We start from the raw sequence: 431,135 nt of genomic DNA, 5'->3' as shown, positions 1-431,135 counted from the left end.
CACCGCAACTTACCTGGGAACTTTACTAATTGAGTGTAATATCGCTTATCCAATTCAATATTCTTGATACAGCGATTGAGTCTACTCATAACGCGTGGTTCGTTGTTCGCGTAGTTTGAGCGATGCGGTAGCGATAGCCTGTGACACTGGCTTCATTCTCACTCACTATAACCATCAGGAATAAGATTTGCCTACAACATATGAGTGCTTAATTGAACTTTGATCTTCATTATCTCATCACATCTATTGTTATCATATGATTTGTCTCAAGTAGAGATAATTCAAATCCAGTGGTTTCGATGGAAAGGTTACAGTTCATAAGGTTTCAAGTTTAAATCACTCGTTACATTATAGTCACTTAGTTTCTGAGATTTCAACACATGAGTCGTAGAGCTCTGAGTCCCGGAATTGCACTTACCATGCTTCAGTTGAGAACCGATTGTCGTTAATTTCGCCAACCCGGACAAAATCTCAGTAAGGCACACTATTCGTGGCGGCTCGCTGTCAATGTAAAAATAGATGCAGGCTTAATGATAATTCCCCAATAGTACAACAGAAGGTAAAGAACAGTAGTTAAAGCCAATAAGACCTTACGGCTCAACGTCAGGCCAAACCTTATAGCAAAACTCAAGCTCTGAACAGATTGCAAAATCCTCCCTCATTCAAAACAGTAGGGCACACTATAAAACGGTTGCGGGCTATTATGGCCATGTTATATACAGTCGTACTATGGACATTATATGGAGTCATAATTACTCGAAGGAATCACACGAGTTTGTAAATGGCTACTCTCAGACGACGACTGTAACTTTTTGAGTAGACATGGCAAAGAACACTCAAACTCATCGTCACAATGTGTATGTTCTCAGTCGAACACTACCACGGTGATTACAACTTCCGAGAAGTCTTATCTCCTTACCAGACTTAAATTTCTCTCTTGTCGCTAGGTATGAATTGAGTATCAGGACACATAATATCAATGTCCGAACGTCAACCGCTTACCCTGCAGTTAAGCACATATTCAGCCAACATAGAACACCGCATTCGTTAAAGAAGTGTATGAATTGGTGCACGGGTGCTTGCATTTAGTATCCCGGCACGTGTGGTTTTGGTACAACACGGCTCTGCATGAAATAACGGTGAGTCCACGGCTACAATTGCCATCTACGTATTAGATCTGATCGCATCTGGCCGAACAAACAGATGAAAATAGACACGAGCAGGTTACGGCAGCTTGCATAAGCGGTGGGGGGGGGCAATTAATCGGAGGGAGATGCGGTATGCCGCTGATATAAGAGCGGGTGAGTGCTTGATCGAAGCTATCGTCACCCAAGGATGAGGATAATGCGCATGCCCACGCATTGATCATTAAAGGGAGTTGCTTGGTCTTTAGCTGGCTGGCTTGTATGGATGACTATATAAAGAGCTTGATATGACACTGTGAGTTGCGGGCGAACCTGCGTTGTGTATCATAAAACCTGGTCGTGCTTCTCACAGTTTATTTGTAGATAGAGCAGCATATATATGTTTAATCAGGACGATGGTGTACACATTAGTCCAACGGCTATCAGGTAGATAAACAAGTAGCAAGTGATGAAGAGCCTCGATGACTATTTTAGAACGATGTGTGCTAGAATGAGGAAAAAGAGATTGTTCAGAGTGTAAAGATGCAGTACATATGGACGTCGTCTCGCAAATGCAACATAGCAGAGCTTGTGGAACTTGCCAGTTCAAGCTATATACTGGCCACAGGTTTAGTTACACAATATTCTCCGGATAGAGTGAAAGGTAAAGAATGACTCTTGGAAGTTCTCGCTCCCTTCAGACTCTAACATATTTGATCTAGGAGTGATAATATTTTATGACCATAAAGAATAAGCGTAACTGGACTAATTTGTTTTTACAACGATGCCTGTAATTAATTGAAACTGAAACTATAAGGAAACATTGAGTTCATCCCATGAATTAATGGCAGTAAGCGAGACGGCATAGCTGCTCGTATTATTTCAAGGATATCAACATCCATTGAGAGCAACGATTGTTCATCTTGGCCGAATGCATGGAGAAGATAAAGAGCAGAAGCTTAGACCATGAACATATTGTTAACTTAGAACATCGAAAGTGAAGATGCTTTATATAGTAACAGTAACAATAACAAAAGTAATTGCTGAATAAAGCTAAGGTTGGTCTTTGTCAGAGTAAAGCACGGATAGAAGCCGCTGACATGGAAGAATAGTAAGAAAAGTTTGTTGGTGGAGTTGATTGATCAAGGGGTTGCTTGCTAGCGCGTTTCAGCACTTTTACAGTGTTTCCTGCGAGTCTGTGAGTCGCCAAAGCCACGCGATATTATAAGTTTAATTAGAATGGCTTTTTCTCCCCTGACTATAGAGGACTATGTGAGCACCATTGAAAGGTAGTTGATGCTGTTATTTGGAATTCAACAGAGTAGTCAAGGTTTGACAAGATAGAGAGGAAGGATTTGTTGTTTGTTTGTTTGAAACACCCGCGCAGTTCAAGATGGTACAAGGACAAGGATCAGAGTCTGACATTTTCAATGTGACATGTCAGTGCTTATGATGATATCAGCAGAAACAGACTAGAATGATATATGAGTTGACTGCGTATCTCAAACTGATATTGGCAACTTGGAAACTAACTTAAGCAGCAAAAGGCTTAGGTTGATATCCTTTGTTGATCTCTTTGGAGAACTATCCCGATCATTCAGATTAGCTTCAGCCCATCACCAGTACATACCGACTGTTACGCCTAACCCAACCCCTGCTGTTTCAGACCATGTCACGATCTGCAGGCACTTTACCCTAGATGGTGACCCTGTAATCTGTATCTGTTGCGGGGCCGCCGGGTCTTCTTTGTTCAGAGTCCAACGTCTTTTTGTTCCATTCGCTTCGTTCGTTCATTCTTTCTTTCCTTTTCTGGCCGGGGGTTCTGGTGCAAGACAAGCAACGATGATGGTGCAACGTAATGGTACAGAACAGAGTACAACATCACGATCGCCCTGAGCAGAACAACAAGTGTTCCACCAGAGATGAGGCGCAACTGCAACTGCAGCTTCAACTGATCTTTATCTCCAACGCTCAAGAATGACTGGCGGTTTGGATAACCGGTGCGACTGCCAGCGCATCTCTCTCTATCTGCTGTGCTCTCGGGCGGGCCTTGACAAACTCTGGGCAGGCACTACAATGTCAGCTGTTACCACGAATAGCCTCAACTGAACTAGGGATCCCTTTTCTCCTTGACCCTCAACTAGAGGCTAAGGCTGGATGATCCCTGTCAAAACCCCTGGTTCATCCAGTAGCTTGGGCGGTAACTGTAGCGGCTGTGGCCGAGGACAAGGCAACCCAGTAATATTTGAATGCAGGTACGCTTCGAGGCCCGCAAGAAAGAAGAAAGAATGGCCAATAGTGATGGCCAATAATGTTGCTGAGTTTTACCGCTTAGTCTTGTTGTTCGTTTCATGTGTATTACTCTCCCCATTCATTCATCAGTGACTTGTTGTAAATATTTAAGAACAGAGTTGATAAGGAATTGGCCTCCCTCTCTTGACCATGAGGTGAGATGTGGCGCCAACGTTGTAGCCAATCCTCTTTCATAGTCTTGCCGCACTAGAGACCTTTTGTATATAGAAATGTTTGAAAACGCCTTGGGCTGGCGGTAGAGGGATTGGACAGCCCCTTAATGGGCCAAGCCAAGCCTTGCCTTCAACGGTGGAGCGTTAGAGGCTCCATCGCCAGTATCCTTTGATCAAATGGATTCCATGGTTAAAGCCAAGATTTCTAAATCAACGTCCATGCACACTCTGGTCCCGCTGACAGGCCTGGCATCAAGTGCTTTGCAGTGGCTTCGCAGTGGCAGACCAACTGTCAAACGCTGTGCTGGATGCGCTTTTAGGTACCCCCGCCCCTGTTCGCACAAAGAACCTTCCACCTCTAATCCTCGTCCAACATGCGGATACTTCTTCTTCTTGAATCCCCTCCACACGCTCCTTTCATTTTCTACTTTTCTTCTCTCTTCGTCCTCGTCCTCGTACACTGAACTGCTGGGCACGTCCTTTCCATTCATTTTATCACTCACACATTCATTCATAACTGTATCTGCAGAGCAGTTTCAGGCACCTTCGCTTCCCTGAGCTGTTGTTACCCTCATTTTTTCTCGACTCTAACCTCGCTCGCTCTGAATCACATCACGCACATCAACGGCAGTGATTGAACGAGTCTGGACGGTTGCGAAACGAAACATTCATTCTAGGTTATCACAGGTGTTCCGGTATCACCTGCGTGCTTCCCTCCCCCGCCTTACACTGGTTCTCCTCTCTTCCGCTTCTTCTTGAAGAATTAGCAAGTTTCCGCTTTCCAGTGCTCAGAGTCCTAGAGACTTCTTCTTCGCCAGCTCTTCAAACTATTTTCACAACACTTTATTTAAAGTGACTACTTGAATATCATCCATCGATTATCACAAATACCATCAAAAATGAAGTCCACTTTCGTTGCCGCCGCCGCGCTTCTCGCCGGTGCTGCTTCCGCCGCCAAGGAGGAGGGTACTTTTGCCGTCTTGCGCTTCACCAACAAGCAGCTCACCAGAGGTCGCATGGATCCCATTCTCTTCCCCGGAGAGACCTCTACTCACGTTCACAACATCATGGGTGGAAGTGGTTTCAGCACCAGCGCCACTGGAAAGGACCTCATGGAGTCAAAGTGCAGTAACGCCATGATCAAGGGTGACAACAGTGCCTACTGGTTCCCCAGTCTTTACTTCCAAGATCCCAAGTCTGGAAAGTTTGAGGACGTTGAGTTCGATTACTTCAACGCCTACTACTTGTAAGTATAATTCCCCCATTGTCTCGTCAATCTGCGACAAACCCCTCTCCCATGTCTCACCTTATCTCACTCTGCCGCTCTTTGCGCACATCACTAATATCACCATCAGCTTCGAGAAGACCCATGATGAGATCAAGCCTTTCCCTGCCGGTCTGCAGATTGTTGCTGGTGATGCCATGACCCGTACAATGCCCAAGGCTGGTGCCAAGCCCAACCTTGACCCTTCCAAGGGTCCTGTCAATGCCGCCAGAATGACCTGCCCTCGCGCCAACAACGATTACTCTACCCCCTCTTGGGATGCCAAATCGGACGGTACCACAGCTGGTGTCGGTGACCCCATCACCAAGAACGAGGGTGTCGGATTCCCTGACCGAACCTGTGACGGCACCTTCTCTCCTCTCCGAGCTGATGTTCACTTCCCTTCTTGCTACAACCCCAAGGCTGGCCTTACCGACTTCAAGAACAACATGGCCTACCCCGAGGACAACGATGGCTACCTCGACTGCCCCAAGGGCTGGATCCACGTCCCTCATCTTTTCTATGAGGCCTACTGGAACACTAACAAATTCCAGGGCCGCTGGACTGAGGGAGAGGGCAAGCAGCCCTTTGTTTTCTCCAACGGTGACGTTACTGGTTACAGCAGCCACGCTGACTTCATGGCTGGCTGGGATGAGAAGCTCCTGAAGCACATCATCGATACCTGCAACGCCGGTACTCTGGGTATGGACAACTGCCCCGGTCTTTTCTATGGCCTCAACAAGGACGAGTGCACAATCGAGTCTGAGATTGACGAGAAGACCACCGGTACCTTGGACAAGCTGCCTGGAAACAACCCTCTCAGTGGTTTCTCCTACGGTGATGCTCCCTCTATGCCCAACAAGGGTGACGATGACGAGAAGCCCAGCAAGCCTTCCGCTGAGCCTTCCGCTAAGCCTTCTGCTACCAAGTCAGCTCCCGAGGACAAGTCTACCGCTGTTGAGGCGCCTCAGTACACTAAGCCCGCCGAGGAGCCCACCAGAGCCATCCCCAAGCCTACTCTGCCTTCTGTCCCTGAAATTGTGTCCGACGCCGCTGCCGAGGCTACCAGCGTTCTCACCAACGCCCCCAAGCCAACCGAAATCTTCGGCAAGCCTGATCAGCCCAAGAAGTGCAAGTCCACCCGCGTCCACACCGTCTGGAACACTGTCACTGTCACTCAGACAGCCAGCGTTCCTGTCCAGACTGAGGACGCTGCTGCTGCTCCCGCTTACAAGAGGGATCCCGTTCGACGACATGCCCACCAGCATGGCAACGGATTCAACAACTTCCGTCGCCGCAGCCACCGTCACTAAACTGTGTATTCTCACCAGAGTACCTCGACTGCTTATATGATAACATGTATAGCAGCCCAGGTGGCCAAAGCTTTTTATCACATTTCGTTACAATGATGCATTTATTAAAACGCATCTTGTATAAGAGGGGTGTTCCAGTGACCCCCTTTTGCTTTGGACTGGAGAATATAGGGACGGCGATTTCACGGCAAGGCATTTGTTTTTATCAATTTGAGTTTGCGTGGTGCAATGGAATTTGGGAAGAGTTGAGGGGAGGAAAATGGTTGGATGATTCGATTCGATTCGCTTCTTAACATGTATATTTATCGAGGACATACCTTGCTTCACAAGGACCCGATTGCGCTAGGCGCAACTTCTTTCGCCCATTATGAATCAAGGGCAGATACCCATTTCATACAAATCGACTGGCTTAAACATACACAAGTGAATTAAACATAACATTTGACTGTGATTGACATGATTTTGACCTGCTGTACATCTGCTATGGACAGGTTTTGACAGTTTTTCTTAAGGAATATTGTCTGAGGTGATCTTGCGGACGTGTAGAAAGCACTCGAATATTTCTATCTAGGAATTATGCTGTAGCCAACACAGGCCAGAATGTAGAACACAACATAATTTATTCTAATGATGTACCAGGCAAACCGGATTTCTGTAGTTTTGACAAGTCTTCGCCACGAAGTTCGATCAATACCTAGCAGCCAGGGGCGACTTACACGAACTTGCCGTCGGCTAAGCTCCGGTTAAAGACTACACCAGCAAATCTCACTTTAATTTTCTTCATCATCTTCATCTTCAACTCATTCGACAACATCTCAAATCGCCTCAAATATGTCTCTTTATCATGAGGCTGCCGAGATCCTGACAGGGTCTTCATCTGAAGGCGGAAGTCTAAAGTCCCGTGTTTTTAAAAAGAAGGGCCTCAAGTCTGCTCCTAACCAGGTCTACGCCTTAGTCCTAGAGAGCTGCAAATGGAGTCCCATCCTCAAAGAAGTGATTGAGAAATCAGAACTTCTCAAATTGGAGCGAAAGGTTTGAAATTATCTTTTATAAAGACTAGAGACTGTATGCTAATTATGAATCAAGCTCACACCGACGTTGTCATTACTTCTTGTCCATGATCTCCTACTAGCAAAGAAGGGAATTGCGCTTCCACAAAGCCATGGCCTACGTGCATCTATCGAGAGACACAAAGCGCGCATCAGCTCAGAGTTCAAGCTTGCGCGGCTTCGCAGAAAGATGCCGACAATCGAGGCTCTAAAAGAGCAAGTTGAGAGGGACTGCGCAGGCGAGGAAGCAAACTACCCTCGATGGGTTCGCGTCAACGCTGTGAAGAGCACATTGGAAGAACAGCTTGAGACCACCTTTTCCAAGTACACCAGAGCTACATCGATCAAGGAGGTTGTCACCAATGCTGGAAAACTCATCTATATCGACCCTCACGTACCGAATCTCGTGGCAATCACTGCAGGGATCGACCTCACCAAAACAGAGGCATATACTTCTGGCAAAATCATTCTTCAAGACAAAGCATCCTGTTTCCCGGCCTATCTCTTGGACCCTAGGGTAGAAGACGGAGATTTGATCGACGCGTGCGCTGCCCCTGGTAACAAGACAACACATCTGGCAGCTATCGTCAAGGAACATACGCCCGAATTCGATTCACCCAGGCAAACCATTTATGCATTCGAGAAGGATCCTAGAAGAGCGCAGGTTCTTCACAAGATGGTCAAAATCGCTGGTTCAGATTCTGTCACAAAGATTGGATTTGGCCAAGACTTTATGCAAGTGAAACCCAGAGCAGATAACTACAAGTCAGTTGGAGCCTTGCTTCTAGATCCTAGTTGTTCGGGGAGCGGTATCGTTGGGCGAGATTCGATGCCGGAAGTTCATTTACCGGAGCCTTATAGCGGTAACGGAAAAACGCCACCAACAAAACCAAACAATCGCAAGAGGAAACATGAGAAGGTCGAGCCGGCCCCTGAGAGTGTCATGATAGACGATGATGGAAATGAAACAGCGATTAAATCAGAGAAGGACCTCGAAACACGTCTTGAGGCTTTGTCGTCCTTCCAGTTGGTTCTCCTATTACATGCTTTCCGGTTCCCATCAGCAAAGAAGATCACATACTCAACTTGTTCTATTCACATGCAAGAAAACGAGCGTGTCGTCATGAGAGCTCTCGAATCAGACATTGCAAAGCGAAGAGGTTGGCGTATTCTTCTACGAAAGGACCAGGTTTCCGGCATGAGAGAATGGCCTGTTCGTGGGCTGCCTGAAGCATGCGAAGGCAACGAAGAGATAGCAGAGGGCTGCATTCGCTCTTACAAGGATGATGGGCAGGGTGTCATGGGATTTTTCGTCGCTGGATTTGTTCGATCCGGTGAACAAGATGACGCCCCTGCTGATGATGAGGGTCCTTATGTGCGAGATGACAACGGTGCTATAGTCCGTGATGTTGTTGGTATGCCTACATTGAAGTCAACAGGCGAGACCGTTTCTTTGACTACAAGAGATGACAAGAAACATAACAAGGATGAGGAGAGCAGCGAAGAGGAGGAATCTTCAAGTGAGAGTGATAGCAGTGAGGACAACGAATGGGGCGGTTTCGATGATTAATTTGAGATGCCAGCGAGAGCCACGAACAACAATACCGATAATTAGAATCACTACTTCGAGGGCCACTAAATAATACAATTGGATGAAGGAACAATTCCGACAATTTGGATTAATTATGAACTATAGGTCCATCAACGTGGATGAACAATTGTTTAGTATCGGGTGATTTATACAACACTATGTGCTTGATGTAAGGCTAGAGCCAACTACCGAGTGCTCAGTAGCTGGCCGATCCAATGGAGTTGAACTCTATGAAGCCCATTACATAGTACCTTCTGAGGATATAAGTTGACGCAGTCGGCAAAAGATATCAATGCCTTGACTTCGTGATGATAATTAGCAAGTGTCCCCATCACTCGTCTAACGTTAATGTCACCTCCCCAGGGTATCAGAAAAATCGGCCGCTAGGAATATAAGAGACGAAGTTAGTAGGTCATTTTATGCTGCTTGGATCATACTTCTTAGGCTGTTTAGTATATCAATGGGACTAGCCAAATCTTAGACAGGCAGATATAAATGCGATATCGAGTTTTGGTATCTTTAACTTGTACAATGATCATGATGATTTCGCCTCATTACTCGTTAACAGGCCAAACAAATCCTTCCTTCCTACATTAAGCTCCATTCCTGTAGACTTGAGCTCCCTGGTTCCTGAACATGATTGTATCTCTCCGTTGCAGCACCATCAGAGCTCGGTTAAGTGCCTGCTCGCTGTATCCCTTGCCCTCAACCATCTCCCTCTTGAGTGTGGATAGACTAGTGCTCCATCCGATGGGAAGGCGTCGCTTCAGCTCTGCCTCAAGACGGTTGACTTCGTCGTTCAACTCGCGACTGCCCTGGTTGCTGCCTTGGTTGACAGCATCCATGGTGGAACCCAAGAACAAACGAATGGCCTCGTCCACGTGTACTTCGGTGGCGATGGGGGAGAGACTAAGCTTGGCAAGAGACTCGGTAATACGCACGATAGCCTCGAGCTGACGAACAGTAATGGGGATAGAAGAACGAGTGTTGGCCTCTATCTCGGCAGCGTGGACCTGGCGACGGATGGAAACAAAATGGGAAGAAAGCTTCTCGGCAGCCTCAGCACTAAGTCGAGGGGCGCATCGACTATCATTTGTTAGTATAAGCAGGAGAATGTGGCGAAGAGGAAGAAACTTACGTCTTGCAGTAGGTGATATATCTTCGCATCTTGTCAATGGCGATTTCAGACTCGGTCATGTCCTCAGCACCTCGGCCGTTCATCTGAATACCGAGAACGTGCTTGGCCATTGTCTCGTCCTTTTCGCGGCTGTGTTCATCCTTGACAATGTAAATCATGTCGAAACGCGAAAGAATGGTAGTCTGGAAGTCAATGTTCTCTCCAGGAGTCTTCATATCATCATATCGACCGAAAATGGGGTTGGCAGCAGCCAGAACTGACGTTCGTGCGTTGAGGATGGTAGTGATACCAGCTTTAGCAATGGAAATAGTTTGCTGTTCCATAGCTTCGTGGATCGCCACTCGGTCCTCGTCTCTCATCTTATCAAACTCATCAATACACACCACTCCACCGTCAGCCAAGACCATCGCACCGCCTTCGAGGTAGAACTCGCGTGTAGATTGATCACGTTGGACGGATGCCGTCAGACCTGCAGCAGACGAACCTTTTCCGGATGTGTAGATGGAGATAGGGGCTGCCTTTTCGACAAACTTGAGAAGCTGAGACTTGGCTGTACCAGGGTCACCAAGAAGGAGCACATTGATGTCTCCTCTTAGCCTCATTCCATCGGGGAGGATCTTCTTCGAGCCTCCTAATAACAAGCAAAGGATTGACTTCTTGATGTCACGGTTTCCATAGATAGAGGGGGCAATGCAGTCAGTCATAACCTCGTAAAGGTCTGGCCGTCGGCTCATTTCCAAGAATTCTTGCTCCTCCTCTTCCGAGAAAGTCGCATTACCCTTGGCTGCTTGATCGATATCTGACTGGATTCCGACTGCCCTCAAATAAGGAGTACGGATAGCCACAGCACCACCGGTGGAGGAGTTCTTGGAGGCCTTGTTTTGGTAGATCGAAAAGATGCCCATAACAGTACATCTTGAACCCGGAACAACTCTGTTTGTCAAGTATCTATCGGCTGAGATGAGGACGTGCCTGGGCAGTTCTCCTACAGGAACTTGATCGGGCGCTTCTTGAAGTTTGATAATTTGTTGGTCGACAAACTGAGATTTCTCGTGGGCAACGAAGTAGGGGTCCATGGGACATTTTGGTGTTGGGTCATTGGGGACTCGACTTCGAGAGCATTGTCGGGGAAGAGAGACACCCGTGAAGCCTCCCAAAACAGGAATGTTCTGAGTGTGTCCGCAGTTGCGGCATTGAATATGGAGTTCTGTTGCCTTTGATGACATGACCGAGGCACCAATGACAATACCTGGTACACGTACCAGCCGTGAGATGGTCTCGGAGTCGAGATTGCGGATTGAGACATCGTCGGCGTTTGAGTGAAGGAGAAGTTGATGTTCGGGGATCTCAATCTTGGGTTCGTGAGGGAAGACAATGCGATGTGTGCATTTCTTTAGGGCATTTTCGAACTGCAGCTTGTTAGGAATTTATTGTATTCGCTTTGGTGTGTTCCTTACTAGAGGGATGATGTCGGCAGGTTCAGAAGCCAGTCGGTGTGCCAGCTCCTCGTTGAAGCTAATCAAGTCGTTGATGTTAACGTCGCAGAAGTACCTCTTGAGGAGCGCATTCTCTCGAAGTTGATCTCTGCGAGACTATTAATACGTTTATTCGTCTCGTACATGATGTTTAGCGCAAACCTGTAGACGAAATTGTTGTCGAGCCGAAAGTCGAGGATAAAGGTTTCGAGCTGTGTCTGAAGTTGCAGCCGAGTATCTCCATTCTCACCGAAACTCGGTTCGAAGACATGAGCGGAGTAAACTGATCCACGATCCATCTTGTGATTGTTTGTGGTTGTGAATAATTAATGAGAGTATTCCTCTGCTTGATCGTTGTTAAACACAAGAATCGACTTTAGACAGGGGGCATTATGGAGGGGCTTATTCTAGTTGGGGGGCAACCTACCTTTGTCAATTTAGCGGAGGCACGAACGAAACGTGCACTAACTTGACCCTTGACGCGACGCGTATAGTACCTACCTACTGTACGTACTTAGTACAGGAAGCATTCTAGAACTCAAAGCATGAACTGGATCACGTGCATCGTCTTCAGGGGTGTTCCAGAGCTGCAACTTACAAGGTGTCTAGACGAACAAGGTACCTACCCCAAGTACAGTACTGTAATATACCAATAACCCTTTTTGGTGATGACGGCGTATTCTTGGTTATTCCTTCATTCCCTCTCTTGTCTTCACTTAATTAACATTTCCAATCTTGTCTAAAGACTTCTTGACTACCGTATTTTCTGTTCGGTTCTTTCAGCGATGATACCCTAATAATACACCCGCCCACTTCGTCACTCGTCTTCCAAGCTCCTTTGCCTCACTTCAGCCGGAGCTTCCTTGATCATGTACTCTCCCAGCTCTCCAACCGCAGCCAAGTCTGCCGACAACCTCACGGCCTTGTCGCCTCTGGGCCATGGGGAGCTTCCGTTTCATAGGTAGCCATATATACCTTTATTTCTCAAGCTGTCTACTGTGTATGAATCTGACATGTGATGCAGTAACAACCATAGACACCCTCAGATGCATCCCCACCCGTCAGCGCGACGTGGCTCTACGGCAAGCTCTATTCACTCAGTAGGAGGTGTTCTTGACAGTGCTCCCAACAGTTTGACTGCTTCGCTTTATGAATCAAGCCAGAATGGTTCGTTTTAGTTCGTGGAATCTACCATGGCAATGGCTAACCGTTGGAAGCTATCTCAACCCTCCTTCAGCCCCCAATTGTTCGAACTGGCCTTCAGCCTCACACCTCCGCACCAGCTTCGACTGCGCACAAACCTCCGACAGCTCGAGATATCCCCCCAGTTAGCCTGACGAATATTAAAAAGGTCGACATTGAAGAATTCAGCCCATACCTAACCAAGGTTGGGGCACTATACGAGCAGCTGCAACGACTAAAGGAAAGCGATGAAGAGGCCAACAAGGAGCAGCGTTCTGATCGCCCAGATACCCCAACAGAATCGAGCGGTGATGGGTATTTACGGCCGGGCCCAAAGCCGCGGCCAACTCGCAAAGGCTCGACTGCATCACTTTCGTCGATGAATTCGAACGATGGCAACAATCCAGTTCGAAGACCAAGCGCTGGCTTTATCCGAAGATCCACACAAGGACCACCACCTCTGTCCACCATTCCAACTGTGTACTTCGACGAAGAGTTTCATCTCGAAAACCCCCGCACATTCGATATCGTGAGCGAACGATCCGAGGTTATTCGACCTGCCAACGCCGAGGATGGGAAGGGTGCACTTAATGGAAGCGCTGCGGCCCCACGGAAAGCTCTTGCTACCAACGCGATCTTGCAAGAAAAGCTATCTTGGTACATGGACACTATTGAAGTTCACCTGATCAACTCTATTTCAACCGCCTCGTCTACATTCTTTACGGCACTGGGATCTTTGAAGGAGCTGCACTCGGAAGCTGCGGACTCAGTCGAGAGAATCAAAACGCTAAGAAAAGAGCTCGAAGCACTTGATGAGGAGATTGCGACCAAGGGCTTGCAGATTGTTCACCAGCGGAGACGCCAGGAAAACTTGCGCCAGCTCAACGACGCAGTGCTTCAGCTCAAGCAGATCGCGGATGGTGTTGCGAACTGCGAGGCTTTGGTAGATGAGGGCGCAATCGACAAGGCTCTTGTGAGCATCGATTCGCTCGAGGACCTTATTGCCGGTGAAAGGGATACCACCGCTGATGACCAGCCCACAATACAATTGCTGGACTTGCGATCAGCTTCAGCTCTGCAAGGCGTCAATGCCGATTTGGCCCTTTTACGTACGCGCATCGGAAAGGCGTACGAGATCAATTTCCAAGACATATTGGTCCGCGACTTACGACACCATGCCGAGTCAGTGTCATATCAAGAGATTCTCCTTAGATGGGATGCGTCAGCAAATCGATCCAAGGCTGGTCATACTAGATCCCCCTCGGTTTTCCCAACCTATCTGACAAACACCGATGGGTTGAAAGCTGAACTATTGCCAAACATGGTTGGGTTGCACCGGGCGAAGCATATCGCTGCTGCGACAATCGCTTACCGAGAATCTGTCTTGCGTGAGATTCGAAACCTGATCAGACGACCTCTACCCAGTTCTACGGATGATGACAATGAATCTATGATGTCAGTCTCTACTGCAAGTGGCGGTCGACATCTGTCAAACCAAGAAAAGTCGTCCATTCTGGCACGGAATTTGCGGGCTCTGGATCCCGAAGATGGCGAAGAACTTCTTGTCAAAATCTACATCGGAGTTACAGAGACACTCAGGAGACTTACAACCCAAGTCAAAGTCTTGCTGGAAATCACAAGCTCACTTACTGACAATGCACAAGCCGATGCTTTGAAATCACCCCCGGTGAGGTCGCCCATCTCTAGTCCGAGACCAGACAGATTTCCAAGCAACCCAATGGACAACGCAATGTTTGAGGTTCAGGAGGAGCTGCACAAGAGCTTGGATATCACCAACCTCCTTGGCCAGGCTGTGGATGTGGCGATAGAAAAGATCGTCAAGGTGCTGAAGGTGCGGGCAGAACAAACTGTGCAGCTGCCACTCACCCTTTTCCTGCGTTACTTCACGCTGAATCTTTATTTTGCCAACGAATGCGAGTCTATATCTGGCCGAAGCGGCACATCTCTGAAAAATGTAGTCAATGGACACATCAAAGACTTTGTGCAAAAGAATCGTGACGCCGAGATGCAGAAATTGGCTCAAGGCATGGAATCGGATCAATGGAATGCCAAGGACTTTAATGAGAAGAACACGGAATTGCTGAATACTATTTTGGGCAGTAGTACTCATGATCCTCAAGAGTGGACTGACAGCACCAAGATTTGGATACCCCATTCAGAATTGGAACATCCCAATGAAGAAGAGGCTATTGAAACGAATGGGACCAGCAAAGAGAAGATCAGGACTGCTACAATCGACTCAGAAACCTTTATGCTGCCCAAATCAGCCATTTTGTGCTTGGACGGCATTACCAAGTTTTCTCACCTAATCAATGGAATACCATCAATGACCATTGATATTGCAACGTCTTTGATTGCGTATCTTCAGCTCTTTAACTCGAGATGTACGCAGCTTATCCTTGGTGCTGGAGCGACTCGCTCGGCTGGCCTGAAGAACATTACAACCAAACATCTGGCTCTAGCCTCTCAGGCGCTCTCTTTTACAGCTACTCTGATCCCACATGTTAGGGAATTTGTGCGACGACATGCTGGATCGGGAGCAAGTCTTTCGAATCTGATGGGTGAGTTTGACAAGATCAGACGGCTGTTACAAGAGCATCAGGACAGTATCTACCAGAAGCTTGTTGAAATTATGAGTGGTCGAGCAGCCATTCATTCACGAACAATGAAGACGATAGACTGGGAAGCGGATGGGGGCAAGGGCGTTCATCCATACATGGAAACATTGGCGAAGGAGACAACGACTCTGCATCGGGTTTTGACTAAGCACCTGCCTGAGACATCTATCCAGATGATTATGCTTCCTGTGTTTTCCAGTTACAGAGATCAGCTTGGGTCAAGTCTTAGAGATGCAGACCCCAAGACCGAAGCTGGCCTCAAGAGGTATGTAGTACGCAGCCCACTCATGGACTATCCGCTAATGACTCTCTCAGTATGAATAATGATATTGAGTTTTTGACAACGAAACTTGGCAAGGTGGATGGATACGGGGATACGGGAGAGTATCTCCAGAAGATCATCAATTCTAAGCATGTCAAGACAGTGGAACCAGCCACTGAACCCACTGCAGAAAAGGAGGATGATGAACCCAAAGAGAACGAAGCAGCTGCTGCAGCAGAGGCTGCCGAGCCTGCCGAGAAGAAGGAATAGAAGTTACATATTACGACGACTTGAATAATCATGTCATCTTTGAGCCGAGATGGCCCAGACTGCAGGTTATATATCACGCTTATGCAAAGTGCACCTTTTGTTGTTGATGCTTGACCTATATCAGTTACGAACAAGCGAACACAGCAATTTCGCCTGGATTCTGCCGTCCCACTACAGACTTGGGTTTATTTACTGTACGAGATTTGACGAGTTCGATCCTCGCAGGTTCGAACTGCGGGACTTTCTCAGTTCCCACAGTTCAGAGTTATATACCACTGAACACTAGTCACAGCGGCTGGCGTCAAGCTCATCGTGTTTTTTCCGCGACCCGCATTCCAGACCTCATAGCATTCCTGCCTGTCTCAGGCCCTGACCGGTCGTCTGTTTTGTTCAACAAGCTGAAGTTCTCTTGGAGGATTCGGGGGGCGTAAACGGGAGTAACCTGTCAAATCTTGGCGGGAACCGCCCACTCGGGTTCCGAGATCTCGTCAGGGTCCTCTGGCGTTACGCCTCCCCGGCAGCGGCGTTTTTGCCATTTCAAGGTGGCATATTTCAACAAGCATCGCTGAGAGCTACTCGGATCCAAGTCCAGTTTCTTCAGTCTGGTCTACACTTGACTTTTTGTCTTTCTGAGCAACCAGACTCTCGTCCGCCGATGAAGTATAATGTTGTCAAATTTCGCATGTTGGAGGTCCGTACCAGGGTCATTTGCTAGGGACCCGAGAATCAAAAGCGCCAAGAAACCAACGATAACTAAAGTCCAGCCCCTGTGGAATTCACATGCTCGTACATAGCCCGTCCCGAAGTTGTACAGTCAAGGGACGCGGAAACGATAATAATCCCGCGTCAAGAGGCATTATTCATAGTCAACATCTCGATGTGACATGTGCAGCTCAGTCGTACAAAGAAACTATTGTGCCAAGAAGGGGGGAACTTCATGGGTGAACCTTAAATAGTTCGGATGAGAGACAACAAGGCAGTGATCTACAATCAAGTTGATCAATCAGTTTATTGATCTGCTGTAACTCAATTGACAGGCTGCTCTAATCTCGGTATGTTTATTGTTAGAATATCTTTACTTATCCTATTATATCCCTTGTAATTCAACCGAACAATTGTGCTTCGTACCCGTAGATACAGCGCTATTACCAGGAGGTACGCAACCTATTTTAGAGCCGGAACCTACTGTACCCAGGCCATGTTACATCCCGGCCAGGGGATCAACCTTGTTGTACCTGCAGGCACGACATGAGGCCGTGATGCGTAGTATCTGACGTGTCCTCTCCTTTGTCAGCTTCGACAAACACAACCTTGTGATTTGATTCGACAGTAGGTAATGTCGAGTAAGCAAGAGGTTGGTAAACTGTACAGTGCTACATGTATGTACTCGATAAATAAACGACGGTACAGGCGCAGTTGGAAGTGTGGTGTGCCAGAAAAAGAAACGCTTAGGAGTGGGTTTGTTTCAAGCTTGCATGTGGCTTTTCCTTTGTTACCTCTTCCCACCAAATGATTCGGCTCAACAGGTAGCATGTTCTTCGTTGGAATGTCACTGGTCGAATTTCTTTTGAGAGTGTTGAATGAGTCAAGTTCAAACGTCTATGTTCAGTTCTATGTGCAAGGCTAAAGTCTAAAATGGTTGGTCAAAAAGGGATGATCCCGTTTTTTTGGAAAAGGAGCTTTTGCGCCCCGTGGTATATACAAGAATTGTATGTAAAAAGTCTCTCTAGACATGGTCTAGGTTCCAGCGAGTGTAAGAATCTGGTTAATGTAGAACGAGTGCCAGCCTCAACCCTCTTGCTAATACAAGAGGCATCAAGCCCGTGATGGTGCATAAGCGCGGAAAAGAGTGACGCGGCTTTGCATATTTTGGAGAGTTCCAAGGTATGGAACTCAAGTCCTGTTTTGGCCTTGTCTTGTATGGGTAATCCAACCATCCATAAGCGCCAACTGCTCCAGCCCAAAGGTCTATAACGAAAGGCCTCGGTATTGCAACACACGAGGGGTATCTTTCAGGGTATGTAAAACGAAACTCGTGTAGTGTAGAAAAGGATTCATGACATCGTCAGTGCGGTGTTCAACGCCGCGGCGTGAAAAGGTGAAAAGGGTGAGGGAAGAAGTGAAGATAAAGGGCCGCTTGGGCAATGGCAGTAGAAGCACTTAAGCACTGTAAGGGCTGGCACCATCACCGAGGGTGGTGACGAGGTCAACCTCCTCAGTGACCTTAGTCTGGACGTCGTCAGGGAGCCAGTAGGCGTTGTCGCAAGGGAAAGACTCGCAGCCAGACATGGGGCTGTTGCCAGCCTTGGGCCACATCTGCTTGACGTTGTCCTTGTCGTTGGGGTCGACAATAGCAGAGACGTCGAAGTAGGTCTTGCCGTTCCAGCCACCGAAGGTGACCTCACCGAGCATACCGGGCTTGTCCTCATGGCCCTTCTGGACAGCGTAGAAGTTACCGATGTACTTGTCAGGGAAATCGACAGTAACTTCCTTAGCACTGCTGACAGTGACGGACTCGGGTCCCTCAAAACCAGGGTCAGGGGTGAAGATGATGGTGCGCTCCTTGTCATCGAGAGTAACAAAGGTGACGGTGGCAGCAGCAGCATAGGTAGCAGAGGCAACGAGGCCAATGAAAGCGGTAGCGAACTTCATTTTTGCGGTTTTTGGTTTGGATTGAGAATTGGGTTGTCAAGATTTCTCGATTGTCGTCAAGACAAGAGTGATGAATTTGTGTAGCGTCTGATGAAGGACTGAATCAGGACGTGATAGTCAAAAGTTACTCCGAGTGATGGAGTAGATTGGTGATGATCGAGAACTAGCTCGTGGGTATTGTTCAGGGATTGTGTAGATTCGACTTCCAAAAGGAATGAGAAGCTTTGAATCAAAGGAATGATCGTCCGAAGACAAGAAAGTGATCTGAAACGGAAGGACTGTGTTGTGTGTTGATCAGAACAAACATCTGGAGAAGGGGGAAGAGTCCCGTTTTATAAACGAGATCTGAACATGATTGAACCCAAAGACCTGGCACCCCCATCCTCTCTGTCTGCCATAGTTTGTGAGTTAATTGCTAGACGAGCAGGGTACGTACTCAAGATCAAATTTGTCAAGGAAAACACTCGGCGCCTCAGTGGGGACAAGACACGAGGAGGTTATCCTAGTGTATTAACCCGTCGGACCCTACAAAAAGAGTTCCCGGTGGTGTTGTGGGGTGGTGAGGACCGATGTGATAAGAACCACTTCGTCGGCCAACACAGCATAGCACGCACAGGACACGAAGCACGGCAACACTGTACAGGAATCACAATCTGCAAGCTTGGTGATACTGAGGGCTCTCCTCTGTTCTCTCCCCGCATGCCCACTCGCATCATCCAAGGCGGTATCTGTACTGTTGTTGACTGATACAGTATTTTGTGTACACCGCGGTGCATGTCCTGATGGTGGTGTGGACTCATTTTGGTTGTTCCTGACTGGCCCGTGAGATGCCTGTTAACTGCGGCCCGGTTCTATACATAAGCTTTCACGAACAAAGGGAGGTAAGGCCGTTGTTTCAAAGCTCTTTCAAGGTTGTCTTGTCTGCTCTTGTAAGGGGCCGTTTTGACGAACTCATTGGCCGCTTCGAAATGAAACAATTTGCCCAGCTAGAGCCTCATTTCGAACATCAGTTCGCACCCGAGACACTGGAGTACATTAAGCGCGCGACAACAAAAAACAACATCCAGAAAGACGGGAGGGTAACACAGTACAGTGTGAACTTATAAGGCCTGTCAGGGCAAAGAGCCAGCTTGAGATGCAAGTTCTCCTCGGGCCATCTTCATATGGAACCAGAGCAACGCTTCCCTGTCAGTCTAGTCCCACAAACCGGCACAGAAAAGGCGCCTGTCAGCGATTCAGCGTAGCCGCTTCCAGTTCCGCGACTGGGTACAGTACCGTACCGGTAGAATATGTATGTAAGCTGCAAGGGTGTGGCCAAGCTGGCAACTACCACAGGGAAACCCACAAATTCGCTCTAATTTTTCTTCTAGCTGCATATCGGCCTGGTTCTACCAGCCACTTCTGGTCCCTTATTGGTTGTACGTTTGCCACCAGTGCCTGGTACCTGACAGGCGTCCATGTGGTCGGACTGTCGAAGGCTTGTTTCGAAGACTGTTCAGCACTGAATGGGTGTGAGAATGGTAGGAGACACGCAGAGGCCCAGGAACATTGAGCAGGGATAGTTGTAACCTGAGGCTGAAGGCGCACGTCAGCAATACCGTACTTTTCTCCTCCCACTTCGCTGCCAGTACTTTGCCGGGAATAATGTGGTCCCATGCAAGCACTTACTACGTAGTGCACAACAACCTGAGACTTGGTGAAAACTCTGAATATCCTGGCCACGGACAACGGACAACCGCTGACGACAGTGTGGCTTTTTTGCTCGGTATGTCTTTATTGATCACACGTGGATACTGAATCAATGAACTGGAGCTATTGTGGTTTTCTGAATCTGAAAATTCAAAACAGAGTTTTCAGTGCGGGCACTAACAGTCGAACATTCCTGACGGCCCCGTTGAGCGATGCCGTCGTTATTAAGCTCGTCTTTGCAAAAGTCAAAATTTGGTCCGGCACGCGACAGTCACTCTGTCGCTTCACAGGGCCAAGACCCTGTTGGAAGGCTAACCGAATGATTCAGGCTTGATTAATTGACCACCTATACCCAGGAGAGGGACTGAGTCGGTGTATGTTTGCATCTGACACGTTGCGCTGTCATTTAAGCATAGTTGGGCAGGATTTCCAGACCGTTGACTGTGCCTGGCGATCAACTGTCCCTGAATGCCACGCTTCTTGAAAGAAAAACTGAGCATCTCATCGGGAACCAGGGTAGAGCTGCCGCGTCACCAATCATCAGCTAGAGCACATGCCAAAAAGACTCACATCCCTGTAATCCACGATCAAGATGCTGGGTCATTGATTCATCACCCGCCCAAGCGAAGTAGCTAATACATACTGCAGAAGCGTTGGGGATATTAAGGCATGAAGATGGCAAGGTGGGGTTGGACCGCAAATAATCACAATGGCGTCCTTTTTGCTGGACATCTGTGATAGTAATGTTCTGTGATAATTAGTTACGCCTTGCAGGTTGTGTTGGCCGAGAAGACAGGCAAGATGGGCCCGAGTTTCCTGCCTGAGGCGCCCACACTAAGGCATGGAACTAATGGAGTCGTATAAACGGAGTGGGAACTGATGGAAAAAAACGCTTCTTGGTGCGTTAAAAACGTCGCGGACTTTCTTCCCACTTGGTTCTTGAGGCCGCCTGTCCAACACAGTATAGAACTGTCATGAACGGTGCCAACGCCGCGCGGCTTTAGCACCGTTCTCGAATCGTCGGCTCAGTCCGGAGAGGCCTCTATCCTGCACGTTCTGCGGCCAAGCTTCCAAGTGTGTGTGTGTGCGCATGTGTAATTGCTTATTAGTGTACTGCTATTACCCAGTATTCCTTTAGGCATTCCGTCCGTTGCCACGGGCTCTGTCAAATTCAGTTGTAAGGTCTGACGTACATTCATAAGACGGACGGCCTTGTTGTTGATGTGTCGATCATTGTTTTTGGACAAGGATTGTGCCAAAGCTTTCTTGATCTATATCGGAGTCGACCCGGATTTTCTTGTTCGATCGGGCACGATCAACAGCATCTTACCTCATACTGTATCTGACTGTACAGTTGATAGCACATCCGCCAGACATGAACCAGGTCACTTAGTTCCATAACCAGTGATGTCCGTCAACAGATTCGTCGTTCCGAGTCATCGCAACGCAACTGCCAAATCTGAGCCGATTCCGAATCGGCCTGCATGAAGAGGAGGGCTAAGCACCGAACTGCTGTCCAGTCTTTCTGGACACTATTGTCGAGACTTCCTTCAATGCAGCTATAACCAGGATGCGCATAGTGTTAGGTTCTGGGTCTTATCGTTCAGTTGACCTAGTCCATCGTGGCGGAAGATACAGCAGAGTTTTCTTCTCTTAGCCAGATGGAGTATCCAAGTAATCAATGAGTCGTTTGTGACTGGTAGATGGCGACTGAAATGTTATCCAGCAAGTTCCACAATTGAATGTCTGACTTGTCAAATGCCCTAGTTTTATGTGGTGCGCTACTTTTGCGTGCAGTTGAGAATAAAGTGCCAGTGGTTGTGATCTAAGAGTAGTAGGTAGTAGTAGGAAAGATCCACAACTTCGAACACCGACCGGTCACCCGGCCGCCGTCCTGAAGTGTGGACGAGAGCGCTGGATCTGATCCGTCACCGAAGAGAGCCCCGCTCGCGGTCAATTTGCCGGCACACTTCGGGCAAAGAACAACCCCTCTGTTATGATGCAACGAGGTATCGCTCGGACATGAGAACAAGGTTCGTAGTCAAGAAAGTAGAACGAGTGAGATGCGGAAATTCGCTCACACAAGGCTTGGTCAAGCAGATGGATGGCATTGGAATGCATAGCTCCTTGGCCAGAATGTGACGAGGACCGAGCATTGTCATGTTGACTCTCCATGTGGTAGAAATATTCGGACTGTGTACGCAACAATCTGTCAAATCAAGTCCAACTGACTTGACTAGCTCTAGCACCAGAGAATTCGGCTTCAAACGTCGTACTGTAGTGTGATGGTGCTTGGCTAGTTGGGGCAGAGGCATCAGGCAGAAGACTTTCGCCATGTCCGGTTAAATGGCTGAAAGGTAGGCAGATTCTAAGAACGGGGAGCTTCCTGTATCAAGGTCAATCTAAGAGAGAATCTACTTGCGCGGACGTTGCGTCCAGCGCTAGGTTACTGCAATCCGCCGGAGATGGTGTGCGCATTCATCATCGGGCAGGAGCCTGGAAGCTTCCACAAGCTGCGTTTGACATTATCGCTTGACGTTCAAGTTTTTCACGCAGTCCGGTGGTGTTTAGGCTGGTTTGCAAAGGGAGTAGAAGTGAGGACCGAGTATTGAAGTGCACGACGCTTGTACAACGGACGTCGTAGGAGTATCTTTTGTGGTTTCTCCAGATAACAAACGTAAAGCGATACAAGGAAGCGTCTTGGTGGGAAATGACGGCGATTTGGGAGAGTCTTTTCCTGAAAACATTGAAGTCACGGTCAAGAGGGACTGCTTCAGTCGAGGGGGTGAGTGGGAGTGCCGCATGATCATGTTTCTACTTTCAAGGGTCACGTGTCCCAATGTCTGCTGGGCACCTACCCTACGTACCAAGGCGTATTCCATACATTACTCCAATCTGAAATAATGCATCCATTATTAGCAGTACCTACTAAGATAAATATATCGAATTTCCATTTTAAATTCTGATCTTTAGCTTATTCTTATACTATAGCAAAAACCATGATCTTGGTTACGCACGGTGAAAAGAGGCTGCCTTGATAGAGTGTTTCTCCGGATAAGTCTGGACTCCTACATGTAAACTCCATAACAACTTGAAGCGCCACCATCGGAAAATTGAAGAGACACAGACGTAGAAGACGCAAGGATTCCGAGGAGCTGAAGATATTGACCTAGTAAAAAGATGATGGAGTTATGTTGTATACACGAAAGCTGAGTTCAGATTTAGTAGCGACAAGTCGTGAGTATGCGTTGCATGACGATAACCTTCCAGATGCCGTATGCTACCTTTGTTTCATCGTTTGATAATGAGATGGATTTGAAATCATAGTATCTATATCTTGTCCAAATACACTGTAAATGGCAATGGTGATAACGAGTGAGTGGACAGATGACTCCAGAACCAGACGATTAACATCAGACTCTTTCTCAAACACATATCCAGTCTTACCCGGCCTACTAAGATCTGGCACAGGCGCCGTGCAGAAACTTCTGGATGCCAGAAACATAATGCCGAACGCCATAGAGCTCGTTTGCATGCTCTCCTCAATCGGTATCTCCATTACCAACCTCCTAATATTCGTCAATGGCATCTATGGTCAGGTACCCGCTGTTGCCCCCGAACTTTATTCAAGCATAATTGAATCTCTAGTCCAATAGAATCTCGCCTATTCCACAGCATTTAAGCATGATGCTGTGATGCTTCGAAATGCTTCATGACGACAAGAGTTGACTTGACGCGTCTCTCACCTCGTACTCCTTATGTGTAGCTTTCATGGCTTGATGGAACTCATGTCAACCACGCGGCTTCCTCCGTGACGTCCATACTGATCAGAGATTCTCCCACCATGCATGGTTCGTCTTTAGTATCCCATGCTCGTCGAGGCAATCTCATAGCTGTTCTGTAAGCTCTCATCAAGTATAAAAGAGACCAGATCTCCCCTGGTGAGCTTGGTATTCTACTATCATCCTGACACCAATCATTCACTTAGAGATCAACACCAGTCAAGAGACTTATTCACTCGTTACCAAGATGAAGACCATTCAGACTCTTCCAGTGGCCATGCTGCTCTCAGGTGTCATTGCTGGGGAGTTCCCATCTATGCCAGGCATGGGCATGAAGGGTGAGGAAATGTCTGCCCCAGCCAAGCCGCCTGCTACTACTGGAGGTAGCATGGGAAGCAATTCCAACAACTGCCCTCCGGCTGTGAGTCGAAATAATATATCACTTGAGTTTATTCAGACCTAACCTGCCTCAGGTACCCGTCACCGTTACGGAGCCAGTCTACATTACTGTAACGGGTGAGTAAACCATTTCTACCAGACATGTCTTGTGTGAGACTGGCTGATCCATGTTGTCAACACTTGTATAGAATGTCCAGTGGCCCCTGAGGCTCCTCCGCCTCCAGCAGTGCCTGTCCCTCCTCCTCAGGCCACCGGCCCTGTTCCTGAGGCGCCTGCTCCGCCTGCGCCTGAAGGGCCCAAACCACCATCTCCTCCCGGCGGAGAATCAGGCCCTCCTCCACCTGCTGAGGAATCTGGCCCTTCGCCCCCTAAGGAAACAGGTCCCGGCCCCGAGAAGCCCATTGTTCCTCCTCCCTCTGGGCCCTCCCAGACCCCAGTTGGCCCCCCTGCCATACCCGTCGCCGCTGGCACCAGGGAAACTTGGAGCTTGGGAGCTCTTGTACTGGCAGGAGTTGTTGCTCTGGCTCTCTAGTTACCTGCCAGTTTCCCAAGAATGCTGGTGTGCCCCTCGGTGTCTTTACATTTCTAGGTAGATATGCCTGGAACAAGTAAGTATCTTGCATCACGCTACGCATGGGGACTGCTGGTTGACAGCAACTATGGGTCGGACGTCAATGAAGGAACTCTCAACATGTTTCTTGTACTCAACTACTAAGGTAGAACGTTAGCATGTACCGTTGGGTATACTTTAATTGAAACACTGGTTCTGGATTTAAGCTTGGTCTAGTGACACAATTATTTGATGGTCAGTGATGAGAAATTACTTTATTTCTTTCGGTCTAAATCATTGGGTATAAACTACTTTGTACACTTCCAAATGCTATCGTCAGTGTTGCTGATGGTGTCTGTATAAGCTTTGATACTCGGGCCGACCCCATCTTTTCTTTCGGGAATACCGCTTGCAGGCATCTATGCGAATGCTTCTCTGTAGGATCAGCAGTAGGTCCGAAGAGGTTGTATGTTGAAAAGCACCTTTCATCAGGTGTCGTTGGCTTTATGATTGGGCGTTTACTCGTCTTTGCCGATACTCCTAGCTCAGCGGGTCAAGCATCCCAGTTGCCTCCATGCGCGATCGAACCTCTCGCACAAGAGCCTTTGCTTCTTCCACTTCAACACCGTCTTGACATAACTCTCCTGCAAGACGAGAGGCTGTCATGTAATCTCCGGCCCGCATCGAAAACTTGGCAAGCCACATACGCGCTTTGCTCGTGGCTGCTGTAACTCCTGTTCCTTCGTTGTTTGAATTCTCGTCGTTCTCGGCGCCATTTTCAGAGCCAGCTGGCGAGTCGTTGTGAATAGCAATCGACTCCGCCGGATCAGCTTCAGCACCGCTAGCACCACCACCATCTTCTTGAGCCACACACAATTCCATGTATGACCTGGCCTCCTCTTCTTCATCCAGATTATCGTACATGACTGCAATCTGTAGGAGGATATCAGGGTCCATATGACCCGTGGCGCTACGGCTACCAAGAAGATCTCCGCTGCCAAAGCTACTGCCCACATCATAATATGCATCAGCGAGCAGTGCTCGTTTTAGCGCCTTGATACCATCACGCTGTCGGCCCATCTTCTGCAGACACGAGCCTACGGCCATCCACATTTTACCATCCCACGGCCGAAGACCAGCGGCCTTTTTGTAGTACCATAATGAGTACGTATGCATCTCCAACATCTCGTATGTTTGACCCAGACCGTACCAGGCCCGATAGTCCCGACGGTTCACGTCAACTGCCCGGCGGTACGACTCAATTGCTGCATGGGTATTTTTGAGTTCGACGTATTCATGACCCATCAAGGTCCATGCTGAGAGACATGACCGATCAAGTGTCAGAGCACGTCGGAAATACTGGACGGCTTTCTCATGCATCGAGAGTAGAGAATAATAATTCCCAACAACGACACAAGACTCAGGTCTAAATTTGTCGACACTGGAGCAAAGGTGTCCGAGGAATGCTAGCTTTGGCCGAAGATTGAGGACGTAAAGGATATTGGAATAATGGTCTAGCGAATCCAACCTATGGGGATGGAGTGCCAGCAGTCGAGTAAAATGCTGTTCAGCAGCCATCAAGTCCTTGGCGTGATAAGCTAGCAATGCGTTGCATGTGAGGAGGAAAGAGGATGTAGGGAATATTGAGAGAAGCTGCTCCAGAGAGCTGGCGAGACCAGGACCCTGCTGGTAGAGTTCAAGAGAAGTGTGCAAGTGAAACATGTAAGAGACAATGTTTTGGGGACAATGCCTGGATATTCGATTCAACTGAGAGGGCGTTAGTAACTCAAAGCGCGTTAGACAGTTACATGTATGACTTACATCCTCAACTCGAGATATTAACGACGTCATTTCTAACCAGCAACCCCAGTTCATGGTGTACTTGTGCACGCTTCGGATAAAGTATTCCAATGCCTTATCATCGTTCTTTTCTTTGGCGAGCACCATTCCATATCTGCCAAGGGTGATTAGTTGAGTAATTATAGAAACAATAATTCCAATACTCACAAATATTCAAGCCACCCCTGACTACCCAAGACTTCATCGTCTTCTGTCGTCCTCTCTTCGAACCAAGTTGCCAAAAAGTGGCCTATCACAAGTAACTGTTTGTTTGCCACCGTTCCGAGGTCCTGAGGGCCCATAACCATCTCAGAATCTTCGTTTCTGCGCTTTTCCCCTGACATGAACTTGGCGTAGAGTGCTAGGAACAGACTCTTCTGGCTTAGCTTGGGAAGGGGTACTCCTGATGCCTCAGGCGCTTTGCTCTTGCCCTTGCCAGCTGCAGAAGATGCAGAAGCATGGTCCACTCGTGAGGCAAGGACGCTGGAAAGAAGTGAGTCTGGGAGAAAAACTGCAGCGCATCGATCGAATTCTCGGCAGTCGAATAGAGATTTGGCTAAGAGATACTTGCTCAGCTCTCTAGCCTCAAGTATTGCTTCTTCAGGGTCGTTGTTGGCGGTGAATATGGGAGAGACGTGACTGGGATCTGCAGGATTGATGTTTTCCTCATCATCATCGGTTTCGGGAAGTGCATTTAGTAGTTCGGCGGCCCTGGTTCTGTCAGCCTATGCGCTAGTGGCAGCTATTGATGGGAAGGTTGTACCATTTTGAAGATTGATACAGGCATCTTTCCGAACATTTGACCACAGCGTCTTGTAGTGCAGCGCGTAACTGTGAAATTTCGTGGGCGCTGAGAGTCATGGTTTGTTGTTTTGAAGTGTTGGTGGGGTAGTTTTGAGATGGAACAAAAGTCCCCAACGGAATGCGCAGACGCGCTGTGTTCTGAACGCTAGATCAGTAAAGATCTAGAGCTCGAGGTGAGTTTATATGTACTCGAGACACAAGAATTGGGGGTTGTTGATGGTCGTGAGGTGAGGACTGAAGGTGTCATGAGCATGACCGCTTAGCGTTTGACTTTCATCATGTCAACAGCATAGGTAGGCGCGCATCGCAGGTCCGTGCCTCTACTATCAAACACTGTATCAAACACTGTACGTAGTACGGAACGAATATTAATGTGAACCAAAGCCGTTGAACTTGTTGTTCGTCATTGGTAGCACAATAATTTCAAAAGTTTGCTACTAAACAAGAAGAAAGTGTCTCGTGATATAAAAAGACTTTGTTTATACTGATCTGTCTGACCAATATTGCAGCCATCCACTTCCATTCACTTACACTCATTTCCAACGTTAGATGTTGTGTCACAACGGCTCCAGTAGGAACTCAGATTGGCCAATACTCCGAAAGTTTGGTGAGACAAAGGATAAATTATCAGCTTCCCATATGGATACAAAGTTTTATACGCATCAGCTCAGAGCTGACAATGGTCTTATTATGGTGTAGCTTGTTCAAGGAGCAAGGATAGCAAATTGTAGAATAAAGTCGAGTCTGATCACCTTGATCATGCCCTGCCTCCTAGGACGATAAACACTTGCTAATATTCTTTACTATTTGGTGTTAAATTGCTAAACATTCTGTGTTTGAATACATGCTTCGCTTTTCAGCTACCAAATCGACAAGCAACATATCTAGAGTCATAAACAACTTTCAAGAACCAATCTACCGGTGTTGAGGAGAACAACATAATGTACCCCAACAGAGCTGTCAGGATATTCCCCTGTTTGATGTGTTGGACACCGGAAGTCAAGTGCCCCAACTACGTGTTCCTCAAGCGAAGTATCTGTGTTGATTGCGAGGTAAAGCAAACCCATTCATATCCAATCCTTCCGGCACGCCGCGACCAAGTTTCACAATCTAAAATCTCAATCAGAGAATGCGTAGGCAGTACGGCGAGAATGAGCAGATGGCCTCACAAGTCCACGAGACCCTTGTGCGATACCTTCTCGATAAGTATTCCGAGAAGGACGGTATCACCTACGAAAGGATCAACGCATACATCACAAGCGCCAAAGAAGTCAACGTGGACAACGTTCTGATTGTGGCGCTGGACTATATCTTTCGTAACTTTAGCGAACTGTATCATGCGGTATGCGATGCCGTTGAGATGGCAAGGGATAGGGGTCCTGTACGATGGACGCCAGATAATTTGGCCGAGAGACTCGAGAGGGTGAAGAGGGAGCAAGAATGGGAGCAAAGGGGGGACGCATGAATGAACGATGAAGCCTTTTTGGGCGATAGGCAAGAGTTAGTCTTTGGGTGGACGACCTAGAACTTGCTGTTATGGATTCAGAAACGTTTTCTTTTAGAGCTGGGGTTTGGCGCAAACGTTCGAGCTGTCAACTTTATTTCATATCTCACCGAGTCACGGCATGCCCGTACCATCCATCTTCTATGAGCAGACTTTGCCCAATAGCCCGTGCCAATGGTGCCACAGGAACTGAATCAGTCACCGGGGAGCTTTCTGAATAGACTCTTGCCACAACTGGCAACCGTTTATTTAAAGGTAGTGTAAGCTCTTCTAGAACTGAGCTGTGCCCTGTACACTCTTGTCTTCATCAACCTTTGCAGATCCGGTACATAATACTCTCTGGCTAATGGAATGGGATGAGTGGCCCGGTCAAACAGCATGTATCACAGCGTTCGAATGGCTGTGAATATCAGCGATGTCCCACAGAACGAACGTCAGTTACAACATTGTACAATCCTCTGCAGCACGTGCGAACCGAATCATCGCGGTATCAGGGTCCGTCACGGCCGGCGAGAGAGAAATGGTATAAGAGCGAGTGTACAAGACATGCCATGGAAAGCAAGCCCAACCTTTGGCCAAGCATGTCTCAAAAAAGCGATAACCTCGTAAGCGATATATCGATTCCAAACCTCCTCGAAGAGATAGAAAAAGAACAAAACCCACAGAAGATTATGCGTTGGCCCTGTAATCACCACTGGGGTAGCAGGAAGTGTAACGAATATGTCGACTCCTTGGGAGCAAAGTGCCTGGACTGCACGGTATGTACATGCGCGTGCATGCTCCTGTGAGTAGCCGTCATTGATGAGACGTTATTGACAAAACTCGCCAATCCAGAATCGCAAGGACATAGACAGTACGCCAACGCATACTCGATTTGCGCATATGTACGATGTGGAGCAATTTGTTGAAGGGTTTCGCAATGTAGGACTCAATGCAGCGTGCGTCGTTGAGATGATGAAGGATGGTGCATCAGAAAAGTCCTTACGTGAAGCATTATGCGTGGTTCAGGAGAACGATGGCGGATGGTATGATAGGATTAAGTATGTCGTCCCACAGGGGATTAGTCGGTATAAAGCAGAAGAAGGTAAAGGTGAGGCGCTGATGTATGTACAAAGCAGGTAGACATGGAGTTTGGAGCTAGAAGCCCGTGGGTTGCAAAAATCTTGACACAACTTCAAAAACAAAATACCTAATTTAACTAGTATTTACTTTATACTGTCTTAGGCCCTCCAATAGAAAAGAGCCTCGTGATAAAGAACATTGTTCTAAATGCTGCTGGGTAGGCCTAGGAAGATATGGAGAACCCTTTAGGTTGCATTCTCACCGTTGAATAAATCCGCTAAGTTCCCCAAATCTCACCGCCTAATTAGGTCCCCTGGTCCCTTAAACTTTGCCATGTTGGTCCTCACCGAACAAATCAAGAGTGGAGGACGGAATACCCACCCGCGAGCTTTCAGTCTACTACCTAGGAGGGGCTCCCGGCCTGTTGCCCCTCTTTCCTTATTCTTTTCGCGAATTGGGGCAGGAGGGGCCCTCAGGGTAAAAGAAAAGTTGGCTGCTAGAAGCATAGGAGACGAAAATAGTAGGTCAGTTGATGCTAGTTCGACCGTGACTTTAGATCATTTGTTTTTATAGCCTAAAGTTTGAAGGTCAACTTTTCTGCTACCCACTAGGGGCCATCCATTGAGCAGTTGCTACTAGATATGTACTTACCTCTGATCAACTCTGACTCTAATTTCCTTCTTCTTTCCTGCTCATATAAAGCGGTCTTTTCAACTACTAACTCTTGTTTCTGACTTGACTACTACTTACACAAATCACCAACAATGGCTCAACAAACTACTCTCGAGGAGTTCAACTCCGTTTACCCCAAGCTTGAGGAGGCTCTCCTTGACCAGGCTCGTTCTTACAAGCTCCCTCAGGAGCAGCTCGACTGGTACAAGAGAGTAAGTACCGGATATGAAGCTATTCCCAACTTCCTCCCTGAAAGCTAGCTAACATGCCACTTCAAAGTCTCTCGAGGCCAACCCTCTCGGCGGAAAATGCAACCGCGGCATGTCCGTCCCCGATTCCGTCTCCCTCCTCCTCGAGAAGCCCCTTTCTGAGGAGCAGTACTTCCAGGCAGCCACTCTCGGCTGGATGACAGAGCTCCTCCAGGCTTTCTTCCTCGTTTCCGACGACATCATGGACTCCAGCATCACCCGTCGTGGCCAGCCCTGCTGGTACCGCCAGGAGGGTGTTGGCATGATTGCCATTAACGACGCCTTTATGCTCGAGTCAGCCATCTACACTCTTCTCAAGAAGTACTTCCGCACCCACCCTGCCTACGTCGACCTCATCGAGCTTTTCCACGAGACCACCTTCCAGACCGAGCTCGGACAGCTTTGTGACTTGCTCACCGCCCCTGAGGACCGCGTCAACCTTGACAACTTCTCCCTCGAGAAGTACAGCTTCATCGTCATCTACAAGACCGCTTACTACTCTTTCTACCTCCCTGTTGCGCTCGCCCTCCACCAGCTCAACCTCGCTACCCCAAGCAACCTTAAGCAAGCTGAGGATATCCTTATCCCTCTCGGAGAGTACTTCCAGATCCAGGACGACTACCTCGACAACTTTGGCAAGCCCGAGCACATTGGTAAGATTGGTACCGATATCAAAGACAACAAGTGCTCTTGGCTCGTGAACCAGGCTCTCGCCGTTGCCACCCCCGAGCAGCACAAGATCCTCGAGGAGAACTACGGCCGCAAGGACGATGAGAAGGAGAAGGTCATCAAGAAACTCTACGACGACTTGAAGCTTGAGCAGCTCTACCTCGACTACGAGGAAAAGGTTGTTGGCCAGATTCGCGAGCGTATTGCCAACATTGACGAGAGTGGTGGCCTCAAGAAGACCGTGTTTGAGGCCTTCCTCGCCAAGATCTACAAGCGCAGCAAGTAAACTGGGGTTTAAATGTAATAAAGAGGACATGGGATAGACGGTTGAAGTGCAAAAGTTACTTGTCTAGCGAAATCGCCTCACATCCATACACTATGTACCGTATAGACCAAAGCTCTATACCTCTAATGAAACGAATCAATGCAAAACAAAAACTTTTCAATGATTTCAATTCCCACAAAATAAAGTATGAACCTAATAAAAGGATGGTGCCAGCCCATCTTGTGCACAGTATCGTGACAGGTCATGAGCTCCAGATGAAGATTTTGATGTCTGGAAAACTCCCAAAATACAAATGAGACATATATAAGTTCAGGCGTAATCTGACCTTAATGATAAACCCAATATCAAGTCATTTATCCAAATTTTCCAAATCTGCACTTCCAAGATTCTTAGTCTAGTCGGCTTTTCTCAACATAGGAGCCGCAAACCTATGACAATAGAAACCCATTGACTTCAAAACCAGAGGCATAATTGCGTAAATCATAACGACATTCAGCGCGTCAACTATGAATAGTAAGATTTCACTATCAACTTAGATTCTTGATGGCTGACCAACTGTCCCAGCGCGGTCGATCAACGGCCCCCGCGGACGAGGATCACGACCACGGGACTGGTCGATCGGCGCCGTCATCTCTCGGCGTAAAGAGCGGATTGGCACAGGGGGGACAGGAGGAGCATGGCTTGGTGGCGGCTGCATTCCTGCAGTGGACCGGCTCCGAGGGCGGCTGCCCATACTCATGGTAGAGGATGATGAAGGGATACGAGGCTGGTTGATGAGACCACCAGAAGTGCTGCGGGTGTTGAACATATTGTTGTTTTGACCACCTGTGGCAAGGCTAATCAGAGGGCCACCTGTCGGGGCCTTGATACCATGACCCTTATTCTTTTCGCGCCAGCGAGGTGGTTCTGGGAAACTGTTGGTCAGATTAACCAACGGCTGTGGGATGTCGGGGACCTTTTCGGTCATTGGTCGTCTGTTCGTATCCCGAAGGGATTTGCTGCGGTAGCTTGATCGAGTAGATTGGTCTGTACCTACAGGAAACCACGACTTCGAGTCTGTCGAGGTTTCCTTAGGGGTTGTAGGTGAGAGCACGCCACCGTTCAACAAAGAGGGTCCCTCTGTGAAAGCTGCGTTCGTCGAAATGTAACTATTGTCGACTGGCGTCTTCTCATGGACCTTGCGCTTCTGCTCGTAGCCCTGGCCCAGCAGCGACGCCCCCTTCGTGAAAGCGGAGTTCGTGGTGGTGGGACTGACCACAGGTGTTCGTTCTGCTATTTTGCGTTTCTCCTCATAGCCTTGACCCAATAGTCCAGTTGACGAAAACTGTTTTTGGTCAACTGGTGGTGACCTGTGCTTGTTATATACCGACTTGGATTTGGACAATGTATTTGATTGCTTGCAAGTGGCTTTGCGAACGAGCCCAGTCTTGAACTCGGGGTCGGAGTCGGGCTCATTTTTGTTCTGGTCCAAATCTTTACCAAACTCCTCTAGAGGTTTGTCAAATCGGTCCATATCGAGGAGTGGCTGGAAAGCGCCTATTGTATATGGAGTCTCATCGACAGAGACTTGGGTGCTATGTCCTTTGGCAGCCGTACTCTTGGATCTGGACATGGCCTTTGGAGATGTGCTGTTGCCGAAGCCCATGGAAATTTGAGGTGCCTTGTCCTTTTTGTCCTTTTTCTCGAAGTCGACTTGCTTGTTGACCAAGTACCAACTTCGCCAGCGTTGCACAAGCTCCAAGAAGCGCCTGGCAAGTTGTCCATCCTCGGCACAGAAGAAGTGGACAAAGTTTTCGCCATTGGGAAACACGAAGGTCTTCTGCTGGCTTTTTACGGCATAACAGAAACGCCGCGGTGCTTTTAAATGACGCCTGGCTTCGCTCTCCCTTGGGGTGTAAATATCAAAATCTGACAGATGACACAGAACAGTACTATCCTTGTCTGAAGCCTTTGAGTCAGGCTTCTTTGAAGCATACATCTGACCGGATTCTAGCAGAGTGATCCATCGTTTGTTCCATTTTCCCGGTCTTGATGAATGGTACATTTGCAGAGTGAAGCCAGGAGGAGGCGTTGGAGACCGTGGTACCGATTTGATGTCAAGATCGGGATCATCGCTTTGCGAGATATCATTGGTAACAACCAGGAGTGAGTTTTGCTGGTCACGATCCCATGAATTCATGACATCGCGGATGCGCTCGTAACGGCGAAGACGTCGCTCGAGACCTAGCTCGACATAGCATTCGATCAGAATGCTGGCCTTGGGGTCAATATCATGACTTGTCAAGTTGGCAGTTGAATAGATAATATCTACAGGAGAAGTGTCGACATTGACGGGTAAATTGATCACTGAAGAGAGGCATCGTACACAAACACGCTGTAGAAGAACCACTATGTCAGTTACCTGTAGCACAATCTTAAAAGCAGTATGCGAAACTCACCCTTTCACCTCCATTGATGGCAGAAGCTGGCGCATCAGTGCCCGGCACTATGCCTTTGCCTCCCTGCACTATAGAGCTCATTTTTTCTGGTGAAGAAGATTCCTCAGGACTGTTGGGGCAGCTGAAATCCAAAGAAGAGATGGTCGGTGCTCCAGGATTTGGCGTGCTGGGCTGGCTTGCTACGGCATTCGACCGCCGGGTGAGGTAGAGAAAAGGAAGCTTGTCAAGGACAAATAATCGTGGAAATCTTGGAGAAGGGGTTGGAGGTGGTGCGTATAGGCGCGCAGGGCCACGCTTCTTCTGTTCAGCCTCGATGCGATCGTTCTCAGCCTCAAGACGGGCAACTACGTTAGCCACACGTTCGGCTTCTTGTTCTTGTCGCTCAAGTTCTTCTCGTTCAAGTTTTGCAGCGTTCTCGGCAGCTTCAGTATTTATGCGTAAAGCAAGGAGATTGCGATGTTTGAACCGTGCAATGTCACTGGCGGATGGTACTGTACGGAGTATAGGCGACTCTGGCGCTGGGAGGTCGAAAATAGAGGTTGATGGACGGTGTTTGAAAGAGTCAAGGCCTCGAGGACGACTGCGACTGCGACTAGGGCTTCGGCTAGCACTACGATCACGACCAGTTGAGTGCGCAAGATTGTGTATGTAGTCGTGGTTTAGAGTTGGCGATCGCAGAGGTAGAGGTTTGGAAGCTAAGGATGAAAGCGATGGTAGTGGGATGTTTGTAGTTTTTGGCAATAGGACATATGACGGACTGGCCAGGGGTGTACTGGGGCCAGACGGGACAGCGGGCGACGGCGCGGTTTGAGAGTCTGGCGCTAAATTTAAATTACTTGATGCGCGAGCAAAGCTTTGTGCATATGGTGACACCAACACCGACGGAGCTGGCGACTGGACGACTGAAGGCCCAGATGACAAGGAACCTTGGCGGTGTCTTGTACTTCTATTGTCGGTGTCAACTGATCCCACCGCAATTCGTGGAGAGAGACTGCCAATCACCCCAGTCAAGCTCTCCGCTAGACCCTTGAAAAACTCTGCCCCACGAGTGCCGACTGAAACAGTGACCGGAGGCGGTGATGTTGGGAGTGGCGGCGAGATAATACGTCGCCGTTCTCGTCTCAATGCGAGTAAAGAGGTGACACTTTTGGATCGATGCCGGATGAATTTTGCAGATAATGTTGGCGAATCTAGTCGCGGGTAACAGTCTCCATCAGCCAGATGGGACCCTTCCGGTGGTGAGCTAGTATATACTTCGAGAGTTCTTTGAGATACAGAAGAAATGCTTTTCTCATGCAAGGTTCGATATTTGGACAAATCTGGTATTGGCGGTTTCTCATTGTCAATTGGATACAACAAGTAATCGTGAAATTGCACCGGGACGGCCGCAACCGCCACTGACGATGCCATATCAAAAGTGCCGCTAAAGAAAGTGTTCCTGCAGTGGTGGATGGACCCTTGAATAGCGCTGATGCAGCCCTATCGGAGCAGCGATGGCCCTGAAACGCTCCAATATTTTCGGTTCGATCCGCCGCCCGTTGTATTTCGAAGACGGGTGAACGAGTCGTCAATCAGAAGGGATCGTCAACAGGGTTGCCTTCTGGAAAGTTGAGATGAAGTTTCGTGAGATATAGAGGTTCACACCAGGTGAATTGTTTCGATCTCTGACAAGAAAGTCATTACTTCGCATTGATCAAGTTACTCGGAAAGAGAAATCCCAACTTGCAATTTTTTTATTTAAAGATTCTGGAGGCAGTCGACGAGAAAGAGAACAGAAGAAGGCTCAGGGGGACTCCTACTCTAGGTACTAAAGGACATATCACTATGGAAATAATCTAGAGCTCCTGAATATTCTCTCCCTCGATAGAACCGGCTCCTTTTACTTAGAATCAAGTAATGTAATACAATTCGATGTAATAGTAGAGATGGTATGCGGACCTTGCAATAATAAGAGCTCTGGTATGAAGCCAGATACGTACATTGGATACGGAGGGCCAAGTTCAAAGTCATCCCTTGTTAAAGTGGTTGAGCGGCAAGCGCCCATTCCATTACCAACAGCGATGCGATTCATGATTGACGAGTTAATTCCCCATATTCTGATAATGCCTGAAGCGCGATCGACCATCACACCTGCTTTCTTCGCTCACTGAGTTTATGAAACCCGGCGAGGCTTTCTTAGCGACCGTTGCTCGAGTATTTGTTCTCATCCAATACAGTATCTTAACCAGACCATAACCTCTAACGGCATAGAGCGTTTATGGGTCAGGCATTGATTGCTTTAACACGCCGAAAACCAAAGCATCACTCTTAGCACCTATTCGACACTCCAGTGCGATTGAGACGAAGCCCATGTGAAGGGTTTGAGGCTCCCTCTTCCTTTTGTCTTGGGATCTCACCATGGCACGGGCTACAATTTGAGACATACCCCCTTTTCCACCGCCCAGCACCACCCAGACCACTCGAAGAAACACTTCGTCTCGTCTGAACCTTGTATCCAGAACACATATCTGACACATATCTGACCAATCCTCACTGGCGGAGAGAAATGTGTCCGCCCTTATTTTCGAAACGCGCGAACCTCGCGTCTCCACCAGCCTTTAAAGTCGCACGTTGAAACATCAATTCCCAAGTCCTTGAGCGCCTTTGTGCTCAGGTGGCAGTCGTAAGGTCGCTGCACACTGGCATTCGGGTCATTCCCCTCTGTGTTGGGTGTGATCCCTTCTGTCGACAGGCCCATGATTTCGCCAAACAGAGCTACTATCTCATACTTGGTCATTCGATCTTCAGAAGAAAATTGGAGGATACTGGGGAGAGATGCCCGACTGTTGCTTGGGGTGTCAAGATACTTGACCGAAATGTCTGAAGAAAATTGTCAGCAAAGTCGTCGTTCCTGGCACTCTCAACAAGTTGTAATAGAGCCTGGACGACGCCATGGTTTGCCCGAGACGGGTTGGTTCAAAACATGGTAAGACATACCGTGACAAACTCGACCAATGTCTTCCGTGTTTGTGGGATAACGAATAGCCCAGTGGTCCATGTTGATTTGAGCACCCTGTGTCTGTGCCTTCCACAAAGCGTCCATCAAAACGTTGACCGCGCTCTCAGACGGTGTCTCGGCGTTTCCATAGAGAACAGGAACTCGAAGCACAACGCCCAAACCTTCCTTACCAGCTTCCTTGAAGGTTTCTAAAACAGCACGTTCGCCATCGAGTTTAGTCTGACCATAGAGGTTGGTAGCTCGGGGTTCAGCGTCAGCTTCGTATGGAGCATCTCCGGGTACGCCAGGGAAGACATAGTCAGTAGAAATGTAGATGACAAAAATATCTCTTTCAGCGGCCAGTTTGGCAAGTGCCTTGCTCGCAGCGACATTGAGTGCTCTGGCTCCCTCGGGATCTTTGTCGACCTTGTCTGGGAACCGCTGCGCAGCGCCTTTGAGAAGCACAATAGTCAGTACTTATATGGACCAAGAGCTATTCAACGACTTACAGTGGACAATGACCTTAGGCCTGCGTAAGTTGGTTATAAAGGTTAGCCTGATGGCACGATACCGGGAGAGGAGTGCACGAACTTGGTATCATCCAGAAAATTTGCTACTTCATTCTCATTGCCTAAGTCGACTTTGAAAGTGCTGATTCCATCTGCACGGGAAAAGCCTGTTCCTTTGACCTCCCAATTTTTGATGCCAAAAGCCGCAGAGACCTCTCGACCCAAGAGGCCAGTAGCACCTGTAACGAGAACAGTACGATCAGACATTATTGATAGTCTGTGATTTGGTAATGATACTCAAGTTCGAAACTTGCCGGTTTGAGTTGGTTGAGTATAAGTTGAAGTAGCGTGATGAGAGTTGAGACGTCATCGCCTCCAGGATAAGGTGGGGTCGTCATGAGGGGCAGAAAGGAGTTGCACTTGTCATGAGAGCTCTGTACTCCTCACCCTGCAGCTGAAGGAGAGATAATCAAAACTTGGCTTCTAAGAGAGCTTTTATGTCACAGTAAATATAAATGTCTAAGCTTTATTTCATGGTTATTGCATTGTCATGACAATTCAGCAGGGTTTATATCTCATTGTAAGTGGTGCGACTGCTTGACATAGGTTTGTTTACACCCAGTCTTCCAACTTATCAAACATGCCTACCCGTCACAACTTATATGATCTTGCTTCCTCATATCAATATGTATGTCGTTAACGACTTGGCCATTGCCTTGTCAAATCTTGATTGACATGTCCCGACGAACTGCTGCACTCCCTGCCCAGATTCTTATATACTCAGAGCTATAGGTTAGCGCTATATCGGATATCATAAAACAGGGTGCCCTTGCCTAGTCAACTCATGATTTGCATGTGTCCGAGTGCAGATTTAGATCTAGCTTGAAGTTAATTGGAACTGATCTATCACATAACATAGATTGTTTGATATGCACACGGGTGGATGCGCGGTTGGAAGCTTAATAGCCGCCGTGTGCTTCGAACTGGCGCGATAGTTTTTGACACCGACAACCAGTTGAACAAGGCCCTACCCACGTTGGCACTATTGTCAATGATATTCCCATTTCAGTCATAGTCGGTATGCCCGACGGAATCAAAACACCCAATTGGCCCAACATGCAGCTTCATGCCTGCTTATACTCGTGAGTGTGGTCTGAATTACCACCAAACTTTTGGCGCTGATGGGCTGTGCATCAGAATGTGTCTGGCAGCTCTGGCTTGCAGACTAAAGAGTGCATCGTCTGACCTCCTATTACTTCATTAGTGGATTCGCGGGACCAAATCCAGTTTACGCGGCGGGCCGGTCCGGCCAGGATCCTCGAAGACTATGGGTACAAGACAATGACTTGAAGTATACGTTGAACAGTCTCTTGAAAAGGCAGATATCAACCAGTCAGCCATTGGTCCAAGGGACCTAACGCCGTTGTAAGGGTGTGAACTGGCAGCCCTGGAATGAGGCTCCGTGATCACCTCTACTCTCAATCCTCGCGGCCGATCAGAGTCTCCAACTTCAATACCCTATCAAAATTGACCACCTTGGCAGATGAACCATCTAAAAACCGGATTCAGTAGCTTTGTCGTTCACCGCCGATTGTAATTGAGCGTAGCGTATTTCAAAGTTCCAAAAAAAGCTGGAGTCAAGGCTAGGATGGCCTCAAAGCAACATCAGGGCTCAGTGCAGTATTCTCGATACAAGCGGGTTCCCCTAAAGAGTGAACTATTGGACATTGCTCCGCAAGCTATGTAGTCCAGCGACGGCCAGGCTTATAATGTCGGTCTTGTGGCAGTACCAGTGGTCCAAGGGTTTAAGGAGTGGATGAAGTCGGCATTTATACATTACTGCTGGTATCAGTGTCGTTGCCGCCTATAGAAGCCCAAGGACAAACAGACAGCCATCTGTAAGATGCGTGCTCACCAAATCGGTCATCCATACCCGACTTGGGTCTGAAATTCCATTGTGGTCGAGGCAACAGGGATCTGCAAACAAATGCAGCGTGATGTGGCATTGGTAAGACATACTGTTGGGCGACTCACACCATCACTTATACCACGATGCCACCTTCACTGTTTCCTATTCTTCCCACGCCCATAAGCCTCCAGTAATCGTTACCAACTCAAAAAGGGGTGGAGTATCTCAAAGGTGCCTGAACACGATGGCCTGTGAGCTTTATGTGTGACGGCCATATCAGGAAATCGAAATGAGGAGATTTACCGCTGTGTTAAGTCGACTATAGATTTGCCTTCGGCATAGATGAATTTTGAAGCTCGAGTTCAACGTCTGTCGACGGAGCGGACTCTTAAAAGCAACAAATAACCAAGCGGTTGGTTCGGGTCGGTTAACATGTGATCGAGTTGGGGATGAGGTGGAGACTTTAATTATCCTCGGGATAATCGCAAATCTATACACAAATCGCTCGTTCGTTGTGCTCCTGAATCTATTACACCTAGCATTCTGTTCTCCCTTGGGAACTTGTCAGTCTTTTGTACTCGAGTTGGGTGCAATGATGTCTGGAAGAATCCGCTGTTAGTATTTGTCTCTCTAGATGCCCATGAGTTTCTCACTTCACTGACCTTGGCGCCGATTTGTGTTCGTATCCTCAAGAGGTCGCTGGTTGAAAATACCAAGCCTCAAAGCGGACGGCAACGTTGATTGACCTTGCCACCCAAAGAGTTGCTGGAACTACTTATCTCTTTATATCAAGTCTCAACAAACGCAGGGCACTCACCTCTCGTCAACTTGGCGACGTTCGCACAGTATCAAGACGAGCGATTGGCTGACAACACATATACGAGTGTTTGTGTTAAGGAATCATCGTATCACAGAGATGTTCTGGATGCCGGTGGGGGTGTACTGAGGGTAGGAAACGTAGCGAAAGGGAAGGTGACCTGTATGAACGTCATTTCCATACATTTCCGGGTTCGTCAGCTTTGAGAAACGTCGCGATTTGTATCGCGCGCAACTTCGGTATCTGGTACCAATGGAGCGCTCCCTGCACCAGAATCGTTACCGTCGACATATAAGTTCGCTAGCGAGTGCTCGATGAAACTTCGTATACCTATGCTCAGTAAAGGCCGGCGATGGGGCGTGCTCGACATATAGAGCACATACCCAGCGTCATCACTTACCTGGGCATGCTGACCCAAGATACAGACACCGATCCTGGAAGCTCAATGATTCCGATATCTAGCATTTGTTGTGGAGCAGATTTGGGCTCGAGAGTACACCTTGAGCTGCGAACAAATCTGATAGGAGTCAGACTTGATGGTTGAGAAGCTCACTTCGTCAAACCGAACCACAACGTTCTCTGAGAACTAGCATGGTTTCATCTGGTTCGAAGGTGCCTTAGTGGTTCGCCCGATGCCTCGTTCCCCAACGGTTGGCCCATCGCGTATCCATCATATCGATAAGAGGTCGCGTACAACAAGCAGACATGCCGAGTACAGTCAACAAGGCATGGTGAAACATGAAACAATGGATGATGGGTATCAATGCCCAAGTCTATAGTTGTTCAAGCTGTTTGGGAAGAAGAACGAAGCATGACTGTCGTACGATGCGCTTCGGATCACAACCGCAGTTATGCTCAACCACATGGTTATTGAATCGAGACTGCAATCAGAACGAGGCTGGGGGGATTCCGTCATTTCAACACCACCTCAACGCGTCGTTCAACTTCCAGCTTTGTTTTGACGGTCTGGTGAGTCCGCATCCGTTAATGGAGCAACTGACCCCTGGGATTACCTGATTACATACCCCAGTAACTTGACTACTTGTATGTCCAGGAAATTCTTTTGCCTTCTATCTAAAATTCTGGTTAGCCTAGGACTTTCATTGTGAATGTTACCTTGTTGGTAATTTGCTTACTCGTGGATGGGCAGAGATAGGTTACATACACGTTGTTCTTAGCCGAACATTGCAGTATGTGACAAATACCTAGGTAGGCATGTAGAGCAAGCTGTGGACTAAAAGAGCCGGAATACATAAATGAATATATATCTAATATACTTGTTCAAAGTTGTTTGCTTGGTATCATGTGGAGAGAGTGATCGCAGACCAGGTAGGGAGCCACCTTCCATGAGGTAGGTACTTGGAGGCTATTGTCTTTCAACATCAACAGCCCATCGGATGTCTCAGATACTACAGGTAACTTTTCGAGGTAGGCAAGAACTGAAAAGATACTACACAGGGGGCGTGCCTGTCAACCTTGTCCATGTAGAAGCCGCATACGTCGTTTTGCTAGTGACTTGTGTCGCGCCTGCCTTAGTAGCCAATTTCTTCCCCTGTCATCCATCACCTTCTGCCTCTGTCAACTATCTGGTCCTTCTTGCTATCATCATTCTTAGCTGTTGTACTGCAATCGAACATCAGATTTGGATACGGAATGAGTCGTGCCTTCTGCATTCTCATCATGAATATATCCCTTCACTCATATCACCCTCCACCCTCCAAGTTCAGCGATAAACAACTGTCGTGACATCTCAGCGACTGTAAAGTATATAATCCAGACATACACAACTAGTAAGTAAGAACAAAAAAACTGTCACATATTTATTTAGGAAAGCATGCCGTCTTCGATTCCTTATTGCTGCATTGGGAACCCCGTCAATCTCTGGTAACGATATCCAAAACAAATCGACATTATTACGACAAACGAAATTCCTTTCGTTATATTCAGCACTTCCCAATACATTCACCGACTTGTCAATCTTTCAGCCTCATGACTGCTGCCATTACGCTCGCATACGCTAGGTAAACCAAGAGTTGCTTGGTGAACCCCCGAACGAACCATTGAATAAGAAACCCGCCTACCAACACAAACGATAGGTATGTTACAATTGTGCCCATCGGTGTCATCGTGCTGAGTGTCAATATAGCAACTGGTGCTGACACGAAGATGCAAACAAAACAGTTGAAAAGCCCAACGATTGCGAACCTAGCATATCTTTCCGAGATGAATGTGATCGTGATATCGCCTTCGTGAGATACGAGATTCATGTCCCTCTGCCGATGTGTCAACAACTCATCTCGGCCATAGTGCTTAAGGATCAGGAAGCAACTTACCATGATACGGAGAGATAAGGGATGGTGAAGCAGGTAGCGGATCCACTGATCCGGCTTGTCTGTCTTGTAAAGAGAGGCCCAGTCTTCGTTCTTTGCTTTGAGGTGAGTTCCTTTTTCTTCCCCCCATTTCTGTCTCGCAAGAAATAGCGAGTTATTTAGGAAAACACCGCTTGGCTCATCAAGCTCCATGATCTTGCTGAATTGGTATCCGAACTGATCTTTAATATGTGTTAGTAAGGTACCTACCGGAAGAAGGAACAAAATGGCCTACAAAAGCGATTGAGCCTTACCATGAATCTCTCATGATATTCCTCGAGGTCTTCGTCATCCGACTCTATCTTTTTTCTATAAACGGTTGCATCTCTTTCCAGGTAATTTGCTTCCAAATCCACGCACAAACTACCATTTTCGACATGGCGACGAAAGAGGATATGCGTTGGGTCCTCGTCCTTCCAGGCGGCAAGCTCCAATAATTTACCCCTGCCTTGCTTCAATATCAGCAACCAACTACAGACTCCAATTGGTGGGGACCATACCATATTCAGCAGTCTCCTGGAATTCGGTATCTTTGATAAAACCGATTAGGACACTAAATCCTATTTCAATGATTTGGAAACAAACCTGGTCTGACTTCTCCATTATCTGTTTGCTCAACTGTACTTGCTGCTGGACTTTCCAAGTTGCTTGAAGCGTTTGTCATCCGAGACATCGAACTTTGGGTATCGACAGGGGACATGATCAAAGAGTACCTTGAGGTTACTTGCCAACAAAGCTAGGCAGTAGGACACTCAAGGTCGGGGTCACCAGTGTCCTTATTTATCTTCCATCAATTTCCAACGTCAGAAAGTCATCTTGCACTTCGACTTATTATTGTACAGGAGGGCAACAGATGAGACCCAAGCGCCAGAACATACTATTCGACGATACACAGCCTCCCAAGCCAACTGGTCGCACAAACTGATGGAGATGGTAAGTATTCTACAAGGTAATATTGAGACGATGTCATGCTCAGAACGACATACAACACACTTTGCAAAGCTCGACCAATTGTATCTCGATGCCTTGCATCTTGTAGGGGTGGTGAAGAAGAACTCAGCCATGGAGGAAGTAGCTGCCTTGTACCTCTAAAGTCCAGGGGCGTTTATCATTCTCATTTGTCATTTAAAACGCACTCAAAGAGCCGCGTTAATTCTACCATAGAGGTTTCAGCTCACTGCTACCACGCTTACAAGGATTACAACGACATACCAACAAAACAAGAGATTTCTCTCAAGACTAACAAGCATAAGCGAATCATGGGACTGCATGAGACTCCATCACGACAAAGGCATATAAAAACATTGTTTTCGACGAAGATGAAGAGTTACCAGGCTTTCAAAATTGACAAAGCCTGATCATCTCGGGCTCGTGCTATCTAGTCTATTCTTTTAATGTATGATCGGAGAGCTACAGAGACCAGAAGAGTTTTGAGATCCTCCCGCACATGCCGACATCCTCCAGGAATTCCACAATTACTTGTCTCCAAATATGGTCCATTGAAGAACAAGACATATCTGTTCTGGCATGATTAGCATCCTTCCTGAGATGAGTTTGCCATTTGTCTATGGATGAATCAAATATGTTTTGGCTTTGGGGGTCTCACTTTTTATGTAGTGAAATATCTAGCTAGATTTTAGTCCAGGTTTGGCCACTGGAACGAATTCCTACTTGGTCTTCGCTTTTGCCCCCGTTGGACGAGGTGGTGATGGTTGTGGGTGCGGTATAACTACCCCTCGCCGACCTGAATGGAATTGGTGATCCATGGTGAAATTTTTGTGTCAAGACGAGTAGAGTAGTATAGAAATGAGGTGATGGTTTGATGGAAGAAAGACTGAAAGCAGGCCACTCCGACCATTTTATAGTTCAACCTTGGTCGTACTCACAGATGAAACGTTTTAGTCTGGTCGAGCATGGTAAGGCGGGCAAGCGCTGTTTCCTCTTAGAATTTGAATTGTGTAGCTGCAAGATAAGAGAGAACAGAGCGGAATCTTGTGTGCAATAGAGTCGGCCCTTGAGAAAGAGGGCGGTTCCAGCCAAGACTCTTCACCGAGACTGTTCAGAGGAGAAGATTCTTCCCTGTCAGTTTACAGAAAGGGCCACCAGCGCGGTATCTAGCCTGAGAAGTTCATTAATGATATCTGATCAACAACCTGGCATGAAGGGCCAGAAAATGAGCCCACAGGGCGTTAATGATGTCGGTGTAGGCGGGGAAGCAAACGGGGAAAGTGTTATGACAGGGGACAAGTTTCACCAAGAAGATTCCTCGCCGACTGGACAGGATTGGGAAACTTTATGAACGCCACTAATCAACCCCTGTGCTGCTGAAGAAGCGTCCATGCCAAAACCTGGCATCTAGCAGGGCGGGATTCCGTATTGTAACTCGAGAACAGAGAGACTTGACTGCTAAAGAAAGTCACTCACGTCAAGTCTCTATGTTCTTATACAGAATGAAGAGGCGGAACGTCCCTCGGAGTATTGCGAGCTTCGTGGCACCTTCTCCGAGTGGTTGCAGCGAACCGTTACTAAGGGGAGACAACACTCTTCGATGTTGCATAATATAATACACGTTGTAGCCTACTTCCGGCGTGAACATGCGTGTTGGATTTAGTTAATTTACATGGGTGCCCCTGATATCACATATATCTAGTTAGGGTTGGTTATGCACTGCTCTCCTTTCTCTTTCTTCTGGTGTGAGTAAGTGCCCCATGTACCAACTAGTCCTGCACGTTATTCCCTGCGTGATAGGATCCATCGTGAACTTTTTGATGGCTCCTAGATTGTCACTGCAGGTTTTGTAAGTAAGCTCAAACATGTCATGGCGGAAAGGAGACGCGCCCCAGCAGCACAATACTGGCCCTGTGGCATTAAAGAACTTATCTCCTGCGAGAATAGGAGACGGAACTGATTGAAACACTTTTGTGCTACTTTATCCCGAGTTCCTCTTGATATTCGAGTCCAGCTTTTCTAATCAGCTCCTAGGTTGGGGAAGGCTGCGTATGAGAATGGAACTGTCCTTGTTTCCAGGCAGAGCTCTGGGGTCTTTCAATGAGACAAGAACCTTGAGATCGACAGAGAGAACTAAACATCGACATCGCTATACCGTTTGTGGAGACCAATAATCTTGGCGCAGTTCTCTGTCTGTGACTGATACCGACATGGTGACTGCGATGAGCCGCATTCCCGCTCTTCTCTCTTTCCTCCAAACCGCCAAGCGGTACCCGCACACTCTCATCGCTTCCCGTAGCAACCCAGGCGATATCCATACCGGGGTATATGACACTCTGAGATTCCACAACAGCTTCATTGAGCTAGGCGAGACATTGGGGTCAGGAGATAACGGGCATCAGTCAAGGAATATATGAGCGACTCCTTCTGTTGCCCGCCATAAATTTTGCTGGCTTCGCATCACTAGAAAAGCATGTGTTTATACAAACATAATATGGTATTAAAATCTTTAGGTTTCAGCCGCTTACTCGCCCTAACTACTCCGATTGTTCTTTATTGTTCTAGGTAATTACCTACAGGGTAGTAGTAGCATCTCTTTGTTTTCTTTTTCGAAAAAAGAAAACATGAGATATCGCCAAGTAATACTGTGGCTGGCAGCTAGGGTATAATGCTGCTGTTACATAGTTTATATACATATCTATGCGGTGTTACCACGGGGTAAATAGATACTTGGTTATGGAAGTCTATCATTGCTATTCATATTAACTTACGATGAAATCATCAATGCTTCGCCTGCTTGCTCCATTACTCAAAATTCTTGATACTGTCCACGTTATTTTAGTGTTGTAATTTGAGTGCTAATGTAGTGATTCTTGTTTCTCTCCACAGTAAAAGACTGGCCGGGCTGGATCATAAAAACTAGAAGCCACGCCCAGGAGCGCCAGGCTTACCGTAGGCCTCGACTGTGAAGCTAGCTGATAGTGTTTGGTTGTGCCCTGGTTCTTGTATCGAATCTTTGGACACATGGAAGCTGATCCTACGATCCCACCTTGCGATATGACAAACTCAAATCCTCTCGTCTGGCCAGTCGTGTCGGTTTTCTTGCTGCTCCTCTTCTTCGGCTTCACGCCATTCTTCAGGGGTCGTGTGGAAAATAGTGGCGACAGCTGTGAAAGTGGCCCAAATTTCGCCGCAAACAGCCAAGTGCAGCACTTGACTACCAAGAAAGTTGATGGCGAACACAAGACTTGACTCTCCTAATAGATTGATCCCGCAGATGTCATAAGTTGGAAGGCCAAAACGTTGACGGAAAGTGCCTGCTACCAAGCGCAGTGCTGTTGCCTCCCACGGCGCAATTGCTAGCCTCAGAACTGCATCGGCGAAAACATGCGAAGCGATGAGAGGAGGGAGCTGCGTAAGCATAGTATCGCAATAAGTGGTTGCAGGTATGACCGCTCCTCTTGCGTCAACACTTGGCCTCAGTTCCGCACTCCAGAGCCCAGGAGGTGCTTCACTCGTTTCAGCTGTAGCCTCAACATCAAAACTAATCAGAGTGGCGCTGACCGCCTCGTTGTCCTCTTCATCACTGGCGTAGTCGTCTCCTCTAGCGGAGAAAGTGCTCGGCCGCCGAACAGCTTCCACTGGACCAGTATCGCTAGGCATTTGGCCGTCTATGGGCCTGATAGGAGACACATCTTCAACAGTGCTACGATTTCGTCGATGTTCTGGCCGTTCACGGGGTCTGTCAGCTGGGGTCAAAGTACTGGTTATCCCTGGAGGTGAGCCAGTATTTGGTAGCCGCCTGTATATTCTTGCCAATATTTGTGGCCACCAGTCGCGAGTCAATCTTTGCGTGATGACCCAAACGAGGAAAGGCGTTGACGATACGAAAAGGCCCCCTGTCCATTGAAGTATTGACTGGAAAGAAAGCCCAGAAAGTGGCGGAGGAGCTGGGATGGGCGAGTCATGGGTAAAGGGGATGAAGAAAGAAAGACTTGGAAGCCAACTGGTACTCGAAGCCATACCGAGCCGTTGTAATGCAACGAAGAGCTCCAGATGGACTCGCACGTACGACCATACTTCATGGACTCTTGGGAATTTGTGAGCCAATGTGATATTTAATGACGGATTTTGACTTACAGTCGACGACTAAACAGTCTCTCTGGCCGATCCCGCCATAATAAGGCCACTTGACGATCAGCATAATTACTTAAAAGGTTGAGTGATGCACCAGGTAAGATGTATCTGGTGATGGAAAAGGGATTCTGAGATCTCGCATACAGGTCCCAGAATGGAATGTGGGAATAACGTTTGTAAATCTGCCAGAATTAGTAAGGGAAGCCACAACTACTCTGGATCAATAGACAACATACGAGTATACGTTGACGAAACCCATCCAAGCCAAACGCACCAGCAGCGTCCACGCAGCGAAAGGCGGAAAAGGCAAGATTGCGGCCGATATCGTCCTCGTACAATGCATGCCTCTTATCAGATTCGGCTTCTGGACTTGAGGTCGGATTTTCTTGCTCAGCAACCCCAATAACTAACATGACTTCGTTATGTGATCTTATAATGTCTCTATTGATCTTTTTCGTCTCGGGGTTTATAGGACGACCCCGGTGATCGTACTGCTGGGTAGAACCGTCACCATTCTGTTGGTCGTCATGATCGTCGTCCCATTCTACAACATCATCATATGGTGACCGCCCCTAGCAATGTCAGTTTATTTTGTTCCCAGGATACTTTATTTAAACCCAAGGAATCGCTCACAAGAGCTTGGGCGGTCAGAGGACCTTGCATTCCCATAATGACTGCGCGCAACGACTCATGAATGGGACACGTCCATCTGGCGTGGAGTGTAGAGCTGTACAAATGTTGTTCGTAGTAGAAGCGTCAGTCCAACTTATAATCAAATTAGTGATTTCGAAATGAAGCAAATGAGTGCCCTTCTTCGCGCGATGACCTGAGTCTCAAAGAGATAAAGTTAAAGGAAGCTCCAGGTACGAAGTCATGATACGAAGCGCATGAGTGGCACTGTGGCTAGTGGTGTGGCGCACAAGATCGAGCTAATGCACAATCCGGCCAATCAAAAACATCGTCGCCACGAACGCCAAAAAAAAATCTAGGAAAGTTCAAGTCGCGGACCCATGATAGTTTCTTTGCATCGAATATTTGTCCAACCTACAACATAACAACACAATGGCAAATAAGCAGCCGTTAAAGACGACGTTTGAAGCAGAGCACGTAATTCGTCCTATATTCACAGGAGGATCAGTCTCTATCGATGATGACGCCCGAATTCTAGCGACAGTCCTCGGCGAGGATGTAGTTCTCACTGATCCCACCAACGGCAAGCACTTGGCTCAAATTGAGGGTGTAAGAGATATCTTCAGACCGCTTTGTGGACCAAAACTGACGTTTCATAGGACGGAGAGCTCGTTTCTACATTGACTTGTTAGTTTCTTGAAATCATGCGAAATTACGATTAGACTAACATGTTCAGTGACACCCTCTGCGTCGCATCTCATTATTTGCTCCCGTTCCTTGTCTATGAGAATCTTTTCTTTGAAGAGATCTGAAGACGATGGAACCATCGAAGCTACTCCTACTAGAACAGTCAAAGCTCACTCAACACCAGTTAATGCACTGACAGTTGACCGAACCAGCACGTTGCTGGCCACTGGAGGTACTGATGGCGCCGTTAAAGTCTGGGACATTGTTGGTGGTTATGTTACCCATACTTTCCGCGGATCTTCAGTTCTAGTGTCATCACTTCGATTCTTTGAGGCTGTGTCCCGTTCGAATGAGACTCAATCACGAAAGGGCAAGAAATCCAAGCGCCAGGAGGAGTCCGACGAGGAAGAAGAGAACTCGACCACTATCAACTTCCGTCTTGCATGTGGTCAGCAAGATGGTAAGGTCCGCGTATGGGACTTGCACAAGCGCAACTGTGTGGCCAACTTGGACTCCCACGTCTCAGATGTGCAAGGAATCGACTACTCTCCCGAACAACATGCTTTAGTCACCGCTGGCAGAGACAAGACCATCACATGGTGGGATGCCAAGTCCTGGAAGATCCGCAAGGTTGTGCCTTGTCTGGAGTTGGTGGAAGCGGCTGGCTTCATTGACGGTGGAAACTTGACCTACTCTGCTGGTGCCAACGGTTCTCTTCGCATCTGGGACACGGATACTGGCAGGGAAGTTACTCCCCAGCAACCTGCGAAGAGCGAAGAAGAGGGTATTGTGTCTGCAATCTATCGCCCTGGACTACCTTTTATCCTCCTCGTTCAGGTTGACCACACTCTCGCGCTCTACAAGCTACCACAAAAAGCAGATGCTGCCACCTTGTCAGCACCCGAACCCTTCCGAAGAATATCTGGCACACATGACGATATCATTGATTTGGGTTACTTACTTCCTGACCGTTCTATGGTTGCTTTGGCTACAAATTCCGAAGATGTCAGGATTGTGTCTGTTGTAGAGACACAGGATCAGAAGGATGGAGTCAATGGGGGTTCTGAGTCAAGCCCCTACTTCGGCCAAGATGTTGCTCTCCTGAGGGGCCACGACGAGATCGTCATTTCGTTAGATATTGACTGGTCAGGTCATTGGATAGCGACAGGTGCGAAGGACAACACTGCCAGACTTTGGCGTATTGACCCTACAAACAACTCCTACACCTGTTGGGCCGTCTTTTCTGGTCATGCTGAATCTTTAGGCGCTGTTGCTCTGCCCAAGAGCGTTCCTCCTGAATCATCGGCAGCCAGAACCGATCCACTCAATCACCCTCCCGCATTCCTTATCACAGGTTCGCAGGATCAGACCGTCAAGAAATGGGAAATCCCCCGTACAGCCCAGCAGCAAGGCCACAAGAGCAGTTCTCGTGCTATCTTTACCCGAAAAGCGCACGAAAAGGACATTAATGCCATCAACGTCCACCATTCGAACCAGCTATTCGCGTCTGCGTCACAAGATAAGACGGTCAAGATTTGGTCTGCAGAGGAAGGCGAAGTCCAGGGCATTCTGCGTGGACACAAGCGTGGTGTCTGGTCCGTGCAATTCTCACCTGCTCAGATGCCGGCTATTCAGGGCGAAGATGGGCCTGTTACTGGAAAGGGTGTCATTCTTACCGGTAGCGGTGACAAGACTATCAAGCTCTGGAACCTCGCCACCTATACTTGTATAAGGACTTTCGAGGGCCATTCCAACAGTATTTTGAAGGTTGCGTGGTTGAACATGCCTACCAGCCAGGAACAGTCCAAGAAACGAGTCCATTTCGCCAGTGCTGGTGGCGATGGTCTCGTAAAGGTTTGGGATGCAAACTCGGGAGAAACTGAATGTACTCTTGACAACCATGAGGACCGTGTTTGGGTTGTGGCTGTTCATCCTGAGAACAACACTATCGTGTCTGGTAGCGGTGACTCTACTGTCACTTTCTGGAAAGATACGTCGTCTGAGACTCAAGCTGCCGCGTCTCAAGCCGCACTTAAGGTGATTGAGCAGGAGCAGGAGCTTGAGAATCACATCCACGCCGGCTCATTCCGTGAGGCTATCACGCTCGCATTGCAGCTCAACCATCCTGGTAGACTGCTCAGCCTATTTAATTCCGTCATGACAACAGACAAGCCTGACAAGGGTAGTTTGAGTGGCTTGAGAGCTGTGGATGAGGTACTAGCCAGTTTGTCCGATGAGCAGATCTTCTTGCTTCTTCTGAGACTACGTGATTGGAACACAAACGCACGTACAGCTCCTGTGGCACAGAAGATCCTGTGGACTTTGATCCGAAGTTATCCTGCTTCCAAGTTCTCAAACCTGTCAGTCAAGGGGGCCCAGGGACAGAAGAGCTTGAAGGATGTGCTTCACGCTATTCGAGTGTACACCGAGAGGCACTACAAGCGAACAGAGGAGTTGGTTGATGAAAGTTATCTGGTGGAATATACCCTGCAGGAGATGGACGATCTCCCACCCATGCTGGAAGATGAGAATGTTCTGCTGCAAGACAGCAGTGAGGATATTGTCATGGCTGGTTAAAAGCGCAAACACTACAATTACCAATGTCTTTTTTAATTGGCTGATTACTTATAATCATCGCATGGTCTTTGGAGTATACAGGTTTAGATAAAATGCTTAACTTTTGTTTTTAAATAAGCATATGACAAGTGCTGTGTTAGTGATCCCGGTAGATAGATGTACCACCGTACAACAGAAGTCTTGATATAAGCTCAATAATTCAGGAAAGCAGAGAATGAAAAGCATACAAACTATAGGAAGCCTCTTCACATACATAGCGAGCCTGATCCAAAATTTTGGGTTGTTACATCGAATATGTATAATGTATCTATTCTATTCACTCCAAATAGATGTTGTAAATTGACATGCAGGCTGCCTTCAACCAAATGTGGGCCTGGACCTGAGCTTCAAGGCTCCACTCCGCCCGTAACTGCATATAACCTACGACTTCAATCTTTCATCTACGACGTCGAGTCAGCCGAGAACTGCGCAACAAGAGACAAAGAACGAAGTCTCGGACGCAATTCGAACATGTCCAAACGACAGGCTTCAGAGGCTCTTGAAGACATTGCCTCGCCAGCTTCCAAGAGGTCTCGATTGGACTTTGATACGCCTGAACCGGGTTCAGAAGAACTTATTAATGAGACGAATACAAACGGAAACGCGCAAGAAGTCGACGACGATGACGACTTTGACGATCAAGAAATAATGGCTGCGGCGCCCATAAGGCAGTCTGCACCTACAGAAGGCTACGACGACCTCTACCTCGACACCATCGATCGCAACGTGCTCGACTTTGACTTCGAGAAGCTCTGCTCCGTATCCCTCTCCAACATCAACGTCTACGCATGTCTAGTCTGCGGCAAGTACTTTCAAGGTCGCGGTCCCAAGTCGCACGCCTACTTTCACTCTCTCGACGAGGATCACCACGTTTACATCAACCTCGAATCTCAGCGCGTTTACGTCCTCCCTGAAGGTTACGAGGTCAAGAGTCGCGCGCTTGATGACATCAAATATGTCTCGGATCCACGTTACACCAAGAAGGAGGTTATCGAGATGGATCGCGCGCGACGCACGAGTCAGACGCTTGATGGGAAACAGTACATCCCTGGATTTGTTGGAATGAACAATATCAAGGAGAACGACTACTTCAACGTTGTTGTGCAGGCGCTGGCGCATGTGGCCCCATTACGCAACTATCTTCTTCTCGAGGACTTTTCGAGCAAGACGGAGCTAGTCAAGCGAGCCAGTATTCTAGTGCGCAAGATTTGGAACCCAAGAGCATTCAAAGCTCATGTCTCGCCTCACGAACTTCTCCAGGAGATTTCTCTTCGTTCCAACAAGCGCTTCAACCTTACATCACAATCAGATCCTGTCGAGTTCTTATCATGGTTTCTCAACAATCTCCATCTCGGTCTCGGTGGAAGCAAGACCAAGCCCGGCAGCTCTATGATCCAGCGCACATTTCAGGGCAAGATGAAGATCGAGTCGCAAGCCATTACAGCTCGCGCAGATGCTACCGATAGACTGCGCTTTGAGGATGCAAATGTCAAGGTTGACATTGTGCGCTTTCTCCTCCTGACGCTTGACCTCCCCTCAACTCCCCTTTTCCAGGACGAGCTTGAGAAGAACATTATTCCTCAAGTCCCGTTGACGACTATTCTCACAAAGTACGATGGCCAGCGTGCTCAAGAACACCACGCTCAGCGCAAACGCTACCGACTCATGCACCCACTTCCCCCCCACCTCGCGTTCCACGTAAAGCGTTTCTCACAGAACAAGTTTGTCTCTGAACGCAACCCCACAATCGTAACTTTTGACGCGCGCAATCTTGACATGTCACCCTACGTGGAGCCGAACCCCAAGGAGTGGCCTCCAGGTGAGCCCATCTGGTATGATCTCGTTGCAAACGTGGTCCACGAGGCTGTGCGCACACGAGAAGATGTCGTTGATAGCGGCGAGGAGCGCAAAACATGGAAGGTGCAGCTGAAGAACAAGGCTACAGGAGAATGGGTTGTGTGCCAGGATCTGTATGTTGATAAGGTGCAGAGTGAACTCTTGTACCTTGGTGAAACCTACCTCCAGATTTGGGAACGGAGGAGAGAGCCTAGCAAGGGCAAGGGTAAGGCCTCATAACCTCGGACCGTGATGGTATATTCGAGTCCGAAACGTAATAATAGAATGTTATACCCTCCCTGACACTGTTGCTATCGGATTATGTACAAGCAGTAGGCAGAAGGCTTTCTTACTCTTGGGAACTAAGGATTCTCGTGAATTCATCAACCGTTATCAGAAAATGCTAGACCCCTTTCGAGTCCGACTGGCACCCACTTACTTTGTTGTCACCACATGCATAGCACACTGCAGGGTCGTAGTTTATGAAAAGGTGTCTCGTTCTTGGGCGAGAAACCTCGGCCCCCAAAGCTTACTCTGAATTGTAGCTCTCGCTGAAATCCGCTATTTGGGCGAGCCAGCCCCTATTCATGCGCGGCTAGTAATACATTGTCAATACAAGATCATCCGCTTGATTCCGTTGTTCCCAACCATTGCCTTCATAACCTAGTCCAGTCATTCCAACCGCCAACCAAATCCTAGTAAACACGTTATCACAGTCCATCCGGAAGACTTCTCCAACTCCGCCAACTCAAGGGTGCTTATGCAACAAAGACAATAGACGAGCAATCCAATCAAGACCGAAAGGTAAAATACAATACAGAGGTCGCACTAGTTTAAGGGAGGCGACGGTCAGACGAAACCTGTGTTACCTCGAGGGTAACGGCGGCGGGAGGAAAGGCGGCGATTCAACTTCCTCTATGATTGAGACAGCTCAGCTGCCTTTGAAGCTCCGCCAGCGTGACGCTTGTCGTGGTGATGGTGTTGGCCAGCTTTTTCACGGCGTTGTTCTTCAATGGCTGTCCGTTGCTGAATACTGGAGTCGTGGCTCTTGAATTCAACGCGAGTGTTAGGTGGGAAGTTCAGGACATGCTTCATAGTCTCGCTATTTTTGAGTTAGTTGTAGTCCCCACAACGAGTCAACACATTAGGCAGACCTACCGAATTTTGATGACTCGGCCACCATCAGTTCGTGTCCAGATACTGAGAATGTCCTCGCCATTACGCACACTCAATACAGCGCCGCATACATCTTCACCCGCGTCGCCAAATTGGTCGCCGATGAGGTTAAGCAGAAGGTCTTCCCAGTATCGGTCGGACACGCCCTTCTTCATTCGCACCACCCATTTGCCGCCCTTCTTGTTGATATCATCTTCCCATATTGGGCGGATACCCTTCTTGAATAGATGAAAGTCCGAGACAACGGGAAGTACGGAGGGCCTCCTAAGGTAAGCATACATGTCCCAGAACTCCTCCGCTGTTCGCACAGTAGCGATTTCATGTAGTGTTTTCTCGTACTCGATATAGCCGTGTGCCTTTGAGATCGGAGGTCGGTACCAGAAGGTCCACGAGTCTACCAGCGGATGTGAAGAAGCTGTGGGCGCCCCGGTCTGGTTGTTCTCGGAAATCGCGACCATGCCAGGAGCTTTTCCAATAGCCTTGGACGAGTCCTTCTTGGGGACCGCTGAGGCCATGGCCGTCTCGAAAGGATTGCCCGACGACTTGGGGGTTTTAGCCGACCCAAACGAAGCGAATGCTCCAGAGCCTAGACCAAAAGCGCTGGAAGCGCCACTAGTGGGAGATACGAGACCTCCAGGTGTGGTGTTGAAAGGATTCGGTTTCATCGATGATGGGGTTTCGCTGCCTTGACGCTTAGGGAAAGAGGAATTGCGACTGAAACTGTCACCACTGGACCCTTGGCCTGGTGTTGTGAGGGAAAGCTTGCCGGGGCTAAGAAATCATTATTAAATCTTGCTGATAACGGTGGGTGTATGTGACTTACTTTGTGCGGCGGGCCCAGAGGTTGCTGTTGTCCATTAAGTCTGAAGTAACAGTTACGTCTGCGAATCAAGGTAGGGCGGGGAAGGCTGGTTCAAGATGCCTTCAAACGGACGTGAAGACAGGTATCGGAGGATGCGTGTACGATGTGAAGGGCTTTGCTGGAGCGGGTTTGGTAGATTTTGGTCTCGGTTCGTTAGGAAAAGCGGTCGAAGTTGGTAATGCTGGCTTTGTGGTGTTGCACGGTTTGGAGGTCGAATGAGGGGATGATCAGTATGTTCCCAGGAAAGGTTGGGTGTATAGAGAAAGCTGTAGACAGTAACTTGGTGGCGAGATGGGGGTATCGGAGGTTCTTTGGGCGGTCGAGTTAGTATGGATGGAATGGCAATATCTGAGAATTTTGAAGAGTAGATGATGAAGTTGGGTGGGTTTTGGTCTGAGAAGTGTTGCGAGAGAGGAGATGGATCTAGTGATGGAAGAAATTCTAACTTAGCAGCCCACCTACCAGAAAATCCAGAAAAGACGAGTCGCGGTAGGTGTGGAAAGCAAAACTCAAAGTAGCTTTCGGGTAACTTTTCTGCTAGCTCGTGCTATTTTCTACATCATGGATACCTGGTCTATGATACCTACCTCTGATAAAAGCCCTGGAGACGGGTAGCACCCAACTCGCTGGAAAACCCCCCATTCCTGGTCTGTGGAAGGCACGCGCCCGACCTTGACGGTATCCATATGATTGCGCTAATCCAACCCCAGCCTCCAGGACAGTCCAGGGACCCATGAGAGAGTTGTCGCGACTGACCCTGCGTCAGAGGCTAACTAATTGGAAAGTTCGGGTAGAAAAATGACAGTGACACAATTAGTACGCACCACGGCAGCGTGCCCCTTGTTGACAGTAACTGAGTGTAAGCTTCTAGAAGCAATTGGTACTTAGGCATGCCCCTAGCCTCATACACATCTCATGAGATCGACAAAAAACAGCAATTAATCTTGGACATGTAAAAGCCATACATCTATCTTCTTGATGTCGAATATGAAGGCCGATGGAAATTGGATAGAAACCGTGCAGTCCAGACCTAGGACCACTAACCTACTAGATATAGATACATCATGCAAGTGATCAATTCCTATGATTCATATCATCGTCACCAACGTCCACATCAAGACACTACTAATACAATATTACTCAGTCTGGTCATGATAACTCGATCAATTAGGAATCTCTCCCTTGAACTTGACTGCAATGGTGATTTTGTCCTACACCAGGCGAGGAACCTACATGTCACTTATACTCAAATGGTAAAGTTGCTTTTACAGCTCGTCGGCTCCGAAATATGAGACCAGAGCCAGCCCCCGGTGAAACCCCTGCCTCATGAAGAAACGGATGATCATGACTACTGGATAAGTCTCTTTCCAATCAACTATGGCCGGCATGAATAACAACATGTAAGACCCTTTATTCTTACTCCATTATATCATGCCATAAACAACCATCCTTGTCGCAATTGACGCTCTGCTGTTTGAATTGGTCGCACTATCTCATCTTTTGCTCAGAAACGCGTTTACGAAAAAAAAGACTGCGCCACAGGCTGTTGTTTAAGTGTGAGCTCTAGTCTAGATAGATAGCTGCAGACTTTATATCGCACATACTCTTGAGACAAAATAAAGTTGAAATCTTTTTTCCTCATGTGGTGAGACAAAAGCTCGATTCTTCATTCTACTCTGGTAACATTTCAAATCGGTACCTAGATAAGAAGCGACTGTCTTTTCATTCATACCCAGCCAGTCTTGAGTTTATTGTTTGTTAGTACGTGGTACTCTTGGTGTGTCGTGTCTTATCCATTGAACCAGCCACCGCCGCGCGGCCCCACTTAAAAGTTATCGCAACTTCTTATCTTCAAAAAAAAAATTGGGCAGAGCTTCAACACCTGCACTGAAAAGTTAAAGGACCGAGATATATTCCACGCGCCACCTTCACCACCGTCGCAATGGGTGTCACACGAACAAAAACTGTTAAGAACAAGCACGCTGCCGCTCCCGGCGCTGCAAAGTCTTCTAAGCACTCCGCCGCCGACGGCTTCGCCAAGTCCAAGAAGCCAAAGGGCACCCCGCCGTCCAAGCAGGTCAAGGACAAGGGTCGCGAGGCGCTTCTTCAGAAGTTCAAGAACCCTAAGAAGAAGAAGTACACGGATGAGCAACTCGGAATCCCAGCTCTCAACACTGTCACTCCTGTTGGTGTGGTGAAGCCAAAGGGCAAGAAGAAGGGCAAGGTTTTCGCTGATGACCCGGTACGACTCCCATTCTAGAGTGTACATGACCAATTCTAACATTGCAATTCTTTAGGAGAGTATGAGCACCATTATGGCTCTTGTCCAGGCCGAGAAGGATGGCCAAATCGAGTCCAAGATGATTAAGCAACGAAAGATGGAGGAGATTCGCGAAGCGCGCAAGGTCGAGGCCGAGAAGAAGGAGGACGAGAGGAACGCAAAGCTCGAGGATACCAAGAACTCTCTCCGAAAGTCAAGAAAGCGCAAGAGCACCGGCGATGGAGACGACAACATCAAGGACTTCTCTTCAGCAGGCACCAAGGCGGCCAAGGGCAAGGGCAAGGGCAAGAAGCGAGTGTCGTTCGCCTAAACCCCCAATCGACGGAGAAGACACGGAGGTTTTTCGGAGTTGCTGCATTGTTTGGCGCATGGAGTTTGGTAGATGGGCTGCGGTTATGCCCTCTCTGGTAGTCTCTAGAGAATCGGCGGTACAAAAGCACAACATAGTTCTTGAATTATGGCTGCTCCCACGGGTGCAGATCCTGTTAATCGGCAAAAACGATCGAAAATATCAGAATTTTGACCATGATCTATCTAACAAATCTATTCTTCTCTATCCAGTTTGCTTTTGTGCATATCCGTACTCTATAGTCTATCATAATCAACAAGTGAGGCAAGAAACAAAAAACTGCCCTTTCAGTCCTCGGAAATCACCAGCTTGCGTCTCATGGGGCTGTATCCATGCCCAGCAGTGAAGTCACCGGCGTTGGGGTTCGCTTGGGGCTTGAGACTGTCGAGATCGGACTTGAAAGCCAGATGGTTCAAGAAGTTGGCAACCTGAGAATGTCAGCCTAGGCTTCTCGCACGAACTTGGTGCAAACTTACAGGCTTAGGGAACCAGCGGCTGCCTCCAGTTTCGAACCAACACAAATGTCCTCCAAGGCTAGATGTGAGAAGAATGGTGTTAGGGTTCTGCTTGAACTCTTCGTAAGGGATGGCTTCCTTGACAGCAATCTATTGAAGGTTAGGAATTGTCCACATCAGACGTGACAATTGTATTCAGGTAACAATACTCACAGGATCGTCGGTGGAGTGAACGGCTAGGAAGGGAATCTCAATGGACAAGATTGAGTCAACAGATGAGGCGTCTCGATAGTACGCAGTCTCGGTGGGATATCCCCAGGAAGGGCACCTGCAGAAATAAGTGTTTTGTCCAGAGGAGAGGTATGATTTGCTTACTGAATCAAGCGATCAAACTCGTTGAGGTACGTGATCTTCATAACAGCATCAACGTCAATTGTGCTATACATTTCCAGCTCCTTTCTATGTGTAGCAGCGAGTTCCTTCAAAGCACCTAGATCCCTATTAGTACTATTAAAACGAGCAATGGTGCTGTTAATAACTCACTGCCCATGATTCGCAAGTAGACCTCTTTGCCAATATATCTATTCTGGAGGATCTTGCTAGAAACCTCAAGGTTAAAGGGGTTCGAGCAAACGACAGCTCCCTTGAGAACGCAGTTGGGGCCCTCTTCACCACAATAGTTGGTGAGCATGTTTGCGCCGAGCGAAAATCCTAGACCGAAAAGGGGTCGGTTAGGAAACTTCTTTTGCAGCCATTTGACTGTCTTGAGTTCTTATTAGCAGGGTTCTGGGTTTGGAGTGCTGGTAGCCTTACCTGACGGATATCCCAGGTCGCTCGTGCGTTGTACAACACACCGCTGGTGATTTTGGACCGGGCACAACCTCTCGAGTTGACGACACAGGCCTCCCAGCCGCCCTCGCCGATCATAGGTGCGATTGTGTGTCGCAAGTAGATCTCATGAGAGCCACCCGAAAGGCCATGCAAGACAACGAGCATGGGTTTGTTGTCGTCAGATCCAATGTTCTCAAACTCTTCTTCGGTGAAGTAAGCTGTTCGGCGCGAGAGAGTAGGATCATCAGGGGCCTCAAAGGGATCAACAGCGAAATCTACAGCAAACGTTCCATGGTAAATCATGTGGTCGGCATCAAAAATCTTGCGCTTGTAGTAGATTTTGGGCCCAACAGGCTTGGTGGCAGTCCACATTGTCTGCAGGTGGCCATTGAAGAGGAGAGGGTTCAGATTGCATGGCGGCGTCGCTTTTTCGGTGATGGACAAGAGATCAGTCTCGTTGCCGTCCTTTTCCTTCACCTTGCGCGGTGTAGGTGCATGAGTGAAGTCGATTGCTGCACGTCCAAGCCACTCCATGATGGAAAATCGCACCTACAGGATCTAAGACAACGCTATGATTGAACGAGAGATAAGTGATTTGGCACCGTTGCAACGACCGAATAAGTAGATTGGATAGAAGCAAAAGATGAAGAGGCGTAAAGAATAAACGGGAGAGATTTGACTGTATTAATAGATTTCTAACATTCAGCCAGCAGATCGCCCCCCGACGAAACGGAACGGGATCCATCTTGGTTAAAAAGGACGGGCCTACGGTACCCACCGACTCCGATGTCCGACATTTATCAGTGCCACGCACTGGCAGGTATTGTTGGTGTTATGACTTGTACAAATCTATTATGCTGTATGCTTCAAAAGAACCTCGGCTTAACATGTCTTGCTTTCTTTATTTCACCCATTAGTTACATTTCATTACAATGGAACGGAAGAAAAAAAAAGAATAAGAAAAAGAATGACTCGAGTCAGGTCTCTCGTCGTAGGTATATTGAACAGCCGATTTGATAATGTCCGAAGCTCGCATTTTAAACTCCTTCTGATAGATGTTAACTGGCATTAAAAGTTGACCTTGCGCTCGGCAAGTGGGGTTTGGCTTGCGAAAGACCGAGGCACGATTTTAGTTGGTCGATGCGTTTCTGCAAGAGATTGACAGCAGCTTCAGGGGCCAACTGAAAGATTATCAAGGTTGGCAGACTGGCAGGTGAAAATTACATATCAGAAAACTTTAAATGTGTCGATCTTTTCAACGCTATTTCAGTAATTTATACACAAGGACTTTGCCAGGTGCCTGTGATAGTCATGTCAGGACAATATCAAACCACCCCATCGGCGAGCCAAGACAGAACAGTAGATGTTACTTGAACACAAGTTACTATTATGACTTATTCACAGAAAAAAGAAAGGAATCAGCTTTCATTTTCATTTCCCAATGCTTGGTACTATTCACACATCTCACCCCACCTGTCTAGGCGATAACAGCTTATCTGCTTACCTACTCCAACACGTGACTAGAACTCTTGCACCTCCCAGAACTCTAAGGTTAGATTCGCACAACAAAGATCTAAACGACGTCCTGCATCGAGCTAGAGCCACAACCACCAGAACTTGGCTCCGACGTGCTTCTTCAACGCCTCAATAATGAACGGCGGTCGCTCGAAAAACAACCCCTCATGCGATGCTGAGCGCTTACAGACTTTCTGTGGCCGAAGTGGAATTCGTTAATTTCGACGGGCGGGCAACATGTACCGATCCATTACCGACGATCCGATCCGCCATAAGCACGGCACAACATCAGCAGCGTCGCGTATCTATCTTTGATACGAGCAGCTATGTGCAGTCTGAACTGTATAATGATAATGCAGAGATTCTAGTTCTTGTGTCGAGGCATCGTCATGGTAATGTCCAAGAACAACAAATCGCGCTGCTGCAAACACAGGCTACAGTTACTCACAAGCTTTTGTGTCATCATGTCTCGTTTTTGATTGATAAATGAGATCACGACTTCATGCATTTATTATCAGTGCCGAGGTGTTGCGATCTGCCCAGGCGGACTGGGGCGTTCTATTAGACATCTTTTTATCACGGATCTATTCGTCTGTCATCAAGGCATCAGGGGGGTCCGTCTTGAGGTCTCGGTCCATGCCAGTTCTTCTATGCAACAGATTAGTATGGGAATGCCCGATCGCGAATCACGGAGGGTGTTACAGGCAGATGCAGATCGGATCTAGGCATGCTATTACTGTCAAAGACCGGTAAACAATGACCGCGGAGCTCCTACCAGACAGAGGATTGCGGCAGAGTTCCCTATATGCATCCTCACGGAACGGGGTGCTGTCTCATGCACAGAATTTGGAACTTTGCGTCGCCATCGTTAACCCCCACTGGTCAACGAATGGAATGACATTGAAGGATAAGTATTCGCAGCTTGGGAGGAAGTCACAGTCAACGCTGTGGCTGGTCGTAAATTATCCACATGGATCTGTATGTAGTACTTTGTTCTTGAGAGAGCTTTGATGATCGTGCTGGTTTTCACTTGGTGGAACCATTGGGGGTTAACCCACGCGATCAGCATCGACCAAAGCCAATGCGCTTGGTCTTTGCAAACATTCATGGATCTCTCAACTGGAGGAAGCACATCATGGGCGAGATGAAGGGAGCCCGTAGAACGAACTGGCTGCAAGTGCATGCACAAGGTTCTCGGGCTCACCAAAGTCATCGCTTATTCCGGCTCTAGGTTTACGCGCCTATCACCAAACTGTTGGGCAGACATACGACTAAACGAACAACAAGCGCAGAGAAGGACTTGGATACAGAGAACTGGGGATTTTGGGCTTTAATTCGTCCATCGTCAATTCCCTTTTCTTTTTTCTCATGTTACACTGATTTTGCGCTGACAGAAAATCCTCCGACGTGCTCGTTCGGACTACGTTCAATTCCCCGCAGTTCCCATGCACGGTCATTGATAGCGGGTCACCTACCTACCTGACACTTAGCTGGTCATTTCCGTCGGCTAAGGTACGGGCGACGATTTTACGAGCACCTAACCACTGAAAACTCGACGCCCAGCTGCAATGATGGAGCACTCATCCGAGCCTCCAAGTCGACCTCGATATGCTGCCATGAGAGACGATCAGGAACGTGATGACCAAGGAGAAAGGGCCCTTGATGACCAAGGCGTGAAATTCTCCCAAAGACCAAAACCACCCCGTCAAGTGCGTGATTCCCGCCGCGCTTCTGAACCTCGCCGCGACCGTCCATCCACAAGACCAGATCCCCGTTCATCCCGCCGTCGCCGTCATTCACGCGACCGTAGTCGTGATCGCGCTCCTCGTCCATCGCCCGATCCCTCACGTCGAGGTCCAGAAGTCAACGACTTGATCCCCCGCTATCGAGAACGCCACCGCGAAACAGATGATAAGTCACGCCGTCGGAGCCGCAGTCGGAGTGAAAGTCGCGATCAAACATCCAGAGCTTCTCCATCAGCATCCAAGCGGCACCAAAGCCGCAGTCCATCTTTGACCGGGTCCAGTCGAAAGAAGTCCAGAAGGGATAGAAGTCCTCGGCCAAGGACAAGGGACTACAGCCCTGAATCTGCTTCAAGGAATCACGCTCGGCATCCATCACGTGGACGGCATCAAACATCGCCTCGCCATCACGTACGGACATCAAAATCCCCAATGCGATCACGTCACAGATCGCCGGTAGAATCAGAATCAGGCTCCCGGCGTGCAGATAGAGCAGGAGGGCACGGGCACCAGTCCCGGAGTCGATCACCTATGTCAGAGTATCGAACATCTTCGGCGCGGCGAGCCCAACCATTACCTATTGATGGCCAGCGTGAGCCAGACTTCGAGCAACAGTCCTCGCGGAGACAACATCCACCAAGATCGCCTCATGCTAGCAAAGAACGGCGATCTCGAGAGGGATCGCCTGGTTGGCGCCATTCTTCAAGGTCCGATATCGACGACGACATGAATTCTCGAGGCAACCCGCGAGGCAACTACAATCATATGTACCCGTCAAAGCCACACATAAGCAATGATCCATATGGTCAATCGCCACAAAACTCTTATCATAACTCGCCATCACGGTCACCTTATGGATCATCGCGTGGCGGTAGGAACGGCCAACAGTGAGTCAATTCCGAATTCAAACCACAATATCTTTACTGACTTACCTAGATCTCATCCACAAGGAAGTAACTATGGCCCACCAAGCGGGCCTTCAAGTCAATATCATTCCAACCCCTCGCGATCCCCTCCACATTCTGCCCCTACTGGGCCTATGCAGCAGTATCCTCAAGGAGGAAGCTATCGTGGAGGTTATCGGGGCGGCGGCTTCCGGGGAGGCTCTTTCGGCAATCGAGGTAGAGGTGGGTTTAAGAATTCCCACTGGAACCAAGGACCTCCCCAACGAGGACATCATGACGACTTGGGCAATGGACGGTTCAGCAACGTGGACGATCCCAACGCCATGGATATCGATCGCATGGACGATGGAGATGGGCATTACCAAACTCATGATCGAAATGCTGAAGATGGGCCAGACGTTTTGGTCACCCCCAACAGACCGCCTCCAACGGGTCCGGGCTCACAATCGCAGTCAGGGGGATCCGGTAGCAAGTTCAGTTTTGCTTTCAAGCCGTCTTCAAAACCTGCCCTCACTGCGCCGAAGCCCGAGATATCTCAAAAATTAAATGCTGCTCCTCGAAGAGACGCCCAAAAAGATAGCCGGGAAGATGACCGCGACCGCGATCGCGGTCGAGACCACGATCGAGAAAGAGAAAGAGAAAGAGACAGAGAACGAGACAGAGACAGAGACAGAGACAGAGAACGAGAACGAGAACGAGAAAAGGGCAGAGAGAGGGACAGGGATCGAGAGCCTCCACGAAGTGCACCCACAGAACCAGCGTCATCACGATCACGACATGATCGCCGCGCACCTCCTGAAGGTCCGAGGGTAACGCCTCGAATGCGCAAAGTGAAGAAGATGATGAAGCGTCCAAAGCCAAGGCCGACTCTCCCGGCCGATCTGGTGGATTCAGAGTCTGTTTTCTTCAGGAAACCTGGCAATGAGTCCGTCGTCGGCTCCGGCACTTATGGCAAGGTCTTCAAAGGCTTGAATGTCTACACAAAAGGAATGGTTGCTTTGAAGAAGATCCGCATGGAGGGCGAACGTGATGGCTTCCCTGTTACGGCTGTTAGAGAAATCAAGCTCCTACAGTCGCTCAGACACGTCAACATTGTGAATCTCCAGGAAGTTATGGTTGAGAAGAACGACTGCTTCATGGTGTTTGAGTATTTGTCACACGATCTCACAGGACTTTTGAATCACCCGACCTTCAAGCTGGAGGCTGCACAGAAAAAGGACCTTGCGAAGCAAATGTTTGAGGGATTAGATTATTTGCACACAAGGGGAGTCCTCCATCGTGATATCAAGGCGGCAAATATTCTCGTGAGTAACGAAGGAGTGCTCAAAATTGCAGATTTCGGTCTTGCTCGTTTTTACGCCAAGCGCCATCAACTAGACTACACCAACCGAGTCATCACTATCTGGTATCGCTCACCTGAGCTTTTGCTAGGCGAAACCAAATATACAGCTGCCGTCGACGTCTGGAGTGCAGCATGTGTCATGGTTGAGATATTCGACCGAAACGCCATCTTTCCCGGCGATGGTACTGAGCTCAACCAACTGGAAAAGGTCTACAACGTTATGGGTACACCGAGCTTGAGGGAATGGCCGGGCCTGGTTGAAATGCCCTGGTTCGAGCTTATGCGACCGACTGTCAAGAAGAAGAACATCTTTGAAGAAAAATACCGAGAGAAGATGTCACCGGCAGCATTCGAGTTGCTATCTGCCATGTTTCATTACGACCCAGTCAAACGACCCAGTGCTGCCGAAGTACTTCAACATACCTACTTTACTGAGGAAGAGCCACCAGCGCGGCAAGCCACAGAGTAAGTCGCCCAATCCAATTTTGTTAATAAATAATCAGTAGCTAACTATCTTGCAGACTCTCCACTCACAATGACTGGCATGAATTCGAGTCTAAGGCCCTCCGAAAGGAAAATGACCGACGTGAAAGGGAGGCCCGAAAGCTGGCCAAAGAAGGTGTCAGCCGGGATGCGGATAAAGACAAGAAACGCATCAGCGAAGGAACTGAACAGCCAGAGGCAAAGCGGTTACAGGTTGACAAGGATGGTGGAGATAAGCCTGCACCAGCAGCGGCCTCGTCAAAATCCAATGAGGCATAGTATTGTCATTTGGGACTTGACATTTTGGAACGACACAGCTATACTATGCACTCCAATGCCGCTTCAATGGACGGCTTGTTGCTCACGGGAGTTACTGAGCAGATCACTTTTTGTTACCCTTCTCTAGGTCTTTACGGCCTCATGGGATACTGGCGTTTATTCCTTTTTTATATATATCACTCGTCTTTCCAGTCAGGACTGGGTGAGCTTCAGGTCATGGTGGGACCATTGGTATACCGCATCATGCTGGTATGGGCATTTGACGACGTTTGTTTGATTAATCGGCGCCTGGGTCTAGTATTCTCCTTTCCTCTATCCTGTCATGAGAGAAGCAGTGGTGTTCAAGAGGAGGCTTTTTCTTATAATGTTGAGAACGTGGCAAGCTCATGCTGGTGCATAAAAATGATGGAGGCGGTTATTATAGACAGATTTAATAATAAGGTTCAATAACCCATTGATGTACATGTCCTTAAAGTCATGTCACTGGCACTACCGTACATTCGTTACTCAATATCGACAAATTGGTAAACCATGTTGTGAACATTGCACATGAACCAGACGTTGAAAATGATATATAGTCGAGCTCTCGATATGTTCATTCTTTCCACTATTTTAATCAATTATTTGTACCGCCGCCTTTGTTTATTGATACCGTAATGTCAAGAATATTTGGGTTGATCACAAACTTTTGTTTTTTCCATAGCTCTCCAGCCGCCCTTAATCATTTGCTGTTTTCGTTAAATCGTAAATAATTCATAATGTCGTTGCCTTTTACTGGGCTTTAGTATAAGTGTTTTGAAGCAGCATTGCTTGTTTATGCGGGACTGCTTGAATGTGCTTCAGAGAGTGCTGTGTTCCTCTCATATAGTTTTCGCGAGTTTCCTCACTGATATGCCGCTGCTTCGACGCCCTTCCCTTTAATGTCTCTACTCTTAAGGAGTTCGCGGAGACTGCCCTCTGCACGGCCCTGTGTCATTGGAGAAGAATGAGGCGAACGCCAGCTCATCCATCCACTGAGCGTGGATATGAAGTTGTTCTTTGTGTTGGGAACATCGATGGAAGTCATGGCGCCATGAGCAACGGGTCGATCAATGCCTTCGGTAACTACAGGCCTCTTCTTCGGTACTGCGGGAACCTGTTCCTTAGTTTTTGTTTCTGGGGCTGTCCGGATTTCTAGTTGACTGTTTGATGTCTGAGGTAGAGCGGGCTCGCTCACAAGACCAACAGCCGAAGTTCGGTTTGTGTCCAGGTCGTTCAGATTCATGCTCAACCGAGTACCATCAATAAGGGCAAGTGAGCCTGACCTTTTTTGCCGGGGAGTCCTTTGAGTAATTTCTACCTCCGGAACCACACTCTCAATGGCTTCGTCTTCCGAAGGAGACAGTGATCCATGTCTGCTGGACCCTTTCTGGATAGTTCTGCCACGAACCTCATCAGCAATCTCTGCAGCAGACTTCTTTTTAGACTTATCCTCATCTGAAGATCTGCTGGATGACATGATGGTTTCCAATGTCCCCATGGCCCTGCTGTTCCTTCTAACGCCCATTGGTCGCTTTCTGGATTGTTTGAGGTTCCTCTCGTCATCTGATGACACAACCTGAAGTGTGGGACCTTGAGCTTCTTGACTCTCGGTAGTCCCAGGCACAGATGCTGAACCTGAGCCATGAGGAGCATAATGAACCTCATACTGATTGCTTAGGGAATACCGCGACTTGGCACAAATCTCGGCAATCCGATCCAGATCAGCATTGATATCAGTGACACCATTTTGGTCTTCCAAATTTGCCATGAAGCTCTTAAACCGGAATGCATCGACTGACGGAAGCTTTGGCTCCTCCGGTTCATTCTCTAATCGTTTCTTCGTTCGATTTCTCGCCATGGTACCTAGCATTCCATTCCTAGACGGTGTCACACCCGAGCCAAAAGGGAGAACACGCCTTACAAGAGCAGAAGGACCACTGTTCTCGGAGAGCGCTGGGCGATGTCCTCGGCCGTTGACGACGATGACGCCTCTGTCGGCTGGTTGAGCTGGGACGGGGGCGTAGTAGCTTCGAACAATCACAGGTTGTGAGTATGTACTGCTCTGGGCGCCAGTAGATTGTGTGTATCGGTGACGAGTAGGGAAGTTCGAGCTAAGCTCACGCAGCGCTGAAGTTCGATGCTCCGCAGTGGAATTGTCCACGGGAATAGGTTTGCCCTCGGCAGTTGAGGGTACAAGACTCGTCGAGGAGGTATTGGATTGGAACAGAGGCGGGAATGAGAATTGGAGAGAGTGCCGGCGAGGTTTACTGAGGGCTGGAACCGACAGCGTGGATGCCGCGACGTGATGTCGAGATGGTTTATGCGGTTGGGCCTGGGGTTGAGAGGACTCCTGGGTGGCAGGAGGCGACATGGTAAAAGTCGGAACGTTGGTTCCGTATTTATATAACAGAAGTGTGTGTTGTGCTTGTGTTTGTAGGTGAGTATGGTGCGTTGAGACGAAAGAACGAGTTGTCAACTATGGTCAAGCGCAAAAGTCACCCCAGGTGTGCATGAATGGGAGCGGGCATTGGAAGCTTCTAAGCAAAGACTAGGTATGTACAGTACAGCACGATAGCTTTGCAGGTCAACCTGTAGCTAGTCTGTCTTTGTACAGCTGTGTAGGTTCAAGGGTGGGCAAGCGAACGGTGAGATGGGTAAATCGTTGGGATAATGATTGTCGTGGTTGAATCGACAGTCGGTCTAGGACATGCGAGGTATCCCGGAAATATGCTGCAGATGGACAGCGGTAACGGAGCCAGCGGCAGGTAGTAGCGTAGTGTGTGGTATGGTACAGATACGGCGTATGAATCCGGTAGTTAGGACGACATTATGATGACGGGCAAACCAGTTGAGAAGCTCGACGACGAGTGGTGGGAAGAGACAATACAAAGATGCTTGGTCTTGTCTCGTCTTGTCTCGTCTTGTCTTGGCTGACAGTAAGTCCAGCCCAGTCTACCAATCTAGGTAGGTAGTGGTTGATGCAGAACGATGCGTCGCCACGACTCGGTGGAGTCAATATGCAGTAGACTGTTCTGCTATGGATACAGCAATAGAACAGGTATAGCAGTCGATTGCGTTGGCTGTTAAGTTCGGTTCCAGGCACGATGTTGTACTGCACTGCAGAATATGCGGCGTAGTAAGGCAAGGTTTGTGTGGGCTGAAGTTGATAGATGATAGAGTTGATCAAAGAAATAGAGGAGGAGGAGGGGAGAGAGAAGATCAAGTGGGTATGCCGTACCGGGCCGTAGGTAACTCTACCTGCCTCAAGACTAGGTAGACTAATGAAAAAGCGACAAGAGCAAGCAAGGGCCAAGGATTATCCTGAAAAGAAAGGAAAGAAGAGTAGAGGATCGTTTGCTTGTCTCTGTTTCTCTGCGTTTGTCATTTTGCTAATTAGCAGATTTTAATATCTGAAGCTGATAACACAAAGAAAAGAAACCAATCGGGTCAAACTGACCTGGCCCATCATGCATGAGTGTCGTGGCTGTTGATAAAGGGTCGACCTCGTCTCGGTCAACATCCCCGCATTGTATCTTATTGGTGGGGGATGCTCTACTGCTTTCATCCTCTGCACTGTCCATGTCTATGTACCCTGAACAACCGCCTGATAAACTGTCGATCATACAGAATGTTGGTGATTCTTTTTACCTCCATTGAAACAAGTGTTTCGGTATTTATTATTCTGACGAGTGATGAGCGTGATCTAGAAAGTCAATTGGTCTATTTTGAACGAGTTTCTGTCATCCTGTCAATCATGTCCTGCAATTGCTGAGTCTATCACCAAAACCACACTACATATGCAGCTCATGAAATAGCCAAGGTGACAACTCATCCTTAGTTACACCAAATCCTAGGAACCTTCTCCATGCTAAATGCATTTGCCCGTTGCCAACGCGGGGTCATTGGCATGTGCTGCGTTGTCCAATTCTTAATGATTGGAGCTTTCATCCCGTCGTCTTTGCCAACACTGAATCTATACTAAGCAACTTTTAAGACACCATCGTAGACATGCATCTCATGCATCATCTAAGATCAATTACCGTGATGGTTGGCCCCATCGTATGTTCAACAGAATGATTCCTGCAATGCCCAGTAAACTATCTTTGCTAGAGCATGTCATCCCCTTTGCAGGTTAGGAGAGCAAGACAGCACACCATCTTCTGCGTATAATGTATGTATCGTTAATTATTGGTCTGTGGTATCATCTCTACAGTCCCCGCCATATCGCTAATTCCGTTATCGATGGTATGGCCACTTGAGTGATGCGAATCACCTCAGTCTTCGATTCTAACAACACAAATTCCACTGCACCATCTCTCTCACATGGGTCTCTAACCCGTACGTCCAATAGTTCCGTATCCTTCACCTCCAGTCTGCACGTTGTCGGAATACACACCGGGCGCCGGTCCAGTCGCAAAACGGCCCTCGCGGGCTTGCTCTCGGCGGTCGAAGTAGATGTACTCAAGATAGAAGGCGTGGATGTGACCAGGAATGTAGCCCAGGAGGGTCAGGCAAATGTTGATGAACAGATCTGCTGAACGTTAGCATCTTCCTCCGGTAAACTGGAAAGCATAAGCCGGCTTACCCATTCCGCATCCCGAGATTGCCCATACACCGATGGGAGGGACTGTGATTGCATTAGTTTCTGCTGCAACTCTGGCGATCGTAGAGCGCTGGTGACGTACAGAAGAGAGTAATGAGGATAAGAAGAACTGCCGAAACGCCGCCCATGGTTGCGGTTTGTTGTGTAAGATGTGGGATACGTTGAGACGGGTATGTGAATGCACTGATGTTCGTCGAATAAAACAGTAATGCGTATTGTAGTCGTTAACAGTTGCTTGATGTTGTATTGGAAATAACTTTAAAAGAATAAAGAAGAAAAAGACAACTGACAAGAATTATAAGGCTTGCGAGCCGCGTAACCAATCAATGCTAAAACAAGTAACGTGAGGCCTTCTTACTCTACGAGTTTCTGCCTTGTCCGTGACGTTTGGACATGATATGACGTAGGCCGCGTCGGCTTAAGGTGTGCCGTGAAAGCCCCAAGAAAACAAACATTCATGATGGCAGCAAAACCCTAACCCTGAAATTTATGAAAAGCTGAAAACAATTCAATTGACTATAGGAACTTGACAAGATAAACGCATTGTATGCATACGGTTAACCAGTGAGTGGCTGTTTTCATCACTATACTTGGGAACCGCGCGCCAGGCTTGGATTATGTGCCGACCTAGGTAGGTACCTATCTCAACCTATCATGTATATCAATCGGCACAAGGTCCTGTCTGTCGGTCACCTCATGCAGGTCTTGCCATAATAGGCGCTAGGATCTTCTTATTGCTAGTACTATCTGCATCTTGTTCTTCATGTCACCGCAGTTCCTGTCAGGACGTGAGCGACAATGTTTCTAATGCGACACTATGTGTTGCAACACTTGCTTATACGTGTCAGACCTATGCTATATGTATCTCTTTATTTTCCATTAGTGTTTGCAGCGACAAAATGTCTTGGTTCGCAAACAGTACGATGCCCAGGTGCATTGATGAGCATGTGATAAAATATGCCCAGACAGCCAACTCTTGGCTCATGTAGTATAAAGCCTATTAATTTGATCAAAGTTGGGCTGAGTAGGCTATCTCACAACAGGCACTGGCTATCGGATTGAACATTACAAAGATAACCTTGGCCTAGAATATAACCCTGCTCGTACTGTTGTTGAAGGAAGACAAGAGATATGTTCATCGAGTCAACCATTTCAGATACCCTACTGCTCAACCTAACGAGAGTGCATTATGTCTCATATGCAGTTCGGACGGATCTGCAATATTGATTCCGCTATCCGAGCCAGTGCAGAAACGGCCAGGACCCAACCGAAAGTCACCTCGTAAGGATAAGAGAAGATATTTGAACTTGGAAAGGTCAGTCGGTTGCCTCAGGGTATCAGAAAAACTGACCGCTGGAAGCATAAAAGAGATGAAATTAGTAGATCACTTTATGCCCCTTAAGCTACAGTTCTTAGACTACTTATTTTTATACCCTAAGACTTGGGAGGCCATTGTTTCTGCTACCCAGGAGGGTTAGTCCTGCGGCGGACGACTATCAGAGGAGAGAGAAACTGTCGACAGAGTGCAGCACAATAGTACATAGAATGGTTCAGTTTCATAATATGCACGAGCATGTCTCCGAGCGGAAGAAGCTGCTGAGGCAGGCAGGAAGTGTCATGGCTTTCCCTGATGAAACAGACAGGGTCGTGATCTGACCCTTTCTGCCTTCCAAAAGCATGATCGCCCGTATTCAATGACTTCTTACCCAGGTTTGAATGTATCGAGTAAGTCATCGTAGTCATTTCGACGGACTCCTTCAGTTGCCGGTCCTCGTTCCAATGCCTCAATGTCCGAAGACCCCTATGCTGAAAAGGCTACGCATGTAGCCCTGTAAGCTACTCAATGTCCTTTATCCGGCCAAACATTCCCATCAATCAGTTAAAAGAGGCAGCCGGCCAGTCAAGCCCCGCAAGATTGATATAAATAGGCAGCAGGGATGAGAGAGATTCCCAAGACAGATCAAGATATCGATTATATTCGGTAGCCCGCCTTGTTCAGCGAGGTTTCCCCCCATCTGCTTCTTCATGAAAGGTACGTTGGAGTGAGGGCGAAGGTGAGGGGGTCGACATCATTGTGGACTGATATTGTTGGAGCGAGATTGATGACGCCGCACATGAGGCGGCAATTCTCTCCCCGCGTCTGCGGGACTTGTATGTGCATATGCAAAGCCATCATGGCCCTGCAAACATTGTATTGTGTTTGTCGACATGTTCTCATGGTCTTTTCTAATGAGTGAGTACATGCAAAGGAGTCGCCCATGATGCATATTCATAACAAATTGGCGGTACAAATGAGCTCAAATGGGCTTTGTTGACCAGAGTGCAGCCATTTCGTGACTTCTGTGCCTCACCATTGTCACCTTGTCGATTTGAAATTGTTGGCAGAACACAACCTAGACGATAGACTGCGTTACTATTATTGGATAGCAATGTAATCTCCCGGTGACGAACCTCAACTCGAAGCTCAGCACCGATCACGGATCTTCCCCCCCCCCTCTCTCCCTCCCTTGCTTCGGGACTTAGGCTGTGCATAACTGCTTATATACTCTGCACCGCTGAAGGTGGCTGGTATTTGCACATGTGGTTGTTGTGATATATCAGCGGGTTGGTTGAGAGGTTGCCGTGCCGTTACTGAAGGGTTGGGGGTTAAGAGGACGAATTAGGAGCTGTCAAAAACGTGGAGTATAGGCGGTAGGGTTAGATGTATTCTTGGCACAATCATCTTCCTTGGATGACGAATCCGTCAAGGTTCATGTCATCGAGAACATGTAAAGAGACGTAGAATCCGGAGCTTTCGGAAAGCAAAAAAGAGCCCAAATCGAATGGCCCAAGATAAGATGAAGGTGAACGAGCTTGGACTAGAAAGTCTATTGTTCTACGTTCAGGGGAGTAGAAGCTTCCCTTCATGATTCTTTCAAGTTGAGGTGGGGCTGATCATGAAATATTAACCAGCTTCTTCACAAGCACTTTCCATCTTTAGAGGTCTGCCCGCCAATGTTCCATGTTTCAATGAAATGACTCGCCCAGATATCGAGCACTTTTTATGTCCATTTGTTTTGCACGTTGTACATATACGATTCAGTCGAAGGTTGATTGGTTTTTTACAAAGTTCAAAGCTACCTATAAAGCTTAAAAATACGTCCCTGGCCTGACCTCCAAACATTCAACAGCCATTAACTCAATGAGGATCAAGATTAGAAAGCGGGCGGGCAACTTCCCGCCCGTCGTCACTAACGGTTGCCTCCAGAGTTCCATCGCTACCAGCCCGAGCCCGGGCTGCAATTCGTAGAAGCTATCACACCCCTGCAAGCCTCTGTGACCGCTGTAAGGCCGCCTCAGCTCAGGGGATGGAGCGGGCTGGAAGGCAACACCCGAACAGTTAAAGAATGGACGGATGGATTGGAGCTGGTGATGGAGCCAGACAGGCCAGGCATTGCCAGCAGCTTCTACTATTTCTCTTTTGGAATAATTACACTTTTTCGACATCTTCAGCCGTACGTTCAATTGATTTTGACACAATATCACATTAAAAATCTCTCCAAAATAACATCATATATCACCAACCACAGTGAAATTGCTCCCCTGTATTCCAATTAATCTGTTCCTTTCATGTCCCGGCTTGCCTCAAATAACCTGATAGCGTGTGCTGACACCCGATGACTTTCCCCACTGTACTTTACCTGGACCACGGGCCCATTTACTTATGGCCTGCACCTCTCAGAGGCCGGAGGTTCTTTTCGTATTTGGCACAACCATCTCCCCTGAAGCTGCTTCCACTCACTGGCCACTTCACATCCATTCCGCTTCCTGTCACCTAACCCGACCTCACATATCCTTTTCTACATACCTCTTTCTATCGCGACCTGGCCGGGCCACGGGCTAGTTGCATTTAATATCTGACCCCTCTTGAGTGTTTATCACTACGACGACCCGAAACGTTCTTTCGAGATCCTTACATTATTCGCCGCTGTTGCCGAGTGCGCTGCAAGCAACCAAAACTCTCTTTCTCCTCTCTACCTCGTTTCGGCACCGATCGATTCTACCAAATATGGCTTCACAACAGCTGCCTCAACTTAACATCGATCGCTATGTTGTGATTCATGTTGCGACCACCTGCGATGAGCACGGAGTTTATGTGACAAAGGACTCTGCGGAAGTTATTGAGCTCGGTTGGATCTTGATGGATGCAAACACGCTCGAGGAGGTGAGTCCCCATCCCGCTTTACGACCGACTGCACTTTTCAGGGTCTACAAGCACCTTGAAGGGTCCAAACGCTCTTTATGTGACTACCCGATTGCTAACCTCGATTGCCAGATTACCCATGAGAGCGTCCTTGTCAAGCCTGTTAACACTCCGATTACTCCTCTGTGCAGTAAGTTTTCTGACGCTACTACACACCCATAACATCTCCATCTGTATTTGCTCCACGTTGTTCGATTCCGCCAACCACGCGCCGCTTGAACAACATTTTTTTTTCTCGATGCTTGCTTTTTCCGCAAAACACAGGCAGGCATTTTGACTAACGCAATATCTTTTATAGCGAGCCTGACAACTTTGACTTGGGAACATGTTCGAAACGCTGGTACCTTTAGAGACGCTATCACCCGATTCGACGCATTCGCTACCGAGCATTTGACCTCCAAGAACCTTGACTTTGTCTTCGTTACTCTCGATGCTTGGGACCTCCGTGTTCAGCTTCCTCGTGAAGCTCGCGATAAGGCTGTTGTCCTCCCTCCTTACCTACAGCACTCGCGCACTTTTGATCTCCGCACCGAGTACCAGCGCTGGCAGCAGCACCACCCCGAATCTCTGCCATTCGGACCTTCGATGCTCTCCAATATTTGCGCCGCTCTCGAGGTCGAGCCCGTCCAGTCGAGTGCACCCATCAAGCACAACCTCCCATTCCACCTGCAAGCTCTTGCCCCTGCCTCGCCACGACGTGCCATGGAAGAGGCCGTCACTCTTGCTCGAGTTCTGCGAGGCTTGATCCGAAAGTCCCAGCCTCCTCAGGAGCACCCGGATGTTCTGACTCGACCCATGGATGCTCGAGCCGATGTTCGAGCCTTCCTTTCCGAGAGAAGCAAGGTTCTTCACATGTCTGGTCTCCCCCACGATACAACCCAGTCCGAGCTTGAGAGCTGGTTTACCCAGTTTGGTGGCCGACCCATTGCCTTCTGGACCCTTCGAACCCCTGAGCAACACAAGCCCACTGGCACTGGATTTGCTGTGTTCTCTTCCCACGAGGAGGTGAGTTTTTAAACCCCCCAGCTTTCTTCTTGCACCAGCCTTTTTGCGACATTTGCGCAAACCCATATTGTGCTCATTACTAACTTTTTGTAGGCTGCTGAGAGCCTTTGTATGAATGGCCGTGCCCTTAATGAGAAGGCCATTGAGGTCTCACCCTCCTCCAGCCGTGTGCTTGACCGCGCCCAGGACATCCTGACCCCCTTCCCTCCCAGCAAGAACCGCCCTCGACCCGGTGACTGGACTTGCCCTTCTTGCGGCTTCTCCAACTTCCAACGTCGAACTGCCTGTTTCCGATGCTCATTCCCCGCCGTCGGTGCTGGCCCCTCGAACGATATGGGAGGTAACAACAACAACTATGGAGGTGGCTTTGGTTATGGACCCCCCGCCATGATGCCCCCTCCTCCTCATGGTGGTCACCACGGCCCCATGGGCCACGGTGGCGGCCGTATGGGCGGCAGTGGTGTGGTGCCATTCCGTGCTGGTGACTGGAAGTGTGGTAATGAGGTCTGTGGCTATCACAACTTTGCCAAAAATGTGTGCTGTCTTCGTTGCGGTGCCAGCCGTGCAGGCGCTGCAGTTGTCGCTGATTCCGGCTATCCTTCCCCTATGGACAATGCGTCTCAGTATGGCATGAACCAGGGATCTATGGGAGGTGGCCCCGGCCCTGGACCTTTCGGCTCTGGCAGCTCTTACGGCGGTTCTGGTGGTGGTTACAACCAGCAGCACTTTGGTGGACCTCCCAGTCACTACCTTCCCTCTGGCCTTGGAGGCGGTGCTGCGGCCTACCCCAGCTCATTGAACACACACGGCAGCTTTGGATCCGGTCCCGCTTCTCACTCTGCTGGCCCTTTTGATAGCCGAGCTGCTGAGGCCGCTTTCCAGTCAGCTACTAACGGACCTGCATCTGGTGGACCCTCTAACAACTTTTACAACAACAATGCCAACAACAACGGCGGCGGCAACGGCGAAAACGACCCTTTTGCTTTCCTCTCAAGCGGCATTGGCGGTCTCTCGGTTAGCGGAGGCGATGGACGTCAGAATGGCGGTTCTGCTCCTCCTAACAAGTCACCTGCTTAAGCAGTGGCAATATTGCTGCAGCCAAGTCGCTGTGTGTATATGAATGCTGAAATCTTAGCACCACATATAAGGACGCGGCTGTTCGTGTCACAGCTTTTGCGCGAAAATGACTTTGAATGATGCACATAGAAGGTCTATTGTTGGCAAAACATTTGTGAATTTGGCTTTCCCGAAAGGAAGCCTCAATGGTGCGTGTATTGGTTTCGGAAGATCAGGTCGGAGCGATGGATGCTTGATTCTAAGGCGGATATGTTACAAAATCTCAAGGGTTGGAAGACAAAAGTGACTTGATTACTCGCCAATGTCAAGGGCTTGCTTTCTTTGGTGTTGACGGTCGAGTCTATACGGTATGGACTTTTGTTTGCTGGGGCCGCTGTCTGTTTTATATTTCACAAGCCCGGAGGCGACAGAGTCTCGGGTTCGACATATTTTCCATCTCGACATGACGGTAGGGGAACACACGGGGAGTCATTGATGTTGTCGTCTCTGGGCTTCATGGGACGGTGGCGGTACTACTGGAAAATCGGTTACGGGGTTGGGTGCATAGCGAAGGGGAGTGTGTAAGGGTATATTTTGCTTGGCCTTTGTGACTCAAATATCCAGTTCGCCCGTGTCGGCTCAATACTGAACCCGACAAAACTAACTGCTTTTCTCTGTTACTCAATCTCTCTCATCTTTGCCCCTGTTTTTGCTTATGCTGTTGTTCATTCTTTACATATTGTACGAGTTTGACTTGTCTTACTCATAACTGTTTGTTTGTTTTGGTAATCTCTGCATGTCTTTTACCCTGATCTTGGTTTTTGCTTGGGACGCGCAGGAGCTGGGGAGCCTGGACGGAGTGGCCAATATATAACTTTGTGCTACGGTTGGGAGGAGTCGGGGTGTCAAAAGGGGCATTATGCCTCAAGGATTGGCCAAAGCTGCATCTTTGTTTGTTGCTCGCAATTGATGGCATGGTTGTTACCATATTGTTCATCTTTCCCTTTCGAGCCTCATTTCAACAAGGTTCTACTAGGGACCGCAGCTGTGATATGCGAAGTGAGGTTCAAAGGGCGGCATTAGGGACTAGACGGTATAGGCTGGATGGTTGGGCTGTCGGAGGTTATCATATTTCATTTCTGCATACTGTATTTCTTATCCTCTCCTTGAATTTGTCACCTTTCATGATCGATAGGTAATTCTTTAGACATGAACTGTTACTGCTTATCACTGTACCTCCCATACTATAGGATAGCATGACCAGAAAAGTGCTTTGTCTTTACAACTGGTTCTTACAAGTGCATACATATATACTCGTCTGACATGTAGATAACACCAAGTGGGTATATTGAGATGATTCTGGCATGGTAGAAACACCTACCTAGACTAATGCATGGGAATTTGCTACTATTACACCGTTCATGTCTACTCATCTCATTCAGTGAAGCAACACGATATGTCCTACACCTCCAGATCCTCGAATTTACTGGCCATTGTCGATGAGATCTTCGTCATCCTCCGCGTCCTCACCCTCCCCATTTTCATCCTCATCACTTTCATCGTACTCCTCATCATCGTCATCATCGTCATCCGCAGCGTTTTCGTTGCGCCGGGCTTCGGCAATGTCAAGCTGGTTCTGTGCAAGTTCTTGCGCATAGGTTTGCGAAAAAAACGTCTCGTTTTCATGGCCAGGACCAGTTGGGTAAGGGCCTGAGTTTCCATCTTCCATGTAGTCATGCCATGCTCTGGCCTCATCCCACTGTTCACGGGTAACTTGCGGGTTCGAGTTGATAAAGAGTTCAGTGATGGTGTTATTCCAATCCTCTGTATTTTCTCCAAACGTGAGGAGCGGACTCTCCTCTCTGGTGTCATCGTCTTTGTCGGCGTCGGCTTTCTTTGGGTGCTTTCCAAACAGGGAAGGTAAACGGTAACCGCGCTCAATTTCTTCGTTTATATCGTACTCGCGGTCGTCTTCTGAATCGGACTCGGAACCGCTCTCCCATTCTCCGAGCCAGTTGTACTGGCCTTCTGTCGACCACGCCATACCTCGCAAGCGCTCGTCGTTGTCGTCTTCTTTGATCTCCTCCTGTACCTCTGACGAGAGCTCGTTCCAACGCTTCTTCAAAGCATGCTTGCGCTGCCAGAAATAGGAAGTGTCGACTCTGCCCAACTTCTCCTCTTCGTCTGAAATGTACATATCGTCTTCTGTAGGAACGATGTTCTCTCCTGTTTCGAAATCGATGTAACCCCAGATCATCATCTGGGAAATGTGCTTTTCGAGATCAAGCCCACGATAGGTCGCTTCGATGGGAAGGAGCTCATCAGGGCGTGAAAGGTGACGGAACCCTTTGCCCCAGCCTTCCATGTGGCCAAGACCAACCTGTCTGAGAGGGACATTGTACGCCTTGGGGTGGTCGTGTAGTAGGATGTTGGTCCAGACACTTCGGGGGAAACGCAGGTCATAGCGTGTCTTGAGCTCCATGAGCTCTGAGAGGTTCGTGTATCTCTGTTTCATTAGCAGCTGCCACAGGGGATGGAGCCCTTTCTGTCCCATCATGAGGTGGACCATGTCAAGCTTGACAGGATGGAAGAAGGGGTGATTAAACGCCATGGCAAGCTTGACAAGAAAGAATTGCACGTTGTAGAGGTGCTGATCGGTCCAATACTTCTCATTTCTAAGAAAGAGTTGTCTCTGACGAGTAGTCGAAATCTCCATGAGCACCCAAAGCCGCAGTAAGGTATCGTACATTGACTCAGGCATTAGGAAGCCCATGCGGGCCAACATGGCAAGAATCTCTCGACAACAGCGCTCGCGAGACAAGACCATCTTGAGATATTTGAAGCCAGGGATCAGGCGGATACTTCTGGGGTTTAACTTTACGCTGTTCCAGCGGGCCTCGAGATGCTGCGCGTCGTTTACAGCGGACTTGCGCTCCTGGGGATCCCTGACCAACATCTTGCCATAAAGTTTCCAGTGAAAGACCTTTCCAGCTTCGGGCGATCTACTGTCAATCCACATTCGAATGCAGGACAGCATATGGCCATTGACCGCTGTACGAAAGGAGCGGCTAGCAATGTATAGATTGACGATGTCTTGTGGTCGTAAATGCTTACCGATCTCGATAGCTAGCTCGAGGTTGATGCAAAGAGCAGAGATCATATCGAGACTGGCGTGCTTGAGACTGAGGGTAAGCTCGTTCACCTCGTCTTTCTTTTTGTCAGCTTCGTAGGGGTCTACGCCGCCGAACATGCCATCGATATAAGCTCGAGAGAATTTAAGTCTCTTGTGCGGACCTGAAAGGTCTTCATGATCCACGACTGAAACGTTCGGAACGCTGTTCATGATCTCGTCTTCATCATACTCTCGAGGGTCAAGACCCATATCCTCAAGCTCTTGGTCTGTTCGAGCTTCGCGTTTGACAGCTTCTTCCAGACGTTCGCGCAGACCATCAGTCAACATCTGTAGTTCTCGCTCCGGGGCGTTGATAAGCTCGTCTCCAACTGAGGGTCGGGCCCGAGAAGGAGCCCGAGGAACAGCCATCGGCCGAGGGTTGGCAGCGGCTGCTTGTACATTGGAGCTATTAGGAACAGGCTGAGCTGGGCTATTGACGGTTGGCTGTGCGTTCAAGGCACCAGGAGGTGCATTGTTCGTCAAAGGTGGCCCGCCACCTGGAGGAGGCGTGTTGGAAGACATAGCGGATGTCAAATAAAGCGGATCAATATTGAAGTCTAAAGGATAGCGTCAGAATAGTGAAAATATTGGCGGTGACTGGATTGTAGGGAATGAAGATGGCGTTGCGAAGAGAAAGGTCTTGGGGGCGCTGTTGATGAGAATCAGGAAAAATTGCCAAGCAGCCATATTAAACAACAAAAAGAACAGAAATGCAAACGCCAACAATAGCCAGGCGAAGGGTCACTGTAGTGTGGTAGAAAAAATTCCTGATGCTCGACAACAAACGGCAGTGCTTGCCAGCTGTCTGGCAGTGTCAGGCACTGGCAATATATTAAGTGGTGTCCCTCTCATTCCATGTTAAATGTAGGTAGTGAATACAACATTTTTAATTAAGATCCATGGGGTAGAAAGTTCTGATGTACAAATCTTCGTCTTTTTTCGGCCTCCAATCTCACTGGGTTTATACATCTTGCACTAGGATATATTGCTTCTCATCGCCGGTGGCTCGCTGTTTTTCTTGCCACCGCTTACAGAGCTGCTGCGTCTCCTCATCCTATGAAGACCGGAACTTCAGCACGAACTTCCACCTCACCTATCGGTCGAGCTCATCGACAGGCAAGTCGCCGTCGTCCTTACCCACAATGGACTCGGCTACCTTCCAGATCTGCAGCAGATTGTCCTCCGCAGCACTTGCCACGAGCCAGGGCTCATTGGGGTTCCAGCTGAAATCAGCAAGATGGTTCGTGTGACCACCGTGCATGAATAGCCTGTTGAAAGTTAGCTTCTATATCACCCTCATAAGCGCTATCCGTGTAGTCAAACATACAATTCAGGGGGGCCATCATCCTGGTCATCGGGCAATTGCTCTTCGCCGACCCTTGAAAGGTCCCAGAAGATGATTCTTCGGTCGTAACTGGCACTTCCCAAGATACCAGCTTCAGTAGGGTGCCATGCTAGAGATGTGACAGCATCGTTGTGGCCCTCCAAAGTGTGCACCTTCTCCTTTACATTTCTGAGATCCCATACGCCGATTGTCTTGTCGGCCGAAGCAGTAGCTACGAGCACCTCCGAGTTGGGATTGAAAGCCAGAGCGTTGATTGCATCAAGGTGGCCGCGCTTAGCGACAACTGCTGCCTTGTTGGTCTCACTGTGTCGTACATCCACAATTTGAAGGGTCTGATCGTCAGATACGGAACCGATGAAATTCTTGGAGATTGGGTGGTATTGGACATCGTTGACAATCTGTGTATGGTGCCTGTAGGTGCGAGAAGGGTTGAGGATTCTTGAGTCGGCCTTCAGGGTCTTCAAGTCCCTGCGATGTGTAAGTTGAGTGTTCTGAATATCTACTGCGGGTACTTACCAGAGACGCATCGTAGTATCCTCACTGCCTGACGCTAAGCAGCCTTCCTCATGAGGGTTCCAGTTCAAGCCAAAACCTTCGGCCTCGTGTCCGACCAGTTCAATTTGGGCATTGACCTTTCCAGTTGAGGTAGGGTCGAGAGGGTGCTTCGTTCGATCAAAAATGAGGATCTTGCCGTCGATGCAAAGAGTCGCAAGGATATCGGGGTTCTGAGGCTGATATCGGGCCTTGTTCACTTCTCCAGGATGCTCAATTCTCTGAACAATGTCGCACTTGATGGCAGCGACATCACCAGACTTGCCATAGCCGCCGATCTCGCCTCGTTCCTCATCATAGTCGTCGGGGTTAGGCGCCACTGCTTTGGGAATCTGAACGTCGGCGATCTGAAGGTAGTTGGGGCTCTCATCTGAGGTGTGTGTGCCAAGCAGGAGGCGGTGAATTCTGTAGTTCTTGCCCTCGGGCTCCTTGACATCGGGGAACCACTGGACTGTGAGGGTAGGCCAAGTGAGGGCCGTACTACAGGCAATGTTAGATTGATATTTTCAGTCATAATTAAGGTTGCGACTTGCCCTAGAATCATGTCGTACAGAAAGGGACTGTTCTTCTTCCATGTCTTGTACTCTTTTGAACATTAGCCTGCTGGACAGCATTTTCGTCCCTTGTAGCTGGTCTATACCTTCATTAATGAGGCGCTCTCCTTGATCATCCTCTTCATCATGGATCATGTCGACTATGGTTGCGTAAGTAAGACTATTTTCAAGGTTTGTCGTCTTGATTCGCATGCAGGCGCACGCAAATCAAGGTACAAGTTTACTTACCGTCCATGTCATGCTCGGCAGACGGAGCAGGTGCCATGATGGACTTTTTTATTATGAGAGCTTATATGTAAAAGACACAGGCAAAAAGAAAAGGGTGATTTGCGGACAAGTGGTTGATGTTGATAATACTAGATTGTTGGTAGGAACAAAAGTGAGTCTGCGCGCGGCTGAGAATAAAGCAAGTCGCAACGCGTTGATGCGCAAAAGGCTGAAAAGGCGCGTTAAGTGACGAAACGCTCACACCCATAGCAACCGCAAGTATCCGCTGCGCCACAGGGGAAGTGGGAGAAGCTGTGGCTTGAGGATCTACCCCACAAATTGCACATCTCTTTAGTCTAGCAATTGACTCTGAACAGGCCTCAGGGTATCAGAAAAGCTGGCCACCTGAGGCATCAGGGACGAAATTAATGAGTCAGTCTGTTCCAATCAAACCGAAGTCTTAGGCCCTTTATTTTTGTACCTTAAATCTCAGAGATGGACTTTTCTGTTACCCGCCGGACAGGGCGAGCCTCCTCAGGTGGAGAAGGGTACTCGCTGAGTACTTAGATAGAGCCTATCGTAACAGCCTATAAAGCGTATCGGCAATGTACAGCATGAACCCCTCCATGAATCGAGTTCCTGCTAGGCTGAGGTCCCCACCTTGTCAGTCCAGCTACTCTCAAGTTCCATGACTGCTGGATTTCCATCTTGACGACAACACGATTCGTCGCAAACTTCACCTTTCCCGCCTCCCAAACCTTCCCAGAACCCGACGATCACCTACGACTCCCTTCATTTCTTTGGTATTGCAGGGAGCGCTTAGTATCTCGTCTCGCATCATATTGCAGCATTGTTGTCTTCGGTTTGTTGGCGCCACGTTGAGTCACCATCCGTCTTGTCTTTTCCTGTTGCCGCAGGATTTTCTACGTTTTGCGCCCAGTTTTTAGGGGCGATTAGGAGTTTATCCACTCCTATTTCAGATCACTTTCGCATTTTTGAATCTTTGCGTGGACTGGAAATTGTTCACTGTTTTTCAACATGGGGTACGCTCTTCTTCCTCCTACTCTTCTCAAGTTTCACAAGCTGACTCTTCTCTTCACAGTGTCCCTAAGTTCTTCAGATGGCTTTCCGAGCGATATCCGGCCATCTCCCAGCTCATTGCAGAGAACCGAATACCCGAGTTCGACTGTCTCTACGTCCGTTGCCTCAAGTCACATGCCGTTCCCACATACTAACTGTTACCTAGCTCGACATGAATGGTATCATTCACAACTGTACCCACAAGGATGCAGGAGAGGATGTGTCCTTTCGTCTTAGCGAAGAAGAGATGTTTATTCGTATATTCAATTACATTGAACATTTGTTTGGAAAAATCAAGCCCAAGCAGCTGTTCTTCATGGCCATTGATGGTGTTGCACCTCGAGCCAAGATGAACCAGCAACGTTCTCGACGTTTTCGAACAGCCCTCGATGCTGAGAAGGCCCGTGATAAGGCCATCAGTGAAGGCGTCGAAATCCCCAAGGAGGAACCATTCGACAGCAATTGTATTACCCCAGGTACCGAATTCATGGCTAAGCTATCTCAGCAATTGCGATACTTTGTCAACAAGAAGGTATCCGAAGACACTGACTGGCAGGGATGCGAGATTGTTCTATCCGGCCACGAAGTCCCTGGTGAGGGAGAACACAAGATCATGGAATACATTCGAAATGCCAAGGCCCAGCCGAACTACAACCACAATGTACGGCATTGCCTTTACGGCCTTGATGCCGATCTGATCATGCTTGGCCTTCTCAGTCATGATCCCCATTTCTGTCTCCTTCGAGAAGAGGTAACGTTCGGACGGGCTTCCAAGACGAAATCCAAAGAGCTTGAACATCAGAACTTTTATCTTCTTCATCTCTGCATTGTGAGAGAGTATTTAGAGATGGAATTTCAGGAGCTTGGAGAGGACGGGGCTCTCAGTTTCCCATTTGACCTCGAAAGAGTTATTGACGACTTTATCTTGATGGCGTTCTTTGTCGGAAATGATTTCTTGCCGAATTTGCCCAGCTTGCACATCAACGAGGGTGCGTTGGCCAACATGTTCCGAATCTACAAATCTATTCTTCCAAAATGTGGCGGATATATCAACGAGAACGGAGTTATCAACATGGAACGACTGCAGCGACTCCTGGGCGAATTGTCCAACACGGAGATTGATGCGTTCGAGGGCGATGTTTCAGATGAGAAATGGTTTGCATCAAAACAGATGGAAAAGAGACTCGAAAACAAAAATGCCGAAACAAAAGCGCCAAAGGGAAGTCAGCTTGTCCTCACTTCAGCGCAGCGTGACCTGTGGAAGCAAAAGATTCGGCCGTACATCTCAAAGCGCTCTGACGAGCCGCTAGATCTCGGCACCAGTCTAAAGGCTGCCGACCGCAAGTTTGTTCAGGATTTGGCAGACTCGATGCATCTACAATGGTCTACTAAAGAGGATGACGAGGGTCATCGCCATCTGATTGTTTCGTTCCCACCTAAGAATAATGACGATGACGACGAAGATGATGACGAGGAGGAAGGTAACCTTGCAGCTTACCGAGTAATGAAGACTTACGACAAGGCTTTGGTCATTGATCTGACAGCCGAAGATGCCCAGAAACAGTATGAGAAGCTATACCAAGATAAGTATCAGGGCTGGAAGACAAAGTATTACCTCCAGAAATTCGAGGAATGGGCTCCCGACAACTACGACAAGGAGCTCACAGCCCTCTGTGAGAATTACGTCCAAGGTCTACAATGGGTCTTGTACTATTACTACCGCGGTATAGCTTCGTGGCCTTGGTTCTACGGATACCACTATGCACCTCTTATTTCAGGTGAGTTGACTGCTACAATGCATACTCTAGAACGTATGGCTAACCTGAGACAGATGTTGTGAAGGGCGTCGGCGCAGACCTGAACTTCAAAAAGGGCCAACCTTTCTTGCCTTATGAACAACTCATGGGTGTCTTACCCGATAGAAGTAAAAAGATTGTCCCCAAGGTTTACCATGACCTCATGACCAATCCGGATTCGCCCATCATTGATTTCTATCCCCGCGACTTTGAGCTGGACATGAACGGAAAGAAGATGGATTGGGAGGCAGTCATTAAGATTCCCTTCATTGACGAGAAACGCCTATTGAACGCCATGGGGCCCAAGAACGACTTGTTGGAGCCCGATGAAAAGGCACGAAACGGATTCGGTGTGCCCCTCAAGTTCACATATTCGCCTGAGGTCGACTTCATTTACCCTTCCCCGTTGCCTGGTGTTTTCCCCGAGATCCAAAACTGTCGCTGCATCGAGAACATGTTCGATCTTCCTGATGTGGAAGGACTCGAATACTTATCAGGATTGACTAGTGGTGCTTTGCTGAACGTTGATGCTTTGGCTGGCTTCCCTACCCTCCACACTCTCCCATATACCGCACAACTTGTCGAAGGTTATGGCGTCAATGTATTCCAGACAGATAGCAGAAACCCAAGTGTCTGTGTTACTCTGACCGGGACGGAGAATCGCACTAAGATCGAAACTTGGAAGGCGAAACTTGGCCAGCGATGCTATGTGGGATACCCGTTCCTCCAGGAAGCTAAGGTCATTAAAGTGCAGGATGAGCTCTTCAGTTACGAATTGGCCGACAATGGGAAAGACGTCATCACAAGAGACCACAACAACCGGGAGGCTGCCGACTGGGCCAGGGAAGCTGATTACATCGAAAATTGGCACGCCAAGCGACTTGCAATCACCATAGGGCAAGTCGAGTGTTTGGTGTATGTCCATATGCTCAAGGGCCTCATTCGTACGGAGGAGGGTGCCCTAACCAAGGAGTACGCCGAAAATCCCAGCCTCAGGAGTACATATGCTGCGCAGACCATCGTTGACGAAGTGGTCAATGAAGACGAACGATTCATTGAAAAGGAGGCGTTGCCCATTGAGGAGGAATTCCCTCGAGGCACTCGTGCATTCTTCCTTGGTGACTACGCTTATGGCCGTCCCCTTGAAGTTGCCGCTCACACAGGCAACAAGGCGGAGGTTGTCGTCTCAGTCCTTAAGAACAAGGAGCAGGATTTCGCAAAGCAGATCATCCATCAAGCCGAACGCTCCAATCCTTATACCCCGTCATTTGCTGTCGCTAAACAGCTGGGTATTCATCCTCTCGTTCTAAGCAAGATCACCTCTTCGTACCAGATCATCAACTCTGCCGGACTACGGCTGAACTTGGGTTTGAACTTGAAGTTTGAAGGCCGAAAGCTCAAGGTCTTGGGCTATTCGAGAAAGTCTCATACAGGCTGGGAGTTCAGTGGAATGGCGATCAAATTGATCGCTGATTACATGGTCGCCTTCCCCGACTTCTTTGCTGCTATTCAGAGGGAACCACAAAAGAGCGAGGTCCTTGAGACAGATCTCTGGAATGATCCCGCTGTCGCTTCCCAACGAGTCAAGGAGATCGTGGCTTGGCTCAAGAAGCAGGAGACTAACAAGTTCGAGAGGGTTCCTCTAGAGGCTGAACAGCTTGACTCCGAGATTGTTAAGGCATTGGCTCATGTCGGTGAACAGGTGCATACTGCTTCTTCAGAAATCGAAATCAAGAAGTTGCGCAGCGTTCCTCGTTCGGCGCTCCTTAAGCCGTCTGACGCGGAAATGGTGCTCGGCAGCCAGAACTTTACTCTGGGAGATCGAGTCACTTATGTGTCTGCTGCTGGCAAGGTCCCCATTGCCACTCGCGGAACTGTTGTTGGTATTAGCCGTACTGCCACTGCCCTTCTTTTGGATGTTGTATGGGACACTTCTTTCATGAGTGGCACCACGCTCAACGAAAGAGCCCCTGTATTCCGTGGCCAGACAGTGGCATCATCCTCGGTCCTGAACACTTCCAACAAACAGGTTGTGTCAACCAGCAGCAAGTCACAACAACAGCGAAAACCAGCCATTGCTGCGCATGGTGGCTATGCGAACGTCGGGGTCACTCAGTACAAAGATGCACCCGCCCCTGGCCCTCTTCGCGGTGGCTGGAGTGGAGCGCTGAACGGCAACAGCCCGCAAGGACGCAACTCTCCTGGACGTGGTCGAGGTAACGGTGCTCGCGGAGGTGCTCCCAACCTCATGCACAGCACCTTGGTTTACCGAAACGGTCCTCCCAACGGTGCGGCTCAAGGCTATGATACCAACGGAAATGGTACCCGAGGCAGAGGAGGTCGTGGTCGCGGCCGTGGCAGCCACCACGGTTCTCCTGCTCCTGACGGTGCTCCCCAAGAACAGATGTATGGTAACGTTCCACCACCTGCCAGTCTCGATCAACCCCGAGGCAGAGGTCGTGGTCGAGGACGTGGAGGTAGAGGTCGTGGAGGACCTAATCGTGGACGAGGTAATGGAGGAGCCAGTGGTAACGGCAGCCAGGGCTAGATGACCAGCAGCTTCGTTATAGGATGGCGGTACTGGTGAGTGACCTCCTGTGATATTACGTCTCACGACCTGTTATCGAATGCTTGCATTGTTTGCAGAATAGCCAGCGTCGGGATAAAAGTTGTGGGTGTAAAGATTGTATTATAGATGAAAGCTAGATACGTTTATCACGAAGTCACGAGTAGGAATGGATTCTGCAACGAATATGTTTCTCGAAAATTACAAAGAGGACCGCCTTATACCGCACATTGAACTCTATTTTTCACTTCAAACACACACTAAAAATGGATAACCAGCCTACTTAGTAGCTCTTCTTTGTAGTATCCTTCTTCTTCTTGGTCTTGATAGCTGGAAGGTTGAACTTGGGTGACTCGCCATTGCCCAGAGCCTTCCAGTGACCAAGATCGCGGGTCTGATCCCAAGTAAGAAATCCAACCCAGGGCTGAACATTATAGTGCAGCTTGAGCTTCACATCCTCTGTCGCTGCAACCTTACCAGTAGGGTGGGTGATTTGATACTTTGGTTTCTGGTTCTTGAGGCCAAGGAAGCCACTAATGACGATGTGAGATTGCAATCAATGTTAACAAATGCATATGAACGTACCGGTCGGGGTCAATAGTCTTTCCTTCAGCGCTGCGCTTGAGCTTCTTCATAGCAACAGGTCCAATGTTCTGGAGATGGTCGGCGCTGGGATTCGTGATGATCTTGTCCCAGATAACAGCCTCGTTGGTCGAATTGTTGGGTCCAGGCCACTCGGCAGTGACATAGACAAAGACTTGCTTAGTATTCCATGTGAAGAGGCTTCTCAGATCGGCATCCAGGTCGAATCTAATAATTGCGTATTCCTCCTTCTTGGTGCTGTAGTAATGCGGTCGGCCCTTGACACTAATAAACAAAGGACAATTAGAAACTTATTTGTGGAATTGAAGAGGTAGACTGTACACTTGGGAGTTTGAGACTGCAAAGATACCAGCATCGGGGGCACGAGGGGCTATAAAATCCGAAGCGGCAATGAAAGCTGCGACAACGAATGCGACAGTGGTGAAGAAGCCGAAAGTGTTCTGGATGCGGGTAAGAGAGTTGTACATATTGGGCGATTATCTCAGCTGCCTGTGCAGCTTTTGCCCTTTATCTTGAAAGAATAGGAGAAAAGAGAGGTGGAGTTTGGAAGACGGACGTTGGTGATGTCGCGTCGTGGTGTTGAAGACTAGGTACCTTTCACCTAAAGCTACTGGCCACGTTTTGGGAGCTGTCTCTAGCTGGTCAGCGCTGGAGCTGTGGCGTTTCAGCCTTGTGATTGGACTGTGGGGTTCTCTCCATTAAGACCTACAGCATGTGTTTGTACCCAGGAACTCCAATTATCTCCGGTTAAAGAGAGGCTAAAGAAATTAAATACTGTACAGTTAGTTTACACCATGACGTCTTCTGCTGGCATATATTTTCATAGTAGTTTGTAGGTTGTCGCTGTAAATATCAAGTTATCTTTGTAGGTATGCTTTCGATTCTCCTCCAACAACTTGAACCCTGCGAGGCTGACACTGTCAGAGCAGTCACAGCCGCCGAATCGCACTAAATTTCGCGGTGCATCCCCACTAGAAGCAGACCTGTGAATGGGCTTGCTTGAGATGTTTGAACCTCGACTGTTCAAACCCGATTTTCGTCCTTCGCGATTTTGCTGGTTGATCTCCTTAATAGTTCTTTTTTTCTTTTGCCCGTGATATTTTACCACTGCTAGGACATTCTCAGTGCCCCGCCGGCAGCTAAAGAGTTTCCGAACTCTCCACTCTGCTCAAGCTGCATCCACGACTGGCAGAGAAGATCATCCGCCTTCCAGCCTAACGCATCGTGAACTGTCCAGGTGAAAAACTGGAGGCCCACGCCCAGTCTTCGTCTACAGGGTACCAGAGGAGGGAAAAGGCTCGATGGGAGTGCGCATTGCTCTTTCCTTCTCCCTAAATCCTCTCTGCACTCTGTCGCGCCGAGCTCAACTCTAATCGACACGGTTTAGTCCTCTCGCACGCTATCATTCAACCGCCAACTCTTTCCCGGACTATGGGTATGCTTCTTGCCCACTCGAGTGATAGGATAGGACACCCCTGCTGACACCCTCTGGAGCTCTCCGGGTGACGAGGCAAAAATGATTAACTCACGGCTGGTTAGTTTTTTGTCATGTCGCGCACTTTTTGGCTTGATACTTATTCTTAGACAGAGAGCGATCAACGACCGAAGACCACGAAGCTCCCTGAAAATCGGGCAGCCTTCTCAGACAGATCGAAGCGACACATCTCGAGACGAACGATCGAACAAACGAATCAAGAAATCCGGTCCTGAATCACCATGCGTATCTCGCTATTTTACGAGTTCACGTCTACAACCCTTGGAAGCAATCGAGAACGACAGTGAGCCGAGTGCCAAAACCCCACTGCAAAACAACTTAACCCGAGAGGACTCTTACGTGGAAACTATTGGTGGTTCTAGTGTCATCAGCAGCAGCAACCTGACTACGGCAGCTGGCAGCCGCGTGCAAGAATACCGCAGCGTGCAGCGTAGGAGTACTGTAAAACGGAGCCGACGCAGGCGGAGAGGGCCTCGTAGGATTACTTTATCACCTGGTGAAAGCGACGACGATTCAGTTGCTGTTGCGCATCGAAATCTTCCTCCTCAACAATCTCCCACACTGACAAGTCCGGACTGTTTGTCTATGAACATCGGCGATGGCCCCCCACCTCCCAACATTTCGTCGGATCTTGCCCTACAATCAAAGCGACCAGCGACAAGTTACGCCCAGAGTACACCGAAGCGATACAGGTTGTGCAACGATTCCGAGGACGAGCTGGCAAAGCCCGGCACTTCTGCAGGCAGAGAGGTTACCGCAAGGCCCACCAGTGTTACAAAGCTAGTGGCCCGGTCTCCTCATTCACGAACTCAACGAGGAGATATTCCACCTACCAATTTTGGGTCAGCCATGGTGCGCCGAAATTTGACACGCAGTGGGCTGAAAGTTGACGGAGTACTGCTGGTAGCTGCGGCATGTGGGAAAAGCACCTGGTCCGCTGGGAAGACAGATGAGCCCATTACATTACATCTTGATTCCGGCCTGGCTCGCCCGTCTCATCAAGGTGGACAGACTTCATCATGGCTTGAAGTTTCCAAGAAGTTGATCCACAGTGCTAAACACAGCAATTCGAAGAGCCCCATTATTTCCATCCATCGTTCAAACACAAATACGGCCATTGGTGGCAAGCTTGTGTTGAAGTTTAGTGACATTGCGAACGCCTCTGTCTTCATTGCCTGGCTGCATGGAGTTGAGCGTTTGAAAGAGGTCAGCCCGTAAGTGCTTCCTAAATAGCATTAGTTCAACAGTTCGAAGAAAACTAACTGGTCAAAGGAGCGATTTGGAGAGCATACTCTCGATTGCGATGGGGGAGGCCAAATCGTTTGCGTCTAAATCAAAGAATTCCCCGGTCCCAATTTCACCAGTTCCTTTCACGGCAAACACACCCAGACCACCTCAGTCTTCACAACGAGACCCATTCAAAGGAGAGCCCATATCTCCTCGGCGTCTAAAACTCAAGGATAGAATGCAAGGGGGCTTGCCTATTCTGCCGGAAGAAGTGAAAGAAGAAGTGAAAATGAAAACAGAGGATGTCGAAGATCCATTTCTGGAGTCAAGTCGGAAGCGCAAGTCTGAGACCCGACAAACAAGAAAGTCTTCCCCAGAACCACTCCCTCTTTCATGGACGGCTCAGAACCCAGGTTGGGACAAGGACTGGCACAGGTCCTTGGTATACCCCTCAACCGGAAAGAACCGTGCAACTGTCGACAAGGAGGATATCATTCGACTAGATGAGGGAGAATTTCTCAACGACAATCTCATCAGCTTCTATCTTCGCTACCTGCAGGTCCAACTCGAAAAGGAGAGACCAGAAATCCTGGAAAAAGTATACATCTTCAACACCTTCTTCTTTGAGAAACTAAGATCCAATCGCGCCAAGATCAATTATGAAGGTGTCAAAGCATGGACTGCCAGGGTCGATCTACTTTCATATGACTATATCGTGGTTCCAGTCAATGAGAATGCACACTGGTATTTGGCTATCATCTACAATGCCCCTCGTCTCCTTCCCAAGGAGGTGAAAGCGGAGGTGAAAACAGAGACATCCAAAAAAGACGAATCTTCAAGCCTACAGGATGCAATCGTTGTTGAGGATAACGACCCAGCAGTGGACGTTGCAGAGAATGTTTCTGTCAAGAAAGCGTCGCCTGTTGTGTCGTTGGATCATGAAGCCCCCAGATCAACCAGAAGCCAGGCAGCGACAGGTAATGGGGTTGTTCTTTTGGATGACGAGACTGTCAAGAATCCAGAGGCCCCCGCCAAAACTAACAAGCGAAAGTCGATCGGAGGAAATCAGAAGTACAGCACTGAAGAGCCCAGGATCATCACTCTCGATTCGCTAGGCGCCGCACACGCGGCAACCTGCAAATGCTTGCGCGACTACCTGGTCGAGGAAGCGAAAGATAAGAAGGCCATTGATATCACGGACAGGCCTGGAGGCATGACTGCGCGGGGTATACCTGAACAAGACAATCACTGCGACTGTGGTGTATACGTCTTGGGTTACATGGAAAATTTCCTGAAAGATCCGGATGAGGCTGTTCGAAGACTACTCCAGAAAGAAGCTAGTCAGTGGGATATCAAACCTCAGCAGATTCGTGCCAAGGTGAGGGACCTTCTCTTCGACTTCCAAAAGGAGCAACATTTGCGGCTTGAGGAGGAGAAGGACTTGAAGAGAAAACGAAGGGCAACAAAGGGGCCTGTCTCATCACCACAGGTTGCTCCATCCTCACCTCAAGTACCCCCGAGAGCCCCGGAGACACCACAAGCCAGCCATGGTCCGAAGAGCACGTTGGTGAACGACACTGTTCCTGCAGAGAGTGAAGAGCCTCCTCAAACAGGTACTACCTCGGCATACTTCACAGTTGCTTCTCCCGAAGAGCTGGATCACCCACAAACACCCACAAGAAATGAAGATCCTTCCTTCGTCCAACCTTTGAGGGAGGGCTCGAGTAATGATTCTAAGATCTCTAGCTCAGGGGACGTCTTTCATTCAGCACGTTCATCTCCGGTCGACACCGCGCAACAAGTGCTTTCTGATCTGACCACTGAAGGTCATCCGCCGCGTGATGAACGAAACAGGCCAAAGCTACCCTCAACACCCAATTTTGTACAAAAGCTATCGGAATCTCCTGAAGAGGTGAGCCCAGCATCCATCTCTTCCACTGTAAAGAGACACAGCTCGCCTTCGGTTGCTTTGGCCACGAGACAAAGGGCATCAACGTCACCAGCCCCAGGTAGCCAGGGTGTGTTTGATGGAGAACGAATCGTTATGAAGAGCATCGAGGATCGCAATATGGTTGAGCGAACTATCGATTTGACGGGATGAAATTGTCTGTCTTGATAGGCGGCATTGTGTTGTACAGTCTTGGAAGAACAGAGCATTATGGATAGAGGTCTTAGGGCGATAGTCTATAAGGAAGGATCAACATCATGTCAGGACAGGCACCAAAGGTAGTGATGCACATAGTAGAGAAGACACGTCGAGTGAAAAGATTATTAAAGTCTATACCCATCACAAAGATTTTCCATTTTAACACCCGACTCCTAAAGGATCACCAACGGATGCTAGACCTAATTTCCCGATGCTAACGATGTATAACAGGTGGTGTGAGTCGCATTCTCCGCCACGTCTATTTGTGGTTGTATCAAATATCTATTACGCTTCTTCATTCATCTTGCTCGACGTCTGAGCTCTCGTTCGTGCCATTCACCACCATCTGCCGTTGTATCCGCGGGATCTCAAACACGACGCCTCCATTACGCCCGATCTTTGCTGGTGGGTTCCATCTGCCTAGTCGGTGTTCCTTTCCAACAGCCACAACCACGCAAAGACCGTCTTTGCCTCTATCGCCACGCTCGAAAAGATCGATATCGTTGACAATGCCATTGATCGGGCCCTGGGCGCTCTCCTCCATCGACTCATTTTCTTGGTCTTCAGGCTTGGAGAGAACTCCGCGGAACTCAATCTTGCGCTTGTCCTCGCTGAGTTGCCAGACTCGGATGTGGCCATCCCAGCTACCAGTAAGAATAACGTCGGAGTAAGGAATGGTTCGGATGGCGGTAATCCAGCGGGGGGTGGGGTGTGGTACGACCTCAGGATCAGGGTTCTGCTCGGCCGATGCCTCCTTGGGATCCAGGGCTGGGTCGATACCATGTGCGATGGGCTCAATGTACACAGGCTTCTTCTTCTGGACACTCCACAGTGCAAGTGCGCCATTGTCAGAACCAGTCACAAACAAATCATCGTCAATCATGGCGACACGATCCATGCTACCCTCATGGAGCATGGAGCGCGCATTCACGCCGCTTGGTCGAGACTTCTTGTCGACAGCACCACCGCGGAATACAAGCTGTGTCTCTTCGGCGACCTTCCACAGACGCGCGGTACGGTCTCTGGCGCCAACACTAACACAGCGTTCTTGCGCAAGAGCATCGACGTCAAGAATTTCATCTTGATGACCAAATAGCGACTCGACATAAGCCATCTCGTCCAGACTCCAGACCTTGACTGTACGATCCTTGGAACAAGAGTACAGCTGGTTCGTCCCCCTGCGAAAGACCAGTCCAGTAACGGAGTCTCGGTGATGTGTCCAGACCTTGATAGGCTTGAGGGTATGGGCGTCGTAGATAATGAGCTTGTTGTCTGCACCTCCAGTGGCTACATAGTTACCATCAGGAGAGGCTGCGACAGCGAGGATGCGGTCAGTATGACGCTGGTAGTTTTTATCCTTTGACTTTCTTGTGTCGCCCTTCACCCAGGCTTCCAGGGACGGCTGCTTCTTCGGGGGCGCTGGTGGCTTCTTGGGCTTTCGTCGTGTTGTCTGTGGGTATTGGTATTGAGGGAGGTCTTGCGCCTTCCATTTGTGTAGGTATAAGTCTTTGGTGGTGGTGTAGATGTATGGGTCGCATACGGCGATGGCGGTTACGGCGTTGGTGTTGCTTCGGAAGAAGGTGCGCGAGACGTTGTCAAAGGCGAATTGCGAGGCCAATTGGCGATATACTCTGCCCTTTCCCTCTGCTACATCCTCCTGAAGTCGCTCGGCGATCAAATCTCGGTCAACGTCGGCGGCGTCGAAACCAGCTTCGTCCACGGGCTGCTTGATGTTCTCGAGATATTGCTCTGCTAGTCGCATTCTTCTCTCAGCAGCGGTCTCGCCCTCCTCATCATCCGACTCGTTGTCCTCCATTTCAGCATCGCTGGCGACAGATGCGCTGTCGAGGCTTCCGTCGTCGTCTGAGTCGCTTCCAGAGATAGACTCGTCGTCTCGCTCGACTCGCTTTTTGGTGGGGCCGGCATTCTTCGAAGGTGCCTTTCCAGCAGATTTCGAAGCAGCAACTCTCTTCTTTGGTTGCTCTGAAGCCTCGGGTCGCTTGCGCTTCTTCTGCGCACCTGGTACTGTGAAAAAGGACGACATATTGGAACGTCGCGAACTTGGCTGGCTGTTCACGACTTTCACACTCACCTTGAAGATAAATTTCTAGGCTTAGAAAAAAAAAAGTTGAGTGACAGTGGATCACGGAAAATCCATTGGATCCTTGTGAGTCCAACTGGCAAATCAGAAGCCCGCGTATGGGTCCAGGTTTTTCCGATTTTGGCGGTGGAGATTGGCATAATCAAGTCCACTGTGAGAAGGAGCTCCCGGGTGAGCGTTGACGCGCGCAGCTACAGCCTAACGGGAGAGCTTGATTCACTGTACCTTCCACCTTCGTTGAAGAAGGCTGAACAACTACCTTGACCAACTCCTCCACAACACCACATCTACTTCCCCCACTACACACCACACTATCGCCAACATGTAGGCTATATCCAAGCTGCAACTACTACTTAAAAGGTACTAATATTCTACAACAGGGAGATACTCATCGGAATTACTGGAAAGGACTTCACCATCATCGCAGGATCCAAGGCTGCGATGCGAGGTGCCACTATCCTCAAGACATCTGATGATAAGACCCGGGCTCTCAACAAACACACCCTCTTGGCATTCTCTGGAGAAGCCGGTGACACAGGTACTTAAACCAGATTGCCAGTGACGGCAACCGCCAGTCGACTGCCCCCGCGATGACGACAGCTAACCATAGCTCCTCAGTGCAATTCGCCGAATACATCCAACGAAATGCCCAGCTCTACTCGATGCGGAACGAGTCCGACCTGTCACCCTCCGCTCTTGCCCACTTCGTCCGTGGAGAGCTCGCTACCAGCTTGCGATCTCGAAAGCCCTACAATGTTAACCTGCTTATGGGTGGTGTTGACCCCATTACTGGCAAGCCAGCCCTCTACTGGCTCGACTACCTAGCGTCGCTGGCCGAGGTTCCTTATGCTGCACATGGCTACGCCCAGTATGTTGCCCCGAAACCTGTATTCCAGGGAGACATTTAATATGAACCAGCGGGTCTGGACCAATGCTAATCTATGCTTCTATAGGTACTACTGCCTCTCCATCCTCGACAAGCATCACCACCCCGATATCACTCTCCACCAGGGCATCAAGATCCTGACGATGTGTACCGACGAACTAAAGCGGCGCTTACCGATTGATTTCAAGGGCATGGTGGTCAAGGCGGTCAAGGCAGATGGGATTGTCGATATTGAGTTCGACGACGACAAGGTTGTCAAGTGTGCCTAAAAGCCGTCCGCAAATAGAAAGGAAACATGAATTTGTATTACTAGATGGGGCTTGGAGGTTGATGCTTACATCAAGATAGTTTCCTCCAACTGGTTGCCCATGACATCTTTACAGTCTACGTAATGTCAAGTCCCCCGACGGCATATTAAATAAAAATCCAAGTTACAGCCGTCTTTCACAACTGGCCCCACGTGCAGGTTACAGCGGTTGTATAGCAAGATAGCTTCTAAATGAGAACATGTTTAGCTTTTTTTCCCCAGTTACCTTGAAAATCTCACAAAAATCATAACTGTTTCTTCGATGAATACTACAGCTTCACCATTGCTCTAAAATAAATCCTTTTGGATTTCTTATGCGACTCTAATAAAGCTTTCGAATACATTCAACATCAGTTGTCAAACGCTAAGTTACCATGAATGCATATACGCCTTTCAAGTAGCAATGCATATTTGACACACATAAAACAGAAAGAAAACATTGGATAGTGATCCAAGACATAGGAGTGCCTACACAGCATTCATGGTAATTTGTATTTTCTCCGAACACCCCATAGATGCGTCTTCATCATATCAACCAATCATTGATGACATTTCAAATGAACTGAGTGGTATCGACATGGCTTGGTGCTGACATCTCGATCTTGGGTCACAATCTTACAGCCAAGCAGCCGCATGATAAGTCTAGCTCGATCCGATACACACACTTGCCTACCATATCAACATCAAAGTTGGCCTGCAAACAACAGTCTAGGTGTGAGGAATGCCGAGGGACAAGTGTTGTTGGAGAAATATTCCCGTATTCTCAGTTATTATGTCTGTGAGACTGTGACACACGAGCTCAATCAACAGGGATACGGATATAGGTAGTACATAGAGAGTGGCATCCCGAGTCATTACGAGGTGTATAGCACGGTACGTATCTAAGGATCCGTCACGCTTCGATTCTAGATGATTCAAGTAATTTGGGGACACCATAATTCACCAAAATCGTTGCAAATTCTAGAATCCAAAAGCATATGGGTCATAGTTGTATGCCATGAGGTAAAGCATGAGGTCAGTCCAAGGTGGCCTACCTGGAATCTGAAATGTGATTTCCCATATTAATATTACCCAGATACTCACTCGAGATACAAACACGGTACTTGAAGATCTCGGCACGCAAAATTTCCGAGGTATATACTACATGAGAAAGCATTTTGATATGAAATCCACTGGGCATCGATTTATGGACTTGATGTGAGAAATAGGCTTCATTGTTGAGCGCATCGTTAATTTTATCTCTACTCCAGATCGTCCATATCCCGCTTATCGGAGATTTCCCGCGATACGGATCCATTAGGTTGTTGTTAGCTGTAACAGTGCGTCCAAATTTGGCTGGACAAGCTCAGGGTCCTCATATCCCTGTAGGTGATGCTTGCAGCCGTTCCAGGCCCCCCGAGGCTCGAGAGCAAACTGACGCATTTGCTGTGTCTGCAATTGTTTTGAATCATTCCGTTTGATACGCTTGTAGGCTTGTTGAGGTTTGCCGAGTCGCAAGCTTTTTTGTTTGATATACCTATCTATTATTCCGTCTTCCGTCCGGGTCAGTTTTACATCTGGCCCGGTAAGACATTCCCAAAGAGTCAAAAGTTTTCTTGTTATGTTATGCTGCCAGTTGCCAGCCCATGCGAGAAGTCAATGACGTTGAAGTTTATTGGAGGTAGTCAATTTTTATCTTTGATTACCTATTCAAGTTCTCACTCTTCTTGGAGTTTGGTACTATCTATCGTCTTTACTCGATAACGTCTTCAATCGCCGCGTCTGAATAACTCACCGTACAATATCAACACATTATCAAACAACATATCGTCATAGGAGGTGAATGGTTGCTAGGAGTCCTACAGAACCCACCCAAGTAGCCACCCCAGCTCCATCAGCCGCCCCGGAATCTGGGCTGGTTTGAAGTCGAGGTACCACACAAGTACCTCAGCTTTACCACTGTTTAAAATCGCCCCTTGCCGACCGGGGACTTGGCTGGCGTCCTTGCTCAAACACGGTCTTCCACCAGGATTCTCCGCCCTTCTCTGAACCCCCACAGTGAGATAGTTGCCAGTTTGTCCTGTCCAAAAGTGTCATTAAAATTTGTGTGAGATGTGATAAATTTTATACTCTTAAACAGGCAACTGACATACCTACGAGATAAGAGCTGTATCTTTCGTTGTCTTAGAATATTAAGATTGTGAATGTTGATATATTGGTAATCTGTGTGCCCAAAGTTTGCCTTTTCTCTTCTCTCCAAACCCTCAAGGTTCAGGGTCAGACTTCAACTTTCACAAGCTTGCAAGGAATCTCTTACAATCAACTAGCGCTCGCCTTAGAGACTAATTTTTTTGCGAGAATCCTAGAAGCATATCCTAGGCAGCCCAAAGCAAAATCTGGTTCTGACGTATTTCTCAGCAACAACGATTCAGGACGATAATCTCATCCAGTCAGAAGATATCAGATTTATCTAGCGTCTTCATCGTCATAAGTACCAGGTCAGTTCTTTTTTCAACTTTTCTGCCCAGCCACAGCATCTCTTTGACAGGCATTCTTGTCTTTTCCTTCAATCTCACTGGCTGCATCTGAGGTGAGCGGTGGCCAGAAAATACTTGTCAAGTACTTCAAAGCTTATATCACCCACTCACGGGCTTTCCTGGCCCACTCTTACTCTAAAGTCCTCCCACTCGCCCTCACCGCAGAGGCAACCCCCTCCAAAACCTTGCCCCGAAGTACAGGCCCGCGCTAACCCTGATTGGGTGCAACTCCAACCAATTTTTTTTCTCCCACTCTTCCTTCGCCTCTTAACTCTGTCCCTTTTCTTCCCTCTTCTTCCCACAACAAAACCCTTATCTCACAAACTTCCCTTCATCCTCCCCCCTCATCCGTGTTATTTTCTCAACACTCTGTCTTTCTTTCGTCTTTCCTTTGAAGATTCTGCGTGTTCTTCGAGGGATATTTGCACAGCACTGACATTTGCTTGTGCCTAAAAGTTATCATTTGGGAAAATTATTGGAAGCGTTGGTCTTCCGTTTCTTTCTCTCGTTTTTCCTGTCTTTACTTTCGACGGGAATTTCACCAAACACGACTACTCTCTTTGATAATTTTAGAGAGTTTATCTGCGTATTTCGGATTTCACGCGTCTTTACGACCCGACTATCTCTACAAATTTCTCGACCCGAAAACCGAACGTAAACATGGCTGATCAGATCAACATGGGTGGCCTCTCCCTCAACGATGGCGGTCACCAAGGCCCTCCCCAGGGTGGTCGATCCTACATCCCTCCTCACATGCGTGGCCGTGGCGGTCCTCCTCCCTCTGGTCCCCAAGCTGGCCCTCCCGCTATGAACGGTGGCCCTCCTCCTGCTGCCGCCAACGGCATCAACAACAGTGCCTGGGCTAAGTAAGTCATCCATCTACCTGCATCTCAGTCAGGTTTGTGTCATCAGGCATTTACTAACCTCTTCACAGCCAGAACTACGGTGCTCGCCAAACCAACTGGAGCAACGATGCTCCTGCCTTCCAGGGCAACAACAACCGCCGAGGCGGCTGGGGCGGTCGAGGTGGTGGCTACAGCGGTGGCGGCAACTTCGACGGTCACTCTGGCGGCGGCGGCGGTGGCGGTCCCACTGCCCGTGGATCTGGTGATGGACAATGGCGCGACGGAAAGCACGTCCCCGGCCCGGCTAACCCCCGTATCGAGCGCGAGCTTTTCGGTGTTACTGCCGAGGACCCTTCCAAGCAGCACACCGGTATCAACTTCGAGAAGTACGACGACATCCCCGTCGAGGCTTCCGGCACCGACGTTCCTGAGCCCGTTCACCAGTTCACTACCCCTCCTTTGGATGAGCATTTGTGCCGCAACATTGAGCTCGCCCACTACAAGGTCCCTACACCTGTCCAGAAGTACTCGATCCCTATCGTTAGCAACGGTCGTGATCTGATGGCTTGTGCCCAGACTGGTTCTGGAAAGACTGGCGGTTTCTTGTTCCCTATCCTCTCTCAGGCTTTCCTCAACGGCCCTTCTCCCGTGCCCGCTAATGCCGCCGGTCAGTTTGGTCGCCAGCGCAAGGCTTACCCCACCTCTTTGATTCTTGCCCCTACCCGTGAGCTTGTGTCTCAGATCTTCGAAGAGTCCCGCAAGTTCGCTTACCGTTCTTGGGTTCGACCTTGTGTCGTTTACGGTGGTGCCGACATCGGCTCCCAGCTCCGACAGATTGAGCGTGGCTGTGACTTGCTTGTTGCTACTCCCGGTCGATTGGTGGACCTCATAGAGCGAGGTCGCATCTCTCTCCAGAACATCAAGTACCTCGTGCTCGATGAGGCCGATCGCATGCTGGACATGGGTTTCGAGCCCCAAATTCGCCGCATTGTCGAAGGCGAGGATATGCCCCAGGTTCAGGACCGCCAGACCCTCATGTTTTCAGCCACCTTCCCGCGCGACATTCAGATGCTTGCCCGCGATTTCCTCAAGGACTACATCTTCCTTTCCGTCGGTCGTGTCGGTTCCACCTCTGAGAACATTACTCAGAAGGTTGAGTATGTTGAGGATGTTGACAAGCGATCCGTCCTCCTGGACATTCTCCACTCTCACGCCAACGGTCTCACTCTGATCTTCGTTGAGACCAAGCGCATGGCTGATTCGCTCTCCGACTTCCTCATCAACCAGAACTTCCCTGCTACTTCCATTCATGGTGACCGTACCCAGCGCGAGCGTGAGCGTGCCCTCGAGTTCTTCCGCAACGGTCGATGCCCCATCCTGGTTGCTACCGCTGTTGCCGCTCGAGGTTTGGATATCCCTCACGTCACTCATGTTATCAACTACGATCTCCCTACCGATGTTGACGATTATGTCCATCGTATTGGTCGTACTGGTCGTGCCGGAAACACTGGTATTGCCACTGCATTCTTCAACCGTGGTAACCGTGGAATTGTTCGCGAGCTTATGGACTTGCTCAAGGAGGCCAACCAAGAGGTTCCTGCTTTCCTCGAGACAATTGCTCGTGAGTCCTCCTTTGGAGGAGGAGGCCGCGGTGGTCGTTCCCGTGGTGGTGGTGGCCGCGGCGGCGGTGCCACTCGTGATTTCCGAAAGTTCGGCGGCGGAGGCGGCGGCGGCTTTGGTGGTAACAACAGTGGCGGCGGCGGCGGCTTCAACGCTGGATCTCAGGGTGCTGGCTTCAGCGCTGGTGGTGGTGGCGGCGGCGGTTATGGTGGCGGCGCTGGCTACGGTGGTGGAGCTGGCTACGGCGGTGGTGGTTACGGTAACCCCAGCGGCCCTGGCGCTCAGTCGTCTTGGTGGTAAACACATCACACCGAGATATTCGCATCACTCGGGTGCGACACGATGTTAGCGACCGCTTGGCTTCGCAGCATCTTCACGTTTGCTATTTTTGTTTTGTTTTTTTCCTTACTTGTTATCTGGTTGCTTGCATTTGAACGACACGGCGGCACCATGACCTGCGAAGACAGACGAATGCCTCTTTGCCAACAGCAACAGGCAGTGTTCGGTCCCAGGGCTTTAACGATGCATCTGATAGATTTCGTTTCTTTGATTTCGGCATACTCCTCGTTTGATACCCTTAGACCGAGACGTGGGGAGCTGGGAGACGTTGGCAGCACGCTGTGATGCGATGGATCTAGATTCGGACATGAGTCAACAGATCTCACACAGCATTACGAAGTTTATGTTTCCGCCGTCTACCTGGGGTTTTTATCATCCCAAGGCATTTTTCACGCATTCACGATAGAGGGTCATGTTATCGCCGTTCACATAGACAAAAGTGGATTTCTCGGTTCTCTAGTGACGAATCGCTCGCTGGTCCCTATTGGGAATGGGGATCAGAGGGAGAGCGATGAGCGCACTTGAAGGGAACAAAGGATAATGGTCAACAGGACGGTTACGTCTGTTTATTAGCAGAGCGGAGAGCACGAGCGTTGCCGCGCGACGCCCATAGGTTATGGCATTTGGTTTGGGCGGCACGGCATGGAAAGGATCACAAAAGCTCTTGCTCTTTGCAAGTTAGGAGGAACATGGACACGACGAAGGCTTTGACTCAAGGAATAATGAATGGGTCACGAGGCTTCTCATGACGGGGCCATGATGCTTCCCGTAGTAGAACAGATAACCAGACTGGACTGGACTGAGGAGTCCTAAATAAAAAAACGCCTTGATTTATATTGATATTCCTCTCAGTGATGACAACTCATTTTGGTATGTGATATTAGTAAATGTTGCATGTTATGGAACTAAAGGCATACTTGTCGACTACAATGCCCGAGTTGCATAGGGAAGACTGACAACATGGAAAGATAGCGTGTCGGGTCGACCCGTCCAATCTAGGGTCCAGTGAGAGGTAGATGCAGCTGTGTCATAGCTTGGCTTTCATAACCTTGGGCCAAGAAAGAGTAGCAAAAAGTACCTATGAAATCGAGTGCAAGATGCAGAGGTAACAGAATGTTCGATATGTTAAACTATTAATAAACTATGCGCTGTCAGGCAGTCCATTTTTCTATCATACCAAGAGCGGACGGAGAGGCAACCAACTGTACTGTGATGTGAAGCAGCCAAGCCATCAACGGATGCTGAGCTTTCCCCACCTCCTCCATCCTTCTATTCCACCTCACGCTTCGCTTGAGCTTCTCGCCTCATTCCCTCCCCCACCTCGTACTAGAGATTTTGCGTAATCTCCAAAACAAGTTTCACCTCTGCCCGGCGCAGAACTTGCATCTACATGGCTCTCGTTGCATAGACCTCAATCTATCAGGAGCCCGAACCATCCGCCGAACCACACAACACTTGAATAAGTGACAGCCAATAAAGGCTACGTATAACCGACAATGGGCGTCTTCGATAGCCTCGATGCGGCCATCACCAATATGCTTGGTCAGTGGAACGTCTACTCGACCGGCTTGGTGACGCTGCTGCTAGTTGTTTTCTCATATCGCATCATCTCAAACCGCGAACCCGATGTGCACCCAATGCTCCTGGCTCGCCAAGCTGTCCCGTCGTCGGTCCGAAATGAAGGAGAAAGTCCCATCTACCGATCCCAGGCTTCTCCTCACGGCATGCCGCTCAACACTGGTCTCAACGTGAAGGATGCCGGAGCTTCCAAGTGGTCCCGTGGTCGTAACGGCGACTTGAGGGATGTCTGGAGAAAGGCCGCCGAGGGTGGTGAGAATGGTGCCAAGGGACGAATCTTGACTGTTTTAGGTTCACAGAACGTTGTGGACCACAAGCTCGGTATGTTGTATCTTTTTAGCAGCACGACGTTGCTAATGTGCTTCAGACGATATCACCCGCCAGATCAACCTTATCGGACAGCACATCGCTGAGGCTGGAGGCATCAGAGTCGCCATCTACCTGCCAAACTCAATCGAACTCCTGGTAGCGCTTTTCGCCTGCAGCTTCTATCCAAACCTGACAACGGTCCTGATCCCTTTCAATGTTTCCAACGAAGAACTCGTGTCTATGCTTCGCCGCTCCGCCGCCGATACAATGATTACTGCTCCTGGCGCATTCCCTTTTGATGCCGTCGTCAACGCCTACCCGTCTCTTCGGCAGCTCATCTGGGTCACGGACGAAGGAAGCAACCACATGGACTGGAACGAGGTTCCTGAAGGCACCGGTGGTAATATCAATGTCTCTACCTGGCAGGACATCCTCCGGGACTCCCCCGCGCATGCCGGCAGCGAGCTCCCAGCCGTTGATCCCGAGAAGATTCCCTCCGACCTCGTTACTTTCTGGCAGAGCAAGCCCGGTGAGGCTGAAGAGATGGTGCGCTTCAGCCAAGCCAACCTCGTCTCAGCCATTTCAGCTCAGCTCACAGCTATCCCAACCAAGGAGCGTATTAACCCGTCCGATTTGTTTCTACCAGCGGATTCTCTTACCAACGTTTACACCCTTGTGGTCACATTGGGCGCTCTCTACTCCAACGCTTCTATCGCTCTGAACTCCGTCGCCGGCAAGTCGCCAGACTTGGTTCTCGCAACTCAAGGTGTTGCTCCCACAGTTCTGGTGGCTAGTCCCGAGACACTTCTCAAGACTCACGAAGAGTCCACATCCAGACTTGGCTCCGCTTTGGCCAACGTCTCTCATGTTATGTCTACTCGATCTCTGGCCTTGGAGGGTGTCCACTCCACATCCAACCTCTTCTCCGGCTTCTCCAGCGCATCCCCATCACTCGGCACAACTCCTGGCAAACTCCGCCTGGTATTGGTGGCTGAGCGTGCTGGTTCTGACACTCCTCTCCTGTCTGCAAATGCTTTGTCTGATCTGCGCATCTTCACGGGTGCAAGAGTTGTGTATGCTCTTACCGCGGCCAAGGTTGCTGGTGCTATCAGCCAGACTGCTTTCTACGACTACAGACTCCCTACCGACGCCAAGACGCACTTTGGACCTCCTCTGACCAGCGTCGAGGTGTATCTGAAGGACACTGATGTTCATAAGACCACTGATGACAAGATTGAGGGACAGGTACGTATTTTGTTGAGAGCCTTGTGCATGTGGATGGTGCACTAACATTACCTAGATTGTGGTACGAGGACCGAGCGTTGTGGGAGGAGAGGTCAACGTTGGCGTCCCCGGAAAGATTCGACATGATAACACTGTTGCTTATGCGTAAGCAAGGGTTTTGAAAAAACATGCATTGGGCTGGGGTCGATAGACACATCGATGTCAAGCCCCAAGGAATCAGGGGTCAGGACCCCATATCCTTTGGCCCAGTTTCATAGGCTAGTAGATACAGGAACTGATTTAAGAATGCAATAAGAATTTCTTGGTATTTTTGGTTTAAACGTTACAAACACTGGAGTTTTTTTACTCTACCTTGACACTAACATTAGCAGATGGCTGTGTGAAATGACTCGTCACGCACATGTAGACGAAGTCATCGATTTTGTGATATTGGGATCGTTCTTGGATTCTCAACAAGTCAGAATTACATTTAGGTTATATCCGTATGTAACTGAACATTGACACAGTTTCCCAACTCATTATTAGTGCCTCATAATTAAAATACAGCTTCATAGTAGAAATGAAACGAGGTCACACGACCAGTCGTAGAAACTTGGCAGATGCTACCCTGTACCACTAGTAGATTTTCTAGTGAAGATCTTGGTTTGCGAATGAAGGGTCCTCCCTACCATCTTCAACAATGACGTCGAGTAGCACGGACTCGGGCTGAAATAACAGCTGCACCGGTAGCTGGACCGCAGTAGAAAGAGTAGATCATAATATTTCCGCTGATCGCACGCGATCTACTCATTCATGATGTCAAGAAGTATACACGGAACTGAGGGATCCGTGGTCTAGTCTGGTTTAATTGTCCGTAGATGAGTTCATGCTCCTTGGATCATCATCATTCATGACCTCGTGGCAATGGGGTCTTTTTTAGTTTTTGTTGGCAACAGAAACCGTAGATTAGCAGAGTGGAGGAGGTCTCGGATGCATAAAGTTCCACGTGGAATCGGACGAGATGGTTGCACCGAACACAATTTTAGCGTTAAACATAGGATGACAGGATGGAATAGCTTCAATCCTAGTTAGTAGACTTTTTGCGGAAACATTAAACACAGCAACTGTTTCTCAAGTTGGACTGACTATTTGAATTGAATGTAACCAAGCTTTCCTCGCCAAGCAAAAGAATGGCATGTTTCAGTGCCCAAAAAGAAAGCAAAAAAGCAATGTTTTTATGGGTTGTAAAATGCCCCGTCTTTTACACCCCTGGCCCCTGCATCCTTCGTCCCAAATTCGGAAGCGAGATGTGAGATGGGGACGCTCCATTGGTTATTCCCGGCCTTGGTTAGTTTCATTCCGTTTAAGGGTCTGAACTGAAAGAGCCGGATAAATGCGCCAATGCAACCAAACAAAGAAATTCAATTCATTATGAAGATCCTTTGTATGAGAGACAATTATTACTACCACAAAACCTCATGGGTGGGAATCACTCAACAATTGCCATACACTAGATAGATAGCATCTACCAGAAGTACCTAAACTAAAAAGAAAGAGATATCCACATTACTAACACAATGGAGATGACATCTCCATCCAGAGTCCAGACTTGTCTAGCTTTGGGGCATCTAATCTTAGGGGTCTTTTGGTAACATCCAAGCTTTTTTTTTTGGCTGCTGCGCTTCTTGTTATTAGCCAATATACTGGCTGACTTGGCTTTGGCTGAAATGATGCCCAGCTGGCGTTTCTGGCAGAATTGGCACTGATATGACAACCTAACTAGTGCAACTTGACCAGTATCAACAAGGAAGGCAATATCTAGAGTCTGATATAGGGGATCGTCTCATTGTTATACCAAACTTGATATGCAGATTCGCCTCCAGTGTATGTCTTCAACAATTTAGACTAGCAACTCCGACAGCAAGTTATAGGCTATACTCGTGCTGCATTGGAACACTCAACGTCTCAACTTGGGACCCCTTTAGCATGACAACAAGGTCGAACTAGTCTCAGATCTATCCGCAATACAGTGAACGAATCGCCTATCTATGCCCCAACAGTCAAATCTCCAATACACAGACGAGAATACGGTACACACCGGCAGATTTGTAGGTAGTAACCTCGGGGTATTCGGCTGTGGTTGGGTTTATGCCAAGAAAAACCACACCACTAAAGGTGTACCCCTTCCCTTAATTCTCCATCCATTTCTTACTTCATACTACACTTGGTCAATTCATCTACATCTTCCGACTCAACAATCAGTTTCAGTACAATGGGACCAGGATAAAGGGGAAGAACGAGAGCCACCATCATATATAGCGGGCGTTCTCTCCCCCATCCTGCCTCCCCGCTACTCGACCGACCGGCCCCTTTCGGTGACGCCGTTACTCATCTGGATCCCAGCAGCCCCGCGTGTGTGTACTAAAGCGCCAGTCAACTAAACCGCTAAACACCACCAGCCATTCGCTCTCCTATTCATTGTCCGTTAGCACGAGCGACCTCGTATGTCGCAAACCGCCGTTACTGTCGCGTCACCTGAGGCAAAGGAATCTCGCATACGCTCGAATAGCCCAATGAGCCAGAATGGCAGCACGGCGGCAGCCAAACCCACCGCGGGTCAAAATGCAACCGCACGTGCAGGAATAAAGAAGATATCTAGACTCTTTGCCTTTACACGACTTGGCCGCGGCCGCCCGGAAAGTCCCCATGCGCATATCCAAACCGAAGACTCTGCGTCTACGAGAGAAAGCTCCCCCGACGTCCACCAACTTACTTCCCGAAGGCGCCGCGGCGCAGGACCAGAACCAAGAAGACCTGCGAGAAACGGTCTTAGTCGCCTTGTCGCCGACGAAGAAAATCAGGCCTGCGCTATTTGCGCAACAATCGATTTTCCCGCTCTGCTCAATTGGCGACCGGGTCAACCGCGACCCTGGATCCCGCTAGCTCACACTCTCGCAGAGTTATCTGCCTGTCCATACTGCATCTTTTTTCAGGCTCTCGTGGGCGGCGAGCCGGATACCACGCGCAAGTTCACGCCTTATCTACGAATTCGCCAGGCTTTTGAGCGCCTCGGAGTCAGGGAGAAACACGAACTTGGAGGTGCTGTGTTGTTCGAGGTTAGCACCAAGAGCAAGGTGCTACCATGGGGCTATATTGTACGACTTATCGAGGGAGAGGATGATATGGCTGGATACAAAGAAGCTACGCCGGTGATTCGAGGCCGTGTGATACCTCCCAAGCTTGACGTTGCGTTACCCCGGATCTGGATCGACTATTGCATGTCAAATCACAAAGACTCATCATGCACCTCGAAAGGAGTACCGATGCGGGGCCTTAAGCTTGTGGACTGTCGGAATAATCAAGTGGTGTTTGTCGATGATCTCAATGCCGAGACTATCGAGTATGTAACGCTAAGTTATGTACGAGGGACTCCGACAGATGATGAATGGGACCACAAGGGACTGCCCGACGAGCTACCTCCATTACTCACTGACGCCATATCCGTGACCAAGTCTCTTGGATTCCGTTACCTCTGGATCGACCGGTTCTGTTTCCCTCAGTTCAGCGCAATCGAAAGACGGCGGCAATTAGACAAGATGGGAGAGATATATGCGCGATCTGCACTGACCATCATTGTTGCGGCTGGCCAAGGTGTACAAGACGGCATCCCTGGCATTAGTGTACCACGCGAGGAGCAACTATCGCTGCAGACGGAAGCTGGCTGTTTCACAACGTCACTTACAAGGCCCGACGTCGAAGTCGCCAACTCAAAATGGGCATCCCGTGGTTGGACATATCAAGAGGGCCTCATGGCGCGCCGTCGTTTGGTCTTCACCCCGTCACAAGTCTACTTCCAGTGTCAAACATTGCATTGTCACGAATCCATATCTTTCCCTCTACGAACACAACCCACCCTCAACCTTGGCCGAGTCTTTCCAGACAATGCTATTAGCAACCGTGCGAGCACCTACAAGAGCATTGCCAGTGGCTATTTCAGCCGGGAATTCACCATCCCAGAAGACCGTTTAGACGCTTTCAGGGGTATTACGGACCACTATGCTCACTTAAATGATCCTCTGGACAGTCTTCTTGGCCTTCCACTCTATCATACCAAGGACTTCAAGAACCTGCCAAATCCTAACCGGACAGACCGTCTTGCCGTCGGCCTCGGCTGGTTCTACGATCCTCCAGGAGATGCTGATTTATCGACGCATCCTATGCAGCGCCAAGGCCCATTCCCCTCATGGACCTGGCTCGGTTGGAAGATTCGACCTGATTATACTGGCCACGGACCTAATATGAACTTCTACCAAGTTGGCGACGATACACCTCTCATTGACAATGTCTCGGCTGTCCCAAACATGACTATTTCCCTCGGTTTCAAGGATGATAAGATTCTCGACTGGGAGACACAGGGCGAAGAGATTACCGCTCGCTCAACACCCATCTCCTTCCTACGTCTCACGACATACTGCTTCGAAATTCGCCTTACTGTGCCTCCGCCTCCTCCCGACACCTCAACCTCAAAATCTTCCGATAACCCCCAATTCACACTTGCGTCGCCCGACCTCCTCGACGCCCTCCACTCTCCTATTGCTGCACTTCTCCTCCGTGCCGTGCAGTCTTCTCCAGATTCTCCCGAAGCAGCTTCGGAACCTCCGCCTGGTGAGCATGAGCTCATTGGTTGCTTCATTTCTGGTCGTGACTGGAAGATTGATGAGTCTTACCAGTCTGCCAACGTTCTCATATGTGGTCGACGAAATTGGGACGCTGATGATGTACTGGTCCGTCTGGGCACACTTGAACTCGGCGCCGGTGGCTTGCTAGGCGTTGACGAGGACACAGCCGTCGTCAAGGGAGCGATGAACAATGACAGGCGGTTAGATGTACAGCTAAAAGAGCTTGATATATACTAACACTATCTATGCACGGTGTTGCAAATACATGTCCATTCTAGGACACTTCATTTTAGCATAGCATTCTGGGTCACATACAAAGGCATAGGGAGGACATACGATACCAATACATAAATAATAATGTCTCGTAAGATGTCAGAAAGGCAAAAACAAAGACGAACATGTGCATCAATGTTTGCACGGTCGGTACGGGGTGTTTGTCGGATGTCTGTTTATCAAGATACCATGTCATATGCAATAGGGAGGTGAAGTATATCGGAATAATTTATGATTAATTCTAATTTGGACCAACTTGTTGCTATTTAATTGATCCGAAGGTATGTGTTAACGATCATAGAGACTCAACTCTGTGTTACTTGGAATTTCCTTCTCCTGTACGTGTTTGCCGTATATTGGATGCTCACATGCCCATATCCTGAATTGTCCTTTTGGTCAAGTCATCTTGAACCCAACCTACGATCCGATTACCGACATCCCCAACCAACTTCTCATAATGCGGCCCTGAGAAGAATAGACCACAGTGTGCGCCAACCTCGTCCACGTCTGCCATGTAGATGTCGACCCACGTTGGATCTTCAACTCTACCGCCTTTTGTGGGCAAGTTGCAGAACTTGCGCAGCTTTTTTGGTTTTCCTGACTTGAGACTACGGGCCTCCGCCACTGCTTCAGCTTCTGCTTCCCGTTGGCTTTCCTCTTCTTCTGCTTTAAACTGCTGGTAATCTTGATCCCCATCAAGTTCGTTTTGAGCTTGCTTTTCTCGCTCAGAAGCTTGACGTTGTTGCTCCTTCTCGACGTCCTTCTCTTTCTTCTGAGACTCCTTTAAAGCATCTTTTTCTCGACGAGCTGCTTCCTTGAGCGCCTTCTCTGACTCCTTTTGCGCACGCTTTTGGCGTTTCTCAACGAGTTTCTCGCGTTCTCGTATGGCTTTGGCATGGTCTTTTACGGCGTTATCGTAAGCACGGCGTAGACGTTTAACCTCGCGTTCCACTTGCTTGCGCTCGTCTTTCTCGGTATATAGACTTGGATCGGGAAACTCAGGGACTGTAGGGGGGTCCGGGAGGGGAGGTAGGTCAGCATCTACTTTCTGTGGCTCTGCATCATTCGACTCGACAGAAGCGATAGGATCTTGGTCCTGTGGAGTAGGGGAAACAGTATCTTGAGGTGGTGGGGAAGCGATGTCCTCGTCGATGGGCGTGGGGTCTATGCTGTGCATGGAAAGTCGGTTCATGCCAGAAGTAACTGACTCATCTTCATGAGATGAGCTGCCTTTGATCGTGGTGTTTGATGCGCGGGCGTTCAAAGTTTTGGTCTCTGCATCTAGTAGCGTTTGGTGATTTTTGGAGTTGCCCATTGTATCGCGGTGTTCCAAAGTGATACTCGGTATAGGACTCTCTTGGCGCGCGTACAGGTGGTTTGTGTCCTCTGCGTTCACTCTGTTTGGCGAAAAGTCTAGTTCGACAGACGAGGAAGACGCTGAACTTTGCGATAAATTGAGACCTGCCTCTGGAGAAGTTGGATTCTCTGATCGAGGGCTCCCCACCTTAGGAGTATCTTTGGGTGGTTTTGGGCGGCCGGTACATAGAGTGTAGTAGTTAACGAAGCGCACCCTCGCGATGCGCTGAGACGATCCTGGTTTTATGTCCCCTGACTGGAACTCGTCAACATCCTCAAGGGCACGAATATTCTTATATCGTGCCTCGAGTCCTGCCGGATCGGCTAGACAACTACCAAACTCGAGGTATGAGAAGATATGTCTAGCAGCAGCTTGTATCAGATTCTCGTTACGATACTTGTTGGCAAAATGGAACATCCTTTGGACAAAGGGTCGTTCTTGCAGGCCTGAATCATTGAAGAAAGGCTGGTTGAAGAAGGGCTGGTTCTGAAGTTGATCGCGTGGAGGCCGGGAAGAGGATGCCACTGAAGGAATACTGGTCGACGATCCTAGACCAGAGCTCTCAGAGTTTGTGAGATATAACGAAGAGACACTGGGGTCTGCTAGACTTGAAGTCTCAGGGCTACCAGGAACTGCAGTCCCTTGATCATCATCTGGAGGTGGTGTAGGTGCTGGTTTGAATAAACTGGATATGCCAGATACAACGATGCCTGGATGAAGGCCAATGAATGGGCAATCCAGAGATACATGGCCGATGATTCGGTGCTTCAAGGGATAAGTGCCTTGTGGATCTGGGTTGGGCTGTGGTTCAGTTAGCAGTGTTTGTGTGCAGAGCAAGTGAACGATATCCATACCATGAGAACAACATCAGCAGCCAGGATACCACCCATAGAGTGACCGACGAGGATGACATCTGTAGTGGGCGATTCGTGAGGGCGAAGCCATTCGCTAAAGTTATCACGAGCAACGTCTACAGAGCGATAAGTCTTGTAGCGTGGGTATATCTTTGAATGGATGGCATGAGAGTCTGCGAGGAGGTTGGCGAGTAAGGCATGAACATGAGCAGGAAACGATCGAAATGATTGGTCATTGCCCAGGAATCCATGAATATAAATGATGAGCAGTTTTCGACGCCCTAGAAAATCTCCATGAGGCGTGGACAGGTTGTCTAGAGAGGTGTCTGGTAACAGAGACTGAGTAGATGAAGATCGTGGATCTGGCCCGAGCCACTGCCCTGGAGCTGAGGTTGAGGATGATAATGACATATATGGCCCTGAAGAAGATGGTAATGAAGGTGGTGATTGGTATGTAGCTGGAACAGAAGAGTTGACTGGCTTTCTTGGTGGTACTGGAGGCATTTCTGAGTATGCCGGTGGGGGTGACGAGGAGGGATCCATGATGGTTGATATACTCGAAGACTTTATTGTGTGAGAATAAGGTTGCTTCTTTGAGCTTAACCGTATGACTTAAGGTGAAAAGTCAGTATTAAACGTTGAAAACCGTGAAAACCCACCAAATGCTAAGTTGGCGTTGAATGGGGTGACGAGATGCAGGTTAACGATTAGTAGTAGTGATAGTGATAAAACAAAACGTGGGGTAATTCTTGGTCCCTGAAGAGGCTGTGCCTTGTTTGGTTGATGTTGAACAAAAAAATTGCCAAATTAGATCAATTTGTACCTGTTTTTACTGGGTAGAAACAAAAACGCTTTATTAGTGAGGATCTGAAACGCGTAATATGGTGTGCACTATTCCGAATAAATACTGCCAACTTTTGACTACATATGATGTCCCAACTTTCTAATCGAGGTCTATACGCGTATAAAGAACACGATGACTTTTGACTGATAAACGAGTTAAGCTAGGAAAATCATTAAAGGCATGAAGAACTATAATTAGATCATGTAAAAACATCAAGCAGTAACTCATGCCGTACTTGGATATATACATAAGAGTTGCAAAACAGGTCCTAGTAACAGAGGGATGGGAGAAGACTGGCTAGGTACCTACCTAAGAAGACGAGAGGCACATACATATATACATATATGGATTTCCAAATCATAGGCACAAACAATTTAATAAATGTCAAAGGAACACTACCTATGTGAGGTCCGTCAGTACCACCGGCCTGCCAGTGAATCATAGCCGGCCATGGAGTGAATCACAGTTAACAGGCAGTCTTCCTCTCGAGCACAAACAGGTACTTTCTTATCTCACACAACAGGCGTCCCGAGCAAAGATGGCTACAGCTGCGGCGCTTGAAAACATTCCTACAGAAACTGTGCAGCAAATCGCATCCTTCCTCAATCACAAGGACATCAGAAACCTCTCATCCACATGCCGTCCACTTCGATCAAATCTGTATCGCTTGCTATGGTCCTGTATCTCGATCCACGGTGGTGAGCGTGAGCTTCTGCGCCATCTGAAGACATTTGACCCCGAATCGGAAGGTCATGCAACTCTTGCACTCGTCAAGTAAGTGATTTTCTCGATTATCTTTACGCTACAAAAATAAAAGGCCTAAGAGATCTGGACTAAGAAGCATAAACTAACCTACAACTTTCGTCTCTTATGCTAAGGAATATATACTAATTTGGAGCACAGGAAGGCGACCATTGTCAAGAACATGGTGCGGCCTTGTTATCACATCGATCAATGGGATATGCTGAAACATCCTGTTTATCCTCAGTACCATGTTTTGATACCACGAGCGATCATGCAGACGTTGCAGGCCATGACCTCCCTCGAGTCGTTGCATCTCAACATTTTGATGCTTTCAGCGCAGCAGGAGGCCATGATTCTAGACCTCCTGCAAGAAACACCAGGCTTTAAACTCCAACATTTGACCATTCGGGCGGGATTCAAGGTCGCAAAGTCATTCATTCTGAAGTGCTCGCATGAATTGAGATCCCTGGATACACATGTTTCCAGCAGTGTGTTCAAGTCCAAAAAACTAGAGAGGCTTCGGATACACCTTTACTACAATCAAATTAGTGTTCCGGTCTATCAATATCCATCCTTTCTCGACGAAGAAAATTATGGGATGCCGTCGCTACGCAACATCAGCAATGACTTTCCAGCTCTCAAGACTCTCATTCTTCATGAGACCAGGGAATACAATATGAATTCAAACAATGCCGACCCGGTATGTCTCCTTACATATGCGTGGCCCAGCTTACTAACTCTTCATTCAATAGAACATAGTGACGGCCATTATCGCCAACACATTGAGGAAAAGATATAGGTGTCTAGAACGTCTTGCCTTTACTTCTATCTGGATGCAAGCTTATGACATTGGGTTCAATGAAACCTTTTTTCACAACCTAGTGGGACGTATTGCTCAGAGACACCGTGCATTGAAAGAAGTGTATGTTCTTGTCGAGCCACCTCAGTTCTACCAATGGAAGCGGGACCAAGGCATCACAGTTCGAAGCTTCCACGAGATGCCTAATCCTAACGGGTTCCCATTTGGAGTTGAGGAATAGATGAGATATACTGGATGGGTCATTTTGGGCATTTTAACACACATGAATGATTATGGATAGGTACTCTCTGTTGCGATATCGGGTGTGCAAGCCTCATGGAGTCGGAGTCAGAAAAGGTCGTCTACAAAGAGCATAAGGGACGAAATTAGTCGGCCAGTTTATGCCACTTAGACCGGACTTCTTAGGTTGTTTATGTCTGTACCCTAATACTTAGGAGCAATATCGGACGCTCAAGATGTGTACACTCTTTCACTCGTCATATCTGTCCGTCTTAGATATGTCCATGTTCTATTCTCTTGCACGGCCGACATTGAAACAAACCTCTATCGACTGTTATGTATATAAGAGTTGTAGGGTAGGCACAGTGAGTAAGGGTTGACCGTTGTCCCAGACGCCATCTGACAAAAAACCCATATTTGTAGAGTTTCTTGACGACACAAAATCTAAGAGCATGAGCAACCACGTTCCTATCCAGACTCTTATGATACCCTACAAACCATGAAACGGTATGTGGGAGCGCATGGTCGTCAGCTGTATCTGCCCAGACCCCATTCCGAGCGCACCCGCTCACCCGTTCAACCGCGCAAAACATGGGTGAATTTATAGCAAACCGGCTAAGAAACAATAGTTTGTCAAGTGTTTGAATAGCAGCGGTAGCTGAGGACAGTTTGCATCCGTATATACGAGATAATAAGCACCAGGACCCGCCGAACCGTAGACCGAAGTTTCTGTAGTGCTCCAGATATACAGACGACAAAGACCTTTAAACGAAAGAGGACAAGCATTAAGTAGTGACCCGCTGTCGCAGGGCGCTCAGGTCGTCACAGACCAGGGCAGCACTTTTGTACGGTACCCATAACATGGGTGTCATGGCCTAGGCTTATCGGTCTGTGTGTTATTTTTGGCATATTTTCTCTTAAGACCTGGGTTGTCTTGGAAATTGGACCATGATTAGTTGGATGCAATTCCAGTCCTGGTCCCAGTGACATGCAAGCAGGAAAGGAGAGACAGAGAAAGAGAGGCTCTTGCTACGTAGTAGGCAGTCTGGCATGTTTAAACATTTCAACAGGTTTGACGTTACATGAGTTAGATTGTCGGGTATTTTTCTTGACGATCTTTCTAACCCACCAAAGAAGCATCGATGCTGATCAATAACTTGAAAGTCTACAGGTGATACAATCCGAAAACTCTACTATCGACTTCTGTAAGATTGACAGCTGTTGAGGCCAGTGGTTAGGAGCGTCTACCTACCTCCTTTACTCCTTTACAGCATGACAAACCCCATGTCAAGACCTCAATAATTAGGGCAATTATCGTTAACAAAAAACAACAATTGACCAGAGAAAAAGAGCACAGTCAGTGCCAAGCTTTGAATCGAATCTCAAATGTCATATTAGCACCGATTCGTCAAGTCTTCCGTGACACGCGCGTGCTCAAGGAACCCCTCAAGTCTAATTTCCCCCGAGTGCGTTGCTTCATCCACTTTCCCTCAGGAACAATGAGAATGGAAATGACTGGGTGTCATACGAGAGGGTCAACCCTGGCTTGGACTGATATTATGGGCCATTGCTTTCCTCACTAGTCAGAGATTCTCTTTCGGCCACAGCAACACATAAAGAGGAGCTTGTTATTATAGTAGCAAGTAAGACCATATAGGTAAAAGCGCCAGGAACATGCGTTTTACTAATGTGTTTTAACTGTTCGATGGGATAGTGTCAGGGACCGGAAAGGGGGCCACCGTCTGAGCGGCTGTTAGACAGGTAGCGAATTGAGCTATGCCCTTGGGTTCGCAGCCAAAAGCAAAAAGAGTACGGAAAGAGGAGACAAACCTGCAAGGTACAGGACGTTACCCTGGTCTTTAGGTGCAGTTGTGGCTCATGTGTGGGACGAAAAAGGTACAGCTCATGCAGCATGTTTCCTTGTAGCTGATGCGCATTGCTTTTGCTGGGGACAATTGTTTAAGCGTGACTTTTGACAGACAAAGCAAATCTTATCGAGTACCACGTCGTACAGCAGATGTATAGTCTCCGTAGTTGGAGGATATGGCCAAGGTGAAATCTTGTTGGTCAGAGACAGAATTAGCATCACGCCAACCAGAGTATGAGATGGTCAATTGCACGTGTATTCCAGCAGCAGCCTCAAGCTAGCACTCCTTCGAATCATGTTTCTTGTCGTATTCCGTGGAGACAGGCTAAGAAATTAATGGAGCCCTACTGATGCCCCCCATGTCGTTATGTCGTACGTCTGGTTGACGGTGATTGGCTTCTTGATTGAACCTCATCTCAAGCGAGATTATCTCCCATCTCGGTGCCATCCCATAACCGCTCATCGTCAAGGTCTAGTTGAACCCAGGCATGATCGCCGTGTTGTGGAAGGGAAACGCTCCGGGTAGTGAAGAACCAGGACCCCAGTTTGATCCATGCCTTTAGTAGCAGGTATGTATGCACAGCAGGTAGTACAGTAAAAGACAGGTACCTACAGTAGGTACCTGCGTAGGTAGTAGGGACGCACGACCTCTGGAAAAAGGGTCACCACCAGAAACTGCAAGAGAGAAACTCGTGTTGTGTTTGTGCTGTGTCGGGCTCATTTTAGTAGGCTCCTCCCGCTTTGTCTCTGTCTTTGCTTCTTGTCTTGTCTCTCTTTTTGCCCCGTCTGCTCTCCATCGCTCTTTCTTGCCTTCTTCTCTATCGTCCGTGACAAGACCAACTCTAATACTCTCTTTCAATTTGTTGTCTGTTTTTACTTTCTCTCTTTCGCTTCTTATTCATTCTCTCTCCATTTTTCGTTTCCGACAGTATTTCTCTTTTCTTTCTTTTTCATCTCCCTCTTTGCCATTCCTTTTTTGAAACGAACCTGGACGAACAAAATTACGACTTTCACGACGACAACATCAATAAACAACAACAATTATCGTTCCCTATTTGTGTTATCGTCGATAATCGTAATTGGGAAACCTGGGATTGAAAAAGAAGGGAAAAGAAGAAATAAATCGAAGAACCGAACAGAAAAAGAGAGCTGGACTATGCAAAAAGACGAATGCAAGGAAACCACCACGCAATTACAACAAGACAATACATCACTCACGATAACCCCCTGTCGCACGTTAATTCCTGGACTCTCCGACCAACCGATATTAACATTGACGGAACAAACCTCGAGAAACCCAAGAGAACCAAACAAAGAAAAGTGCAAGGGGCGAAATATCCTCTGAACCACCATTTTTAGGACCTCGTCCCTTGTTCTCCATCTCCGCCCACAGCAGTTCATTCCTTTGTCTGTTTTGTGAGCGTTGAGCTAGTGAGATTAGTACTTGTGTCATCTTTTTTTGACTCGGTTATCTCTTCTCTGCAGGTTGATGGATCATGTGCTTTGTTGAATCGGCAATCAGCAATTGACTTTTACACTCGTTTCCTTTCCATCCCCTTGCTCGTGCTCCGTTATTCTGGAAAAAACACCTCAAGAAAGAAGCGAGCTAGGAAAATACGAATCGGTTACGTCGAGACCCATTCATTCATCCTGCGCACTCATCGACACAATTGGCAAAGACATTCTCTCAAAAAAACCAACACTAGTCAACAGGATCGCCGCATCGGGACCATTTCGACTCTCCCTGTTCCCTAAAAAAGAACAAAGAACCACTCAGTTCTATCAATTCGTGTTGTTATTTTAGGGTACCCGTTTCTGAAACCGGCTGGTGCACGTCCCCTGCGTTAGTTGGCTAGGCTGGACTGTAACGTCCACCTTTACGCAATCCCTCAGGGCCAGCGTCCACTAAAACTACAGCACTCACCAGCACTCGACAGCTAGTGAGAACTGGGAATCGGTCCATCATTGCCACGTCCCCTAACCCGACCAAACGGGCCACGCCCACGGCCACGACGCATTCAATCTGATTTGATCTAACTAATGACTTACTCATCCAGCGGGCCTTCACTCGCTCAGGTCCTGGATATGGATATGGCTTTAGATATGGATCAGGATTCCCCCAGCAGGAATAGGGATAGGGATAATATCCATGCCGATCAATCGCCATCAACCCTGTCTCGCTCAAAATCACCTTCCTTTTCCTTCTCGGATCTGTCCGAACCGCAATCGTTCCAACATCATCACTCTCGCTCTGCTTCAAATCGCCACGACCACTCTCGTTCCACCAAAACCGAAAAGTCAATCACTCATAATATCCTCCACCGAGCCCATCTTCAATTGCATCGACTCGAAACAGTTGATGATAAAAACACCGACGAACCAGCCGATCACACTCATTCCCAGTTCCACAAGACCGGCCACCATTCCCACCACTCTCACCAACGTCTACATCGAAGCATTTCGCCAGCCAACCTCCGCCAGCGCGCTGCCACGCCCGATAACTTTCAAGCTCACGCTCACGCCGACCCCAATGCCCTAAAGCCTCGTGCTGAGCAGGACCTTTTCACACAGGTTGTCCAGACTGTGTCGGTTATCCAGGTTGTCGACGCGGCCGGCTCACCCATCGAAGTCCAAACCCACTTTGCACCACCTGCTACCGTCGTCGTGGATTCTGCCTCGGGCATCACCGTCGCCGCCATTTCTGACCCGGAGCCCAAGCTGTCCGCGGCGGCCGCGGCGTCGGATCCAGCTCCAGCTTCAGCTCCAGCTGCAGCTGAGAGCTACAATGTCCCGTCACCACCTGCTGCCGCCCCGACCGCCGTGGAAACACCCGGTTTGACCAACCCGTTACCGTCTGCACAAATCCCAGATGCGACCGTATCCGATTCAGTCCCTGAGCCTGTAAACGACACAACGGTGCTTCCTACAGCCGACCTGCCATCCGACCTAGTCCCTCCAACCAACCCCGTGACGTCTACGGACCCTGATTTAGCGAGTCAAGAAACAACGTCACCAGCTGCGCCCACTACCGATGTTGACACAACGGTTACGGATGCTAGTGGGTCGGAGACTGTCGTAACCACCGGTACGAATATTCGCCCCCCCTATTTATAGATAGTTAGAGTTTATGACCATGTGATGACTGACAACGTGTACTTTAGATGACCTTAGTGTTACCACCACAGATGAACCAACAACTCAAATAGAGACCACCACCACATCTGACTTCACATCGGAAACAACACAGGCCACCGAAGAGACCTCAGAAGCAACTGCTGAAGCTACCACGGATGTGACCCAATCCGAATTCAACCCTTCCACAACAACAATACCGACGACAGCAAACACAGCTTCACGAGCTCGTAGCTCTTCCACTGTCATCGTAGTATCTTCCACATTCGTTACCTCTTCCATCAATCCTACGCTCTCGACACAAAGCCATTCCGATTCGGTCTACTCGAGCATTTCTGCAGAAGAAACCTGGTCTTCAGGCTGGTGGGGAGCGGACGATAGCGAAGGAAGTGCTGGGGGAGCTGCTGGCGACGCAACAGCCGACGGTCCACTCGCGGCACCAACAAACACGACAACCAGCGACGACACAGATACTGGTACCCTTTCCCCTCAGCAAAAACAAGTGATTGGCGGTGTTGTGGGCGGCGTAACGGGTGTGGCGTTCTTGGCGTTCTTCGTCCTGTTTGCCCTCAGGTACAAGAAGAAGCATCCCGAAGGCGGCATACTCGGAGGGAACCTGTCTGCGACGCGATCAATCGGCGGCCCCACGTCTGGCCCTGACAGCGGGTCAATGGCGGAGCGTTCCAGTGCATCTACTGCTGTGACTGCCGTTCTTGCGGGATTGATAGGCAAAAAGCAACAACAGCCCGCCGAACCTGCTCCTGCTAGTGAGAGAGGATTCTACCGTGTTTCAGGAAAGAAGCTGCCTTCTGTCCTCCAAGCAGGCGGTGATGGCTACTCTGATCCTCGGACTGGACCTCCTTCCTCCGCCGGTCGAGCGAATCGAGAAAGCGTTATGAGCGGCACCTCCGACTACTGGAGAGGTTCCATGGCATGGGATCCCAACCAGCAAGAATCACATCATCTTGCTCTCGGAACACCGATGAGGCCTATAAGTGGTGTGCCAGTCATCCGATCAGGCCCTGCACGCACTCCGGTCACAGAGTCAAATCCCTTCACCGATCCTCCAAAGCCAAAACCCGAAGGGGATGGCCTCGGAGGCTCAACGGGAGCAGGATCTATCACTTCTCGTGACGGATCCTTTGGCTCGCCATCAAGATTCCAGGAGCGGATATGATCGATTCTTGCTATTTCGTATTGCTTTGCCATCTGTTGATACCTGAGCGTTCTGTCCATTTTTTACTGCATAACGACCATCTCGCCGTACTATTTAGTACCGCCATTGGTGCTGTACTCACCAGCTATATATGACTGCTTTTGGTCATTGCATTTCTCTTCATTTCAATCTTGGCCATATACATGAGTGGCGCGAGAAGCATTTTGTTCGGCGTTCAAATGTGGTCGTCATCACACCACTGGGGATCTCTTTTCGGAAGTACAAAAACCTGAAGATATGGGAGTTTAGATCCGGAGGTGGAAAGGATAAAGATGGGCAGGGGGGTTACCACAAAAGGAGGAAGCTGGGCTAATTGAACCGAAACACATTTTTTTCTCTCTGCGACGCTTGACGATCGGTTTCTTTCTTGACTCTCATTAACAACCATTTCTGCTATGAACTTTTTTCTCTCTTCTATTCTTAACTTCCGATTTTACGACCTGAACTGGCGAGGGGCTAGTGGAGGACTTGGACCCAAAGTTGGGATGCACAGGCATACCTAGGATATGGAGCAGGATTACACTGGCTAAACCACTTCGTACCTCATACCGACCGAGAACAAGTTTTAGCTACCCGAGGACTAGGAAGGTAGTAGCCCTTTTGATGGAACTTGCAAACGGCAAGTCAAGCGAGAAGTCTGGTGTATATAATAGCAATCTCGCAACTCAAGCACGATTTGCACAAGAACATGAACAAGACATCAAGGCCTAGAAGGTTCTTTTCCCAAGACACTAGCCCTTAGAAATCTCTCCGTGACGTATCAGTTGATATAGTTGTTTGAGTCTTATTAGGCTCTCGGCACGCAATCGGGTACACGACCATCAAACACTATACGAGGCGGACCCGAAACAACAAGAGTCAAGGTACAAGGGGCCTTGGTGAAGAATAAGAATAAGCGAATGTCTAGATATGAGGGAGGAAACACGGTAGTAATCGAATATTTGATGGACCCTTTTATTAGGACAGGATGATAATTGCGTATTCGACCCCATCTGTGCTCATACATATGTATGTAATAGTATATCTGGGAATAAGGTTATAGTGCAAGAGATTGATGGGAGTTTGGACAAGGTTTAGTTGTCTATTATCCTTAGCTATAATGTATGCTATTTGGAGTAATTAATTAATAATTCTGACAAAGTTTACAACGCTTAGAAGAGGCTCTGGAATAGAATCAGAGACGGCTGATCCTACCTTACGGAACCCTCGGCGAGGTTACTTTCTCCAGGTACTGCATGTTGGTTTTTGGTTACACTCAGGTCGACAAGGCCATGTGTAAAGTGTCTCAGGATTGCACAGCCCCCCCTCTTGTTCAGGTTCGGACGAAGCGACGTATTCGGGATGGGGCTGCCAAGTACCAACATGAAGTTGCCATTGGGCGTTGATCAACAAATTCAGAATGGTTGGTTGGCTACGTACTTTTTTTTTTTGGCTGCGGGTAGCTTTCCCAGTAGTGAGGTTCCAACGGTTTATTCGGCGTCTGTGTGTTTTAAGTCTGAGACACGTCATCAGGGGATCGATTTTTTCTTCTTTCTTTTCGTGTGTGTCTCTGGTCAAACTTGGAGTTGTAGATCTTTCGTCTTGGATCTGCTTTAGCCTTACAAGGACGCGCAACGTGGCTAAAAGTTCATGCGATGTGATGACGGATGAATGACCTGAGAAGAAAACATCTGAGGGCTTTTGGGGGCTGGACTTGGTTGGACTGTGGGTTTGAGAATATGGGACCCACGGATATAACAGGAAGCTCTGTGAACCCCTTGGCTTTTGAGTGGCTAGACTATGCTGATTGCGGCTTTAGAGAGCGGGCTAATTTAGTGACAGATACAGTAAGTTTGTGGATTGTAGAATGTAGAGTCGGCTGTCAAGAGTCCCAACCTGACTGTTGAAGAAAGACGACCATGCATGACCTTGCAACATGTGGAGTAACTATAAAATGAATGACAAAGAATTCCATCTCGGTATCTTCACACTGGATTGATCGAGTCAGTGATACAAGGATTGCGGAGTTTACAACAACGTCAAGTCATCCGGGCTCTGACTGTTGCCCGTAGTATAGCTGTATTATACATGTTGTATATGGCAGGATGAAAGTGGGTTGTGGATGCCGGTACTCAGGGGTCCTTTGACGATCATTTCTCCTCATTGCTTGTGGATTTGATGCTCGAGTTTATTTGAGTAGTATGTATCACATAGAGTAGATGCTGATATGTTGATGAAATACTGTAGATAGTGGCTCGGGTCTTGTTCGCTAACTGATGCGATTGGCCGTGTTAGTTGGATAGTTAGTAACGCAGTAAAAGTTAAAGGATAATAACTTAGTAGGTACTAGGTTTATTCATAGGTTGATATCATTTAAATTTGTTATTAATCACCACTGCGGTTCGGTTGACTTGCCTCTAAGGGGAACCAGACTTATCGTCCCTCTAATGGTGCTTTCCCTGATTCGAAACAAATACCCGCGCATTAAGTCCTGGGCTTCCCTGCGACTTGTTCTGTCTCACCGATCCAACGTGAGGAGCCTCTCCGTAGCAGAACGAGGTAAACGGATAGTGGACTTGCCGGTTTATGCTTTTGATTCAATTCGTGTGTCTTGTGTGGATTTCTAATACAACTGTCTGCCTTGTCTCTGACTCTTTTTTTACTCTTTTCAACACCAAGATCCAATATCGCGACTTTTTACTTCTTTTCTTTCTCTCCTTTTTTCCCTTACTTTCCTTGATTTTGAAGAGCCCAAAAAACTAGTACTTTCTTTAAACCTTGGACGCTAGACAGACCACGCTACGCCACGCCTGTAGAACAACCTACGAACGGTACTTGTACCCGCCAAGAAGCCTCTTGTCACACCAAAGGCCAAACTCCGCCACCCCACCTCAGTCAGTCTCCGTCGTCACGTTGAGAGAAGAGAGAGAAAATCCCCCGACTCCGAGTCTGACAGTTGAGAGAGAGAGAGTGAGTGATTGTCATAGAATCGTTCCGGTCTAGTACTGGGCTACGACTTCGGCTACCTACCTAGACTAGATAGTTATTAGTAGCCCTGGTCCTAGTCGCTGTTTCTTGTTGACCTTGTCTCCTTGTTCTGGTCCTCGGCTCGTTTAACTAACTGTTTTCCCTTGTCAGGCCGCCAGTCAGCCGCTACTACTCTACTGTATCATAACTTTAAGCGATCCCGCCGTCTCCGATCTGCGATTTACCCCAAACTCGACCTTCCTTCAACTGCGACTGCGACTGCGACTGCAACCGCAACTCTCCACACAAACAGCTACATACAACAACTACAAACTTTCCTTGCGCGTCACTTTACAATACCCCCATGATCTGCTTATAGATAATTAATTCACAACACACCCTCCAACTGTTCGCTCGACGCATCTATCGCTCTTGCTATCGAATCGCACGCAGGGTCCTTATTACACAATCGATACGCCGCTCGCGCCGCTTTGCGCACCTCGGCCGTCCACCACTTTACTCTACTCTACTCTACTCTACTATACGTTAATTAGCGAATTGTTCGGCTGCCACCTCGGACAAGATGGATCATATGGCCTTCCAGGTCCCGGGCATGGCCCCTCCCATCATGAACCACCCACCACCACAGGTCTTTGGTAGCTACGATGGCATACCACAACTGCACCCCGAAATAGCCGCTCAGATGTTTAACGACTCGGCTATGATGCTTGAAGATGCCAACGACCCAAAGAGAAGGAGAATTGCTAGGGTATGAATGAGCCTTGAGCGGACGTCGAGCTCCTGGACTATGAGTGCTGATTGGGAATTTCACAGGCTTGCGATATGTGCCGGAAGAAGAAAATCAAGTGCGACGGCAAGATGCCGTCTTGTACGCACTGCATCAACTACAAGACCGAATGTGTCTTTACTCAAGTAGAGAAGAAGCGCGCTCCTCCTAAAGGGTATGTCACCCACGCCTGCCAGCCCGCCATGATAGTTGCTTACAAATCCCAAGTGCAAAGTATATCGAGGGTCTTGAGAACCGTTTGAATCGCATGGAACATCTCTTGAGGTTGTCTGGTAAGTAGTCGCATAGTCCCTGATCATGGCAGAAAACTCACCTATCATCTGCAGGGCTCCTCGACGAGGATGATGATGATCTGGGCGCTTTGGAAAAGAGATTAATGGAACGGCAACAAAAGTCAAGGCAAGCGTCAATGGCTGTTGGATCCGGACCAGCCTCCCCAACTCACTCCGCATCTGCTCCCTCTGCTATAGACGGAGCTGCATTGACTCCTCAGAGCTCACTGACTTCACCAAACTCCATCGTCAAGGACGAGAAGCGCAAGTCAGTGACGCCAGCTCCTTCGGCGGCTCCGTCAACAGCTCCAGCAGCAAATGCGAACGGAGAAGAGGCGAAACCAGAGGAGCCAGAGGAGGTAGAGGCTCTATCAGAGATGATGTGCTCTCTAGTGACTAATAACTACGGAGAGACAAGATACATTGGCAAGTCACTAATTCGTACCATATCAAGTGCTACTCACTAACCCGCAACAGGCTCATCTTCTGGATTCTCTATTTTCTCGCCCAAGGGAGTCTCGTGGGTAAATTCAAAGACTGGCGATGACTCTTTCCAACGGACTATATCGGATATTTCTGTCGACGACCACAAGTGGACCAACTGGAAGCCTGAGGTCTTTGGCGATCTATTCCAGCGCCCCATCTTCCGCCCTTTGCCTCCCAAGACTGAAGCACTGTCTCTACTTCAGGATTACTTTGACAACTTCAACTGCATCTTTCCTCTGTTTCATCAGCCAACCTTTATGCACTTGGTACAGATGCAGTACTCGTCAGAGCCGTACCAGGGATCTGGATGGTGGGCAAGTCTCAATTGTGCGCTCGCTATCGCCCATCGTTTACGTGTTATGAGCAATCTTGTCCCACAGGATGAGGATGAGAAGGCCTGGGGCTACCTCAAGAACGCCATTGGTGTTTTCCCAGAGCTGACTATGCGTAACACTGATTTGCTGAGCGTCCAGGCTCTTCTTGGCATGGCTCTGTTCTTGCAAGGAACACCCAACCCGCAGCCTACATTCTTACTGGTTTCAGCGGCGATGCGTCTAGCACAGAGCATTGGTCTTCATAAACGCGGTACTGGTTTCAACCTCAACCCTATCGAGATCGAGCAACGCAAGAGGGTCTTCTGGATCGCTTACATGCTCGATAAAGACCTTTGTCTCCGAGCCGGTCGTCCGCCTGCCCAGGACGACGATGACATGAATGTTGAACTTCCAGACGCCGACCCAGCGGACAATATTGGTAATATTCCACTGGCTGATGGCAAAGGCAAGATGAACCTCTTCCGAGTCATGTGTGAGTTCGCCACCATCGAGAGCGAGGTTTATAAGAGATTGTACTCTGTCCAAGCCACTAAACAATCGGACGGTGAACTACTCAACACTATTGGTGAGTTGGATCAAAAGCTGGAGGAGTGGAAGGACAGTATTCCCATCGACTACCGCCCTGAACACGACATCAACGCCTCCCACACGCCCCTGATTCTTCACGTTGTCATGATGCACCTTACCTACTATAACTGCCTTACAACCATCCATCGCATGTCGGTTCACCACGGCTACTGGACCAGTCGATTGGCCAACTATGCTATCCAGGGCCTCAATGCCCGACCTCTAAACCCGCGTGTCTTTTCGTCGGCGGCACTCTGCACAGCTGCAGCACGAGCATCTGTCTCTCTGCTGAAGTATGTGCCTCAGGGTGATTTCGCTTGTGTCTGGTAAGCTCTCGAGTCTAGTTTACGAAAACAGTCTACTGACATGTATCTTTAGGATGATTCTTTACTTCCCTGTCTCCGCACTCGTGACCTTGTTTGGAAACATTCTCCAAAATCCACTCGATCCCAGGGCAAAGTCGGATACCCGACTCATGAACATCGTCGTCACCTTCCTCTCTATGCTCGGACAGGAGGCCGAACAAGGAGGTGTCCACCGAATGCTCGGTATTTGCGCCGAATTCGAGCGCATAGCCAAGGCCGTTATCGACAAGGCTGAAAAGGAGCAATCTTCTCGACGCAAGCGCAAGAACCAGGACTCAACAAACAAACCATCTGCTGGTGCGCCTGCCTCCCGGCAACACGCTGCCAAAGAATCGGTGCGATCTGCTTCTGTGTCTTCCACTGCTAGGAGATCTTCGCAAGCACAGCTGTCGCCACCTTCAAACGGAGACTCTATGGGATCGTTCTCCATAAATACACCGATGAATGATCTTTCCCCATCAGCAATGTCTGCTGGCTGGCCGCAAGAGTTCCCTGTACCGCAACCTCATCAGAATGGTGATTTTGATTCGGCAATGAGCTACGGCGAAGGAAGTATGAACTCTCCAGGGATGCCAGTATCGGCGTTTCAACAACCACTCCTTCCCCAAGACCTCTTCTCTCTGCCTATGACGCTGGATTGGAGCTGGGCTGAGATGACTACTGGTGCTTACCCGACAGTTGAAAATGGTAACTTTGGTGGTGATTAAGCGTAATCTGACTCTCGATGAGTTTTTACTGTATGTTAGTTAATTTGTTCGATACTCATACTTGGGGGATGTACAGAAAGGTGTGCGGAAGTAATGAGACATGCGCTACGATATACAGGATTCGGAGAGAAGAGAAAACAGGCGTGGTTCTTTTTCAGATATTTAGATTTTATTGGTTTTGAGCATTTTAGCGTATAGTTTTATATCAGAAAATCGCTGTCGACTAAACCATGATTTCTGAATCCCCCTTGGATGCCCATACTACCTACCTTGCTACCTCCCCTTCGTGACCGCATTAACATACCGGCCGGTCGTTACCATAAACCTCCCTCTCTCCTTTGTCCGAACGCCGTGCTCGTTGGGGCGGCAAAGTTGGGTGTGTCCGCCCCGTCAGAATGCAAGAAAGTAAAAAGACCAAAATTAGATAAAGCCCGCTGGGCTATCAAAGCAGATTGCACAGTGATTTTTTGTTTGCTGCTACAAATCCTAGGACGGACGACCGCATGATTTTTGGGTTTGCGTCTGTCTCCATTTCAGGAGTGTTGCCTCTGGCGGAATCGTAGCATGCCGTGTATACAAGAAGACGTGAGAAGAGTTGGTGGAAAAAAGTCGTTTGTGAAACTTGGACGCGACTAGAGAAGTGGCATCAGTGTGTTGTGTTGTGGCTCTCTCAACAGGAAACCGCAAACCCCCTTTCGGTGAGGTTTAATTCGTTGGGTGATCCGGGAGGAGCTTAATGGAAAAGAGTGTGCGATGGCTGGTCGGGGCACAAGTGAGATGCATCAACAGAGTGCCTCATGCGCCCACCATACCAGGGCCGTAGCTTTGTTGGCGCATCGCGCTTGGGTACGGTGAGGCATTGCCCGGATTCTATGAGATTGAGTCAGTTCTGGAGACCTCGAGACAGGTAGCTGGGGCTTGTTTACCTTTTTGCGTCGCTTCTGGCCGCCCTCTCCTTCTCCTGTTGAGTAACCTCCTTCCATGGCTGTGTCGTCATCAGGGTAGCCTTCGCCATAACCCTCGAAGCTGCTGTCGCCATATGTTCTCTTCTTGACGTTACGCTTTGGTCGGTTCGGATCGTTTGACGAGGACCCTTGAGCCTTTAGACGTCCTACTGCGCCAGGGATGTTGAGGGGAGTGTTGGGAGCGGTAGGCCTGGCTGATGATGGTAGCTTCGAGTCTCCGCCGGGTGACTGAAGTCCTAGCACCGATGTGTCCCAGTCCTTCTTGCCCAGAGGACCCTTGGCCATAGTGACCGACCGTCCAAGAGCAGATAGGCTTGCTTGTGATAATCCATGTTTGATGTTTTGGCCTTTGACAATCGTGTTGTCCCAGTCTTCGTCAGGCATGTGAAGGATGTCAAAGAAGTCGGGTTTCTCGTTGGAGTCCTTGTCTGTCCTTTGCACTTTCCAGTGACCAGCAATACCTAAGCGCTTCATATGGCCAGTATAGGATGAACGTAGTGCGTTCTTTTCTCCATTGGGTTTCTCTCGAGCTACTTCGGCAGCGAGTGCATTCAGGTTGAACAGATCATATAAGTCTTCTGAGACGCGCGGCAAAGTTTCGGGGTGGGCTAGAAACGATTGATGTTAACAAAGAATTCTCTGGCGGGAATCACATGATGATATGATATAATGCCCGCAAAATGGAAAAAATTGAAGGCTCTCGATCAGAACCAGAATCCGGGCGCTGCAAGGAGCGGGAAAAGGGCTGTGAAGGGAGTCTTACGAGTTTGGCAAAGCAGGTATTTCTTCCCCACATCAAGATGCAGGTCCTCAATCCCCAGTTTGCTTTCCTCGACATGGAACTTCTTCTGATCGCGGTCACCGCTGTCGTCCATGGAGCGCTTCCGCTTGTGAGGTGAATCGTCAGCCATGGCAAGGTCGTGATGTGCGCTTCCGGTGACGCTGTGGGCAGGAGTCGGCAGAGTTGTTGGCGTGGTCGTGGTGGTCATGGAGGTTGCCACGCTCAACACGGGCTCCGAGGTCCCGGAGGAGAATTGCGATGGGCTCTGGGGAGTCTGAGGATGGAACGACATCGTGGACGACTCCGCGAGGGAGGGTTGTGGGCGAGAGTCGCGCCGGTCGACGACCGAAAGTCGCTGCGCTCCGCTGCTCTCTTCAATCAAACGTCATGCACTGGCACTGGGTTTTCTCGGGACTCGGTGAGAAAGGCGATCGCGGCGCAGACGGACTATATGTTCGCTGCGGTGTTGCTTGGGAATCGAGGTATCTAAAATCGACGGATCCGAAGGGAAATGGGCGAATGTCGCTGTCGTAGAGCGAGGGTTAACGTCGAATAAGGCGATGGTTGGTTTGGTTGTCAGAGGTTGAATCGGGGGCGAAAGGTGTGGAGTTGAGTGTACTGGAGTGTATTGGGTTTGGAATGAGGGAGAGGCAGAAACGCGGTACGTATCTTGCTAAATAATCAGTGCCAAGGTTAACACGCCTGAAGTCACCGTTCTGCGACAATAGGTGCGACTCGAACTCAAAGGTACTTGTACAAGATAAGGCAAGGCCTTTGGCCCTAACCTCAATAGTACTAGACTTGCTCACGCCAGAATTTGAGCCTGAAAGGCGAGGCAATTTCAAATGGGACGTCCCGTGAAACCAATCAGCAGTTCGCAGACAGGAACCTGCCAGCACGGGCAAGCCGCTATTTCCAGCGCTTTCAGTGACCTTCGGCTCACAAACCACTTTTCGGGAACATGGTCCGTTAATTTGAGTGGCTGGCCGCCCCCAAGAACAAAGAATCCTGGGATGAACGTCTCCTGCATTTATTAACCAGCACGACCAGTTCTTCGCTGTCACAGTCAGTCACAGTGGTGTCAGCCCCATATTGCAATGCGCGGCACCATTGGATCAGGTTATCTTGCTTACTACGCTATGCTAAAATATTCTGATTTAAGGCGTCAACTCATTCAAAAAAGTTGATCTCTGATATCGAATATAATCAACCTTCTTTGTTTCTGTATAGCAATTCGTGACAGTCTCATCGACGCGTCTTCGTATGGAGGTCCCCCAGGTCCCATCGCCTGGCAGCTCACTCCAGCGAGGTGGAGTTAGGCCCGCTCATGCTAGTTTAGAAGTCACATGACCTTTCTTTTTTCGTCAGTTAAGTTGGCAAACCTCTCGCCGAAAATTTTCCTCTCTTTTTCCATACAAACACGACCACCACTATCCCTCAACTACTGTCAGCTGCTCGACCCTACGCGACTGTAACAATTCGGGATTCGTGGTCAAGAGCACACTTTAGTAACCTTGCCTAAAACCATCATCACGAGGGCCCCTCGTGCGGCTACCATGATGCGATGATGACCTGATGCAAGTGACATGTCTTGACCTTCTTAAATCCTTTGTCATGGATCAAAAGGACAGAAAGAAAAAAGGAAGGACTTTAGCCCTTTCGGGCTTTGTACCGTGATGTGAACCTCTTGCATGTCATTGCCTTGCTCTAAGAATAATTGTCTATGGTAAGTCTTTTAGATATTCATCGGGTTCATGCTCTCGGCAAAACTGTACTGTGATGACACCCAACATCTGGTAAACCTAGCAGCCATGCTTGTTGTTTTCAGCCTGATTTCCCATCACTGATAACCACTTGGCTGCCGTAAGGAAAACTGGCTTGTCTGACTACAAAGTGCTTGCATGCATGTACCCCATAAACTCTGATCTGAATCTTTGGACCAATAGCTAATAATTGGTCGTCGTAGGTTATACTTCAAACCAGTCCCATTCCTCCAAAATCTAAATAAATCAACAAAGAGTCATCACAAAGTACAAACACAGCCAGATGAGACTAGCATGCAACACGACAGGATATATGAGGCGCCACCACCGTCGTCGTCACTTCTTTATTGTTGCTCGATTCGAAATATTTTGGTTTTTGCATTTCATCGTCAGAACTACCTTGATACAGGCTGCCGCCAGGGCCAATCCCGACCTAACAGGCTATTTCAGGTACCCTAATACCTCGTTCCAAGAAGGCACACTGAGAAGGAAAGAATAGAGCCAGTCTATCCCAAAACCAAATCCAGTGGTAAAAAACACTTGCGCCTGTTAACCTCCAGTAAACCCCCTTTATGTTCTTTTCCCACTAAATGCCAGCTTTAGATACTCATCATCATGGCGATTGCCTCACCCCATAAACGACAAAAGAAAGGGTCGTGATCATTATCAAAATACCCAGTTCAACACTCCTCGACGCGCCCAGCGAAACGTGACGATGTAAACTAAACAAAAGATTAAGAAGAAAGGCAAGTAACCCAACAGACAGGGTAGTAGCAAGACACTTCAAAGAAGTAGAGTAGAGGAATAAGCCCAATAATGCAATTACCAACACTTTTTTCGGTGTCTTATAAGAGCAATGAGAAGCATCGTATATCAACACGTACTAGCGTAATAACGTGCATCGGGTAAAGTTCAATACCTCAAGCGACTGTGCACTTATGTTGGTAACTTAAAGCTCCAAACGCCTTCAAATGCCTGTCCTTGGTGCTTGGATTCCTGGAGGTGTCCTGTTGTTGGAAATGGAGGTGGTGCCATAGCCACTGACGCCGCCAGAAGGGTGACTTATAGGCGTTGGCTGATACAAGGGCGGTTGTCGGTCAGAGAGACTTGGGCTCGTGCTGCTCGCCCCCCGGTACATGTATTCAACGACATCCCCTTTCCATGCCATGTTTGATCGTAGTGGTGACTGCGAGGACTCTGACCTGGCTCGGGGGAAAGACTCGCGAAGCAACGGCGGTGGGATGGGGTGGGGACTTGAACGATGGATCTCAATAGGGGTGCCGAGCCCGTGCTGTTGTCCGAATGGGTGCGAAGTTCTCGGGCTACCCGCGAGAGAGGCAGAGAAATGACCGCCGTACTGGTATCGGTCATTTGGGGCCGGGGAAAGTGGTGATGCCAAGCTAGAGCTGGCCATGCTACCAGCAGGGCTGTATGCCATTCCACCGAACCCTGGAGTCAGGCCGGTCGGTGAAGAATGCTCGTGTGTATCATTCCTTCGAGCGTCGACGATCATGGGTCTCATCATATGTTGGGCGTACGATTGGGTATTGAATTGTCCCGGTGATGGCATAGAGGAACTCATACCGTGAACTGCGCCATAAGGAGAATGAAGCGCCTGGACATTATCAAAGCCATCGGGCACTGCTCTCATCTTAATCATACGATCGCGGTCGTCGACATTGAGGCGCTTGATCTTGGCACGTCTAAATCATGATTAGCTATACCCATATAATTATACATAAGGGGTTAAGTACCGGTTCTGGAACCACACCTGAACCTGGCGTGAGCTTAGTCCAGGGATTTCCCTCGATAATCGCTCACGATGTGCAGCATCGGGGTGAGGCTGTTTGGCAAACTCGCTCATGAGGAATCGGGTTTGTTGATGGGTGAGTCTGGTATGGTAAGTATATATCTTGAGACTTAAACAAAAGATTACTGACCTGAATCGCTTCATCTTGCGTCGAGCAGCTGCCCGCTCTGCGGGGGTTTGAGAGGAGTTTTCGTCACCGTCAAGCATATCATCTTCGTCAAGGTCGTCTTCTTCGTCCGGTGGTGAGTTGGCTCTTCCCCCTTGGTTCGGCTGAGAGGTGGAAAGCTCGGATGCTGAGCGACCCAGAGGTGCAAAGTTGACGGCCTTTGCGGCTTGTGGGGCGTTACCGGATTCCCTCGTTGCTGAGATGCTGGGTTTCATCCCATAGCTATCATGCTGGAGTACCGGTTGCTTCCCACTGTGGTCTGCCGTTTGGAAATGTGACGAGTATATCTGTGCTGTTCCAGATCTCATGTGGATTCCCAGAGAATTGTCTTTGTCTTCTGCCGGCTGACGCACATGGGAAAGCTGCGAGGCTTCACTTCGTGAAGTGTACGGTTGAGAATATCCGCCACTTGCATGGGAAGGACCAGAGTTATGTCCTTGCCAGCTCGAAGGTGCCGGCAGATCGACATTGACATCGTAAGAGTTCGACATGCGAGGGCTGGACGTGTTACGAGATGGGTCGTATCTGCTGAATGGCCAACGGCTATGTTCCGTGTCGTATTGCCTTGTAACAAGCATTTGGACGAGATGCAAATCGAATAGCAGTAGACAGATTTAAATAGGGAGGAGCGGTAGTGAGACCAAACAGTATAAGCTGAGCAGGTACAACCAGCACAGTGTAGTTTCGATGTTTCTGCCCTGCTTTCACGGACGGGTCGGTATGTTGCAGAAAGCTTGAAACCGTTCCCGAGATAAGTAACGGAGCAAAGAGCAGGCGCAATAAGGAGCGGGTAGCAGAGTATAATCTTAGGAAATTAAACGAAAAGGAACGTGAGTGAGGCCTGGTCCCTCAAGAAACTCGTTTGAGATGGTAGGAATGGTTCGTAGAGACTTTGAAACGAATGGATTAGATGATGAAAAGAAGGGACAAGCACATAAAATGCAGCTCGAGAGACGAATAAGTTGATGTAACTTAGGATAGAAGAAATGATATCCGAGTCGTAATTCACTTTGAAGTCGGGCTTGGGAAGGATATATGAGTCCAAGACGACAAGCCAGGACACGCCTCATGGTGGGGTTGGGTCGACGAAAGGCCATGGCTGACCATGTCCTTGCCCAGGGGTGTGAGCAAGGTCAAATTTGGAGGCATCTCCCTGTCATGTAAGGTGTAGAAAAACAAAATAAAAAAGGTGCTACACGCAGAACGTACCCTAGGGCCTGTACAAAGAGTGGAAACTGCAACGACTAACAAGAGGTGGGGGAATATCTGGTCTGGTACCTGGCGTACAACTGAGCGAAGCGTTGTGCGTCTATGCTCGTTGGTACTGTAAGAAGGATCACATATCGGAGGTCCTTCGCCCATTCTCTTGTAGTTTTGCGTATGTTTGTAATTGTACGTGAGTACGCCCTAAAGAACAAGTAGCCATTTATGTGGATTCATCCATCAATCTTCTCATGGTTCGTTGGCGAAGAGCGAACAGGGTTTGCCATATGTATGTGCAGTGAATCGCAAGCTGTGCCGGAAACAAACTCATGCCTTCAGAATGATCAATTGGTGCTGCTAACATCGGAAATTACAGATGACGGCACCACACAGTCTGGCTGACCTCCTCCGCCAGCAGATACCTATGGGCCAGAAGCATGTCTGTTGTATAATAAGCCAAACGTACGGGTCATAATAGATTCAGAGTGCCAGGCCGCCATTATGAGCGATGCTCGGTACGAATACAAAAGACAGATCATAGAGCACAACCAAGGGTACAGCACCAGCCAGGTTTTTTGTGAAAACTGCATTGATCCTTCGTCATCTTGAACTGGTGTTGACGTTGCGGTTTGGCGCATGTTGCGCATAACCGTTGTCGCGGCTTGAGCGGGAACGAGCCAATCAAGTCCTGGCAGGGGTCGATGGGGTGTGCTGCACATGTGGATCGGGGTGTGGAATCCGATACAGAATCTGACTGGTTCTGCAAGATTGTAAGGGTCTCGAGGTAAAAGCACAGTTAGGTACAGATAGAGTGTAGGGATATCGTCCGAATGATAGGGAAGAGTAAAATGGTCAAGACGAGATGAGGGACATGGTGCGGAATCCGGGATGACCTATGGCCTACATATTGTACAGCGACAAAGTGGATAATATGGGAAGATCGTAAGGATGATCGTCCTCTTCCCTGTGAGATATGTAACAAGGCTGCTGGGTCGTGTGTTGGTGCGAAGCGACATGAGGCGAGACAGCGTATTAAACCCACACATCTGTACGTATCTGGTAGTCAGATGTGAGTAAAGCCCAAAACAAGACATTGTTAAACACGACATGATATTCTTGATATACGAGGGCATTCGAAAGACAGGGCGACAACCAGCTGGAGTCAACCATGAGCAGTGGCTCGTGTGCAGACTCTTTTCGACAAAGTTCGACTGACCCCTTGTGCTTCGATTCCAAGGTTGAGGTTGTGGAGACGCTGAGCAACAAAAAGTTAGAATTCTTGCTGGGCGGCACTTGAAATATCCAAGGATAACCCTGGGCTAATCCGCCGTACAAAGACATGCTGCGACCGAGTACTGTATCCATCGGCACAAAGTAGGGACTGTCGATGTGCGTGGCGAAGGCTTCAATGGTCAAAACTGGGTGACACTAACATCGCGATGCCGCAGATAAAGGCTTCAGCCTTTTTTGAAGCATGGGAAACCCGTCGAGAGGCACAACTAATTCTATTTCTGGGGATGGACGAAGTGTCCTTCAGATCATCCAAAGCTTGAAGGGAAACCCTGGTGTGGTGTTCTGTTGAGGTTCGTGTTAATATTATCTCAAAGGTCAATGCACGATGAAACAAGCAGGAAGTCAACTTCCCACTACACGATTATTCAACCTTAATTTTCCGTCGGAAGAACAGCGCACAGCAACAACGAAGGGGGAGGTGGCTCGTGACAGATCTGATGATAGTAGTATTTGCCTAAGTAGGTATGTTAGTAGGTTCTTGAACGTCAAAGCCCTCCTCAGACCAGCGACCTACCGACGCATCTACCAAAGGTATAATTGGTGATTGTTATCACATCCTGTTGGTCGAGTACCGAGGTAATAGCCGGCTGCTTGCATTGATGAATCGTTAGTGGACATTGCTTGGTTGAAGATTTGGTGGCGTAAAAGTGCCACCAACCAGCGACGGTTGCATGCGGCAACTGCCCACTAAGCCTTGCTTCCCAACATAATCACCCACAAAGGGGAAATCAAAACAGCCAATTGCCGATCATTAGGCTGTTCCTGCTTTTAGACAATGCATCCCTTCCAATCTAAGTTTAGCAGCCAGGTGGGCTTCCTGTTTCGTTCCTGCCTGACAATAAATGACAAGCTACTCCATTCTGTTTTGGCAGTTGCAGCAGAGCCTCAAGTTGAGTGTCTAGTGCTAAGGTAGGCACTATACGCGGTTCGTTCACTAGCAACCTCTTCTTGTTCCCAATCATTCTCACACAAAACACAACACGCAAAATTACGGCCTCTTCTGACGGGCGACGACAGACAGCACGCACCCCATCTTATGCGAAACTATCAACGGGTGGCGGTACAGCCAGGATCAGGGGTTGGTAACAACCCAGCAAGCTCAAATCTAGACGTTTCATCCTTCAACTGGGCCTGAGCTTCAGCACATCCATCCACGATGAACTAGCGCTTTGCCGGCGTGATCGGAGACGCCTCATCACTGATGCTAGCTTCCTACACGGAGATTTTTTTTTTACGTTATTCCAGCATCCATGTGTCGTCCCAATAAGAAGAAGAAGAAAAGGGGGGCCAAGAAAAGAGAAACTTTGATGGGTGACTGAAACAAGCCCGTTGTCTTTACCAACTGGAAAACCCAAAGGCTTTGACAGTGTTTCTAGCATCCACCTTTCTTGTCCTATGCCAGGTACTGCAATTACTGCTTCAGATTTGTTCTTGCAGACCGAATCTCGACATATCTCTCGAGGGACGATTCCGTGGTCGGCAGTAAATCTTTCTGGATGTACTATGTATGCATCGTCCAACCCCGAACAAACTACCTCCACGATGAAATCCACAATGTTGTCACATGTCTCATGTTCTTGAGCTAAAATAACCTTCAACTAAAATGAGGGACGCATGGAGGGTCTTTAATTTTACCAACGGGTTTCGGCCAAGGGAGAGTGCTAACATTCACCATTCTGGCCGCAAAGATCGTTGGTGAGATAACAGCTAACTGGGAGTCAAACGTGGACTACGATACGTCATTGAGAGCTCTTTCTTAATTGCCATACTGGTCAAGTGGAAAAGGTTGGCCTGTACCACAGATTGACCAGTCAATATGAGGAACCATGGTACAAACTACTATCTCGCGATACAACCGCTGAGGACAATACATGCAGCCCGACTATTTCGAGGCATAATAGTACAGCTCTCTGCCGCCAACCGGACCAGGGTACAAGCTAAATTAACAGCGAATGACGGTTGTTGGGTGGCGAGCACAATTGCTTAAATCAGTGTTCCTGGCTCGGCATCGAGAACCTTCGTCCTTGCTGGAACATCATTCCCGTTCGCACGGTATCCAGTCGGCTCGATGCATCTTCTCGCAGATACGTATGCCAGACTATTATTCGAGGAGTGAAGGGGCTCGTGGACAAACCCTTTGTCAGATATGTGCCTGTAGGGAGCGTTTATTACGATGTGGAATTCCAAGATTACAGAGCTACCATTCCTGGAGAGCGGGTCAACTGTAGAACTCAGGGTGCCGTGATGAAGGACTCACTATGGTGGTTTCTGTCGTATGGAATCAGCCCATATTTAATTACCAACTCAAGGCGGCAATTCACGCACAGCAACTACGTACACTTTACTGCGCAAAGAGAGATTTGTTACAGGCACGCCCCCTCTAGTCCCCAGATTTCAGGACCGGCATCCCCGCCTCCTTGCAAACGGGGCCCTCTAATACAAATCCATGTTCTTCAATCGCTATGCCTACGTCTGGGGATCGAGAATGGCCGTCCAAGAGCTTCTTGGGGGATGAGGATCCACGATCTGGAGATATGATCGATCATCCACTTTCACTCTTGAATGAGCGTGGTCTTATTCTTTCTTGATAAGCCGGGTCATCTAACTCAACCTACGAATGTTCATATGAGCTTTCTTGGATCAAAAACCAAAAGGATTAAAGAGTAGAAAAGCAGGCTGCACTACCGATGGCGACCAAACTCTGTGCTCAACGATCACAATACACAGGGCACTCCTCTTCAATTCGATTCTTAATGAACTGTTTAGCGATAGATGTGCTAGTTATCGAACATTGTGGCCTTTCTTTGTTTGATCGGCCTTCCTGCTACGTCGTGCTCGCCATGGGTCTCACTAGCACGTCGACCAGGGCTATAATATAGATTTCTTTCCTTCCAGAACTTTATCCCAGTTATAATATTGCGCCCTTGTTCTTACTCGTCTGAATTCCCTGATCTGGTAACGGAACTTGACAACCTTTCCATATTCTGCACAACGGAACGTAAATGCAAAGCCGTGGCGACGATGACATCCACGGCGCGCTTCGTCATCTCAGTCCAGTATACAGACTGGTAGGACAGGGCTCTCCTGTACGGGGACTTGAGTTGCATCGCATCTCTTGCAGTTGCTTACACTGAAAACCAAAGACGGCAAGCCATCCATCCAAGCAAGATGCAGGGTTGCAAAAACACATATTCATCTATCTTGAGATGCCTAGGGGCTGAGCAATTTTAAAAATCACAACGATTCCCGGATAATCAACCCCTCTCTTCTCCATGCTCGCTATATTGGCCAATTTCGAACAGCTGACAGATACATCAAGGCTGATGATATATTTTCATCTGGTGTGAGAATGTTACTCTGGCCCACCAACAGCCCCATATCGATCACCCACTAGCCCTGGCTCCCGTTCCCTCTGGCAGCCTGGCAGCCTGGTAGACGGCATGTTATCCTACACATCCGTACACGCATACCTAGGTACTATTTCTCCATGCCGGATCTTGTCGCTTTCGTATCCTGCAACCCACACGACACACGACCCCAGCCATCTGATCAGCCAGTCGCATCCATCGTTAGCATGCAATCTTGTTCAGTGATCCCTCAATAATCTAGTTAATCTGGCTACCTGTAGTGAGTACCGTTTTTCTTATCATACCCTGCCATTCCACGATACGCGAATACCTGTGCGATGTATTGAGAAGAAGAGGAGAGCACTAACATATATGCTTCCAAATTCAGAGCAGGATTCGATTGGTAGATAGATCTATTATTATATTTACAGCCAACTTCTGATGCACATAATTTTGTTTTGTTCTTCTTTTTTACATTTTTTCCCTCTTGCTGATTGTCCCTTTTTTTTGCTTCTGATATGTCAATCGTACGACTCTAGTCTGGCCAGGAGTGACATTCAACCAACGACATTATGCGATCCCTGCGCGATCAGACTATAGTACTGTACGTAATATTGCGAAACTTACAAGAAGAGCCTGAGAGTTAGCATATGGATTGACATTTATTATGTACAAGCCACCACAACCACTCTCGAACCAGTTCCTCAAAGCAGCAGAATTACAGCGATTATTGACGGTACAATCTCACCCGTCGGGCCTGGTCTCTTGCAGACAGGCACTTAACCATAGGGATCTGATCTTGCAAGTTCCGGTCGACTAGCAGCCGTGATTTTATACTGGCCATCAGGAGGTATGTATGTTATATTGTGAATACTGGGACAAGTTTAGTATAATGGCTTTTATAGTTCTCACGCACACTCCACTAACATCTGCAGTACAGCACTCGAACCCTGTTGAGACGTAACTATCTAGTTACAACAGTGTTCTATCGTTCTGATTCACTGTCATCCAGGTCAACGGTGCAGTCCCGACTCATGATGGCAGAAAATCGATCCTCGGCAGGCAAGAAAAAGAAAACATAACAGACGCTCCGCGCGTTATTGTTTCAGCATTTCTCGTCCTCTAATGCTGCAGATCAACTCGTCCATAGCGGATAACGAGATACCCTTGTCGGAGCTATCCTAGGACTAGCCCTGCTTCGACAGTAATGTCAGCACATATCTATGATCTGTCTCATAACTTGCTTTTGCGGCCAAGACCGAGTTGTCCTCATTGGAGTCGATACGAATATCTGGAGTCGTGAAAACCTACAACTCGCAAGATTTTCTCAGGCGGGCTCTTGACGCGATAATATATGACAAAGCCTGGCTGCACTGCCTCTCACTTCTCGCCTGTCTCGCCTCATCAAGATCGAATGGGTCACATGAGGATTATACAGAGCTCAGCGTTGCATCGCTAAGTGGTTGATATGGAATATAGACAAACTTGCGCTTGTTGATCGAAGGCCCGTGCTCCTCTCTCGGCCTTGTAGGGATTGCACTTCTTTCCTACCCTCGTCTTTCTATCTGGTTCGCCAACACTAACAGTGTCGTTTCGTCTACTGATCAACAAGATACACGATCGTCGGTCATCTTGAATATGTAGTATCAGACTAGGTACCCCAAGAGAACTGGCGGCGATTGAGTTACCAGAATGGGGATGAAAGCTCAGGGACTAGACAGATAGTTACCTACCAGAACGGTGAACAGAGATGTGATACGAAACAAAACAAACGAAAGGGCAGTGAGGCTATAAAAACATGGCCGAGCACAAGCGAACGGGCGGTTTCAGGCTCTAAAAATGATGGCGCAGTTGGATGATGTGACTTTGACTTTGTTTCAAGCTTTGATCTTTTAGCCTCGTCGCCTTGTGGACCTGGCTTGGTCTGTTTATTATACAGCAACTAAAGTAGTAGCCAGTTAATTAATATTTGATACTAAAACGAGAGCCTGGATTGTTTCCTCCACGTCAGGCAGCTGACTTGGTAGATGAAGTCTTCCAAGGATTATAGCTGAGTAAAGTAGATATATCTAGCTTTTCATGGAAAGCTGATCGACAGCGGCAACTACGCGTAACAGACAATACTTCGAGGTGACTCTGAGGTGCTTCTGCTTTATTCTCACACCACTCAAACATCTTGTCACTTTTCAGTTAAATCAAAATATGAGCATGCGGGCGCTCGGAGAAAGCATTTTTCTCTTCGTGCATTCGTTCGGACTGCCGGTAATTGACCTCGGTTCTTTACAACGGAACGCATAGTAACAGGGAGGGGACATAGTCCTGGAATTATTTCCAATCTATTTCCAGTGTAGCGTATTATAATCTATGATAAGGTGAGACACCAGCTTGTTGGTGCGAGTTTCATAGGGAGCTTGGGTCGATTGATGTAGACATCTTCAGCAAGGACCATATGTTCCACTGCGTCAACACAAGCGGTGAAGAAGGTTGCATTTTGAGGCTACTAAGAGTTGGATTCAATATGGTGCTAATTTGATGTAGAAGGGGACTTTACAAAACTTGGTGAGGATATTGATTGCGAGCTCGAATATCAGCAACTTGTGTTAAGAATTCATGATTGAGGACACATCACAACGTACCGACATCTAGACTAGGTAGACATTCGTTACATGTTAAATCCTCTTATATTGTTCTTAATATGTTTTAATTTTGACTTAATTAAATGATCGAGTCGATTAATTGTTTTTTAACTTTTGATTCCTTCGTTCAACCACAGTGCAGGGTAGGACGTATCCGCTGGTGCTATCAATCTGATTACCATCGCTCAGATACAACATAGCGTATATTTTGTTCAATAGTCGTAGAAGCCCTTGCCGCTCTTCTTCCCATACCATCCAGCGCTGACCATGTTCTTCAGCAAGACGCTCGGCCTGTACTTGGAATCGGCAGTCTCTTCGTACAGAACCTTCATGATAGAAAGACATGTGTCGAGACCGATAAAGTCAGCAAGCTGAAGAGGACCCATGGGGACATTTGTGCCGTTCTTCATAATGGCATCGATAGAGTCGCGGTCTCCAACATTGGTTTCGAGACAGATGATGGCCTCGTTAATATAAGGCATGAGGATTCGGTTGGCGAGGAAGCCAGGAGAGTCGGCGGAAACGGAAGTGACCTTGCCCATACGCTTGCAGAATTCAATAGCAGTATCAAGTGTGTCCTGGCTGGTCTGCAGACCACTGATGATCTCAACACCCTTTTGCACAGGAACGGGGTTCATGAAGTGAGTAGATACAACACGGGATGAGGCGGAAGTGTCGGTAGGGTCTGTTGTAGTTGCAGCGGCAATGCGCGTGATGGAGATGGAGGAGGTGTTTGTGGCAAGAATAGCATGCTTGGGGCAGATCTGAGCCAGCTTGCTGAAGATGTCGAACTTGAGATTGGGTAGCTCAGGAACAGCCTCAATAACCATGTCTGCAGATGAGAGATCCTCCATTTTGGTGCTGGTCGAGAGAAGAGATCGTGCCTTGTCAGCCTGCTCCTGTGTGATTCTCGACTTGGAGATATCCTTTGCTAGGAGTTTCTCGGCAAAGGCAATGCCCTTGGCCAAAGCCTTGTCTGTTGTATCAATCAAGGTAACAGGAACCTGTGCCCTCTGAGCTGCAACGAGAGCAATACCCAAGCCCTATTGCGGTGCTTGTCAGTAAACTTGATATAAACAATGTCTTTCACATGCAACTCACCATCTGGCCAGCGCCGATAACACCAAGCTTCTTAACCTCTGCCGCAGCATATTGGCGGGGTGAAGAGCTGAAGCAACGCACTTGACGCGAAGCCGCTAAGGAGCGCATTCGAAGAATTGAGGCAGCCATTGTTAAAGAATACGAAGAGAAATTTAGAGAAACAATAGACAAGATTTGATTCTAGGCTACTCACTTTTAACAAGTTCCCCATGGGGATGTTAGTAGGACGGCTCATGCAATCACATTGCGGGTAACCTCGGCTCCGAGCCGGCGGTTCCTCTTATCAATTGCCGAGAGATATGTCTTATCTTATCAGCTCCTTTCCCATCTCGCGTTAATTAAACACGTTTTTGGAGACGCGTCCAAGCGCGTCGGTAGTGGTGGGACTGGTTGTTTTCTCTGTTGTCGAGGCATCATAACCCCCACGATATGTGAATAGAGACAGACAGTTTCTTGTCTGTTGCTGCTATCGATACGCAATCATGGAGTTGGCAGATGGGTCAACGGATATTGTGCACCCTGAGGTGCGAGCGCACATTAGCAGTCTTGTCTCTGCCGTAAGTTCCCCTTTAACCCAACGTCGAGAAAGTAAACGTTCTTACATTCAATTATAGCTTGGAGGTATTAGTGTCGAAGACGATGGCCGTTACGAACTCGGAGACGACGCTTTTGCGGTCATTCGTGATCTCAAATCATGGATACGCTTCTACGACGAAAAGACCAACCGCATGGACGTTGCACGATGCATCTACGAAGCGAACTTGATCGAGGGTGACTTGCTCCCCATTCTTGCGACATGGCCCGAAAATGCTACGGATAGCAAATACAAAGCTAAAATAGCCCTTGCTTGCTTCGAACTCATGGTGCCCCTTACCTGGCCCATGGAGAAAGACAGAGAACGCATGACGGTCAACCACCATCGACACATGCCCGTCTTGCAGCTGGCGCAAGTCGGGTACAAGCGAGCCATCATCAACTTCGACGGAGCTCGCATACTTCACACAGCTGTACGAGTGGCGCTTCCTTCCATGGCGATTCCAATTAGCGACCGAACACAACGTGATTCGGGCATCATCAAGCTTGTTCTGTTCTTCCTCCGGAACGTTGCCATGATAGAGCCTCCACCTAATGTTAAGTACGAAGGTGACGAGTCTCAGATATCCCGATCTGCTACAATCGATGCGTTTTCATACCAGGACATATTTCTTGTGCTCCTGACCCTTGCTTCCAACATGGGAGAAGATTTTCGAACCGAGGACACGACTGTCATGGAGATTATATACCACTTGGTGAAGCAAGTAGACTCGGAGAAGCTATTCATGAACGAGCGTCAACTGAGTAAGGCCAAGGCTGGAGAATTGGCCAGCATGATGAGCAAGGAAGAGTCAATGCTGAAGGCGTACAACCGAAAGGGTCCCACTCGTCATAACCGATTTGGTACAATGATTTGGGTGAAGCGAGAGGACGGCAAGATGTCATCGCTATCAGGGCAGGATGCGCTGGCCGATGCATCATTAAGAAACCAGAAGATGGATAGCTCAAAGACCTATCGACCTCCTCGTCGTCCACGAAAGGCCACCAAGGATGACAAGGATCTCGGACTACCGCCCAAGTTGAACTCTCGTGCCTATGACCAGCTACGATCGTTCGTGGAGGAGTTCCTTGATTCGGGTTTTAACCCTCTTTTCCAACATGTCCGCAAAACAATCGACCGAGAGGCGCCACATGTCATGCCTTATCATCGCCGCCAATTCTTCTATCTGGTGTCATGGTTTCTGGAAGCCGAGCGCATGAGACGAAAGTCAAAGAAGCAACCTGGAAAGAGCACAAGCGAGGATGTCAGCAGTTTCAATCTTATCGCGGGTGTTCTTGACCAAGAAATGTTCATAACTCTTACCAGAGCTTTGCACGAGTCAGTCGAGATGAAGGACTGGAACGAATTGACAGCCATCATGCGATGCTTTACCCAAATCCTTCTTACTGTTCAGGAAATGTCTGCGTCGGGGAATGAAGACGACGAAGAGATTGCCGAGAACGTGCTCAGCCGTCTGTTCTACGAAGAAGCAACCCACGACGCAATTGCCAACATCATCAGAAACTACAAAGATCAAGGCTTCAACTATCTCGACGCTGCCACGGAACTCGTACACCACTTTCTTCGTATTCTTGACTCGTACTCCAAACAGAACATCGACATGCAAGTTCGTTCGCGACAGCGCACTAGACGAAAGAAGAAGGCAGCACAAGATGCTGCAGGTGTCGAAAATGATGTTGACGAGAACGACGGCTCAGACAATGACGCTGAATCTGCTGAGAAGAGTACCAAAGAACGAAAGTTCGATTTCTCTCGTTTTGCCAACCGGTTCACACCTCAAAATGTAGTTGATACATTCGTTACTTTTACGAAATACTACCGTGATCTGACCGATGCACAACTGAAGCGAGCCCACCGATACTTCTACCGTATAGCCTTCAAGTCAGAAGCCAGTGTTATGTTGTTCCGCGTGGACATCATCCACCTCTTTTACAGTATGATCAAAGGCCAGGATGCACTTGACAAGTCTTCTAGTATGTTCAAGGAGTGGGAAGAGCTAGTGAAGCAAATTCTCCGAAAATGCTTCAAAAAGCTCGAGCAACGTCCAGAGCTACTCGTAGAGATGCTTTTCAGCAAGACAGGAAGCACCGCCTTCTTTCTCGAGTACGGTTATGAAAGGCAAACGGTCTCTACAGTCAACAAAGCCAAGCCTGGAGCTGAGTTGACTTTCAAGAACACCGAAGAGTTAGACCGCCAAATTGCCATCGTGGTGGGTGCTATGTTAGACAAAAACCAAGCAGACCATGTTGCCTGGATCAAAAAGATTCTCGGCGAGGCTGAGAGCGAACGCCGGGCCTTTGCAGCTGCCGAAGAGGCAAGGGCATCGATTGAACCTCCGCGAGAGGATCCGGAAGAGGATTCAGAAGCACAACCAGTAGAGCCTGGACCGAAGTTGCCATCTACCTTCTGTAAGTCTATTCAAGTCTCAAGATGTATCATTCACTAACAAAGCCCAGTTGTTCGTCCGGATGATAAGGACCGCCGGACTGCCATGTTCAAGAACTCTCATATGCGACTCCTGATGAACCTTACTGGTATTACACTCTTAGGCTCAGCTGGGGACGAGACGCCTGAATCTGTCTGGATCGTATCTTCAGAAGTGTCGGCAGACGCCCTCAAAGATGCCATCCACTATATCAACCAAGCCGAGTTCAGCCCACCAACATTTGAGGAAGGTGTTCTTGCAGAACACCAGTTAAAGCGCAAAACCGTTCCACGTCAAAAAGCAGCCTTCGACGATGACGGTGAAAGCTCTGACGATGGCGCAATTTACAAGATCAGCGGCCCTACGGCGCGCAAAGTCATCGACGACGATGATCAGTCTAAAAAGTCGACCAAGAAGAGAAAACCCCGTAAGAAACTCACCGAGGAGGAGAAGAAAGCAAGACGTAAAGCGCTGCGCAAAAGCAGGAAGGAAAAAGTTGCGAAATATAAATCAACAGAGCTTGTCAGCAGGCAAGACGACGAAACCGACTCGGAGGCCGATGAAGCTTTCTTCGCCCAAGAACGCGAGCAAGCAAAACGTGCACCGGTTAGGTTGATTGCAGAGGGAATCGTTGCAACGCAGAAGCCTGCGAAAAAGATCCCGAGAAAACGTGCAGCTACTGAAGGTGAACAAAGTAGTGAAGAAGACTCCAATGCTAGCACAGATGACGATGACGAAGATGAGGATGAGGATGAAGATGAAGATGAAGACCATAGCAACAACGAGAACGACGCTGGTTTGGATTTTATTCGCAAGGCAATGAATGGTACTCTCGAAGAGGAGGGAGACGAGGAGATGGGAGGAACGTTCCCAGATGGCAGCGATGGTGAAAGTCGAAAGAGGAGACGTCTTAGTGAGGAAAAAACGCAGCCTAGCGAAGATCAGCAAATGGGTGGAATGGGCAACAACAAGGCAGACGAGAACGAGGATGAGGATGAGGACGAAGACGACGTACCTGTTGTTTCCCGAAGACCTCGAGCTCGAGCAGGTCCGTTCGTTATGGACGACGACGACGATGACGAGTAGGGATAGTATTGAGGGAGACAATGGCGTTTGAGCGGATTGTGTTATATGTAGAATATGTGCTGAGCATTGCATTGCATAGGGTTGGATTAATTAACGATACCATCGGACCTTCGCAAGAAATAGAATTCATCTGGTTGTTACTTGATCATCAATCCTCTCTGACTAAGTTATGATATTGCTAATATTCTCGCAGTTTCTGATATTGTCAACGGCAATTTTGAAGTGAATTATTAGCTTAGCCTGGTGTATGTATTTATCTGATATGCTCGTCCTCTCCCTTACTGGTGCTATGTGAGTAGTTCGATCAGATAATGGTATCCTCCGGAATTCTCATGTAGCCAACCCGCTTTCTATACGTGATGATGTGTAGACTCTTCTATACGTCTGAATGCCTTTGCGGTCGCCTCTCTAAGCTCCTTCTTCTGGTCCCCGTACTTCGCCCAGACTGTATGTGCCCTAGTTCGGCAAGGTCCTCCTGACTCTTCCTCGGCGCTCCAGGATGCGCAAGCACACTATCGTGGTATTCCAGTCGCCCATGAGAGCCCCTCTGTGGCGAAGCAGGCTTCTCTTCGTCCTTGCTGCCCCAAGACCCTCCGATACCTTCCATGATGAAGTCGGAAGCTGTTGGTTCGTCCAGAAGAGAAAGCTCTTCAGTGGAAAAGATGCAGGGGAGGACAAGAGCGCGGATGGGAATGAGAGCAAAAATGAAAACGGGGAAGCCCACAGCGGCGACAGTTTGAGTGATGGCGAAAGTGGCGCCAAAGCTGACGAGCTCAATAAGGACGAAGTACCAGATAGCTGCGCGCCGGTGGATTCGAAGCAGAGGGCTAGAAGCAGGCGTGAGGGCGCGGTCGCGAGCTAGGAAAACGAGCTTCGCGGTGATACCATTGCCCTCGAGAGCCTGAACGCCCATGACAAAGAATAGACCTGCGAGGACACCATGAGGAATGAGATGAAGAACCACAAGAAGAGGTCCAGTCATGGTGCCCAAAGTGAGGAGGCCCTGAGCAATATTGGAAACGCGTTGCTCGACAACATGCGTGGCTTCGAAAGAGTAGCCTCCGTCTCTTGGGTTACCGTCCGAGTCATCTTCCTTGACAGCCTTGGTGACGCAGAGGGACTCGGTATGGAACGGAGCTTGAGGGATGAGCCCATTAGGAAATGGTAGACCGAGGATGCCAGCAACACCGGTTGTCAAGCCAAGAAGGAAAATATCCCAGTGGAAACCGGCGGGTTTACGAAGTGGAAATTCGCTACCTTGGGCGATTAGTGAAGAAACTGTTCTTGTTAGTCATGATGTTACGATATATACATACAAAAGAACTCACCATTGTGGTCGAACCAAAAGAGAATGGTCAAAAGTACTGCAAAAGGTAGTGCTAGAAAGATATCGCCCACACTCAAATCCCAAAAGTTGACGACCCAGTCTCGGCCGCTGGTCGGTTCAAAAGCAATACCCGTTGGTAAAACTTCAAGTTGGACTTCTTGCATACGACCGAAGTGAACAAAGCCTGTGAAGAAGATGATGGTCAAGGGCGTGCCATAGTCCTTCAGGAAGATGCGGAAAGGGTGTCGAAAGAGACTGCTGGTGCCGAGTTCACCGCAAATGTATGCAACCATAAAGACGAGCAGAGCTGCGACAATGGATAGGTAGAACTCTTGTCCCCTGCCAAGGTGCTCGAGGACTTGGATTCCTTTCTGGAGGTAGATAAAGGCGACGTAGAAGCCAAAGATGTCGCAGGGGAAGCGGGTGACCCATCGAAGCCAATTGCAAGAGTTTGTTATGGCGAGAATCCAGTGAAGGATGAGTGACCATCTGGTTTAGTTAGTACGGCTTCCATATCATGAGTGAGATTTGTAACTTACATGCCAATCCAACACATGAATCCAATGTAGTTGACACCTGTAGGCTTCATGATATCATAGACGGTACTTGAAGAACATTAGTTTTCACTCAGGATCGTTTTGTATATAAGTCTTACTAGTTGAAGACAGTGATGGGACCTGTGGTGAAGTAGTTAGATAGTTGATGCTTTACAGTTGGATAGAGGTCGAATTACCTGTCACACCGACAATAACTAGTGGCTGAGCAGCAAAGAGGGAGAAGACGACGGATCCTAGGACAGACGAAAGAAGAACCTCGTTGACGCCATAGTTTGAACCTGTCTTTTGAAACATGTCGAGGGAGAATGCCAACGCAGGCAAGATGCTTTGAGAAGAATTTGTTAGAGTGTGATCATCCAAGTATTGTGTATGTCTTAACTTGTAGACTTCTTAGGGGATAGTATAAGGGCATGGAGACTCACTTGGCAAAGTACATGTAGATAGTAGCAGGGACGACTCGATAATCCCATGCGTCGGTCCAGTCGCTCACGTAGTATGGGAGTCTTCGACGGACATCTTTGATCATGCCTCGGAAGAGGTGAATCTTCCACCATGGTTCTCTTTTTGGCTGATGTGAAGCCATATCATGACTGTGGGCTCTTTCGTGCCCAGCTGGGGCCGAGGTCATGGATAATTCTTTCCCTCGATGGTAAAGGTAAAAAGTTATTGTAGGTGAATGTGACTTTTACTCCGAGATGGACTGGTAGATAGTAGATGGGGGAACGTAAAGGGTCCACGTTTATGTATATATAGTGGTTAAACCGGTCAAGGTTTACCGATGAGATGCAGTGCAAGGATTGCTCAACTTATAGACTGCCTACCCAAGTATGTCTATCTGAGCCTAGGCCTGCCGGGAGAAAGAAGAACGAGAAGAGAAGAGAAGGATACTGTACTCCACTCGGTAAGTAGTGACAACATCCCTGTCAAATGCTGCTTACCCACGATTCGACAAGCATCATTGACCTTTTGGAGATGGGTAGACTACTGCAAGTTGCAAGAGACGGGAGTAACATGGACGGGATAAATAAAATACATGTTCACCTCATCATGGCGTGAAGATACCGCTTGTATGTATCCGAGAAAGAGAGGGAAAAAAGCTCTTACTAAGAAGAAATGACACTTATGGTGTTGTTTCTTTCGGGTACTTTGTCCTTTCAGTGATGTAACTCAACGGTCTAGTTAAAAGGACCCTACCAAGCCTATTGTACCTATAGTAAGGTACTGTCCGATTGTGATGCAATCTTGACACTTTGGCGGCCAATCAAAATATGGCCAAGTAAATGATGTGCATACAGTCATGATTGATAATTATATCCGGGTACGCGGGTACAAGACAAGTTAAAAAAGAAGAATAAAAATCTACCTAGTTTTTCTGATGACTGCCTCAATGATTAATTGAACAACACCGCTCAATGCTATTGACAAAATAACAAACCCTTAAAAACATATACAGATAATCCATCTCTAAAAAAACATGTCGTCTAAGTTTCCGACAACATGACTCGGATCGTCATGAACAGGGGTATCGGACTTGACAATCGACCTAGACCCTGTGCCCCCAATCCCTATCCTTGTTAACCGCCAAAAAGCCCAAAGTTTGTTACCCTTTTCTACTACAACTTCGGAGACAGTTTGCTGGCTTGACGGGAGCAGAGCCTCCGATTTCTTAGGGTCGGCCGAAGGGAACTTTCTAGACCAATCAACGTTTGACCTTGCATTGTGCATCAACTCCAGGCTCCGGCTCCCCGATATCGATGTAGTTGATTGACTGATGAAATATCATTATGCATGTTTCTACATTTTACGAAATTACTCAGGGATCGTCACTTTGTTCTTTCTTTCTATTTGCTTTTCTAGTTCCCGTTTACTAGGGCTGACTTTGAACGTTTCCTGTTCCAACACCCAAGTGAAGCCATATACACCCATGCATACACACGCCAAGACCTTTAAAATCACACTTCTCTTCTTCATCAAGCAATTGAGTCATCAAATAGTCTTTTTTACAATTCTATCACCTAAAGTACAGTGAGTGTTACACAGTTGGTCAAGGCCTGTATCACCGTACAGGCCCCCAACATGATGAGGGTAATGATGATTGATGCGTGTCTCATGCGGATAGATGTTTTGTGAAGGGTTTGCTGAGACTGTGAATGCATTAAAAAACAAATCCAAAGGAATTGATCAAGTGTCTGGTAGAGTTGAGTGCCGCTTTTCTTCGCGCTGTGCTGCGACCGCCCCAAGCATATGTCGTCGTCGTCGTCCTTATCTCCCCCCACCACCACGGATTGCCGTACTGTCTGTCTCATGACCAATATTCTTGGCTCCGAGGTTAGCCTCACCGAATGCATCAAATCGCTGTCACGACCAATCCTCGCTCTGCCTCAAAGTCTCCTAGTGTTCTTCCTCCTGCAGGGTCTTGGCAGCAATTTGTATGACCAGCAAGTACTGATCATGCTGCGTAGACGGCTCTCTCTAATAAAGCGCTCGAACAATTTGTATCTCGAGCTTATTCAACCTTCTTGAAAGCTGGGGATGGGGCAGGGGGCTCATTAGGCGAGTCGGTCTCCTCAGGGAACGGGGGAGGGGTGCTTTCTGGCTTGGAGCCACCAAAGTACTTCTCGAAATCCTCGTTGTCGCCGAAAGGTCGCTTGCCCAGGATGCGAACCATGTCGTCTCGGACGAGGACCTCTTTCTTGAGTAGCTCCTGCGCAATGAGGCCAACCTCGTTCTTCTTCTCTGTCAGGAGATCCTTGCAGCGCTTGTAGGCCTCCTCCACAATTCGAGAAACCTCCAAGTCGATCTGCTGGGCTGTGGACTCGGCAAAGGGCTTCTGCATGCGGTTGGGGTCGTTTTCAAAGTGCACAGGGCCCACCTTCTCAGACATACCCCACTGAGTCACCATGTTTCTTGCCATCTGGGAAACCTTCTTGAAGTCATCGCTAGCACCTGTTGTCACAGTGGGGAAGTGAAGTTCCTCAGACACACGACCACCCATGGTCATGGCCATTCGGTCCATGAGTTGGTTGGTGTTCATCAGGTAGGCGTCTTGGGGCAGGTATTGAGCATAGCCCAAAGCACCCTGACCACGGGGGATAATAGAGACCTTGAGCAGCGGGTCAGCATGCTCCAAGAACCATCCGCAAATAGCGTGTCCGGCTTCATGATAGGCGACAGTCTTCTTTTCCTCAGGCTTGAGAACAAGAGACTTGCGCTCCAGACCTCCAATCACTCGCTCGATGGCCCGCTCGAAGTGGTCCATCTTGACATCGTCGGCATTGCCACGAGCAGCTATAGCATGTCAGTAAAGGAATAGTAAAATCTTTTCATCAAGACGTACCAATCAGAGCAGCCTCGTTGACGACGTTGGCAATATCAGCGCCAGAGAAGCCAGGAGTGAGAGTTGCCAGACGACCGACGAGGTATTCTTGATCTTCGTTTGTCACAATCTTGTTCAAGTAAACCTTGAAGATCTCCTGACGACCCTTCATTGTAGGTCGGTCGATGAAGATGTGTCGATCAAATCGTCCAGGTCGCATCAAGGCCTTGTCCAGCATATCTGCTCGGTTAGTACCAGCGAGGACAACCACCTGCTCACGGGTGTTAAAGCCGTCCATTTCGGTAAGAATCTGGTTCAGGGTCGCTTCACGCTCGTCGTTACCACCAAAACCCTTGCCACTCTCTTGTCGCGCGCGACCGATAGCGTCAATCTCGTCGATGAAGATGATACAAGGAGCATTCTTGCGACCTTCGGCGAACAGATCTCGTACACGCGAAGGTCCGACACCAACAAACATCTCAACGAATTCGGAACCGCTCACACTGAAGAAGGGCACTCCAGACTCACCAGCCGTGGCCTTGGCAAGCAACGTCTTACCAGTACCGGGGGGTCCAGCCAAGATGGCACCTCGTGGGATCTTGGCGCCTAGCTTTTCAAACTTCTCAGGCTGCTTCAAGAAGCTCACGAACTCCATAATCTCAGTCTTTGCCTCCTCGAGACCAGCGACATCTGCAAACTTGACCTTGACGGCACTCTCAGCGTTGAATTTCTTTGCCTTGCTCTTGCCAAAGTTGAACATGCCTCCGCCAGCACCACCTCGTCCTCCCATTGACCGTTGAGTCCATAGGATCAAACCAATGAAGAGAAGGGTAGGGCCAAATGCGAGAAGGAGGTTACCGACGGTACCACCACCGGCCTCGTAGCTGACAGGTATTCTTTCAGCTGATGGGATACCTAGCTCGTCTTGAGCATTCTCCAACTTTCGTTCGAACGACTCGACGGATCCGATGGTGAACACGTAGCTCTTCTTCCCGGGTTGTCCGTTCTCACCAGTAGGCCCAGTCGCAGATGGGTGAAGCTCAACACGGACTTGGGAGCCATTGACGACCACCAGCTTTTGGACCAGGCCCTTGTCTAGGAAAGCCTTTCGAAACTCTTGCCAAGTAATCTCCTTCTCAGAGAATGGGTTGGCGAAAAGTTCCGCAATCCAGACAGTGACACCAATAGCGATACCAGTTTGAACAGCCTCGAGCCAGCCACTGCGCTCGTTCTTGGGCTGCTTACCACCTTTCTGCTGTTGCTGCTTCGACTTGTTGGCCCCATCCTTGCCATCCTGTGACGTGGCTTCCTGGTCCATGCGGAAAGAAGAGAATTGACCATTCTGACCCTGGTTCTCCTCTAGATCGATGATTCGCTCAGTGACCTGATACACGCAGCGCATCAATCGTCCCTTGTCTAGAATTGAGAGGTTGCCGTTCTGTCGTGACTTTTGAAGGAGATCGCGGGTCTCAGATGGTGCGCCAACAATCTGCAGCTTCTCAAGGATATCTTTCGCCACTGGCTTTTGAGCCTCTGGAAGCCTAGATGTGAATTCTTCGAGATGGGCAATTTCCTCCTTGCTTAAGTGAATCCAACCTTCCGGCAGAGGTGGCGGCTTCGGTGCCTCAGATTTGCCTCCCTCGACTCCATCATCTCCCTTCTTTTGATTTAGGGGCTTACTGCCATGTTCGTTATCTCTGTCTGGGTTTGACCGGGGGTCTTGGCCGGAAGGTGGGGGTTGCGAGGAATATGTCCTGGCTCGGATGGCGAATGCGGCGGATGTCTTTGCGGGATTCGATCGGGCGATGATTGATGGTCGTGCACATAACCGTAGTGCAGGCTGTGATGACAGTCTCGTCACTCGTGCGAACTGGCTCGATTGCCGTAAAAGTCTCGACATGATGGGCAATGAGGACTGGCGCAAGTGCGGAACCGTCGGGGTTGTGAGATAGATATATGTAGATGAAGCGCCGTGCTATCTCATATGGTAGCACGACTTAAGCCAAATAGGCTGTTTGATTATCTCTGAGACTGAAACACACTCGTATATGGCGAGAACTCGAGGGTCCAGCGCCGACGTAAGGAATTGAATATATTGGATGACACCACCAAGTGGAAGCTTCTGGTGATGAGTCTATAGGCGTTGCTTAGCTCGAAAAAAGAACGATCACGTGTTAGAAAGACGTCCAGGGTCCACTGGCATGATGAGGGGAGGGGATTGGCTGGCGGGGCATAAATCGCCTCATGAAAGATAGTCAGGCACGTCATGAATTGGTGCCTACTTCGGATCATGATGTCTAGCACATTGGTAGAATATGGCGAGCGAGTTCCAATGTAGTTTCTAGTCCAGACCTCTCATGAGTCTTACTCTATCTTCAATGAGTGGTGGTGATTTCTGGATCTTTGGTAGGTAATCAGGAATGTAGATAGACATACGGAACAAGTCTCGATAGAGTATTTCTTCATTTTCCCAGTTCTCTTTTAGGTTTCAAACCGTAGAGCGTAGCCTAAGCAGAAACTTTCATCTACCATAATCTCTTGTTTATTATCGTGGCAATTTGCGTCTTGAATTCATCATGACTCTGTATTGTTCAGACCTTAATAGAAATGCATGTATCATAGAATCCATGTCTGACGCTCGACTAGTAGAATAAAGGATATAACCTTCAATGTCATTGACATTAAGCCTCATCCAATCTGCGAATTAGAAGAGACCGTACGCGACCGTCACCTTTCACTGGGACTTGATGTTTCTCACCCTTTGACTCTTCAACCACAGTGAACTCCGAATCCTCTATCCCTTCCAAATCAGGCCAGTCACGCCAAATTTCGACTCTTGAGCTTTGTGCAATTGGATGGGAAAAATACAGCTGCAGTACACGACGGGCCTGGCCTTCATCGCCAATTTCGAGGAGTACCACAGTCGGCTTTAAGAGTTCTGATATGTCCAAAAGCCGAGCATAAAAAACATCCGCTGCGTTGCATCCTCTCGGACAAGGAAGGTTGTTAGTCGGTACTAATGCGAGACGTGGTTCATATTTTCGAACTGAATATCCGAGTTGTCCACGACCATGATGCCAGACATCCTCCGAGATGTACGGAGGGTTAGATACAAGTATATCCCAGCGGGCAACGGCGAGCTGTTGCATATCGCTGTCACTAAAGACATTTGCCGTCGTGATGTCAAGCCTCTTGTTTCTGGTTGGCTTGATCAAGGTTTGAAGCTCGACATTCCGGGCAATATTTTCCTGCGCGAGTCGAAGAGCCACGGGAGAAATATCCACTCCCCTCACGGTCATATTCTTGACTGAGTGTTGAAGCGACGAGAAGAAGCCAAGCGGAATACAGCCAGTTCCTGTGCAGAAGTCGATTAAGTTAACGCCGTTTCCGCTTTCCCTTACGTGATGACCTAGCAGCTGTCCTGACTTGACAAGGTTTGCCAGATGAAAAGTATATGCTTCAGTTTCTGGTCTGGGTATCAAAACACCGGGTTTACATTTGATGTCAAGATCGCCAAATGGCTGAGAACCCAAAACATACTGCAGAGGCACGCCGCGCCCTCTTTTTCGACAAAGGTCATCCAGATGCCATAGTTTCCTCTTGGGCCATGTTTCATCCACATGACTCTTTATCCATCGTAGTTCATTCTGAGCTGATGCTAGATCTCGGCACGCCGGTAAGAGGCTTGCAAGGTACGGCGAGAGGCGATTAGCACGCCGCAATAAAGACGGCTGAATGCGCGGCATTGGAACAGAAACTCATTGTTGGGCCTGCAACCTTGAACTTGAATGCACCGATCGAAGTGAATGAAGTAGAAGAAACATGAATTATTTAATGAGGTGATTCACTGTCGGATTACACAGAGTCAGCCTGTAGTGTCGACGCCCGCAATTTTAGCCGAGTTTTAGCCTTTTTGTCGCGTCTTGAAGCATGAGCCTCTTTAGAACCTTAGGTAGTTGCGACTCTGCTTCACGCTGCTTTGTCCTTAACTTCTTGTCATTAATCTCATCACTATTTTTATCCTCTATCACATTTTTGGACCTCTCTTTTCAGGTGTTCTCTGTCCGAACCTCCAGTTTTTGCGCGAAACCGTCAGTAAAGTAAAGAAGACAGACTATCGACGATTTTGGACTTTTGCTACGATTGCCACTTTACCGCCAAATATCGAATTATCTAACATCCTAATCAAGAACCGAAGATGAACGCCCCTGATCGGTAAGACGATTCTTTTTCGTGCACTTCTTTGCTAGACTGTGTTTTAAATGTCTTTTTATGACTTTTTGTCTATACAAAACCCAGTACCACGACAGGGACATCCGAGTTCTCATGGGTCAACCCCTGTTTAATTTGGGTAATGGATGTGTAGTCTCATCAAGTGATGTGAGGCTCAGGACTTTGTCGGTCTCGAAATATTGTCCCGTGCTTTCAAGACCGGACAAGACCAGCCGTTATCCTTACAAATTATCGGTAACTCGGATGCGCTCAGCGGACAGTCCATTTGCTCAATAAGCACTACCCATGATGGCAATACAATCGAATTGCATATGCATTCAATCCTTTTGTATTCAGAAACACATCTCAAAGTTTGAGACGTGGTTTTACACTCATCTTCATGTGGTTCTTCGCTGCTGCGCAGTTGCAGCTGGCGACCAGGTGGGAGATTCTTCCTTCCAAAGCACCACAATGATATCCGAACCCTTGAACAGAAAACATCGCCAAACCCCAGTGCCTCTCTTCCAACTCTTCAAAACATCACTTTAATTCTGTACATTATGGCTGGAAATAACCCCAAGCATTACAACCTTCAAGACGATCCGTTCGTTACTTCAAGCTGTTCGACTTGTGCACTGGCTTACATTCATTAACAATAGTTTCGAGCTCTTCCTCCTCGGAGAGGGTGAGAAGAAGATCGAGGAAAAGGTCTTCTCTGGTAAGTTTCTCTTTGTCAAACCTGCAGTGCTCCCACGCTCACACTATCGCACAGGAATGTCCAACACCTCGGACTTTGTTCTCATGAAGGAAGACCACACTCTTGGAAACCTCCTTTCCGAGCACCTTAAGATGCACCCTAACGTTCACATGGCTGGATACAAGAGTAAATGCCCCTCTTCACCTTAATTTGACATTTGGCTAACCATATCACAGTTGCCCACCCCAACGTTCCGGAGCTTTTTATTCGAGTTCAAACGGACGGAACCATCACTCCTCGAGACGTTTTCACTTCGGTCTGTGAGAAGCTGATCAACCAACTCGAGATGTTGCACCAGGAGTTCACACGAGAATGGGAATTGAGACGAATCACAACAGCCGGAGAGCAAGGCAACATGCAGAACGGTCACTAAATTGTCTTTCTTCATGTCGGTCGTATTCTTCACGACATTCAAAAACCAACAGGCACCATGGATGGTCGGCGTTTGGGGGCTGTAGATTACTGCTATTTATTTCTGCCAGATGTAAACTGGGATGAGCTCAATGCTTAGGACTTTTCTGAGCCGCACACTGCGATCCTAATTCCTTTTGATGCAAATGTCACAACACCAATATTAAGATAAGCGGCGCGAAGTTTTGATTCCGTGTTGGGGATAATGCTCGTCATGAGTCTTGATTGATTGAATTGGCTTGCGATGTTTCTTTGGCTTTTCCTTCTCAACCTCAAGCAGCCCCTTCTGGGCCCTCACCACCGGGGATCAACTTGACGAAAGACATTAGCATATGAGCTTAAGAAAAGCTATAATTAACCTACCATGCAAATGTTGTTACCGTTGAGTAGAATCTTGGGTAGCTTGGTGTGGTTTCCCGAGTAATCACTGTTGGAATTAGTCAATGCTTAGGTAGGAAAGATTGAGGGATTGCTCATACAACTCAGTCACGTCCTCCAGGACCATGTCTGCACACAGATTAGTATAAACGAAACCAAATCAGGAAGAAAAATACTCACTGACGTAGTCATCGAATCCAACGAGTGTTCCACTGAATTCTGCCAGCTCATCAGTACAGCGCCTCTCTTGACAGCAAACACTCATCTTACCCTTATCACCCTTCATGATGACCCAAATTCTCGAGCCAACACACTTGTCGATAAGCTCTAAATGATAAAGTCAGTATTTGAGGGTACACGCTAACAAGCGCTGGTCGAAGGACTCACCGAGGGGTAGCAGTTGGGAGGCCATTGTGAGGATTTAAATGACAAAGATTCGACGGTAAAGAAGTTTGGTCCGGTAATGCTCTCGCTAAAAGCCTGCTATCATAAAACAACTGATAGTCTCTGATATAGGCAACCAATAGTTGAGCTCGTCTCTTCGAGTTAGGCTGAGGTCGTCAACTTGGTCGCAAAGTGGGATGCCAGGGTAAGGTGTGAATATAGAGCCTCCACTTGTACGTCCCCACGTGCTCTCGCGTTGGTGACTCAGCCAGACTCGGACACTCCACCTCCACCAGGCTATCACCAAAGCCAAGCCACCCACTAAACGCCCATAATCAATGATCGCTTTATTGACGCCGTTGCCTAACAGAGTCCCCATAGCGTGAGTGTATCAGGGTCATGGGCGTTTGCCGCAATGGCTCTTCGACGCTGGCTACATTCCAACTCCTTCACACCCCAGTGATACTTTCTCTACGGGGGTCTGTTGCTGGCAGTGTATCAAGGCCCTCTCCCACAATAACGCGTCGCATGCTCTATACTAGGTAGGTCAGATGTCTATCTTCTCTTATTTAAAAAATGCCCCCTAACAAAAGGGCCCGTACAAAGAACAAATTCCATTTCAAACATGTCCCCAACTATTAAGAACCGGCTCTGGAATCCAGCGTTCGGTATCAGGTTTTCCCCACAAGCTGAGCAACAGCCACCTTACCCCTTCTTGGATATAAATCGCTTCGTTCATACGCCTGCCTCTAGCTCCCAGGAGGCGCAGAATGAAGAGGTCGAGGTCGATGAGTTCAGTGAAGATGAGGAGTTCGAGCGCGATGCGGCGGAATGGTTTGATCAGCAGGAGCGGTTAGAGCTACCAGTGATCGAGTCCATCTCTGAAGGAACGCAGGTTACGACAGACACAAATGGAAATTTGGTCGATGCTTCAAAGGAGGATGTTGCTACGACAGAGACTGATACTGTTGCTCCTCCTTTAACCAGCTTGGACTATACCATTGATATTGATCAATGGGAAGCGGCTCGAAAGTGCAAACAGGGCTCCCATGAGTCCTTCTGGTCTTACAGAATGTATCGCCGTATCCAAGAAGGCGGCGAGGAACAGAAAGTCAAGGTCCATTATTGCACATCCAAACAGACCATGGAGTCGGTTTGTCAGAAATATTTTGCAGACGAAAAGGTCATCGGCTTCGATCTGGAATGGTTGATTAGGCACAGAACCAGTGACCCTCGGATAAACGTTTCCCTTATACAGATTGCCAGTCCGAGCCGCATTGCATTGTTCCATGTTGCTCTCTACCCCAAAGACGACTTTGTCGCCCCTACCTTCAAGAAGATTATGGAAGACGAGAACGTGACCAAAGTGGGCGTGGCAATCAAGGGTGATTGTACAAGATTAAAGAACAATCTTGGCGTAGAGAGCAAGGGAGTTCTCGAGCTGTCCCATCTTTTCAGGCTTGTTAAATACTCCAAGTCTGGAGAGCTGAAGAGGATCAACAAGGTCATGGTGAATCTTGCTGCACAGACACAAGAAGTTCTAGGCCTCCCGCTATTCAAGGGAGACGACGTGCGATCAAGCAACTGGATGCTACGTCTATCAGAACGCCAAATATCATGTAAGTCAAACCCGACACTCTCAGTCTAACACAGCAGCTAACTACTTTGACCAGACTCGGCTTCAGACGCATATGTTGGTCTACAATTGTACCACGTCCTGGAGCAGGAGCGTTTAAAACTACAGCCAACTCCCCCTCGGCCTGAGTTTGTTGAGAAGGGCTTACCTATCAAATTCTTGGCAGCTGATGATGTTGACGAAAGTGACGATACTTCGGAGTCTAGCGATTCCGAGGCAATTTCTGGCGTCGAAGCTGAACTGAGTGGATTGGAAGCCGAGCTTACACAACGCCCTACGACATCAACGACCAAAAAAACGAAATCAGGAACAACAAAGACAACACCAGAAGAGACTAAGGCAGCGGACACGAGAGATTTTCGTATAATCATCGCCGAAGACCACGCAATACAATACCGCAACGAGGCGCATGTTATGAGAGTCCCAATGAGTTCTCTGCGTACTTACTTCCTTTGGCACGACAACAAAGGCCTTACACCAGAATCTATTGCAGTCCTTTTGCGGACCCCTCCTCTAAAGACCAATACTGTCGTGACCTATATTCTAGACGTCATTATCGGTGAACAGTTGCCATACGATAAGACGAGACTTAGGGAAGAGGTGTTGGCACACCTTTCTCCCCAGGCACGATTGGCAAATAGGTTTCGAGCATTGGTGGAAGCTACTCAAGAGTCCGAAGAGGAATTATAGAATTTCTGATATATCAAATGTACAAGAATGTACCGAGTACACCTATCGGAGACCTGACTAGATCGAAATTGGAAACAAGTACTGTATAATCTCGATTGGTAGTTCGTGTTCGAATCCAGCTTGTGTTCATACGCTTTCAACGAGACCACATGCAAGCGAAACAACGATGGGTCACTATTCCCATGTGGACTTCACGCATGTACATAGCAATGACAGCATCCAATATATGATCAACAAACGCTTTTCAATCCCTATCTATATTACCCAATACATTATGGTTATGATGAGCCAAACAGGTCCCGTCCTCGGTTGATCTGGACCTTCTTATCCTCACCACCGCTCACAATACCCCAAGTCTTATCCCAGGATACGCTCAAGACCTTGGCTCCATCACCAGCGGGAGGAAGCTTCTTGCCCTTCAGCCACTCTCGGCCGATGGTGTATACAGGCTCAGTGACACTACCGCCGCCTTCGTCCGAGGTACCCATTCTCGTGCTTCGCAGATCCCATACACGGCATGTGCTGTCGTGTGAACCAGAGACAAGCGAGTGGTCGTTCTCGGGAAAAGCGAACAGGGAGACAACCATGTTGACGTGACCGCGCAAAGTCATGGCTGAAGTGGTGGTGGCTGACTCGCGAGGGTCAAGAAGAGTAATGTGTCGGGCCGACGAACCGGCGGCGATGAGCGAAGATCCCGGAAGCGCCGTTGCGCAGAGGAGTGGGTGCATTGTTGTGAGTCTGCTAACCTCACGCTGCGTTGTCAAATCAATGGTACGAACAGTGTGATCTTTTGATGCCGAGTAGGCGACTGTCGCATCGTTGGGGTGGAAGATGGCAGCAGTAACAGGCTCGTCGTGGACAGGAATCAGCGCGAGGGGACCACGCTGAGCAGTGTTGGCGGCACTCGCCAGCTTAGCTCGCTTGGTGCTATGCGCAGAGGGAAGGCTCTCAGGATCGGCCTGGGGAGCTGTACGTTTTGATGATGTCCAGAGACCGACCTTGCCATCAGAGGAGGCTGTGAGAATACGACTGGTGGCACCATTTACGTCGAGGCTGTTGATATCCTTCTCATGGCCCCAGAGCTCCATACTGGGCTTGAGACTACCGGAGAAACCATCCTCGGACTCGCTGTAGTCCCAGACAATAACCTTGCGATCCAAACCAGCCGAGGCGAGCTGCTTTTGCGAAATCCACTTGACGGCATTGGCTCGCTGAGTGTGACCACCAGCTCGGCCAGCTGGGGACACTGCGATCGCGTCACCCGAAGGGTTCCAAATTCTCACCAGACCATCGTAAGAAGAACTAGCCACTCGCTCGGGGATGTTTGCGCCGCCAGCCAAAAGACCTGCCCGCGAGGTTGCTGAAAGAACATCAACGCCGCTAACCCAGTCGTCGTGCTCGAAGCTCGCCTCGTAGACCGGAGGTAGCAGACTTCGGACGTACTGCAGAGTCAGAGTAGATTCAGAAGAGAGACCGTTGGTCGCAAGGAACTCTTCGATAGAGGTGCGGAGGAATGTGCCGTTGGCAAGGAAGTCGAGGGGAACGGGAGAGGAGGTGTCGAGCATAGACTCAGAGTTAAGAATGCGAGAGAGGCCATATCGCTTGATATCTATAACATGTCAACAATTCAAGTCAAAACATCGAGCGGTTGCTGAGGTTCACTAACCTGCAGGGACGAGTAGCTGTTGCTTAGACTCGGGGAGCACCAAGTCTTGCTCAGTAGTGGTGAAGACGACCTTCACCTGTGTAGCGTCTCCCATGTTTGCGTAGTTTCAGGCTGAACCTGGTGATCTGACCGGTGGGTTGCACGAAATAATGCAGAGCCGAGTAAGCACTGCTAGTTTTTAAGGCGATTGAGCCTTAGGTATTTGTCTAGCTTTTCGGTGCAAATATGTCAGTAGTAAAGCGATGCGCAAAGATCTTGGCGAAATCTAGAAAATTTTGGAAATTTTCGCAGCCTTGCATCGAAGCGGCCCCACTACGGAAAGCAGACGCAAAAGTCGCCCAATAAAAATAGGCGAGGCTGTAAGCTCTCACAACCTCTCTTGCGAAATAGGTAATTTATTGAGACATTGCTGCAGGTCACTTTGTTGTCACCAATGCATAAGATAATATACTCAGCATATATGCCTATTCTCGACACGAATCGATGTGTTTCTCTGCAATATATATTGTTGAGATTTTACGGATTTTTATCTCCATTCTGCTTAACCATGGTGGCTCTAAACGTCGTCGCCATTGCAATAGGGCCACGAGTTACAGTCAATCATTTTTTGCTGTCCAAGCCAGTTAATGTGTCTGTAAATAATGTAGACCGCACGTATAGCTTATTTACATGGTTTCCAAGTCCTGTAGGGGCGAGAAGAGTAAACAATAGGGTAAGGCGTCTTAGTCAACCTTTTTCTAATGATTAGATTGTCAAGGCTTTCGTTATCTTAGAACGTTCTCCTTGGACGGTTATCTCTTGAACCACGTGCTACTTTGGCACGTCTAGCGAGGTCGCAATTCTTGATCGTGAATTAGTCCCCGTCAAGATCGCCCTTATAGATCTCCCTGGTGGAGTTAAATTGGGGCAGGATCTTGTTTTAACAAGCGTAGTCATTCCTAAGATAGCTTCCAAACCATCAGCTAGAATTGAGTCTTTCATATCCAAGGAAATCAAGGAATTATCCCGTGTCTTGTTCCTTTGTTAGAAACATTGATGACGCTTGGCTTTTGGGGTATTGTTAATTGAAGCCCAACATCTCATGTTACGAGTTTGTTGCCAAGCGGAAATGACAATCCCCTTTTCATGTTGCTATGGCATTTAACGCATTGTATACTTGGAATTATAGTACATTAGAAAAATGTCTCAATCGAAGTTGGGGGAGGCGTGTTGGCAGAGCACTTGCAGTAGATATATTCTTGTAAATTCCGTAGACGTGGGAGCTCATTTTATATGTTTCGAAGGAGAGACAACGGGAGGAATAAGTGAGCTATTCGGGCATGGTCGTCATGGCTCGGGGTCTCGGTAGAACATGTACCGTTACTCATATGATTTTTTTTTGTTAAATTTTCTTTCGTCATAACTGGCCTCAAATCGATACCTGTTTGTAAAAATGCATCAGATGCGAAGCAGTGTCCGTATACCCGGGTATCGATATCGTGATGCAAGGAAACTCAAGACCTGGAAACCAGATGTTTGCCATTGTGGGCCATTGACATGAAAAAACAGGTTACAGCACAAGTTAGTACAGTATCGTAAGCACCAATGTCTACATGATGTCTTTATTCTAATAAGATGAGCAGTAAAAGGAGTTGAAACTGGGCTTGGGGAAGTTAAAAGGAGCTCATTAACATGTTGATCACTGGCATTTCCCCGCATTCCATGACCTCATCCCGACACCCCCAAGAAGTGCCAGACCTGCGTCTGACCATACACAATGCAGGCAAAAAATTAGAATAAAAATGTCTCTTTTGGTCCTACAGTAGTGAAAAGTTTGTGCCATCCTGACAGTCCAGCCCCGTCTAGCCCGCATATCCAATGGTGGGAGACTCGCGCATGCCGTTGAGGAGAAACGTCGAGGCGTATAAGCTAAACAATGGATAGGATAGGCCAAAAGGGAAGGGTAAAAACCCTCAAGCTCCTCAACAAAGCGACTCTATCTCATAATGGCGTAGCATCGAGACCTTGAAATGGCAGTGAAACAGCTTGATCATGGGCCGGCCTCGGCTCTTTGACCGGAGTGGCGCTGAATTTGTAAGGAGCTATTCCTCTTGATCTCAAGTTTGTGGCGTGTGGGCTGGTCCGTTTTCTGCGTGGTTAATCTTGATTGAGTTTAGAATATGCTGACAGCCCATGAGAGATAAAAAAAAAAGGCATGACCCTTGAAGCAACCACCGGGTTGAAGAGGTTCAACAATGTAGAAAATTTTGCATGAACCTGGGCTGACCTCATTCAGATTGGCCAGATCTTGAATTCGCGCATCATCTGAAGTTTTGGTTGCTATTGAGCACTGATGCTCTACTTAAATCGGTAGCTACAAGCATTAACCTGGATTGTCTCTCTGAGAAACGTTGGCCCTGGTCCCCTGTCCTGAAAGCCAAGAGAGCGGATACTACTCAGATGGGCGAATTTGCCCTGGATTCCACAGATGTTTGGGCTTATGTACTGTAGCACGGGCGGACCTTGAGGTTGGCGTTGTTTAGGCGCCGTTGCTAGGAGCTTGGGGCCCCGACATCCCCCCCCCGAACCCCACCCAAGCTTTGGTCGCTAGTGCGGGAAAAGTATACGAGCTGAAGCTGTACCACAACGGGCGTCAACACAGGACCATATCACGGCGCACAGCGCTCAAGGTACCTGCCGAGTACATTAATACACCATCTTCATTTAACTCAACGTCTTGTGCATAATTCTCTTCAGTATTGGCCACTTTCTTCCTCTTATTGAGACCTTTTCCCTCTCAAAACTCTTTTCTTTCCTCGCTCTTTACTCCTCTCTATCTTCTCTACCCCTAGCAAATCACCACCGCCAGGACCTGAGGTCCATTCAGGCATCGTGCTAGTTTTATATACTGCTAGGTTAGTGCTTTACTCCGCTCCCCATGGGCATATACTATGTAGTGCCTACTACATATCACATCTCCATCCATCTCCGAATGGAGCCCTCCCCTCCCTGCGCAAGGCCCCCTGCTCACCATTTGTCTATTGCCTGTAGATCCATCTCTTAGGTTAGGTTCGTGCTCAACGCGGCACAGTGACGCAACATCGAGACCACACCATCTCGATTTAATCCCGTCCCTCTCGCTTCGACCGATCCCTCCCAGCCACGCTTCGCTACTCCCGAGAAATCTTTTCTATCGGTTTCGCGGGCTATCGGTACAGCATCTTTCTCCCTTTCTATACATATTTTTTCTGTCGCTTTGCTCTCCAGCTCCTGTAGACCTTGCGCCGCATTTGCTCGTCTTCTACGCGACCTCCCCCGCTTGTCGACAACTCATCAGATCATCCCGCTCGACAGAATTCCCCTCCCTCCTCATCGTCTTGCGACATTCACGTCAAGATGAGTTCCGGAGGCGAGCAGACTCGCGACATCAAGAACCACCTTCTCTTTGAGATTGCTACCGAAGTAGCTCATCGAGGTGAGTCAATTGCAACAATTGTTGTTTGTGGCCTCTTGCCAACCTTCACATGCTAACTTGAATGCGACACAGTCGGCGGTATCTACTCTGTCATCAAGTCTAAGGCTCCCGTAACAACAGCTGAATATGGCGAACGCTATACGCTCATCGGTCCTCTCAACCACCAATCGGTACGCTCTTCGTATTGAAAGTTTCATGAGTTGTGTGTACTGACCTCAATAGGCCGCTGTTGAAGTGGAAGAGATGGAGCCCACCAGCCCAGAGATTGCTGCTACCATACAGTCCATGAGAGACAGAGGAGTTCATATTGTCTATGGACGCTGGTTGATCGAGGGAGCTCCTAGGGTTATTCTCATCGACACCAAGACCGCCTATGGCCGTATGGATGAGTGGAAGTCCGATTTGTGGGAAGCCGCAAGCATTCCCTCCCCACCCGGCGACGATGAGACCAATGAAGCCATCGTTTTCGGTTATCTTGTTGCCTGGTTCCTGGGCGAGGTAAGGACCCCTTGACTTTCCCACTTTTGTATCGGATCTGCTAACTTTAATTTCGTAGTTCGTCTGCCACGAGAAAAAGAAGGCTGTTATTGCTCACTTCCACGAGTGGCTTGCTGGCGTTGCTCTGCCCCTCTGCAAGAGACGCCGCATCGATGTCACGACGATCTTTACCACACACGCTACTCTTCTCGGCCGATACCTTTGCGCCGGCTCCGTGGACTTTTACAACAACCTACAGTGGTTCGATGTCGATGCCGAAGCTGGCAAGCGTGGTATCTACCACAGATACTGTATTGAGCGAGCTGCCGCACATGCTTGCGATGTTTTCACCACTGTTTCTCACATCACAGCTTTCGAGTCTGAGCATCTTCTGAAGCGAAAGCCCGATGGCGTTCTGCCCAACGGTCTCAATGTCACAAAGTTCTCTGCTGTGCACGAATTCCAGAACCTACACCAGCAGGCAAAGGAGAAGATCCACGACTTTGTCCGCGGACATTTCTATGGCCACTACGACTTTGATGTTGATAACACATTGTATCTCTTCACTGCTGGTCGTTATGAGTTCAGGAATAAGGGTGTTGACATGTTTATCGAGTCTTTGGCACGATTGAACCACCGCCTCAAGGCCGCTGGCAGCAAGATCACAGTTGTGGCCTTCATCATCATGCCTGCTCAGACCACCTCCCTCACTGTCGAGGCGCTCAAGGGCCAGGCAGTTATCAAGTCCCTGCGCGATACCACACACGTCATCGAACAGAGTATTGGGCGTCGACTCTTTGAGCGCTCCCTCAAGTGGCACGAGGGTGACCCTCTCCCCGATGAGAAGGAGCTCATCTCTGCCCAGGACAGAGTCCTGCTTCGTCGTCGCCTCTTCGCCATGAAGCGCCACGGACTTCCTCCAATTGTCACCCATAACATGCTCAACGATCATGAGGACCCTGTTCTGAACCAGATCCGCCGTGTGCAGCTTTTCAACCACCCCACCGATCGCGTCAAGGTTATCTTCCACCCTGAGTTCCTCAACTCCGCCAACCCGGTCCTTCCTCTTGACTACGACGACTTTGTTCGAGGTTGCCATCTGGGCGTCTTCTCTTCCTACTATGAGCCTTGGGGTTACACCCCCGCCGAGTGCACCGTCATGGGTGTGCCCAGCATCACCACCAACCTTTCCGGTTTCGGATGCTACATGGAGGAGCTTATTGAGAACTCGAGCGACTATGGTATTTACATTGTGGATCGACGAACCAAGGGTGTTGATGATTCAGTCAACCAGCTCACTTCATTCATGTACGACTTCTGTGGAAAGAGCCGACGTCAGCGCATCAACCAGCGAAACCGAACCGAGCGTCTTAGTGATCTTCTCGACTGGAAGCGGATGGGTATGGAGTATGTCAAGGCTCGCCAACTGGCTCTTCGTCGTGCCTACCCTAACTCTTTCGTCGGCGATGAAGAGGAGGAGGATTTCATTCCTGGCGTCGAGCAAAAGATTTCTCGACCCTTCTCCGTTCCTGGCTCGCCACGGGACCGCACTGGCATGATGACGCCTGGAGACTTTGCTAGTCTACAAGAAGGCCGCGAGGGCCTGAACACCGAGGACTATGTTGCCTGGAAGCTTCCGTAAGTACCAATGGATGCGATTTATCTGCGAACCTTGCTAACAACATCCGCAGTGAGGAAGAGGACCCTGAAGAGTACCCCTTTCCCCTGACACTTCGAAAGCAGCCTGCGCCACCTAGCCCCTCAGACACTGTGCCAGTGAACGGAACCCAGTAGGATCGATTCTACAGACTCATGCGCACAAGTCGATGAGAGGAGGGAGAAAGAGAAGGAGCTGTATTCAATACGTGTCACCATTTTGTTATAATTATTGTTAGGTATATGGGAACGAGAGAGGAAGGACTTGAGTCCTTGGTTGAGGAAGCTTGCATGTCATTACTGGTGTTGAAGCACATCCGCATTGTCGCAATTTGCATTTTGCGCTTTCTTGTTGATTAATAAAATCCCGCTATAGGAACCCATGATTATGGGGATATTTGCCACATTTCTTTTCTTTTGACATGATCTTGAAGGAAGCGTTGAACATTTTTGCTTGCCTTGATAACTATTTTTTTCCAGGTGTGATTTGGACACCCTGGTCAACTTATCGTAGTTTTGTCTGCGTTCCAGGATGCTTGAGTAAGTATGCAATTTAAGGCTCACTTGTGTATGGTGTAGGGACCAAAGAAGAAATTTACTTTCGGGGATTCAACTGTTTACCTGCTATATCATGCTTGGTGCAACGCCGTGGACGTAAAAGCGGCTTAGGGCGCAAGCCATCGTGACCGACGAGCTTATCGAGCCATTGAGATACAAGGAGGAAAGTCATGATAGATGTTTCCTATAGACCCATTTATGTGATGACGAAAGATGAGCTATAGAACTCTCTCATATGGTTCGAGAGAAGGCGGTTACAGTAATGAACAGCCGATACTTTAAACCCAATCGTCCATGACAACCCGATATGGATATCAAGCTGATACAAGGAAATCCTGCGCGGGGTTGGGCTGTGTCTGAATGGGCTGCATGCAGGAGCGAATGAGGCGCCTCATCAAGACTAAATACGCCTGTCATTGCGGAGACTGTAGATGGCATTGGAGGGTTATGGTCTACTATTGGTGGTCAAAGAGTCTAATGCTTGATGCAGCGCGGACCTATGCATGGCAGCGGGACGATACCGTGGTTACAAAAGCTTTAGTTGCATGTAAACAAATGATGGTGTATCATGACAACGGGTAAAAAGACATGACGATGAGGAGAAGCCACGAGGTTAACGGTTGGGATGCAAAAATAGATCAGCAAAGTAATTGGTTTCATCTCTGCCAGATTGACTGAATTGTTTTTCTCCATCTCTTACTGAGCGGGAAGGCTCGCCACGTCAGGTCATGATAGGTTTTGATGTAAGGCATTACATCAGAAAAGAGAGTCAACGGTTTTCTTTGTTTTTACTTTTTCCCCTTTGACTTTATATCTGACATTTTAACGGCTCCTTTGTTCCTTAATCTTTCACCGGTCAGTCCGTCTCCTGTCTCTGCATAGCCTGCAGTAATAATTTCGTCACATTGCATCCATACCAGGCCATTCATCACACGGCATATCAAGTTTCATGACAATCACAGAAGAACACGGGCATCAACCCTTGTAACGCTCATACTTCCCCGGTTTCTTGTCGCCCTGTTATCACCCCTGCGTCGTCTCCTGGCCAGGGTCCCTCAGATCAGAGCGAGGGTTGCGTCGAAGCGGTGACAGCAGGCCAAAACTGGGACTGGCGACGCTTTGAACAATTATATGGATAGAAGAGGGTCAAAAAAGAAAGAGAAAGAAAGAAGAAAGAAGAACACTGACTGCTTGAACTTGTCTCACTTATTGAACTAGACCCGTTCGCTTGATTCCTAGATTGGGTGAATTACCAGTCCTGTCCTCTGTTAGTCAATAACAAGCAAGCAAGCAAGCAAGTAGCTGCATCAATAGCTTCACTCCACTCTGAGCTGCATATCCATCTGCAACTGCAGCTGCATAACCGAGCTGTTTTCGATTGTTTACATTTCAACAACTAGTTACTATATACGTTCATCCACTTCCATCTATTCATAGCAACTCCCCTTTGTTCCTCATCTCTTCTTTTATTCGAATCTCACTATCTTGCTCTCGTTAACTCATCTCTCATCTCTTTTCATCCCCACCTATCTCTTACCTGCGACACGACACGACGTCAATCTCATTTCTTCCGTCGCCAAATTTCTCCGATAAAAATAGCACAACGTTGGGAAGCGACCCTTTTGTCGATACAGGGGAGAAGAGCAAAGCCGCCTTTCTGACCGACCGCCTCGAAATCAACTACCATTGATCATTATCCCCAGAACCCTCAACAATTAGATCATCATTTGATTAATACACACATTGACCGTGCTTTAAGCCGCTAAAACAAAAAAGCCAAAGCCCAAAAGCCCAAAGCCATCGGCACCTGAACGGGCGGGAACTAAAAAAGTTGTTACCAGGTAGCAATCCTAGCCAAATACAAGCTTATAAGCTGGTAATTGGTGAACTGGTACCGGTCTTAGTCCTGGTCTCCCCGAGAACAAGGCTGTCCCACTTTTATTTGGGTGTAAACAAATGGAATGAGACACTTCCACTGAGAACCCCAGCACAGCGAAATAAGGGCCCCGACTGGGCCTCGACGCCTCCCAAGATGCCTTCTGCTACATCAACAACAACATCTACCTTTCCTTCCAGATCAACTACTCCGAAATTACGTCCCAAGAGCTCGTCGCGCGCTCTCCGGAGATCTCACAACATCGTGTCGACTCCTAATCTCAAGTCCGCATATACTACACATTCGCGCGGTGCGCCCCCTCTACCGCCTCTGCCGCGCAAAGCTTCCTTTGCCCAGCTCACGCAGAGCTCACTGGCCAGCATACCCGATGTTTCAGAGAGTTACGCCTTTAATACTGTCCTGAGCGACTCATCTGCAAACATGATGCCTCCTACGACGCCCGGCCGTTCGCAGTCTGCTAACGTTTCGCTCGGGGATATTGTTGATGTTCCTGGTGGAATGTATGGCGTTGTGCGATTTGTTGGTCCTGTCCAAGGCAAAAAGGGCGTTTTTGCCGGCGTTGAGCTTGACGAGGAATTTGCTAATCGGGGCAAAAACGACGGCGATGTTGACGGGTAAGGATTCAACCTTCTCCTTGGAGTTTCAATAAGACTAACACATGAAAGTGTATCATATTTCCAAACAGATATCCCCGGCGCTGGTATCTTCTTGCCTGCAGCCAAGGCTCTCCCTCGCAGCAACGAACCGATCCCATCATTCCCCTTCACACCTAGTGCAAGCACGTATGGTGGTCTTCGAGCTGGCAACCAAAACTCGCTTAACTGCACTTCCCCGACTCCAAGCCTTCCAAAGTTCAGTGCTTCCGTTGGACCTGGCGCCCGAGCTCCTAGTCCTCAAGGAAAGAAAACGAGGGTTTCTCTTCCCCGACCCGAGTCTCCTGTCCGTCGCATGCAGATGACACCTGGACCCCGACCTTCCATGACAACACCAGGTAGAACTCCTTCTAGATATGGAAGCCCGACACAAAACCGCTTCGCTCAGAGCGTTCGCGGGACGTCTGGTGACCCAAGCAAGAGGCCAAATCGATTGGATCGCAAGCCTAGTCTCGCACCCCGAAGCGCCTCAGCCATGGGCCCAATCACGGGTATAGAAGAGGATGTGCCACCTATGGGATTACAGCGGACTGGCACTAACGGCAGCTCTGGATCTGTCTCATCATTCGCTATGAAGATCCGACCAGCTTCCCGTATGAACATGAACGACGAGGAAATTGAACGCCTGAGATTGCAGATTGAAGATCGGGATCGACAACTTACAGAGCAATCTGCCACCTTGGCTGACATGGAGAGCAGCTTGGTAGAACTACAAAGTCTCATGGAATCAGCAGATATGCCCGATGCGCATGGCAACAGTTGGGATAACAAAGATACAGCACAACTTCGTCAGCTGTTGAGAGAGAAGAACGACAAGATCGCCATGCTCACAGCAGAGTTTGACGCTCATCGGGCAGACTTCCGGAGCACTATTGACACACTGGAGCTTGCTAGCACCGAGACAGAGCGAGTGTACGAGAAGAGGATAGAAGAGCTGATGGGTGACGTTCGGGAACTCGAGTCGCGGAACCTAGACGTCGACTCAGTGGCGACTCAACTTAAGCAACTAGAGGAACTGGTTCAGGAGCTCGAGGAAGGTCTGGAGGACGCTCGCCGAGGAGAAGCAGAAGCCCGAGGCGAAGTCGAATTCCTCCGTGGAGAGGTGGAACGAACAAGGACAGAGTTGCGCCGTGAGCGCGAAAAGGCTTCGACGCCACCTGCAAACGGTGATAATGGAGTTTCTTCCAAGGAGCTTGAGCAGAAAGACGATGAGATTAGAGGTCTCAAAGCCATCATTCACTCCCTCAGTCGAGACTCTGTTCCCGGAGAGCCCAGGCCTCCTCAGCAGCGGCCTGGTTCCATGATTTCTGAAGACGTGGTGGCCATTAAGATTGCACGCGACAATCTGGAGCGACAGGTCGCTGAGCTTCAGTCTATCCTCGAGAAGAAGAACAGCCGCGAGGACGAACTCGAGAAGGAGGTGGAGTCACTCCGTCAAAACGGTACCACAGCCAACGGCACCACGGCCAACCGATCCTCTTTCAGAGACTCCCGGGACACCGTTGTAATGTCACAGGCATTGGAAAACAGGCCGGTTGAGAACATCAAGCGGTTTAGTGCTCCCACACACAAGCGGGTCAGCACCCTTGATACCATGCCAGAAAGCGACGATTACTCCAATGCTACTGAGACTAGCACTCTTTGGTGTGAGATTTGCGAGACTAACGGTCACGATATCCTCACATGCACCAACATGTTTGGCCCTGATGGTGCCAAGAGCAACGGCGAGAACAAGACAGTTGAGAAGGACATCAACAATGGGTTCATACCATATACTCCACCCCCAACCGGCGAGGACGCACCTGCGCCTCTCACAACTTTGGGAACCAAGAAGGATGACCCTCCTTCGCCAGCCGTCAAGATCATGCCCAACCCTATGGATTCAGGTCCCGTTGCCGGCAAGGAGAGCGGTGTCATGGACCCCGATAAGTGGTGCGCCCTCTGCGAACGCGATGGTCATGACAGCGTCGACTGCCCTTTCGAGGACGCCTTTTAAGGATAGTTGTTTGAAGTGCGTGCGCATTATTTGTTTTCATTATGCATAGCCTGTTGGAGAAAGCGAAGCGAGCATCGACACGGCCTATCATTTGAGCTTGACGGAACGACAAAGAAGGAAACTATGCTTGGTGTAGAAAGGGCGTGATGAAAACCGCCCTGCGGCGTGTGTCTTGGTTTTCTTGTAATTTATTTTTCAGAGTTGGCCCGGCAGCCAGGTTCTTTTGGATGCTGGGGATCGTTTGGCTAGGCATTCTTAGTGATACCAAATCCTTACTCGTATTTACAACACTTCCGTTGAAATCGCATTTGTGATTTACTAGCAGCTATTGAAATTGCGCCTCTACCGTCTCGCTGTCCCTTCGGATGCATTTACATTGTTCGCAACCTGTGCCGTTTGCATTCTCTCTCCTCGGGCACTATGCCACCATCTAGCACTTTTCCACAGCTCTCCGTCCCAGTCTCCAGCTAGCTGTCGATATTTCATCAAGAACCATACGCTGGGTTCCCAACTCCGGGAGTCCCATGGTACACCTGCGCCCATGCCATGCGGGTTTCGCCCAGCGCCCCAGCATGTGAAGCCGCCACTGAGTATATCATGACATAGGACGCCCTCGTCGATGATAGGAGGGTAATTTTCTAGAGCTCTAATGAGATTCTCCCGGAAAGTCTTGAATGGAATGACATCCTAATTCTGTCAGTGCTATGTGCATGACGTTACTCAGCAAACATACAACATAAGGATGGTGCCCGACGATCAGTTGTTTATCGATCGGTCGGAGATCGGGAGAAAGAGCTCGAAATTTGGACTTCACGATAGGCAATTGCGACATATGGTGCCCTTCATCCTGAGTAACAGAAAACACACTGCATCCCTCTTCACGGAGTATGTCATCCACGCCTGCCATGCCAAGAGCATAGCAATTTGCGAACATTGCCCCAAATATACCTGTCTCCATGTTATATTGCGTTGGAAAAAGCTCTGGTCTAGCATGTGCTGTTTTGTATAGCGCTTTCGCGAATTGAATGGCTCGCAGCTGACCTGGAGTTGGAGGTTTTGTTTGATGCCAAGGGATATGAGTTTCTGTTGCTGTGCTCTGGGTATCCTTTTGTAGACGTCGAAGGAGAGTGCGCTTTTGTTCTATTGTGAGATTTTCTACATCGCTCAGGACATTGTCGAGGGACTGATCATTGCTGTCGTTGCTGGACGATGCTTGGGAGGAGCTGAGCTCCGATTCTGGACGTTCCTCAAAGACCTCTTCAACCAACCTTGGATCTACATGAGTCGTTTTCGATATATCTTGGAATTGGAATGGTAAACTCAACATATGATGGCTCCAGGGGTCTTGGTTTGCGTGACTGAAGATACCGTCCAAGTTGGTCAATGGTAGGATATTAGGGTTACCTTGGTGAAAGAGAGTCGGTGGCATACTTTCTTGAAATAAATCTCCCCACATGTGTGGTACAGTATCGTCAAAACTGCCCATGCTTTGGTTGATAGATGCCGATTCAGGTTGAAGTGACCCTGGCAATGCTTGGCCTTGCAGCTGGGTATCAGGCAGGTCACTGGGACCGTTCAGTCCCTGAGAGGGATTGATTTGAGCATTATCGATAACATCACTAGCTATGTTACTTGGCTCGAGAAGCTCATTCAACAACGCTAGTTTCTGTTTCCGCTTCTCTCCTAAGATACAGATGATGGCGTCAGCAAGATCAAGATCATCAGCCAACCACAAACATGTCAGCAAAGATATACACACGGTAGTTCCGGCTAGCGAGACGATTTTGTTCACGGCGAGCTTCACTGTTACGTTTGGCTGACGCTTTGCCCTTCTTGACCTTTGCCGTCTCACTCATGGCGAGGAAGTGTATGGTTTCTCATTGAAGTGAGATTAGAGTATGTAAGCAGGTCTTGGGTAATGGTGAGGCCTCTTTCTTGGTATTGCTGGAGAAGCGTTGTACGTGCTGCAAGACCGGGATTGGATGAACTTTGGTTTATGGGCCAATCACGTCAGTCGTTTTCATGATCCTCATCCACGAAAGTGTGAGCACATCAGTGTGTAACTACTAACTACCTTAAGATAGTTGTAAACTGTAAACTTTCGACATAACTTAGTACCTAATTGAACATATTCTATATGGTATTTTGGAAGTTTAAAAAAAACAGAGCCCGTTTTTACTGTTGTAACTCGTAGCCTGTTTGTCATGTGGTGGCTGTTGAGATACCCTAGATCCGAGATGGTGGACTTTCCTTCTCGTGGATGGAAGGAAAGGGACAAAGTTTACCTTCGGTTAAACGGCGTGTAGAAGGTACCACTCTGAGCGTTGTTATTAAAAGGAGTAAAAAGCTGAGTATGTTCACGAAAATATACATCAAATAGAGTCGGAGGATACTAGTTACCATTAGGACAAAATAATATAGTCACTCTATACCATCCTCGACCCGCTCTTAGGATGTTTGTTTCTGTAGCCCAGGTTTAGACATCCAATCCCCCAGACAGCCTAAGTTTTTCAAGGAGGCAAAAAGTGAACGAATCAGTGAGATGGGCCCCGCCCAGGCACCATCATCGGGTTCTGTGGGGTCCTGAATCGGACCCTGCGGCTGGAGAGAAAAAATCGAAGGCCCAACCTAGCCTGGGCTAACTCAAACTTTTAGGTGGCATTGTGGCCACTGTTGTAGCCGCAGGGATCCGACCATCCATTTGGAGGGGGAATAATTCGGGGTCCCAGGGGCGTCTTACAGGGACTATCTGTTAGTGAGGTACTCGCATAGCCTTGTTATGACGCCTTTTGGGATTGCTTGGTTGTCGCAGATGGTGTAAGCGACAGGGCTTACTGAAGCTCTAGCATGGGCTGTTGTGAGTGTAGAAACACATGGAAAAAGCCAAACGAGTCGAAAAAGAGTCATGAGGAAGAAAATGGAAACAAGAAACGATTCCCGAGCTTTTCAACCGGTTCCATGCTGCGTCACCACGTTTTCAACTGAAGCCTGGCTCCTCCTGAGCGTCAAATCCGTTGCACTAACCGCAAGGTCGTGCATTATCAGCACCGCCACAGAATCGACATTCTTCCACACCATTCCATGAGGCGCAACTTGTTCGGCTTTGTGCTGCAGCCTCCCTTTCTTTCTCAAAACCCGTCTGCTCAAACACAATCCCTACGCCGAACTAAAGTTGTTGTTTAAGACATTCTTCTTTTTCAACCTTCTCCTTCCCTTATCGCGTGAGAACATCTCGCTTTTCTCTCCTCTCTGCGTATCCCCGAGCGCTCTTATCGATCGTCTCCTTCCCCCCTCCACTTATTCGAATTTTAGAGAGCCAAAACTCGCCGCAGCGTAGCCCCGCCGTCGGAAACCCAAGATACGCTTTTCAGGACAAGGTACGAATATAAAAACATGTTCCTCCTCCTTCGCTGTGTCGTCCAGTGAAGTTATAATACCCCGTCGCAAGCCTACTCCTCATCCAATCATTGTTGCCGCGTGCGCGCGAAATTTGATTCTGTTTGCTCTTCTTTCCTCAGCTTTACTAATACTTAATCAGAGTCCTTGCCTTATCTTCTGCAACACGATAATAAAAAACAACTCCAAAAATCGCAAAAATGGTTAAGGAAACCAAGTATTACGACACACTGGGTGTATGTTATCCCGATTTTCGCAACATGAATTCTTGCTAAACAACACATTCAGGTTGCCCCTACTGCCACTGAGCAGGAGCTGAAGAAGGCTTACAAGGTCGGAGCTCTCAAGTACCACCCTGGTATGTTTCTCAGCTGTCATTTCCCGCCTTCCACTCCATGCATCTAACACAACGCAGACAAGAACGCACACAACCCCGATGCCGAGGAAAAGTTCAAGGAGGTCTCGCATGCCTACGAGATTCTCTCCGATTCCCAGAAGCGACAAATTTACGATCAGTATGGTGAGGCCGGCCTCGAGGGCGGTGCCGGAGGTGGTGGCATGGCCGCCGAGGACTTGTTTGCTCAGTTCTTCGGAGGCGGTGGTTTCGGTGGCATGGGCGGCATGTTTGGCGGTGGCGGTATGAACCGCGGCCCCCCCAAGGCCCGAACCATTCACCACACCCACAAGGTCTCCCTGGAAGATATCTACCGCGGTAAGATCTCTAAGCTCGCTCTTCAACGGTCAATCATCTGCCCGAAGTGCGAAGGCCTGGGTGGAAAGGAGGGCGCTGTCAAGCGCTGCACTGGCTGTGATGGCCACGGTATGAAGACCATGATGCGCCAGATGGGTCCCATGATCCAGCGCTTCCAGACTGTTTGCCCCGACTGTAACGGTGAGGGTGAGATCATCAAGGAGAAGGACCGCTGCAAGCAGTGTAACGGAAAGAAGACCACTGTCGACCGCAAGGTCCTCCACGTCCACGTCGACAAGGGTGTCCGCAGCGGCACCAAGGTCGAGTTCCGAGGCGAGGGTGATCAAGCACCGGGTGTTCAGGCTGGCGACGTTGTTTTCGAGATCGAGCAGAAGCCCCATGCTCGTTTCACCCGTCGCGAAGACGATTTGCTTCACAACTGTGATATCGAACTTGTTACAGCTCTGGCTGGTGGTACCATCTACATTGAGCACCTCGATGACCGATGGCTGGCCGTTGATATCCTCCCTGGTGAGGCTATCTCTCAAGGTATGTATTTCCCCTACGTAATGCAACGACTTCCTGCTAACTTGCCCCAGACGCTGTCAAGATGATTCGCGGCCAAGGTATGCCTTCGCCTAGGCACCACGACTTCGGCAACATGTACATCAAGTTCAACGTCAAGTTCCCCGAGAAGAACTGGACCGATGACGCCGAAGTTTTCGAGAGCCTCCGAAAGGTTCTCCCCGCCCCTGCTGTCCAGAACGTTCCCCCTGGTGATGCCATGTCCGAGCCCGCCAGCCTGGAGGACCTCGACAACTCTGCCCAAAGCAGAGTCTTCGGTGGCTCCGACGGCATGATGGATGACGATGACGAGGATGGCCACCCCGGTGGTGAGCGCGTGCAGTGCGCTTCCCAGTAAACATCTTGCGATGAGGAAATCCCATCATGGGTGCAACGAAAATATACGATGCATGACGGCGTCGGCTGCTTGTATGTCTAGATATGAAGGCTTATGGACCTCACCAGACAAGTGCAGCTGAGGTTAGATGTTCGCCATTGCCGGCGAAGTCGTTTAATCATTCAATGATACCAAAATTAGCGGAGGATGACGGTGTTGGTTGTAGTGAGCGCGGTGCATGTGAAGTGGTGCTGTTGAGTGGGCATCTGGACACTGATATATCTTTCGAGATCAGTGAAGGAGCTTTTGATCTGGATTGGGAGGCGTTTTGAGGCCATTAGACGATTCAATGAATTTGGTAGTAGCAGACGTAGACCATGAGCATGATGATTTGTTTGTTACTTTTGCTCCCGAACTTCCTGTGGTGTTTGAACATTAATACTGCGTGGCATGCCGTATTGTATCAATGGTCTGAAATTAAATCTAATTAAGATTGGGAATACTATTTCTTGGTCTTAAGAACTTAGCTAAGTCTACCTGTCATCGAGGCGTGCGTTGGCACATTTCGGTTTCTGCACATGGCTCGACAAAGTCCCAAGTTAACGGTAGCCGGCTGTACCCCTTTGACACCGGCTTGGGTATCTAGTCTAATACTACTGATTATAGATAAGCAGGGTTTTTATAATGCGTATGTATTACACTGTCGTTTGTGTGGATTGCGTTTGGAAAGATACTTTTCGTTACTCCTCAACAACCTCTGACTCCCCCATTACTTGATCTTCAGGTACTTGCTCCTCACCCCGTTCCTCTTCACGTTCCGTTGGCTGTTTTCGTAGACTCTCAGTATTGTACAAGAGACCCCTCACGACCTTTTCATCTACATCGAGCTCGGCACTCTCGATATCACGGTCGCCCACCAGAGCCGTCGTGCTTGTAGCGAGCTTCTCGTCAGTCATGGTGAGCGAGTAGATTGCCAAGCTCTTTGCTTGTGTAGGATCACTGGGGTCGAGAGCAGTGATGATCTTGGGTGACTCTTCGCCGGTAGCTGGCTTGATGGCGAGGTCGAGTGGCTTGCCGGGAAGCTGGATGATGGCTGGGCGATGAAAGGTGTTGTCCTCGGTGAGTTGCCATGAGAAAATAGCCGGGATACTGATCAATATTAGTACAAAGTTCTTATAGACTGGATCACCGAACTTACTCTTGACATATGGCTAGAATGTAGATGAGATCAGAACCTTTGTGAGGGTACACCAAGTTGTATAGCCCAGTAATGGCTACCTTGGTGGTATCAGGCAAGATCTTCTGGGCCAAAGACAAGACGCTAATTTGTGACAAGAGCTTGTTTTCTTTCCAATCCCATACAGACAGATCTTCATCACCACCACCCGACACAACAACATTGCCACGAGATGAGGGGATGGTCATGGAGCTGATGAACTCGGTGTGGCCAAAACAGAATCCCTCAATAACATGAGCTTGAGGAATGTATCTTGACACTCGGATATGCTCATCGCGGTCAGCAGTCAAGATATACCGTCGCCCCTCGCTCTCACCAATAGCAACAGCAGTGAGCATAGAGACGTGGCCAAGCAGCAGAGTGAGTTCAAAATCGGAGCCCTCGGATTTGGAGTTTTTCTCACTCTTGTTCCGTGTAGCAAGCTCCATTTGACGTTGCTGTTCTTGAAGAGCCCGCAGGTTGCGCTTGGAGTGAACAGTTGTGGTGTTGGCAGATGGCTTATACGCAGGCTTCGCTACCGCAGGGGTTGAGGATCGGTCGGCATTTTGAGCGGTAGGATCATAGAGAAGAGGGAGAGAGTAGACGTCTCCGAATTTGTCGGCGACCACGATTTGCAAGTCTGGGCCAATAACTACATCACTAGGACGCTTGGGCAGGGTTCTTGTCAAGGATTAGTATAATGGGTTTAGATCTTTCTTAAATATGAGCTTACCGTTTGCTGAGTTGGTTAAGAACACCATTTTCACCATTCTCAAAGACCCAAATGGCCTTATCGTGTCCAGTAATAGCCAGAATATGAGAGCCATCAGGAGAACTGGTCATATGTGTAATGACTGGACGGTCGGGCACTCGTGAGATGTTATGCTCCTTTGGTCGCTGCTGGTTGCGCCTGTCCTTGCTCTTCTTTCCTCCCTTCTTTTTTCCTTCAGGTTTTGTCTCCTCTGCATTCTTCGCATCCTCCTGAGCGTTTGCTTCGACAGTGGTTGTCTCATCCTTGGGTTCTTCGGTCCTTTGTCGCTTGGCTGGGGGTCCATCGTCACCCTCACCCTCACCCTCACCCTCAGCAAGAGCAGGGCCTTGAGTTGCAACGTTCTCACTTGAGACTTCGCCTGAGATAGCCTTCAATGCAGCATCTACTTTGTCAACATCGGGATGCTTCCATGTCGAAAGGTGAGATCCGTCTTGGAGACTGAATGAGTGAATCTTGCCGCCTCGAGCAGCGTAAAGAACGTCACCACTAACGTGGACGACATTATAAGGGATCTTCATATTTGGCGACCACTCTGTCAGAGAATTGAGTGTCTGGCAATGAAATGGATGAGATATAATGTCAAGCAGTATCGTCGCTCAAAGTTCTGACCAGACTCTTAAAGTTCCACTTTGATGCGATGCGCCATGAAAAAAGATACATCTGCGATGTACCTTTTACCCCACCACAGAGCTAAATACGGCCTAGCGCAACCATGCCCTAAGCGAAATCTGGCAGTGAAGCACACATTTACATTTTCTTTACTGCCCGGAAAATGAAGGTTTTGTTCCATCAACATCTTCATTAACCTCAAATTCCATAACGATACCCCTTGGCCTTAAACAACCTGCCTTCAGTCAAATAAGAAGATATGGGGGCCAAGACTAACAAGTCGCTTTACTTCGACAAGCTCAAGGGCTTGCTCGAGGAGTACAGCTCCATCTTCATCGTCGAGATCGACAATGTCAGCTCTCAGCAGATGCACGAGATCCGACATGCTCTCCGAAGCAAGGGTGTTGTCCTCATGGGCAAGAACACCATGGTACGTGATATTTTGGAGGATGAATTATACAGGAAAATTACTAACAATCTTGTCAGGTTCGCCGCGCCTTGAAGACCTTCGTCACCGACTCCCCCGAGTACGAGCGTCTTCTTCCCCACGTCAAGGGTAACGTCGGTTTCGTTTTCACCAACGAGGACCTCAAGGAGGTTCGCGATGTTATCCTCGCCAACAAGGTCGCTGCTCCTGCCCGTGCCGGTGCTCTCGCCCCTGCCGACGTCTGGGTCCCTGCTGGAAACACCGGTATGGAGCCCGGAAAGACCTCTTTCTTCCAGGCTCTCGGTGTCCCCACCAAGATTGCCCGTGGTACCATTGAAATCACCACTGATCTCAAGCTCGTTGAGGCCGGCTCCAAGGTCGGTCCCTCCGAGGCCACCCTGCTCAACATGCTCAACATCTCTCCCTTCACCTACGGTATGGGTATCTCTCAGGTCTACGACCAGGGCCAGACCTTCCCTCCCAGCGTCCTCGACGTCGGTGAGGAGCAGCTCCTCAAGACCCTGTCTGGTGCTATCGCTACCATTGCCACTATCTCTCTGGCTCTGAACTTCCCTACCCTGCCTTCCGTCCTCCACTCCCTCGTCAACAGCTACAAGAAGGTTCTCGCTGTTGCCGTTGTCACTGAGGTCACCTGGCCCGAGATTGAGCAGCTCAAGGACCGCATCGCCAACCCCGATGCTTACGCATCTGCTGCTCCTGCTGCTGCCGCTTCCGGCGGTGCTGCTGCCGCTGCTGAGGAGGAGAAGAAGGACGAGTCCGAGGAGGAGGAGGATGAGGAGGGCTTCGGCGGTCTCTTGTATGTGAACCAATTCCTCAACCATTTGAACAAAGCTAATAGACTTGCAGCGACTAAATGTAGCCACATCCTAACGATGTACGACTGCCTTCGAGGATTTCGGTTAGGTTTACGACTTATGGATCTGAAAAAAGGGGTACATAGATCGTCTGCTGGACAATTGAATCTGTCGCGACGGTTACAAATCAATCTGGACGCCTCAACATGCCTGTGACAAGATTTTCACGAAACAACTGATACTACCCTCAGCGAGAGATGTCACCGATCCAAAAAGGTTAGTCGTACAAAGCTTTCGTTTTTTTTTTTTTTATCTCCGGAAGATTATATAAATTGTTCAAGAGCTTTTTAACCCTGAAACCTCCTGTTGACACACACATACCATTGTATGACGGACACATTTACAATCATGTTTTGATAATTGCGAAGCTGTTTTGAGACCATCAAGCTAACAATCAAAAGTCTAGTTTTGGTAGTTTTCAAGACATCTTAATTCTAGATGGTGCAATTGCCGGCATCGTATTGCTTCCTATTTTCCTCAGACTATCTTAATTCTTGACTGGATCCTCCAGGCGTCCCTCTTGTAACACCCGTCTCGCCATGCCAATAGCTCGATCTGGCATTCCAGCCAACCTCGCAACTTTGAGTGCGTGACTTTGTCTGTTGACGCCTTTCTGTAGTTTGTGATTGTAGAAGAAGCCTCCTTGATCATCCTCCACTACGTCAGTGCAATATGTTTGAACAATGCCTGTCTCGTCCATCTCAGTTGAACACAGCCCCTCAGCTGCGGCCAAGTCTGCCACAGAATGAAAGTGTGTTGCAAACAAGGTACGGCATTGATTGACAGTTGCAAGGTGATGAAGGCATGCGAATGCGACAGCTGTGCCATCTTCAGGTGTAGTGCCTCGACCAATTTCATCCATGATGACGAAAGACCTGGGTGTTGCCTGCTTGAGGATAGCTGCCGTCTCCAGCATCTCAACCATAAATGTGCTCTGATCTTGATAGAGGTTGTCAGCTGAGCCCACGCGGCTAAATATGGCGTCCACTATCCCGAGTTCTGCGTATGACGCAGGCACGTAGCAGCCAATCTGAGCCAATATCGTGATGAGGGCGTTTTGGCGTAAAAACGTGCTTTTGCCTGCCATGTTGGGGCCTGTGATGAACCAAACGCGACCATCCTTAGGTGACCCAACCAAACAATCATTGCGCACAAAGCTTCGTCCCTGCTCAAAAAGACCACCTTCAACGGTGGGATGCCGCCCACCTACGATGATGTGACTAGTCGTGTTGTTCAGGATTGGTCGAACGAGGCTTTGCTCTTGAGCAAGTTTAGCGAATGACGTTGCGATGTCGAGTTCGTCAAGGACGTTGGCATTGCGGCGTAGCTTAACGAGATTCTTAACGACATGTTCTCGGAGGGAGTGAAAAACAGCTTGTTCTTCGGCACGGATCTGGGCACGAACTTGGTCGAGCCGCTGTCCTAAGTGCGTCCATTCGGTGATATGGAAAGATCGCGTGGAACGGCTGGATGAAAGCGCTTGCACATCGACAAGGTTCCGTGCGTCTCTGCCCCTGATGTGAGCAATGTGACCGAGTCCAGGCGTCCACCTGAGAGATAAAGTCGGAGCATTGAGGCGTTCGCTGAGAGTCTCGTTAAGTTCTGACTTCTCCTGTATCAATGCTGCCAGGTCTGCATGAAGTCGTTTCAAGGTTGGACTGGCAGCAGGCTTCATGATCCAGGTTTCGTTATCTTCAGCATAATAATCTCGAAGGCTGACGGGCCGTTTTCGTTTACCTTTAGGAAGAGATGCGATATCATCCTGGGATCCTTCATTGCTGGCGACATCTTGAGCGAGAGCTAGCATCTGGCTAGCCTCGGAGTCTTGAGCTTCATGCTGTAACTCAATTCCTTCCTCATCGATAGCATCCCTGATACGTTGAGCAAGCTTCAGCGGCCTGGTCATGTCAATTCGAGATATCATAGAAGTCAAACAAGGGGATTTGGCCTTGCGAGATGCAGTATTGGCCTTCTTCAGCAGGTCTACGATCTCCTTGGTCGCGTCAATAGTACTAGCCAAGGCCAAAAGATCGTCAGCGTCACCACGACCAAGAGTGAACTTCTGAACAAGGCGCTGAGAGTCATAACTCCTCCGCAGCAAGAGTACTACTGAGTCACTGAGGTTTGGGTCATCAATGAATAAAGCAGCGAGGTCCTGCCTACCAGTGATGAGGTCAAGGGAGGTCGAAGGCGCACTCAGCCATTCATTAAGGAGCCGAGCACCGCTCTTGGTTACAGTACGACGGATGGCATGCAAGAGACTACCTCGAAACGCGCCATCACGAATGGTTTGCTTTACTTCAAGAGCACGCAGGCTGTTTTTGTCAATGGCCATTATCTGTACGTTTTCGCTTCTCAGCGGGGGCTGCAATTTCATGCTCGCGCCCTGTAACTGATCCTTGACATAGCCCAGGAGAAAGCCGGCAGCATGTACCTCAGCAGAAGAGAAAGCATTTGCTTCATCCCCAGACAGGGCAGACTCAAGCATGGGCGTCCACTCTGCCGGATTTAGCAAGGAAGAATCATGAGGTCGTGGTGCGTATGAAATGATGTGACGGTCCTCAGCGAGGAGAGTAAAGATGCCGTGATCGGGGAACGCCTGCAGGTCCTGGTCCAGAAGGAGCTCGCGCGGAGACAGTCGGGATAAGATCGCTGGTAAGGATGTGAGATTGGCCTGTTGGGTACAGAAGTGGCCGGTTGAAAGATCGAGCCATGCCAGACCGAGTGGCATGGAGTCTTGGAGCCCCTGAGGCTGCCCTCCATCTCGGCCAACGCCAACAGCTGACGGCGTTGAATGGGCTGATCCAGACTCGGGTACGGAATTGTGGTCCGCAAGCTCCCCCGCTGGAGCCGACACTCGGCCGATGTCGTTATGTATTTCCGCAGTAGTTTCTGTGGGTGTAATATTTCCGTCAATATGAATTGCCATCACGTAGTTGTTTGCGTAGGGATCCATAAAGTTTTCGTCTATCAGAGTACCTGGAGTAACAATACGTGTGACTCGGCGATCATGCATCAGCCCACCTGACTTGACCTTCGCTGAAGGGGAGTTTGGAAACTCCTCAGCAATGGCAACATGACGGTTGAGATCTTGAACGAGAATTTTGAGAAACCGGTCAAGTTGGAAGAAAGGAAAACCTGCCTACAAGACGGGTGATGATGGTGAGACGTCGAGCCATGACAACAACTATATGGAGGGTAGTAATGAACTTACCATGGATACCAAGCCAGCATTTGTTTTCTTGTTAGCAACCTTGATGTTGAGCAAGGGCCCATATTCATCCGCATGTTCAAAGTAGAGCTCATAAAAACCGCCTACCCTTGTTAATAGCACACAATTGTCAAACTTTAGCATGTTCTGACGAGCCTGAAGAACCACGGTAGGGTAGGCGGGAGGATCCAGGTGCAACGACGGCAGCGGCTGCAGCAGAGACTCTGTCGTCTCATCGTGGGGAGATGAAGCCTTTGATGACGTTTGTTTAGGTGATACGGGCTTCGGCTGAATTAGACCCTGGGGCAAATCGGATAGCTTTATGGTGGTGGAGGTCTTTTTACCCCTAGTTTGGAGAGGGTGACAAGGAGATGAGGGAGGTGGGAATGGGCGGATTGAGAAGCCATGATACAGTGGGTGACCAGTATGACGGCACCTGCGAGGGGTGGTAGTAGTCGTGATAGCTGTAGACGCTTTAGATACAGCTAATGCTGCATCTTCAGCTCTAGCCAATGCTGTCGCAGTATGTGAAGCAGAAATTGAAGTGGAAGTGGAAACAGGCCTGGAAGCTGCTGAAGCTGGTGGCAATGCCAGAGGCCGCAAATGGCGGATGCCGAATACTGGGGGCACCATACGGCCGGAGCATAGATATGAGATGGGCTGTTGTGCTATAGTGGCGATGGTGATACCATGTTTGGTGTTTCAAGCAAAGATAGTGTGGGCTGAATGGATGCTTTACCAAATTTGGTAACTGGGTTGCGCGGAGGATCGGCCAAGTAGCATCTCGAGCAAGGCAAGCACAATTAATCCAATTAATGCTATGCTACGCTGCAGATTGTTGACAGCAGGGCTAAGATCCGAAAGGTGGCACAACGAGATGTGGTGAAGAACATGCAGGGCTCATTAGACGATAAAGAAATGGAATAATTCTAGCAATTAATTACAGGGCGGTCCACAGCTGAGAGACCAGTCACAAGGGTCCAAGCTAACTGTCCTGTGTTAGATTTGAAACAGCCAAAACTCTTTCAACATGAGATAAAAAAAGAAGTTGACGCGTACATGGCGCATCGATTTATAGAAACAAGTTAATTGATATGTAGACATCCAATGATAGAATCCTCGGAGTCTGTCTTTGTAGCAGATAAATTGATTCCTTTTGGCACTCTGTGGCTTCTTGTGGATAAGAACGGACATGAGCGTTATGGGGTATCGATCGGTGAGAAAGGAAAAAGTAAAAAAAACCAAAAAAAAAAAAAAAACGTTTGAGTAGGGGACTAGGGGACGTGGAGTTTATGCAGTAGACTCATCCTCATCTGATATGTTGCAGATATAGAATATTTTGCAAAGATCACTGTACCACCAACAATTCTAGCACGTATGCCAGCATGAATATCCACGTTTGAAGTTATTCGGGTAGTTCCAGGCCGTTGGAACATTTCGTCTTTCGACTTCAAGCTTCACGACTAAGGAAAAGACCGTTCGTTCGGTTCGGCAATAGTAGGAACCCTGCACCCTAGGACCCGATCCTTTTGAAGGATTACAAGGTACTCCAGAGATTTCACGGAGATGCCAACGCCAACACCCGCTAATAAACAGTACATGGGAAGAAATCTGCCCATGCAGGCGCTGGTCCCGGGTCTTCGCGAACAACGTGTGAGCAAACAGCCCAGGTGTGAAGAGTCTCGAATGACGGGAGCCAATTGTTATCGATGGACAGTGTTTCTAAGATCTACAGGTTCCGATGCCTTTTAGAAGCATCGATCCAGCTTTAAGAAACAGAACTGCCGTCTACTAGAGTGCGAAGCGAGAGAGCCCAATGGTGCCATAAAGCGACGTTATTATCATGCCCATGACCTGGGAGAGGTCTCAAGATGAGATGAGGCTAGACAGGCAGACCTGGCAGGTGCAGGTGTAGTAGGAGCGACAGAGGTAGCTAGTAGGTACAGTGCGGGTTAGCGCTTCCTCCGCTAACGGGTGGGAACGTTCAACTCGTGGTCCCATTTTAGCGTCATCATCATCCCTCAACACCAGATGGACCCTGCAAATCTGCCCAAGTTGCTGGAGAGGGTCCCCAAACACTCCAATCTGAGTCTGGGTCTGGGCACGCCCCGACCGCAATCGTGTATGTATGCATGTAGCTGTCTCAATCTGATCGGTGTACAGGCGGTAAGACCAGAGCCCTCTTTCAGGCAGGCATCGGTCAGCCATGGGCTCAAAGATGACGGAATATCACCAACGTAGCAACCGCCCTCTATCCTCGCTTCCCATGCTTCTGGGGTCCATCTTACACCAAAAGGGCAAGACGGCCATGGAAGTCACTCAAGAAGAGATGCTCAAAAACAAGCTTTGTCACAAGAGGACAGGACCACTTCCGATTAAGCAATCAAATCAGGCAGGGCTAAAGACATATGGCATGTATTCAATGTAGGAAAAGAAACGACAAAACATGAAAACAACACCATCAATGCGAGATACATCACGATACAGCTCAAAACAGCACACACACAGCGACAACATACTATGCACACAAGACAACGCATGAGATCCAAGGTCAGCATCAGATTCAGCTCGACCAATGCCAATACCAATTCAGAGACAGGTACAGCCCAGTCCGTCTCCAGCTGGCAAAACAGTTGCGAGTTGCGAGTAAGCGGAGCCAGGTGCAGTACACTCTGTCCGGCTAACAATGCAATGGCATAAGCATATCTCTTCGCGGGGTCGGCATGGGCCGATTCTCGAGAGAGCCTCAGCCCATTTTGGATCCGCTGCCACACGACTTCGCCAGGATCCCTGTCCAAACCCTCGGCCACATCTATCGATGGTGGCCTAGCTATATATCCCCTTTGTGCGCTTTTCTTAGCCAAATAAAAGACTCCCTTACACTTTACGCATCTTTACTGTGTTAGTTATATTATATACAACGACTTCAATCTCAAATATTCGCTCTGTATCTTGCACAAACACAACCGCTCTGATACAGACCCACTTCTTCATCACTTACACGGCTTTTACCGATATCAACGACTACTCTGACGGTAACCGCGCGACCAAACTACCAAATAACACGTTCAAATTTCCGGTTTGTCGAAAGATAAAAAGAGGAACACTACCCTTGCCCTTGCTTGTACGGAAATTTCGCTCAGTACCAAACGACCCCGGCACACGTTTCTTTCTCAGAACAGTGCCCTGAACGACTCACCCATCGTCTACACATATATATACACAAGGCCTCAGCCCATATAATAACGATTTATGGCGGCTATGATGTCGTCTGTCAACCCCTTTACACCGGTGACCCCTCCGCCGGAGAGCCTGTCCTTTCCTAAACTTTCTGCCCAAAGGCCATTGCAGAACAACCTCAAACGCAAAGCATCGTCGCAAGACCCTCTAAGTGGCCTAGCAGGTCTCAACGCTCCCACGATGATGGCACCTCCTCCTCCACCGACTTCACAACCCCGAACGTCCTCGTCACCAAATCTTGGCTCAGGGCCAAGCTCTACCAGTACTCCCCAGTCTAGTGGTGCGACAACACCTGAAATTCCCAACATACCCGGTGCAAACCTCGATCCCAAATATCTCGCCATGGTATCTCGCATCGCCGCCTATTATCAACAAAGGTGCCAAGCTGTAGCAAACTACCAGCAGCAGCGTTGCCAGGCTTGGGCCAATATGCATAGGCAAAAGTGTCAGGATATGATGCAAGCTTCTATGCTGGTGGTTGCTTGGTATGTGAGAGACCGTATCCAGCGCAGAAGGAGAAGAGAGAAGCGTCAGTTCCGACACGGATTGAAACGCAGGACAGATCAGAACAAGATCGCCAAAACCGAGGTTGTTCGCCGCTGGGTCAAGCAGATCCCCGAGGGACAAGAATCACCCAACAATTCCATCGACACCCAACTTGCCGACCGTGAAGAGGCCGAGTTCTCCATGGATCGAGAGACACAACCGGATAAAGATACCAAGCTATTTGATATGGCAGACAACCTCATCAAGAGCCAATACAAGAAGATCGAGGTTCCCATAATGGGCGTGCTCAATTTTGACGAAAGCGACAACGAAAGTGAAAGCGACCTGGACGAGCCAGAACAGTACGAGGAGATGGACGAAGCAGAAGACCTCGCTGAAGATGACGAATACTACGAAGTGGAAGATGACGAACTATATGATGACGAGGACGAAATCGAGTATACAGGCGACGGTGCTTCAGAGGTTGTTCATCACGGCACAGGCACAGGTACTGGCAGCCGAAACAACAACCACAGTGAATCCTCATGATAAGCCGGCTCCCTCACCATTGATGACTCAACAACAAGCTCCCTTCCAACGGGGTGGGGTGAGATACCTCCTTAATGACAACGACAAAGACAAAGCATCAACTATTGGCAACAAGACTCTCACAATGATGGACAAATTCTGGTAATGGTTTCTCTTTCAAGGAACGGCGCAATGTACAGGCGGGCGATAGTCCACACATGAAATTTCACTGGAGTCAAGGGCATCTCGCATTCTTCCTATCTATCACGGCATTTACACATGGATGATACCTTTTTTCTGGCATGGGATATTTTGGGGTTTTCTTGGTTCATTTCTCGGACAATTTTGTGTAACTGCTTGGCAGTAGGCTAGGCAGGCAACGTATGCTGTGGACGTATGTATATATTCCAATCAACATATACAAATATGATTGCATCTCGAAGTTCCAACTATTCTCCATAATACAGTGACCATAAGGATGAAAACCACTGTCAACTGCCGGTTTATCCATACAAGGAAGTTCCCAATATTAATCCTGGGGTAAAAAAAAACACCGACTCGGCTGATTCTTCTATGCCCAGGGGGCGGTCGGTGCAATACAACCGCCGTCAGGAAGCCACGGTACAGTGCTCAGATTGACTGACAGCGGCTGAATGAGGGGAGACATTCCAACATGTGGGAAATCGAACGGTGAGAAGGGATTATCGGAGCATTGTATAGAGCTGTACAGCTTGGAGCGGCGCTTGTGCGTACTGTACGGAGTATCCGGAAGTGAAACATGTCATAATGGGTGAGAAATCGTTCGATATTTGTTATTTAGGGCTGTTGAGGGGCAGGGTGTTGGGTACTGGGCATTGGGCATTCGGAGGGATACGCAAATACTGAGCCAATCAAGATAGAAGACGATAGTACCCAATGTCAACTGAACAGATATGATTGACTGTCTTTTACAATGAAAGGGGAAGTGAGAAGTGAGAGTTTGTTGCTGTTGCCCACAACGGTTGTAGTTCTTGTTCTTGCTGGCCTGGGAGCACATCTCTGAGAGACGAGCCTTTTAACGCTCATATAAATACTGCCATCCTTTACTGAGGGGTGTTAATAATCCCAGACCTCGTCTGACGGAGCATGTCAAAAGATGTTTATCATTCAAACTTTTAGACATATAAGCTTTAAATCTAAATAGATATGAATCATTTTCAAGGAAACTGTATCTCTATCGTTCGACTTGTTTCCAATGTCGCCGGCCATTCTTACACTTTTCAAAAGTTCCTGGCCTTATCGCCTGCTTCCAATGACTCTCAACGCAGTCACGGAAGTCAGAAGTGAGTATGAGTCGAAGCGCTTGCTTAAGATACTGTTGTTTTTAATTTGTGACTCGTTCTTGGCGTTGTTACAGACCTTAGATTCCAATTAGAAAGCAGGAGCAAAGACGCTCAACCTTTAGTCAAGTCCGCCGTGGCTTCTCAAAAGATAGATACTTAGGAATTACATCAGGAGTCGTAGGTCTCTTAACGTTAGCATTCATTCACTTGTGAACATCATTTTGATCACTACCTAAACCTCCATCCTTTAACCTGTTGCTCCCCTTTTCATCAACATTCCATCCTCTCCCCAAGGGCTCTTAGTCTATTGATGTCCATTCGCAACCGCCTTGCCGATCATCGTTTTAGATCACTAATCTGTCCAAAGCCACTATCGCGTTCTTTCTACGTATTGTCGGCCAGAAGTCGCAATATTGGCAAGATGAGGTATGTGATGGCTGATTTATTAATGACACAACATGTTCGTCCTCCTGAGAGCCGGCTCCATCTCCTCCCCGCATGCACAGATACGACCGGTTCCCCAAAACCCGATCAGTGAATCACCTGGATCCATTCCAGGCACTGCTTAGCCTAGGAGATTGGTCGTTCTGAGTCTAGCGGGGCCCCTCCCCCGGTTGCTGTGCCGCAAGTGCGTCAACCCCTGTACAGGGACTCGACGGGAATGGCTGCTTAACTTGTGGTTGGCATCCCCCGCTTTCATCCTGGCTTGGCGCTTGAGCAGTCTCGACAGAAAGGCCTCTGTCAGTTGGCACCTCATCATACAGCGCTATTATTGTCATCATTCTCGATCGGCAGTCGTAACACCCACTCGTTGGAGCTTGCCAGAGCTCACTTGACCTAGCACAGAGCTTAACACAGAGCTTGCTTCCCGCGCCTACGTTTCACAGACATACGTGCAGTACATTCATCAACACCGAACTCAGCTATTCAATACCAATTCATTTTCATTCCTCTCCCAGTGACGTGCTACATATTCATTCATCACTGTCTCCTCGTCCCCATCTTCTTTACTCTCCGTTTGACGTCCTCATTAACCCCAACCCAAAGGCGTTGGCTCACCATAGTTTAGTAGTATCGACAATACGTTCGACCGCGTGTCGTCAACTTCTGCAGCTTGTCCTCGTCACTCGCCTTCTCCTGAAGACCAGCTTCGACCACCGATTTCCGGGAAGCAGCGACGTATCTCGAATCGATCAGCTCCTCCCGCTCCAGGACATCCCGACATCTTCACTATGGGTGGTGGTACCGAGCCAAAGGGAAATGATTCTTCCTACCCTCTCTTCGCCGAGCGGCCCGTTGGCGTTCCCAAAACGAGCATTCTGAAGGGTCGCATTGAATCGTTCTATAAGTCAGGACAGTACTACAAGGTCAACCTGCAAGCGTATGTCATACCGACTCTCAAAGATGAAATTGTTACTGACTATTATCCAAAACAGGAATATGGACAATGCCAGATACTCAGGCAAACCTCATGTGCAACTCTCCGTCTGGGACGCACCAGATCTTTCCCGTCCGACATTTGAAGATGCTGTCAGTCACGAATTCAGGGAAACCCATACCGGCACTTCTTTCGGTCCTTCCTGGTCCACTCATTGGTTCAAGGTCATCCTACGTATTCCCGAAGACATCAAGGATGAAGAGCTCATCGAGCTACACTGGGATGCCAGCAATGAGGGTACTATCTGGACAGAGGATGGTGTCCCCATTCAAGGCCTCACTGGCAGCGGAGAGCGTATCGAGTGGATCATTCCCGACTCATTCCGCGATGGCGAAGAACACACTATTTATATTGAGATGGCTTGTAACGGCATGTTTGGAAACGCCCCCAACGGCACTACGACCATTGCTCCACCGGATCCCAACAGACGCTTCAACCTCAGCAAAGCCGATATCGTGGCTGTCAACGTGCCAGCTCGCAAGCTTCACATAGATATCTGGGAGATTGGTGATGCTGCCCGAGAGCTTCCTGAGAACTCGGCCGAGCAGAATCATGCACTGGCTGTAGCCATGAAGATCATCAATACCTTCGAGGTCAACAACCAGGACTCCATTCTCAAGTGCCGAGAAATTGCTCGTGAAATTCTGGGCCCTGATGTTGACTCTCACAAGGTATATGAAGTAGGAAAGGACCCCGTCGTATTCGGAATTGGTCATTGTCACATCGATAGTTGCTGGCTCTGGCCTTGGGCTGAGACAAAGCGCAAAGTTGTTCGATCTTGGACGAACCAATGTGACCTCATGGATCGCTACCCAGAGGCCAATTTTGCTTGCTCTCAAGCTCAACAGTACAAATGGCTCAAGACCTACTATCCTGCTGCATACAAGCGAGTCAAGCAGAAGGTAAAGGAAGGCCAGTTCCACCCTGTTGGTGGTAGCTGGGTCGAACACGACACAAATCTGCCCAGTGGTGAATCGCTTGTGCGACAATTCTTTTACGGCCAACGGTTCTTTGAGGCCGAGTTCGGCTCACGATGCCGTACGTTCTGGCTTCCTGACACTTTTGGCTATTCGAGCCAACTTCCCCAGCTCTGTCGGCTGGCCGACATGGATCGTTTCCTGACCCAGAAACTGAGCTGGAACAATATCAATAACTTTCCTCACACGACATTCATGTGGGTGAGTCCTGATGGAAGCCAGGTCATTTGCCATATGCCTCCTTCCGAGACATACACAGCAAATGCCGACTTTGGTGACTTGAAGAGAAGCATTGAGCGACACAAAACGATGCGAGTCGACAGCACATCTCTGCTTGTCTTTGGCAAAGGTGATGGCGGTGGTGGCCCTACTTGGCAACACTTCGAAAAGCTCCGCCGATGTGCTGGAATCAGCAACACTATCGGTGGCATTCCAAAGATCAAGATGGGCTTGACTGTTGACGACTACTTTGATCGACTCAACCAGAAAGCCACTGAGTTTCCTACCTGGTACGGCGAACTCTACTTCGAGCTACACAGAGGAACGTACACCACACAGGCCAACAACAAGTACTACAACCGAAAGGCCGAGGTGATGCTACGAGACATCGAACAATTGGCCACGTATGCATCAATCAAGAACAAGAAGTACAAGTATCCAACCAAGGATCTTGATGATATGTGGGAATCTGTCCTTCTCTGCCAGTTCCATGACTGCCTACCAGGAAGTAGCATTGAGATGTGTTACGACGATTCCGATAAGGTGCGTGCTTGCAATCCGACTCAAAAGCCTTGCTAATCTGTTTCTAGGTCTACGCTGAAGTTTTTGAAACCGGCAAACGTCTTCTGAACGATCTTTACGATTCACTCAATGTTGCCAGCCAATTATCATCAAGCCTTAACGAATCGGTGGCCATCAACACACTGCCTTGGCACCGAAAAGAGCTCGTGGAGCTCTCTGATAGTGAAGTCGGTATCGCATGTGGTGATGGTCAACTATTGGCCCTCCGCTCGTTCAAGGTGCAAGAGGAGAAGCCTGCAGTTACCGTGATGGAACAGTCGACCGACGTATATGTCTTGCAAAACGACCAACTCCGTGTCGTTGTTGATAACGGTGTCATTACGTCGATTTACGACATTGAAAATGATCGTGAGGTTATCGAGAAGGGCGGTGAGGCCAACAAGTTTGTCATATTCGACGATATTCCGCTTTACTGGCAGGCCTGGGATGTTGAAGTTTACCATCTCGATGCACGCAGAAAGGTTGAATATGGCAAGACCAAGATATTTGAACAGAAGGCCCATCGAGTTACTTTGGTCACTGAGATCAAAATCAGCGAAAACAGTTCGATCAAGTCATACACCACACTCTCAGCGGCCCTGAAAGGTCAACCTTCTCAGATTGACGTCAAGGCCAACGTCAACTGGCACGAAGACTCCAAGTTCCTCAAGGTTGAATTCCCTGTCAACGTTGTCAACAACGAGGCTTCGTACGAAACAGCTTTCAGCATTACCAAACGACCAACTCACTACAACACAAGCTGGGACATGGCTAAATTCGAGGTGTGCTGCCACAAATTCGCTGATCTCTCGGAGAACAACTACGGCGTTTCCATTTTGAATGATTGCAAATATGGCTTCGCGACTGCGGGCAAGATGATGCGATTGTCACTTCTACGATCGCCCAAGGCGCCCGATGCCAATGCCGATATGGGACGTCACACCATCCGATGGGCCATTCTTCCTCACAAGGGAGGCCTGTCTTCGGCCACGGTAAAGGCTGCGTATGCTTTCAACAATCCTTTGAAGCCTGTTACTGCTTCAAAGGTCGCCCTTGAAAGTCTTTCCAGTGCGCCTATCAAGCTTGTCAACACTGACGAGTCCGAGTCTCTTGTGCTTGACACCATCAAGCGAGGCCAAGACGATGAAGACGTAACCCGAAATGAGGGTCTTCGCGTGAACAAGGGCCAAAGCATTATTCTTCGCGTATACGAATCTTTGGGTGGTCGCAGTCGTGGCACCATCCAAACAAGCTTTGACGTCAAGCGTGTCACCAAGACAAACATCTTGGAGGATGACCTGGAAGAGATTGGACAGGAAGATGGCAAGATTCCAATCACTCTACGACCTTTCGAAGTCGCCACCTTTAAGCTCCAGCTGTAGAGCGACACGGAACTAGAAGGCTGTGTTTGTACGGACCCAGAAGAAGACAGGCGTTGGGTTATCCTTTGAAGTATTAGCAGACCGACTGGTGTTGCTCAACATTGCACTATGAATTAAACAGAATGAGACTTTATGGGTTACAAAAGGATTCCACCCGACTGAGCATCAGTAGTAGCACGATTGGTGCAGTAACCGAGAGCAGCATGGCTATGAAACAAGAACTTAGTCGATTACCAATAAATGGCTCTATTTGTGATTCCTAAAACGCCACCTCCATCATGTGAATTGATAGCTATAAACATATAGGCCAAGGCGAATGCATCCTCGGCCCGTAGAAGATCAACAAGGAGATATCTTTCCCGGTATCCATAACTCGTCGCTCTGTCGCACAGTAATTTGAAAATTACACACACCCACACACATGTAGCACCTAATTAGAATCATCAGGCAGCTCCTCAATGACTGTCTGGACCATTTGAACGAGTTCGTTAATGTCAGGCCGCTCCGCAGGCTCGACACTAAGACACTTCCTCACGACTTCGCGAATAGGCTCGCTGATCTCAACCGCAGGTGCTTGCTGTTGCTGCTGTTGTCCCTGCTGCGGGCGCATGCTGTTATTACGTTTGACACCAGCAGGGCCCTCGTCGGGGAAACGCCAGTCACCGCCCAGAACACATAGCGACAGAGTACCGCCAGTCTCGTCTGAGCGCATCTCAAAGGGTGACTTGCCAACGAGGCAGGCGTAGAGTGTGCAACCCAAAGACCAAATATCAACCTTTGTGTCGATCACCATGCCGGTCTGGACATCAAAAAGCTCGGGAGCACGGTAAGGCATTGTTGAGTGCTCGGCGGCTGTGTCTTGGATCTGGAGGGCTAGAGATTGTGATGTCACAGGAATAGGCGAGGGCGCAACGGATCCAAGATCCATAAGAATCGGAGTTGAACCAGTGTCGTCAATCATGATGTTACCTGATACTGCGTTAGCGTCTGAAAGGAGTAGATTAACGCAAAAGAGTGTTTACCTGGTTTGATATCTCGGTGGGCATAATGCTGAATTGACCTGCCACCGTTGACTTGGCTTTCGCCTTCCAGCAGACCTCGCTCTTGCTCACCCTCCTCCTCTTCCTCAGTTCGCTTGCCTCTTGTGTTATTTCTTTCGCCATTGTTCATCTCATCCTCTTCTCGGCCCATGTTCATGCGCTCTACTGCAGGCTTGTAATCATGCATAGCACGGAGAGCCTTGCACACCCCAAGGAAAAGCAACATGAGACGGCGCTCAGGGAAGCGATCGTGGTTGACCAAGTTCGCATTGATCATGTCCTGTAGATTGCCGCGCTTGTAGTACGGTAGGAGGACGTAGACGGTTTTCGTAGACTCGTCGGCGCCACGCTCGGTCGCAACAGAGTGGTCAATGGCGGAGATGATGGTCGGGACGTGAGAGAAGAGGCGGTAGGCGTCGACCTCGCGCATGGCCTGCTGGACTGATTCGGCGCCGAAAGGACATCGGATCTTCTTGAGGGCGAAAAGCTCATGGGTAGAGGTGTCTTCGACGAGGTAGACGTATGAGAAACCGCCCTAGCGCCTGTCAGTGACGGGTGATCCGGAAGACCTGGGGTCAGGGACTTACTTCTCCGAGAAGTCTTAGGATCTTGAAGCTTCGGTTGTTGATCTTCAGGTTGGGGTTCCCGGGAAAGCAGTTGAGGCAGTTCCCGAAGGAGTAAAAGAGGTCGAGGAGGACTTGCGCCATGATGAATGGTGGCAGATGTGTAGTAGCTCGTGGAACTATGTGTCTCCTCGGTTCGTAATCAATTGTTCCCTAACTTCCAAGATAGGGTCTTTAGCCAATGAAAGATCGGCTATGCGAATAAATGAAGAAAGAATTTCGCTATGTAGAGAAGATATGGATCGGCAGGGACAAGTATGGTTGAAGATGTTGGTTGGTATCACGGTCGCAATTGGCTGGATGACAACACAGTTGATGATGATGCGATCAGCTCGCAGTGCGTTTTTCACGAATTCAACGCTATAAAGCAGCTTAAAAAGAATGATGCAGTGTCTAAGAAGGGATGGGAGAGATTGAATGTCGAGATGCTACTCTGGCTGATGTTGAACTGAGGTGAGAGGTTCTAGTCTGAGCCACCTCAGCCCTGAAACGCCACGACTTGGGTACTGTACGTACCTGCCTTGGTTACCTCCACTGAAACGGGACGTCATGTTTAAGATGTGAGGGTGTGATGCTTGACTTGCGACCTAAGACTTTGATTCTCGATCATAACTAATAGATGTTTTTTATCAGTACTAACATAGTGGTCAGAAGTGATTCAAATTTATTGAGTTTTAATAATTAACTTGGAACGCATTTGTCGTCAAAGACTAGACCCTGAGGCTTCGGGACCTGGATGTCTGGACGTACACTTGACTTGGGATTTCCCAGAGTGGAGCTCACGAAACCGCTAGCTGCAACCAGTTAGATTCTGCAGCGGTTAGAGGAACGGGCTAATCGTTTAATTGGTTCATACTCGATATCTATGTAATTTCCCATTTAGTTTTGTGATAGTGGATAAAGTCAAAGACAACCATGGAAACGAGAAATCATAACCATCTCAAAGACTGAAATGTAATCATAGCTGGCATTTCTTGATTTTATCTATAATAAGCTAAAAGGACCCGGCACTATACCCCAGTGCTTTTTACAATAATAATACTCTAACAAAGACTGTATCTCATTCCAATACCCAAGTCGCTAACCCCAATGCAATCGAGCCCCTTGACAATCAATCTCATCACAATCAACTTCCAAAAACAATCGTGCCCTCACTGAGGGATGTATATAAGTATACTGAGTTGCGCGCATCAAAGTCGTATATCGATGAAACTGTCCTTGGCCATTCGCCAGTCACCCCTTGATTCGAGTCTGCCATTGGCAGATTTCCTTACTGCCCTGCCCATCAGACTACGATAAGAGATTTCGTAGCGAAGGACTGGCACTTGCTCCACTTGCTGGACGGTTCTGTGGAGGTGGTGGTCCGTTTCGAGAGCCAGGCGGGCTCGTTTGAGGAGCAGGAGCAGGGTATGGGGGTCTTTGTGGGTGCATGTCACGAGGATATCCATCTCTGGGCGGCACAGGGGGAGGAGGAGGAGGAGGCGGCGCTCCATTCGCCATGCCCGGTGGTGGGAGGTGTGCTGGAGGGCCAGGTCGCCCATGGTGTTGATAGGGATGAGCGTATCGGGATGGGGGTGCTGGTCCATTTAATTGCCGAGGAGATAGAGGTAATCCATTAGCGTACGGTGACGAAGGGTGGCTGCCGTGATGGCTCGCAGGTGGTGGTGCAGGCGGTACAGGCCCGACTACAGGCGGTGGTCGTAAGGAAGACAAGTTCGACATCGGCGGTGCATTATGAATAGGCGGGGGAGGGGGCCCTCCGTTTATATGTCGAGGAGGAGGTGAGCTCTGCTGGCTCGCGGGCCGACCCCAATCGCTGTATGCCGGCCGATGAGGTGGTGGAGCTGCATAGGCGTGAGGAGCTGGTGGCCGAGCTCCAAGGGCATGATCGGCGACAAGCGCAGGCGCTTGCATTGCTGGGGGTCCTGTTTGAGGATGACCATGAGCTGGCCAAGCATAGGCGGCAGCATGCGCTTCGCGATGAGCAATCATCTGTGGCGGACTACGCAGAGGGGGTGCCGCAGTGGCTGATATAGCCGCTTCGTGAGCCAGGGGCGGCGAAGCGTCTGGCATGGCAGGCGATGGTCGTGGCGGGTGCGTCTTTGCAGTAGGCTGGGCTTTGCGACACTTGTGACACTGAAAACGCCTTTGTTCCACAAATTTCTGTGCCTCGCTTCCAAGTGTGCCGTAGTGGCCATTGGTGAGTTCGCGTTCTTGTGAATTGTCAATCGGGTACCATTTCGGGCTGACATCGACACCACAAGTAATGCAAACCTTCCCTCCTGGTTGTCTGGGATCCGAGGCAGCATCTCCCGTCTCACCGTTGCGTTGGTGGTTTGTAGGTAGAGTAGTCGTTGAAGATCTTCGTAGACCAGACTGGGTAGCTGTACCGGTCAGTTTGGCTGCGTTCGCCATGAGGTTGGCCTTGCGAGCGGTGCCTGTCAAAGTGAGGTCGGCTTGCTTGAAATTTTGAACATAGAGTTGCAGAGCGTTAAGTCCCAAATCGTCCACAACGTCGTGCATGTGATGAATAGTAGTCTTGGTAGGAGCATGTTCCTTGCACCACACGGTCGCTGACATGGTGCCACTCTCTCCATTGACTGTTACAACGTTGACCTGGTCTCTCTTAGAGCCTTTCACAGGTGAAATTTCGAACCCAAGAATATGTCCCTGTTGTCGTGCGCATTCCACATGTACTATGGTTCTGGTTAGCTAATCCAAATACAGCCATCCTGACACAAAAACTTACGCGGGGCGCGACACTGATGACAAGAGACACAGGCCCCTTCAATCTTGTCGCAGACTTTGCAGGTCTCATTGTATCGGGCTCTGGGAATTGAAGGAATTCCCTCTGAGGGCTCCAATGCCTTGGCGTTGCCAAATTTGACTTCTGGGGTCCAAACAGCACAAGTAACATGGACCCAATTGTTGTCAGCGGTTCTCTTGAGTGGCTCCCGAGGGTTGACTGGTCGATTCATGTCCTCCTGCTTCTTGCGGTAAAAGTCGGCAGCTTTTCGAGCTTGCTGGACCTCCAAACGCTCTCTCTCACGGTCTTTCTCTGACATTTTCTTTTTGTGATGTGTCAGCCTTGGCTGTTCCACGAAATCATGTTCCGTGTACTCGTGAGGGCATAGAACACATTTGTAACGAATCGAGACCTGTGGGTTCTTATCGTTCAAGCACATGTCGCATGTCCATTTTTCAGGATTTCGATTATCCATGACACCGTAGCAGTTGCGATGTACTGTCAAACGGCATTCTCGGCATGACAGGTGTTGATCTCCTTGGGGTTCCAATTCACCACAGACTGCACAAGGTAGAACTCGAGGCTTTGGCATCTCAGGAGCTGCGGCTCTTTCCACACTCTTGTCCTTCTTTTTAGATGTAGTAGAGCCAGCCACGCTGGCAGTATCAGAGTGACCGTTTTCTGCGTCCTTATCCAAGGGTACACTCTTGAGCTTTTTCCGTGGCGGTTCCTGTGCGTTGGTAACAGCTGCTGGCGTCGCCGAGGGGGTTGGCGCACGTTCTGGCGTCATCATGCCCATCTCCTTTGCAGCTTGCAGTTCCTTGAGAAGTTCTTCATCTTGCTTGCGCTTCCAAGCTCGGCCACCCGACTGGGCCACTTTCTTGGCCACTTCTTCCATGTCCTCCCATCGAATAGCATACCGTCGCCAGAGTTCGGCGCATCGGCGGCACAATGCGACCACCCGCTCCTGACCTTTGTCCTTGTTCGAATTTTTAGAACCACCGTCGTTGACAACGCCAGAGATAGGGTTCGGGGCTCGTCTCCATTGCCTGGATGAGGTTGTCGAGCAGAATTGACACACAAATCCTCGCTTCTTCTGGTTCGCCTTCTCGGTATCAAAGGCGGAATCGTCGTCGTTGTCCGCAACGTCGTCGGCCATCTTATTAGCGGCGGCTTCTGCTCGTTTCGCCTCTTTCTTTCCCTTTCGGCCAGCCATGTTTTCCAGGACCTGCATCCCGCGTTCTGATTTCTTCCAAGCATAATAGTAGCGAGTCACCATGCCGTAGTACATGGATTTAACATGCTTCCTCACGAGATAAAGCTCAGAGCCGTATTTGATGACAGCTTCCTCGAATTTCTTTTGTTCTGCTGGTGTCAGCTCTGGCTCTTTGAATTCCGCCTTGTCCTTTTCGGGAAGAGCTTTGAGGGCACGCTTCGTATCAAATCCAGTGTGAAATAATGTATCGGCAGCAACATCCTGGAGATTTGTCGAGCGTTCTGGCAAACCAAGATCTTTGGCCATTCCCTTGGCCTTTTCCATGTATTGATTGATTTCCTTCTCTTTGATGACGTCTTCTAGGGGAGGTATCCACATGGGTTTTGCGGTGCAATTCGGGTCGTCTTCGTCGTAATCCTCGCCTCGTACTGTGTACCCAGGAGGCATGTCCTGTACCCATTTTGGTCGATTTACCCGTGAGATCTTTTCAGCTTCAATCGCAGCCAATGCTTCCTTTGACTTGGTGTCCTTTTTTCCATTCTTCTTGAACTCGAGCGGCTTGACGTACTCTACCGGTTGTCCTGGCCATGGCAAAACTGTCGCTTGGTTCCTTGGGCCAATTCTCGTAGCTGCGCGGGGATGGATTCTGTCGTCATAGTCAAGTGCGTCCTCAGGCTTGCAGTGCATTCCCAGGTACCGGTAAGGCCAGAGTGAGGCCTGGTATATCTGCTCTGCAGTACCTTCATGGGGAGCATGGTCTCCTTCTTCCGGACTCGTGCGGCTGGTGTCGACCCCCTGCATCTCCTCGTCCTCTTCGTCCATTGGCTCATCATCGTCGGCATCCACGGTGGGATCATTCACATTAGGAGTGTTGCGAGCCTCGAGTTTTCGCTCCTGTGCACGACTGCAGGCAGCGCATGACCATGCGAAACCTCTGGATGGCTTTTTCAATAGAGGCGGGTTCACACAATTCATATGATATGTGTTTTGGCATACGGCACAGTCAACTGAGTCGTTGCTGCAGTGCGCCAATCAAGTCAGCCACTGAACGTGGGTGGGACAGGGACGTGGGGCAGTGTAAGTCAAATATGGTACGTACCTTGCGCAATAGCCTGTGCATCTCTTGCAGAGCTTAACGGCGCTAGTGAGCTCCTTGCCACGCCCCTGTTCAACTAGCACGTATTTCCAGCGTTCGTCGAGCACCTTTTTCACGTTGCCTGGAACGTTGACAATGGAACGCGTCGGAATTAGGTCGTAATTCTTTTGAATATACCGATCATACAATTTGTCGTACCAAAAGCTGTCGGACGTCTTGCGATAGGCATCCATGTTTGAAATCTCAGCTTTATGGTGAATCTGACATTTCCCGCGAAGCGCAGTCAACGGGCTGATGTCGGAATGCATGGTCGCAAAGACCATACGTGTGTCTGTGGATTTTCGGCCAATATCTTTTGGTCGGTAGTACCAGTTTATGCGGATTGCCTCCACATGTCTGCTATTGTCATTCTGGACATGAAGAAATTCCATGATGCGGCCCAAATAATAGGGTTCCCCAGGTGGCTCACAGACAAGGTACACATGATCTGCAATTGCCAGATTAGCTACGTTCAATTTGAATTTCTGGTGGACTTTTTTCAAGACGTTACCATTTGGCTCCAACACCGTGCCATCGTCGGCTGTCATCTTGCCATCAACAGGTTGTCCTTTGCAGTTTTCAAAAGTCAACATATTAGTTTCAGGCCACGAAATGCCGGCAGCTGCTCCGGATGTCGTTGCTTTTTTTGTTGTGTTGCTGGTAGTTGATGTCGCTTGGTTAGTGGAACCTGCTGAAGTGCTTGCAACCTTGCGTTTCCGTGTAGGCTGGGAAGAAGCAGCCGGTGGCTGTGTCGTGGTAGAAACATTGTTTGAGCTGCCCGATTGCTGCTCCTTGGGGGTATTTACAGATTGCGCTGGCTTTGACTCGTCGACGATAGCCTTGCGCGAGCTGGCACCGCCACGAGGCGCATCACTGTTCACAGCAGCGCTGGACTGACGGGACGTCTTTTTGGAGTCACCGTCTTTTTTGTCATGATAATAATCATAAACATCGGCATCAATGTCCCTATCCTCAGCATAGTTGATACGCGATGAGCCGTTCCTATTGCGAGAACGAGTGCCGTACCCAGAAGCTGCATCTGCGCTGGCATCCTTGGCCGCGCTATCCAAACCTGATTGAGTAGTCATTGGGTCGGAAACAGATTGAGCGTCTGGGTCTGAGACTTTGGAGTCCTGAGTTTTGTGTTAGAAATAAGGTCCAATCGCGCCCACAACCTCACAGGTTGAAGGTGAAATGAGAGCCCAAGCTATAAACATAAAAAAGTATAGTGGGGAGAAAGAGAGTGAAGGTTTTCGTTAAAGGGAATAGACATTCAACTCACATTTTGTTGTGCCATGACATCCAGCAGAGAATCACTTGCGCAACGATGAGATGTGGTGAATCGCGTATGAAGGCATGCCCGAGGTGATGGCTTGATGGTGGAAGCTGCGAGGATGAAATAGCCCAGGTGGGCAAGAGTGCGAGGCGTGTAAGGTATAGAGCTCTAACAGTGATATAAGAGACGAGATGAAAATAGCTCGAGATGAAACAAATCCGTCCCGGCTGTGGAAAAGCGAATAGAGCTAGAAGCTCGAGATAGATATTTTACTACTCTGAAGGATGGAGTAAGTAAGGTTAAGAAGGAGGAAGAGGCATGATTCCCAGGTGCTGGGAGAAGAAACGTCCTGGCACTGGCACCCCGAGGCGGCGGCCCTGGCCTGGTCGATGCATCCACTCTGATTATAGTGCACGGCAGGGGTTGTTTTAGAGCCGAGCTTGTAGCGAGCAGGTAGCCACTAATCAGGTGGCGGCTGATGAGCACCCAAGAAAACCTATCTTGCACCCCAGGCACGATAAATGTCAACACAGTTTCTACATCCAGCACCCTGGTCATCAGCGTTACTTCAAGTCTCCACGGGGGTCCATCTGGGTCTCGCAGCACTGACGAGCCGACGGATCTCAACCCAACTCTGAGGCGTGTCTATGGGTCCACGGGTCCTCCCACAAAGAGAAGAGCAGGCCATGCCTGGGGGGAGATTCAGAACCACTACGAGGCCGGGTCACAATAGATGGTATTGGTTTGATTCGGTCTGGTCGAGACGTCAAGTCACCTTTTTTTGGTGGGAAAATCTAATTTAGGGCCTACAAGACTGTCGAAGCTGGGGTCGGCAAAGCAGAACTATTCACTGCCTATGTAACTACTTAAATCAAGAACATTCAAAGCAGATATCTACAAATTATCTTACCGAGACCGCACATGCAAACTCGAGTGAATCGGTGTAAGAAGCATCCAAAATTAAGCAGACAGGCAGGTAAGCCAGGTGTACTTGTGGCTACCCAGGTAACTAGAAACAGTCGGGCAAATGATGTAGACGGTATACCTATGCGTAAATGGATGAATGAGTGATGGAACCTTGTCTCGTTTTTGCTCACCTCGATTTGTCTGTGCCATCATTGCCCTTGTTGCCGGAGATAAAGGTGCAGACTTTTCGAGGACATCTCTGTCCAGCAATAACTCTCCCACTCTACACAGCACTCTCTACCTTACTTTAATGTTCTCTCGCTCAATTCGGTTCGACAACCCTTTTGTCTCTCCTATACATTATTGTCCCATGCAGTCTCAGGCATGACCAGCCTGCTCACCATTCACCAACGACCAGATCGACGTTCTAGTAATACGTACCATGACATGGTTCCAAAGTCACCCTGCAGAATTCCGTTGAAACTTTATAATCCAAATTTGCCTGAGCGAAGGTTGCGTTTCGGTTTTGGGTAGAGTTCTGTACCGTATTGCGAAGAAACGAGATGGTACAAGAGTTTGTCACAAGAACGTGAGTTTGGAAGAGCATGGAGCTTATTAGAGAGCATGGGGTGCCAAGTCATCCGCATTTCCCGTTGCATCTCCTACACCCTTGCACCCTCCCTTCCCGCCGCCGACTCAATCCCACGAATGTTTACAGACTCATCGCCGGGTATGAAGGCCGCACTTTGCACCTGAGAAGCCATGATGATATAACTGCAAGCTTATTGACGTTGAGTCATATTCCCACCGTAAAATACTCTTATTCCCCTCTTCTGAATGTTTGTAAACGCTGTGCATCTAGCTTATAAACTATTGTCAAGCCAGTGACATATACGATGCATCATTCACCTCACTCAACCAGGAGTTCTCTTCATTCGGGTCACCGCAGGCTCCAGTAGCCACAGAGTCTCATATCTCGCGTCATTTCCGGTACGACAGATTTGTTGACATGTCTTTTCGGAGCTTGCTCGTAGTAAGTTTATGGCTTCATGGATCCAATGTACATCCATATTGGATATAACCTTAGGTACTCGTGGAAGGGGCCAGTATAATTAACCCTGTCTAGAGTACGGAGTATATCGCCCTGCTGCGCGACAAGGAGCAATGTGCGAAACGACGATTTTCCATGTTTGACAGCACAACACCGTCAATAATAGACCCCTTGATCCAAATCACCACATTTTCTTGTTTTGATGATGCGACTAACTAGCTGTTTCCTGCCTCTCCACCATCATGACATGGCGTCTTGACTCAATAGAGCCAGCGACGTTGAGATATCCGGACTGGCACAATGGATCGGTCAAAATTGCATTAAAATAGTTGATCAAGATTACTACAAGGAGGGTGCTGTCTAATACTGGCAAAAGGCAGCTCAGTCAGCTGGTACCAATTCTAGCGAATAGAGTAACACTACTAGTGCCGATAAACATTTCACCCATCGGCAATCCCAGCTAGACCTAGGCCCATCAATTTCGCACCAGAAAAAAAAACGAATGTGCGGTGATGATGTTGAGGTCCTCAAAGTTGGGGGGAGCTGACGAGAGGGAGTCGGCAATAGGGCTAAGGATAAGCTGCTGGTGTAGTGAACCTTCTCAGCTCCACAAACATGGCCGGGGCTCCGGTTGGATGGACAGAAGGTTGCTTGCCCAGAGATGATGCCCTGCAGCGGATCCATCGAGGTACGTACTGTAATTGACAAGGATCTGACCTCGGGAGTGTGTGAGAGAAAGAGAGAGAGGCAGAAACGAGCGCTGGTGTCTTTGGATTCTTTGCTGTTCTGTTCGGGTTCTTCCTCAGGCCTACACTGGCGATGACAAGCCTGGTTTGCACCAGAACAAGTACTTATCAGAGATAGTTGGATACGTAAATGATTTTAATGACGGATGGTGGGCTCAGACCCCCCTTGTTTGGGACTCGACTGGCTTTTTCCCGTCTGGCCCATGTCGAGTTTGCTTTAGCAGCTTACCATATCGGACGTGAATGTCTCAACTCTTGCTGTTACAATTTACCAAGTGCTGGCATCATTACGGCAATCTCAAGTAGAACCTGTCACCTTGAATCTGTGACCTGTTTATCAAAGTTAGTCTTGGCCACACATGCCAGTGGATATCCGATTGTCTGAGAAAGTGGCTGTCCTTTTTTTCTTCTCGCACTCAGACCAAAGCCACAAGTTGGGGTACGTATCATGTTCTTTGTGAGGCTCCCATGTGCCTGGAATAAAATAACATAGAGGTGCTGCAGTACCGCAGCCTGTGCTTTTAGCATGGAGGGCTGGCCAAGTTTGACCCATACCCAGATAATAGGCCACGCCGAAATTGAAACGACAGAAATGTCTCGGTGATGGTCTGGTCTGAATCACGACCCGTCGCGCGAAATGAGCCGGCCGATCTGGCGATAGGCAAGAAAAAAAAGACGTTAGGGTGGCACAGTATGGATTCGACCTTTATGGTGCAGATTATCAAATTCGGCGGTAGAAGAAAAGAACAAATAAGATTAGGAAGTACATGACAGCCGGGTTAGTGTTGGTAGCCAAGGCCTCGGGGCTGCAGGTAGATGGAAGCGATGCTGATGCTGCTCTTTATTCTGTTGCTGCTGCTGCACGGTGTTGTCAAGTGGTCGTCGAATCAAGATTCCATAGACGGATCGGACAAGGCACGCCCCCAAGCCAATTAACTTACTATGTAGTAGCCCCTCCGAAAAAAAAAGAACGTACTGGGCTGGTAGGTGATTGGAAAGGGTCGTGGGGCTAAACACCCGACCCGACTGTAGGGGAACGGTGGTCAACGACACTCGAGACTTGGTACAGACAATACGAAACAACACAACAACTCGGTGAATGGAAAATACGCCAAAAATAACAAGAGATTGATGTCGATCAACTCAATTAATCCTTAGACGCGTTTCAACAGCGTATTTGTCCTCCCAAAATCATATCGAACTTTTTGCTATGTAGCAGACAGCGATGGTACACATGTATACCCGTAGGTACTAAATCTGGGCCCAAAGAGGGAGTGGCGCACACGAGATGCAAGGTTATGGACAGGCTGGGAATGTGCAGAGAGGGTACAATTGTCGAATAATCAACCTGCGCCCGAATGCTATCAGAGTTCTCGGGGGGGATACCGCAGTTCTGAAGTAAAATAGGACCGATAACATCTATCGTCAATAAATGACACAAGTAAATAGACCAAGGAGTACTCTGTAGGTATCTCCTAAAAATGGGGTGGAAATAATTTCAAGTTTATTGATGCGAATTAACGGAAACAGGGGCACTAACGTAGGAACACTGAATGGAAGAGGCAGGCCCAGCAGGGAAGGTAGGCAGGTCAGGTTTATGCCACCTGCCGTAGGCGGTTGATGGGAAACAGTACAGGACCCAGTGACCAATCATCGTCCCTCATCTTGTCGCGGGGCACAATCGTCAGGAACACCCTTCACCTTCAGCCCCCGCGTTCCGTCTAAGTTACACGTGACATCGCGTCTGTTGCCTGTTCTTCCCGACACGTCGAGACACGCGAGTCACGTTAAATTTGTGGTGACTTTACAAACAAAGAGTTATGGACTTGGAGGTTTAATTGCTGTTTTTTTCTCTTTCTTTCTTTATTGGCTTTTTGTACGGATACGATTTCTTTCTTCTTCATCTTGTCCCCTTTCATTTTTTGACCATGAAGAGCATGCGAGGTTTGATGCACACAACCAGTGTCCAAACAACGCATGAAAATAAGACTGCCTTCGCTACAACTTCTATCGCTGGACACAAAAGGAGCTTTTCGACTACAGGGGATGAACATAGAACAGTTCCGCCTGCATCTCGTACCACAGTTCAATTCCAAAGAGCCTCCAGCCTTCCCTCAGCTCCTCCTAGAATCTCGGCGAGCCGCATTGTTCGTCTAGACGAGCGAGTCGGGCCCTCTGAATATTCTCAGAGAGTAGCTATAGCTGCAACCCCAACTGCTTCTCGTGACCCCGAGCTCGATTTAAGCCATCCTTCATATGAATTACCACGGCAAATGGTTGATAATTTTGCTTCGCTTGGCATAAAACAAATATACCCATGGCAGAAATCATGCCTCAAAGGGCCCGGACTCCTGACAGGGGAGAAAAACCTTGTATATTGTGCTCCGACCGGTGGTGGCAAATCCCTTGTGGCTGATGGTGAGACCGAAAATGGTATTGTGTGAGCTTGACTGACACATCCAGTGCTTATGCTCAAGAGAATATTACAAGAAAAGGGGACAAAAGCCCTTCTTGTATTGCCATATGTTGCATTGGTTCAAGAGAAAGTCCGCTGGCTTCGCAATGTGGTACAAGGGTTGCACTTTACTCCTGATACAGCTATCGATGATGACAAGCGCATCTGGCGTCGACGGGCTGATGAAAATGCAGTCCGTGTCGTGGGTTTCTTTGGCGGTGGGAAAGTTCGAGCGACTTGGGCCGACTTTGACATCGGTGTATGCACACTAGAGAAGGTTGGTTTAGATGATCTCCTTGCTGGAACCCTATTGACAATTCCAAGGCAAATGCACTCGTGAATACGGCCATTGATGATTGTTCCATCTCTAAACTTCGCGCGGTTGTGCTTGATGAGCTACATATGATTGATGATGATCACCGAGGGTACCTGCTGGAACTCATGGCAACCAAATTGCTCAGCCTTGAACAGCCTGTGCAAATCGTTGGCATGAGTGCTACTCTTCCGGTACGTCTGATCACTAGCTTCCATCATACCTCTCGCATTTTCTAACATAGAAGCAGAACATGGACATGATGGCTAAGTGGATCAATGGACACTGTTACGAAACTCGGTATCGACCAGTTCCCATTGAGGAACATCTCGTGTATGACGGCAACATTTATCCCGCAGGGTCTACAAGCAGTCTCATCAAGACAGCAGCACAGCTCAATAGTCGGACTACACAAACACAGGCACAGACGAAACCCATTCGACGGATCGAGCCTTCTACTCACAAGGAACTGCGCGACCCAGTGTTAAACGCGGTAGTGACATTGGCTTGCGAAACTGCTATTGCTGGCTTCGGAGCCCTTATTTTTGCTGGGAGCCGTGGTATGTGCGAGTCGGATGCACGGTGGATTAGTCGAGCCATGCCTGCACCGCACGAACTTAGGATTGATGTTGTGGACAGAAGAATGGATCTACTAGGAGAGCTACGAAGTCTCAGCACCGGACTTGATCCTGTGTTAGAAGAGACTGTACTTTATGGCGTCGCCTTTCACCGTAAGTGAAACAGTCTATTCACAATGTCCGAATCCAATACTAACCGCAATAGACGTAAGTCAACTTCAGTACAAGTCTTATAAACATCTCTAACGGCATAGGCTGGTTTAACGACTGAAGAGAGGGATCTCGTCGCGGCGGCGTACGATGCTGGAACATTGCTCGTTTGCGTCGCCACATGTAGTCTGGCGGCTGGTATTAATCTGCAAGTCTATCCCTTTGAATACTAAGATCCTTGCTAACAGGCACAGGCCAGCAAGAAGAGTGATTCTTCATAACTGCCGAATGGGCCGGGACTTTGTCGGTCCATCTATGCTAAGGCAAATGCGAGGGCGTGCAGGAAGACAAGGCAAGGCACCCATTGGCGAAACATACCTTTGCTGTAGAGAGAACGATCTCGAGCAGGTTGTAGAGCTCATGAACGCCGAGTTGCCCCCAGTCGCGAGCTGCTTGAATACTGAGAACCGACGTATTCAACGGTGAGTCCTTGCCTGTACTAATATCTGTCTCTAGCTAACATGATCAGTGCTCTGCTGGAGGTTATATCTATTCGTCTGGCAACAAGCTACGAAGCCATCTCGGATTACTTCTCGAAATCACTATTGAGCCACACTCATGACGCCCAGTTTGTCAAGAAATGCATAGCCTCAAGCCTGAAGGAAATAGAATCCATGGGCTTCGTCACTCAAGACTCTTTATCGATGTTCACAGCGACACAATTGGGTAGGGCAATTGTGGCCTCGGCCATCGACCCGGATGACGGTGTGTTCGTCCATGATGAACTTAGCCGAGCTCTCCAGGCGTTTGTCATGGATGGCGAAATGCACATACTATACACATTCACTCCTGTCCAGGAGTCTGGCGTCATGGTAAACTGGCAGGTATTCCGAAACGAAATGGAAGGCTTAGATGAAAGTGGTTTGCGGGTTTTGCGCCTTCTAGGTATCAAGCCTACGACAATTCTCAAGTTGTAAGTTCAGCCTCCAATGGCGCAACATTCATACTAATAGTCAACAAGGGCTCAAGGGGCCACGCTTCGAGAGACCACTCCAGAAGAAAAGCAGATAGCTCGAGTGCATCGACGCTTTTACCTGGCTCTTCAGTTACGTGATCTTTGTAATGAGGTGCCCATCCATGTTGTAGCACGCAAATACGACGTCCCTCGTGGAATGGTCCAAAACCTTTCACAGACTTGTCAGGGTTTTGCTGCTGGAATGATCAAGTTCTGTGAACAAATGAGCTGGGGGTGCGTCACCTTAGACTTTCTCAGTTGCGTCGCTAACATGATTATAGGGTGATGGCCGCAGCTCTTGACCATTTTTCTGATCGACTCGTGGCTGGTGCAAGAGCTGACCTGCTAGCTTTGGCGAAGATTCCCTTCATCAAAAGCCGGACAGCGTAAGTGCGCCTTGCTTTAATGGTAGTCAGCGTTGCTAACATGTCGCAGACGCGTATTCTGGGAGAACGGTTTTCGTACAGTAGCAACAATCGCAAATGCAGATCCTACAGAGCTACTGCCCATATTGATGCAGGTCAGTATCTCAAAACAACTACCAACATTGATACCATCAACTTAGAAATGCTAATTTGCTCAGGCACAACCTAATAAAATCCGTCTTAAAGGAAAGGACAACGAGAAATACGAAGAGAAGCTACTCGTCAAGGCAAAGGTCATAGCTGACTCCGCAAGCAAGATCTGGAGTAAGTCAATCACCTGTTTCTTTGCTCAGTAGACTAACGTTTTTTTCTCAAAGAAGTGCAAATGCAGGCGGAGATAGACGAGGAGTAGCTTGTATTAGGAGAGTGCATAGGTGAACCGTAATGAGGCTGGTTTCTCGTTTTTCCTGGCTGAAAATAGAACCTATAAAAGATAAGCCTGCAGTTCTGGGTTGAGCCGGTCAAATACAGGCGTGTGATAGATGACTGCATATGACAGTATGACGAATGATCTAGAATTCAGAGCCGGAAAAAAGTGTATGCCTTAACATTTGGAATAAACTGCTAAGAGTTGGTATCGCCGCATCTTGTGCTAAGAGACGACGGGCTGGTCTCGGACATGAAATCACTGCAGTTGCTATTTTATCTGAGGCTTGATCAGAACAGAATAAGCTATCCGATCGAGCATCCCTGCATAGCGGCCTGTTATCTCCTGATGTTAGATGTAGTAATACTAACTCACCTGGTTGTCTTAAGGCCAGTTCAATAGAAGCCGCGTATCAGACTCTCTGGGCATGTCTGTTTTGACAAACAGTAATTACTATTCCTACCCAATTTTATAAATAGCGGCCAACGAAACCATTTTTCTATTTAGCGCCTTGAGTGTTTAGTCACTGAGGTCGAGGTGATTCACTGCTCGCTCTCCAAGATCCCGAATCATAGGACTCACTCCTCTCGAGTACGAACACCACTCTCTTGCGGCCATTATCTACAAAGGCGTAAGACGTAGTATTTAGGGTCTACCATTTGTTTGTGTCTTCCGTCTGCTTCTGTCTTTCATTCTTTGCATTTACTAGGCTTGGACATCATCATTTCTATTACTAGCGAGGCCTTTGGCCAGTCTATGTCAGCCTTCTCATGGACAGAAAGATGCTGACCAAGAGTATATATTCTAAGTTCTATAGTATAAAAACAAATACCCTAAGGGTCTATTCTAAAGCCATAAATTAACCAAGAAATTTCATCTCTGATGCTTAACCCCTGAGAGTTCTGTATTCCTTGCCATAAATATCACATGGACGTCTCTCTCCATTGTGGATAACACTGGCATGTGTTTTTTGCGTAATCCAGGTGTTGAAATCGAGATATACATCCCAAGTCGGTCTCTCTGAGGTATGGCCATATTATGCCATTGTGCTTTGCGTCGATATGGTACTGTGGCTCGCGAGGTATGGCATGGGTATAATCGCAACCTGAGTGTGTGCACTTGTGCTTTTTCTCCAATGCCATGGTGAACGTACTTGATGCGCCCAGTTTCAAATAAACATTCTTATCAGGGCACTGCCTCTTGATATTGCTCCTCCATAGCAGAGTAAGAGGCAAGCACGAGCTGAGATCTGGGAGAAGATGTTTTCCCATCTTCTCGAAGAGGTTATATATCAATGTTGTTGAGTCATTCCTGTTGACACCCCGCGTTCCTTGGCAAATACTCGTTTTATAGGCATCATGCTTATGAAGGTGAAGTCAGCCGATGACTCTTTCTTTTAGCATGTCATGACTGATGTGTTCTTAATTCAACAGTGCATTGATAACGGCCTGGTTTGTATCCAGGTCGATAATCGCCACTTCAATCAGATGTTTCCCATTTGGGATAAAGCGTCCAACCCGAAGTTTCGGTTGTTTTCATGGAATATTCGTTCGTAGTCTACGTTGGAAGTCCATTTTATATGGATCGTTGTAGGATTTCTGCCGCTGAGGCCTGGTTTGTTTTGGTTGTGGCTTTATAATGTTCCTGATTGTGAAACTTCTCCATAAGCGTTCGCGCTTTTCTCTCGGCATAACACTACTCCTGCAGCCGTCTATTAGCAAGGTTAGCTATTTGTCAAGAGGAAGAAGACTGGCGAGGGTAGTAGGAAAGCTGGCCTCTAAGCTTTAGGGTATATAAATAAATAACTTAAGAGTCTATTCTAAAGTCATAAATTGACTAAAGAATTTCATCTCTCATGCTTCCCGCGGCTCATTTTGCTCGTGCCTCGAACAGAGGGGGGGTAAGGGAGGAGCATAAGACTTGCCGCATAATCTAGCATCGATAGCGAGGATATATATATGTGTGTGTGTGAGTGTGTGTGTTCTTTGGTAGAGATGTCGCTAGACTCTTCAGCCAGCATCGCGTTGCCTCTCAAGTGCGTAATTGTAACTTGTCAAAGGTATTGATGTGTGTATAAAGCTGTTGATGGTCGACTTGTGAGGAAGAGGGGAGAGAAAGAGAAAGGGGGTGAGATGGGGACGATATAAGATGAAAGTGAGAAGTCCGTCCAAGATGTTTGCCAGCTGCCTGCCAGTGAATCGATAGTTATTCACGCGTCTGCCAGGCAATCAGCACTGCTTGCCGCCGATAAAGTTTCAAATTGCTACTGGACTTCATTAAAAATATATTGTATCTAGCAAATTTGTTTGCTTGGCCAATTGTTGAGTTCAGACAATCAACGACTCAAGCAAGAATACCAACAAAATGTCACTGGTTTGCCAGGCATGTAGACTAGTCAGTACGGAAACAGTAGGAAGGAATCATCAAACTCAAGTCTTCTCGTTTGTATCAGTCTAAACAGCTTTAGGTAGACAGGCCAACAGTTATGTGGTAGTTTTCTCTCCTTGCAACTAAAGGAAGGATTGGCTTGATCAAATTATGTTCTAGGGAGAACTTACACCGAGTTTCTCCTAGAGAAGGATGTTTTCTGCTGCTTCCTACAGTTCGGTAGAAACAGCTGCTGGGTGTCAAAATGTATGTACCTGTAAATGCTCTGATTTGTACGGGTTTTATTGAACCGACTTGCAAGGCAGTTTGGCACCTGCAATATTTACTTTGTGGTTAAAAATAACGATTGTGTTTGGGAGACTTAGGCATCTATCCAGTTTACACAGAATCAAAGGGAACAAAAGGGTCTATCAAGTTTTTTTCTTTATATTCTTGTATTCCTAGAAGGCAATCCATGGGCCTAGAATGTCACTTCACTCTATGCAGTCTCAGAAACAGACTATGTTTCCACCCACACAGACTTCCGAGTTACATGAGATGAATCAGTTTATAACAAAAATACATAATCTAAATTTGCCCAAAAAGGTCTCAGCCAGACAATCCGTATGATCAAGCCTCGATGAGGTCTCGAAAAAGGTAATAAGGAATTAACTTAGTACCTAGGTGTCAGAAAATTAGCGCTGGTGACAGATGAGAGGAAATTACTAAGTCAGTTTTGTCTTATCTCAGCCAAGCGCTTGTACCGCTGCAGGTCGTCTGCGCCTTGCTTATTCTGCACAGAAGAGAACCAAAAGGTTGGGGGGCCGCAGCTTGCAATTGGTAGCCATCGCCCACCCACATGTTTGACATACCGTTGGCTGTTTCTAGCCAATACCTATGGAATGGTCTGCGTGTGTGTAGTCAATGCTATGCCTGTCTGCCTGCCTGCCTATTTCCTGCTCCGACTACAATTCGTATGATGAACATCTCCAAGGTCTCGTTTCGCGTTTCTCACGCGCTCGCATGAGATATCTTTATTTCCACCTTCAATAGACTCCTTTCCATAAATCGGACAATTCTAATAAAGTTGTTATGGCGGAAAATGCTGCCTCTGCTGGTTCAGCAATCACAGCGCATACTCCCGCTGATGCTATGGGCGTCCCTCCACCCATCGTGATACAAACACACTACCAGGATGAGACAGCGGCCAAAGTTCCCAGCACGACAGAGGATCTCTGGGTCAGTTCAGCAGATGGACGGTATGCCTGTCCGCCTATACCAATACGGGTCGGTCCTATAAATAATATCCAAACATTCTACGTACGTGAAAGCCGCCAGTTCAAGATTCATGAAGCTGACAGTTGATTTAAGGTCCACAAAGACATCCTTCTTCAGGCCGGGTGGTTTCAGAAAGCTCTTTGCGGGAATTTCAGGGAAGCCAGCGAACAAATCATTGACTTGCCGGAAGAGGATCCCGCAATCTTTCATTTCTTAGTTGCATTTTTGTACGAAGGCACTTTTGAACCTATTAGACCAGCAGCGAGTGTACTGGGTGAGTTAAAAGATTCGCTTTACCTTCCAAGCTCAATTGCTCATTCACAAGCAGAGCCCGATGTCGATAAAGGCAAAGGGGTTGAAGTAGCCTCAGAACAAGCGGAAGCTTCAGATTCGAGCTCATCAAGCAGCAGTTCTAGCTCAGGGACATCGAATTCTTCATGGCGCCGTCGGCGTCGGCGACAAGCCAGAGCTGCTGACCTTGACGAGGGTCAGGATAAACAACCAGGCCACCACCGGCCTGGATGTCCTTGCCCTCGGTGCCTTGCAAGGCGTGATTTCACAAGGTGTTGGCAGTGCGGCGCCAATCGGTCTCGCGACGTCAACATCCCTGTGCCTTTGCCTTATGTTCGAGGAGGGCCCAGGCGTGGTATGCCACCTCCTGGGGCCATGCTCCCTCCTGCGATGGCTACAATTCCATCTCTGCAAGGACTGCCTGAGCGTATCACAGGTGAGGATCTACGGACGTGGTTTCTGGCATATGAGCTTCATCTCGACGTCTACATCTGCGCCAACCGCTTCCTCATGGATGACTTCCGAAAGACTGTGATGCGCTCATGTGTCGATATGCTCGAGACGGCAGGCTGGGATGCCGCACAGCCGGATATGATGCATCTATGCAGGAAACTCTATCGCAGCGTCCCAGAGGTGGATGAGCTGCTCAAGATGGTGATGGCACGTGTAGGCTTTCTGCAACCACTGTTGTGGAAGCGCTATCCTGAGGAAACGAGTGAGTTCTTAGTGAGCAATCCGGAGTTGGCTGCTACTATCTTGAGAGAAACGGTGATGAGGCATTCTCAGCCAATGGCGGATCTGCCTTCGATGGAGGCCACTCATACTTCAGCCTACGAGGACGAGCTGCAACATCTAGGGCGACGTCCACCTGCGCATAGTCGGCCCAACCGTCGCCACTAGTTGTGGTATGTTTAATGTTTCAAATTCAAATCGAAATGGGCCTTTGGCCATATGTGCTGGCACGGTTAAGGGCAAAAGGAGAGTTTGAGGGTCACGATAAAACAAAGGCAACCGTGGGGGCGTCAGAGGTTATGATTTCTCAGGGGGAATAAGTTCCGTGTCCGTCAAGTCATTATTCATTCGTGGTAGAGACATTTGTCCTAGTTGTGTGCAGCCGTATATACCATCTAATCAATAACATCGTCTCTCAGGCTAAAAAGCTGATGCAAAACATCATCTGCTTTTGCCCTCAAAGCTGAGTGGTACATGACGTTCGTCTCGAAGGTCTTTGTACCCTTGACCAGCTTGGCCGTGTCTCTGGCAAAGTTATAGTCGACATACATGTCCTCAACGTATGATGCAGCATACACTGGAACTTTGTTCTTGCGGAGCTTCTCCTGGTCGTACAGCGCAGGCCAGTCATCGCGATTGGCTATCAGTTCAGCCTCCTCACGAAGCATTTGGAGCTCTGGGTATGTGTCGAAGTGAAAAGGAAAGATCATTTCACCAGAAAAGTAAAGGGGCCCGCTAGTCGAAGCAGTAGAGAAGTCGCTGTTTAGCCAGCCAAAGGATTTGAGAGATTTCCCAACGTTATTTGCTGACCAGCGCGATACCACGCCAGGACCATCACAATAGATGGCCTCGTGGAGAATAGCATAAATGATATTAGTATCAAATGGGGTCCAGCCCTCCAGCGGTACTAGAGATGCCCTGGTAAAAAAACCGAAGAAGTCCAAAGAGGTTTTCAATGTCAGAATTGTTGAGTGGACTGAATCAAAGCCTCCGTGTCCTCCAAAGGAGATGCCTAGAGTCAAGAGACGGGGGACTGTAAGGACACCTCCTGAAGGTAATGGGATTTCTCCTCCTTGACTTTCAATGAAACCAGCAATTTGACGAACATTTTCTATATCTTCTGGGAATTTCTCATAGTACTGCTCGTTGCGTTCCACGACCCTGCGAAAAGTAGCCTCATACACTGTATCAGGTTCCTTGCCCACTGGGGCCAGGCCGCCAGTGAGGAAGACTTCACGCAGGCCCTCTGGGTGCATCGAAAGGTAGGATAAAGACACAAAGCCTCCGTAAGATTGTCCGAAAATGGACCATGCCTGCTTGGAAGCAGGCCACGAGGCGGTAAGGCACTTGCGGACAGCCTCACAGTCACGAACTGTGTTGTCTTGACGCATGAGGCCGAGGAACTTGGCGCGTGCTTTGACATCTGGGGAAAACTGTTTGAGAACCTCGGCAGAGACTGGTGAACTCAGCCCGACGCCACGATGATCGAGCAGAAGAAGCTGGTAGCCCCTGGATAAAGCGTGACTGGTAAGGGGATGGTCCTGTGGCTCACGGTTGCCAAAGCCAGGGCCACCTTCGAGATAGACCATATATGGTTTGGGGGCCTCTCCATTTTCGCACTTGGACTTGTTCTCGTTATCATCGTCATCGGGTGGGAAGATGGGAACATCATGCTTTCTGACTCGGCGAGCAAAGAGCTTGGTGCATATACCGCTTTCAGTATCCGTATAGTCGAGAGGGACTTTGAAGAAGTACTCTGTGACATGCAATTGCCCTGGCAGGATGTGGGATCTGCTGCTAATGATCTCCGCGGAAGGGATAGATAAGATTTCGGATGTAGACATGATGTCGGTGAGAATGAAGATGATGCTGATGATAGAATTGGTCCTGACTGGTGGCGGGGTTGATACGTGTAGACACATGCAGTTCTTATCAACCGAGCACCTGCCCGTTACTACCAACCCAGCGGCAAAACAGGCAATTCGGTATATTTCTAGGGACATCAGGCATACCGACGGTAATCAGCTTTTTCTTCTTTATTCCTGAGGAACATGTTTAAAACTGACATGACAAGCTCTTCTTAAACATGCAATGATCCATTGTCTTCAAAAGTCTTGTCGTATCATTGTAGAACAAATACATGACGGCCAGAATTGCAGGCGCAGGACATGAAAACTGACTGTACACATACTAAATATTCTTTACCAGTTCGTTCTCCATGATATGCTCCAAGTCATATCAACCAATTAATAAATATGTGGTTTATTCCAACTACAGAATGAATCAAGCTCGACGATACAGGGTAAGCTCATGCCTCGGCTTGTATCCACCCATTAGGTCCACAATCAAACCAACCTTTCAAGACTACATTTCTGAGACATTAAGTCATGATCAAGCTGCATGTTCCAGGGTCTGTAAGTGATGTCTTGGAAGATCCAGTATGTGCTACACTCTGTCAAAGCTGCATCATCATGTCTTATCCCGAACTGAGTGCGGCTCATACGCTTTAAGATCCGAGTCGATTCGCGGCTAAAAATCAACCAACTCCATCGTAGCTCATAAAGTCAACAGGCACCGCGTCCTCTAAACGGACCCTAACTTTTAGGTGCATACCCACATATCACACCCACTAACAGCATAAAAGACCAGATAGAACCAATCATTAACCAAATCCCGCTGTCCTCCCCACTTTGATGTCGCCTTGCTCCAGCAACAGCTTTGCGTTCTGGATCTCGCAAATCTCTTCCGTTTTTCTTCTCCTCCAATAAATATTGGCTCCTTTCCTCTTTTTATTTACTTGCTTTTCCTTTCTTCCTTCTCATAACAACTCACAGCCAAGGGCATGGCATATCTTCATCTTGCGCATACGTTGGCAGATGCTTTCAACGCCCTTGCTGATGAAGTTCAGACCTTGACAGATCGAAAGACTGTCTTGGAGCACAAGTTACGCTTTGCTCATGAACAGGTAAGAAAAACAACTGCATATTTTCCGAGTGGTCCTCGAGACTGCAACACAACCCGGCTTTTCCCTTTTCTCTCTTTCCTTGGCCGCGCAAGCTCCAAACATCGTTTCGGCGATACCGGAGCGGAGCTGTCGAGCTTTCCCCTCCCAAGTCAGTATGATGATTATCTTAGCTCTAGATCAAGAGCATCAGGCTGAATGAACCTGATGCCGAGATTGACAACCTTTATTTTCTGATTGACACTATCTTTGTTCACTCTTCACGTCAAAGAAAACCTACCATGGATTCGTCGCTAACTCGAAACCAAAAACAGTTCCAATATCTGGCTGACAAATATGCTCCGGCCGCGCCTGAAATAGCCGATACCCTGGCTAAGCTCCAGATACCTCCAAATACACCTCTTGATAATTCATTGCCTGTTCCTCTACCCTTGCGAAGCTCGTACAGCTCCGGCCCCCAACATCAGCTTGCCCTCGTCATCCGTGACGGACGTCGAGTAGCTAATCAGCTTGCCTCACTGGGCGAAGCGAGTAAAACCACTGCCTCTAGCCGCGAGACTGAGTCGCAACTTTCCCACGTAGCCACCTCCATGTCGACCGCGCTAGAACAAGACTTCACGGTCCAAGGAAAGAAGGGCCATCTTCAATGCCCGTTCTCCAAGCCCGCCACGGCCAGCGGCTCTGGGGTCCACGATGATGCGCAGGACACCACTCCGCACCACTCGGCGGACCCCATCTGCGCAGCCATGTACGAAGAATCTACATCTCAGCAAGCTCGCACAAATGTCTCCTCGGCCATCAAGTGTCCCATTCGCTACATGGATAAGCACTCTCCAGAGGAGATCGCACACTATGTCGAGACGCATAAGCATGAACTCCCTCGCAGCCATGAAGTTTGCCTCCGCCGGTACCAGCGTGACGAAGATCAGAAGAAGATAGACTCTAAATATGGCGACATTGTGAGCATGATTGAGGGCTTGGGCCAGCTGCATGCACCCATGCTGCCCGAAGCGGAGGACGATCCGAATCGACCAAGTGATGTCGCCCAACCTTCTAACGAGAGGGTTGAGAACTGGGCACAGGCTGTTAGCGTAAACTCAGATCCCGACCACACCCAGGTGCCAACTCAGGAGGACGGGGACCGACAAAGCCACTTCGACCGACCGCTCAAGGAAGTACGAGTAGGAGAGTCCCCTAGTAGACCGTGGGGAATATCAATTCCAGTCTTCGAGCTTTCAGGCCAAGACGACGACCAGCCTCTATCACCACCACCGGCGCCAGTCTGTATGCCAGTCTCGGCTCAAACCACACCTAGCACCCATGAATCCACCAAAAAGACTCCTGGCAAATGTCCGTTCGACCATACAAAGTTGGCAGCTATGGGCATAACTATGCCGTCGAACCATGATACATCATCAGTACACACCTCACACCAAGGACCAGAACATCCTCGATCTCTCTCGCCCGCCAAGGACGACGGTGGTCCTCCTCCGCCACCTCCGCCACCTCCCCATCAACACACAACACCACCCCAACCTGCTTTCATCAACCCCGACATGATCAAGGGGACAAACAACGGACCGCAGATGATTTTCACGGGACCTGTATTCATCGGCTATCCCATGGAACAGGCGATGCAGTTCATGAACCAATACCGAGGGAATCAGTGATTCAATCATATTATTGGTACTGTCTCTATTTTCAGTTTTCGCATCGAAAGAAGAATGCATAAGCGACGGCGTTGGCGCATTTGATTTATTGGAATGTTAGCGATGTCTATGAATTTGAATGGTATTGAGCAGCCGCAAAAGAGTTGCAAGTGACGATCGATTACAGATTTTGATTCCAGTACAGCGACATGATATCCAAACCTGGCTCTTATAGCACGAACAATTGCTTTATACGTATCATCATCTTCTAATATCATTCATTGATTTACTAAGAATCCGTGACCTATTGTAAAACATCCAGAACGCCGCCTAATCCACAAGACTAAGAATAAAAAAGTAAACTTGGTTTTTTTTTTGCCAATGCCAAATCTGCGCAAAGTCTTCCTAAAAGATGTCGCCTCAAGCCCTTTGGTTTCCTCTCTTATTTGTATCTTCGTCTTCGTCTTCATCTTCATCATGGTACCTGCCCTCCGTATCATCCCTCTCCCATAGCGAGATATCATCATCCGACATAAGGACAGCTGCATCATCAGGATCCATGAGAGGAGAGTTATCAGAGTCAGCGTAGCCAGCTTCGCCTTCTTCGACAGATGCGCCAGCAGGGTTTAAGCCTTCTTGCTGGGCAAGCTCTTCAGCTCTGGCCATGGTACGTCTGTAGATGATAAGGCCAACACCAAGACCAACGGCGCCGCCAAGAAGCATGCTGAGGTAGTTAATAGCTTTGCTACCGGCAGACATCTTATCACCTTTTTCAGCTAGGAGAGCGAGCCGACTACCAATGAAGACATGGACGAGAAGCTTGGGGCTATAAGCTAATTAGCATGTATATTATCAAACAGAATTCTGGGCATACCTAGAAAGAGCTGTAGAGATTGTAAACGCTAGCGGCGTGATACTAGGAATGGTAGCGAGAAAACCGTTGCTCAGACTGAATGGCAGGGGACAGAATCGAATGCCAGTGAGATACCAAATACCCTCCTGTCGCAGGACTTGGCCTAGAGCAACAAAGCGGTGATCCTGGCCGACCATGCGATCAACATACTTGCTCAAGACGGTCCTGCTGGCAAGGAACGCACAAAGAGCGCCAGCTGTGCATCCTGATGCCACAATGGGCCAACCCAAGGGAAATCCATAGACGAAGCCCGCAATGGTGCTGGCAGTCGAGTATCCAACAATAGGCGGGAATGAAGTAACAAAAACGAGAAGGAAAGCCAATATCCAACCGCCCGGAAGAGCGCGCCACGCTTCAGCCTTTGGTTCGAGCCATTTGAAAAAGACATGGGAGTATATTATCGCCAGAATGCCGAATATACCCACAGCTACAACGCCTGCAAGAGCGAGGATCCTTTGAAGAGGGGACAGGCGCAAATACACCTTGAAGACCTGCTCACCGAGCAAATTGACTGAGCCCCAAATACGACTCACGAAGCTTGTTCTCCCGGCGCCAGCATAACTACTACTTGCGCGACGACGGCCCATGAGCGGATTCGATAGACGGCGGCTCGACGATGTGGCGGACCAGGGTGGCCGGGTTGGCGAGGGAGAGGAACCGCGATCCGGAGAGAGCGCGAGGGCGCGAGCAGCCGAGTTATAGTCTGCAGGCATGTTCGGTATGATACGGGTTCCGTTTGCAGTTATGTTCGGGTTGTGATGATGTGAACTATGCGGCCATGTCTAGATTTTGGTATAGGTATGTAAGATTCGGAACGCGCGGATGGAAATGAGGCTGTAGCGGTACAATTGAGGGGCGCAAGGGTTATGTATAGAGAGTCGTAAGTCTTATTGATTCTTGAAGCTCGTAATGTGGTCTGCCAATGTACTTTATCGCATTTGATGATGTTCCAAGGGAGATCCTTTAGCGATGAGTGTTGTTTAAAGCTGTACTTTGTACTGTCGTCTTTGGGGGTCGAACGCAAGGTACATGACGTTGCTAGTGTCAGCAATCCCATGCAGGAGCGGCCCCACCAAGCATGTCACTATGCCTGTTCCGTTTAGTATAGAGAGAGGTCTATCAGATTCGAAACATGCAGCATTACAACCTCACTGTTCTTTATATAGCATAGCGGATAAATGCATCGTGTTTCATTAAAGCGATCATTCGTTGACATGAGGCGAGTTGTACTAACTTGAAAATAAACCCGGCCGTTTCGTACCCTATTCGTTTTAAGCAAGGCTGATGAGCGTTATGCTACTAGGAAGTTATCAGGCTTCTGAGATATTAAGTTTCTGAAATACCCAAGTACATAATCACAGGATAATATGCTGCTTGTTATAGAACGGTGTCTGATTTTACTGCTTTCTTCTATTTTAGTCCTGTATCGTCATCGACGACCGCTAGGACCCTTGGGCGGATCACGCACCAAGAGCCTGACCTTGCCGTCGCCGATTTCGACGCCTTGGCTTAGGATATCCACCTCTTGTTTGTCATCCTCGCCTTCCCCTTCCTTTGCGAGAGACTTGTCCCAGCTGCGAGCATCGATTCCGAGAATACCTCCCATATTATTGCGATCTCCAGGGACCGAAAACTCACGGTATGCATACCTCCACTCGTTGAGAAAGTTGCGAACCGCCCTGCCAACTTTGTCCTTGCCGTTCTTACTATGGTGTCCAGAACCAGTGATGGCATAAATGGGTTGCGATTCTCGGCTGTTTTCCATCAGAATCTTTTCGAGATACTCGACCGCCTCCTCGGGATGAAGACCGTGAAGGTCGACGTATAGCTCAAAGCCTTCGGAGCTGCCCTTGTTACGTTCCTCGTACAATTCCCTCGCAGCTTCACGATGAGCCTTGCGCATGAGATCGTTCTCGCTTTGTCCTCGCAGACTGAGAGCCTTAGCAGCCCTGGCGTCGTTGCGATTCCACGCCTGCGCAGCGCTATAATGCCGAGTTAGTCCATGCATCACAACTGTTTTTTCGTCCAAGAAAACAAACCTTTGTAGAAACTTGTTACGAAGGCCGCCATGCTTAAGAGCTTCTTGGCGTGCCTTCAAATATGCCTTGTTGGCACGCTCGCCAGTCTCCAACCACGGGATATGCTTGGGAATAGGGATTGCTTGAGCGGCAGGACTGTTCTCTCCGTTTCGTGCACCGGTTGAGCTCCCGTTACGTCCTATTTTCTTAAGCTCAGGACGAACAGGACTGGGCGAGGGTGACATCTTAACAATGTCGGCTAGTGAGTTGGGGGCCATATTCTCCTTATGTCCGTGACCATGACCGCCTCGCTTGCCATGATGCTTCTTGCCCTGCTTCATGGAAGCGGAACCTAGCGAAGGAAATGCATCATTGTCATCCAGAGCAGGTGCCGAGATATCAGGCTCCCTGACCTGATGCCGACTACCAGGACGAGATCGAGCACGAGGACTGGAGGTTCCCTGGAAATGCTTCAAGCCCGGCGGTGGTGTTATTCCTACGCCTGGAAAGCTGTTGCTTCCAGCGAAACCACTTAAATGATCCGGGGTGCCAGGTCGGAGCGAGGGGAACGAGTTAAGGTCCCCTAGTTGTAAGCCCCCTTGTTTTGATGGTGGCGTGCTGGCGCCATCGAGCGCGAGCTTGTTCATGAGTTTGGTGGGATCGTGCGAAAAGATGCATGTCTCTCCAGCTAAGCAATTGCCCATTACCCAATATCTAAGATGAACTGTCAGCCTTGTTTTCCCTGAAATAATAGCGTACAACCACTTACTTGCACAAGTGATTACTGAGATCGTGACTGAATCTACAATCGGCACGCAAGCATTGCCCGGTTGACATATAGAACTTGCAAATAACCCCGGACTTTTGTTGCCCAAGAGGCGTAGAAGGACGGTCCACCGACTTTCCAATCAAGACATTTTTGGGTTCCTCCAGTGAAACACCACCCGGCTGGTTGTCTCCGGTCTGGCTTTCCATAAAGGAAACAATGGTCGCACTGAGGTCGTATCCATTCTGCGCCAAAGCAGCTTCGATCTCGTCGTCGGTCTTGGTTTGTCCGAGGATGGATCGCAGCATGTCGTATGGCGACATATCAGCTGACTGCGCCGTCATGGAGGAGAATTCCGGAGCAGCAGCATTCAGGGCGCTCGGGGTGCTGACAGACGAAGTTACACTGGCAGCATCATCGCTGACAAGCCACTCCACATTCTCAGTCTGGTATTCTCCTAAGATCTCTGTGGCCGGGGTTGGATCACTCGCAAATTCGTAAGCATTTAAGTTTGGACTATGAGGAATGACAGGTGTTGCCAGGGCCATGCGCGGCGAAGCACGGGGCGAAGAGAATGGTGATACTGTCGACGATATAGTCCTGCCAAAGGTTGATGGAACAAATCCTGGTGGAGCGAGGGGGCTCACGGCGAGTCTCGGAGAACCAGACATGGGTGTTGGTGAACCACGCCAGGAGGCAGGAGAGGGACGTCGCAGTATTGCCGGTCTTATTGGAGGCGGAGATGCTGACGAGCCTCCGCTATCACGATAGCGCCAGAGAGCGTCCAATATTGCATTGTCAAGAGAAGTGCCGGTGAGATTGGTCTCTTTGCGGAAGAGCTCCTCCAGCCTGTCTGTTTTGTCCTCGTCTTCCAGGGTGGCATCCTGCAGAACAGGCAAGCACATCTCGAAGTGCTCGTCAGAAACCATGATTGTCAAGCAGTTGTCCTATTAGATTTCGAGCGGTAGAAGTTGAAGCTAGGGATAGCTCAGGCTGGAGCAAGACGATGCTCGCAATAGCGCAACAGGGGTCTAAGCTCGTGTGGATCTTGCGAAGAGCAACGTTGTTCGGTAGAGTTCGAGATGGTGTAATTGTATGCTTGCAAAGGAAGAACAAGAAGGTGAGAGAGGCTGTGCCGTGTTCTGTTAGCTTGAGTCGGGGATGTGATAATGAACAACGCGGAGGAGCTGAAGAAGGGACAGATGGGTAGGTAGGCGGATAGTGGATAGAAAGACTATGGGGGCATGGATGGGACAAAGAGTCGGGACAAAGGAGTCTTGGACTTACAGATTAAAAGATATGACAACAGAAGCGAAAGCAAGGAGAAGAAGAATGAGAAAACAAGAATCAGAGAGACGATGCAACAAAAGTGAAAGCAAAGAGAAGCGAAGCGCAAGCGCATTCAAGCAAAAAGATTATAGTACTGTACAATGGACGGTGAAAAGGAGGAGGAGATGGATGGGAGATGATGCAGCATTAGGTAGCCCATGTCCATTAATGGAAAGGTGGAGGGCCCGGACGGGAAGCGGAAGTGGGGATTACCAATGAACACGGGCCCCGGGGAGGACTTCCAGCTCGCTCAGGGAGAGAACGTGCTAAACTCTAGAAGGTTGTGAATCAGCTACAGTGGTTGGGCCAGGGGGCGGGGCGTACCTAGGCAGCTTCCATGATGACAGGTAAGTTAGTTGAGCTTGATCCGTTAATTAGGGGCGGATTGAATTAGATCGTGTTTCGGAATGACAACAAGAGACCCATTAGTATGGCCTTTGTTAGTAAAGACATATTACATGTTGAATTAAGGTCTCACGTCAAAATTAACCTTACATAACAGATATGCCAATGAATTGGTAACTAGAGTGCTCCATCCGTAACTGAATCGAAAAAAACTACCCATCTATACTCACGGGTTGAAAGTGGGATGAAAGTGAGAGGCAGACCCAGGTCAATGTCGGAATAACAAACGTCTCCCTTTAATTACGACCATGAGTGTCACCTTAAACAAGCCCGGTTTACTACCTTGGCACTTTTTTATTCAATGCGGTGGCGCTGGGAACACTGTAGTTCGTCCAACCAAGTAAGCCCAGCCTTATAGACATTTGATGGCACTGTAGCTTGTGATTCATATGCACTCGAAAAGTACTCTTTTACTGATGTGTTTATATTGAATGTGTGCATCAGAACAAGTTATCGTAAGTGCTCACAAAAACGTTTTCCATTTGTTATTATGACCAGGCCCAGGTCACTAGGAGAAGAGGATCTTCGCGATCAAAAGCAAAGAGTATCACAAGCCCCCTGGTCGACAGACTTGGCTGAATCAGAGACCAATCGCATCAGCAAAGACGAACGAGAGGCTCAGCCTTTGGCCGTAACAGCGTCATCGAATGGGTGGCACATTTTGTATGTGTATCTTACATCTAGACAGGTAATCTGAGGATGCTTTGTTTATGCAACGAAACCTAAATTTAGTCGCTGGGCTTCGAAGCAATCAAGAGTCCAGACCTGACTTGTCACATTTGGCCAACCTTGATTGGATATGCCCCCATGTCGAATGCAACTAGCGAGCTGTGAACATTCAACACCATCGTTTCTAGTGCTCATGGCTTGTCGAGAAGTTTCCAGGCTTCCCACGGCCCGCTCTTATAATGGAGCAAGGTAGATCTATACCAACCACACTACGGCATGTAGGATATTAGAGACAGCCACAAGATGTTGCTCGATACTTCTTCGTCCGATCATTTCTACATATGTATCGTATCGTCTGTTCAATCTCGACTGATTATCACTTCACAGCTTCATGTCTATCAGTCTTGGCGAGTCCACGAGAATGAGGAGTGATAGACGGATCAACATGGTTATGCTCAAACATCACACGGTGTAGCTACAGACTATGATGCATGTTCTCTTCAATTTCGCCTCTTGGTCTATATATCGCTAAAAAGCACAAATTATCTACTCGTCGGCAACCGAAGCAATGAGGCCAGAAAAGGGGCGCCTCTATTCTAGGGTATCTCATCGTCGTCGTCACCTCCAAATCCAAAGCTGAAACCACCGCCTCCACCCTGCTGCTCATCATCGGCTGCGCCAACAGCAGCATCCCATTTGCGCTTCTTTCCGCTCTTTTTGTCCGCCAAATCCAGTGCTCTCTCCAGGACTTCCGGGTAGCTACTCTTCATCCTCTCCATGAAGAGTCCAGATGGGTCCGTAACCCTATCTTCGAAACCACTGACCTGATCAGCCTTATCCCGGAGGAAGGAAACGACTTCTGACAATAGGTTCAAGCTTTGGGGCACGAAATTCTGTGTAAGGGCAATGCCGCTCTCGAGGTTGACCACCAGATGCCACCATCCGCTTGGAACATGCAGAATCTCGCCCGCATCGCAGATGCCTTCGATACATTCGGGAAGCTGCCGTGCTTCTTTGTGGAAAGTGAGGAGCCATTCAGCTATGCTGAGGGGGCTAGTGACTTCACTGCTGTCTTCGGAGACATGAACTCCGGGTACCTGTGTTGCAGGAGGGAACATGATCCAGTACTTGCTTCCCTGAATCACGGCGTTCCATGCACTTGTCGCATTGGGATCTTTATGAAAGGTTGAACCGCTCCGCTCAGGACCAACAATTAGCCAACGATGGGCAGGTCGTTCATCCCCGAGAACCTCGAACAAGTCCGGCCCAAAGCACTCCGGTTTCCAGTATGCCGAGTTTTCCTTGTCGGCCAGCCGCAGGCCCATCTTCTCCGCAAACCTGCGATCGAACAGATACAGAGGACTCTCATCTCTGCTGCTCTTCATGTAGTTACAGTAGGTTGAATAAGGCCAATCCACAGCCTCGGCGCGGAAGTCGATATGGGCATACTTCTCAAGCAAGCTATCAATGGTCCATTCGTTGAATACTGGCCATTCCTGGATGCACTTGGTAAGGATGAATGGCTGTTCAGTCCACTTTTCGGCATACTGGTCGTAGGTCAAGTTCTCCAAGCGGCGGATCTGGTTTGCCTTGGGGATATTTGAGGCGAACTGGGACAGGATGATATGGCTGCAAGCAAATGGTCGGTGGAGGACATCTGAAAAGACGTTGCTGCAGTCGATATTGATTTGTTGGTCACTTGGGAGTCCTAGGACAGTCGACCTCCATGACCCTTGCCATTGAATATCCTTGCTATCCTTTGGTGGTGACCTTAATTAAGTTTAGTTGCCGTTCCATGGACACCTCAGGATGTTTCGTTCATGAGTCAAGCGAACTTACTGTAAGAATATGGGCTTCCAAAATTCATCTGAGTGGCAAAAGGCATAGAAAAACTTGCAAGTATGACCAAGCTTCAATAGGGCCTCAGCGTCAAACTGCTCAAACACAAGCGAGACGACTTCGTCTGGGAGAAGCCTCCATGCTCCGATTGACCGCCTAGCATTACGGCCTGTAAAGAAGTACTGGTTGCCTAGAGGCTTGAGTCCTAGAGGATGGGGAGGGATTGAGTCACCCTGAAGAGTTGACTCAGAGATGTCATTCGTCCTATCACACAGCGAATTATATTGGCGAGTGCCATTATCAGGCATGACCGAGGGCATCTTTTTTTGGTGGTTGAAGTTACGTCCCACTGCCACTGTGTATAAGAGATGCAAAAAGACAAGGTTCAGTTGGCAAGGGCACAATAGGTGGTAGTAGAAGCCAAGCTCGGGGTGGAGAAACAATGGAACTGTTTGAAAATGGTTCGATGCAATGCTGTAGACTACAAATTTACCCAGTCACCAGTACAGTTTTCCAGCAGATACTGCGATAGATCAGTCGGGTGTTGTAAGTCCAATTTTTAGTGCGTAAGGCGGAAGAAAAATCGTTAGTGGAATGGGTGTAGCAAAAGGACCAAGACTGATTAGTCTAAAGTTGTACTACAGAATAACTCTTGCTTGAACGGAAGGTTACGTGGATTTGCCCCTAAAGATTTTACTTGAATATTTAATTCTACTGTATAAAGTTTGATTTTTATGTCTAAAAATTACTCTTTAGAAATAAATGTACTTTCTCAGAAGCCCGTGAGGACTACGTTCGGTTCATACCTGTTTCTCTGCTCATGTATACACCTACCTTTCTGTATCTCAGTGCGCAGGCTAGGTACCTCGATACAGACTCTGCCACCTCTAGATATCAAATGACAATTGTGGTTGGTTATACGAGCTCTAGGAATAATAGAATGTGTTTAAATAGCAGTAGCATGACGAAATTCTCAACCACAACTATATTGTCATCAGAAACACCAAAAACTTAAATGTCGTGGCAGAGGTGGCGGGGTTATGCGTGGGTGGAGGGGCACATTTTTTCAGCGGGGCACCTAAAGTGGGATGGATGTCTATACAGGTGCAGTCAACTACAGAGGAAAGAGAGTCAGCGAAGAAGAAGAAAAACTTGTTATAGTGGCAGAAAAAAAGAAAATGACTAGCTGCAGACTCTTTGTGAGCGAGTGAGTACCCTGCCCAAGAGCGAGGCTAGCGGAGTAGGCAGACCAAATGCAAAATCAAGAGGGCAGCACAAGTCGGCCCAATGTACCCTAATCCGATGCCCCGCCAAAACCTTCTATGATTGGCCAGTGCGCAGTTTGAGGTAAGCGGGTGGGCAGCAAAGAAAAAAAAATACTGCCTCCACGGCCGCCCCTCATTCGACTTTTTCTCTCTCTTCTCCTTCCCACTCCATCCAGCAGGAACAACACAAATACATATCTCCATCCTAGATTTTTGTTGATTCTCCTTCTTTGAGAATCTCGAGTCTATTCGATACCATCTTTATTTTCCACTAAACGATTACCAGGCGCAGTCTTCAGTCGAAGTTCTGCCCTCTTTTTTCGCTTCCTCCACCCCGCGATTTCTCACATCTAGGTCGAGCCGAGCTTGATCTAGACTTTCAAAAGCCTCAACCGCAATCATGGCTGACAAGGGTCTTGAGGATGTCCCCGAGACACAGATCGAGGGTAACTACGATGAGTGAGTACATTCCTGCTTGTGCTGAAGATTTTGAATTAACCAAAAAATACAGGACCGTCGACTCCTTCGATGACATGAACCTCAAGTCTGAGCTCCTCCGAGGTGGTAAGTGTCCACAGCGCCTCATCCTATATATCCCACAACCTACTCACAATATCGCGCAGTCTACGCCTACGGTTTCGAGCGTCCCTCTGCTATCCAGCAGCGTGCTATCATGCCCGTCATCAAGGGCAGCGATGTCATTGCCCAGGCCCAGTCCGGTACTGGAAAGACCGCCACCTTCTCCATCTCTGTCCTCCAGAAGATCGACGCCAACGTCAAGGCTTGCCAGGCCCTGATCCTTGCCCCCACCCGTGAGCTTGCTCAGCAGATCCAGAAGGTCGTTATCGCTATTGGTGACTTCATGAACATTGAGTGCCACGCCTGCATTGGTGGTACCAGTGTCCGTGATGACATGAAGGCCCTCCAGGACGGTCCCCAGGTCGTTGTTGGTACCCCCGGTCGTGTCCAGGACATGATCCAGCGTCGTATCCTCAAGACCGACGCCATGAAGATGTTCGTTCTCGATGAGGCCGATGAGATGCTTTCTGTAAGAAACTTATATTCTCATATTTTTTGTTCATTGCGCTAACTCTCCTCTAGCGTGGTTTCACTGAGCAGATCTACGACATTTTCCAGCTCCTCCCTCAGTCCACCCAGGTCGTCCTCCTTTCCGCCACCATGCCCCAGGACGTTCTTGAGGTCACTACCAAGTTCATGCGTGACCCCGTCCGCATTCTGGTCAAGAAGGATGAGCTTACCCTGGAGGGTATCAAGCAGTTCTACATTGCTGTTGAGAAGGAGGAGTGGAAGCTCGACACTCTTTCCGACTTGTACGAGACCGTCACCATCACCCAGGCTGTCATCTTCTGCAACACCCGCAGAAAGGTCGACTGGCTCACCGACAAGCTCACTGCCCGTGACTTCACTGTCTCCGCCATGCACGGTGACATGGACCAGTCTCAGCGTGACCTGATCATGAAGGAGTTCCGATCCGGATCTTCTCGCGTCCTGATTGCCACTGACCTTCTCGCCCGTGGTATCGATGTCCAGCAGGTGTCCCTGGTCATCAACTACGACCTTCCCGCCAACCGTGAGAACTACATCCACCGCATCGGTCGTGGAGGACGTTTCGGCCGAAAGGGTGTCGCCATCAACTTCGTAACTGCTGAAGATATCAGGATGCTTCGCGAGATAGAAGCTTTCGTGAGTCTCTCTAAACGTCGTGTCGTTGATAAAATACTGACTTTTTTAATAGTACTCTACCCAAGTTGATGAAATGCCTATGAACGTTGCCGACCTCATCTAAGCTTGAGACGAAAAAAGCGAAAAAAGCAACACGGATCCACTAAAAAAATCCGGTTTTCTGGCTGTCTCGCCAGCTTTTTACGACCAGACGACGCAGGGCAGCCTGATATCTTTGGAAGGGTTTATGGTGAAATCTTTTTGCGGCAGTTGTTGATAGATCTCGTTTCTAGAGTTTCGCCTGGAAGGGCGGCAGGCATTTTGTGCCATACTGCGCTGCTATCAGTCCAGAAGACGAAATATGGCGAGGAGATCCCGACTTGGCCACATGACTGGGCTCTGGGGCAAATCCTCTGCGCATGGATCCCTTTGGGAGGTGCATGGGGGATACCAAAAAGTAATGCAATGGTTCTTCAAACCTGCCTTTTGTCTCTGTTATTTAGGGTGTCGTTTTATGATGAATGCTTTTCTTTTTTATCTTTCAAAATTTCTTTCCCTATGCAACTATGTGACTGTAGTATTCCAACTCTCACTTTGTGCACTGAGTAATTGTGCCGTTTTCACGACGCAGATGAACAATGAGAAAAGTGCAACATACTTTTCGTGGGTTGTTTCCAATTTCACACGGCGAAATGAACTAAAGTAGACATCAATGTCATAATTGAATATTGAGACCTAGAGAGATAGCCTATCAAGGCTCTCTCATACAAACGAAAGTGCTCTGTAGCTCGTTGATCCATCATCTTCGTCATCCTTGGACATTGCCAACTGTACAGTCATTCCCAAATTACGACACTATATACGACTCCTGATATCTTTGAGGAGGTTAAAAACAAAAGAAATCAAAGACAAAAATGTAGTAGGGTCAAGTCTTGGACCCATCCTTGTAACGCCAAATGTGGTATCGCCGCCCCGTGATAAATATAACTTCAGTAACCACCAAGAAGAGAAGGTGGCCAAAGCCCGCAGAACCGTAATTAACAAATCTGACAAAAGTTCGCCCTTTTCAATCTTGAACACCCGCTAGTAGTAGCTGTGGCCAAAGGATGTTTGCGCGGGTGGCGGACTCTTAATGGCCTGTCCGGTGTATGCACCGGGGATAGGGACAGCCTCATACGTGGGCTCGTCTGAGCCTGTGGGACCGTGTTCGGAAACGTGAACGGTGGGAATTGCAGGAGGCGAGGCTTCAGTAGGCGTAAAAGCGGACTGGTTCAGCTTAGGGGTGGCAGAGGGAGCCTTGATGGGAGGAGCTTGAAGCTTGAAGCCAGTATCTTGAGGAGCGAATTGAGACTGAGGCTCAGCAAACTGAGTACCTGGCGTGAAAGGGTTGGGATTGGGGTTCTCGCTGATGTCGGACAGGTTTCGGTAGGCAGCAGGAGGATGACGGGGGGACATGGCATAGGCGCTAAGGGCGGGAGACTTGGGACCGAAGCCAGGAGTGTTGGGCGCAGACTGGCTGCGGAGTTGAGCAAGGTAAAGATCGGAACGGGCGCGGTCTCGCATGTCCATGGACTTGAAAAGGCGTCGCTTGGTGTAGTAGCGGTAGAAGACGACGCTGTAAAGGAGAATGGCGAGAACCTCGACCACGATCTCGATGATGATGCAAATCATGGCCCAGTTTTGAAGACGGCAAACGAGTGCATAGTCGACTTTATCGCCGAAGACGTCGGATCGATGGTTGTTTACACAAGACCAACCCCACATGTCCTTATTATTACTGTTGTTTCTTGAGTTTTGGAAAAGGATAGCAGTAATAACCCAGAGGACTAAGGCGAGAATAAACTACACAAAGTCAGCCCAGTTCACAATTCGGATACAGATTCCGACTTACCCAGCCAATGGCGAACATAGTATAGTAGGTTCCTACTTTCTCGGCACGTCGGTGGCCACCTCGACAGTAGGCAATGAAGACAATGATACAAGCAAGAAGAGAGACACAGGCCATAGCAAGAACAAGTTTCTGGGGCCATGAGTTAGTGTTCTTAGCCCACGAGGGCATCTTGCTCTGTTCAGGTAGGGATCTGGTTGCGTTGAAAATAGAGAACGAGGCCGAAAGCATCGCAAGAATGATAAGAGAACAGCTGAAGTTGACACCCCGGAGTGCAAACTTGGCCAGACGGACTCGGGCTTTAATTTTCTATTCATCGTTAGTGAATTCATCGCGCGGACGGGTTGAGATAAAGTAGTTCACATACCACATCGCGGGCCTGCTCCTTCTCGGTAGACAGTTCACGCTTCTCAAGAATATCCTCCTCTCGAAATGTTGGGCTCATGGGATTCCTGAGGTGAGCAGGTGTTCCCGGCACCTTCATGGCGCTCTTGAGTGGCGTCTTGGGAGTCATTGGGACGGGAATCGATTCTCGCTGGGCGATGTATCCAAAACCAATGTCAGCGGGTTGAGGTTGAGCAACGTGAGACTTCTCGGGGTCGGCGAATGGTGATCGAGCCTCGACTGGTGAGTGGACTGAGGTTGCTTCGGCAAATCGAGGAGTTCGGGGCTTTAGAGAGCCGTCTGAGGATGATGATTCTGATGTTCCAGGTCGAGCTGCAGTGAGATTGAGTGCGGCAGGCCTTCTTTTATCTTCTGTAAGACGACCAGTCAGTAAGCCATGCCTTCTATTGTAAGCTTGCTCCCTTGGAGACGGACCTGGACCAGCCATGCTTAGAACGAGTAAATGTGAAAATTGAATAAAGATATCAACAACGAAACGTGAAAGTGCAAGTTAACGATGTTGATGAAGCAGGTATAAGAACTTCGACTCAGTCCAAGCTCACAACCGTTATAGAACAGAAGAAATTGCAGAAGAACAGAGAGACCAGCTATCGAAAGATTGGGAGAGAGGTCCGGCCAGACGTACACGCGTGGGAGGCAACGACTTTTGAGGATGGCGGCAATAGAGGGAAGATGAAAGCTCATTCGATAAGCTCAAGACACCAAGGGACGGGATAGGACATTAGACTGAGGGGGTGCCGCAAATAGAAACAGAATATGACCTTACCACAAAGATGAGCGGATATACAGCTAGACTTGTGATAGGCAGATGTGAACCGCCCGTCGAGTGATTCGATTCGCTTTGGAATTAGACGCCCAAATGACTGTCGGGATGGTGGTCAAGCTCCGCTGGCCTGGTTTGGTTTGATCACAACCTTAGTAGGCGGATGAACAAGAGCGTGCTAACTTTGTGTTGCCGTACTGCCGACTTTTGTGATACCAGAGTAGTTATTTGGTGAGATTTAGAGAAACAAATGGACAAGCCAAAGCTGAGATGCAAAAGAGAGGTATCCACAGAGAAACTTGGGAAAGCTGTGGTGTTATGGAAAGAGTACAGAGAGCAGTGTCTGCATTCTCCCATGGTCGGGGAACTCGTAAGCCATAAGGTACCATATTAGCATACTCCCCCGGCTGGAATCATCCGGGACAATTTCTGCATGTTACCCTGACAGGTCCATCATGTCCGTTTCCCATATTGAGCGATATCACTGGGTGGTAAAAATCGCCCGGCGGTTAAGCCTGGTAGAGTTGAAGCTGGGATCATGGAAGGAAAGGCTATCCTTGTTATCCCATTGGCTGGAAGGACAGCCGCTTCTTGGACCCTGGCCGTTGATCTGCCGGTATGATAGGCCATGTTTCTGCAAGCGCTTCTGTTCTTCACTGCAGTGTACCCAATCAGGTTATCAGAAGCCGTGATGAGTTGGGTAATTTTCCAGCCACATGCAGGCTTCGGCGGCAACAAACGACTTTTGTTTCGACGCGCTTGACTTTTGGGTTGCGGCACGGCCCACCAAGAAACAAGAACAGAACGTCGCATTAAGCATTTGCCATCCGACACTCACTGTCAGTTAATTTCTCTTTCTGCAAGGGTCCCGGTCAAAACTTGGCAACAGAATGAGTGACTTCTCAACTCCTACGCATTGGTCGACCAGGTTACTGGTTGCACACGAGGTGAGCGGGATATTCTCCCAAGATGCAGTCATGGTTGTATACTGTAACGGTAAGACACCGTTAACGCAGTATGGTAAGAAACGCACCCACATGCAGTTACACCAAGTCCTTGATCTTCTAGAATACAAGAATGGATAAAGATAGTATCAATTGTCATAATCGAAGCATTGAAGTCGAGATGTGACATTGCATCCCAGAGCACAGACCTTTAACCGTAACTTAGCATCAACAACATATTGAATTACCCTTATCACCAGCAAGCGTGGCAATTGCTGGTCAAGTTCGTACTTAAATGTTCATGCCATCCCCTCTTCTTGGCATTTTATCAGCAAGCAGTGAGGCTTATCACCAACACCCGTGTTGGTGTCTCCCATGTCGCCTGCACCTCGATGACATGGAAACTGAATGCATGCACATACCTTGCATTTTACGGATGATTCCTATTTCTGCTGTACACGGTTACGGAAGCGATTGGCTAATTCAAAACTAGATCATCGGATATCGAGTTTGTGTTTATATTTCGGCCATATGCGAATACGTTAGATCGATGAATGGCTCCCAGGTAGTTAAAGACGTGGAGGTTTGGAAGTGCATCACCAACTGGGCTACCAATTTATTCCAGAGGCATGCCTCATCCCGAGACCTACCGGTTTAGTTTAAAGGCAGGAAAATAATCAGGCGTTTTTGGGAATACTGGAATTGAGAACAACTAGTTGCAGATATACACCATGGTCGGGTATTTCTAGAGATAGAGCATGTCTCACTACTCACATTGAAAGAGGTACCAAATGGAAAACATTGACCTACCCCATAGAAGGTTGCGAAATATTTCTGTAAGGAAATTGCGAGTAACCGAATGTTGTTTTGTTATTTGCATCAGATTTTCAATCTCAGGAGACCTCATACTTTCTTTCCTCCGCCGCTACGTAGTGCTAACATTTATCATGGTCGACACTCCTCGAATTCATTGTGCTATGGTAGAGGTGAGCTTTTGAATTAGGTAGTTGACAGCCGAAGCTCATCCGAATGAGGGGCATCAAATCCTTATCAGCTTATCATATCATACTGGGCTTAGCGTAGGAGTCATAGCCATTTCGAGAGACTGCACACGAGGAATTTTGCCATCATCAAGGCGAAATACGGAAAATCTTGGCTCTCGGCGACCTCAACTTCGAGAACTACTCACGAGATTTTCAAATCTTGGACTGTAATTTTCCCCCAACCCAAGCGACCCGTTTATCCACCCAAAACCGCCCTTTCGCTGGTTCACGACCGAAAAACCATATCTGAAATACCGCCTGAATTGCCCCGCCTTCATCATGTCTACCAACGACGACCCCAAATACGACGACATCGGGTCCGAGTCTGACTCTGGAGAGTCTGTCGGCCACAACGAAGCTGCCGATGAGAAGCCTCTCAAGTCGGCTCTCAAGAAGTCCAACCCAGCTGTCGCCGAGCCCGCCACTCAAAAACCTCCTCTGCCTCCCCAAACCGATCCCAAAGACCTCGACGTCGCCAGCTTGACTCCTTTGACGGCCGAGATTATCGCCCGACAAGCCACAATCAACATCGGTACTATTGGCCATGTCGCTCACGGAAAGTCCACCGTCGTCAAGGCCATCTCTGGTGTCCAGACTGTTCGTTTCAAGAACGAGCTGATCCGAAACATTACCATCAAGTTGGGTTACGCCAACGCCAAGATCTACAAGTGTGATAACCAAGCTTGCCCTCGACCTGGATGCTACCGAAGTTACAAGAGTGATAAGGAGGTTGACCCTTCTTGTGAGCGAGATGGATGTGGCGGCACTTATAGACTATTGCGACACGTCTCGTAAGTCGAAAAACATATGCCCCCTTACAAGGTGATTGCTGACACTATCAGATTCGTCGATTGCCCTGGTCACGATATTCTCATGAGTACTATGTTGTCAGGAGCTGCTGTCATGGACGCCGCCCTTCTCCTTATCGCCGGTAACGAATCTTGCCCTCAGCCTCAGACTTCCGAGCATTTGGCTGCTATTGAGATCATGAAGCTCGATAAGATCATCATTCTCCAGAACAAGGTCGATCTTATGCGGGAAGAGGCTGCTCAGCAGCACTACCAGTCCATTCTCAAGTTCATCCGAGGAACTGTCGCTGGCAAGTCCCCAGTTATTCCCATCTCTGCCCAGCTCAAGTTCAACATCGATGCCGTCAACGAGGCCATTGTCAACACCATCCCCGTCCCTCCCAGAGACTTCAGCATTGACCCTCACATGATTGTCATTCGATCATTCGATGTCAACAAGCCTGGTTCCGAGATCGATGAGCTCAAGGGTGGTGTCGCTGGTGGTTCCATTCTCCACGGTGTTATCAAGCTCGGTGATGAGATCGAGATCCGACCTGGTATCGTCGCCCGAGACGACAGCGGTGCCCTCAAGTGTACTCCCATTTTCAGCCGAGTCGTCTCTCTCAACTCCGAGACCAACGACCTCAAGTACGCTGTTCCTGGCGGTCTTATTGGTGTTGGTACCCGTATCGACCCTACGCTTTGCCGAGCCGATCGTCTCGTCGGTTTCGTGCTGGGTCTCAAGGGCCGCCTGCCCGAGATTTACAGCGAGATTGAGGTTAACTTCTACCTCCTCCGTCGCCTTCTCGGTGTCAGAACTGCCGACGGTAAGCAGGCCAAGGTTGCTAAGCTGGCCAAGAACGAGGTTATCATGGTCAACATCGGTTCCACCTCTACTGGTGCCAAGGTTGCCGCTATCAAGAACGATGCTGCCAAGCTTGTCTTGACCAGCCCCGCCTGTACCAACATTGGTGAGAAGGTTGCTCTCAGCCGACGTATCGAGAAGCATTGGCGTCTTATTGGTTGGGCTACCATTGCTGCGTAAGTTTTTCCCCTAACAACCGTAATACCTGAACGGAACATTTCACTAACTTTCCTTACAGTGGTGTGACACTCGAGCCTAGCACTGCTTAAAAGATTCATGTAGACAAACGAAAGAATTGAACAAAATTTCCGCACGATTTTTCGGCTATGTGATATACCGAACTCGAGGACGCCAGGTTTCCCAGAGCAGAGCCCTCGAAGGCATTTTGAGTAGACGGTTGGCGCTGGACCAGGCATGGTGTTAAAAGTGGTCTTTTTCGGGAGCATGGGGCGAGGAAAAGGGGGGTTTAGAAGAGTCCTGGTCAAACTGCCTCGAGCACTTGTGACTGACGGACAAGATGTGTAGTTGCGTTGTAAAGCATCAAGGGGTTACATCAACCTCCTAGGGAAAAGAGCAAATGTCTTCTCCAATTAGCCATAGCAGGAATGAAGAAACTATCATGACCAAACTTCCAAGAATTATATTAAAATATCTATTTGCGAACTTTGCGCGCGTGTTTGACCAAGTTTTCTATAACCCCCTCAAAGGCTTCTCTATCGCCAATCTTTTCGTCGGTCCTCTTTTTCCAATACTCCAGCGCCTCCTTTGCTGCCTCTTCCAAACCTTGCAGTTTGGCGATGTGAGCCTTGAGTTCATCATCGGTCATACCATCAAGAGCTTCATCGGTAGTTTGACAAAGGTGACGGCCAGCCACGAGATCCAGCTCCGGCTGTGGTGGTGGGCCACGACGCTTTCTTGATGACGCAGAAGGCTTTCCTTGAGTGTCGACTGACGTCGACGAATTGTTGCCCTCGCCCTGCCGTAACCGGGAGACAGATCGAGAATCTGAAGAGTTCCGAGGGGAGAGTGTAGAGACATTCAATGACGGAAGGACAAGTTTCTTTTGCTTGGAAGCCGGAAGAATTTCGTCTAGATCGACAGGTACACCGAGTGAGACAAGGAATAGGCGGCGTGTTCGGGAACGGATCCAATCTGGAGGGGCAAGAGGCGGAGGCGCAACAAGTTGTGACCATAAAGATGCTGATCGTGGTGTAAAGAATACTGAGTCTTTCGACAGAGGAGGGAACTGAGGGAGGTCGAGTTCTTCTGGGGGAAATAGCGTAGCAAGGAAAGGCTCCAATGCATTTAGAACTCCTTCTGCATCGACCCCGTCAAAGTCGGGTATGGGCTAGATGATAGTAAGCGGATGTAGCAAGACATAACTTCAGGGTCATCTTACAAATGGTAATGTGGATTGCGGCGTGGGTTGTGCCGCAGTAGCAGGTGCTGGAGTTTCTGCTTCTTGGAACCCATCCTCAAAGTCGTCGAAATCATCGTCTTCATTACCCTCTTCAAAATCGTCAAAGTCGTCACCGAACTCATCATCGCCATTGTCTTCGTCGTCGTCATTGTCATCATCATTCTCTTCCTTGTCGTCATCTTCATGGTCACCGTCACCATTTTGCAAAGGAGAAGCTAGAGAGCTAGGTTCCTCGGAAGGTTCATCTTGTAATTTCGTGTTTGTAGGATCGGGCGAGGGTGTTGAATTATCTACGCGAGCGAATTTCAGCGGTCAATGAACATTCTTGTGTGTTTGTTTAGGACTTTGCTACTCCCATACCAGAATTGCTTTCCACATTTGTGCTCTCGCCCTGAATCTCCTTGACCTGCCCATCAGAATCCACGAGAATATCTGGGGATGCATCTGCCTTGCGCCTCTCCTCGTACTGAATGGAATGCGATCGGCTTCTGGGCCCAGGAGCCTCCTCTACAATGGTCGTGGGAGGGCTGACTTTGGGAGCCGAGGGAGCATCTTCGGATGTGGTTGTTTCTGGGGTAATTGCGATCTCGTCAGGTTGAGCATCTTGTCCTCGCAACTCATACGCATGAGTCCCGGGAACCTCGCCGTGTGAAGGTTGATCATCGACTTTTTCGACTCGAGTTATGGGAATTGGGGAGCTGATCCTAGGGCTTCCAGAACCAGACGCAGCATCCGTAAATTGGTCATCGGACTCGGATTCCTCAGCTACATCGTGTCAGCAAGGTGAAACAACGATCCGAGTTCTAGGGAGTATTCATACCAAGCTCGCGGGCTCCGGCGTCCTCAACGGGAGCACCCTTGGGAGGCTCAAGCTTTTCGGCGTCTGTCATAATGACGGAATCTGAGTAGAGTTGGTGCTTTGAGCTCTACAGCATGTAGTATGGACAATCGAAATCGAGGAGGAAGGTGTCGTGGAAGTTCTATGCAGGGCGGTAAGTGTTACAGAGACGCCGGTTGATGAGAGGGCGCGCGGAGTAATATCAAGATTGTCGGAATCACAGAGCAATAACTCTGTTTACGATCAATATGTTTGTACAGTCTCAGGAAAGGAGTTCATCCAAGAGTCTTGAAGTCGATCTGGAGCTTCTGTCGAGTGGGAAAGTGCCATCACGTGGGGCTTTGCGCGGCTCATCCATTCACATTGACTTTCTGAGTTATCCCTGCATCAGCTTAGTCCAGAACACGACAGGGACACCGAATTTGGGTAGGATGGTACAACCTCTGCGAGAATACTTGGCAGGTCACTGCATTAGCATAGGCTGTCGTGAGACTAGATGAAACCCGGAAGGGACGATGGCATAGTAAAGTACGATGCTTGACCATTTTTCTTTGCTGATCTTATAGAATTCGGGTCCCTTAGCTTGGAATGCCAACATATGCCGTCCAGGCCAATGGTACTCTGTTCTATACTTGATATTATTATGATGCACTCTACCTGACTGAATTGTGCTGTATTGCAACATCCTTCTGTCTCATCTTGTGTTTGTTCATGTTCCTGTATTGTTTTCTTTTTTGCACAACGGTTTGACTTGTTTTCACTGAATACTAGTTGAAGATAGATATCTTGCTTGACAGAATTATTTCCATTGTTTGTATCTAGGCTTACACTTTAAAGCGTCGTTACTACTTACTCTATTAACAAATGTTTCTTATCAATAAAGATGTGCCCATGAACTTCCGTTCTATTAGTAACCACCGAGATGTATTTTAATACCGCGTGATGACTCTTAATTCAATGGGGGGCTTCTCAAGGTCTAATCGATGCAATGAGGGCGGTATATCACGAAACATAGGGCCCGAAACAGCACCGTCTTAAACGGAACCTGTGCGATGGTCTGAATGTGGTTTAGCTCAGGCACGGTCCAGTTAGACGGTGAATGCTCACCTCAAAACGCGTCTCCACAAAAAAAGCTCCCAAATGCTATGGACCAGCCTTCGATAAATCCGTTGCCATCAACGACCACAGTCTTGCATCTCGACTATCACAGTCATCATCCCAGGTCCCATTTTCGACCATCGGGAAATATTGTTTCTTGACGTGCTAATTCTCTTTCAACTCGGCTCAGATACACCGCGACCGACAATTCTTCCGATTCGAGCCAGCTGATCGTCGACCTCAACCCCCAAGATGTCGTTCAGTTTCGGAAACACAAGCTCTTCGGGCGCATCCAACAACAACCCGACGTCGAGTGCGCCGGCATCAGGAAATCTTTTCGGTGCTGCTACTGGAAGCCCCGGCTTTTCATTCAGCTCCATCGGTGGTTCCGCTGCCGGCAACAGCTCGACACCTGCTAGCAACAGTTCAAGCAACTTGTTTGGTGGTCAACAAAGCAGCGCAACAGCACAAAAGCCCGCTGGGGGTCTTTTTGGTGGCGGCGCGAACGCGACCACTACCACCCCTTCCTCCAGCGGAATCTTCGGCGGTGGCGGCTCTACTACTCCTGCGACAAGTGGTCTTTTTGGAGGAGGTGCTTCTACCACACCTGCAGCAACCACAGCTCCTTCTAGCGGTGGGATGTTTGGCGGCGGCACTGCTAGTTCTACTGCGCCTGCTTCCGGAGGACTGTTTGGAAACGCAGGAAGCAACGCAAGCAAGCCTGCGGCTAATCTTTTCGGAGGCGGTAACTCTTCTGCCCCTGTTAGCAGCACTGGTGGTATGTTCGGCCAGAACAACGCCAATCAGACCTCAACAGCCACTACCTCAGCTGCACCAGCGTCAGGTCTGTTTGGAAACGCTACTACTGGAGCTGCCACTCCTGCCAAGCCTACTTTTTCTTTGCCGTCGACGACCCCGGCTGGAGCACCCCCTACCGATGCCGCGAAGCCTGCCGGAGGACTATTCGGCAACACAAGTGCACAAGCATCAACTGGATCATCCGGCCTTTTTGGAAATACAGCGAAGCCGGCGACAACCTCAGCTTCCTCTGCCCAGCCCAGCACAACGGCCTCAGCAACACCCGGCGGCCTCTTTGGGGGAGGTGCACAGGCTCCCAGCAGCGCTCCTGCTGGAGGGCTCTTTGGTGCTAAGCCAGCATCTACTCCCACTTCTACCTCTGGTGGGATGTTTGGAGCAAAGCCCGAGAGCGCTGCCCCTGCTGCGTCTCAGGGAGGAAGCTCAACTCCCGCTGCCACTACCACTTCCTTGTTTGGAGCCAAACCTGCCGCTCCAGCAACTTCGACCCCAAGCTCAGCACCATCTGGTGGTCTCTTCGGCGGCGGTGCAGCAGCTTCTGCCGCACCCGCCAGTTCCACTACAACAACAGCCGGAGGACTGTTTGGAGCCAAGCCTGCGACCACCACAGCTACTACAACAACTCCTGCTGCTACTACAACCGCCGGTGGTCTTTTTGGCGGCACTGCTAAGCCCTCTACTGAAACAGCTACACCAAAGCCTGCCGGTGGTTTATTCGGAGCTGCCGCTAGCAGCCAAACAACAGGCTCGACAGCTGCCACCACTGGCGCATCGACGACCACTTCAGCCCCAGCAGCAGGCACTACCGCTGCTCCAGCCAGCAATCTGTTCGGTGCGAAGCCAGCCGCAGATGCCAACAAGGACGCAGCCAAACCTGCGACTACCAGCACCACTCCCGGTCCTTTAGGTGCTTCCACAACTGGCCCAACATCCCAGATGGCGCGCCTCAAGAACAAGACCATGGAGGATATTGTAACAAGATGGGCATCAGACCTCTCAAAGTACCAGAAAGAATTCAAGGAGCAGGCGACTACTGTGTCTAGCTGGGATAGAAGCCTTGTAGACAACGGTGAAAAGATCCAGAAGCTGTACCTTGATACTTTTGAAGCCGAGCGAGCGAGTCACGAAATTGAGCGACAGCTTGCTGCCGTGGAGAGTCAACAGGACGAGCTTGAAGCATGGTTGGATCGATACGAGTCTGAGGTCCAAGATATGTTTGCTAAACAGCTGGGTCCTGGCGAGCAGTTGGCTGGGCCTGACCAGGAGCGTGAGCGCACGTATAAGCTTGCAGAGAAGCTCACACAACAACTGGACGAGAAGTCGCGCGATCTATCTAAGATGGTCAAGGAGATTAACGACATCTCTGGTACATTAAACAAGGGTGCTAAACCCGAGGACCCTGTAAGTTCCATGTCGTTTTCATTCACAAAAACAAACTTTGCTAACCCGTTGTCATAGCTGAGCCAAATTGTCCGTGTTCTCAACGGCCACCTTACACAGCTGCAATGGATCGATGCTAATGCCTCATCGTTGCAAGCCAAGGTGGCAGCTGCTCAGAAATCAAGCAGCAACTTAGGAAGTCACTATGCTGGTTCGGATAATGATGCGGCGGAGAGCTTCTATCGCTCATACATGGGACGACGATGAAGAGAAGGGTTGTAATTGTTGGATTGGAGTTTTAGGCAAGGAATCCAGGTAATTCTTTATCGAAGATGAAATATGAAGCAAAGCATGCGTAACCACAGGCATGATCAGTAATCGGGATGTGGAAATGACATCTGGAACTTGAAACATTGATTGGAGAGTGCAAACGTGTAGATATTCTTGTACACTAGTTTAGACTATGGAAAAGTCAAGCTCTGAATGAATAGCGATTTCATGTCGAGTTCCGTCAATCGATGACTGTAACATCCCACTGCGATCTTGGCGAGCCGGTTTAGGTCTCGCTGAATTCTGATAATTCCCCCCACACGCTTTGCCTGATCTATCCGGTGATCCGCGGTATGAGTTGCTTAGTGCTGCTCGCCGCCCTGCTCCTTTGTGATATCATCACTATAGAAGAATTGAAGTTAGTGATTGGCTCAATTCAGATGCTTGAGTATCGCATCGGTGGTGGATGGGGATCATACATGTGCTTGGAGAGACGGTCAAGGTGCTGCTGCTGCTCCTGAAGCTTCTTCTTGAGCTCAATGAGCTTCTCCTTCTCACGCTGGCGGATAGCGTAATCCTCGCTGGCCTTCTCACGTCGCTGGAAAGCATCACTGAAGACAGGAGTGTTAGAGATGCGCAATCGCAAAATCAATTGGACTTCAGCCTCGAAACTCACCCAGAACCTCCAGAAGGGCGGGGAGCTCCAGTAGCACCCTCACTCATGACGCGAGGAGTGGTAGAGAAGCATCGAATGGGTCGGAAGGCAGCTGCCTGACGGAAAGATGTGCGAAGCATGGTTGCGAATTAGATTTGGTATCTTATTGTTACTTGCTAGGAGCAAAAGATCAGTAGGAATTGAGGATCGTGGTTTGTTTTGTAGCCGATGACGTTGCCGTTTTGGTGGGAGAGCCGAGATGATCTGACGACGGGTGAGCGAGCTTCTGGGTCGGGCTAAGCGTTACACCTCAGGCTCTGCAGTAGGCAGCTACTTAGACTTTCGTCTACATCTGGCGTGTCATCTAGGTAACTGCTTAACAAAGTCGGGCCAATGGCGGTAAATCCCGGCGAGCTCCTTTGGAAAGCTCGGATCTGACTGACCATCTGCAAGCATCCAAGACATCGGGAATCTGTCCGTGCCTGACAACCTGATGAGGTGGATTACCCTGCATTCAATGAAGTGTTACTGATTCGATGCACATCATTTTGTTTCCGTAGCGCTACATTCGGATATCTACTTGAGGTTCATGAATCTCAAAGCACATGTTTGGTAACTCAGCAGCCTGAAGCTGAAAGGCCTTGAATGACATCAGAGCTCGTGCCAAGTGGGTACATCCCGACACTGAATCCTGGTACTCTGTATGTATAGGAGAGACTCAGCTTTGCGTAACAACAAACAAGGCCTTGTCCGGAGGGAATTGCAGGCAGATATCACCATTGTCGCTACAAAGCATCATGCGGCGCATGGTTTGGATGAACTGCTAATATTGGACAAACTCATCGCTTTGCATATCAGGTACTTTGGATCAAGAAGCTCACCCTCTGGTGACTTTGTTTAGAAGCTTCTCGTAATGGGTTTAAAATCGGACGATAGCGACATAATCTTGGTTCTAGAAACAATAGTTTGAGATTTATTAATCCATCATGCGGCCAAGATTGGTCACGAGTGTGACAGAAACCGGGTTACAAAGTCGGTCATGTTCATGCTACGGTAATGAAGAGTTTGTATGTATGTTTCCATTTCCAGTCAGTCGGAGCCCTGTATAACTCGACTTCCCACGCAAAGAAAGTTGGACGCAAGAATGTAAACGCAAGCAAGATAAAAAGTTACAGTGCTTCAATCTTTGGTCGCCTATACCCACACTAGATATGCATAGCTATGCATACAACCTGAAACCATCGTGAGGCGCTGGTCGTTGACAGGCTTATGGTATTCAGGTTTATACAATGCAGAGATGATGCCGATCGCAAGCCGGAATGAGGCCAAATCGAACAAAGAGAAACAGCCTTACAGTATAATTCATTCCTCCAAGCATGACAATAGGCATTCGCTCCTGTCACACATTGAAGTTTCGTGTCGGCACTTGTGTGGCTGTTTCGAGCACACCAACAGACGAGATAGCGTGAGTCCGTAACAGGACAAAGGAGGTCGGTCGCATGATGAGGATGATGACATTTGACACTTTTGGACCCCTCTTTCTGCCGATGCTTGGAAAGAACCTTACCTGGGAGATACTTTTCTAATCAAATCGTCTACATAGTATGATAGTATGTATGGCTAAGCCGTTGTTGGCTTATCTTTCATAAAGTTAGTAAACGGCTTCTTGTCTTGACTTCAGTCAATAATGTCTGATCTAGCTGGCATTATCATAGTACTTTTGAAACCCTTAATTAAAACCAGGACCATGATACAGGCACCAAGTCAATTTGGAGATCCTACAGGGACTATACGATTAGAGCATGAGGCAATGATGATGCCCGTAAGGCAGCTCATCGGTAAGGTACCTGGGCCTAGCAATACCTAAGACACCAGATCTACCTCCATTCATTCAAGTGAGAGACCTTAATAGAAGAAGCTCATTCCATTTGGCAACTTAGAATGGATGATGAACAAAAGATGCGCTGATTGGGCATGAAGCATGAATTAGAGATAATTAATCCACTGGAGTTCCAGGGCACAGCTCATCGTCGTCACAGTCACAGGCTGGCTGGCTCACAGCCCAGTGGGGGGGAAGCGGGGAGTAGGTAGGGGAGTATGGTATCTGAGGTGGGGCAGCCCGACGCTCGCTGGCACTGGCACTGCTGGCACTGACTGGCACTGACACCCAACTGCTCCTGTTCCATGTCAATTGGCAGTGACCAGCAAAGGTGCCCCTTCCCAGGTCGATCCAATGCCTCTAGAAGGCTTTCGTCACCCAAAAAGTCGCCCATGCGACCATGTCCATGCTTAGTCCAGCCGCAGCCCAGCCCAGCCAAGTCCCGTCCCCAACAACACTCCCCCGTTCCCGTCAATCCTACCTGCTTGTTGTCCAGTTCGTCCCGCAAAACCAGACCAAAGCCACTTCTTTTTTCATCTCTCTACTTTACTCTACTCTACTCTTGGCCTCCCGTTCCGTTCACCATCCACCATCTATCTTTCCTTCAACTGAAAGCTTCTTCTCAGCTGAATTTCGTTATTTCCCCTTTCCTTTAACAACCCTTGAAATCTAAATCCACCGACTTTAGGTACGTATGCGCTGCTTCACCCTTTGTGTTTCTATATAATCTTTGTGGTGTTTCTTTCTTTTCATCAAGAGAAAGAGTCCTGTCCATCACGATTATCCTGTCTTTTGTGTTGTTTGATTGTGTTTTGTTGTGTCCTTTCCCCTCTGTCGTCATTACCCCCCCCCCCCTTCAAAAACGAAACGGACACGCACCCGTTATTCCCCCTTGGATCGTCTTGGGCCGCCTTCAACACCACGAATAAGAAATAACCGCCTTATTTCTTTGACGACGATACCTGATACAAAAATCGAAGAGCATCTCAACCATAACCGCTGTGTTGCTCGTCACTGTTGCTGTCATCCGTATTCAGGAGGCCGTCGTCTGAGAAACCCCTCCGCCACTGACAGCCCAAGAGCGGGGAGCCTCACCGAATCGTCGCCGCCGCCCGCTCTAGCCACGCACTAGGCGCGCAACTGCTCTCCCTGTTTATCGCTTAAGACGATCCATCGACTTATCGCCCCTCGCCCACTTCGCAGCTTCACTCATCATTCCACTATTGTCGTCTTTGAGCAACGTCTACACGAATTTGCGATTCCTCGATCATTTTCACACGCCTATTTGCGCCTATATTTGCACATACCGCTTCCACATTTTATTTCGTCTGACAAGCTTGATCACCCCTTTTACTAACCCACCTTTGAACCACAGTCGCCAAACACCGCCAAAATGGGTCACGAAGATGCTGTCTACCTTGCCAAGCTCGCTGAGCAGGCCGAGCGATATGAGGGTATGTTCTCGAAACCGATCTCACCTATTTCCCACGCGCTAACAAAGGGCGCGCGCCTATCGCAGAGATGGTTGAGAACATGAAGATTGTCGCCGGTGAGGACCGAGATCTCACCGTCGAAGAGCGAAACCTGCTCTCCGTTGCCTACAAGAACGTCATTGGCGCCCGCCGTGCTTCCTGGCGCATAGTCACCTCCATCGAGCAGAAGGAGGAGTCTAAGGGCAACTCTTCTCAGGTTACCCTCATCAAGGAGTACCGACAGAAGATCGAGGCCGAGCTTGCCAAGATCTGCGAAGATATCCTCGAGGTCCTTGACCAGCACCTGATTCCCTCTGCCAAGTCTGGCGAGTCCAAGGTTTTCTACCACAAGATGTAGGCGCAAATCAGCTCGTCTCTATTTGCAAACCGATATTAACCAGTACTGTAGGAAGGGTGACTACCACCGTTACCTCGCCGAGTTCGCCATTGGCGACCGCCGCAAGGACTCTGCCGACAAGTCCCTCGAGGCCTACAAGGCTGCTACTGAGGTTGCCCAGACTGAGCTTCCTCCCACCCATCCCATCCGCCTTGGTCTCGCCCTCAACTTCTCCGTTTTCTACTACGAGATCCTCAACGCCCCTGACCAGGCTTGCCACCTGGCTAAGCAGGCCTTCGATGATGCCATCGCTGGTATGTTTCGCAAATTACCTGCTCTTAATTCACAGCTTGCTAACCCGAAATTCACAGAGCTTGACACTCTGAGCGAGGAGAGCTACAAGGACTCCACACTGATCATGCAACTGCTCCGCGACAACCTCGTAAGTTTTCCAACGGTCTTATGCTCTAAAGTTACGATAACGACTAACACTGTAATAGACCCTCTGGACCTCTTCCGAGGCCGAGACCTCCGCTGCTGGTCAGGCTGAGGCTCCCAAGGAGGATGCCCCTGCTGCTGCCACCGCCGAGGATGCCCCTGCTGCCGCGGCTGAGGAGCCCAAGGCCGAGTAAAGGATCGTCACGATTATGTTTTATCTATGCAGTTGTCGGGCGGACTGGTGTCTACGGAGTGGACGGAAGACCTCGTTTTTGATCAAGAGCTTCGGCATCGTTTCGGTATACAGATAAGCGCCAAGGAGGGGCTGACTTTACACCAACGGGCTAGCAAGGAGTCTAGAAGAGAGTAATTTTACGCTCTGCTTCCAGACTGTTAATGCGTTGGCCGTCTGGACAATAAAAATACCAAAATTACTTTCAATACACGACGATACGTGATTAGTGATGACTCGAGGTTTGTATGTGTTGTGTAAATCTCTCGACGTGGATTAAATCTTCAGTCAGGACTTGAGAGTGTGAGACACCTAGCTGTCAATCACATTAAGACTGAGCTGACTTAGACGCCATGCCAGTCCATAGACACCCTTGACCCTTTCTGACCAAAGTCAGTTCTCTTACGTTGTGTCAAAATTTCTCTTTAGAAGTAGTAACTGAAGGTTGTGTATCGTCTTCATCTTCATCCAGTACAGCAAAGTGAACCCGCAGCCACAAGCTACAATCAAGGCAGCCAACCACGAGCTCGCCCTCATCGCCCACTTCCTCCAAGTCAGCCTCACGAAACTCGTAGCTGTGCTCATTTCCACAGCGACAAGGACGATACCAGCACTCCTGGTCCTCGTCAAAAGCTAAATCATCCAGATCGACGTTTTCCACGCCTGTCTGAAAGGAGCCATCCTGACCAGTCACACCAGTTGGACGAGACACTCGCAGTGCGGCGTCGTAGGCGGCACGGGCGGAAGGGCTAGAGAGAACGTTGAGTGCTGTGGTGATCTGATCAACAGTGAAGAAAACCGATGATGGATCTGAGTTTGCGACTTTGTCTGGGTGGTTGCGGAGGAGGGCCCGATGATAGGCGCGCTTTATGAGGGGTGCAGAGTCATGTTGTGTGTCGAGGAGAGCAGGTGTGATGTTGAGGACTTGGTAGTGTGTGGTTGTGTCTGCCGACACAGATAAAGACAGTGAAGATGTCATGATACGTTTCTGTTTCCTGGAATAGACACTTGGATTGTTAGAGCCCAATTACAAAAGTTGAAGACTTCATCTGTTTGCATCACGTGATGAGATTAGAGCTTGAGATAGAATTTGGGCAAGTATCACAAGCATTGGAAAATGTGAGCTTTTATTGTGGCAGGGACTAGACTGAATGTTGCTAAGAGTTAGGTCTACAGTATCCCCTGTAAGACAGGGTCGTTTGATGGACACAGAGGTGTTTGATATATCACGATGGGAAGCCAAGTCTCGATTGATGCGTAGCAGGTGTTTGACAAGATCGTTGTAGATGTTCTTGTACATAAAAATACATGGGTAAATGTACAGGGCGCACGAAAGCAGTCATTCCATCTGTAGTCTTGTTTATTTGGGGAACTTGGTCCATCCGTATTTGCCCACCTGTCGAGTAATGTTAGTGATACAAGCTCGTGATGAATGGTATACAGCTCTAGTTGGCCATGACTTACTCTCTTCCAGCGCTTGATGAGACTGGGCATATCCAACATTGCCTTTCTCCTTGTCTCCATCCTATGATGTCGTTAGCCATTGCTGTCCCATTTCCCAGCCCGGAACATATCCGGTATGTAACCAGTGCCGTGACAAGACCGCCGACGTACTTTGCAATCATGTGTCGTTCGTGGATATGACCCTTGACCTTCTGTCCCACACCAGTACCCTTTACTCTCAGACCATGCTCAACTCGATGAGCCAACTTGTACTCGGTGGCCTTGCGTGTGTCGGGCAGCAGATCCTCGACACCGTTGTCACGGGCCATCTTGACCAACTCAGCCTGGCGACGATGGGAGTACATAGGGTCCTGCCATTTCCCTGTCACGGGGTGCTTGTAGAAGCGGAAAGGGTTCGGTCTCTCCTCCTGGTATCGAGTCTTGGGGGCGTTTTCGGGGAGGATGGCGGCGGGAGGGTATCGGGCGAAGAAGCGCTGCAGAGGAGCAGGCAGCGACTTGGCGAGGCCGATCAATTGCGGTGCTGAGGCCATGATGGATTTCGCTGTGGTGAAAGCCTGTCAATTCGAGCACCCCGGAAACTGGAGGTTAGATCACGAAGCTCTTCAATCCTCGAGGCTGTAGTGGTGTCGGATGGTCTCGGTTTTTTTATGGGCCATGGTAATCATGTGCTTTGATTGGTTAGATGCGACAATCTGCACTTCAGCCTTGTCAAACTTCACTGATCATCAGTCATCACCCCAGTATGAATAACATGTAATATGAGAAGAAATAAACATAATCAGAATAAAAATATGCTCATATTACTACGTAATGGCCTCAGATAAAGTCATGTGGTGGTGTTGAAGACGTGAATAGCAACGAGCGTCTGTCTACCTTAGGTGTTGCACCTATAATATGATTTCACTTTAAATATCGATCTATTTGGCCTGTATAGATAGGAGGGACGAATTTACAAACTAACATTATATGCTTCTGTTTTTTGCGTCGCAATATTCCATATCAACCATTCTTCATATTCAGGACGTCAAGTTTCATGAAGCTCATCCAATCAATAGAAGGAAGACATTGCGCCACACGCCACAGCAGCCACATAGACCTAGCCTTCCCTACTGATCATCATCTTGAAGCAGGCACTCATCCATGAATAGTTGTCTGAAACTTTATTACTTTGAATTAAAAACGAGGATAAGACTTAGTGGTAATCTATCAAATTTATTCTTTACACCTAACTCGCAACAAAATGCCCCTCGACATCGAAGAGCTATTGCGCAAAAAGAAGGCAGCTGATACCGCCGCCGCGAAACCTCGATTCATCCCAAAGGCTGAACGAGAGCGACTAGCAGCTGAGAAAGCAAAGAAGGAAGAGGACGACAAGAAGCGCAAAGCTTCCGAAGACGATCAGAAACGAAAAGAAGAAGAACAGAAATGGAGATCAAATGGATCATCAAGACCTAACGAATCGAATGGATCGGGGCGCGTGCCTACAGGTCCCAGGTCCATGAACGACGGCCGAGATGATCGAGAACGCGATCGCGACCAAGGACGAGGCCGAGGCCGAGGAAAAGATAAAAAGGGAGATAAGCAGGGAGTAGGCGCTGATAAACAGTCAGCCGAGGACATTGAAGCTACTCTTCTACGGTCTCGATACCTTGGCCCACAAGTGAATCAGCAATCCAACTTCTCTGCGAAGAAGAAGCGCATGCGAACGACAGAGAAGAAGTTCAATTTTGAATGGGATGCAGATGAAGATACCTCTCGCGACAACGATCCGCTATACGACCGGCAGACTGCTGTTAGCCATAGCGGATCATTTACTGGTATCGGCGGCGAATTCGACGATGGGGCCGAGGAACGAGCGCGCAAACGAGCGAGAATGATCGAACAAAGAGATCTAGAGAATGGAAGGGAGAGAGCAGAGGGTATCATGGAGGACTTTTTCCGAGCACGCGACAAGGCAAGGCAACGAGCGGATCGAAGAGGACTAGGTAAGCACTGGTCCGAAAAGTCTCTGGACGACATGCGAGAACGAGATTGGCGCATTTTCAAGGAGGACTTTGGCATTGCTACCAAGGGAGGCATGATCCCTAACCCCATGCGCAGTTGGCAGGAGTCAAATCTGCCGAAACGCCTACTCAACATTGTTGATGATGTTGGATACAAGGAGCCCTCACCCATTCAACGAGCTGCTATTCCTATCGCTCTGCAAGCTCGCGATCTTATCGGTGTAGCCGTCACTGGTTCCGGAAAGACCGCTGCGTTTCTTCTACCACTACTTGTTTACATCTCCGATCTACCGCCCCTGGATGAAATTAACAAGCACGATGGTCCTTATGCACTCATCATGGCACCCACTCGAGAACTGGTCCAGCAAATTGAGACTGAAGCTAGGAAATTCGCAGGACCTCTTGGTTTCCGCGTGGTGAGCATTGTTGGTGGTCATCAAATTGAAGAACAAGCATACAACCTGCGTGATGGTGCTGAAATTGTCGTCGCTACACCAGGTCGTCTGCTTGATTGTATTGAGCGACGACTGCTCGTTCTCTCACAGTGTTGCTACGTGATTATGGATGAAGCAGATCGTATGATCGATCTTGGTTTCGAAGAATCTGTCAACAAGATTCTCGATGCACTACCAGTCACCAATGAGAAACCAGACACAGATGAAGCTGAAAATGCACAAATCATGCAGCGCTACCTGGGCGATAAGGATCGTTACAGGCAGACTATGATGTACACAGCCACCATGCCACCTCTTGTAGAGAGGATCGCAAAGAAGTATCTCCGGCGCCCAGCCATTGTCACCATCGGTAACGCAGGCGAGGCCGTCGACACAGTTGAGCAGCGGGTCGAGTTCGTTTCAGGCGAAGACCGTCGCAAGAAGAGACTGCAGGAGATTCTCTCTTCAGGTGCATTTGGGCCGCCTATCATTGTTTTCGTCAACATCAAGCGCAACTGTGACGCTGTTGCTCGAGACATCAAGCAAATGGGATGGTCTGCCGTCACACTGCACGGTTCAAAGACACAGGAACAGCGAGAGGCTGCCCTCGGCTCTGTCCGCGCTGGTCACACACAAGTTCTCGTCGCAACCGATCTTGCAGGTCGTGGTATCGATGTGCCCGACGTTTCCCTGGTCGTCAACTTCAACATGGCCACGAACATCGAGAGTTACACCCATCGTATCGGTCGTACAGGTCGTGCTGGAAAGAGTGGTGTGGCTATTACTTTCCTGGGCCCTGAAGATACTGAAACCATGTACGATCTCAAGCAGATCTTGAGCAAGAGCTCGATCTCAAAGGTCCCCGAAGAATTAAGGAGACATGAGGCTGCCCAGTCCAAGCCAGTACGTGGCGCCAAGAAAGATAAGGACGAAGGATCTGGAAAGGGGAACTGGCAGCACTAAAAGGCGTTTGCGGTATTGGTCCAACTTGATAATATAAAAAGCCTAAGTAAGGTCATTATAATAGCAACTCTTACAGTACTACGTCGAGTTGAGGCCGAGCAAAAGTGAAGTCACTTCAAACATAGGATACTGTAGAGTGAACTTAATCATAAATTGTCATTTCCGTATCTCTTACTTTTCCTACACTCCTAATCGGCATACTGGCCCAGTACATAAATTCTAGCAAGCTTTTCTTTATCCATCTTCTACTCGAGCTTCAGCTGCTCGAACTGCTTGATTGTCTCCTCGAAGCTGTTCAACTCCTGCTTGGCATCGGCCAGCTTCTTCTCATCTGTCTCGCGAACGGCATCAGAAACCTTCTCAAGGTAACCAGAATCCTTGAGGATCTTCTCCTGCTTCTGGATGCTGCTCTTAGCCTTGTCGAGCTTCTTTTGAGCCTTAGTGATCTCAGCATCGATATCAACGCGGCCCTTGACATGAAGGAAGACGGAAGCCTCGGTGGAGACAGGGTAGGCAACACATCCAGCGGGACGGCTGGCATCGGGGCCGAGGATCTCGACACCCTTGATACCCTTGCCACTCAGAGACTTGATGGAAGACGCCTGGTCCTTGACAGTGGAGAGAGATGTGTCGTTGTAGGCCTGGATGATGACTACAGAAGAATTAGTATTGGGATTCTCTATTATTAAGGGGTTATTGCGTTTACCTTCAGCCTCATCCTTGAGGGCATACTCGGCCATCAATGATCGAGCGGCCTTGGAGCAGCCGAGGACAAGCTCGTAAGCACGCTCAGACTCAGGGTCGTCAAGCTTCTCATTATATGTGGGGTACTTGGCAACCATGATCGACTTGGTCTGGTCTTCGGGTCGTCGGGGCATTCGCTGCCACATCTCCTCGGTAATGAAGGGCATGAAGGGGTGGATCATTGTGAGAGCGGCCTCGAGAGCAGTGTAGAGAGTCTGGATAGCAGACTCACGCTCCTCTTTGGTACCGTCACGGATGATAGCCTTGGAATTCTCAATGTAGACATCGCACAGCTCGTTGTACCAGTATCGGTAGACGATCAATGTGGACTTGGAGAACTCACGGTCCTCGAGAGCACGGTTGATCTCCTTAGCAGCGCTGTTCATCTTGTGAAGAATCCATCGCTCAGCAAGGGTCTCGCCACGAGCAATGCCTGACTTGGAAGGAGTGAAGTCCTGGGGAAGACTTCCCAAGACGTACTTGGTAGCCTGGAAAATCTTGTTACAAAACTTGCGGTATCCGTGGATAACCTTGACATCCAAATTGATGTCACCACCACCAGTTGCGGCGTTGATCATGGTGAAACGCATAGCGTCGGCACCACACTGAGGAATGCCATCAGGGAAGGCAGTCTTCTGGTACTTGGTGGCCTTGGCGACCTCGTTAGGGTGAAGGTTACCCTGGGTAAGCTTGTCGTGAAGAGTCTGGAGCTCGACACCGCCAATAATATCGAGAGGATCGACGACGTTACCCAGACTCTTACTCATCTTACGGCCCTCGGAGTCACGGACAAGACTGTGGCAGTAAACCTCCTTGAAGGGGACCTTGCCAGTCAACTTGATACCGAAAAAGATCATTCTAGCAATCCAGAAGAAGAGAATATCCCAACCTGTCTCAAGGACTTCTGTAGGGTAGAGAGTCTTAAGATCCTGTGTCTGGTTAGGCCAGCCCAGGGTGCTGAAGGGCCAGAGACCAGAAGAGAACCATGTGTCGAGAACGTCTTCATCTTGCTCAAGAGTGTAAGTCTTGCCAGGTAGGGCAGCCTTGGCCTTCTCCTCAGCCTCCTGTCGAGTTCGGCCGGCGAACCAAAGCTTCTCCTCAGGGATATCTCCAGCACCACCTTCAATGTTGGCAAAGTAGACGGGGCATCGGTGACCCCACCAGAGCTGTCGGCTGATACACCAGTCGGTGATATTCTCCATCCATCGGTAGTAGCTCTTTTCAGCGCTCTCGGGTCGGATCTTGATGCTACCGTCTCGAACAGCAGCAATGGCAGGCTCGGCGAGCTCCTTCATGCGGACCCACCACTGGGGCTTCATAATGGGCTCAATGATGTCCTTGGACTTGTCGCACAGAGGAACACTCATCGGGTTGTCCTTCTTGTCGACGTAGAGGCCCTTGGCCTTGAGGTCGTCCTGGATTGTGTAGCGGACGTCGAATCGTTTCTGACCCTTGTAGGCACCGGCGTTCTCGTTCATCAAGCCGTCATCGGTCAAGATGTTAATGAACTCAAGGCCGTGGTTCTGTCCGAGAGTGAAATCGTTGGGGTCGTGGGCGGGAGTGAGCTTGACAGCACCAGTACCGAACTCTCTGTCGACGTACTCGTCGGCGACGATAGGAAGCTTACGGCCCTCGATGAAGGGGTGGATGGCAGTCTTGCCGATGAGGTGCTTGTACCGATCGTCCTGGGGGTGAACAGCGATACCGGTGTCACCCAGCATAGTCTCAATACGGGTGGTAGCGACCTCAATAAGCTCATCAGATCCCTCGACAGGGTATTTGAAGTGGACGATAACACCGAACTCGACCTTCTTGTCGTATCCAGGGACATCGAGCAGGGTGCGGCCGGTCAATTCCTTGTTGACGACCTCGAGGTTAGAAAGCGTAGTGTTGAGCTTGGTACACCAGTTGACAAGTCGGTTGGCTCGGTAAATGGTGCCCTCCTCATAGAACTTGACCCAAGTCTCAGTGACGGCGGCGGACAGGTTCTTGTCCATAGTGAAAGCTAGTCAAAGTTAGTGGCCTTTTCCTCTCATGGTTTATGGCTTGCATACCCTCTCGGCTCCAGTCATAAGATCCTCCCATTTTGGACAGAGAATTGTTGATGCGCTTGTGGTAGTCCTCCTTCCATTCCCAAACAGTGTCGACGAACTTCTCGCGGCCAAGATCGTGCCGGGTCTGACCATGTCTTCTCCAGAGCATGTTCTCGACGACGCTTTGAGTAGAGATACCGGCGTGATCGCAGCCGGGAAGCCACATGGTGGTCTTGCCCTGCATTCGGCTCCATCGGATCATGACATCCTGGAGAGACTCGCCAAGAGCGTGTCCCATGTGAAGGGCACCGGTGACGTTAGGAGGAGGATGAACAATGACGAACTTTCCTTCGTCCTTGATACTTCCATCAGGCTTGAATTCGGGCTTGAAGAGACCCTCCTTCTCCCACCAGTCGTACCAAGCGGACTCGACGGCAATAGGGTCGTATGCCTTGAAATGGGGGTCATCGAACGATCGGATTCGCTTCTTCTCACCCTTGGGGGTGTCCTCGACGTACTCGGGAATGGGCTCCTCCTCAGCCTTCTTCTCTTTAGGCTTCTTCTCCTTAGCAGGCTTGGGGGCGGAGGTGGCAGCCTTTTGCTTCTTTGCTTCGAACTTGGCCTGCTTCTCGGCCTTCTTTCGCTCCTTCTCCACTGCGGTTTCAAGTCAGAGACATGACGAGTAGGTATCAATTTCGGATGTTGCACATACACTCCTTCTCAGTCTTCACCTTGGGAGCGCCGCCGGCAGCAGCAGCAGCGCCGGCATCTTGACCAGAAGCATGGGTTTCGGTGGTAGATTGAGCGATCTCCTTCTTCTCCTCGGCGGGGACGGCTGGAGGGGTACTGGTAGCGTCCTGAATGCCATCACTGGCGCCGACTATAGAGTATAATGGTTAACTTTTTGAACAGGATATGCAACCGAGGATTATTGGGAGTACATACTGGGGTTTCCTCTGCCGCTGTTGGTCGCCATGATTGCTCGCAAAAATGGCCGTTGTCCTCGAGAAATACGCACTCGAAGTGCTCGAACCGGAAGTCTGAACGTCGTGTCGGAGGGAAGCCTTATTAGGGGCTTCAAGTAGGTAAAGAGGTGGTTGAGTCACGCTTCCAATGGCGGGGGAATAACTTTTAGATGGAGGGGCAGAATGTGGCTTAGCCTGACAAAATAAGGCACAAACGTAAGCCAGTATTAGTGTGTTGACTCGTTCTACTTATATTTATATATTTTGTTTTTGGTATACGTCCACAAAATTGCTTTGACTCTTTCAAGTTTCTTCAAAGTTATTGAATGGCTCGTCTCAAAGTCTGATATTTTTAAAGTTATTAACAAATGTTAATCTGTCCGCGCAGATTGATATAAAAAAAAACTCAAAATGGTTCTTCTCAAGACAAAGTTTCCCCAATACAAACGTGACAGGGTTCGTTCTATACTGAATATCTCTGGTGTAAGATTATAAACTTAGTGTCAGTCACCGCTGACATTTCGTGACTCAGAAATTCTCTTCTCGGTGAGATAGTCACTATATTCCTCGAATTATATCAAGACATTCCCGGCGTGACAGAACGATACCGGACCTCCATGTCTTGAGGCCCTTGAAATTATTGTGGCGCTCAGCCACATCTGGGCATGTTTTGGAGTTGAGTGATGACATCCCACCCAGACTTTGCAATCACTTTTCAGGTTTCGCTTTTAATAAATTGCATTTCTCTACCATTCGGACGAAATACTCTAGATACGCGTACTTGGTGGCTTGATTCTCAATCTCAACTTGCTAGCCATTATCCCAATGGCCCTTCGGCTGGCATTGAGGGCTCCTAGGAGCTGTGTGCTCAATAACTTTTCTCCTATAGCTCGAAGGAACTACTCGACAAGTAAAGAACCAAACTACTTTACTGTCGAGCTAAGTCCCAAAACAAAGGTCAACACTCTAACAAATTGTTACTGAAAGTCATTAACATTTCGAAGGATCTCTCGGAATTTCTACAAACTGTCAAGTCTCAAATCAAAATCGCCAACCCTAGTCGTCATGATGCTGCAGTCATCTTAGCTACTCCACAGTATGCGCAATGGCTTGAGAAGGATGGATTCATGAGAGAGTTTGTCGATTTGTTCTCAGGATCTGAAAAGCCACAGCAGTTCCATGTCTTGGGTGCTGTTGTCGATCATATCGCTCCTCCAGTGCCGAGCAACAAGCCCATCCAGGGGTTGTCTATCCTTCGTGGAAAACTTGACTCAATTCTTCCCGGCCTCTGGGCTCCTGAGCCCCCAAAGGTCCGAGAGGATGCTGATAAAGTGGCCGCTCTAACGATGAATCTTGGCAACCCTCACATCACCATTCCTCTTACCAATACGACATTCCTGAATCATAGAACTTCAACACTCATTGCCAGTCGTTATGATCTATCACAAAACTCACCCAAACTAGTTGAGCAGAATGAAAAGTATTCGCAACAGATATCTCTCCCTCTCAAGAAGCAGCTCCCTTCGATCAACGGCCTTGGCATGTGGGCTCCTCTCGTGCCCCTGACCCATCCTCGCGTGGTGACTGAGAGCTTTGGAAACATCGTGCGACGAGTTAGCGTTGAGAATGAATCTGTCCCTGCCTCAAATGAACTTGAGCCAGCTGTCGATGAGTTGCATGTACAAAAATCGGACCTGGTTCAGTCACCAATGGGAATCTGGGCAATCATCACCCCTCCAACCTTTTCTCAATCAGGAAGTGACTCAGATTCTGTTGATCCTGATCCCGAGGCAACTTTCAGAGATGGTGAAAACATTACAGACCTTGTCGCTTCCACGTCCGGTCACCTGGTCGCCCTGTACAAACAGGGTGGCCGTCTGTATCAAATTTGTATGAGACCCTGGCGATACACCTTTCATTGTATCTACATACTAACAGTGTGCAGTGAGCGGCGGTGGTGGCTGGGGCGCAAAGAAGGGTTTACTTTCACTCGACCCTCAGCGCACTCACTTTTCCCTATCTGAGGAAGAAGAGATGCAAAGGTTCATCCAGGCCATGGATGGGGGTAACTTTGTCCCTGTGGGTTCCAAGATTCAATTCTTTGCATCCACGGAGACTTCCGCCACCGAAGCAACTGGGGCCAAAGAGACGGGCGTGGTCTTCGGAACAGCCAGCAAGGTCGAGTCCGAGATCGGCTCAGAGTCATCTCAGCCCGAGGCTCGGTTACTGGAAGATCACTTCGGCGCTCTTTCCAACGATGGCATCTTCGTCACATCCTCCGACGCCGCCGCGGTGACGACGCCTGGTTTCAACAATGACTGGAAGCTCAATGTTCCCAACTCTCGAATTTACATCGGCATCTAGACATGAGGTGTAAGCTAGCTTGGAGTTAATGATTTTATATCCATACCTGTTTGGTGTGTGTAAATTGTACTATAGAAATGTATATCTACCCCCTTCTAATGTCTAAGAGATAGAGATATGTGCTATAGTTGTCCATTGTTACTACTGCTGTGACTTTCTCTTCTTCTGTAGACCCTCTGCTGCTGCTGCCACATCGTCCAAAGTGGTTCCACGCTTTCTCTTACCAACCTTTTCCTGTCCAAGTACCTCATCTTCTGCAATAGCCCTGTAGATATTTGCAGCACCCTCGAACATACCCTTGTCCCAACCTGATTCTTCGTGAAAAGTGAGAGCGATCTCTTCCATCTCTCGAACCCAGCGATAGGCTTTAGGTGGCATACTGGGCACGCCCTTTTCAGCGGTGGCGAGGATAGTTGGGTAGAATGTGCCAAGCTCCTCCTTGAGAGCACCCAAAACCCCAAGGTTGTGGGCCGTTGTGAAAGACTGCGTCGCAATGGCAGTGAATCCTTTGGTCAAGGAAGCGAAACACATCTTTAGTCCACTTGCTGCGCCAATATCAGGGGAGATGTAGTTCATGTTAAGCACAGAAATGAGTTTCTCGCCATGAGGTAGTGAAGTCAACAAATCTGGTCCCGAGATGGGGATGCTAGGACGGTACCAGTTGGAAAAGTCGCTGCTACTAGATGATTTGGCTTGGACGTCGGATGATGCTGTCAGTTTCGGAGACTGCCCCAGTATGCTTCCATCGACAAATCGTATAGGTACATCTTCCTTTTTAACAGACGCTGCGATAGATTTGATTGTTGAAGGCGCAACTGCATTAAGATCGACCAAGTAAAGCTCTTTCTCGCTTGCTGAGTCCTTTACCGCTTTAACAATACGAGCGGCTATAGCCTCGGCGTCCTTGGGTGGAACGACTGAGAGTATAACTGAGCTTTTTTGCACCAGCTCAGTATCAGACTCGAAGAGCTCAACTTGGGCATCACGAGCCCGTTCAATCGTGTCTTGGCTAAGGTCATTGTCAGTTTTATTATCTTGATGCGTGGGGTAGTGGTAGTGTCGGATGGTTTGTCACCTTCGGCCAGAGATGTTAGTTGCGACAACGAAGCCATGGGCAATGAGCAGCTTTGCAATGCCGACGCCCATGTCGCCAATGGACAATAGTCCTATCTTTGGCTCAGATTCAGATACGTTTGACATGATTGTAGATGCTGGATAACCAGTTGCCAAAGTTACGAGTATGTTTGAGATAATTACTTGATGGGGATGGACGGAGGCGGGGGAACAGGGTATGATAAGCCGTCCATGTAAGCGACAAACTGGCTATACTCTCAGCTCATCGGATACCATGATCCGACAACAATGGCATAAAAAGCTTATTGAGAGACATGTTATAGTAAACTTGAAAGACGGCTTTGATTGAATAGAGTATATATGGCTTGAAAAAAACACAATTGTGTCGTCAAATATCACGAGTGACTGACTCCCCTTTCCACGTTGCCCTTTTGCTCCGATTATCCAATCGCACATGGTTTATAGATTGATAACATATAACATAGTCGTCGTCCGATATCTCCAGATACCTTTCTTGTATATAAATTATCTTGGAAAGCTTCGAATGTTTGCCACTGGCACCGACTTCTTCTCATATACTTTGCAACTGCCCACAACCTCTGAGCCATAGCCTTTTCAGTATCCGTTACATAGAGACGTTTCAGTGGAAGAGTATTGTGATAATCGCTAGGACTCCCATTCAGGAGACCTAATATGGGCTCGGGGAATTGCACGGGGCATCAAAAGGCCAAGCGAGATGTTGTTTGTGAACCGGAGACGCTGTAAGAGAAGAGTATGACTGTATATATGATTCGCTGGCAGGTGACTATCAGAAGCAAGAACATGTAGCTGAATCATGATATTGTACCTGATGTTCTATTCATCTCCAATCCTTTTCTTCTTCTGTCCCAGATATGCCAAAAGACGAGACAGAAAGTAGGAAGATTGACAACAATGCCAACTATGGCAATGATAGCTTCTTGAGATACGACCATTAGTAGTGAGTGGTGTTAGGAAGTTTACGTCTGGAATGAGAAGGATAACTCGAAAACAGAAGAGTCAAGTTGGAGGAGAAAGTACTGAATAGAGAGTCATCCCGAGAGTGGGCGATAGTTATAACAAATGAATATGGGAATTCTGGACGAATATACCAAGAAAGGGCCAAAGAGAGATCTAGAGAAGTTGGCTGCGCGTTAATACTCGACCCCTGGCAAAACGAATTCTGGTTAAGTGTACGAAGAAATGACCAAAGCGAATTTCGGACGGACATGGCATTGTGGAGGAAAGATGACAGGGAACCCGGGTCTTCGTCTACTTAAGGACGATATCACAGGTGGCTTATACAGAAAGGAAACATCGAAGCAACAACATACACTATGGCATAACCAAGATACATACAAAATACAGTATGCCTACAAGTGATACTAAGCCCATATGCAATACAGACTGCGTGGTTGAGCATATATATTCGAGGTTAGTTAAAAGAGACCTCCTCGAGGACTTGGCCATAGGTAGGGAGGTAGGTACCTAGGTAGGTGATTCTCAGTTAACCTGTTTCTGATCGGCACTCAGTCTTACCCTTCCAGTTGACGTAGAGCAGGAAGAAAATGTCAAGAGGAGGACTTGATGAGAAATAGTGCATGAATCCGTCTGGCTTTGGGGTTTTCTATTCCACCACCAACAGCTGACCCAACTTGTCTCGCTGTAAATTCTAATCACAGAGAGCTTATCACCATCCTCTTAGCTGTAGGAGCTAACATCCACACACCTGCCTTTTGGAGCAAATGAAAGACTACACTCCAAGCGGCTTGCAATGCTGGAAATCTCAAGATGGTTAAAAGTCTTGTTGTAAAGGGTCTGGACATAAATGCCTAGCCAGCCTTACACTATGGCGCACCTGCGCTCCAGTTTGTAGTAATGTAAGGGCATTTCAAAATAGCCATCTTTCTTCTCGAGAACGGGGCTTTAATCAACGCTCCAGCTACTTTGGTGGGAGGCCGAACAGCACTTCAAGGAGCTGCAGAGCACGGAAGGTTGGATATGATTTATTTGCTGCTTGAGAACGACCAAGATGATGGTTTAGAGGAAAGATGTCAGGAGGCGGCGAAATTTGCAGAGGCCGAATCACGGTTTGAGATTACGCAAATCTTAAGAGAAGATTTTGGGATAAGAATGAATGTTGTATTTTAATAAAAGAAAATCATGTTGGCTAGTTATACTTACACGAATGCGAAGTTAATTGATTAGTGGATATCCCCCACCGTTATATCCAACGGTCGCCACCCGATCGATAGATGAGCTTAATTACTCGCTAGATACGACATGAAGAGCTCTTAAGCACCATTAAGCAACTACTGATAAGGCCAGCAAAAATAATAAATATCTTTATAGTTTGGTGTTGATTTCTAGAGGATCAAATGACATGATAACCAACCACTCAAATTCAAGCCGAGGCTTATACGGCGATACTGTTGTTGGCTGTGAGAGCGACGTCACTCTCAAGGATCCGACCCTGTTTCTGATGTCTCGGGGACCATTCATAACCCGATTCGCCTCTCACAAGATAGCACATGATGACGAACCTTTGACAGTGGATGTTATGAACTGTATGATAGTTGAAGCCATCATTCAATCTATTCATTATCAAACTAAGCTACCTGAACGAAAATCCATCTAACCTTTTCCCACATATCTGACTACAAGACTATCATGGCTCCCCCAGATACATCAGCAACTTCATCAAAGAAGGCGAACCAATCCTCTTCTAAAACACCTAAATCGTCACAAACAAAAAAGAACAAGAAGGAATCACAGCCTACGTCAACTTCAACACCGCGACAACCAGATGAGATAGAAGAAGCCGACACAACAGTACCAGTAAAGACATTCACACCAAAACAAAAGCAAAAAAGAGTCGAATCATCAGAAGATAACGATGCCGACGATGCCGAGAGCGTCTATCTATCATCAGACGAAGAGACTTCATCAGAAGAAGACTCTTCGGACTACGACTCAGACTCAGACGGAAGTGTGGAAGACCTACCTCCTCGACAACTAGCAAGAAGGTCAACAGACCGAGACGTCAAAACCACACCAGGTTCTCCATTCACAATCACGCAGACTCGAAATGAAACTACACGTTGGATAACAACCCAGAACAACGGTGGCATGACACGCGGTACAAGGAGTTATAGTGAGCAGACGACGATGCATGGCCACAACACTAATGGGCCACAGCGAGCGCCCATCAACAGGAACAGTGTCAGCTTCAACATGAGTATCAATGTCGATATGTCGTTCAACGGCCTTGTAACAGGCCGAAATCTGGGATTCTCGGGGGTATGTTGTCATATCGTACGATGCCTTTCCCCAACTCTTTGAGCTGACAAGTACCAGGGATCCCTATCGTATGCATGGAATCGACGCAACACACAAGGGGGTTGATCAAGTTTTCTATTCCGATTGAACAACTCAATATAACTATAAAATGACATTTCAATTATTAACAAGGAGGTCAATCTCAAGGTGGGGATTTTGGTAGAAATGCGCCAAACATTTCGGTGGTGTACATAGTTGCGAGCATACTGAGATAATAGTGTCAGAACAATGACAACACGTCTACTCAATCATGTCGATATCGTCAGCGGCAGCTTGTGCTTGAGGTTGCACGGCTACGGGTGCTTGAGCGGGAGGTGCATCTTGCTGGTTAGCGGGCTCTGCGAGCTCTGCGGGCGCGCTGTCTCCGCCAAAGTAGTCGGCCATCTCAGCGTCAAGTTCCTCCTGTGTCTTCTTAGAAGGGCGGCTGCCTCGGCCACCTCGGCCTCCCTCCTGGTCTCTACCTCCTTCTCTGCCGTCACGTCGAGCACCAGGACGGCGACCACGGCCTCGAGGCATTGGGCTTCGACGAGAGCCTTGACCGGGAACATATCTATCAATTCCCCTTCGGGCGGCGTCATCGTCATCGCGTCGGCGGTGGGGTGAATGCGATCTTCTGTCCCCTGGGCTTGAAATACGCTCTGCAAGTGAACGGCCGGGCATAACGGCAGTATCAAATGGGTTTCGGTTGGGCAGAAGAGTCAATTGAATAGGTTGGCCTGTATTTGGTTAGTCTGACCGCATAAACAAAGCGTTCAAGGATGAGCTCACCGTTAGCATTGGCACCATCGAATTGTTTGACCGCCTCCTCGGCGTCCTCTCTTCGTTCGTAGGTCACGTAGGCGGTGCCCTCAGATCGTCCAGCGCGATCATATCGTAGCTGGAGACGACTGACAGGCCCAATTCGTTGGAAGAGCTCCTAAAATTTTATGAGTAGCTGCAGAATGATTGTTGCGGATGTGCGACGTACAGAGAGGTCATCATCGGTAAGGTCGTAGTGAACGTTTGCAACACGGATCTTTGTGCCCTTGGAGTCTCTATGTTGGCCAAGGTTAGAGGTGTATTTTGCTCGAATATCAGAGGTACGCACTGTTCTGGGGATTCGCGGCGACGGCGAGGAGCAGGTGCCCGGCGGTTGTCTAAACGATGGTCAAAACGGTGTCGTGGGTTAGGGGAAGTGTTGAGTATTACTGTTCTCTTCGAATCGGTCGTGGACCCATTCACTGCATAATATTAGCAACGGTGCGAAGTCAAACGGGCTGAGCATAACTAACCTGTCGATGTTTCGTGAATCGTCGCGAGCAGACTGCAAAGGGGAAGGATGCTCTGGTCAGCAAGGGGTTTTCAGAGTGGAAAGCCGTTCAATCGACAAGAGCTCCGAGCATCGAAAGGATGAGTTGCGAGGAGGGTTGTACAGGTCGAGTAGGCATCATTGGAGAGCGAGGGAAGTCCACCTGCACCGCCCATGTCAACAAAGCCTCATGATGACGGGAATGGCGCATGTACGAACCTTTCTAACACCATCGCGAGGGAAATCGTTACGCGGTTCACGTCGGCGACCTTGTCCACGGTTGTTGCGAGGTCGATTGGAGCGCTGTAAAGGAGAGAAAGAGGTCAGCCTAGATCATTGAGACGAGTCGAGAGCGCGTGCATAGACGGCATAAAACAATAGGAGCTGGATGGGAAATTGAAAACTTACAGTATCAGCAATGATCTCATCGAGACCGCGATCCATCTTGTCAGCCATGATTATCGATATTTTCAAGGAAGATTGGCAGAATTTGCGACAGTGAAATATTGGAAAGAATTAAGTTGAAGAGGAAGGAGAGGTTGTGATGGATGGACGGGGAGCAGATGTCATGGGCGCAGCCACATTTGGGCGTTGTAGACTATAAATGTGGGGATTGCTATGACTTGGAGAACAATAGTCATGGTACGTACTTTCAAGGATATGGGAGACTGAGACTCACAAAGAGCATTAGTCTATTGTATTTTACCATACCTATTTACTATCAGACATGTTGTGTCCTATCCAAGTGATTACAACTGCGTCATTCTGTAATATCTTAAAACTCCTGAAATAAGCCTCAGATTCGAGAAACACTTTCTTCTACCTTACTAAGGTAGTCAATAGTATCTTCAAATCTCCATGATCAGGCTAGAGAACACATTGAATGACCGTAATCGTCACTGTAAGTAATCTCACACATCCTGTAAGAATATCAATAATCCTACCCTTTTTCCAACAAGATTAGTATGATTATACGGAAAATACCTGCGTCGCTGGATAATAATAGAAGTCCCAGCTGCTGGAACCCCCCTAGCGGACCAACCGATTTGCCGCTAGACCTGTTATGGGATACTCCAATTGGACTGAACCCTCAATCAGTCGTCGTGTCTTAATTATCCCTCCGTACTGGCAGGCCAGAAGCCCATCCATCTTTCGTATTCCTTCCCATCTCACGGTCTGATCTTTTTTTATGGCCGTTTCTTTCGTTTCTGTCATTTCCTCTTCTGCGCCCTCCGAAACCTATAATCGTACCCTTTAATCTGCCACCGACGAACCAAAAACCCCCTGATACTTCTTCCCAGCATCTCCCTCTGCGGCGCATCTTCAACCAGCTTCGAACTTTCCCACTTGATGCCCTCGATTTGTCTGCGATAGCCCGTGCTGTCGCACGTTTCTACATAACCGAACTTTCCTCCATCGCCTCGTAGGCGCGGTAAAACAGTACTCATGGCCCGTCCCATGGGGGCTGTTCGTCTCAAAAAGACGAATCCCATCACCCTTGCGCTTGGAGCGATCCTATGCATCTTCATCATCGTCTTTCTCGTTTCGCCTTCCGGCAAATCCGTCACCGCTAGACGGTTCGAATCCGTTACCGCAGAGCATCATTTGTCGCCGCCGACTTCACCGTACCGAAAGTCAAAATCCCGATCTGGCGTGCCTCTCAAGCCACCACCCGTCGTGCATTACAACCTTAACAATGTCACCATTACCACCGAGCCCATTAAGAACCGAGAAAATGTCCTCATTCTGACTCCCATGTCGCGATTCTATCCCGGCTATTGGGAGAATCTTTTGCGATTGAGTTATCCTCATGAACTTATCACTCTGGGTTTCATTCTGCCCAAGACTAAGGAGGGTAACCAAGCCACCGCCGAATTACAGGAGTTTATCCACAAGACACAGAAGCATGGCCGCGAAGCCGAAAAGTTCAAGAGCATTATCATCCTGCGACAGGATTTCGAGCCTGCCATTTTGTCTCAGGACGAAAGCGAGCGTCACAAGCTCAAGAACCAAAAGGCCCGCCGTGCAGTCATGTCCAAGGCTCGTAATTCTCTGCTCTTTACTACCCTCGGTCCGGACACATCCTGGGTTCTGTGGCTGGATGCCGACATTATTGAAACACCGCCAACACTGATTCAGGATCTCGCTTCCTATGACAAGCCGCTCATTGTCCCCAACTGCTTCCAGCGATACTATGATGAGGAGCACAAGCAAATGTCTGAGCGTCCGTACGATTTCAACAGCTGGCAAGACAGCGAGACGGCGCAGGCCCTTGCCGCCAAGATGGGCCCTGACGACATTCTTCTCGAGGGCTATGCCGAAATGCCTACATACCGAATGCTCATGGCGTACCTGGCGACTGAAGGCGGCGATCGCAACATGCTCTTACCACTCGATGGCGTTGGGGGTACTGCCCTCCTAGTTAAGGCCGACGTCCATCGTGATGGTGCCATGTTTCCTCCATTCTCTTTCTACCATCTCATTGAGACCGAGGGATTCGCCAAGATGGCGAAGCGGTTAGGCTGGCAGTCATGGGGCCTTCCCAACTATAAGGTCAGTAACTTTCATTTAACGCTGTGGAAATCCTTATTAACAATTATCTAGGTCTACCACTACAACGAGTAGACGTTGCCGTATCAACTTTGCATCGGCAACTAATTTCACTGCCTTGCCATTCCCTTTCACAACTTCTAGTGTTGAAAAAGGCTATGGCGTATTGGAAGAAGGCGAACGGAATGGCTGCTTTGTTGTAGCCATGGACAATTCATGATTCAATTTGGGCGGGTATGGGTCACGGCGTTTTAGTAGTGCATCCTTTGAACAATTCTTTTCCAAAAACAAGGAGGCGAAGGGGAAGCGTTATAACTTGAGGAATGCGGGCAGGTGCAGGGAAATCAAGCCATCTTGGCAGGGATGAGCATATTGAATTGGTTTACACAGGTGTTCTAGTAAGAAAGCTTGAGCATGGAGGAAGGACTGCGGAATAGATGAGCATCTACGGATGCATTTGTTATACTGTTTCCATGATTCTCCGTCTCCCTGAGGCTAATTTCGGCTGTAAATACGTCGTCATAAAGATATTGTCTGGTTTTGCCGTGTAAGTTCTGAGGATTATCTGCTGTCGCTTCATGCGTGTATGTAAAACTTGTACAGCCCATCCTGATTTCCAACTTGTAAACAAACCGCCGCCAAGATTGAACCCAATAACTCCATAGCATCATCCCAAACCACTACCGTCTCTTGCATATCCCATATCAAACGTAGTCAAAACGACATATCATGGCCCCTCGTATCTCGAATCAGAATCCCGACACCAGAACTCGACTAGCTTCCGCGTACCCAGCACATCACCCGAGCGCAACAGCGCTGCGACGTCAACATTCAAAGGACTGTCCGTCTCGGGACACCCAAGCAACATGCGCACGGCGCGCACACATTCAAGAACACTATAAGCTGGAGTCCAGGCATCCTTGAGAAGATCGAGGCAGATTTCTCCGTTCTGCAGCGCAATGTTGGGGTGCACGATAGCTGTAACAAAGGTCATCTTTGGCGGTGCGAGAGGGTATGTCGACGGAATGGAGATGTTGACAAGCCAGCGTCCTTCTTTTGGGGAGTATCAGTAAATGCGCAAATCAAAATCACGAGAGGGAGACAAACCATCATAACCTTGTCCTATACCCCGTCCGTTGATGACAGCTTCCCACTCCATCAAATCGCCTTCATTGACAGGCCCGAGGCGCTCAATGCCCTTCTCTTCCTTTTGTTCTCTACTCCATGTCTCCAGCTCTTTAATCAGTCGCTTACTCGCACTTCGCGACGCAGCGGCTGTGTTTGATGACGAAGGTGGCATGGCTGTGCGATATTGCGCTATCGGATAGTAGAGTTTGGTGTGCCGTCGGGGTTGGTGGAGGATTGAAGTTGGAGACTAGGGATATCCAGTTGAGACCCTTGGAGATGATGGTCCGGTCTGGGGTCGTGACTATTTCGTCAGTTGTAGCTAGGTTCCTCCGTTGCACTGGGACTTTCCCCTCGGTGTTGGCAACAGTTACAGGGGTCACATCGGACAGAGCCGAGGGATGATACATCTGCCAGTGGCTGTGCTGATGTGGCTCGAGCTAGATGGGTGAAGTAAAGATCAACGGCCCCTTTCATGTGAAAGTTGAAGGGTCCAAACAAACAGCAAAAGAACAATGTTAAGCACATAGAATCACAAGAAATTCATTTCAATCTGACCAAATAGATAATAATTCTTCAACACTGAATAGAGACTCTGTTTTTTCTAACCGGGGGTATTCTTTGTCCTAGTATCATAACTCTTTACTTCTTCCGGCGTGCACTGGATGTTGTTGTTGTTGTCGTCTTTCGCTTGGATGTAGAGGACGAAGTAGAAGATCGGGTAGGATTTCTCCTGGTAGACTCGGGCTTGACAGGCTCAGGAGATGATTCTTCAACAACAATCTGAGCGCCGCTGCCATCACTGGAAGTCGTCTCGATGGAATCTTCCCTTCCATCATACTCCTCCTCGCTGTCCTCGCTCTCACTTGTGCCATCATCATGGACTTGGCGAGAACTCTTTCGGGATCCAGAGTTGCGCTGTGCACCTGCAACTTGGAACTGGAAAGGATCCGAGGGGGCTTGGCTTGAGTTCCTGCCTCGGCGAACAACTGAACTGTCAGAAGGCTGTCGACTAGCTGATGGCGCCCTCACTCGACTTTGAGATGAGGTAGTAGTGCCTGAGCGTGGTCGGCCTGCTGTTGCTGTTGGAGGAAGGCTGCTCACAGAAGAGCGCGTATGACCCTCAGTAAGATTGCTGTTTGATCGAGATGGCTGCCTTGACTGGCTTGTGAATGATTCCTTCTTTTTGCGTGATGATGTAGACTCGAGCTGGGTCAGAGGCACAGCGACTCGTGACGGGTCCTTGGTGCGCTTCTTGCTGCTCTTCTTCTTCTTGGCGGCCTCGTCTCGCTTGCGTCGTCGCTCCAAAGCTGCAATTTCTTCATCGTTGAGATCGACATCTGTTCTTCCCCTGGCCTTTGCACGTTCGATGCGGTGCATCGCCGACTGGACCAGCGCCTCCTCTGGGTCATGAGAAGCCAGCTCTGCAATATATTGCTCGAACTCCTCATCTTCACTGCTTTCGCTATCATCTTCTGAATCCTCCGAGTCATCATAATGACCCCTGCGAACCAAGCCCCGTTCAGAGTTGCCCACATCCATTCCTGTAAAACGAAGAGGGTCACTCGCAAAGCGAGATCCTGACGAAGCACCGACACCTCGTGCATCGTCACCTGAATCCAATTCCTCCACACGGACGTCTCCCCCTGGACGTCCGCGAGACGCAGCACCCCCTTCTGTTCTCCTCTGCCTGCGCCTCGATGGTCTTCCCCATTGGGGCGCGAATTCGGGAGATTGCGGCCGACCACTTAGACCGCCTCCCCGGAAAAAGCCTCATCGATGGGCTTATCCAAAAATGCAGCGTGACCGAGGATGGTCACGCCAGATGCGCCAATGAGCCAGAGTAGGGTCGAGAAAGGCGAAGCAATCAGACCCAGAGGCACGGCGACACAAACAAGTGCAGTGTAAAGCTGCGAACACGAGGCACGGAAGGTGCCAATTTCAAGATCATGTCCGTCGAGCTTTCCAATGAACCACATGCCCACAACCACAAGGATGATGTCGAAGAGCAACAACCAGTTGGTGAGGAGGGCATAGATACTGAGCATAACAAAGACGACAGCATAGTTGCTGGAGTAGTGGCTCAGGTTGTAGTTGACTCGCGACTGCATCTCAACAAAGTTGTTAGGCTTGGAGAGACGCTTGAAGTCGAGGAACTCGTTGACAGGTCGCAGGTTGGAGAAGCGCCCGCTGAGAGGACCAGATCGAAGGCTCTGGAAGCGGTCGCCAAAGTTGAGGCGGGACGTAATAACGTCGAGCGGGATCTGAATGCGAGACATGATGGGCGAGTTGTTTGGTGTAGGTAGATAGGTAGTATCGTAGAGTGTTGTAGTGCGAAAAGAGTATAAGCGAATCGAGAGTGAATGCTTTTATGGCCTTGGTATATAGGCAACAGAATTATCGATCACGAAGAATGACGAAAGCCGATTGCGCGTTCAAGGTAAAGAATGGATACTCTTGTAATGAGCTGAATGAAGGAAACAAAGGTTAGCACAAGAAAGGATAATAATGAAAGCAGGCAACAGAATAAAAAAAAAAAGTTAAGGACAAGCTGGCAGAAGAAAGTAAGATGGCCAGGGGGGATACGAGGCGCAGGCTAAGTAATCAAAGCGAAAGCCACGAGCTGACGAAAATAGAATTGGATAAGGAAATGTTTAAGGGGGGTAAAACATACCAAAGCGCAATTACTCGCGATGCAAGAGAAAGTTTCGGTCCAAGAGAGAAAGGAATGTCGCAAATTGCGATTGTAATGTCGAGAGATAAGTTCAGGGGGAGGGAGGTTGTTCTCTTGGTGTACACCGTCCAGTACAATCAAGTACTGTACAGATTTCCGATAAGATTGGCTGTCCTTTTTGGGGGACAACTTTTTTTTCTCCGAGTCGTGATTTGCTGGCAGGGCTTCTGTTAGTTTTTGGGCTCTGGCTTGGGCTGGGCTTCAGGGGGGTCCTCTCCTCCAGTCTCCTCTTCCAGTGCCAAACGGTTTCCAACTTGGCAGGGTTGAGTGAGACGAAACAGAAGAGGAGCCCATCTCCACAGGGGAGTAAAAGCAGTGAATACGTACCGAGCTCGGAGAAAGGAATTCGATCAATACAAAATATCCCAAAGGGATGTTCTGTTGGTAATGGGACTGACTGATCCTCAGCCAGTTTCTGGGCTGGCAGCCCGTAACGATGCCTCTCTCCCTGTATATGAGAGAGAGGCTGAGTGTAATTCGTAGGTACTGAAACCTTAGGTGTCTTCTTCTGCCCCTCTCCAAAACCTAAACAATGAGGTTTTAAAGGAAGAGGGTCATGTCACTGACTGACTTGACTGATCAAGAAAAGCAAAAGAAGGAAAGGAAAAGAAGAGAATCCAAGGGAAAAGGCAAAAATAAATAGAGGAACTACCTTGGGGTCTTGGGTATCTAGCTCCGCATTTTTTTACCTACTCTCTTGGGAACGCCTTGGAAAACAAAGTCCAACAAGTCGAGAACATGGATGGGACAACCACAGACGGACGATCATGCATCGAATCGAATCGCACACCGCAACCCTGACACCTTTTTTTCTTCTTCTTTCTTTCTATCTAGTTACTCCTCTTTCCGCTGGGCTCCAATGGAGGGGAACTTCCATGACCCCTCCGGGAGTTTGCTTGTAAGCTCGTACAGCAAAAACTGGGTTGTAACTTTTTTTGCCCTTCCTGTGAACGGACTCTTTTACTCAACGTTCAAACTGTACTTACTGCTACTGTAACTGCAGTGGCAGAAAGAGGGGCCTCACGCTAGGTTATGCACGCGACACCAGTTGCAGCAAGCCAAGTGGAAGACGAGGCGTCACCGCTTTTGACGTGTGTTGCAGCTATCCCCAGTTTACCGCCAGACGAGCTACAAATTTTGGGGTAGTTTTGGTCTAACTGGACTTTCTTTTTTCTTACATTGAAGTTTCACCAGGGACGTCGGAGGGGTATCTGAGACCAACTGTTTGAGAATTCATGGCATTAATACTGGAAACTCTGCATCGTATATACCAAGATAGTTGCCCAAAAACACATGTGATAGTTTCATAGAGTAGTACTTCACAAACTCAGCCCATATCAAACCAGGCAGCCAGGCCATAGACCTGGCCTGACCAGCATTATTGGATCTCTCTCCAGCGTTACACGATCCAACCATCATGATCCACGATCTATCTGCAGATCCACTCCTCCAAGCTCCATCCAACCGCCAATCGCCAACCACCAACCTCGTTCCTATGTTGAATCCTATCCAGTCTTGATCGGAAGATTACCCACAATCTTCCGAATTGTCAGCTTCTATGTATATCCTCAGGATCCTCTATTCGAGACTGGAGACTCTGACTCGGTTATTGACTCGGCTATCAGTCGGTTTCTTGCAAAAAAGCACTCAATCGTGTGGAGTTTATATGCAGCAATTCCCAACCTAAACTGCATGACTACGGTATCAACACCTAACCACTGTCAACAAGCTCGGTACGAAATGTCTTCTTTACCTATCGTCCAGACTTTTCCATGATTCTTAGCTCTTACCCACAAAATAGGTAGCTTAGGTACGTATGTATCTGAACCTTTGCCGACCCATCCATGAACCCGTAGACACTAACTCCCCGTACCCCCGGACTGCTTCCTTGGCCCGTCCGAAACGGCCTGAAGCCGAACTGGTCACCATTGCATATGCATCTTTTGCATGAGTGACCGCTATCTGAGAAACAGCAGAAACTTTCCTCGCTCGGATATGATCTTCAGCGAGTACATTGAAAACAATAACAACAACTCATGCATCTGTAAGCAGAACTGAGACATTGTGTAGAAATCTTCTCCGGGGCAGTTCAAGGTGAAAAGCTGTGCTAAGCATCTCGCATATCCAGTCTCAACTATGGGTCTCGGACTTCCTACATCGGGCATGTATGGAAGTAAACAACGCACTAGTCATGATATGCACTATGTATGCTACTCGACCAAGGGAACAACAGACAATCGTGTCCATGACAAGTCATTTGTCTAGTTTAATACTCAACGTGTCAGACTAGGTACAATTCTCATTCGTCTGTCTATTATTAATTTCTACCGAGTACAGCTGTATTTGTCTCGTCTAAACAATGCTCGCTATGCCTGCCCGAATTGGCTCCTTTGCGTAACGAAATGGGGTATAATTATGAATCGCCAAAATCCAACACATACAACAAATGAGAAAGTAACTTCCACGGCTTATCTGTTTTCTCAGACCTCAAAAAAGTAGTCATCATCCAGACCCTCCCGGCTCGGAATCACTCCAGCTCCGGGCTCCGGACCCTCAAAGGCCGTGTCCATCCGTACATTCAACAGTCGGATTTTGAGTCCGTACTCGCTCACTAGACTAACCAGTTTGTTGGTTTCTGCCGTGATGGGAGTTTGATTTAATAACATCAAAAGACCATCCAGCCACTCTGAGGCCAGACTGTGACTCAATGGCCAAAGCGTCAAGATTGGCTGCTCCTTAGCCTCCGCTCCCCGCGATGCTTCAGTGGGGTTCACAAAACTGTAGATAGTGATCTTGGTAGTTGTCTTTGGGGCAGAATCCTTGCCCATCATATCGCTGAAAGTGCTTCGCGTGTCTTCAGTGGGCGCAGATACGTTGGAAACAACGGAGCTGATGGTGCTCAAATCAACCTTTTCGGCGAGTGAATCCAGCCCAGGGCCCGATACTGTCCTCTCTTCGAAATCAGCGTAGTGTAAGTATCGCCGATTGTGAGATAGTTTCGCATATCGCCAGGGCGTAGGTGTAAATAGTCGATGTTTGACTTGGCCGTTATTGTCTCGCTTTGGCGTGGGCTTTGAGAACCAAGATCCTTGAAGAAGGCATCGAATTCGCTGCTCCTTGACGAACTGCAGAGCCTCCTGTTTTAGCTCTTCCCTCACTTGCTGTAGATGCTGGCCCCAGGTATTCTCGAATGACATCTCCAAAAGACCCATTTGTTGCTCTCGTAGTCGTGGTACGTCATACTCTTGCATTTCTTCTTCGACTTCAGCCACATCCTTTGTTCTTCTCGAGACTCCAACAACTGAGTCGACCAGGATCCTAACCAGTTCGGCTACCTTTTCAAAATCGCCTTGTTCTGCGCCGGTGAGTTTCCAGACACGGAAAAAGGCATACAGGCCTGCGGTATGTAGCCGAGACCACTGAAGCAGCAGGGGTCTGAATAGTCTGTCGTGGTCTTTGGATTCCAACAGTTGGTAACTCCTGACATCGTCCAAATCCGTCTTGTCAACGTCGAAGTGGTCGTACAGGATCATGGTAACAGCAAAACTGGCCCTAGCCACAGGGCATCGTCCAGACGCAGGTTTTCCAGCTTGCTCGAGCAACATCTTTTGGAATCCATCTTCATTCTTGCGTACGTAGTCAGTCAAATCCATCATACCCAGGAAACCGGTCATGTCGAACTCCTGCGCAGGACTCTCGGTCTCGAATCCCAGTCTCCTCCATTTCTCCGGATTGTGTCGCCTGCTCCCTTTCTTCGTCGGCGCCTCGTGTAAGTCTTGCCCCGGAGAATGGCCGTTTACAGGGACTCGCTCCGGTGCGCTCGCTAGATGAAGTCCCTTGAGAGCTCTTCGATGTTCGGGCCGCTCCAAATCAACATCGACCTCTCGCCATTTTCTCAATAATATCTTTGTCAGTGTCTGAAATTCCAACATGGGATGCGCTAGGTCCTGAAGGGCAGAGCTCTGCATAAGCCTGTGAACAGCCTTAATCAGCCCCAGATCTTGCAGCCGCTTGATAAATTTCGCCCAGTCCTCTCCCGAGCCAGCATTCACTTTTCCGCCATTCATTGTACTATCGTCTGACACGGCGTCCCTGATCAGGGCGTTGATCAACATGAGAGCGTTGGCACACAAAGCATGGTCGGCGCTCTGCAACTGTTGTATGACCAACTCGAAGAATTGCGGGTACACAGCAACGGCTGGCTTCAAGGCACGGAACCCAAAGGTTACTGGAGTTCGGTTCGTGGTACCACTTTGGTGAGTGGACTGAGAATGGCCGACAAGAGCGACCAGGATCGACATGGCACCTCTCAAGATATTGACCAGGGGGTTTGTAACGATCAATTCGACGACGCGCTCGACAAGATCGCCAGATGTTGGGCCTTCGAAGATGTCCCATCCCATATCGACTTCTAGCAGCCGTGTTAAACTTTGGAGAGAGTAAGCAAGCGTGTTGCCGGCAGATGTCATGACAAGTCGCCGGAGGACGACAAGACCGCCGGAGGAAATGAAAACGTCGGCGAAAGCGGGATCGTTAATCGAGTTCTGTAGTTTGAACACTGCCATTTTGCGCGACGCATCTTCATCGCTGGCCATGCGCGCCAGCAGCGCAGGTATGTCTGCTTGATCCATGGTCGAGGTCGAGATCGATGGGATGATCTATTGGGTAAACAGATAGAGGGGGAAAGAAATACAACAGAGCAAAGATCTTATATCGCAATCATTGCCCAGCCGTTTATCTCAAACAGAAGCGAACGGTCTCCTGCAAGGAATAGATCGTCCTGGATTTGTAGGGTCGAGAATCAAAGCCGTATATTGAGGAATAGAATTATAGGAGACTCTGTTGCTGTTGGTCTTTGCGCCATCTCCCGTCCCCTACTAAACAAAGACCCTGGTTGAAATTAAAACGAGAAAGGTTTGGGGAAGCTCCCCACTCCACCAGTGGTTTCCGATTAGCCAGTCTGCCAGCAGGGGAGGCTTGAGTCTCAAACCCAATGCCACCTAGGCACTACTAAGCATCTCGAATGTGATAAGAAGTCGACTAGTCCGACTCTTATACCATATCAATTGGAATAAGTGAGGAAAATGGCATTGATGCTAGGTAGGGCGTTACTATGGCTCTGTACGTAAGATCATGATTCCATTGTACAAATTATTATACCAATAATCTACTTTATTTAAGCTTCTATTTCCTCTTGCACAAGCATATCTATCCTGGCTGTGCTGGATGTTTCCATATGTGGCGTTGTGGCTGACCAATTCACACGTGATCACGTCCTTGCGCTACAGCAATTGGACCTTGATGCTTAATCTCAAAACTTCCAAGGCCGCCTCCATCACCAACGCTCCATATCTAATCTTTATCGTTGTTGCCGCATTTCTTCTCTCCTCCGCAGAACCGCAATCATGGCCAACTTTCTTGCTTCCATTTTCGGTACCGAGCTTGACAAGGTCAACTGCTCTTTCTACTTTGTAAGTCTTCCCAAACGCGTCGTCTCGTGTCGCAATATCCCAGATAACTGACTCTATGCGCGCGCATCTAGAAAATCGGCGCTTGTCGTCACGGTGATCGCTGCTCGCGAAAGCACGTCAAGCCTTCCTACAGTCAGACCATCCTGATGCCAAACTTGTACCAAAACCCGGCATACGACCCCAAGAACCGAATGAACCCTTCTCAGCTCCAGAACCACTTCGACGCATTCTACGAGGATATCTGGTGTGAGCTTTGCAAGTATGGCGAGCTTGAGGAGCTCGTTGTCTGCGATAACAACAACGATCGTACGTTATTTCTCCAATGCTCTTTTTATTGGCAAATGCTAACTCACAGCAGATCTGATTGGCAACGTTTATGCTCGATTTAAGTACGAAGAATCTGCCCAAAAGGCTTGTGATGAGCTTAACAGCCGGTGGTACGCTGCCCGCCCGATATACTGCGAACTGAGCCCCGTTACCGATTTCCGCGAGGCCTGTTGTCGACTTAACTCGGGCGAAGGCTGTGTTCGAGGAGGGTTCTGCAACTTCATCCATCGCAAGAACCCGAGCGAGGAGCTCGATCGCGACCTTACTCTCAGCACAAAGAAGTGGCTTAAGCAGCGCGGCCGCGATGAGAGGAGTGCGTCGCGTTCACCTACACCCGAACCTACGAGACGCCGCTACTAGCCTGCAGGGTGACACTGTGTAGTTGGCGTGGAGAGAAATGCAATACGGATAGCACGGTCACGGCGTTCAAGGGCTGGTTTTTTTTTGTTCTAATAGTTATATGTAAGGATTCATGGGCGATTCAACCATTACGGATACCCTTTCCTTCATCAAATATGTCTCAAAAATGAATATTGCAGAAGTCATCTGGCGAGGGCTGGTGTTGAAACCCTTCTGACTCATTGTAACCCGACGGATGATGCGAGTACCCATGTGTAACTAATCCTGATGCGCGCCAATGTTGATATAGCCTGCAGCCTGTAGCCTGCCCTGTCTTCATCTTATTCCAACTACTCCAAAGTAAACCTAGTCCTCGCTGTGCACCCCTCATGTCTAAGAAATAATTGAAACTCGTCTCATCGTTTTATTGCTGTGTGGTGGATGGTAGATCCTTTTTCATGTCGTTTGTGAAGTCGAGGAGGGGTCCATCGGCTGGCTTTCCTGTAGAGTTCAACATGCCTTGAATCTCGGATTCTTTTGGCGTCTGTTCAGTGGGCGGGGGCTGCTCAGTCTTGACCGGTGCAGGTGTGTCATCAAAATCAATCAGGTTGTCGTCGATGTTGTTCTGAACAGGCTGTGCTACTACCGGTTGAGCAGGTTTGGTGGATGGGCTGTGAGGAGGAATGACGTTTTGCTGGCTGTGCTTCTGTCCGTTAATGATGGGGTAAATTGCCATAATTTGCTCGGCTTGCTTCTGAGGAGGGGCAGAGTGGTCGCTGAATCTCGAGTTAGCATGACGTTGATTAAGCGACCGTAGGCAGCACTTACATGTTTGCATTAATGATCCATTCTAGATCCTCTTCGCCCTCCTCCTGGCCACCAGGTCCACCCTGGGCTCTCCTGAACAAACGTGGGTGCCACTCGAGGTTTTCCTGGGCTCGATGAGCAGCCTCCTCGCGTTGTCGGTCTTCAATCTTGGTCTTCTCGTCTGTCGCAAGCTCATGGTTTCGATCCTTGACAGCTCTGGCAGTCTTGTCCCAAAGACGTTGAGATTCTCGCTCCTCCTGTTCCTCAATTGGTCGCACAGAAGGTGATGAAGGCTTTGATCGTTGAGCGTTGAAGAACATCTCACGGTGGCCAGTCTACTGTTGTTAGCGAGATATAAGTTGGCAGGACCATCATGCTCACCGTCATATCCTTGATGTACATCTCCTCACTCCAGAGACCAGAGAGCTCGAACAAGACCTCACCAGTGCTCTCTCTCTTGATCACTCCTCCAATGGCGTTGTAAGTGCCGCCAACCCAGCCCTTTGTTTTAAAATCGACGTCGGCAACCAGATCGAGTTCAGGGCATCGAACAAAGCTGTGGTCTCCGAGCTCGTATTTCATCTTGCCAAACAGAATACCTCTGGCATACATATTCGGCTGTGTCAGGATGCTAGAATCCTGTCAGTTCGGGTTCAAAATTGATGTCATGGCAAAGACCATGCAGTCGAAAATAGATATCGACACGGAGCTCAGTTCGACGTACTATTGTTCTCCTTTTGTAGGGTCCTGGCCCCGGTTGAGTAGGCTCAAGAAGGCAATACCCTCCATGAGACTGGCAGCAGAGTTTCCAAGAAAACGACTTCGAGGCTTGAGAGTTCCATCGATGCGGATATGGTGGTCGGGGGCCATGTAGAAGTAGCTGGACTTGGGCGGGTGGTGGGATGTCTGCTCGGAGATGTAGTATGCTCGCTTTCCGTCTTCGAAATTCCAGTAACAAGTAAATATTTCACCGAGAATAGGGTTCAGGGGTTTCTTGACGCCTCTGCAAATCGTCAGTAACAGGCGCATCAAAATCGGCCTTCAATATAGTACTCACGGGGGACGAATATGCCATCCACTAAGGTAAAACTTGACTACGGATACAAAACGCTCGACAGGGTCATCTATGGTTGGAATCGGAAGTAGCATCTCTGGGTGGCACATGAAGCTGCAGCGCTAGTTAATATCAAATATTGTTGTTCGACTTAGACAGGGGATTTCACTTTGTGATGCGCTCAAGCATGCTGCGGGGTTCGAGGATAAAGGTAGGAAGGACGACACGGCTGAGGTCGGCTCCTGGTCGCAACTGAGAGATGATATGCGAGAGGACTTAATACATCACGCTGGTCAGCTCAAGGCCGAAAAAAACTGGCTGATCTGCAATCGCACAATCCTTGCGAGAGACGATGCAGGCCAGAGCAAAGAAGAGGCTCACCATTGCCCTGATCGGGCTCCATCACAAGAGTGTCATCCTCAGCGTCGGGGCCGCGAGGGTCGTCGGTTGAGGACCGCGCACCTGCAGGTTGTGAAAACCAGTTGGTTAACATGACTATTCTTGACAAAATTTGTTGGAGGGGGCAGATTTGGAGGGGCAGGGCTCGATATTGAAGTTGGCGGAGGATTCGGACGTGTTGAGTGGGGATGTGGGTGAGTGAGCAATACGCTTGAACCAAACGGAGGGGCGGCTTAATTAACTAGAGCTACTGTACAAAGCTCAACTGCAGGTTTTAGGTGCCGTCTTGAGAAAGGACACCAACCAATTCAGGCTGCGGTACTAGAAGCGGGAGTCTCCGTTTGATTGCAAAGCGTAGCTGTCACGGGAGGTTCGTCAGAAAAAGGGTGGACAAACTCACTGGCTGTGCTGCCTGTCCTTCGGCGTCCATGAGAGACAAGACCCATGACCATTGTTTCTTAGGGTTGCTGCCTGCGTCCGCAAGGCTTTCGAAGAGTATTAGTGCTGCTGTTTTCAGCGATAACTGAGACGGGGTGTCCGGGTTGGTGTTTTCGGAACTTCAACCACTGGCGAGTGAGTATATGGGAGCACCTGGAACTGCTCTGTTGAATGCGGAGATTTTTATATAACCATGTATTATCAGGATACCGTCCGTGGGGCAGAGCGTCGGCAGTATGCGCTGTCACTTCTCGAACGTGAGTGGAGTTTGAGTAATAGCGATAGAGGTGATTCACGAGCAGCAATAGAATGCAGGCGAAAAGGCAAGGTGAGGAGACTTGCTGAGGTTACGAGGAGACAGTTTGGGTGGTGTTGAAGGAAAAGGGAAGATACATCAGGGAAAATGATATAAAGTTGAGAGCCCAACCGTATGACGGAACGGATTGCCCGGTCCAAGACAGAGGTGACGCCAGTGAAGGTACAGACAAGGGAAGGCACTGAGCGATCCACGTTTTTGGGTACCTTCCAAGGCAGCTTCCTACGTAGCTATCTACCTATCTGGCTACCTCCTACCTATAGTACCTTACCTTACCTTAGACGGTATGAACGCAACAGTTAAGTAATGGCCGGGTGGCGTCCACTTTGGACGGCTGCAGGCTTCGAAGAGATGCAGATCCAATCAGGAATAAGAGATGGTGTGCCCCGCGCTGTGAAGGGCTTCTATGCCAGGTTGTTTCGAGCAACAAGTGGGGGGGTGTTGGATTTAAAGTGTCTGCCCTGAGTGCCAAGGAGCAACCTTGCAGAGCAACAATACTCGCCGGTAGTAGGATTGTGTCAATCGATCTGTCGTTGGGGTAAGCACGTCGACGCATCTCGCTCTACGAGTGGAAGACATTGAAGACAGATGTAAACTTTGAACGTGTCACAAGTTGAGATTCGTTGGAGTTTTTGTTAGGTAGCCTGAATATTTTAGCTCAACTACGTCAGAAGCAAGAGCTAAAAAGCACCGACCATTCTAACCCAGCGCTGACTGTATCACCGGTAGTGAATGATATCATTATCATCCATGCTTGCCTCTGATGAGCTACAACACAGTCTGCCTAGAGGTAAATACCTACCTACCTATGCGCCTAAATATGATTTGCTGTTCACAATGCTTCCAGACCACTTTACAGTAATGTATTACTGATGATGCATGACTTGGTATTATACAGAGGCAGTAAGACCTCTAGAGGGGTCCTGACTTTATGTCATCACCATCCTCACCTCAGTACTACTAATGTAAGAAGGAGCATGACCCTATCATGATTTGCACTCGTAGGTATGTGTAATCATCATACTTTCGAAATGGTCAAGCGCCGGCCCCACGCAAAGTCCAGACTCGGCTCGGCCCCTGGTCCGTTAACTCGTTGTAGAATGGACCCCTCCTCCACCTCTTCTAAGGCTGAACTGAGGCTCATTCTCACTTGACTTCGGCATGTGAACTTCTCAACGGCCCAAGTGATCCGACGTCTCGTCAACGTGGCTTTTTAAGTTTACAGCGAACGGCTTATACTGGCTATTTGTATATATTCAGTCTACAAGGATACAATTAGCTCTTGTATTCTTGTTATCCTCCATTCAACTAGTTAGATGGCCAAAAGATAATATCTACATGCAGAGTACTCTGTCTACCTTCTTGTTCCTCACTCTTCTTAATAGGTATTTGATAATAAAAAATCTCTCACAAAATGCATTGTGATCTTCCCTAGGCCATGTGTCCTTTCAGAAGGCCTCTCGCTCCGAACAAGCCGAAGCAAACCAAACTGCAAGGTATAATGTGTCCCAGCCCCGTTCACCGAGGCTTCTGGATTGGTTCAGGACTGGTATCTTAATTGTGCGCCCATATCCGCGCTCTAACACTCTTTGAGTTCTCGTGACTTCGGCTCCTTGATTACCTCCGTATACCGAGGAAGGGCCTTTGTCACTCAGACCGCTTTCTCGTCATTCCGCCTGGGACTGTCTTCGGTCTCCTTAACGACCCGCATCTCCGAAGCGCCCTGCAATGAAACTTTTCGAGTCGTCATAACATCTCTTACTCATGAAACGCTCCAATCGTCAAGTTTAATATCGTCTCGACATGTTCTCCGGTTCAAAGACTCGCGTATTATGGTGCTATAGCTTCCGAGTGTTGTCTCATTTTTTCTTTGAACCCTTAATCGGGGCGGGCAAGCATTGTACCAATGCTTCTCGGTCTGTAATCATTGTCAGTATGGGTTCGGAAGCGTCTTTGTTCCTTTGTTTCTTATAACTCACCTGATTCATTCTCAAACAAGATTGAGATATCGTCATGCTCGCCCGGTAGATCCGGAAGGTCGAGGCAGACAAATGCCATATCGTCGTAGTCGCCGTCCTTGTCCGCTGGAAGTCGTGGTAGAGGGAACTTGGCGTCAATGAACTTGATACCAGATTTACTGCTCCTTTGCACACTCTCATAAACATCAGTTCCTTTCAACTGGAAGTTCATGCAATGTCCATGGTGGAAGTCTTCAAAGAAGGCGAGGAGCTGCAGTTGCCCGTCTTCGTTCCTGATCACCTGAATACGCGTGTATCCTGCTTCCCACTTCTTATGAATTGGCACAACCATACGGCGTCGCTGAATGGCAAATGTTGCTGCCAATGCGTCGAAGATGACTTCAAAGCCTGTAATGGCGAGTTGGAAATCATGCAAGTCCTTGAGGTTATTGAACTCGAATGTTCGGATGGTTTGGTTGTGTCTTAACAGCTGCAGTGCATCAGACATGTTTCTGGGAAGCTCCTTGGGTACCTGTGCTTCGGAGACCGAGATAGTCATGTCCTTCTGTGGCTGTCGAAGAATGCGGAGGACTTTGGCGTTGCTCACTTCCAGCCTCACACGCAACTCTCCGGGCGCCACATTGATACGATCAGCGACATTGCCGTTCTGGTAATCTATAACCACCTTCAGATGGTCGGCCAATACTGTTGGTGGCATGTCTCCACCGTATTCATCATTAACGACTCTCACGGCCTTCCAGGGCATACGACTGAACGGGGCCATTCCAAGAGGCTCCCGGAGACTTTGAGCAACCGAAAAGTTCTTGAGGGGCACATCCGCATAAATCTTTTCATCATGATCCAGGGCCGTTCCGGTCAGAATCGAATGAAACTTGATCCTCGCCTTATCGTCGCTGAATACCATGACCATACGACCCTTCGACTTGCCGTTCTCGTATTTAATCGCGAGGGACGGGGCATCGCCATCGCCGCGGAAGAACCCGAACTGGACAGGATGGGCCGGGGAATACACATGCTGGACTCCGCTCAGCGTTCTTGTCTTTGGTCCTGTGACCACGGCAATTCGGAAGCCCAGATGCCATGTGCGAGTAGCTGCAGGTCCATTCTCTTTGTGAATCTTTTCAAACAGTGAGATTTCACAATAAGGTGTTGGCTCCTTCGGAAATTGGCGGTAGTTGGGGTCGGCATCCATCACCTGGAATGATCGTAAGGTCGACCTGAATACCATGCTCTCGTCATTACGTGGGAAAAGTGACTGGTTGACCTTGCTTCCAAAGTCATACATGTTCCATAGAGTCCTGAAATCCTGCTGCACGAGCTGGATAGTCAACATGAAACCACGTCGTAGTCGAATGTCGACGGTAAATGTTTCTTTTCGCCAGCGAAGATCGTCCCAGACTGGACCAACATTCTTGTTTTCTTGTATAGCAAGTTGCACGTGGCCGTTCTGACTTGCCAAGATGAAGACCAGCCCCGTAGACTTCTGTGGTCGGACCATCGAAAGCAGGCATGGGAAATATAATTTCTGGTCTTCGTGGCCTTGTTCCATAAGATAAGCATCTGCTTGCACTCGCCCGTAGTTAAAGTTATCCGTAGTATCTCCAACGGGCAAAGAATCCAGTAGCCTCAGTTTGGACATCGGGCTTGTCATGGCAGTAAGACCCGAGGCCCAGTTGCCTGAGAGCAGAGCAATCATGTCCTGACTTAGAGGCGGATATTCAACCCATATCGACTTGTCAATGCTCTGTGGTAAGAATGCATCCTCAGGGGGTAGGAATCCGTTTCGTTTCATAGACATGGCTAGCTTCTTAAGCGCTGAAACCAGACTAGTGCTAACGTCGGCGACTTCAGAGTCAATTTCTACCCCTTGTGACTGAGCAACTTCGGGAACAACCTGTTCAGAAAGCCAGAAGGCCTTTGCCAAGTTTGCATAGGCTTGCTGTCGGTCTCTGTCATTCTGCATCTGACCCTGTGGAGAACTGGGCCTTTCTCTAATGGCAACCTCGAGGCCCATGCGACCCTTGAGAAACCACCACAGTGCACCACGCCCAAAGTCCATTAGAGAACAAGTTGACAAAGGCTTGATAGATTCCGCATGGAGTCGGAAAAGTTCGAAAAGATGGCTCGTCCTTGTGGTAAAGGTCTCAAGGGCCTGTTCAGCAGCGGCAGAGGTACCATCAGCAACTCTGACAGATAAAGCTCTGGATGCCATCATGGGAGGAGCACGCTGTGGCGCAATGCTTGGCTGCCGTGACAATTGATTGACTTCTGATGTTGGAGTTGAGGCTGAAGATATTGCGGAAGCAGGAGTTGGAACGGGAGTGGGAACAGCTGGAGACCCAGAGGGCACCGGGGCCGGAGATGCACCTGGGGCAGAAGCTGGGGTTGTAGCTTGAGGACCAGGCGGTGAATAAGATGAAGAATTGGAATGAACAGAAGCTGCAGGACTGTATTCAAGACTCGGTTTCGCGGATTGGACTTCTGGTGATGGGGGCCCTGGTCTTCGCGATTCAACAGGAGAAGTTGAAAGAGGCGTGGCAGAATGAGGGTCATCCCAGTTGTGGGAGGATGCCGACGTCGCACTGGCGACTCGAGCAGCTTCAGCAAACACTCTGCCTTCTGCTTCACGCTGCTGCGCAGAATGAATCTCAATGTATGACTTTCTGTTATCATCCAGTCTTGCTGCTGGACCCAGAAATCTTGCCCTTGCTGGGCTGAGTGTCTGTTGTGCAGAGATGGGTGACACAAGCTCATCTGATTTGCTGTTATTGTTTGTTCCATCGTCACCCTCGTCGTCTGACCCAGGTGTGTAAATCGAGGAGAAGCCGGTCTGTGTTCTGGATAGCGATTTTGGTCGGAAATCATCCACAGGCGAGCCGGGTCCTGTTGAATCGGGACGAGGAGGACGTGCTGGTGGCATTGGGACCCTGCGATGTGCGGGTGGCTGTGGTGGTTGTGGTGGTTGTGGCGCTTGCTGTGGTTTAGGCCGAGAGGCTTTGCGCTTCGAGATCTCTTGAGTTGGAATCTCGGATTCATCTCCTCCTTCACCAATCACTTCGGGGGCGGTATCGTCGAATCTTACAACGAGGCCCTTCTTGTTAGGCCGTGGGCTTCGTCCCGGTGATTTGTTTGTATCGGGCCGAGCTGCGCCTGCGACGAGAGGACGATTTTGCTGAGCTGCATGGTTGACAGCTAAAGCTTGGGGGTAACGAGAAATCGATGTGGTGTCGAGCTTGGCTAGCTTTGGGAGCGAAGACGGTGGGGGAGGCGGGGGAGGGTTTATGATTGTAAGATTATCTGAGGAGCTGTGAAGGAACGATTCGACGTTGGCAGCGGAGCGAGCTTCTTCTCCTTTGCGATCTTTACCACCAAAGAGCTTGCCCATAAGGCGGTCTCGCCTTGAAGAGCGCCCATCAGGGGCCTGGATAGTAGGTATATCGTTCTCCATGAGGGATACAATGGCGGAGTGTTGAAAGGTTCAAGCTCAGTAGATTGTCATTGACCCAACGGCAAGTAACGAAGATAGGTGGGAAGTAAGCAGAGCGAACCCCCCAGGTCTTTGCAGGAGCAGAGGAACGTGGTTCCCTTGTCACTGTCACCTCTGCTGGAACGATTACAGGACAGTACCGGAGCAGTAGAGATAGTGGAGTCGTCCAATGAGGCTGGCTTGTTTCTGGCGACACGAGGATCAACTGGTAGGCATGTGGGGATGGTGTAGGCGGACAATGGTACTGTAGACGGCGCTTGGAGGTCGGCTAATATTCAAGGGAGGTCGGCCGTGTTGTTGATGAATATGTTGGATGTAGCGGTATCCGACAAAGGCTCGTTCGTTCGTTGTAGATCAGGGGATATCTGCGATAAGCAATCGTGAGCAGAGGGAGGTGAGGTGAGGCGGAGCTAAGGTAAGGTACCTTTGGTAGCTATTGGCGATAGTGGATGGTGGATGTTTGGCTATGGCGGGGAAGATTGAGTTGAGGCGTCGTGTGCGGCTTCTATGCAGACCTCCAATCCGAGCCGAAATAGAAGAACAAAGGAAGAAAGGGAAAAAGAAAGGAAGTGCACAAAGATTCGTAGACAGATCAGAAACGACAACAGCCAATCCCAGATTGCTGTGCGTGTGTGTGCAGGTTGTATGTACAACCACCCTCTTGACGAATGTTACAGTAGAATCTACTGTAGACCCGTTGGGCAGCACAAATGGTAAACACCCTAAACACCCTCAGAGGTCAGCCCAGAACTTACAATGCGCTACAATGGTTGCAATGTACAGGCGATTCCCAGAAAGCTAGCAGGGCAGAGCCAGGGGAACGAGAGAGCACCCAGCAGGGGACCGAACAGGGATGGTATAAGGAGAACCCGCCAAGAAGGGTCCTTTACCCTCTGTCTGGATGTACGTACGTTCTTTATTTGCTGGTGTCTGTAAGGAAATGGCTCGTCCACCGTAGGATGGAGGAGAACGAACGGGCTTCTTGCACTGCACTGTTTGAATACCTACAGTAAGACAGTGCGTTGTGATAGGACCAGTACAGCACCAAGGGATGAAAGTACCAAGAAAGAGGGAGAAAGAACAAAACAGGTAGACTAGAAGGTAGAGGGGAAGGAAAGAATGAGGTAAGAAAAGGTGAGGGGAGGCCGAAGCGCAGGCGTCGTGTGCTTGAACCGAATGTCTGTATGATGATCCAGGGGAGTTTCAGAGTCACAGGGATCAACATAAAATGGACATCGAGTGGTTCCTAGTTGGGCTTGGACTTTTAGGCTCCCTGGCAACAAGGCAAGAACAAGATTTCCAGCGAGTATCAGTATTATTAAATTTAAAATGTCTACGTCTATGTCTACAGTGCAGGCACAGGTTATTTTAATACCGCGTTTGACAAACATGAGATAATCGAACCGTTGGACCAAAGTATAGTTGTCTCCTAATACAGTAGTGCGAGGTACTTGGTGTCAGGTTACAGTCAATGATGGATCAATAGCAGTATCAGTGGCATGCTGCGGGCAAGCGTTTGTAAAAGATCCAGTGTGTTTCTTTTAGCGATTTCAGGAATGGATATCAACTGACTCTTCCTCTCCCATAAAGCCAAGCTATCATCCTTGATAGTAGAAATTGTGAAGGTACAGAAAGAGACCCTTAATTGAATTTCCCCATCCACTCCAGACCGACCAACCTCCACTCACACTCAATAGGCCGTGTTAGTGCCAGATCGACCTGCTGGTTGCGCAAGCTGTTGCTGGTTGTACCCAATGATGACGGGACTTCAGTGTCGAATACGTAGCAGATCTGCCATCTCCCAGCGCTTCCTAATATGGCAGTCTCCCTCGTGTCTCCATTTGCTTTGTTCGCTTTTCTGCTAGTTAAACCAATCTAATCAAAGACTCGAGACAGCGCCGCAATGACATGGTCGTGGCTTGTGTGTACCGGGCTGAAACACTCAGTCTAGTCCCCTAAAACTGCCCGTCGGCTACGGCCGTAAGTTAGGTCGTGATCCTCAACATCCAGTATATTGGAACGTTCTGTGTCTGGTATATGAGCAACAAGTAACCTAGGATACTACAGTCGTATTATCCACCAGCACTTGACACTTGTTACAACTCCGGTGTGATCTTCGTCATATATTCCTCAAATACACATCATCCCTAGCTGGCTCACATGTCTCTCTCTATTCTAACTTGCTATGCTAGCTCACCTTTAGTTCAAGTCAGGTCAAGTCAGGTATTTCTGGCTCCCTGAAGTCCCCCGAGCTAACGGCACTAGCACATAAATTGGTGCATTCTGTACGGAACGTGGGGCAAACGCTGGAGGCCCCCTTTGCTCTTCATGGCTCTGATCTCTGATCGCATTTTCCAAAAATTAACGTCAGACCTTTATGGTACGGGACGGGACGTTGGTATGGAGCCCCGCTGAGTGATACGTATGCTATGGACCAAGGCGCGTAACAAAGAATGTGTGGTTTCGTCTCGGTGCGGAAGAAAGTAGGACGTTGGATCAAGTGCGAGCAAAGTGCGACCTGGTCGAGGGCCCAGAGGCCAGTAATCATGATGTAAAAGGATGACAAGAGATTCAATAACCATTCGTTCCTTACGGATAGTTCCTCTCTTTCATTCCCCATCCCAAGCAGACAATTTCTGGAAATCCTCGTATAGAGTTAGCCTCTTCTTAAATTATCCGGCAATGGGCAGAAAATAGCACCGACATTTGGGATATAACCCGAGGTTCATCTCCTTTTAGATCTCGTATTGTTCCAAGAGTCCACAAAGCTTATGCTGAACCTTCGTATCGCGCAACCTCTTTTGCCCTGGCTCTGCAGCGGTCATTTAGCTTAATAAAGAAAGACAGCATGCTGTCAGAGACGAGCTGGCATGCAATTTGTGGTGTAGGTCTTATGTAAGAACTAAACCACTCAAGAATCCCTTGCTTTGTGTTGTGCAATAGAATGTTAATTTGTGTAGCGAGTAGCGACTGTAATAATCCGACCTTTAATATTTTCTGGTCTCGAGCCAAGCATGGGCGTTGATAAATAAAGATGATTCTGAAACTCCAGCTCGGATAATGCATGGGTCTCACTGAAACAAATCAAAGTCGCTGCTTTGCATGTCACCTGTCGTGGTTTATGTCTGTCATTAATCGCACTTGGGGGGAATGAGAATCATGCACTGTCGTCTTATTTAATTCTTCTAACATAAAAATCATATGATTCACTCGTCCAGGCTAATACGGAGCAAACTCTCAGTTGTCGGGCTGTCTTTCACCCAGGTTCAGGTTAAGTGCATGGGTCTTTTTCTTGACCATGGATAAAAATATTAGTTGGCCGAGACCTAAAGTTAACGTCTGTGGGGTACTACGCACCAGGAAATCGGGATTTGTAGGTTATCGATAACAGATAAATGGCTTGGATGACTAAAGTTTTTGCCTCCATACTGTTTCTCCCTAAAGAATTTATGTGAGTTACTGGTCACTATAAAAAATCCTATTGGGGAATATGTGAAGCTTTTTCCAAATTTACGGTAGGCTATGCTCACAAAGATTATACGAAGAACCATGGCTACAGAAGTCAAGCGAGTACCCATCCCCCGTCGCGGTGTCGACTATCGGGGCAAGGTCGTCCTTGCACCCATGGTACGCTCGGGAGAGCTTCCTTCAAGACTTTTGGCGCTCAAGTATGGCGCAGATCTTGTATGGGGTAAGCTACATAGTCTAGGAAAACGTCTACAAACAAAGACCACTAACAGTATTCAAAAGGACCAGAGACTGTTGATTATTCTATGATTGGAACCTCTCGACGCTTCGACGAAGAGTCTAAGACAGTAGAGTGGTTCCGTGTTTCTTCTCATGGGCAGAAAGATCCACCTCCTGATGCCAAGGAGAGCATCATCTATAGATTGCACCCCGAACTTGAAAAGGACAAGCTCATCTTTCAGATTGGTACCGCAGACCCTGATCGTGCGGTGGAAGCCGCCAGGCTGGTCGCTGCAGATGTTGCCGGTATCGATGTCAATGCTGGTTGCCCAAAACCTTTTAGCACGAGCGGAGGCATGGGCGCTGCCCTTCTTCAGACTCCTGACAAGCTCTGTGCCATTCTCGAGGCTCTGGTGAAGAACATCACCCCTGAATTTGAAATTGGAATCAGTGTCAAGATCAGGCTTCTCGACACTGCTGCGGAAACCGAGGCTCTCGTCCGTCGTCTTTGCGCCACCGGTATCACAGGACTAACCATACATTGCCGCACAACACCTATGCGACCCAGAGAACGAGCTATCCGTGGACAGCTCCGTATGATCGCAGAAGTCTGCCATGAGTTTGGTGTCGCCTGCCTCGTAAATGGAGATGTGGAAGGTCGGGACCACGGTCTTCAACTTGCCGAAGAGTTTGGAGCAGACGGTGCAATGATTGCAGTTGCCGCTGAAAAGAACCCCAGTTGTTTCAGGAGCAAGGCCGATGGTGGTATAGCATCTTGGGAAGAAGTTGTCAAAGAATACGTCAGGACTGCCATCGCTGTCGACAACCGCTTTGGCAACACAAAGTTCCTCCTCTCAAATATGATTCCGGGAAGATCAAAGTTTTACCAGCCTGTCAACCAGTCTAAGAACTATAAGAGCATTTGCGAAGCGTTATGTCTCGACGATCACCTTGAAGCCGCCATTGCTGTTGACAAAAGGCGTGGCCTGGATCAACCGCTCCAGGGAAAGGCCGCGAAGAAGGCGGCAGCTAAGGCATTGGCTGCTGCCAACGCGCAGTCACCCAAACAAGACCAGGGAAAAGAACAGAAGCGCAAGAGGAAGATGTCTGATAGCAGACCCGCGAAGCAGGTCAAGGCTTCTGAGCCCACACCAGTCGCCGCAGCTCTTTAGGGGTGACTGGAATCAATGAAGGAGAAAATTGAGCGATAGACGGCGTACGGTTCGACTAAAAACATAGATTCGCATTTACGGAGTTCAGGATCGAGGCTTGGTGGGTTACGGAGCGTTGAGGCAAAAATATAAATATGGCTGAGTAGAGAAGATGAAGGACAGCGCCTAAGCAAATACGCTTGGTCAGGAATGAGATTTCATGGTCAAGCCGTGAGCACGCCGTAGGCACCTAACACTATTATTGGAGTGTTATTACGTTTCAATATATACATCTGCAATAAGGCTCGCTGATACTCTATTGTGTCTAGAAACAGCTACAACCCTATTTGATCTGGTAGCATTGAAATCGCGCAAAACTGCAGCTTGCCGTAGTGACATGGGAAGTTGACGTAGGATTTTTCATCATACACAAACCCTGAAGCTCCCATGGCGGCACGTCACTTCATGAAGGGCTAGAATAAACAATAACTAGATAGTAGGTAATGGTGTGATATTTTACACCAAAAACCTGCTTATTCAAAATACATACAGCGCTCCGGTAGCCGGCTCTAAGCGGGACCGGCTATTGATACAAATGAACAGTGTTCGGAACTCTATGTGATAGTACATCTCTTCTCAGCTTGCTTTTTTAAACCCTTTATTTGCCCTTCTGAACCCAGCCCTCAACTGCCTCTCTCGCGTCTGTTACCTTCTCATCGACGTATTTAACACCAACTTGTGAATGCGCCTTGGCAAAGCTGGCGCTGTTGATAATGCTCTCCCGCAGTCGGATGTGAGACTGGGCAACAACGGGGAATCGTTGCTCATACTTCCAAGTAAGGTCGGACACGTTGCGCATGGTGACGGGGATAACGGTCCAGCCAGCACCGATACCAAGGGCGAGAGGGAGCGAGGTACGGAGGAGGATGTTGCGGTTGCGGGTGATGATGCTACCGGCCATGGCAGCAACCAAGACGTAGATAGCGCCGGGCATGAGTTGCTCGCCGCTTTCGCGAGAGGGAGCCAGCGAAGCGATGGTGCTGGTGAAGGACTGCTCGAGGTTGAAAGCCGAATCCATGACCTCGTTGACCTTGGTCTCGGCAGCGACAGCGTACTTGTACAGAGACAGACGCCCCCTTCCGACGTAAACAGCCAATCGATCCGTAGGGGTAGGCTTATAGTGCCTCTCCTCCTCCTCTTCTTCAATGGGCTCAGCGACGGGCGTCGTGGCAGCGGGTGGTGGTGTCACGGGTGCGGGCTTTGAGGCTGGGATCTCGAAGTCATCGTAAATGGGTTTTCGCTATGATTCGGTTAGCACATTTTCATGCACCCTTCATATTTCTGTATGCAGAACGAAAGTGACAAACCTTGAGGTCGCTGGGTCCTTCAGCGAAAACAGTGGCTGGAGTCAGTGCCAGGCCACCAAGGGCCATAGTCGCCAAAGGCGCCAGAGAGCGCTGTGAAAATCAATTAGCATCGAGAAGCTTGTTCAAAGCTCGAGTGGCATGACCAACCCTTGAGAACACCACTCGTGAAGCCATTGTGCGCTCAATTGCCGGGTGGATGAGAAAAGACGTCACGCGAATTCAAGATAGACGTCGGATGCTGCTGAGCACAATCACCACTAACTAGCCGGAAAATCTAGGACGGAGGCTCTGCTGGGGCCATTCAGAACGGAGCACGGGAGCGTTGAATCGGGATGACTAAGTCTCAATTCCGGACCAAGGCACAGGCGGGCAGGAAATATTACGCTAAACAGGGAAGGCGATAAGGGACAAGCGATTGGATCCGACGCCGGAAAGCTCGAAATAGTACCTCCCACCCCAGATCAACGATTCCATCTATTGCGCATCTCAGTTCATACGCACATATTTACTCCTCACTTTATCGTCACAAATACTTCTCCAGTTACAATTATTCCATTATTACTATAGATTCATGATCGCTTTTCAGTATATACATTTATAATGCTCAAATCGAGGGGCAACAGCCTCTGGATCTGCAATACATGTATTCGACACACGACAAAACCTCCGCAACGGAGATGGCAATCTATCGCTTCCGCAGTAGCCCAAGCTATCTCCCCAAGCAACCCTGTCGACCATGCCGCAAGTTCGAGTCACGATGATGCTATTCTGCGCAATTTATTCGACGCTCCCGTCGGAAGATCTTTCCCTAAATTCAGCTTGAAAAAGAGCCAGGGCTTGTTCAAGAATCGATATCTCACAAGCCCGCACGGCTTCCACCACTTCGCCCAGAAGAACCTCGAACGAGCCACCAAGATTGTCCGAAAGGTCCTCAATGCCTCCTCGATAGAAGAGTACCAGGCGGTCGTTCGCGACCTTGACCGGCTTAGCGATTTACTATGCCGTGTACTCGATCTCTCAGACTTTGTCCGCATGACGCATCCAGATGTTCGGTTCCAAGAAGCCGCCGCCGATGCTTGGGGAATGGTTTACCAGTACATGAATCAGCTCAATACCATGACTGGATTGAGCGACCAATTGAGCCAGGCATTGTCGATTCCTGAGGTCACAAAAGTGTGGTCAGAAGAGGAGAGGACAGTTGCTGAGCAGCTGAAGTTGGACTTTACAAAGTCGGCAGTCAACCTACCGAAAGCCTCACGGGACAGATTCGTGGATCTATCTTCGCGCATTAGCGAAATTGGGTCGGCGTTTGCACAGGGAATGCAGCCAGCAAAAAAGTCACTAACTTTACCGGCTTACAAGTTTTACGGCCTTTACCCTGGGATTGCAGCCACTCTCAAAGTTCGACAAAACATCGTGCTCCCCACTCTCAGTTCAGACGCAATAGGAGCGCTCCAGAGTGTACACGATGAGGAAACTCGTAGAGAGATCTACCTGGCGCAACGAACGGCGTCTAAAGACACCATCAGGTATCTCGAAGCTATGCTTAAGCTTAGAGGTGAGCTTGCGGAGCTTGCAGGTTTTGAAAGCTACGGCCACATGGCTCTCAAGGACCGTATGATGGCCAAGACACCTTCATCTGTGATGGAATTCTTGCTTGCTTTGAGAGACAACAACACACCTATCATCCAAGCCGAATTGCAAGAGCTTATTGCAAAGAAACGAGACCGACTAAACCTCTCAGACGTCCAGCTCCAAGCCTGGGATAAGGACTTTTATATGGAGAAGATCCGAGTTGATCTAAGATCTCGACAACGGCGAGAAGACCAGCTAAACGCATTCTTTTCCGTCGGAACAGTGATACAGGGTCTATCACGGCTGTTTGATCGACTGTATGGTATCCGTCTTGTTCTACGGGAAACTTTGCCAGGAGAGACTTGGCACTCCGAAGTCAAACGACTTGATGTCGTTACCGACAAAGGCGAACTAATCGCCGTTCTTTACTGCGATCTATTTCATCGCCCACAAAAATCAGGCAATCCCGCTCACTTTACGGTGAGATGCTCTCGAGAGATCTTGCCCGATGAAGTTGCAGAGATTGCTGCTGACCAGGGCAACGGACCAAGCTTCGAGTCACCGGAACTGGCAGCCAATGATGGTATGGAGGTTTCGACGAAGGATGGTGTGCTTAAGCAACTGCCTACTATCGCGCTGGTGTGTGATTTCCTTCCTAGTGAGAATTCTAAGGAACCATCCTTGCTATCTTACCAATCTGTCGAGACTCTGTTCCACGAAATGGGACACGCCATTCATTCCATCCTTGCACGAACTAGCTTTCAAAATGTCTCTGGCACTCGTTGCGCTACTGACTTCGCCGAGTTGCCATCGACGCTCATGGAGCACTTCACTGCCGACCCTACTGTTCTGTCCCTGTTTGCGCGCCATTGGAAGACAGACCGAGCCTTGCCCTACGAGCTTGTTGCCGAAAGGATTGGCTTGACGAAGCGTTTCGAGGGCATGGAAACGGAAAACCAAATCATACTTGCAATGGTTGACCAGGCATATCACTCATCGACTATTGAAAACGCAGGCTTTGACACAACCTCTATCTTCCATGATATTAAGGCCCGCTTTGCTCACGGTCCTCGAGATCCGCCAAGTACCTGCTGGCAGGGCTTCTTTGGCCACCTGCATAGTTATGGTAGTACCTACTATAGCTATCTCTTCGACCGTGTCCTCGCTGAGCGTGTCTGGCGTGTTGTCTTCAAAGCGGGCGAGAATGGCGGCGCCATTAACCGCGAGAACGGAGAGCGACTGAAAGAGAATCTTCTAAAATGGGGAGGTGGCCGAGATCCTTGGACTTGTTTGTCTGATACCCTTCAAGATGAGAGACTCGCTCCTGGTGATGAGAAGTCTATGGCATTGGTGGGAAGTTGGGGAATCAAGGACGATCATCACCCATAAAGCATTTACTCTCGCACATAAATAAAGAAGTTAAAAAGCAATGAGATCATAGTCAGACATGTATGCACTTAAGTATATATCAATGGCACTGTTAATGGCGTAGCAATGTTTCGTGTTAATGTTACGACTTTTGTCTCAGTTTATTATCTTCAACTGATGATTTGCCAGTTCTCTCTGACTCAAATGACATGACGCTATTCCATGTCCCCGGTACGCCGAGCTATGACACCCAAAAGTGGGTAGGTATCTAAGGCAAGATAAAAATAGATAAAAATATGAAGGCCCAAGCACTACAGTGCGCTGCACTGCAATGGTGGGCAGAAATGACAAAGGGTAGATGTGTAAGTAAATGGTTGTAATGAATGTAGTAGTGGGAATACGTATGGGCGTAGACAGAAGTAGTTCGACACCTCCCGTCTTGAAACGAAGATCGTAAGTCATCTGCAACCAGATATCGTACAACGGGTATCTCTTTTAGATGTAAGGTGGATGTGTTTCGAGAGTGCAACCTGGCTTGCTCAGAACAGTGACTGGTCATATGACCCGACGAAGATGTTGCGAAGACTTCTGTGTACCTCTGCCCATCGTTAGTTGCGACAGGGACAACGTCCGTGCCGCTTTTGTTTGTGCCTGATCTTCCCTATCCAGGTCTTCGCCAAACGCTCCAAACATGTGTCCTCCCTCCTCACGAGGGGTCTCAAATGTATCGGAATACTCGCTGTCATCACCATGGCCTGTTCCAATACCCGAGTCCTCAGGGTCAACATGCCGGCTGTGTGATCTTGTGATGACCGCCAGAGATGCAAGGTTGTCGTCGTCATCGTCGTGATCAAACGCTGACCTGTCACCAAAAGACTTGGCTGTTGGAGGCGGGTCATATCCACCACTCATAGCCGCCGAGTTTGACAATATACTTAGTTGGTGGCCAAGCGTCTTAACTTGAGTCTCTAGAGCTTCTCGGGCGGAACGTTCAGTATGGATAAGAGCCACGAGCGTCGTATAATGATCCATGGTAAAAGTCCCAGACGTATCTTGAAGTAGGTTGGGTAGACTGGCCGCACCACGAACTGTTGCTGTCGAGATAGGACGGTCGTTATTGCCAATGCTTAGAATAGCCGGAGACGATGGATCGAGAAACATGCTTCCTCTTTGATTTCCTTTTGAGTGACCATTGAGCCATCCCAAAGTTTTCTTGTCGTCTTCTCTGGCCCAATCCGCTTGGTCATCTATGACCTTGGCGGTAGAACGTTGCTTGACGGGGATTGGAGGTGCACTTCGTTCTGGTGGTTCAAAATGTGATTGTCGGTTCCGACCACCATCGCATATTCGCTCGAGGACCTGCTCTAACTGATAAACACGGGACTCGAGGTTGTTTATTCGTGTCTCCATATTCGCTGCATGTGTGATCTTCATGCTGCCCACTTGCTTCATATCTGCAAATGAACCAAAGTTGAAAGGCTCCGCTTGCTGCTGCTGCTGTAGATCTTCTTCCTGGGTGTGCTGAGTATGTTCGGCTTCTGCTGTGACGCCATCTTCAACATCTGCAACATCGGAAGATATAGGATGTGCGAAGCCAGGATCGTAGCTTTCTCTCCAATACTTGATTTCGTCACTGCGTCGGCGGGCGAGACCAAGACCTTCTTCTGGGAGTCCTGACAAGCTCCGTGACCTTCGTCGCACTCCAGGAAGATCACTAGTAATCGCACGACCGATTTCATCCGCGTTCTCGTCATGTTGATCTTGACGGCTTTCTCGACCATGACTGCTCGCAGGTCGCGGGGAAAGACCCGCCAGATTATACTCACGTAGCCTCGCTGCATGAGTTAGACTAAAGTCAGCGCTTAGTGAGTTACGTGCACTCTCGATGGCGCGTACGTCTTCCGGTCTGATAGAGTGAGACCTCAACGCTCGATCAAACTCGGTAATGGGCAGTGACGCAGATCGCTTAGACTCTGCCCCAGGGAACGGTCGGCTTCTTGTTCTGGGAGCCGATCTGTCTTTCTGGCTTAAACTGGGCACTGAATCTTGTGGTCGGCCATCCTCAGCAGTCGATCGTCGATAAGGTCCAGGGCGTACTGGCACAGAACCGGCTTCTGAGTCGGTGTTTCCAGTGCTCTCATTGTCACCAGCTTTCTTTTTACGATTAAAGAGTTTGCCCAAAGCACCACGAAGGGTCGACTGCTTCCGCTGTGGACGCTCCTTAGTCTGATAACGGTCTGTGCTAACAAAAGAATGCCTGTTTGATGGTTCAGCCTTTTGTAATCGGCTTGTTGTTCCGGGATGCCGGGCATGAATTGAAGATCTTGGTTCTTCTCTAAAACTGTTCGGCCCATTTTGGCGAGGTTCTGGGAAAGTTGGTGATCTGAAATCGCTGCGTGGTGGTGTGGGCTGAGGCTGAGGCTGAGATTCTTGAAATTCATCCTGGACAGGCGTCGCTATGTTGGTACCAGGGTTGCGAATTGGAAACTCGTCGTCCAAAGAAGTCGAAATGGGGACCGGTCCTGAGATCCTGCCACGGATAGCCGACGGTTGAATATCAACAGGCTGAGCGCTTGGAGCTGGGCCAGCCCCAGATTTCCACGGCTTCTTCATTGTTGGAAGCGTGGTGGGGAATAATGGGATGTGAAGGTGCGGAGAAGATGAAAATGTGACAGAAGAGTCTTGGAACAGTAAAAAGAATTGAAAATAATATAAGCGGTCAGGCGAAATAAACAGACTGTATGCCCTGACGCATATTCTTGGATGAGTGCTCGTAAAACAAGGTCTCGACCCGTGCACGCCCGTCTATACATACATGGGCAGCCTGGCCTATCTCCGGTTGACGAGGGGCAGGGCACTGGGAGACAAAGCACAGAGGGGGTAAACGAGTGTAAATAGAAATGAAAAGGCAATTTATCAGTTTATAGCATTGCGGGAAAAGTCGCCCTTGCCGTCCGAAAAGGGCGAACCGAATCCAAAGAGGAAGAATGACAGGACGAGAGGGTTTGAAACAAACATACATACGGACTTGCTGGACCGAGTGGGTGGGCAACTGGCACCTATTAATGTCTGGTCAGCAGGATGGATATGCAACGCACGCCATGCGAAACCGCGCTTGAGCCTGCGGGCCAGGGACCATTTGCGGGTTCTTGAAGCGCGACGAAACGTTGAATGCCACGCTGGATGACATGGAGGGACGAAAGGGGGTGCTGGAAGGCATGCCAATTTGACAAGGGGCCTGGCGGGGAATGGAATAGCTCCAAGGAAGCAGACCATACATGCTTCCTCCCAGCACCGTTAGCTCGAGCGGTGAACGGGACGACATGTAGTAACGGGTATTCTGGTTGGATGAGCTTGATCAATGCAGGACAGGATGAAACTCGTTGTTCAAATGGCCAGCATAGCATGCTGATTGCGTGGAGCCATAGAGGAACACATGGAAGCTCACAGAGAAAGTTTGCGATGTGTTCGTCCCGCATCGTATCGAGGCCAAGAGGCAGCGGAGTTGATCTCAATGGCTCATCATGCTGCGGCTATTAAGACAGGGGTTGTCCAATTACAGCCTGGTTGCACCCTCTTGCAGACCCTTGTCATTTCAACGGACGAAGCAGAGCAAAGCCTGGGCATCGGACGGACATCACTTTTGTTCTGTCGAGACACCGCAATGACCGCACTGCAATGAACCCTGCATATGAGATTTCAGTTGAACTGAAGCCATTTTGGACAGGGGTGGACTACTCGAGAATCGCGCTCATTAAAGTTTTTGTATCAAATTGGGAATGAAAGAGTCTTGATGCTACGGTGGAGATGCAAACAATCCAGGATCTGATATCTCCATGCCTTGTTTGCCTCGTGGCTCGAGGCCGGGTGCATGACATTCCGGGCATTGTTGAGACAAGGTCACTTGCTCGGGATAAACGAGACGAATAAACGTGTATCCGAATGAAGAATTTCGACCGTTGATGGACGTGGATTAATTTGCCATGTATATTTGAAGCCACATGCGCCGCTCCCTAGGAACTTGCGCGCGTTGATTCAGAGCGATTAAATCAATTTGAGGCGCTCGTATCCGCAGAAGTAGGCAATCCAACGGTGGAAGTCTAGATGAGTATTCTTTTGTGGCAAACGGTCAGCCGTTGTTATGTAATATGATAGATAGAAAAAGTGATGATCGCGTTACAGGATGAGGCACTTTGCTTTCCTTAAAGCTATTGGGGTGGCACCTCCCAATTGACAAATAGCTGGTCATTCATGAGGATGGTACCCTCATGGCTGAGACTGCTTGGTTCATGCGTTATGCTTCGAACCCGTCAGAGATTGGGTGAAGTTGGATCATCTTTTTCCTTATTCATCTACCTATGATACAATGCAAAAACAGTCAAAAAGAGCATCTCAATGGATACCTTTTTCCAAACAACTGCCAACCTACTAACGTAGCTAGCTAAACGTTAACTACTAATGTGCGGCCCCATGCGATCTAGTCAACGTTAGCACACAGAAGCTTGAACTAGTTAGCGCCCGTGGTCGCTAAACGTTCATCTGACTCGGCTTACTTACATTGAGTTAGAGCCACCACAAAAAGCAACCATAACTGCAACCCCAACGCCACAGTCTTCAATAATACAACGCCCAATTGTTCGAGATTCAGGTTGTGCTTTGGCATGGGTTCAATCAGTTTGTCTACTCTGTATATTGATACCAACTAGCTGGTACTCTGTGTTTCAAACTGCTCAAATCCATCAAGAGCTTGAACCAGTCATCCATCGCACATATCGAAACTACCAACTTACTGTACAGGCCCACGATACAGACACAGCATTAGTATGCATAGGCGCTCAGTCAAGTTGAGAGCTCTGCAGTTGCTGCTGTACACGTACTATGTACCAGTAGGGGATGACTTCTGAGCATCCTCTGACATGTATTCCCCCAAAGGGTGCTCTCGCATCGTACCTGCATCCCCCTCTTCTTGAGAACACGCGGCTCTCTAACAGTGATATAGCACTATAGCCCTCTAGGATATCAGCCTTTTTGGGTTGGAGAACTCTTGGTTGATCCTCTATGATCTGCCCTGACGTGCTCGATCTAGGGAACCCATCTCTCGTGTCGGCGGGACCTAGTTAGGCGACAGGGATGTCACTCTATTTTCCGACCAATGAAGCGCCATTCGCATGGCACGGCTTTTTAGATTCATCGCCGCACCTCAACAGCTGTGTTATACATAATTCAGTTTGTCTGTGGCACAGATATCCGCAGTACTCTCCAGTTTAAAGCTCTGCAAAGCTCAGCAACAATTGTAGGTCGCTGTTGAACCGGGGTTTCCTGAAACTGATACAACGGCGTTATTTGCTTATTATGTAGTAGTTTGCGGTATGCATGCTGCCAAGTCTCCAGGCCGAGCATTGGCTCTTGATCACCGTCTACGCTAATCTCTTTCTTGCTCAATTTCAGCTGATGCTTTGGAATGTCGGATTTGACCTCAAGGGTGTTCTTTGTTGCCCTTGCAGGTCTAGATAACAGAGAGAAACATCGTCTACTTCTTCCCTTGACAAAGCTAGAAAAAATCCTACCCTCTGACAGGAAAACAGACTAGCACAAACAGTCCCCCACGGTTCGGCAGTCCCACAATGAATGGGTGACCTGAAACAACCCAGGATATTGATAACTGGCATTGCAACTGCGCTGTTTTCTTCCTCGAGTAACCGCTGCTCTAGCAAGTCTCTTAACTACTTTTGTGAATAAATCGACATGTAGGGAAAGCTTACAGGCGTTGACCTGTCCAAAAGCGGATGGATGCTTTTTTCAGCACCGAATTTGAAAGCTCCAATTCTTGGGAAAGAGGCTAAGTAGGCGAAGTTTCAGGAGAAGCTGAGGTCACCCATTCCCGCTTTCCCTCCGCACATCGCTAAGTGGTCCGCTGGACTAGGAGCGACATCAATCCATAGTCGATCTGTCGGCCGAGATATTCGAGACAACGCTATGGCATGGCCTTGCGTATTAGTATTGCCAACATGTGCCATCCTAAGCTGAGGCGGGGTTATCTCACGCTCAAGATGTGCCTACTCGTGCGTCAAGTTTGAAGCATCTGGGTATCGCAAGTCGGCGTTATCTTCGAGATATTGCATCCATTTCTTCAAGAAGCTGCTTCCTCTGTGAAACCAGGGCGCGTTAGTGATGGTTCGTCTCGTGTGTATCGCTGGAACAATTTGCGCAGCACTTGTCAAACCACTGGCTGCAGCTTCGAGGCCTAGTGTCACCGCGCGTTGTGAATGTCACTTACTTCTGAACGGTTTCCGAGTCTCCGATAACTGTCAAAGATCGCTTAGGACGTGTCATCGCAACTAAATGGACCTGCATTAGCTAAAACGTCGTCTTATGTTCGTCTGCCCGATCCAGAACGGGAAGCCTCGGGATGTCACCTTACCGTTGAGACGACGTCTCTCGCCAAGAAAGCCGACTTCGCCTTCAGAATTGCTTCTAACCAGGCTCACGATCACTGCCTCTTTTTCGCGGCCCTGAAAGCCGTCAACGCTACCGAGTTCGATGCCAGGGAACTTGTCTTTGAGTGAAGCCAAGGCGGCAAGCTGAGTTGTTCCATCGTCAGTATGTGTCTCATGTATGCGCCACTGGCTGGCATATTGGACGTACCTGAGCATTGTAGGGCGTTACAACAGCTATGTCTTCCGGACGAACCCCCGCGCCCACGAGTTGTTTTACGTGCTGTTGCACAAGAGCTGCCTCCATTTCATTGCTCTTGCTGTCGCCGTGCAAACTTGCCTTGCCCTTTTTGGGAGTGTCCTTGTCGTCTTCTTCGTTCTTTTCTGGGAAGTCTCCGCCCTGTGTATCGATGAAGATGACAGGCTCATTAGTATCTTCGTTGTCCTCGACTTCATATTCAAGGTCCTTGAGAAGACGATGTTTCACCGCATCGGCAGCAATGAGTTTTGCATCGTAGAGTTCGTCAGAAGGAAAGCGCATAATACTTTCGTGCATTCGATACTGTGTTGTCAACATTCGTTTGATGGAAGGCCCATGTAACGCCAGTAGTCTGTCAAACAGAGTAACTTCGAGCGTGGCACCCTTTGTGATTTCGACACCATCTTTAACTGGTGCCTTGACCTTGGTATTGGTCGACTTTATAGTTGGAGGGAGCTGCAGATGGTCACCAGCACAAACGACCTTTTTAGCAGATACGAGAGGAACCCAACACTGAGCCTCGAGAGCCTGGCTGGCCTCATCGATGATAACAACATCAAACTCCTCGTTCCGCAACTGGTAGCCTCCTGCTCCATGCAGTGTCGCAAGGACAACCTTGCTGCTGCCAATGAGGGTACTAACACACCGACGTTCTCGCTCGCGGAATTCTTTTCGTAGTTCTTTAAGATCGGTGTAGATGGCCTTGCGTTCCTTGCCGCTCTTTGTCTTCTTGATTGAGGCCTGCTTTGTGTCCATCTCGGAACGTATATCTTTCACAATCGCGCCAGCTTCTGATGTCTGGGTGAGCACATCGAGTGAGTGGTCTACAACAGAAGGCAGTAAACGAGCCGGATGTCCTAGACGAAGGATTGGGACCCTGTGAGGGGCCAGTCTCTCGACAACGTTGTCAACTGAGATATTAGAAGGGCCACAGACGAGGATTCTCTGGTCCAGCTTGATCATCTGCAGAATCAGTTCAATCAGAGTGTGAGTTTTGCCAGTCTAGGTACAAGTCAGTAAAAATGTGCTTTCTATATGAGTTCGTTGACTTACTCCTGGAGGTCCATGGATCAAGGCTACCTCCCGAGAGGCTAGGGCGAATCTAATTGCATCCTTTTGTGATTCGTTGAGTGTAGGGTCCAACCAGTCAAGGTTCCCCACGTTTTCATCCTTTGTCAAGTCTGCAGCGACTGGTGATGGACTTGACAAGCCAAAGAGCACTCTGGTTAAGCTGGAGTATTCCGACTCATTCATCTTGTTGAGCTTCTCCATTGTCCAATTCATTCTGGCAACAGTTCCTGTCAACTTGACACGCTTTCGGCATTTGGATAGAAGATGAGTTGAGGTACCTTTTATAAGTCACCTCGTCGGCCAACTTGACTGCCCAGACCCTCCCTGTGAAGGCAACTTCCTCCTTTCCCTCGTCGATTGCAACAGTGATCCATTCTCTTCTCACCTTTGTAACTACACCTCTGGCGCCCTTCTTCTCCAAGTCCTTCACCTCGCGCTTCTTCGCGCTCCCGGCAGGCTGCTCAGCGACAAGGACAATGTCTCCCGTACGTAGGCCATGCTCAGGCAGTTCATCAGCTGAACCCGTAGCAGCATCGGGAGAGAGCTCAAGAACTGTCCGACCACCGAGACCAGTACGTTGGCCCGAGACAACGAGGTTTGTCAGAGCAAGTCCAGCGCGCTGCAGGGCTGTGGGACTGTGGTTGGAAATGAGCGTGCTGGTTTCGTTGATCTCAGTCTGAAGCTCTTGGTCCAGAAGTGCAAGTTGAGTGGTGGCAAAGGTTGGAATATCCACAGGCTTTAGCTTGGAAGCCATGATTGATTTCTGTACAATTATGCGAATATTCTTAGAAGGGGCTGGAGCGTTTACAAGTCTCGAGTTGTCAGTGTAGGAGTTTAAAGGTGGAATGGTGTTGTTTGGTGGGGAGCTCCAGGAATGGACCCCGCCATAACCCGCTGTGACGTCTGACGACTCATGAAAATATAATAGGTAGTCATGATGCCTATCATCATGAGAGCTCGCAAAAGTACATTTCAATGATGGAATTGATATTTAATGCCGTACTCTAATCAACAGTACGTATAATGAGACCAATCTTCTCACAAGAGGTCTTGTACTATATGCATGTACTCCTGGTATCATCAAGTCATGATACGAATCCCATACAAATGCGCCATGTGCAAAGCAACCCACCACTACCAATATACCCAAACCCCGAGTTATTCTAACTAGGTCAATGCAGACTGGGCTATCAAACATATACATAAAATGGTTACAACTCATGCTTAGAAGGTTGTATAGCAATCACCACCACAAGAGATGCAATCATGATGGCCAGAGCAACGAAAGCAACAATCATGATTGTGCCACGACTGGCTGGGAACTTCCCCTTTATTACATAGTGCTGAGATTGGAAGTAACGCTTATATCCAAGAAACAGGACCAGAATGCTGATACCCAGGAACGTGGTGCCGAGAGGTTTACCCATGTGTCGTAGTGTCGCAGCGTTTCGGTCCGAGATCTTATCGCCATCATTGCCGCTCTCGAGGCTGGTATTGAGTCGGAAGAGTTGTGTAACAGCTATACCGATGCTAGCAAACGAAAGAGATGTTCGTAACCATGCTAGGAATGTTCGTTCTGTTGCGCTGTAGTCAGCATTTATACCTAGTTAACAATGTATATTTCGACGTGAAGCTTACCAATAGCAAGATGATCACGTGCGACACTGCCTTTGTTTTCCAACTCTATGGAATGGAACTTCTCCGCTTGTGCCTTCCACCAGGATTGACTTTCATCTTCTAGTTCATCCTGCTGGTTTGCCTGAGGATTCGGTACGCCGCCGTTACTATTTCGATGAGAGGGTGGTATTTGGCGCGAGCTTCGAGTAGATGTTCTGCGAGCGCGGGGACCAGAAGCCGCAGCGCTTGTAACATTGAGAGAGCTGTAGTTCAGGGGCGGTGTATGAGAGATGAAGCCTGTGGCCTCGTCGGCGCTACTATCCTCGTTTACAGGATTCGATTTAAGAGCCGAGTTGGGTGGGAGGATAGGACTACCGGCAGGGATTGGGGAGAGGTTGTTGGGAGAAGCAGTAGGAGCCATTGACTCGGCGCGTTCACGAGCGTTCTATTAGAGATAACAAGGTATTAGCACCAGTTTCAATACTGAGTGTGTTTTCTGAAGGATGAACATGGTACGTTAGGAAGAAGAGGAACTGGGAAGAGAGATGAGCACGCAATATTCGGCTAAGCAGTCGGGAGCTATGTCAAACGGGGGAAGATCCGCCGGTAGTTGATAGAACGAACGCCACCAATTGTACGGTGAAGATAGTTCAAACAAGTACATGCATGCCTGAAAGTGATAAGAGTATGCACGAGCATAGCCAACGAGCGAGAAAAGACAAGAGGTTGGCGATCCTCTCCAGCTCACTATTCCTGCGTGTGATTGATCTCATGAACCCATGTCTCACACCATACGATACCTGGATGGACATGCATAGGAAGAATTTACCCACCTCCAATATCTCGTTTATGCGCGTGTTCGACGAAGACTGCCTTCCCAGATTAAACCCAATACTAGAAGATCGGGCGGGGGCATTGTTTTGAGTATTGGCATCTGCCTTTGGCGCAGTCTCGGCCATCACGAGATCAACCAGAGCAGAGCTTGACACCTTCTCAATTGATATGCGGCGCGTAGAGCGCTGAAACCCGAAATTTGACGCGACTAAATTGGGGATGGCAACGGTAGACTGCCGTGCTATGATGGACGTTGTGTGGAAGACGCCGTAAAGGAAGGGTCTGATATATGAAAGATGAAGAAGAAGTGAGGTCACAACAAGCTTGCCTTGCTTCAGAACCAAGTTGTAGTGGGGGTTGTCTCTTGCGACAGGCGCTCAGCCTCCCTAGGTTGTCTTGAGTCTAGTGGCTCAAGCGTCTCTACCAGCTCGGTATTGGATAAAGATGAAGCACATTAGAAGAGAATCAACATACAGACTACAATAGACTTGATTGAAAATTCATATACATGAACTGTCAGTTGAATGATGAGATACTGCTCTGAGTAAGCATCTCTTTTCATAGCTCTACAACTCAGGTGGTTCATCATCATCTGACTCTTAGAGTACAGCGTGACAATCTCTCATCATGGGAACCAACCCATCAACTGCCGAAACCATGATCAAGTCGTAACTGGGAAATAGAAGCTCCAATCAGATATCCCTAGTAAACTTCCATTAAATCTGACTTCCTGCCGATCGATCCGCTCTGTTCAAGCCGTAAAGCCCGGAACTCTCTTTAAAGCCGAGTCCAGCATAGTTTTCGGTCCCGCTTCGCCGTTGGATTGTTTTCCATTTTAGGAAATCAGTGTTGATCTCCACTGGTTGGCTGTACGTTTCACCACTTTTAATTCCGATGTCAGCTCTTATGCCCGTGTAAGTGGACGACAATAGCATCATAGAACAAGAGGGAGATCAAGGGAATCTATGATATCAAGAAGAATAGATAATGAATAAATATCAAGCCATGAACCTTTTGTATATTCCTTTTCCCATCACTTCTCTCTCACCAACTCAACAGTTACATCTATCAACTTCAACTACTTGACTACTTAATATCCGCGTTATACTCTCCAATAACACATCAAACATCACCATGTCGCACAATATCCTTGGAAAACAAGTTGGCCCTATTGGCTATGGTCTCATGGGTGACAACATTATCATATAACCAAGCCCAGCACAAGCTAACCATTCTTCAGGCCTAACTGCGCGTCCTCTTCCCGACGAGACTACGTTCGCTGCCATTCGAACCGCTCTCGATGCCGGCTGTAACTGGCTCAACGGCGGAGAGTTTTATGGTCCACCAGACGCAAACTCGCTAGCTCTCATCCGTCGCTATCTTGGAAAGTATCCTGAAGATGCTGATCGTATCGTTCTTACCATCAAGGGAGGCTTGGGTCCCAACTATGTTCCCATGGGTAGCAAGGAGAACACCCGTCGCAGTATTGATGACTGCATCAAGACTCTGGGCCCTGCCGGACGAATTGCTACATTCGAAGCCGGTCGTAAAGACCCCAACGCTGACTACGAAAACGACACCCTTGCTACCATCGACGAGTATGTCAAGGCCGGCAAAATCGATGGCATCTCGTGCAGCGAGATCAATGCAAACACTCTTCGTAGTGCGGCAGAGAAATTCAACATCACTGCGATTGAGATTGAGCTGTCGCTCTTCACCACAGAGCCCCTGACAAACGGTCTCTTAGAGACTTGCGGAGAACTTGACATTGCCGTTCTTGCATACTGTGAGCATTGCATTCTTCGATTTGAAAGGAACCGTGATATCTAACCAGACTTCCAGCGCCCCTCGGAAGAGGTCTCCTCGGAGGCCAGATCAAGTCTGCCAAGGATCTTCCTGAAGATGACCCCCGTGCCAAGATGCATCCTCGCTGGCAGGGCGACAATCTCTTGAAGAATATCGAACTTGTCAACAACGTTGAGGCCCTTGCGAAGAAGAAGGGCTGCACCGTGAGCCAGATCGCCATCAACTGGTTACTGTCTCTTTCTCGACGCCCGGGTATGCCCACAATTGTTCCTATTCCTGGGTCGACGAAGCCTGACCGTATCCGGGAGAATGCCACGATTGTTGACCTGACCGATGAGGATTTGCATGATATTGACAGTCTACTCGCCTCCTTTACCCCAGCGGGCGAGCGATATCCTCCTCAACATATGAAATATGTCGACGCATGATGGTCCGATAAGGGTTATTGACGAGATCAGCCAACCAGTGTGTAAAGATGTTTAGCATTCGGTTTCGGTCAGTTCAGGCAGAATGCTGGGTCGAAATGGTTAGAGAAGATATATATACGATAAGATTTGTTACTAGGTAATTTTATTCAAATTTCATAACTTCGTGTAATCATGAACCGTGTACCAGGGTCGTTTCGAATAAGCCCACGACTATAACACTATGTCCCTCAGATGACCAGATAGATCGGCAAGGAATGAGAGCCGCTTCACAGTTGTCTCCAGTGTTGTTCCAGCTAGACTTGACTTGAAGAGCGTCTGCGTATACCATAGAAAGCTTACTATGTACAACCTCTGGTCCTTGAGGAAGGAGTCGCTGGAAAGACTCACAGACGACTTTTTGCATATCCGTTTTTAAGTCGCCCAGAGCCAAAGACTGGGCCCCATCAGCGCAAGTGTATGACGCCGTACTGTATACAACAGTTGCAGTTTCGGTTGTGACAACTGAATGCCATGTATTCCAGCCAGGAGCGTTGACTTCGGAAAGAGAAACCAACACAAGGCTGCCCTCTTCAACTCTGGAAAGGCCGTTATGAGCGTGCCACTCTACTGCTGCCTGTCGTGGTAGCTCTTCGACTTCAGCGGCAAACATAGGAGGGACGCATGTCTCAGGGTCGTTCTGTTGACGAAGAGTGAGCGCATCCCAGTCAGGGATGGCCTTTCGGGCTGTCTTATCATCGTTACCGAGTGACATGTAAGCAGGGTTGAACTTCAGGTCCCAAAGATCGGGGCCACCATCAGCCTCTTCTTCTTCTTCTTCTGGAGACCCGTGTGCTTTCCTCCAGACATGTCCTGCAAGCTGAGCACTGCGCTGGATCTCGACTGAGGAGGTAGCCCGTGGGAAGTAGGCAACAGAACTTGTCCACCACTGAACCTTCATCTCTTGGCCTACTCGCCAGAGGTGTTGTAGAGACAGCACTATCTGGAGCTCGTGTGACTTTTCAGATGAGTTAGGTAACAGCATCGTTGCTGGGATCAGGGGTATCTGTCCTGCAATAGAGATGCATCTCAGCCCTGTGGCTTGATGGTGAGCTGTCACCGGCACATCGATGGCTTGGCTGTATGGACCTATGTTTGCAGGCGCCCAGTAAGATCTAGATTGTACATGTAGGCCATTGCGGTCTTGTGACGTCTTGGGTGCAGGCGCACTGAGATAGACAGCAATGTTCACGCCTCCAGGCAGTAGTTCGCCACAAGAAATAGTCACTCGAGATGGCGGGTTTGGTTTTGGGAACAATCTCCCGTACTCACCATTGACCTTTGGGAAGTCCGACATGCGCCGTAGAGCAACGATAGTGTTTGTGACCTGGGAGAGCTGAATACCAGCTTCTGACGCTAGCGCTCTGATCTTCTCTACCACTTGAATAGTCTCCTCTTGGATTGACCTTTTACCTGTGGTGGCGTCCGGAAGAACAGACCAACGCTGAGTCTCGACATCCTCAGTTGAGGACACTGTATCTTTGGTCAGCGGCACCGGCTTCCCGGTAACTGCTGAGGCGTCTATATCCCTCAGTTGGTCCAGGGGTAATGGCAGCTCATCAAACACAGCCTTGAATCGTGGATCGAAGAGATCGGGCACCCGAACTGTTGGATTGGGTGCAGGATCTTGTTTATCCTCTACCCGTGCACCAGCCAACAGCAGCCATGAGCAGCCACCTCCTTCACGCACGATCTTACGCCCCTGTTCCAGGATGGAAATTCTCTTCCTAAACACTGAGGAAGGACCATCCACAACAAGCGTCTCAAACTCGCCACCCTCTCCCAAAGCTGCGGCGTCTTGAGTCGAGCCAAATTTGCGCAACGCGCTCTTGACACGACGTGAGCCAGTCTCGCTTGACACGCGTTCCCACAGATAGTCTTCGTCTAGACCAGCACTGGCAACTTTGATGATCCGTGCTTCCAGCCCAGCGTTAGCCATATCGATTAGCAACTGGGTGTCGTCCGCGATGGCTCCAGGCGGGGGTGGCAAGATCGGATACTGCCATAGGTAGGCCAGGGGCACAAGACCCAGACGGAGTGCTATTGACTCAACACGGGTACGCTGGTAGGTGGACAGGATGGCACCAGCACAGACAGCATTGGCCTCTGGATGGCGGGCGACAATAGCCTGTAGCAAGGGCAACATTGACTCTGTTTCGTCGCCGCTATCGCCCTTGTCCTTGTCCTGAGCTTCGACCGTGGCATCGTAGTCCCTCTCGTGGCGAACCGCACGCCCAGTGATGGGCAGGCGATAGAGTGGCAGTCCGGTTGCAGCGGCGTACAGGGGGAGGACCTCGTGCCCGACAGTTTGGTACATGAAACTGTTCAGATCCGTATCGGAAGGCTCCCCGGAGTCCTGGCCATCATGTCCATGTCTTTCGGGAGGCTGAGGTACCCACGTCTCCGGATGGATATGCTGGAAGCCCTCTGGAGATAGGATATCAGTGGATGCGTGGTCACTGGTCCTTGACCCAGCCTCAGTGGCGTCTTCCTGACGGAACGGTGATTGTCCGCGTGGAATACCGTTGACACCTGAAAGTGTGCCTGAGCTTGAGTCGGATGTCAAAGTCCCTGATCCTGGGAAAAGATTTGCAAGAGCTACGATCCGATGGCCGTGCTCTATACAGTGGATCAGATTGAAGAAGCTGTCTTTGCCTCCCGAGATTAGGGCAATGACATTGAGCTGCTCCGAAGTCATGGTGGATATTGCCTTTTGCCAGCACGGTTGTAGATTTGCCCAGAAAGGCAGGCAGTCAACGGCCGGAAAATGAGGCCCCGGGCAAAAGTAATCTGGTAACAATCAGCAAAGGCCCAGAAAATAGATTGGAAGGCTTAGGGAAGAAGGCTATGGCTTACTTGAGATTACGTGCCGATATTTGATGAAGTGTAGCGCGGTTTAGTGTGTGGTGTGGTGTATAGTGTAAAAGTATCGATAGTGTGAAGCAGATTCATTTGGTGGTGGATGTTTTAGACTGTTTTCTCTGTGGATCCTGGGCTTACAACCACTTACCCAGCTACCTAACCTGACCAAGCAAGAGCAAGAGCAAGAGGAAGGCTAAATCTGAAGAAAACTACAATGGCTGGCTTGACTCCATGCGTTTCATCTCGGGATGGCTGAACTAACAAATAAGGGACAGGTCCCTGGATGATCTAGCCAGCTTGAGATGGACAAACAATTTTACTCCCCAGAGGTGTTAGTTCAGGACCTTATTTTGTCCCCTGGCCTTGTGCTAACCAGCCGGAATCAAGCCTTTGAAGAGGCGTCGATCAATGGGAATGGCCTTTTTTGATCACCGTCGGTCCCGTCTTGTGTAATTTCCTCGCCCCGTCTTTACACATCTCAGGGCTGTCGTGCTGCCGTCCGCGTTATATAGGAATGGCGTGGTGGAGGTTGCCGTCCGAGCCATGACGATCACCAAAGAAATGCGTGAGACATCAGGGTCTTTCTCTGATAGAGCCACGAGCATTAGGTAGACGACATGTGCCGGCATCTACCAAGGGTGCTTTTCGCCCAGAAACCACACTTGCGTTATTAGCTTAAGAAACGAGTAATGTATTCGATCAGTCCCACCTGCAGGAAGCGCTACCCGTAGGTTTTCAACACCAACACCAACGCCAACACGGACAGGATACAGGGTCCATGTCCCTGAGCACAACCGGGGCGCTACCTGCGATCGCCGATCTGACCTCTTTCTTCACTTCTAGCCTCGACTGAAATGTCCGTCGAAGTGGGAAGAACGGACTAGAGAGAGGTAGCCAGCCATTCCTCCAAGTTGCAAAGATGGTGCAGTGTTTGATGTATCAGTGGGTTATCCAGGGTCCATGCAAGGTCCCGCGGGTGCTACCGGCGATTATGAAAAGCTTGGCTCTCAACACTACGGCACTGTACAGTAGATAGTAACACTACTGCAGCATGAGCATGTGTTGCTGCGACTCAAAGGAAACTTTGGGCCCCGAGTCAACTTTGCTTGAGCGTACAGAGCAGGAGAACAACCCAGACTGGAGATATCATATCACAATAGGCATTCACAAGGCAAAGAACTTAATATGTAGCAGCAAAATGTAAATTGTTGATCAATAGATCAAACTTCTAATGTATACATGTAGCGCTGTAAGGATGAATGAATGTCATGATTGTGACCAGCACATGCCTATCCTTGACATCTCTAAATCCGGCAACAGGCAAACGACAGACAAAGAATCAGAGTAAACACAAGAATATGGAAGACGAAAGACAAGACCCCTTCATCTCCCAAAGCCCTCAAGTGATACCGTCACTCTGGCAAACCTTCAGTTCCAGCTTCCGGTCGCCCAAGATGATTACAACGAGTGTAAGAACGGCAAGCCGCCAAATTTGTATGGTAGTCTTTGTCGCTAGCAAACTCATCACACCTTCATTTCGCTCCTAGGTGTGGATTCCCAAATATTCTCAAAAACCAAATAATTTTTCCCCTCTTCGCGCCAGATGTATCCGTTGAAAAACAAAGTCGCCCAGATAGCCATGCTCAAACGGCGGTGTGCACGATTGGCAGTCGCAATGCATTGAAACTCTTGAACAAAAACAAGATGTCGATAAAATCAAATGTCCTCCCTATTGTCGTCATGCGTAGAGGAAGCTGTGGATATTGTTGATACAGGTTATAGTGACGATTTGTAAATGCATTCATTACCGCTTGCACTCTTTTGTGATTCCCTTTAACCCAAGGGTATGTACCCCAAACGGAAAAATGTTCCGTGACCCAAATGCCACCGTCAAGTAGATGCGGGTGGCCGAAGAAGAAGAAGGTCGTCAGCGTCGTTTCGGCATATGTCAAGATAGTCAAGTGGCTCTCTTGATCATGTTAGATGTCAAATAGTGTTGAAACCATTTATTCGGAGCGCTTGCGCTTCTTCTTGTCCTGGTTGCTTCCCTCGTCCGAAGAAAGTTCACTGGCGCTGCCAGGAACCTCGGAGGCGATCTGGAAAAGGACCTTGCCGTAATTACTATAGTCGTCGGCAGCAGACACCATAGAGGCATCGTAGGCATGAGAGTCATCATCAATCAAGTTCATGACGATGGCACCGCTGCCGTGGGTTCGGGCATGCTGGGCCAGGTTGTCGCTTCGGGAGAACTTCTTGCCACACTCGTTGCACTCAAAGGGCTTCTCTTGAGTGTGGAGAGAGCGGTAGTGGCGCTTGAGATGTTCCTGGCGGCGGAAACGGCGGTTGCAAAGATCGCAGACAAAGGTCTTGGAGGGATCCTCGGTGAGAGACTGCTTGCGTCCTCGGCGGTTGGCAGGAGCAGGGAGAGGAGCAGGAGAACCCTCGGAACCAGAGGAGGCACCAGAGTCGCTACCCTCAGCAGCCTGGTTGGGGGACTCCTGGGCGTTGCCAGAGTCGGCAGCGGAAGCAGCTACGTTCATGACGGGAGCAATGTGGCGCTCCTCGGACTGGGACTTCTTGACTCGCTTGTTCTGGTGGCAGTCCTCAGAAGCACAGGTGGAAGCGCAGGTGGAAGGAGGGCTAGGGTGGGAAGGGAACTGGAAAGCCTCGTTCTCGTCAAAGGATAGATCCTCGTCACCAATGAAGCTACCGTGGCCGAGAGAAACAACTGAAGAACCAGTGCAGGCACGAGGTCGGGTAATGTCAGTAGAGGCGTTGGCAGGCTGCTCGGTAAGGTTGACAAGGCTGTTGACGAAGTCGTCCTCAGAGTCAAACTCGGAAAAGTCTTCAAAGGTGGGGAGGCCGTGAGCAGCAGGGTTGAAGTCAAAAGACTGAGAAGCAATCTTGGGCTCAACCTTGATCTCGTCGGCACAGAACTCAGGAGCAAGAGTGCTGTTGATAGCGCCAGTACCGACAGTCAAGTTTCTTGGGTCGCAGAAGTCAACGTCCAAATCCGGAGTAGAGACAGATCGCGCGTAGGGCGCGGGTGAGGGAGAAAGAGATGGCGTGGACAAGATGTCGCTGGCGGTGTTGCTAAGAGAGGGAACCTTTCCGAGTTGAGATTGGAGGTACACTGCCAGACAGAGTTAGCTTCCAGGTCTTTCCCGTATATGCTCCACTAATTGAACGCTATGACAGCGCACTGCAGGCCTGCGCCTTGGTAGGTGATTGGGTTGAGAAGCGGCAGCCAACGTCAGCACCACCTACTTTCCCGCAATTACCACCAAAAATAGGCCCAAGCCCGAGTTTGCGGTACAATGCCATCATGCAATTCCATATTTGGAACAAATTGTGATAGGGAAATTTTTGTTTGCTTACCAGGTGTCATGGGAGATCCGCAGTTCGACCAGTCGAGGACTGCTGTCTCAACAGGCTCCAGAGCCTCCTTGAAGCCGTCGAGGCCATCGAGACCTGAGAACATGGGGTTCATGGGAGTCTGAAGCACCTCGCAGGCACTGGGGCTACCAATGGTGCTGCCAGAAGTTGACAGAGGTGGTGTCGATGGGAAGTAAGGGTTCTCGTAGAACTCGTTCTCCAACAGAATTGCGGGCTTATGCGACATGGGCTGAGGCGAAGCTGTGGGAGTCATGACGGCAGGGCCATTGCTGTACAGAGTGGGAGGTTGAGAGTTGCTGGCAGAGCTGGGTCGCGAGTAGACGGGAGTGGAAGGCAACGTAGGGACCATGGGATACATGTGCATCTGTTGTTGAGGGTAGTGTTGTCGGACGTCATGCTTAGACTCTGTGTTATAGAAGTAGAAAGGGCCTTGGCCAATGGCCTGGGACATCATTGTGGAATCCATTTCTAATCGAGACAATCATGTTAGCCACATTGTGAATCGACTGGTATTCTCAAGATTCCACAAACCTTTTAAAGTTGGCTGTGGTAGTGAGTTTAGTTATTAATTGGTATTGGTGTATAGTTTGCTGGGACTGGCTGTCGGCCTAAGGATGGTGTGGTGTTCGATTCCTTTTTTGGTGTTCCAAAGAGTGGGTGTCGAGTTGTAGCTCGATGGTATTAGTTATGTTGGTTGGGGAAGTTCTTGTTGTACGTGAAAAGTCTCAAGATCAAGTTGAAACAAGAACAAGAGATTTATCAAGTATATCGAGAGTGCCGCGAGTGGTTGTTTATAATGAATGTGAGGGACTCTCGAGATGAGGATATCCAGCAAATAAGAACGATTCAAAAGAAGGAAGAACCTGGCATAAAAGAGAAGAAAGTATTACACAGATCCGTCGATCATACCGTTTGATGAAGAGAGAAACGAAGGATAGACAAGCACGGGGACCGTGGAGTGATAAGTACTGACGACGAGGCCTGGCGTATACACTCCATATGCTCGATAGGCAGTTGGAAAACCCTCCATGTCGTGTCTCACTCGAACAAGCCAGGGTCAGGGAGCTGTGGATCAAGATCCACCACTACCACATCCCATTCTATGGGATCCACTAGCTTCACTTAGGTCCTGACACTCGCAATCTGTACACACCCACACACACCCTCCAGGGCCCAGCGGCGGACCAGACGGCAGAGTGCCCCCGGACCCCTGTCAAAGCACCCAAGTCATGTCTGGGGCAAGGGAAACATCCATCAGGTGCGGGACTGGGCTTCCCTGGTCTTTCTTCACATTAAGCCCATGGATGCCCTAATGCCTTCTGCCACTCTTGCCAGTACGGGGGACGGGGCCACGGTTTCCATCCACACCACAATGGCGCAGCCACTGCTCTTTTCTAATTCTGGACGAAACGTCGAGCCTATCCGTCGCCGGATGGCCCGCCGCGGTATGAGAGTAGCCTCCGAAGCCTATACCGTACCAATGCAACAACCCATGTTTCGACTGAATAAAGAGCTCGGCCATAAAGTAGTGGATAAGGTATGGATATGGATGTTTATGTGGATGCGCGTGTGAGAAGATGGATGGCACCAAAGAGCCAAAGGCTCACGAAAGAGCGTCCTCGGTCGCTTGTGCAAGTGTGCACAAGTTCCATGTCTTGCCCTTGGTGTCTCTTTTTGTGCTGTCCGTCACTTTTTCCTTTTGTTGGTTGGTTTTGTACGCGCGTGGTGAGTGATTATGCGTGGGCTTATCACCCACAACCCGGGCAGCTTCTTCCAGTCTCAGCACAGCATAACCTGGTCCTCCATCCATTAGTTTGGCACAATTCGATCCGACGAACAGAACGAATGCCACAGCCGCCATTAATGATGAGCACATTCTGTTGCACATTTCTCTGCCTCCCTCATCTTATCCCTTCCATTCGTCTGCAAGGCTCTGTAATGCATGCTTATCCTATAGTCTCCAGCCAGTGGGGGTCTCAAGAATACCAGACAGACTGCGAGTTATGCCATGACCCTAGCCAAGGCGCGCCACGGTGCGCTGCTACTCGCTACCAGTAGCCTCCCTATCGCTGGGTGGCACGCAAACCGTAAACCGCGTCACAAGGGCTGCATAATCCCGTGCACTGATAGGGTAATGCCTTGGCGAGTCCGCGTGCATTGGATTCGCCGCGCCGCGCTGTCACAGAATAATAAACAACATGCGGTAATAGGTAATGAAGATTGGGCACGTTCAGAATGGATCATGGCCGTGCACAACTCCAAAACTGTCCACTCGGAATTGCGTTGTGCACCGCTTCTGTCTATTGCACTGTCGACGGCGCCGATATGCACGCTTCCATTCGCCGGGCTATGTCGTGTCACATCCACCCGATGCATGGTAGGACGTGCTATGCAAGGTACAGACTGTCGACGCCGCTGCTTCACTCGTATGTAGGCCTCTTTAACTTGTTGATCACCTCGAAGCGGCCTCTGGCAGGCACTCGACTTGGTGGAGCGCCAGACGTCACCCGTCCCATTCCGTCCCATCTCTCGATTGCTCTGCGGCCCAAGTTGGAGGGAGCCTGTGGTGACGATGAGCTGCGTCGAGCTCTGGTTGGACATATGGCCACTAAGGAACCAAACGTGATGGATCACGACGCTTATTTGGCGGAAACCTTGATCAATCATCGTTGGTATAGTAGGTGTAAGTCGAAACAACGACCGGAAACCAGATATCTGATCACAAAAGTCAATACATGACCAGACCAGATCATGTTTGTCTAACTAAGTCGATCATGTAGGTCAAACTTGGGTTGATTGCTTATAGCCTGACGAGTATTTGGCTGGTTGCTTCTTCTCTGCAGTTGCTTACCTGCGAGTTTGCCTATCAGTTCGCATGTTTTGCTTGACTCGCATTATGAACTATGATGGCGCAATAAACCAATGTGGCATACAACCATGCTGTGCAGATGTTCCTTCTCGAGTCAAGTGTTTGCTCGGTACTTGGTACATTACAAGCTGCATTTAGGCCTGTTTGACAGAGAGTCGTAATAATCATCTCAGTGTCGAAACAGATGACATTGGAATATCTTGGGCCGATGATGACAAGCAACTTCCATGTGGGCCCCCACCTGAACTGATCAACGATATGTGCAACGAGGCCTGCAGCACCAAAAATATGTATGCGTAGAAATATAGGCGGGTAATAACACTGCCTTCACCCAGAATAGTGCAGGAATGTGAAGAGTCGGTGGGGTTCACAGCATCGCCCCATACCTTTCTGGGAGGGAACTGAGAAATAATTTTATGCGGCAAACCCGGGTGCTGCGCTGTGACATTATTAGCTTGGGTCTGCGGTTTTGCATAAAACAAAACTTGACGGGACGGAGCGCCAGCGGCACCTACTGAATTTGGGTAAGTGTGCACTAAACTAGGATACCACTACACAAGCATTAGTACGAGATAAATGGATAGCACTTTGGGTTACTAACGTTAGTTGGCATCTCGTTCCTGACTGAGCTGAGCTTACATTATAATCTGTAACATGATAGTGCGCCAGTTGTGGAGAGAGATAGTGGATGATCTATTGCGCATGGCGTTGCTGCTTCATGACGATGAGCGAGCTGGATTGCGTAAGTCTTGTCATGACTTTCATGTAAGGTACCGATGGAGCGGCCAACTGCAGCTGTTCTGCCCCAGTGTTGGGCATTGGTGTATTAGTGCTTCTCCATAACATCTGGAGCTGCTTTAGTTTACTTCTCTGTACATATCTTGACTGGATTTCAAAGGGTTAAGCAGCGTTGCTTCAATCATGCGATCGTCCCAGGGAACCTTGCTCTGAGTAGGCATCATGGTTCCTTCCCTGAGGATAAGGTAATTTGGCATTATTACCTAACAAGGGCAAGACCGACCCAGCCAACCGTCCCTGCTAGTGATAGGCTGTCAAAATTATCGAAGGGTCCAAAAGAAGACGAGATGACTTCTAAATGTAACGTCAGGGAAGCACTTCTCCACTGTCCATTGATAGCATCCATTGCTGGGGACTGGGAGCTGGGATTCAGGTCCCCGAGCCCTGTCTAGCAGTGACACTGGTCCGGCCCTGGACCCGGCCAATCGCCCATACATAATCTGAAATCACCTTCTGGGGAAGGTCCTTCTCGATCGGGCCTTGGCTCGTCACTTCGTTCCTCTGGTCTGGGCGTTGGAGTGCGTCTGTTCTGTTCTGTTCTGTCCACTGACTACAGAGACCTGGGTTGCCTCTATGTTGGCCCGGCCGCCCGGCTTGCGGTAATTTTCTTCAACTAAAACTATTGCTACTGTACCCAAGCTAGACAGTACGGTATGGATGGCTTCAAGCTCAAAATACGCCACTTGAATTCTACTTCGCTTGCCGCTATCTTCGCACGAGGAAGCCAATGCACGGATCATGGTACAACGGCGCCATGCTACGATTGACCACCAGAACGTGGACTGACCATGTCGACGAGTCAAGCATCTTGGTATCAACGACAGCAGTAATCATGATACTCGTCTACAAATCTGTTCCTCAAACTTAACCCCGCTCTCATACAGACCCAAGGCATATCATCCAAGACTCCGGTGCTCACTGGCCTGAATCGGAGCCTCTCGTCTCCCAGTTCCATCTTGCTGGATACAATCCGTTTCACCATTGCGCCCACAGCGAGTCAGATCAAGCATGTCTGGCAGCGAGGATATTGTGATCGAGATCTGCACTAACACGGACGGTCCCACGACGATATTCCGAAATACACTACAACGCGCTTTGATACCCTGCACTTTTGCCTCGTGTCTGAGTTGCTGTCATCCCAACTTCCATCTACCTTTCCAGGGTCTGTCCGGGTTCAATAATGACAGCATCCACGCAAGACACTGAACACTGTGTCCCGCCACTTGCCGCTATCATACATCACTTGGCTGGCGTCACAGTAAATGCTCAACCAGGACCAACGGGAGGCTAGGACCAGGGTTTCTTTCATGTAGGACCCTACATCAATGATATGGATCTCTTCAGCAATGTCTCTTGAGGCTTGACCCATCTGGCATCAAAGCCGCAACCGAGCAGTAATCTGAGCCCTTCTCTGTGAGAGCAGGCATTACGTAGTAACCGACTATTGGCAACAATCACCTTGTTGGCACATACATGGTTTCCAATACTCTAGAAGGCCTGGCTCAGGAAGGAAATGTCACCGAAGAGAACCGGCTCCAAACGGACTAATTGTCTTTTTGTTCACAATGGGCTCAATGGCCGAGGATTGACACCGGGCCATACAATTGCCCGCCCCAGAAGTGGCTTCGCTCAGAAGGTCGATGTTCCAGAAGGTCCAAAGAGTCTCGGCAAGGAACCATCAATCTTCAAACTCGTCATTGGCATATGAAACCCTTCAACTTTCAATACATGCTTCGACTCGTGTACTCTGACGCACGCTCAGTCTTAGCGTTACCAAATCTGCAGCATGACATGATCCGACCCTCCATCTCCGTCTCGAACTTTTAGAGCTGAGCTGAATGGTGTTTCCAACAATACAATGTACGAATGTTTCTAGTTTCCGCCTCATTATCAGACTCAAGTCTTGTGGATGGTGGTTCGGCCCACTACACTTGACCATTTTTCTCTTTCAGACACGACGTTACAGATGGCAAGCAGAGTGGATATCTGATAGTCATAAGCCATGCCCGTTATGAAGGACATGACCGAATTGTGGCCGTTCATATATACCAGCCTAAAATGGCGCGGGCTGAGTCCTATTGGTCGGCAAAGAGACTGCCTCAAACCTGAAACCCTAGCTGATGCATAAAGCTGCTGTTTCTACTTGTAGTGCCAGTATTATACTTTGGGGTTGCATTAGCCAGGAACAATGCATACGAGCAGCACATTATAAAATAGCGTGTGGGGCGATGGCTCAAACGAGCACATTGAGCACGACTCGACGCACAAACAAGGCACAAATCGACATCTCATTTCCTGATGCAAGCCACATATGCACAAGCACCTAAGCTCACACACGCACACGAAATCCATCCATCGCTCGATCTATCCTCCCATCGTTTTAGTCCTGACATGGACTCGGACTTTGTGCCCCTGCGTTTGGACTTGTGCTGGTGCTTATGCATTCGAGCGCCCGCACGTGCGTCTCAAGGACGGATCACTGTTCTCATACGGTCATAGTCACGCTAGGATATTAGGCGAGCTTTGCGGCAGTGAAAATCTAGAGCAAATAAGACGAAATAGCTCAATCGGCTCTCTAATATCTACGCCTGGGCAGCTGTCTCTTTATTTTTTGTATCCTTATCTCAGTTACGGATACCGAGACTTCGATTTCCCTCTAGGCGAGACGGCGGCGAGATTCTATTGATAACTATTACTGAGGAAAACTTTTTCGACCACAAGTCGCCTGCACACGAACTATCCATCGTTTGAACTGACGCCAAGAGATCATAAATACTGGACACAACGATAGGAACTTACCTACCTACCCATTGGTCGCACGACAAGTGTTCAATCAGCTCGGCTCATGTTTTACAAATCATTTCCCCATATTGTCACTTCTCTCTTTATGTGTCACAGGACATGAATGCATCATGAGGTAACTGGAACCATTGAAAGTCGCCTCCAGCTTTGCTCTTCTCTGGGGTGACAGAGAACCCATCGACAGTCCAGGAAACTCAGGCTTAACTAGTGGTGTTGGGCTGACTGGTGTTAGTAAAGCGACCCCCTCGTCCAGTCATAAGAACGAAACGTGTGGCAACTTGGGCTGCGTACCTTGCATAACAACGTTCCAGTCTGCTGCAGAAAGCTACATACAGAGGCCAGGGCCTGCAAGAAGCGAACGCCGCCGTTATGCAGGAACAGGAACGCCCAGCCGTTGCCGCCTCATAATAAATAATAAATCATTTTATAACAAGTTTGTTTGTCATATGTATTGGGCCGCAAACATACTTATTGGATGTGGACTTCAACCTGGATGCACGCAGTTTGCTCACAGTCATCGCATATCAATACTCTGTACATATCACAATTTGGAATAACCACCAACAGACTGGTCACACCAGAAGATGATAGTCTGTCACCACACATGCAGTACGGTTTACAGTCGGATCATTTCCCTCAAACCCCAGTACCTAGAGGTTGGACTATGACGATCCGCTGGGAAAACAGCTCGGCAGGATCATTATTGCAACCACAAACAATAATTCATGTCGACTGCCTACTAAGATCAACGGGCCGGTGGCAATGAATCGTCACTTCGTATTGGAAAGGAAATACTTCTTATCCATTCGGCCGCCTGGCTACCTAACTTTGGTCATCAACTCCACTGATCCTCTTCGCGGGTCTTTTGCGACTTCCCTCCACCTCGTAAGACTTTGCGAACGTGCTCTGAAGCTATCGACACCGCCGTCGCGCAGATACCACAGGATGGCATTGGCCCTGAACATTGAGGGCATAGACAGCTCCATCGCGCTGTTAGTGTCAGGCTTGGGCCTCGCGGAGCCGGCTGCGCACATCCCCGGCACAGTAACATGTGGTAGGTAGGTACGTACACATGTACATGCAGAGCTTGGCCGAATCTCACCAAAAGATCCGCGGTCGAAGGCTAACTGATTTTGCGAGGCAAAGAGGATCCAACGTGGTGGTTCAGTTGTCTACCGACGTACCAACGTACAACCAACGTGCATGTACCCCCAGACCAATGGTCTGGGGAATCTGAGTCCGCGTCCGCGGATACCAGAGCTCACGCACGAGCATCACCTTTTTTTTTTTTTTTTTTTTTTTTCTTCTTCTTCTCCCTCCTCTCTTTCTAGAATTCTTTCTGAACTGCTCGTTTCCTACTGCCATAGCCCTTTGGGATTAACAATGGACATCTCGAGCTGCCCAGTCAATTTGGGGCTACAGTCGATATTACCACTCAAAATTGCACCTCTGGTCTCATCTGTCTGGACCATCATAAGGTCCCAGCACAGCGTCTCTCGGAAGCGAAATGCTTGGCTTTACCTGGGCCTGGCTACCTGGACCAAGGACAAGATGGGACCCTGATGGAAGGTTGAGCAGGGGTCCTTCCCACAGCTAGTCAGGTCAGGGGTGTCCCTGTTTCAAAATGGAGCGGCGGGGCTTGTTGGAGATTTGACAACGGCCCGGATGCGTAGCCGTGTGGTCAGCCAGACTCAAGTGCAAGGCCTACCGGGACTTAGGCTATAAAAATCCTGGCCCTCCGGTCCTTAGGATGCTCCCCGGATTTTAGCTCAGTCCAATACAGTTCTTGAGCGAACAGATGGACCAGTTGCTCAGCATGGACCCTAAATTTTGGCATGATTCTGGAAGATCGCCTCTTAGATACGTAGGACGTCTGAATCTGACCTGGGCATAATTTAGCTCGTGTTTGCCAGTCCTAAAATGTCTCTTGGTTCCGTGTCAATCAGCCGCAGCGGAATCAATGGTTCAATAGCCAGCATTGACTTCATTACTCGTTTTGTTGTTGAATAGTTGGGTGGTGTCGTCGTGGCAAACGGCTTCCACCAGTATCCGTGTGCTTAGCTTGAGGCATTTTGCCCATGTTACATACGATACAGTCCAAAGACGAAGTCGAAACTCGATCAGATGTGTCGTCCCCAGAAAACGGATAACCCGACAATGCGTTCATGCATAGGCATGAGAATTACTAGGGGGCCACCATGTCCAATCCACAGGCACAGGATTTAGGAATGCTTGGGGTTTTCCGCATGCAGATAGATGCACATGCAGTTTCCGCATCTATCTAGCAAACGATGCTACAGTCCTCATCCGAGTTTAGGCGCAACGATAGTTGCAGAGCTACGAATGATCCGCTCGCCGCTCCACGAGTCAATCAACACAAGACTGCGATGCTCAAAGATGAAATGACGGGCTAGCCATGTGGACGCACGTCGATATCAGCTCGAAGCCAGGGCACCCTGGTAGAACAGCATCCTGGACCAACGCTAAACGGCATCCCTTGTCCAGGCCAACTGGCATTCCGCCGACCATGTCCTTGGGACTTCTCGAAGGTTTCAAATTGGCCCCCCAGCATAGCGCGAGATCATGCTCTATTATTTGAGAAGGTGGCTGTCAACCCATCCATGTTGACGATCCATTGGGTGGAATTCTAGGGACCTCTTTTTGCGCTTGTACTGCGATGCTGCACGCGAGTCAAACTCTTCATTCTACATGCAGTATGAGACCGTCCCACCAGATGGCATTGTAAGCCTCAAAGGCAACGGCTAGTTGTTGCTTTTGCCTTAAGGGTCGTTGTTCGTTGTTGCAGGGTATTGGTACGAGATGCCAGTGTCGACAAAAAGCAACTATCAGTGCAGCAGTGCCAACATGTAACTATCATGCCGCTGGCCATGATTCTTTGTCGATCTTGATAAGGGCAATCAATCAATGCACGGTCTTCCTTCTGCTAACTCCCGATTGAACAAAACTGTCAACCCACGTGGGATATGTCAAGAACTTTGTGAGCGGGTGTTGACATGGAGCTCCGTGCGTCAATGTCATTCTCATTACTGCGTATCACTTACCAACATTGGACGACAGTCCCCCTCTGTCCTTGTATTTCTACCTCAAACTTGTATTGATAAACAGGACGGTACTATGGCCCGAGCTCATATCTGTCCAGGCTTGCCAAAGCAACAAAGTACAGGCAGCTGATTTTGGTTCCTGCAAACCGAACAACAACATTTGGTGGGCGTTGCTGCTGCCGTCTCTCGTTAGTCTGCCTGCATGTCGATCATGAATCGCTCGGACTACGACCAACGGTTGCTTCTTGTTGGTATGCAGCCTCACTTTGATCGCTTGTTCATTGTTGCAGCTGGGGAGGGTCCGTAATTATGCGGTGAGCTACTGCTATTGCCAGAAGATCCTACACATGATACTTACAGCTGCAGCTGCAGCTACAGCTACAACCCCAAACTTGAGTTGCGGTAACATCAGGATGCAGAAGCGATTAACAAGGAACGTTAGAGCAGTTCGTTCGGTATTAAGCTCCATGTGATAACTACCGACGATTGGAAGGAAAAAAGAAATTATCTCGCCAGTCGGTTCCACGCTCAAGGGTTGATGCTTTCGCTACCACGGCCTGTATGGTCCGTGAGCACGAGAAAAGTGAGAAGAGACTCTTGATTGCAAAGTTTTCTTCAACTCGACACCGCACACACAGTACAGTATACAATGTCTCAGGTACGGGGTTGATAGGATGCTTACCGTCCCGAGCCACCCCTGCTCTCTGTCTTATGCGTCTATGCGTTCATGCCATATTACCCAGTACTGGTACTGGTCTACGGGTACGTATGGGGCTTTTGGGAGCAATTGTGCCAGGCTCTTCGAGACAAAGCGGATGCTCAATACGACGGTGTAATTCGAACCATTCTGGCGAAACCCGAGCAGTTCATCAGAATGGCATGATGACTTGCAGGCGGTCACAGACGACCTGACATGCCTCGGCTTTGTTACGTACATGCGGTAACGACTTTATCCTCGCCATCTCCATTGTCGCTTGTCTCGTCTTGCCTCTTGATGGGTACTATGTACGGCAGCTCCGGACCAGCCCGCCCATGCGATGTGATGCGAGGCGAGGCGCGGTCCGCAAAGTCTGAGAGCAAACATGGACTAGGTAGGTTTGATGATAATTAATAGAACGGGAAGCAACAGATAGACGGTGTGTCATTTCGGCATAAAAGTCTATCTAATTGTGACTCGCCATTAGGTTACCATCGAGCCCACTCGTTCACCGTTTGCCAGTAACTAATAAATGTAGTACTCAGTTATGGCTTGCCTTTGCTTTGATTTGTAGAGCAAGCAAGCAGAAAATAAGCGGTGTTTGTTTGCCTGTTAGATCTATCGATTAGACTTTGCGAAGCCCCCCCATCAAATTGCCTGTTAGATCTGATCTGATCAGATCTGGTCTGGTCTGGTCTGGTTCGGCCTGACTTGACTTTACTTGACACACCAACAGGTTGTTGTCATTGTAGTCTTGCCTCTTTTGAATATGCATCAGGTTTTGCTTTTGTTTTCGCTCTTCTTTTCTCTGAATCATGTTTTTGTCGCCTCTTCCCTCCTCTAACCCTGTTTGGCCTTGTTTTCTTTTCTTTTTTTGCTCAATCAAGCAAGTATTGTCAGAAGTTGATAATATATCATGAAAATAAATTTGTTATGATTTATTACATTCGACCTATCTACCTACATATGTATGTGTCTATACGAGCCAGTCGTCCCATTCCATGGCTATGCAACTTACACGTCTCGTCTGATTGGGCGACAACGTGAGAGGCAACAAAGGATTTTGAAGACGACGTATCATGTCCTATTCAAGCAGGAGCTTACTGACTGAAGTGAACACGGACTGATGCATCAAACGCTTTCCATACCTGAAAGTGAGGTGTTGAATTACCAGACTGTTTAGTGGCTGCCAGTCGCTGGGAACAAGCTACGCAACGCAACGTGACACAAGACACGAGGCTTAGACCTTGCATCCGATATGCAGTTTTTTTCATATGCTCAGCTGAAGATGAAATGATCGATCCAATCAGAAGTATACAAAGAGAGACGTTTGAGGTATCCCAGTGGATAGCTATCTGAAACACGTTGCACATGTCCGTGTTTGACGTCAAAGGTTCAAGTCAGAGCAGTAGAGTTGTCCTCAGATGAGAGGGGGTGTCTATGCGGATACCAAATAGTCCGTTCACATATTACATACCCATCAACCTATTTTTACAGAGGAATTCGGCTGCTGGGTTATCGGATGGGATACACTGTGACACTCAGCCAAGCGGTTATGTGTTTGCAGCTCCACCTACTATGTCAGAGAGCAGGACTTTGTGGGGTTAGGGCATCTATCTGGGGGTTTGAGAACTTTGGACAATCAGAGACAGAGACAGAGAGAGGGTGGGGAATCGACTGTTAATGCAACTATTGTTGAATGAGCGGTAGAGGAAACAAAGAGTCCCGAATGGCCTCATCGTCCTGCCGTGTCGAGGCACGGCAGCCGGCCGAAGTTATGCCTGCAGACCGACGGTTTGTCGCCTCTCTTTGCTGATGGATGGATCAGAGCACGGTACATCCAGTCGAGTCAGCCTGTGAGGGATCAACGATAGAGTTTTTCAAAGGTTTCTTTCCCGACAACTTCGCAGATGCCGATTGGGTGCATTGTCGTTGTCTGTGTCTGACCGACACGTCGTGAATCAGATTTGGGGCCTGCATCTGCGTCTGCATCTGCATTTACCTGACAAGACCGAGTCCAATGCGAGGGCAAAAGTGCGTTTGTTGCTGTCATGTGCTCCATAACAGACGCATAATAGACTGCATATACATACAGCATCTTAGTCTGATACTTGGAATTGATCATCTATCAGCCCTTGGATGCTTTTTGGGGAGTGGCGCTGTAATGGAGTTTTTCTCCTTTTGGTACACGTCTTTTCTTGACTCTCACCTGCATATTTCGTTGCTTCTTTCTCTAGTCTGAAGGGTATTTGAGCGATCACTTTTTTTTTCTTTATTGTCCCATTTTTTAATATTCCTTCTTTTCGTATTTTTATTCCCTACTTGCAATTGCGTAGTTGTTTCTTGCTTATTTTCACTGAGTATTGTGTGTCTCCAATCGCGATTGTGGTCGGTATAGGGTACACTCATCCGTCATGCATGATTTGTCTCCATTCCAGTAATCGTAGAGATAAATGGCATGGAGGGCTATGAATTTGATGTTAGCCTTTTTCTACTTTTAAAGCAAGGGTTGATGTCAGACATGGTCTAAATACACGTGTAAGTGTCTGTGTTGAGGCTTCCAAGAGGTCAGGTCAGAGTCTTACATAGAGAACTATGCAAGGGTGAGTGTTTGAGAGATATGTCTTAGAACCAATAGATCCAGCCCTAACATACCAGTCTGGCACACACAGATTGACCTTTGATCGATATTGGTTAAGTGACGTGCATATAGATCTCGAGTAAGGGATGGTTTTGTTGCATGCCATTACGAGGATCGAGATTTATGCGACGAGTGTTTGGGTAAGTCTCAACACTCGACAGTATTTGACAACTGTATAAATATTATTGGTTGGGGACGATTGATACTACTACATAGTACATATAATCTAATATAGGTCAGGTGGTAAAGCTTGCAGCTGGGTGAAGCTGATATACTGCTACGATGTTAATAGTTGGTGTTTCCAATAGACAAGTGTTCATGTTGGTGAGAATGCTCTGATTGAGTTGCACTTTACTCGGGAACTTTTTGGAAGCTCAGACGATACAATTTAGTAATAATCAAAATTGAATACAAATGAAGCACCAGTACTATCGAAGACTTTGGGATTCATGGGTTGAGTAAAACTTCAAGTTACAGAACCTTCGTTATTTAATCTCGTCAATGTATAGGGTAACCAGCAGCTAATCGGCCGGCATCGGGGTTCCGAAGCAGATAAACGGCCCCACACGGGCCGTAGCCGGTTAGATCGGCTGACAATAAAACTCGGCATGATAGAACATACCCCTCTATAGAAGCGGTGAAAACAAGGCATTGTGCAGCTATCGATGGATACTAGAGAGAAACAACTGTTACGGTGAATGGGAAATATCTATGCTAGATTTAATCAGCTTGCAGAATTTCCATAGTCTCGTTATCAATACTCAATTGTAATCGTGATTGTAGTTGTCTAGTTTTTATTGTCTTCCATTACCCGTACCTGACTAGACTAGACCAAGCCTCCAGCCACCCGAATTACCGTAGTTACCAACCTCCAACCACACGGACTCGTAACCAAGAAAAGCATCCCCAACCTCCCCTCAATTTCCTTAGTAGTTAATTCTTGGGCGCCAAGTTACTTGGAAGAGGAAAAACTTAATGGGGACCAATTAATTCATTACGCGGCAAGCCCAAGAGAATTAACGAGAAAAACCGGAAAACCGGCCAACGTTTAGACGGTGACGGAGCGTGGTTGTGACGTGACGTGACGAGTCTTGGGTATTAATTCATTTCTCACCGTTTAATTCTGCTTCTCTCTCCTACAGTACAAATCCTCTTTTTTATTATTACCTCATGCAACCACTTTAAGACTCGAGTCACCGCTTTTCGTATTACTGCTACCTTACACCGAGTCGAGTCTATAACAAATACTCCGATATAAGTAAATCACACCACTACCTACTGCTTGCGTATATCGACGACTATCTATCTACTCCCACTCCCATTCCCACTGTACATACACATCACACCGCATCTCATATAGCTCATCATGAGATGGCCATCCAAATATTCATTCGCAGCTACTGCGCTGCTCCTTAGCTCTGTCTCAGCCCAAACATGGAGTTCATGCAATCCCCTACATAGCAGTAAGTCCAATGCCACGCTATACACCGACCCCGTCGCATACTGACAACTTCTCCATAGACACTTGTCCCAATGACGATGCGCTGGGCATGAGCATCGACATCGACTTCTCCAAAGGCGCAGTAAACTCTTTCGCAGCCTCCGGTTCTCCAAAGTACGACGACGAGGGTGTTTCCTTCACTGTTGCCCGCGCCAACGATGCGCCTCAGCTCGCTTCCCTCTTCTACATCATGTTCGGCCGTGTCGAGATTACAATGAAGGCTGCTCCCGGCGCTGGTATCGTCTCATCGCTCGTTCTTCAGTCCGACGTACTTGACGAGATCGACATCGAGTGGCTTGGTTCCGACAACGACGAGATCCAGTCCAATTACTTTGGAAAGGGTCAGACTACTTCATACAACCGTGGCGAGTTCCACGATGTCACCAACACACAGGGTGAATGGACCACGTATACTATTGATTGGAATAAGGACCGCATTGTCTGGATGGTTGGCGGCACCGTCGTCCGCACCCTCAACTCTGGAGATGCACCCGACAACCAATACCCTCAAACCCCAATGCAAGTCAAGTTTGGATCTTGGGCTGGTGGCGATCCCAACACGAACCCACCTGGAACCGTTAAATGGGCTCGTGGACCGACGGACTATTCCAAGGGTCCCTTCACGATGAAGGTCAAGAGCGTCATCATCACAGACTACTCTACCGGCGACGAGTACAAGTACAAGGACACATCCGGTTCATGGCAATCCATCGAAGCTATCGGCGGCTCTGTCAATGGCAACGAGAACGGCGATGCCGTGACCGTCACTGCTACTGCCCAGGGAACTGTTGCCACGCAGAACGACAACGTCCCTATTGGAGGTATCGGAGAGGATGGAAGTCCCGCCACGGCTACACAGACCGGATGGCCTTGGACTGGCTCTCGTCCTTCTGGCGGTGCTATCCCTGAAGGATGGCGCCTCAACGCCGAAGGAAAGATCATTCCAGCTGAGAACAGCGCCATGAGCTCCCCTCAACCCTTCCACAGCCTTATCGCTGTTATCCCCTTCTTCGCTGGCATCATGGCTTTTGCCGGAAGGTTCATCTAAGAAAGAACCTCTCACTGTATATGATGATGATTCGAGATATTACAAAGGGCTGAGCCTCTGTACATTGGCAAGACATAGACGTACAAAGTCTCGGGGACATTACCAGGATTGGATGTGATACCTGAGTTGCATGATACGGTTGGTTGGCGTTACTGCACAATACTGGCGTATAGCATTTACACTCGCGTGTATTTTTGATTTCTTGATTTGTTTGCTTTTAGCGACGGCGCAATGGACTCGGGCAACAAAGAGGATGCACGAATTATATAGATGTCAACTAAAGATAGAATAATACCTTTGTACAATTAACCAGTAACTGTGTGATCCCATGAACTTGTTGCTTCACCAATTTGTATTCACAACTGTTGCCTACACATCACCTACACTACTAACACATGAAAATGCATATATAGTAATTGAATTTTCCCCAGAGCCGAGCTGACGTATTCTTCTGCTGAGAGGCGCACTGAGCAACCCTTAGCATGAGCTCAACCCCTTGGTACACGCGTAGTGTTTCTATATATGTATCTAAAGAACAAAGCCTCTGCCGCCCAAATCTCCTGTACCCAGATGCTCCGGATAACCCATCTCGGCGCCTAGTAGTCCGTCGCCCTGTCCGTTTCGTTTCACCCTCCTTCGTAAGCACGCATATGCATGACGAACTTACGCCTCTATTTATGAGCCCATCATCGACGTTACGCCTCCCTCTTCCTCTTTGCTCATATTGAAAGCACTGATTGAGTATTCTTACAAAACGTTCCAGAAAATAGCAAATTAGTAAAGTAAAAGCAAAGAAACCGAAAGCCACCCGCTTTTCTCTTTTTGTACGCCGGCCCTTCTCACGATGATTTAGAAAGTCCAATCATCTTCGTCCTCAACAGACTTGATCGCCCATCGGAACTTGTCCCGAAGCGTCTTGGAGAAGAACTTTTCGATTGGGACATCAAACTTCTTGGAGAAGACGACAGTGAGACGAGGATCAATATAATTCTGTTATCAATGGTTAGTATGCCGCAACGCAGTAGACTGGGTGTTTAGAAAACTCACGATCTTGGAGGTGCCGAGAGCTACCTCCTTGTTACCATCACGATCCTGGGCCTGGAGCTCAAGCGTCTTGATGCGCTCATCAAACTTGTCCACAGCCTTGAGAAACTTGTCAACGGTAGCGCCTCGACCCTCAGCCTCAACCTTCTTGGTCTTGTTCTCTTTCTTGAACTTGGCTTCCATTTCCTTCACAGCCTGGAGTCGCTCCTTGAGCTCCTTCTCAGGTAGGGGCTTCTCCTTGTCAGCCTTGCGCTTTTCATTGTCCTTCTCGAACTTCTTCTGGATCTTTGTGCGCTGTTCCTCGAGCAAGAACTGCTGGTGCTCCTTGATCCACTCATCGTTCAGCTCCTCATCCTTCTCGAACCAGGCGGCGCCCTTCTTCTTCTTGTAGCTCGAGTCAATGTCAAGTATCATCATCTTGGTACGCCATTGCTGGTATCGGAGGCCTTTAATCTAAATGGTAGTTAGTACGCTGTAGGATTAAACTAATGCGCGTCAAACTTACCCTGTCACCTAGCTTGGCCATTTGTTGCTCGTGAGAGGCGCCAACGGTTCGCTTGTGGTTACACAAAATAGCAACTTCACGGTTGCAATCGTTGTACAGCTTCACCTTCTCGGCAGCCGTACCGCGAGAGCGAGGGTCACTAGCAAGCTTGTTGAGCAGAGTCGACATTGTGAAGGAGGCGTTGTAGGTACGGAAAACCTTAGCAGTTAGTCCCTTCATGTAGCTGGTCAAATGCTTGTTGAGTTGAGAGGTCTGCAATTGTGTTAGTTGATAGCTGCTTGAGGTGTTTAAATAACTTACAGTGAGACGGTCAAAAAGATCATCTCCTGATGTCTTGGGTGCCTTTTTGAAGAGCTTCAGATTCTTGAAAACCTGGGCGTCTACAATAGCAGTCTCTCTGTAGGGAATACTATCTTTTCCAAGGAAATCGAATGTGACCTTGTTGGGAGGTTCAAGTGTGACATGCTCGTACTTGAGAGAGCAGCAGCCTACTGTATCGGCCTCGTTTTCTGTATCCTTCTCGTTTCCAGCTCGGAGAGCCAATCTGTCGATGAAATACATGGCGGTGGCTCGCTGTCGATCAGCCATTACCTCGCTCTTGAGCTCCTTGGTGTAGTCCTTGCGGATCTTGTCAATGTACTTCTTGAGCTCTCGAGCCTTCTCGAACTTCTTGAAATCACTTTGACCTTTGATAGCACTGTCCGCTCCAAGCATGACATACTTGTAGTTCTGGTTGATGTTCTCTTGCCACATGGCTAGCCAGGTTGCTTTTTGATCGTGCTGCACAGCCTTCCACTGGTGACCCTTGGGAGGCTCTGGAACCTTGGCGCCCTTGCCAATGTTGATGGTAATCTGCTCCGGTTGAACACGTTGTTTGACTTTGCCAGTCTTGGGATGTTCACCACGACCACGGAATAGACTTGGAGGTTCAACTCTGAAGTTGCCGACCTTCTCCTTTCTGCCGTCCCATATACAATGGGTGAAAGGGGCCTCGAGTGCGTCCTTCTTGGCCTTGGCAGCCTCTTTCTCTTCCTTGGTCATGTTCTTGGTCTTGTTCTGTTCTATCTTCTTGGTCCAGTAGTCGTTAATCTTGTCAAAGTTGCACTTATCAAGTGACTTGACAGCGACTTTCTTACCCTGAGCATCTGTTACACCGTACTTGTCGCAGTATACCTTGAAATCGTCGAAAAAGTTCTTTCGGAAAACTGGGTTCTCGAGATGATGGATCGATGCAGTTGTCATCATAGCAACCCAGAAAGTGGTAACCTCTTCAACCTCGGGTGCAAGAGTAACCGGCTGTCCGTCATAGAGCATCTTGACGCTCTTAGGCAATGGCTCATAGTCGGGTGGGAACAGAACACCATTGTGCTCCAGAGTGGACCACTTGATAGAATCGTCTTCCTTCTTGGGCGCATTCCACCACTCGAATTCTTCTTCACCATCACTCTCACTTGCCTTCTTGGACTCCGCCTTCGCACCCTTCTTGGCAGCAGCAGGTCTAGCCTTCTTGGAAATAGGAGCATCAGAGTCTGATTCTTCCTTCTTAACGCCATTTGACTTTCGCTTCGCAGCGGCTCCGTTTGTTTGTCGTTTGGTCGCAGTGGATTTCGCAAGGGGCACGTCGTCGTCGTCAGATTCATCCTTGATAGCCTTCTTGGGTGTAGGTTTTTTGGCTCGCTCCTTGGATCGAATCGCCTTAGCTTCCTTCTCGGCCTTCTTTTCAATGTTGGCCTTCTTCTGCGCGAGCTTCACACCAAGAGGCTCGTCGTCGTCGTCGTCTGAGGACTCGGGAAGCGCGGTCTCCTTGTAAGACGGTGGAAGCTTCTTTCCTCGTGCCTTCACCATGGGCTCGTCATCGGAATCGGATTCGGCAATCTTGTTTGTCTGTTTCTTCTGGCGTTTGGCCTGTAACATCATGGTCAGCATAAGCTGGCCTCACAACAAGGTTTTTCTCGTATCATGAAATACTGACCATTGGAGCACCTTCGTCGCTTGACTCATCGTCCTTGTAGTTGACCTTGGTGATGGAATTGCGTGATTTGCGTTTCGTTGTACCATTGGCAGTTGGCTCATCGATGTCCATCGTGTCTTCTAGGGGACCGTTGCGAACTGAGAGGCCAGCCATTTTGGCGGCTTCCTTTGGAACTGGCTGAGCCATGGCATTGTCCTCGGCGCGTGAAATCTTTGCCGCTGAGACTATAATAAGACGTTTTGTTAGATCAAAGATAAGGAACAGCAAAGTATGCGACATGGTGACAGATGCAGCTAGTTGATTGGGAGAAACTTTGTTTTGAATGCCTTCTCATGGCATCCATGAGCGCGAAAATACACCATCAATGTAGCAAGGAATTGGGAAATAGAGCGCGACTTACGTCGATGGCCATTAGCCTTCGCAAGAGGGCGATCGTCGTCGGAGGAGCTCATGGTTGTGTGGTTGAAAGCGAGTATCCGTTCTGCGGCTGTCCGCCTACCAACGTGCGATGAGGTCAGGGACTGGGATCTGAAAAGTGAAAGCGTAGGAGAAGGAAGAGTAGGTCTTTGTAGGCGATAGAAAAACGAGATATCGCAAGAGAAAACGCGAGGAAAAGATCCCCTCAACGCCTTGTGTAGGAGATGAGGGTGTATTTTGAATATTTCGCAAGAAGCTGGGAGAAGAAAATCAGCAACAATGGGATTGGGAGGAATAAGTCAAGAGAGCGGCGTGCTTGTTTCTTTAAGCCAAGACAACCTAATGACCTGGACCCGGCGACGGGGGAAGGCGAGGCGAGAGAGGCCTAGCTGCAGGACCCAGGCAAGGCAATGGCAGACAGGCACAGCGCAGTGAGGTGGGCACTGCAGGGCTTACTCTCAGTGGTTCAGGCCTTGGTAACGCAGAGTTGCAGCGACTCAGCGATGGGGCTAGAAAGGAAAGTTTGAGGTGTGATTGGATGAAGGGGTGATGGCTGCGAGAGGATGAAAACTGGGCCAAAGAGCCTTTTGCTTGCCTTAGTCATACATGCAGAAAAAGTGGAGCTAGTGCTGAGATCACGTGCTCCGCAGAAAGTTGGCAGACGAGCAGCTTACAGTGGGTGAATGTCGAGCGCCTAGAAGTTCCGGTCGGCTACCTAATTTACCCGGGAAAATAGCGAAGAGCAAACCTGAACACTTTAGTCCGCAGCAACCTATACACCTCATTCCGACCTTACACGACCCCATCTCTATCAATTGATCCGTATACCACGATCAATTGGGCCACCGTTGGCAGAGGCTCTTTCTCTACGTCCCCAATCCTCAGTCAAGATGTTGTCGCGAGCCGCCAGACCAGCTCTCCGAGCTGCTGTTGCAGCTAACGCTCGGTAAGTTTCTCCTCACATCCCTCCCCTTTGGAGTATCTTAGTGGCTCTTCCGGGTGTCGGGAACTTCAAGAATTTGTTCGCCGGATGAGATGAGCTCTTCAGCTCCGACGCTCGGCCATAACCACAATAAACCATACGCCCGTTACCCGATCGAAATAATATTTCAAGATGCAACTATGTGCTCCGAGGGGAACAGCCGATAATTATCAAAAAACATAACCACCGAAAAAAAGAGAAGGAAAATGCTGATGACGTCCTTTTTCGCGCTTCCAGGGCCACTGCCGTCCCCAGCACCGCTGCTACCTATGCGACTCTCCGTGAGATCGAGGACCGTCTCAAGTCTATCCGAAACATCGAGAAGATCACAAACACCATGAAGATTGTCGCCTCCACCAAGCTCAACCGAGCTCAGCGCGCCATGAACGACTCCCGCACCTACGGACAGACCTCTAACGAGGTTTACGAGTCTGCCGAGACCAAGGCTGTCGAGACCGAGGACAAGAAGAAGCTCATCATTGTCTGCTCTTCCGACAAGGGTCTTTGCGGTGGTATTCACTCTGGTCTGTCCCGATACGTCCGCCGACTCTCTGCCCAGGGTGAGACCTTCGACCTCGTCCTTATTGGCGAGAAGGCCAAGGCTCAGCTCTCCCGAACCAACGCCAAGGCTATCCAGCTCACCTTCGCTGGTATCGGAAAGGGTGTTCCCACCTTTGCCGACGCCCAGGCCATCGCCGACCAGGTCATCCAGCTCCCCACTGAGTACACCGACGTCAAGATCCTGTACAACAGCTTCGTCAATGCTCAGACCTACGAGGCTTCTATGATTGAGGCATTTTCTGAGGAGGCTATCCAGCAGTCCCGTGAGTTGTCCCAGATATGATGTTGTTGAGATGATGTCTAATTCTCAAATTTTAGCCAACTTCTCCGCTTTCGAGGTTGACGACGAGGTTCTTGGCAACCTCCGCGAGTACGGTCTTGCCAACTCTCTCTACTGGGCCCTTGCTGAGGGTCACGCCTGCGAGCAGTCTGCCCGACGAAACGCTATGGATGTGAGTATAATTGAAAATCCAATCATGTTGACCATTACTGATAATTCCCGCAGAACGCCTCCAAGAACGCTGGTGAGATGATCAACAAGTACCAGATTCTTTTCAACCGTACCCGACAGGCTGTCATTACCGGAGAGCTGGTCGAGATTATCACTGGTGCTACTGCCTCTGCCGACATGTAAGGAGTGGGAGTACAAGTCGGGGTGTAATGCTTCCCTTTGTAACAAATGCCAACGGGTCACCATCCTCGCATGGTCTCCCTCATTGTATCAAAGCTTCAATAAATTCCTTAGTAGCCCATAAAGTCGATATGTATGGTAATCTAAAAAAGAGAATAAGTATGCCAGGAAGCTTGTAAGAGTGACGCTTAGCGTTATAGTAACATTATATTTATGTGAATTGACCGAATGACGGACCCGATGAACGCCTCTTTGTGCATAACGCCGAGCACCCATATATCTAGGTTGTATGACCTCAAGAAAGAGCGAGCGCCATAAAAAAAAAACGATGCTATAAACCCGTGCGCCCATGAGAAACCCAACCAAAGAAATGTACGCCGCCTATAATATAGTTATCAGAACCCAGCATCGCTTTCGCCGTCCTCCGCATAACTGATGTTCCTCGTCCGACGCTGCTTATACGATGCCTCGCGAGGCAAATCTTCTATTTGCATCTTGTAAGCATCGAATGGGTTCTCTTGCTCATAAGCTGCTCTCAGAGCGGCAGACTCTCGATCCCATTTTTTGGTAGCTTGGTTCCAGGCCTGTACAGCTTCAGCGTAGCCTTGTTTCATTTCATTTGCCTGATCCTCGTACGGCTTACGCTCTTCAGGCGTAGCCTCCTTCCACATCGTTGATGTCATAATGCGAACTTCGTTGGGCACAGCACGACCGCCTCTTCCGGGTTTTCGGTTCTCTTCACACTTCTTCCGTGCGACGTCAAATAAATCCCTGCTGTAAAGGATATACGGGTTACTGGCCACCTTAGCCGGACGAGGGGGCCGTTCTCCAATTTTCGCATGAACGTGAGCCTGTATCTCCTGTTCGTAGACCTCTAGCCGTGCCGGTTTTAGGTCTCTGGCAGGCTCCTTACGCTTGCGTAGCAGTACAGAATCCCTGGGTAGAATCAAAGGGGTTGGAACCTCAACAGGTCCTATCAGAGCCTCCAACACTTCTGAAGCTGCTCTTAAGCCAGACAGGTAGGCGCCGTGTACTGTAGCCGGATGTGTGCCGATAGTATGTTCACCTGCGAAGAAAAGGTTCCCAACAGGCCGTGCCATAACGTCGTAATCCTCAGGCTGCATACCTGGAGCAGCAGACGAATAACTTCCCCGAGCAAAACGATCCGAGCCCCATCGAGTGACCATAGCCTCTACTGGATAAGGAACGTCCTTGCCAAAGACACGACGGAGCACCTCTGTTGCCTCAGCCACAAGACTATCATTACTGGAGTGCTCAGTCTCGAAGCCTGCTTCGCCAGCCATGAGGGCAATAAGGCATGGCAAGCCTGTCGTGTTGGAAACATTGAACCACTGGAAAAAGCGACCACGGCTGGTGGCATAATCTTTTTGTGACGTACTATGCCGGTTTGACGACTCCCGCAATACGCCAAATATGTGTCTGTCTTGCTCCCAGAAAATTTTGTCATATACCAGAACAACCTTGTTCAATATACCAAACCCTAAGCGCTCAACGACATCAGTCTTCCATGACGGGAGAGGCGGGTTGAAGACGATGTTGCTCTGCTTCAAGACGCCAAGAGGAACAGTGCAGACAACAGCATCAGCATCCACTACTGAGCCATCCTCACATTCAATCGCGGCTGAAGCCATACCCTCGCCAGTGTGATAGGATATGCTCTTGACAGGGAACCTGGTCTTTAGATCAAGAGGACTTGGACATTGAGCTAATCCACGAGCAACACTCTGGTAGCCACCAACGACCATGGTGTGGCTTCCCTCCCATTCATTACCCGCATCAATGTCCCATAATGGAAGACTCAGGTTATGTAGGCTTGTTGCATTACTGTACTCCAAGTTGGCGACATGCCAGTTTATCAGTCGGTGATCTTGAGCATTTAGACCAACAATTTGTTTGTACTGAGAAATGGCGGAGTCAAGAACAGAACCCAAGGTCGCGCCCTCTTCGTTTATTGCCGGTACCAAGTCGATGTTCTCACCCTCAGCTGAATCTCGAATTGTCCATCCCATAAGCTTTGCCTTGTCGGATGCTTTGACGGTGGCAGGGGTTCCAGGCTCCATATGTACACGACCAGTGAGCTTGTCTGAAGACACCGGTATCAAGTTAACCTTTTCTGGGACATTTTGTTGAGCTACTGGTGCTGCATCTGGTTGTGCTGCGGCAGCTTCCTCCTCCTGGAACATAGTCTTACTACCGTCGCCAGGACTATCTCGTCCCTCTTCTATAAGGTCCCGTCTGCCCTCGATAAGCTTTGTTGGCTGGTTCTTATGTTTGTACTCGCTGACTCGATCTAGGCAATCGTTGTACAGCTTCTCAACCAGTTGATCCCGTACTGGGTCGACTGCCCTTCCGTTACTGTCATATATAGTAGTGTCCGCCGTCAGTGCATGGTATGGTAGGCTGAGCTGGCCTCGAAGAAGGATGTTGATGGGATTTCCCCGATCGAATCCAGTAATAATCATACCGCCCATCTCTGCAGTATACCGCTTGCCTTTAAAGGTTGGCGTAGGCTCTTTGGGTTTGGTTTGAAATTCGCGAGAGTATACTCTTCCTCCAACGCGGCCTCGCCCTTCAAGCACAACGACACGAGGCGGCGGCTCACCTCGCTCGCGAAACCGATCGGCGAACTGTTTGAATAAGCCCTCCAGCTGTCTAGCACACCCAAGTCCAGAGATTCCAGCACCGATGACAACAATTGTCTTCTGTCTTCTAACCGGAGCAATGCTGTCTTCTGTTTCGGTTTCTGGTACCTGCACGCACCCGTAATTTATATAGCCCCGACGAACAAGCCAATCATAGCAAACACTGGCTGCGTCAAACCAGCGGGCATTTGCACATCCAACTGCTTCTAATCGCGTTACGCCAATCCAGGGACGCTTAAACCATAGGCGTAAGATACCATTTCTGACGTTGAGGTATGTTGTGACCTGTGTATAAGATATATGATGGCGAAGGAGGAGATATTCCTCTGGATGTAGGGCGTAAGGGTTAAGTCGACTCGACTCGGCAGCCGAGATGCATTCTGATGCATATCTGTAAGGCGAGATATCGGTCGGAATTGAGGCCTTTGGTTTGATGTTGAAATTGTAGCGTTCAGCCTCATGAGACGGCGATTGTTGGTGAGAACTCGGCTGCTCGTCGATTGGTTGCTCTTGGTCTTGCAGACCTTCAGCCTCGACTGGCGTAGGGGTAGTAGCCTTACTCGACGCCGTAGACGGTATCGATGAGAGGTCTGATAGCTCTGTGAGATTCGATAATGAAGAGGGGAAGGAGTCGACAGGATCGCCATCAGCGGATGTTTGCATCGAGGTCGGGTCAGCATCGACCTGATGTGGTTCTTCCCTAACTAGAGTCAGAAACATGCGGGAGTCGAGAAACAAGGCCAGTTGGGTGAGTGCACAGAACTGGTGCAATATACTACTTACTCGAAATCGCTTTTGAGACTCGACAGTTCATCGTCAGACTCAACAGGACTAGTATTGTCGATATCCATGTCCTCAGTCCACACCACAATTTCTGGGGCAATCTCAGAGGCTATTTCCATAGATGTCTGCCGTGACTGAGGAACCGAAACGACGTCGGGGGTTATAGGAGGTGATATCCGGCCTGGGACACCCGACATAGCTAAAGTATTTGTCGGGTGTACCGAGTCAATGACGGTTCCCTCGTCAACGTCTGTCTTCCGAATACCTATTCCTTTACGGAAGCTCTGTCCAAAGTCTGTTCCCATAGCGGCGTTGGCTGGGGGCTTCTTCAGGTATTGGTCTGTAGTTGAGGCAAGGTTTGTTTGGTGGGACGAATCGTATTAAGAGACGTGAAATGTGAGTGAAATGAATGAGGTGAATCGCATTATCTGGAAATTGAGAAACAAAATGAACAAGCTATTGAAGTGATTAGTTGAGTTGTGCATAGGATTGCAACAGGCTTCATAAAAGTGACCTACCGCGATTGCTTTGCGATGAACCGTGGTCGTTCGATGTCAAAGAGTCAATGACAAGTGAGAGGATTTGTAGCTTATAGGCTCGTTACGGCACCATGCCTTTTTCGATATCGATTCGGCTGACAAAGTCTAGTCCATTGTTGATTTAGAAAAAATGGTACTTAATTGATGAGTTACTCGTCAACTGCTGGCTCTTTTGTCTAAGAGGAACTTGTTATTCATCGTCAGCCATTCAGCCCCTCAGAATATGGAAAGTAACCTTCAAGTCAAGTCAATCACGTGCGACGCTGTTGCCAAATCAGAAGCCTCATACGTGTGGGTCTAATGCTCATTATAACGACCTCGCCTTTAACAATAAGCATTGTGTTGTCTGCCATAGATCGAATCAATTTCGAAAGCAGCCATTATTCTTCCGACTCTGGGCTCTACGTAGCGACATATCCTGTCTCTTCTTCATTAATCTTGATGCGCCAACATAAAACACGCCGAAACAGCAGCCAGCCAGCTGACAATATTCTAGGTAGGTAGATATTATGAAATGCTACTTTCAGGTCGTTGCAACAGGCGCGCTCTCCTTCGTAAACGATTCTTTCTCGATCGCCGCTTCCATCATTTTGTTTCCGTTGATGATCGACGTCGTACAAATGACGATATTTCGTCGCCCTAGAGTCAACGTTAGATTCTATGTGACTATAGAAAAACCAGGGCAGTGAATATGCTTACCTTCTTCTTGCTTGGCAATGAATCTTAGTGCGGCGATCTCTGTGAAAGTTATACCGCCGACAAAGACAACAAAAACAGTCTGCTTATTACCGCTGCCGGAGAGCAAAGCTCGCGCTTTGACGGCCTTGTCTTCGCCCTTTTGGTGTTCATAGAATGTCTGACCACGAACATGTTTGACTGCTTCGTCGAATCCTTGCCAGCCTTGCGTACCCACGCCTGGGGGTGCTCCCGCCGCGCTCGCGCTATTCCCTTTCGTCACAGAGAGGAGATATTGCTTCTGCAGGATACATTGAACCAGGCGGATGGAGAGAGGAGCATAACCGCTATACACATATGATACGTCGTTGGGGTCGTCTTCTTGAACTTCGTCAACTATGAGCCGGAGTTGTTTGCGAAGATATGTATAATTCGTCTTGCTGCCTGTTGTCACGGCCCCAACATTAGTACCTGGGATGGGTATCATTCCGGCCAGGGGTGATGATTTTGATAAGAAAAGCTGGAGTTTTTCAAGATTGCTGAGTGTAAGCAGATGTTGGTAGCCGTAACCTTGGAGGATGAGACGTTTGAATTGGTCGAATTCCTTAGGTCTGATGCCTCCAGATATGCAGGAGTAGATACACAGTAATCTCAGCGTCTGCGCTATCGGAGCATCTCGTGATATCAGTTCTTCAATTCCATCGAACTGACTTGACGGGTCGGCTCCCGCAGCAAGATTTTGCTGGACTTCTAAAAGTCCCTTGAATTCGTCTGTCCTGGTGTGTTTCATAATCTCTTCTGCTAGACCTGTGTGCGTCTTGACGCTCTGTTGTTCCTGTTGGTACCCTGGTAGTTGGCTGACAAAATCCTTGAGCTCTGCGATGGTTTTGGTCTTGTGTTTGCTTTCGTAGTCGCTTTGCACTTTTTGTAATCGCCTGGCCACCTTGTTGAGTAAGCTGCCAACAATTGCAAAATTGGCGTCCCGTAGCTGTTCGTATAGCTTATCAGTTGAGTCCAATTGTATCGTTCGCTTACGGCTTTGCGAGGTTGCAGCCGACGCCTGCGCCGGTGCGCCAACGACAGTTGTGTCAACCTTGGTCTGGTTGTTGTGGATTTCAAAGACTTCATCTATGAGGCCTTCATATGTAAGTTGAGTAAGTAACGGTGTAACAAAGTCAACCTCGCGATCAATAATAATGACGCTCTCGTTTGTGGTACTGGGCGTCAACCCAATCTTATTTGCTTCTGATGTGCCTTCGCCGGCAAGAAGCTCTTGGCGCATACGTGAAAGCAGATCTGCGATACGCTTTGCATTATCACCCTTTCCTATCACTCGCGGGAAGAGACCGTGGTTTTGTTGTACTTCCATGAGGGCTTTCGCCATGAGGAAGTTTGGTGTAACGTCCTTCGAAAGGTACAGGTCGCGAAACGAGCCATCGAGCTCCAAGGATAGTACATCTTTCTCTAAAGGAAAGAAGGAAAGCGGGAGTTCGGAAATATTGACGTCGCCCAATACACCGGCATCTTCAAGCAGCTTATCGGATACGAGGGTTCGGCGCGGGACCCAAAAGATGTGAAAGTCGTGCCCTGTTTGGCTTTCGCGCTGGATGCGTTTGATCTGGGCTGGCCCAGGGTTAGGTTACGTTTCTCAAAATAGGAAGACATCCACAAACCTGCTATAGTTTCGGCATGACGACCGCACTCTCCCCGAGAGATGAAGACGACATTGCGCTGGCTTGTATCTGCGTTGTCATTCTCCAAAATGAAGAACTTATCCACTCCATATTCTTGAAGAGTTGCAACCTTGACTACAGTCCCGATTGGACCGACAAGGCTCTGATCGAGGATAACATTCTTCTTTCCGCGAACCTAGATAGAAGATGAGTGTAAGTTGGGATCGCAACACATATGAACGGGGTAGCTTGAAAGTCGCGGGGCAAGGCGGTGGGAACATACACCTTCAAGCAAATACAGTAGGTCCTTGCGAGCCTTATTTCGAATTTGCTCGATACTGAATTCTATACGAGGAGCCATTTGTACGACTCAAAACGGCTGACAGAATTGGAGAAGGGAAGGTTGGGAGGAACGAGAGTGAGTGAGCTCAGTCTGTTATTGAGATTGTCAAGTCAAATGGACGATGGGTCAGGTACGGGTTGTTGGAGCTGGAGCTGGAGCTGGAGCTGCCATACCATGTGGGTGACGACAGTAAAGTGGGGGCCAATGCAGAGCGCTAAGGGACCAACCTCTCAGCTCTTAACCGCTACCTATTTATCGATAATGTGGGGCCGATCATGATATCCATCTCTGAATAGCTTCATGGGGAGCTAGAATTGTCGTATCAGATTTGATATAGATTCTACAGCATTTTCTATGAAAGATGGCATATAGGTAAAGAATCTCTCACTCTTAGAGCATATATCTAGAGATACATCTCTTGCCTTGGGGTTTGCTCAGATATCTTACCAAGTAGTGCGTTGATCGATCACTCTTGTAACCACTCAAAAGAGTCAGTTAGGCAATCGTCTTGACAAATTTTCATAATAATCGTAAGCCACCATGGTATAGAAAGGCTCCAAGTGCTTGTTAGGGAAACCTTTGTGCCATCTTCATGATATCCGCGCCACGGCCAAGTGTGCATTCAAGATGCTTATGCACAGGCTTCAGTCTATACAAATACGCATCTTTGACAGCCGCGTCCCAATAGCAAATTCAAAGCCCGTACCCCATGTCATGACATCCTTTAGCCACCGGATGGTTGTCCCAAACGCCAAACGAATGCTATTAATATCCACAATCTTGTCTCTGCCCAGGACGATCACATGTTTACCGGCGACCTAGACGGTATTATCGTGGTAGAGGAACTCGATGTCTCGGGGTCGTTGTCTGTTGCCTCGCACAAAATCTTCGTCGCCAGGAGGTCGTTCGTCCTTGTCGTTGCTTGTCAACATGCTTTGAATGCTCATACAGACGCTGGAAACACTTTGAACAGGACTCCAGCCCTGTTGGCCTAACAAATCAAGGCAGATGATGCCGTTAGAGTATATGTGAGGGTGCATTGGGATCGGACGGTCGGTTTGCTTGTCGAAGGTAACCTCTGGCGGTTCTGTAGGCCGGTCAGCATCTTTGCAAGGACAAGACATCAAAGGCGACATACCTATGGGATACATCTTTGGGAAGTGAAACTTGAGGCGGTAGATTTGATCTTTGTAAAGTGGATTCTCGTCAAGCACTTGGATGTCGACGAACCAGTCGCCGGCAACACTGTCGTTTCGCTCTATCAATGTGATACCAGGAGGCATTCCATCCTTGTGCATCTTGCGGGGCACAACGTCAGTGAAGTCCATCCATGTGCTTGTTGATGAAGGCACAAGAGAAGTGAAAACCAACCTTGCCTAGCTCCTTGACCAGACGCCTGTCCCGCGTGGCTCCAGCCATGGTAAATGATGTTCAGTTGCGCTCTTCTTTGTAGGGGTTGAAACTTTATTGTTTAGATAGCAAGATAGGATTGAAGAAGCTGTGGCGGATGATCAAGATGTAGATGAAAGGAAAGGTTGTAGGTCAATTGATGGCTCGTAGAACAGACAAACATCAACCTTGGACCCAAGGAGGGGCCGTTTGCGGCGCTGCGCCCACAATATGACCCCCCATCTGAGAACAGCCTCAAAATTAGTTGTGATTGGCTCATAATTTGCTGAAGCCGAGCGTCTCTCTTACAGCTGCTGCACGAGCGTGTTGTTTTCAGTTCTGAATATGAGTCAATACATTTTTTTAGTTTGACATTATTAAATTCATCGATTCATCTACTTCCTGGCCTGACCGGGCCCCGAAGCGTCTTGCAAGACCCTCAGGATCGACAATAAGTAAATCAACTGAGCTAGACCCATAATTTGATTCGTGTTGTGCTATTGGGTAAACACCCAGCACCTGTGATTGACTTCCACTCTATGCCATCATCGTCTCTTGAAGGTAAGTCTGCCTGTGAACAAACCTGAAGATTTCTTATTTTCATTCACCAACTTCGTAGACATTTATCCTAGTCCCTGGACACTGCTGTACTACCAAGGCGAGTCCAACTGGAATCGATGTATGATTCGTTGTAGACTGCTATAGCAAGTTTCGAAGTAAAGGCAGGCTATTTAACAATATTCCATTCAAGATAATCTTTTGGGCATCTGCAAGGTATTTGCATCGCTAAGACTTTCGATCATTTCATGAAGAAACGAGATGCCCTAAAACAGTCAACTTTCGGGAATGAAACAATATCATAGGGCTACAAGGCCATTAAGAAACGATTTCAACAAAACTCTATATCAGACTGCAAGGTATAGATAGTCGGCACGATACACCTGAATATCTACCCAGTTTGAGCTTTGGCCAGTGGCTGCTGTGATGCATGTAATCCTTTCTTCTGATGTGAGAACTCTATGTAGATCATAGCGGCCGTGAAACGAGCATCCCCAACCTCAAACCGCCACCAGCTTATCTACTCTCTCTACCTATTCTTTGAAGCTACATTTCATGTCGATGTGCATTTTATTGGGACACGCTCTCTAATTTCCTGCGCTATCTCGAACCTAAGACACGCCCCTGCATTGTTAACTCAAATAGACACAAATACTTATCTTGGATACACCGTAAGCAGCCTCGCAAGGTTTGTTTTATGGAATCAAGAGGCATCCTGACCTCGAAAAGGATATATCAATCATGATGGCATCGTGGACAGATGTTGGTACTTGTTCTTTGCTCAGCCACTCCATCAATCTAAGACATAATAGAAGCGATCCACAACGACTCAGCCTCACCTGCAATATAATGTAGGCAATCTTATGGAGGTAACCGGCATTGCAGTGCACCTTTAGTTCCCTGTCAGCATCCATCTGATGGATCCGGCGATGCCTTCAGCCCACTTCATCTCATCTCAAATATGGACTGTACCGTACCTAATACAGAGTACCGGCCTAGGCCGGGCTGAGCCACACCCTGTCTGCAGCCAACCAGTCGACCCCATAACCTCCGCTAGCGCTAAATCCCCCAGGGTCAGTCAGTAGGTTAGGTCGGGTCCGGTCGAATACGGCGCTGTCTGCCCTGGCTGTCGCGTACCTAGGCTGTCAGCGGGCATGGAACCTGGCCCAAGAGGTACCTACAGTGGAGGTCCATCGGTCCCCTGGCTTCCGACATACCTACAGGTATGGAACTGAATTGAGCTAATGGGATCAGCTTGGTCGTCGCAAGTTCCGTTACCTTAATTAACAAGGACCGCCTTGTCGTCCCTTCTCCCTCTCTTCTTCTTTCAAAAACAGCTCTCCCCTCGGTATTGCAGAGGCGTGATTTATCACAAGCCAACATTCTTTGCGCCTGAGACCTGATTGTCTTAAAGCCTTATATTCTCCATCTAGAAGGCGAGATACGGACCCTGTTCTGTCGCTTTCCCCTCCATTCAGATTCTTGATCTCCAGCTGTCTCCAAAATCCAACGGGTCGCTATCTGACTACCCCGCCAACATGAGTTGTAAGTTGCGACTATTCGCAGCCTCGCTCTGCTCCCCGCTTTGCATCTCGTCTTGGGCTCGCAAGCCTCGTCTTCTCTAAATCTACGCTCGTCGTTCCTCCCTTTTGAACAATTTGCTGATCATGGCTACCTCTCTAGTCGCTGGCATGCTAAACAGGCTTCACGGCCAGCCTGAGAGCTACGATAAGAAGTGCGCGATTCGAAACCCCCTCTATTACGAAGCCTCAAGATCCTAATAATGCATTTCCTACAGATCCAAGTACAAGTTCGGTCGAACCCTCGGTGCTGGAACATATGGAGTTGTTCGTGAGGCCGATGGCCCTACTGGCAAGGTTGCAGTGAAGATCATCCTCAAGCGAAATGTCAAGGGCAACGAGCAGATGGTCTATGACGAACTTGAGATGCTGCAGAAGCTCAAGCACCCTCATATCGTCAAGTTTGTCGACTGGTTTGAGTCGAGGGTAAGCTTATTCCAACCTTTAAACCCATATTCTTTGATCCTGGGTCAGCGGCTTCAGTCCCTGGCCTAGCTGAAACCCCCTCTTGTCGCCTTGGAAATGCACTGTAACTCACATATCTTAAAACACTAGGACAAGTTCTACATCGTTACACAGCTTGCTACTGGCGGCGAGCTTTTCGACCGTATCTGCGAACAGGGCAAGTTCACCGAGAAGGATGCCGCCGAAACTATCAAGCAAGTTCTTCTTGCTGTCGATTTCCTCCACAAGAACAACATTGTTCACAGAGGTACGTGTTGTGAACGGGTCATACTGTGGTCCTGCAGCTAACCTCATCTGCAGATCTCAAGCCTGAGAACCTTCTCTACCTCAACAGAGACCCTGAATCCGACCTCGTGCTAGCCGACTTTGGTATCGCCAAGATGCTTGACGGAAAGGGCGAGTCTCTCAAGACCATGGCTGGTTCCTTTGGTTATGCTGCCCCTGAGGTGATGCGCAAGGAAGGCCACGGAAAGCCTGTAGACATGTGGTCTATGGGTGTTATTACTTACACCTTGCTCTGCGGTTACTCACCTTTCCGAAGTGAGAACCTCCAGGATCTCATCCGAGAATGCACTGATAACTCTGTCGTCTTCCACGAGCGCTACTGGAAGGATGTCAGCAACGACGCCAAGGACTTCATCCTGAAGCTTATCAACCCTGAAGCTGACAAGCGTTGGACTAGTGAAGTAAGTTACCACCACCATCTCTACACCCCGCACCAGCTGACTCTGTAACACAGGAAGCCTTGGGTCACATCTGGCTCACTGGTGAGAATGCCACCGACTACAACTTGTTGCCCGAGATCAAGTCGTTCCGCGCTAGAAGCCGATTCAGGCGTATCATCGAAAAGATCAAGCTTCAGGCCCGTATCGAAAAGCTCAAGGCTATGGAGGAGGATCCCGACAACTCAGATCTATCGGCAATCTTCTCCGAGGTTGCCAGGGCAAAGCTCGCAGACGAAAAGGAGGAAAGAGAGGTTCTCCGCGTCACGCAAGAGGTCGAAAAGGATGTCAAGCGACGCAGCTTCCAGGCTTAAGAACAACATTTGTGGTCGTTACAAATTACAAGATTTTTGCTTTGTGCTAGAGTGCACATCGATATGTGACTTTACAAAATGTCAAGGCAGCCGTCTATTCAAATAAGAAGGATGGGAATGCCGGGTACAATAAGTTGGGACGAGACGATGGACAGGGAACTTGGACCAAAAGCTATGTATGTCCCATCGATATGGTCGAAGCGATTTAATTGATTTCAAGCAATGCGTCTGGGCAGAGGAAGTGATGATTTTATCACCCCATTCATTCAAGTGTATCTCATGTTTGAGTATCGATGAGACTGCATATTGATTATTTACTACTATCCATGCTCTATAAAGTGGTATCATATAATTGGGTCAATAGCAATCCCCTTATTCTTCTGTCTTGAGCTAAAGAACCAGTCTTTTATTGTGTCCTCATTATCCATTCCCAACCCACGCGTCAAGCGCAGCCTTGGAACATTTTACTAGTTCCTCTTCGTGGTATCATTCAAGTCTTATAAACATCAATAAATGGTAGAAAATAAACCGTACATTTTCGTCTTTCTTAACAAATGTTAGTATTAGTCCACCGGCGACAGCGTGATGGTTATTCCATGTCTGCAGAAGCACTTTCGCGCAACTCAGCATACCGTCGCACGTCGAATCGTTTGCGATCCCAGCCCTTTGCCCTCAACCGCTCGATTCGTGCCTGTAGCTCTGGCGAGCGAGCCTTGTCGGCGTTTGGTGTGGCAGATGTGGTCGGGACCACAACCCTCGTGGCCGGTGATAGCGGTTTTTCTTCCTCTCTTACAATACTTTGCTGCTGGTCTAGTTCCGCTTCGATGAAGTGGAGATGTCGAAAGACTTGTCGCTGCAGGCCGGAAAGAAGGGAACTGTAGCGATGCACTGAACGAGCATGGCGGAAAGGGTCGAGCTCTGATTGCGCGTAAGGCGCAGCCTCATTCTGTGCGGAGCGTGGTGTGAGAATCGATCGGGGTGTCTGTGATGTGGTCCGAAGAGCTGGTGGTATAGAAGATTCACTTCCAGAAAATTCTGGTGATGATGAACGTGCAGGCCCAAGAAAGCTACCGAGGCCGAGTGTTGGTGAATCTGGACGCTCGAGTAACTCCATAGGCACATCACTGAATGTCACTCGCTTATTCTTTCGCTTGTATGAGGGTGCACTCTGAATAGATGAAATTGATGATGCAGGTGATAGGCTGTGAGTCGACGTCCAAGTCGATGAAACATAGGAGCTCACGGAGCTGTCGGCTGAGTGAAGGCTGGGGAGTGTCGTTGTAGTTCCAGATGGCCTTCGCAGCAAAGCCGGGCCGACAGTCGAATCTGCGGCGTTGATGAGTGTCGATGCGCGTTGGTAGTGATCGCGAGCCTGGTAAAGGAGTGTAGTGCGTGCTGGTACACCTTGATCAAGTGCACGAGCGAGCATCTCGAGTGAGTTGGCGGCATAAAAATGAAGGTAAATGAGATAGGCTGGCTCAACGATACTCTGTGTAACGTTAGACTTATACCTTATATTCACGGCGGCAAGAAAACTTACAGAATCCTGAAGATTGTTCAAGATCTCGCTGCACCTAATCGCACAAGGACGGTAACGACGGTTGAGAAATTCTCTTTTGACATCGGTAATAATATCTGACCACTCGGTAGACGTAAAAGGTAGAACGTTCATTGTTTCTGGGCCGTTCAGAGGGAGCCATTCAGGGACTGAGGAGGCGCGGCAAGTCTCTTTGCGCGACGACATGGATAACGACGATGCTCGTGAATGCCAGAGCGAAGGATTGGTTGCATGAATTGGTTGAGGCAATAAAGCAGCCATGTCAATGGGCGATATCGTGCGGTAGAGGCAGGCCCAAGGCTCGTATCCGAGTGTTGGGATCAAGGCCTCGAGGCAGACTGGGCAGAGGCTGTTCCGGGGCGTTACAATATAAGAGTCCGACTGAAGGCGGCGGCGCGCGTGGCGTGGCCAAAGTCTGTGCGGCCAATATACCAATATGATGTTACCAGAGATTGTTCGTTGTCAATTCAGTTCAGTTCAGCTCCCCGTGGTCAGTCTTATGCGTGGACTGTGACCTGGTAGGACAGAAGACACAAGGACTGTGACGTGACGCGCGAGTGTCTTTAATGGTCTTCCCTGATAACGAGGGGCAAAAGAGAGACACTTCTGAGTCTTTCCGTAAATTGATTGGTAAGACAATGAACGAGTCGATGGTTAGTTCCGCAGCACGAGGTGAGTTGTTGTAAGTGACAAGTTGTCTGAAGAGTTGTGTTGTGAAAGCCGGACTTGGGAGTTCGAGGTCACGTCGAGATGACAGAGACAAGATAACACGTTCGAATCAGAGTGAGGAACTCATGAGCGTTAAAAACCGGAAAACGGACGAAAAAACACATGTTTGTGCGATCGTGGTGCTTGCGGGTAGTTAAGAATTTGACTGGAATTCAAGATATCCGAAAGCGGTTGGTGTTGAGCATACAAACGCCACATCGACGAACCATGTAGCCAGTGCCAAAGTTGTCCAGGTGACGAGTGCAACTTCGATGGCTATGGTTATCGGCTATAATGCCCCGTGGTCGGGAACACCGATCTCTGGGCAACGAAGATCACTGCTGGGCTTGGTCTCGTCCTTTGTGTCAGCGGCGCCTGGTTGCCAGGCAGTTTTACAATAGCCCCAATGACGGCAACGACGCTGGTCATAAGTTATAGTCGTTGATAGACGGGACGAGCTAGAAAGTACCATCATTGATACAAATGAATCATGGCAACTGGTGAGAGAACAATGACTGACGGGGACTGTTTGACTTACACGATGTGGGCTATTGGAGTTGAGAAGGGCTGAGCAAAGTGTGTCTTGTCACACTTGCACGCTTGAGCCAACATACATACTAACACAAACTCAGAAACTACTTAATCTTCGTTCATCCACGAACAGAGATGGCACACACTCGTGGGATGACAGGTTCAACCCGAGCACTAGCTTCCACCCTCGCTCGAAGGATATACTCGGTCTCGTCCTTCGGGCTTGGTTCAGCTGGTTGTGCTTCGCTGCTTCAGTTCCAGTAAATATTGCTCTACTGGAGGAATTTTCAAAACATATTTCAACTTGTTGCTTTGATCATCATCCTGGTACACAAAGAAAGTCCAGAGAGCCATTTCTTCTATTGAAAAAGCTTGACAGTCATACACAAGATGTAGGTAGGTAATCCACGATCCTGCACTGTAGTATAGTGGATTCCGATCCAGTCAAGCCCATGTTCTAGGTTTCGCGCCGCCTATCCGCGCGATGTTTAGATCATCCTGTGGGTGGGCCGACCCGGTGACCGCGGGGCCGCATCGATCATCTCTTATCTTTATAGATTTCGATCTCTTTGGTCTCTCTTTGTGTTGTTCCATGGTCGTTGTGCTGAAACCAGCCACCGGACAGAGCTTCCTATGGATAGAGGTCGACATATGTGAATGTCGAGCACTGGTGGGGTGCCTTGGATGACCTGGCTCATAGACACGAAACAAAGGTGACTGACAAATTAGAACATTGTATAACGCGGGCCACACTGGACTGTAATCGCAGTACAATAGGCACTGCCGCGTTTGGTGGCGTGAACATCAAAACGCCAGCGTCTCGGATCCAGAAAATTGGTTCAGACAACCATTTGGCATGGCAGTCAAGCTTCAACCCTCACGCCCTCTGCTGCGTATTTGTCAGGTGGACGCAACATCTCGCGGCCTAGCCCGCTCATCGACTGTCGACGGTTGCGAATGCAGGTCCGTCTGACGCAGAATCCATTGGCGGTTGCGGGAACTGACATGTCGTGAACTGGATATGTGCGACTCGGTACCTGCGTCTGGTCAATTGAGGCTCAGGAGGGCCCGCTTTCTAGACCCCCGCCTCCATGTCTTTGTCTCTGTTTCTGTTTCTGTTTCTGTTTCTGTCTTTGTTTCGGCCTAGGGATCCTCATTGCTCCCGAGAACGTCGGCTGCAGCCGTAAGCGGGGGCTGGTCACGGCTTGTCTGCCACTTTAAGCCGGCCGCGTGGAAGAGCATTTTGGTCCTTGAAGAAATCGGTTGGTCTCGATTGTTGACCGTTCGTAGTAACGCTCTCGAAAGCGCCTATCGTTCAAGGCGACATACTTTTTCGCCAAAGAATGACCTTGGATCCCCGCTTGGTCAATTAACAGGTCATTGTTGTCATCATGGTTGTCGTAGACAGGAACTTTTTGTAGATAGTTACATTAGACCACGACAAATGTAGTCATGATCATCTATATCACGGAGTGACTTCTTTCCCCAATCAGTATCCGCGGTTAAGTACAGGGTGATCATTCTCTTGCAGGGAGAAAAATGCTTCCTAGATTACCCCTTCTATCAAATAACACTCAAACGCCATGGCCATTGTTTTAACTGATTGTTGTATTTCGTGACATAACCTTACGCCGCTGGGTTGACAGGGCCTTGCTCCTCCGTTTCTGGAGTCGGCTCGGCGGCTGCTGGTGTAGTTTCGGGCTTAGCATCCTCCTCCTTCACCTCTACATCCTTGACCACATCGCCCTTGATGCCGTGAACCACTCGCAGGCCTTCGGCCTGTGTGGTTAGCGCATCGAGCTCACGTTTTCGTTGAAGCCGGACCTTAATCTCCTTGGCCATATCTTTTTGAGAGACGAGAACACCTTCCTTCTCAGGATGACCATCCTGAAGTCCCAGCTCCTTGATCTTGACCTTGCCTTCGGCAACTTCGTCATCGCCAAGGAACATTGCAAAAGGCACGCCATTAGCCTCAGCGACCTTGAACTGCGCGGCGAACTTAGGCTTGACCTTGTAAGAAAACTCAGCCTGACAGCATGTTAGCCTTTTGTTCATTGAATTGATAGTGTCCAATGGCACAATGCTCAACTGACCTTGATACCAGCTTCCCAGAGCTTAGCGCACACTGACATACGCTCCTTCAAGAAGCCCTTTCCGAGGCCCATGACATAGACGTCAACGTCGTTGCTGCGGACGGCAGCGCTCTTCTCAGCAGCCAGCTTGGCCTTGGTGATGGAGAAGATTCTGTCGACGCCGAAAGAAATACCGACGCAAGGGATTTGGCTCTTGCCAGAGAACATGCCAACGAGGTTGTCGTATCGGCCTCCAGCGGCCACACTTCCAACGCCAACAGTGGGATCATCAGAGCGGTCCTCATCCTCGCCGCCCTTCTTACCCTTCTTCTTTGATGGCTTGGAATCTGTCTTCTCCTGGCCGGGGGTAACCTCGGGAGCGGAACCTTGAGTGACAACCTCGTAGATGAGACCGGTGTAGTAATCGAGACCTCGAGCCAGGCTGAGGTCAAAAGAAACCCGGTCCAGGCAGTTGAATGCCTCAAGGTATTCAAAAAGAAGTTCAAGATCTTCCATACCCTTCTTCATAGACTCGTTGGCGGCCAGGTTCTCGGTGCTTTGCAGCTTCTGGAGCAGATCTTGCTTGCCCTTCAGAACAACCCACTCTCCAATTCGATCGGCGACCTCGCCATCGAGTCCCTTTTCCTCGGTCATTTCCTTGCGCACATCAGCCCAGGGCAGTTTGTCAAGCTTGTCGACAGCCGAGGAGATGGTACGGATCTTGTCTTCAGGCACGCCGCAAACCTGGAAGATACCGTCGAGGATCTTCCTGTGGTTTAGCTTTATCGTGTATCCACCGTTCCAGCCAAGTCCCTCAAAGACTTCTGTAATGATACGGAGAACTTCGGCGTCGGGCAGCATGGGGTCGTAGACTCCAGCAATGTCGAAATCACACTGGTAGAATTCTCGCATACGGCCCTTGGTCATGGCAGGCTGATCTCGGCGGTAGACCTTGGCAATGTGGTATCGCTTGATGTTCTGGATTTGCTTGTTCATGGCGAGGAAGCGGGCGAAGGGGACGGTCAAGTCGTACCGCAGGGAGCAGATCTCACCACCTTGGTCGGCGAGATCGTAAATGAGCTTACTATCCTCTCCATATTTACCGGCGAGAATCTCTCGAAGCTCGAAGACGGGGGTATCAATTGTAACTCCGCCGTGGCGCTTGAAGACTTGGGTAATGGTGTTGAAGATGTGATCACGAATGACCATGTCCTTTCCCTCCCCTTGGTGTACGTTAGGGTCGAGATCCTATGGTTTGAGCATTACCTGGCCATTTCTACTTACAATCCTTTGTACCCTTGGGGGTCTTGAGCTCGAATTTGTTCTTGGGCGCCATTTTGATTGTTTCTTCCAATGTCGTTGGAGGCGGGGCAGTGGTGGTGGAGGGGAAGAATGTAGAAGAGGAAGTGAGGCGGGGCAGAGAAAATGCTCTGGTTGTAATGGAGGGGCTTGAAACTGGAGGTGTGCGGGTAGGTGCAATACACTGACGGGCAGGCGCAAACAACAGCGGTCTTGCTGTAGTTCTTAATATTGGTCCAGCCAAATGCAATCTGGCTGAGGCTGATCTTGGCTTCATCCCTCTCTATTCTTTGGTGGTAAAAACGGACCTGAGTCCCTTTAATCGAATTGAAGGTTTCGAATCCACTTCGAAATGCCCGTCATGCGAGCGGCGTCGGCGGGACAGAATGACTGGGCTATGCGTCACAGTTTTTTTTTGGAGCAGCAAATGTAAATCGAATTGGGTTGCACATAGAAATTTTTGTATCTAGTGCCCGAGGTAGGCAGGATCTGACAGCCCGACCAAGGAGATTCCCTTCTAGGGGTTGCTGTGGGGTATCATACGGTATCGAATTCCCTATAACTAGTAGCATGGCCTAGGTAGGTATGAGCCGATCATGGAACGCAGTTGAGCCTCATCTCAACGAATACTAGGTACCTATATCGATTCTGCAGGTTGATATTGTCAAAACTAAAAGAATCATAAGACAATTTACGAGAAGATTTTCCTATGATTGACAGAACTAATCTGTCCCATCTAGTAAACTTGAAGAGCTACCATCATAAGCATTGGTCTGCTCTGAACTTCTTGTCAGGGTTATGATAAGCGTCTAAAACATGGATGTATCATTAAACAGACACCTAATATTTAAAAATCGAAGGCCGTGTTTAGTCAAAATTACATTCCAGTATACCTAGAACCTGTTAATTCTGTCTAGTCAATTTACCCAGTTGTAGCACTCGGCAGTAAATGTATTACCTAGATAGTCTAAAAAGTATGGTCTATAGAGCCTAAACTGACCTACTAATTTCGTCTCTTATCCTTCTAGGCCTTGTGTAGGGTAAAAGTCGTTGGACAACAACGGTCCACATACCTGTAACGGGAACCTCGAAAACGGCCTTGGAAGAAGACTCATATCACGAATCACTTAGGAAATATTTTCCATTCTCGAGCTGCAACGAGACAGTTGCTTTTAAGTCCAAACAATTATCTTCTACAACCTTCTGAACTAAGACCCTTAGCAAATGACATGTTTGAATCGTTCCCATTAGTTACTGATTTATGCCAAGGCTCAGCCATGATTATTTTCTATCTCGTTAAAAAGCGAGGAATCCCACAGAGTGGAGCAACCAAGTATTACAAGGCAATCTGGTCTGACCATCAGCTCGGGCAGGATTCGATCCGAGTCCGACATCTTACAGCGCCGTACCATGACGGAAATTAGAAACGATGAAATCAAAAGGGCATCATTGGTTGATATTTAGAAAAAGACCAGTATATCAAGTCCATGACGGCGTGTCTTTATAACTTGGCTATGTTTAGATTGAACTCGTGACGTTTACCTACTATTCTACTTATTAAGCTTATTTCAGCACTGTCTTGCACAATTACCCTATCCGCGTATTCGTTGGTCCCGATTTCCTAGGAATCCTAACTCCCTAGCTGCAACAAGTTGGATGACAATAACTCGGTGATAAAGGCTGACCCCTACCTATCTCTTGTTTCTTCTTTTTCCTCTCTCTTGGCATCTCGACCGTTCGCCCAAAGACATATCATCGACTGTATAAATTCGAGGTTCTCACTAGTGTCGTATCTCGTATGACCACCAATTTATCACCTCCCTAACCGCTAAGAGACAGCAACAAAGGGGGTCTAATTGCCAATAGCCTATACCTTCCTTATATGGGATTCAGTCAATTGACATCTGCCTAAGTACCTATATTCTTGGTGGTCCTGCATCATTCAATCATCGACTTTTTATCATCGACGCGTTCATTTTTTATCCATTTCGACTTATATATTGGGTTACATCTACATCGCAAATGATCGTCTTGACTTGAGCCGGCTCTCCAATCCCCCCCTTGCGACGGCAAAGGACCTCCCTCCCTTGTATCTTGATCGATACTTAACCTACCGGGCTCACGCCTCCACACCATCATGGCTACAAATAATGAGCCTATAACTGAGAAGCCTACAGATCCTTCGTCTGGTCCTCAAAATTCATCAGCACAGCATACCAAGGATGATGAGGTGCAGGCAACAGCAAAAATAAGACCTGAAAGGACAGCCAATTTCAAAGACTACATTGTGAGTAGCATTGCTGATGTTTTTCCGTCCCAGTTGTAATATCTCTAACATACCCAAAGCGAATCTTCTCCTACGCAACAAAATGGGATTTCATTGCATATGCTGCAGGCTTCTTTGCCAGCATTGGCGCTGGAATTGTAAGTGTCACAAAAACACACTTTCAGAGTTGCCCCAATGATATTAACATCGCCCTAGACACTACCACTAATGAACGTAGTTTTTGGTATGATAGTATGAAACTCGGTCACAACTTGCCAAACTGACATCAAATAGGTCAATTCGTGGGTAACTTCACCGACTACTTCCTCCCAGGGAGCACAACCTCGCAAAGTGATTTCAACAGCAGCGTTGATAAGTTGGCGTTATACATGTTCTTCCTTTTCTTGGGGCGTTTTGTTCTTAATGCTATCAACAAGTTTGTGTTTCGTATGATAGGTATCAGGTTATCTTCTGCCATCAGACTTCACTACCTAAAATCACTCTTCGGCCAGTCTATTCACGTTCTCGATTCAATGCCTCCAGGCTACGCCACTGGCACTATTACATCTACCGCCAATGTCCTACAGCTGGGAATATCAGAGAAGCTGGGAATCTTTGTCGAATACAATTCAACCATCGTCGCTGCGCTCATTGTGGCTTTTGTAAAGAACTGGTCCCTCACTCTTGTTACATCTTCGATCATCCTATACCTTTTCCTTGTTCTGGGTGTATTCTTACCCATGATTCTCAAGGTCAATGCTCTCATCACAAAGTCTGAGGGCAGAGCTGGTGCGGTTGCCAGTGAAGCCCTGGCGAGTGTCAGAATGGTAGCAGCCTGTGGCGCAGAATCACGTATCTCCAGGAAATATGCTACCTTTGTGGAAGAGACAAGGCAGCATGGTAAACTTCTGTCTCCTCTTATTGGAGGCCAACTTGGCTTTGTGTTCTTCGGTTTATATGCTGGGTTTGCGCTCTGCTTTTGGTATGGCGCAAAGTCATATTCTGAAGGCAGGCTAGATAATGTTGGAGACGTCCTCGTGTAAGTCCATCTCTCTACTAACTTGACTTATACTCACAATTTCAGCGTGTTGCTTTCCGTAATGATCGTTGTACTTTCACTGGAGCGCACATCTACACCACTTCTTGCTGTCGGAAAAGCCACCGTTGCGGCTTGCGAGTTCTTCGTCGTTATCGACGCACCACAGCCCGAGAAAGGGCACCTGAAGGAGCCTGAAGTTTCGTCCACACAGGATATAGTTCTTGAAGGTGTCACATTCGCATACCCCAGTCGACCCCATGTGAAAATCTTGGACGATCTCGACCTGCGCATCGAAGCTGGAAAGATTAATGCCATTGTTGGACCATCTGGATCAGGTAAGAGCACAATTGTTGGGTTGATCCAGAGATGGTATACTCTGCAGGATCAGCACGTCCTGGCCAAGGTTATCGAAAGTGAAAAGAAAGGCGGAAAGAAGAACAAAAAGGAGGAGAGTGAGGATGATGAAGATATTGCAACACCAGTTGAAACAGAACCTGAAGAAACAGGCCCTCCTGTCGAAATTCGCGGACGCATCACCACAGATGGCCAACCCTTGGATGACATTGAACTCAAATGGTGGAGATCGCAAATCGGGCTTGTGCAACAGGAACCATTCCTTTTCAACGACACGATTTATAAGAACGTTGCGTATGGCTTGATTGGAACACCATGGGCAGATGAATCTGAGGATAAGAAGAGGGAGTTGGTGAAGGACGCTTGTCGAGAAGCCTTTGCCGATGAATTCATTGACAGGTTACCTGATGTAGGTGTGCATCCTTTGCTTTGTTGTTTATGCTGATGAATTTTTAGGGACTCGATACTCGGGTAGGAGATACAGGTAGCAAGCTCTCTGGCGGCCAGAGACAGCGGCTGGCTATTGCGCGATCTATTGTACGAAAACCCAGCATCCTGATCCTGGACGAGGCTACAAGCGCCATTGACGTGCGAGGTGAACGCATCGTTCAAGCAGCACTTGACAGAGTCGCCAAGAACCGAACTACTATCACTATAGCGCATCGTCTTTCCACAATTAAGAAAGCAGACCGTATTATTGTGCTAAAAAAGGGGAAGGTCGTGGAATCAGGAACACATGATAGTCTCATCGCTGCTAATGGCGGTGTTTATTCTGGCCTTGTCCACGCACAATCTCTTTCACTTGGGGAACCTACCGAGTCTGGGTATGAGTCTGTTGAGCCTGAGGATAAGCCAACGCTTGCCAACGTCCAGAGCGTCGCAGTTTCAGAAGTTAACATGGTCGCCGATGTTGTCAAAGGAAAGGAAGGGAGCCCTTTCAAGAGTTTCAGTCGCTTGTTCCTCGAGAGCAAAAACATTTACCCGGCCTTTGTCCTGACTCTCTTCGCCGCCGCTTGTGTTGGATCCGGAGTACCATTGCAGGCCTGGATCTTTGGAAAGATCATTGTCTCCTTTAACTATATCGCAGCCGATTCGGACCTTTCTGAAAGTAAATTCTGGGCTCTGATGTTCGTTGTCCTGGCAGTAGGTATAGGAGTCAGTTACTTTGTCGTGATCTTTGTGGCAACTCGCATGTCAGCGACCATCCGGGCCAAGTATCAGCAACAGTATTTCGACGCTGTCATGTTTCAGAAGACATCGTTTTTCGATAACGAAGATCATTCTCATGGAACAATGACATCAAGACTAGGAACAGACCCAAAACAGTTGGAAGAGATGATGGGACTCAATATGGCGAGTGTCTTCGTTGCACTCTTCAATGTCACAGGGGCTGTCACTATCGCCTTTGCACACACCTGGAAACTAGCAGTTGTTTCGTGTTGCGTTGTCTTGCCTGTAATGATCATCTCGGCTTATTGGCGCTTCAAATACGAATTGGCGTTTGAAAAGATGAACAACGACGTCTTTGCGGAAAGCTCAAAATTTGCGTCGGAATCGATTGGAGCTTTTAGGACTGTCACTTCTCTGACACTGGAAGACTCAATTTGCCTACGATATCAGAACCTGCTTGAAGAGCATGTTGTCTCAGCATACAAGAAGGCCAGATGGGTGAGCATACTCTTCGGTTTTTCTGACAGCGCCAGCATGGCATGTCAAGCGCTCAACTTTTGGTGGGGAGGTCGTCTGCTTTCTAGATATGAGATTGGTCTTGTTGCGTTTTTCGTCTGTTTCATGGCAATCACCAATGGCAGCGAGGCAGCCGGTCAAGCTCTTGGGTTCGGTCCCAATGCCGCCCTTAGTTCAGCGGCCGCTGATCGTATCCTGAAGATGAGAGAAAGTCGGCCTCAAGATAAGGTGTCTACCTCGCAAGAGATCCCTGATACTGATGGCGGAATGTCAATCGAACTGGACAACATCCACTTCAAGTACCCAACAAGAAGCACGCCTGTGTTCAAAGGACTGAGCCTCAAGATTGAAAAGGGACAGTTTGCAGCTCTTGTTGGAGCATCCGGATGTGGAAAAACATCCATTGTGTCACTGATGGAGAGATTCTACGACCTAGACAAGGGCCGGATCCTACTGAATGGAAAGGACGCAACCGATATCAATGTGTTTGAGTACCGGAAGTACTTTTCCCTCGTTGCTCAGGAAGCTACACTCTTTCAGGGTACTCTCAGAGAAAACATTCTACTTGGCGTCGACCCCTCGTCAGTTACAGATGAACAGTTGCACCAAGCCTGCCGTGATGCTTCAATCCACGACTTCATCGTTTCTCTGCCAGAGGGTTATAATACCGGTGTCGGAAGCCGTGGTGTCTCACTTTCAGGTGGCCAGAAGCAACGTGTGGCAATCGCTCGTGCTCTTATTCGTGACCCTAAAGTCCTTCTACTTGACGAAGCCACAAGTTCACTCGATTCAGAAAGCGAGAAGTTAGTGCAGGCGGCATTTGAAAGGGCTAAAGAGGGGCGGACAATGCTTGTGGTTGCACATCGACTGGCTACAGTACAGAATGCAGATGTCATCTTTGTATTGGGAGATGGCCAGCTGCTGGAACAAGGCAACCATGTAGAGTTGTTGAAAAAGCGAGGAGTGTACTGGCATATGGTAAGTGCTTGATGTTTAGTGACTTTGTTATGATTCAAAGTGCTGACTTTATTTACAGTGTCAAAGCCAAGCCCTGGACCGTTAGGAGTGGCATCTGATGGGTTCCAGTTAGGTTTACGGGAAACGGATATGGATTTCTTCACATTCAAAGGCTCTCTACTCTAGACTTACTCTCAAAACCCAGGGGACACGAATGATTCCAAGCTTGAATCCCAGCTCTAACTATCTCTGTTCACAAATCTCAATCTCTCCTAAATTCGTGAAATTAAAAATCATTGCGTGTGCCAGTTTATGCCTTTGTTTCCCACATGTCTTGGATCTCTCTAAGAATGTCTTGGGGGTTGGTCATGACGAAATCATGGCTACCTGGCAGAACACGCCAGCGCACATGCTGTTCGCCGCCAACGAGAGACAGTGCATCCCGACGATAATCATCTGGGTTGATGATCTCATCAGACCTGGCCAGAAGGATGGCTGTAGTGCCAGGAGCGCGACGGGCCAGCTTGACCCAAGCATCGTGCTGTTCCATGAGAGGCGCAAACCTTATACTCGACATGAAGGCCGGTACAAAACCCTGGTGATGAGTAACCATCCAACGCACATACTCCATGACGCGCATCTCCAACGGCGTAACGGCTTTGTCGGATACTGGGTTCACTTCCGCCTCGACGACGTTGAGCGGCGGCGTCGTGACAGATTCAATAGGCGCCATAGAAGACGGCCTTGCCGAGGCAGCGATGGGTTTCTGAAGACGACGACGTGTTGCTACAGCCAAGATACGCTCAGGGATGAGACCAGAGACGAAGAGGAAACGAGAGACACGGCCGAAGGAGGCGGCGCGGATAAGTCCAGCTGGGGCGAGAAGGACAAGATCACGGACGAGGTTTGGGAAAGCATTCGCAAAGTGGATGGCAATACCACCGCCAAGAGAGTAACCGACAAGTCGGAAAGCATTTGTGCCCGTCCAAGCGAGAGGGCTGGAAGCGAGAACGAGAAGCATCTGAGAGACGTAGAGACGGGCATCGTGAGGAATATCAGCAACACCATCAGAGAAGCCACGACCAAATAGATCCTACGACATGTCAGTTTATGTATCAAACGAATAGATGAGGAACTCACAAAGAGCATCACTCGGTAGCCTCGCTTGGAAAGGGCGAGGGCAATAGGAGCAAGGGTGATGCAGGGCGTGCTGATGCCATGTACAAAAAGGACCTTTTCGCCATCCTCAGGGCCAAACTCGTAGACGCGAATACTTCCATACTATGGCAAAGTCAACAAGTCATGATCATTCATAGTAGGCTGCGATTCTACTCACCGGGGTCTCAACATCCCGAGCACCTGGAAATTGATCAGGTTGATACACGAGATTCTTGACCTTTTCAGCATTGGTCTTGTCATAGACGCCCAATTTGAGTGGGTTGCGAATCGTCTTTGGCTGAACGGGATAGAGGAGCGCGCGAGCGACGAAAAGGAACACAAGCGTCGAGAAGACAGTTGTTGTCGCCACGAGAGCGGTTGAAGTATCTTGAGACGCCATCTTTTACAGGTAAAAGTTTAAGAATATCAATGTACTGAGAACAAAGTTGGAAGTTGGAAAACGTGGGTGAGAGGATTGGTTAACGCTTGTTCAGCCACGCCTGATTGTGTGTATCGGGCCTGAGACAACAATGCAGCCACAGTGATTAAACGAAAAAGAAGTATCTCGTCAACATGTAAAGAAAAAAAAGCCACTATTTTAAACTTGAAATGATCAACAGGAACGACAGGTCAAAATTGAGGGTGTAGGTTTTGTTGGAGGAATAACGTCACTACGGATCTCAAGCTCGTTCGTCTATTTAGCTTCCGATAGGGCCGAAGCTGACAATTGGAGTAGGAAGATGAGGCAGAGATTAATCATAGCTTAGGATACGGTCATACATACACTTCTGTCATTGGATGTTTAGAATAATCATACTATAATTGTAAAAATGTTATTCGTATATCGAACAGCTATTATCCTAGCCCGACTGCCCACGCAACATTACCGAGCTGTCGTATCAATATACACAAATTTTCTACGATTGCAGGCGCCATCCTGTTTGCACCGCCAAAGTTAGCCTGGAGAATCTCGTGTATGGCCTCCATGCCTGCTTTGGGGTTCTCCATTGTCGCTTCAGATACCCCGTTGCGACTGTTTGGCCCTCGAAAAACAGGAAGTCCCTGCCCCATGTTGATGTACCCCTGTATACTTGGAGATTCTGGCCCGTCTATGTATATCTTCTCGTGTTGAGAAGATAAATCTTGTTTACCTCCCGCCTTCTTGATTACGCCGTACGTCCAGATGGCAAGCGCCGCATGGTGTACTCCAACAGCGTAAAAGTTTTTCAACTGTGCTGATGGGAAGAGCTTGGCGAACCGGAGGACTTGACCTGCGTGCCATATAGCTGCTCGAGAATCAACACTTTCGACCCATTGCTGGAGCACGTGAAATGCTCGGTGTGCTTGTTCGTCGCCCTCCTTGCCCGCGAAGAGCTGGAGATCGTCTGTAGATACATGCAATGCCATCATAAGTTGATTGAGCAGGAGCCGCTCCTGTGCTGTGATTTCAGGCCAGTTCATGGTTGTAACCTTGAAAGTCTGCAAATCTTGTAAAAGCTGGTGCCGGCGTGCGTCTAGTAACGAATTGGTGTTTCCATACGGGTCCTGGGTGTAGGATCGTATCCTGTATGATGAGCACAGGTTTCTATACTCCAATATCAGAAGCCAATAGGCTTGGAGGTAGATTGCTGCCGAAAGCTGCACATCCAGTCTGTGTCGGTTTTCTGCAAGAAGGTTCAGATTGCGGAATAGATCGCCAACTGAAGGAGCTCGCTTAACATGCCCATCTTCTCGTCTCAAGTATGCGTGCTTCCACTCCCTGGCTGTTTTGGCGTACCAGAGCTCTTTGGATGCAGGCAGGGGAAGTGTAAGTTCAGCATATGACATGACGGGGTTGGTCAGGGCTGTCATTGACTGCTGACTATCGCGTATGAAGAGGTGAAAGACGAAACTGTCATGTTGTTAGCAACTGAAGAAAGTAGTAAGTCTTTTCAGTATGAGTGCTTACCGTTTCCATTTCTCCATGTCAACCCAAGTTCTCCATTTCTGTTCAAGATTGGCGCCCTCGTCGTCGGCAGTTACTGAAAGCATGGGGTATGTAGAACGTTGAAACTTGCCACGGTATCGCATCATCTAGTCATATTAGTTGAAAGATCGGACCCTATTGCGAATGTTTCGTACCGTGGTGGGAATGTTGACATGGCACTCTGCAATCTCCATCTTGCGTCGATTTCCACTCCAAACACCAGTGTCTTGGCCGATAACAATAGCTTGTATAAGGCCTATGTTCAGGATCGATTCGTTGTTTTCTTCGAACTGCCATGGTCAGTCAGATAGTTGTTCGGTAAAGTTGCAAATGTAGTACATACTCGTTTGGGCATGACGATTCCTAAGCAATGGCCATTAGCAACGCAGAACTAGTTTCATTATGGAAATACGTACGGATAGCTTCTTGAAGAGCATAACCAAACTTTCGTAGTGTCGGTATAGGAGTTAGCACAGCGCCAGCTGCTGCGGCTCCAGCAATCCACTCAGGCTCCTGCTCGTTGAGCTTGAAGGTGGGGAAATGGATGTATTCGGATACCTGGTTGGTATGGGAGTTGAGGAATACATGCAACATGGTATCCAGGAGATCTGCCGAAGGAAAGGACCCTGAAATACGACTTGACATGGCTTCAGGTTGGCAAGCTCCGAGAACAAGTGCCAGGACACCGTCACGAGCAGCAAAGTCCAGCTTTTGGTCAACGACTCGTCTGAGGCCTCCTTTAGAAGCCTCGGCTTGAAAAGACGCCACATCCTTTGTCGACACTGGAAGATTTCCTTGTTCGCCGAATGCATTATCCTTTGCCACCGGGTCCCATCGCCAAGGGGACACATCCCAAGCGGTGACGAGATTCTGCCGTATATGCGCGTGTGCCATGTCAGCAGAGTTGTCTGATCTGGGTGTATCCGGCTGGGCTGGTGTTGCGGCCATGTTGTGCATGCTGGTCCCGCCTGCGTTCCAGTGATCCAATAAGCCAAAGTCCATGTCTGAGAGCTCCATGTTGGTGTCGTTGCAGAAATCCAGAACGTCGAGACCTTGGTTGTCTGGCATTCTGGCTGGCTGATCATACTGCTGCTCATACAAGACATCTCGTAGAAAGTCGCAAAAGGGGAGCTGGTCTGCGTCGGGTTGTTGGGAAGAGCTAGCTTCGGATCTGGTGAGGTCGCCTGTATTAGGAGTGCCCGATCTAGATCGGGGTTGAGATTGCAATTGGATGGATTGTCCATACAAAGAGGATTGATCGATAGGAAAGGATGTCGGAACAGGACCGCTGCTAGGACCGGCTTCGTACTCGTCATCATTTTGAGATCGCGCGCTTGCAGATAAATGAACCAGGTTCATGGCTGCTGCAGTACCTGCTTCTGAAGAAACGCAAGTCAAACCACGACGAGTGCATCGCTGGCAAGGTTTCTCCTCTTGACACTTGACCCTCGCAGCGGCACAAGCTTTGCAAGCATGGGTGACTCGTCCAGAGTTGAGAGCAGTGGTAGTGCGTCGTCGCTTTTTGGAGTCATCGTTCTCGTGGTTTGCCTCATGACGTTTCTTCAAATCAGCACGAGCGAACGTCTTTCCACAGATCCCACAAGCAAAGCGACGGCCCAGAGTGTGAGTTTGGACATGACGCTGGAGATGTTCTGGTCTTGAGTATCGTCTACCACAATGGCCACAGACATAGAGTTGATGTCCCTTTTCAGTATCAGGGGCAGGTGTTGCAATGTTTGAAGTGTCCGTTGAAGGGTTCGATGGAGGAGGGTTCGTTGAAGAAGATGAGGGTAAAGGATTAGACATGGCGTAACTCGTTGGAAACAATCACAAGCCTGGAGAGACTGTGATTATTTCCAGTTATGGCATTGAGTATATATATGAGTAAAAGGAGGTAAAAACAAAATTGGTACAGCGAATAAAGATGCTTATGGTTGGATAGTAAGTAAAATGTATGGTAGGCAAGTGCCGAGTTACTGTTGTAGGGCTGTAAGTACCTGTTAAAGAATCAATACTTGACCGGAAATTGCTGCGGATATAGTCGCGGGTAATAGATTATCATAGACTAAGCGGAAGTTATCAGGGATATTTCAAGCTAGGAATGAATGATTGGCTCGTCAATTAATCAGTTATGTCAGTGCAAGGATTGAGTGACAAGCCAGGACGAGGAAAAATTGGGGAGAGAATCTTTAACGTTTCGTTGAACGTCACATTTTCAGCTGAACTTGGCCTAGAATGTAGTCCAATGCCCTTTTTGGTCAAACTCCGGCTTCGATATCGGAGCCGATTTGTCTTGGAGGTGACAATAATCAAAGCGTCTGTTTGACTTGATATCTGTCGTCGTCAGCGCGCCTATGCGCACCAGCAAGGGTTCATTGAGTATGGGGATAGAGATGGAAATTTTGCACACCAAAATCGAACTATACACTAGTCTAGCATGCAGTATTGGTTGGCGATTATCCATGTACCGAGACTAAGAGACTAAACGCATACGTACTCAGCTCCTAGGGCCCCATACTTGAAAAGCTCCGGCTTGAAACCATTACGTCTCGACTCGACTGAGTACGTCGCCTTTTTCCCTTTGTCTTTGATCAATCGACGAGGCTTTCAGGCTTGGATTATCTGATCTTGTAAGGATGCGAGAACTGGTTTCGTAAGACACTCCGTTGTCCGAAAAACAACCCTGCCTCACTCACCTTCAAGTGGCCGACTCAGCCGTGCCAAGACACTTATTTAATACCGCGATGCCCTCTCATGTCACTTTTCAAACCTGTGTACGTCAATGTCTGATGGCGTCAAAGACGAATAAGCTAGGTTCTATTGGCGTAAAATAAATCAACCACACAAAGACGCGAATACCTCATTTTATCAGTCCACGTAATGCATACAGTAGCGGCTTTCCCCCCTACTCCCCTACTTGCTTTGGGTTAGAGATGAGAGACAACAGAGGATAGACTCGGCGGGCTTATCTTCTTTGGTATTAACGTTATCCATCATTGGATTCTCATCTCTTCGGTCTGTGTGACCTTTCAGGCTTGCTCTGAGATGATGAGTTCTGTTGGTGTTTCACATACTATCATGTGCTACGTAAAACTCAACATCACATCTTGTGAACGCGTGTACAAGATTTTAAGGGGCATCTCTTCAGCATCGGAGTCTCCAAGGAAACTCTGCGATGAATTTGCATGCAAGTTACCCTTGGTAAGTGAGTCTCGCGACAAGGTATTCTGACTCGAGGACAACAAGGGTTAATTTCAACACATGGCAAGTTCCGAAAGATACATGCACAAGGATAAGTCTAATCAACTCAAGTTTACAAACAAGGTTATTCGTATCCGTCCAGTCTCCAATTGGTTACTTAGTCCTGGGGACGGAACCCGAATCAATCACAACATACGCAGCAAGCCGCACCTTACTACAGAACTTATCGTGGCCCAAGAGGAATGAATGAAAGATGGAAACACAAGAACGTCATTGAATGCATTGAAATATCGGGTATGCAAAGATGTTCCGTCAGCAGAATACAGAGCTTGTATTAGAAAATATCACTATAAAAGGACATCCCAACTTCCTCGAATGAGAGGAAACTCATGGGTGAGATTGTCATATACACCTACAATGAAGAGCTTGTGTTGCTTTCGGATTGTGTCATACTGGGCCTATCTGTCTCTCTTCTTTTGCCACATCATGGCTGAACACCAATTACCTGTACCGAAACGGTTCATTACTGGGCACAATTATGACGGGAAAGCCATATTCGACACTCAACTCAATGATGAAATGCCCACAAATATCCTCACAAAGTACAACTTTCGCCTTGGCTATGTGACTCTAGGGTTTCCAGTTGACCTCACAGGCGATTCGGACATCAAGACATATCAAAACTACATCGCAGATCCTCCGGGACTTGCTCTCCTTGGAGGATCAGTCCTCCGTTTTGTCGACTTTCCTCCGGGTGGAAGCGACATGCATAGAACACTGAGTGTAGACTATGGTGTCGTGCTAGAAGGTGCGATGAAACTGGTATTGGACTCAGGCGAGAGTCGTGTGTTGAAGAGAGGGGATGTGGTAGTTCAGCGTGGAACAATGCATCAATGGGTTAATGTGGATCAAGAGAAATGGGCTCGAATGATGTTTGTTCTTCAGGAGAGTAAGCCAGTAGCAGTGGCATCGAGCGGAGTTGAGTTGAAGGAAGAGTTGGGAGGTCTGGGTGATGAAGTGAGACCTTCTACCTAAACAACATGGGCTGGATTGGATCTGTTGAAGATACAGGGTAAGGACATTGAAAAGGGGGTCTAGACCTAGTATCCCAACTCATTAGTAGATGAGATTGGATTGATTAACGATGACAACCTTGAGAGGTGATAAAGGGTCCAGCCCATGTTAATATCAAATGGTGTCCACCTGATAAGCAGCAGCTCTTTTAGCGTCCAGGTTACCAAGTGAGGTTTAGGTAGTTTCAGACGAGGTAACGTTAGAGGCTCTGAGGGTGATGCAAGGGTGATCGCGTGGGCGAATTAGTTAGTAGCCTCCACTCTTCGGGCAGCCCCTCAAACCTCAGACGCCAGTCCAGCCCAGCCCGTCCAGCCCAGTCAGGCCAAGCCCAGGGACTCTCTGAAGGTTCCAAAGTCCAAACTCAACACGGAATGATTCAAACCTACCTTCCGTATCAAAGGTTCGCTAATATTGAATTTATGTCAACTTGACTCGCATCATCACAAAAACATCATTTTATCCCATCAAGTAGTCTAATCCTTGCCTCGCCACTCAAAAGGTTAGCCTAGTCCTCCAGTCCAGTCCAGACTACATTCCCTAAATCCTGGCTGTATGCATCATGCGGATGCGAGTCTACCTACATCGAACCAACCATTTTCTAATCGCACTTACAGGACAGGGAATAAACTAAGCTGCAACGCAACATACCTACCTACCATCAAACACCGCATTCGACCCTTGAATTCTTCCTCTCCCACACAAGGAACCCATCATCTTATACATCATTCTTTCTGTATTGCCTCGGACGAAGCTCTACAGCTGCCGAATAACCCCATCTTACCATTCGAGCTCTGATGAGCTACTATGGCCAGCCCTTCGGGTGCTTCAGGCTATTTGGGCCCTGAATCTGCAGGAGAGCACAGCGCTCCCTTGTCGAGTAATTCTCATAGCCCACCACGTTCGATTAATAGTGACGACAACCAAAACGAAAACGACCAGCACGACCGCGACCAAGACCAAGACCAAGACCAGGATCAGGACAACGACCGAGAACCGACATGTCCCTGGCAAACATCTCGATTCCACCACCAAGAATGCTCGCGATATTTCGACTGTCCATCTCACGCCATAGAGAGGAGTCTATCACAGAGCGGCGAGGCAGATCGAGAATCTATCAATAGTTCCCATTCACCCGAGATACCTCCTCCAGATACCGACCGAGAACACACCGACCAACAGAACTCTCGTTTCTCAGACCAAGAGCTTGCGCAAGGAGTAAACAACGGAGATGATGCGCAAAGTACTACGGCCGACGAACCGGACGACGATAGAGACGCCACATCCGCCACAACCGATCCCGAGACGAGTGCAGAGGAAGATGCAGGCACGGCAGTTGCCCAGGAGCCAGAACAGCCCTCGGATAACCAACAGAACACAGAGATGGACGATTCGGAGAGCATATCCCAGAACAGGCGGTCTGAACAACAAAATTCTATAAACACTCCTTCCGAGCATACAGAACATATACAAAGGCCCAGTCGAGGTACTAGCGCTACCAACACGCAAAGAGCTCCAAGAACATATGCGACGCCGTCTCGCGAAAGAATGGATGCGCCTTTGCCATCACTTCGACCCCTCGAAGAAGCCCTACCTCCGCTTTCCCGATCCGCTCGACAGTCCGTATCTTCAGATTCGCAAAGGCCTAGATGGCAACCAGATAATGAAGTAACATACTGTCCCATCTGCCATGCTCAGTTCAGTTTCTTTGTGCGTAAGCATCATTGCAGGTAAGTCAAACCGTGACCCTAAGATTCTCCCACTCCGTATACTTACCATAATAGGAAATGTGGAAGAGTCGTTTGCAACTCCTGCTCGCCGCACAGGATCATAATTCCGCACCAATACATCGTTCGACCCCCAGGCTCTGAAGCAGCTATGCATCAGTCCCTGCTTGTGGACGGGCTGGGAGCCGGATACTTTGACGTGAACGACATGTCGGGAGGTGAGCGAGTAAGGCTCTGCAATCCCTGTGTCCCGGACCCGAATACAGCGCCACCACAGAGCCCGGGACCGCAAGCTACTCTTTCTCCGCGAGTTCCTCACCAAAGGTCTAGGAGCAATATTGGCGATGCTTACGGAACACTACAGTCGTCTAATCGACATGGTGCAGTTTTTGCTCCGGGAACTAGTGGTGACCCATATCGATACCTCTCTCCAAGGATGAGGAGTGTCACAATGGTATTTTTGCCTCTGCCCCCTAAATTTGTGCCATATACTAACAGTCAGTTCCAGGGCTCTACTTCATCCGGCTCTTCTCCTGGTCCTTCTCACAGGAGACGTAGCGGAGCGCATCAGACACCCATCGAGCGTTTCCTCGCAAGTGCACAGGCTGCTTCTCCATCTTCGTATCCAGAGCGATACAGTTCACTAGGAGAATCATCATCTAGGCAACGTGCACTACCGCCAACCCCTCAAATTGCCGAGGAAGACGAGTGTCCTATTTGCCATCGCGAACTACCATCGTCGAGTCTTCCCAACGCCGAAGCTCTACGCGAGTCTCACATCACTACATGTATTCAGACGCACAGCGCGTACGGCACACCCCGCGGCGGGGAAGGTGGAGCACCAGTTGCCCCTCGTCGGACAGGCATGTATACGTATATAGCCACAGAGAAGGATTGCATCGACGATGCAGAGTGCACTATTTGTCTGGAGGAGTTCACAGTCGGAGTTCCTATGGCACGTTTGGAGTGTTTGTGTCGATTCCACCGAGCGTGCATCTCATCCTGGTTTGTCAAGCACCCGGGACGATGCCCTGTTCACCAGCACGACGGCTTCGGATACTAAGATCAAGTCAAGAGTTGATGGTTTAGAGATCATGGACTGGCAAGAGGGATATTGCATATGGGAAATGGAGTAACGGATCTGGGGTCTGGTTGATGTCAGCGTCTTTCATGCTGTTTAGAGTTTGAGTGAGTGTCTAGCCACTTTGCCTTTCATTCATTGTAAGAGTTGGGTGTTGGATATGGAACCTTTTTCTAATCAATACATACAGAAGCATTTATTGATCTCCACTATTGAATGAGAACATCAGTCAGCATTCTTCGAATGACACGATAGAGGGAATAAACTTTTTAGCAACTTGTTTTTGGAAGTCATGTTTCTTGTTATCTTCGCCGTGTGGGGATACATTCATCAGCAGTAACGGGGGATCCTTGTCTGCTTTGAGAACTACATGATGCAAACCCTTGGACCCAGCACGAGAGATAGTTAACCTGAAAGGCTGACACTTTGGTTTCCTGATCACTTCGTCTCAAGAACGTCCACCATGCAAGTCTTGCAGAGTTTGTGAGTTCGAGATACCCATGTCTATGTTGCAATGTCCAGGGTGAGGAGTTTTCTCTATTCAGAAGGTCTAGTTGAAAGTAAAGATTTCTGTGTTGGGGTCGAAAGAACACCAAATACGTTGATCATTGTAAATTTAGTGGCAGTAGTTCTTCCCCCAAGTATTTGGATGATAATACAATGCTGTAATCATTCATTGTCCTTACCATCGCTCAGGTTCATTATTCTTTGCGTGGTTTCAGTACAACGCTGGATAAAGACTTCGTACGAAACCTCGCCTGCAGTTGTGTACCGTAGTTTCATAACATTCGTGATCAGCTTTCGTAACCCATCAATTCCACCGCGTGGTATAATCTCGCGCTTGTCTCCATCCTTCACATTGTATAACATGATGCGAGGCAGTTTGCTGTATTTATGCGCGGCCCCTAATAAGTAAGCATACACACAAACCTGGACGATATGCTCGTTAGTTAGCTGTGAAACAAACTTGATTTCCCAGACTATCTTGTCATCTTCGCCGTCCTGGCTGTCAAGAGAAGATGTGACAACATCTGCTCTGCCCCATAGGCCGGTTCTCTGGCCGTCGACAGCGAACTTGTCCAATATTCCGACCTCAAACTCTATATGTCTAGCAGGATCTACCAACTCGTTATAAAGTCGACACCGAGCAAGCTCAAAGTCATGATGCCCCATCCAATCAAACTTGTGATGTTTCATTTGTATCATACGTGGTTGGTAGCCGGATTGCTGGGCTTCATAATTGCAGGCGTGGCGGCAAAGCCAGGAGACCAGCTGTTGGGGATGTTTTGGCATATTCTTGTCGACTTCCCCTTGGAGTACGCCCAGAGACTTCAAGGTTCCTGAAGTTTCAAGCTCCAGGGCGGCGGCAATGACAAGGCCGTTTATATCGCTCACAGATTCGAAGAACCCCTTTCGCGTGTCTGAAGCGACCACATTGTCTATGTTGATGCGTCTGTGGCCTGACGAATGTAGTGAAACCTGTTTGACACACAAAAAGCGCTTGACTACTTTATCAAGGGGCTCGTCCTGAACATATCGAGCTATTTCGGTGGCAGAGCAGCTCGATGGAAGAAAAAGACCAAATTGAAGAGGCCGACCGGGCGGGTCAGGTAGCTCAATGTCTGCTTCGTCACTTATCATATTGATGATCTCTGCTGTATCTCTTATAGCATCAACAAAAACACAAGGCAACATTTTTTCTTCATAGCTGTACAGAAAGACAAGCTGTTTTAGAGCGCGTGTCAGGGCCACAAAGACTTCATTGGGACATTTGTCGTCTGGTACGTCGCGACCGAAATATTTCAAATATGAAGCGTCCATGCCAAGAAGTATTACCAGTTCGCGCTCACGGCCTTTAAACTGGTGAATGGTAGAGATACACATTTTCCCATGAATCACGTTATCGTCGAGAGGCGCATCGTCATAAGTAGGTACAGAAATAGGAATACCATGGACCTGAGCGAGTGTGTTGACCAATTTTTGTATCGGACCTTTGGCGCGGACAGAAGGCGCTATGATGGCACAATTCTCTGGCCCATATCGTTTTATCAGAGGAGATAGCTTTTCAGCTATTGCGCGGCCGTCCCAGAGATTACACCTCAGGACAATGGGTTTTGGGCCGTGCTTTGAGCTCGAGATGTACTGCTCTCCGCCCAGAAACCCCCGGTTGATGAACTCTACCGTCGGCATGGGTAATCGGAAGCTTTTCCCCAGCTCAACTTTATTAAAAGGGTAAGGACTTATTGGACCTAGCAACTCTGGGGCCAGAGTCAGAAATCTCGGATCTGCATCGCGAAAACGGTATATCGATTGACGTTCGTCGCCAAGCACGACAATACGTGCAGGCTGACCTCCTTTTGCGACACTGTTGGACCGAAGAAAGCAAGCAACTAGCCAAAAGGTTTCCGGATTACAGTCCTGGAACTCATCCAAGATAACGATGTCATAGGGTGTAGAATTCCACAAGGGAAGCTTGCCGCTATTATCAACCTTTCGAAGTAGCTTGAGAAGTTCCTTATCGTTTGGCACAGTTTCCCCCAATAGCTTGCCGGCCATGCCGTGAAAAGTGAAAACATCGCTGTTGTGATACTTTTCAAGGCGACGAGATGTTTCACTCTGGAGTCTTTTTGAGAAGAGAATGCTGCCAATTTGTTTGTCTGGGTGATTCGCCGCAATGGCTTCTATCGTGGCTGTTTTGCCAGACCCTGGCCTTGCCGACACCACAACATTCTGAGAAGAACAAAGTTCCGCGATCTTTAGTTGTTGTGGGGATGGAACGAAGGTAGACTTTCTACCTGTCGACTGAAGTTGGCGACAACTCGTTGTGAGAGGCCGAAGAGTTTTGCGCTGAAGAATCAGACGGACCTAGCATTCCCGTCAGTAAAATGACTCCAACAGATTACCAAGTCCATCTCTGTTTACCGGTAGCGGTCGGCTCCAGGCCGAGAGCCAGAGATGCATTATATCAGTTCGCAGATGGGGAAATAGGATGACGCTTCCATGTTCGTTCACGATGGAAGAATTTCTTGAGAGGGCTTTGAGTGTAGTATAACCTCGTTCATTTACAAGTAAAGAAGGCCGTGTGTTTTCTTAGATGTTCGAAGACATTTTGTGTTTGGTTTAAATGATTCGATGTATTATTTCTTTTGATCGTTGGTTGTTGTTGTTGTTTAAGCTAGGTGCCCGCTATGCTGAAGAGGAATATCGTAGGGCCGTTCCTGTCTTGAAGAATGCCTTTAACTTTTTAACCTCGATATCTATAAATGCAACCGGAACAGAGTTTTTGGGAAGTTGTCAATTGTAGGGTAAAAGCTTTCTCTTTTCATTTGAATGCCATGTTTGTAATAGAAAAAATCTCGTCATGTAGAAAAAAGCCAGTTAGAGGGAAACCCGACTTATTAGATTATCGACCCAATGAGAAGGTGGATAACTACGTAGTGAAAACACGGCATTTCATTGGGATCCTCTGGTTTGGTTTAGTTTCCCATCTAACATTATTAGTGTTCAGGCCAATTAGTGTGGCTGTGCATTCAATATGGAGATGCAGCTGATGGAGAAAAGGGAAGGCTAGAAATGCAAAGTGATAAGTAGTGGATTAGTAGGCAATAGTCAACAATAGCAGACAATGGTATGGCGAGTGTCGAGATGAGGCTATCCACATGGGAATCTCCTGGTTATAAATAAGCAAGATAAGCTATAGGAGGCCACATAATTTTCATCTCGCCTTTTTTCACGTCATGTTACTATGTAGTTATCGTGGAGCCAAAGGGAAGTCATCACGACAGGCGAGAGGAGCCACGAATCCAGGGATCCGAACTGCAAGGGTCAGTGCAGACAGACGGCTGAGAGTCTATTCTTGCGAGCTACGTAACCTCAGCGGTGTTAGCGATCAAGGAGACAGGGGTTTGAGAGGCCTAAACTAGAACAAGACACCTTTCCTCGATCTTGGAAGCCTGGAAACCTGGGATCCAGGTCCAGTTCCCTGACCCATGTCGCGCTGATGAGGGAGCTAGGGAGTGATTAGGACCTCCGTCACAAGCAAAACCGAGCTTTGGTCTTCCCCCAGACCATCGATTACGTAGGTCGTGTCCAGTTACTTTCAGCATAGCAGGGGTCTATCTTTGACAGGGTATGGAACAAGAGAGGGAATTTATCTTTTGAATATGGTGTGACTTTCATAGACTTGGCTTGTAGAAACAAGTAACTATTGTAAATAAATCGCTCTCTCCTCTTTGGTAAGCATGATGGCTCATACTATTATGATCTCTGTCTGTGATACAAGGACAATGGGTAGCTGCACTGCACTGGACAGTATAGTATGTACAGCACAGCAAATGCAAGAGTTAAGATGGAGGTCAAGGGGAACAAATGTTTCGGATCTACGTGTGCTCCCCAATATTTATTGAGGCCAAATGGCATTCGTCCATTCATTGCTTCGGCATTGTAGGATCCTCATAACTTACAGTGAATGGTGGCCCACTCTGCCGCGCTACTCCGGCCCGCAATCGCAACTTATTCTTCCTCAAGTAGACACGCAAAAGCACTCTTACCTCCACTGTTCTCAATCAATGTCTCAAAAAAGGTTCTGCCGTCAGTAACTACTCCTGATAGGTAGTGATGGGATGCGCGGGCAGGCTTCAATTTCCCTTGCTGAGCCACAAATTAGCTCCCTCCCACTAGCGAAAGTGACTTGAAAGTGACCACTCTTAAGCGACATGAAACTATATTCATAAAAGTATCCAATCTGTATTCTGCTATCAATGACCTGTGCGCCGTCGATCAACATTCGGCGCAACTCACTTCAAGCTTGGAAGAAAGCCCATTCCTTGGACCTAACACTGAGTTGCAGCTGCAGGTTGCACAAGCTTGCAGCACAGCGCAATATAGGCTGTAACTATACCTGTCTTGTCAACTTGGTGCCAGGTTTCCCTCCACCTCCCATGAGTCCCATCCCAATTCCTTTGGCTTGGCCTTCTTACATCCTTCTTCACCCTCTTTTCTACTTCACCCCCTCCTTCATTCTCATTCTCTTCTCAATTTCCTTTCCTTTCATTTCCTAGCTAATCTCTCGTTGCCTTTTACTTGCTGGCCTCACCAGCTAGGCACGTAAACAACTTATCCAAAGCTAATAAACTAGCTCAGCTCATGCCCAAGCTTACAGCTACAAGCTAACTTACCAGCTACAAGCTAACTTACCAGCTACAAACTATCAGGGCATCGCAACCTTGCACGCACCAACTTGGTCGCCCACTGACCTCACGAGGGTCGTTCGAAATCGCCCTCATTACATGAATGTTTTGCGACGGTCTTTCGAGCTCAATCTTCACCAATTGACAACCGCGAACAATACAAATTTCCCATAGCAACACGTTCCAGCAGCAACCGCAGCAACGCTGCTCGGCACAACGTCATGTCAACCGCCAGAGAAGCCGAGGAGCTCAAGCAGCAGGGTGTCGTGGAAGCCGCCGGCGATCCTCAAACCAACGTCACTGCAGATGATGCCCAAAAGTCCATCGTCCAGGCGTCTCGAAATGCTGGCGTCGCTGCTTTCACCTTCGACCCTGATGCGAGCCCAGAACAAAAGAAAGCTCAAGCCAAAGCTGTACGCACTTTCTCACTTCCATTTGCGACTACAAACTAATAATGCTCTTGCGCAGGCCATCCCGCGTGAGCTCCAGCAAAGCAGACGCCCCAAGGGCGCTGCCATAATCACCGACGTCGACGATGGCACCGGCCCCGTCGAAGACCTACCGGAAGCCAGCAAGGATGGAGTTTTGGACGTTGCTCGCGACGAACAGGGCAAACCACTTGCAGACGGTGCCGATCCCGAAAGCGAAGAAGTACCATACTCAAGAACAGGATGGGCTCCGCAGCTGGGATGGCCAGAGGACGATGCAATGGCGCAAGAGAGTCTGCTCGATCACGCAACATGGGTAGAGTCAAAGCTTCCAGATACTCTGTACGGTGGTAAGTATCAATGCCAGCTGTAGCTGCACAGCGATCACTAACATGGCTAGATTGGTATCACAACACTGGCGTCATCATATTCGCATGTGTCACTTCCTGGCTTGTCGCTGTCTTTGGCGGCGGACTTGGTTGGGTCATTATTGTCATGTGTTTCTGCTCTACTTACTATCGAACATCTTTACGAAGAGTGCGACGTAACTTCCGAGATGACATCTCTCGCGAAATGGCCCTCAAGAGGCTCGAAAACGATAACGAATCCCTCGAATGGATCAACTCTTTCATGGTCAAGTTCTGGCCTATTTACCAACCAGTTCTTGCTCAGACCATCATCAACTCCGTTGATCAAGTCCTGAGTTCTGCTACTCCTGCATTCTTGGACAGCTTGAAGCTCAAGACGTTCACATTGGGTTCCAAGCCTCCTCGCATGGAGCATGTCAAGACTTACCCCAAGACTGAGGACGACATTGTCATGATGGACTGGAAGTTCAGCTTTACCCCTAACGACACCGACGACATGACTTCTCGCCAGCTAAAGAACAAGATAAACCCGAAAGTTGTGCTCGAGATTCGAATTGGCAAGGCCATGATCAGCAAGGGACTCGACGTCATTGTCGAGGATATGGCCTTCTCTGGTATTATGCGACTCAAGATCAAGCTGCAAATCCCTTTTCCTCATATCGACCGTATTGAAATGTGCTTCTTGGAACGACCAACTATCGACTACGTCTGCAAGCCCCTTGGTGGTGACAACTTCGGCTTCGACATCAATTTCATTCCTGGTCTAGAGGGATTTATTCTGGAGCAAATTCACGGCAACTTGGCTCCAATGATGTATGCGCCAAAGGTCTTTCCTATCGAGGTCGCCAAGATGCTTGCTGGCTCGCCAGTTGACCAGGCTATTGGTGTTGTTGCAGTAACTCTTCACGGCGCCCATGGTCTGAAGAACAGCGACAACTTCGGTGGCACTGTTGACCCTTACGCATCCTTGAGTTTGAGTAGGCGCCAAGAGCTGGCCCGAACAAAGGTTGTTCCAGACAACCCCAACCCCAGATGGAACGAGACACACTACATCATTGTCACATCTTTCAACGACACCTTGGATATGCAAGTCTTTGACCATAACGATTTCCGCAAGTCCAAGGAGCTTGGTGTCGCCTCTTTCCCCCTTGAAAGTATTGAAGAGCTCAATGTTCACGAGAACCAGCGATTAGAGGTCATTTCTGATGGCAAGGCCCGCGGCATTGTTTCTTGTGATATCCGTTTCTTTCCTGTGCTTGAGACTGTTAAAAATGCAGAGGGACAAGACGAGCCCCCGCCTCCCTCGAACCAGGGTATTCTCCGATTTACTGTGGAACAAGCCAAGGATTTGGACGGTACCAAGAGTCTTGTAGGATCACTCAATCCTTACGCCGTTATGTTCTTGAATGGTAAAGAAGTCCACCAAACCAAGAAGCTGAAGCGCACCAACAATCCTATTTGGGACAATGGTTCAAAGGAGATTCTTATTACAGACCGAAAGAAGGCCAAGCTTGGTATCACAGTCAAGGACGACCGTGACCTTACAGGCGATCAAGTTCTTGGAAAATACCAGATCAAGCTCGACGAGATGCTCGAGTGCATGGAGCAAGGCAAGGAATGGTACAACCTACACGGTGCTCACACTGGTCGCGTCAAGATGATGGCGCAGTGGAGACCAGTTGCCATCTCTGGTGTGGCGAGCACTGGTGGCTATGTTACCCCTATCGGTGTCATCCGCCTGCATTTCAAGAAAGCTACTGATCTCCGAAACTTTGAAGCATTTGGCAAGTCGGACCCTTACACTCGGATTCTGCTCTCTGGTATTGAAAAGGCACGAACTGTTACCTTCCGAAATGATCTGAACCCTGAGTGGGACGAGGTCTTATATGTGCCCATTCACTCTGCTCGAGACAGACTCGCCTTGGAGGTCATGGATACAGAAAAGGTTGGAAAAGACCGCAGTCTCGGAATGATTGAACTCTTCGCTGCGGACTATGTCGCCCAAGATGAAACTGGCGAGTATCTAGTCCATGACAAGAAACAACTCCGGGAAGACGGCCTTCGTCTCCACAACAAGGGCATCGCCAAGGGTACACTGCATTACACGGTTGCCTTTTACCCTTGCTTGAATGTTGCTGATCCTGAGGATGAAGAAGAGGAAGAGAAGGAGAAGGAGGGGGAGGGGGAAGCAGAGAAGGACAAAGATTCTTCTTCTGGAGAGGAGCAATCTCCTCCTACTCCTCAAAGATCTGCCGAAGCTGGCAAGTTCAGTGCCAGCTTGGACAAGCCCAAAGAGAACTACCTGGAGCCCCCTACACCCACCACAGTTGGGCGTCCCTCGATCGAAATGCCCAAGGGCCCTCGCAAAATCCGACTTTCTCCCGAGGAGCTTCTCAAGTACGAAAGTGGTTTGCTCATCTTCCGACTCATGGAGGCAGAGATGCCCGAAAGCCACAGTCTTTTGGAGGTTCTTGTAGACGACATGGCATACCCATCTTATATCTCTTCGACTGCTCGCAGCAAACACCACAAGTTTGAAGAGATTGGAGATTGTTTCATCCGTGAGCTTGACTTTTCTCGACTTACTCTTCGAGCTCGCAAGAAGGGTGACGACGACGACGACCTCCTGGCATCGCTCGCTGGCAACACCTTGGAAACGCTCAAGCAATGTTTGGTAAGACTCGTACAATAACATCATATACAATTGCCTGAACTAACACCTCGACAGAACAACCCGACAACTTTGAAGCTCAAGGGTGAGGACGGTCGTCCTGCAAGTGTCAAAGTCAGCTTGAAGTATATCCCAGTCAGGATGCAACTCGACCCAAGCGAAAGTATTAACAATATGGGTACACTTCGTGTTGATGTTCTCGATGCTACCGATCTTCCTTCAGCTGATCGTAACGGCAAGAGTGACCCTTACTGCAAATTCGAGCTAAATGGCCAGGAGATTCATAAGACCAAGGTGCAGAAGAAGACATTGAACCCCACATGGAATGAATACTTTGAGGTCAATGTTCCTTCAAGGACTGCTGCACAGTTCAAACTGACTGTATGGGATTATGACTTTGCGGACAAGCCCGACTTTTTGGGTGGAGCCGACATCAATCTCGAGTCTCTGGATCCGTTCAGACCGTCTGAGACTAAATATATTCTCGACGGCAAGTCAGGAAGCGTGCGCATCCGACTTCTATTCCGACCCGCCTATGTTCAGCGAGCACGTCAAGGCACATCCACCTTTGGCGGCACTTTCTCTTCAGCTCCTGGGCGTATCGTCACTGGTGTCGCCGGTGCACCTATCAAGGGCGGTGCCGCTGTAGCGGGAGTTGTTGGCCACGGTGTTGGTAGGGGTGCTTCATTCCTCCGTCGTGGTATCTTCAACAAGAAGGACAACAACGACGTTATCGAAGAAGACAATGAAGTTGTTGAGCCTCAAGGATTAAGCCCTAATGGTACCGCTGGTGCCAATGGCGGACTTCGCCGATCGCCTGCTATCAACGAGGAAGGTAGCTCGAACGGCAGTCGACCCCCTACCAGCAATGGTCATGTTAGGTCGAAGAGTATTGGCCAGTCATCAGTTCACAGCGCCAACCCAGGAGCTGCGCCGAGCGGCACGGCTTCCTTCACTGTGGTGGACGCTTCCGGCTTTCCTCCTGCGTCTGATCTATACGTCGTTATCACACAGATGAGCCCCAAGGAGAAGACAGTGGGTAAGACCAAACACTTCAAGTCCAACAGCGGACAATGGACGTTTGGCGAGACTTTCAAGTTCCCATGCTCACCCGATACACAATTCAAGATCGAGGCCAAGGGGCAGCACACTTTTAGCAGCGATGATGACCTAGGCGAACACATCTACTTTGTCGATGAGTCAGGTTCTTCTGTTGCTAAGGAACTATCTGTTGGTAGCGGAACTGTGACACTCAAGAGCAGTTTCCAATCGACGGAAACAAACTTGGTCCCCGACAGCCCCAAAGCCCATATGCGTCGAAGCTTCATGAGTAAGCGGGATGGGCGAACCAGCCGGGAAGTGACACCGAACCCTTAAGCCGCAGCTTTGGTGTTGAAGAGGATGTTTTCATTTTACACGAGTCTGAAGGTTGATCCTCGTTATACATGATGTTTCTTTTCACGTCATTGTTTTTTTTTTGTCTTGATTCGAATTCAAATCTTGGTAATATCTGAGTTCACGTTGGAGAATGGAACTGTGTGTTCTTTTATGAACTGAGGAGAGAGGAAGATGCTCAATCAAGCAAAGGGGTAGTGGTAGAGCGAGTGTGATATCCTCGTTTGACGGTTTTCTTAGGCGTAAATTGGGTATGAGGATATGGAATTGGGAAACTTGGCATGGAACCTAGGAAGCGATCAATGAGTAAAACCTACGTTTAAAATAATTCATAAAGTCAGCGATTATGATATCTTTCAAGAGCAAATGTGCATCCATATCTTGACATTCCTCAGTAGAAAATTCAGCTGCTGGAAGCATAAGAGACGAGATTAGTAGGTCAGTTTATGCTACTTAGACTATACCTCTTAGGATAGTTATTTTTGTAGTCTAAGACTTATAAGGTCTTGCTGATGTATTCTTAATGCCTAATTCCTAAGGCAACAATCGATAAAACACAAGGCCACTGCACTCTTAGGTTGAGGGGACAGCGTCACTGAGCGCCTGCGGTACGTACCGAATTTGGAGGTTCAGTTGACGCGCGCATTGGAAGCTGCCTGAGCCTCAGCTTCCTTGTCTGGAGCTACGCATTCCCACCTCCATTTCCACCTTGACAATCTATCATCCACCTTTTGCCGCCAACAACGCCAATTCCGATCACGATATAACGAAAACATCACGACTCGATAGCCTTGATATTTGTCAGCTAGAGCAAGGCTCCCTTCGGTCGTCTAAAAGTCACCGAAAGCTCTAGGATCCGAGGCACTTGGACAGCATCAACTTCGACCCATCATTACAAGTCGATAAACTCCCGACTACTACTTCTCCAATACAGCCAATATGGACTCCCTCGTCTCGAAATACAGCCGGCCTTCGTACGAGCAGAATGAGCCTTTTGACGATCAGGATGAGCTTCTGAACTCTATGGGTGATCTCTCGGTCAAGTTTGCCATGCCACCCGTTGCTCAGGTTGGTCATTAAAGCATGGAGCTATCTAAACCTAGCTCTACTCTCCGTTGCTGGCGGCCAGACTAATAACCTTCTGCTTGCAGCCCTCATCATGGCTCCGCGCTGCCACAGATGACCGATCCAACCCCAACTGTCCCATCAAGATCGCTCACGGAACCACCACTCTCGCCTTCCGCTTCCAGGGTGGTATCATCGTCGCTACCGACTCCCGAGCCACAGCCGGCAACTGGATCGCCTCGCAAACCGTCAAGAAGGTCATTGAGATCAACAGCGTCCTGCTAGGAACCATGGCTGGTGGTGCCGCCGACTGCCAGTACTGGCTCGCCTGGCTCGGCATGCAGTGCCGCCTCCACGAGCTCCGACACAAGCGCCGCATCAGCGTTGCCGCCGCCAGCAAGATCCTCGCCAACCTCGTCTACAGCTACAAGGGTATGGGCCTCAGCATGGGCACAATGTGCGCCGGAGTTACCAAGGAAGAGGGTCCCGCCCTTTACTATGTCGACAGTGATGGAACTCGCTTGTCAGGTAACCTCTTCTGTGTTGGGTCAGGTCAGACATTCGCCTATGGTGTTCTCGATGCCGAGTACAAGTACGACCTGTCAGATGAAGAGGCTCTTGAGCTTGGAAAGCGAAGTATTTTGGCCGCCACTCACCGAGATGCCTACTCAGGTGGTTACATCAACCTGTACCATGTCAAGGAGGAGGGCTGGGTGAAGCACGGCTTCAACGATACCAACCCTATCTTCTGGAAGACCAAGCTGGAAAAGGGCGAGTTCACCAACGTGACAAGCAAGTTGGACTAGAGGGCTTTAGTACTAGGAATGAAGACATTGAGCCTATGAAGTGAGGCATACACAAAAATATAGTGTTATCCCGATACAGAGCGTAGAGCTCCCAAATGGGCCTGGTATGTACATGATACATATAATGATACAGATCTGCTCATGATTTTCCAATCATTACTCCTTCAGTCTCTCTTTATCCAGCCATCGACGCCCAATATCCCCTCCCCAACCTCAGGATCCATAGGCCACTTTCCAATCCCTGTGATGCTCAACTCAGATTCATACCCAGCCTGGAACATCTCCATACCCGTCCAAGCTATCATGGCCGCATTGTCAGTACACAGCTCCACGGGCGGCGCAACAATCTCCATCCCCCCGTAGCCCCTAACAGCCAGCATGGACCGTAGAACGTGCATAAGAAACTTGTTGCTAGCAACACCACCCGCCACAACGAGAGTCTTGGCAGCTCGTAGCTCGGGCTTGTCGTCAAGAGCGATACATAATCGACCTGCGAGGTGAACGAACGCTGCCATCATAGTGTGCTGTGCTAGAGTGCGGCGTTCAGGGATGGACATTGAAGGGCGGGATGTCGCTAGGTCATGAACATGGGTATAAATACTGCTGAAAGAGAAGGCGAGCTTGCGAGTTTGTCGGAAAGGCGTGGGGATGTTCCAGTCGTAGCCTGTGGGTGGAGGAGTCATTTCTGCGGAACGGGAGGCCGGTGGCGTAAAGACAGCTTCGTAAGCGGCAGTTGTATCGGCGCCTGGTGGAAAGGCGAAAGCTTCCAGAAGACGGCCGTACATGACATGCTCGCTCGCATCGAATATCTCGGACGGTAAGATGTCACGAGCTGTCTGGTCAAGGAGGTTTCCAATAGCAATGTCACCACTCGTGGCGACTATGGAGTGTTCTGTTAGACCTGTTGAGTAAACAAGCTGAGTATGGCCCCCGGAAACAAGGAGAGAAAGAAAGGGAAACTCTGGCCCTTCTCTAGACTCTTCTGCTTCGCCCATACTCATTCCCAATGCTCTCGCCAGTCGTGGTGTCAGAGCATGAGCCTGCATATGATGAACACCCACCAAGGGTACGCCCCAAGCAACAGCCAGTCCCTTTGCCATATCCAGTCCAATTCCTAGATTCGAACGCATTCCTGGTCCGCGAGTTACAGATACAAAGTCCGGAACCTGTTTTCTCACACCACTAGCGTAGCAGATTCTCTTGGTGTCTTCATCTTCTGCAGCTGGTAAAGCGTTTAGCGCACGACGAACAAGCGGTGCTAAAGCTACGCTGTGACCTTTTGCTGCTACAATAGGATGTATTCCTTTGAAAACGCGATTGTCCGAGGATATGCGTTCGTTGAAAAGAAGTTCTGTTGATTGTGAGGTATGACGAAGGATAGCGACACCTGTGTCGTCACATGATGTTTCAATTGCGAGGGTCGTTAGAAGGCGCCTCTGTCGCTGGATGCTACCTAAGAACGTCCTCTTATTTCCGCTCAATAAGAGAGACTGCATCTTTCGAGATATTATAAGTTGATCTCAGATACTATGAGACCAAGTGAAGTTGAAATTTAAAGGACGAACGGCCCCACCCCCAACCGTTCGCGTAGAATATAGAAGTTCTCACCCAGTACTCTACCCATGAAACATATTAAGACATGTATATATCACATGGCAAAACTAATCAAAAGAACGTAAGTATAGTAAGACTTATCAGTGTTCAGATAATTTCAATTTTGGTAGCTAGTAAATCAAAATGCCTTTTAGGCTTGTTTGTACCTTGACGCCTATTCCCAATGCTTCCATAGGCGATGCTTCGTGCATATCGTCATTAATCAGATTAAAAGTAATACGGTACTTATACCCAGTTTTTCCACTCGCACTTGCATCCTCCGGTCCCGCCGTCGAATCCGCCAAGTTTCTCATCACCTCCAGCTCTGACATTGATCCATGGACCGCCCGCCCCAATGTTGTTGGCGAGCAGTTTGGGACTCTCATCGTCAATGGTTTGTCTGTCATCGATAGGCCAAGACCAGACAAATTTCTTCTCTCGATCTCCTCCATGTGTGTCCATCGTGATTGTAACAGGGTACGGCATCGTTCCTGGTCGAATGAGCTCTGCAGAGCCGTCGATGCCACCCTTCTCCTCAGAATCGATCAGTTGCGACGTGTTGGCAGCCAACTTGCGTGTCCAAATCTGGACGAGCAGACGTGTCTCGGCCCATGTCACAATAAAATCTGCTTCTGTCTCCTTGCTGCCACCATCCTCATCTAGCGGGATATCGCCCTCTTTGGTGTCGTTGAGAGCCCCTGTGGACTTGAGGAAGATGGTACGCTTGAAATATGTGTAAAACCCATAGTGTTCCGTTGGAAGACCGCGATCGTAGAGGCGTACTGGCTGTTGGACTGGCTGTGGAAGTAACACCGCGGGCTTAGGAGTACCATCCTGGTTGAGGTCGGGTGGTGGGAGAATGCTAGGGAGGTCAGGGATACTGGAGTTCCCCTCTGCCTCATTTTGTCGCTTGGCAAGCTCTTTGCGCTCGTCCTCTTCGGTAGGGTCAATCAAGCTGATGTAAAAAGGGGTCGGTTCGCCTCCTTTTTCATCAGACTGAATTCCGTCGGTGGTGTTTCCCAAAAACCACATTTCCTTGAACTCGGGTGGATCAGGACTGGGCTTGAAGTCGGGTGTCTGCCGGGCTCGGATTACGTCTCCAGCGTTCACGGCACTTCCCATGCTTCGACGTGCCTTGGCCGAAGGCGCATCTCCATTGGGGGTCTTCCAGTTCTCACGGGTACTGTTATCCCACTGGATCTGCATCATGATAGTAGGCTGGTTGGCGTTGTAAGGTTTCACGGAGTCGTGCTGCTTTTTGGGCAGAGAGCAGCTCCACATGGTGGATGGCTCCGTGCAGCTACTTCTTTCCATGGTGTTGTCTGGTCCAACGATGGACAGGTCTCCTGTTGGCATAGGTGGAAAGTCTGTCAAGTTAACCCAAATTGATGGCACTTCTTCTGAATGCTCAGGTCGCGTCAAAACCACACCCAGCGTGATCGCCAGAATTATGATGACAAGAAGAATTCCCAGAATAATCATCCAGACTCGACGGCGTTGACGACCCTCGCGTCCAGTTCGGCCAAAACAACCTCTCTTTGGCACACATCCTCTGCCTCTCCAGAAACCACCCAGACGGCGAGCAATGGATTCTTCCTTTTCATCCCGACGTCTCTGACGCTCGGTCTTGGTCACAAAGCCGGCATCGCTGTGTGGGTGTTCACGTGGCACTGCCGTACCCAAGGGGCGTGTCGGAAGTGGCATTTGTGAGAGACGTAAGTTGTCTCGAGGAGCGGGCGTGAGCGGGATATCAGTCATCTGATCGGCTCGTTGCGAGGACATAGTAGACGAGAGGCCTGGAGATATGGGGCCTGGAGATGCAGGGGCTGGAGATGGAGATGGCGGGAATTGACTTTGGAGCGGATGTCCAGGTGGGAAGACTGCTCTGTATCTGATAGGGCCAGTCTGACTTGTCTTTTCCGGTGGCGAGTACGCAGGAAGCTGCTCGCCGACGCTCTCTTCTTCTTCTGTTACGAGAATCCGAGGTTTCTCTAACATAGTGGCTTCGGGGACGGGAGATGCTCTTGCGGTGGAAGGGCCAGACTCGCTTTCCTGAGTATGCTCGATACGAGGCGACGGTGTCCGGCGTGGTGTTGGAGCTTTGACAATGGGTGTCTGAAATGAAGCAGGGTTCAACTTTGGTGTAAGATAATCTCCTTGTGGGCTTTTTGTCTCCGGCTTGTTCCACCATTCATCCCCTCGAACACTCCTTGGAGATTCAGCGTACACCTTTGGACTGGTAGTGAATGTGAGTCGGTTCTCCATAAAAGGAGTGACAACATGGTGATCCCACCAGCCACGGGACTTGGATGCAGCGCTGTCGGGCGTCAGTACTGATGTCTTTGCCTTGATTTGCTTGTGTGGGCTTGGAGTTCCATCTTCTTCGAACAATGTGCATGGGGTACCACTGTCAGACTCATCAGGAGTTCTGCCTCCTAGCTCCAAGCTGATGAGCCTCTGATGAGCTGATTTTTTGAAGTTTGCTGGAACGGCTGGTACGGGAGGGACATTGCCAGCCGTGGTCGTACCGGGAGACGGGAACTGTGAGTATATGCTGGAAGTGTAGCGAATGGTGCTGAATGAGGACACAGTATCTGGGGTGTCGGGTGACCATACAGATTTCTGTTGGGCAGGTACCAGAGGCGAAGCTGAATTGTTCACGGGATTACGAGGTAGGTATGCTTGTGATGAGGGCTCGATGGGTGTTGGAGTGTTATCGTATCGGGAAGCGATACTCGCTTCTTCAGACGAAAAAGCTAGGCCAATAACGATAGGTCTATCATCTGGTGAAAGCTTGTTGTCCGGGGTGCGAGCTGACTGAGCTGGTCTGGCTGATGACTGCGGTGATGCAGTGGCCGGACTTTGGTCTTTACTCTTTTTGAACCAGTTCCAGTTCCCTACCGAAGCCGAGGTCGGTTCTCCTTCCAACGCCTTCAAGGCAGCCGCATCAACAAACTTTCCAGTACGTTCAACCGGTGTTGGCATGTAGTTTTGGCGTCGAAAAGACGACATGTCGGTTATGAGCTTAATTCCAGCCTTTGCATTCTGGGCCTTTTGTCTTTGTCGTGACTTGACCCGATTGATCCTTGTAGCAGAAGCTCTCGATGATCGTCGTGCGGCAAGCTTCGAATTTCTAGCTCCGACGTTCAATGGAGGGGGGAAGACTTGCTCACCGGCGTCGATCGGTGTGATGGGCTCGTCGTCTTCCCACTCCTCCCATTCTTCTCGACGTCGGGGTTGAGTTTCCGAGTATGGCGGCGGGTGCGCCGGCTCTCGTGGTTGGGTCGTGTTATTCATTGTGTAAATCTTGATGTATTAGATATCGATAGTGAGTGATTCGATGTGACAAAGATTAAAGAGTGTAGCAGCAACTGGTCTTTAAGCCTGTAAAGCTGAGTTGTGGGTGGTCATGTATCTTGCCGTTTGTATGATAGATGCAGAGAACAGTTTGTATGGTTTGTGAGAGAAAGGGTGTTGACGAAAGAGATGCTTTGTTTTAGAATGAATGAGTAGAACGAACAGAATAAAAAGTAAGTTAATGATTGTTATTTGCCACAAAGGAAAGAAACTTGAACAATAAGATGCGAATTGCTTATTCACGTTCAAAGCAAACAATGTCAACAAGATCTAACACGGAAGAGAAAATGAAAGATGAAAAGGAAATAAGATAGCAGAGAGAAGAATAGAACGAGAACAATAAACAGGTGAATCAACAATAAGGACGCGGCCTATAACACCGTACCACCTCCCGCAACTGCATGCTATGCTGCATATTGTTGGTAGTGGATCCTGTTGAAGGTATCCGTAAATCCCATCTAGATTGAGCAGAATCAAGGGCGCAAAGCCTGTTGATTGGCTTCCATCCAGAAACCCGCATCTATTCACTGCAGGGCTAAATAAAGCATTCGAGGACCAAACGTTGAACGATAGCTTATAGGCTGTGAATCAAATGACTTGGCGCATCCTTGAGTGTAGAATAGCCGCTCTCACTCTGGGGTTCGACCTTCTGATTGGCCAGCTCTAGGCGCCAACGTTGAGGTGTGTGTGATTCATAGGCCGTTGGATTGGCGACCGCGCCTGGAACCTGCAACTGCAACGTCAAACCAGAAGCGAATTGACAAGGACTAGGGAGATTGGTTTGAGGCGAGAACAGAAAGTGTCTCTCTTGGAGATGCGGGAGAAATATCGATTGGATCACGTCCCGATCAAGAGGCTCTCCGGGTGAGAGTGTCCGGTATCCGGCATCATCCAGTTCGTCAATCACCCACAGATTCTTTTTCTAGAATTACAACCACTTGGCCTAGCATGAAGAGTTCGTCGGCTGATCAAGACAAGAGGTTTTATGAAACCAAGTCACGTCTGATGCTATCGCGCAGCCATTGCAGCAATTCGCAAACGAAAAAATTGCTCAATTCCGACAAATAAGTGTCTTGGATGGTATTTTCTGCGAGCTTCAGATGTAAATGGTCAGTCAGCACAGGTCTCTGACGTGAAGTGTTGTGCAATTTCCTGTTTATTTAATTTCCTTTAGCACATCCAGAGGTCTGACTTCTTGTATGACGACGGGGAGTACAAGAATCAAGAAGAATTATTCTGCACTTCCACGCATCGATCAGGTCTCTAAATTGGTCTGGCCATATCCAGGCCGATGATGCTGCAGAGGCCGTATTGCCAGCCTGAAGAAGCCTTCGTCGCAGTTCATGTCGGTGTCTGGTCATCCGGTTTCTGAGCACTTGAGCGAGTTTCGCGGGAGGCCGCCAGATATAGGCAGATACTTCGAGGCGGTTTTCTCTTTTTTCTTTTGTTACGCCCATCGTGCCATCTTTCGTAACAGACATGACGATGCTTTGGAAATGATGGAAGGGAGGGGGAGCATAGGATAGCCTTGGTCACGTGCTGCAGTATCCTAGCTTCTGTAAGGGACAATCAAGATGAAAATGAACATGGGAGCAACTTGAGCACACTAGTCAAAAATTAATAATTCTAAGCTGACTATCTGGCAGTACTTTTCAGTCTTCAGGAACTATAATTCTAAAGTGATAGTTGTCGAGTGCGGCTATTATAAGTGCTTGTTCAGAGTACAATATATATTGAGGGTTTGTACCTAGTTCTTAACCTACACCACTGGGAACCAGATATTGAGAACAGCCCTAATATCTTTACTGACATCAAGGGCCATACTGTTGCGATTTATGTTTAGACAAGCAAAAGAACGGACTGTCGTCAAGATGTTGAAGGTGCTGGAAACTGATCTCGAACACGTGCCATAGCACGTGTAGCCTATTTGTCACAACTGACAGGTTTCTAGAATACCTATGTACATATTTACATCCAAACTTGGCTAAGATTTGATGCAACACACCAGTACCAAATTACGGGCACTCGGCCTGCGAGAAAGCGAGGTCGGGAGATTATTTGACCGTGCTTCTAAACACAAAAAGGAACTTCTGCTAAAGGCCCTTATTCATGACTGATGGGATTTTGTTTCTCAGTAGTCCAAGAATGGGAGGTCTTGACTCGACTGCTTCCCACTAACCTATCGGTATCCATCCAGTGGGCAAAGTGACAGGCAGCACCCCTGAATCCTGAACCTAAAATTCAACGACCACTGAAAGTTCAGACGGGCAGATAATTTACATGAGGAATGTGGGGTCAGGCCCTGAAGAAATATCATGAGCAATCAGGAACAAGAGTTCAAAAGGAACATCACTTAAGAAGTATTATATTATATTGGAGCTTCCGGCAGGGTTGAATGGAACATCTTTGTCTTGAGACATTGCTGATGACTGCTATATACCTAGTGAGTGACAACTCCCACCTTGGTAATTCAATAGCGTTTCTCGCAGGTCGATTGTCTCGGTACATTTTTGAGAATGGATTGTGACGTAATTTCACGTTTTTTCTTCATCATCTCATTTAAGATAGGGGTCCAAGCCGTTTAAGGCTAACCGACTGAATTAATCTTTACCGGTTTAATGTCTTTGTGTTGAAGGAAGAATAAGTGGGCTGCTTAGCAGGTATTACTTTTGTATTGTGTGAGAATAAGGTTGCTACCTATGTTTCGTGATATACCGCCCCCCATCAAACTTTACCGGTTTAATCACAGGCAAGACAGTTGAAAACTAATACAACGCTTCTCAAAGAGGCAACTCAAGACGCATGCAATGAACTAAGAGGCTGACTGCAGCTTGTCATCTTTTTGAGACAAGCAAACAGGGACTCTGTGTCTGTCCTTGTGCCTGTACCTGCATGGATCTTTGTTGCACAAAGATGAGATGTGAGATGAGATATGGATCCCCTGGGCTAGAGGGGGAAAGATGGAAGGAAATTCTTACAGGATACCTTCAAACCCAGTGTAGTATAGCAGCATCTTGGCTTGAATTTGCTAGGATCCCCTAATCCTTTTTTTTGAAAAAGAACTATAGTCCGTTCCCCTGAGAGTGCAACCACCCACATGGCCTTTGCTTGGCTTTCGTAGGGGTAAATTGACTGATTGTATTTTTTAGTTCTCGATCCTTCAACTTCGACTTCCTTTCGGATTTGAAGCGAGCGATGCAATACGAGATTCTTATCGAAAACGCCTGCCCCCTAGGTAAATAAACAGACTCGGCTAATCCGTTAGTGTGCCGTCTGTCGGCTACCGCATCTCAGAATTGCGACATCCACCAAGCACTCGATCGCACTGTTCGCTGTTGCTTCCGCTTCGCTGTCGCATTGCATCGCCTTGCACTGCATCATTACACCACACCGCACTGCACTCATCCATTCTGCTGCTCGCAGACGGGTTGGCCGTTTAATCCAAAATTACACCGAATTCCCAACAGCACTCCATTTACGCTACCCACCAGACCGGGATAGCTTTGATACAGTTGGGCCAGAAGCTATTCTATTTTGCGCTGCGCTAGGCCAGGTTCTCTTTTGCTGCGGATTCCATCATCCACACACCCACTTCGACAAATACGGGCTGTCAGTCCCTACCTAACCTTTTTCTGTCACCACTGCATTGCATCGTTACACTTACTTCATCGACGGGTCGTCCAAGCCTCATTTGTTTTATACGTTACCTCGACCGTTCCTCGTATACCGTGATTCTGTCGACACACAATCTCACCCATCACGATACCCGATTGCCACACACTAGACCGCTCACCATCTTCCTACTTTGCGCCACATTTCGAGGACAGTTACAGCCGTGGCTCGTCCAATTGTCGGGGACAATTTTTGAAGACATTTCGTTACCGTCAAAACTGTCCCTTGCCAAGGTGGAAAAGTCGGGACTGTGTGGTGCCCTTTGCGTTCTCCAATTCGAGCCTTGCTCATCCGGCCGGCAGCCTTGCGCGAAGCGAACGAACAAGACAAAAAAGATAAATCATAAGGGTCCCTTCGCAATCCCAAACTTCGCGGTTGCGCTCCTTTACAAGCCTCTTCCCCGCCATTCCCGGTCGACATAAGCGGCGTCATTCTTAGAAGTCGCCGGTTGCGACGTTGCTCAAGCTGGCTTCATCACGCTCAGGATTCGGCTCTTCGAGCTCGTTCAGTGATCGCCCATCCCGCGGCCATCATTCACGACAGCGCTCTTCCGTCAGCCACATCGTGATCAACCCAGGCTTGTTGTCGACTGATTCCCAGAGGCAACTGGAGCCTCACAACGGCCCATTATCCCCCATTCCAGGTATGTTCTCTATGGTGACATTCCCGGTTGTCCAGTCGATGTCTCACTTCTCATGCCTCGAGGCTTCTTGGCGTCTTTCTTGACATGTTTTTGATTGTTGCTTTTCTCACCGTCTCTTTTTATATATTTTGTATCCCCCCTCTCGTATTCAGCTTCTGCATGGCCTCAATACTGAGCGGTGCTTTACTCAACACACATCTTCTCTTAAAGCCCTATATCCTCTTGTATTTTTTGCCCAGCTGTTACTGGGCTTTGATGGACAACCACACACTACAACACAGTTCGCGGGCTAATCACCAAGCTCGCCTCCTCTAGGTACCCCAGGACCTTCCATGCCCCTTTCGAGAAGTCCTTCGCCTGTTCCTGGTGGTGGCTGGTCTAGCCCGGGTTTAAGCCTCGATAGCGGAAAATCGACACCTGCAACTGTGAGCGGAGGACCTGTTGTATGGGAATCAGCCAAAATGCGACCTCATACCTCGAGCACGTTCTCCTCCTTCTCAACGCAAAATAAAGGTTTCTTCAGCAGACACATGCGACGACTTTCGAGCAGTCTCCCACAATTTCAAGGACAGCGCGACAATTGGAAGGAGAAGGGTGGACGAGGACCACGATGGATTCGAAAAGTGCCGTTTGCCGGCAGGATACGATCGATCTATGGACGAATGGGAAGGAGGCTCAAGATGATCCTGCTCTTTATCCTGATAGCAACTCTCTGCTACACTATTTTTTACACAACCCGTAAGTTGCCCGTAATGCTCCGGATGCTCAAATCGCGATACTAATATTTGCAGCCCTTGCCTACTACTGGCGAAGATCATTTGGTGGAGGTAACAAGTTCGTCATCATCCTGGGCGCAAATGTCGGCGGAGGTGTGATGGAGTGGAAGGGGGCCCGAGAATGGGCCATTGAGCGAGACAGCGTGCGAAACAAGCAAAAATACGTCAACCGATGGGGATACGACTTGGAGATTGTCGATATGAGCACCAAGAAGAAGTATGCGCACGAATGGCGAGAGAGCTGGGAGAAGGTTGATTTCGTTCGGTCAACTTTGAGGAAATACCCCAAGGCAGAATGGTAAGCCGATCCAGAGAAATGCAGTGGAAGGCAAGACTAACAATGATACAAGGGTTTGGTGGTTGGACTTGAACACCTTTGTCATGGAACCCTCAGTGTCGCTTCAAGACCACATCTTCAACCAGCTCGAACAAGTAGCTGAACGTGACATCAACTACTACAACCCTCGCAACATCTCGCATCCGTTCACCGATCCCTACCTCGATGAGATTTCGCGGAGCCCTGTCGGAGATGGTAGTGCCAACTCGATCAACATGCTTATGACGCAAGATTGTGCCGGCTTTAACTTAGGGTCTTTCTTTATGCGACGCAGCGAATGGACCGATCGACTCCTGGACGTGTGGTGGGACCCAGTCACATACGAGCAGAAGCACATGCAATGGGAGCACAAGGAGCAAGATGCGCTGGACCAGCTGTACCAGACACAGCCGTGGGTCCGCAAGCACATCGCCTTCTTGCACCAGCGGAAGATTAATAGTTTCCCACCTGGCGCTTGTAACCCTGATGGCGGGCCCAAGAACCCTCACATCCATTACGATGAGAACCAACGCGACTTCTTGGTCAACATGGCAGGCTGCGAATGGGGTCGCGACTGCTGGGGCGAGATGTACTACTACCGCGAATTCAGCTACTGGCTTAACCGCAACCCTTGGGAGCGCTTCAAGGAGGATCTCATTGCGGTTATTTGGTTCAAACTCACTGGTCAGAAGGTCAAGTTGTGAAGAGCACTTGAATGAGTTTCTGAGTTGAACAATGCCATGATGCAACGCAACGAACGACAGAAATACTCGGATATAGACGCATCAGCCTTTCGACATGCATGATTATACGGAGATAATGGATACGAAAGCAGTCGACGCCACGCACAACTGTGTCGATGCTCGCCCCGGAGTTCTGTACATGATTTACTTTTTATTCGACTGCATATACCCACTTAGACGCATATTATAAAGAATGCTGCGAAAGCCCCGGGAGATGAAGGAGGGGATTCGCGGCTGCAATTCGATGGGATGGTTTAGACTTGGGGAAGATGATTTCTCTTCCCGTATTATTACTTTTTTCAAGATGAGATGAAAGGATGTTCAGAGATATGAGAGGGATGCGAAGGGGGATGTATGGTTTCATGTATACACCAATCAAGGATCTCTACGCCAGCACCATCTTCCAATGGCCCAAAGAAATGTTTACTATGAATAAAGACCTGATGTTGAAAGTTCGTTGGATAAAATTGGCTCGACTCTTTGATGATTGTTCGTATTCTTGCGTGACTGAGTAAGGATGATCCTGGAGGATGAAGGTGATGCAGTGTATGTTTCAAGACCATGTTGCGGGCAAAGGTAGCTGCTATAGATAACGCCCATGTGAAAGTTTAAGTGACGGCAGATCATGCCATGTAGTTGAAATTCGAGATCAGTGTTGATCCTTGACCATTTTGATTGAAACAAGAGTGGCTTGATCCCAGGATCCCAGTTACGGCACGGGACATTATGCCGGGACATTGAAGAACCCAGAGCAGTAGTCTAGACTAACTAAGCCAGCCGATCGCACCGTTGGCTTTCTCTTTCTAGTATTTGCAAAGAGTGCATGCCTGAAAATATGGACAAGTTTGGTCAAGAAACGTAGATCACGTCGAGATAGCAAGTCAGGAAAAGGAGAAGTGCGATGGCTTGTCTTCTCTTTCAGGACAAAGAGAGAGGAGGTGGCAGAAAGGTTTTCGGTTCCTCCAAGTAACCAAACCCAAAGCAGATAGGGACCGCCTTGCATGGAAAGGTCTAGCTTGGCTTCCATTCCTGAGACTATGTTTCAGAAGAGGTCATTGTCTTTTTCTTCTTTTTTTACTTTTAAAGTGTGGCGCTTAGAGGGACAACGCGCGTCGACAACCGGAGGGCTTGACAGAACACGAGATCTAGGCTGGGAATGTCTTAGTTGAGGAATGTCTTCCCAGCCCGGTTTGGACATGGACAAGAGAAACTGTCGGTTAGGTTAGGTTAGGTCAGGTTCATGTTGGGTTGTGTTATTCATGCTTGTTGCTTTGTTGGATGGCTTTGTTCTATGCTGGACTGGGCATCGCATCAGGATAGTGGAGAAGGGAAGGGTAAGTGGTAAGGATATGTTGGTATTCATAGATGTAGTAGAAGAGCGCGCGGCTATAGAAGCGCTGGTTACTATGTAGAACCCACCATAGGTCTAGACCGCTGTTGACTCCAATTTTTATTATCTATTGATGCATGCGGTAGAGAAAAATGGCATTCATTTGAAGAACTTTCCAAGATGATAAAGCAAGAGTTAAAGTGTTTCGTTCTCGTCTGTTTCAATAACTTCGTCCCGTCCGCCGGAAGCCCTCCACTCCACTCCACCTCTTCAGTGTTCGAGTCGAGTCTTCCCCCAGGTCAGTCTCCACTACAAGATAGCGTGCTCTTTAGTGGATGTGAACCCCTGAGCAGCATGATCGACCAATCATAAGCGGTCAAAAGCATGTCTCCCTGCCTGAAGCGGCCAGCGCCAGGTACGCCAAGCCACAACCGGTCGCGCTAAGCTTTTTCTCGTTCGGAGTGATTGGATCAGAAGCCCTAGAACTTGCACATGTCAGTCTCGTCTCGTCTCGTTCTTTGTTACTTGAGTAGTATTTTGTAGGTTCACAGGCTACGCATCAGAGCCTCTAAACAGCACATGGCTTTTGTTATTTCATTGGCTCACTCTATTATTTGAAGAGCCCAAGCTACTGTTTCGGATACTTTAGCATACAATCTAGCACCATCCCCCGATCTTTCGGGGTGGACGATATGAGCCCCAACCCAAACTCAGCCAAGGCCAAGAAACCAAGGAAGACAAAGACAGAATGGCATGCTACAGCCTCTTCTCAAAGGAGCTTGGCGTCAATTATTGCATTGCGTTGCCAGTGCCCTGCATTACAAAGGAGGGAGAGAGAGAAACTGCAAGACATATCAGAGACATGGGCATATAGATAGCTCCCGCATTCCCTTGAGAGGCCATAGCCCCAGACATTAACCACACTCACTCTTTTCTCTCTCTCTTTCTCCCCTCTTGGTGTGTTTCTTTTATTGCCTTTTTGCCTCTTCCGTCTTTCAGTGTCTGGCTACTCTGCTTGGCTGGGCTCAAGGAATAAGTCAATCATTCATCCTGTCTCTATCTTTCTTTTACTTGGCTGCATTCGTCGCCTTTACCGTTTCAATCCTTTCGGTAGCTGGCTGGCCACTCTCATTAAGGCTCTTTTTCTCTCTATTGTCTCTCACTGACTACGAGTTGCAATTATATTCACTTGGCTCCCTCCTTGGCAGTGCCAGAGCTATTGTTTCGTTGCGCGTCAGGCACCTCAATAGCCTCCCCTCTCTTTTCCCCTCCAGCCCTCCGCGTTTGGCTGGGGATTTCTATCGACAATAGCTTGTGATTCTATTGTTATAAATTGCACTTTTCTTATCAAGGGCATTTACCGTCACTTACTAAATCACACTCATCCCTATCACTTACCGGATAACCGAAACTTACAACACATCTTCATCAACAAACTCAATACCTGAACCACAACATCTTTGCAAATCTGTTCACTCATAAGTAAGGCACCTCACCAAGTCTCCTCTTCTAATCTTTACTTACCTAAAGACATCAGAAGCGATGCATACGTCAATCCTCACGCTGGGCCTCGTGGCCTTCCTCCAAGGTGCCACTGCTTCAAAGAACAGCTCCCGCTCCGGATACTCAATCACCCACACCTACGACTCTACCAACTTCTTCGAGGCATTCGAGTTCTTCAACGAGAAGGATCCTACAAATGGATTCGTCGAGTACATCGATGCCGACTCTGCCAATAGCGAGGGTCTAGCTGGTTTTGTCGACGGTCAGGTCTACATGGGTGTAGACTACAAGACCAAAAACCCTTCCAAGGGTCGCAAGTCAGTCCGAGTTACTTCTCACGACTCTTTCACTCACGGCCTCTTCATCGCCGATATCGCCCACATGCCTGGTAGTATCCCTGGTGTCTGGCCCGCCTTCTGGATGTTTTCTTCTGGAGGTACGTGGCCCGACGACGGAGAAATAGACGTTCTCGAGGGAGTCAGCACTCAGACCGAGAACAAGATCACTCTTCACACTGGACCTGGCTGCAAGATCACCAACGATGGCAGCGACCAAAGCACCACTCTCGTCAATGACAACTGCAACGCTGGTGGCGCGAGCGAGGGTTGCGGTCAGTGTACAGCTGATAACCAGAACTACGGCGATGGCTTCAATGACATTGGCGGCGGAGTCTACGCTACAGAGTGGACTTCTGACTATATCGCTGTCTGGTTCTTCCACCGCGGCCGCATTCCCCAAGACATCCAATCTGGCAACCCTGATCCTTCATCATGGGGAAATCCCACTGCAAAGTTCAACGGAGGCCAGGGCTGCAACATTGATGATCACTTCAGGAACAACAACCTCGTCTTCGACACTACCTTCTGTGGTGACTGGGCTGGTTCTCCTGACGTCTGGAACAAGAACCCTGAGACCGCGTCCCTGGGAGAGTGCAACGACTATGTTGCGAACAACCCTTCTGCCTTCAAGAACGCCTACTGGCTTGTAAACAGTATCAAGGTCTACAGTCAAGACGGTTCCAATGGTGGTGGTAACAATGGCGGCAACAATGGAGACAACGGTGGAAACAGTGGTGAAGACAACAGCGGAAGCGGAAACTCGGGTAATGGCAACTCTGGCAACGGTAATACTGGTGACAACAATAGCGGAAACAACAACTCTGGCAACAACAACTCTGGTGACAACAACTCCGGTGACAACAATAGCGGCAATGGCAACTCTGGTAATGGCCAAAGCGGTAACGGTGATGCGTACAACGGCGGAAACAACGGTGATGGCCAGACATACGCTCCTCCTGAGAACCAACCAAGCCAAGACGGCGGCAATACCTGGTACGTCCCTACCGGCGATCAACAACAAAACAACCAGAACGGCGATAGCTCCAGTTCTGGCAGCGAGCAAAGCCAAAGCTACGACAACGGCCAGTACCACGGGCCAGGAGCATACAGCAAGAGCCGTGTCCACAGCCATGGCGGCAGCCACAGAGGCACAACAAGCTGGGACGGAAAGGGCTGGCGAGTCAGTTCCAGACGATCCATGCCCAAGCGACACATCGCATGATCAAGGTCCCTAGAAGAAACCAGTTTGTCTTGTTTGTCATCGCATGAGATACCCACTCAGAAAAAAGGAAGAAAAGAGAGAAAAAAGTTCGGGTTGAGGGCGGCGTTGTGGTCTACCGTTTGAACAGATAAACTGAATATCTTCTCGGCTGCATTTTCGGTTTTTAGATTTCATATGTCAAACTTCTTACCTTCTCAGTATATATATCTATCTATCTATCTATCTTTAGCTTGTCAGTCAATCGATATTGACTAAGGGCGGTTGATTGAAAGGAAAGCATGTAGCAATACGAAGCTTATGATTTTATCTTGCCTGATCTGCGATGGTGATTTCTTAGCAAGTGACTTGTTTTCAGCAGTTTTCTGGTGTTCTTGAAGGAGGTTGAGGCTGAAAGGATGTTGAGAAGGCCCCTGTTTGTTAGTCAGCCTGATTGATGAAGTTAGTGATGTTGGGGATAGATCGAGCTAGGATGTGGTTCCTGATTTTACCCTGGCAATAACTATCTAGTACGATTCAAAACTCTTTATTATCTACTATACATTAAGATTTTTTCCGATTTAATAAGACATACGCATAGGAATGATTCATTACGGCTTTACCACGTCAGTTACAAGACATAATATCGCGTCATGTCTGTCCCAAAACTACCTAATAGTCATTATTATCCGTTATGCTAAAACAACATGTTCGCGAGAGCGGGTCCCGACTAACACCAACGACTGATTATTAAACCGTCCAGCTTCTCGGGCATTTTTGATAATTCCTCCAGATATTCGGATTCAATCAAACATTTCCAACACGAATATTCCTCAACATTTTTTTGTAATCTACGTATTTAAAGTATTGAATCAGACTCTCAGTCAAGTCAAATCAACTCGTCTGCAATACCTACCTTTACCAATCTTACCACCCACACACATCATGGAGTCTTTTCTCGGCCTCGATCTCACAAGGAATTATTCCTTTTTCACGGTATTCCAGTTTACGTCTTTTCTAATATAATTAAAACTAACAATTTGCTAGGTTCCGGCTGCATTCTTCATAGCTGCTCTTCCCCATGCCTACACCATCATTGCATCCAGGGGGACATACGACAACGCCAACCCTCGCTCCCACAAGAACAACATCGAGAAGTGCGAGGTCTTTACCAAATGTGTGAGTTTCCAAACCTTCAGTCTTATCTCGTGTTCCCTTAATAACAACCCTCCAGGACAAACAATTCCTCTACCGAGCCAAGGCTGCTACAGAAAACGGCTTCGAGACCCTCGGTCTTTACGCAGCCGGCATCGTAGCCGCAAACTTTGCAGGCGTGTCGACACCTACCGTCAACGCCCTGAGCTTTAGCTACGTCGCAAGCCGTGTCGTGTACAACGTGGCCTACCTGTGGCTGCAGGCTAATCGCCGCCTGGCGCCGGTGCGTAGTCTGGTGTGGACTGCGAGTATCGGACTTATTATCACCTTGTGGATCAAAGCTGGAAACAAGATGCTCTCTGTGTAAGTGAGAAGCTACCTGAGGATATCCTCGTGTATATAAGAAGAAAGGGATACAAGTTTTTGCTCGAAATTAGAACTTCTGCCGAAGTGTAACGTTCCATACATGTTGGGCTTCGGCGATTTTATCCGTCTTGTACCACTTGTTGCCTCAGATATAAAAGCCCGAGTTCATTTGCCGACTTGATACCTGGCGTCTCGCTTAGAATGTTTGTTTTATTCTTCTAGACTTGTAGTGCGAGCCAAAGAGAAGCCAGCCAGGTAGTCATGTGGGAAGTTTATACCATCATCTCGCAACGCAAACAAATAGCTGTCCGCACTCTGGGTGCAAAGGAGTCTTCTCGAATGTTGTACATGTTTAACCTTGGCCTTTGTATAAGAGCAAGCTGTTCTCTCCCCGAGTCTGCATAACAGATCTCCTCTGATCAACAACAAAACACTTACCATTTCAGAACAAACACACGATGCTCCCTATCAAGCACTTGGTCATCCTCTTCGCTTCGACTGCCTTGGCCCTCCCCGGCAACCCGGCTGCCTTTGTCGACAATGCCCCTGCTGTCACTGCCGCTCCCGCTCTTGAACAAGCACTCGACTGCGATTACAGCTACTGCGACGAGAACCACGTTTCGTGGTGCTTCCACTTCGTACCCTTCACTACTATCAACCCTACACTAGGTCCCATGCCGGGAGAGACAAGGGTCTCTATCGGGGTTTGCGGTCCTAATACAGCGGTACCAGAGCCATCGTATTGATTCACGACGGTCGGTGTCTTTAGGTCGACTTGATTCAGACACTATTAGGAGGATACATCCACGAATGACTACCTCATCCATAGTCTAAATCAAAGAAAGTAACGAGCGAACTTGAGATATCTCTGTCTAAGCCAAAGCATAAAACTGTGAATCTAGATAATGAAACGATAACCCAACATAATACCCGGGCGCCCTAACATCCTTGCCCAAAAAGATTCCTCGATAAAAGAACGACCAAATCCAAACTATACGCTCCTAGGCTCTAGGTGAAGAGCCAAAATGCTATTCCAAGATTCCATGATATTCCTGGCCCTGCGCCTGTCCATGCATCATTCGTTGTGTTTGCGTGTACTCTTAATACATCTCAGCGCCGCCAAAACTCTTGTTTCGTGTCAGGTTAGCCCGGCGCTGGGTTGCTCTAGGAAGCTGATCCCTCGTAGACTTGCGTCTGCTTAATGGCCGGCGTTCTGCGACCTCTTCTGCCCCGCCCTGACCTTCTTCCGCCTCAATCATAACATCAGCTGGCATAGCAGCATCATCCTTAATCTTGGCCACGAAGAAGGATGCAACCAAAACACAAATACCGCCAAGAGCAAACACGATAGAGATACTGTGGTCACCCGGTGTGCCTCGCGGCTTCTGCCAGAGCTTGAAAATGACACTGGAGCCCACAGTAGCGATTATCTGCGGTGCAGCAATGGCCATGTTGTGGATGCCGAGAATCACCCCAGCCTGGTCAATTTCTTCATCCTCTTCGTCACCCCCGATTCCACCATTGTTTGCTCTGGAAGCCGCTTGCCTTATCCTCTGAGCACGGATCAGGGCATCTCTCCGGCTGATCTCGGCACTGATGATGGCCCATGGAGCCCACAGTGTCATGGCCCAGGTAATACCGACGAGACCGACCAGTACGGTGGCCGCCTTGACAGTGCGCACAAATAGCGTGGCAAACATGCATCCAGCAAATAAGAGGAGAGAGAGGAACCATGCGCGCTTGAGAGTGAGGCCAGGGATGGCCAGCTTGTCCAACCAGGAAGGCTTCTCGTCTTCGTCTTCATCGTAATAACCAGCAGCAGGGGTCTCTCCTGGGACGTTTGTGACAGGCTGGCTGTCGTAGGTAGGAGCAATAAAGAAGGGTAGAAAAACATTCGTAAGCAAACTCACGACGGAGTTGATGAGAAGTGCAAATGTACCAATTCGAGTCGCCTGCTCGTATAGTTTGTTGAGCTGCTCCGGGGGCATGTGGGGATTCGCTTCGAGGTAGGGCTCTACATAGATCTCTCCAATATACGAGGATGTGTAGAACAGCAGAGGGAAGAATCCAACCCAGGCGCAGAACTGGACCTCGCATACCCTCTTGATCTGAGGTGGCAGACGCTTGATCGACTTGAAAATGGTGAGGAAAAAAGAGATCACGCCATGCTTCTCTTTATTGGCAGGCCCGTCAAGCCGAGGGTCTCGCTCCTTGATGAGAGCAGTGCTCACAAACACCGTCAAAGCAAGGGCCACGCAGGCGATAGCACAAAGTATTTGAAACTGCGTCTTGCCGAGGAACCCGAGGTGACGAGTCAAGTCGACATACCCAGCAATATATCCGACAATGTTGCCGAATCCAGTAATTCGACTAGCCATGGCATTGGCAGACTCTTGCTGATGAGCTGGTGCGCAATCGACAATGAAAGCACGGATGGAGGCCTGGACGGTGTTAATGGCAAAATCGAGAACATAGACACCAATAACCGCAACCACGATAGTTGTGGTCTTGACGCCCTGTGACTCGGGGTCAAAGCCCATAATGTTAGAAGCGCCTGCGACAATTTCTTTGGCCCATGCGAGGAACAGCAGCGAGAGGATCGTTGCGATAGACCCTCCAATCATGAATGGCTTTCTCTTCCCCATAGGCAAACGACAGTTGTCACTCAGCATACCTACGTATGGCTGAACAAGCGTACCCGTGAGTGGGCCAGCAATCCAGACCAAAGCCATAAGAGACTTGCTGAGTCCCAGAGACATGAGATAGGGGGAACCGTTTGAAAGTTCAACGGACCACGCGATCTGAAGACCACCAATACTGATGGTCAACAGGAGCAGGTACCATATGCTTTTGGTGGTTTGCGAATCATCGCGCTCCCCGTGAGCAACAGTATTAGTGTCGGCGTCATGCCTCAGCAGAGGCGATTGTTCGTCAGTCCCTTGGGCGGCGACGCGGGCATAAGACTGGCTGCCGGGGGTTCTTCGTGGATTAGAGGCGGACGAAGCAGGCGGTCCTTCACCTCCAGAGCGTTCCGAGGGGACGCCCATTGTGACGGTGGCTGTAGTTGAGGAACTGTAGTAATAGCAAACTTCCTTTGTCGAGTTTATTCAGGGACTTGACGCTTTTAAGAGGCTATGTTTTAACTGCCGTAACGAGAGTCCGGATGCGGGGGGCGCAATGTGCGAACTCAGGCAGCTAATAGCTGTCCAGGGCAGGGATAGACGAAGACGGTGACTGTAACTGTCTACGTATCTTAGCGAACGTACTATCACGGCAGATGCTTTGAGGGTCCCAGATCACGTCAAATACAGGACGGATAAAGGATGAGACAAGACAAAACAACCCAAAAAGCAAATAATATGGGAAAACGGGCGGGATTAGTGTTGCGGTCTTTGGTATTTTTTTGCGTGCTTCGTGTTGAGATGGATCAACAAATGTCCGCTGATTTTTTAAACTTCTATCATGTGGTCAAATCAAAACTCACGCGACCGCAACTGGCGTACTCGTGCAGGCGTGGCAGGTGAAGAGAGGCTGGCGCAGGCCGGTAAGAATGTGAAAAGCGATGCGTCACTGGGTCTCCGCCTCCAATAAATGGTGATGTAAATCATTTTTAATCGAGGCCCCCGTTCCTGATCCTGAGTCGCTCCGGGGCATGTTTTGCGTCATGTGATTGGTCAATATGCCCATCTGCTGCCGCTGACCACTGAAAGGCCTCTAAAAACTCCATTGTTGGTGCATCCTTGGACTGCTTTTTCAGTGGAACTTACCCTGTATGTAGATTTCACTGCATGAAAATCGCGGATAATTCAACTCGATATGCAGCGACTTCTCTATCAAGGAGCTTTTTGCCCGTATCTGAGACAAGATTCAACGGCACGTGGTAGAAACCACTGCTAATCTAGAGGCGGTCAGTCAAATACTGAGGGAGAATTTAGCCTGATAGGTTAGAGGTATCCAAAACAAGATCACCAAACCTGCAAGCATCGATGTATGACGTCTGTAAGGGGAAAAAAGACATTGAAATCTCACGATGGTTGCACGCTAGCCTTCAATATAAGTGGTGCCTTTCTTAAGAGCCTCAACAGACGTTATCAGTGTTGGGTCATCTGTTTATCATATCTTATCTTTGACTGAACTAAATAGCTAAACTACCATCAAGAAGTACGGTGATATGTTGAACCGAAGTCCTTTACATCCACATTAAACTGGGTACAGTTAATGCCTGGATTACAAGGCATAACAGCGAAAGCCTGAGCTAACCGAGCCTTGGTGTCTCAAACAAAACCACCATGATGCAGCCAGATCTTCCCAGATGGACTGCTCACGATATCTTCCCCCATGTCATTTACGTACGTCAAGAAGTCATATTCGCTTTGCCACAACGGAGTTCCTCCGAGGGACGCAGAAGCGAGAAGCGGGCCCAGATGCATTCGGTGAGAAAGCTGGGTATACGGATACTGAGCATGTAGTGAGGCGGGCCCACTGTCACCAGTCAGCGAATAATACACTCTGACACTGTTCGCCTGTCAGCCTGAAGGTGAAAACGGTTGTTATGGGATGCCTTTGACAAGGTTGATACGTTATCGTCCCCACCATGCCAAGGCAAGGACGCCGTTTTGTCTTATCGTCGCCAATTCCGGTGGTCCAAGAACTTGTACGCCGGCGAGATAATGACGAGAGAAAGAAAAAAAAAAAAAGCAGAAATTTCTTCACAGGCAACTATAGCCGCCTCAATCAGTTTTGCTGGCTAACCACCAAGAGAAGGTGCCCTGTCGTGCATCTTCGATTCGATAAGCTCAGTTGAACAAGCAATTACTATCCGCTGCTAACGGAGCGCCAAGTCCAGCGCCGAGAAAAAGTGGCGAATGAGGCCAGGCGTCAAGGTGCTGCACCGGGAACCAACGGGAACGGCGACACGCAGCGGATTTGACTTTGGAGAGAAGGCCGTTTGCAGACACCGGCCCGGCGTCTGCCGACACTGAAGACCTAGTTATCTCCGTAATGGTTGCAGAAACGGAACAAAAATGCAAAGACGTTCAACTAGCTTGAAGACCGACCAGAAACTTTAGTTGAGCGGATTAGAGAACGGCAGTTCCATCCCATCAACGTCTTCAACGGTCTGGTCTTGGGTCGTGCGACTGTCTACCAAAGAAGGATGGGGCTGGCTCACTTCACTCACAAACACCAACCGAGCAAGGGCCGATTGGTACAGTACGTACGTAATGTCAGAGCACTCGCAACACCAACACCGAGCAACCGAGACCGAGCAGTTTGTAAAGGGGATCTCCAGACAGGGATCAGTTACGTTACCCTACCCAGCTGGGAACTTACAGACTTGGCAAATTCTGTTGGGTTAGCCGACCTGCAGAGGAGGAAGTATCTCGGTGCCTGGAAGCCATTGAATGTCACTGTCAAAAAGTTGTTGAAATAGTGGCCAAATCAAAACCTGAATAATGCAACTCCTCTTGGCGAAGTCAAACGGACTCAGTTCGGCGTTACCTTCCAGCAATGACGCTGCTCGTCAACAGTCTCGGCCTGCTCGCGACCCCGTTTGAACCCCAAGGACCCCAAGACCTCTCTAGTGGGAAAAGAGGGGATCAATGTGGACAACTTTGTTTGTGGGGCACTCCACGGCTCGAATTTGTCGCCGACCCCGTGTTTTGAGATGCAAGTTGGAGTCTGATGGTGTCGAAAACGGTCAACGTTACACTAAGTGAGGTATGTTGTCGGGTTTCATTATCCAGAACGCCAAAGCAATCTCTTGCAGAAAGTTTGTTCTGAGGCGTAGCGACGATGCAACAGCTATTAACGGCTGACACACAAGGCGCTTCACGATGCAACTCCTGTATGCCAATGTTTCTGTCGATTTCTATATCCACAGCCCTTCACTGCCGGGCACGCTCGGCTATGATTGAAATGAACAGGGCTCTCATGGATCCAGATGGCCAGTTAGCCTGGGCTGTCGACATGCCATGCACGAAATTCCTGGTGCCTACTCCGTACGTACTGCCGCAACCTCTCTGCCAGGTGGACACCCTGTCAGAGCGATCATAGCAATGATCACCGGCTAAATTCAGAACAACTTTAGTGTCGTCTGCCACCTCCCCCTTTGAGGCTTATAGTTTGACAATGGTGGTGTGCCTTTTGCATATGCTGGGTTTTGTTGCTAAAAAAACTGGCATCTCCGATCCTTCCATCCACCCACCATGTGAGCGCGAGAAGGCTGCAAAACGACACAAGTACTTTTTGTACCTCTCAACTCCCCGGTCCGACATTGCAGGGTTTCTCCATACAGTAGTTATGGACCTCACTGACCTCATTGAGGGTCAACCCCCGTACAAGCCGCCGAAGCCTCCGCAATTCTCCGCACCCCAGTCTACAGTGAGCGAATAACAATTCACTGTTCTTACTGCATCCCCAAGAGCCAGGGGCTAGCGGACCCATCGACCATTCAGAAGCCACTCACATTTGCTCATGTATCTCTTGTACACGGGATAAGGGACCTCGAAGCAGTTCCACCTCCACAGCCAAGTCCAGTTTCCAAGGCGCCACCGGAGAACGCATGGATGGAAGCCCCATGCTGGTCGAAACGACCGAAGACTTTGAGGGGTTTTCCTATCTTGAAGGATTGCCTCTAAATGTCCCAGCTCCTGCCTTATCTGCTCGGGTCTATATAGATGATCGCCCGCCCCATTCCTATTTACTCTCAATCTTGATGATCTCGTCAATTCTAAGCTCGCTGCCTCGAATCAATTAAACGACAAGCTACAACCCAATTCACCAAGCTTATACTCTCACTCACAAAACATATTCACAATGGCTATTCGAGAGCACTTTCGCCGAGCTATGCGCTCCGATGCTTCCGCGTCAAACATCATCGACGCCAACACATCTGGAAAGATCACAGCCACCATCACCAAGTCCAGCCAGAACAGCGACAAGTCTGATTCATCAACAAAGTCATCTCTTGTCAACAAGCTGTCCCGTACTTGGACGTGGGGGTCCAAGGACAAGGACGCTACCAAGGAGCGCAAGACCAAGAGCAAGAAGGGAAAGAAGATCACTCACCCTAGCGAGAAGCCCTTGACAGCCCAAAATCTCCAACACCAGGAGATGCTATCACAGTTCAGCTTCACCTTTGGTGCCTCTTCTCCTGAGCAGATTGAAGAAGATGATTTCTTGGGCGTCAGCCCTTGCTGCACACGAGCTCCTAGCGTTGTCAACTTCTCTTTGGAAGGCGACAGCGAAAGCGACGATCAGACTTCATCATCTTCATCCTCTATCAAATCATCCTAGTCAATTTCCTGAATTGGCAAAGCTGATGATGATGGATGGGCGGGCATGCGGGCACGCGGGCACGCCGACAGTCGACAGGGGCGAAAGCTGGAAGAGTTCTAGAACGCCAGCTTTAACGCCGCCCGCCACCAAAAGTTCAACGACATTCAGACTCAACCACCAAACCAAGTTGATTTCTGGATGTTTTTTTTTTTTGCATTGGGCGATGCATCTTATTCATCTAATTACATCCTTTGGGTTGTGTCCTGTCAGCATCATTTCACAAACTGGATGATGCGACATCTCGAGATCAGCACCTATCCATACCAGAAATGGTACACCAGCTGCAGATCTGACAACACCACATTTCCGCCTCACCTTGCATGGTTCCCCATAATTCTTCCAAGGGGAACAACACAAAATAGACAACCAAAACAAAAGCAGTGCGCATTGGCTGTCTTTCTATCGTCGAGGCTTGGTCCTCGAAGACGGTGTCTCGGGCACCATAGAAAAACCGCATGATTATTTGAAACGCCACGATATGTGGTATGATTAGCATATTGGATTTAGCGATTTGGTATATGGAGTTTTTGCATACCATCATGGTCCTGCGATGGGCAGATAGACCAGACACGGGCGTTACAAATTTGATAGACCAATAAAAGTCTACACTTGTTTTACAATCAACCTTTAATTCAGCAAAGTGATATCATCCCACGTATGTTATCTGACTTGATTGAATGACGAATGAGTAATGAGTAAGTAGTAAGAATTTGTTTGTGTTTTCTTTCCTGCATGTCGTTATGCCCATTTACTCTTCTATCGGAGTTTAGATCTGCCTTTTAGATCTGGGTACCTATCTCATGATGACTGCATATATAACATCAAACCATGATGGAAATGTTCATTAGTCTATGGAATAGCACACGACTTCGTAATTAATAAAAGAAACTTGATTATCATTATATTGGAGCGTATGGCCAGGATTATTCCGAGTAGTACGCCCGGTTTCTCGCATAAATCTTCAAGTTGATACCATGGCATCTTATTGAATTGATCTAATTGATACGCCTGGGATGAAGAACTGATTCCGTGCATCACACCGTGGAGCATATATTATGCAGAAGCATATAGTATCTGGTTGATATGTTATATCATCGTGTGTTCAGCCGTCACTGTTGCTGCCAGTGCCGGCCGTTTGCGCTGCCGAAGCAGTCACCGCTCTTGGTATCAAAGTATATTAGGTAGGTACCTAGAGGTACAGTTTTTTATTCATGCGGAGGTTGTTCATTTTATTCATAAATCCCAAATATCTGATGTGCCACAGTTTATTACCTGCCATTCACTCGGGACGGTTAGTTAGCTCCTCGCGTCACTTGCGGGAAGGAGCGATTCGACGCTGCCACGGGCGCCTGCTGTAAACATCACAGCGAGGCCGTGAATAACCCCGTTTCGTCCCGTCTCCATTAAGCGTTGATTTACAGAAGCTTCTTCACTTGAAGTCAGTTCTTCTTGGACCCCACTCAACCATCCCTCCCTCCTTCGCCGACATCAGTGTCCCCTCGCAATTTATCTCCGCCGTATCAACAACGTTTTCGTATATATCGCCAACGCAAGGCTCGCGCGACGCTGCTATAATGTCGAGCAAGTCTTGGTACTCCCTCAAGTCCAAGGCAGTCCACACCCGGTATGGCTTGACCAGAAACATCCAGGTCCTCCTTCAAGGCCTGGAGAGCTTCCACGCAGGAATCATCGATTCGAGAGAGCTGGGAAGCATGGTCCGACTGAGCCCCAAACGTCGGGAATCCGTCGCCGCAACGATAGCCAAGTGTGCTCGTATGATCAACAAGGACCCCCAAGAATCCAAGACATGCGTCGACATCATAGAGATGTGTACCGAAATCCTCGAGATTGCCGGTAGGTGAGACCACCAAGATGACTGTCGTCTTGAAGACACTCCATCGGAAAATCCAAAAACAGCAAATAACCTTTGCCATAGACCGTCCACCGCCTATCGACAGTTTCCCTTTCATGAAGCTGCCTGCCGAGATCCGCGAGTACATCGTCGATTTGATGGTCGACACCGTTTACAAAGGGAAGGCCATTAAGCCTGGTGCACGAAAAGTGAGCTGCAATTGCCCAAAGATTGAGCGCGACTATGAGGGCTTCCAGTCTCCTCAAATGAAGGCATTGCCATCTATACTCGGTCCAGCACTCAACCAAGAATTCTTCCGTATCTTCTTTCGGAAGAAGACTGTTCGTTTCCGCTGCTGCTGCGAGCTGCTTCACCACCTCAACAATAACCCACTGCTCGTACAAAATGTCCGCGACATCAAAGTTCACTGGTGTGGACCAACATCAGCGACGACTTTCAAGAAACTGGCCGAATGTGACAGGCTTGAGTCCCTGACGATCAGCATTTCTAAATCTACCCTTGCGCACCTCAGTCCACGAACCGATTTGATGAAGACGTTCTTCCCCCTCACCTACCGCCATGTCAGAATAACGGATATCCTTGGACTGGATGAGCTTTTGACCGTACGAGGCCTCAGAGAGGTGGCGGTTGTCCACGTTCAGTCCAAGAGCACGAACCTAACCGTGGAGACGGACAGAGCCAATCTTTCAGAGCTACTGGCTCATCAACTTAAAAAAGACAAGGTGTGTTTGCTAAAAGACGGAGAATCTTCTAGTGACGCTGATAATTAGAAGGGTTACGATCCTCTCGACGAATTCTAGCTTACCATAACATCAGTCGTAACAAGGGAAACAACGATGGTTATCTTAACAAGCTAGCGAGGCATGATGAATGGTTTCCTATTTTGATCGGAGTTTGGAGCATACGGAATAAGAACACTGAGGGTCCTCACGGACGATATTTGGCAGCCTGGGGTAACGATGAAGCATAGATATTATTGCACAAAACAGATCAGGATGATGTGGAGGTAGATGTAACAACTGATAAATTACGGAAGACTCCATTTGGTGAAAACACAAAAGATTCCGTACTCAAAAAGCGTTGCTGAATTGGTCTTGTCTTGTACCTAAACTGAAGTAAAGGCATCCGGCTCAAGATCAGTCGTTGAACTGGGCTGACCGAGCAATGGAAAAAGACGATTGAGTTTTGTGCCACGCAAATGACACATGTAAAAAAACTTACCTCGGAGGTACTCGATAGCTTAAACGCCTTGTATTGAACCCAATTCAGAGTCAAAGAGTTCCTCAACATGCACGATTGCACGGCATTGTAGATTGATTGCTTCACGAATAATTGGGAATCAAGAGCAGAAAATTTAAGGAGGAGAATGGGCACGTGATATCCCCTTCTGTACGCACTAAGCTAGCGCGCCTATTTAAGAAAAAAAAATACAAAAAGGGTCGCTAAGCCCGGGTTCGAACTGAGGACCTTTTTTTTGGTGATATTATATTAGAGACTAGGACCAAAAAGAAACGCTTATAGTGATCTGTAGATGCACTTCAAGCGCAGTGCTAAACGGATGTCGATGGTCTTTCTTAGGTAGGCTGTGGCATAAATTTTTATGCCTGTGTAACAATCTATATAGGTACATATTCAACTTCCAAGTGACAAGGATCTTTATCTTGGAATATTGACAGTATATTTATGAACAATTCAGATTGTGGTGGGGGTAGCATCACCAGTGATAAGTCCTTGAATACAGCCTAAGGCTGACGACATCAAGCTTCAGTCGGCTGTGACATATTTGTGGAACCGAATAAAGGAAGTTCAGGTAATGCGATGCGGTTGAGCCTTTTGCAACGTGAAGGCATCTCTACCTTTTTCGTCCCGCAAAACTCGAAATGAAGAAAGACTCATTTCCAAAACAGTAAAATTCAAGTAGAAAAGTTATCGTAAACAATTTGACACTGTTCTGCTGTCTGATGAATCTAGTGGAAAGGAAAGACTGGCTAGGTAGTGTCTGCCTGATCCAGGTTGTTCTCAACTCGAGGCAGTCACCTCCTCTGATCCTTTACTTTTCCATCGTTAGGTATTTTCCATCGTTAGGTATTTTCCAGCTAACAAAGCCCAAGCAGGCATGGCTTCGGGGACTTCTTCTCTCATTCAACCTCTTTATAAATCTGAAACAGTAAGTACCTACCTTTTTCTGTTGCCTCACTCGCGCTTCCCTCTGGCTATGCTTGTCAGCGCATCTGCTTATTGCAGCCCCTATCCTCCTTTGGTTTTGATCCGAATGGCTGCAAACGCAGCACGGAAGTTTCACAACTACTCCCGGAGTCTCCAGTTTCCTTTACTAGGTCAGCTACCCTTGCCTCTGGTTACGCTCGCCCAGTGTAGATGGTTGTTACCACCTCTATCATTGTTTGATCTTTGCTTTAACTGCAAGTGCAGTATATTTTAGCTATTCTCTCAGTAAGACCCAGTGCTGTGAATCACAGACTAACACTTATACACAGATGGCTGGCGATACTATAAATAACTACAACTTCAATGAGGGTGGTGCTGTGAACAACAACACTGGTGGTGGAGGTGTCCCCGAGGTCTCCCCATAAGTTCAAACAAGAGCCTTACAATACATAACATCATTCTACATAAGGAAATTTAACTAGTCTTGCCGCCAGGCGAAGAAGATGGTGCGGCGGGCCATGGCGGCAACAACACCACCCCTGCCGGCGTCGGCACCAATACCACTCCTGGCGGTATCGACACTACCAACCCTATAACAGCGATGCCACCCAATCCAATGGGTAATAGAGAACTAGCCCCTAAGTTTTAGGGTATGTATAAGAATAAATGACCTAAGAGTAGTCTAAACAGGATAAATTGACTTACTGATTTCGCCTCTTATGCTTTAGGCGGCCAATTCTTCTAGTATATCAACGGCACAAATTCTACGAACAGCGATAACGGTACCAAGGTCATGTCTCCAGGTGAGAAAAATCCAGGGCGACTAAGCCGTTTGGTTGAGATCAATGTATAATCTACACTCCTATTACCAGCAACGTGGGAATTCCACACTTGGAAGTAGTATAAATTTCGAACGTTGAAAGGAATTATTGACAGCTATCAACAGAAACAGAAATCTAAACCGTGATCATGATTAAATTCGATTGCCTTATCCGCTGCAGTGAGTATACTTTGTCAGTTTCCACGCACTCATCTTTTCTATCGAATTAACAACCGTACCTGTGCTTCCCTATACTTTTTGTCTAAACTGATTTACTTAAAACACCCAGAATTGCTCCATTGTAACGAATTGGTGTTGCGTGATCAGGTAGTGTGGCTATTGCATACCTATCTCCAGGTATCATTTGACTGTGGCGCTATCTCTATTAATAACAGATAAATTCCAGTAGATGATCCTGGTTTGGAGATTCAATCAGACTCAAGTCTAACCTTTCTACTGCTGCTTTGCATTTCGACGCTGGGCTTCAAACAAGATAGAAATAGAGGAGTGGCAGTCTTCTTTCTAGGCATCTACGCAACTACCATCAGGACCACAGCATGGACACTCACCAACGAAGATATATACATATAAACATACTAACCGTAAGGTACATAACTGAAAATTCTACACCAGAGCCCTCTCATATGATGCCGACTAAAATGCTCCAGATGACGCTCTCTAGCCGCCGCATGTCTCATGATCGGGCTGGATCATGACGATGAAGCATGTGTGATGAAAGCCACTTGCGAGCGGTAAAGGCACGATAGCGACCACCAATAATGGGAGCGACTGCATGACCAACAAGAAATTTTTAAATACGAGGTTATTTGCCCAGCCTGAGTGTATTGATGATCCACTCCGCGAGCCCAGCAGCAAGATCAATGGTGGATATACTCCTCATGCAGGGTTAACAAAGAATGGCCACCCCAACATTCATCCTTAGTACCTTCGCCTATGAGATGGAGGCACTAGCGCGAATATGAACGATCTGGCGGCTTCTCCCAGACTCAAGTTCACGATTCGTTACTTGGTGCTATACCGCACATGCCCGCAATGCAAGACGTAACTGTGGGAAAACCAAAGAGTTTGTCACTTCAGTTTGGTTTGCAAAAAATTGGACTTGAGAGCCAAGACCAGGATCGAACACCGTAAGTCGCTTCGTAACTATAGAGAACAAACACAAGGCCGTTCAGAAGCTCTCAGAGAAACATACACTAGCAGCAGAGGGATATACTATGCTCAGTGACACCAATTTGACGGAGAGGATCCCAAGGATCCTCCACTCGGATACAAGCCTTAAGAAGCAGCACTGCCCATTAAAGAAGTTTTGCTCGGATAGAATTGATAAAGAGATACAAGAATGGGACACTACCTGGGACAATGTTTCTGTTGTTGAAGAGCGCATATAAATGACTGAATGCTTATGATGTCCTTTTAGTAGTACTAACACATGTTCGACCTGTTACTACTTTACTCTCCACTGCTGGCCAATGATATGACATACTTGCACTCATTCCCAGATGTATCTGTTCTCATATTTTCGGTATTATGCATGAACTTCCTGATCGGCTTCCGGGTTTATCGTCGCACATGATATTGTGATTGGCGTACCAAGTGTCTAGCATGGTCACCTCATCGAGGTAGTCTATCGAATTATCTAGCCCCTTACACATTCAGGTAATGCCCTCGTAGAAATGGGGACCTTGATATTCCCACACTTCTATGAGATCTCGGCATTTGATATACTGAATATGGGATCTTCTGTTGTATCACCCAGAGCCCACTCATACCTCTGCAGTTCAGTCTTGACTCTCATATTGACCATCCGCTTCAACCTTGTCATCATTTGGAGCTCTTAAGTCTCTTGAGGACAGCTTGGATTAACTGATGTTATTAAACAATAATGAACCTCTCTCTTCTGGTTTAGAGCACCGGATTTATGACGAATCCTCACAAATCTGTATAGCTGAAAGCGGGCGAGTTCTGTCATTTTCTTGTTCTCTTCACCTTTGATACTCGAAGCGGGCACCATCAGTGGTTGTTCAATCAGCCCCAGTTTTCTGCTTCGAGGTCTGTATGCCTGCCTATTCACAAGTACTGCAATTTTCTGTTTTTGTTGATATGTTTTCGGTCTTCGTCATATGAGAGCGAGGAGCCCCTTTTGCCTGTTTACGATTTGGTCCACGCGTTAACCCTGGCGGCGGCGGCGACACAAACTACTGGAAAAAGTCCTCGGTTCGAACTCGAGCTTGGCTATCTTTTTTTTTTTTAGGGGACACATAGAAAAGAGGAAATCTCGTGTTGTAAACTACACCTACCTACTAAGAAAATGTTAATATTAGGGAAGACGAGTGCGCAGACTTGTAGAGTGAACTTTAACAAGTATCTTAACTTTACTTATAACTTAGTAATAAAGAAACTACTATTTCTATTTCTATTAATATATATTAGCTATTCCTTTTAATTTATTAATTTACTATTTAAATATACTATTTCTAATTGCATCACAGTAAGTACATCCATTGACTTTAGAAAAAGGTACCACGTGCTGCTTACATAATATGTTAGTCACGTGAATCGTTGGTCGCTCCTTCCTTAACCCTACTCCACTCTGTCCACCCACATCGTCTTTTATTTTTCGCCTTTATCTTACTATTCCGATCATTGAACACTCGATCGACCCTGAGCAACTGGACCGCCAAAGTTGCCCATCATGTCGCTCGTCTCGGGAGAGAAGTCGAACTTCCAGTTCGTAAGTTATCCCCTATAACATCGCAATCTCGAAAACGAATTCGACACTGTCAACGCCGCTCGAAGAACCGCTCTCGCGCCACCCGACCGGCGTCTGACGCACCGAAATCGATTGACGGGAAAATCATCAAAAATAATATGTGCTAACGATGAGCAGATTCTCCGTCTTCTCAACACCAATGTTGACGGAAAGCAGAAGGTTATGTACGCCTTGACCAAGATCAAGGGTGTCGGTCGCCGATACTCTAACTTGGTCTGCAAGAAGGCCGATGTCGATCTGAACAAGCGGTAGGGTTTCCTACGCACAAACCACGATGTTCTCAAATACTAACAACATTGTAGCGCTGGTGAGCTCACCTCCGAAGAGCTCGAGCGAATCGTCACCATCCTCCAGAACCCCACCCAGTACAAGATCCCTACATGGTTCATCAACCGACAGCGCGATATCGTCGATGGCAAGGACTCCCACATTCTTGCTAACGGTGTCGACTCCAAGCTCCGTGAGGATCTCGAGCGCCTCAAGAAGATCCGCGCTCACCGTGGTCTCCGACACTACTGGGGTCTCCGTGTCCGTGGTCAGCACACCAAGACCACCGGTCGCCGTGGCAGGACCGTCGGTGTCTCCAAGAAGAAGGGTGGTTAAACTATTTATCGGTGTTGGTTATGGGTGGACAGGCGTGACGGCTGGTTTCTCCATCTTTCTGGGCATTCTGAGGGATTTGCTTTCCAGCATATGCAGCTATGGCTGTACTCTAGATCAGAGTCACGAATCAAAAGCATTCAAGTAAAATCTTCATTATGGGAAAGGGGAGATGTTTTATGGCAAAGCCATGTGAAGCTTATGGTCAAACGAAGTCCACGAAAAGGGTCAAAAATGAATGGTGTTTCGCCAAGGCGATGGAAAAGATACCTTATGATTCTAGGGAGGGGTATCATCATTTCTTTTTAAGCTACTCGATTTTGCGTTTGTGTGATTAGTCCTCGTGTGTCACAGCCATGTCCAAAACTTCCACTCGTCCTTGCCCCTTGGTCTCATTACCGATAAAGTCAGACAAGGGCTTGAAAGCTCCAGGTTCAACAAAGCCTACCACTTCCCACTCTGACCCAACGACATCCTGACTTTCCACTTGTTCAACGTAGCTAAGAATCTTGTCCTTGACGGTACCAATGGCCTTTTGCTCGCCTTCCTCTTCCTTGCTCGCGCCCTTTGGTGCTTTAATGGCTTGTTTGAGAACATTGGTGGTACAAGCGATACGAAGTCTCATGCGCGCCCTCGCAACAGGGATGGGCTGATGGGCGATGAGGGCCTTCATGGCTTCAAGAGCCTGACTCTTTGCGCTCTTGGTCGTGCTGACACCAGTCCAGTTGTGCTGGGGTCGGGGTTTGGCCTCTCCGGCCTCTCCAGTTGCAGGTGTTCCTGCAGCGCTTCCTGCAGCACTCTTGTCAGGTGTAGCGTTGTGAGCCTGGGAGCTGAGCATGTCAAGAGCCTTCTCGATCATGCCAGACGTATAAACGCGCTTGGTCCTTGGGTCGACCAGTTTACTAGCGACTATACTGACGACCTCGTTATGCACACGTTCTGTCTGCGCGGCTCGTTCTTTCTCGCCAACTTGCATCTCGCCCTTCTTCAGAATCTCGAGGATGATGTCGTCCGTAGACTTGCCCTTGCCGAAGGACTTGTCGAGGTCCTCGCGAGGCGCTGTCTGGCCCTTTGAGACATTAAGGAAGACGTTTGGGATCTGGAGAACATTGTCGAGATCTGTCTCGATGCCGGATCGCCATTCAAGGACCTTGTTTTTGTAGCAGGCGAGCTCGAAGCGCTTCTTTCCCTTCTTGAGTCGCACAAGGGAGACGTTTGTGAGCTTGATCTGATTGGAGGGTTGCTGAATCTGTCGAGACATGGTGGGCGGTATATGGGATATATCGAGTAAAGGGAAGTTTCGAAACGAGGACGCTGCGTAAAGTTGCTGAGAATGGAAAAAGAGATGGATGCGGTAGATAAAGTATTAAAGCGCCTGCTTGATTTACCAGAACTTTTTTCCTGACCCCGCCATAAGCCAGGATTGGATTTCTTACTGCGTAATAGGTGCCCCGCAATGGGAACCTTCGTCATAAACACTCATTCATCATATGGACGCTTTGAGTCACTTCAGTTGCATACGCATACCCAATAGCAAATATCGTTGGATCATGGCTTAGCTACTCGCAATAGCAATGCGCCGGTGACTCTTTTTTTTTTTTTTTTTTTTTTTTTTTTTTTTTTTTTTTAGATTTGTCTATCCTGGCTTTTAAAGGTTTTTCTATCGTAGGCTGCATTTTTCCTGACATTAATTACACATGTATGATTGATCTGACTGATGTAAATGAACCATGTTTTAACACATCGTATGAGTCTATGCAATATACCTTTGGAGTAGCCCCACCTGATATTTACCGGTGCTGGACATCATGTAATTTGAATATTTTTCTAGTCTTTCATAAATTAGTTGTCATAAGGAGATGCATTATCCATCTTTGAAAGGAAATAGCAGTGACCTTCACAACATCACTCCACAAGCAAAGCGGGTATTCAAGACTTACATGCAGGGCTGAACAACAAGGTGCCTTTATTATTGTTTCTTTCGATGCACTGGTTCATGCTCCTGTCTAGACATATCTGGTTCTATACAACTTGAAGCTGTTCGGTAGTAAATGTGTAACTGTGGTAGCCCGCACCGATATATTGTACTCAAATTACTGTAAAACTGCACTGTCAACTAGTTCTCTTATGTAGCAAGAACTTGACTTTATGAATATAGGAGAGGATAGACTTGAAGCATCCAGTGGACCTATTAGTTCACTGCTGAAGGTTTAAGACCTGAATTTCTGCCACACTAGCACAGGGTTATTCCCGGTACTGTGTCCAGGATAACCAAAGACAACATATAGAATCCATCATGAGATCAACTATTTTGATGGGGTGCTTTTCAAAGTTTGATAGCTCTATGAGATCAACTGGGATATCTAAGATAATCTCACTAGACAAACAGAATCCCGCTGTCCGTGTTGATCGTGCTGTCGCAGGGTAGGTACAAAGATAGGTGCTGCAGGTACGGCACAGTGACTTCAAGGTTCAAGAAGACGAATCAACCCCCCGGCATCGGTAACTCGCTCAACCATGCAACTAATTGACTCCCTGTTCTATGATGACCACTTACCGCCTCACTCGTGTTTCACCGTTTATCTCAGGGCTGTTATTGTCTGATTGTCTGTGTTTGTTTTGCCAGGAACAAGATCACAAGATCAAGCGCCCTGACAGCGAAGCAATATTCCATACCTGGGCATCGGCTAGATGCAGAAATCATAACAATAGCTTGGTTGAACCGGGCAAGTTTGTCCGAGACACAGGCTGAGTCCGGATCAAGCAATTGCAAACAGCAGGAGATCGTAATCGGTTTCTGACTGTTTTAGTGCGTGCATTATCAGACGCGTACAGTAACAAGAGACCCTGTATCACCTACGTCACTACTCTGTACCCAAATGGCGGATGTCGGATTAATGCCCCGACTGTTATTTTCAGTCTTGAGAAGAACATTTTCAAGGATGAAAAGTATACCTCACTCATAGAGTCAGTTGAATATACAGTACCGTTCCCCTGAATCAATGAAGCATGGGACATCACAAGGCAGCCTCAACGCGGACAACAACATCCGTGAACGCCTCTTATCGACGACTCATCAAGGTGAGATAGCGCCAACGAGTCACGTTTTCGCAAGTGGATATTTGAGTTGCTGGCTCGCCGCCTTCCTTCCTAGCTTAGCTTGGCTCTGGGCCTGTACCTGGCATAGGGTGACACGCAACACTGCACTAACAGATACTCACCCAAACTTCATCGTGATCTGATAGCAGAGCTCCCTAGCAACTGCCTGAATCGCCCCTGCCGCTAGGAAGCATAGCCGCTACGCGGGGTGTGGTCAGCTGCAGGTTGCTAGGTTGGCTCTGGCCCGGGTCGCAGTCTCAGACAACTGGGGACGGACTGGGGGAAGCTTCCCAGCCATAATTACGTCGCTCACCTCTCTTGCGCGTTTACTTATTTCTCTCTTCCATCAACATCCACCACTCATCTTGTTGACAACATCTCAACATTTCCCACTTGTTATCAATATCTTCAGTATCAGCATCGCTGAAGCTCGTACAAACAGCACACAATGCGTTTGTCAACTTCTGCCCTCGTGCTGGGCGCTGCCTCTTCGGCCATGGGCCTGGAGCAGCAGATCCTCGGTGGCGGCGACTCCAAGCCTCTCATCGACCTTGACGTGAACGCGTGGACCAAGCCCCTCGAGAAGTTCTTCGGAGAGATCTCATCAGAGGCCAAGGCCGTCTGGGACGAAGTCACACTTCTTGCCCCCGACGCTGTCGAGGCTTTCAAGAAGCAGGTTCTCCCTGAGCCCAAGAAGGTTAACCGTCGGCCCGACTCTCACTGGGATCACGTCGTCAAGGGTGCTGACGTCCAGTCTCTGTGGACCGAGAAGAACGGCGAGAAGCACCGTGAAGTCGGCGGCAAGCTCGAGAACTACAACCTCCGCGCCAAGAAGGTTGACCCTTCCAAGCTCGGTGTTGACAAGGTCAAGCAGTACAGTGGTTACCTTGATGATGAAGAGGAAGACAAGCATCTCTTCTACTGTAAGTTCAGCCGTTATCAAAGTCAATCTGGATTAAGCTAACAGACGAAAGGGTTCTTCGAGTCCCGTAACGACCCCAAGAACGACCCCGTCGTCCTCTGGCTCAACGGTGGCCCCGGCTGCTCTTCGTTGACCGGTCTCTTCCTTGAGCTTGGACCTGCTTCTATCAACAAGAAGATTGAGCTCGTCAACAACCCTGAGTCATGGAACAACAATGCTTCCGTCATCTTCCTCGACCAGCCCGTCAACGTTGGCTACTCCTACAGCGGTGGCTCCGTGAGCAACACTGTCGCTGCCGGCAAGGACATCTACGCTCTTCTCACCCTCTTTTTCCACCAGTTCCCCGAGTACGCTAAGCAGGACTTCCACATTGCTGGAGAGTCTTACGCTGGTCACTACATCCCCGTCTTTGCCAACGAGATCCTCTCCCACGATGACCGCAACATCAACCTCAAGAGTGTTCTCATTGGTAACGGTCTTACCGACGGCTACACTCAGTACGCCTACTACCGCCCTATGGCCTGTGGTGAGGGTGGCTACCCCTCCGTGCTGAGCGACAGCGAGTGCCAGTCCATGGACAATGCTCTTCCTCGATGCCAGTCCCTGATTAAGGGCTGCTACGAGTCTGGAAGTGCCTGGTCTTGTGTTCCTGCCAGCATCTACTGCAATAACGCCATGATGGGTCCTTACCAGCGCACTGGCCAGAACGTTTACGACATTCGAGGCAAGTGTGAGGACAGCTCCAACCTCTGCTACTCTGGCCTTGGCTACATCGCCGATTACCTGAACCGCGAGGAGGTCAAGGAGGCTCTCGGTGCCGAGGTCAGCAGCTACGACAGCTGCAACATGGACATTAACCGAAACTTCCTCTTTGCTGGTGACTGGATGCAACCCTACCACCAGCTCGTCCCCAATGTTCTTGACAAGATCCCCGTTCTTATCTACGCTGGTGATGCCGACTTCATCTGCAACTGGCTCGGAAACCAGGCCTGGACCGATAAGCTTCAGTGGTCTGGCCAGAAGGACTTCAGCCACGCTGACCTCAAGCCTCTTGAGCACGCCGGCAAGGAGTACGGCAAGGTCAAGTCCAGCGGCAACTTTACCTTTATGCAGATCTACGGTGCTGGCCACATGGTTCCCATGGACCAGCCCGAGGCTTCTTCTGACTTTTTCAACCGCTGGCTCAGCGGTGAGTGGTTCTAAGCTGGATCGCTCTCTGTTTCTTGATGTGTGAGTGTACACTACATGGGAGATTGCCAAGATTGTAATTTTGGAATACACGAGCGATGATGGCATTGCATGATTATCAGGATGGTTATTAGCTACAATCAGATACGAATTGAACACGTTTAACATGAAGTAATGAGCCTTTTCTATCCTTGTTGTGATGTTGTGAAGGGCAATCTGCTTTCTCAATAGTGTGAGAATGGCAGGCCGACGGAGCAGAGGGAGAGATCTCCGCGCCCGGCCGAGTGACGGAAAATAGATCCACAGTGACCGAGACATGATCCGGCTTCGGTCATAGCGGGTGGATGGAAGGGCAATACCGTTTGTTTAGGTTAGAATTTAGTAGCATGTATTTGTAGAGCAATGTGCGACTGGAATGTGTGGACACGGACAACCGGTCAATGGCTTTCCTTTTGACTCAATTGGAAAATAACGGCTCGTTGGCTTATCGATGACATCTGCTCCGGGTAGCGCGTAACAGAAAAGTTGACCTCCCAAACTTAGGGTACAAAAATAAACAGTCCAAGGAACATAGTTTGAGTAGTATAAACTGACCTACTAATTCCATCGCTTATGCTCCCAGCAGCCGGTTTTTCTAATACCTTGAGGTCCGGGTCGAGCGAGTGGAGGCCAGGCATCGGGATGAGGTCAAAGTTCCCACCAGGTACGAAAGAGATGAGAGCAGAGTGCGAGAAACGAAGGGCAAGTACAAGGACAAACCGGTGTGGATACGCATTGAAGAAGACGTCGAACAACGGAGGAGGCGCCGGGAAGAGGGTAAAGATGCGCGGGCCAAGAGGCGAAAGACAGGGAGTTTGGCTGCTTGGTTGCGATATTGTAGATTTGTTGAGGATTCTGGGGTTTTGGCCTCGGGTTTTCGGTCTACCGCGGCATGACAGTGGAGAGAACGGGATTGTATTTTCTTCTCACATTGTATTTTCTTGCTTTTTTTGAGACCCTGTAGTTTGATACGTTTGGGTGATAGTGAATCGACTTGTGGTAGATAGGATCTCTGAAGCGAGTTCACGTCAAGCGAGCGAGGTGGCTTACTCATGACATCAATAGGAATCCAGCATGAGGAATATGTACGTACATGCAGATGAAGCTGAGCAGGTATCTTGCAGCAAAGATTCTAGTTAACTGCCTATACTCAAAATCAATTCTTATCCAGTGGAGCAATGGTTTCTGTATTCATGCCCGATTACCTCCTTCAATAGTTCGCTGTATGCTCACACGACACAATGACTTACACGACTTCACTAAAAAAGATAGTATTATGTAGGATACCGAAACTTTTGATGTAGTCTACCTAACGGGGTTCCACATGGCCGAGCATTGCGTTAGCGCATCCCCAACAAAAAAACATATTCGAAAAGACAAACAGCCGCACTTTGTTTTGAGATTTGGAGAAGCCGCCTCGCGTGCTCAAATACAAAGTGTTAGATAGCAAAGACATAGTATAGGTAGTGTAGGATCTAACAATAGAAAGTACTGATTTGGGCTGTCTGCCGTGCTCCGACAAGAGATTTAATCCCTGGCAGTTTTAACTTAGTCTAGAACCGCCCCCAGTTCCATCGGTCGGAGCTGGTGTCGACGTCGACCACAGATCCACGGAAACCCTTGTAGAGCATCAGAAATAGGCAGTTCAGGACAACCGACGGAACTTTTCAATTACAGGAGATGTTGTAATTAATCCAGTAATAGATGGACATGAGGGTAAAGGGGCTCTTTTTTCGTAACAAGAGCCACCTGAAAACGATGAATTGATAATTATGCCTTATCCGTACGGAGAACACTCACTGTAGGTACCTGGCTCTGCCGCGGTTCAGACCCCACATTGCCACATCCACTCATGATATCTAGGACATTTTTTGTGTCGCACATTTTAAGGCTTCAAGGTCAAAGGCGCGGCTCGCAATCATGATGACCACTTAATGGCATGAATATGCCAAGAATTGATGAGTAAAACATATGGAGAATTTCTTTTACTGTCAATTGTATACACGACATGAAGAAGAAAAACACCAGCAGATAAACTTACAACAAATTAGTATTCATGATGACTTGAAATATAGAGAAAACATTGATTCAAGAGACCCTTATTTTAAAACCCTTGCAGTAACATTAAAACTAGAGGCACATGCCAAGTCAAGGATGTAAATGATAGGCCAGCACAAGCGCATAGTCTCTCTTTCCGGCGGCAACGGGTACCACGCTTGACAAGCAGGTGCCAGTTTCCCATTGTTCTTTCCCCAACTGTTGCTGTAACAGGAGGGCCTTTGATGATACCTGCCTCTAGAACAAAAGCTCGGGACGGGTCTTCTCCATGGGTCCATACTCCATCCCCAGCCGGGTCCTAGAATTGATCCTCAAAAGGTACTTTCCACTTATTAGCTTCACTCTACAAGTCGAGACACCTCCGAACTGCTCCAGTTTGAGCCGGGGGCGGACTTTGACAGAGGAGAAAAAAGGAAGTTAAAGCCAACATCTCCCGCATCTTTACCCAATATTTAGACCCGAACCTCTTGCCTCTCTCAGTTCCAGGTATCTCATTCTCTGTGACTTACCTCTCGGTCTTGGTCTATCTATTACCTCTGTTTGTTCTCTGGCTTCGATTGTTCTTCCATTATACCCTTGTCACTTCGTCACTTGCACCGACTCACATTCGGCCGATATCATTGTTCAGCAGACGATTAGCCAAGTCCATCAAACATCAACTAATCATCCATTCCTCCTCCTTTCATTTACTCGTCCAAACTTAGGACAAGTCATTAATACCGCCGCCATGGCTGAGCATTTCAACTTGCTGGGCTCTTTGCCCGACTCGAACCTTTTCAGCTTCCCTCCCACCAATGCGCCTGCTCCCATTGCGCCTGTCGATGTACCAACCTCGATCATGCGCCCCTTCAACATTCCTGAGCACTGGTTCACTGCTGCTCTCGACGCCAAGGTCCCTTTGACCATCGCTATCCTCTATGCCGTCACTGTCAAGAGTCTCAACATCTATAACAAGTCCAACGGCAAGAAGCCATGGGCTATCAGCAAGACCAGGCCGTTCTTCGCATTTGTCGTTCTCCACAACGTCTTCCTCTGTGTCTACTCTGCTTGGACTTTCTGGGGCATGTTGAGCGGCATGAGAAGAAGCATTCAAAACCCCACAGGTCCTCAGGGTCTTGCTGGTACTGCTGATAGCTTCTGTCGCCTGCATGGTGCTTCCGGTCTTGGAAACTCAGTGTACTACAACGAGACCTCGAGCTCGTTCGTTTCTGCTACTGAGCATGCCGCCATTGTTAATGGCCTTCCCAGTGGAACTGTCGGCGGTCGCATGTGGAACGAGGGTTTGGCTTTCTATGGTTGGATCTTCTATCTCAGCAAGTTCTACGAGGTTCTTGACACTTTCATCATCCTCGCCAAGGGCAAGCTCAGCTCTACTCTCCAGACCTACCACCACGCCGGAGCCATGCTCTGCATGTGGGCTGGCATGCGTTACATGTCGGCTCCCATCTGGCAGTTTGTTCTCATCAACTCCTTCATTCACTCCTTGATGGTAAGTCAAGAATCTCAAGTATTCGTACGGACGATTAGCTAATTCATTCTCAGTACTTCTACTACACACTCACTGCTTTCTCAATCCGAGTTCCTACCCCCATCAAGCGATCCCTCACCACGATGCAAATCACCCAGTTCATTATTGGCGCTAGCAATACCATTGCCTACTCTTTTATTTCTTACAAGATTCCCGTCGCTATTATCCAGAAGCTCGCCGCTCCTGCGTATGCCACCACAGCTGCCCCCGATGCAAGCCAAGAGACTGCTGCCGACGGAGCTGTCGAGTCGATCAAGAAGTTCATCTGGGGTGCTGCTGAGGGCGCCGCTGCTCCAGGTGCTGCTCCTGTTGCTTCTCAAGCTGTTACTTCTGAGGCTTTTACTGCCGAGACGCAATACGTTACTCAGCCCTGCATCATGACCACAGGCGAAACTTTTGCTATTTGGCTTAATGTGCTGTACCTTGCTCCTCTGACCTACCTGTTTGTCAGCTTCTTCATCGCAAGCTACGTTAAGCGCAGTAACGCTGCCAGCAAGAAGTCTCATGATGTCAACACCAACATCGCTCTTGCAGAGAAGGCCGGCTGGGATGCTGCCAAGGGCATTGAGAAGGAGATCTATGATGGTGCGAACACGGCCAACGGTTCTTCGGCTGACGAGGCTTCGCGGGCTTCTACACCAAAGAAGGCTAACGGCAAGTCGCGACGAAAGGCCTAAAAGATACGGGGTTGAATGAAGGTAAACTCAAAATGAAGACAAGCACCAAGAGCATAAGGCATGAGCCGTCACTTTCACAGCGGAGTTACTGCGATGATGGCCTTGAAAGAAACATGAAAAGCGTTTTGGGTCTCGGTTTTATTCGATCGAGTTCCGTGTAAGAAATTTAGACAATAGCGATACCATATTTTGTGAAAGAGAATAAAAAGGAAACAGACAGTCTGTATCGATATTGTTGTTGGGACCCGTGCTAGTGAATGTCCGTCAACTGATTGTCTGCGAGCATACCGTAACATTGCCAGGAGCTTCACATGCTTGTCACTGTAACGCTTGACAAACGAGCTTCAGTGTCTTTTTCCGCAATGATGATGACGTCGAACTGAACGTCGCTTGAAACGACATGTAAACCAATAAACTCGAGGTTATACGCAGAGCCTTTCACATAGTTCCATCTCATGCTGTGGTATAATATAGTGATCTGTTTAATATATTTAAGAACACACTGAAATTTTGATGGGGAGCTTCTCAAAGTCTAATCGATGAAGAACACACTGAAATAGCCAGTTCGTTAGCTCAAGTCATTGGTAAACATATCTGGACAAGGAACAAATAGGACTTGTGCACGGTATTGATCCATCTTGGTCGATGCACTGCTTTCAGGTCCAGAAGAAGAATGTTATCTTCAACTCAACTAGCACAGTCTAATCATCATGGCTGACATGGCACTTTGTTCACTTGGAGAAAAATTCAGAGTTGAGGTGAAAACATTGTAGTATGTGATCTAATAGCAGCAACGGTCCATAAGAGTCCGGCAGCCCATAGGCATGACCAGTCCAAGTTGGCCAGATGACTACCTAATTTCATAACATCATAAATTTCCTTTCCGTGCCACGTATGGCAATGCAAGTTCCTTAAACCATCTATGTGTGTCCCAGGCTATGATAGCTCTTAATACGCCTTCCAAGAAGCAAAACATTAAATGATGTTGACCAGAATGACATCCTCTATGTGCCTTGTCATGATCTGGTTGTCGAGACAATGTTACCAGAAAAATAGTCGAGTTGCAGCAAGTCAAATTGCCACTGCTTTCCAGAACGCCTCGCTTTGAATGACAGCAACCGAATAAAAAGCAAATGCGAAGTGCGAGGTCCAGTTGATAAACCAACTGGCCAATGGGGACAGGCGGTAATGGTAATAGAGGATGGTCGAAGAATGGGGTGATTGGTGGGTTTGGACAAGGAATCGAGTCACTTGTCGGGTGATATTTGTCAGTCTATTATGATACTGTCATGGCTTCGTGAACCAGGCAGATCGGGTATCTCATAGTGCCACTCAGGCAGTGGTGGTAACGAACGTAGTAGGTGATATGTTGGTGTGACTGAGCACGATGCCGACTTCATGCATGGAAACCCACCCGATCTCGATAGATCGGGAGATTAGTCCGCACGCTGCCGTCATCCGCCCCTAGGTGTAAGTTATGACAGCTGACAATCTCGTGTTCGCTTAGAAAGTGCTCCAGTTCCAGTCTCTGGGTACACTGGCAGCGAGTTCAGGGCCACGAGGCAAATCAGAGGTATCTCCGAAGCCAGCAGCGATGGGAGTAGAAGTAGGGTTGGGAGCATCAGAAGATGCGGCGCTAGAAGCACGGCTGCTGTTGCGAGTGTACCAGCTCTTGAACTCCTCGCAGCAATGGCGACAGGTTCGGGAAAGAGGTGCACGTGGGTTGAACTTGGCGTCATGGTCAAGAGGAGCAACAAAGGTGGAGTGGGAGTCGCAAAAGATGTGGCCACACTTTCGGCAGTGATGGCGGCGAGTGAAGTAGCTGAAAGTACGCTTGCAAGTCGGGTCATCGCAGACAGTAGATTCGGAATCAGGCTGTGGAAGTATTACGTTAGCCAACTGTGAGCGACAGAAAAGAGACGGGAACAACGTGTAAGTGACTTTAGGCGAGACAGGCAAGGGATTCGTGTTGTACAAAACGGGAACGTTGGATACACCTGAGACAAAGGCGCCTATAGGTGTTGTACGAGGAAGATAATAACACTCGCTTGTTTGTTTTACGTACCTTCCAGTGCTTGCGCGTGGGCTGAGACTTGACCTCGGGAAACATCTCGGGGTCAAAGTCGCCGTCGATGCTGCTCTGAGAGCTATCGCCAGTAGAAACACGCGCCAATTTGTTGCCAAAGACAGACATGCCAGGGATGTTCATGAGACTGCTGTTGGTACGTCGCAGGGTGTTCTCAGACTCTGTGCTGGAGGTGGATGCACCATCATCAATAGGCATCTTGCTGGTCTTTGAAGGGAACAAGTTGGGGCGCAGTGCTGCAGGCATATACATGGGGCGAGTCTGTCGTGCATGATGCGATTTGGGAGAAGTAGGATTCGACGACGCAGAGTCGGGGCTGCTGGACTGGGTGTTGATGGGAGAAATTTGAGGACCGACTGAGATCTGATAGGAGTGGTTGCGTTGATGTGTAGGGCGCTGCTGCTGAGGAAAGAAATGACGAGAGTGCTGATCACCCGGGAGAGTAGGCATAATGAGGTCGGCAGCCATATTGTATGTTGTAAAGCTGAATTTCGAAGGCAGCTTGATGTGTATACTGGAACTTAGCTTGCTCACAGTGGTCTGTATCGTAAATGATGGGTGTTCGAGATGGAAGCAGAGAGAATTGTTAAGTTATAGAAGTCCGGGGACTGGTGGACAAATAAATGTAGAGGTGGCGGATAATTATTCGTGAAATAATGATTGGATTCGGGATACTACAACTGTAGTTGAACGGGAAGTTAGACGAGCGAGAGTCAAGGGCGGGCCATGGCAGAGTTTAAACCAAAGCGAACAGGCTTAAGGAGGGAGTAGATCTTGGGAACATAGCACGGCCAACACCGTCGCGTGGAGGAGACCGGGGGCGGATGAGTACGTACCTTCCACTGTCGAACTGACTGGGATGTTAACACTCTAGTTTAGCGTGAGACCAGGATGTGCCCTCTCTTGCAGTTGCATGTGGAGATGGAGGCGGTGGAGCTTTTGATGGAGTGGGCGTGGCTTGTGCTTGCTGCTTGGCTCGACTTTTGGAGCAAAGCGTCCTTCTGCAACGACATGGGCTTGTCCTTGTTGCGCGTTTTGATGTCTCCGTATCCTCCCTCGTCGGGTCTGGAGGGTCCTAACGGCTCGCGGTCGTTAATGTCTCAGTAGCAGTCCGAAATGGGGCAGTAGGGATTGATGTCTCTCAAGTATCTCTTTGCCAGTGTTAACTCTTCGCCGTAAGGTGAGTTTATCTGGCCCGAAAAGCGCCACGCCAGATGATGTCTCGCGATGGTCACGACGTGATGTAATTCAGGATTTTAGCGATTCATTCAGATGGTCAAGACATCCGGATACGGTAACAGGTCTCGAGAGATAAACGGAACGGTTGCTCGATACCTGTGCGTAATTGCGGGATGGATATTTCCTATCTGGGCGTCCTGGTTGGATGACATTGGAGCCGCTGGGGCCAACTTCAATCCAGTGGATAACCTGACCAATTGAGGAGTATATCTCCTGGCAGTTGGTGATGTACTGCGTATGTATTTGCAAACGACGCTGGAGCGATGACTATGCTGGCTAGTATCCAGTTGTGATGCAAGCCACTTGCTGTGTATGTTGGTGATAAATGCCAGGGGTTGAACAATTGACAGTGAAGCCCATAACAACGAATGCCGAAGCTGAGGCTGCCGGTTCTTGTGTGGTGCGAACAAATGTACTGTGTAGCTACGGTACCACCCATGTGTTACGACTTGGGGAACGGAGGCTCTGCCAGATCATCAAGATGCTGTTCGAGTCAGGCAATGTGTTTGGCCCTTGCACCAGTACATTCTGGACTTTTCTGCTGAGGTTTGAATCATGTCAACTACATAGAAATTCCAACAATTTCGAAAGTCGTGTCGAATCCATCAAGTCCTGCAAGGCCAACAACTCTGCAACAAGGTGTGGCCAACTCCTCCGGTCCGCGGGGCTGACTATCGTAGGGCGGCAATTGGACAAGCGCGCTCTTTAGTTCGGCGAGTCCCCGCCAGGTAGCGAAAGCGCTCTGCAAGGTTCAAGGGTCAAGAACAGCGCCATCCCAAAGGATGTTGTGTGATTGGGCAGCTGCGATTCCCGTTTTCGCAGCAGGGAGCTTTGGCTCCTCTGCTTCTGTCCTTTGGGTTGCTTTGCTTTGCTATGAGTTGCTGATTGTGTGTTAGGCCGGTAGCGCAGTGTCTGCACCGTCTGGAAACCGGACCGGGACGGAGTATCTAGAGAAGACAAAGGGAAAGACGGCATGCCCGACCGTTCGTTATTGTTCTTCCGTTACGATCTTTCCTCTGGCTGTTGTTGATTGATTAATTTGATAACGTTCAACATGGTATCGCTGGTGGTTTTGATCAAGTTTACAAATGAGCCAACTGTTACGTACAAAACATTGAGGACCCATAGGTAGCCGAACAAGCTTAGATTACATAGAATTGGAAACAGCAACTCGAGCCAGCGATTATGGAGCATTCGGGAAAGAGTGGATGCCCAACCCAGGTACTCCGTAGGTTGGCGCAGGCAGGCAGGACAACAGCACCTGCCTGGGTAGTTGCAGTTCGACAAATGTAGAAACAGCGTCCCATTCATTACTGCGATGTTGTATCGTCGACTTCTTCACCGGCTATCAGCACAACCTGAAATACAACGCACATACTCTGGAATGCACGGTCTTTGTCTTGGTCTCGCAAATATGGATTGACATTTGTTTCTTTTCATAGCAAAATCATCATGCATTGTCATCACGCTGTGTGCGAACTGTACGCGTAGGGGTCTGTGCTCGCTGTGCTCCTCCTTCGTTCGGTACCTACTATAGTTACTGCGTAGACAACCGTTGCAACCTGATTTGACAGTTTCCGAGACGCCATATTATTGTCTTGTCTTGACGCAGCGAACAGAGCGACACAGTACAGGCCCTGAGGCCATCTGGCTACCTAGGTAAGCATGCACTGCTTGAATCGATGTCTCCCGTCCCCTTTCTGACATATCTACCGATCCGATCGCATACAACGCTGTGCTTCAGCTTCAGGCTTCATCAACCCATCTCGATCGACATATCCGATAATTTACAGTAATTCAAAAGGCTCATCTTCGAGCATCAATTTTCGTCATGATCATCCATTAGCAACACGATGATGGAAATGATCGACTATTGGATATTCAACCCCTTTCCTGTCTGCCAACAGCGGTGCTACGATGTCATTTCCCATAAACTTACTTCACCATGGTTTACGCGCAAACACTTCACGACAGCATCATCCCGCCCCCCCTCTACCTCTTTTCTTTCTTAACACCTTGGCTGTTTGAGCTTTTTAGTCCCACCGTGACTAGTTCGCCTACATCCATCACTTTACTGACCTATGGTTGGCCTACTCGCTTCGTGGTAGGCTCTTGATACCCCACTCTGATGCGTTACTGAAAGCTTCCTCCTCCACTTGGATGGTGTTCTTAGAGACTTTAAAAGATCGCCAAAGGTCTTCATTTGGGCAAGGGCGGGGCAACTGGCCGAGGAACACTAGGCTACGTAGTGGTATTGAGACAAGCTCAAATCGCTCCCCACCCGATTCCACCATCGGACCGGGTTTGTTTGTTGCGTGTTCACAACTGGGGGGGCCCCTGCCTAGAACTCCCTTTGGTTCTCTCCAGCTTCTGAAGTGGTCTCGCCGTTTAAAGGTCTCGTGACCTTCCTGTCTGGTCTCGGGTCCGGGAGCCTTTTACGTTTCACTTTGACCGCATCCCTCCAAATATCTCGGACAGAGACTGTGCTTTCTCGGAGGTAATGTAACTAATTCGGAACTCATCGGGCCTATCCGTTTGTCAATTAAACTACTCCGAAGACTGCCCTGCCGTGACCAGGAGATGATGGCTAAAGTGCACATACATGGGACTGGCAAGAAGAAACTGGTTGCAGAGAAAAGCATTCCGCCTATCAACATCGCATTCCCGCCGGCTATTACTTAAATATTCCTTAACTCGAGTTCATCATACTGTACTTCGGACCACCAACTGAACAAGGCCATCGCTCCAGCTGAATTAATAGGCAAGGAGAGCACAGTTACCTCGGCGCCTCGTCATGTCCCGCTAACCTATTGCCGTTGCGTTCTCGAATCTTGGAAGCTTTCGAGACCATCTAGACATGAAGGGAATCCCTTCAACCGCCACCTGACAGATCCACTAAGATGGCCTGTGCAGGATTTTTCCATCTTGACGGGGATAATTCAGCCAAAAAGTGGTTTGCCTCTGCCGCAGCGCGCTCCGCTACTCAACCCCTGTTTAGTTATTTCCACTAGGCGCCGCCGAGTCTTTATGGAGCCCGAATCTAATGCTCCACCGAGGCTCGTTACAGCCACGTTTCCTCCATTTTGGAGCCCTCAATCCGTGGCGTCGCCGACAAGCCTTTTCCGTTAACGTGGGGAGTGGGACCAGGGTCCTCTTCTAGATCTGCCATCTCCCGCCAACTGCCACGAGAT

The 431,135-nt window shown here is 48.7% G+C and overlaps 126 protein-coding genes across 126 annotated transcripts; 61 read left to right on the top strand and 65 right to left on the bottom strand.

The window, feature by feature from the left end:
• Positions 1–4,488: 4,488 nt before the first annotated feature.
• FSST1_002295 (uncharacterized protein) lies at positions 4,489–6,166 on the top strand (the record flags this gene model as incomplete). The annotated part of the gene is made up of 2 exons (XM_083228269.1): positions 4,489–4,835; positions 4,945–6,166. 2 exons carry the CDS (start codon positions 4,489–4,491, stop codon positions 6,164–6,166), a joined length of 1,569 nt encoding a protein of 522 aa, XP_083092477.1.
• An 831-nt stretch (positions 6,167–6,997) lies between these two features.
• Positions 6,998–8,785, top strand: FSST1_002294 (rRNA (cytosine-C5-)-methyltransferase RCM1; the record flags this gene model as incomplete). The annotated part of the gene is made up of 2 exons (XM_083228268.1): positions 6,998–7,198; positions 7,253–8,785. The coding sequence occupies 2 exons, from the start codon at positions 6,998–7,000 to the stop codon at positions 8,783–8,785; spliced, it is 1,734 nt and encodes a 577-aa protein (XP_083092476.1).
• A 614-nt stretch (positions 8,786–9,399) lies between these two features.
• On the bottom strand, positions 9,400–11,718 carry FSST1_002293 (MCM DNA helicase complex subunit MCM5; the record flags this gene model as incomplete). Its single annotated transcript, XM_083228267.1, has 4 exons — positions 9,400–9,892; positions 9,945–11,353; positions 11,402–11,528; positions 11,582–11,718. The coding sequence occupies 4 exons, from the start codon at positions 11,716–11,718 to the stop codon at positions 9,400–9,402; spliced, it is 2,166 nt and encodes a 721-aa protein (XP_083092475.1).
• A 570-nt stretch (positions 11,719–12,288) lies between these two features.
• Positions 12,289–15,772, top strand: FSST1_002292 (Vps54-like protein-domain-containing protein; the record flags this gene model as incomplete). Its single annotated transcript, XM_083228266.1, has 4 exons — positions 12,289–12,380; positions 12,444–12,586; positions 12,637–15,505; positions 15,556–15,772. 4 exons carry the CDS (start codon positions 12,289–12,291, stop codon positions 15,770–15,772), a joined length of 3,321 nt encoding a protein of 1,106 aa, XP_083092474.1.
• Positions 15,773–17,932: 2,160 nt separating this feature from the next.
• Positions 17,933–18,424, bottom strand: FSST1_002291 (uncharacterized protein; the record flags this gene model as incomplete). Its single annotated transcript, XM_083228265.1, has 1 exon — positions 17,933–18,424. The coding sequence occupies one exon, from the start codon at positions 18,422–18,424 to the stop codon at positions 17,933–17,935; it is 492 nt and encodes a 163-aa protein (XP_083092473.1).
• A 5,718-nt stretch (positions 18,425–24,142) lies between these two features.
• On the top strand, positions 24,143–24,826 carry FSST1_002290 (uncharacterized protein; the record flags this gene model as incomplete). The annotated part of the gene is made up of 3 exons (XM_083228264.1): positions 24,143–24,316; positions 24,369–24,411; positions 24,483–24,826. 3 exons carry the CDS (start codon positions 24,143–24,145, stop codon positions 24,824–24,826), a joined length of 561 nt encoding a protein of 186 aa, XP_083092472.1.
• Positions 24,827–25,384: 558 nt separating this feature from the next.
• On the bottom strand, positions 25,385–27,544 carry FSST1_002289 (anaphase promoting complex subunit CDC23; the record flags this gene model as incomplete). The annotated part of the gene is made up of 4 exons (XM_083228263.1): positions 25,385–26,611; positions 26,666–26,798; positions 26,852–27,394; positions 27,447–27,544. The coding sequence occupies 4 exons, from the start codon at positions 27,542–27,544 to the stop codon at positions 25,385–25,387; spliced, it is 2,001 nt and encodes a 666-aa protein (XP_083092471.1).
• Positions 27,545–28,616: 1,072 nt separating this feature from the next.
• Positions 28,617–28,952, top strand: FSST1_002288 (uncharacterized protein; the record flags this gene model as incomplete). Its single annotated transcript, XM_083228262.1, has 1 exon — positions 28,617–28,952. One exon carries the CDS (start codon positions 28,617–28,619, stop codon positions 28,950–28,952), a length of 336 nt encoding a protein of 111 aa, XP_083092470.1.
• Positions 28,953–30,817: 1,865 nt separating this feature from the next.
• On the top strand, positions 30,818–31,928 carry FSST1_002287 (bifunctional (2E,6E)-farnesyl diphosphate synthase/dimethylallyltranstransferase; the record flags this gene model as incomplete). Its single annotated transcript, XM_083228260.1, has 2 exons — positions 30,818–30,937; positions 31,005–31,928. The coding sequence occupies 2 exons, from the start codon at positions 30,818–30,820 to the stop codon at positions 31,926–31,928; spliced, it is 1,044 nt and encodes a 347-aa protein (XP_083092469.1).
• A 532-nt stretch (positions 31,929–32,460) lies between these two features.
• On the bottom strand, positions 32,461–35,776 carry FSST1_002286 (PH domain-containing protein; the record flags this gene model as incomplete). The annotated part of the gene is made up of 2 exons (XM_083228259.1): positions 32,461–34,302; positions 34,367–35,776. 2 exons carry the CDS (start codon positions 35,774–35,776, stop codon positions 32,461–32,463), a joined length of 3,252 nt encoding a protein of 1,083 aa, XP_083092468.1.
• A 1,147-nt stretch (positions 35,777–36,923) lies between these two features.
• On the bottom strand, positions 36,924–38,119 carry FSST1_002285 (dTDP-4-dehydrorhamnose reductase family protein; the record flags this gene model as incomplete). The annotated part of the gene is made up of 4 exons (XM_083228258.1): positions 36,924–37,225; positions 37,343–37,795; positions 37,853–37,872; positions 37,935–38,119. The coding sequence occupies 4 exons, from the start codon at positions 38,117–38,119 to the stop codon at positions 36,924–36,926; spliced, it is 960 nt and encodes a 319-aa protein (XP_083092467.1).
• Positions 38,120–46,961: 8,842 nt separating this feature from the next.
• Positions 46,962–48,701, bottom strand: FSST1_002284 (uncharacterized protein; the record flags this gene model as incomplete). The annotated part of the gene is made up of 4 exons (XM_083228257.1): positions 46,962–47,985; positions 48,036–48,214; positions 48,269–48,604; positions 48,666–48,701. 4 exons carry the CDS (start codon positions 48,699–48,701, stop codon positions 46,962–46,964), a joined length of 1,575 nt encoding a protein of 524 aa, XP_083092466.1.
• A 393-nt stretch (positions 48,702–49,094) lies between these two features.
• Positions 49,095–51,926, top strand: FSST1_002283 (U3 snoRNA-associated protein UTP13; the record flags this gene model as incomplete). The annotated part of the gene is made up of 3 exons (XM_083228256.1): positions 49,095–49,271; positions 49,322–49,349; positions 49,399–51,926. The coding sequence occupies 3 exons, from the start codon at positions 49,095–49,097 to the stop codon at positions 51,924–51,926; spliced, it is 2,733 nt and encodes a 910-aa protein (XP_083092465.1).
• A 294-nt stretch (positions 51,927–52,220) lies between these two features.
• Positions 52,221–54,041, top strand: FSST1_002282 (mRNA splicing protein SAD1; the record flags this gene model as incomplete). Its single annotated transcript, XM_083228255.1, has 1 exon — positions 52,221–54,041. One exon carries the CDS (start codon positions 52,221–52,223, stop codon positions 54,039–54,041), a length of 1,821 nt encoding a protein of 606 aa, XP_083092464.1.
• A 675-nt stretch (positions 54,042–54,716) lies between these two features.
• On the bottom strand, positions 54,717–55,835 carry FSST1_002281 (translation initiation factor eIF 4e-like domain-containing protein; the record flags this gene model as incomplete). Its single annotated transcript, XM_083228254.1, has 3 exons — positions 54,717–54,903; positions 54,960–55,748; positions 55,801–55,835. 3 exons carry the CDS (start codon positions 55,833–55,835, stop codon positions 54,717–54,719), a joined length of 1,011 nt encoding a protein of 336 aa, XP_083092463.1.
• A 1,946-nt stretch (positions 55,836–57,781) lies between these two features.
• Positions 57,782–58,430, top strand: FSST1_002280 (uncharacterized protein; the record flags this gene model as incomplete). The annotated part of the gene is made up of 2 exons (XM_083228253.1): positions 57,782–58,081; positions 58,137–58,430. 2 exons carry the CDS (start codon positions 57,782–57,784, stop codon positions 58,428–58,430), a joined length of 594 nt encoding a protein of 197 aa, XP_083092462.1.
• A 326-nt stretch (positions 58,431–58,756) lies between these two features.
• On the bottom strand, positions 58,757–60,289 carry FSST1_002279 (Alpha/Beta hydrolase protein; the record flags this gene model as incomplete). The annotated part of the gene is made up of 6 exons (XM_083228252.1): positions 58,757–58,897; positions 58,946–59,074; positions 59,138–59,252; positions 59,300–59,414; positions 59,468–59,687; positions 59,738–60,289. The coding sequence occupies 6 exons, from the start codon at positions 60,287–60,289 to the stop codon at positions 58,757–58,759; spliced, it is 1,272 nt and encodes a 423-aa protein (XP_083092461.1).
• Positions 60,290–62,838: 2,549 nt separating this feature from the next.
• FSST1_002278 (CDC2/CDK family serine/threonine-protein kinase) lies at positions 62,839–66,021 on the top strand (the record flags this gene model as incomplete). The annotated part of the gene is made up of 3 exons (XM_083228251.1): positions 62,839–63,899; positions 63,949–65,724; positions 65,781–66,021. The coding sequence occupies 3 exons, from the start codon at positions 62,839–62,841 to the stop codon at positions 66,019–66,021; spliced, it is 3,078 nt and encodes a 1,025-aa protein (XP_083092460.1).
• Positions 66,022–66,904: 883 nt separating this feature from the next.
• On the bottom strand, positions 66,905–68,413 carry FSST1_002277 (uncharacterized protein; the record flags this gene model as incomplete). Its single annotated transcript, XM_083228249.1, has 1 exon — positions 66,905–68,413. The coding sequence occupies one exon, from the start codon at positions 68,411–68,413 to the stop codon at positions 66,905–66,907; it is 1,509 nt and encodes a 502-aa protein (XP_083092459.1).
• Positions 68,414–70,373: 1,960 nt separating this feature from the next.
• On the bottom strand, positions 70,374–70,773 carry FSST1_002276 (YqaE/Pmp3 family membrane protein; the record flags this gene model as incomplete). Its single annotated transcript, XM_083228248.1, has 3 exons — positions 70,374–70,573; positions 70,628–70,669; positions 70,728–70,773. The coding sequence occupies 3 exons, from the start codon at positions 70,771–70,773 to the stop codon at positions 70,374–70,376; spliced, it is 288 nt and encodes a 95-aa protein (XP_083092458.1).
• A 3,920-nt stretch (positions 70,774–74,693) lies between these two features.
• FSST1_002275 (3'-5' exonuclease family protein) lies at positions 74,694–76,970 on the top strand (the record flags this gene model as incomplete). The annotated part of the gene is made up of 4 exons (XM_083228247.1): positions 74,694–74,849; positions 74,961–75,018; positions 75,187–75,893; positions 75,987–76,970. The coding sequence occupies 4 exons, from the start codon at positions 74,694–74,696 to the stop codon at positions 76,968–76,970; spliced, it is 1,905 nt and encodes a 634-aa protein (XP_083092457.1).
• Positions 76,971–78,432: 1,462 nt separating this feature from the next.
• FSST1_002274 (uncharacterized protein) lies at positions 78,433–80,643 on the bottom strand (the record flags this gene model as incomplete). The annotated part of the gene is made up of 1 exon (XM_083228246.1): positions 78,433–80,643. One exon carries the CDS (start codon positions 80,641–80,643, stop codon positions 78,433–78,435), a length of 2,211 nt encoding a protein of 736 aa, XP_083092456.1.
• Positions 80,644–81,214: 571 nt separating this feature from the next.
• Positions 81,215–82,837, bottom strand: FSST1_002273 (WD40-repeat-containing domain protein; the record flags this gene model as incomplete). Its single annotated transcript, XM_083228245.1, has 6 exons — positions 81,215–81,389; positions 81,449–81,934; positions 81,983–82,498; positions 82,570–82,603; positions 82,659–82,712; positions 82,801–82,837. The coding sequence occupies 6 exons, from the start codon at positions 82,835–82,837 to the stop codon at positions 81,215–81,217; spliced, it is 1,302 nt and encodes a 433-aa protein (XP_083092455.1).
• A 980-nt stretch (positions 82,838–83,817) lies between these two features.
• FSST1_002272 (XRN 5'-3' exonuclease N-terminus-domain-containing protein) lies at positions 83,818–88,203 on the top strand (the record flags this gene model as incomplete). The annotated part of the gene is made up of 4 exons (XM_083228244.1): positions 83,818–83,822; positions 83,882–83,975; positions 84,026–85,637; positions 85,691–88,203. The coding sequence occupies 4 exons, from the start codon at positions 83,818–83,820 to the stop codon at positions 88,201–88,203; spliced, it is 4,224 nt and encodes a 1,407-aa protein (XP_083092454.1).
• Positions 88,204–88,504: 301 nt separating this feature from the next.
• Positions 88,505–89,291, bottom strand: FSST1_002271 (signal peptidase complex subunit SPC3; the record flags this gene model as incomplete). Its single annotated transcript, XM_083228243.1, has 3 exons — positions 88,505–88,754; positions 88,807–89,088; positions 89,146–89,291. 3 exons carry the CDS (start codon positions 89,289–89,291, stop codon positions 88,505–88,507), a joined length of 678 nt encoding a protein of 225 aa, XP_083092453.1.
• Positions 89,292–90,340: 1,049 nt separating this feature from the next.
• FSST1_002270 (SUMO protease ULP2) lies at positions 90,341–93,647 on the top strand (the record flags this gene model as incomplete). Its single annotated transcript, XM_083228242.1, has 3 exons — positions 90,341–90,358; positions 90,413–91,533; positions 91,592–93,647. The coding sequence occupies 3 exons, from the start codon at positions 90,341–90,343 to the stop codon at positions 93,645–93,647; spliced, it is 3,195 nt and encodes a 1,064-aa protein (XP_083092452.1).
• Positions 93,648–93,987: 340 nt separating this feature from the next.
• On the bottom strand, positions 93,988–95,736 carry FSST1_002269 (ribosomal RNA-processing protein RRP9; the record flags this gene model as incomplete). Its single annotated transcript, XM_083228241.1, has 1 exon — positions 93,988–95,736. The coding sequence occupies one exon, from the start codon at positions 95,734–95,736 to the stop codon at positions 93,988–93,990; it is 1,749 nt and encodes a 582-aa protein (XP_083092451.1).
• A 498-nt stretch (positions 95,737–96,234) lies between these two features.
• FSST1_002268 (proteasome core particle subunit beta 4) lies at positions 96,235–96,948 on the top strand (the record flags this gene model as incomplete). Its single annotated transcript, XM_083228240.1, has 3 exons — positions 96,235–96,331; positions 96,412–96,661; positions 96,747–96,948. The coding sequence occupies 3 exons, from the start codon at positions 96,235–96,237 to the stop codon at positions 96,946–96,948; spliced, it is 549 nt and encodes a 182-aa protein (XP_083092450.1).
• Positions 96,949–100,162: 3,214 nt separating this feature from the next.
• Positions 100,163–102,267, top strand: FSST1_002267 (P-loop containing nucleoside triphosphate hydrolase protein; the record flags this gene model as incomplete). The annotated part of the gene is made up of 2 exons (XM_083228238.1): positions 100,163–100,368; positions 100,437–102,267. The coding sequence occupies 2 exons, from the start codon at positions 100,163–100,165 to the stop codon at positions 102,265–102,267; spliced, it is 2,037 nt and encodes a 678-aa protein (XP_083092449.1).
• A 1,535-nt stretch (positions 102,268–103,802) lies between these two features.
• Positions 103,803–105,586, top strand: FSST1_002266 (uncharacterized protein; the record flags this gene model as incomplete). Its single annotated transcript, XM_083228237.1, has 3 exons — positions 103,803–104,205; positions 104,252–105,438; positions 105,494–105,586. The coding sequence occupies 3 exons, from the start codon at positions 103,803–103,805 to the stop codon at positions 105,584–105,586; spliced, it is 1,683 nt and encodes a 560-aa protein (XP_083092448.1).
• A 2,335-nt stretch (positions 105,587–107,921) lies between these two features.
• FSST1_002265 (heterokaryon incompatibility protein-domain-containing protein) lies at positions 107,922–110,333 on the top strand (the record flags this gene model as incomplete). Its single annotated transcript, XM_083228236.1, has 1 exon — positions 107,922–110,333. One exon carries the CDS (start codon positions 107,922–107,924, stop codon positions 110,331–110,333), a length of 2,412 nt encoding a protein of 803 aa, XP_083092447.1.
• Positions 110,334–110,733: 400 nt separating this feature from the next.
• On the bottom strand, positions 110,734–113,123 carry FSST1_002264 (uncharacterized protein; the record flags this gene model as incomplete). The annotated part of the gene is made up of 2 exons (XM_083228235.1): positions 110,734–112,527; positions 112,581–113,123. The coding sequence occupies 2 exons, from the start codon at positions 113,121–113,123 to the stop codon at positions 110,734–110,736; spliced, it is 2,337 nt and encodes a 778-aa protein (XP_083092446.1).
• An 839-nt stretch (positions 113,124–113,962) lies between these two features.
• On the top strand, positions 113,963–115,208 carry FSST1_002263 (uncharacterized protein; the record flags this gene model as incomplete). The annotated part of the gene is made up of 3 exons (XM_083228234.1): positions 113,963–114,198; positions 114,328–114,868; positions 115,068–115,208. The coding sequence occupies 3 exons, from the start codon at positions 113,963–113,965 to the stop codon at positions 115,206–115,208; spliced, it is 918 nt and encodes a 305-aa protein (XP_083092445.1).
• Positions 115,209–119,114: 3,906 nt separating this feature from the next.
• On the top strand, positions 119,115–121,383 carry FSST1_002262 (uncharacterized protein; the record flags this gene model as incomplete). The annotated part of the gene is made up of 2 exons (XM_083228233.1): positions 119,115–120,159; positions 120,236–121,383. 2 exons carry the CDS (start codon positions 119,115–119,117, stop codon positions 121,381–121,383), a joined length of 2,193 nt encoding a protein of 730 aa, XP_083092444.1.
• Positions 121,384–124,951: 3,568 nt separating this feature from the next.
• Positions 124,952–127,908, top strand: FSST1_002261 (transcription factor domain-containing protein; the record flags this gene model as incomplete). Its single annotated transcript, XM_083228232.1, has 6 exons — positions 124,952–125,137; positions 125,203–125,330; positions 125,384–125,448; positions 125,503–125,874; positions 125,926–127,162; positions 127,215–127,908. The coding sequence occupies 6 exons, from the start codon at positions 124,952–124,954 to the stop codon at positions 127,906–127,908; spliced, it is 2,682 nt and encodes an 893-aa protein (XP_083092443.1).
• Positions 127,909–128,703: 795 nt separating this feature from the next.
• FSST1_002260 (Rox3 mediator complex subunit-domain-containing protein) lies at positions 128,704–129,946 on the bottom strand (the record flags this gene model as incomplete). Its single annotated transcript, XM_083228231.1, has 3 exons — positions 128,704–128,778; positions 128,835–129,481; positions 129,637–129,946. 3 exons carry the CDS (start codon positions 129,944–129,946, stop codon positions 128,704–128,706), a joined length of 1,032 nt encoding a protein of 343 aa, XP_083092442.1.
• Positions 129,947–132,384: 2,438 nt separating this feature from the next.
• Positions 132,385–133,971, bottom strand: FSST1_002259 (homeobox domain-containing protein; the record flags this gene model as incomplete). The annotated part of the gene is made up of 3 exons (XM_083228230.1): positions 132,385–133,120; positions 133,172–133,309; positions 133,358–133,971. 3 exons carry the CDS (start codon positions 133,969–133,971, stop codon positions 132,385–132,387), a joined length of 1,488 nt encoding a protein of 495 aa, XP_083092441.1.
• Positions 133,972–142,084: 8,113 nt separating this feature from the next.
• On the bottom strand, positions 142,085–143,102 carry FSST1_002258 (3-hydroxyacyl-CoA dehydrogenase; the record flags this gene model as incomplete). The annotated part of the gene is made up of 2 exons (XM_083228229.1): positions 142,085–142,915; positions 142,974–143,102. The coding sequence occupies 2 exons, from the start codon at positions 143,100–143,102 to the stop codon at positions 142,085–142,087; spliced, it is 960 nt and encodes a 319-aa protein (XP_083092440.1).
• Positions 143,103–143,455: 353 nt separating this feature from the next.
• On the top strand, positions 143,456–147,079 carry FSST1_002257 (timeless protein-domain-containing protein; the record flags this gene model as incomplete). The annotated part of the gene is made up of 3 exons (XM_083228227.1): positions 143,456–143,530; positions 143,588–145,976; positions 146,025–147,079. The coding sequence occupies 3 exons, from the start codon at positions 143,456–143,458 to the stop codon at positions 147,077–147,079; spliced, it is 3,519 nt and encodes a 1,172-aa protein (XP_083092439.1).
• A 376-nt stretch (positions 147,080–147,455) lies between these two features.
• On the bottom strand, positions 147,456–149,591 carry FSST1_002256 (HCO3 transporter family-domain-containing protein; the record flags this gene model as incomplete). Its single annotated transcript, XM_083228226.1, has 6 exons — positions 147,456–148,357; positions 148,408–148,895; positions 148,946–149,011; positions 149,062–149,083; positions 149,140–149,288; positions 149,386–149,591. 6 exons carry the CDS (start codon positions 149,589–149,591, stop codon positions 147,456–147,458), a joined length of 1,833 nt encoding a protein of 610 aa, XP_083092438.1.
• Positions 149,592–151,469: 1,878 nt separating this feature from the next.
• On the bottom strand, positions 151,470–154,179 carry FSST1_002255 (peptidase family M41-domain-containing protein; the record flags this gene model as incomplete). The annotated part of the gene is made up of 2 exons (XM_083228225.1): positions 151,470–152,251; positions 152,301–154,179. The coding sequence occupies 2 exons, from the start codon at positions 154,177–154,179 to the stop codon at positions 151,470–151,472; spliced, it is 2,661 nt and encodes an 886-aa protein (XP_083092437.1).
• Positions 154,180–154,960: 781 nt separating this feature from the next.
• FSST1_002254 (S-adenosylmethionine-dependent methyltransferase) lies at positions 154,961–156,025 on the bottom strand (the record flags this gene model as incomplete). The annotated part of the gene is made up of 1 exon (XM_083228224.1): positions 154,961–156,025. The coding sequence occupies one exon, from the start codon at positions 156,023–156,025 to the stop codon at positions 154,961–154,963; it is 1,065 nt and encodes a 354-aa protein (XP_083092436.1).
• Positions 156,026–157,051: 1,026 nt separating this feature from the next.
• On the top strand, positions 157,052–157,621 carry FSST1_002253 (DNA-directed RNA polymerase II core subunit RPB11; the record flags this gene model as incomplete). The annotated part of the gene is made up of 4 exons (XM_083228223.1): positions 157,052–157,095; positions 157,151–157,209; positions 157,264–157,374; positions 157,425–157,621. The coding sequence occupies 4 exons, from the start codon at positions 157,052–157,054 to the stop codon at positions 157,619–157,621; spliced, it is 411 nt and encodes a 136-aa protein (XP_083092435.1).
• A 310-nt stretch (positions 157,622–157,931) lies between these two features.
• Positions 157,932–158,449, bottom strand: FSST1_002252 (U6 snRNA-associated Sm-like protein LSm5; the record flags this gene model as incomplete). Its single annotated transcript, XM_083228222.1, has 6 exons — positions 157,932–157,970; positions 158,023–158,086; positions 158,139–158,166; positions 158,218–158,256; positions 158,308–158,364; positions 158,425–158,449. The coding sequence occupies 6 exons, from the start codon at positions 158,447–158,449 to the stop codon at positions 157,932–157,934; spliced, it is 252 nt and encodes an 83-aa protein (XP_083092434.1).
• A 597-nt stretch (positions 158,450–159,046) lies between these two features.
• FSST1_002251 (ribonuclease H-like domain-containing protein) lies at positions 159,047–160,747 on the top strand (the record flags this gene model as incomplete). The annotated part of the gene is made up of 2 exons (XM_083228221.1): positions 159,047–160,040; positions 160,095–160,747. 2 exons carry the CDS (start codon positions 159,047–159,049, stop codon positions 160,745–160,747), a joined length of 1,647 nt encoding a protein of 548 aa, XP_083092433.1.
• A 278-nt stretch (positions 160,748–161,025) lies between these two features.
• Positions 161,026–162,507, bottom strand: FSST1_002250 (WD40-repeat-containing domain protein; the record flags this gene model as incomplete). The annotated part of the gene is made up of 2 exons (XM_083228220.1): positions 161,026–162,356; positions 162,414–162,507. The coding sequence occupies 2 exons, from the start codon at positions 162,505–162,507 to the stop codon at positions 161,026–161,028; spliced, it is 1,425 nt and encodes a 474-aa protein (XP_083092432.1).
• Positions 162,508–165,788: 3,281 nt separating this feature from the next.
• On the top strand, positions 165,789–168,138 carry FSST1_002249 (glycogen synthase; the record flags this gene model as incomplete). Its single annotated transcript, XM_083228219.1, has 5 exons — positions 165,789–165,867; positions 165,940–166,037; positions 166,090–166,365; positions 166,424–167,982; positions 168,036–168,138. 5 exons carry the CDS (start codon positions 165,789–165,791, stop codon positions 168,136–168,138), a joined length of 2,115 nt encoding a protein of 704 aa, XP_083092431.1.
• A 2,452-nt stretch (positions 168,139–170,590) lies between these two features.
• On the top strand, positions 170,591–173,104 carry FSST1_002248 (uncharacterized protein; the record flags this gene model as incomplete). The annotated part of the gene is made up of 2 exons (XM_083228218.1): positions 170,591–171,069; positions 171,121–173,104. 2 exons carry the CDS (start codon positions 170,591–170,593, stop codon positions 173,102–173,104), a joined length of 2,463 nt encoding a protein of 820 aa, XP_083092430.1.
• A 342-nt stretch (positions 173,105–173,446) lies between these two features.
• FSST1_002247 (bZIP transcription factor) lies at positions 173,447–174,960 on the bottom strand (the record flags this gene model as incomplete). The annotated part of the gene is made up of 3 exons (XM_083228216.1): positions 173,447–173,791; positions 173,838–174,787; positions 174,864–174,960. The coding sequence occupies 3 exons, from the start codon at positions 174,958–174,960 to the stop codon at positions 173,447–173,449; spliced, it is 1,392 nt and encodes a 463-aa protein (XP_083092429.1).
• Positions 174,961–176,700: 1,740 nt separating this feature from the next.
• FSST1_002246 (type I HSP40 co-chaperone YDJ1) lies at positions 176,701–178,113 on the top strand (the record flags this gene model as incomplete). Its single annotated transcript, XM_083228215.1, has 4 exons — positions 176,701–176,736; positions 176,789–176,858; positions 176,916–177,740; positions 177,791–178,113. The coding sequence occupies 4 exons, from the start codon at positions 176,701–176,703 to the stop codon at positions 178,111–178,113; spliced, it is 1,254 nt and encodes a 417-aa protein (XP_083092428.1).
• A 719-nt stretch (positions 178,114–178,832) lies between these two features.
• On the bottom strand, positions 178,833–180,598 carry FSST1_002245 (uncharacterized protein; the record flags this gene model as incomplete). Its single annotated transcript, XM_083228214.1, has 3 exons — positions 178,833–179,241; positions 179,291–179,989; positions 180,042–180,598. 3 exons carry the CDS (start codon positions 180,596–180,598, stop codon positions 178,833–178,835), a joined length of 1,665 nt encoding a protein of 554 aa, XP_083092427.1.
• Positions 180,599–180,948: 350 nt separating this feature from the next.
• FSST1_002244 (60S ribosomal protein uL10) lies at positions 180,949–181,990 on the top strand (the record flags this gene model as incomplete). Its single annotated transcript, XM_083228213.1, has 3 exons — positions 180,949–181,119; positions 181,176–181,933; positions 181,984–181,990. The coding sequence occupies 3 exons, from the start codon at positions 180,949–180,951 to the stop codon at positions 181,988–181,990; spliced, it is 936 nt and encodes a 311-aa protein (XP_083092426.1).
• Positions 181,991–182,478: 488 nt separating this feature from the next.
• FSST1_002243 (mismatch repair ATPase MSH1) lies at positions 182,479–185,835 on the bottom strand (the record flags this gene model as incomplete). Its single annotated transcript, XM_083228212.1, has 2 exons — positions 182,479–185,133; positions 185,206–185,835. The coding sequence occupies 2 exons, from the start codon at positions 185,833–185,835 to the stop codon at positions 182,479–182,481; spliced, it is 3,285 nt and encodes a 1,094-aa protein (XP_083092425.1).
• A 2,628-nt stretch (positions 185,836–188,463) lies between these two features.
• On the top strand, positions 188,464–189,477 carry FSST1_002242 (uncharacterized protein; the record flags this gene model as incomplete). The annotated part of the gene is made up of 1 exon (XM_083228211.1): positions 188,464–189,477. One exon carries the CDS (start codon positions 188,464–188,466, stop codon positions 189,475–189,477), a length of 1,014 nt encoding a protein of 337 aa, XP_083092424.1.
• A 1,722-nt stretch (positions 189,478–191,199) lies between these two features.
• On the top strand, positions 191,200–195,355 carry FSST1_002241 (alpha-mannosidase; the record flags this gene model as incomplete). The annotated part of the gene is made up of 4 exons (XM_083228210.1): positions 191,200–191,204; positions 191,848–192,159; positions 192,215–193,955; positions 194,003–195,355. The coding sequence occupies 4 exons, from the start codon at positions 191,200–191,202 to the stop codon at positions 195,353–195,355; spliced, it is 3,411 nt and encodes a 1,136-aa protein (XP_083092423.1).
• A 430-nt stretch (positions 195,356–195,785) lies between these two features.
• On the bottom strand, positions 195,786–197,102 carry FSST1_002240 (kinase-like domain-containing protein; the record flags this gene model as incomplete). The annotated part of the gene is made up of 3 exons (XM_083228209.1): positions 195,786–196,324; positions 196,378–196,930; positions 196,983–197,102. 3 exons carry the CDS (start codon positions 197,100–197,102, stop codon positions 195,786–195,788), a joined length of 1,212 nt encoding a protein of 403 aa, XP_083092422.1.
• A 1,206-nt stretch (positions 197,103–198,308) lies between these two features.
• On the bottom strand, positions 198,309–203,412 carry FSST1_002239 (DNA-binding E3 ubiquitin-protein ligase SNT2 domain-containing protein; the record flags this gene model as incomplete). The annotated part of the gene is made up of 5 exons (XM_083228208.1): positions 198,309–199,714; positions 199,768–201,998; positions 202,080–202,563; positions 202,627–203,248; positions 203,398–203,412. 5 exons carry the CDS (start codon positions 203,410–203,412, stop codon positions 198,309–198,311), a joined length of 4,758 nt encoding a protein of 1,585 aa, XP_083092421.1.
• Positions 203,413–208,022: 4,610 nt separating this feature from the next.
• Positions 208,023–211,382, top strand: FSST1_002238 (P-loop containing nucleoside triphosphate hydrolase protein; the record flags this gene model as incomplete). The annotated part of the gene is made up of 12 exons (XM_083228207.1): positions 208,023–208,512; positions 208,558–208,826; positions 208,874–209,056; positions 209,113–209,580; positions 209,695–209,788; positions 209,850–210,072; positions 210,120–210,563; positions 210,612–210,839; positions 210,887–210,991; positions 211,041–211,125; positions 211,189–211,294; positions 211,348–211,382. 12 exons carry the CDS (start codon positions 208,023–208,025, stop codon positions 211,380–211,382), a joined length of 2,730 nt encoding a protein of 909 aa, XP_083092420.1.
• Positions 211,383–214,856: 3,474 nt separating this feature from the next.
• On the top strand, positions 214,857–216,233 carry FSST1_002237 (uncharacterized protein; the record flags this gene model as incomplete). The annotated part of the gene is made up of 3 exons (XM_083228205.1): positions 214,857–215,084; positions 215,136–215,316; positions 215,371–216,233. The coding sequence occupies 3 exons, from the start codon at positions 214,857–214,859 to the stop codon at positions 216,231–216,233; spliced, it is 1,272 nt and encodes a 423-aa protein (XP_083092419.1).
• A 227-nt stretch (positions 216,234–216,460) lies between these two features.
• Positions 216,461–217,909, bottom strand: FSST1_002236 (Alpha/Beta hydrolase protein; the record flags this gene model as incomplete). Its single annotated transcript, XM_083228204.1, has 1 exon — positions 216,461–217,909. One exon carries the CDS (start codon positions 217,907–217,909, stop codon positions 216,461–216,463), a length of 1,449 nt encoding a protein of 482 aa, XP_083092418.1.
• A 998-nt stretch (positions 217,910–218,907) lies between these two features.
• Positions 218,908–220,697, top strand: FSST1_002235 (uncharacterized protein; the record flags this gene model as incomplete). Its single annotated transcript, XM_083228203.1, has 2 exons — positions 218,908–219,030; positions 219,342–220,697. 2 exons carry the CDS (start codon positions 218,908–218,910, stop codon positions 220,695–220,697), a joined length of 1,479 nt encoding a protein of 492 aa, XP_083092417.1.
• Positions 220,698–221,096: 399 nt separating this feature from the next.
• Positions 221,097–222,646, bottom strand: FSST1_002234 (TVP38/TMEM64 family protein; the record flags this gene model as incomplete). Its single annotated transcript, XM_083228202.1, has 3 exons — positions 221,097–221,502; positions 221,551–222,371; positions 222,449–222,646. 3 exons carry the CDS (start codon positions 222,644–222,646, stop codon positions 221,097–221,099), a joined length of 1,425 nt encoding a protein of 474 aa, XP_083092416.1.
• A 372-nt stretch (positions 222,647–223,018) lies between these two features.
• On the bottom strand, positions 223,019–225,302 carry FSST1_002233 (uncharacterized protein; the record flags this gene model as incomplete). The annotated part of the gene is made up of 3 exons (XM_083228201.1): positions 223,019–223,571; positions 223,629–224,321; positions 224,377–225,302. The coding sequence occupies 3 exons, from the start codon at positions 225,300–225,302 to the stop codon at positions 223,019–223,021; spliced, it is 2,172 nt and encodes a 723-aa protein (XP_083092415.1).
• A 2,070-nt stretch (positions 225,303–227,372) lies between these two features.
• Positions 227,373–228,935, bottom strand: FSST1_002232 ([Histone H3]-lysine-36 demethylase; the record flags this gene model as incomplete). Its single annotated transcript, XM_083228200.1, has 2 exons — positions 227,373–228,546; positions 228,616–228,935. The coding sequence occupies 2 exons, from the start codon at positions 228,933–228,935 to the stop codon at positions 227,373–227,375; spliced, it is 1,494 nt and encodes a 497-aa protein (XP_083092414.1).
• Positions 228,936–230,280: 1,345 nt separating this feature from the next.
• Positions 230,281–231,687, top strand: FSST1_002231 (P-loop containing nucleoside triphosphate hydrolase protein; the record flags this gene model as incomplete). The annotated part of the gene is made up of 5 exons (XM_083228199.1): positions 230,281–230,339; positions 230,392–230,444; positions 230,504–230,928; positions 230,982–231,584; positions 231,637–231,687. 5 exons carry the CDS (start codon positions 230,281–230,283, stop codon positions 231,685–231,687), a joined length of 1,191 nt encoding a protein of 396 aa, XP_083092413.1.
• A 959-nt stretch (positions 231,688–232,646) lies between these two features.
• Positions 232,647–234,283, bottom strand: FSST1_002230 (MARVEL domain-containing protein; the record flags this gene model as incomplete). Its single annotated transcript, XM_083228198.1, has 3 exons — positions 232,647–233,405; positions 233,455–233,760; positions 233,819–234,283. 3 exons carry the CDS (start codon positions 234,281–234,283, stop codon positions 232,647–232,649), a joined length of 1,530 nt encoding a protein of 509 aa, XP_083092412.1.
• A 2,602-nt stretch (positions 234,284–236,885) lies between these two features.
• On the top strand, positions 236,886–238,528 carry FSST1_002229 (translation initiation factor eIF2 subunit gamma; the record flags this gene model as incomplete). Its single annotated transcript, XM_083228197.1, has 3 exons — positions 236,886–237,397; positions 237,449–238,435; positions 238,498–238,528. 3 exons carry the CDS (start codon positions 236,886–236,888, stop codon positions 238,526–238,528), a joined length of 1,530 nt encoding a protein of 509 aa, XP_083092411.1.
• A 383-nt stretch (positions 238,529–238,911) lies between these two features.
• On the bottom strand, positions 238,912–240,569 carry FSST1_002228 (DUF5102 domain-containing protein; the record flags this gene model as incomplete). Its single annotated transcript, XM_083228196.1, has 4 exons — positions 238,912–239,607; positions 239,659–239,969; positions 240,040–240,444; positions 240,500–240,569. The coding sequence occupies 4 exons, from the start codon at positions 240,567–240,569 to the stop codon at positions 238,912–238,914; spliced, it is 1,482 nt and encodes a 493-aa protein (XP_083092410.1).
• A 1,298-nt stretch (positions 240,570–241,867) lies between these two features.
• On the top strand, positions 241,868–244,078 carry FSST1_002227 (Nsp1-like C-terminal region-domain-containing protein; the record flags this gene model as incomplete). Its single annotated transcript, XM_083228194.1, has 2 exons — positions 241,868–243,832; positions 243,890–244,078. The coding sequence occupies 2 exons, from the start codon at positions 241,868–241,870 to the stop codon at positions 244,076–244,078; spliced, it is 2,154 nt and encodes a 717-aa protein (XP_083092409.1).
• A 365-nt stretch (positions 244,079–244,443) lies between these two features.
• On the bottom strand, positions 244,444–244,876 carry FSST1_002226 (mitochondrial ATPase inhibitor, IATP-domain-containing protein; the record flags this gene model as incomplete). Its single annotated transcript, XM_083228193.1, has 3 exons — positions 244,444–244,483; positions 244,561–244,692; positions 244,758–244,876. 3 exons carry the CDS (start codon positions 244,874–244,876, stop codon positions 244,444–244,446), a joined length of 291 nt encoding a protein of 96 aa, XP_083092408.1.
• A 3,132-nt stretch (positions 244,877–248,008) lies between these two features.
• On the top strand, positions 248,009–249,056 carry FSST1_002225 (14-3-3 domain-containing protein; the record flags this gene model as incomplete). The annotated part of the gene is made up of 5 exons (XM_083228192.1): positions 248,009–248,069; positions 248,135–248,441; positions 248,497–248,738; positions 248,796–248,866; positions 248,925–249,056. 5 exons carry the CDS (start codon positions 248,009–248,011, stop codon positions 249,054–249,056), a joined length of 813 nt encoding a protein of 270 aa, XP_083092407.1.
• A 450-nt stretch (positions 249,057–249,506) lies between these two features.
• FSST1_002224 (uncharacterized protein) lies at positions 249,507–250,073 on the bottom strand (the record flags this gene model as incomplete). Its single annotated transcript, XM_083228191.1, has 1 exon — positions 249,507–250,073. The coding sequence occupies one exon, from the start codon at positions 250,071–250,073 to the stop codon at positions 249,507–249,509; it is 567 nt and encodes a 188-aa protein (XP_083092406.1).
• A 381-nt stretch (positions 250,074–250,454) lies between these two features.
• Positions 250,455–251,088, bottom strand: FSST1_002223 (mitochondrial 54S ribosomal protein mL59; the record flags this gene model as incomplete). Its single annotated transcript, XM_083228190.1, has 3 exons — positions 250,455–250,490; positions 250,559–250,619; positions 250,709–251,088. 3 exons carry the CDS (start codon positions 251,086–251,088, stop codon positions 250,455–250,457), a joined length of 477 nt encoding a protein of 158 aa, XP_083092405.1.
• A 710-nt stretch (positions 251,089–251,798) lies between these two features.
• FSST1_002222 (mRNA splicing protein PRP28) lies at positions 251,799–253,958 on the top strand (the record flags this gene model as incomplete). Its single annotated transcript, XM_083228189.1, has 1 exon — positions 251,799–253,958. The coding sequence occupies one exon, from the start codon at positions 251,799–251,801 to the stop codon at positions 253,956–253,958; it is 2,160 nt and encodes a 719-aa protein (XP_083092404.1).
• Positions 253,959–254,203: 245 nt separating this feature from the next.
• FSST1_002221 (valine--tRNA ligase) lies at positions 254,204–257,711 on the bottom strand (the record flags this gene model as incomplete). Its single annotated transcript, XM_083228188.1, has 5 exons — positions 254,204–254,610; positions 254,665–256,707; positions 256,757–257,389; positions 257,448–257,615; positions 257,681–257,711. 5 exons carry the CDS (start codon positions 257,709–257,711, stop codon positions 254,204–254,206), a joined length of 3,282 nt encoding a protein of 1,093 aa, XP_083092403.1.
• Positions 257,712–258,525: 814 nt separating this feature from the next.
• On the top strand, positions 258,526–260,064 carry FSST1_002220 (uncharacterized protein; the record flags this gene model as incomplete). Its single annotated transcript, XM_083228187.1, has 3 exons — positions 258,526–258,657; positions 258,705–259,590; positions 259,646–260,064. 3 exons carry the CDS (start codon positions 258,526–258,528, stop codon positions 260,062–260,064), a joined length of 1,437 nt encoding a protein of 478 aa, XP_083092402.1.
• Positions 260,065–260,205: 141 nt separating this feature from the next.
• Positions 260,206–261,264, bottom strand: FSST1_002219 (6-phosphogluconate dehydrogenase; the record flags this gene model as incomplete). Its single annotated transcript, XM_083228186.1, has 2 exons — positions 260,206–261,073; positions 261,140–261,264. 2 exons carry the CDS (start codon positions 261,262–261,264, stop codon positions 260,206–260,208), a joined length of 993 nt encoding a protein of 330 aa, XP_083092401.1.
• A 2,562-nt stretch (positions 261,265–263,826) lies between these two features.
• On the top strand, positions 263,827–264,561 carry FSST1_002218 (uncharacterized protein; the record flags this gene model as incomplete). The annotated part of the gene is made up of 2 exons (XM_083228185.1): positions 263,827–264,456; positions 264,514–264,561. The coding sequence occupies 2 exons, from the start codon at positions 263,827–263,829 to the stop codon at positions 264,559–264,561; spliced, it is 678 nt and encodes a 225-aa protein (XP_083092400.1).
• Positions 264,562–264,735: 174 nt separating this feature from the next.
• FSST1_002217 (RNA-binding protein) lies at positions 264,736–266,239 on the bottom strand (the record flags this gene model as incomplete). Its single annotated transcript, XM_083228183.1, has 8 exons — positions 264,736–265,211; positions 265,264–265,411; positions 265,463–265,529; positions 265,583–265,631; positions 265,684–265,715; positions 265,767–265,798; positions 266,003–266,086; positions 266,192–266,239. The coding sequence occupies 8 exons, from the start codon at positions 266,237–266,239 to the stop codon at positions 264,736–264,738; spliced, it is 936 nt and encodes a 311-aa protein (XP_083092399.1).
• Positions 266,240–267,229: 990 nt separating this feature from the next.
• On the top strand, positions 267,230–268,408 carry FSST1_002216 (mannosyltransferase complex subunit MNN9; the record flags this gene model as incomplete). Its single annotated transcript, XM_083228182.1, has 2 exons — positions 267,230–268,336; positions 268,388–268,408. The coding sequence occupies 2 exons, from the start codon at positions 267,230–267,232 to the stop codon at positions 268,406–268,408; spliced, it is 1,128 nt and encodes a 375-aa protein (XP_083092398.1).
• A 652-nt stretch (positions 268,409–269,060) lies between these two features.
• FSST1_002215 (ubiquitin-conjugating enzyme/RWD-like protein) lies at positions 269,061–269,633 on the bottom strand (the record flags this gene model as incomplete). The annotated part of the gene is made up of 2 exons (XM_083228181.1): positions 269,061–269,386; positions 269,441–269,633. 2 exons carry the CDS (start codon positions 269,631–269,633, stop codon positions 269,061–269,063), a joined length of 519 nt encoding a protein of 172 aa, XP_083092397.1.
• Positions 269,634–270,100: 467 nt separating this feature from the next.
• FSST1_002214 (PRA1 family protein-domain-containing protein) lies at positions 270,101–271,737 on the bottom strand (the record flags this gene model as incomplete). The annotated part of the gene is made up of 2 exons (XM_083228180.1): positions 270,101–271,144; positions 271,213–271,737. 2 exons carry the CDS (start codon positions 271,735–271,737, stop codon positions 270,101–270,103), a joined length of 1,569 nt encoding a protein of 522 aa, XP_083092396.1.
• A 2,935-nt stretch (positions 271,738–274,672) lies between these two features.
• On the bottom strand, positions 274,673–276,823 carry FSST1_002213 (ELMO/CED-12 family-domain-containing protein; the record flags this gene model as incomplete). The annotated part of the gene is made up of 1 exon (XM_083228179.1): positions 274,673–276,823. One exon carries the CDS (start codon positions 276,821–276,823, stop codon positions 274,673–274,675), a length of 2,151 nt encoding a protein of 716 aa, XP_083092395.1.
• A 774-nt stretch (positions 276,824–277,597) lies between these two features.
• Positions 277,598–278,350, top strand: FSST1_002212 (zinc finger CCCH domain-containing RNA-binding protein; the record flags this gene model as incomplete). The annotated part of the gene is made up of 3 exons (XM_083228178.1): positions 277,598–277,663; positions 277,735–277,969; positions 278,022–278,350. The coding sequence occupies 3 exons, from the start codon at positions 277,598–277,600 to the stop codon at positions 278,348–278,350; spliced, it is 630 nt and encodes a 209-aa protein (XP_083092394.1).
• A 403-nt stretch (positions 278,351–278,753) lies between these two features.
• On the bottom strand, positions 278,754–281,041 carry FSST1_002211 (OSBP family protein; the record flags this gene model as incomplete). The annotated part of the gene is made up of 8 exons (XM_083228177.1): positions 278,754–279,105; positions 279,158–279,471; positions 279,518–279,767; positions 279,861–280,139; positions 280,194–280,304; positions 280,360–280,465; positions 280,572–280,652; positions 280,990–281,041. The coding sequence occupies 8 exons, from the start codon at positions 281,039–281,041 to the stop codon at positions 278,754–278,756; spliced, it is 1,545 nt and encodes a 514-aa protein (XP_083092393.1).
• A 2,161-nt stretch (positions 281,042–283,202) lies between these two features.
• Positions 283,203–286,770, bottom strand: FSST1_002210 (uncharacterized protein; the record flags this gene model as incomplete). The annotated part of the gene is made up of 2 exons (XM_083228176.1): positions 283,203–283,261; positions 283,323–286,770. 2 exons carry the CDS (start codon positions 286,768–286,770, stop codon positions 283,203–283,205), a joined length of 3,507 nt encoding a protein of 1,168 aa, XP_083092392.1.
• Positions 286,771–290,358: 3,588 nt separating this feature from the next.
• On the top strand, positions 290,359–291,668 carry FSST1_002209 (tRNA-dihydrouridine(20) synthase (NAD(+)); the record flags this gene model as incomplete). The annotated part of the gene is made up of 2 exons (XM_083228175.1): positions 290,359–290,500; positions 290,560–291,668. The coding sequence occupies 2 exons, from the start codon at positions 290,359–290,361 to the stop codon at positions 291,666–291,668; spliced, it is 1,251 nt and encodes a 416-aa protein (XP_083092391.1).
• A 637-nt stretch (positions 291,669–292,305) lies between these two features.
• FSST1_002208 (apolipo protein O-domain-containing protein) lies at positions 292,306–293,188 on the bottom strand (the record flags this gene model as incomplete). The annotated part of the gene is made up of 3 exons (XM_083228174.1): positions 292,306–292,947; positions 293,015–293,104; positions 293,162–293,188. 3 exons carry the CDS (start codon positions 293,186–293,188, stop codon positions 292,306–292,308), a joined length of 759 nt encoding a protein of 252 aa, XP_083092390.1.
• Positions 293,189–293,614: 426 nt separating this feature from the next.
• On the top strand, positions 293,615–295,978 carry FSST1_002207 (metalloendopeptidase; the record flags this gene model as incomplete). Its single annotated transcript, XM_083228171.1, has 1 exon — positions 293,615–295,978. One exon carries the CDS (start codon positions 293,615–293,617, stop codon positions 295,976–295,978), a length of 2,364 nt encoding a protein of 787 aa, XP_083092389.1.
• A 534-nt stretch (positions 295,979–296,512) lies between these two features.
• On the bottom strand, positions 296,513–299,282 carry FSST1_002206 (uncharacterized protein; the record flags this gene model as incomplete). The annotated part of the gene is made up of 4 exons (XM_083228170.1): positions 296,513–298,638; positions 298,773–298,814; positions 298,978–299,009; positions 299,056–299,282. The coding sequence occupies 4 exons, from the start codon at positions 299,280–299,282 to the stop codon at positions 296,513–296,515; spliced, it is 2,427 nt and encodes an 808-aa protein (XP_083092388.1).
• A 2,731-nt stretch (positions 299,283–302,013) lies between these two features.
• FSST1_002205 (uncharacterized protein) lies at positions 302,014–304,475 on the bottom strand (the record flags this gene model as incomplete). The annotated part of the gene is made up of 6 exons (XM_083228169.1): positions 302,014–302,104; positions 302,235–302,295; positions 302,379–302,538; positions 302,603–303,652; positions 303,704–303,935; positions 304,000–304,475. The coding sequence occupies 6 exons, from the start codon at positions 304,473–304,475 to the stop codon at positions 302,014–302,016; spliced, it is 2,070 nt and encodes a 689-aa protein (XP_083092387.1).
• A 457-nt stretch (positions 304,476–304,932) lies between these two features.
• On the bottom strand, positions 304,933–306,297 carry FSST1_002204 (uncharacterized protein; the record flags this gene model as incomplete). The annotated part of the gene is made up of 3 exons (XM_083228168.1): positions 304,933–305,297; positions 305,360–305,783; positions 306,172–306,297. The coding sequence occupies 3 exons, from the start codon at positions 306,295–306,297 to the stop codon at positions 304,933–304,935; spliced, it is 915 nt and encodes a 304-aa protein (XP_083092386.1).
• A 1,009-nt stretch (positions 306,298–307,306) lies between these two features.
• On the top strand, positions 307,307–308,406 carry FSST1_002203 (NADP-dependent oxidoreductase domain-containing protein; the record flags this gene model as incomplete). The annotated part of the gene is made up of 3 exons (XM_083228167.1): positions 307,307–307,361; positions 307,413–307,958; positions 308,015–308,406. The coding sequence occupies 3 exons, from the start codon at positions 307,307–307,309 to the stop codon at positions 308,404–308,406; spliced, it is 993 nt and encodes a 330-aa protein (XP_083092385.1).
• A 169-nt stretch (positions 308,407–308,575) lies between these two features.
• Positions 308,576–311,140, bottom strand: FSST1_002202 (diphthine--ammonia ligase; the record flags this gene model as incomplete). Its single annotated transcript, XM_083228166.1, has 1 exon — positions 308,576–311,140. One exon carries the CDS (start codon positions 311,138–311,140, stop codon positions 308,576–308,578), a length of 2,565 nt encoding a protein of 854 aa, XP_083092384.1.
• Positions 311,141–313,310: 2,170 nt separating this feature from the next.
• On the bottom strand, positions 313,311–315,166 carry FSST1_002201 (C2H2-type zinc finger protein; the record flags this gene model as incomplete). Its single annotated transcript, XM_083228165.1, has 2 exons — positions 313,311–314,437; positions 314,683–315,166. The coding sequence occupies 2 exons, from the start codon at positions 315,164–315,166 to the stop codon at positions 313,311–313,313; spliced, it is 1,611 nt and encodes a 536-aa protein (XP_083092383.1).
• A 13,769-nt stretch (positions 315,167–328,935) lies between these two features.
• On the top strand, positions 328,936–330,118 carry FSST1_002200 (concanavalin A-like lectin/glucanase domain-containing protein; the record flags this gene model as incomplete). The annotated part of the gene is made up of 2 exons (XM_083228164.1): positions 328,936–329,032; positions 329,091–330,118. The coding sequence occupies 2 exons, from the start codon at positions 328,936–328,938 to the stop codon at positions 330,116–330,118; spliced, it is 1,125 nt and encodes a 374-aa protein (XP_083092382.1).
• An 849-nt stretch (positions 330,119–330,967) lies between these two features.
• On the bottom strand, positions 330,968–334,091 carry FSST1_002199 (DNA topoisomerase 1; the record flags this gene model as incomplete). The annotated part of the gene is made up of 6 exons (XM_083228163.1): positions 330,968–331,108; positions 331,166–331,615; positions 331,668–331,919; positions 331,968–333,572; positions 333,640–333,863; positions 334,040–334,091. 6 exons carry the CDS (start codon positions 334,089–334,091, stop codon positions 330,968–330,970), a joined length of 2,724 nt encoding a protein of 907 aa, XP_083092381.1.
• Positions 334,092–334,946: 855 nt separating this feature from the next.
• Positions 334,947–336,233, top strand: FSST1_002198 (F1F0 ATP synthase subunit gamma; the record flags this gene model as incomplete). The annotated part of the gene is made up of 4 exons (XM_083228162.1): positions 334,947–335,002; positions 335,276–335,862; positions 335,918–336,051; positions 336,105–336,233. 4 exons carry the CDS (start codon positions 334,947–334,949, stop codon positions 336,231–336,233), a joined length of 906 nt encoding a protein of 301 aa, XP_083092380.1.
• Positions 336,234–336,625: 392 nt separating this feature from the next.
• On the bottom strand, positions 336,626–339,981 carry FSST1_002197 (uncharacterized protein; the record flags this gene model as incomplete). Its single annotated transcript, XM_083228160.1, has 2 exons — positions 336,626–339,593; positions 339,677–339,981. 2 exons carry the CDS (start codon positions 339,979–339,981, stop codon positions 336,626–336,628), a joined length of 3,273 nt encoding a protein of 1,090 aa, XP_083092379.1.
• Positions 339,982–340,738: 757 nt separating this feature from the next.
• On the bottom strand, positions 340,739–342,924 carry FSST1_002196 (Sec1 family protein; the record flags this gene model as incomplete). Its single annotated transcript, XM_083228159.1, has 4 exons — positions 340,739–340,854; positions 340,915–342,513; positions 342,564–342,759; positions 342,847–342,924. The coding sequence occupies 4 exons, from the start codon at positions 342,922–342,924 to the stop codon at positions 340,739–340,741; spliced, it is 1,989 nt and encodes a 662-aa protein (XP_083092378.1).
• An 800-nt stretch (positions 342,925–343,724) lies between these two features.
• On the bottom strand, positions 343,725–344,325 carry FSST1_002195 (ubiquitin-conjugating enzyme/RWD-like protein; the record flags this gene model as incomplete). The annotated part of the gene is made up of 3 exons (XM_083228158.1): positions 343,725–343,993; positions 344,045–344,204; positions 344,278–344,325. The coding sequence occupies 3 exons, from the start codon at positions 344,323–344,325 to the stop codon at positions 343,725–343,727; spliced, it is 477 nt and encodes a 158-aa protein (XP_083092377.1).
• A 2,195-nt stretch (positions 344,326–346,520) lies between these two features.
• FSST1_002194 (calmodulin-dependent protein kinase CMK2) lies at positions 346,521–347,934 on the top strand (the record flags this gene model as incomplete). The annotated part of the gene is made up of 5 exons (XM_083228157.1): positions 346,521–346,588; positions 346,652–346,859; positions 346,989–347,145; positions 347,199–347,584; positions 347,638–347,934. 5 exons carry the CDS (start codon positions 346,521–346,523, stop codon positions 347,932–347,934), a joined length of 1,116 nt encoding a protein of 371 aa, XP_083092376.1.
• A 589-nt stretch (positions 347,935–348,523) lies between these two features.
• On the bottom strand, positions 348,524–349,753 carry FSST1_002193 (uncharacterized protein; the record flags this gene model as incomplete). Its single annotated transcript, XM_083228156.1, has 2 exons — positions 348,524–349,423; positions 349,475–349,753. The coding sequence occupies 2 exons, from the start codon at positions 349,751–349,753 to the stop codon at positions 348,524–348,526; spliced, it is 1,179 nt and encodes a 392-aa protein (XP_083092375.1).
• Positions 349,754–352,357: 2,604 nt separating this feature from the next.
• On the bottom strand, positions 352,358–354,139 carry FSST1_002192 (histidine--tRNA ligase; the record flags this gene model as incomplete). The annotated part of the gene is made up of 3 exons (XM_083228155.1): positions 352,358–352,759; positions 352,825–354,026; positions 354,088–354,139. The coding sequence occupies 3 exons, from the start codon at positions 354,137–354,139 to the stop codon at positions 352,358–352,360; spliced, it is 1,656 nt and encodes a 551-aa protein (XP_083092374.1).
• Positions 354,140–356,239: 2,100 nt separating this feature from the next.
• Positions 356,240–360,510, top strand: FSST1_002191 (P-loop containing nucleoside triphosphate hydrolase protein; the record flags this gene model as incomplete). The annotated part of the gene is made up of 7 exons (XM_083228154.1): positions 356,240–356,389; positions 356,449–356,526; positions 356,585–356,612; positions 356,663–357,407; positions 357,453–358,170; positions 358,218–360,425; positions 360,484–360,510. 7 exons carry the CDS (start codon positions 356,240–356,242, stop codon positions 360,508–360,510), a joined length of 3,954 nt encoding a protein of 1,317 aa, XP_083092373.1.
• Positions 360,511–360,714: 204 nt separating this feature from the next.
• Positions 360,715–361,962, bottom strand: FSST1_002190 (Alpha/Beta hydrolase protein; the record flags this gene model as incomplete). Its single annotated transcript, XM_083228153.1, has 3 exons — positions 360,715–361,497; positions 361,545–361,685; positions 361,741–361,962. The coding sequence occupies 3 exons, from the start codon at positions 361,960–361,962 to the stop codon at positions 360,715–360,717; spliced, it is 1,146 nt and encodes a 381-aa protein (XP_083092372.1).
• Positions 361,963–362,417: 455 nt separating this feature from the next.
• FSST1_002189 (Zn(II)2Cys6 transcription factor domain-containing protein) lies at positions 362,418–365,334 on the bottom strand (the record flags this gene model as incomplete). Its single annotated transcript, XM_083223849.1, has 5 exons — positions 362,418–363,453; positions 363,511–363,635; positions 363,684–363,818; positions 363,872–363,891; positions 363,945–365,334. The coding sequence occupies 5 exons, from the start codon at positions 365,332–365,334 to the stop codon at positions 362,418–362,420; spliced, it is 2,706 nt and encodes a 901-aa protein (XP_083092371.1).
• Positions 365,335–367,215: 1,881 nt separating this feature from the next.
• FSST1_002188 (cupin domain-containing protein) lies at positions 367,216–367,764 on the top strand (the record flags this gene model as incomplete). Its single annotated transcript, XM_083228152.1, has 1 exon — positions 367,216–367,764. The coding sequence occupies one exon, from the start codon at positions 367,216–367,218 to the stop codon at positions 367,762–367,764; it is 549 nt and encodes a 182-aa protein (XP_083092370.1).
• Positions 367,765–368,607: 843 nt separating this feature from the next.
• Positions 368,608–370,590, top strand: FSST1_002187 (FYVE zinc finger-domain-containing protein; the record flags this gene model as incomplete). The annotated part of the gene is made up of 3 exons (XM_083228150.1): positions 368,608–369,530; positions 369,585–369,981; positions 370,036–370,590. The coding sequence occupies 3 exons, from the start codon at positions 368,608–368,610 to the stop codon at positions 370,588–370,590; spliced, it is 1,875 nt and encodes a 624-aa protein (XP_083092369.1).
• A 687-nt stretch (positions 370,591–371,277) lies between these two features.
• FSST1_002186 (P-loop containing nucleoside triphosphate hydrolase protein) lies at positions 371,278–373,569 on the bottom strand (the record flags this gene model as incomplete). Its single annotated transcript, XM_083228149.1, has 2 exons — positions 371,278–373,473; positions 373,531–373,569. 2 exons carry the CDS (start codon positions 373,567–373,569, stop codon positions 371,278–371,280), a joined length of 2,235 nt encoding a protein of 744 aa, XP_083092368.1.
• A 2,449-nt stretch (positions 373,570–376,018) lies between these two features.
• FSST1_002185 (uncharacterized protein) lies at positions 376,019–380,641 on the top strand (the record flags this gene model as incomplete). The annotated part of the gene is made up of 4 exons (XM_083228148.1): positions 376,019–376,210; positions 376,266–376,575; positions 376,626–379,267; positions 379,322–380,641. The coding sequence occupies 4 exons, from the start codon at positions 376,019–376,021 to the stop codon at positions 380,639–380,641; spliced, it is 4,464 nt and encodes a 1,487-aa protein (XP_083092367.1).
• A 957-nt stretch (positions 380,642–381,598) lies between these two features.
• Positions 381,599–382,530, top strand: FSST1_002184 (proteasome subunit beta; the record flags this gene model as incomplete). Its single annotated transcript, XM_083228147.1, has 2 exons — positions 381,599–381,727; positions 381,811–382,530. The coding sequence occupies 2 exons, from the start codon at positions 381,599–381,601 to the stop codon at positions 382,528–382,530; spliced, it is 849 nt and encodes a 282-aa protein (XP_083092366.1).
• Positions 382,531–382,694: 164 nt separating this feature from the next.
• On the bottom strand, positions 382,695–384,026 carry FSST1_002183 (uncharacterized protein; the record flags this gene model as incomplete). Its single annotated transcript, XM_083228146.1, has 1 exon — positions 382,695–384,026. The coding sequence occupies one exon, from the start codon at positions 384,024–384,026 to the stop codon at positions 382,695–382,697; it is 1,332 nt and encodes a 443-aa protein (XP_083092365.1).
• A 343-nt stretch (positions 384,027–384,369) lies between these two features.
• On the bottom strand, positions 384,370–387,420 carry FSST1_002182 (glycoprotease family-domain-containing protein; the record flags this gene model as incomplete). The annotated part of the gene is made up of 1 exon (XM_083228145.1): positions 384,370–387,420. One exon carries the CDS (start codon positions 387,418–387,420, stop codon positions 384,370–384,372), a length of 3,051 nt encoding a protein of 1,016 aa, XP_083092364.1.
• A 4,707-nt stretch (positions 387,421–392,127) lies between these two features.
• FSST1_002181 (galactosyl transferase GMA12/MNN10 family-domain-containing protein) lies at positions 392,128–393,591 on the top strand (the record flags this gene model as incomplete). The annotated part of the gene is made up of 3 exons (XM_083228144.1): positions 392,128–392,533; positions 392,587–392,869; positions 392,922–393,591. 3 exons carry the CDS (start codon positions 392,128–392,130, stop codon positions 393,589–393,591), a joined length of 1,359 nt encoding a protein of 452 aa, XP_083092363.1.
• A 2,911-nt stretch (positions 393,592–396,502) lies between these two features.
• Positions 396,503–398,023, top strand: FSST1_002180 (concanavalin A-like lectin/glucanase domain-containing protein; the record flags this gene model as incomplete). The annotated part of the gene is made up of 1 exon (XM_083228143.1): positions 396,503–398,023. The coding sequence occupies one exon, from the start codon at positions 396,503–396,505 to the stop codon at positions 398,021–398,023; it is 1,521 nt and encodes a 506-aa protein (XP_083092362.1).
• A 921-nt stretch (positions 398,024–398,944) lies between these two features.
• On the top strand, positions 398,945–399,521 carry FSST1_002179 (MAPEG family protein; the record flags this gene model as incomplete). Its single annotated transcript, XM_083228142.1, has 3 exons — positions 398,945–398,995; positions 399,047–399,178; positions 399,234–399,521. 3 exons carry the CDS (start codon positions 398,945–398,947, stop codon positions 399,519–399,521), a joined length of 471 nt encoding a protein of 156 aa, XP_083092361.1.
• A 457-nt stretch (positions 399,522–399,978) lies between these two features.
• Positions 399,979–400,266, top strand: FSST1_002178 (uncharacterized protein; the record flags this gene model as incomplete). The annotated part of the gene is made up of 1 exon (XM_083228141.1): positions 399,979–400,266. One exon carries the CDS (start codon positions 399,979–399,981, stop codon positions 400,264–400,266), a length of 288 nt encoding a protein of 95 aa, XP_083092360.1.
• A 354-nt stretch (positions 400,267–400,620) lies between these two features.
• On the bottom strand, positions 400,621–402,567 carry FSST1_002177 (major facilitator superfamily domain-containing protein; the record flags this gene model as incomplete). Its single annotated transcript, XM_083228139.1, has 1 exon — positions 400,621–402,567. One exon carries the CDS (start codon positions 402,565–402,567, stop codon positions 400,621–400,623), a length of 1,947 nt encoding a protein of 648 aa, XP_083092359.1.
• A 3,769-nt stretch (positions 402,568–406,336) lies between these two features.
• On the top strand, positions 406,337–406,816 carry FSST1_002176 (uncharacterized protein; the record flags this gene model as incomplete). Its single annotated transcript, XM_083228138.1, has 1 exon — positions 406,337–406,816. The coding sequence occupies one exon, from the start codon at positions 406,337–406,339 to the stop codon at positions 406,814–406,816; it is 480 nt and encodes a 159-aa protein (XP_083092358.1).
• Positions 406,817–408,432: 1,616 nt separating this feature from the next.
• FSST1_002175 (uncharacterized protein) lies at positions 408,433–409,531 on the top strand (the record flags this gene model as incomplete). Its single annotated transcript, XM_083228137.1, has 3 exons — positions 408,433–408,712; positions 408,795–409,453; positions 409,505–409,531. The coding sequence occupies 3 exons, from the start codon at positions 408,433–408,435 to the stop codon at positions 409,529–409,531; spliced, it is 966 nt and encodes a 321-aa protein (XP_083092357.1).
• A 4,899-nt stretch (positions 409,532–414,430) lies between these two features.
• On the top strand, positions 414,431–415,111 carry FSST1_002174 (40S ribosomal protein uS13; the record flags this gene model as incomplete). Its single annotated transcript, XM_083228136.1, has 3 exons — positions 414,431–414,469; positions 414,626–414,756; positions 414,811–415,111. 3 exons carry the CDS (start codon positions 414,431–414,433, stop codon positions 415,109–415,111), a joined length of 471 nt encoding a protein of 156 aa, XP_083092356.1.
• A 331-nt stretch (positions 415,112–415,442) lies between these two features.
• Positions 415,443–416,369, bottom strand: FSST1_002173 (guanine nucleotide exchange factor SDO1; the record flags this gene model as incomplete). Its single annotated transcript, XM_083228135.1, has 1 exon — positions 415,443–416,369. The coding sequence occupies one exon, from the start codon at positions 416,367–416,369 to the stop codon at positions 415,443–415,445; it is 927 nt and encodes a 308-aa protein (XP_083092355.1).
• A 2,286-nt stretch (positions 416,370–418,655) lies between these two features.
• Positions 418,656–420,332, top strand: FSST1_002172 (carboxypeptidase C PRC1; the record flags this gene model as incomplete). The annotated part of the gene is made up of 2 exons (XM_083228134.1): positions 418,656–419,130; positions 419,182–420,332. 2 exons carry the CDS (start codon positions 418,656–418,658, stop codon positions 420,330–420,332), a joined length of 1,626 nt encoding a protein of 541 aa, XP_083092354.1.
• Positions 420,333–423,141: 2,809 nt separating this feature from the next.
• FSST1_002171 (GNS1/SUR4 family-domain-containing protein) lies at positions 423,142–424,619 on the top strand (the record flags this gene model as incomplete). The annotated part of the gene is made up of 2 exons (XM_083228133.1): positions 423,142–423,903; positions 423,957–424,619. 2 exons carry the CDS (start codon positions 423,142–423,144, stop codon positions 424,617–424,619), a joined length of 1,425 nt encoding a protein of 474 aa, XP_083092353.1.
• A 1,503-nt stretch (positions 424,620–426,122) lies between these two features.
• FSST1_002170 (FYVE zinc finger domain-containing protein) lies at positions 426,123–427,173 on the bottom strand (the record flags this gene model as incomplete). Its single annotated transcript, XM_083228132.1, has 2 exons — positions 426,123–426,494; positions 426,685–427,173. The coding sequence occupies 2 exons, from the start codon at positions 427,171–427,173 to the stop codon at positions 426,123–426,125; spliced, it is 861 nt and encodes a 286-aa protein (XP_083092352.1).
• Between the last annotated feature and the right edge of the window lie 3,962 nt (positions 427,174–431,135).

The sequence above is a fragment of the Fusarium sambucinum genome, chromosome IV (genome assembly GCF_050947815.1).
Source record: "Fusarium sambucinum isolate potato_lamoka chromosome IV, whole genome shotgun sequence".
NCBI lineage: Eukaryota > Fungi > Ascomycota > Sordariomycetes > Hypocreales > Nectriaceae > Fusarium > Fusarium sambucinum.
The sequence above is the reverse complement of the archived record's forward strand: the minus strand, read 5'-3'. Positions and strand labels throughout refer to the sequence as shown.